Below are 568517 nucleotides of genomic sequence, written 5' to 3' on the forward strand. Positions count from 1 at the left end.
ACTCAGAGAAAGATTCGCATCCACCATCTACCATCATGCCAGTGAAAAGGCTAATTTCAGGCTCAATTCCAAGTACAAAACCCACCTCTTTAGAAGAAAAATGTCTGAGGCTGCGTGCTTTGTGATTAGAGCTGAGACTACGCAGCCAGGTCCTCCCTTGGCTCTGCGAGGGACTCCCCAGCCACCTACCCGAGATCCAAGTCATTTACACCACGCAAAATGGGTGCAAATCAGGAAGGGAACAAGCTGGACTCTTTTTTTGTCTTCCCCTGGTGCACCTTGCTCAGGTATCTTCTTCCTCATATTTAAATAAGGAAGGTTTAAGATTGAAGATGGTTCATTTGAATGAGCCTGGCTGCAAACAACAGAAGTGATCCTGGCCAGTCCCCAGGGGGATGCCCCCAAAGCGGCCGTGCTCCGTGGGGCTCACTCAGCGCGTGGGTGTCCTTGCTGTTCTTGGGGAGTTCAGCTGAGATGTCCTGGACCCACTGGAGAAATCTCTCACACCGTTTAAATAACCCTGACCTGGCCTGCAGCAAGGTGCTGGGAACGGCTCCAGACCCACAAGCAAGAGGAAGGTGGAACATCGTGGCCGGCACGTCCTACCCAGCTCCAGGCTTCCTTGTCCTGGCCAAAGCAGGGAGAAGGAGGGATAAGCCCAAGACACAGCTTGGATGTACGTGGTCATGGGATGTTGCTTTTCAGTGCACACCGAGAAGGAAACTCAGCCGCTGAACTCATGCTTTGTAACCTTCCCCCATCTAGTCCTACCCTAACGTCAGAGAGAAACGGTGCTTGCTCCCATAGGAGGAACCGTTCACTCACCCCAAGATCCCACCGGAGACGATGATCTCAGTTCAGAAGATGGCCTGACCTTCACGAACAGCCCAGGGTCTGGAGAACATCCCCAGCTCTGCCACCGGCTTCCTGCATCTCTCCTTCAAGTCCTTTCCAACTCCGAGTATACTGCACCAGCCCCCAAATAAGGAAAACTACTCAGAACACCTATTTTTTTTTGAAAAAAAAACCCGTAAGACTTGGAGGCACTGGCTTTGCAAAGTCAGTGTAACAAGGCTCCCACACGTCCTTTGGCTTTGTGTGTCTTTTCCTCCCGTGCTGCACACTCTGCTCCTTTCATGTTGCTGTTCAGACCCAACACGGTGAGAAGGAATGAAAGCCATTTGCAAATATGTTCTCAGAAGAAAAATCTGCTTCCCCCCCATTTAAAAAGTGATTCCTGTTGCTGTGCATTGTTTGCGCGCAGGGATTAAAAATGCTTGAAAGCCCGAACCAGAAACGAGATGTCGCATTTCTAAATTCTCCATGAAGGCGTGAACAAAGACACAATACGGAGCCAGTGCTGACATGCACAAAGCAGCTCATTATATGGGAGAAAAACCAGCACCTTTCACCTCTGGCAAGCTGGAAAAGAGAAAATCCCCGCCAGATAACCTGACCGAAAGCCTCACGGGAGAGGTGTGAGCATGCTGGAGTGCTGGGAGCTAATTGGGAGAGCCTCCACCATGTAGGAGCAGCAGCAGGCAAGAAAACTCATCCTTTTGCAGTTTGATAAATAAAATATGCCAGCAAGAGACTCCTTCCCTGTTCCCCTTTAATTCCTGCAGCCCCAAACTGAGCCGAAACCATGCCCTCCCTTGGCATCGCACTGCAGGGCTGAGCAGATCTTGCTCGTAGCAGAGCTATCGGGCTCCTGCCCACGCCATCCCTTTGGAAACCTGGGACAAGGGCTTTGGTTAGGTTGAAGCCATATAAGCGATGCTCACACCGAGGGAGCATGGATGAACTTCAGGGCTGTTTTAATCAATCCTGCTCAGGATCCATCAGCCCCAACTGGGCACGTTGTCGAGGGCTTCCTTGGCCAACAGGTCGCTTTGGCATCCCATCTCCAAACCCCACAAATTAAGATTACTTGTGTTTTTAAACAGGTCATCTGCCATATTTGAATGGCTGGTTTATTTTCCCAGGCAGGATTGACCCAGAACAGATTCCCTTCCCCTTGTTCTGCCACCGCCTGAGTTTTTTGACTGAGAGCTAAGACCACCTTGATGTCTCTATTTTTTAAAGAATTTAATGAAGATCCTCAAATATTCAAACAACAGAAGCATCAGACACGGAAATTAGCTGAGCCTTCAGAGGCCAGCTTTCTCCCTTCATTAATATCAATAACAACCGTGGAGCTTAATTGAGCCACTTCGGAAGCTGCCTTTGAACAAGCACATGGCAGCAAGAGGAAACCGGGCTCGCCATCACGCCTGCCTCCCCTGCTCTGCCTCCTCCTGCAAGCTCAAACCCAAAATCTGGCAGCTGCACGTCTGCAGACTTGTACCTGGGGCAGATGGAGAAAGCTTCTCATCTCAGGCAATGCTGAAAGCCGGGTGAGATGCGAGTGAAATGGCTGCTTTGCAAACATGTGAGTCATTTCCACCGCGAGAGCCAGATTTGCTCATCCTGGGGCTGAACGCTGGGGGAGAAGCAGGGTGGGTGCTGCCCACACCAGTGTGCATATCCCCACCTGTACCTGGGTCTTAGTGTCTTCCTTACCGAGATCTGTTCCAGCTTCGCTACTCACTGCTTTCCCCATTTCATGCCTGGAATTTAAAAGATCTGTGTATTTATCTGCTGCTCTGTTCAAATTACCAACTGGGCTGTGCTCTCCACGGTCTCTCTGGGAACAGGCAAGATGCTACATGGCTTTTTGAGTGAAGCAATCTTTCTGTTGAGGTGGTTTGGTTTTTTTTTTCTTTGCACAGGGAAAAAAAAAAAATGCAGATTTTTTAAAAATCTTTTTTTTTCCTTTCTTTTTTTTTTGCCAAAGAGCATCAGCTTGAGGTGAAATATTTCCCAGTGCTGACAAAAGCTTTGATATTGTAATGCCAAATCTGTCAAGCCAAAGCTTTTAACTCTGCATTGTTCTTTTTTTAAAATATTGAATGCATGACGTTTGTCCTCCTTCCTCTTGCCCACGATTGATCCGCTCGTTCTATTTATCTCCTCCATCTCACTGGGCCGTGGCCTCAAGCCCACTGGAGACTTTGCATTGATTGCCCAGGATTTTGGATGAAGCCATCCAGTTATTTTCCCTTCCCCTCTTCACCTCCATTACCTGTTGTTTGTCCTCTAACCGGGCATGGGTGAGGTTTTTTTTTTTTTTCCTGAATTCAATTGACCAGAAAATGCACATCCCAACTTTGTGAACCGGGGTCAAGTTTGGTTAAAAAATAATTTTAATATTTAAAAAGTTCTTTCATGAGTCAAAATTCTTCTGCAGCATTTCCAGACCCAAACGTTTCCAATTTGAGGACATGAAAAATTCAATCTAGAAATTAATTGCATTCAGTTGGGAAAAACTATTTTGTTTTTCTCCAACTCGCCAAAAACTAAATCTCAGGTCAGTTTTAGAAGATGTTTCCCTCCACGCTGATGCAACCTATGCATCGGTTAGGGATCGGCACCTATTTTGTGGTCCGACTCTGATCTGAAGGCTCAGCCTGTGCCTCCAGACCTGCCACCAGCATCCTTCTCCCCAGGCATTAGTCTAAACCTCTCCCAGCACCGACTCTTCGGTGTTTCTAAATTAACTACTTATTTTCACTACTTTTCCCTTCAGTCAACAGAGAGAGAGAAAGAGAGAGACTATCTTCTCCGGAAAGCAATTGCAGACACCGAGGCTAAACTTGCTGTGACAGATTAAAACGGGCTCCATTTGGAGAAAGAAGGAAAAATGCCGCCACGAAGGTGGTCGCTGCAGCGTTTGGCTTGAAGCAAATCCAATAAATCAGGCAGGACGTCAGCTCTAACTCCAAATGGGTGCCGGGGTTACTGGGAGACTGGCAACATCGTGGATGTAAAGAGTTAGCGTAGAGGATTAAACTTTAATGAGGGCTTTTAGCATTGAAGGTATTGAAAACACAGTGAGAAAGCAAAGAAAAAGGTTTCAGGGTCCTTTCCCCCATTCACACACACACGGTGTCTCTCACCGAGGAGTTTGCACCCGTCGGCTATTGAGGGTCATTTCGGGATGAAGAATTACATGCTGGAAATGTTGTTTTCCTGCCCCGAGTCCCTGCACGTGCTTCGATGCTACCACGGGGCAGATTTCCACTTATGAGACCATTTTGCCCCCTCCCACCAGTACCAGGCAGCGCAGCCAGAGCCATTTGAGCGCTTTAACTCACACGGTTTTGCCCTCCAACCCTCCTCCAGGATTTAAGAAAAATCTCAAAACCCCCCCAAACAAACTGAAAAACCCCCATTCCTTTCTTTAAAATGGGGAGAAACAGCAACAAAGTTTCCCCCAAACCAGCAATTTACACAGGCTACACGGAGGAGCGACTCCAACCTCCAGCATCATTAAACAAGTTCGGTCCTTACAAAATACTGCAAAACCTTTCTTCAAAAATGCTTTTAAGACAGGAAGCAAAGTACAACGCTGACCAAAGAACCTGTGATATAAGTCTCCCTTAGCTCATTTCTGACTACTTTAAGACTTAATTAGTATTAAAGGCCCTAGGAAGTCTGAAGGTTATTTGTGGAGAACGTAGCAGTAGATATGGCCTAAGGAAAAAAGGAGGTAAGGCTGAACTACAGAGTCTGTCCAGGTGACTAAATCTACATTTTTACTGTTTCATTGCTTAAGAGAAAATCTAGGTGCAAATTTGGGGTTCCCCCCCTGCCCAAAATGTCAAGATAGTGCAAAGCTTTTCAAACCTGGAATTGGGAGGACAAAGAAAAAAGGTCAAAGCCCTCAAAAACAATTTGGAGAAATCTTGGCTGAGATGTTTCATTTTTATTCTGACAGGTTTTTTTATTAACCCGCACAATCATTTAAAGCAAAAATTGATCTGAGAAGCCATCAGCCCAACACGGAACAGCCTTACAGGTGTTGCAGTGAGAGATGTTGGTCTCCCCAGCTCTGAAGGATCTTTTGTGATCTCTGCCTTTGCTGGCATTAACTCAGAATTTCTTAGTAAGTAACAAAGAATAATAATTAATTCTTAGCAATTCTTAACAAATTACTAAGAAAATTCTTCATATTAATAACTCAGAATTTCTGGAAATTCTTAGTTATATAGAGTTACTGAATCCCAACCCTTTCCAGATAAAAAGATGCGCGTGCAGGGGCCTTCGGTTAATTTGTCTTAAGTAAAAGTTGGAGACATGGATGACTCTCTATTTACAGAAACAAGAAAATAAATAAAAATATTCCCCTCTGGTCCCTGCTTGGCTGGAACATCCCCGTTTCCATCTCCAAAGCTACCATGGGCTCAGTGCATCCCCAATGGTTGAGACAGCTCATCATTGCTCAGGGCTGGACTGTGCCCCCTCCCTTGGGCAGGATGTGGCTGCAGGCAGAGCCATCCCTCCCTCACAAGTCAACGTCCTGGATTTTGCCTTCAGTGACCACTTTTAGAATATACCCCTGGGGTTTGCATCATAATTTTTGTTTGACCTTTAAAGAAAAGCTCTAATCGACAACCAATTTCTGTCTCATTTTGTGACAGCTTGCTTCGTACTGTCAATCACAAGCAAGTTGTTAAGGAGAAAATCAGGTGGGCAGCCTCCCCCTACGAGAGCCCCAACAAAGAAGAGCATATAATGACACCAGGAATTCCTCTAATCACTCTTTTCCAGCTGCTGAAAACGCCATAAAGGGTTTTCATCGAGATGAAACTTTTCTAAGAATCCTTAGACGCTATCTCAAGGGGAGGCAGGAGAAAACCCATGGCAAGCTGCTGCTTTGGCACGGCGCTTCCTGACGTACCATTAGTGATCAATTCTGCCTGGAGTCGCCCAAACTGCAGCCATGGATGGGATGGATGCAGCAACAGAAGATGGTTGAATGTGGAGGCTTCTGCCCCAGGGAAATAGTACAAAATATGGGAAAGGAGGAAAGAGATGGAGAAGTGCAGGTGGGAGAGCACAGAGCTTTGAGAAATCACGTTGGAATGCTTTGAGAGGTGGGAGAGAGGCAAAAATCCCATTTCGATCTCCATTTTGGCTTGCAGAGCCACAGTCCTTGCTCAGGCACCTTCCCCAACCCAAACACGCTGGTGCATCACTTGCATTTGGATAACATCCTGCCACCATGAAGCCCTTGCCTGTCCCGTGAAAAAGAAATCCCCTCCACGGGAAGGATGGGCAGATGCTGATCACCCCTGTGCCGGGGACTGGCTCAGCTCCAGACAGACCCCGAGGCACTAAAAATATGTCACCCCTCTGCTTTTGAGTCCCTTCTTGCCCAAAGTGAAAGCCATTCAGTGTGCTTTGCACCAAAGATGAACTTTGCTCCCTAACTCCACTCCCAAGCAGCTGCTGCGTGCTCACTCCAGCAGCCGTATTTCACAATTAGTACCAATTCTATGGTTGGCTCTAATTAGCTTCTCGTCACCTCCAAAAAGAACACGTGTGGGAGCCGCAGGGCCCCACACCCAGGCAGGACGATGAGCAGAGGCTGTTGGAGAAGCAGCCGACTGCGCTGTCACTGCCCTACAAATCTCCTCAATGCTCTGGACAGGGATTGCTATTTGAAAGCAAGCGTCACCCCTCCACGTGTGAACCTGGCTCCCATTTGTGCCCGTGGAAGCAGGGGAGACAAGCCTGAACACCAACAGCATGCAACGATTGCAACAGCTCCTGCATAACACCTTGAGCAAAAGCAGGAGGGCTGCGGGCTCGAGGAGGTCCACGAGAGGCCAGGGGAGCTCCCGTCCCCCACTGCGCTGCGGGATTTCCCTGCAACAGGGCTGGCACCTCGCGGCAGCTGGGATTTTTGGGCAAGAGCAGCTCCATGTCCCTTCCCTGCAAGGGTAGACTGGTGTTGCACTTGGAGTCACTCAACGGAGATTACCTACCATGAACACAGCATTGGTTTTGATCTGATAAAGCCTTGGAAAGGCTGAAACAGGCACCTAATTAGCTGGAGATTACAGGTACTAAGCAGGTATTAGTCCTGCCTCTGTGCTGGGCCACCCTGGTCCCCACGTCCCTCCGTCACTGACTGCCGCAGGGTGATGCAGGAGGGCTGCCCAGGGCTCAGCCGCTAGCAGACTTCATTGCTTAAAATATCGTACAGACAGCTGAAGACACAAGGTCTGCTTCACCCAAAACTCGGGCAACTGACGGCAAAGGCATTTGTCACTCTTCCCCCCTCCTAAACCAGGAAGCTTAAACAATATGCATCATTTATGCACCTCGAGAAGCAGAGAAAAATCAGAATTGAAAACAGACTGGTGCCTCTGTCTGCATGTGTCCGCATGAAATATTCAGCACAAATTCCAAGTCCTGCTGCGTGTCAGGGCTCGGGAGCGCTGCATCTCCTCGCTCTGCAATCAGAAACCATGACAGCTCACAAAAAAATAACAGCTGTGCGATGCAACAGATACCATTTCAGGTCAACCGCTAGGATGAAGAGGTGTTTCGAAGCCTCTTCAATATTTAAACCGAGAATGAGACACATCGAGACCGAATCGCTAATGGCTTCTTGCCTTGCACTGCCACAGTAACACCAGGAAATTGGATGACTTGCTGGGATCGCTGGAGATAGTCAGGAAGGGTGAGGAAAGAAGTGCTGTCTGTTGTAATTGCTAGATGTCCAAGTCTGCTCTGCCTGGGATTGCAGCCAGGCGTGAACAAGGAGGAAGGTGCCGGCTGACTCCTGAGAACCCCAGGCAGCAAATGAGCCCTACCTGGGTGGGCCAGATCCTGCTTTAGGTACTCCTTGCAAAGTCTCGTCTCTCTGGGTAACGGTGAGCGAGTTCTAGTCTTTCAAACACAGAGATGACAAGCCAAATCCTCAAACCCTTCCTGGCTGCTTAAGAAAGCTTTGAGGCTTTCCCTCGGTGCGTCGCTGGGGATCTGCCACTGCCACAAAGCCATCACGGGCAGCTTTGCAAAATCTCCTCCTGCAACGCCACGGACCGGGGTGCTCCTGCTTGGCAGTGCTTAGCATGGGCCGCCTTCAAGGGGGGCAGTGGTGGATGAAACACCAAGCATCCCCCAAAATTTTTCCATTATTGAGAGGATGAGTCAGCTGCTAACTCACCCCAGGAAAAAACAGACTAGTGCCTTCTTATTTCTAGTTTCCAGCAGCAGACGGACATCAAGATGGATAGAAAAATCACCAACCCACAGGCTCCTGTTGAATTCCAACGAGCTGAACAGGGATCAAACATCTGCCCTCCAGCGCTGGTGTAGCCTCTGCTATTTACAGATGACAAAATAGCTGGGAGTGGCGAGCAAGTGCAACGCATCCTCGGCACAAACCGTCACCACCAGCACGCAGTGCTGGGGAGCTCCTGCTACAACCGCGGCTGCAACCTCTGCGTTCGAATCAGATGCTGTCGAGTATTCCCTGCCTGCGAGCTGCCTTCCACCCTGCCAGTGCTCCCAGGCGAAGCTAAACAAGGGCCAGATCTCCTCCAGCGCAAGGAAGGGGAGGTGGTTTCCTGAAGGCAACTGAGATCGGGTTTTGGGTTGAAGTTTGTGGCCATCTCCTTTTAATCGCCTCCTCGTTAGCTCTATATCCCCTCCCTGGGACTCTGAGCACAAGTTTTATTGCACTTGTCTCCTCTCTGTGCTTGGAGTCCTTCAGAGCGGACAGAAGCACTAAAAATAAAATCACTTGTCAAGTTTCCCAGTTATTACAAACAAAACGTCCTTTATGAAAACATAACAAGTAAAACCTTCATATTGTGTGTGCTTATTCACATAAAATATTTAGAAAGCTCCTAATGTTTTTATGGTTGTAATTAATCTTGTGTCGTGTTGGGGGAGAACAGAACATAAAAAAATTACTCTGGCATCAGGCAGGAGCTCGGGCTTCCCAAGGCAAACCTACAGCACGTCCCCCACTCGTGAAGGTCAAGGAGACCGACACGTGTGCTTTGTGGGGTCCCCATTCAACCAGGACAGCCCAACGTGGATGTTGGGGGGGCTGAACTGTGTATCTGTGTCATGCTGCCCCTGCTTCATGGATGCTTACGCCATTTCCAGCAGCTTCGCGGCTGCACGTGCACTGAGCAAGGGGCAACGCCAAGATTTACACCGGCTCTGCTCCCCAACACAGTGCCTCACCCACCCGTGCCGTTGGTACAGCTTGGCCAGGACTGGGGCTCCATGTGCATCTCCCTCTGGGGAAAGCTGACTCCACAAGATACATGCTCTGTTTAATGTCTAAAATCACGGGATTTTAAGAAAAAGCTCTCTGCAAGTTCACTGCAATTGTCTGGAGGACTCTGACTAGCACGGGAGTCTGAACATACATGAATTGTCACCAATCAGAGACTTCTGGCCCAGCTTACCTGGCCAATAACTTATTTGATGGGAATATTCCCAGAAATATGATGCTTTAAAATCAGGTCCAGCCCTTGCTATCCACAACTTCTCACCAAAGACAAAATTTTGGCCAAGATGCAAGAGAGAACAGCTTCCTGCAGCTCCCCATGGCCCAGATGGAGAATAACCAGCCATGGAGGGGGGAGGAGAAGAGACAGCTGCTGGCTGAGGCACCACTTGCTGCGGGAGGATAGCTCAGCCTTGGCTGAAATGGGTGCAGATCTGACATTTCTGGTAACTTGAATTGTTTTATCATAAAAGCGTGGGAGAGCCTGGCCCATCACACCAGGGCCAGGGGTAGAGGAGTTTGCAATCAAAGCCCGAGACGGAAGATAGGTTGGCCTCAGCAGAGTAAAGCAGTTAACTGGTGTAACAAAGAAGAATGTATTTGACATTTTAATCTTGATCCTTACACTTCTAAATTGTTCTTTGGAGGAGGAAGATAATGTGTGAAGTACAGGGCTGCTCCTGGGGACCCACCAGCCCATGAAATGCTGACATCCTGATGGATCCGAGTGCCACAGACCTCGTGCAGCTCAGGGATTTGGATCACCCAGTGGAGACACTGGGCTGATGGAAGACCTGGCCCAGAGATGGAGCTGAGCAGAGGTAACTGGGCATCTTGGTTTTCCTCCTTGGGGAGAAACAGGGTGTTGATCCAGGCTGGGAATTAAGAGCCAATGAGATCCGACGCTCACTCCCAAACCCCGCTTGGCTGGTGGGGCACCATGGAAGAGGAGCGTGGTCCCATTAATGGCACGTTGGCGAGGCAGCCTGCCGAGCACCTTTATGAGTTTGTATGTACCACAAACCCATGTGTATTTATAGCCTTATTATTCAAAGCCATCTGGGCTTTAACCTTCCTCCCGCATGGAGCAAAAAGGGTTCAGGTAATGGTGCACATATCCCAAATGTGAAGCTGTTATGCGCATCCAGAGGCACAAATGGACAGCAAGAAAAAAAAGAAAGGTTAAAGCAAGAAGAGGTGATTCATAACATGACCCAGCACGTGGCTGGGCTGGGACTGCAAGGGAAGGGACCAGTTTCTGCATGGGTTGCATGAAACTCAGGAGTGGGGTTCAGCTGGACCCCCAAATCCACCAGTTGCCTTCTGCAGCCACCTCCTCAACTCCCACGTATTTCTGTACAAGTTTTGTTTTGTTTTTTAATTTAGTTGACTTTCAAAGTAGCCGAACTGCCAAAGCTGCCCATTTTGCCTGCAGATGCTCCGCACTGGCTGCCTCTAAACCCCTTTAAATAGCCACAGCTAAATCACAGCTCTGTCAGGCGATGCTCTATTTAACAGAAGCTGCCCGTCTCGCACAGCAGCAGCAGCCCAGGAATCTCCTCCCAAGTCCATTTTCTCAGTGAGTGGCAGCAATAAATAAAATCCAGCCAGTTGGTCCTTGAAACGCTACCACAACCTCTCGCTTGATTACTTCTGCCCGGGATTTTGCCAACTGTGCTGCAACCTCCTGCAGATGCTGCTTCCCTCCGCCTGCCACCTCCCCGGGCTGGATGGGGGGGGGAAGCGGCAGCGATGGGAGCACGCATAGGATGGGATCTGAGTGCAGGTGCAGGGCAGCAAAGGGACCCAGAGGGGGCATTTTCAGAAGGATGTGCCCCTGTCAAAGCCTCTTGCCCTTGAGCCGTGCAGTGAAAGCAAGGTCCTGCCTGGGAAAGCTCCCCGGTTGTTTCTTGCAGGAGCAAGGAATGCTCCCCCTGCCTTGGCCAGGCTCCAGGGTAGTTAATTGCATTCCACCTGCCCAACATTAATTAATTTGGTGTCGTGCAGAGACCACTGTGCTGGGTGCATCGGGGGAGGGGGGGAAATCTACCACCTCCCACACCCAATAAATAAGAGAGGGGGAGGGAGCCAGGCTGGCAGTTGGCTCCAAGACTCAGCAGCCTGAACGCGGGGTCCCACTCCCAGCTTGGCAGCTACCTCAATCCCTGCGGGAGGCATCTTGTCAGGATTCAGCCATCTCCTTGCAACACCAGGCCCAGCTCGGTTAGCTCTGACGCCAGTTTGCTTTCATCCATGAAAGAATGGATCCAAGTCACATGCAGAGGTCACCTCCAGTTTGCTCCCTGCATCCGCTCCCAGTGGGGAGGATGCCGGTGTCAGCCAGGAAAAGTGCTTCAAAGACCAACTGATGGACAGAGAGTCAGGTACCGACTGGCCACCTTGGCAGTGCCACTGGACTTGCACAAGGTCCGTGGGATTCAGCGTGGCTGCAGGACTCGTACAGACCTGGGGGTGCCTTGGGCTTCATGAGCACCAAGGGTGGTCATGCCATGCGAGGAGATCCTCTGTGTCTTATGCGTTTTGAGCAAGGTGCTCTCGAGGTGACCAAAGCTGCACCAGGAAAGTCCCGGATAATCCCTACCGCCTGCAGAGACGCGTTCGCCCCTGACTAAGGGCTTCTCCAAGCAATGCTTGCTGAAGGAGCTGCCAAGGGAAACTCATCCCATCCAGGCAGCAAAGACACGAGGGATGAGGCATCGCTGGGAGCGGGCCCTGAGCACACGCCTCCCCTGCAAGGTTGTTTTTGGAAGGCAGAGCTGTGGTGGGAGAGCCCCTGCTCGCACAAAGAACAGATGCCGGTTATTTTAAACCCCACTGTTAACTCATTAAAGCAGCTGTCTGCCATCCCCTAAAGACAGACAAATTCAGATTCAACTCAACCAAGAGCACAACACACAAAAAATATGTGACTGCATGAAACGCTAACAAGCGTGCTCCCACCACACCGGGCCTGGGAGCCGCCAGACCGGGGAGCTCGGGGAAAGAGGTGAAAGGAGGCAAAGTGGCAGATTTGTTTCTCATTGTCAAGTTAGAGCACAGTCCAGCTGTTTCCCCAAACAAGCCAAAGTCATGAGCTGTGTCTAGTTTGATTTTTTTTTTTTAAATTCTTGCAACAATGATTTTTCAGATTCACAGCTTGGATCTCAATCACTGGAGAAGTTGCAAAGCAAAGAGCTGGGTGTCCTCTCCTCCTGGCCCTGAGAGTTAATTCCCTGACTTGCAATTCTCCCCTCCTCTCCGATCATCCCGATGAGGGAAGGACCCTTAACCACACGCAGGGTGCCTGGCCAGGGCCAGAATCCACGGCCACGACACATAACTGTGCCAGAGATTTGTACAGCAGGCATGCAGCGCATCAGACACCCCGCGTGTCCGACGTGCGGTGCACACCTTGTCCCCGCACAACGATGGGATGCTGGAGCACACGGACGGAGCCTTCAGGGTCACACAACAACATTTCAGCACCTGAAGAGCTCAAGTCCCTTTGCAAATCTTGGTGTACGTGCCCCGTTCCCTGCGAGGGTCTCAGCCTTGATGCCCCGTCTGCAAACGCGTGGGGCAGCACTGGGAAACGCAGCGCAGCAAGACCTGCATCGCCCAGATGCTCGGGCGAGTCAAACAAGCATTCCCTCGATAGCCAGAGGTAGCAGCACTGACACAGTGTCTCCCTGTCACTGGAAGCACATCTTGTTCAGGCTCGGTTAATAGTTAAAAGATCCAGGTGATTATTTCTGACCTCCTGCGAATGACAGCAGACCGCTTCAGAGCGATTTGTAATCCAACAGAGACATTAACCTTTTAAAGCATCTCCTGGTCTCCCCGGGGCTGTCGAGGGACACTCTATTGTGCAGGGGAACAAAGAGCCCTGGTTATTACTCAGGAGTGAATGGCAGGGATGAGCTTTACATAGAAGAGATCAATAAAAATATATCAACAGCCCACACAGGACATTGGGAAGAGGTGAAGGGGAGAGGACCGGGAGGAGGCGCAGCACCAACCGGCCAGGTCACAGCATCACAGCAGTTATCAAAGAATAGATGAAAGATGCTGATTGGGCTTTTAATCTCTCTGCTTGACACACAGGTCCCCAGTGCTAGGCACGCACTTTGCTTCACTGCTGGCAGGGTCGGGGCAGGAACGCGGGCAGGGGCTGCCTGCCCCAGAGGCTGCTCTGTTCCCTCTGCGCTTCTCCAGCCCCATCCCTTCCCCGTGACGTGGCTGGAGGGCCGAGCGCTCCCACAACAGCTCCAGCAGCACACGGACTGCAGCTGCATCCCATGCAGCTTTCCTCCCAGCGTGAGAAATCAGAACTGTACTGCTCACACATGCAGTGAGTCTGGCAGGTCTCAGTTTTGCTCCCATGTGCACCGGTATCCCACAAACCCAGTGCTGATGGGCTTAACAAAAAGGAGTGAAAGAACAGAGGGGAAAAAAAGCCTGAATTTCTGCAGGGATCCTCGCAACACACAGGAATTGACGCTCTCCATATCGATGAGATGGCCCCGTGAGCAGGGAGCCTTGGGAAAAAGCTGTTCTATTTCTGGCTGAGACTTTCCCATCAGGGAAGTGTGTAGCACCAAACGCAACATATCAAGCCTGGAAAGCAGATGGTCCGTGGAGGTGAGTCCCACTGCGGTTGTACAGCAAGTCTGACACTCCAGGGAGAAATCCCACAGACAAGGCGATGTCCCCAAACTCTTCCCTGACAAAGCTTATGGCTGGGAGAATATGGGGCGACAAGACAACCTGTTCAAGAAAGCCCGGATACACCTCAGTAAAGGCATGGAGCAGCCAGGATTAGGATGGTGCCACCACCAGCCCTTGGAGCAGCAGTGAGCAGTGGGTGCCTTTGCCCATACAAAATAATGCGTATTTACCGGATGCATTCAGGGAGCATTAACAGTTCATTTCTTTGCCAGTCCTGATCTCTCTTTCACTACACAGAGCATTGAAAAAACACCTTGAAAAGGCTCAGAGCCAACCTCACCCGCCTCAGTACACGTGGGAGAGGAGGATCCGGCCCTTTCCACCAGCAGCCGAGCTCCGAGTCCCGCCTGCTATCGGAGAGCAGATCTGGAGCAGGCGAATCAACGCACGAGGCACAGCGACTCGTCTGCACTGATTTCACCGAGTGGGGTTATTATCTAAATCAGATTAGAGATGCGAAAAAGCCGGAGCAGCAGGTACAGCAAAAGGAGGAGGCCACCAGACCGGAGCGGGAACATGATAACAGCAGGGGCTCAAATGAGGGGAGGAACATTTCTTCAAATCTCTTTGTAAAGCATCGTCCTCCAGCTGCGGCTGGATGTTGTTTTCCGAAGGGACTCTCTTCCTCACCAGCTCCATCGAGCTCTCCTGTGGAGCAGGAGCAGGGCTCAGAAGCAGATTTCCAATGCTGCGGGCAAATTCCTTCTTTTGAGATCCACCATCCCATGTTGCTGGTGGAACATCCAGTAGCCCTCCCTGCTCCACAGCTGGCTCCTGCAGGAGCCTGGCAAGAGCCCACCCCACACCTCTCACCCCCAGGGCTCTGTCCTGGCATGGCACAAACTGTGAGTAACTGGAAACCATTCCAGCCTCATCTCTTTGACTTGGAGGGGAAATTATTATCTGAGCAGCAGGTTCTGCAGATGGGGTCCACAATACAGGCTTTGCCCTAGCTAGGATCAAGCAAAAAAACCAGGGATGGGGCTATGGCTGCTCCGATTTCTGCTCTGGCAGTACAGCAGGAGACCCATCGGGAGCAGAGGAGGGAGCTCAGCTCTCCAAGATGTTTGGTGCCAGCTTCACCAAGCCTCAGCAGCAAAACCAGGGTTGTTTTATTACTAGGATTTGCTGAGCAGAAAGCGGCATTTTGCTTTCTGGGGAGGGTGCAGAAAATGACACCGTGGGAAAGAGCCTCCTCAGAAATTTGACCCAAGAACAGCACAAGTGTGGCATCTGCCTTTGGCCCTCGACCATTGGCAGCTCAAGGGAACAAAGCTGGTTCCCAGAACCTCTCACCATTGCAATATTTATTTCCTCCTGCAGACCAAACCCAAAAGCTTTTAAAAGCTTGTGTGACACAGGATCATGTTAAAACATCCATTTTGCACTCAGCCCCTCAAGCTTTTTGCTGTGGGCTCTTCCCCCGCCACCTCCTGGTCAGAATGTGAAAAAAGCCACCTAAACACAAAAGCAAACACTGTCAAAACATCTTCACGAAACAGACATCTTGGCTACAGAAAAAAACCACACATCTGACAAAGTTTCCCCCTTGGTGGAAAGGTCCCAACCAGCTGCAGAAGAGGGGAACAGCAATTCATGACATCTTTACAAGGTGAGCATCACTTTCCTTCCCATTTGTAGAGCACAGAAGCAAAGATTCCAATTTTCTTCCATAAATTTCCTATCAGGGCAGCCCTTAACTAAACTAGGCTGCAACACTCCTGATTAACAAGCAGATTGCACCCTCCTCACCACCATTACAGGCCACTCACCAATAATACCACCAAAATCAGCACAGCCCTGCAAAGGAACCTGATTTTTGTACAAGCTGCTACAATCCTGTTGAGTAACATTAATTTTATTCAAATACCTAGGAAACACTGGAGGTAACAGCTGACATCTTGGCTCCTGCCTGACCATTAAGGCAGAAACATATTCAGTTAACATCTTAGACATCCAGCCAGATCACACGTTGCCAGGGCTCCTATTCCTCATTTTATACTCTGAAAAATACTAACTATAATTCAAAATAAGAAATATATTTTAAAATATGACATGCCAAGGCTTCTTTGCTGACAGATACTTAGTGTACTTTGATTTGCTTTTCCTTGCAAGCTCTCTCTCAACTCTGATTTTCTTTTTCCCAGTGGTGTCATTCTAATTTTCAAACTCAAGCAAAGAAATGGCTCATTCCTCACCTCTGGTCAGGAACCATCCCAGAAGGACTCCTTCAGCTTCCCAACAAACACCCACTCAGCCAGTATCTGCAAACTTCTCCCAGTCCTGAGGAAGTTATAGCCACTGAGCAGATGTTATTAATCAGCATCAACACCTCAGGTGCACCATAATGAAGCAACTTTGCTTCATTAGAGACCATCCCCCCCCACCCCCCCTTGTGTAGGAGGGTCTCCCAGGGTATGAACTTGCAGAACGAGGGGGAAAAGAAAAGATTTGTGGGGTTTTTTTTCCTCCAGATGTGAAGTTTGGTTCGTGGCAACAGCCTATGGCTATCTTGGGACAGAGCTGCGTGCTTGTTACTGAGCTTCTCCGTGTCCCAACCACCATCCAGAACAGGCCGTTGTCATCTCTCTGATGCCCTCTCTCATCAAGGGAATGATGTCAGCCACTAATGTAGCCTCTTGGGTCTTCTCTGGGTCTTTTTACCCTTTCCTTTTTGCTCATCACCCTGAAAATTTTAAGAGAAGCTGCCATTTCTAAATCATCGCTTGGTGGGTCTCCCCGTGGTGGCACGCATCATGCTGAGATGTGATGTGACTGGAGCCATAAAGCGCTTTTTTGTAGCTGTCACTGTGGATAAGAGCACACAGAAGAAGGATTTATGTATGTTTTCCGTCCTCTTTCACCCCACTATGCCCTCCAAGCTCCAACTGCTCAAACCAGAGCTTTGACTTAATTACACCCTGCCGAGCAAAGACTCTGGTTTAGAAATCAAGCACGAAGGGACGTGTTTTGGGACTCTGCCAGCATTAAGGGAGGAAAATGGGGCTAACTCAGCTTCACAGGAGGACGAGCCAGTGGCCATCGGTGCTCCTTTGGGCACATTGCAGTGGTGGAGAGCTGTCGAGGTCTGTGAGGCTTTTCAGACAATCACCCCAATAATGGGCATTTGGCTTCTGGTTGAACATTCAAAGTCCGCTGTGTCTTCCTTGTTACTGGGAGGTGTTTTGTGTTCCCCTGCTTGGATGGACCCAGTCCAGGCTGCAGCATTGCCCCCAGACAATGGGGTCCTGAGTGGGGACATCACACCAGGGAAACTCCAGCCTCCAGCTTGGAGGACCACGTATGGTCCTGTGTGGATTGTAAACCACCATAGCTGACCTTCAGGGTTTGCTCCAGCCCTGTCCCTTAATGAATACTGTATAAACATTAAGAGGTGTATATGCATGAAATATATAAACATATATCATGTACTTGGGGTACAAATCCAAAACCTGCTACAACTTCCCACCTGGCAGTTTAGGTGACTCAACTCTTCATCGTCGCCGTGGGCTGAGACCTTGGCTGCACCTCCATCAGTGGTATAGCCCATTGCTCCCTCTCAGCGGGCATGGATGGGGCTCAGGGGCTGTGGCTGAGCCCTTCCATGCCTGCCAGGAAAGGGTGGAAACCTCACAGCCACTGTGAAACCAAGATGGGGAAACTGAGGCACGCAATTAACTTCTCCCAAAACCCCACAAAGATTAATCACTAAAGCTGAGCTTTCAGCCTCAAAATGCAGCTGGCTTCCTGCGCTCGCATGGTGGTGCTGCCCCTTCTCTTGTCCCCTTCTCCGTGTGAATCTGCCCAACAAGATTATGGTCGCTGGCGTAACACTGCTGGGGAAGATCCTGCCTGCGCAGCAGGTGGGAATAATTTGACAAATCCTTTCCAGACCGGAGCAAGCTGCTCCCCAGCAGGGATGTCAACAGGGAGAGGTTAATCCTCCGCAGCCCACTGCTGTTCGATCTGGTGACACCAAGTTTTATGGGCATGCCCATCCATACCAAGTGCTGGCACAGTGTCTGGCAGGCTGCGAGCTGGCAGGAAACCCTGCGCTGCCCTCCTTGCTCTCCAGTTAACCCTGAGGGATTCCTTGCAAGGCATCTTCCCGCTTTGTGCTTCCGTTTCCCCATCTGCAGTACGCCACTGTAGAGCAAAGAGAGGTGTAAAAATACAGAGTCCATTAAATATTTTTGGTTATTTCTCTGCTGCTGACATCTAGTTACCTCTGATTAAATCCAACCAAGATCCTAACCGGACCAATTCAGGGTTCCAGAGGAAGCAAGCTATGGATAAAGGTGATCTTTGAAATAGCTGACAAGCAAAGGATCTGAAGAGGTGTAATCCAATCCAATCTGCCAGAGCCATCTCCTACTTGCATAGATTTAATAGAGTTCAAAGCCAGATCGGCCCATTATAATCTTCTAAAGCTGCGTTTCTGCACGGAGGGCTGGAGGGAAGGAGTGAAGGTGGCTGTGAGTCCTCCAGGCTGGAAGGGTTGCGTGACAGCAAGCCGAGATGAAAGATAAAGACAGTGTGGACGGCGATTTGTGGGATTTGGAAATGGTAAGGAGATGGGGAGATCTGGCCAAGCCCTGACCTCTGCATTGGGTCCTACCACTCATCACCCCATTTTCCTCCCACAACCAGTACCAGTTGTCAGCATAAACTGGAACCAAACACCACGGTGGCCAGACCACAGGCAGCGCCGCAGCCGTATGGCAGCATCTCCAAGCCAGCCCCCCCCAGCCAGCGCACGCACTCCAGGCTCCATGTGAGCACCAAGGCAACCTTCAACCTCTTTACTCCTATAAATTTAAGCAGGGCTTATATTTTCTTCTACCCAAATATTACTTCCTTTTTCCCCTCCTCGTCTCCTGTAAAGGATGAACCTGAAGACATCACCTCGTGTCCCAAGCCAAGCCTGGAGCCTGCGGTGTGCTCAGCACCATTTGCAGGTTTGGCTTACGTCTGCTTTGATGAAGCTAAACAAAAACGAGCTTGGAAGGATTTTAATTTTCTGAGCTTTGGACGAAAAAGATTCATTTAAAGCCTTTAAAAGATTTAGCCCACTTCGCAGTTCCTTCCAGAGATCGGTGTTGTGCTCTTTAAATAGGAGACATGTTTTAAAGCTCCTGCCATCATTTATTAAATTAGCCTCAGACTTGCAAATGCAGTTCCCTCTTATTGAATCTTGTAATATTTATTTGCCAAGTTGTGATATTTGAAACTGTGCACGTTACACGCAGTGGGGAAAGAAGGAGGTGACGGAGAAGGCGTGAGGGGACGGGGGAAGGAAACCACTTCTACTGTAAATTGTGTAAATACATTTGCACATCCCAAGAGGAGTAGGGAAAAGGTATTGTAATTAAAATGACTGCCAGGATATTTTAAACAAGGGAGAATAAATAGACTTTTCTTTCTCTGCATGGCACAGGCTCCTTTAAGTTGGAAACTTCGTGACAGAAGATGATTAAAAATATCTTATGGCGTGTCTGAAATCTGCAAGCTTTGATGAGAAAAATGTTCTTGGGAATGAAAGGAGATCAAGTGAAGGAGGAACAGTCTCCTACACAGTGTTTTATAGGCCCAATTCATGACTGCAGGTGTCACAGAAAATAATAATAAAAAAGCCTTTTTTTTTTCCTTTTTTTCTTTGCTACCTAACGGAACAGGAGAAAAATACCCACAGGGGCTCCTTTTGCAAGAAGATCCCTTTACTCTGGCTCTCGGAGCAGCAGCGTTTAATACCGGTGAGAGGATGCTCCAGGAAACCATGGCAATGGCTGAGGAGCTGCCGAGCTGTCGCCTAGAGATGTCACCCCCGAGTCGGAGAGGGCGCAGGGCTGGCCCAGGTACCCTGCATCCCGCTCTGGGCCGCCTTGGCAGCACCCAGGGCCACGGGACAGCCTGTCCCTGTGCCCTGCTCGCTAAAGTAAAGCTCTTTTGTCTCTGCCAGGTTCAGCCCTGGAGAGCTGCTTCACCCTTAACGCAGCCCCGCGCCGCTCCTGGCAGAAGCGGCAGCGGCTCCTTCAAGGGCTGGTTGGAGAAGGGCCGATCTCCGGACGCGAAGGGGCTGGCAGCTTTTCCCCGCGCCCAGCCAGCCAGCTTCTCATTCGAGTGACTGGGCTTTAGCAAAGCTGCGGGGTCTCAACCTGGCCCACATCCCTCACCTCTCCCCAAAATTCCCCCCTGAAACCCTCGGGTGGGCAGGGGGACGCTGCCCTGAGCCCTCTGCTCCCCCTTGCCGGGGGGCAAGGTGGTGGCTGGGCCACTGGGGTCACCGTGGAGGTGACTCACTCGTGCCTTCCCTGGCAGGAGCCGAGCGGTGTTGGCTGCGAAGCTACTGCACCCCAGGCTCTGCTCCAGCTTGCTGCCAGAGCCCCATCTTTCCTCCCATCTGTTTGAGAGTGGGAACCCTCCCTCCTCCTCCTGTGCCACGCAGCCGTGGGGCGAGGAGGAGTATGGCCAAGCATCATCCCACCAAACACAGGATGATGGAATTGGGGCCCACGGGGAGGAGATTTGGGGTTTGCTGCAGTTTGGAGGTTCAGCTGGGGAATTTTGCAAAGCATGCTGTACGAGGGACTCCCTCAGAGGAAAATACTGCTCCCACAAGGACCCCTGAGCTTTGAAGGGTTAAAGCAACGACTGGGGAGAGGCAGCAGCATCCTGCTCAGCAAGGGAGACAGCTGGGACGGAGAGATCTGGACATGCCTGGGACTTCAGGGACCATTGCAGGGGCCAGAGCCATGCCATGAGCTGCGTTAATCAGGCACCGCTGCCCACGTCCCACTCCATCGGCCACTGCTCATCTGGACAGGCTGGAAATGCTCCAAACGCCCTTTCCTCCTTTTTGTTTCAGTTTTACAAAATTTACTATGAAATAGCTTTCCCTTAAGTAACAGAGTGAAAAAAAAAAAAAAAAAGATTGAAAAACCCCCTTGATGAGAAATGCTGCAACATAAATACTTGCCCTGAGCTGTCAACATCATCACAGCTTTGGTGGTGTATAAAAATTTCTGTAACCTTGGCCCTGCTCCGAGGTGAGCTGGGATAACACCTCACCAATAGGTTTTCTGAAGACCTTAAAACTGGGAGTGTCTGATTTGCAAAATGAGCTATTTCAGATCATTTTGATCAGGGTTTTTTTCTTTTTTAATGATTCTAATTTTTCTACCGCTCAGAGCCCCAGACCCGGTAACCAGGGAAACTCAGCTTCACAGGCAGAGGGAGTCGAAAAATACAGGAGCACCACCACCAAATACAGAATCTAATCATCTCCCCTAACTGCGACATTAAAAGAGCCATGTGATGATGCATAGCTGAAAGAGAGGATTTTATTACTGTTCACTTCATAAAACACTCTCCTCCGTATTAAGGTGTGCTTAAATTGGCCCCACGATGCAAGTCAGAGTCCCCATGTGAGGAGGCTGATGAGTCCAGTGGACACGGCAGACCCAGAGGAGGACAGGAAGGTTGTCTCAAGGCACACTGGGAGAAGCATCCCTGAAAGTCCCCAACATGCTCTCCTCCTGCCCAAGACAGAAGAGCAAGGTGGAAAAAAGTAAAAATCAGGGAAAAAATTGCACCAGAGAAGGTTCTTCTCGTGCAAACACTGAATAAAGAGCCTGTGCCTCAGTTTCCCCATTCGCATTAATTATCTAAAAAGCAGCAAAGAGCAGTGCTCTCTTGCTGGGAAGTACAAGCCATTGCAAGCCTCTTCCAGAGGGTCCCAGAGCTGCACCAACAAGTGACCCCATTGCTGCTGGCAGCTGAGGAATTAACATGGGCAGCATCTGGCCTTCCTGACTGCTGGCACAGTTGCCCATTGCTCCTCAGCTTCAAAAACCTCAGGATAAACCTCCCTCCTTGTCAGCACGGCTGTTAACCCATGTTTTTCTCCATCAAATTAGCCTGCCCCCCCCTCCTCATTTCCACATCCCCTGTCCCCGTCATCTGCTGCTGGGTCAGAGACGGTGCCTTGGCCGGGCTGCCACCAGGCTCACTCGGGCATGCGGTGTTCACAAACTATTGCAAATAGAGAGGTTCCGTCAAAGCCTCCGCCCCCAGGGAAATCGATTCCTGCCTCCCAACGTAACCACGACGAGAGGACAATCTAACTCTCAAGGAAAAGCCACGCAGCTCATGTCGGCGCCTGCCCCCTGCACGCACGCTGCCCTTCAGCCCGGCTCTCGGTCCGGCCAAGGGCAAAGCAGGAGAGACCTGGGGAGGGGGAGAGGAGATAGGAAAGAGGGAGCGTGCAGGGAGCAAGCGTGAGGCTGTGCGGCTGCAGGATCGGAGGGATGGCAGGCTCCCAAGGCTGAGCCCAGGTGCCGTCCCGCTGGCCCCCTCTGCCTGGCACATGCCGGAGCATCGCTCTAACGAAGACAGCCTTGGCACAGGCGCTGGCCAGGTTTTCTTGCAGGCCAGTGGATCCTGTTCCTTATCCAATTCCTACACATGCTCTTCCTGGACCCGGCTCAGCTCTGCTAACAGTCCCAGCGATGGAAAGGAGAAGAGAAAGCAAAGATAAAGGGGCAGAGAGCAGCAGGGAGGGAAGGGTAGGGAACGCTCTCCGGCAGGACAGAAAGGGCGGCCGTGGTGGGCTGCTGTGAGTGGCAGGACCGGGCAGGAGGGAGGAAGGAGGTGACTTCATCTCATACCAGAGAGCTGAGAGCCAGCAGAGGATAAAAGCCTGGGAATCCCTCGGCTCCAGCGAGGAGACCTCTCAGCTGCCAAGAGCTGAGAGGGAGATGGGAAGCCGGGGTTTGAATTGCAAGCTCAGCCTCCCGCCCTTAGTCTTTCCCACGCCAGTGAAAAAAAAAAAAAAAATTCAAAAGAGTAGCACAAGTGACAGGCGGGACGCTGGGGAAGGGAGCCGGCTGCCGACAGTGATGCCTGCCCCGCTGCCTCCCTCCTTGCTGGCTGCCAGGAGGCTGCGGGGCACCGGGGAGGATGGAGGGAACATCTGTGGCTGCCGAACCGCTCCATCCATCACGCACGGCTGCTGCCGGAGACAGCGTCGGGGCCCACCTCTGAGTGCCTGGTGCAGGCAGCGGCTGCAGAGCCTCCCGTGCCTCTGCCTGCACCCCGGCTGCCCTTCCAGCCTCCCCAGGGCACGGCCCTCACGTCAACCCTGGGAAGTGCTCGGAGGTGAGCCCTGCAGAGTCACCCCAGCCTGTCCGCACGCCCCCTCGCCCTTTAATGCATTCACATGAGTAGCTGACAGCGGCATGCACCCTGCTAGCCCAGCATGGGAGAGGACAGCGGTCACCCAGCACGGCTGGTGGCGTTTGGCGCTGCAGGAGATACATGGGGAGCTGGGCTCCAACCTTCTTTTGAGCAGCTTCCCTGGTCAGTGCCCGAATCTCTGCTTGCTGGCTGCACGATTCCTCTCCGGGCTGTTGCAATCCCCACCAAAGGTACCAAGTTATCTCACAGGAGGGTTTTGCCACACCAGGTTTAAACTCCTAAAAGAAACTTCACTTTTTTTTTTCCTCCTCCTCTCATTTTTTTTAGCTGCTACTCCAAACCCTGGGCCCAACCTCCAACTACCATTTGGAAAAAAAAAAACAAAAACCAAAAACATAATCAAAGTAATTACCACCTCCACTTCAAACACTACATTATCAAGCTAACCAGCTACCCATTGAAGACAATTAATCTGCACATAGGCACCAAAAGAAACTGTCAGCAATTAGAAGTGGAAGCACACCTTTGTAGTTAATTGGGAATATTGCACCTCTGTAAGATGTTTAATTAGTTGATGGAGTGTGTCCCTTCTCAGACATTTTTCTTTTTAAATTATACCCGAAATTCATTCCCCACCACCACCATTTTTTTTCCTAATGCAAAAAAATAAAGGAAATAAATAAAGTGTGAGTAATCTGAAACCTGATTCTGGCTTTTCCTTAGGTTGCAGCTCATAGTGTGTACACAGGAGTTTATAGACCTCCAAGAGATAAGGAGGCAAAGTTCTTTCTTTTCTTTCAGAGCTGCTCTTTTCTTCTGTTCTTAATCTGATTTTAAGACCTTGCCTCTGCATTTTCACACTTCTCCCATAAATCGCATTTTCTTCCTGTTTCCCTTGGGATTATCAGGTGATCGAATGGGAGGGCCTGAGAGCTGAGAAGAGCGGGGCACACGCTGCGATACATTCATTTTAACACTTATTTTACAAAGGTTCTAAATTTTATCTTTGCATAATGATGCTGCTTTGCATATCTATAGCCGCTTTCATTCCATGATCTCAGTACATTCTGCCGGCTGTTAATTAATTCTCAAAACACCCTGGCGAAGTCAACAGGAGGGCTTTATTGGGGTAGGTTTTATCTAATTTGTAGGAAGGAAGGGTAAACTGAGGCAGGGGAGACTGATGAGGCATTTACAGGCATGGGACAGCACCACAAAGCCATATTATAGAAGCTTTGTCTTTGGAAACCCTGTAGACAGAGACACATGACAGTCAACGCGTCACTTGGTCCAACAGCTACACATCCCCGGTTACCAAATAACCAAGATTTAGCCTCAGCATGGTGTTAAACGGGAGGCACCCCGACCCACGAAGCAGCGCTCAGCAACTTGCGTACCCTCAGCTCCTCTAGACCACGTTCCCCTGTGGTTTCGTGCCAACACACACCTCTCAGCACAGCCTGGGGCTCAAGTACTCGGAAGATGCACATACAGAGCGTTTCTTTGCTTGGGGGGGGGTCTTTGCTTTTGTCATCCTTGGCACCGCTTTCCAAACACTCTGAAATGAAAACATTTTTATACCCAGAAGGGCTTATTTTTCATCACCTCAGAGCAGCATAGACCAAGAATAACTTTGCTGAAAGCTAACAAATACACACGCTGGCTCAAGGCAAGAACCAGCCTGACAATATATGCCTGCTTGCCACGAACGGAAGAACATCGCAGGACCCGTCTCTAACCCGGGCTACAGCAAGCGTTGCTCCCGCGCCATCGAAATCGCAGCATGGGTGGCACGCATGGTCCTATCTGCCAACTGCAGCTAGCCTCGCTCCGGCTCCAAAAGAAAACACTCTGCCAAAATCCCATCACTTCAAGCAGAAGGATCCAGGCTGTAGGAATTCAACGTGCCTGGAGGACTGCCGGAGCAAACCGCAACAACAAACCTGTAGAGAACTGAGCTGGCAAAGCCAAGAACACCAGGGCAGCTGCTGTCCTTCCCACCGCCCTTCTGAAAAAATCTTTCCTACGTTATTGAACGTCATCGACTCATTTGGAGCATTGTTGCAAGAAGTGGCCACCCTGGTTGCAAATCAGCTGCTTCATTCTGTTATTTGCTGGAGCAAAAACATCCAAATTACAACTCAGGTTTGGAGAAGGGAGGAAACATCTCTAACACTTGAGATGGTGGAAAAAAAATAATATCACTTTTCAAGTTGCCTGAGGACAGCTGCACACTTTAAAGGGCAAGAATTTGCGTGGGTGAGTGTGTATTGCTATCCATCCTTGGGCAGGAGGCATTTCAGCAGCTCAGGAGGACCCTGGTGGGGTTATGTCTGTGTTTGCCTCTTCTCCCATCTTCAGGTAGCAGGTACAGCTCATCAAACACACCATCTTCTGGGGATGGAAGCAAATGAGACAGATCACAGAAACTACCAGTACCATTAGGTCATTGCAATTTCCAGCCGGCAGCGGCACAAGCTATTCAGTGTAGCGGTGATATCATTTAGTACTGTCAGCCGAAATTCAAACTGCGTTGAAGTCAAAGGGAACGTATCCACCGGGCTTTGGATCAGCCTGCAAAGCACATGGAGCGCGTGGGCGCTTTCTCTTTTTGCCAGGGACAATCCAAGCAAAACTCAATCTCCTTCTTCCTTCAGCTGAAAGAAAGCATCAACAGAAGACTGAAATTTTGGCCTGAAAAGGAGCCAAGTGCTGCTGAAAGCTGGCCTGTGGTCCTTGCACTGAGGATAATGAGAATTACTGAAGTGCCTTTGAAAAGTGCCTTGAGAACGTGCCATCTTATGTCCTGCAGGAATGCAGGGGTGCAGGAACAGCCAGACTTGGAGCAGAGCAAGTCTCCCATACTGACCACGAGGTTGCAGCCTCGTCCTCTCCACTTGCTGGACATCTTGGGCCGTTGCAACGCAGCACCAGGCTTTTTCCGTTGCCCTGAGTCTCTGCAGCAGATGCAGGCAGTCAGGCTGCTCTGGGAGCTGTGCTGGGTGGCTAGGGAGTGGGAGAGAGGCAGTGGTGGAAGGGAGAGGGGGGTCACCATCTCATGAAAACCATCCTCAGAAGGACCTCCACTATGTATTGCATCCCCAGCTGGACCCTGACACACCATCCCTGATGAACGAATCGCATGTGCTCCCTTTCCTCCCAACGTATGTCTCTTGTGTACAGCAGAAAGTGGATATTTGAGGCATCCCTTGGACAGTCCATCTCTGATAGCCCATGGTATCAGCTGATGCAGGCAAAGATGTAAACCTCCACCTATCAAATCAAACCCCTTTTTGAAAGTTACAGCATAATCTGCTCAAAGGAAAATTTCCATCTTGTCTCCTCCTTTAGAGTTTAGCTCGTGCCCTAAAGCAGGAGGACTTAATCTCAATTCCAACACTCAGAGATGCTTTTAAATCCTTGCTTTGTAGCTCTGGCCACTCTAGTAACTTCCTATGATAAAGGGAAATCTCTTTGCTGGAGAATTGTGCAAAACAGCTTGCCTGAAAGGCAGCCACACGTTCGCGTGCTTGACCTGCTTTTCTCACAATCGGAAAAGAACCACGCTACTAGCAAACCCAGCACACGGTGACGGTCCTGACCACAGCATGCAAGGTACGTGCCAGCAGCTGCCTCGGCACTATTCGGCTGCGGAGAGATGATAGGGGCGAGAGCCCGCTGTGCCAAGGGGGTGCAGGAGGAGAGGAAAAAAAGCTTTTCATATTCTGCTACCAATTTTGGTTTTCTCACAGGCTGGATCCTCCTCCGCCCACCCATGGCGGGCAGCTCGAACCCGCCGTGTGCTGTTTTCAGGCAAACAGCTGGGGAACGTGTGCAGCTGCGCAGGTTTTATGTACCATTGTGTTTGGGGGGTTGCCAGCCACTGACTGCATCCTTGTTTCTCCCCTCTTCAAAGGAGAGGTTTTTCCATGGCACAGAAGTGAGAGCAAGGAGACCAGATGGTCAGGGACATCCGGAAAGGCTCCGCGGCCAGGTTTCACTTGTTGCTTCAGGTACCTGTCATATAGGATGGGCATTTTTGGATGCAGGGTGCTGAGGGCTGTTGCCTGGGGATGCTGAGCACCTTTGAAACCCAGAAAAGTGTGTGGCCCGTGCAGCCTAGGGAAATGAAGGTGGGGACCAGAGCAGATCCCCTGTCCGCATTCATCAGTGAAGGCTGCAGGAGGTGAAGGTGGTAAAAGGCATTACCTGGATGTGAATAAATGCAGGCTGGGAACGCAAAGGCATCCCTCTCATCAGCACAGTCCAAGTGCTAAGGCTCTGGACCATGATCCCCATGGGAATAAAATGGGACCAAAATCTTAAGTACTGTAGGATGCAGCGTGGTTTCTGAAAGAGGATTATGAAGCTAGAAGCTCATGACCACAGGGGCTGTGTTCAATGACTCAGTCCCTTCTGTCCTGCATCATCAAACAGCAGCATCTGTTTGTGTCCTGCAGCCTCAGTAAAGAATTCCCTTTTTTATATATTAGCACAGCCATGTCCTGCCTTACACGCCAGCACTGGTACAGCCACAGGGCAGAGTATTAATTCTCTCTTAAGCTGGTGTGACATTCTGATTATAGCAACCCGCTGTCAGCTCCTCTGGGTTGTGCGGCACTCGCCTTCCCTGCTGTGGATGGAGTTGGGTGACTCCTTGTCCCATCACAGGGAGCTTAGAGCTGCCCACGACAATTCCCAGCCACCTCCTGCCTCGCATGATCTGGTCACACGCAGAGAATCGGCAAGGGACAGAGTGGAGAGATGACACTGCTTATAGGGGTCTACCAAGTGGGTAGAGGAATGGAGACCACCAAAAGCCCAAAGAGTTTGTTACTCTGGATGTGTCCGGGATTGCTTTGCTGCGTGACGGTGTTTGCCATGTGGACATACCTTCGCAGCGATGGCATGTGCTGTGGTTGCTGAACCCAGGAGCTTCTCTGTACTCTGAAATACCACAGTGGCAGGACCTCTTCCATCATGCTGCGGGGACTGGAGAGCAAGGAAGGGCCCATTGCATTTGCAGAGCTCTGCATCGGGAAAATGTCAGCTTGGCCCCATCTGGAAGGAATTATCAGAAGAGCTGTTTGTCAGCTGCTTCCACATGGAGGAAGGGCTGCGATTTTACACCACGAACCTCCCTCAGAATAAAAACCAGACAGGCGAGGAGATTTATTACACACAAACCTCACAGGATTACAAATGCCCCATGGAAGGAGACCTGCCTGAGAGAGTGTTTTTTTAACTGGCATGCAAGAACAGAGCGGCCTCGTGAAAATTACCTTGGAGCATGGAAAATGGAGCAGATCCCTGGCTGGATTAAACAATGACATCAGCAAATGACTAGTTTGAGAAAGGGAGGGGGGGAAGAGGAGATGAGGTCTCTGACTTGAGGACCACCCGGGAGATGAAAGATGCTTACTTGAACTGCTGCTTGAGCCCTGCAGCTTTGGCTGGTGCCTCCATCAAATTCGGAGACTGTGATGGTCCCCCAGACTGATCTAGTTGCAAATGACTTCAGTGGGATTTGAGATCCCAGGGAGTGGGATCCGGTCTCGTTCCTCCCTTCGCCAAAGATGAGCTTGCATGCGAGAAATCATCCCTAGAGATGACTGTACAGTATTTTCATGGCTTTTTGTAAGTCTTGTTTACCTGTTCCCAAATTACAGGAGTCCTTTTTATTTCTTTGTTGCTAAGTTTTCCACAAAAGCTTTGCTAAAAATCAAAATTGTGTTTGAAACGGATATCGAGCATGTTTTGTTTCCTGACAACCACACGTAGAGATTCAATTTGTATATGCTTCTCGGTGAATATGTCACACTGTGATTGCTCACACATTAACTGACACAGAAGAGCTGGGTGGGAAATGTTTTTTCTATTCCATGAGAATTTCAGAGACTAATAAAAACACCGATGGATTTGAAAGAGACCTTGATGTTTTGTAATGTGTAAGACAAAAGGGTTTACTATTTAATTAGCCAAAACGTTAAATCAAAAAGGATGCTTTAGATTTTGAAACGAGTCAGTATGGAAACTTGTAACTATTTTCTTCTTCTCTCAAATTAAAAGGATTTTAAATTGGGAAAGGAAAGAAAAACTTTGGGAAAATGAAAGGATGACTTTGTCTCATGGACAGTCTCAGTTAAACCAAATCAGACACTTTCTGCTGAAGCTCAAACCAGAAGCTGTGAACCTGATCCAGCCGCTCTTGCAGACAGCATCACCCCAACAAACGCTCTTCTCTCGACAGTATCGGCTCACACATTCTCTCTAGAAAAACAGAGATAACAGCTAACTTCCACACACTGTGTACAGACAGAGTAAACTTGCGCTGCTTATTATCCTACATGCAGGGACATAACTCTCCCCTTGATCTTCGTTAGAGAGAGAAGGGAAATTGCAACATTTCAGAGGCTTTGTTATTATCTTGAGTACTACAGCAGCAACTAGAGAAAGCACCCAGCAAGACAAGACAGAGGATGGGTTTTAGAGACAGGGCAGAGCAGCTCAGACATGCATTGGGTCTGTGAAGCTGAGCTGGAGAATTCCCAGCAGTCAACTTTTCATCTGCCCATCAGCATTCCTGCAGTGGGGAATTGCAGAGTCAGAAAAACCAATGGAAAAGGAAAAAAAAATTAAAATCCATGCTCATTTTTGTGGTATAAACACAAGATTTGCCTCAAACGCAGATCCATGAACAGCTATTTTCATAGCGAGGCAACGGGAGTCAAATTTGCTCCCGCAGTCGCCAGCTGCGCCAGGGCCACGTGGAGCTCTGTGACGGAGCGGGCGGCATGCCCAGCCCCCTGCCCTTGCTGCACCGCACTGCCTGCGCACGTGTGGAAGGACACCCCCCGCCCCCCTGGGCCTCTTGGGGGATTTACGCACCCACACTCCCAATCCTTGAATTTTACATCTACTATCAGGCCCTCCTCATTGGGGCACTACTCTTATCCGCCCCTCAGATCTGCCTGAGCCTCAGCGCACACATTTTTGCGTGCACTGCACTGTCCCTGACGCACACGTGCGTGCCCATGCACCCATCTGCTCCCTATTGCACTCTCCCTGCCATCACTCACACACACGTATGCGTCTGCGGTTCACAAACGCATTTCTGCTGTCTGCTACAGTGCTTTCCCCTTGCGTTCATCGACACAGAAACCTTTCTGCTCCTTGCGCTCATCTGTCTGATCTCACTTTCCGCGCACACATCACCGGTGGACAAGCGCACACATGAGCAAACCCCAGATGCTCACCAGCATCTCTCCCCTCCTCTGCATCCAGCGGGGTGGCTTACGCAGCAGCCATGGGAACCGGGGATGCTGACGGCTGGTGGCGGCAGGCAGGTGTGGAGAAGGAGAGAAAAGAGAGGAAAATACGTATTTTGAAGTGAAGTTTAGCTGCAGGGTTAACTGGATGATGAATGATGGCAGGTGCATGCTTAACCACATCCCGCTAGCAGAGCCCTCTTGCCTCTCTGCCCACTGCAGTGCCAATGTAGCAGCTCCATCGCAATGAATGCTGTTTCAAGGTTACTTAAGCGATAAATTATGTTATATGCTTAACATCCCCAGCAATAACACCCACCCGTGACTTGCTCATCCTCCCCATTTGTTTTCCCCTTGCAGATGCATGGCTGGAAAACTGCTCCAGCTTTCACCTCATTACGGGGAAGGAGGGACCATTTCCATTCAACAAGCTGCAGAAACAGTTACAGCTTGATAACAAAAATAATAGGGGCCAGATCCTCCATCAGTACAACCTCTCTGTGCTTCAGCAAAGTTCTAGGAGCTGTGCTGATTTACACCAGCCACGGATCTACTTTCTGCAACATATCACGCAAACCACCAGGAAAAAAAAATCTGTAGCGCATTCAGGCATGGGGTAAAAAAATACAAGGGACAGTGGCAGAGCTGCTAAAGGGGAATTGTTGCAGAGTAATGCCCCCATGTGCACTGCAAACTGCAGATGAAAAGGAAGAGAAACTCAGAGAGCCTGATTCTCCCTCCAGTTTTAACCATACCTCAAGAGGACTGATCCCAGAGGACTCAATCACCCCTTTTCCCCAGCGATTTCAGGTACAGGCAGCAAGTTTCAGTCCTGGAGAAGTCCTTTTGTGCCCAGAGATGGACACTTTCTAGCACTGAGGCAGGAGCGAACCCAATCTCATTCCTCACATCAGCCTCCACCCAGCTGCACCTTGGCTAGATGCATCTAAAAGGGCAACACATCTGCTCCTCCCTCCCGCCCGGCACTGAGCGTCCCCTGGGGAGAGCAGCACGGAGGGCTGGTCCGTCTGTCCTTCCTCACAATGCGGTCTGGCTCCATCAGCAGCAGTGCCCGACATGCTCTGCCGTCAGACCTTTGCGTGCCAGACACCCTTATAGGCAGCTGCACGCAGGATTAAGAGCAGCATGTTCGAACCATGTACAATTATGTGCAACTGTTTCTCCGCTGCAAATAGATGGAGTAGCAATGGAGCAGCAGCTACGGTCTCGCATTAGTAATTTCCAAAGGACATTTCCAATGGCCACTGTCCATTATAGCCAGGGCAAATTAAGATAAATGAAAGTGAGTTTGGATGCTCCGTATGCCTCTGTTCATTTACTGGATTATGGGAAACATCACGAGGGAAAATTTGCAAGGGGAAAACACTTACAGTTTGTACCTGAATCCCAGAAAATAATGCCTTTAGCTGCAGATGCAAAAATCAAGTCAGCTGAGATTTGAGTTTTACCTAGTCCTACCTCTTCATCGCTTTGCTGCGGTGGTGCTCAGAGCTATGATCAGCCATAATCTCCGGCAACCCTAGATGGGAGATGAACAGTGGCATTGCCCAGACTGCAGAGAAACGACCAAGAAATAAACCCATGATGAAAAAATGAACCTGGGAAGATCATTAAGAGCTGTCTCAGAGGAATGGAGTACCACCATGTCTCAGCAGCTTCACCTGGTACGGGGCGGGGAAGAGGGCACAACATGGAGCTACTAAGGAATAAACCCTCAGCAACTCAAATAAAACTCCAGACGGCAGGAGGCAAAACAAACTTCATGGGCATACCTGAAAATTTGCCCTGAATTTCAAGGTCATGTAATAAATTAGCAAGAACAGGACCCAGGTGTCCTGAGCATGATCCCTTTTACCCTAATCAACATGGCCTCACATAACCATTTGTGCAACTGGCTTATTTCACAGAGTGACTTATAGATGTTATTGTAAGCAGATCCAGTCAATATATTTATTTTCCTTTTGATATACAGCTACAATAGGAAGCCATGCATGAAGTTTATTAAACCTGGCTAATTTTCTATCAGTTCTGCGCAATATTGATTCTATGCATTCAGTTATCTGGCTCAGCCTCAACCTGGAAAGAGAATCATTTAAAAACAACAAAAAAGCATCCAATTCCTCTGAAACAAAGCTAATCTGAGACTGTAAAGTGTCGCCGTTCTCATGGGCAGAGCCCTTTGATCGATTGAGCCAAAGACAACTGTGTTATTTAGGAGCCATTTGCAAGCTGGCAAATTAAACAAGGCTTTTTTTTTTTTTTTTTTTTTTTCTCCTAAAGGGTGGGGGAAAGAAGTAACAGCTTTACAGTAGCAGTAAAACATCCAAATGATTTTTTTTTCCCCCCCCTCTGACAGAGCCAGATTCTGCAGGTTACAGGGATCTGCCATTCTCCATCTCCCTAGGACTACCACAGGGGCTGAGTTCTTTTGCTGTACCAATATTTTGATGTTTCCCTGGGGAGTCAGAGCACGGCTGGCCTCTGCAGGGGTACAGGCAGGATCCTGACACACCGTGCGAGCAGGGAGGAGGTACCCCAGTGATACTTTAGCAGAGTCTGAGCCTCATGGGAGGGTGAGCATATCTGTAGGACAGTAGCTTGTACCGCTCCGCAGCACACCCTGGGCAGACAGCACTTCTGAAACCACGAGATTTTGCAGGTGTCTGGTTTTCAAGAGCACAACTGGAGGTCCTGTCCAGCAACCCCAGACTCTCTGCCTTTCTCAGAGCGTTTGCATAGTAAAATCAGAGGCAGGGAGTTTTCTATCTTTACATCTTAAAGCTTAACTGATATTCTGCACAGGCAAACCATTATTGTGTCCATATTGTGATGGAAACCAGCAATAAATATAAAGATGCTATCTAAACCAATACAGCAACGTGTTTTACCGCATCAATCTCAGGGTGCCTACACTTGGATTAGCACGTCAGGCCAGCTTTCAGCGACTGCCTTTGGTTTAAACTTAACCTGCTGCTTCTCCTGAGCCATAGGCTGCTCGAGACCAGCTGCGAAGCATCATTGTACAAGACAGAACATATGCACAAGTAAACAAATTAAGGCTATCTCCAAAACAACAGGCCCCTGGCTTCCTGGAAGAGCTGCAAAGAAAAACTTAATCAACAGCAGCGGGTGAAATGGTAAAGGGGAGGAGATGGACCTCTGCTAATGAAGGCGATGCTTTCAGATTGCAAATGCTAGCTCGCAGCACGCGAGGAGGCAACGGCGGGGTCAGCACCAGCGACACAAGAAGCGCACGGAGCCGGCAATCACGCTGGCTCCAAGGAAACTGGTTTTTACAGCACGGAGCAGCCAGTTTAAGCACATGCAGAAAGAAAAACAAAGAGCTGAGCGGGGCACAGGCTCAGCCTTGCCCCTGCCTGTTGCGGTGGGTGAGAGCTCAGCTGCCGAGGCCAGATTAGGGCCGGGATCGCGGCCTCTCCAGACCTCCCTGGCACCCCCCAAGGGGCTCATTAACAGTCTGAAGTCGCAGCAGTTAAATCGGTTGAATACCAGGACAGTTATATCTCTGCACACCTCTGCACAGATGCTTTGGCCTCAGTTTAAGCCTGCCTGCCACCAGCTTCACCTTGTGTCTTTAAATGAGGGAGTGCCGACATGGGAAAAGAAAACAGCAGGAACCTTTCCCTGCGCTTCTCAGCTGCGGGCAGGTTCCTCTCCAGCTTCACCCTGGTGCTGAGGATCCTCCTCTGCTCAAAACCTCTGCCTAGACCCTACGGGACCAGCCGGAGCGTGGTTCCTTACAGTGTGTCCCCTTGGGAGCTCACGACTGGCATAATTAAACCACGACAAATTTTACTGCCAAGTGTGATAATTTAGCATTGAAGAAAATCCCTATTTTTTAAAAACCACATGCATGCAACCTGGCTATTTGCTCCTCTCTAACGTTACATTTTTGTGACCAGCGAGATCTCCCTGTTTTTCCTTTTACCCTGAAAGAGCAAGACAGTCAGCATATGTTCTCTTAGCAAACCTGGAAAGCCTCTGAGATATCCCAGGGTCTCTCAGGCCAGTTCTTGCAGCCCGTGTCCTCACTCGGCACACCAGACTCACCTCCCTTTGCCAAAGCAAGCTGCTGGAGAGACAACCGGGAGCCCCAGCTCCTCCTTACCTCAGGCCCCAGTCTCGGAGCAGAGTCTGGCACTGAAGTCTAACACAAATCCCCTAGTGCGATAACAAGCAGTCAGGGCATCTGAAAGCACGAGCAAACTGTCCACGATTTATTTGGGGTTACATATGTCATCGCTGGGTCAGAGCTACTTTGCCTCAAGAGGATGCAACATCTGCTCACACCTACAAAACCAAAATTAGGACAGCCTGACTTAGGATGGATCAGTTTATTCACATGCTGACAGCCCGGTGCAGGATGCAAACACCCCGTGAGCAGCTCAGCTAGGGGAGAGCGCTCTCACCCGTCATGCACATGGTTAGACCTGGACAAGCCTGAATTTGAAGGAGGGGCTGTTCAAATTTAAATCGGGTAAAATAGAGCTCGCACCTAGTCAGAGGCTGAAAGGTACGAGCTGCTTCATCACGGTGTGCACCCTGGCTTACGAACACAGGCCAAGTGGAGGGGGGACAAGTTTTCTGTGACAGATGGATGCCCACAGAGCTACCACAGCTTATCATCACACCTCCAGGTCAAACAGATGTTTCCTTCCAGATACAGATGTGCCAATGGAAGACATCACTGCCCCTAGATGCTCTTTGCTGCATCCCTGCCAGATGTTCCTAGGCCTACAGTACTTACAGCTAGCAGAAAAATATTTAAAATAACTAAGACAAGTGTCTCCTTAATCCTAAGCAGTTAGAAGTTGTTTTATGCCATAGTCTATGAAGGTTTATTATATTTTTAAAGCTGCCTTAATGTAACAGTAAAGGATCTCCTATTCGTCTTAGGCAAGGCAGGAGGAAAGCTAGAGTCACACTAAAGTTGGAAGAAATAGGAAACATGTAATAACTTAGATCTTATTATTGCACAACCTAAAATCCCCTGGAAGCACATGAGAAGAAATCAGCGCCTTCACTACTATAAAACTGGTGGAAGGGCATTGCTTTTTCCTCTTTGCAATTTCCCTCATTAGCTCGAAGAGCCCATATTGGGCTGTAACGTGGAGAAGTTTGACTTTGCACAAAGGATCAGCACCTCCATTTGTAAGAAAGCAGCATGGCTCTAATCCTCTTGTTCGCCCTGGTAACCAGGAAAGCTGCAATTCTTTATTTCTGAGCAACTTTTCTCTGTCATCACAGTCACACCAGATCCAGCAAACATGGAATCAAAAGCCACAGAGGAGCCCACTGAGCTGCACACCTGCGTTGGTCTGGATGGGTTCCCGATTCACCATGTCAGAGGACACCAACACCAATGATTGGCACTGTCAAGGAATAATTCAGGGAAATCATTCCTCGACAACTGCTTCTAGGTGGCAATATCTGTGCAGATCCCTGAGCATCACTGCCAAGCGCAGCCAGCATCCCTTCTGTCTCTTAGCACCCTCTTTGCTTTTACCCTTGCACCATCTAATTTATAACCTCCTCATTTCAAACCCCAACTCTTTTTTCTGAAGTGGCAAGTTCTCCAGTCCAAGAAGGGACCGTTTTAGGCCATTCCCATCTCAACCGGATGAGAAATGCCAGCCCATGCTGTGTTGCAGGAAGCCCATGATACCTGCAGCATTTCTGCTGGCTTCTGGAGTCTGAATAAGCTGTGTCTTATTGCCTTTCCAACCCATGCTGGTTTTCCAAGTCCTCTTCCAAGACAAACTGGCATCAAGGACGAGCAAAGCAGCTCGAGCCGTACAGACCTACATGGTCCTTGCAAAAGGGGCTCTGCGTCACTCAACCATTAAATCCTGAGACAGGGATTTGCTGGCTGTGCTCTGGCGTGTAGTTCCAAAGGTGGTGAGAAGCTCCATCCACAGCTCCTCCAGCAGCCTGGAAACCCCATACCTGCCCCAGTGGGATCGCTGCAGGAGACTGTTGGTGCCTTACAGCATAGGGGGTCTCTGAAGGGCTGTGCTGGCCCTAATCACACCTGAGCAGTGTAAGATGGCAGGATCTGCTCCATGACTACTGGGAAAAGAGACGCACATGTAGAAAGCTGCCTTCATGAGATGGATCTGGCACATCGCCGTGCCAAGCTGAGATCCAGGTCTGATTTTGGCTACTGCTGCACAATCCCATTTCACTCACCGAATCCAGTAATTTTCAAATCTGGGCTTTTGCTTAGGTCTCATCGCTCATTAGCGGTGGATTGTGGGAGCTGAACTCCTTGTTGTAAAGCTGCGATTCCATTTTCCTCTGGTCTTAAGCAGCTTCAATCCATCTTACTGCATTACAGAGCCCGCGCTGATTGTTCTGCTGTAGTGAGTAATAACAACTTGTACTTTGCAGATTACCCCAGGGAACCGTGCTCCCGGCTCTGCCGCACCGCTGGCTCTGCAGGGCAGGCATGCATCTGCCCACAGCACCCCCAGAGAGAAGGATGGGGCCACAGGGAAATTTGGATGGGAAGACACGGAAAAGGAAATGGAGCCGGCGCGTGGCTGGCAACCATGGGGGTGCCCAGTCCTGTGAGGGGTGAACATCCCAGGTGAACATCATGGGATGGGGGACGGGGAGAGGGTATTGGGGAGGGAAAGTGATGAAACAATGGGACAAAAGAGAAAGGGAAGATCAGAAAACACTGGAAGAGCATGCATTTGTGCCATCGTGGTGTAAGCTCACATGGAGAGCAGGGTGGAAAGCTGCTGAGACAGGGCTTCACTGGCACAGCATGGAGGAAGGGTAAAGCCTGTTTTCAGCCATGAAACAGGGGCAGAAGGTGGTTTCACCCAAATCTTCTCCCTTTTTGCACACCCAAATTCCCCAGGGCAGTCCAAGGGGAGGAAAACATAGTCCCCTGTAAAACAAACCCCTCAGAGCTGCAGTTGCTCGCTGCAGGGCCCTGTCAGGGCTACCACTGCAATGGGCCACAGGAGGAAAGAAATGAAGATGAGAGAGAAACAGAGAGGAGGAGAAGGTATGGAGCTGTGGAAGAGGTACGAGGGGCAGGCAGAGGCACCCCGTGAAGCTGCGGCCCTTGCAGAAGGACACAGAAGCTTCTAGAAGGCCGCAGCTGGCCTGGGCTGCCTCAGGCGCCTGCCAAGAGCCTCCCCCTTGGGGCCACAGCACCCCAGAGCCCTGTCCCCGCTGCCACTGGCATGTGGCACCCACTCCTGTCCCCTTTCTGCATGGCCACCGTGATCCTGTGCCTCCAGCGGGCTGCCAGCAGCCATGCCAACGGCACTGGGCCAGGTGGCCTGGCTCTTGCTGCGTGCCAGGGGTTGCCCCTCACTGAGGGTGAGATGGAGGGCAGCCCCGCTCCCGGCCATGCCCACCCAGCTTCCATGGCCTTCAGCCCTCAGTGCCGCAGACATAGGATCACCCCCAACTCACCAGGCTTTGGGGACGTGGCACCAGGTTCCAGGGAGATCAAGGGAGCGCCTGTGGTGGCCTTCATCATGGAGGTGAACATGAGGCTTCGGAGGAAGACCTGCCAGGCTGAGCAAGGGAGCATTATCCTCCTGGATGAGTGCTGCTTCTGGAATGACATTGCGTGGAGCTTCAGCCATCATGCCTGCAGGTGCCTCATCCACAATCTAGACCTCCTTTACTACAGTCTGATTCTGCCAGTCTGCAAGGTCACCAGCATCCTGGTGACCATGATAAAAGGCATCCAGCTTCTTGCAAGATGGGTGAAGAGTTATCAAAGCCAGAGGGAGAGCAAGCAGCAGAGCAAGGAACAGTGGCCAGAGTCTCCCCACAGCATAATTTGGGGTGCTGCCAACTACTCCGAGTGTGCCATCTGCCTGCAGGCGTACAAGCCCGGAGAGGGGCTGAAGTTGCTGTCCTGCTCCCATGCCTACCACGGCAAGTGCATTGACCTGTGGCACTGCGCTCAGCCCGGGAGCAAGACCTGCCCGCTCTGCCTGCATAACGTGACCGCAGTAGCGTTGATCCCCCTCCGTGCACATAATGGTGAGCAGGAGTAACCTGGGAAGGCTCACCCAAAGCCTGTCCTGGAAAATCAAGAACCCCCGTACACACTCCAGCTCTGTCTTCCACTCTCCCTCCAAATTCACGCTCCAGTCAATGCCTCTCGGGAAGCATCGGCACAGCACAGGATTAAAAAAACCCAACATATGGAAATGTAGGAGTAGGGAATACAGACTGGAAGGACAAATGGAGTACTGAAGACATATCCTTGGCTCTACCCAGTTTGGGCAGCTGATCACATACAGGTCTGCTTCACACTACAAGATTTGTGAGGGCCACGACCACAGAACAGAAGCAGCACCTAGCTCTTGCCAAACTCCTGGACAGCTCGACCTGAGGTTCCTTGACTTACTCTGTTTCTTAAGCTCTCCCTCCCAAAAGCCTGCACAGACAGGTTTATTCCAACAAAGGGGCCAATTACCACAGTCACCAACTAATTTTTACCACAAAATCTAGGTTGACAAAACAAGCACAGTTCTCTACATTCTTTTTTTCCATGCAGATAGTTGAAAAGAACAAAAACACCCTGCTAAATGGAGAGAATGTTTTTGCTGTATGTCCAAGGGCATTTTGCCAGAACTGGAAAAGGCAAGATATTCTTTCCAGCACCAATATCTAATAAAGATGTCTCCCTCCATTACAAGGCAAACAGCTGGAACTGGAATCCATTTCCAGACATGGGTACTAAGTTGCAATGGCCCAGATTTGCTCAACTGCCTTTTTTAATTGTGGGCATTAGCAGATTACGGGTACTTTTGTAGCAGGTCCATAAATCACTGCTTTATAATCTTCTGTATGCATTAGGGCCCGGATTATCATGCTTGTACTTGTAATAACAGAGGAGAGATTGCCTGGACCCCTGGGAAATCCAGGAGAGGCACCTGGTAGAGCACAGGACCACACGGTACCAAGATACACGTAGGGAATGGTGCACGCAGCAGAACTTGCAGACCTCCCACAAACCTGCTCTCCATCCCTCTCCCGCAGTGGCAAATAGTGAGCGAGGCACAAAACCTTCCCACACACACGGCTCCATTTCTCATTTACCCAGCTCGTGTTTTGGGTGGTGACTCTGACTCTTTCAGCTATCTATTCTGCAAAGACATGGGTCATCCTTTCCTTTCATCCTAGATGAAAGAAGGTGGTTACATGCACCAGTTTCTAAATCAGCTCCTAGCCAAAAAAAAAAAAAAAAAAAAGAAATCATTAACAACAGGGTGCAGGTCTGCCTTCCAGCCAGCTCGCTGCAGAACTGGGGACTCACTCAGTCAGCAGGAGGGAGGTGTGTCCCACATAGCTTTCTTTTAAGAGCGACTGGGAACACTGGAAGCACAAAGGTTTTCACTGGAAGGTCACTAGATGGCCCCAGATCTTCCTTCACAGCAAATGACTAGTATTTCAGCTCTGGGAGCCTGGTCCTCACTAATCCTACAGCATGACCCCAAAGGAGCAGCATGTCCTGATAAGGACGACACCAAGCTAGAACTAGGGATACTTGCCAAGATGTCTTGAGGTAAGCATTTAATGCCCCGATGACTTTTTCTGCTCCTGGCCTTTGGCTGCGGAGGGCAGGCAGAGGCTGTTGTGCGTGCAATGCCACTGCCTGTGGACCCGAGACGCCGACCTAATACAGATAAAGGAGAGGATGTCTGATCCATACCGCTGCTGGGCTTCTCTTTTCATGCTGCAAAAACCTCAGAGGAGAAAAAGCCATCTAGACTTACTCCCCAAGTTAAATCAATGCTGGAACTGCATCCTGTAATGTGTGTTTTGTTGAAGTTGTAATGATGTCTACGTAAGTCAGTCTCCTCTACATCTCTGAGACAGTTTAAGCTGTTTGGGCAGGACCAGGGTTAGATTTTGCTAGCAGTTAGGTAGATCTAAATCAGCACTAAATTCCTCTGGATTGAGCAGACACTTGTGTGGAATACAAGCAAAAGGAGGAGCTGGTTTTATATCCCAGCTCCTGCACTAAGTGATAGCCCCAAAGAAGTAGTATAAAGGAACATGGGGACTTTGGGTGTGGTGGGGTAAGTGATCGGTTAATAGAGGTAAATGGTCTTTTCCTTTCTTCTAGCTTGGATTTTTGTTCAAGTGGTAAAATGGGACCCGTTCCCTGTAATTGCTCTGCTCTTGCACACAACTGCTGTCTCCCACGTGTGGCTTGTTGACATTTAAATAAATTGCAATTATTCCAACAAAGTAGATTGCAGGGACTCCAGAGAAAATGGGTCAAGAATACGTCCAGGAGCATCTGCAATGTATTTAACACATGAATTTAACAGGAGCAGGGCAGGATGAGAAGGAGAGTATGGTGCTGGCTATAATGAGCGCAGCATGGGGCTGGAGACAGCCTGGCACAGCCCCACACCGAGGTGGGAGGCTTGGCTTAACCTCAACCCGCAGGAGCCAAAGCCTCCCAGGCACTGATGATGGAGGAGGCATGCAGCAGTGATGCAAGTAGAAAGCACAGAGGGAACCAGGGCAGACAGGGCACCACTTTGGCTCTTTGAGTGGAGACCATCTTGGCCAAAGTCCTTATTCAGCCCTCCTCTCCTTCCCTCTGCAAAAGCATTCAGAGATTTCAAAGGAGGCCAAGGGCTAGGGTTTCTTATCTCGCACTGCCTGTGGGTGGGGTATGGGTATGGCTCCTTGTCCAGCCCCAAAGACGGACCTACCCCTTACGCAAGCAGCAGGTCACTGGCAATACATAAAGCTTTAATCGGGAGGCAGAAATAGAGCATTGAGTGCAAGTAAAGAGCCAAGGATTTTAAATAACACTAGGATGATGGATGCCATCACAAGAAGCCTAAGACCAAGCCAAAAATACACCCTCAAAAAGGTGTCCCAGCGTACCTCCATTTTCTTCATCTCTCATTCTACTAGAAAGCATTTGGCTTCTCCCCCTTCCCCAAACCTTTTCCTTGTTTTGCTTTTAAATGCATCAAAATGTCTCCCTGCAAGTGTAAAACTCTTTAGATGAGGGGAAAATAAAATCGATTTGAAATCACAGCTGCTGGGAGTCTCTGGCGCACACACACACTGTCTGCTGACATTTTCTGTAGCTCTTTTCCCAGTGAAATCTGTCTCAAGCAGAGCCCAAGGGGGCTAGTAACAAATCAGTTGCCTAGTACACGAGTGATTTTTTTAACTACAGGTCCAACAAAACTGCACTGGAAACCACGGGGCTACTCTCAAGTGGATCATTAAACAAAAAGGGCTGTTTGTTAAAAGGTACAGTTTTTTAGGGATTCCAAACTGACCTGGGTTCACTGCATATTCAGACCTAGTTCGTCCTGACAACCAGGAGAGCTACTGCATCCCCATCAGGCTGGTGTTCCTCTGGGCACCGAGCAGTCACCGTATGAGTTGGGAATTGCCTGAAAGATGGGAACTTCTGCTGGCAAACACTCTGGGAGGGAGGGACAACACTTGTGCCTTATGCTTTCTACTCCTTTTTCGGCTTATTCACCATAACCAGAATTTTTAAATCAGTTTTTATAGCTAGAAGCTAGTGTCTTTTTTTTCAGCCATTTGATTCCAGCAGCTGAGGTTTTAAAGTAAATAAGGTGAAAAAGCCCAGTACGAAAGCTGATGGTAGCCCGCCCAAGCTCATCCACCACCCCACTGTGGTAGGACAGGAGTCCAAGCAGCGGAGCCCCAGCAAGAGACCAAGTGTATCAGCCCCTTCAGCAAATCTAGCTGCTCACTCCAGAGCCCTGAAGGTGGATCTGCCCTCTCGGAAGTTTGGGTAATGGCAGCGTGAGGTCACACAGGCAAAAAAGAGACTTTCAACTTCTGCTAGCTGCCATTTTGACCATCAGTTACTGATTGCCTATTTCAAATGACAGAAACCCCTTCTACCCAAAGCAATTTGTTTGGCTCCACATCAGTTCAAAGATCATGGTTGTAAGGAAAAAGTGCACGTTCACCAGACCAATCCGAGCTGCCACACAGCCCCCAGCAGCACACAGAGGCTAATGGCTCGTTTGCACTCTGTCACATTTTAAAGGAATTACTTTGGCCACCAACATGAAGCTTTCCAGTCTGCAGTGGACACGTAGCTGCTGGGGAGGCTCATTTATCCTGCCTGCACATCATCAGCAGAATGAAGCCAGCATCCTATCGGTACCCAGAGGGAGATGAAACTAGAAGCTACATGCATGGAGCAGACCAAAAGGAATGGGAGAAGTTTAAGCTGGTTGGCAGTAATGTTACGTGACCCAGCCTTGGGAAACAGTCACTGGGTGATATCACAGATCTGCAGAGATGATGTAAGGGTGTTGCTTAGCAGTTGGAGACAACAGAAGAAAGGCAAGCTCTATCCTGGGAACCTCTGAACCTACAGAAAGCTCTGGGGCAGAAAGAGGTTTTGATCTCCATCCTGCTGTGGCTCCAAGTCATGGTATGGTGATAAAACCTGGGTGGGATAGTGCCTCTGTGACTGTCTCTTACACTTTTCCTTAGGGACCAGCCTGGAAATCTGTATTCAGAGCTACTCAACTGCGTTCAGCATGAATCTTCGGCCCCAGGTTCTTCACCTTGTGGTTGCTGCTGCCTTCTACAACACTGCTCTTGCAGAAGTCCTTGGTTACGTGGCTTACAATGACAGCTCCAAGTGCATTGCTTATAAAGCCCTGCCTGCGTGCTTTTGGCCACAAGTCCTGGTGGAAGGGCTGACAGGGTATTTGATGAGGGCAATACCAACAAATGCTTGCCATGCAACAGAGAGTTCTGCAGCACCAAGAGAGGCCTCCGAGATGTACATTGCACTCGTGCAGGGCTACGACTGCTCTTCTGTCGAGAAGGCCCATTGTGGCCAGCAGGCTGGGTATCAAACTGCTGTTGTGTACAGTGTGGATTCAGAGCAACTGAATACCATGATGGCTGATGACAAAGAAATCCAACAGCTGATTAAGATATCACTCTTTACAGGACAATCAGTCTCCCTCCACTTGTGAGGGACTTTGCAATGTGTGAAAGGGGCATACATCAGACTTCTACCACCCAAAACCTGTTTGAGTCTTTGTCAAGTCAATGCTAAAATGCTGCAGAAAACTTTCATCATGCAGGATTTCAGGGACATATTCCACATCATTGCCGCTATCTCAGTTATGGTTGGTTTAAGCTGGTACAAGAGGGCTCACAAGTTAAAGCTGCACACATACAAGCAGGGAGACAAATACGAGACCTGTGTGATCTGCATGGCAGATTACAAGGAAGGGGACCGCCTGAAGATCCTGTCCTGTTCCCATGCTTACCACATCATCTGCATTAACATCTGGTTCCACACCCAGTCCAGGAAGAAGACATGTCCCTTCTGCAAGCAGGTGGTGAACACCTATGGGCAAGGTGATCTCCTGCCAGAGCAGGCTGGTGAAGATGTGAATGAGGAGGAACAGGGCTATGAAGACAATGCATCCAGAGAAGGGCATGATGATGAGTATGTTGAAAAGGAGAAAGATGATGCAAGCACAGTGGAAGGGGAAGAGTTTGATGTGCTGGAGGACATCACCATATGAGCTGTGACCAGGATAAGTTGTCATTAAATCAAGGGACATCTCCCCTGTGCTTTCCTTCAGCTCTTACTCCAGACTAGCTTTTATTGGGAAGCAATTAACACCGTGGGTTTGGCTCGGCTCCCCTCCCCTGGCCCCCACAACGGAAATCTTGGCTGGAAGTACCAAAAACTCTTTGAGCCAGAGAAGCACAGGAGAGGCAGAAAAGAGGAGGGAAGCAGGGATTTAAGAATTTCAGGCATGGGAGCTGGTTTACATCTGCTACGATGCTTCCTAAATTCCCTCCCACAATACACAGGCACGGACACACTGGGTCTTGCTTTTTACCTCAGGGGAGTGCCCCGAAATCCCAGGTGAGAACTGTCCCCTGTGTGTTGCAGCCAGCAGGACCTATTCCCTAGCCTGACAAGTACCAAGGAGGGGGAGGAAGTGGTGTACTAAAGCATAAAGATGAAGCAACTCCCCCTCTCATCAGCAGTAAAAACAGAGCCCACAAGCCCCCAGCACCTCCTCGTCACCCAGTGCACTGACACACACTGTCCCCGCACATCAGGTGGCTCGGTACAGCCCGCTCCAGAGGACAGTGTGGCCTTTAACTACACCAGCAGAAAAACTGCGCTGGAAATATTGAGGGCATTTTAAACACTGTCTCCTCAGACAGGAGGTGATGCCAGTGGGAGGTAGAGGTCTTTACAGCAGGATTTGCTTTGTGGAGCTGGGTAGATGGAAAAAAAGAATGAAACGCTTCTGAGCGTGGCGTAATTGGCTGCTTTTGCCTGCTGGCTGGCAATCTCGCACACTTGCGGAGGCTGACGTGACAGGTACATGTAACCTCCTGCTACCTAGGTTGTTCCAGGTCATTATCCAAATGCGCCTAAGCACCTTGAGGGGAGCTGGATTTATGTACTAACATGATGCAAACAGATCTTCATCTCTTCTCTAGATATACCAGGTATAGTTATATTATTTGGGCAGCCTCTGAATACATTTCCAATCCTGCTTAAAGCGAGAGCGTGAGCAGAAATCAGCGCTAGCTCCCCAGGCTGGTACGGGTGGCTCTACCACCCACTGTCGATGGGACAGCCAGCCAAGTCCCAAACTGCATATGGGGATGCAGAGCTGGAAACACTCACAAAACCACTATTCGCATTTAATCTCATAGAAAAGAAAGGCATAAAACCTCTTTAGTAAATGCCAAAAATTAAGGAAATGAACAGCTCTAACATACTGTGACCAAGACATCAAACCTGCACAGCTGTACAAAGGCTAAACCACCAAATCAAAGGCTCCCCTCTAAACATGAAACATCCTATTTCTTATGGGCACTATACAAGAAGTGGGCTGTCATCAGATCACTCTTAGGACCATGCAACAAAATGACACAACTATGGCCAGCAAACAAGACTAATGCCTTGGAGTATTTTCCTTTTGAGTGGTTACATTAAGACTCAAAAGGCTAGGAGTTTGTTAAATGTTGTCTGAAAACATCATGCTGCAAAAAACTGAGAAGCATGATCTCTGCAACCTGGAAATCTTGGTGACTTTTGAAAATAACAGCACCTAGATTACTTGGGTATCTTTGAGATAGATACCCATATCTTGGAAAGGGCTGGGAAGAGATACATGAATACATGTGACAGCCATCAACAAGGTGGACCTGAATCCATCACTCTTGCCCCAGGGCAACCCAGACAGCTTCAGGTAGGAGGAAGAGAGGAAACCGCAGTTTCAGATTTTTTTTTTTTTTTTTTGCAATAGAGAAGTTTCAAAGCAATTTCTCTTGGAATGAAACATGACAGCATTTCCAAGGACTTGATGGAAACAAGTCTTTCTGCAAGTCCTCAGACTGAGCCGTTTCATTTCATTTGTGGAACAAATGGGGAAAAATGATTTTTAAGGCAGTTCACAAGAAAACTGCCCTCTTCTGCAGGGTGTGCAGCCTCCTGAGAGCCATAAATCACTTCCATTGCAGAACAAGGGCCCTCAGGGTGCCTGAAAAGGCAAAGGCAGTTCTCTCCATCTGAGGAAGGAGACAGATCCTTTGGAAGGTGATTAGCAGCAGGATGTTCATTTAGGTGCCTTTAATTGCCTTCTGGAGGTAACTCTCCTGTCAGCAACTCGGAATCTGTGATTCTGTAAAAAGGAGGAGACAGGACTGGCTTAGCTAAGCTGCACAAATATCTTCTTCATCCACTGCTGGGCATCTGGAGCTGACCAGAAAGCTCCCCTAGGTCCATAGCTCCCACTGAGATAGGTGACCCCAGGCCCTCAAAGGGAAGGAATAAAAGGAGAGATGTTGGTAGCACTCCCAGCTCCTGTCTCAGCACACTCTCACCACCCTCATTCTCCCTCAACCAAGGTCTGAAAAAGCACAGATGCTGCAAACACACAGGGAGCAGGCTGAAAAGCCAGTATTTTCAGCATGCTGGTGGCATGATGGGCCAAAACCAGGCTGCCATCTCCCACAGCAAGTGTCTCGCATCCTACTGATGAAGGAGAAGTGATTGAACAGGACCCCTGAGTCAGACCTTAAGATGGCTCTGGATAATCACACCAAAAGCCACGGTGTCATCCAGCTGCAGTGTGCTGGGCTCAAGAGGAGAGTCCCGGGAGGGATTCTCCAGGCTGTATTATGCATGAGGTGAGATGAGCTGATCACAGTGCTCTTAATATATATGAATTTCTTTCCATCTTCAAAAGCAGCACACACTCTAGATGGGCTAAATTTTTACTGAAATGGGTCAGTAGAAAAATAGATCCTTCTTACAATGCAACACTGCATTGCCTTAATTTAAGAAGGAGAGAAAAAAAGGAACAGAATCTGGGTAAGAGAGAAGCTCTTCACTCCATTTAATGTTATCAAAGCCTATCATGCTGAAAATCTGAGATGTGTGCCACAGCAAACTTGACCTCCAGCCCTACAGCTGTCAGATCCACTGCCCTCCATCAGCATTAATGGCACTCCTAACACAGCGAGGTTAGCTTATTGCCAGGGTGGGACATGCAGCCCTCATAGCCTGAACGAGGATTATTAACTTCTCCGGAGGCAGCACTATCCCAGCGTTTAAAATAAACTACAACAGACAATACACAAGAGGGAAAAGGAGAGCAAGGGGTCTGGGTCCTGCTGGGGCAGAGCTGTTGACTGTGCAGACAGCGATGGAGCTGTATCTCCTACAGCAGCTCGGGGATGCGGCTGTCCCAGTTCGACAGCGCTGCAGTTTGGTTGTGAATCAGGAGAGAAGTTAAGGGAAGCACAGGTAGACGAGGTCTGGAAAAGGCCATGGAAGGAGGTGGTACGGGCAGATCTTACAGGAGGATTCATGCCTTCTACAGACATGATGCAATGGCAGTGAATTTAATTGTTAACAAACCATGCAGAGGAAGCAAGAAATGAGAAGACAGCAACTACTGGGAAAGAAGCCCCAATTTCTCTGTATTTCATAGCTCAATGACAAGGGAAACTCTGCAGAGTTTCAAACTCATGCCAGTGTCCTGGTTTGGGTTGGGATAGAGTTAATTTTCTTCCTCATAGCAGGTATAACGCTGTGGTTTTGATCTAGCATGAGAATAATGTTGATAAACTGATGTTTTGGGTGTTACCAGGCAATGTTTACACCAAGTCAAGGACTTTTCAGCTTCTCACCCTGCCCCACCAGTGAGGGGCTGGTGGTGCACAAGAAGCTGGGAGGGACACGGCCAGGACAGCTGACCCAGACTGGCCAAAAGGATATTCCATACCACATGGCATCATGCTCAGCATATGATTTGGGGAAGCTGGCCAGGAGCACAACTCAGGAACTAGCTGGGCATTGGTCATCAAGGGTGAGCAATTGTGCTGCGCACCACTTGTTTTATATATTCTATTATTATTATTCTTTTCCTTTTCTGTCCCACAAGTTTTACCTCTTTTTTTTTTTTTCCCCTTCCTGATTCTCTCCCCCATCCCCCCATGGGAGGGGGAGTGAGCGAACAGCTCTGTAGTTGTTTTAACTGCCTGCCAGGTTAAACCACAACAGCCAGAAAAAGAATAACTAGAAATATTTTAGATAAATGCTATGCAGAAAAAGATTAGCTGGGGGTGAGGGGGAAGGCAAATGCAGTCTCATGGGTCCAGCCAGAAACAGCTTGGAGGAACAGCCAAAGCCCTAATGAGGGAAGAGCCAACGATGATCCAAAACGTACAGTTTTGATCAGAGCACCAGCGCTGGCTGGAAGCACCGGTACAACCCATGTGGAACCTCCACTGGTTACTCTGCCTTGGGGGAGCACCCAAACATTGTGCTTAAATGAGCTGCCAGGAGCCCTTCTCCTTTTAGCAAGCTCCTGCCCCATAAACCGAGCTCCGCTGCACATAGTCTATTAAGCAATAACCAGGTTCCGGCACAGACTCAAAGAATGACTTACAGATCTCATTTATCAGGGGGTTCTTTGCAGTTTCTTGCACATTTTATTGCAGGCTTTCTCTGCACAAACATGGTTCAGTATATTGCTGGGAGAGTCACAGACTGTGACCCAGAGGGAAGCAGCTGATGACCCAGCACTGGGAACTATTGACTCCACCACCAGAACATCAATGCTATAGATCACCAGGAGCAATCAGGGTGGCTGATTACCCCATGTGCAGCCTACGGGCAATCGTCTAGTGGAGACATTTTCCCCATGCAGAGAGCCAGCACTAAGCCTTGACAACAGCATTTAAAGAACCACTTTGAGGGTTTAAGTGAGATTTGAGTGATCTATAGATCCTGCGCAGGCCAAAGGTAGGAATTTCAACCTTGAAGACTCAAGTTTAATATCTACTGTAATTAAAAGGAGAGAGCCAACTTCCCTGCGGCACAACCCGATTGACATCAATAGCATTACAGCAGCAGAGAGCCTTACCTTTGATCTCCAAAATCCATCTGGGATGGAGATGAAGGACAGAATGTGCCTGCCCACAGGGCCAGGAGCCTCTGCTACCCAAAGAGCTGCAACGTGCATGAAAGCCTTCCTTCCTTGGGCTATACGTCCTGGGCCATTGCATCACAGGAGTTTTTTCTTGTGAAGTAGGCACTACTCAGCCATGCCTCCTTTTCACCAAAAGGACCTTCCTTACAGACCTCCATGCCCACCAGCACTTCAAGCCTGGTGTACAAGCTGCCTGTCCCCCTCGCAGCAGGGATGGGGCTGGCTATCTCGCTCTCAGGGCTCATACAGGAGCAGCTGGGCTTCAGGGAGCTGTAGACACAAGCAGCTTCACTACCCAGCTCCCTGTTCTTCCCAAGACATCTTGAGCATGTGAGGACATACAGTTGGCCCTTTATAGCTCTTAGAACCTAACTGTTCTTCATCCAGTTTATTTCTCAGCCACCTCCTTTTCCAGATCAAGTTTTCCCACCCCAGGTCCTAATGCCCAGTTTTCCCTCCCGCCAACCCATCTCCTTATCTCTTTCTGCCTCTTCTCCACACCCCATGGTCCTCTCCTTTCTGTCCTGCTCACAGAAAGCTTCACGTGTGCCTTAACAAATCAGGTTACCCCCGAGGTGTCTTTGCACACAGGAAGCCTGGTACAGCTAAGCCAGAACTCCAGCTCTCTGGGGTAATCTGCAGAGTACGGCTGCTTATTAGTCACTACAGTAGAACAATCAACGCAGTTTCTGTAATGCAGTAAGATGGATTGAAGCTACTTAAGAATACAAGGAAATGGGATCAGTGCTTTGAAAAAAGTAGCTTGACTCACCAAATCTGCTTCTGCTACAGCAGCTCTCAGCTCGCACACAGCCTTTGATTGCACGCACAAATGCTGCAGCACAGATGCTTACAGCTGGCAGCGCTGGGCCTGAACAGCCAGCGGCCAAGCCCATACTAGGAACACCAACACCTTACTCTGATGGAAATACAGGACAGTCCCGTGCTGCGGTAGCAAGGAGCAAGATACAGCTCTGCTGTGTTGTTCCTATTCCCTTGTTATCAGAAGGGATCACACTTTCACCTTGTGTTTGCTTTTGCACCAGAACAATTCTGCTCTTTGGTACTTTTCCCTTTCAAACATATTTGGGAAATAAAGACCCAGCTCTTCCCATTGCATCTGCACCAAGACCTGAGCAGACTGCAAAGTCTCAGAGGCTTCAAGCTAGCTGCTCTCTCGGTTAATCACAAAGATTGATTCCACACCTCCCCTAAAGAGGTGAGGCGTAATCAGGTACAAGACTCCTTCCCTGACCCAAAAACCATTCTTTCTCCACAAGTCTCTCCTCTCTTGAAATCAGTAGAGATGTTGCTCCAGAAATTTAAGGCATGATATATCAAGAGGGTGAAAAGTCTCCCCAGTGCCAGATCCTACTAGCCACAGAAGCACTGGGAAGGAAAGAACATATGCATTGCTGGCCTGGCATGGTAAGTGGTGGGAAGCATCCTCCATAGTGGCAGCTCCTGCCTGAAAAGCCAAGACCAGAATGTGATGACAGTGTTCCTAAATAAAAAAAAAAAATTAAATGCTGTCTTCTGCTGACTCAGACAAGTGTCTTTTTCTCTCCCAGAAATCAGGGGGTGTGAATGGCTCTGTAGAGAAGGCTGAGAGCCTGAAGGAAGGAACTGAGAAACAGCCAGGAGACTGAAGCAGGCCTTGAAAAGTCTCTGCAGAGGAGAAGCAGCAACAGTACCTCTTGGAAGACTATTCTGCACTTTCACTGCCCGTGCCCTGTCCGCAGGAGAGCTACCCTGCCCTCCCATGCCCAGAGAGGACAGTTAGCCCCACTGCCAGCACCAATCTTGCCCAGTACAAGGAAGTGAGAAAAGGACCAGGAACTTGGAAAAAATGTGCCTGATGCAGCTTATTTCTATGTGAATGAAACCCAAAAGTCTCCTGGGAGAGAGACAGCAGGAGAATGTGGATAAGAAATCACCACTTCACAGGCAAGGAACAGAGGTGCTTAGAGAATGGGGGGGGTGCATCCAAGACTCCCTATTTACCCATTCCACAAAGCATCTCCTTATTACTCCTGTTTATTGACTAAGTGTAAACTACTGCACTAGTCTAAGGATTGAGATCTGAGCCAATTTTTTTCTTCTGACCTTTATGCCCCTCTGCCACAAGGCTGGGGGAAAGAGGGAAAACACTGACCTGGCCCCAACTGCCCTAATTAACTGGAGTCCTGATTGATTTTGATAAGTAGCTCTGACCTCATTCATCAGCACAGCATTTACCCAGATAAGCAGAGACGTGGTGCATCTATCCAGACCACCCTGAGCAGCACAGAGCTGGTCTAACAGGAACAGTGTCTTTAATACACTTCTTCATATGGTGAAACCTCATCATCTTTCTGATTCTCCCCTCTGATGCTTTTTAAGACCTTTAAGGAAGGTCATTGGCCCTCTGCAGATGGACAGCAAAAATTATCCCTAAGGGCTCGACCTTGTTAAACTTCAAGTTTGGGGCCATGGGAAGCCCCAGCTCCATCAGAACAGGTGACAGCACCTGTAACCACAGGGGCCAGATGCTCTCAGCCCATCTACGTTACAGGACAGGGTGTGCAGCTCCTGTACATCATTGTAAGGAGGCACACCATGGGCCAGCACAGAGCTAAATTGAAGGTCAGCAGGTAGAAATCAAACAGGGAGACTGGAGGCAGGCTAACACAAGGCTTAAGATGGAGATTTTGATCAAGAGGAGAAAGGGGGAAGAAAGCACATGCAGAGCAGCATCCGTCTCCGGCACCAAGAGCCTCACCAGAGCCCTGCAGTCCAAAGGGAGAGACTCCAAGCATTTTACCCATCCGATTTGAAAACCCTTTCCACTGTTAGCTTGGTTTTGCTGTCCTTCAAGCATGTGATGGAAAGCAAAAATGAATGCAAGAAAAAAGATACTGTTGATTTAATTGGCCATACTCATCACTGGAGCAAGAAAAATAACCCTAGCAATAGCACTGGCTGAGTGACATGCATTTAATTAGTGTGTGAGATGTATTTGCTTTGGTCAATGAAATATATATATAAAACCTTCATCTTAACCTGACCTTTCCAGGAAAGCTCTGGTCTAAATAGCACTGCCCACTGCTGCTGTGACAGCTGGGCAGTCCCCTGCCACTCCAGCAAACCCAGAGCAGCACCCCCACACCACCAAAGCCTCGCTGCTTACCTCTGTTTTGGCTTTCCCTGTGCAGAACCCCAAAATAAGCTATGCCTTGCTTTGCCCTGTTTCCCCTGATCCATTTACCTCCTGGCATCTCTGCACTGCTTTTCCCAGTCTTGAACTCACTGCCTTCCCCCATGATGATGGTGCAACCTGTGTCACCCAGCAGCCCTGCCAAGGGCTGAGCATCCTCAGGGCCCAGTAAAACCAGTAGTTTTCCCCTGGCAAATTCACTGCCTGGTGATGAGCAGGACCCAGAGACTGACGGAGGCAGATCTGTCCCTCCCACTGACCCAATATGTCTTTAGCTGCGGTAGGTAACAAAACCAAGCTGTTCATTTAGCCTTGATTGCTCCGGTCAGAGGTTTACAGCCAAACTGTTTTACTGAACCCCCCCAAAGTCCTTCCCTATGTGGCCCGAAGGGTTATTTAGGGCGGTATCCTGCGAGCACTTGGGGTTGAGCCAGTAGTGCAAAGGTAGAACCGGACAGATTTGGTGGGGTCCAGTGTCTGCACCCACAGTTGAGATTCCCACTGCAGGAGTAAGAGCTCCATGAAGCAAATTACATTAATTAGAGCAGGTGCATGGTGCCCAAGGACCATCACCATGCAAATATTTATTCAAGTCTTTAAAAAGGCCTTTGCAAGACACAAAGCAAACAGTGTTTCTGTAGCCACGGATGGTCATTCCAGCCAGGCGGGACTGCAACGCTGCAAAGCCATCCGTCAGTGCCCGAGCTCACCCTCCGACACAAGCCATACATTTTCCATGCCTCTTTGGGGCAGGATTTGTGAGGCTTTGATGATGGCATGTTCCTTTGCTGCATGAGGTCAAGCCAAGCATTACCTCCTTCCCAAGGTCTCAGATTTACCCCAGGCATAACTCCCTCGACTTTACCGGATAGATTTTGGCACTGTGGCCTCTCTTTTCTTTTTTTAAGTCCCTTGCTGCAGCGTGAGGAGACACCTGGCAGAACTGTTCCGCCTGGAAATCCATCCTCGGATTGTTTTATCTCTATTAGCCCTCGCAAGCAGATGACAAGGGAGCATGAACATAGACAGCGTGGGATGAGACATTCACCCAGCTGCTAGTTCAAAGGCATGTCATCATTTATAACACTCCCAGCTATTCCAACTCTCCCTACTTGTTCTCAGTTAAAAGAAAGAAAAGCAAGCCATTTCTAGTTCTGTATATTTAGCGTTCAGGGAGATGCTGTTTATTTTGGTGCCTTTGCTTTCAGGGTGGCACAGCTTCCCCAGCTCCACGGGGCATTTGTCTTCCAGAGCAGCGCTGCTAAGTTGTGCTGCAACCCCTCAGCATCCTGCTAGTGTGACAGTGAGAGCAGCCAGGCAGGGACGGGGGGGGGGAAGAAGGGAACCGCTTTAGGTACCAGCTTGGTCCCGCCTGCACGTTGCACGTCCCGTCTGGCAGCCGTTTAGCCCTGCTGCGCTCCAAGTGTGGGGCCCTGTCATTTACCAGTGAGCCACTGCTTCCCCGCACTGGGAAAGAGTTCAAAAACAATATCAAAATCAATCTGCTAAAAAGGCTTTTATCTCCATTGGGCTGGCATTCCTACTGGACCAGCCCACGTGCTCATCACTGAAACGGGCTGCCACGGGCTTGAGAAAAATCCCCGTGTCTGAGCCTTGGCCAGCCCAGGGACACTGCAGCACCCGGGAGCTGCAGCACAAGCGGAGGGGAACCCACTCTGCTGAACATCTCCATCAGTGTCACAGCCTGTAGGTGACATCCAACCTAAGCTTCCGTCAGTGCCTCGGTCCCCCCAGAAACTCCATCATCCCCAGGTTTGAGCCAGACCCACCCCACGCTCACTCCCAGCATTTGCAGCAGGGAGCAAGAGCCTGGCCCAGAGCAGGTCAGTGTAGACGTGAAAGTGGTGCCTGCGCGTTTCCCATCCATCTGAGCCCCTGCAGTGATCCTGGTGGGTCCGTACAGCCTGGGAAACCTGGCAGGGACTCCAGGCTTTGCTGCAGCCCCCACCAGCAGACGAAGGATGCTCAAAGGAGCATCTTACATTAGGCATTACCACCCCAAAGCACCTCTTGCTCAGAAAAAGGGCATCGACAGCAGCAGAGGGGAGTTAAGTCCCTTCGAGTTACAAGCCTCTCTACAAATAACTTGGGCGCGTTTCCAGCCCATCACTAAGACGACGCAGAATCAACTTATCCCCAGAGACTGCAAATGGTCTGATCCAAATTCCACTGAAGTCCACGGCAAGGCTCATTACCTCCGTCTAGCATTAGCTCTGGCTCTTTGCTCACGATAGCTCTGGGCAAGAGCTCCCTCTCCAAGGAGTCCCGACGTAATTAACTGGGGAAACATCGCTCCCTTCTCAAAGCTGGGGGAAAGCCCCAGACCCTTCCCCGCCAAACGTGGGCACACCAGCACCGACCCAGCCGTTCAGGCTGGGTCCAATAGAGGGCAACAATATCACACGAACCACGTCATTAAACTAATTGCAAACAGCCAAGGTGAGAACCACTGCCCACACTCCCCCAGGGCTGGATTTATCCCTCCCTCCCCATTTCACTGGGAGGCGAGCGGATGCACAGGCAGCCCGAGGCTTCACTGCAGATGGTGGCATGGCGAGGGTGGACGGCTCCAAAGCATCTGAGTTTTGGGTGCTTCTCAGCCAGCCGTGCTGATTTTCCCCTTGACAGGGGACCCTGCAAAGCTACCCAACCACCCATCCTGTCCTGGGTCCCACCAGGTCAGTCCCCACTCAGAGCTCTGCCTCCCCCTCCCCACCTGCAGCTTATTACAGCAATAACAAGGTGCACTCCATGTAGAACCACAACCTTCTGCAAGGCTGTTTTGCGTAAAGACACCTTATACACGAGCAAACATTGGTTTAACACTTGCTTGCCAGAGGTCTGCCCACAACCCCCATCGCTGCACAGGGAGAGAGATTTTTTCCCCACTGCAATCCAGTTCTGACCCCTCCGAGTATGGGAGCCCTTAGGAGCGAGGCTGGGGATGCACCATCCCCTTCACCCTGGGGAACCACCCTGCGCTGTACTCGCTGCGGCTTTCCCAGTGCCTCTCTGTAACCAGGCACATCAGCCTAAGGAGTCCGTGCAATCGTACTGCTCAAGGGGAGCGTATCCCAGGCTCACGAGGACGGAGTGCCCACGGGATGCTGGCAGCAGGCATCAACACAAAACAGCTTGGTTAGCACAGCTGCACACCAGCAAGGTCTGGATTGCAGCAGGCCTAGTGAAACAGGGACTTTTGGGGGGAAAGCAGTACAAAAAGCAGACCTCTGGGTTGCCTCTTGTCAGATGAGCTGCAGGGATCACCAGTGCACTTGTATGGTGAAATGAATTAGCGTAACAACTGTTGTGGGAGGTTAAGCTAATACTTTACTCTGTATCCACAGGCAGGGAGCTCACAGGCAGCCAGGCACTGTAATTCCCCATCCTGGGCTAACGTGACTGCGTGCGTCCATGATTTAAGCTCTTATTACAAGAGGGTGGAAGTAGAGCTGTAGACAGCTTCTAGGAGGAGGAATTTCACCCTTGCTCCCACCTGTGAGTCCACAGAGGATTCCCACCGACATCAGCAAAGTCAAGGTTTTACCCTTTCCCGTCACAAGGGTCAGCTCATCCCTCCTTGTGTTTGGTTACAGTGTGGGTGACAACCACATCTGTCCACATCTGTCTGTTATACACTGCATGTCTCCTGTCAATTGTGCCCAAGGAATTTGGTGGAAGTAGTAGAGAAGAAGCCGGGATTTCACTTGGGTTGGCAGCGGAGCCTCAGTCCCAGCATCCCCCATGGGTTCCTTTCCAGCAGGCTCGCAGCAGAGCAGGGACAAGAGTTTGAATCGCCCAAATCCCAGGCTCCTGCCGCATCCCAAGCCATCCTCCCTCCCTGCAGTACACGGGCCTCCTCCAGCCTATCACCTCCCTGCCGAAACCTGCTCACCAGCTTTGAACCTCTCTGTGAGGGGCCACCAGAGAGGCTCCGTTACCAGCACCAAGGAAGCCCCATTCAATCCACAAGCCAGCACAAAGGCAGAACTCAACTCCTCAGGACAGAAAAGGCTAGACCCAGGCCAGGCTCAGGGACTAAGTTACCTCCAGATTTGGGGGACTGGGAGGAAAGGCTCCGTTCAACCCGAAACCAGCAGCTGAGACAAGCTGGGAGCTGCAGTTTGACCAACAGAATTCTTCCCACCAGCAGCTGCTGAGCCTTGTTCAAAGCCCTCAAGCTGAAGACTTGGCCGAGAGCCTGGAGGACGAGCTTGTCTCTCACTGGATATGTATTTGTTTTCATCTGGATTTACATGATGAGATCAAAGCAGCTGCACTGAGGTTAGACAGGATTTACCGAGGGCAGAGCTTCCAGGCATTTGGTTGTACAGGTTTGCCCCCATCTCCATTTCGCCCGGGGGTTTTCCAAGCCGTTTGAAGGATGAGCTGGGCTGATTTGCTGTAGCCCACTGCAGCCTGTGTGCACCCAGCGCTCAGTGCCACTCGCCTCCTGGCACTAAATATGCCTCCAGACAGCAACCTCTGGCACAATATGCCAAAACGAGCTCCCGGTGCTCATTTTTTGCTGGCTACATGCTAAGGCCATTTGCGTCTCTGCGCAGGGGATGGACAGACTGGAGCCAGAACTACTGCAAACCCCCTTATGGGGCACAACCAGGGGACTTGGGCACCTGTATGCAGACACTCCAGTCCTCTTTCCAGGCTGGAGAAGTTACCAGCTTTGTACAGAAGCGAGGATCTTGGTGCACCCTTGGCAGTGCTGACACAGACCTGTCCTGCAGCAGGGCAGCAAACAGCTGCTTTGTGCTTTGGAGCCTCTCTCCCAACCCTCACATCTCACTTGGCCACACATTTCCATACACAGGAAAAGCAAAACGCCCCCATACAGCAGCATAGCATGCAGAGCACTGGCACACGCTGCTGAGCCAGCCCAAATGACCGAACCCCACCTCTGCAGCAAGTCTGTAAGAGCTGACCCCCCCACTTAAATACGTAACACAGGAGGCAAAATCGCAGGGAAGCACACAGGCTCCATAGCCGCCTTCTCCAAAGCTGATCCTGCCGTGGCAGCAGCGCTTGAAGCTGCAATTCACCCCGCGGCGCTTGGTGCTCCATCACCAACGGTGGGTGACACCCTCCCACAACGGCTGCGGTTACACCGGGTCCACCGGAGCAACCTCCTCGGCACCGAAATTATTAGGGCTGAAATTTGGGGGAGGCGGTTTAAAGAACAGATGGTCGTGCTTTAGTATCGCAACACACTGCCAGTTAATTAATGCTAGCTGTAATTAAACTTTACACAAATTAGCTGTCAGCTATGCTAAAGGGAATCATTTCTCTCAAATGCCACCTTGAATCGCTGAGTTGTGAGACTTTTCTACAACGTAATTAAAAGCAGGAGGCTGGCATGGAAGGGGGCGGGTGGCAGGGGAGGGAATAGCCGGGAGATGAAAGCTGCAGGCTGGGAAGCAGCTGGAGATCCCCACCCTGCATGAGCAGCTCCTCTCCTTTGGTCTGGGGGGATCCCAGGGGCTCTTCTTGGCTTTTATCCCCTCCAGCATACGAAGGAGGTTCCTCCCCATGAATCAAAGTTTTAGCCTGCAGCTGAATTTTTGGGTCTTGGAAGAAAAAAAAGAGTTTGAGTTCAAGAGGCCCAAGAAGACCTCCGGTAGGACAAGGAGAAACTTGGGTCAGGAGTTGTTGTGAAGCCCTTCTTCTATTTGGAAAAGCAGAAAACAAGATGTGTTTGCAGGAAGAGGGCTGGTTTTGACAAGTCTTCTGTTTAAAAGAAAGAAGTCTGTCAAAACAGCCATGTTGACATTTTCCAACAAGTTACATTTTATTCTGAGTGATGCTTTGGAAATTTTAGCTCATTGCTTTGCATCTTTGCCAGTGCTCATTGAGCTATGAGATGACTAACACAAGAGCACCATGACCAAGCAGGCAAGCGCTCAGTTGGGCTGGTGGGGAACTAGGAATATCGAGGCTAATTTATCCCAAATCAGCACAAGTTTTGGCTAGAAATCAAACTGGGGAAATAGACAGCAAATGCCTTAGCATCAGATACATTAATGGTAACTGGTAGAGGTTTTCAACATACCCCTGTTTGCACACAAACATACAGGACACATCATGGGGTACCTGAACCATCTCTAGAAGAAACTCCAGGGTCTGGACAGGCAGGAGATGAGGCTAGAAGCAAAGCAACCAAGGCTCTACAAAAACAAGGCTGGAAGGGAACAGACCCCCACTGCAGCCCATCCTGGCTTAAATACCACTCCTGGGTGAGTGCGTGGGGGTCCAAGGTGAAGCTGATTAAGGCAATTAAAGCCAATTAGTGCACTCAGGATCCATGAAGTCAAACCACAGCCTTAAGGAAGAGCCCAGTAACCCCAATTAGACTTAATTACTTCAGTCGTCAGGGTTATTTCCCCACTTTCTGGTTCTGCGATCCACCTGCAACCCTGTCCAGGTGCTGTGGATGGTGCATCGCCACCCCCGCCCCACGTGGGACCGGGGCGATGGGCCCCAAAGTCAGCTCAGGGGCTGTGCGTGTCCCCTGGGGATCCATCTCAGGCAGCCCGAGGCGTTACTGATGCTCACGTCTCATGCAGTCGTGGGTAATTGATATGCCCAGATGTTTTCCACTCCATGATACAGAGGAAAGCAAAAATCTCCGTGGTTCCTGCCAGACTGACATGTGGAAAATTCCTTCCTGATCCCAAATCTGCTAATCAGATCAAGCACTTCAGGGAGACTTGGCAAGCAAGTGTGCCTTGGGAAGAAGTCCCTACACCCCCATCGCCGCACTTGCTGCCCATCCGGCATCCCACCTCCCACCCTGCTGCTCCCACCACCGCCACACCTGGGAGCACAGCTGCGTGCCTGAGAAACCATTTCTGCTCGACTCCTGCAGACAACTGGCTGAGGCTCAGGAAAAGTTATAGTCATGGCCTTGTCGCAGAGCTCCAAGTGTTACCAACATCTTGAGGGCAGAGCGGGATGGCCTTCTCTCCGAGGGCAGGAGCGGGGGGGGATTTATGAATTAAGGTCAGGAAGGGCTACCGTGACTCTCTCCCTTGCTCCTACCAAATGCATACGCTGCAGCTATTTTTCTCCTCCGGCAGCTGAATTAAAGCCTCTGGTTTGTAGCAATACCAAATCTCATTTCAGAGGCACTGAGCAACACTAAATCCCTGGTCCCTTGCTCTCCGTCAGCCCTCGCTGCCCCGCAGCGTGTCCTCCTCCAAGGTTGCCTTCAGCTCCCAGCAATTAGGGCTTCTCCGGCATTTTGCTTGACAGGCTGTAGGCTCCGTTTCCAGCCCGATACGCACAGAGGAGTTCAATTCCTCTGCACCAGTGCTCTCCAACCTCTCCTTGGGGACCCCGAGCCTCCCACCCCACCGCTCGCCTCCCACCATCAAATCCCCTTTACCCTTTCGGGCTGGCCAGCGCGGCGAGCAGGGCTGGCCCCAACGTCTGGGTAGATTAGCTCGACCACATTCCCCCACACACTGTGCAGACTCAAGAGCACTTCTCAGCTTTTCTTTCCTTTTTTTTTTTTTTTTTTAAAGCTCAATCAAGGATCACATCAACTTCTCTTTTCCCTGCAGCTTTGTGCTGGGAGCTCATGATGAGGGAGTTATACACCCATGACCCCTAAATCCTTTTCTGAGTCACTGCGGCTGCGAGCTGTGCTCTCCCATCCTGGAGGCAAACAATCCAGTTCCTTTGTTCCCACCTAAGCTACAGAGGCCTCGTATAAAGCACCAAAGTCATTGGTATTTTACACTTCGGGAGTGCTTTTTTTTTCTTTTTCCCCAAAGAAGCACAAAACAGTTGTAGTCTGGCAGTACCTGGAGTCCCCAGCACGGACCAACGGGGATCGAGCTGTGCGTTGCGAAGGTCTGTGTATTAGGTAGGGATGGCAAGGCTGAAGATGGGCCAAAACCTTTGTCCTTTCTGGATCTCTAAGCTCCCCAGCCTGGTGGCGAGAGGGACCCCACCCCAATAAGCAGGAATGTCCCCAGGTCAAAAGGGACCCGCAGCTTTTATACGAGGCTTTTCTGCCCCCAAGTCCTTACTGCAGGGGACCCCCGACCCTTGGCTGCGTGTGGCTTTGCCCAGCCTGCGGCTGCCTTGTCCCCAGTCCAGGCGCGATTCAGCCCATTGCAAACCTCACGGGAACCGTTTGGTGGCCTCCCCTTCACTTCTGCAGTGAGGCTGGGACGTGCAGAGCTTTGCGTGCAGCGTCGCCAGGGAACTCGCCTGCGCTCTGAGAACGGCCGCACGGATCCTGTCCCACCATGGGGGCTGGAGGAAGGGGGCAGAGCTGCCGAGCACAGCGATGGCCAAGGTCCAGCACACAGACCAGGCTCTGCTCCTCACCCTGCTGCCAACAGCACCAGCAGGAGCTCAGTCATGGCTTGGAGATTCACCCAAGCTCATCTTATGCTGGACCCAGGACATATGCTCGCTTCTTGCTTCTCTAAGCAAAAAGGACGGGATTCGGTTTAAAAAAAAAATCAGAGCAGGCTCAGGAAGCAGTGGATGGCACTGTACATGCAATGCAGGACTCTAATTTTGCTCCTTCTTCCCCCTGCCAAAGGATGCTGCCCGAAAGTCAACCAGAAACAGCTCCCAGATGCCTGCCTGAGCGGAGGGAGGCAGAGAGCTCTGTCCCAGCGTTACAGCACCGAGATCTGCAGGGGGTATCGGCTGCCTTCCCCCACCTCCACTTTGATTAAGGAACAACATGTTTTCTTCCTTGCTGCCATCCTTTTATCTCCGGCTCCTTCTCATGCTGCTGTTCTGTCTCTCCCTTCACGTGACGGCAGCATCGTGGTACCCTGCTCACGCAGCCCCGGGGAGCACGGCGGCGTCTCGCAGCCTGCAGGCTCCTGGGCTGTGGGAGCAGGAGGCTGCAGTGACACACGCAGCTGTGCGCACGTGCATGGGTGTGCACGTAGGTGTGCATGTGCGCGTGCATGTCTGCATACATGTTATCCCCACCTCTACGGCTGCACTGGCACTGGGGAGTCACTTTGCTGGCTGCCTCCGCTGGGGTGGTTTAAGGTAAGAACCGGTGGTTTTGGCAGCAGGAAGGGAGGGGGTATTCGGTTAAGGCTGGGTTGTATCCAGCTGCTGGGCTGTGCCCGCCCGGCCACCCTTGCAAACACCCGGCAGCACCTCGCTTGCAGGATGCTCCCCTGTGTTTTCCATGCCGTGCTCTCATGTGGTTGCTCAGCTGGAGAGAGACGGGACAGAGCCGTGGGGAAAGGTCTGAGCGGGGTTACGGAGAGGGATGGTGCGTGGGGGGCGTGGGGAGGAAGGAGTGTGGGCACAGCGGGTGTTGGTTAGGGGTGGGTGTGCATTTCCTCCTCCGGCTGCGCTGAATCACCGTTTGCATCTCACTTGCCGGAGACTTGAGGGCTCTGCTGCCCGGCTGCAGCACGCGCCCACTTTGCGATGGCAAAGGGAGCTCTCCTGGAGGAAAGCCCAAACAGAACCCACGCACAGATCTCCCGTGCCCAGGTACAAGGTGTCAGCTGTCACTGAGCATCACGAGATGCAGGGATACAGCCCCAGACAATTTGTAGACGTCGCAAATAAAGTTGACAGTGTTGACAGGGAACAACTCGAGGACATTGCCTGCGGGGACACCCCACCAGAGCTACAGGCATTGGCTGCTCTGAAGTTGTTCAATAAATTCCTGGATTTAAGGCCAGGAGGGATCGTTCAATCATCCTGGCTGGCCTCGTCCATCGCGGTTCCCCCCCTTGCGCTGGGAATTGTGGAGATGGGGATTATTAGAGCTGTTCTGGAGCGGTACCCAGCAGTGCCACAGACGGGAACGCACCGCTCCGCTCTGCTGCCCGCCCGCCCGAAACGCATCTCCCCACCTGAGTCAGCTTCTGTCTCACACGCCTCTCACGTCTCTCACTATACCAAAGGCCCCTCGTTCTCCCCACAGGTATCGCTGTGTTGTAATCTCAGCAGGGAGCTCTTCACATCGCTCACTGTCAGGGTTTTTCTCCTCGTAGTCCCTCCGCTGCGTGCCAGCCCCAGCTTCAGGGATGAGCCTGGCTCCACGCAGGTGCGGGGAGATCTCGCCCCACCGAATTACCCATCTGGGAGGCAAAGCTCCGGATGGAGCACATCACCCTAGACATGGCTACGGTGAGCGAGCGAGATGGGCATCCTGGGGGAGACTGGACTATTTACAGTGAATTGCAGCAGGCAGGTTGCTGCCCCACCGCCTCTTGCGGTCACACAAGCCAAGAGCAAAGGGACAGATCCTGGGGCAGACGTGGGTCTGGTCCTGCTCACAGAAGCTCTGCCAGCCCGCTCCACGGGCTCACCCCGACTGACGCCAGCTTGGGAGGGGAATCAGGCCCGTGCCATCGCTTGAAGGGACTGATGGATACGTCTTTCGGGTGACTAACTGGGGATAACTGAACAGCCTTTCCAAAGCGAATGGGACCTTCAGGCCCCGAGCAGCTGCAGGGTCCAACCAGGAACCCTGCCTGGGCACAGCACCGTCCTCGTTCCAGCTCCACCATGGTGACCCTCGAGGAATTTAGGAAAAAGAACACAGTTGCTTTGAACCTGCAGCAAGAGGATGTAAAAGCTGAGCTGGGCTATTTGGGAGCCAGAAGAAAAAGAGAATAAGCCCTGACAAAGTCTCAGGCCTGGGTGGCTGCGGCTGCGATGAGCCCAGGTCACGCTGTCCTCTGCATTTCCCGACACGCGGTGGCAGACGCTGTGTGGGACACACGGACAGAGGGCTGTCCCTCTGCGAGGTCTCACACCATCCCGCGCTGAGGATGGAGACACCGCTCCTTCTCCTAGCCCTGCCACTGACACACAGCGCAGGACTCGCTCTTGGGTACCGCCCTACGCGCTCCTCAGCTTCCCCATCCTTAAATCAAGGACAACAAACACTTTCTCTGAGCCGTATTATTCACACGTTAGCTTTATTGATGAGCGATACAGGACATCGGGCAGGATGAGGACCCTGGTAAATGAAGCAACACAGAACTGGAGCTCAAGGCAAGTAGAAATCTGCCCATCTGCAGCTCTGGAGTTCAAGAAATGTCTCCTTAAACCGGGCTGCAATTTCATGAGTCTCTGCTCTGCACTGTTTGCTTTTGCTTTATATTGTGCTCGGAGGGCTCTGGATGACAAGGACACTGTTATTATTATATACTCCTGCATGTGCGTGCCTGCGCACTGGCTCAGGTGTCTATCGGTTGGAATAAATTACAGGGAGACGGCGAAAGGAAATGTTGCGTTTCATTAAAGCTCCGCTTTTCATTTGCACTGGGAGTTTCTCCGGTTAGAAGTCAAACTGCACACCCGCCACTTGCTAATTGCACTTTTCAGAATCAAAGGCTTTAGCCAAAGGGATAAATATATAAAATTGTCGGGAAGGAAACATTTTCTTCTTGAATTCCAAGTGAAAACTGAACTAATACGGACTTCTTTTGATAATAAAAGCAGCAGAAACAGATATCTGATCTCTGTGGCTAAAGGCAGCTTGAAACAGGAGTAAAAGATTTGCTTATCAGGCCAGGAGGACTGTTCTAAGTGACTGAAATTATATTAGGAAAATCACGTCCCTGTTTTCTTCTATAATTGTCTCTTGGTTTTTCAGCCTCCTTTCCAGGTAGCGCAGTCACTGGGATATTTGTTCAATCTCTGCTTTTTCCCCTACTTCTTAGCTCATCTTGCCAAAGGGGCCAGCACAGAGCATCGATGAGACAAACCACGGCGTGCAGGCGTCCCGCATGCAGGCTCCCTCCCGCCCTAGCCACCCAGCTCCTTTATTTCCCTTTATTTCCCTTCTTTTTCCAGCCAAACCGCGGCCACTCCTCGCTCCTCGGGCCCTGGGACAGGGAGATGGAGGACGGAGTCACGCGTTGTTAACCCCCACTTTCCTGTGGCTGCCGGTGATTTATTACAAGCAACGAGGCATGAGGACAGCGAGGCGAGGACCAGGCAGCGTCTTCGCTCCGTCCCAGCTCAGGGCTGGTTAATAAGCTGTTTTAAAGGGGGGGGGCAGTACTTATTGGGTGAAAAAGTAAAGGACGTGGGGTTTTATTTCTTTCACGCCCTGGTTCTTAAGGAGGAAACATGTCTTTATTTCAGATGGGGCAGCTTGAAAGCACAACGTCTGCAACACACCAGGAGGTTTCAGCCTTGCGCGGAGAGGCCAGATCCTGCTCCCAGCTGCCGTTTCAGACTCTCGGGTGCATTACTGGGTGAGGGCTTCCTCCGGCGCTGAGTATCAATGGCAAAACCCATGCGCATGCCCCTGCATTTATGCATTTTTACCTGGTTTCTGGTTCGGTTTTCACCATCTGGTTTCCTTTTTGCCCTAAGAATTGAGTTAGTTCACTGATTTAGAAAAAAAAAAAAAGTGATTGCTAAATAAATAAATAAGAATAAAAAACCTCTGCTGGAAACTCTGCAGCTTTTTGCAAAAGCGACTGTGAAATTTATGGAACGACAACTAAATTGAATGAGATTAGGAAGAAAAGGGCCTGTCTATTTATGTGAAGAGTTTTCAGAGTTATCATAATTAATTATAACAAACATTTCATAATGCACATTAAATCTCAGGCTTTGAGGCTTAGGCTGGTTTCTAACACTCCAGCTTGGGATGAGGGGCTGAGCTGCCGGTGGCATCCTCACCGCATCCTCGCCGGCAGGGCCGCAGCAGCGGTGTAACGTGGAGCAGAATGCGACCCTGCTCCACCTGAGCACTGAAATGAAGCCAGAAACGCAGTAAAAAACCCATCATGTTGCTTAAAAACAGATTAGGCAGGGTTTGGTTAAAGAAGCCAGACCTGGTTTGTGCATCCCGCCGGGCTCCTCGCAGCAGGATCCGACCCAGGAGTGCCCGTGGGAATGCATCCATCCAGGAGGGAAATAAATCCCGGGCAGGGTCAGAAATGCCTCGCGCAGATTTGGGGGATTCAGGGAGTTAATGGGGGACTCGGCTTTGCCTCGCTCCCCCTTCCTGAAGGTCCCGTGCCTGGCTGGGGGGGGGATGGATGGGCACTAATGACTCCAACGCCGCTTATTAAGATTTAATTAGGGACTGGTGGCTTCGGATCCGGTCCCACCTGCAGCTCTTGGCTCTGTGCAAATGTTAACTCCCAACACGTAGCAGCCCACAGAGCCTCCGATTCTCCCTCCTGGCTGCCCAGACCGGGAACGGACTGGGGACGGATGTCAGGGGAGCGCGGGAGAGATGTACCGGCAGGAAAACTGGGGAGAACGGGGCGGCGGGGATGCCAGAGGATTTACGCAAGGAAAGAGGCTCCTCAGAGCTAAATGATCCCGACCCAGGATAAGGTTTAAATCTCCTTCCCTCTCTGGTTTCGGTGCTAAGGCAGGAGGTTCACGGAGCCTCTTGAGCATCTCCGGCTTCGTGGCTCTCGACGGCCGAGGGCGGCAGCAGCTGTGCGCCGCTTGAATAAATACAGCAATTGCCAAATCTGCCGAGAGAACTGCAGCAGGCAGAGGGGAGGCAGAGAAAAATCCCCTCTGCCAGGCTCCGTGCGTGCTCTTGGGCAAGCCAACGTCAGGCTGAATCTCTCGCCTGCGGGGTGGTGCCAAGAAACGCTTCCCCCCTGCACCTCTGGACGGAGGCAGGAATTTGAGGTAAATCATCCTGATTTGAGCTGAGCCTGTTCCCCAGCAGAGCGGCTGGCCGGCTCCCGCCCAGCCCGTCCACGAGGGCGTATCGCATTCGCCTTTACCCCCACCAGGTTTTGGGATATATTGCTGGGGGGGCTTTCGTGTTTCCTGAAGCGAAGGTTAAAAGCACCGTGAGAACAATCAGGCTGGGTTTCCTCTCTCTGGCGCAGGGACCCTGGTCCCCAGCATCCTCCCAGGACCAGCCCTGCTCAGCACTAATTCACCGCTGCCCATCCTGCCCGGCTCTCCCCGGCAGCTTGTGTTCCCAGCAAGCTTTTCCAGCCAAAAAGACAAGGGAATAAAGCTAATTAGAGTCCGTGCACCTCTCCCAGGCACAACCCTCTTGTTCTACTTGGTGCGCGAGGATCTCCTCCAGCAGCGCTCGCCCTGCTCCTACAAGCAGGGGCAGCTCAGCACCACGATGCCCGGGGTTGTCTGAGGGCATCGATGCAGCAGGGCTAATCCTGCCACGTCGTATGGACGCAGCGGCGTCCTCGGAGCGAGCAGGGAGCTCAGCACGCCGCCGCTCCTCGCTGCCTCCTGGCATCCCCAAAATCTCCTTGAATATTTGGCCCAGCGACAGCAGGAGGTGGTTGGTCCTGGCACTAACCAGAGACATTTTTTATCCTTACAGCTCCAACCCGATCACCAGCCCCGGCTGCAATTACCCGCTGGGTACAACCGAGACAGATGCAGGGATGTGAGAGCAGCTTGCAAAAAAAAAAAAAAAAAAAAGGCAGTGGGGACCCTGCGGCACTCTGGTCACCCCACAGCACCCGGTCACCCCGTGGGGGACACGGCCCCCAGGCACAGCGTCCTGCGGCCGTGGCCCTGCTCCAAATGGGCTCTGGTCCCACCGCTGATTTGTGGCTGCCTGCGGGCCTGCGCCTGCTGTGCCAGGAGGTAAATCACTACCAGTTCTTGTGCTTTCAGCAAAAATGAGAAAGGAAAGGAAGCTGGAATAATAATAATAATAATAATAAAAAATCCTCCTGCCCCCCAGCAAGGTAATAAACTGCTGCGGAGCCATGACCGCCACTGGCTGCTGCCCCGGGAGGGGTGCAAAGGGCACCCAGCGCCGGTGATTGATGCACTGCAGCGCTGAGAGCAGGCGAGACCCCCCGGGTGGGAGTGGGACCCCCCGGTACCAGCCCGCCCCAGCAAACGCAGTGCCAGGAGAGCTGAAAGCATCCCAGGGTTTAGAGAAAGGCTCAACAAGAAGGCTGATGTACCCCCGGCTTTCCCTCGACTGTGGTAGTGTGGGGTCACTTTATTTCCACAGCATTAAGTGATTCAGGTTTGGCTTCCAATGCTAAAATAAATATTTTAATTTAATATGCATAACAGGCTTGATATTATAATTTACAGAGCTCGTCCAAACAACGTGCTTTAACCATTCGAGGAAAACAATTGTGCAAAGCCCAGAGGGAAATCCCAGAATTCCAGCTACGTGTGCCAATAGTGACCACTGGCAAAAATACTCATAAAGTGTACTGCAATTTGTGGCCCCTTCTGTGAAACCCAAGGGACACAAGAACAAACTGGGGACAGACAGACGAGAGCCAGGATGGCTCAGGGCATTTTTGGGGGGGCATATTTTACCATTTCCAGCGATTCCCTGTGCTGCAGCAGTGAAGCAAGTGGCTCAATGGCATCGGTGATGCTGGTAAAAGGAGCAAAGTTATTTCTCCTGCAGCCCGATGCTGGACCACGTCCCATGTTTGCAGATCCGAGGGGTTTGGATTAAAAAGCTTGTTTCGGTGCAGGATTTGGTTTTAAGCAGGGTTATGAATTCGGCTGCCAGCCAAAGGTGCCTAGCTGGGACCCACGGGGCCAGCAGGAAAAAGAAAAGGCAAAAAATACAGAGCTAGATTCCTCCACAGACAAGGAACTACCTCAATATTTAAGAAAAAAAAAAGCCAAGTTATGCCAACGCAACTCCACTGAAAATTTTTACTTAATCTGCTACCATGATTGAGCCAGATGGATAAAATTAAACCTACTGGGGAACAGCCACACGTGCTTTTCTTCATTTGCAACCAATATATCAACTCAGCCTTCCTGCATGGATTATGAAACACAAATCTTCATGCTTTTGGAGCCCAGAAATAAAAAAATAATGGCATAGAGTTAATATAAATATTGGGGGAAATCACGTTTCCTGTCATTTAAAGAAGAAGTCTTCATACAACAGAAAAGCTGGCAGGTCCATTGCAGTGCTGCTGGTTGAAAAAAAAAAACAAACAGCAAACTAAAATCATTAGACAGGACCCAGGAATCATAAGACTGATGCAAAATCATTACATTTTTAAAAATGGAGATTAAATCGCACCCTTTGATACACGTCCCGCACTCCCACGCTGCATGTCAGAGCAGCAGCAACAGGGTCCGTGGGGATTATTGGTGGGTAAATCCAAAGCTTGTGCTTAGATCTGAAAAGCCGTGGGTTTGCATTGTCACTTCAAATGCTGGGTTAAATATATTTTTTTTCTCAGTGTGTGTGTATATATATGTATATACAATGTCTCTCCCAGGCCTTGCCCACTGTCCCATCCATGCGGGGTCCGGGGAGGTTAATAGAGACATCCCTGCCTCCCCCTTCCAGGCAACAAATCCATTATGTAAATGGCATTTGACTCATCAGCCTGTACCCTTTATGCATTTTGGCAGAGGAACATCATTGACTCATATCATAAATCAAATATTTCTCCCCACGAAGCTCCACTCAGGCTTTGGACACTTGCATTAGGGTTTGGGGACACCCTGTCCCGGCCGGCCGGGCTCGGACCCAAATCCTGCCCTCCCAATTGTGTGAGCAGAGGGGAGAGCGGTGGGGGGCTCAAGTCAGCCCTGGGGGGGGTGAGGTGGGGACAGGGCTGTCCCTCTCTCAAAGCGATCTCTGCTGCAGCGGCGTTGGGAGCGGGCAACGTGCAATGGGGGAGGTCTGCAGGTGGGGGGAGCCCAGTGCCCCCCAGCTTTCTGCATGGGCACCCGGGCGGGCAGAGGCCAAGCTCTTGCCAGGGTGGCTCCAACCAACTCCTTTCGTCACCCTCTGCCTCATTTTCCTCCTTTCTAAAATGCCTCCGCTGCTGTTAGTATTAATTGATTTTTGAGGTGCTCAGATGAAAAACAAAAATTAAAAATGAGCCAAGTGCAGAAAATCGCCGCAGAGGCGAAGTCAGGAGGGCACTGTAAGCCCAGCCGGCCCCTCTCAGCCCACCTCGCCTTCCGTCTGCAGCGACGGCCGTCCCTCTTCCATCACCATGACTCCACAAGAGCCTTCTCCAGCCTCAGCACCCCCTCCCGGGAGGCGCTGACGTGCCCCCCCGGGCTTCAGCCTGCAGCTGCTGGGAGGTTTTCTTACAGACTGCTTTGGGGGGGTTAATTCTTCCTGGGAAGCTGCACCCAGCTCATTTCCCAGGTCCAAAATGACCAAAAGTGGGGAGTATGGAAGAAAAACTCCAGCATGCGTTGGACACCATGCGGGGAGCAAACACCCCTGCTACGCTGGAGTGGGACCGGGGACTTTGCTGACGCAGCACCCCTGTTCGGAGGATCACCCCCTGTCTGGAGGATCACCATCACCTGTGTTTGTTTGCAGCAGCAGACTCCAGACGTTTGCTCTTCTCCCCTTGCCTGCTGAAGGTGGGTTGGCCAAGTCCATCGTGTCGCCGAGCACACACGTCCCTCCTTAAGCACTGAAGCCAACGGCTGCCTCTGCCAGGACCAACGCAACCACCATTAGAGGCTTCTTGAAAATTCCAGCCCAAGGCTCTAAAAGCAAGTAAGGGACAGGAAAAAAAAAACGCAAATGAATTTAATAAAAGCTTAATTGGATTCTCCACAGCAGAGAAAGCTGCTGCTTCCCAGCAAATGCCCTCTGCAGCAGCCAATGAGTCAGCCCACTCCCCCAGTTGCACCGGCGCTGGGGAGGCCCAGGTCTCTTCCTGCAGGACCACAGCCCAGGCCATGTCCTTGCATCCCCACCAGCCAAAATCCATGGGGTGATGGACAGGTGGGTGCTGCAACAGGAGCATCTTGTGAGCACCAAGCCAGGCAGCCCAGAGGATCCCCAAGAAGCAAGAAAGCAACCGAAAATGTTGGGGAATAAAACCCAGAGCTGAAACCGTCCCCTGCACCCCTCTGGCCATGGGCTCAGGCACAAGAAGGGTCCATGTTTGTCTCCGAATTCTTCGCACAGCTCCAAGCAGTAGCTGCTAACTGCAGCCAGGGCCCAAAGCTGCCCCCAGGGCAGACGTGACCCCTCGGGTGAGCAGGTGGTCCCCGTGGGTAGGGACGTGGCAGCGGCTGAGCCCCACTGATGTGTCCCTGCAGATGGGATTTACTGTCACCCGTGGGGCTGATGGTGCAACCAGCCCTCATCCCTGTGGCTCCTGGTCCCTCCCGGACATCGTCAGCCCCCTCCATCACGCTCAGCCGTGTCTCCGACCAACCTCTCCCAACCAGGACGGCTTTGCTGCCTCGTGCTCCCTCCGATTGACCTGCACCAGCTACAAATAAAAAATCTATGGAGCAAAGCTGCATTAAATCAATGAGCCAATGTGCCTGTTGCTAAGATAAGCACAGCTACCAGGGTCTCTCGCTCTGTCATTAGTGCTGTAGGATTCTCAGAGCCAGAAAACCCGGGGAGACTCATTAGGAGAAGCGGCACTTCTGGCTGGATTTACTGAGAGTCTCTCTCCAGCCTCCGCGTGCCCCTTTTTCGCTGCAGGGAGCCCTGCCCTTGCTCTGATCTGGTATGCAGCGTGCGGAGCCCATAAGGCTTTCAAAAATAACATGCTATTAAAATAGTTTTAATCAGAATTCCTCCAGCCAAGACACAGCAGCCAGAGATCCTGCTGTCTTTGGCAGAAAGGAGCTCTGAGAAATTAAGCAGTGATGGGAGGAAGTGATTTCAAAAAGCCCGACTGTATCTTGCTCCATCAAGCTGGACCTAGAGTTTTTCATGAGATTCAGACCCAGGAGGAGAAACCCAGCTTGGCTGTAAGAACAAATTTAGATGAAGAGATGAAGATCCAGCCGTGGTTCCTGTCTCTGCTAGAGGTTTTCTCTATGATCTTGGGCAAGTCACGTAGTTTCTCTGTGCCTCGAGTTCCCCAGCAATCAAATAAGCTGTTGCTTCTCTTTTCTTCTGCCCTGCCTCCCTCTTTGGAGTTGAGGTTGTCTCAGGATGTCTGCAGAGCAGTGTTTTGACCTCAGCCTCAGCACGATAGCGAAATCGAGGAGGAGAAATCACCTCTGTGCCAAAAGCGCGTGGGCAGGCTGACGTGCGAGGAGCTGGCAGGACCCCCCCGCCTCCTCCCCTGGAGGCAGCGTTTTAAGGAGCAATCCTTAGGTTTGGTGATTCCAGCTCCCCTTTGGCACCTGAGGAACTGAGCAGGACCAGGACCCGTCTCAGGGATCGGTGTCCAAGAGCAATGGGTGCTTCAGAAACCCTGTTTCAGGCAACGAGGCAACGGGCTCGACTTTCTGGGGTCTCCCCTGCGTAAAGGGACTTTTGGTGAGATCAGCCTCCAACCCATTGACTTTGGGATGAATCCTGGACCAAAGCATGGCCACTGGTGGTGTCTCACTGGAGAGCAAGGGTCTGCTTTGGTTTCTTGTCTGAAATCCACTTTTGCTTGTTATGGTCTGCATATCTGCCCATTTTGAGATAAATCAGACCTGTGACATCTCCACATCACTGCCCCACTGCTGCAGGGATGTGTCCACCGACCAACAGAGACTCCCAATGCTCATCCGGGTTCGCAGTGCATTGACTTGGGTGTGAGAAGTTTCAAACCCAATCTGGAGCAGTTCTGGTGATTATTTTAAATGTTTGTTTTGTTTTGTTTTTTGAAAAGTCTCACCTGTGTTTATGTGGATTGTCCAGGGTCTCGTAGGGTCATCGCCATAAAACTGTGCTCAGCCATGGGACCACTGCATGTATCGGGGCGGCGGGGGAGATGGCCTGTCCAGAGGAGCTGGTGCAAGTCCTCAGCAGCAGCACTGAAGATTTTCGTGCTCCTCAGGCTCCCCTGAACATGCAGGAACACAAAAATAGATTTAAATTGAGATCAGAGCCACTGATGGACACCCCATGGTGAAGCACAGCCAGGCTCCCTGGCCCCCAGGGAATGGGTTTTTTCAGGGGCATTTTTAAAATTAAATTTTAAAAGTTAAGTTTTTTAACTACCTTCTAGCCGAGGGTAGTGAATTTGCCAGAGCAGGATGAGAGATCTGGTTTTATTAGGGCAGGTAATTAACCTTCTGCCCCTGAGAGCCCAAACCACCGTGCACAGAGCAACCCATCCACGGTGGCCATGAGCAGATGGAAGGAGGAAGAGGAGGGTGAGGGGTCCCTGAAAGCTGTTCCAGTCCCTCGAGAAATATTTGGGAGCAGAGACCTGGAGTGCACGGCAGCCCGAGCGCGAGTGCATTCATTTAAAAAATAAAACAGATGGTTTATAGCCGAGCGAAACAGGCAAACAATGAATGGATGCGTTGGAAAAAGGCAACAAAAGCCAGACGTTCAGGATTGCTTGAATAACCTTAAAATACACTTTTTTGTTTGTTTGTTTTAATTCACAAATTGCTATGAATTGGTCCTTTTCTCCATTTCCAGCAATCCTGAGGCATGTGACGGCTCTGCCTATTTCCACCCCAAACACGGAGTGGGCTCCCCCACAATCTCCTCCTTGCTTCGCAGGAAGAAAATGGGGTTCAGGTCTCACCTTCCACCCACTGACAAAACCCCTTCCCCATGCACACCCCCAGGCTGCCACGGCCCAGTCCTCCCAGTTTAACATCCCCAAGCCCCATTGCCAACCACCAGCGCAATGCGTTGCTGGACAGACATCCTGCCCGTCGTTGCGTGGAAACGTACCGTCACGGCCCCAGATTTAATTAAAATAAAATATCCCACGCCAACAGGAGCCTCGTTGTCTTTCAGGGTTGTCTAAATAATTATAAAATAAATTGCATTTCTATTGCGCCTTTCATCCTTGGATCTCAAAGTGTTTTACAAGCGTTAATTAATTTAGCTTTCAAATAGCCTTTCCCTCTGATGTCGTATAAAAATTTAATAAACAGGTAGTGGAAGAGGCAGGGACCTGCTCTGGGGCACGTGGCAGGTCAGCAGCAAACGCGGAGGGAAAACCCCCAAACACCAGAGCTTTCAAGGCATGGAAGTGTCAAAAAAAAAAAAAAAAAAAAAAAAAGAGGAAAAAATGCTATGAAATAGAGATCTGACCATCACCACATCCGTCCCCCCCTTGGGACCCCGGAGCCCCCTGTGTGCCGGCGTGGGGAATCGCTGCCGGGGAATGGGGAAACCCAGGCTGGGAGTGTCAGGAGCTGTTAAGACACATGACATATTGAGGGAATTAAAACACATTTAGGGAAATCTCCAAATAGGGTTTTTTCTTCTTTCTTTTTTTTCCCCCTCTTTTTTTTTTTAGCTTTAAAGCATAACACTGACTGTCTCAAGCTGTGGTAATGTATTCAGGCAACACAACTGAGTCAGAGCTAATTGAATTTAAAAGCAGGTATTACATCTGTGCCTTCGGAGTGAGTACATCCTGAAAATCACTTCAGTGATGAAGTGTTTTACCCAACTACTACTTAATCTTTTTACATAGAAAGCAGAATTAACCCCGCTGCGCAGCCTTCATTAAGGAAACCAAATGAAGTTACCTGGTGAGGTTCAAATGTGCTGCAAGTGGTAAAACTTCGGCTGAAGTTTCTTAAATCCAGTGGGACTTTTTTTTTTTTTTTTTGTTAAATCTTGCAAAGTGGTTTAAACCAGGTCAGTTATCTGGGTCCTGTTTTACTTTCCTTCGTTAAATCCAAGAGGAAATAAGTACACCTGGCCCTGTGTATAAATACATACATGACGAGAGAAATAGGTCAGCTTCCCGCACCCTTCTCCCCAGCACCGGCCGTACCTGCCCTCTTTTCCCCATTCCCATCCCATTTTTTACTTTCCCTCCAGACCATCTCCCTCTCTCCAGGAGGAAGGATAAAATAAATGAAGGAGAAAACGTGCCCTGAAGAAAAGTCCAAAAATAAACCATGCCTGCCCCCCCGCAGCGGCACTGAGCATCGTCCAGAGCCCCCCTGCTCTTCCTCAGCAGCTGAATAAGTCCCAGGGCAGGTCAGCGACCCTAAAGCTATGAGACATTAACTCTTCATGGATGGAGTAAAAGCCCGTAGCTTCTTTATATATACTTATTTTATATATATATATATATAGAGAGAGAGAGAGAGAGAGAGACACAGTGTGTTATAGAATGGATTGGGTTGGAAGGGACCTTAAAGATCATCTAGTTCCAACGTCAAATGTATATATATTTATTTATATACATATAAGTATATATATTTGAGTATATATATTTACTTTATAATATATTACTTTATATACTTGGTATATATAAAATATAAAAAGTAATATATCACCTATACTATACATATTGCCATATATACTTAGTCTCTGACTTTATACCAAGTAAAAGCCCAAAGCACAAGAGCTCAATGCACCCCGCCGTTGCTCCCATCCGATGCAGGGTCCTTGGGGAGGTGATAGACCCTCCTTCTCTGGGCAGGAAAAACACCCCGAAGAACCATTTGTAAAACTGTTCCAGCAAATCAACATTTTTTTTGGCTGGCTGTATTTACCCATCAGCTCCCAAGGCAGCCACGAGGGAGCTGGGAAAGCTGTGGGGATCCCCTCAACGCTTCATGAATTTCAAGCGCAGACAATTGATTTACATCGCCAGAAATTTGCACGGGGAGAAAAGGGAAAAAAAAAAAAAAGAAAGCTCTTCACCATTCATTAATTTTCTCTAAAATTCATTCATCCAATTAGGCAGCTGAAATGGTGCGTTGTAATTTAGATACCCTGTGACACACCATGACTATTGATGGTTCCCGATTCAAAGGGAACAGGAACAGAATAAATCCCAGGCTACGGGCTCTTCAAAACCTAATTTCCTTCTAGTTATGAACCAGGAAATCATCCGGGGCAATCAGGAGAGATTCAGACAAATTTAGGTTGGGCATCAAGAAACGGAGCAGGTTCTTCGCTGGCTGTGAACAAGAGTTTGAGCCTCAGCTCTCAGCTGTAAATTTGGGGGAATTTTTCCTTTACAAAATATCTCAGCATCTATCATTGATGAATCTGAAATAGGGACCCGCACCCTTGTGTGTCCACCCAGGAGGACATCTCCTACAACATCCCCAGCTTCCCTAATTGGAGTTTCATTTTCAACCTCAGCATCTTTGTTAGCAGGGAGAGGTACCGGGCAGGACAACTGCCAAAGTCAGTACATCAGGTTTGTGCTGCAGAGGGCAGGTTTTAACAGTAATAAACAAGGTGATTTTATGTTGCCTCTTTGCCATTAAGATTCCCTGCAATTTGCTGACCGCGGTGGAAGTGGACATTATCAGGGTAATAAAGCAGCGAGGTGGGGGCCCTGTGGATGTTACCAGCCAGGTCTTCCTGCTCCATGCGGCTCGACCCATTTTGCAGAGGAGGAAGGCAAAGCACAGGGTGTTTTCAAGTTGAATAAAGTTTGCAATCCTAAGGAAAAAAATAAATAAATTCCCACAGAGATACTAAAACACATGGAAATCAGGTTTTCCCCAATTTCCCTTGCTGACCTCACCAGGAGCAGGGCCACTCCATCCACTTGTCTGCAAGATGCGTTTAAGCGGCCCGATTTAACACAGCTGAAGAGGGAAATTTGAGGCCAGAATAGGTCATTTGGAGGCTCCCACAAGTCACTCACTGGCTGTGGAAGAGAACGGAGGACTTCACATTTCCCTAATGACCATGAAACCCCACTGCTGCGCTCAGGGTCCTGCTCCACCTCAGGGCTGCAGTGACACAGCATAAATAATACAGCAATAAATATTCGAGTCGGCTGGCTTCATCCTTTAAGTGAATATGGAGATATATACAGATACGTATTTAGAGAGTTACAGGCGACTCATCGTTGTAACATGTAAGCACTTACTGAGTTTTCCAGGATTTAGGGTGAGATCCAGAGATGCGCTTTAGGTGCGGTGACTTAGGCAACGTGATGCTTGAGGACACGGCTTCCAGGGGTGGTCGCTCTCTACAACTGCCTCACAGGAGGTTGTAGACAGGTGGGTCTTGGTCTCTTCTCCCAAGTAACTAGCAAAAAGACAAGAGGAAATGGTCTCTAGTTGCATCAGGGGAGGTTTAGATTAGGTATTACGAAAAATTTTTTCGCCGAAAGAGTGTTCAGGCATTGGAACAGGCTGCCCAGAGAGGTGGTGGAGTCACCATCCCCAGAGCTGTTCAAAAAACTCATAGACATGGCACTTTGGGACATGGTTTAGTGGACATGGTGGTGTTGGGCTGACGGTTGGACTCAGTGATCTTAGGGGTCTTTTCCGACCTTAAAGATTCTATGATTCTATGATGCCAAGACCAACGCTCTCCAAGAGGGAAATTCTCCTTTCCCCGGCTGCACCAAAGGACTTTCCTGATGTCCCACAGAAATCTCAGGGCAGCACCAGGGTTTAAATCCAGATGTCCTCAGCTTCAGCCCAACACCTCGTCTCTCAAACCTGCACGGTGCAAAAGAAAGCGATATAAACCCATGACCTGGGGAGCCACAGAGGTGTTTTTCCCCCCTCAATCACACTTCCCTCTGGATGCAATTCCTCCATGATCCCTCCTTGTACGGGGGGGACCATCCGAAAGCTCTGCCTGGGAAAGCGTTGGGAAAGGCCAAAACCTTGACATGCTGGTCCGTGCCCTAAGGGGTGGCTCGTGCTGCTCCACTGCACGGGGGCACCTGCCTTTTTCTTTTTCTCCAAAAAATTAAGCTCCAGAAACACACAGTTAAGATCTGGAGGTAAAAAGGAAACTCCTGGTGTCAGGTCCGGGTCAGCACTGGGGAAAGAAAAGTCCCCTTTTTTTTTTTTTCCTGTGGGAGGCTTTTGGGGAAAGGGAGGAAGTAAATAAATTTCACTGAGCCTTTTGAAAATGCTGTAATTGCCTTTGTAGTCTAATTGCTCCTGGTTTTACAGCCTCATTTCTTGTCATAAAATTAGTCCCACTTTTTATGCTTTTTCCTTTGCTACTGGTCTGTGATTATTATTTTTTAATTGCTTCGGTATGTTGATCTCTCCCACATCTCCCCGGGGAAGGGGGCGAGGGACCTAATTCTGCGGCTGTCGCCCGCGCGGAGGATGCTGCGGCTGCTGAAAGAAGACAGCGGCTCAACTTTTTTGGGTGAATATCTGCATTAATCTCCCCAAAACTGTTGTTAATACCCAAGAGCAGGGCTGGGCACAGGGACCGTGCATCGGAGCAAAGCTCAGCCGTGAGGGGAGGAAACAGTTATTAGAAACGCAGCAATTTCTTGCAGGACTTTCTGGGGAAAGAAGAGATCTAGATACAAACCGCAACCATCGGGAATGTAATAAGAACATACAAGGAAACAAAACCACCTGAAAAAGATAAAAGCTGCATCATCTGTAACCCTTTTAATAACCATCTTATTTCAAACAGCACCAACTTCTCCTCGCCGGCTCTCCAGAACAGCATCTATATTTGTTTTCTTTTTGATATACAGCTGCAATAGGAAGCCATGCGTGAAGTTTATTAAGCCTGGGTAATTTTCTATCAGTTCTGCGTGCTATTGATTTCATCTATACTGTTATCTTGCTCTGCCTGAACCTGAAAAGTCATTTAAAAACAAACAAAAAAAAGCATATAATTCTTCAAAAATGCAACTATTATGGGATGTAGGACGTTGCCATTTTGGGTGCATTAACAACACGCTGAAAATGAATGTGTCAGAGATACAAATCTTATTAAGGAGACTTTGATGATACCGAGACTAAAACAGAGGGAGCAGTTTGAGCTGAACCAAAACACGGAGCCGAATCTGAACTTAACTCCGCAAATTTCTTTCTCAGGGGTGGAAGGAAAATTGGATTTGCTTTGGCATTCAGCCAGCCTTGCTTCATCCTGAACCAGCTCTCCACTGTCCAACCTCTCCCACGTCCTTGGAGTTGCTCCCAGTTTATGGCATAAGCAAGAGTGAGCTCAGAGCGAGCGGCTCTACCCACCGTGCTGGCGACGCTCAGAGCTGGCGTGGGTCCACCTCGGGCGTGCAAGTCTTGCGCGGTGCCCGAAATGCAGATCCTCAATGCAGAAAAACAAACCTTGAAGCCTTCTCCAGGCCACAAAGGGTTTCTAAAGATCTTCAGCCCGACCGAGGGCTTCCCACGTGTTCCTCCGTGAAATGAGAGCACCCGGGGGACGGAGGGGACCACGTCCTACGTGCATCCCAGCCCCACGCCCAAGAAGAGCCATCCCAAGTGAGTAAAGCTTTTTTCCACGGCTGGTTCATCAGCCTCGTGTTTTGGGTTCCACAAATCAAAAAGGCAACGGTGACAGAGCAAGACAGACACAAGCCTCAGCCAAATCCAAACCTTCCTGGAGCGTGGGGTGCCAGGATTTGGGTCAGACCCATCTGTGCTCAGTTCATCAGCGCTCTCAGCTAACTGGCACAAACCACCCCGCAGTGACATTTAAAACATATTAATTAAGAAATCAAAGCGTAGTCATCTAATGTAGCCTGTTCTCCAGGCACAGCTCCTTGTCGGTCATGGGGACCGGCACAACCTGCCTGTCTCCCAGCTCAACTCTCCAGCCCTGCAGCTCTCTCTGCCCTGCCATAATCAGAAATGTCCTTTTCCTCCCGATTTTCCATGGCTTTAAGTCACCTTCATTTTCTTACACCAGTCAGACCAGTGAAATCCAGGGATATCAACCATCCCAGACCCACGGCACAAGGAGAATTTGTCCTGGCTGAACTTAAAAAAAAAAAAAGTACAGCTGAAGGCTGCAAGATGAGTTGCGGGAATGAGAGTGCTTTGTGGGACATCATCCAATTCCTGCTGGACAAAATCCATCATCCCCTCAGTACTCACCTGCCTCTGCACCAAGAGACACCAAAGACAGCCGGGAGCTTCAGAGACCTCCAAAGTTCATCTTACCGACTCGGGGCAGAGCACCTTGTGGGGGAACAGGGAGGAGAAAACCCAAATGAGTTTGCTGAAACTTAGGAGCATCCAGGAAACCTGATGGGAAGCAGCTGGATTGCTCCCCGCAGCGGCAGCCCATAACCTTGTGCTTGTCCCAGGCGTTCTCCAAAGCTCCCTGGAGAATCTCTCTGCAGCACGATATTGCACCTTGCAGGCAGCTGGAGGGGAGAGATGTAGGATGAGCTCGGGCTCAAATCTCCTCTGCAATTCAGCTCATCACCAGCATCTGTGGGTATTTTGGGAAGGAGCTGGATGCCTTTATCACCTCCCAGCCCCCGGTCTCGTAGCGATATCAAGGGAATCGCTTGTGCCGGTTCTTTTGTGCAGTGGACTGGGGGGGAAGAGATGGGCAGAGGAAATGGCAGACCTCATCCGTAATGCTCCATCATCATCAGCCGAACGCAGCCAGGCACTTCCCAAAGAGCTGAGGAGCAGCCCCATGGCTGTGACATTTGCGATGCATTAAGTTTAAACATTTTCAATAAAGAAAAACAATCCATTCAGACTTGCTTTATGATTCATAGTAATTGCAAATAGAAGCAGTTAATATAATTGTCCAGCTGAGACCAGCAGGCTGGGAACATGTAGCAGTGAGATGTACAATCAGGGAAGCTTGGGAGGGAATTTAAGTGCAGGTTAAGCAAATGCATTACTTTAATAACACACAGAGACAGCCCTTGTAGTTATAAAGAGGATAAAATAAATATTGTACCAGAAATCTACAGAATGGGAGGTTTTATCACCAAGAACTGCCCGCTTGCTATTTACTTTCAATTTAGATTTTACAAAAGCTGCACTTGCCATGTTTTTTATGTATGGAAGAGAATGACTTGAATTGACAAACGACCTTATTTCTCCATAAGTTTTACAAGGGAGCCTCAGTTTCTCAAAGAAAAATGATCACCTCCCAGCAGTCATCCTGGAGAGAGAAAGATACTTTTTTCTTTTTAAAAAAAAAAAAAAAAAAAAAAAAAAGAGGACTATAATTCAAAGATGGTGCTTCTGCTCCTCTCTAGCTGAGATCTCCTCTCTCCCTTGGAGATGGGCCAACCTCTTTGACTTCTCCAAATTGCAGAGGGAAGGGACCTGCTTCTCTGCAGTGGTTTTGTGCCTGAATTTCAACCTTTTCCTTGCCCCGTCTCGGACGTGACCGTGGTGGTAGGTAATGGGAGGAAAAAAAATCCAGCTTTGGGGCACGGCTCTGATGTTGTGCATGACCCTACTTTGGGTTTCCCAACCCTGAAAATTAGGGTTTTCCCCATTTTTCATAATTAACTCGAGCTGGTTCAGCTCATGTGAAGCATGTAAAGAGGAGGGGCATAAAGAAGAAGCTATTGAAAGACATCATCATCATCATTTATCCGGCTTAACCAAACTCTGGCTCTCCAGAGAAGAACTATAGTGCTTTATTTATTAAAAGATATTTCTGAGGGCAACACATTAAATTAAAGCATCTTGTTCACAGCCTCCCGACTTAACGACACATAAACAGCTAAACAAAACAGAACATCGGCTCATTACACCATTTATAAAATATTAAGGGTCTTAAAAATTAATTATTCACAGGCACCTTCCTCTTGTTTATGGGGGAGAATGAGGATGCACAGGCTCGAGCCGGCTACCTGCAATACAGGCAGAGAAACATCGTTGTACAACTCCACCTGCGTGTTAGCTGGTGCCCTGTGCTCTTGTGGGGGGCGATGGATTAATGCAACGGGTTAATTCTGGGGTGGCAGTGCCTGGATGTCGGCACCTCCGCGGAGGGCTGCGTCCTCCAATATCCCCCATCCAGGTGAAGGCTAAGGAACTCAGGGTGAGAAATGCAAAAAAAATATTAATAGCCCCTCCCAGAAAACCCCCCCAAAGCCCAAAGGCAGATGAACAGCGGCTCTCGCAGGGCGCCCCAGGACTATCCATTACGCTGCGTGATTGCGGATGCAGTAAACAAGGCTGTATCCAGAGGGCTTCATACCCGGGGAAGGAGACAGGGAATGTAATTTTAAAGTCGCAGAATTTAGCATAAGAAGGTAATGGGATTGCAGTGGCTTTCCAGTAAATGTCATCGCTGTAATTAGGAGAACAATTATTGTCAACCGGCAGAATTGTCCCCTATCTGTCATTTCAGCGGGAGCAGCCAGAGCCACCATTAACGCCCGCGCAGGTGGGTCGCCCAGTTCAAACCCCGCTAAATGGGATCGGCGGGGGCAGAGCAGCGTGCAGCACCCACCACAGGGGCCAGGGATTTTTGGGGTCCGTGCCCACCGGTCCCACTCCTGATTCACACCGGCCATGCATAAGGCAACGTCGCACCTCTCGTCTCGACGGAGCTGTTTGTTATGGCACCAGCCCGACGCGCTGGCCTCGTGCAGGAAAGTCTTTAAGCGACTGCTTAACTTGGAAAAAAATAACGTGCTGAACTGATTTACAAATCTGGGGCCTTGGAAGCCAAACCTGCCTCCACCTACAGCAGCAGGAAGCTGGAGGAGCTCCAGGGAGGAGGAGGAGGATGCCCCAGCGATGAAGCCAGCCCAGGAACGCATACGTTATCTCCAGCTTCTCCACCATCTACTTATTTCCTCGGTGAGAGGGTTGCTGAAAGTGCAGCTGCCAGCACACCTGAAGCACAGGGCACTGAGGAGTACAAAAGAAGTTCCCACGATGTCGGAGAAAGGAGGCGGCTGTAACCTGCTATTAATGGCACCCGAGTCCCCAGCTTATCGCCGGCTCCAGCCCTTGGTTTCCCGGCCCCAGGCTCCCAAACGCCCCTCTCCTGCTGCGCAGACTCTGCCAGCGCCGCTGCTCTTGAGCTGCGAGGCAAACCTGGGCTCGCGGAGCACAGCCCTTCCTCGACTCTGCGGAGGGGTCACCACCAGCGAAGCCAAAACAGAAAAGCAAGCAGCAGCGGGCATCCGAATTTCTCAACCTGGGTAGAGAAGAGGCTCCTGCTCAAAAGGAAAGGGGGGGGTGCAGTGGAGGAAGGAACAGGGGGGCAATTACATCCACCGAAAGCGTTTGCAGCATCTTTGCAGCTCGCTATGATTAACCATGGCCAGAGTGCTATTAGCAGCCTGGTATGATGATTAACAAGCTCTCCTAATAGCTGTTTTTAAACCTGCTGTAAAAAAAGTCAGAGTAGAGCTGGAAGGGGGTGGGGAGACCGGGTGGTATCTCCAAGGAAACCAGAAACAAAATGGGCTTTGGCACATCGCAGAACCAGGCGGGTAATCAAAGATTACAACCAGTTTTAATTTAAGGTTAATTATTGTTTACTCTCTGGAGGCTGCCCCGTCGGAAAGCAGCAGTCGGTCTGACCTTCAGCAGCTCGTGGTGGGGCCCTCCAATCCATCCCCCCCCGGAAAGGCTTACCGGCATCTCCTGGTGGAAGCGGGGATGGAGGGGGAGAAACAGGAGCTGCGAGAGGGAGGAATCGATGGAGGAGGACGGCAAAAGGAAACGGAGATGGAGGCATCCGACGCTGAGATGGATCCCGCCCCAGCTGCAGGCCGAAAAGCTTCATTCAGTTTTATTTAAATGGTTGCCCCCACTGCAGACATGGTTAATTAATATTGGACTCCCATCGATTTCCCATTCGGTGGAATCACACTGACATTTTCGCACAAAAGCAGCCCCATTTTTATCAATGAAGATGCTGCGTGCGGAGGTGTCTTCCCCTGGTGAGGCCATCTACGCCATGGAGGAGAGACAGAGGCTTTCGCGCGGTCGGGTGATGGATGCTAGCTTGGGGGTGGGGGATCCTGCCCAGGGACGGGGTCAGACGGGTGCGAGGATTCGGGGAGCTCCTCTTACTGAGGACCACAACTGATCAGACACCAACACAGCCCCCAGCCCCTCTCGCTATCCCCTGGCAGGTGGATAAGGTCAGATCCTTCCCCCAGACCAGACGTGAGGTCTATAGACAGAGGTGGGCAGGGACGGGGCTCAGCACCCCGCGCTCACGTGTCCCCGTCCCTTTTTCTCCTCCTCTGCACCCAAAGATGTCCACGAGCCCGACTCAACCTGTTGAACCCAACTTTGCAAAATGCCCCTCCTGCTCTAATGCCCCCTTGCTCTTCTCCAGGCTGGATCCACCCGGCTTTTAACAAGGCAGAATGCAAAGACGTGGGACATTTCTCAAAGTCTATCCTGGAAGACACTTTTTTCCCCCAAAAACCCATTTTGCCGCAGCCCTGACAGTGCTGCTGAGGAATGGCAGCTGAGATTAAGGATGGTGACAACTCCCCTAAGCTCTCTTCCCTTTGCTCAGAGACAGACATATTTAATTATGATAGAAAGGCGATCCTGGTGCGCGCTGCAAATGCTTAAGGTGATTTGAAGCGTGAAGCTGCATACAGTTTGTGAGATTTGAGTTCCCAATCTGTTTGGGCTTGTTTAGACAGTTTATGCTGTTTATTCCCTCTGTATTTTTACATGCTTTCCAGCACACAGGGACTTCAGAAAGACAAGTCTGAAAAAATCATTGTGGAAAGGTTTCGGTAACTTCATTCCCCATGTGATGCTTGGGATGAAACCCGTTAACAGAGACGGGAGCGTGGGGTTGGGTGAGGAGGGGACGCGTACCCCAGAAGGCATCACTTCTCTCCAGGAGCAGTTTTCAGTCCCTCTCTTTAGGACTCATCTCTCTCTCGCTCATCACTTTGCTTTGGCTTCACAGGGGTTTGCCAAGGTCTCTGTAACCGGGTGGGTGCATTGGACAGAGGGGAAGAGGGAGAGGGCTTCCCCATCATGCTGATCCTTCAGGGCAAGACCTGTGTGTTGTCCTCTCCGTGGTACAAAATTTGGGGCAGCCGCAGTGGCATCAGCAGGAGCAACAAGGACACCCACGGTCCTCCCGGTGCAACACGCCTGACGCAGAGAAACTCGAGCTGCCATAAACCTTTCTCCAGCACTTCTGACACATGAAGACCCATCAGAAAGCAGCTCTTGGAAGTCAACATGGGCCTTGGTCAACCCGCTGTCCCCCAGCCCAACTGGTTCACATACGGATCCTGGAGATCGAGAGCTGGTTTGGGATCTCCCCGAGCTACCAGCCAACGCCTCAGACATTTGCCTTTCACCCTGGCAGGAAATGACCGATAGTAGATTTGAGACCTGGATAAGGACAGGTTTAGATCCTGCCTGGTGGGAAACACTACAGGTATTTGGAGAAAATAAAATGAATAGCTTTCCAGTGTTAATGTTTACCTAGGAGATCAAATGATTAAACTATAATCTCCTCAGAACTTTTATTCTATTACGTTGCCTTCCAAAGTATTTATCACGCTTCCCTTCTGCAGCATCGCTATCCCCGCAGCAACCCCAACGCCCTCCCACCCCAAGGAGACCTGCCCAATGCCACCAAAGAGGCCGACAGCAGGGCAAGAACTTCAAGACAACAAAGTGCTATCCCAGCACTGCCCCATTTGCCCCCAAAAGTGAGATCTTGGCTCCTTTGCTGTCAGAGGATGCTCTGGAGCAGCCCGTCTCACCCCAAGGGAGATATCTGGGTTGGAGAAATCACCCTCCCACCATCAAAATGGAGATGGGATGAGTCCTAGTGGCCTCATGGAGGCCTTTCCCTAAACCTGCCCCAAATCCGCAGAGTGCTTCAGCCACAAAGCATCCCCTTCCAGGCTGATGGATGCTCCTGCTCCTGGGCTCACTTTGTTGCTGTGCTGCCTTCGTTTCCAAAGATGCACTCAATTAAATGCCAGCTCTCTGTATTCACTTCACCAAACCAGGTTTTAAGGTACTCAGCTATACGTAATTAAATCTCACAGATCCTCCAGCATTTCTGCAGATGCATTTCCTATAGGAGATGTGCTGCGGTTCCCTACGGTATCATTTCTATGGACACTCATTGGGTTTTATCCCTATTAAATATTATGAGCGTCTCTTAGGATTTCTTTCATAGGGACTTGCCATGATTCCCAAGAAAGTGACTGACATTAGTTTAATCTCTCTTGCTCCAGTTCCCAGCGCAGCCCCGGAGCCTTGTGCCATCGGCTTTTGCTGGGAGGTCTGATCCTGGCCGTGTGCGGTGAGACGACAGCGGCCACACAGCCTGGCTTTGGCTGAGCTGGGGGCTTTGACCCAACTGGTGATGGTTGATGAAGGTGAAAAGGTGAATATTTCCCTTGCTGGAAAATAAATCCCAATTTTCACGCAACCAGGAAGTCACCACGTATATGAACACTGGATTTGAGCCAGACCCTCAGCAAGGCACAGCAAACATCCAAAACCCGTGGCACATAACTGCCACGTGCTGCGCGGTGTCCCCAGGCACAACCCTGAACTGAGCAACTCCTTGTGTGCAGGGTCGAAGGATCCCGCAGGCGTGCACACACATTTGCACGCTCCCAGGGTACGTTGTTCGTGTGGATGCTCAGAAAGGGCTCAGGGATGGAGCTGCTACAGCTGCAATGGGCACACGGACAGCAATGGCTCGATCTTGGTGTATGTGGCTGTTTCACACCTTTTGGGGGCTTATTTTTCCCCTCTCAAGCCACTGGGGCAAGGAGCACACCACAAACCATAGTGACTCAGTAACCGTCAACGACCTCTGCACTGAGGAAGGGGCAAAACACAGAGGAAAAAATTAGCTGTTTTGATAAAAACAGTCAAAACAAACACCTGCTTGAGATACAGCCTGGGGAGACGGACACACGGAGGCACCGGGGATGCCGCGGTTATTTACACCTCTGGTGCGGAGGGTGCCACCAGGCAGCACCGCCTCCTGATCAGGTCCCAAGAGGGAAAAACAGGTTTGGGGAAACGAGGGGAGAAGGATACATTGGGGTTTGTGACATGGAGGGTTTGTTTGTTTGGGGTTTTAAGCAGCAGGTTTGCATCCCTGGTTGCCATGGCAGCGCAGAGCGGACTGCACGCTGCATCCCTCGCAGCCAGCAGAGCTGAGCACCACGTTGAGCCGGTCCAGCGATGGCCGAGCACAGCTGGGGCCCAAACAGGGCGTCAAGGGCAGCTCAAAACCTGCAGCGAGCCTGGGGCACAGCGCTCGGACCCTGCCTGCGGAGACACACGCTGTCCCTTTCCCAGGAGCTCCTTGGCCACCACTTTCTGCAGGACCCAGCTGCCTCCTGCGCGCCGCTCCACCGCCCCACAAAAGCCCTTCCGGCTCCGCGCCCAGACACAGCGCCTCTAAACCCGACGCATGGCAGCAGCTACAGCAAAACCAGCTCCTTCCCCTTCCTCCCCAGGGCTGACGCACGCTGAGGAGGTGACCCTGGTGCTGCCTTCTCCTCAGTCTCATCTTGGCAGCATTAATGTTCCTGTTGCTGCCCACACAAAGGACCATGGCAGGGAGGGAAGCGGGAGCCCAAACTTTACACTTTTAGCCTGTTTCCCAGCTCCTCTTTCCCTCATCGTTGCTCCCAGCGTCGCCATTCCCACCTCAGATCCGTGCTGTCCTCCCTGTTACCTTGAGGGCTTCTCTTTATTGTCCTGTTTGTCTCCTCTCCACAGTGTAATTTTATCTTGTTAGAGCGACGCCGGGCCGTGTTTACTTTGTTTTACTTTTGTGGTGCTTTTTATTCTAAATTCTCTTCATCTGGCCAGCACTTTATCAGCGAGGGAAAGCCAAAGGAACCTATCTTTCATCCTTATCGAGATTCCTCTCCTTTCATTATCTCCAGTGCTGCTACAGAGCATCAAAAGGGCATCTTTGTTCTTGCAATCTAATGTAATTTCGAATATAGCAATTCAAGCCTTTTGAGAAAATTATGTACGCAAACACACATCCATTACCACCCCTCGCCCCCCCCCTGCCCCCGCAATGCTCCCATGGGAGCCCCATGGCTGTTTTGGGGCTGCCTGCTGTTAAGGGGTGCAAGGCGGAGGAAAAGGACATTTTTAGGGCCATGTGGGCTGCAGCTGGAGATGAGCCAGGGTAGGGCTTGGGCATCTCTGGTCCTGACGCCGGCCCGTGGGTGCAAGGATGGCCCCGGGGGCTGGGGGGGCAGTGGGACCAGTCAGGAGCTGGCAGTGGGCAGTGGTTTTGTCCGCTGACGTGCCCGCGCTTGGCTGGAAGCGCTGCTCCATGCCAGATGCCAGTGAGATGGTCCAGATGTTTCCTCCCGGCCCCATCTGTGGCAGAGCCATCTGCAGTCATCGATCTCATCGCGTCTCCCACGCGAGGAGAGGTGCACGGTCCGGGTTGGGCTGGGGGAGTCGTTAGCAGTGACGGATGATGCTGCTGTTCATGGGGAGCCCGGCTGGGCACGGTGGAAGAGCTCACAACTCTGCCATTGCAAGGTGTGACATGGACGGGTTGAGTGGCCAAGAGGAGACAGGAAAAGCAAAGTCACGGAGAACTTCTGCCTGGGAGCGTTTCCTTGGCACTGGGACTCGCCGGAGAGGATTGAGGGGGGGGTCTGGCTTGAAATCCTCCTTGCTAGGTCAGGCAGGAGCCCTGTCCCTCATATTCCTGCTCTCCCCTACTCCCAACCAAGAAGAAACCCCAGATTTTGCTCAGTCATCAAACGCTGAGAGCCAACGTGGCATTCTCATCACACCTCAAAACCCTACCTGACTTCGTAAGCACATTCACTAAAACCTATCCTCCGGTTCCCCCAGCCCAGCCCTCATCTCCATCTCCTTTTCTCTCCCCCACGCTCAGCAGAGCAGATCCCCGGAGGCCTGGATACGGCCACGTCACAGCCCGGGGTGGCACAAGCACCCATCTCCCACCTCCGCACCCCTCCAGCCGCTCTGTCCCCATCACCGCTCCAGCCTGACCCCTCTCCCCAGCTCACCCATATTTCAAAGATAACCAGGTGTGAAGGTGGAAAAGCTTTTTAAAGCTCGTGGAATTAAGGAACATGAGGGGGCTTCGATAGGTTTTGGAATAAATTGCCCATGAAAGTGCTGGGGAAAACCTATCTAGGGAAAAAAAAGAGAGAAAGAGGGTGAGACAATGATATATCTAGAAAGGAGAGAAGAGGAGAGATCGGGAAGCGACTGGCTGATTGTTCCATAAGCACCTCTTAAAAGCAAACACAATAGACATGAGCAGTTTTTAAAATGACAGACAATACAATGGGAGATAATATATTTAAAACCCATATCAGTTGTTAACAGACCATAAAAACGCCGGTACATTAATCTATGCTGTCTGTCATAGACTCATGAAGCAGCTGTGTTATTTTATAGTTTCATTCCTGCGGGCTTCTCTGACACTTCCACAAATACATCTCAATTTATTTGGATAAGAACAAATAGAAATATTGAATTCTTCTTCCTCTGCTTCTGCTGCTTTTCTATTTTTTTTCCCCCAGCCCCAACGACTCATGGAAGGCACTTGGTACCGCTTTGCCAGTGTGGTTTTTATCTGCCAAAATGATTGTTTCAGTGGAAATGCACCATGCAGATGCATGCCTTGTCCCTTGCCTTGGACTTTCTGAGCTCCTTTCGTGCCTTCACAGCGAGCGGGATGAAGGCTGGGCTCCTGAAGCACCTCTGGGGCCCGATCCTGGCCAGCGTGGTGGTGGGGAGTGGGCGACTTGCTCAGGGCAGCTCTGCCCGTCCCACCTCACTTTGGGACTCTCAACCAGATGGTTCTTAAACGCCGAAGCGGGACGTGATTTCTGCCTTGCTACCTGTCCATCTTTCACCTTTGCTTGCAGAGCTCTGTCCCCATCCCCACCTTCCTCCTCTTTCCCTGCAAGGTGGGACCAGCCCGTCCCAAAACCACGTCCGAAATCCCTTTGCCTTCGCTCCCTATTTGCTTTTATTCCTAAAGAGGAAGGAGTAGGAGAAATACTGCGCTCCTTTGCTCCCAAGGAACATAAAGCATGGATGAGGTGTTTGCTCAAAGCCATAGTTTTGTTTTCCCTCTAAATTTGCACTCAACTTTTTTAAGCATCAATTTTGTGATCATAAATACACACACGAAGCGAAGCACATGATACTGTTGATGGCAGGGATGGCAGCTGCTGCCAGCCTGCTGCTTGCCATGAGCAGGATGGGTCCCGTGCAGCCCTTTTCCAGGGACTCAGGACCCCCCATGCCCCCATCTTATTAGCCCCACAAGCAGTGCTGCTCCCCACGGGCTCTGCAGCCCTATGGGCACCCCACGAACACGCTGGAGATGCTCTCACCCCCTTCCCCACACGACGGCACAGCCCAGGCGCAAGGGGAGCTCCGGTTAAATGTTTAACATGAATTATTCCGGGTGACAACACGCGGTAGGTTCAAAGCTCGGATACAGACTTTGGTGTGAGCCCTTCAAAGGAGAGGCATTTCTGCTCCGGGTCCCGCGGGATGCTGGTTGGGAATAGCTTAAGAAGCTGCAAAGCGCTCGGTGCGTGTCTCTAATGAGGGTGGAAGGAGAGCAGGAGCCTGCGTGGGGAAAAGCAGGCAGGGGTCTGGAAAGGGCTCGTGACACTGGACCCAGAGCTTCCATCACCCTTAAGACGTGAGTTGAGGTCTGGTGTCCCCCTGCACGGGAGCATCGTCGTGCCCCGTCCCCGTGCAGCCTGGCTGGGCCGTTGCTCTGGTTTGCAGCTGGTGGCTGCCGCAGCGTGTACCCCAAAACCCCGTCCCGAAGGCACTGGTGGCATGTGGTGCACAGCGCAATTTGTGAGCCGCTTCCAGCGTCAGCAAAAGGAGGACAGACCCCCCTGCATGAGCAGAGAGGGAAAAGCATCCACCTGACAGCTACCACAGGCGAGGTGGTACCCGGGAATTCTTCACCATCCCATTGGATTTTCCCCCCCACTAGGAAATCCCTGTACAGAGACTAGGATAAAAACACCGTTATTATTATTATTATCATCATCATCATCATCATTATTATTACTAATAATATCATCATCATCATCACCATCATCTTTCTTCTGCAGCTACTTATCCGAACCAGAGCTGGACTCCGATCCTTTCTACGTACCCTGCCCCAAAGGAGGAGGTGCCCACCTTGAAAACGATTGCCATTCAACCTGCCAAGCCAACACAATTGCTTCCCTTTGATCATAAAAGTATACAAATAAACATCTGTCATCCGCACATAACCTTTCAGTTTGTCAGCTGAAATACTGCTGCTGTCCCCAGTATATTTTATGGCCCGGCCCAGCCCCATCCCTGCTATCTACAGCTCTCGGGGCTGTCACTCAGCTGCAATTTCCCACTCCGGATCTGCGAGAAGGAGAAGCTGCGAATCCTCTGGCACTGTCAGGATATCATTAACCTTTGCTTTGGATTTAAATGGTCTCTTCTTGTCAGTTCAGAGCTGCGCAGTCATTTATTTCCAGCTTCCTTGCTTGTAGCCTCCTTCCATCCTCCAGGTCTTGGGCAGCGCTCTGCTCGGTCTCGGCACAACCTGGAGCTCACACGTGCCCACACACACGTGCACCCAGCAGACGTGTGCGTGTCTCTACCCCACCGCTGCTCTCCCCATCTCCAAGGAGGATGTCCATGGCAGAGCCGGCACATCCACCTGAGAAACCCAACTCTGCCGCGGCACCGGATCAAAACTGAGCACCCTGATCTAGCTGAAGATGTCCCTGCTCCGTTGCAAGGGGGTTGGACTAGATGACCTTTAAAGGTCCCTTCCAACCCAAACCATTCCGATTCTATGATTCTTTACCCACCAGCATGGCAGCAATCGCGACCGTGCTGCTGCTCTCAGCAAGACGGGAGCTCCTGCAGTTTGCCCTACGCACACGTGGGCTCCGGGCACGCTGCTCTCACGGCTGTTTGCAGCACAACGAGGGATGCTCAGGCCACCTCCTCTTCCACCCAAACTCACCTTCCCTCCAGCGGCATGTAGAAATTAGACACTCGATGCCCCTTTTTCCCCTTGCTTTTATCTTAATTTGTGCTCATTACCCCAAGCTCCAGAGGACAAAACAAGCTCTGGAAGCAACAAATTTCCACATCTTGAGTTTGCCCGGCAGCCCCATGCAACTCTGCAATCACAGAGGCAGCAGCACCGGGGAGAAGCATCGACGGGGAGGGCGGCTCAGTACAGAGATCGGCTGCTTCTCCCCGTCAATCACTCCCCGGCGTTGGTTTGTGTTTCCCAAAGTGCTGGGACATGGCAGGGCTGGGGATCGTGATGCCGATGCTGCAGGCAATTCGGGGCTGACGGCTTTTGGTCCAGTAAAATTTGCAAAAATTGCAAGTTCCAGGAGCGTTTGGTCCCTGCGGTGCCCTGGTCCGTGTGTTTGCACAGAGCGGGATGGGGATGTGCATCACTTCCTCCTCTTTCAGCGGCCCGAAGGGCTGTTGGCGGCTTTCTCTGGTTTCGCTTTTTGCAAAGTTTTTCTCTCTGTGTTTCCTGACTTGGAAACAGATCGGGCTGGAGTGATGTGGTGGGGCCGGCATGGGGCTCGATAATGATGGAAGAATTGCAGCCCCAGAGTCACTCTGTCGGGCTCCGAGAGACACTTAACCCTCCTATATAAAAAAAAAAAAAAAAAAAGAAGAAAATAAATAAAAACTAGACAAGAAGAACACAGCCGAGATCAGACAGCGGGTAAGCAGCACGTATCAAATCTCACTCCGGAGGGCTGAGAGCAGCGAGATCTTCACGGACAATTGAGGAGATGTGGCTGGGATGGCCCAAATCGCCTTTGCCATGGCTGGGAGAAGCCGACCGCGTTTTGGGGCAGAAATCGGCTGTTTGGTGATGGAGCTGCAGAGCTCCGCGCCGCCAGTGCGCTCTTCTCTGCTGGGACCCAGCCGCCACATGAGTGTAAAATGATCATCAAATATACAAATATAATGAGGAGCGGGAGAAGGGCGGGGGAGAGCGAAGCCATCAAATCTGGGGCGGGAGCCAGGCTCTTTGCGTCGGCCCCGCGCCGCTCCCGGGAGGCAGCGGCAGCTCCCCGAGCTCTCGCGATGGGCAGAGACTGGAGGTTTGGTTTTGAGCAAGAAAACAAGATTTTCTTTTTATTGTGGGTTTGTTTTTTTTTCCCCTCCACTCGGCAAGGGAATTTTCTTCTCCCAGACCTCCCACCCTGGTCCAGAGCCCAACCTTTAACAGGAACTAATGGGAAATGGAGTTTTTGCAAAGGTTTGGGAGCCAGGCAGAGGGGAAAGGGCAGTGCTGGCCGAGGAGTTCAGTAAAGTCAGACGTTTCCATGATTTTGAAATGGATCTTTGCACATGAATTTGTTTGCAACTCAAGCTGGAGGAACAGGGGAGTTTTTCTTTTTAAACTCCAGAAAGGAAGTTTTGATCGTTTATTAGTTTTCTCCATCAAAACCAAATGTGCAATTCAGGAAACATGCGGAAATCAGGTCTGTCCAGTGGAAAATTTCAGTTTGAACATGAAAAATACTTCTGCAAATGAAAAAAATAGCTGCGAGTCCCTTCCACAGCGATGCCAGGACCGCCTGCTCCCTCCGAGCACTCATGGCAGATGCGAGCGGACCCAATCCTCTGTCCTGGGCAGGGCTCGGAACGGTGGAACGGGGATGCAGAAGGCTCCAAACCCATTTTGGCCTTTTTTTGACCCCATTTTGGCCCCATTTTGACCCTGGTCAGAGGAGCGATGCCGGGGGGGGTGGCGATGCTGCTCAGCAATGTGCTCCAGCCCGCCCACGCGCGTGTGCAGGCCACGTCTCCCCACGGTGCCATCCTCCCAGGTCGTTAGAAGAAAACAATTACTATGCAAATCTTAATGAATCAAGGCCGCAACCCACAACTGGGAACATAAATATCAAAGTGCGGGTTTCGATTGAAGGCAGAGGAAGAACAGTAATTAATTCCATCGCGAACCGCCGCTCCGCTCCAACCAAGAGCCGGGCTGAGACTCACCGCGGGTACGGATGCGGCCGGGCTGCGCTGAGCCCCAGGCTGGGCTCGGGGTGCCGGACCCCATCCCATTCAGGCATTGCCCCCCCCCGAGGACACGGCTCCCTGTATCTGGATCTTGGCTCTCGGCTCAGAATTAAAAGGTTATTTGAGACTTTGCCAATTGCTTTTGATCTGGTGATGAAAGACGATGATAAATCTTAAGAGACCCAAATTAATAGAGAGGAAATTGATTTTGTAACGTGTGGATTTGTTTTATTAGACTCCTGCAGGCTGGGCGAGATTGGGAAGGCAGCAGCGTTCGGCTGGATGATGGCACCAGCACATCTCTGCGGGCCCCGTTCACGCAGGCAGCATCGCATCCCACGCAGGCGCAATCCCCACCACCCCCCTTGCACAGATACGGGCAAAACAAATTTACGTCGCGGTCCTGCCCCACAGCACCCCTCGCCGTGGGTTGATGGGGTGGCAGTGGGGACCGTGCAGGTGCCCAAACCCTTCCCCGTCGCTGCCTCCTTCCTCGCCACGCCACAAGAAACATTTGCTTATTTAAAGGTTGCAGATTCTGCTTCTTCACCCCCCTCCCCCGCCCAAATTACCCCCCAAACCCGGAGCGTGACCTTCCAGCTGCAAGGATCTGAACTGCTGGAGTGACAACTTTGCAAATAATGGAGTCAGCAGCCAAAGGACCAGGCGCCCACATCTGTTTATTAATTATAATGACTTGGTATCATTCATTAAGAGCTGGAATTTATTTATCAGGCAGAGGTGGAGTGCCACGCAGCATTAGGGTTCGATTTTGTTCTGTGAGATGGCAGAGGGGCCCAGATATTAGGAATGACTCTGTGCATTGGGCAGGAAAGAGATGTACGTATCAAGCTAACGACATGAGAGAGAAGCGAAATTGAGATACATGGCGCATGCCCGCTCCGCTCCAGAGGAGTAAATGGACGTACATATTATTATTGCAATATAATTTGAGCAAAGTATTTTCCTAGGATCTAGAGCGTTTGCTGTAGTTAATTGAGATCCCGAAGTTCAGTGCCTTTCATTATAGCAGAGCTCTGGAGCGGAATACTCTCAGCTAATGATCAGAGCAAGATGGAAAGGGCATTTACCGGAGCTGCATAATGCGGCTCGGAGCTGGGAGAGTGTCAACAAACATGCTCGACTCCCACGCTGGGGCTGCTCTGTGGCACGGTGGTGTAAATCCGGAGTGAGCTGGAAAAACCTTCCCGGGGTGCAACAGAAAGCCGGAGCTTGGCTCGGTGGAGCCAAGGGCTTGCAGGGAGAAGCTTCGCACGTTGGCGTGTCTGAACTCCCGGAGCGGGTGAGCACCGCAGCCTTGCAAGCAGGGCTTTGCTCGCCAGGTCTGCTGCGTGCCCGTAAGCCCACCTTCCCGGGGAGGAGCGGGACCGTCCCCTCCAGCAGCCCCACACGGCCCCGGGGGACCGCAGGACTTTCCCCTGCCTTCTCCCCCAGCCGCCCTTTCCAGCTCATAACCACACCGTCTTCCAAGCAGCAGTTCCCCGCTGCCTCCGCCGCCCCAAACTGATCTCAGCCAACGACGGGAGCAGTTATCCTAACGACCTCCGCCCTGCTCGAGAAATAATTACTGCAAGTCCAGAAGCAAACGTTAAAAAAGTAATAACGGAGCCCGATAACGGGTCGAAGGGGCAGGACGGGGTCCCGGTGAGTGCACCAGCAGCAGCGCCGGTTCAGCCCGTGCCGCTGTCCCCCACCCGCACCCCAGCAGGGACAGGCTGGACGCCTGGGACACCTCTGCCTGATAAACTGGGTGACAGCCAGGGCCTGTAACTGGCAGGAGGCACCAAGCCCTGGCTCTTGGGTCCTTCTCACGTACCTTGCACGTTTTTTAACGCTGATTCCCGTATTTCTGCCCATCACAGCACGAACCGGCTCCACACACAGGGCATCAGCAAAGCACAAACCGGAGGCTTGGCTCGCACCGTCGGAGCAATGCCGCCTGCCACAACCCCTCCACCCCTCACAAAAAGGTGATCTTTCACTGCCGATCAGGCTGCAAAGCCAACAAACACCGGGGGCTTGGGGGGGTCCTCCCGCCCCCTCCCCCCCAAAATAAAGGCTCCCCTGGGAAACGTGAGCCCTCAATCATTCTGATGCGCGCACCTCGGCGCCTGTCATCCGTCCCACTCCACCTGTGCACAGCAGGCTTCGCTTTTCATTAGAAATAAAAATAACCCTTGTCAGAAGGTGGGTTTTTTTTCCCCGCGGTTGAACGCGGAGACGGCAGATGAGTGTCGGCTGAGCCGGGGCCCCCTGGCAAGGCTGGAAGCCGGAGAATTTCTCTGGAGTTTTTCTAGGTTTAGCGAGGTGGAAAATAGACAAGGAGAACACAAAAGCAAAGGCCGTCACTCAGGGTAACTTTATCTCAAATTAATCCTGCCAAAATGTGGCAGTGAGGGAAGGGCTGGGGAGGGGAAGAGAAAAATAAAATCAGATATAATACGGAGAAAGTTCTAATAAAATGGTGCTTTTTCCCATGGCCAGGGTGTCCGGTGGCTCTGTTCCGGGGTGCAGGTGTTTGATCTTTGCCGCAGGTCCCAGGGTGCAGGATTTGTCCTTCCTGCCAAGGAGGGTGCCCGGGACGGGGCCCCGGTGCTGCCCAGCACATCACGGCACCCGCCAGCGAGGGATGCGCCAGCACCGGCAAACTCAAGGCTTTAACCAGCGAGAAAGCAATTTCAGCTCCTTTTTAGAATTGAAAGTTGGGCAGGGAGGAGGGACAGCCCCAAAAATACGGGGGCTGGGCGAGGCTGGATGGGGCTGGGGGACAAGGGGGTGATGGCACCCACCACCACAGGCGGGGAAGGGGGCTGAGAAAGACCCCGGGGGGTGCAGAGAGCTGGGGCACAGGAGGAACTGCCCTTGCTGCTTCTCCCCCACGCACCGTAGCCAGTCTTTGGAAGTTAAATTTAAAAGCTGCACGAGAGAAACAGCCCCCCGGGCGCTTCGGGACAAGGTTCCCCACCCCACGCCTGGGGATCGCCGGGTCCTCTCCTCCTTTTACCATCGCTCTGCTTTCCACTGATGCTTTTATTTTATTTCTTTCCCCTCTCAGCTGCTTCCAAGCACCTTCACCCGGTTGCTATAGCACTTCCCGTGCCAGAAATGCCCTCCTTGTCCACAAATCTGCCTGATTTCAGCCCGAAAGAGGCCGGGCGGCTGCAGCCCCTGCCCGTCCCGCAGGCAGGACCGGCTTCGGGACACAGCTTTGTAGCTCCAATGCCATCACCCCTCACTCCCCGGTCCCTATTTCTAGCTGAATAGGTTCTCACTGGAAACAAAAAAAACACCTTATTGCTGGAAAAGAAAACCTACACATCTGCCTGGGGTTAGGCAAGGTGTTATTTTAAGCTAGGTCTATTTTAAGATGGTGCTGGTCCTGGGGGAAGTGGAGCGGAGTTAAGCGTGTACCCGAGGAGCTGGGAGATCTGTGGCGTTAAGCCTTGTCACGCAGAAACCCCCTCGTTTCCAGCCTTTTCTCATCTCTCCTGTATTTTTTAACCCTGATGCCCTGCGCCCGGTGCCTTATTGCTGTGGGAAACGGGGCCGAGAGCTCTCCCCGCTACATCCCCACGAGCAAACTGGGACCAGCGCGAGAGTCATTGCTGGGCGAGAGCTGCAGGGCAGCTGGTGCGGAACAAGGGAGGGCTCAGCCCCGAGCTGCAGCTCTCTCTGTGCCTCTCTTACGCTGGTGCAAATGACCACGTAGGTGCCAGGGAAAAATGCACTCCTGATTGGGGCTGGGAGGGAAGCAAGCTTCAAACGCGGTGTTTATTATTAGTGAACACCAGGGAAGGAGGCTATTGCAAAAAAAAAAAAAAAAAAAAAAAAGCTAAAACCGCTTCCAGATCTTATTTCCTTCTCTCTTAGCTCAATTTTCCCCTGGAGGAATGACATTTCCTTTGTGAGGGTCACTCTCCAGCCCCAAACCCCCTGCACTCCAGCAGTTCTGCTAGAAATTGCAGCTGCCCCTTTCCTCCTATTTGCTGCTCCCGAGGTTTACGCCAGGACATTAAGAATATCCCGGGGGTGGGTGGGCGATGCAGGGTGCGAGGGGCAGCACCCACATCACCCATCTGCCGCCGTGCAGCCGGTGAGACGGGCGGGGGACAAAGGGGTGCAGGGGCACATCTGGCAGACGTGGGTCTGCTCAGAGCTAACACATCTGGACAGATGAGCGTGTGTCAGACAGAGCTCAGCAGGCAGGGAGCAGGCAGGGGCTCTGCAGCGTTAACCCCGCAGGTACCGCGAGGCAAAGCTCAGCTGGGGAAATAAAAAGCAAACCCCAGGAAACACGGCGGGACCCCAGGGAACACGGCAGGGAGGGCTTTGGTCCAGCTCCCTGGTCCCAGTCCGGCTGGGTGACCCCAGAGATGAGCTGGGATGTGCACCCATCTCCTCGAGCACCCGAGGCATTTGGCAGTGGGTTATAATAGCAGCCTCGTTAAAAGTTAAAAAGCCGCCCAGGTAATAGGGACAACTGGCCATCACGCCTCCGGAGTTGCTCCAAGAGCGTCTGGCACGTCCGTAGGAAAATCAGCCAAGCCATTTGGCAAGCAGCCAGGTGGCAACCTGAAGCTGGAAAGGGGCTTAAAACTCGACAGATTTACAGCCGTCCGCCCTCTGAAACCCTTTTACGCGATTAGAGCGATGACCATGGGCTGCGTGTCAGGGTGAAGTGGGACTGCTTGTACCCAGCGTGGGGCACGTGCAGCCGCAATGCATCCAAGCCCCGTTTGGGAGAGAGAAAAAAAGAGAGCGAAACGTCCACAGATGCCTGTGGGCTCATACACGCCAGTGAAAGGACCGTACGCACCTACGACGGCGTATCTGTGCATTGGGGTGACCGGTACCCACGTGGATGCCATGAACACAGGCAGCGCATCCCCGCGTCGGTGGGTACGTAGGTGCCGCGTGTGTTGCTGTGGCATGCAGACGTGTGGCACCGCGTGTGCGAGCCCATGTTGTGCGCAGGGTGCACGAGGGTTGGGGCTGGCGTGTCCCGGTGAGCCCATGGAGGTGCTTCCTCCGGGGTTGTCTGCAGGTCACTTCCCAGCGCTTGCAGAGAAAAAAGAGATTTTTTTTTCCTGCCCAGTGACCAGCCTGAACTTCCCAAGCTGTTTGAGTGCCTGTGAGTGAAAACTTCAGCTCATTAATTAAGCCCAGAAAATTAGAAACTGGCCTAAATATAGCTGCCCAATGAGATTGCAAAACGCAAGGAAAACATCCTTCCAAACCGCCTCGCCCGCCCGCCCACCCGCGCTGGCAGGCAAATAAAAGCCAGAAATTCCCATTTAAACTCCACATCCCCCGCGCGTGAGTGAAGCTTCGGGGACCCGCGCAGGGGAGAAATTCAATTAGAAAAAGAGCTGTTTGCAGAGCCGTTGGTCCGGTTTCCCATCCAGACAACGCGCACGTCCCTGGGATGCAGGAGCTTCCTCCGGGATGGGGAAACCTTCACTTTGGGGCACAGCGTGACCGTGCGGCGCCCGTGTCCAGGGCTCGTGCAGGCGGCAGCCGGGTCTCTGGGGGCTTCTCTGGCTGACACGGAGCCAAAGCTGCTGCGTTTCCTAGGGAGGGAGGGAGGGAGGGAGGGAGGGAGGGAGGGAGGGAGGGAGGAAGGAAGGAAGGAAGGAAGGAAGGAAGGAAGGAAGGAAGGAAGGAAGAAATATAAATTTTTATCTTCCTCCTCAAGGGCAGGCAGAGCATTAAGACCTCATTTGTTCAGCGCAGAGATCGCCAGGGTCCCATACGGCACATTTCATTCAGCCTTCGTAGACTGTTTCCTATTTTATACTCTGGATAATTTAACCCAGTCCAAGCAAAAGCTTCTCTTCCTGCCCCAAGCACAGCAATTCCCCACCGCACTCGCACACTCCAAAGGGGCACAGACCTGCAAAGAGCCATCCTGAGGGACGGATACAGATTTTTTTTTACCCATAGGATCATGCTGGAGGGGTCATTCCCCTGTTAGGTCCTACAGGACATATGCACATGCACACACACATGCACACATCTGTATTTCAGGCACCATTTTCCATTTCCTTCTGAAGGACTTTTCCATAAAGAGGCACCAGCTTCATGAGGGAGCTTTGCTGGACCGGGGGCACGGGGGATGGTGATGGTGAAGCCTCACAGCTCATGCCTGCAGACAGTCCCAGCCAGCTGCCACCTCCTGGGAGGTGACACTACTGTGGCCGCGGTGCCCGAGCCTGGCATTGTGCACGAGCTTTTCCTCCCGATACCTCTCACCACGAGTCCTGAGCTTGCTCTGGTCCCTGCTATGGTGATATTAGCCTGCAGTGTCCCCGCAGCATCAGTGGAAAGGGTGCTGGCCCGGGGAGGGCAGCGGGTGCATCGCCACCCCGTTGCCATTTTCCTGCGGGGGGGCTGATGCCGGGGCTGACGCTGGCTCAGTGGGTGCAGCACCCAACGATGGGTGCCAGCCGGCGCAGCCGCGAGCAGAGAGCCGAAACAGCAGGACCTCTGCTGCCACGCTCGCTCACAGCAAACCACAGACTTTGCTCTTTGGGAGCAGCAACACTGCGGACCCGGCAGACACCCAGAGATGGCAAAGCCAGCAAAGCAGCCAGGACGAAGGGCTGCACATGGGTACCCAGAGTGATGGTATCTCCCTCCTCCTGGGCTGCAGGCTGCTACGGTAATGAGGGCTGCATAAATACCAGCATCGATCGGCCGTAATTCCCCAGCCAAGGAAAGCAGGGCGGCAGGTTAACAACGGCCCTCAGGGACGGATCCTCAGCTGCACCGGCAAGGAGAACGGAGAGGGATTCCCTCTCCTCGCGGCACGTTCCTCCAGCTCGGCAGCCCCGGGTTGCGTCTTGCCGCACCGCGATGTTCTGCCATGGCCCATTGCAGTTTACAAGCCCATTTGTCTCTTCTGCCTTCTCCCCCTTTCAGCTTCCAGGGCCCACGAGGACAAAACCGAAAGCGGAGATGGGCTGAGTGACACCCATAAATACGGCCCCGCTGGCACGGGGGGGGGGGCCGAGCGCTGGGGCCGGAGTGAGTCAGCTCCAGGTGACAGCAATGCCTGAGCGTCTCAATTAGCAGCGGCTCCCAAAGAAGGTGCAATGACTAATGACTAATCTCGCCGCTCTGTTCCAACCAGTTTTGTTCTCATTTCATTTAGACAAAAAGCCTCTGCTGCCCGCTCTGGCCAGGGAGGAGCGATTATAATAACGGCAATAGCAGTAACGCGTGTGGCTCCTGTTCACGCCGTGCTGCCCAAAGGGGGTTTTTTTGGTTGGTGGTGGCTCCGTGGGGTGACCCCGAGCACAGGGGAGGTGGGATGGGGCCATGGGCGCTGAGCAGGACTTTGGGGCGCAGCAGGAAAGGGCGGATGCGGGGCTGCTTGGGGCTCAGCCCTGGCTGCAGGGATCCTTCTGCGCTGGGCTGGAGGAGGAGCGTACGGCAGGGGAGCAAACGCGCGGGAAGGAAGAAGGTGAGGACAAAGCCTGGTTTAGCAGTTGGAGGTGGAAGAAGAAGAGGGGATAACTAACGGATGGAAACCCAGCCCAGAGGCAGCAGACAGCCCAAGGCACGCCCTGCAACGCGCTCTCTCCATCCGTGCCGAGCGACGCTTTGCCTTCAGGAAAGTCTTGTGCCTGGCTACTAGTGATGGTGCCCAGGGTGGGCGCACACCGGTGGCCATGGCCAGCCCAGCCGGGACGTGCCACCTCCTTGTGGCCCCTGCGCCAGCACCCACCTGCCTTTTCCACTGCAAAAGGGAAAATGCGCTTGCGGCAAGGAGGGGAAATTCCTGCCATTGCTTCTCCCCTCCTCCCTCATTGCTCCCATGGGGTCCGGCTGGTGTTTGGGATGTCGTGGCGCAGTTTTACATCAGCTTTGGCTTTGGTGGGGAAAGCCAAACCCCAGCGCGGGTGTAAGTTTGGACCTTACGTACGGAGTGGGTTACATTCACGGCGAGGCTGTTCGCAGCATCCCACGCAGCTTTTCCTTATTTAGCCTGCTCCATATTTATCCCACGGGCTCCTCTCCCCACGCCAAACCCCATCTCAGTTTAGGCACCACGGAGCAGAGGGTGAACTCCACCCCACCGAGCAGCGGAGCTGGAAACGTCCCTCCTGGAAATGAAACCAGAGGGAAATCAGCTGATGGGTTATTTCCCCAAGAGATTGCTTTCTGCGTGTAACAAGTTGCTATCAGCACCGGGCACAAGGATGCTGCTGCCTTCATCCAAAGCACCCGCGGTTGCGCTGAGCCAGGCTGGAGCACGACGAGCCGTTTTTAGGCTTGGAAGCTAAAAAGATTCATCAAGATTTTATAGCTTTTGCTCTGCAGTTATGAAATGGTGACCACAAGCCAAATACCTCTGTCCTTTACCTTCCTGCAACACCAATGACTTTGGTGCAATAGAGAGCAAAATTCAGCCTGCCATTTTTCACTGCAAAACCAGAATTCAGCCCGTAATGTTCTTGATAAAGCAAAGTACCAATGACACAGCTGAAAAACATCAGCGGAGCAAAGAGCAGTGAAAACTTCCCTGGGCTTCCATATGGCATCGCTCCATCTTGGACCGCGTCATTATTATATTTCATCCAGCTTTAGCTGCTTTCTGTGTTATCTGACGCGGGGAAAATGTTGATGGGGAGGACTCCGGTACAGACACTTGGCTTTTCTCTCTCGCCAGTGCGTGCCGCATTTGTATTCTTCCCAGTACTGCGACGTTTTCAAAATGTTTTGTTAAGTTAATTTGTATCCGCAGCCACTTGTGAATTTTTCAGATTATTTGATCTGTAACTGAACTAACATGAAGAGTAACTATTGTTCCGCAGGAGCAGACGATGCCAAAGCGTGTCTTACGTGTTTGACGCGTGCCTGTCTTCTAACCCCAGATGAGGTCCCCGGGTACCAGTAATGCTGCTGGAAACCAGTCTGGGGATGGCACCGGGCGCATCCCTGCGCCGCTCCAGCCCAAGCCGTCGCCGCGCAGCGCCCAGGCACCATCACACCCCCAAAAAACCTCGCTGGGAGGCATTTGCCTCCATTGCAAATTACCCCACATCGCAAACTGAGCCTCAGACATGCTCCAGCAGCCCAAGGAGATTTTTTCACGTGTCTCAGGGACACACGTTTTTTTGGGAGCCTCTGAGCAGGGGCAGCTTTGCTCAAGCCTCGGGGGGGGGGGGCTGAGCCTCGCAGCGCATCCCCTGGCTCTTTTGCTTAACAGGGGAGAGGGTTTTCATTTCTCTTTATCAACCTTGGCAGCTCCGTTGCGTTTGGGCAGCGCGGGGGCTGAGGCGGGGGCCGGCGCGCAGCTCTGCACAGGCTGAGTTCACCTGAGCCCCCCCATCACTGTGACTATACGGGAATTTATTCCTCACCAGTTTTCTCTGGAAAACAACGTGTTAAGGACTTGGGAGCAAGGAGAGGGCACAAAGCTGGAGCACAACTGGGTTTTACCCCTTCCCGCGGCGCCGTCAGCCTCGCCATCCCGGCACTGCGGCTGCGCTGGAGCTGGGCTCTGGTGGGACAACGGCACCGGAGAACCACTCTTCGAGTGAGATCAGGAGGTGAGGTTCTGCCTCAGGAAGACCCTGGGACGAGGGCTCTGGAGGGATTTCTCAGCCGCTGATGAGACCTTCCCCGGGGGGGGTAAGGCAGGCTCTGGAAATCGGGGGGTTGGCCGCTCCCCACGGCTGACCTGCCAAAATCCTCCGGTGACCAGTGAAACGGCTGATCTGCGCTGGTTGGAAGAAAAACAAAATTAAAGAGAAAATTTGATGAAATTTCAGACTCGGTTATCCCCTAGCACGTCCGGCACAGTACGTACGTGTCCAGCATCTCCCAGAAGCGGCAGCGGCGGCTGCCACCCTTGGCTCGGGGTCGTGGCACCGGCTCCTCTCCCAGCGGATGGGGTTTATGGGTCGGCATCTGCCCTTTCGACTGGCGACAAGCTGGCATCGATCGCGTGCCGCGCTTGCTCGTTAATTTCTTGTTTCACCAGCTTTAATTTAAGAACTGAATTCAAATGCCATCTGGGGGGAGATCAATAGCTTTTTTCACAACCCACCAGTGACCGTGTCTCGTCACGGCGGCTACAGCTACCGGAGCGGATTCACTTTTCACCCAGCGTTTAGATTAATTAAAACCCAGTGGAAACCAGAATGGGTTGGAAAAGAAGTTGGGAGCAAAGTCCAGCACAAACCCCAAGCGTCAAGGTCAAGCCCAAAACTTTGATTCCCTCAGGTGATGCCTTTGGATGCGGGTGTTGGGTTTACAGCATAAAGGATGCTCCCACCTTCAGAAAGCCTTGCTACGCTTCGGGGAACCCCCAAAATGTGTCTGCACGGGCTGGATCACATCGTCGTGGTACACCACGACGACAAGCTGGCGTTAAGACGTGACTGTTTCACACGGCAGGAGTACCGCAGAAGCTTCTCCGCACCAACCGCCGCTGGGTTTGTGAGAAGACGTCATAGGCTTTAGCAGATCGATGCAAAAAAAAATCCAGCGGGATTTGGGGGCACATCTCCGCAGGCTCCACGTGCACCTGAAAACTCACCCGTGAGTCATGAGGACGCCCGGCGATTGCGCATCCTTGCAGTCATTCGCGGCTTTATGGCAAGTCATGAGATATTTGGTATTTTCCTTCAAGCAAACAAAAGCAGATGATTAAGGAAGAGGCGCAGCTTGCTCGCTTTCAGGAGGAAGACAGCTTGCAAAATGCAACTCTCAGGGCTTCAAAAAAACTCCAGAAAGCAAAAAAGCAGCCTGGCTGAGAGGAGAATGCTCCCAGTTTCCTGAATTTTAAGCCATTAATTTGGGATTCTGGAGGGGGGAAGGATGGGGATTACCTCCTGCAAAACTGGCACCGGTGAAAATGTCACGAGAGCGTGGATACCGAAATGCGGGGGGAAATGTGTGTCGCAGCCCCAGCCTGACTTTTCAGGCTGCATATACACCAGAAACTTCAAAAACTTGGAGTGGAAAACCATTTCCAAATGGAAAGCCAAAAAGAATTCTTCTAATTATTTTCTTTTTGTTATTATTTTCATTTCCAAAGCCATTTTTGCCTAAGGCAACATGTTTATACAAAATGCTTCACTCTCAAAAAAAAAAAAAAAACTATTTGCAGATGGAAAAATACGCTGTCAGAAATTTCCTGGCCACCTCTCCATTTCATGCCGACGCTTCGCACGCTTTGAAGGGCTATAAATGAGTGTACAGCAGCAAATTTGGCCACTGAGATTTTAAACTGTGGTACAGCAGCCCTCTACGCGCAGGATTTAAATCCCCCCCCACTTATTTTACACTTTCCTTCACAACTATCTCTCAGCTATAAAATATACATGCGTGCATCGATTGCTCTAGTGATCAAATCTCTCCCCCTTCAAAAATATAGCCTGGCCAGAAATGTAAACATCCTAATTAAAAATATGTTGGAGAGCTGAATTGCAAATGAATCAATTCCTTCCTTAAAAAATAATAATAAAAAAATAATCCAGTCAAGCAAGACCAGAATGGGATGGTTAATAATTGATATTTACATTTCTCCCGTGTCTGATCAAAGGGTTTGATTGCATGACAAATGAGGAAATTACTGTAAAGTATTATACATCCATTAAGAACATAGATGCAGCAGATAGGACGCGGGAGCCGTGGTGATGCGGCGTTTGCCACCAGGCTCCGCAGCCGGTGGGAAAGGAGTTGGGCTGAGGTGAGAGCGGATATTTTCCGGATGCGGAGGGAAATCAGCGCTCGATCCCCGTTTTACAGGAGATGGCGCCGGAAGGGATGGGAAGGGGTGTCTGGGGCAGAGCCTGGGACTCTTCTGGGAGCTGAGAAGGTGGGGCTGGACCCAGCAGCAGCACGGTGGGCACCTTGTAGCTGGTCCTCTGCGTCCCTATGGGCTCCTATGGACCTCTGTGGGGTCCTCTGGGTCCCTATGGGCTCCCATGGACCTCTGTGGGGTTCTCTGGGTCCCTGTGGGCTCCCATGGACCTCTGTGGGGTTCTCTGGGTCCCTATGGGCTCCCATGGACCTCTGTGGGGTCCTCTGGGTTCCTATGGGCTCCCATAGACCTCTGTGGGGTTCTCTGGGTCCCTATGGGCTCCTATGGACCTCTGTGGGGTCCTCTGGGTCCCTATGGGCTCCCATGGACCTCTGTGGGGTTCTCTGGGTCCCTATGGGCTCCTATGGCCTCCTATGGGTCTCCGTTGGTCCCCATGGTCTGCTGTGGATCTCTGTGGGTCCCTATGGGCTGCTACGGAACACTATGCATCTGTATGGGCCCCTATGGACCCCTATAGGTGCGTATGGGTCCCTATGGACCCCTACAGGTCTCTGTGGGCACTATGGGACCCTACAGGATCCTGTGGGTCCTATGGGTCCCCATGGGCCCCTATGGATCCCTATAGGTCTCTCAGTGCTCCTATGGACCCCTGTGGGACCCTATGGGCTCGAATGCACCCCTATGCATCTGGATGGGCTCCTATGGACCCCTACAGGTCTATATGGACCCCCACAGGCCCCTATAGATCTATATGGACCCCTATGGGTCTTGATGGTCTCTTATGGACACCTTTTGTCTCCTATGGACCCTTATGGATCTCTGTGGTCTCCTGTCATTGGAAACTGCACCTTCTCACAAAGGAAAAGTAATTTTTAAATCAATTTTAGGTTCCCCATCCAACTCCAGGCACCTCCCAAGGGCAGGGGGGACGCGGCGCCGCCCCACGCCCTCCGCTCGCAGCTCTGGTGGCATCATCAAGAGCTGACGGCATTTTCCTGGCATATCCAGGGAAAAGGAGCAGGTTTAATGCCTGCAAATTGTTCCCAAGGCCGTAGCGACGGCAACCTCTCGGCTCAACAACAGGCAGCTCTCATCACGCAGAAAAACGGGCAAAATCCAGTTATCGATGCCTGCGCCCTCTCGGCCCCCGGAAAAGAAATAATAACATTTTTTTCTGCCGGCTTTCCCCAGAACAGTTAAAACTCGGCGTTCGGCTGACATTTGGTCAGTATTAGGAGGCGCGCGAAGGGATCAAGGAAAGTTCACGGAGCAGCAGATGGGGCAGCGGGTGTCTGCCCTCGGAGCGAGGGCGCCCGCCTGCTTCGCCAGTGAGGTGGATTTGGGCCCCGGCACACTCAGGAGCTTCGCAAAACGATTAAAAAAATGCTTCCCTCAATTCTCTTTTTTTTTTTTTCCCTTTTCTTCTTTTTTTCATCTTTTTTTTTGGCCTGTTTGAAAGGTGCTTCTGTCTGAGAGCATTTCCCCAGCATCACTTCTCCAGCTTTGGATGCCAAGCCCTCCCGGCTCTCACAAAGCCACCCCATTTTTGCAAATTTTTGCAATTTTTTTGCTAATATTTTGTGTTTGGTCACCTGAGGCTGGGGGCGTCACGGGGCATCGCAGGCTCCGAGGAGTTTAGAAGTGGAAAGAGCTGCAGTGGTGGGGCCAGATGGTCCCCATTAGGTATGGGGAATAAATATGGGAAATATATCGAATATGGGGAATATATCGAATATGGGGAATATATCAAATATGGGGAATATATCAAATATGCAGCATTTATTAAGTGTGGGGAATATATCAAATATGGGGAATTTATTAAGTATGAGGAATATATCGAATATGGGGAATATATCGAATATGGGGAATATATCAAATATGCAGCATTTATTAAGTGTGGGGAATATATCAAATATGGGGAATTTATTAAGTATGGGGAATATATCGAATATGGGGAATATATCGAATATGGGGAATATATCGAATATGAGGCGTATAGTGAAGCTGTGAAGTATCAGATATGATGAATATATTAAATGTGTGTATTGAATATAGGGAACATTGAATATCGGGAACACATCGATTATCGGCAATACATTAAATGAGGCAAATATGGCAAATGTAAGTAGTAGATCAGATACAATATATTTGCTACGGGAAATACGTTGAATGTGAGAAATTCACTGGAGAGAGAACCACAGTGAATATCGTTAGTATTGGCATCGAGCTGCGTGGGAAGTGGATTGAGTACCGAGAGGGTATGAAGGGAAGCAACGCTGAACAGGGGAAACACTCCGATGACGGCGAACAAACCGAATATCGCAGATGCGCCCCAAACGGGAAATTCACTGCAATCGCTGCAGCAGGGCGCGGTGCGGGGGGTCGGAAGGGCCACTCGGGGCCACTCGGGGCCACTCGGGGCCACTCGGGACCACTCGGGGCCATTCGGGACCACTCGGGACCACTCGGGACCACTCGGGGCCATTCGGGACCACTCGGGACCACTCGGGACCACCCCGGCCCCGCTGCCCGGCCCGGCCCCGCCTCCCCGCGCCCCTCGCGGCCCCGTGCCCACGTGCGCAGCCCCCGCGCGGTACCTTTAAGGCGCGGCCACGCCCCGGCGGCGCGCGCCTCGCCTCCGCGGTGACGTCGGCCGCCCCGCGCGCCCCCCTTCAGGAAGGGGGGGGGGGAGGGAAGAGGAGAGGAGGGGGGGTCCGCCCTGTGGTGACGTCAGGCGGCGGCGGCTCGGGGAATGACATCACCTGTGCGAGTGGCCGGCGGCGGGCGGGAGCTCGCGCTGCAGTGTCTCCGCGCCGCGGCCCCAGCGCAGCCGCCGGGCGGAGGCGGAGGGAGGAGGCGGAGGAGGAGGAGGAGGGCGAGGGCGGCCGCGGCCCTTCCGCGCCCCTCCGCCGGCCGGCATGGGAGCGGGCGGCCGCGCCGTCAGGTACGGCCGGGACGCGCTATAGCGGGGGGCGCGGGGCGTGTGAGGGGGTGTGTGTGTGTGGGGGGGGGGGGGTGAGGGTGCGTGAGGGTGCGGGTGTGGGTGTGAGGGTGTGTGAGGGTGCGGGTGTGTGTGAGGGTGCGGGGGAGCGGCGCTGCTTTTGTGGGGCGCGGGTGCGCCGAGCGCGCGTTGTAGCGGGGGGGCGCAGGTGGGCTGCCTGGGAGGGGACGCGGCGCCGCGAGCGGGTAGCGCGGAGGGGCCGCGCTGTAGCGGGGCGGGCGGAGGGGAGCGCCGGCGGGGCGCAGCGGGAGGCGGTGTTGTAGCGGGGGAGGGGTCGCGTTATACGGGGGTGCGCGGTGTAGCGAGGGCTGCGGGGGTCGCGCGGGAGGGTGCTGGGAGGGAGGGGGGCGCGGGTGACTCGCGTTGGGGGGGGGGGTCGAGGGTGGCGTTATAGTGGGGGGCGCTTGGGAGGGGTGTGGGCAGGCCGCGTTAGGGTGTCGTGGCGGGGGGTGCGGCCGGCGGGCGTTGAGGGAGGGTCGCGTTGTAGTGGGGGGGTGCACAGGGTTCGCCGGGGGGTGCAGGTGGGTGGTACCGGAGAGCCGGGGGGGAATGGGAGGGGTGCGGGGGGGCTGCGCTGGGGGGAAGGGGCCGCGATATATCGGGGGGGGGGGGCGCGCTGGACCACCGGCACTTGCAGCGGGGGGATGCGAGGGAGAGCCGGGGGGGGGCACTGGGGACGGGGGGGGGGGCACCGCTGGAGCCCGGGGAGGGGGCCGCCTGCCGCGGTGCCGGTCCCCGGGGGGAGCCCTGCTCCGTCCCACGCCCCGTCCCAGGGACGCGCTCCGTGCCCCGGTACCGGGCTGCGCTCCGTGCTCCATCCCACGCCCGGTGCCGCTTCGCCCTCCCTGGCATCCCCCCCCCCCCCCCCCGCCTTTAGGACAAGGCAACCCCATCTCCGCTGCGCTCTGCCCTCGCTGGCACCGCTCTGCGTCCCCCCGTCCCCCCGCCACCTCTTCCCAACCGCGGGTCCACCGGGCGAGCGGGTGCCGGTGCAGGCGCTGACCCGAGGGGTGGGATTTGGGGTGTTCCGGTGTCCCCCCCGTGCGAAGGGCCGGGGACCCGTGTCTCCTTCCCGGTGGGACCGGCGGCTTCTCCGGCTCCCGGTGTCCGCGTGCGCCGGGGATGCTCCGGTGGCAAAGCCGGTGTCGCTCCCGGAGCAGCATCGCCGGGATGTGGGTGCCGGAGGAGACATCGGAGCGTTCCCCGCGGCACTGGCAGAGCGATGCCGCAGCCTGGGGACGTGGCTGTGTCCCCCGCGGTGCTGCCTTCGCCCCACCCCAAACACCGGTGGCACTGGGGGTGCCTCGTCCTCCCCGCTAGCTCTGGAGCCCGTCGGGAAGTGGGCTTCACCCCGCTCCCCCCGGCTGTGCGGTGGCCCGGTGACGGTGACAGCAGAACGGAAGGGACCCGCGTCACCCCAAAACTACCCCAGACCCTGTGTCGGAGGAGGGGGGGTCCCCTCCCCTGCGCTGGGGTGCCTGCACCAAACCTCGTCCTTCTGCCAGGTGCAGCTGGCTCCGGGGAGCAGGGGACACCCCTGGGGTCGGCAGCGGGGCGGCGTTTTCCATCCGCCCTCGGGGATTTCGGCTGAAATCCTGAGCCCTGGGGCCATCCTGCGGTGGGCGAGAGCTGCCCCCGGTGTCCCTGAGCCAAAACTTGTCGCGTGGAGGGTGAACCCCCCCCCCCCCCCCCCCCCCCCCCCCCCCCCCCCCCAAAAAAGAGCAATGATTAATAGTGTTTGTGTTTCGCTGGGAGGATCCCGCCCCAGCCCCTCCTGGGGAAGCAAATGGTGTAGATGTGGGATAAGGGAGGGGAGGAAATAAGTGCTGGTGGAGAGGTGACACCCGTGGGAGGGGTGCTGGGCTCTGCGGGGACGGGTGGTGCCTCCCGGCGGGTGCTGCACCCTCCCGGGGTGGGGGACGTCTCCGCTCTTTGGGCACTTGCCCTCTCCCAGTCCTGGGAGGCTTCGCTTTTGCAAAGGCGCTTGTTGGAATTGGGAGCAAAAAGCGGGTTTGGTTGGGGGGGCGGGGGAGGGCAGGTTCCAGCCCTCCCTCTGAGCCAGGAGACCCTGTGGGGGTGAGGGGGGTGCACCTGGAGCGTCCCCCTGTTCCTTCCCCGGACAAACCCCCCGCTACATTTGTGGGGGACGTTCCCTGTGGGGACTCACGCTTCTGCTCCTGCCCGCAGCTCCCGGGCTGTCGGCGGCTGTCGGTGCTGCCTCGCAGCTCCACTCAGGCAGGGACCTGTGTCCCGAGCAGCAAAATATTATGGATTTATATATATATTTTCTCACTGTAAAGTGTGTTTTGGGGGTTTTGTATGTGTGCCGGGCTCGGGGAGCTGGTGGTGTGACCTGAAGGGGGTCGTGCTGCGGGGGACGAGGCTACTCGTCTCCTCCGGCTGTGAGAGCTCCCGATGGGGGAAAATAAAGTTGCATCTGGGTCCTGAGCACGCAGCCGGTCGGGTTCGGCAGGGCAGGGTGCGTGCCGATGCGGGGACCCTCCTGCCCTCCCTGGGGGGGGAAGGTACCCCTCCTCCTGCCAACCCGACGGTGGGAAAGCTGTTAATTGTTCCATGCCAGATTGACTTATAAATTAACGAGTTTGCTGGCACTCTCCTCCTCCTTCCTGTGCGTGGTAAGGGCCCATATTTCAAATGGGAAAAAGTCATAAATACTTTGAGTAATGCGAGAGCAGCTTCCAGCTGACGCTGTGCCACCGAGTAATGCAGGGGGCTGCCCGCAGGGGGAGGGGGTCCCCCGCAGCGGAGCCGTTTGTACGCTTGGGCGTGGGGCGATGGAGGTGATGGGGGCAGAAGGTCCTCCAGTCTTCTTGTAGTTGTCTTCTGGCATCGGCCTCGCTGGCAGGATGGGGCCAGGCCCTTCGTGTCCCCAGGGTCTCTGTCCTCCTGGTGACCGGGTTTTATAAACGTGAATTTGATAAATGCAGCATCTTCCTGGGGTGTCTCCTCCGTCTCACCCGAGGGGAGCGGGTTTGCTCTGCCATTAGTCTGGATGCTAAAGAATAACCGGTGTGACGTGTTGCCGAAGGAGAGGAGGGAAAATGCCTTTGCTGTTTCTCCAGGAGGGTGGGTTCTTGTTAGACCCTTAATTCTGCCGCTGCCTTGCAGGGGGGAAGGTGGAAATGAGGGTGAAGAGAGACCTGAGGTCCAGCCAGGTGGGATGTCTGAGGAGATGATGTGACCACGTGCTGGGGAAACTGAGGCTGGGAGTGGTGGTGGTGGTTGTGGTTCTCTGTAGCACGGGAACAGCTCCTGCCTGCCACGCTTGCCCAAAGGGCTTGGGCCGTGTTTAGAGACCTCAGGGCTGTCTTTGAGGTGGGAGACTGTCCCACCTGATGCTGCCTTGAGGTCTCTAAAAACCGCCCGGCGGTGGGTCGGGACGGATGCCCTCTGCGGTGCCTGCCGTGGCTGTGCCCCCCGTGGTTCAATAGGCTTGAACCCGGCGTGGAGCGGGGTGAAGGTCCCATCCAGCCGCTCGGCTTGCGGCAGGATAACTCGAGGTAGTAACTGCGTGTTGAACTGTTTATCTGCTTTTCCACGTGGCTTGTGAGGTTGTGTGGGTGGCCAGTCGCCGTGATGGATGGGAGATGTTGCCTGCAGCCTGCCACTGCGCATGGATTTTATTTGAATCCTCTCTGTTCCCAACTAAAACAGTTTTTCTTTTGCATTGCAGAGATAACAAAATTGCAAGTGTAGGATACCGAGATAAAGTGAAGCCAGATCTAACCCGAGTCAGTGTGGGCAGTGTGAGCGTATGGTAAGGAGAGAGGTTATTCAGTTGCATTAAAAAGGTGCTGCTAAGTAGTTTAATCCACAGTTGCTGAACTTTGAGCTTTAAATTCTTCTTATATGAGTTGATAAGAACATGCATATTATTCATAACTCTCTCCTCAAAAACAGGAAAATCTGCAAATGACTTCAGTTAAATATCATTGCTTCAACAGTGTGCAAAATGTGCCTAACTTTCTACTTCCAATAATCCCTTCCCTTGGCGCAGCTCCCTCCATCCGTGAAGCTCTTTGCTTCCTGTCGCTGGTGCAGCGGTCAGTGGGAGCGCGGTCGGAGCTGGGAGTCCTGGGCTTTGCTCCGGTCTGGTGGCTCTGGGCTGGATCCCCAGAACTTTTATTTTTTGATATTTGCAAAATGAAGAAAAAAGCCAGACTGGGCTGGCTGTGAAGCTTCTGGCTAGAACAGTATTATTTTTAAAAAATTGTTGTTGATTTTAAACTTGTGAGCCTTGATATAGTAAAGCTCAGGCCAGCTTCCTTTCTGCAAAGTTTATTACACAATAAGCTGGAACAATCTGAGGGCTCTGTTTGTTAGGCTCTTTTTTTTTTTTTTCCTCTTGTCCTCTCTTTCTGATTGCTTGCTTTATAACTTAACTGATTTTTATTTTTTTTTTGCTTTGACATCAGCCTAGCAAACTGGAAATTGTCTTTTTTTTTTTCCCCATCCTTCAACTCGTAAACCCTCCAGACTTCTGGGTCTGATCCAATGTAGTTCTCTTGGACTTTTTCTTTTTTTTCCTAGCTTGGGTATCGTTGTCTTGGCTTAGTAATTTATCGAGCTTGGCATTCCCATTGCAATAGCTGCCTGTGCTGTCGGATTATTTGCTGCTCGTCTGAACGAGCCCTTGCAGAGCCACGTGTCCTGTGCGCAGAGCCCTTCGCAGATGGCCGTGTCCCAATGCAGCCTCAGCATTGCCCAAAAAAGTAATTTTCAGCCCATATTGCCCTCTTGACATCTCTTGATAAGGAGCTGGTTGGGAGGTGTGAGTTTCTTTAATCTTTTTTTTTTTTTTTTTTTTTATTTAATCTGTGAAGCCTCTTGGCTCCCGTCCTCCCACCAGCTCCCGAGGGCAGGCATGGCTGGCACGTGGCTGGCACGTGGCTCCCACGCACACCTGCGAGCGGCACACGCTGGGCGCAGCCGCCCAGGGAGGAGGCGGAGGTGCTGCCGCGGCGGAGGAAGGGGACGGGTACGTGTGTCCCGCGGGGATGTCCAGGCGTGAGGAGTGAGCACGTGCGGGTGCGAGGAGAGCGGCGTGGGCTGTACGCACACCTGAGCTTTGTAAAGGAGGTGCAGGTCTTCAGAGGTGTTTAGGGATGCTCTGCTCTGTCTCTGGAGACAAAAAGTTGGTGTGAGGGTGACGATAGCCCAGCTCGGGGGGATGGGGACGCTCTGGGGCCCAACGCTGGGACTTGTCCCTACTCCTGGGACTTGCTGGCCACAGCAGGGACTTGTGTCCCGTACCCTGGAAAAGCGAGGCTTTGCCATATCCCGATCCAGCCAGCCTGCTGTGGCCCTGGGCTACTTGGGACTCACCTGGGCTTGTGCATCTTGGGTTTGGAAAGCTTTGCAGGTGGCTTTTGCGCAGCTCCGGGCGTAGCAGAGCGGGCTTTCGGAGCCCTGGTGCATGGGCACGGCCAGCCCAGAGACAGACGTGATTTTTAGCATTGCCCTCTTCCATACGTTACTATAGCTCAGGCCATCGCAGTTTGAGTGTTGTCATACAAATAGGATCTGTAATAACGTCCGTGCTCTAGTTCCCTGGCAACATTTGCACAATTAAGAGCTGCTCTAGATTAGAAAGCAGATCTTGGTTTGTCTAAACAGGTTTAAAAACCTATCAAATTAAACTGGGCCAGGCGACTCATACAATGTGCACACCTAAATTGGTTTAACATTTGCATAAATCAGATTAAATCGGGGCTGTGGGATGGTTTAGGTTAGGGAGCCTGTGGCCATTTCTGCCCAGCTCCTGGAGGTCTCCACTCCTGCCGTGGTGTCGGGGCTGTTTTTGCAAAGCGGCAGCTGAATCACTTGTTTACAGCCTCATTTTGTAGGTGATTGCTCTATACGGTGCTGGTTTACATCGGGCCAGAAGGTTGCAGTTTGGCTGTGACCTCGCAAGCAACCGGGATGCCCCCACCTTTGTGGGGAGATCCTAACGGAGGAGACAACCTGAAGGTCGAGTGGCTTTTAATGGTGCAAGTCTTGCATTCGTGTGCAAGTCTGTGCAGTCCTGCCTCTCCCGCTGCCATCTCCCCGCTTCAGTCTTGGGGCATCTCGGACGTGGCCCGCGGGGGCTTGGGAGCGGGGATGCATGTGGTGGTCCGCTTCTGAGCGCTGAGTGTCCTCCGGTCAGCCAGTTCAAGAGCACAACAGGTAAGCTGGTCTGCTCAGCTCTCTGCGGCGCTTGCTGCCGTGTTCCTGGGAGGTGGTGGATTTACGTGCCTGATCGAGGGATGAGTTAAGATACACCAGATACTAACTTCAGAAATGCCTGAACTTTACATAATACCGCTTTTGGGGTTTTTTCCCCCTTTCACTTCTGTTTGTGGGTAGCGAACACATGATGTGATGCAGAGTTACATGGGGTAACCACGTGCTCTGGGCACAGAGGGCACGAGGCTGGAGGCAAAGTGCTCTCGATCTCTCTTGCTTGCAACCGCTGAGCTGGGATTGCAAAAAGCGGGATGGAGAGGGAGGGCATGGTGTGCTGGTATCTGCGTGGCTTCTCAAAATGCAATGATCCCACCTCGGGGAAAATAGCAGCCTTGTCTGAAATTCAGCGCGTTGTCTCTTTGTGGTGCTTGAGTCATATCCCGCCATCTCTCCCTGAGCTGTTACTTAATTGTTTTCTTCTTTGTGGTGTCCCTGTATCCAAATCAGTGTTGCTAGTAATTCCACAGATGATTTAAATCTGAAAGGTTCTTCTCTTAAAAGTCTTGATCGTGCTTCCCTCCATTTTGCTTTTGTGAAGACAGCAGAGCTGGACAGACTACCTGCTTGCCATGCTGCAAGTGCACATGTGTGTGCATGCATGCAAAATCTGCAGGAATTGGGGATTTTATTTTTTTTAAACTGATCTTCAGCTCTGATATCATCAAGTGTTTGCTCTGGTACCCGTGAAACATAGATGGGTGCTGCTTCTGGCTTGCACCGATCAAGGTTTCCCTCCCGCTGCTTCTTTCCTTTGTTTACCGTGCGTTGCTGTCGCTCGCTGGCAGTGGCTTCGACTCTTATCTGCCGTCGGCTGCAAAGGGGAGTCAGTCGGAAGCTGAGCAGCAGTTTCCAGTCGCCACGTGAAGCTTCCGTGTCACCCCCGACCGGCGTGGCTCAGGATGTGCGGAAAGCAAAGGTGATGGGCAGAGCCGCGTCCTGCTGGGAGCTCCGAGGTGGAGTGGGCAGGTGGGGGCCAAACCGGCCTTTGCTCCCCGGGGCGGAGGGGTGGCTCGGGGCGGGCAGGGACCGCGACAGGGAGGATTTAGTGCCAAAGCACACGAAAGGTGTTTCTCAGGATGCTGTGGTTTCCACCAACAAATTGTTGACCCCTGGGGTTGCTCCTGTCCTTTCCAGGCAGCTGGCCGGTGCCCCGGACCCCCCCGGGCAACCTGGGGGAAGGGGAAGATGGGGGCTGAGCACCGCAGCCCAGCACCCGTAGCTGTAGGCGGGCACCTGATGGCCCCCTGGGAGCGGGCAGGGTGGTGGGAGCAGGGTGGTGGCAGTGCTGTCTCCTGGCCAGGCGTGACCTGGTTGAGCTGAACACCCTGCAAAGGGCAGAGGGATGCTCCGGAAACCTGGAGGCACTGGCGCAGGAGCCATGCAGAGGGCTGGGTGTCGTGGCGGCTGAGGGATGGAGTTTGCCCAGTGCAAACCAGTTCATGAACCAACTGGTTTCTGTCCCCCGGTCCGGGGTGGCTGGCAGGGCACAGACCTCAGCCCCACGGCGTTTTGCGCTGGACCATCACGTGCCGCGAGCGGAGCGGTGCAGGAACCTCCCGGTCGGCTCCTTCCCTCGGAGTCGCCATTTTATTTTTCTTAAACGTTTATGTATAACCGTACAGTAACCTATAAAAATTAGTTTAGGATGGCTGCCAAGAAAATCTCTGCAGTGCCTTGTGGGTAACTCCCTGTGAATTACCATAAAAGCTGTAGTGCCGAGGCTGCTGTGGCAGTTGTGAGGATGCCAGTCATAATGCTCTGTATTTAAAATTCAGATGAATGTGTAATGCATTCGTGTCTGGATTGCAGCAGCTTGTAGCGTTGCTGGCGTCCCTGCCCTGTGCGCCGCTGCACCCGCTCTTGCTTTTTAATGTCATCTTGAGCTCTTCCAGCATTTTGCCTGATTGCAAAATGCAACAGGTAGCAAAACACGGACTTAGCCATGCTCGGAGAGAGAGTGGTTTCTGATAGCTTCCTCCCAGGAGGGACGAACCTCCTGCTTCCATTGAGCCGGCGGCAATATTTCACTTAAGGGAAAAGCCGCTCTGTAACCCTTCCCCTCTGCATCCTGCTCGAACGACGTCCTGTTTCCGAGGGCACTCTATTTCTGGGTGTGCTGAACGCCGGGACCCAAACTTGCTTGAGTAAATGAAACGCGGGTTGTCCCGATGCTCGGTGGAGCCTGTGCGAGGGGGATAGCTCGCTGCCGTGCTGAGGAAGGCTGCGGCTCTCTTGCGAGCAAACCGGTTAGCTTTGCGGCTTCGCTGTGTGCGCTTGGAAATACAAAGCGCCTCTCTCTGTCTGTCACCGCTGGTTTCCTCCGGAGCGGCGAGCCAAGGTGACTGCAGGTCTCCGAAGCGGAGCCTCGGTCGAGGAGCTGCTTGGCTTGGTGCGGGTGCGTGGCAGAAGGTGTTGCTGATCTTCTGCTGGGCATGATGGATCATTTCATTTAAATTTTCCTGAAATATAATATTCATCATTATGTCAGTGTCCCACCTTCATTATAGCTTACTGATAAACATCTCTAATCCGAGAGCGATCTCTCCGCCCTGCCAGAAGCCGCCTGGGGATAATGAATACATTTTTGGAGCTGGGAGAGGGTGTCTCAGGGATGTGTTGTTGCTCTCCCACCCCTGTCTCGGTGTGGAGAATCGCCTGCCTGGCTGATAAATAAAGCAAGAAGCAAATCTGTTTTTCCCAGGTTATATTGGTGGTATTTGTATGTGGCCGTTTCTGTTCAGGGCTCTGAGATGGTGGTAGTTTGAATGTAACCTGGTGTCCCTGTTAGCACCTGACAGTGGTTTCTTCCCCGGGGATTTCTGAAGGACCCTTACCCACCGTCACTGTCCTGCAGGCAGCTGGGGGTTTAGGGCAGCTGAGCCCCCACTGCAGCTGAGCCCCCACCGCGCTGGGCGGCCGGGTTGCCTCTTCCACCCCACGAGGGGTAAATCCCTGCCACCGTCCCGGCTGGGTTTCAGCAGGAGGGGATGCAGCTTTACACCGGTGGGGTGCCTGGGGCGGTGACGGCCCCGTGTGCGGCAAAGCACGTGCCATGCTGCGTAAGGGCCAGATGAGCCATTTTACCCTTCTCCCTGTGGCGTCCAGAGCAAGTACGGGAGCGAGCAGGACCCAGCACGAGTCCTGGGAGCGGTTCAGCTGTCGGCAGGCTCAGCGCGATGCTGGGGAGGGCAGGCTGATTTGGGGAGCTCAGGGGCCGAGAAGCACGAATCGCCTCCTCCCCGGTCCTCCGGCGGGAGCCGCAGGATGGCCACGATGGCCCCAGCTCCGTGCCCGGCACGATGGTCTCTGTGCTGCCGGCAGCCAGGGAGCATCCGTCAAAGTGCTGCTCGTCTCGTTCTGCTCTTAATTGGTTTTACTGCCGAGGAAGGGCTGCTGTTTCACCGAGAGCTCTGACAGCGGAAACTCAGCATCTGCCCTCCCCGACCAGCACGGCCGGGTGCATCGGTGTGTCCCGGATCGGCTGCCGGCCTCAGCCACCCGCTCCAAGGCGAATGTGACGTGTGCTGTGGCCAGCACGGATTTTTTTCACCTGTGCAGCAGTGGGAGATGGCAGCTGCTGGTCCCACGTGCCGTTGGGACTGCCCCGCTTCAGCAGGGAGAGTTCTTGGCTGTTCGTCCTCTGAGCCCCTTTGGGAAAGACCTTGGAGGTTTTGAGCAGCCGGCTCCTGATCGTCTCTGGGGTTTTGACCTTCAGCATTGGAATTGAAGCACTGCGAGTCCCCAGAAGCCTTGTACAGACTTGACCTTTTGGGCTGCCCTTCTGGAGAGGACTTTCCTGTCCCTGTGCCTCTGCTCCTGCCTCTGCTTCCTCCTCCACATTTGACCCAGAAAAAGCTGAATTTTCCTCTGGTATGGGGCTTCCTGTCACCTCTGTTCCTCTCCGGCATCCAAGCCCTGAAACTTGCAGCCTCTTTCTCTCCTGTTGCAAAACTTGTCAGGAGGAGCAAAATCCCCCTGAATTTGGAGCTGCTGGACGCTGCCCGACTGCCGTGCGAGCCCTGGCCCTGCTTTGAGACCCACGCAGAGCCCCGAGGAGGGCAGCCGAGCAAGTTCCCTGCTACTCCTTCCTGGAAGGATTTGTTGCACCACGCTGATAAGAAGATTTCCTTTTTCCAGGAGCCCAAAGCGCAACTTGGCGCCCTCAGAGGCTGAGGATGATGAACCCAAGTGGAGCTGGGTGCAGGGCAGGAGGTGGCGGCGAGGTCCGAGGACAAGCCACCGTCACGGTGTGTCTTTCCAACATTATCCCGCTTCCTCGGGGAAGGACGAGGAGGAAGCTCCAGCTGCTGGCAGCCCCTATCGCCTTTCAGCGCCTCAATTTTAGTAGCCTGACCTGCAGAAGCCTGTCTGGCGCTGCGGGGTGGGAGCACCGGTGACGTTTCTGGCCCCCGGGGCTGCTCACAGACTGCGTGCCCTAAAGGCTTTGCTGCTGGTCCCCGTAAGGGGATCCCAGTGAGGCTGGCTGGGTTTCGCGAGCGACCGCAGACCTCTCGGCATCTGCTCCCGAGCTGCAGGCAGCAGGACTACAGCTTCAATGCTTTATCCATCTATCTCTCCCTCTGCAAAGCAGCTTGAAAACCTCCAGGCTGAGCAGCTGCCCCAGCGGTGTGGAGGGCACGAGCATCCCTTTGCTGCTTCTCCCGTTGGAGGTAGCGCAGGGGACAGCATCTATCCAGCAGCCCCAGGGTGTGCTGACCTCCTAAAAATAGGTATAAGGCTGCTTTGAAAAGAGGAAAAGTGGGGAGGAACTAGTGTTTCTTAGGAATAAGAGAGGAAGGTGCATAAAATAGCAAATGGCTCTTGCAGCTAAGGCTTCTCATCCCGGCTGCCTTGGGGAGTGGGCAGTGTGGGTTGGGGGGGCTCAGGTGGGTTCCATGGGCCTCTGGCGTGTGTCCAGCCTGGCAAGGGGCAGGATTTTTGGGCTGGGTGAGGTGTAGCGAGGAGGGGATGAAGAGAGGAGATGCAGTTTTTATGCCTAGAGTCACATTTGCAGCTGGCAGGGGTCTTCCCTGCCTAGGTGTGTGCATGGATCTGTGCACAAGGACCCACCTGGGACATTGTCCTCAACGTCCTACCTTGTCCTGTGCTTCAGTTCCTGGGCTGTCCCCCTTTACTGAGGATGGGTGACGTGGTTTGGGTCTCTGCTCTGCATCTAGGGGAGCTGGGGCACGGAGCCGGTGAAGTGGCGGGGGCAGGCAGGTCACATCTGCGCATTTTCGGGTGCCTCCTCGACAGGGTGAGCTCGCCGCGCGCTCGAGTGCTTCATGCTGCCGGAGTAGCCCGTGCCGAGCGCGCGCTGACGGCATGGGAAGCTGGGGGAGAAGCGCTTCTGCCTTTGCCCAGAGCCTTTCTGCAAAGCACTTTGCAGCAGGGCAGAGGACCGTCCCCAGAGGGGTCTGCACCCTGGAGCTGCTGTCCCCAGCGCTGACCTGGCCGGTTGAGCCCACGGAGCACGTAGGCTTGTATGTCGCTCTTAAAAACCACCCAGAGCCAGGCTGTAATTAGGCTGCGTTGTCTCGTAACTGGATCTCCCAGCCTGATGTTTTGTTCTTGGCTTACCCTTGACTTTTTCCGATGTCTTTGAGCGAGTCGTATCCCTTCTCCGTGCCTCAATTTTTCATCCTCCATCCTGACTCCTGCAGGACAGATGCTCTCGAGGCAGGGGCTGTCCGGCAGCGTCTCAGGCAGTGCTTGCCCTGGAGAGCCTTGCTGTCCTCCGAGCCCTCTAAACCCTCTCGCGAGGAGAGTTTACGGGTGACTTGGTTGCTGGTTTTTCTAGGAAATATCAGAGGAGCTTGTGATGCCAGCCTCGCGTCAGGCCCCCAGAACACTCTGTGATGTGCTTTAATCTTCAGAATAAAATTAAAACAAGACTTTCAACTTGGGTTTTTCTTTGGAAGTCGCTTTATTTTAAACCCACTATTTTTCTGATGAGTCTTTTAGGAGAGGGGAAAAAACCCCATATCCTGAAATCTTGCCTATGTAAATAGTTGCCAGTCTTGGGCTTTTTTAAGTCACAAGATGGCTGTAGTGTTTTCTCAGTGCCTTCCGTCAAGGCAGTGCTGAAAGCGGTGGCATCAAATGGAGTCCTGTCTGTCCATCCCTTTCTGTCTGTACATGCGTGTCTCAGCTCCTCTTGCGGTCGCAGCCTCTGGATGCAGATAGTGGGAGCAGGAGAGCGTGGGACTGGGGGACCCTTTGGCACGCTTGCAGTCGGCTGATGCCACGAGCGTGCGCTTGCTTGCTGGGCAAGAGCCGGGAAAACCCACGTTGCTGCCAAGCAGCCCCGTTTTGGGGCGGGTTTGGAGCTTTTGGGGAAAGCTTTGGGGCAGGCAGGATGGGATGAGCCTGGAGCGCTCAGCACGGGGGCGGATGGAGCAGGCGGCAGCAGAAGGGCGCGCGGGGGATGCCGTGGGGAAGGAGGCGGTGGAAGGGACGCCGGGTGCAGGAACAGCCCGTGCGGATCTGCGGCGGAGGGGGTGCGCAGCCCCGCTGCTCAGCTCGGTGCCAGCTGCCCCCTCTCCGGCTGTGCCGCTCTTCCCGGCGGGGCTCCGTGCCGCGGCCGCCCCCTCCAAGGAGGATGCGTGAAAGCTTTGGCAGAGCCCCGTGCCGTGGGAGTGGGAGCTCCCCACCGCCGCGGGAGAGTCCAAGCTCCATCTCGCCTCTGCGGATGCTTATGGCACGTCTCCCTTGGGTGCTACGGCACCAGGGGCAGGTGGCCGCTGTTCAGCCAAGGTTGGCCAAAGTCGTGTTGCCCTGTTTGCTTCTGGGCTCTCGCTGCCTGGATCAGGCCCTCCTGGCAGTGCTTCTCTTGCTTTCTGTTTATCCTCCTGCTCTGTGTCTTCCTAGGCAGAGGAGCTGGTAGCCCTTCCCGCTGCTGGGACCAGGAGTTATCTGGGGGGCATGGCAGGTCAGTGTGGGAAACAGCTTTTGCTCTCCCACCTGGTACTTGCTGCGCTCTAGGATGGAGGTTTGGCATTTTGGGACAGGACTCTGAAATCCCAGCGTGGGCTCCCACGTTGCTGCATTGTGTCGCTGGACTTTGGGCATTGCACAGAGCCTGAGGCTTTGACCAGCGGTGCGACATCCCCATCACCTCCTGCGTGCGGGAGGGACGGGAGATGCTGCAGCTGGCCTTGGCTGTTGACCCCCTGCGGGGGCACGTGAGCAGAGATGCCTTTGGGGCCAGCATCAGCCTTGCAACATACGGGGGGTGGGGGTACAGCCCTGAGATAAGGCTGGGGCTGACATACAGAAACCTGCAGCAGCTCATCTGCTCCCCAGCCTCCCGCCATTAAACGCGCAATCAGAGTGATGTCTGCAGCAAAGCTGCCGGCGGTGGGCTCAGTGGCTGCAGCCCGGGAGACAGACGGACACCAACCATTTTTGTTTTCAGGCGCTTTCATAACTTGCATAGCTGGGAGTTGCGCCGCGGGGTGTCCTGTTCTGCCTCGCCTCCGGCATCGTCTGGTCTGTAACTGTATGTTCCCAGCAGTAAATTCACCTGCCAGGGGAGGTCTCGGGTTCCCTCCCGGCTGGAGGGGTGCCCGGGAACTGCAGCGCTCGCTCCCTGCCCTGCGTCGTGACCCGGCGAGGAACGCAGCTCTGTCTCTGCCCTTGGCCTCTGCGACCAGCTCCTGCCGTGCTGACGCAGCTTTTGGGTCCCTCCGGTTTGGAGGCTGGGTGCCCTGAGCGCTGCTTGTGGGATAACGCAGCAGAAACCCTTCCGGACATCCCTGCTCCGAGACCGGGCTTGGGGGAGGCGGAGGTTGTGGCAGAGCACCGTCGCGTGTTTCACCAGCACGTGCCGGAGCTTTCCCTGCTCCTGCTGGGGGACAAAGGGGCTCTGTGGTGCCTCCAGTGATGCTGCTGTGTCCTACCCGAGCGGCAGATGCCCCGAGTGGCCCTAGGAAAAACCCTTTGGCTTTGTTCATTGTTGCTTCTACGGTTTGCAGTAAAACGGAGCACCGTCCGAGGGCTGTGAGGCACCTGAGAACTGGTCTCTGTCTCCGCCGGGGCGGAGGGAGCTGCTTGGGGTGTTGCTGGCAGGCTCTGAGCAAGCTCTGTCCCGCAGCCAAACCCTTTAGGGTGCAACTCCTGCCCCTCTCTGGGGAGGGATTTGCAGTGGATTTCCCGCCCTGTTGTGGGGCAGCCAACAGCACAGGCTCTTTCTTGGCTGTTGGGGCAGATCTGCCATCATGCACGTTGATTATTTATTCTCTTTGGTTGCAAGGGCTTGGCTAAACATCCTGGCTGTGTTTTTTTTGCCTCGGGTGAGCGCAGGAGCAGAACGAGCCCTCTGTTTCCCAGGGTGGTCGGAGCAAACTGGGGAAGCTGAGGGAAATGTGATGGCCCCAGCTGGCCCCTGGGTTGAGGGGAGCATGGTCGAGGGGGTTTTGGGAGCCAAGGAGAGCAAAAGTGGCTCGTTTGCAATCACGAGTGGGTGCTGGTGCTGTAGCACTGGTTGTTAACATCCCTCCGTGTTCATCCTGGAGCTCACAGGACTGGGAGCACTGGGCTTGCAGCTGGGGGAGGCATGGGCTGATGGCCCCCTTGTCCCCAGTGGAGACGGTGGCCCCATCTGCCCCATCTCCCTTCCCTTCAAGCTGAGCAGGGGTAGCTCTCGGAGAGCCTCTCCTGACCTTTCCAGCTCCATGCCCTCAGCTGCCACCAAGTGACTTGGTGACATTTCACGTCTTGAATGTCTGAGCAATTTCATAAAGAAAAAGCCAGCAGAAATGAAATGCTTCGGCTTTTTGTGTCCGACAAATTGGATTTGTTAACCTGAAGCTTCATCTGTCAGCTGGTGGGGGCCCTCTGTGGCGGGTGGCCGCTGGGACGGGGAGGGAAGGAGAGGGAAAGCGTGGCTGGGACGCCGGGAGGAGGAGGAGGCAGCGGAGGAAGGAGTGGTGTTACGCAGCAGTGTGTAACATTTGCTGCACTTCCAGCAGTGCATTTTTGGAGGTCTTTTTGGGAGGGATGGGTCTTTGCATTGGACACGGGACTGCTGAGCTACCGGTGCTGCCCGGTCAAGGTGGCAGTTGCTGTTTCTCTCTCCCAAGCCAGGAAAGCAGAGTCTTTACCTACCTCCGTCAATCAGGTGATGCTACCGTACGCTCATTTACCCCAGCACGCTACAGTGGCAAAGCAAGATCAATGCAAATGACTCTGCCGCACAAACCGCAGCCCACGCCCGGGCACGTTTGGACAGGGCAGCTCAGCCTTTGCGGCCGCACGTAGCTGCCAGGCTCGGCGTGCACGGCCCTGGGCACGAGCCTGTTGTGTTTGCACAGAGCACGGGCCCCGTTTGCCGAGGGGGAGGCAGGCACCGGCCCGTGCCGCTGCCCGGCATGACTCGACGTGTGGCGGACAGTTGCACAGGACCCGCTTTTAAATTGCGTGTTGCCTATCGCGTTATTTATGGCGGGTGTGTATGGCAGGTAGAAGATGCACGCTCAGGTCCCTTCTGCCGTCCCCGGGGAGCGGGAGGAAGCGTGTGTGCAGGAGGAAGGTAGTTTCCTCTGCTTTCGAGCTGTGTTGGAGAGCTCTGTTCAGACTTAATGCAGTTTAACCCTGCTCTGGAGACAGGCACGAGGAGTCCTGGGTCCCTGGGGAATTGTAAAGGTGCTCCGCCCCCCTTTTCCTTTTTTCCTAAATTAAGAAAAAAATAAAACAAACAAAAAGGCTCTCCGTGACGCGGGCGGGTAAGCGCGTGCAGGGAGAGCCAGCTCCCTGCCGAACTATCGCAGGCAGCAGCTGCCCCGTGACCGTGGGGACCCTGCACCAGCCTGGCGATGCTGGCAGCGCTGGAGCCGGCCGCTCTCGCTCTCTGTCCCTGCATCCCCTTGGCCGTGGCACGTTGCTGCTGCAGCTCCCTCCGTCCGTGCAGGCTTTCTCAGCCTTGCCTTTCCCCGGCTGTGGTTTTGTTGTAAGTCCTCGGTAGATCCATTACTGGCCACGTGGTCCTCGTGGCAGCTTGCAGCCCACGTTGGGGTTTTGCAGGTCTCGCTTGGCTGCTCAGCAGGCTCCAGTGTGGGATGGCTGCAGGCTCTGGAAGACTCTCCAGTGCTGCTCATATGGAAAACACTCTCAGTAACCACACAGAATGGAGGTGGTGCTTAAAAAAAAAAAAAAAAAAAAATACAACTTCACAAAAAAAGGTCATCTGTAGGGGCCTACAGGATGGGGATATCGAAGCTGCCTCGTGTAATTTCTGCTGGGGTTGTGTGACTTGAGAAACTCCTTCCCCTGAGGGATGTCTTTACAAAGCAGAGCTGTGCGGGAGACGTCCCGTCCTGCGGATGTCATCAGACTGGATGCTCCCTCTCCCTGGCGCAGCCCCACCAGGAGATCACCCCCAAAACACCCAGCTGGTAGCCCCAGCAGCGTTTCCTCAGGACAGCTGACCCTGTTTTTTGGTCCTTGTGCATCAGCTGATGCTTTGGGTGTTTCCTGGAGCAGTCCCACAGGAGGGCAAAATGCAAATCCTGAATCCTCCTGCACGAGCAACCACAGCCGCTGGGACAGGAGAGGAGCTCTAGCTCCGATGGGGACCTGGGCGCCCGAGCTGGGCCCAGCTCACTGCTGACCTCAGAGGGCTCCAGAAGGGCTTGGGGACATGGCAGACGTCTTGGAAGCATGCTTGAGAACTCAGCAAGGTGCTGCAGCGCCGTGAGCTGGTGCCTGGTATCTCCCGTGGCTGTGCTTTTGCAAGAGAACTGTTAGAGAGAGAAACGCCTTCCAAGATTATTTGGTTCCCGATGTACGTTGCAGCTTTTTCTGTTCTAACACCACCTAGAAGATTCCCACCACCCCGTGCATCAGGGATGTGTGGCAAAGTCCAAGGCCAAGGGCTGTAATTGAGGTCATGTAGACCAAAGCTCGGGCACAGTGTGCAATGAGTCCAGCGGGGTCACCAGGAACGTGGCTGCCAGAAGAACCCCAGTGGGGTGGAAAATGCCTTTATTGGGTTTCCCCATGTCTTAATTGCGAGTGGGAGACTTGGACCTGGCTTTTTCCCAATGTGGAGAAAGGGGCTGAAACCTTCTGCCCAGATGCTGGTGCCATGGATGTGTGTGGCACATCTTCCCGGCTCCGTCACCTCAATTTGAGAATTTGATGCATCCTGCTGTTTAAAAATAAATAGCTAGTTATTTTGGGCCAGGGAGGCAAACAAATCAACAGGCCAGTGATTTCTTCAATCATCCTGCATGCTGCACAGGGGAAAAATTAATAAAGTGCCTGCCATCCCCAGAAGCTATTTGTTAAAGCCAGCGATAATGATGGGCAAAATTGAGTTCCTGTTTATGACGGGTTCGCTCGCGTTCCTGCTCCCTCTCCAAGGCATCGCTGTTCCTGACAGTGCCGTGGTGGGAAAGGAGGTACTGATCTGCGATTCAAGTCTGAGCTTTTCCAGCATTGGGAGGAGCGGCACGAGGCTCTCCAACCTCTAGGGACTCGCTTGTGCTCCGAGGATTGGGTCCTTTCAGGTGTTTTGGGTCCGTGAGAAAACTGGATTATCCTGGAGCCGCTGTTCTGTGGTTATTGCTCGCTTCTTGGTGAGTTTGGGCCTTTAGAGGCTTTTCGGGGTTTTGCGGAAGCTAGTGGAAACTGCCACATGTGGTGGTGGCTGTTGGAGGAAGGATGGTTGGGAGCAGGCTCCATTCCCTGCTTGGTTGCAGACCAAGAGAACATTGTTTTTTCCATTTTGTTCTTGAACTTTCTCATCTGTAAAATGGGCACATGTGGAGCCACCCTTCATCAGGAGCCCAGGACTCAACTCGTGAATCCATGAGGTTTTCACATGACAACCATGAACTTGAGAAGACCAAGCTTTCCTTGGGCTACTGAGAACTTGCTCAGAGAAGCAGCCAACATTACCTGGCTCCTTCGGGCTATTGGCTACTCTCTGTTTGCCCTCCAAAAGTTAACCAAAAAACCGTTTGGCTTCTGACATCGATAATAAAACACCACATCATGGGAACATCCAGCATCTCTTGATTGCAGACTTAATGGTGTAGGAAGGCTGAAGGAGCATCCTCACCTCCAGGTCTCATCGCTGCAGAGCAAACCTCCACGGGCACCCACTGTGTTATCTCCCCTCCCCAGCCCCTGTGTTCAGTGGCATCCAAAATACTTCTGCAGCCTTGCAGCAGGACCTCCTGCAGCTCGTTGCAGTTTTGGAGGGCTGCTATCCAGCTGCTGCCATTGGGTCCCCCTGAAACTTTCCTCCTGGCCAACTTCAGGAATATTTCATGCCAAAGGTGATAACGGCACAGGATCTCACGTCAAGAGAGATGGAGGGCTTGTCCAGCTGGGAAACGGGGCTGTTTATTTACTGGTTTAGTGCTCTGTGTGTCTTGCATTGCCTCGGTGGAATAGTAATGATGTAAACAGCAGGTTAAACAGCCATGAGTGTAAGACCCAACCCCAGATACGTCGGTGTGGAGGCCAGAGGGAAAGCCGGGCGGGTGAACGCTCATACCCTGCAACTCGAGCGGCTGGAGGTCTCTCAAGAGATGACTTGAGAAGAAAAACCTTTCCTCCCCCCGGTTTGGGTAATGCCCCATCCATAACCCTGTCCACAGGAGCCCTTCTGGCATCAGGGAGGCTGAAGGCAGTGTTTGCTGCTCTGTGTTTTGGGCGGTTTTTGTGATGAACGCTCTCCTTCCCCCACAAAATACCCGCTTTCAGGCTGCTTTCATGTTCAAAGCAAGAGGCGCACAGCTCCTCCTGCTAATGAATCTTTGCTGGTTGCCCCGGCTCGTGGGTGGGTGTGAAGAGCAGATCTGGATTTAGCTCACTGCTGGCGAGGCTTTGGGAAAAAGGGGGGGAAAGTCCCTTTTCAGTTTACTGTTGTCGTAAGAGATGCAGGCTCAGCAGCTGGCGTTCGTTGGGGAACGTGGCCATAAGGTGGCACGAAGTGGCCCTTGAGCTGAAGGTGTGCTCCGTGGTGGTGGATGAAGCTCCCAACCCGCTTACCGGATGGCTCACCGGTCCCGTCATGGCACCAGTGAATATTTAAACCCAGAGTTGATCTGTGTTCAGAGCATTTAAATTAAATAGAGTGCAAGTTGTGTTTTTAAGCTGCTGGTGTTGAGCTCCTGGGAGCCCGTGGATGAAAAGGAGCCGTGGTCACCAGCATCTCACCGTGGTGAGGCAGTGGCTGCCCCTTTCCAGCTGGGTTCGTTCTGGGGCTCTGGGTTCCCCTGTACCTGTCTCTGTGCATCCCGCGTGCTCTTTGCAAGCAGAGTCTTTTTGGTGAAAAAACATCAGTCTGCAGCGATGGCAAATGAACTAAAATTTCACTGCTCTCGGAGGAACAGAGAGATGATCTGGTTCATGCTGGATGCAAGCACTGGGTTGAATCCTAAGTCCTGTCCTTAGGCTCTAGATGTCCGTTTTCATGTCAGGGTGGTGGGTCTGAGGTTGGCCTGTCCCAAGGGACCCTCTCTTGGGGGCCGGGAGGAGCCGATCTCCCCTCCAAAGGGCGGGTGGGTTGGGTGCTCCCACCCCGATGTGGGGACTTTGCCATGAATATGCTCGACAACACCGTGTGGCAGCCACTGCAAGCGGCTCGGGCCTTCTCTGGCACAGAAAGGACAAATTAAATAAACATGCTTGATTGCTTAAACATTTGTTTTTTAAATTAGCAGCAGCTTTTTTATATTAAAGTATGTGGATATGCTGCTGGGGAACACTTTAGCAAGTTGTTTTTTTCTTCCTGGTGCTACTTTTCCAGAGTGATTCCTGATTTAAAAACCAAATGCAAAATGCAGGCCAAGTTTGAGGTTTAATCCTGTAAAAGATGTCGATGGGAAGAAACTGCGCTGCTTGGAGCCGTGGGGCCCTGTTGGGATGCGTGATGAGACAGGCCTTGAAGGCAGCGGCGTTTGCAAACCGCGCCTCGCAAGCGCTGGAGAAAAGACTCTATGAACGGCTCGTAAGTGGTCCGTGAATCGTCAAAATGTTGAAATCTCCTGCAAGGAGGTGTTTGGAGATGCTGTGTATGGGAACGTAATTGTCCGTGTGCTCGCAGGGACGTGGACATGCAGCCTTCGTGCCGTGGTGTCGGTGAGCTGGGCTTGGGGACCAGCTGGGCTTGGCGTCTTCTACTCTGCACGTTGCGTGGTGGGTCACCCTGCACCGAGCTCTTCCCCGGCTGTGCCCCTGGGTTTGTTGTCGCTCTTTGCTCCCTGTCCTGTTTAGATGGCAGAGAGACAGCCCGGCACGAGGGTTACGGCTTCTTCGGCATTACGGGATAAGGGGGTTTTAGATGCTGCTCTGATAGTGACCAAGATTGCTAAATAGCATCTCTGGGAAGGGAAAATGCAGCCAGAGAGACGCTAATGCTTCAGATTGACCTTGCCTGAAGCGTGGGAGGGGGTTGCTGTTTCCGTAGGCTTGCTATCAATTTCCTAAAATAGCATCTGTCCAAAAAATACCACCAATAACCGAGCAAGGATCCCTGTATGCATACCTGTGGGAGTACCGTTCCTGCTGGGGCTTTCAGGGTGTGGTGGCATTGCAGATTAAACTGTGCTCCTGCAGTTTTAGCAAAAAATAAACAGAATTCCCACAACCCTGCAGCTTTTTGTGTCATCCCCCCTGGGTTGAGGCAAAGCTCCCGGCAGCCGGCTCAGGAACCAGCCTGGCTTGGGAGATCCCGCAGGACTTACCCCGGGCTGGCACTGCTTCCTTTCCCTTTGCATGGACCCCAGGCCACATCCTTAATTTTTTTAATTAATGGATGTATCCCGCATGAGCACAGCTCTGGCTCGGCTGTGAGCGTCCATGCACGTCTGCAGGATCGGGGTTTCTCTGCAACTGGCGCGGGAAAGGGGATGGGGAAGGCAGATGCTGCTCCGTACCTTGGCTCTGCACCCTTCCTAAAGGTGACCAGCAGTGGGTTTGGTGGTGGTTGTTTTGTTTTTACATATTAAAGGTTTAATAAATGGAATTAAATACTGTGAAACTTAAGGTAATTAAATGTGGAAGCAGAAGGAAAAAAATTGTAAAGCATCCTCTCCAGGAAACTAATAGGCTCCATGCCTCCTTATCTTAATGATTTTCATAATTTAGCTGAATGCAGAGATAATGGATCTGATGAACCTTTCTGGAGCTAACTTTAGATTTAATGGGCTTCTTGCTGGGGAGCGGGGTGGGGGCAGGCGCAATCAATGCGCTTAAGGAGGGAGATAAGAGCAAGAGAAGCTGAAATAAACAGCCAAACGGGTTTTCCAAAGACTTAAAAGTTGCTGTGTGTCCATGCTGAGTGCTCCCTCCTTCCCACCTGGAATTAACCTCGGAAATCATTTTCAGAGCCCACGTGATTTCCTCTGGCTCGGCCGCACCGGCGCTGCCAGCGGGTTTTGCCTTTCTGCACAACCTCCGACCCTCCGTGGGACGAGGGAGCCGCAAAGCCGGGATCATCTGCGTTAATCTGGTCTCATTGAGGCGGGATCAGTGAAACCACCTCGCAGATTCACTGTATTATGGAGCAGATTGAGGGACTTAGAGAGCAAATTTAATAAATATCATTTCGATATTACTTGGCAGGAAAAAAAAAAAATCTGCTGAGCGGCTGATGTCGAAGCACCCTGTGAAGGATGGTTAATATGGGCATGATGTGTTTGGAGACCTGGGGGAGAGGGGATGGGGAAAATGCTGAATATTGGGGGGTGGCAGAAGGAAAGGACATCCTTCAGGACTGATCTGGGCCAAGAGCTGAGCCTCAGCGGCGCGTCAGGCTGGGTGTGCTCGGGGAAGGGGGGAAATGTGGATGCTTGCGAAGGGATGGAGGTAACACGGCGCAGGACCTGCACCTTCGGTTCCTCTCCGGTGCAGCCACAAGTCTCCTGCTGCCTCCTTGGCTCCATCGGCACTTTGCACGACCAGGGTGCGCAGGGTGCTCCGGCTGATTTAGGGGCAGAGCGGGTGGAGGTGCTGAAGCTGACCTGGACCTGAAGCAGCTTTGCTGTGTCGGTGCAGTGACGCCTGCTCGGGATGCAGAGCCAAACTGACCCCTGTGCTCCGGGGCCAAGCCAGCGCCCTTCCACAGGCACTCTGGGCAGCGTAGCTACTGGCTCTGGAGGTGTTGGCCAAAGCTGGGTTCTTTTGCAGCTGGATATTTGAAAGTGGCAGCAATAGTTTATGTCTGCTTTGTGTCAGGGAGGTGGCACGGCCACGTCCAGGTTTGGGGCTTTGGGGGTCCCGCGGTGCCTTTGCGTCTCAGGACTCCCTGTAGTTCCCGATGGAGTCTCTGAGCTGTGCTCTAACATGTCTGAAGCCTCTTTGGGAGCTTTCCAGTGGAAAAAGCAGAGCTGCTCTAACAGGCCAAGGGCACGAATGGGGGGATGCGAGGCGGGTGCAGGCACCCAGGGTGCCCAAGTGTGACCTGGGGAGCTGTGCTGGGAGCAGGCGCTGTGCCCACGCTTGCGATCCATGCTGCGTGCCAGGTCCTGCTTGCAGATGGGGTATTCTGCCCGGCTGCAAGCGGAGCGGTGCAGAAGCAAAATCCTGTCCGTGGGGCCCAAGGAAAGCTTTGGCTACAGGAGACGAGAGGAAAGCAATTGCGATGGAAAACCCCAAACCCTTTCTACCAGGGCTGGTCATGGTGAGCGAGGTTTTGGCTGCGGGGATGGGTGCTGCTGCCCACCACCTCCCAAGGGCAGCGTGCCCGTCCCGTGCCCGCGCTCAGGACCCGCAGCGGAAGGTGCAGTGCTTGCAGCCAACAGGCAGCCAAAGGGGCTGGTTCATCTTTGTCCCCGGCAGGACCCCCTGCCTGCTGGAAAAACACTTGGGTTAGGAGAAATGTGTGACCTCTTGCTAACCCCTTTCCCCTTCCCCTCTTGCTCTGCAAGATGTTAAAAAGAAGGGGGGGGAAAAAAAAAAAAAGAAGAAAAAAACCCCCTCCACACTGCGGCCAATCCAAGGAGGGCGAGAGCCGGGGACCATATCATTAAAATGCTAAAAATGAGTGTGCTGAAAACAGACACAATTGGGTATTTAAAGCTCTGAATGAAAAGAGTGTGTGTTAGCCGGCTTGCGGAGAGCCGGTCTCCCAGAGCCCCTGGAAAATATGTGGTCAAGCCTGCACCATTAACTTTTTGTTTCTGGTTTGTAAAGTAGCTGTGAAATCCCGGGGGGGACACAGACCCCACGTCCCTGCCAGGCCAGGGAGGATGCCCGCGCTCTGCCGGAGGGGCGGCTTTGCCAGTCGCTTGATGTACGCTGGGTAGTGCCGACGTCCTGAGCCTTTTGCTCTCCTGCGGCAATCTTTATCCCAAAATGCGGCGCTCGGCATGGGGACTCGTGCGACGCCTGCGTCCCACGTCACCGGGGACCCCTGTGCCACCTCCGTTGCAGACCGGGTGGAATTTGCACCAGCCGGTCCCTCTTGCTTTGAAGCAGGGGGGGTGTGGATGGAGGGGCGAAGCAGGAGGTGTGACCCCGAGTGGGAGCTGCTTCAGCCCTGCTCCAAACCAGCCACAAATTGATTCCTGGGTGAATCACCGCTAAGTCACTTCAGGGCTGTTGCATCGTTTGAATGCAGCATCTTAAAAGCTGGGCAGCTTGGGCTGCTGGAGGCAGGTTCCCCGGGGCCGTACCGAGAGACACGGAACCCTGCAATGGTTTTTGGTGCCTCCTCTATGCGGGAACGTGGACCTCTGCAGCCGCACTCAAGCGTGGGTTTGCTGCATCCCAGCTCATCCCTGGGCAGAGGTTGTGGCTGGTGTTTAGCTGCAGATTGACGCTGGCCGCAGCGTGCCACGTGGGAGGACAGAGGTGTACACAGGGTTATTTCTGCGCACGTACGCGGGTTTCCCTCGTGTGCGTACGCAGAGGGATCCGTGTGGGTGCAAAATGCCCCTAAAATGTCTCCTAGGGCAAGCATTAACTGCCAGGCTGGGCTTAGCTCCAGCAGGCAGGAACAGATGAATCAGACACTTAATGGTAAAATCAAACCTCTCAAAGTATTAAAAACAACCCAGTTCCAGCGGGCTCCTCTCTGTCGTCCAGGGAGCCCCAGCGAGAGGGAGCAAGAAAGGATTTTAAACCAAACTGGGATTTTTTTTTTGGGGGGGGGGACGACACGACACGACACCCCCCACCCATATCTCTTGGCTGCCAGCCTCTCCGAAGGGGAAGTTTTACCCCGCCTCCCGCGGTCTCGGATGTCAGGTTGGCAAGAAAAATCCCATCTGTTTTCAATCTGGATCCTCACTTCCATCCACCCAGCCCCTTTCTCCTCCCCGCGCTCCCCCGCTCCCAGCCCCCAGAGCTGGCGTGTGCACCAGGCAGGCCTTGGTGACGCTTTTTTTTTAATATATATATAATTTTTTTTTTTCTTCTAAAAATGTATGTGGCCTCCTTTGCCCCCCGCGTCCTCCCCCTTCTCCCAGGCACATGCTCCAGCGCAGCCCTCTCCGCGCTGGGGCCTGCCAAGAGCCGCTCAGCCCCGCTACGGTCACTGGCTCGGAGAATTCCCAAATGACTGAGGATTTTCAACCCTAAGCTTTCAGAAGGGAAAAAAAAAAAGCAGCAAAATTGAGGGGGGAGGATAGGGAAGGAATTTTGTTGTTGTGATTTTTTTGTTTGGGGGTTTTGTTTGGTTCCAGCTTCTTGGTATGATTTAGGAAAGAGCAAGTACAGAGTGTTTTGTTCCTGCCCAGAGATAACAGAGCTACTCTGAAATCCTATACGGAGTCAATGCAAAGACATATACGTAGCAATCGTGATATCCTAATCTCTCTCTGGAGAAACCCTTTTGTTGCACACCCCCTCTTGCCTTTCCCTTCGCTGTCCTCTCTTGCTGCGTTATGTCTTATTTAAACTGTAAAGTCCTCAGGCTAGGAATTACCTTCTCTCTTTACAGATGGCTGCGAGAGCTTTGCACGTCTGTGGAGCTCCATGAAAAATAAATGAAGAAGGCTGTGGCTTTTGTTGTTGGGTTTTCTTTTTTCTTTTTTTTTTTTTTAAAGTGTTTGGAGGTGAGAGTTTATCTGATTGTAGAGCCAGACCCAAGATAGTGAGGATCTGATGAGCGGTGGTGGGTTTTGTATTGCCAAAAATCTCAAGGCAGGGGGTTAGCTCAGCTGCACCCCTTCCCTTTCGGCTCCCTGTGCCGGGCTGGCGTGGGACCACTCAAAGCTGCCCCATGGCCAGGGTTTCGTGCTCTGGCTGGGGTTTGGGGGGCTCAGGGGGAGCCCCGGCTCCTGCTTGGATGGGATCTGATGGGGGAAGAGCCCGGGTGCTGCTGGCTGGAGGGGATGGGGCGCGTGCCCCGGCTGCGGTGCCTCGGTCTCCCCTTTGGGCAAGCGCTGCCCGCGAGTGGCTGCCCTGTGGGGGTGAGTTAATGGTGGCGCGGCCGGGGGTGCTGGGGGGAGCAGCGGTGCTCCCCTGCCTTGGGAGAGCGAGGGCGGCTTTTGCTTTTAATTTTGGGGAGTACCGTGAGAGCAGAGGGACAGGGCTGTCTGAGGGGACTCCAAGGGACCGGTGCGGGGGGGGTGGACCCCAAAGGGACAGGCAGGAGGGACCCCAAGGGGCCAGGCCAGGCTCGGGGGGACCCTGAGTGGCCAGGCTGGAGGAGGGGGGACCCCAGGGCCAGGTAAGGGGGGACCCCAGAGGCTCAGCTCCAGGGGTACGGGGGGAGAGGGTAACCCAGGGCCGGACGCCCTGAGGGGGCGCCGGCGAGGCCTCGCGGGCCGCGGCGCTCCCCCGCCCCGGGCCTCCCGCCCCCCTCGGGCGCGCTGCCCCCCCCCCCGGAGCCTCCCCCGCCCCGCTCCCCGTTCGCGTTGGGCCCCGCGGCCCGGCCCCGCCCCGCCCCGGCTCCGCCTCCCTCCGCCCGGGCCGCGGCGGGCTCCTCGGCGGGGTCGCGGCGCCCCTGGGCCCGTAGGCGCCGCGGGCCGCCGTGCTGAGGGCGGCGCGGGTGGGACGGCCGGTCCGCTCCCGGTAAGTGCCTGCCCCTGGCCCGCGCCCCGACAAGCCCCGGGGGCGCCGAGGGGCTCCCCTCACCCCGGACCCCTCCGGCACCGAAACGATTTGATTTAAAGATTTGTGTTTTTCTCCATTTTTAAGAAGGGGAAACAATCGCCCTCTCCCCCCCCCCCCACCCCCCGGTAGCACCTTCCTCTGGGGAGCATCCAGCGCGGCCGGGTCCTCCCGGCGTCGTGTGTGGGACGGGCCCGCGGGTGGAGGGGGCAGCGGAGGAGCCGGGGCGCTCGGGGTGCCTGCTGCCGCCTGCTGCCCCGCGGGCTGCCGCCGTGGGCGAGCGGCAAACACCCGCTTCTGTACCGCTGCCGGGGTAGCTGCGGTGGGTGGCCTGGCTCGGACGGAGGGGGAGGCGGGCTGGGGGCTGGGGCCGCGGTGGGACCCCCCCGCCCCCCTTCTCCCCCTTTTCCTCCAGCTCACGGGAACGTTTTGCTGCAAAACAACAGGCAAAGTGTAAAAACCGCGTCCGGCACCCCCCGATGGTGCTGGGAGCGCTCGCCTGCGTTACAAAGGGCTGGTTCTCCACCCTTTTTTTCCAAATTACCCGTTTTAGTATATGTTTTCTTGGTTGGTTTTTTTTTTTTTCCTGTACTGGAAATGCTTTTTATTTTTTAATGAGCAAAAGGCAGCCCAGGTCCGCAGCAGTTGCCTGCACGATGCTCTCCACAGCTCCAGGCAGGACACGGGCTTTGAGCGTTTGAGTAACGTACAAAATTTATTCACTGTAAACATTGCACAACTTCTGTGCTCGGCTCCCAGGATTAAAATATAACTCGCTTTCTCGGTTTTGCATGACTTGCTTGCTAGCCGTTGTACTACTGCTCAAGCTCAAGATGCAGATTTGTCTAAAATACGTAATTTTAGAAACATAAGATGGGAAGAAAATGCTCCATTTTGTTATGGGAACCGTGTAGCTGGAACTTTTCTGACAAATGTCCATATTTTGTCCCTTTATGATTTCTTTCTCACTCTTGCAAAGGCAAAATACTTCTATGGTGCAGGTAACTTCTACGTCAAGGCTCTAACTTTGAATTCGCAGCAGCTGGTCTGACTGGAGGCAGTTAAAGGAACACTTGAAATTAAATTTAAATTTATATTGTTCGTTGGCGGAGAACTCCTGCAGTTAAGGGAAAAAATGTAAAGATTAAGCTGATCATTACTATATATGAAAAGCAGTTTCAAACATTAACATTATGGTTCCTTTCTTAAAAAAAAAAAAAGAGGATTCTCTAGCCTGTGCTTTGTATAGCTGCATCTCGCTATCCTTTCATTTTCCTTTTCCCGAAAACGTCACTTAGCGGAGGAGAAATCACAAATTCAAGCGCACTGGGATCGCCACACACAGAACAGAGGAACATCTGCTGAAGAGAGACTTTCTGAGAATAACGAACCACCTGCACTGGGAAATTTTTCTTCTCTCGTAACTAGCTCAGTGTTCGTGGGGTGCACGGCTGTAATCCACCGCTGATTTCTCTCTGGCTGCAAAGGTGCTTCTCAGCCCTGGTATTTTACAAGGCTAATATTTATTTACAGACTTATACAGTTGGTTGGGGTTTGGTGGTTGGTTTGTTTGTTTTTTCGCCAAAAAGGAGGAAGTGAAAAATCTGCATTTGAGCTAATTGAGCTATTTTAACAGTCTCTTCATCATTTGCGTTTTCTCTAACGTAATGAGCGTCTGGAGTTGATTGGTGCCTTTCAAGCCGCCCTCTCGCTTCTTGCGGAGGAGTGTGTTGGGATGTGGGCTCGAAGACCGTAAGTAAGGCTGGCTCAGACAGTAGCTCTGGCTAGATGAGGTGGTTCTGCACCAGGGACTGAGCTGCGCCCGAGGAGAGGTCTGCACAGAGGATAGCAGCTCTGGAGCTGTGCTTCCCTCTTCCGCTTGTCATCCCTGGTGTAAAAACCATAGTGCTCACCATCCTTTCGTGCTGTTGCTCCAAGATCCTGCCAAGTAGAAGGGAAGGTGTCTTCTATCATCTTGGGAACGTGGCGTTGATCCCTAGTGCAGAAAGAGATACATTACCTCCTGGAGAAGCGCGGATGCTTGTTCCAAATCTTTCTGCCAGTCGGAGTGGAAACGAGGGAGCGGGGCAGCATCTGGGCTCCTGCTCTGTGGTCTGGCTGCTCTGCAACCTCCTCCTGCAGCCGAAAGGCAAAGCAGTGATTTTTCAAAGGGACTGAAACCAGAGAAGGCCCAGTTATGCTTTTGACTTGGAAGAGATTCGTGTCATATTTTTGGGAGGTGGAGGTACCAAAATAAACTGTCTGAAGGTTCAGCGTGCAGACAGGGAGTGAATTTAGTATGAGGTACTAAATTCCTGCAAAGGTGACAGTTGCAGCAGGTATATGAGGAAATCCCTCATTACCCTGCAGAGCTGGAAAAGCAGGATATGGTGTTTTATTATGTTTCTTAACCTTGATCACAGCAAGTTTCAAACACCTCTTTACCCTCGCTGTTGAATCTGGCCTGTGGGTACAGATTCTTGTACAGCGCAGCTATTTCACTAGATTTAATCTCTAAGGAGCGTGCCAGAAAAACAGCCTTGGGGAAATGGCAATCTGCTAGCTTCCTTGTCTGTAAAATGGGAATAGCGATGCGTAACTCCTTTCTGTAAAGTGTTTTAGGGTCAACCAGTGAAAAGCACTGAAGTGCCACGGGTTGGATCCTTCGGCCAAAACGAGACGAGGCAGAAGCAGTAGCGAGGCTGGCGGCAGGTCGGCTGCGAGGCCAGGAATAGACCCGGTTATCCCTGATTTCTGCTCAAGCATCCCTGTCTGCTGCGTGTGGGCGCAGGCCAAAAAAGAGCAGCAGTGCCGGTGTCACCCGGCTGCGCGTAGAGGAGAAAATCGAGGTTGCACAATCCCGTCCTTGGTGCCTTTTCGGGGTCTGCCTCGTGGTGCCAGGTGTGGGAGTGACAGGTTGTCTGACACCGGACTGCAAAGAGCTGGATTGAAGCCACTTACTCATTTCGTGCTGGCTTCTGTGCAGCCCTTGTGTAGTAACGACTTTGTAGATGCTGCTCACCTGGGCTGAATTTTTAACCAGTCACCTGGAGATGAAAGGCACTCGATCCCATTACCACTCCCCTCAAGCCATCCTCTGCCCTCTGTTTGAAGAGATTTTCAACCCCACGTATATTTTATTCCCATGCAAGTCTTTGCTGTCGGACTCGGCAGAGATTGGAGCGCATCCTGTGGCACTGGGGAAGTGTAATCTTGTTACATTTGAATTTATTTCATGCTGCGTTTGCGGGTGTGAAGAGCGAACTGGTAAAATTAGGGACTGTGGAAGGTGTGAGACACTGTGTTTGTTCAAATGCTGACGGTGGGAAAACATCTGTTAGAAGCTCTCTTTGAAGGAGTAGCTGCCCTTCGAGAACTATTTTGTAGGAGTAATAACTGTTGCAGTAGGTGAAACCTTCTGAATCAGGAGGCACCTGGGAGATGTTACAGCTGTGGACGTGCACGGGCTGATGCAGGGATGGAGATCTGTCACTCTGAGCCCGGCAACACCTTTATTTTTTTTTTTGGCGTCTTGTGTCATTTCCCAAGTGACCGCCACCTTGATTTTACCTGAGCTCACGTGTGCTTGCGTGAGTTTGGTTTTTTAAAGAAGCTGTTCTGCCCTTCCTTTCTATTTACGGGTAACTCTTTTATGGGTTTGTAAGGGCATGTTTCAATTTTTCCGTGTACTGACTAGTGCTCTCATTAGCACCTAGGAAGTGCGTTGCAAAAATTCTGTATTAAAATCTGTGCAGAGGTAGGTTTTATTCATGTGAGGAAGCCACACAGTGCCTGGTTTCAGCATCAGCTCCCCAGTCGCAGGATGACTTACCTGCTGATTTTGACTTGCTATCTATTTACGATAAGGCAGGAGGCAGTGCGTTGCAGCTAAGGGAATTGAGGCCAGCCCCCTGTTTATGGTAATTCTTAAATAGTTCATTTGGGCGTAATGCCTCTTTTTACAGTTGATTCTCTATTACAAACAGATTTTCTGATAATAGCACCTGTGCCATTCAGATGGGATCATTATTATAATAGCAGCAAGTATTGTTACAGAATCGGTATGTGGAATTTATGTGGGATCGTTATAATGACAGAAGTAATATCATAAATAAAACGATGCTGTAACGGCAGCACTAAACTGGGTGTAATAGGGAAAATGACAGTTCAGATTTCCCCCAAGCCTCGGCACCTGGAGCCTTGTGAGGATTTGTCCCGTACGGTCCCTGCCTGCGGAGGAGGTGGGAGTGCGGGTGGCTGGGGAGGGCAGGGGCTGTCCCTGCGGCGCAGGGATGCTCGGGGTGTGGGAGGGAGGAGAGATGCTCTTCCCATACAAATCAGGGAAACCATTAGCTGGAGCCGTTTCACAAGCCGAACAGGGAGATTGTTGCAAATAATTAGTTGTGGAAACCGGGCATTGTTCTCATTCGGCAGGGCGCTAGGTTTTGCTCTTGGGCTGGCTCCATTAACACGGTTTTTTTCAGGCTGGGTTTCAGGCGGGGCTTTTGCAGGCACAGCCTGTCCCTCCTATGCGGTGTTGGGACGCTCTGTGCCTGCCGGCACGTTGCTTTTCCCGTTTCTCTGTGGGAAATGTGGGAAAGCTTGAAATTGCATTTGTGAAATAAGGATGGGGGTTGAGACTGTAAACTGCCCGGTGGGACTTGGTAGAGGCGGCTGATGTAAACAGTATGCCCTAATGCTGGAAGCGGTAGTACCAAACCCTCACAAACAGAAGAAAAAGGGAAGAAACGGTAAAAAATCAGTGCATTTGAAAAGTTACTGAAGATGTGGAGATTATCCCCCCGCTCCACTTCTCTTTCTATGAACAAATCCCTGGAGATGGGTGTGTTGTCTTAAAGGCCGGTCTTGCGGTCGGGTTTAGCAAATACAGATAATCCAGATGGCTAATCTCGAGTGTGGTTTGGCTAGCAAAATCCTTCTGGCAAGCTGTGAGGAGGATGCCGGGAAGAGGTTTGCAACAGTCGTATTTAAACAAAGTCGCTGCTAATGCTGCTTCAGCCGTCGTGTGGACAGAGCACAGATGTCTTGCTTGGGTTTTGATATTTATTTATTTATTTTTAAATAAAATCCCTTTTATTTTCCATCAGTGACCCCTGTTTTAAATCCCTGATCCAAGAGGTGGAATTGTAACCCCTTGGCGGACTCAGATGCGATTTGACTTTTGTCACCGTGTCCCTGATGAGGGATGTGGCCCCTCTCCGGCACGCTGGTGCCCAGGGCGTGCGGCAGAAGGATGCGCGGCTGCGCAGGCGGGTTGATGCGCTTTGAACTCACTTTTTGCCCAGGGGCCCCGTCGGGACAGGGGTGATGGGGCGATTGCTTTTTGATGCTTGGTGCTGCCTTTGTCAGTGGACATCTGGTGCCAGGATTGCTGCTGTCGGGGCTGGGGGTGGGCTGCAAGGCCAGGGAATTTGATGGATTAGTGCGGTTGGAGGGCTGGGGGAGGGGACGGGTAGGGTTTCAGCTTTTGCTGCAGGTAGGGAGAGAATTTGGGGATTAAGGGCACTTTTCTGCAAGCTGCAACGGTGTGGGGGGGGAGGATTCAGAGAGGGGGAAGGGTTGGGAAGAAAATAGTCTTTCCACTTTTCCCAAAGCAATGACATTTGTTTGCTCTGTAAGGCAGCACAAGGGAAATGTGTGTGCGTCCAGAGCGGGGGATGAAAAAAATCCACAGCAAATCTGGTGCCGGTCTGTCCCCCCAGCTTTGTAACCCTTGGGAATCCCAGTTGCTTGCGCCTGGCCTTGGGGTCACTTGGTTCATTCCCTGCTGCTTCCTATGAATTCAATAACCTCCTTCTCTCCCCAGAGATCAGCTTAAATTAAAACTTTATCCTTTACTTAAGGAAGCGAGTGGCAGCATCTCCCCATGCTCTGTCACAGGATCCGGGTAGTTTGCACGGCCCCGTCCGTCCATCTTTCCCCGTGGTCACCAGATGGGCTGTGCTGGGAATCGGCAGCTTTTGAGCTGCTGGAGCAGGAGGAGGGGGATGTGGGATGTCTTCTGCCCCTGATCTCCTTGGGTGAAGGAGTAGGAAAGAAAATCCTGATTTTTAAAAGCCTCCCTGAGGGCAGATACTTCAACACGCTCTGGCCTGGAAAGAGGAAAATTGCTGTTTTTCTTGGGGTAGGACCAGACTCCTGGGGATATGGCCGGGATGCATAACATGGTCCTTTCCCGGAGCGCTCTGTGCCAGCGAGTGTCCGCGCGTGGGTGGAAACGCCCCGTCCCTTGTCTGCCTGCAAGACCAGGAGGGTTTGCGTAGCGGCGAGGGCCACCGGGAACTGGCCAAAATGGGGACTTCGAGGAATAGTCACAGTGAAATCCAATCTCTGCCCGGCGCCGTGTTTGAGGATCAAATCCACGTGTAAAAACTGCCCGGAAGATTTAATGTCTGCTGGCTTTGCCTCCTGGAAATGCTACTGCGGGGAGGTCGGATCTCTGGGAGGCACGTTCAGGCCTTTGATTCGTGTTTTGGGGCTACACGTGCACACACGTGTGCTGTAAACATCGGTTTTGTTCAGGGCAGGATTTGTTTTGTGCGGGGAGGGACGTACAGCCGCCCCGCACACAGCTCCTTTCCGCCTGCCAGACGTGGGCAATGTGCAGCAGAGACACAGTCCCAGCCAGGCAGGGAGCTCCGTGCTTGTGTTGTAAAATAAGCCCTCGTGGGTGATATTTTTCACCCTTTCCAGCAGAAATTGAGAAAAGTGGAGTTGGAGAGGAGCAGAAAATTCATGCATAACGAAGGAAAGTTTGGGACTGAGATGAGGGAGGTACTGCAAAGCGTGAGAGATACCAAAGGGGTGTTGGAGGGTTTGGACTGGGGGAGTCTTTTGTCTTTCCTTGTGTTGTTGTAACCATAATGCCAAGGCTATTGAACTGCATTTTGAATTTTGATTTCTTCTCTGTGTTGAACAAAGTGGTGGCTAAGGGCCATGGCAGCGCAGCAGGTCTCGGGACTGCAAGGTTTCTGAAGTCGGAAAGCCTTAAAACACTGGTCTGAAAAAAGGAGAATGACAAATAAGGGGTAAAGTTACAACTACCATCTTGAAAATGCATTTATTTGAACTGTAGGAGCAAAAGGCAGCAAAAATTGGGGGAGAGGAGGGAAGAACTGACTGTAAAAATGCGTGCGGGGAAGTGAACAGCTGTGGCGTTCTGTGAAATGGGAGCTGCTTGAATTCAAAGGATTACTTCGCTAACGAAGACCTGGTGTTTGCGCTGGGGCTGAAGGCTGCAGCCCCAAGCGTGCAGGCAGGAGAAGACCCTGCAGAAATTCAGGCTGCTCCAGCCTGCCCAGGTGGGTTAACTGCTGCTGGAGATGGGCCCTGCTAGCCAGGAAGGTCCCAGTCTCCCCAGCCATGATACTGCAGTATCTTACAGGTCCTGTTGCCCACGGCGTGCTCTTGTGCCATCCATGCCTTGCACCTAGTGCATTGAGTACACGTCCAGGAGTGGAAACTTGCTTATTTGCCGCCATTTCTCCAATGGAGTCTTGGATGCTGCGGGATGCCATAGGCAAGCGCTCCTGTCGTCCCAGCCCCACCGGACTGATCCAGTCCTGCTCCAGGTTCTCTGCCAAGCAGTGGTGGCTTGGAGCTAGGAAGAAACTTCACCCAGACAGGTAATTCCTCTGAAGCGTCTGCTTTTGGGTGCTGCCGGCGACGGTGTGCTGGACTAAATGAATCACCGTTGCCTCCAGCCTGACGTGTTTGATGGTTGCAGCGCTGCTTTCCTGGAGGGGAAGGAATTGTAGTCCATTACCAGGAGTCCATTTCTCTTACCGAAGGTGGAGCATCGTACGAAGCACCGAGTGCTACTTGCTGAGCGCACCCGGTTCCTCGCAGCAAGCCTCGCTCGTGTGCCATGAAACACTCGCTTGACAGCGCGTTCCAGAGCAATATCCTGAAATGAATGATGGGCCCGCGCTGTGCTTTATGCACTGCCCTGAGAGGTGGTGTAAATCGCACCATCCGAATGATTTAGCCCCAGGTATAGTTGTGATTCAAAATGAATTTCTATTCCTGCTTCTCCCTTGCGCCGGCGCTGGAGTAACCGCTTGCTGTAAACCAGGAGAAGGTTGCAACAGCCCGTGTGCCGGGGGGGTTGTACGGGGCCGGGCTGGGAGGATGTGTGGCTGCACCCTCCTCTGTCCCCTGCGTCCGCGGTCTCAATGAGCAAGCGCAGGGATGCAGGGTGTAGGTTTGATACCGGTCCCTCTCTGTCTCTGGATGACTTGTCCAAAATCTGTGTCTGTTCCTAAGCGGGGAGCCGTGCCGCACACTGTTTCTATTAGGCTTAATAGGGAAGATGAGTGACATGTTAAAAGTGGCTTTAGGTTTTATGCAAAGCCAATGATGCTTAAGCCAGCTGGTGGATTTTAGGTTTTTCAGCAAGTTTCGTTGGACAAAAATTTCCTCTGGAAAGTGTTTCAGGTCCAGTGTGAAATTCTGATGGAGATGGAGGTGATGGGAGTTGTGGGTGGCTCGTGTGGTGCCTCACACCTCATCGCCCCTTTGGGGAGTTTATTGTCTTCCCTCCTGCTTTGGGAGAAAAATGGCAAAATCATGAGAAAGACCCGGTTTTCTTTGTGGTGAGGAATGAACATTATTATTAAAACATTTGGGGATTTTTTTTTTTAAAGATAAGTTTTGCTTCTTGGCTGGTACCCTGGCTTAGATCTCCTGGAATAGCTTTGGAAATGCAAGTCTAGGCAAATACATAGAAAAGATGAAGTGTGGACTCCACTCTGCCGTTTTCCTGGCGATTTGCAGAGCTCTTCCAGTGCTTGGCCGCTCTCCTGGCACTGCCTGGGGTCCAGGAGTCGGTTGTTTCTCAAAATACAGATGTTGGAGGTACTGGAGGAGGGATGAACCCCAAAGACTCGTTCACCGAGGCTTCAGCTATCCTCCTAAAGCAGACGCGGCACGGGTGCTTTCTTCTCAGGGAATTCTTAAATCTACCTCTCTTAATTTCACTGTTCTGAACTCTAGGAATGAAAACATGCCTGTAATTTCTAGAGAAAAATATGCAGTTGCTGTTCTTTGCCTGTTACGAAGCACGGTTTTGTGGATAGCTAAATAAAATGTTTGGTTCGAAGTGTTTCAGTAATGTGTTAAAGTTTATGGAGCATTTAACAAACTTTTTTAGTGTGCAGTAGTTTATAGTGCCAGCAAACAGCCAAGTGTCACATCAAAGTTGTAGTCTTTTCTCACTTAATGGCACAATGTTTAGTGCTGCTTCGGTTTATCTTGGGTGGCTTTTCAGTGCACGGCTCAGCATGGCTTTTTCTTTCCTATTTCCCCCCCCCCCAAAACTCTAAAAGACAGATTATGAATGCTGATTTAGGGCCCACAATTCAAGCAGAGTGGTTGGATTTATTTTTATATTTAAAGAAGGAAAAAAAAAAAAAAGGCAAATAATCACAGTGACTTCAGTGGTGTTCTCCCTGCGCAGTTCCCCGCTGGGCTGGGAGGGCGGTGAGATGAAATCTGCTCTCGTTGAAGGCAAGGAGAGTTTCGCCATCACCTCCTAGAAATCTGTAATGATTTTTAACGCAGGAGCTGGGCTGTGTCTCAGAGCGGGATGGTCTCCGCAGCTGAGATTAGCAGATACGGTCGAGCCAGAGCCCATTGACACCAGCATCAGGGAGGTTGTGAGTTTGGTGCCTTTTGCCCAGATTTTGGGATTTGCTACTCTTCTGGACTGGGAGAGGATGAGCTTTGGGGAACTCTGCCAGGGCTCTCCTCTGCCGCAGTGCTTGGGATCGCAGTCACGTAGGAGAGGAACGAGGAGGGAATATACAGGGAGTTAAACCTCCTAAAGCAGCTGCTTCCGTCGGGAATGTCCTAGAGCTGGGGGTTGTCATTTCTACTAAATTTGAACTAAATAGGTGTAAAAACTCGGTAACAATGTCTGGGTAATGCATCGTAAACTGTCTTATTTACTTTATTGTAGATTTAATTACGATAATGCATATACATATAATTATGTCCGCACGCAAGATCTATTCAGTAGTAAAGGGTTTATATAACGTTATAAATAATGAAACCTGAGCTGTATCAAGGGCTCCCTGTAGCATCCTTTATCATATCCTAGCTGAAAGCGGGAAGTCTCCTCTTCCGTGTGAATTACACGCGGTTGGGATTACTGAGGTTCAGCCATTTCCAAAGGGTTGGGTTCTATGGCACGGGGTGTGATTTTCATCACACCGCCTGCAATTCAGTCGTAGTTTGCTTTGGAAATTTCCTGTGGAGTGGAAGACAGTATGAAATGTCTTATTAATGTTGATGTGATCTGTCATCGGCAGTAACCAGTGAATTGGTAGATGAGAGAGGCATGTAAACAAATTTGAAACCAAAATAATCTGGCTGTGTATTATTAAAAAACAAGCCAATATGCAGCAATATAATATGAGGAAATTCCATTTTGAGTTTCTAACGACAAACCTTTCGCACATTCCTCCCATGATTTATATAATTGCCGAATCGCTTTGATGGCTTGATGGAATTATAGCTCTGCATTACACGATGGATAATCAATCAAAATAAACTGTGTTTACCCCTTTGCTGCAGCGCGTGTATGAAACAGATACATTATAGTGTGAATTATTCTTTAACGCTGGTATTCGTACTGAGTTTCGGGTGTGATTTCAGGATCTGATATCTGCATGAACCTGACCTCACCTTGCAGGCTTCAAAATCGTGCTGGCTTGAGCAGGGGCTGTAGTAACTTGCTCTTTCTATGGTGCGTGTAGCAACATTTCTGCCTAAATATGCAGTGGGCTTGTTTGTTTAAATATCATAGAAAATAAAACCGCAGCAAGGAGGCAAAAGGTGCCAGCACCTGAGCTCTTTGTAAGGGCTAGGTGAGGCTTGTAGGCTGAAATTCTGCCTTTCTAGGCAAGCTTGGGGTTGGTTGCGTCTGATATTTAAGAGGCTGCTCCCTGCCTCTTTTGCTGCACAAGTTATTTGAGTTTTAGTCTATGGTTTTAAAAGAATTTCTTACCCTATTTACCAAATGTGCTGTTGTGAAATGTGGAAACCCTTTTTCTGAGGGGTTTCTGGAGTAAAAATTAAACCCAGTCTTTGTAGCGAGCGATAGCTGGGATAAGGTATAAGTGTGTTATGTCATCTGGTTAATATTTGTATTTAAGTAACGACTTTTTCAGGAGGTGGTCCTGTCTCCTATAGCATAGAGCAGAGTCATATCCTTCAGCGGGCCTTTTGCTGTCGCCTACCCCCATTTTTAGTCTGTTTACCTAACGGCAGGGCTTTTTTAGGGAGGTGATGAAGCGCACTGTTTGTTTAAATGGCTTCCGTGGTATTGCAGACCCGGGGCTGTGCGTACGCAGCGTCCCTTCGGTTTCTCTCTCCTCCGCGTGCAAAACCTGCCAGATTCCGATGAAAGGGAGATAAAATGGACGGACTCGGGCAGGGCTGCAGGCACGGTGCCTCGTCGCTCACCCCGCTCTCTTATTCCTTGCCGCAGCGTCTCCATCTCCGGCCGGGGTTTATTTTTGGGTCTTTCTCCTGCAGGAAGGCATCTCTCCCCATCGCTTCTCCCAGGAGAATCCCTTCTCCTCTCCCTCCTCGCCTCGCTGTAAGGGGATCACAGCTGCTGAGTAAATGTTAAGATAATAGTGTTATTACGGAGTAATTATACTGCGAGTTATTGAATTAAAAGTGATGAGACTGCCTGTAATGCTGAATGGGGAGAGGAGGGAGAGGCTGGGTGGGAGAGCACGGAGCCGGGAAGGTGGAGAATAGAGAAAACCTAATAAATTTCCTCTTGTCCAGAGCCCCTCGCTGCCGGGACTGGGACTGAGAATGAATGAAAGGGAAGCTCAAAGAGCTAATAAATAAACCATTTCCCTGAGAATAGAGGGTATAATTAGAAACCGTGGCCCTGTGGTTTTGTGTCTGCCCTGGGGTGGAATCTGCTCAGCGCTGTACTGTGGCGATAAAACAGGGAGACAATGCAGAGATGATGTCGCACAGTTGTTAACTTTTGAGGAAGGAGATGCGTTGTTCCTCTATTTTTCTAGAAAAATAAAAATAATAATAAATAATTTAAGCTTTATGTTGCAAAACTTCAATAACTGGCTGTACCCTGGAGCCTCTCCATCAGTAACTCTGGCTGATCTTGCATTTTTCTTTCTGTATATTTTCTTGGGGGCAGGGTGGTTTTCAGTATAGACCGTAGAAAACTTCACTCTTTTTTTTTTTTTTTTATTTGCCTTTTTTTTCCTCCCAAGAGGGCCAAATAAGACTGTAAGACTGTTTCTTTTTTTTTTTTTTTCTTTTTCTTCTATCTCAGGCTGAGATTTACCTACAAATTTAACATCTCTCATTCCTCTCCTGCTTTAGCATTAGTGTCGCTGTGCTTTTCAGGATGATTTGCTCGTTGATGGTACGCTAGCTTTTGCTTTGTCCTTGCTCTGCCCTGGAAGATCCCACCATCTTGACTGTGGTGTATTGGACACGGAGCCTCCCAGCTTGCGAGTGCGAACAGCTAAAACTTGACCCAGAAGGAGGATAACAGCATGTTAAATTGAGGTTTACGCTTGAGCCTCAACCTTCCCCTTGTGCTACAGGCATCCTCCATGAGCTTGGACAAGCTGCTGCCTCCTCTGGTCCCTCCGTGCATCTTTGGGATGGGGTAACGAGTGCGATGGCAGATGCACAAAACGTTGCTGAGCCCTGCAATAAATGCAGCAGCAGGCGTGTAGCGGGGATGCGTAGGTGGAAAGCCGTGAGCATCGGTAGCCTTGCAGTCGCAGGGAACAGAAGGCAAAGGGGGTGCGTACCGTGCTCTCTTTGGGTCTGGACAGTCGTTAATAGCCACAGGGTTTTCGTAGTTTAAAAACATAAAATAAATTGCTGTCTCCTTCCTCTCCCGACAGAAGATGTATCACTGTCTGCCCGTGGCCGGTTCCTCCGCGGCCATCTGCGAGGGGCTCAGGAGTGGGTACCCTGCCCGCGCCGTTGGGGAGAGGCAGCCCCTGCCCTGAGCGCCGGAGCCAAGGTGTCTGCTGCACGAGGGCCGGGGGAAGCTGCTCCTTTTGTTTGTAATAATCAGTGGATCTTTAAAGAGAGGAGACAATAACTAGTAATGAAAGTCCGGGGGAGGAGGGAGGAGAGTGCGTTTCGCTGCTGTTCAACCTCAGAGTATCTTGGGTGGCTTTGGATGAAAAGGGAGATGATGTGCTCGTATCTAAATAGGAAGGGTCCCCCCACGCGGGTGTTTGTGAAGCTTAAGTAATTATTTCTGAGAAGCGCTTTGGTAGGTGCTAGAGAAATGTGGAGTGTTTACCTTACTTTACAATCTAAAAAGCCCTAATAAAATACACAACAGGAGTATTAACAATGCAACTATTTTGAGGATTATTAAGCTATTATAAAGGAATGGAAGAAAATCTGCCTGGCATTATGTTCTGTGCCACTAGATATTTAAATTAATGCCTTCCCTATAGCAGCTCCTTCAGAAATCTCAAGGCACTTAAACATCTTCAGTGAATTAGATACTTGGTATTGTTAAACAGCTCTTCAGCATTCTCTATTCATGTGGCACGGGGGGTGGGGGGTGGGGGAAACTGAGGCAGAATGATTTCGCTAGTGCATTCACCACGCGGAGGGTGAAGTGGGGATCTGATTCATGTGGGTTTCCATGACCCTTTGCCATGATGTGCGGTGGAAAATGTCCGTGTCCAGCAGCGCTTCCCACTGCCCGGGGATGCTGGAGCATATTTCTTTCCTCTTCCTCATCTTGTCCTGCTGTTGTAGAGCAGGACCGTGTTGCGGGCACCAAGAAAATCCTTATGATTTTGCCTTTTCCCTAATTGATGCCATTGCAGTATTTCCAGTGCTGCCCGTGCCCATCTCGGGGAAGCCCATAAACCCTGATATAATGTTATTTCCTTGTAAAAGGCAATTTGTAAAGATCTGTCTGGGGGCCGCTGTCACCATATCCATGGGATTTATTTCCCGTTTATTTACGGTTTGTGCTCATGTATATGCAGTTCTTCTTTCCCATCATAATCTGAAACTTGATTGTCCCCTGGACTTTTCTGTCACTTGCAATGTCAGCTGCGCAGGTCCCAGGGCTGCCTCTCTCACGCAGGTTGATTTTTATTTTTATTTTCTTTTTCTGAGGATGGAGAGGAAGATCTGTAGGCATTACATCAACCTTGGTCTTGAAATTTGCTTCAGGAGAGAGAAGGGCATGGAGCTTCTGGTGCAATCATGCTGGGAGTGAGCTTCCCTGAAACAACCCTTTTTCTTTCTTGCTTTCCTTGGTCTGGCTGCTGGGTGATTTGCCCCAGCCTCTTTTATTTATCTCAGAGTCCCAAATCCTGGGCTTGGCACTCCTTTTTCCTTCCTCTTTTTAGACTTACTCCTCTGTTGGAGGTGGGGAAACGTAGCCAAGCAAAGGATGGGAGATAGCACCTCTAGGGCATCCTGGGTCCTTCAGATCACACAGCAGATGGTTTTTTGCTGCGATTACCCCTGCCCAGAGCTGTCTGTGCCACGTAGTAGCTAGAATTATGGGCTGCTTGCTTCCTGCAAAGAGAGAGGGTGGTAGTATCGACCGAGCGTGGCTTAGAACAGGGGCACGCGTGCTACGGCAGCTCTTTTCCAAACGGTCTCGAACTGCGTCTGGCTGGGTCGGGTGAGGCTGCAGCTGCCAGGCTGCTGTCAGCGGAGAGAAGCCGTTGATGTGGAGCAGACCCCCCCTTGCACCCCGGCAGATTAATTTGCACCACAAAGACTCTGTGTAAAAATTCTTGGCTTTAGATTTGGGTTAATAAATGAAGGATTTCCTGGCTTTGATGATGCACAAATTGTTTGGTTCAGGACTGGATGACTGATTTTAAGGGCTGATTTCTCCTTGGTCTCTGCAGTCTGCTTGTGATGGGGTTTGGGGGCTCTTTGCTTTACCTGTCCTTACGAGCACTGAGTGCAGTAGGTCAATACCTGGAAATACTCATTTAAAAATAAGGTTACGACATCCAGCAAAGGGCTCTGCTACCTTAAATGTCTTCAACTGCCAAAGTTCTGTGTATATGCTCAAGACTTCTGTTTGCTTTCGCTCATAATGATCCTGCCCAAAAGAAAAGGCACAGCTCTTCTCCGTGCTGGATATCCTCGGTGGAAGACAACCTCTGCCTTGAAGGGAAACAGCCGCTGCAGATCTGTGGCTGAGCTGGGAATAGCTCCTGTATCTTCAGCGTCGATGTGCAATCCCTCGTCCGTGCAGTCCCTCTTGAGCAAACCTTGAAACAGATCCCGGCACAGCCACGGTCCTGGACAGACATCTGAAGCGGTTGTTGTGGTAGCTGCTGACCCAGGGGTGCTTTCTTCAAGGAACAGTTCAGAAAAGGGACCTGAACTGGTGAAGTCACTTGGTACACGGAGGAACATGCTGTAGATATTCTGAAAAAACAAAATCAAATAGGAGAACTGGTAGTGGAGCTCTTTGAAAATTGTTCAAAGGGACCCTGTCAATGCGAAACTCCTATTTATGTTTTTTTCTTCCCCCTCCTTTCTTTTGTTGATACAATCTTGGAAGTGGGAGGATTTACAAAAATGCATGTGTTTTTAAGCTGCTTCTTCAGTCACCTTTTTTCCCTTGTAAATATTGTGTAAGAGGCCGAAATGAAAAACACAGAAGACAAACATGGAAAAGTCCTCATCAGACCCCTCCTCTAATCACTTCAGAACCTGAAAATGAGATTTGGTGTTGGATGTATCGTAAATGTATCCCCATAGCTTTGCAGATGCAGCAAGGATAGACCCGTAAAACCCATCGCTCGGACCTAGCTTTAAGCCAAATTAGTGACTCCTTAAAGGTCTGATCTGCTGGAGCAGGGATGCTCAGCACCGCTGGGGCTCTCAAGGGAGGCACCTCCAGACTCATCGGCCTGCGGGTGCTGCCTCCAGGAGCTTCATCTGGTGGAGCCATCCAGTCTCTGACTGGGAAGGATTACTTTGCTGTGTTCGAGAGCATCTAAAATAATCCTGAGGTCGAAGGAAGAGGAGCATCCTTCAGCCTCCCTTGTGCTGGAGGAACTTTCAAACCTCCCCTCCCCACGCTGGACTTCATCAGGGCATCTGCAAGGATGGTGATGACGACCGCTCCAGTGGAGAGAGGGCTGCTGGCACTTCAAGCAGAAAAGTGAGTTTTCAGAGGGTTTTCTGCTGCTGGTTTCAGCAGCAGCAGCAGCAGCAGGGTGGCATGAGCGATGTCCAGATCTGGCACACAAAGCCAAGGGGAACTGAGGAAGCTGTGTATTTACTGAAGTTAGCGCTGAAGGCTCTGTGGATGCTGGGTTTTCTCCTTCAGCTGGCTTGCGGGTTACTTGGAGGCTGTGTATGGGCTGAGCAATCTCAGGAGGAGGTAATATCAGAGCAGACTTAACGTTTTCATGCGAATTAACAAGTGAAGGCAAAACTTGGGGGGTCCCCTTGGCTTTCCACTCGCCGCCTAGCTCATGGGAACTCTATATGTACTTTGGCTTCTGGGCAGTGCTCTAACAAGCTCGCGCTAAGATTGTGCCAGCCATGAGTTTGCGAGGAGCAGGTTTCTTAAATCAAAGTAAGTGTTTTTATTGGGGATTTGCATTGGTTTGGCTGAACCGTTTGCAAAGGTGCATGTGAATGTGGGAGAGGGGATGGCAGAGGTTTCCTCTGCGGCTGGGGCTGCGTGGCTTCGTGCTGGCAGGGTAATACAAGCGGCACACGCAGGCAGAGAGCAAGAGCGGGCGATGAAGGGCATAATTACAGGGAAGGATGTGGAAAGCAGTGCGCTGAAAGGCAAAATGATTTGCCCAAGGACATGGGGTGATGGAGCTGGGGCTGGAGCTCAGCAGCTCTGTCTCGTGTGCTGGAGCGCTGTGTCCAGGCTGGTGCTTCTGTCGGGAAGTGGTTTTGGGGTAGTTTGCCAATACCTTTACCTTGATTTTTCTGGCTGTCGAAAAACCGTAAAGGCCTGAAGGACTTGAGCTCAGTTGACTGGTCTGAATGTCTCTCCCTGGAAGCTATGGAAAGCAGTACTTGCAGTCCTGTTTGAACTTGTTAGATGACAAGTTAAAAGGTTGTTTTGACCCTTCAGGATATTTAAAAAAATATTATTTTTTTTTCACCTTCCTTCTCCCAGTTTTATTTACAAAGCCAAGAGCTTTGTATTCAGCAGTAGGAGTGTAATTACAGCAAGTCCAGGCGAGCGATTCTCCCCCAGGGCTGTTTCATAGTTGGTTTTTGCTTCTCTCCTCCCCCCCCACCATGTTGTTGCTCTTATTCCTCCGCCTCCCCACGCACGTGCGATGCCGCAGCAGCTGCAGGACCCCACTCCTTCCCCCAGAGCCCTGGTGGGAGCGGTCCGGTTTTGCTGGGGGATGCGGCCCTTGCACGCAGGAAACAGATGAAGCAACTCGGAGCTGGAAAGGAGCAGCAGCCAGCGGGGTCTGCTGCCAACCGACCCCAAGCCATCGCAGAGGAACGGCTGGACGGGACCCAGCCCAGCTGCTCTGGCCGGGGAAACCGGGCCCAGCTTTCAGCCCGAGTGTCTGTGCAGACTTGAGCAGGGCAGGACCAGCGGGCAGATGGAGCGCTGCCCGCCCGGGAAGCGGCTCCCAGCTCCCCCTGCCCGTGGCACGGCTCGGCGCGGTGGGCGTGCTGGGTGCGTGCTGCTGGCGGGGCTTTGCGAGCTTTCACTTTGCTGGTTTGTGCTGCATTTCGTGAGCAGAGAGGGTTTCTTTTTTGAGTTGCCTCTCGCCTCTTGGAAAGCGCCTAACTCCTGCAGAGGCTGTGCTGCCTCGGCGTCTGTCAGCCTGCCCATCCTCGGTGTCTCGGGCTGTCCCCAGGGATGGAGACCTGAGCAGCAGGTCTCATGGCGTGTCCCTGTCTTCCTGCTCTGGGTCAGATTATACACAGCTGCTGGGCAATGTGAGCCCTGCTGCAATGCTGCTTGCTTTTTTGGGGGTGGAAAGAAGCACTGGCTGTCTTCATGGGTGGGAGCAAGTGCAGTCAGCTCCGTCTCCTTTGCCTCTCCTGCCAGCAGGATGCGAGAGGGCTGGGGATACCAGGGTGTGGATGTACGGCTCCGCTGTTTCCCTGCTGTGGGACCTCAGTCGTGCTCGCCTGCATGTACGATGGGAAATGGTTAATCCATGCAGAAGGTAGAGCGTGGCGTGCCCTGTGCCACTCACCCGTGGCACCCTGGTCCCCCAACTGCCCCGTGGGTGCTGGTTCCTGCCCACATGGCCACCTCCAGCACATACCCGTATGGCACTTCCCTGGGGTGCATGGGCACTTCGTGGGTGCACATCCTCTGTCTGAAGGGCTTTACTTCGGGTTCTCTTCAGGGGTGGCTGCCATTAGCCCACCTGAGCATGTGTTCAACCAAAATGAGCATGTGAGCAGGAGCATGGAGTGGGTTGGTGGTGCTCCTGCCTCCACAGCGTGGTCTATCCTGGGCTTTAGAACTGTGAACGGAGCTTTGTGATGCTCCCTCACGGAGCAGGATGTTATCCTCGTGTTTCAAGATGGTGAGGGGGGATTGTGCGAGTCCCCGTGGTGCGGCCGTGGGGCTGGGTGGCCGAGGGCTGCTCTCTGCTGCGGCTGCTCGGCAGGGGTGAGCTCAGGCTGGAGCGAACAGACAAAAATGCCAAAAGAAATTGAGTGCTTTGTTTCTCCTGGGGAGCTTGATTGGGCTGAAATGGGTGGCTGAGAGCACCTTGCTGTGCTTGCTGCCTTTTGCCTGCTTTATTTAATAGTCAGCCTAACTGAGCCCTCTCCAGCCAAAAAGCAAAGCTGCCTGGGTGTCGTTGCCAGCCAGGTGCACGCAGCAGCACGTGGGGAGCTCGGAGGCGTGTGTGGGTGTGCAGAGCCGTGAGCGCATTTGTGGCGCTGGGGTTCTTCCCGTTCCCCGGCCACGTCTCTCGCCCCAGGTTTCTCTCACATCGAGAGTTGTGCTTTGAACCCCGTTGGCTGGCGACGTGGTGGCTGGAGGGGCAGCAAGCCGAGCCTGAGACCCGCACAGTTGGCACCTCTTGGTTGGAAAAGGTCCTAAATGCTCTGCTCCTCCTGGGGCCAGACCGTGGCCATGGCTTGATTCGTTGTTGTGCGGGGAAGAGCCGGTGTCTTTGGGGTCTGATACTCCCCTGTGCAGATGTGTCTTTGCATCTCATCTGGAAGGTTGGATTTATCCTGGAATAAACTGGATGCAACCCCAGATTGGTTCTGCTGGAAGAGCAATGATCATCAAAGTCCCTTTAATTCTCAATTAGTGTGTCTGCCCAAGGCTTTAAAATTGGTTAGATAAACCGCATTAAAAGTTAAATCTGAATTAACCTTTCCTTGCATAGGTGACCCCCTTGGAGCCCTGACTGCAGCAAAGCAGGGCTGGGTGCAGAACATAGAGTTCCCATTGGGGCAGCCCCTTTCTGGGGCCAAAGTGGGTGCTTTGGGGTGCATTCCCCTTGCGGGACACCCATTGCAGCAGGGCTGCACCTCTTTGCATGGCTCAGCCCTGCCGTGAGCTGACCCTTGGCACAGGGCTGCCGTGCTGGGGTATTTTTAGAGAAGATAAGAGCAATGGCAGGAGAGAGGGCTCCGTTCCAGGGAGCTCTGACTCTTTAATTATGTTTTTGGTCTAGAAAATTATACGGTTCCTAGAGCGTAAATAGAGAACGTATGGAAGGTAATTGCACCTCCGGGTGCAGATTAGCTGGTAGCAGGGAGAGGCTGCGTGGAGGCCGGGATCAGAGGGAAGAGCTGGGCAGAGGGAGAAACCGGCTGCTGGGGGCTGCCTGGCTTTGCCCTGCTGCGGGGCGGCTGCACCCTGCTCGCCCCGGGCTCCTTGTGCCCCCATCCTCTCCGCGGTGCTTATGGGGGACCCCAGTCCCATAAAGGTGAGGACCAGTCCCTTGAGCCACCCCACTACCGTTGGTCCCTGCGTTTTGGGAGGCAGTTTCCTTCAAGCCTCGGGGTACCTCGTCGGGGCCTCTTTGGGAACAAAGGCTGGTCCAGGTTTGGCTCCATAGGCTGGAAAGAAGTTAAACCGTGTTTTCATGCTTGTGCCTTCCACCTTGCTCAGCAGCGGTGTACATGTGTGGAGAGAGCCTTGATTTTCTCTGCATTTTCTTTTTCTTCAGAGCAGCCCTGATTTCAGATGTGTAATCCAGAAGTGCACGGGTGTAACCCAGTATAGGGTATGGGGCTTGGCCTGCATCTCTCGCTGCTGCGTGCTGCCAAAAAAGATGCTCTCGTTCTGCAGCAGAAAGGGCAAAAGCAGGAGTTTTTTCTTTCGAGTGACTGCTTTATATGGACAAGCTTAATTTTTGGTGCATCCTTTTCCTTTAAAGAATGCATTGAATTAAAAAAAACACCCAAAGCTTTGCGTTGGTGGCAGTGATTTTCTGCGTGGTTCCCTCTCCCTTCCCTCCTTCCATGGGGCGCTAGCAATTTGGACGGAGGATCCTGCGAACAAAGAGAAGGGTGTGAGCTTGGGCTGCCGCCGCGCAAGCCCAGGAGGACGGTGAAGGGCAGCGCTTTGAATCTGCTGCTGAGCATGACTGGTCTCGCAGAGCTACGAGGAGCCGAAACCTTCTTTAGGTGCAGAAATGTGAGCAGGGACGTGGGTAAGCCTGTCCCCGCATTTGCACGGTTCCCTGCTAGTGGAGACAAGGAGGTTTCTCTAGGTGGGACCTCGTTGTCCAGGCATCTCCCACCCTATCCCTGGAATCCTGATGCTCTTGGGATCTAGAGCTTGTATTCGGGGCGAGTCCAGCAAACTCTTTGCTTGAGAGGAAAATCAAAGGTCTTGCTGATGGGAGGAAAAGCCTGGCCGCTGGCGCTGGGAGATAGGAAAGGGACTCTGGAGAAAACAACTGGGATCGGATAAGGAAATTTGGGCTTCGATCTCAAATCCGTCTCCAGCTGCAGTTTGTGAAGCAGTTTTGCAGAGCCTTCCCCCAGCCTCCCTCCTCTGGTTTAACCCTCCACCTGGCCAAGTGCTGGAGATGTGGGATTTTCCCCCCCCTTCTTCCTCACAGTTCCCAGTATAAATACATGGAGCAAAGCCGCCAGCTCTGTTTATTGAACACAAATAGAAGATAAAATAGTGGAAAACTAATTTTTTCATGCTCATTGGTGGGAAAGATTAAAATTATGCAAATCCTCGGCAGCGAGCTTGGTGCAGAGATAAGGGGATGTTCAAGTCGGCTGGCTGCCTGCTAATTCACTCATTGAAAAAGAAATGAGCAGGAAAGCTGTGATCAGCGTCACCGGCCCCTCATGGTGCTCACGGGGCTGGGATTTCTTTGCTGTGCTGGGAGGAAGCTGAACAAAGGAAACCTTTTTTTGGAGGAGTGCAGGATCCGTGCTGAGATGCTCACCCTGAAATCACGTGTCTGCCAAGTGCTGGCCACGATTGCTGCCTGATGCGCTCTGGGATACAGCACCTAGACCTTGTCCAGGGCGTTTCTGCCAACCTCCAGCCAGTTTGCAATGACCTGAAACCCCCTGAAAATGGGTTTTCTTTCCCCTAGCATGAGGATTCTGGGGTGAATCAGGTGAAATCTGCCACCACGATCCCTGCGTTGGATGCTGTGAGCAGAGCAAGGCTGGGAGTTGAGCGGGAAACCACCAAAGACAAGCGATGCTGGTGCTCGGTGCCTTCTGCTGCACCGGTGTGGCTCTTGGGGGGCTGCAAGAGGCAAAGTGGGGTTCAGCAGGAGGTTCACTAACCCAATACGAGGGTTGTGCGAGGCAGGGGATGGGCAGGTCTGTGCTGTGCGCTGGGTCTGGACTTTATCCCACAGTCCCAGCGCTGCCATTGGTGAGATGGTGCCCATCTCTCCCCCAGAGATGCCCGCTTTGTAGTGGAAAACGAGTCTTGAAATTCCCTGTATGGGCACATTAATTAATTTTTGCAAAACAACAGTGCTGTGGGGGTTTTCCCGGGATGAAAGGCCTGTGTGTGTGTCCGTGAAGGATCAGGGTATGTGCAGATGTGTTTGCGGTCAGGAGAAAGCGAGTGTGAAGCAGCATCCCATCGCCCCCGTGACTCCGGCGCTCTGACTCAGCCCCGCACTTCGGCTGAAGGAAAGATTTAACTCCTTTAGACCAAACTGAGCCTGTAATGCTGGAGAGCATTAGCTGACCACCTCTTCCCTCCCGGAGAGGCATTAGGGCGAATAGCGGGTCTGTGCTCGCTGTGCCGCACGCTTTTCCCGGTGCAGGCTGCTCGGCTGTCCGGCCCATGCATTTATTTCTTGAAATCTCTCAAGACGCCGCCAGCGTGCGATGCCCAGCACGGGGGAGACCAGTACCCCCGGGAAGCCAAAACTCTGCAGAGCAGCTCAAACTGCCGACCGTGCAAAGGCACCCATAAAATGATGACGGCTGCTCATCGTGCTGGGAGAGGGACCCGGTGCCAGCGTATGTTTTTGGAAGGGTTTGTCTGACTTCCTGTCAAATCAATATTTATTCACAAATCTATTTGTTTGCTTTTGTCACTGAAAACTCTTGGGTTGTTTTTTTTGTGTGTGTGTTGTTTTGTTCCCCTTGTGTATTTTTGGCTGCGCAGAGCTGGCGAGAGGGGCTGCTACAGCTTTTGCTGGCTCCAGTCGTTCCAGCTGCTTCTCCTAACCCATGGTTTTGAGCCTCTTTTGTAAGGAGGGACTCGGCTGGCAGCTCTCCTCCAGGTGGGCACCTCCTTCTCCTGCTCCCCCCGTGCGCCCTTGGGCAGGAGGTGACAGTGCTGCTGGGGTTGGAAGGAGTTGACCTTCATGAACATGGATGGCCGTTTTCCGCGATCGCAGCGGATGAGGAGTGCGGAGGAGATCAGCTGGCCCCCAAAACGCAGTGACAATATTGGTGCTGGCCCTGGACCTGCGCGTTTGGTTTTCCTTCATCTCCTTAGCCGTAGCCAAAGCTGTTGCTGGTTTATGGGCACGATGGGAGCGTGCTGGACACCCCTGCATCCACGTGAGCCCACCAGTGGCAGGAGCTGCCTGGGTCGCTCTCCCCTTCTCTCTGCCTCCATCCCCTGACTCATTCCCGACTGCCTGAGCCTGTCCTACCAGTGTTTATTTTCCTCCCTACCCAAGCTCTCACTTTCTTGCTGGTTTATTTGCACTACCATAGTGTTCAGCATAGGGACAGGGACGGTGGATGTAGCACCTCTCTTTTGCTTCCAGCTGGCGCGGGTTCAGCTGTTTGCAGCGCTCTTTACACCTGCTAAACGCTGTGTCTGATGGAGATGGTGCCGTGATGGAGGCACAGCCCCGGGCTGGGGGCTGGAGCTGCAGGTGGAATAAAAAAGGGGGTTTTTAGCAGCCGGTCGAGGAGCTGTGGTGCTCCGGAGCACCTCGGGCATGGGGAGAGCATTGCCTCCTCCCGGGGTTGTCTGCAGAGCCCCATAGCTGGAATATTATTTATCTCCCCCTAGCCAAATCACGCAAAGCTAAATTGAGCTGTGGCAGGCAAAAGTGTGAAGCGTATTATTAGGAACAGGGAGCTCTTGTTCCACAGCTGCTGCTGCTGGTTGGTAATTAATGTTTGAGGAATTGCAGATCTTCATTAGGAGAACAATTAGATTAACGAGAGAACCCGAGCTGAGGCTGTAGTGGGAAAGGGCTGGGGGGAGGCTTTAAAAACAAAATAAAGTCCCGCCCTGGCACCCTGCCTTGCCGCTCCAGAGACGTGCGGATGCTCTTGGAGGTGTGCCGGGAGGGGACCGGTCCTTTCTGCCGGAGCAGTGACAGGCGCTAACGGACTTGGGGGGGGGGCACGTGTGGGGGGGATCATTATGGACAGGAAAGAAGCAATCTACGATCGTTATAAATGTTTTAAGGCAGCCCAGTACCCATCGTTCGGCCGCAACACCAGGTTATTAGCAGAGAGAGCATTGGGCAAAGGCTGCTCAGGGCTTAGCAAGGTCCTGGGCTTGCATCGTTAAAAGCTTTAATTGGTGTCCTTGTTGCTGGAAACACTGACCCCTCCGAGGCAAGAGCCACCCTGGCCACGGGGTATCGCCTTCGGGGTCTGGGCTTGAATTCAGGCCAATGAACAGGCCTGAAGTTGAGAAATTTAAGATGCTTCTTAACACTTCTTTCCAGCAAGAGGTTTTTGGGGTTCCCCCCACCCCTTATTTTCCTCCCCAGGGGCTAGCACTTGGCAGCGGGTTTGCCCTCGTGGTCGGTGTGAGGTGCTGCACAACTGGTTGATGAGCGGGATGCAGCAGGAATTCACTCAGGATAAACGAACCGTTCAGAGGTTGTAAAATCATGGGAAGTAACAACAGAAGGGAGGTTGGGAGGTCACTTAGTCCCTCTCGCTGGCTCAAGGCAGCATCACACATGCGGAAGTCGTTTGAGACAGATGCAAGCCCGGCCTTTTTAAAAACCTGCAGGGATGGTGTTCCCGTCCCTGGGCCGTGCTGCCTGGCTGTGGCCCCGCTGCCGGCTCAGCCCCACGTGGCCTCTCCCGCAGGGCACCGGGGATGTCCTCCCCACTGGGAAATGCTCCCTGTGGTCCCTCTGGACCAGCCACACCGTCCCCCACTTCTGGTGAAAGGGAGAGGAAGGGGGATTCTCACCTCCTCTTGTTTTAGGAGGTTTGAGCACAAGAAACTCTGTTTTCCTGCAGGGTGGAACCCCTGAGCGGTGCAGAGCTGGGGTGGGGGAGGCTGTGGGTGGGCTCCCGAAAGCGGAGAGTGTGGAGGCTCGGGGGGGTCATAAAACCCGAGTGTGTTGCAGAAGGGGCTCAGTTCTGTTTTGCCCGTTACCGCTCCCCTTGCACGAGTAGAAAGCGGAAAGTTTTGCATTTCAGGGGACGGCAGATTTCTCCCTTCAGTAATTGACGGGGACAGAAAAAGTTGCATTTGCCGGCAACTCCAGATGGTGCAGCGAGAATAAAAGCTTTTTCTGCAATATGGTGGCTTCTGCACGTCTGAAGGAGAGATTTGTTGTTGGACCCATTCCTGTTTGGCTCAGTGCCTCCGAAGATGGACAAGTCATTACTGAGCGCTCTCGCTGGCTGAGCGGGCAGAGGGGTCGTGGGCTCTGGAAAGCTTCCTGCAGCCGCACTCATCAAGAGTGAAAGAATCTGCTTTTATGAGGCAGTGCTCTTTTTGCCCTGCTGAAAATGGGGGACGAAAAGCATCCTTCTCCCTGGCCAGGCTTAGCCCGTGGCATGCTGATGGTCTTCACCTGCCGAGTAAATATTATTGCATGTTTAATTCATTGCCCACCTCTCCTGGGGGGTGTGCGTGCATGTGCATATGTGGTGTTGGGCATTACAAAAACATTGCTGTGAATGCTCAGCCAGCCCTACTCAGAAAAATCTCTTTGCCTCGTCTTTGTGATGACTGACTGGTAACAAAGACACCTAGGTGACCTCACCAGCTCATGGTGGTTTAAAGTGAAATATAAAATGACATGTCTACCAGGTGGAGACTTTTTCAATCCTGGGTAACAGGTAGGTTCTCCAGGGTCCTCTCGCAAGCTCCTTTCCTACAGCCTGCTGTAGAAGGGATATTATCAATCTCCAAATGCTTATAAGTGTTTTAAGCCGCCTCTGATGCATCGCTGGTGTGGACAGGCTGCATATGGGTTGCTTTATCTTAACCAATGAAATGCAGCTACCTCCGGGGTGGGATGTCTGTTAGCCCGGCAGGACCGCGCTGCTACAGCTGCTCAGAGCAGAAAGGGAAGAAAATCATATTTAATAGAAGTAACCCAGCAGGGCAAGATCGGGCTGTCAGGCAGGAGCTGGAGTATCACGAGGATGATGTTACTCCCAATTTCTGCTTATTTAGCAGCCTCTTAATTTTGCATCTCGTATGGAAGATGAAAATTGCAGCAAAGCCCTGCCTGGCTGAGCTGCTCTGCTCAGAAGTGGTCCTGGCTTGCACTGCTCGGGCGTTGCTGCATGCTGGTGTGTTTTATGGGGCTTCATTCAGTGCGTTAAGGTAACTCCTGGAGTCACCCACCGGAGCTGGGGCTCTCCACGAAGATGCGACAAGAGCCAAAGGCTTCCCTAGACAGACAGGTCAGAATTAAATCGGAGGCAAAGCAAGCACGGAGCGTGGATGCAGCTTCCTAGCCCTGCTGCTGACCTTGAGCACTGCAGCCTAAGACTGTCGGGTCTGCTCTGGTGTCTGCTGATCTGCAGGGCTCCACCAGCCCAAGCAGTAACCTAGCATCCTCCCAGCTTAGCTCTTAAATTCAGATGAGATCATGGCAGCGAAGGATGGATGGGTTTTTTTCCTTTCTCTCCTCCTTTCTTAATCTCCCCTGGCTGGTGGGTTTGAGACACAGGATTCCTGCCAGAGCAAGGGAAGGGATTTGCTCATCTTCTGTCTTGCAAGCTCAAAACAAAATCCTCTTTGTGGAGTTTAACCCCCTGTGTTGGCTGGCGAGGCTGGAGTGCCTGGCGAGGAGATGGTGTGGGGAGAGATACTGAAGGAAAAGGCAGGTTGAACTGGAGGGAGGGGAGGGCCGGGAACACCATCCCGGTGCCCGAGGGCTGCGCTCTGCCTTTGTGTTGGTCTTGATTGCAGCGTGCTTGATCCTGGGGAGGAAAAAACACCTGCAGGGGCGTTGATGGGCTGCGGCCCTGGGAGCTGCGCTGCCCTGTGTGCTGGCTGGCGGCAGGTCCCCGCGGCGCGGTGAAGCCATCCCCGGTGCACGGAGGTTGGGTGAGCGTCCTCCCGTGCAGGGCTCCCGAGCAGGCTGCCGCAAAACCCAGGGAAGACAGCACTTACTAATAACCTTGATTAGCTTTACTTGCTGGTCACTAATCAGCAAGATGCAAGCCGTGGCAGTGAGGCTGGCTCTGTAGTGTGGACCAGGAAAGAGCAGCCACTCTATCCTTCTTCCTGCGGCTCAGGATCCCTGTCCTCGCTTGCTGGGGGATTTGCCGGTACGGTTGGGCTGTGCGGAGTGCAGAGCAGCTGGACTCACCCTCCTGTTTCCACCGCTGCTTCTAACCCTTCCCATTGAAGCATGACCATAGCTTTTTTATGGGGCATGAAGAAGCAAAACAGATCATCAGCTGCACTGTTGCCACAATTATTTTCATTTACCACCAAATAGTAATTAGGCTAAACTTTGTGTGTTAGCTTCACTACTTTTATTTCCTCTCATTTGTTTTCTGCTGATAAGCAGAGTGTACGCCGGGACTGCAGCCACTCCTGTGTCATCTCCCAGCCTGGCTACCCAGGGCTGTGCAGACAAGAGTGGCCATGTCGTGTACGGGCCATAGAAGGAAATGTATTTCTTTCCTTTTTTGTTTCCCAAGGCTTTCGCCTTGCTTGTATGTGGGCTTGAGCTGTTCCAGCCTCGGGGGTTTAATTGCCTCTTCCTGAATGAGAAAGCAAGGGCAGTCCCTCTGCATCTCTTGGCCATGGAAGACCCTAAAAATGATAAGCAGGGGCTTAAATTTTCCTCTGTCTCAGTGTAAATCCAGACCAGCTCCATGTTAGTCAGCAGGAGCCTCTCTGGGTTCAGTGGGGTGTGACGGAGCGGTGTCCTTGCCTGGGTCTGTAGTGGTAATTGAAATTCCCCAGGGTGTTGTGTTGGGAGGGAGTTTTGTTGTTGGGTTTTGGCCTGTAATGTGTGTTCTCTGGTTTGGGGATTTTGGGGAGTATTTCTATCGTAGCTCATAGTACTGGGGACTCCGTCTACATGGGAGGAAAAAAAAAGGAGTGATGCAAAATCTGGACGAAGCGGGGGGTGTTAGTGCTCCCCTCCCTGGGGCGATGCTGGTGGCAGAGGGGTGCCTGCACTGGGTGCTGAGCTCCCATGGGCGCACCAGGAGGGTCCCACCGCCGCCTTCCCGCGGGGCCCATCGAGCTGCCTGGGTGCTCGGCGTCGGGCTCAGTGGAGAGCTCGGAGGAGCTGGAGCAATGATGAAGATAACAAATGGAGGCGATCGATCAGCAATTGCCTGTAATGAGAAGGTCGTTCTTGCGAGAGGGCTGGTGACATCCTACACCAGTCCAGCGCCCTGAGCTGGAACTGATAAAGTATCACTATCTTCCTAATTATATTTTTTTTCTTTTTGATTTTTCATCTCTTTTCTGTCTTCTGCTTGGGCTGAGGGTTGGTGAAGGATGCTTTGCTTGGACACAAACTCAGAGCAGCAATAGATGGGCAGGTTGCATCGCTCGATCGCAGTCCTGCCCCGGAGTGATGGACCTCCCGGATGCTCCTGGCCCAGCTGCTGGGGCTGGGAACCCACCGGTTAGGCTCAGGGGAGGGTTTGCGCAAGACTCTTCGATAACAGCCACCTATTTTGGGAGAAAGCAGATTAAGTTGCCCTCAGAGGTCAGCAGAAAACTGTGTAGGAGCTTCTCTCAGCAGCCCAGCTGTCTCCAGTGAGGAGCGGTTTTGTCAGCCCCAGGATCGGGGTTTGACCCCTCTGCTTGCGCAGGGTTTTGGGGGTGAAGGAGGCGGCTGTTGCTCCGTCCTGCTGCTAACAGCAAAGTGAGTCCCTGTGCAGACCTGGTGGAGGGGGCGAGTGGTTTGGAGGGTGGAGGGTCTTGAAAGACGCAGCAGCATCCAAGTTGCTACGTGAAGGGAACAGTAAGCCAAAGCCGGAGGGATTAGTGTGCTCCAGAGGGACAGATGCCATCTGGATGGGCTCTTCCCAATCCAGGGCCTCTTCGTGCCATGCTGCAAGTCAGAAAAGCACTGGTTCCTCATTGTTCGGTGTTTTTCTCATGTGTTCGTGGTTTGACACACACACAGATGTAAGGCCCGGAAGTCTTTCCTCCCCAGGAAGGTGGAGCACTGATCTGAACCTTCATTTGATCTGGGGTGGAAAAATGTTTTTTCTTAGCTCAGACTCCAGACAGGAGAAAAGCTGTTGCTAGTGGTGGGCTGTCGTTTGGTTAGGCTCTTTGTTGAGGTTTTTTCTTTTTTTTTCTTTTTTCCTCTGCTTTGTTTGAGTGGTGCTTGATATCTCCGATTTGGGAAAGGTCTGATGATGATGATACGGCTGCGTTGCCCAGGTCAGAGAAGGGACAGCTGTGATGAGGAGAGGCGTTAGTGCTCCTGCCAGCGCAGGAATTTCGGAGCGAGGACTTGTGTAAGGGACACAAGCCTGCAGGTTGCTAGTGACCAACGTGACTGTAAATGACGTATATGCAGGAACTGCAGCCTGGTGCATTTGCTGTAGGTCGGAGGTGGGCATATATCCCTTTTCTTCAGATTTGTTCAGGAATCTGTACCTGCTGAAAACATCTGGGCCAAAGAAAAAAGATTTTAGTATTTTTTAAAATCATATGTCATCTTACTTGGCGACGTGCCTTGTGTCCCAAAGGCCAAAGCGATTTGGTGCTGGGTGTGTGCTCCTCTGCTGCCCTGCGTTTTCCCACCGATCTCGAGCACGTTGCAGTAACCCGGCGTCACCCATCTGCCCGGCTCCCAGGCTTGGTGTGCGGGTGCTCTGGGAGGGGGATGTTGGTGATTTTCTCTTCAGCATTATTTTCTCGCAGAAGATCATGTTTATTCCCCTTGCGGAGGCTGGCTGGTGCACTGTGCTGAGGATGCTGTGAGATGAGGCTGACGGACGATTATTTACCCAGTGCTGTCGGCGTGTGCGCGGCGAGCGCGGAGACAAGATGCAGTCTGTGCCCCAAGGAACTCCCAGTCTGTCAGGCAGCTAAGATGGGGCTAATGATGAATGACTTCTTAAATAAATAAATAAAGCTCAAAGGCCTGAAAAAAGAAATGCAAAGTATTACCCTGAACCACAAGGAAATGTAGTTGTCGACGATTGCTGATGCTGTCAGGCACTCAGCAGAGATCTGCGATGGCTTGTTGGTAAATGCTGAAGGATGGTGCGTGTTTGCCTGCGAGCAGGGGGAACGGGATGGGGCAGAGGGGAGGGTGGTCCTGGGTCAGATTCTTCCCTGCCTCGCGCCTTTGTGCATCCCAGAGGACAGCCCAGCTCCTGCCCTGTGTGCACAGAGACAGAGGACGAGCCACATCTTCAGCCTAGCTCTGTGGTGGGCCCAGGAGGATGCTCCTGGGATTTCTGGTCACTCCAGCATTGCCTCCCTCTCGCTGGTGATGCTGTGGTGCTTTTTACTGGCACAGGGTTTTTGCTCTGCCTTCACTGTGGCAGGGTGGTCCTTTTGGGGTCCTTCGGACACAGCACCCCATGACGTGGGTGTCCTTGGGCTTAACAGGGGTGTAGCCTGGCCAGGGGAGCTGTGCTTCCTCCTCATCGTCCCCTCGCTGCTGGCCGTGTCCCCCCTGCCCCTGTCCGTGCTGCACTGCACCTGCTGAACACTTCCCAGCCGCCGCAGATACATCACCGCTTGTCAGAGCTGTCACTGCGGGGAACATGGTGGGGGGAAATTAATTTCTCCTGACGATTCGAACCCAACTCAGAGCTCTCCTGTCTCATTTCTCCTGTAGTGACCACGGCTTAACCCTCGCCGTGCCATCGTGCCCCTCTGGGCAGGGAGTAGCATCTCTTGCAACACCCCAAAAAGCCCCCCGTGCCTATTGCCTGGGGACAGTGCTGGGCGCTTCGCATGCGTGGAAGGACCAGAAATGCCACAGGAAGAAAAAGAGTGTGCGTGTGTGCGTGCGTGCGAACACAGTGAGAGGCAGTATGACTTCATGCTCAGAGCGCTGTCTTATTGTGCAGTTTCTTCTGGTTTCCCACATTGTAAAAAGGGATAATACTGTCATATTAAAGCACTTGGAGATCTGGGGATGAAAAGCAGCGTATAGGACCGTGACAGTCCTGATCAAAGCTCTTTTTTTCTCCATCTGTGTTTGTTTCCCCATGGAAGATAATACTCTGCCTCTTTCTTGTAAATATTTTTTTTAAGATCTAAGTAATTCCCTGATAGATAAACAGTCATGCTTAACTCTGAAGGATCTCGACTGGCTGCTCTAACTGCGTTTGCCAAGACCATGCCCTGTGTTTTGAAGTGGATAGAGGAGAAGCTGTGTCCAGGAGCTTCGGAGGGGAAGGGGCTGACTTGGAAATACTCCCACACCTCATTTTTCGGGCAGGATCATGTGTCTCTTGAGATCAATTCTTTCTGCACAGCCCGTGGAGCTGGGCACCTAAAGCTACCAGCTAGTCTTAAGGTGAGCGTTGCTGGTGGATGGGGATCGTGTTTGTTTTATTAAGATGTATCACACTGTGGAGAAGGTGGGAGACAGGAGCACGTGCCCCGGCAGAGACTGGTCCCCTGAACAGCAACAGGCTCCCGCGTCTCTGGGGTGTCTTTGCTGAGATGGAGCGGCCCAGAAGGCAAAGTCATTCTGGGGGCTTTGCTGGCCTGATGATTGTGATTCAGCAGTTGCAGGGGGGTCTGCAGAGCATTTGGGGTCTCCCTGTTGCGGGGGAAGGATGTGCACAACTCCGGCACTGGGTCTCGCTGGGACTTTGAGCATTTTGCTTATGCGGCTGGCAGGTTCGTTTTGGTTTTTCTCTCCCCCGAGCTAACAGCAGGGCTGTTGTGTGCAGAACTGGGTCTCTGAGTGAGCTTCCTCAGGGGCTCCCCTGTCTCTAACCCAGATCTGAGGTCAAGCGGCTGCTTTTCAGGCAGAGGCATCAGCAGCATCTCCCTCTCTGCCACTGGCTTTCAAGTGCCTGATGGGGAGCTACGATGGCTGCGGTCTGTCCCCCCATTACATTAGGTTTAGCTGGTCAGCCTGTTAGTGGGTGCGGAGGGGGAGACGAGTGTCAGAAACATATACTTTGAAGCTCGTGTCTTCATGGTCCATTTCCCCAGGAAAAGAGGGTAATATATGGCAGCAAAGCAACCTGAATGTGGAGAGACGGGCCACGTGGCCTTCCAGGGCCAGACAGCACTGCGTGTTGGCATCTCCTTGCTCCCCAGCACCCGCAGGGCAGGTCCTACGGTGGGGTCCTGGGCCAGATCCCAGCAGGCAGCTGCCCGCATTGCACGAGCCACCAGCGCCGGCATCCCGTCCCAGCCCTGGTGGGCCTGGGTTTGCCGAGGGCAGGGTGTTGGATAGGAGCAGGATAGAAATGTGGGGTGGTGAATTTAAATTTCATCTCTTCCCCTCCCCAGGGGAGGTGACAAATGAGCTAGTGGTTGTGCTAAAAGCTTTTCTTTCTTTCTTTAAAGAGGTTGCTGGGAGGAAATGAAGTGACCCACTGACCTTTGTTAATACGCAGCACAAACTAAGCCGGTGCTGCTGGAAGGGAGAGAGACCTCAGTGCAGCCCTCTGCCTGCAAGGTGTTTGCTTCGATTGATATGTCTAATGGGAGTAATTCTCCCGCAGCAGCTACTGAAAATGAAGATGTTTAATCATCCGCTAGATCTATGTGGAACTTTTCGCAGAGAATTTCGTTAAAATCGCCCTTCTCCTTTTCACATGGTGAAACAGAAGAGAAGCCCAGATGCTTTTTTGGGAAATTTTTCCAAGTTGTTATTTTCTAATGAATCTGAAATGAAGGCATGATCCCTCCCTCCTGGATTTTTTTTTTTTAAATGCAGAGCAAATGTTTCAATCACCGGCTCCATGGGGGCTCAGTGATAGTAGCATATAGCAAAATACCTGCATAGCTGTGACCCATCCCGATGTCTGTAACTGTGCAGATGCTTCTTTTTAGCAGCATTTCCCACAGGCTCCCTCTTTAAGCAGCGGGGACCAAGCTAGCCAAACTGGTGTGTAGATAGAGCCCACTCTCCTATATCCCTCGGATACCCAAAGTAGCTTAAGGGAGTTAGGTGTCCAGCACCCTCTGAAATGGGAGTTACTGGGAGGAAAATCTTCAAAAGCATCTTAGCGGCTTAGGGTTAAGTCCCTTTGACTCTCAATGGAACTTAAGCTCTTAAGAAATGTAGGTGCTTCTGAGCATTTTACCCTTTGTGCCCAGCACCCTTGGGTCCCTGGAGATCCCTGGCTCAGTACTGGCTGGAGGAGCCGCAACGCGAAGCTGCTTCTTGCAAACACTTCTCAGTTGTACTATTTTTAATAATACTCTTCAAGACCCTGTGCTCCACGCTTACAGGATGCACACATGTACATACTTAGAGCTAGAGATCAGGCAGTGCACCAGAACGAGTGCCTTACAGGAGCTCTTTTACTGTAAGAATTAATCTTATTCCTGCAATGTGACCGTATCTAGCACAAATCTGACCCCGCTGGGGTCCATGGCTTCACTTAATTGCATTCTTTAGCAAGGATTGAGGTCTATTAGGTGGTTTGCTTGTGTTGCAGGAGATCCTGTGCCAGAGAATTTAGTGAGGGTTTGCAGGTCCATGGAGCAGCGCAGGAAAACTGCCATTACGTTTACTTGTATGGTGCCGGGAACTTGGCTGGGTGCTCAGCAGACAGGCAGGAGGAGTGATGCAAACCTGCTTCAAAGAGCATAGACAAGGTAAGCTGTGCTCATGCAGAGGAGGGGAGGGGATGGGTGATGAAACCCTTGTGATTTGAGCATTCATCAAAGCAATTCCCACTTGAATTCAGCACTGCCAGGAGGGCAGGAGAGCCTTGTTGCATGGTAGCTGGGTTTCCAAATGTTGCGTGTACTGCATTGTAGGCAGGAGTCGTGCAGTGGATAAGAGTCTGTTCCCAGTCTCCCTCTTGCCAGGGTGCTACCAAGAAAGCAGAGCAGACTCCTGTCCCAGTCTCTCCCCGATATCCGCAGGGGAACCAGGTGGGTGCACGTCTTGCTGTCCTGAAATCCTGTGTCCAGGGGGAGACAGCCAGTGACGTACCTGCTCTGAAGGATGAGTTGCTGGATTGAAGTTGACGTGTCCTAATATTTCTGCCAGCACTTTCTGTCTCCATCAAGGGCTCGGGAAGCACATTAGCACCGGAGCGGAAGTGTCACCCTCTGGCATCTCCTTCTCTAATCTTGGAGCTGTTGCTATATCCCCTTACCAGACCTTCTCTATCGGAGCCCATTACGTGGCATGAAAAGCTGTGCTAGATGTGGGAGAACGGAGCTGCCAGGCCCCTCTCTTTGCAGGAGGTGGAACATCTTCCTGACACACCTGCATTCAGCTCCATCATCGGGGGGACTTTGCAACCCTGCTGCGTAGGGCAGCACAGCCTCTGGGCTGCTCTGAGCCGTGGAACGTCGCTGGTGCCGCATTTGGAGAGCAGACAGGGCTGAAGGAGATGTTTGGTGGCATTTACTGGGACTGCGAGGGGGATATTGCTCTGTTAAAGAATAACAAGAGTTTCTGAAATGCTGACTGAGCTAGCCCTTACGGTGTTTTTTTTTAATATAGAGAACTAAAATGGTTGGGAGGATGCTTGCTCTCTCCACCTCCTGCCCTCCCCACCTCCAGCCTCACTGGTGGGAACCGGGAGCTGCATGACTGAAGCAGGGAGAAGGGAGAGCCAACGAACAGCAACTCAGTTCCATTTGTTGTGCTGGCATTGATACCGCATCCCCAGTTTCATTAACAGTTACCATCGCAGCTATTCATAATGTTCCCAGTCTCTGCTCACCTCTGACAACAACAGAAGAAACCCCAACACGTTGTTCCGTGCCCTGGAACCCTGCGAACCCCCCGTTAAGTCTGGCTGGAGCCTCTGTGTGTTTCTCTAAGTGTGTCTAGAACAAACATTTGAAGAGATTCCCAGTGATATAGTCCAGATTTTTTTCTCTTTTTTTGTGAGAGTACCAGTATTTATGCTCAGTTTTCACAAGCCAGCACTGAAGCACAATGGATCTAGACTAGCACAGAGCACACAGCAGAAGCTTTGTAATCCTCAAAGTGCAAGTCCAAAGCTTCTCTCTGAAAAGTTGCTCTTTAGGGCTTGAGTACATATGGGGACTTCTTGTTTATCCTGGCTTTTCTTTTAATTCTGTACAGTTCAGCCTTGGAGAGTTAATGGGACAGAAAAAGATTAAAATGCCCCTTCACACTGCCTGTCCCGATGGTCTCATACCCTGATGTGTATCAGAAAGCTTAAGCAACCTCACTATCCCCTTAGTCCTTTTAAAGCCTTTGATCGCTGTACAATATCTCCTACCTGGCTTTTCTCCAAAAGGTGATAAACCCCGGTTTTGATTTTTAATTGGGGTAACTGATAGCAGGAAGGAATCTGTACAGATCTGAGAGCATCCTTCACACAACTGTGGCCCATTATCCCGGTGCTCAGAGTCTGTCTGATGGAGGAACCTCTTAGCCGCTGACCCTACGAGGAGGTTGTGGCTGTAGTTTTCACTCTATTTTCAGCCCCTCGGGGACAGAGCTCACCTCTATCACCGAAGGAAGCGTTTACCAGTATTGACACACAGGACTGGGGTAGTTGCTAAGAATACAGCTCCCTTAATGCCATTCCAGCTTTGCAAAGGGATCAGGATAAAGCTGTAAGCAGGCAGCTCTGTTTGGAGCCAGGAGCTGTCTCCATGGAAATGTGCCGGCAGGGCAAGCGGAGCTGGCTGGTGCTGAGCTTGCTCTCCCCTGTCGCTGCCGTGCTAATACGCCGGTTCCGTCCTGCAGCCACGTTCTGCCACGTCCAGGGCAGAAGCGGTCAGGAGAAAATCTCTCCTTTGGAGGTTGTGTTTGCTTGCTGTGCCTTTTGGTCCGTCAGGATCAATTACGGTACCCCCTGCTGCAGGTTTTGTCTCTTCCAGTTTTGTTTTAGCTCAGTAACGCGGTTCCTCTGTGTGTTGCAGGTGGGGAAACTGAGGCACTGAGCGGGGTGGGGACTCTCAGACAGGCAGAATAGCTGCTGTAATCCCAGCCGTGGTAAGAAGCCTGGGAGAATCGCCAGCGTGTGTTGGCCTTGCAAGGGGGGCTCTGGGGCACCAACGCTGATTCCAGGGCTGAGGTTCAGGCTTGCTGTGTTGGGGTGAGCGCTGCACAACACAGAGCCTGCCTGGGCAGGAAAGAAATCCCTCCTCAAATGCACAGATCCTCAGCAAACAAAAGGGGATGCAGTGGAGACATCTCCTGCTTCATCTTCCCTTCTGGGGGGGGATTTTTTTTCTTCCTTCATGGGTTTTTCATGTGTGAGGTTTCAGTTTTTCTTCACTCGCCCTGCGCTTTTGTGGAAAAATTGCCCTTTAAGAGGGTCCCTGGGCCCTGTCGGGTCAGATCCCTTCACGCCTCATTGCTCGTGTGCTGCTCGGCCGGCGCTGCCTTTCTCCCGTGTTGGGGAGGGGAGAGAAGCCGATGGGTGTTAAACTTTAAACATGGGCTCTGCGCAGTTGGTGCCTCCTGATTATGCTTTCTCTCTCTTGCGCTGTTCCCTCCCTTTGCGTGAGTGTGTGCGTGGAAATTCGCCATTACCTGCCGGGGCAGGGAGGCTGGAGCAGGCTGGCCTCGTGTCCCCACCAGTCCGTTTGGCCATGGAGCTGGCCAAGTCCTTGGTGGCATCAAGGCGATGGGCTGCTTGGCCCCCCCGCAGGGATCGTGCACAGCAATTGCTTTCTTGGGACCCCGCTGCCTCTCTGGGCTCTGTTTGGCTGCCCTCTCTCTCTGCGATGTCGGCTGCCCTCCTTCCCCTCTCTAAGTGCTCTCCCCTTCGCATTTGTGCGTCCGCAGGTGCTGACAACGCTGGGGAGACGCTGTGAGTCCTGCTGACCCGGAGCCTTCCTGGCTGGGGCTGAAGGCCGTTACAGAGGATGAGGATCCTTCCCAGCCCTGGGATGTCTTCGCTGGTCGCTCTCGTGAACCTCCTCTCCGTGCTGCTGATAGGCTGTGTAGCTGAAAGTAAGTGACTCTGCTGCTCCCCTGCCCCTTTTCTTTTTCACCCATGTTTCACCTCCCTTGGAGACAGACGGCAGGAACACGCTCTAGTGCTTAGAGACAGCAAAAGTAACCCACTCTCCTTTTTAGCGTTAAAGAATTGCTTAGTACCTGATCACGTGTCTTAATTTTCCAGCTTCTTTAGCTTTCCACCAGCGCCTTCCTGTTGTTCCCAGTCCCACCTTAGAGGGACATTATAGAGCAGTTGGGTCCTCGCAGCCTGCTTTGAATCTCAGGTTGCCCCCAAGACTGCTGGAGAGACAGGGAGGGAACTGTCGGACAACGCTTGCTGGAGCCTTCCTCCCCTTCCTCTGGCCCCATCTCCACCCACCTCACTCATATTGTCCTCTCCTTCTCTTGCCTTTCAGGCATCAGTCAGACACTAGTGACCGTTGTCATGTTACTCGCTGGGGCTGGATTCAAAACAGCATCCGAAGAAAGAGTATTATGTTTCTTCTTCTCCTGAGTGAACCAGTTCCAGTTTAACACAGTTTTTATCTTTGCTGCCTTTCAATTCTTGCTTTAAAAAATGAAAAGGGGAAGGAAAAAAAAAAAGAAGTGAAAATCTTCAGTGACTTGAATGTAATGTTCCTTCGACATGAAGGCTGATCACTGGGGATCAGTAGGGAATAGACTCTTCCACGCTGATTGAATTATGACTTTTTTTTCCTCCCCAGCAAAGCTGCTTGAAGCTGGTGAGAGGGCTGCTCTGGTCAGCGTAGCCCTTGACAGCTTTTAACGTAATCGCTTCGTTATCGGGGTTTATTAAGATGACACGGTCACTAGGGATTGAATGGATCCTCGACCTTTTGTTGCTGGGAGATTTTTTTTGAACAGTGCTTTCTCTCTTCTCTGCAGTAGGTGAGCGGGGGATATATTTGCCCTTGCCTCACTCCTGAGTTTTGTTTGGTTCATGCTTAGCCCCTCTTTGCAGGGAGGAATGTTCATGTGCAGAAAGATAATGTTTCCTTTTCTTCTTTTTCATTTAATAAGCCTGGGAAATGAGCTGGGCTCCAGGAGGTTCACCGTAGGACCACTTTTTTGGTGTGTAGCTGTGGGTCAGTCTGTACCTCAGATGGTGCCGCTCATGTTCATAAAGACGTACCCAAGCTTCAGTTGGAGCTGCCTGTCTTGAGTAGCAGGAACAGCGCGGGGCTTGGCAGCAAGGAACCTGGCACGAGCCTTTTGCCCAAGTATTTATCCAGGGTCCTACTTGGATGTTGCAGCCAATGCTGTTGTAGGTTCTTCATGAGCACCCAGGGTAGGTGGTTAAAGCTAGCCACTGTGTTCCCCTTGGGCTCAGGGTGGCCGTGTTGGCTTGTGGAAGTGGGCACTGGTGGTAGGTAGGCTGCTACCTGCATTGGCTCCTGCAAAAGCAGGAGACTGCAAGCAGAAATCTCCATTCCTGGCTCTTTGTGCAATAGTCGGGAGAGGAGGGAAACGCTTACGGTAGAAAATCCAGTACCGGGGCTCCAGGGTCCCATTCCTGCCACTGGAATGTTTGCTGTAACACTCCTGGCCAAATCCTTTGTCCTCTTGTTTTCAAAGCAAGCAGTGCAGCTTTGCAGCATGTTCCTGTGCGTGCAAGTGCCCCAGTTCATCTGCCGTGATGTGGGATCCATTTTGTCTTAAGTATACACCCAGCCCTGTGTGCTGTCTTCTGGGAGGGGGCACTCTGGAGAATCAGGGCTTCTCAAAATCATGGCTGGGCGACTTCAGTTTTTCTGTGGTTTTGGTTTTCCTGGGAAGAATTGAACATCTCGTCTGTCCCTGTCTTCTGTGGGGTGAGACTTGCTCAGAGATTCCAGCAGAGCTGGGAGATCCCACGTGCTGTCTGACTGCTACAAAGCACTTTTGGTGGAAATGTGTCCTCAGGAAGGGCTGAAGCTGATCAGGCCAGTTGCGTGGCCCAAGCCCTGCTGAAATCTGTCACTGCTCAGCAGACACCTTGCTGCTAGCAGCCAAGTTTCTCTCTCCTGTAGTTCTGCAGTGTCCTTGGATCCTGAACTGTGAGGTTTTATGCTTTTTTTCCTCGTGTTGCTCACAGATGTACAAACAGGAACGTTGCAGGACTCGGTGTCCGAGGCAGGGCTGCTCATAGCTGCTTGATGTGCAGATGAAGTTGGGCCAGGCATTGTCTCTTCTCCTAACCTGTAGAGCATGTCAGCATCTCCGTGCCCCGTGTGCCCTTGGGGACGCTCCCTGTTACGTGCTAGTTGTTCGAATCGCTCTGCGGCTGTTGGGATCTGCCTGGTGATGATGAGCTGATAGCTCCTGATTTTGGAGGGGCTGCTGAATTCTGCCTGGAGAGTCCATAGCATCCAAGCTGGTCTGCAGTGCTCCCCACTGAGGCATGCAAACAGCAAACAGCTTTGTCTGTCACAACTGCAGAGAGTGTGTGAGGAGCTGTCACTCTGTTCTGACAATGTCCTCTCCCATCAGATGCCCCTAGGCTCTGTCACACTCCCTCTCGCGTAATCCCTTGGCCAGCATCCATTTGGCTGGCGCTTGCCACGACGCTGACCCGATTTCCTGCCCTAATTCACCAGAGGGGCTGCCAAGGCCTTGCAGCCCCCCGGGGCGAGCGATGCCGGGCAGTGCCGGGGTGCTGGTGCCCCTGCTGCGGTGGCAAGCCCACATCGCAGGTAGGAAACCCCCGGGACGCCAGTTCTCGGAGGGCATCGTCTTCCCAGCTTCGCCGGGGAATGGCTCCCCTTGCAGCAAGGCGTGGGGCTGAAAGCTTGAACTTGCCTCCTCTTCCAGCGCAGCACTGGAGGAGCTGCGGCCTCTGCAATCAAAGGACCATTAAAATACTTCCCTTGTTTCCTAGGCTAATTGATCTCAGTCAGTGATTTAAATCTTTCTATGGCAGGAACATTCTATTTAAAGGAAACTGCTATTTAAATTAAAAAACCAAAGCACCACACTGCTTTCTGCCTGCTGTTCTTCCTTGTGAAGCTGAAGAGGATAATAATTGAAAGGTATAAAGCAGACTTGTTTCTTCTCTTTTTCTTCGGTTGCATATGGACACTTTCTTTGTTTCTTCTGTATGGTCAAGGGCAGCCATAGAACTGGAAATTGCTAACTCCGTGATTATTTTCAATGGCCTCTTATTAAATGGAACGTATTATCATTTTGTTAAGGATTCGGCTGGTTCTACGAGTAACGTTAATCGACGTTACTGCAGTGAGTTGGGGAGGCCTTCCCCAAGAGCTGTGCCCGGATGTGCTGCACAGCCAGAGGCAGGTCTGGTGCCCCTTGGAGCTGATAGGAGACAGATGGCATCTGGATACGGGTCCGGGGAGGGGAATAGTTCCCCAAATTGCTGACGTACCTGGGCACAGAACCAAGCCTTGCTGTTTCCCGGTCGTGCACCCAGCGCGAGTCATAAAATCTCTGCAGCGAGCACCTTAAAACATCTCATTTTGTGCATATGCAGAATGAGTCTCGTCTCGCTGGCTGTAGCTGGACGGGATGTTTTCCTGCCCGTGCCGCACAGAGTGCAGCTGCGTTTGGCTGGGGCTTAGGGCAGTGGTCAGGTACTCCTGCCCTCCTGTGCCACCCGAAGGAGCAAAGTGCCCACTGTAAGTGCGCCTCAGTTGCAGATAAAAAGCCACTTACTGTATAGAAATGCGGTAATTTTTGTAACTGAAATCAGCATGCTCGCTGTTTTCAAGTGGATTTTTCCCATTGATTAAACCTTTGCGTTTTACAATAGTGCTTTGCTAATTGGTACTTTGCATACACAGAAGGCTGGTGTGTGGCGCTCTCCGCCCCAGCAAAGATTTAATAGCAGATGCAGTAGTGCACATTACTTATTACTTAGGTTTCCTTCCTTTTATAAATCACGTTATAGAACGCTTACTAGCACACTCTGAAGTATTACCATAAATAATTAAATCTAAATTGCAATTGACAAAATAAAAGAATAAAGCCCCTTTTATGATGCATTACCCTGGTTTTCTTCCCTTTTAATTGCCCTTGCTCCATCGTTAATTTGCAGAACACAGTAATTCATGCCAGGCACATGTGTGCGGGGGTCTCTCACGCTCCCTGAGCTGCAGTGCATCCGTGGAGGCTGGCAGCAGATGGCAGCAAGGGTTGCACCGCACGTGCGGGGCTTGCGGAGAGTTTGGAAAACATGTGCGGTGGGTTGGGAGAGGAGCTTGTGTAGGTCCATGTTCAGACTGACAAAGTGGCGCTGCGTTTCAGGAGCCGGTGCAATGAAAAAAGGTGTGTGGGAACGTGTGTGCTTCATGCCACGAGGTGTAGGAGCTGGTGGCTGGCTGCACGGCTCCTCTCACTGAGGTGCAGATCACAGCGACTTACAGGTGTATCTGACTCCTCTCCTCTGCCTGGTCCCTCCCATGCTCTTATCCACAGAGGATGAGCCGCCACAGAAGAGCTCACACCTTTTAGCTCTGGAGGTCTTAGCTTTGATCTGTTGTTGGCCAAGACAGCAGTTGTCAGATAAGGTGGTAGTAAAAATCAAGGAGGCTCCATCTTAGGACTTGATAGACATGTTAAGACGACATCAGTGGGAAGTGAATCTTTCTCTGCTGTGGGAGAAAGCCACTCCATTTGTGTTTGAGACCAATTGGTGACAACGCAACAGTGCTGTCCCGAGCAAAGGAAGGTGTCAAAATGTGGTGAGGCTCAATTGCCCCACAAGCAATTTGGGTGCACGAGAGTGTACCTGCCGGGCGCTGAGGAGCCAGCAGTGCTGCGGAAAGGCTTTTTCGCCATGGGGAGCGTGGGCTGGAGGCATAGCAGAAGTTGGGGGACATACAAGAGGTTGTGTGGTCAGTTGGTAGGTGGTGGAGTTTCTACATGGTGTTGCACTTAGTTCCTTCAGTGAGTAGAGCATAATGGTGTGCAAGAGGGGGCAGGCAGAGATCCCAGCTTCCCTCCCTGGATCCACTTGCTGCTTGTGTTCGCTGTGCGCCAGTTGCCTTTGTAGGCAAGGAGACACCTTGCTGTCCTTGGTTCCGAATTGCCCTTTCCTTTGCCACCTCCTCTGTCTGCCAGCTGCGCTCCAGCCTGCGGTTGCTGAGGGTTCTGGACTAGTTATTGTCCCATTCAAGGACACTGAATTAAGCTGCTCTGTCACCTTGTTTAAGTGTCTGATTAAATTAAACCTTGCCTGCCTGGATCGAGTGATGTATCTCTTTTTTTTCCTTTTCTTTTTTTTTGATAACTCAAATTGGAAAGTTTGTGTCTTCTATAGGATCAGGAAAGGAAATAAATCATCTTTTGAAAGAGCTTCCTTGGGGGCAGAGGGGGCTGTCACCTCCCAGGTCTCAGCTGTGCCCCACACTGTGAGTGCTTATTAGATTAATCTTTGCTGAGGAGCACCTGGGGACAGCAGCAGCCACGGGTTTTTGGGACCCACTCATGGGTGTCTCCTGGTAAAGGATCTTTTCCCAACCAGAGGTTCTTCCCGCTCAGCTTCATTAGATGGCTAAGTTAGGGGAAAAGAGCATCTGGTTGTTGTGTAAACAAGTGGCTTGTTTGAAAATGTCATCTACATAGTATTTGTCATAGAGCAAATGTGTGTCTTTACCATATCTGGATGCCAAAACTAGGGCTTTTACTCTGTGTCAGACTTTACCAGGAAGGCAATACTTACTTTTTTGTGACTTTTTCCCCTTTGGGTGTCCTTTTCACCCAGGCAGTTCTTGCACGTGATGCCAGGAAGGACAGGATCTTTCTAGTATCTCACCAAGACCCTGGGTCACATCAGCTTGTCATCTGTCTGGCAAGGTCCATGTGGTTGTGTCTTTTCAAGACCAACTAGATATGAATCTCCTGGGTCACAAAAGGGAATCTGTGAAGGTATTCCCACCCTTTTTATGGCCTAGCAAGCCCAATATTATTCTTAGAAGGCAAAGCAGAGTGTTTTTCAAGGACGCCCGACCAGAGGAATGTTGTTCTTCAGTGTGCGTGGCATGGAATCTGGGCTCGAGCTGGCCTGTGAGACACAATCTCGGAAGAACAGTTTTATTTCCTCTGTGCCACTCTTCCCCTCCAGTCAAGGATGTTCTCTTGCAACATAATTGGTCCCAGTTCCCACCTTAGAAAGCTGTGATGTTCCCTGCACTGCAGCTGCCTTTAATTCGTTGGGATTGTTAAAGTTCATGAAAACAGTCACGTTTTATGCCATCTGCTGTATGTGGTGGAGCTAACCGTCATATGGGTGGTGGGCTGGGTATGGGAACAGGAGTCAGGAGCATCCTCGCTCTGTCGCTGCACCTTCTCAATCCTCCTTCTGCTTGTCTAGATTTGCTTTTTTTGAGCAAGGACTTTGCTTGCCATGTTGTTGTCCAGTGTAATTAGTCTCAGTCTTGGTTTGGGGTTCTTATACTGCAAACGCTAAATAGTCATGTTACGGTTTGGCAGAGGAGCCGCCTGTTCCGTCCAAGGGCACAGCAGATAACAGCGTGACTGTGGAAGGGATCACAGCTAACCTAGGCCTGAAGGTTGCCAGGAGAGAGCATTATAAATATATTTTGGACATCTACTGCTAAGACTTTGAAAGAGGATATTGCAATGAATGATTTGAACAGTTGACATGAAGGAGTATGGATTGACCTGTTTTCACAGTATCATTGGCGTAGAGAATTTTTAACATGTCCAGTCTTGCTTGTTGCAGACACGAAACATTGCTGTTTCATACGAGGTTGGTTAAAACCGATGCCACTAGTTTCATCTGTAATGCACAGAATCATTTCTGTTCCCTTTTGAGGCCAAGAGGAAAAGCAAAGCTTGAAAAAGCTAAAAAAAAAATAAATAGAAGGAGCTGCAACTGGTTTAGCATTCTACAAAGTTTCTCTGAGTCCTCCAAACCTTTAATTGACTCAGGAGCATAAAATTGAGAAGGGGAGAGAGTGAGAGAGCGTGCGGAGTGGCGCGAGCGATTTGAATAATTTATTGTCCTTTGAAGTTGCAAGAGAAATTTCAGCTGCCTTGGGGAGTAATTTCTCCCCATTCTGAAAGGGTTTCTCCTTATTTTAAACTCATTCAGAGGATGATAATTTTGCATTTTCTGCATAATTAATGAGCATAACTCCCCCCTACTCTCATACAGCCTCTAAAGAGTGGTAGGGTGATGAAACTTGGTGGTTTTTTTAATTAATAAAGTCAAATTAATTTGGCTATGTCCTCTTCCTCCCTCACCTCCGTTAGAATTCGTGGATTTATTCATAAATTAGTCTGAGCATGCTGTTAAGAGTGCTGACACTTACAGATCTTTAGCTTGGACTTCGATTTGTTTGAATGAATTTCTAAAGAGACAGTATGGGTTTTTTTCAGTTCAGCTATTAAAGATCACCTTAAGACTGGCTCTCATGCGATCACCCAGTGAGCCAGGAAGATCCTTCAGCTCTTGTTTGTCTGCATGGGTAGGATCTCTTTGAGTTTGAGGGCTTTCTGTGTGTGGTTTGTTTTTCTTTTTCTTTATGGATGCTACAATACTCTCCCTTGCTTTTAAGATCAGCTAATTGTGGTTAATTCCAGTAGCTGCCACTTGAGGGACTGCCTTCACCTGGAAGGGGAAGGCATCTTCTGCCCTGGTGCACCTGGTGCTGCATTACAGCCTCCCGATAAGAAGCCAGCCCTTGCATTTCTTGGCTGGTGTCAAACACAAATAGAAACCTGTCCTACAAAAAAACGCAAAAGCCAACAAAACCAAAAAAAGCTCACCTTCCTCAATCACAGTCTGTGATAGAAGAATTTAAGGGGTCCTTGATACTGCTTTTCCATGTTTCGATTCTGTCTCATGCGTTGCGCTCTTTTTCTGGCTCGCTGAATCTGTAGTTATCCCAAAGCTGAATTTGTTAGGTTCCCACTGCTGCCAGTTCTCAGCACCGTTGTTGGAATTTCCTTTTTTTTTTCTTCTTCTTCTTTTGTGTTGATGTGCCCTCTACAAATCTGAATGATGAGTATTGTGGTTCAGAGACAGAAATTGTAATGACTTGTGTGATAGGAGTCGAAGTTCATGATTGTTAAAGGTTGTGTTCATCCATTAGTCATGGCTTTATTGGGTTTTGGTTTCTTGTTTTCCAGATCTCCATCTTTAGCTCCCTTGACATCCAGTTCCAATACTGAATAAGCAGTACAAGCTCATAATGTACTGTTAAGACCCAGAGTAAGGTGTTTCAAGCTTGTATACCCAGAGTCTCCTTTTGTTCCATGGAAAATGTGGGCTGAAGTCTCTTACCAGAGGTCAGATAGGAGTGATATAACAAGCTTTTGAAAATACCCAAAGTTCTGTGCTCTAGGAAGTGTACCTTGCCCTTTTCCTGTAGACCAGGAGACTTCCTCTCTTGCCTGAAAGAAAGAAGCAGACAACAGCTAGTATGTGGAAGTAATATAGCTTTTATTTACAGGAGTAAAAGAGCAGAGTTTTATCAGATGGTATTTTATTTATCTGGTGTGCCTTTCATCCCCAAATGATCCCTACACGTGTGTATTAACTAGCAAGTCTTGATTGGGATCATTCATCTCCTGTAGTGCTGCAGCCCCTTCTGAGCTGGCGATGCAAGGCAAAGCTACGTGTTTACATTTTGTCAGGTTGCTAAACCAAGGATCAGAACTGATCTCCCTGATCACATCCTTGGGGCTTCCAGCACTGTACTTTCCCTGAAAGACCATGAGATGCAGAAGCTTGTAGCAGTTTGTTTTTCCCCATTGCTGCTGACTCTGCTGTCACTTTTCAGTGGCTCAGGACCTCTGCTCGGCTATATTAAGATGGCATGGCCCCCTGGGAGTTGGGATCCTTGCTCATTAAGCTTTTTCTTCTTTCAGACTTGTCCCATAGGAGGTGGTTTTTCATGTTCTGGTATCCCCCATAGCATAGACTCTGATTCTTCAGTGACTCAAAACAGAGCAGCGGAAGTTGAGTAAAGAGCCAAGTCCTTTCTAGCTGTGTCTTTTCTAGGTAGGGGGTGAATCGAGCTTCTCCAGGATGCCAATATCAATGACACAGCTGGAGTAGAAGCTGTCCTAGCAACATGGCAAGGGGACGGAGAGCTCCCTGCCTTAAGCTTCTGATTGCCAGCAGCCTGGGATTGCTGTCTTGACATTGATGGACAAGGGGCCCTCATTAAGTTGCCAGGATAGCTCCTTGGGTTTCTTTCTCTTGCTCTGCTCTGGATTATTATGCCTTGTTATAGGGCTTGTGGACAAATAAGGAATGAGATGTTGTTACAGTTGATTGAAAGCACTTGCGTACCCCGAGGATCCTGGCTGGCCACGTTGCTGAGGCTGCGTGTGCTCCTGTGCTTGCTCATCCCAGGGCTGCCATCTTACACTACAGCATTGCTTGTCTGCTTCAGCTCTCGCTGGTCACAAGGAGCAACTTTCTTCTTGGCGTTGTGTTGTAGTGCCAGAAGGTGAATGCGAATCCTGGCCAGAGGCCCATCTGCATTACCACCTATTTGCTGCTTTGCCCTTTGGTTGGATTTGTACTGGGGAGGGAGAGTGGAACCACCCTGTGTGGGGTGCAGGCAGTAAGCAGAGAGAGAAGCAATTTGTACACCTGAAGTGCTCTCCATCTGAATTGATTAGAGAAGGGAGATGGGGAAACTGAAGCACGGGCGAGGATATTTGTGGAGTGAGGTCACAGAATGCATTGAAGACCAAACGCAGTCTTGTATCTTCTAGATCACATTCCCTCATGTGCATACTCCATACGCTGCTAAATGCTGCCTCTTTTCCATCCTTTCTTGCGTTATGTGCAGAGTCCCGCTCTGATGGTGGGCATCTGCTGCCTGACAAATTTGCTGACCTTTACTGCCAAAACAGAGAGGGGAGGGATCACCCCCAATGTTAATCCTCTATTTCTCATTCATTAAACTGAAGCCCACATGGTGCTCTGGGCTTCCACCATGCCACAGCTCTCACAGGATGGGTAGTTTCTGGTGTGTCCACACCACGTGGCGTGAGGCACCAGATACCAGGTTTCCCATGTTAGGGAGGGAGGGAAGAAGGTCCAGAATACCATCCCCCTGCCTGTACAACAGGGACAGCTCTCTGTCCTGTAGAACAGTTGGCATCCTGTATATGTGTATAGTTACAATGTGCCCTATACATCTGAATAAATCCTAGTTGGAAGAATGTTTTCCTTGGCTGTATCGGGGTGGCAGTCACTAGGGCTGGGACTGATCCGTGGCAGTGACAGATATCCTTTGTGCTATGGAGAAAGGTGGATCCTTTCCATACATACAGATGTACGATGGTAGCCTGGAGAAGTCCTGCTGAAACTGGATGACTTCATACGAGCTGCTGTTCCCATGCGATAAGGCACAGTCCCATCCCTGAAAACTAGCAGTTAAAATAGACCAGAAGGAAGGATTATGCTTCCCTTCCAGCAGGCAGGATAACGTGGTTTTTCTCACCTTGGGTGTCAGAACTAGGAATAGATCTTTGGTAGCCAGAGTCTCATCCTGCCTCCACTGCTGCAGGCTCGTACCTCCTCTTCCAAAGGGTCTGTGGCTGTATCTGAGTGCATTGCAAATAGGAGCCTGAAGGCTGTATGGGTGCAACAGATCCCCAAAATTACAAATCTTGTGGCAAGAACAGCTTGGCATGATGCTAGCTCTGAAGGGTCTTCTGCCTCATCCTGGCTGAGGGGAAAGGTGGGAGCTGGCAGCACAGGCAGGCATCAGAAAGGAGCCGGTGTCGGGGTTGTTGGACAGCCAGTGTAGTAAAGGTGTATGAAATGAGTTCTTGATCTTTCTCACCCATTTTCTGCTTGTGTAAAATCCCATGCTGGGTTGCATCCTTCACTGCTGTCCTTCCTTCTCTGGGGCCTTGCAAGAAAGGAGAGGGGGTAATCTTTCAAGTGACGTTCCCTCGTGTCCAACAGGGGAAAAACCCACGTCCATCTGTGTATAGCCCAGCCTTTCAAGCCAGGTAAGGGCTTTGGTGGATCAGCAGCAGGGGAGTAGCAAGGTGGAAGTATTTCACTTCTAAAAAAATGTCCTCGATCTTTTTTTACCCTCCTTTCCCCAACCTTGCCAGTCCCATCTCCCTGAAGGGAGCCAAGAGCTGCTGACAGTAAGAGGAAGTCTCTGTCTGAAGCCTATAATTATCCTGTCTGCCTTCCCAGAAAAGGCCAGTTGGGGAGCGAGCGCGCTTCTGTTTCATGGACCAGCCCTGTGTTCTGCTGCCTCCCCAATTACTGCTTAATGGACTTTTTATGATGATAAGACGACTGGGTTGGGGAGAAGGTATTGACGGGGAAATGGAATATAATTCACTCCCTGTTTGTTTGTTCTGTCAGAAAACCCTCATTTTAATTTTATTTGTGAGCCACTGAGAAACAGCTCTCAGAAAAAAAGTGCAAAATCTGTCAGTAAAACCCTGGGTTTCAAGGGGACCAGAGTCTCTGCAGGACCTCTCCAAAGGGTGTTTTCAATCTTGTTGAGTGTCTCCATAGAGACTCTCCCCACTGCCTGCATCAGTCCTGTTCCCGGTTTGTAGCTCTCACTCCTCTCGTGAAGAAAAATGTAAATTATGGAGCCATCTTTCTTGCCTCTACCCCTCTTGCAAGCTCCCCCGCTCCCTAATGCCGCTGCTTTGAAATACGTACCCATTCCAAACATCACATTCTTGCTCCCCACTCTCCATCTGTCTCAAATTTGGCTGCTCTCTCCTATTTTCATCTGCTCCGTGATTTGTCTCCTCTATCTAATCTTCACTTCCTTGCTCTGGCTCTGAACACCTCCCTCCTCTCCATCTTGCTCCAGTTCTCTTGCATTTTCCCTCTGATCTCTTCTCTCCTTATCCCCGCTGATTCCCCTATCCTTTCTACCCTCTGCTCCTCTGGCCGTGCCTCCGAAGTTGTCCCCAACTGCTCAGCGCTCCCATCCCAATCCCTCAAATGCAGGGCATGCATCTGCTGCATGCAAGCAGTCCGCAGCAGCACACGTCTGTAAAGCATGTTTCCTAAACCGGCGAACAAATGCTCGGTGCACGGCCAGACCCAGATCTCACATTCCTGGAGAGGTTTTTAGGAGGGGAGATGAAAGCGCTACCGCCCAGGGCTGTAGTTGGGGGAGTACCTTGTGCTCCTTCTCCGATTGTGACCTTGTCAGCAGTTGTGGAAAACGGAGATGGAGTTTCACTTGATCAGCAGAAAGTTTTAGCCCAAAAACCAAAGGGAAGGGGGAGGAGGAAGAGGAGGAGAAGAGGGGAGTTTAACCCTCCGCATGGCAGTAAGAACACCGTCGGATTCCTTCCTGGCTGCTCTTGAAGTTAGCGAGGGGTGAGAAATAGTGAAGAGGGATGTCGCCATTCAAGCTAATACAACCTGGTTGTTAGGAGATTGCAAAGCTTTTGTCTGGCTTCTGCTTTTTATCTTCTTCTCCCACCAAGAAGTACATGTGGAAGAACGTCTCTGAGTTCTGTCTCTAGTGATTTTTCATGGTTATTTTCTTTTGTTTGTATGACAGTATTTAGAGGCTGTAGTTGTGTGCAATACCACCTAGGGTGTTGAGTGCTGAACAGATCTGTTCTGAGACCATCCTTTGCTCCAAATTGCTCGTAGTGTCTAGACCAAGACAGGCAGGCAGGTGTGAGAAATGAGGATTGTCACCTCCGTGCTACGTGCGGCAGACTGAGGTGCGGGGAAGGGTGAGTGCCCAAGGTCAGCCGAATTTGCGTCAGAGCCGGAGATTTGCATCCCGATTATGGGAATCATCTGGAGCCTGGAAGAGCAGGTTGGGGTGTGCTAACACTAATAGCAAAACAATATTGACCACGAATGGCTTAATGGTGTCATCTTTTACCTTTGTTCTTGAAAGGTGGAGGTGCATATATGCACAAAAAAGGGTGAATTTTGATCTGTTCAGTATTTTTGAGCTAGAATAAAGGTGGTCATTGGCTAACATGCCCTGAGTCTCTCTTGTAGCGTGGGCATGTTGTCATGGTGGGCAGCTCTGCAGGGAAATGTCGGACTCAGCACCACGGGGCCATTTGTTGAAGGTCAACCGGGAATGGTGGGCAAAAGGACGACTGCCCTATGCGTTTAGGATGGCTGCAATAAGCTGGCCAAATGGCAGGAAAATGGCCTGCCTGCTGTGCTCTTGCTTTTGCTTTAGTTTCTTTCGGCGGGTCTCTGGTACAGCAGAGAGCCCCCTCCCTTCCTCAGGGTGGGGATAATGAGTGTTTATTCACCAGCAAAGAAGGAGGTGAAACCCGGCACTTCGTGTGCCAGCGCCGCGGGTCACTGGGACTGGTGTGTGGGCCTCCACCAGAGCGCTGACAGCAGGGACCGGCGGCACCAAAAATGGAAGCAAAACCTTTTAAAATACACATTTTGTAGCTGGCTTTCTTTTGTCTCCATGGATTGCTGTCACTGTGGGCGAGGGGCCCTTTCAGCCAGGCTCATGCTGCTCTCTGTGCTGGGGCCAGATGAAAGAATAAGTGGTTTGTCTTTATTTGTGGTCCATTGTTGAGGTGCTTTCCTGGGGGTGGCGGGAGGGGGCTGCAGGGGGGGGAGGGAATGTTACGCACAGAGGTAAATTTTACCGTCTAAACTCAGCACCAGGTCCCCACTGTGGGGCTGCAGATGAGGGGAGAGAGCTGGAGGTCAGGAGGAAGGAGAGATGTGGAGGCGTCTCTCTACAGTCCCCTCAGGGAGAGCCTGCGGAGCAGAGGGACAGCTTACACACACACTGCCTGTTCCCTCCCAAAACTGGGGCAAATAATACAGTATTGTGGTCAGGGACCATCCTCTGGCCTCTTCCTTGGGGCTGAGGGGCCATGACTTGGGCCTGTGGGAAGATGGGCCCATTACTATGGTGGTGGCACGTCCCCTGTGGGTAGTGGGGTGGAAGGGAACATGGTGGACATGTTGTCTCTCACTCTGTGGGAGCAGCTTTCTCCCTCAGACCTGCCCTGCAGCTGGTGGGCTGTAGCTCAGGAGGGAGGAACAATTTAGGTTGCAGTTGTGTCTCCAGCCATTTTGGCAGCAAAGGGTGTAGGGTCTTCTCTTTCCCCATGGTGGAGAGGTGGAGGGCTGTGTGCCGCCGGCTGGTCCCATGCCTGTCAGGACTGAGGGTTTTACCTCAAGGGCTTCACAGTGTAGGGCAGGTTCTGGCCGTACGCATGTGCTCGTGCAGCCCGGCTGGAGGGGCAGGGGGCTATCTTCAGTCTGCTCTTGTTGGCCAACCCCATACATTTCCCAAATTGTCCTGTATTCCTGAGCCAGCACCATCCCGTATTCCTGAGCCAGCACCAGAGCATCTTGGCTGAGGGCGGCTGGGAGGATGTCAGGGTATTGATCTGGCAGGCTGGCACAAAGTGCTTCGAGAATCAATTTTGTCTCAGAAGGGCCCAGGGAAGTGAATATTTCCCCACTGTGACCCGCCTCTCTCCTTTCCCCTCTTCAGGCTTCCCTGAAATTACCTGGAGAGCTGGGAAGTGGGCTGGCAGCTGCCATACTGGTTTTACACAGCCCTTTGCACCACCAGGACTTCATTCGACTGCCTTAGCTGAGCTGGGGCGAGTTTTCCCCTCAGCTTTTCAGGCCGTCTCTCCCATTTTGTGGCTGGAGCCTAGTGAGGTAGTGCAGAGAAAGCTGTTCATACCCTGTGATGTGTTGTACAAGGCTAAATGCACCCTTAACCTCATTCTTCCATAAACCCACCTGCAGTGCTGGCAGGAGGGGCAGCTATCTCAGTCTGGAGACCAGGAGCCAAGGAAGAGGGATCCATGGGGCCAGTTTATAACTGTGATTTTTCTTTTTCTCCCCCCTCTCCCCTTCAGCTGTCAGCTCAGATATATTAAGCCCGTTGGTGCTCCTGCCATTCTCCCACCCCTCAAACCACCTCTGGGTTCTCCATCCCTTTCTCTGGCTTTGGCTTTTGATGTTTCAGACAGGCATATGGTGGCCAGCCTGTCTCCCTCGCTCCTCGTCCATCACCCGCTATTCACCATGGCAGCAGTTCCTGAGGGACATTTGGGTTTAAAGGGTGAGATGTCCCATCTTTTTCCCAACTCCTACATCTTTCAAACTTCCTTGCTGTAAAGCTTCTCAAACTGTTTTGTCATCTGTGTATCATTAGCAGGGAGATGTTGTTTGTTTGTGTGTTTGTTTGTTTTTACATGACTGCATTTGAAGGACTTTTTCTGCTTTAGAGGGGGAGTGTTTACAAGAGCAAGTAGTGACAGGACAAGGGGGAATGGCTTTAAACTAAAAGAGGGTAGATTTAGATTAGATATAAGGAAAAAATTATTCTCTATGAGGGTGGCAAGGTACTGGCACAGGTTGCCCAGAGAAGCTGTGGATGCCCCATCCTTGGAAGTGTTCAAGGCTGGGTTGGATGGGGCTTTGGGCAACGTGGGCTAGTGGAGGGTGTCCCTGCCCATGGCAGGGGGGTGGAACTGGATGGGCTGTAAGGTCCCTTCCAACCCAAACCGGTCTGTGATTCTATGATTTGGTGTCACATGAAAGAAGGAAAGAAGGAAGGAGATGTGAGGTGAGGCAGCAGCATTTTCCTCTTCTGTGAGGAAAGCTATCTTGGTGTGCAGCCCCTGTACGTGGGCTGATGTCATACTGTGCTCCTCCAGCGTGTGTGTCTCGAGGATGAGTAGGAGACCCAACCCTTATCACATCGCAGCTTCTTCTGAGTCTGCGCTGGAATTCACAAAATCCCAGCAGTAAATGTGCGTCATATCCCTTCTGAACAGATGCCACCGCCGCCCATGTTTCTCTAGGCCTATGTGTTGGGAAGTGAGGCCAACTGGAGGATGTCTGCATAGGGGTGACCAGGAGGGTGAGCGCATGGGCCCATCAGCTGCCCTCGATAGCAACCGGGGACACGGGGCAGGAGTGGAGCTGTCTGGAAGGGGCAGCAGAGGTTAGATCAGAGGGCAGAGTGTGTGTGCTGATTGTCTTTGTGGATGCAATTACAAAGCATGGGATGGATGGGGAATACGTGTCTCTCTATGGCAACTATCCAGCGTGCCACTTGCCCTAGCTGTTGCTTTTGGGAAGTGCGGAGGCGGTGGGCAGGAGCGAAAGGTTCATTTTGACTGGATGGCTTTCCATGAAGCTGTAGAGAACACTCACAGGTACACAACAGCCATCCTGTCTTTCCAACCATCTCCCCAGAGACCCAGACCCCACAGGAAACCTCTTGTAGTAGGAAAATGCTTTTAAGCTCCAGTTTTTTCCATTCCTGTTTTGATACTGAAAAAAACCCCAGGTTCCACTACTTTGCAAGCAGAGAAAGGGGAAAAAGATAAATCTCTTGTGATCACTGGACCTAGGTGGAACTCAAACTCAGTCTTTCCAAGACTGACTTGTTCTCAATTCTCTGTGAGGGAAGATTGGTTAAGTGATATAAAATCTTCTAGATTGCAGGTATGTCATCTGGAAAATGTCTGTCTCTGATCTTTATTTATTTATTTAAAACTGAGGTCCTGCAATGTTGGCAAATGAGGGGAAGCACATAAGCCCCTCTGAGTGGGCTGATAGCGTTTCACTTTCACGTGGCACCTTGTACCTGCTTTTGAAGGCTTTCAGAGTGATTTGCAGAGCTGAAGGCTGAATTCTAACTGCATGTTTCACGGCAAGCTGGCCCTGGCACGGCAGAGCTGTGGCAATCCTACGCAGCACATAGGAATTTGTTTCAGCTTTGTATCATCACCACCTTGCCTGCGATAAGGGCTGGCTTTCCCTTTCCCGGAGGAGAGGGGGTTGTTCTGCCGTTGGCGTGGGCTGGAGTGACAAGAGCTGCAGTGACTAGGGGTGCATCGGTGGAGAGCGCCATGGGTGATTTGGCGATGAGGGGAAGATTCAAAGTCTGGAGCTCAGAGGCTTGGGCAATTTTAAAATCAACAATTTAGCTTTGATTTTCCAGATGAGTAGCAAAATCTAATAGATTGATAGGGATTTTTGTTTGGTTTCCTTTTCTTTTGTCTCTCGCTGTCTAAGAGCGGGTTTATCATAGGCAGTTCAGCATTGCAGTGAGCTCAGGAAAGCAGCGTTCACAGAGCAGCTCAGCTTCCCTGTTACCACATGCTGACTCAACAGAGGTCCCCAAAAAGAGATGCTGAGCAATGACTCCAAGTTCACTCCCTATTTTTTGGAGCACTGTCCCTGTCTTCAGGACAGATATAGAACCTTATTTTTCTCCTCAGCTGTGCTCTCACCATACTGCTTGCACCCATTTAAATGTATATGTGACATTAAGGATTATTAGAGGCTTTTATTTTAAGAAATGAACTTGCATCAATAAAGTGTTCTTAAAAGCCCTGGATGTTTTTGGCTGTACCTTCAGAATTGACTTCTGCAAACTCTTCGGATATTGAACTGAGGAGAAGAGAGGAAGGAAGTCAGGTTGTGGGCAGAGTGAGCATTTGTATTTTAGCCTCAAGCAAAGTTTTGGTTTTGCCTTTCTCAGGTAGAAGGCAGATTGCCCAGCGCCGGTACCTCCAGTGGGACTTGCTTGATAACCTTTAGCTGCAACGTTGCAAAGAAGACTCTGACCTCTAAATATAGATTTGGATATTTATAAATCCGATGCTTTGTACACACAGCATTCGGTGGGACATAAACAGCTCCAGCAAATTGTATTTACCTCCAGCACGGAAACAAACGCTTGATTGCATCACATGAGCTTGCTCAGTGGCTTTTATTTATATACTGCTGGCCACACCAGGCTGGGAAAGGGGGAATGCTTCCTTTTGTCTTTCGACCCCTAAAAGACCCTGGAGTCTTCTTGCGAGCTACTATTTGCCCTCTTCCTAAGCTCTTTGGTAGGCTGTTCACATCTTATTTTATAGACTCTGAGTATGTACATATAAATATACACATTTCAGAGTCATGTGGTCTACTTTTCTCAAGAATAACAGACGGCAGCTTTATGATCTGAGTGATTTTATTTGAACACAGCTGTGGCCTTGTGATTTAAATATTTCAATAAATTTTAAACTAACTAGATGAGAGGAAACTGTGCAGGGAAAACAGGTTAGAGCACGGAAAGAGGATTCCCTGAGGACAGAGGTAATATGGGCTCTGCACAAACGCTCTTGGCCTTATCTTCCTCTCATGAGAAGGCCCCTGACACCCTCCTTGGTCGGAAAGTCCATCCCAGCATCCTCTCCCCTCCCTGCAGAGGTGCTCCTGACGGCAGTCAGAGGCGGATAAATGGAAATCAGTGGCTGGGGGTGAGGGAGAGGTGTTCCTTTGGGTCCAGGCTGGCTAAAATGCAGCCCCAGGCTCTGAGTGTGTTTGTTCAGGCATTGCTGCACCTTTGAGCATCTGATTATGAGAGGTGTTTGAGGAGCTTTTGGCTTCTTGTTCAGCAGCATGAATTCCTTGTTTTTCTCGGACGTCTCCTGATGAGAAGAGGGGAAGGGGAACTGCAGGAGCAGACTGCAGACTTGGCCGCCATGCTCTTGGTCTTGACAACTGGATTGTTTTGAAATGATCACGACTCTTGTTTGTTGGGCTGTATCCTATCAACTTGCCTGTTCCAAAGGATGGCATACCTGTTGCTGTGTAAATGTACCAATGAGGTACCACTTTTCAGAAGTAAAAGAGGCTTTGCAACATCATCACATTGGAATCTCTTTGTAGGATCAGGCCCTTAATCATTTTGTGCTGTAGCTTCTTCCTATTTAAATGGCGGTAAGGACTGTTTGTTCCTAAAAGGCCAAGAGATTTAATTCATGTGGGATGATTAGAGAATAGCGGTGATAATGCTACTTTTAATTGCAAACAGTGTGTATTAGGGTTTGTCTTTCCTTGTGCCAATGATGATATTTCTGTTTTTTTCTCAAAGGTCCCCCTGTGTTCATTAAAAAACCTGTGGACCAAATCGGTGTGTCAGGAGGGGTGGCCTCCTTTGTATGCCAAGCGACTGGAGACCCAAAGCCACGGGTCACCTGGAACAAGAAAGGGAAGAAAGTGAACTCTCAGAGGTTTGAGGTAAGAGGTGTCCTTGAAATTTGTGTCTGTGTATGTATATAGAAAGAGAGAGAGACTGACGCAAAGCAGCTAGTGCTTTTTGGCCATTCTCAAACCCGATAATAAAGGGAGGTTTGGAAGGGGAGGAGTTTTAACAGCAGGAGGACTGAAATGCAAGCTCTTGGCCATGTCAACGGCTGGGTTTGTTCCAAAGCAAGAGAGAACTTGGCTCACTTACGTTATTGGAGTTTTTTCTTCTGTTTTGTTGATTTTTTTCCACTTCCCAGGATGTAGTAGTGCCTTCTTCCTTCCCTAAGAAACTCCAACTAAGCTGGTACTTCTTCAGCTCTGTAAATGTACCTTTCCTACCCATCCCTGGCTTGTTACTTTAACCCTGGGACAGCCTGGAGTAAATATTACAGTTGCTGGCAACCAGACCCAAGCAATTGGCATCATTTAGATAGAAATGGAGAAATGAGGACTAGGAGGTCATCCTGTGGAATTTGCTGTGGGATTCAGCCCTGCCAGGCATCTGTGTACTGAGAGGAGCTTTGTGGTGTCAGCTGCCCATGCAGATGGAGGAACAAGGCAGGGGTTCATTTTTATTTTGTTTTCACTTGGTCTGTTTTCCCCTCCTTCATCACAGTTGTACTCTGAACACCCACCCCACACACACTGTCACCATTGCTCGTTCTTTCAGAGCGTTCGAGATGTATGTAGCAGTTTTGGTGGGTCAGTGGTCAGGGACAGGGTTTGGCATGGACAGTTCTCTGGCACCTTGAGGTCACTGGAGAGATAAGTTGACCGTGTCGGTTAAGTGTAGGGGACTGTGGGGCAGCTGCTGAAGTGTGTGCGAGTGTGTGTGCTTGTCTATATGCTGATGCCACCTTTAGAAGCAGTAATGAACCTTTTACTTGCGACCCAAGGATGCTTACTATGTGTGTCTCTCTCTTTCCCTTTATCCCCCAGACAATTGAATTTGATGAAAGTGCAGGTGCTGTTTTGAGGATCCAACCCCTCCGGACTCCCCGGGATGAGAACATTTACGAGTGTGTTGCTCAAAACCCTCACGGGGAGGTCACCGTCCATGCTAAGCTCACCGTCCTCCGAGGTAAAGAGCATGCCTACCTGCCATGTGTCAGTGTCACAGGGGAGAAGGGACCCTTCAGCTTCTTCCTTCCTTCACACAAGTGGGAAGGCTGTCACAAAACGCGTGGCCAAGGCACAAAGTCCTCCTTTTTCAGTTTGTTCTGACCTGTCAGATCTGCTTGCTGTTATTAGCTCAGAGAGTCATAAAATTGCTATGTAAGAAACAAGCTAAAACTAGACCACTTCAGGAGCTTTGACTGGATGATGTGCTGAGGCTCCTTCCAACCTGAATTATCCTATAACTTCATGATCTTCCCTCCCCGCCAATAAAAATTCCTTCCCCAGGTTTAGGAGCAGCACCAGAAACTCCTCATCTTTCTCAGAAATGTGGTGCCATTCATCCAGACACCCAGAAAAACCTTCTTCCCTGAGGAATCACTTAATGGGCTGAGGTTAAGATGATTATGCATCTACATGGGCTTTCACACAGTGGCAGCAATGCCAACCTCTTTCCTTGTGCAAGACAAATATTTTGCCCTTCTTGGGGGCATCTTCCCTCTTCCCAGAGGTCCTTCACTCCGTGCACTCTCCAAGAGAACAGTTCCCCCTCTCCATTTTGTTCTGGTTCTTTTTTTCACTTGTCCCTGCTGTAGAGGATGTTTACATGGATGCCTCCTTCATGTCATCTGTTTGAAATATGCTCCCTGAACTTGATGTGGGGGAGGGAACAATATGCTATTGCTGTGGATGCCTCTGGATGTTTACTGTTATTACCCCGGAGATCTGTAAAATTGCTATGTGAAACACTAAGCTAGGCTGCTTGCTAAAGCTGACCCATTTTAGGGGAGAAGACGTGTGGTGTTCTCTGTTCAAAGCACAGGGCAATGCAGATGATCCTGGCAGGAAGGGTGTGGTGGATAACTAACTGCCTGGGAGCTCCTGAAGGGAATTTAGCTTGGGAACTTTGGCTATCGATGGAGCCATGAGCAGGAGGTGCTATGGACAAGCCATGGGCTTTTGAATAGGGGTGAGTTTCTGCAGTGAACATGGCTAACAGTGGTTTTAGGTGCTCCAGGCACTGTGTGGTCCTCAGAAGGCCAAGTGATAGCTCTGCCTAAATGCCAGTTGCCTTTTCTTCAACAATTTCAGTGTTCTCTCCAAAAGCATCTTAAATCCTTTTGTTTGAGCAGTCAGTGAGCACATCCCTAATAGTGCAGAGTGCAAATCCCCAGTGTGCAGCAGCAAATAAAGACCAAACATAAAGGGCACATGGCAAAGCCCTTGACCTCCCCTTGTAGCGGGGAACATCCCTTCTGCTGCTCACCTGGCAGGCTCTGTGTTATCGAGACGCTGGCTTTGAGCGTGCGGGCCCATGGTCCAGTCATGCCTGACAGATTTGTGTAGGTGCACTTAAATCTTAGTGTAGCTGCTTTGCCTGGCACGACATTTAACCTTCTGTTAGCAGTACGTGGTGGGATGTATCTGTCAGGAGATTGGAACAGCACTTATATGACAAGAGCTTGTCTAGCTGTGATTATCCCAGAGGGCTGGGAGCCTTATTCTTCACACTTATTCCCATATATTCCTTGGGAGCCGCGCAGTCTGGGAGAAGCGCCCCTGCAATCATACTCAAAATTTCTACCCCTTGAATTTAGCTACGAGCGGTGGCAAGAGGGAAGCTTGTCCTCCAGCTGCTGCCCTCACAAATCCCCTGGATTCTTACAGCATTTTTAAGGCACTCTCCACCAAAAGAAAGCTGCAGTGTATGGGGAATGACGAGCTGAGCTCAGTGACTGTCCTTAGGGACCAAGGTTCCTTGTACACGTCTTTTTGCAGCTCTTCCTTCCGGTGTCAGCACCATACACGTGTCAGCTAGAGAGACAGATGACAGAACAGGAGCTACATCTCCCCACTGCCTGACTAATTACGCACTTTGCTGATCCCACCAGCACATTATTACTGTGTGCTTTGCTCCTGTGTTGTGCTGCTTTCGCTCCTGTTCTGTTTGCCTAACAGGACCTTGTTTGGTAGCTTTGTTAACTGACTGTGCAAGAGCAGCTACGGTACCCAGGTCTTGAAATTCGGGGGAGCAGTAATTAGCTGCAGGCCTGGGCCAAGGCATTGTTGAAGAGCATCAAGGAAGCAGTTTCTGTAGCACACCCTCCCCTTCCTTACTCAGATGGAGTTATTCCATCCTTAATCTTTCCTTAGCTTTCACACAGTGAAGATTGTCTCCTCTTTATCCGCATTTTTAAGTGCTGGGAAAGTTAAAAGGACCAAGCACAAATCCACTAATCTCCACAATGACAAAGTTAGCATGCTGGCATTTATTCCTCTCTTTTTCCTCCCCGCTTCTGCATTCACCCACTCTCCTGTTTGTCTTTTCTGTATCTCTCCTTGCAAGGCCTCCTCCTCCTTTCCGTCTCTCTTCTCTCACTTTCAGAACTAAGGCTTAGCATAAAGGTGGGGGCTGCTCCACAGCTTGGAGATGAATGTGAGCTGTCATTCGCAGAAGCTGTTACCTTGGCATGCTGTGGAGTATGGAAACCTGCGCCCCAGCTGTCACAAACACTGCAGGATGGGCTTTGTAGTAATCCTGCAGCCTGTTGGCTGTGCTGTTGTAATCAGACATACGTGTGTGTACCTTCATGCTATATACATGCATGAACAGTTAGGGGATTTCCTTAACGCCGGTGCAGACAGACTCATGAACAGAAGCAGAAAAAATACATTCTTCCCTACTACATGCAGCTGCTGAAGGGACTGAGAGTAAACCCCTTTTTGCTTATGCACATGACTACTCCTGGATCAGACCCTGGTAGAAATCCACATGCATTCACTTAAAAACAGGAAGCTGCAAGAGAGGAAACCTTTGGGAGCTTCTGAGAAGCAGAGCTTGTGATGGACACCGTTCAACTTAGACAAAGTCTCTTAACACCAGCTCTGCTGGCTTGTTTGTCCTTCCTGCTCTGTTTCTCAAGGGATCTGAGTTTTGATAGGGCTGGGGAGCCTTGCTGTTCTTCCTCAGCTGGCTAGGCATAGCGCCTGCAAACCTGATTCCTGCAGAGCCCAAAGAAAAGAAAAAGTGGTTTGGGGAAGCATTTTCCAGTTATCGTTGACTCCAGCTGCTATCATTTTTCATTATAGGCTTAAAGGAAGCTAGCTGGCACAGGCACCCCAGCTCCCAGTTGGTATAGTTTCTCTAAGCTCCACGCTCCCAGAGAAGGAATACGTATTTTTAATTATTCTTACTGCTTCCTGTGTGCAGATTATACTTTCCCTCCACTGTTTAGCAGCCTGAGACACAGATTCTTGTGCTGCAAAGGATTGTCCGATGCTGTCAGCACCTGAGTGGGCTGCGAGCACAGGGGAGCCTTGCGGCAACCTTCTGCCTGCATTGCCTGTGCTGCTGGGAGGCACAGGCTGGGTTTCAAGCAGGGGCCGGACAGGCTTAGTTCTTTGCTCCGTTGAAGCTGATAGAGTTCCGTGGAGGTTACCCTGTGTGAGTAATTAGTAAATGCAACATGATGCCATAAAAACCAGTGCTTGATCCAGTTAAATGTAACGGAACAAAATTTCTTGTGCCCTGATATATCGCTTGCTGCGTACTGCCCAATGCTGCCTTTTCCAGAGGATTACTGCACTCTGGAAACTGAGGAAAACTGGCTGTTAGACATGTAAGGTCTGTAGTACTTACTACCGAAGTGTGATTCAGGCTGCTTACAGAACTTATTTTTCTAGTGATTCCCTGTTGATTCTTTTTTTATGAAGTGTTCCTACATTTCTCTAACAATTCTGGCCTGACATTTTCCTCACACATTTCCTACTCCAAGAGGACATCTGGTGTGGGCACGTATGAAGTTCCAGCAAGATCCCTGCTGTTTTGTTGTTTTTTGTAATTGTTGGCTTCAGATCAGCAAAAGGTAAACAAAAATTGGTTCTAGATGCTCAGCAGAAAGCACCGAATCCCACAGGAATGCATCTTAAAGAGAAACTGGCCCCTCTGAAATGTTACCTTGCCACTTGAAAAATTCTTGGCAGACTTTCTTCAAACTGGACTTGTTTTGCTTTTCTTTTAGTGACCTGAAAATCAGGCCACGTTGAAAGCAGATTAGTTCTGTATCTTATGAATAATGTCAGAGTGATTTTAACTCAGATGCCTCTATAAAGGAGGGTACACCGGGATATATTAGTGTAGGGAAGGCAGTGTATTACCTGCTCTGCTCTGGGTCCAACACACATATCTAAGTGTGTATTTATTGTCTGCAGGCCTGCAAATTTTTAATAACATTGTTAGGCTATTACTATTTTTGTAGTAAAACTTCTAGACCAAAATAAATGGGATCAACAGACAGAGCGCGTTGCTGAGACTCCTGGCATGTATTAAAATTGTCTTGGGCTGTGAAATAACAGTTAACTAAGACACAAGTACATACATAGTGATGGAAAGAACTTCTTGATGTATTTTCAGAAGGTGCGTAAGGCTGGGATACCTGTTGAGGAGGAGGCAGCTGTAAGCGTTCATACACTTAATGCAAAGAACAGGACTAAGTTTAAGGAGTGCTGTATTTTGATCATGATTCTGCTTAAAACTGGTGCCACTCAAGCTGCTTCATCTCTGTGTTCTTGGTTTTTCCACCTTGAAGTGTGGATAGTTGACTGCTTAGAGTCCAGCCAGCATCCATGAGCTGGGTCGCATATCTCCAGAGAAGAGCAAAAAATTCTCTTCTTCACTTCAGCAGCATCCTCATAGAGAGTGGCTCTCTGGATTCAATACGTAGTGCGTCTGTACAATCTCACACCCTCCTTCTCCTCTAAATTATTAAACAACTGTGCACACCCTGCAGGAAAAAGAGCAGCAGCAACACCCGCTTTATCTTTCTTTATCATCCTCATTTCCAGCACAGCTAATTATCTAAATGCAGAGCTGCCACCTTCTCGAGTGACAAGGAGACAATGAGCACCGGTGTCTCCCTTCGGCTGTAGCTGGTGACCCTTGCTTTTTCTGTATGACCGTGTGTGTGTGAGCGCATGCGCCCAGGTCGGTCCGAGGCGTGTCTGCCAGCACAGAGCATGTCCTCTGGTAGGATTTATTGTAAATGAATGCTGAAGTGCTCTTCTCTTCTTTTCTCTCCCTGCCTCCCTCCATCCCTCCTCCCCTAGTCTTTCTCACCCTACTTTGTTCAGTGGCCTTGAGGTAATTCATCGAGGGGGCCTTTAAACAACTGAGTCTAAGAGCAGGTATGAACAAGGTGTTTGGGATGCTCCGTTAATATGGCAAGTGCAACACGTGAAAACATTCGCCTGCGTAAGCTAGCATGATTTTCAACAGCAGGCAGCTGCCCAGATGTGTCCTTGAAGCGTCTTCAGCTTGCATCTTGGTTCTTTTGTTCTTGCAGTTGCCTGGGCTGCTTTCAGAAAGAGAATTCACAATCCAAAACATTCCTGATTTTTTTTATTTGATAACAGGTTTGGGCTGGTGTTTGGGGATTGATGGGGAGGGTGGCAGGGCATGTGTGTGCATGTCTTCTGGGGATTGAGTTGAGGTTGTAATTGCATTATTACAGGGAATCCAATTGTTAGGGGATGAAGGCAGTTTCACTTCCCTGGCAGGAAGGAAGTCAGTGCAATATGTGATGTTCAGAGATGCTTCCTCCGCTGATCTGATCCACAAATCTGATCACGCCTCTAGTCGCAGTTGTTTTAATTAAACTCAGAGGAATTCTGCACATTGTGCTGCAAGATTAACATTTTTGTTTAATTAGAAACACTCAGTAATAATAGTTGTACCAGGCCTCCCCCAACACACACACGTGCATACACACATACACACTCCCCTTGCCAGCAAGAGGACTGCTCTCTCTGTGGATTAATTGGTTTGTGAAATTAACGGACGCGGGTTTGAGCCAGGTGGAGTAGCATCACCAGGGAGCAGGATAAAAGCAGTAATCAATAATGATGTCATTTGCAGCCAATGCGGCAGCAGCTCCGCGACTCCTTAACAACACACCACCGCCTGGTTAAATAGGAGAAGGGAAGAGAAGACGTTAAAAGCCTGGCTGAGAGCTGTGCAAAGGCAAAGCAATTCCCAGGGCCCCTCTGTCCTGAGCTCACTCTTGGGGGGCTGGGGTTTTGCAGCACACATGATGTGCAAGAGCACAGGCTCTTCGGAGACTTCTGCAATGCCCAAGCACAGCCTGGTGAGCTGAGAACTCCAAGGTTTGGTTCAGTCCCTAGTTAAAGATGTTTACATTTCTATTTAGAATGCGATATCCTGGTTTAGAGGTGCTTCAGATGCACCAAAATGACTACGCCTTTATACAACTGTAAGTTTGTCTGTACTAGGAGATCTGTATTGCTTTAGCAGTTATAAAATGGTGCGTGTTTTTGTTTGTGGTCAGATTCCTTTGATATATGAGGAGAGGTGGGGTTAATACATTTCACTCTCCAGCGAGTCACAATAGATCCTTTATAACTCTCCAACAATGGTCAGAGGAAGGAAACAATGCACATTTTTAAACACACAATTGAGGCATTTAAACCCTTTTCTTTCTGCAGTAGCTGTGCGCTGCTAATAACGGTATTAGACGAGAGTTTCTTGGCCTCGGGTATCGGACCACCGCACAAACCTTTAGCTCTGCCTTTATGATTTCATAAATTTATAGAAGTTGAGCATGAGGCACAGCAGTGTGGAATAGCTCTTACCCAAATCATACGTGTTTGGAGCTTGCGTGGAGCAGTACTAGAATCTGGCGATTCTGCTTTGCTCTTAGAGAAGACACCCACCATAGCAAGGCCACTGGGTTTCTCTCTTGTTCCACCACCTCTGGGTTCAGCCATACGTAGTTTGGCTCCATTGCTTCTGATACGTAACGTGCCAACGGTAGGAAATGAGCTCTTGTTGTGTTTGCAGTTGGCAGCGATGTTTCCCAACCAAGGCAAGGGTTTCCAGTCCACCTCTGCTGCTGTTGTGAGAGCTCCCATTGCTTTCGGGGGGGAGGGTGTGATTTTATTTTTTAGAAAGCCTACTTTTTTAAAATCCTTTTTTTTTAAAAAAAATCCATCTATTTACCGAGGCTGTGATTCCTCAACATCCCTCATTTGAAATGACAAAGAATCCCTATAAAGTCTCACCCTGATGCCCGCATCCTCCTTCCAAGCTACCCTCCCCCAAAGAGTGATTTTCTGGGGGGAAAGAAAAAAAAAAGGCATGTTCCTGATCTCTATCAGCCAGCATAAGAGCTCTCTTCCACATGAGTTAGGAGGTCGTGACAAAGATTATGGGGGAAGCACTGGGGTTTTGTATTAGTTATCACAAATTAGTCAGCATCGGTTAGGATTGCCCTCCTCACCCTCATTAGCGAAGGCAAAGGCAAGAATGAGAGGAAGCAGGAAGCTCGGGTGAGCCTGTCTTCTAGGTGCTGGTGCCACGTCCCTCTTCTTCTAGGGCAGCAGCACTCTGAATTAATAAGTCTAAAAATCACACCCTGTCTGACAGCACTTGGCTTATTGTTGTTATGTGTGTCCCCTCTGGTAACTACAGCTGGATGATATTTTCCTCTCCTTTCTCTCTTAGTTTCCACTGTGTCTTTGACGGGCTTTTTCACGTAGTCACTTTCATTATTTCTCTTGTGCAGTTTGTTTCGTACTGTGGGGTCTGAAGGGGGAAGACGAATCACTGCTTTAAATTGTGACTGTATAGACTGTACGCTGCAGTGCAGAGATCTTTGCCATATGTGTGCACAGCTTCTGCTGTAAAAACAAATAAGTGGAAACCACCTACCTGACAGAGGGATTCAGCGCAAGACCGGGAGAAACTTGGAAATTACTATTCCCATGCCCCAAAGGGTTTTAATAGATTGCATTTAAATGTATAATCTTCTTGTGGGACCTTAGACGAAATGGACAAGCTGGTAAATTTTACTGCGTAATGTGTTTTCACAAACCACCTATGGACCATTCACTGTAGCCTTGTTTTAAATTGCATTGCACAGAGTACTGGGCAGCAAGTCTGCCTGATGCTTTCTTCAGTGAACAGCTCCTTCAGCTGCCCTGGTCCCTAGCACGTGTTTAACCACTCTTCCTTTGTTCCCTGCCACCAGAGGACCAGTTGCCTCCCGGCTTCCCAAACATTGATATGGGGCCCCAGCTGAAAGTGGTGGAGCGGACACGAACAGCCACAATGCTCTGTGCGGCCAGTGGGAACCCAGACCCAGAGATCACTTGGTTTAAGGACTTCCTGCCTGTCGACCCCAGCGCGAGCAACGGGAGAATAAAACAACTGAGATCAGGTAAGGTCTCTGCGGGAGACTGGAGGAATTGAGACTCAGAGCTGTGAAGAGACTGCTCAGAGGTTTCTGAAGCAGAAGAGAGGACTGATAGAAATGGGCCCCCCTGGTGTGGATTGGGGCATTAGCTTTTCTTTGGGTTTGGGACTCACGTTCTTACCCAGGGAGTGGTTGGAGTATTTTCCCCTCCAACCCATCCTCCTGGCCTTCCCTGCTGCCTAGCTGACATCAGAGGAATCACAGCAGGGAAGCTGGTTCCCATCCTGGAGACACTGCAACTAGTTCACTGGATAACAGTGCTCTCGCGGCTCAGGGGAAACCGGGGGCTGAGGGTTTCCTCCTCAGGCCAAGAACTGGGTGAGGAAGAAAGAGAACCGCTACAGCAGACACGGCTTTTTAGACCACACGCAACCACAGCTCAAGGCAGCTCTTACTGTCGAAACGTGGCCTTGTTGGCGTAAACTGAGCCCCTCAAAGCCGGCGTTGAAGAACAGCTCTTGCAGGATCTCTCCGGCATCAAGTCCCTGCAGTCATCGCTGGAGAGCAGTTGTGAGCGTTCTGGAGTGACCCCTTGGTGCTCCGTGGCAGTGCCCACGGAGTGGGCCTCCATGAACAGATGTACCCCAGCTCCATGGCTCTTGTCAGTTTTCCGTCTTTCCCCATCTGCTTGTCCATCTGTCTCTTTTGTTTGTTTTGTGGTTGTGGTTTTGTGTGTGTGTCAACTTGACATCTTTTAATCTTCATGTTTCAGGAGCTGTTTTTATCCTTGTTAAATATGCCAGTTCACTGTGTGAGTGTGTGCCTGTGCATGCAAGGAGGGCACAGGTATATTTATTTTTGAATACTACTGATAAAGCACTTCCATTTCTCAGCTTAAAAAAAACCAACTAATTTTTCTCTGATAGCTGCAAATCTGAAACAAGCTTTGGAAGTTTTACCTTTTGGCAAAAACTAACCTGAGAAATAATCCCTTTCAAATACTGGTTGGACTGACTGCTTTGACCCAACCCAGAGAAAACGTGTCAGTGTGGTTGGACGTAGCAAGCACGAGCATCACTTCAAGTTACTCAGAACATTCCTTTGGCCGAGAGAGATGGAGCATTTTCAAGAGTCTTTTTTGGGAAAAGAATGGCATTGTTGTAGGCAAAGGGAAAGCAGAGGCTTCAGTGAAGCAACGGGTTGCTCCGTTCATGCTAGACATTTTACAAGCCAGCCAGGCAAATGGTAGCCGAGCACTTCTGCCCAGACCTCTGCTGGCTCTGAAGAAATCAGCCTGTAATGCTGGACCTGAACATCAGAGAATGTAACTGCCTGGTTTTTCTCTTGCCTTGTTTGGCAAAGGTTCTATCTAAAGATTTTTAGTTCTGTGGACCACCAGTGGAAAAGATTCAGTATAGTTCCAGTTGAGCGTAGCTTTTATACACCTGCATAAATGCATCCTTATTCAGTGAAGCAAACTTACAAGCAGATACTTAAACTGCTTTGTTGAATTAGAATGGATTGTTGAATCCCACAAGCACAGATGAGATTGACCTCCCTGTTTTATTGTAACAGCTGAGGCAAATGCAAATAAAAAAAAATCACTCAGCATAAATAATGAGAGGTAAACTAGAATTATATCATGCTCTGTGACCATGATCTGAAGTGTGAGTAATGCACAGGCAGATTATTTTTAATACATTTATCATCTTGCTAGAATGCCTTTATACTCCTTAACTGGGTTTGATCTGGTGTTTTCCTTAAAGCCACCCGAGTGCTGCATTTTTATTCCAGTGAATTGGTTAGCCTCAGAGTGAACCCTTGGCCTTTCTGATAAATTGGAAGATACCTGCTGAGAATTAATCTCATTTACAGCTGCTTTGAATTAGTAAACTGGCAAAACCCTGAAGCATCCCTGTTGTCATTAGGGACGGAAACCTGTTGCTTGTGTGAAAGGGAGTGCAGATTCCTGGACAGTCAGGACTTCTGCGTTCCCCTATGTCAGCCACTTTTATGGCCTTTCAAAATTTGCATGTTCTGTGATGCAAAGTTCCTGTGAAAGTACAAAACATATTAACATTAGAGTCCTCTGTAGTGTGTCAGTATGTTGGTCAGTGGAAAGGAGTTGTCTGAAGACCAAAGCAGAGCAGATCCGAGTGTGTATTTGTAACCTGAGTGTGACATGCAAGGCGATGTCTGTCAGAGCGCTGCTGATGTGAGCGCCACTAAAGTCAGAACTTAAATTAATACATTTATCTCTCCGAAAAACAAACTTTGCTGCCAGAAGCGTGGCACTAGCACACGTTAGGGCATTGGATGCTTCGGACACTGCTAATGAGCTTCAGTGTCTTTCACGCACCGGTCATCAGTATGACTCCAGCCCAGCTTCTTGGGGATTAACAGTTCCGCCCAAGTAACGGGTGTTTGACAAGCCCTCTGTGAATAGGAGCGCAGGGAGGAGGAGTGACCCTGGTCCTAAATCACAACTTCATCGCCGCACTTTGTGCTAACAGACTTAGAATAGAAGGCAGCGACTGTGTTGTCTCTGAAGACTTGGCTGTGCATTGCTCCCCGATGGAGACTGGGGGACAGGACAGTCACCCAGATTCTGCCTTGGAGATAAAAGTCCTGAGGACAGCAGCCATGCGGCTTTATTACGGAGAGTGTTAAGAACTGAATTTGTATCAATGTATGAGTTAGTGGCAAACATGCAAATTAGCTCATTAAAAGATACAAGTGAAATGTCATGCACAGAGCTCTGCAAAATTGGGTAGCCGTGTCCAGATTTGGTTCTCATTTATATTAAAAAACCTGAACGTTTCGCTTGCAATATAAATGGACCTCTGAGACCACGGTCATTATATTCACATCATCCTGTGGACCCATTATTTTATGGGTCTTCAGTATAATCGAGAAACAGGTGATAATGTCATTAACCATAGAGGGTTTTCTCTATCCCGTATTTCTTCTTCTCCTTTCCATCTCCAGATAAACTTTCCAAGCAATTGGAAATCTTTTAATGCTTGGCAGTTTTGACTGAATGAAAAGCTGAATTGTCAATCAAAGGAGAACGGGAGAAACCTCTGTCTAGGCTTCAGCTTCCCGTCAACATACGCGAGCATCTCAGCCTTAGAGACCCACGTCGTCTGGGGGTTTAAGTGGTTTTGGTGGTGGAGGAGAAATGGATATTTCTGTCTAACCTCAGGACGTTTAAAGGAGAAGCCAATGTCCTTTGCTCAGCCATGCCACCTAGGGGTGATAATGGGAGGCAGCCTGCAGCCACCTTCTTACATCATAGAAACACTAAAACCTTTTGTGTCTTGTGTATTGTCTTCTGTTTTCTAAATAACCAGCTATAACAAACTTAATTTTTTCTTTTTTTTTTTTCTTTTTCACCTTTTTTAACATTCAGAGACCTTTGGTAAGTTTGTTCAATTTAAAAACAAAAAAAATCAAACCAAAAAACCCCAAACCTGCTAATGTCCAGATTTGTAACCCTTGCCCTTTAAACTAATTCCTTTGTAACAGCTTCTTGAGAGGCATGCTCTGCATTTCTTCTACTAACTCTTTCAGTAGGGATATTCTGCCCTTTTAATGAATTTCTGCAGGGGTATTGCAGGCTACAAAAAATAATAATCATCCTAATTAATATATCTGTATAAAGAGATAACAGCTAAATACGAACCTCCTAATATTGGATAGATTTTTTTTTTTGTAACTTAGCAACAGTTGTCCTGGAATTCCCCAATTACACAATAGCTTGTACCCTGGAACTGTGATAATTGTGTTCACACCTGCAGGAGGTCTTGGAGTTTCACATCTAACAGGGTTATGGCGTTTTCAGAAGGGAGAGGTGGGGGTGCGGCATTTTCAAATTGAAGCTGTAAATCACAGGTCATCGGCTAAGGGAAAGAGCAGAGGAAAAGCTCCCCCCCCTTCCAGATCATCTCTGTCCCTTGAGAAGCCAGGAGCCTGTCCGCAGAACTCACGTCACATTCTCTCCGTGTGCCAAGTCCCCTTTTGTTATTAGAGATGTAGCAATTGCAGCTGTCAGCCAGGATCCAGCATTTTAAAACCGCAGAAGACCCTTGATGACTGCTTGCTTGTTTAGAATAGAAAGCTCTCTCCAGCCCTCGGGAGAGGAGCACAGCACACGCATGTTCTCACACGTGGCCTGACAGAAGGTGGGGATGTGTTTTCTGTCATTACCATGGCAATGGTGACTTTCCTCCTCTCCCTGTTTTTCAAGGCTTGGAGAATCCGTAGGCAGCTTGCTGTGTGGGAAGTCAGAGGAAGGGATGGTGGAAGAGCAGATCCTATCCTCTGTGACAGAGGGGGACACCTGCACGTGGTATTCTGCCTGGCACCATCTTGGTCCTTTATAATCCAGAGGCAAGTCCCTTAAGCTGTCTTTTTCCTCTGCTGCTAAACACTAGGCTGGCCACCTGGGCTCATGCAGCCTCAAAATTTGCCAGATCCTAGGAGGCTGTAGAAGGCAATATGAATAGTTTGCACGTGGCATCTCGAAACCAGCTTTTCACTCAGGAAGTCAGCATCCAGTGCGAGGAGTTCTTCCTTTAGTTTTCCTGCAAAGCTGGTGCCCTTATTCTGCCCTGGACAGCAGTTAGCCACGTGCCTCCCCTCCACCACCATTACCTCGTATCAAATGTTGCAGGACCTGTCAGAGTTCTTCAGAATAATGAATTTATTTCTGATCCTCTTCTAGCCCCATCCTGCTGCCCCCATGTTGGTTATGAAGCTGGTTAGATGTGAAACTCCAATAGTGAAAATCTACCATCTGTGTCCCTGCCGCCATTCAAACTACTGTTCTTTCCTTGCAAGTGACGTGATCTCGTTTTGATTCAAATCCTGTCCCCTCCATCCCTGGTGTGGGGCATCTCGCAAAACATGTTTTGTTCCTCACCTCTGTGTCCCGTGTGCCAGAGTTAGAATTTCAAAGCCCAAGGTGGCATTCCTTGGCTTATCTTGCTCTCCAAGAGCACCGTCTCCAAGACAGTCTGTCTCCTAGAGCTGCTGACATCCTATTTCCAGGGGCAGCGCTGACTCTAAGCGAGGGAACAGGGAATAACTAACCTACAATGACACAAGAAGGTAATGGCTGCTGTTGTATCTGTGCTTACATAGCTCTAACTTCCAGCGTGTTTCTCCTGTCAATTAGAGCGAACCTTTGCAGGAAATTGCCAGGCTTAGCCAAGGCCAAAGAAGCTTTATAGCGGTGGGTGATGTTGGGGTCTCTTCCCCTCCTCTACCCTCTTCCCATTAGCCTTGTTCCAGATTTGTGCCACAGATGGCAGATTTTCACTCCAGTTTTGAGACAGAAGGATGTATCAGAGGCTGTTTTTATTTCCACTGAATTGAACTATAACCCTTTGCTGCTTTCTCTCTCTCTGTCTCTCTCTCTCTCTCTCGCTTTTTAAAACCTTCCTGCCGTCTCCTGTGTGGAGACCTGCCCAAGTACACGCTCCCCCCACCTCTTTCTTTCAAGCGCTGTCTGTCCAACCTTTGTCCTGATAGCTAACCAGCCTGCTTTATTAACCTTAGCTAGTTCCTAACCCTAACTAGATGCTAACTTTTCTCTAGCAAATAACCTAACCTCTTAACTAGAAGCTGAGTATAACTAGAATCTAATATCCTAACACTATAATACCTCGCTTCCCTCATCTCCTTTGAAAAATAAAGGTGAACTGTAATCGGTATCTGTATATTTTTACCTTCTATCCTGAAAATGGAGGATTGAACCGCAGCACAAGAAGGATGAGCAGGGCTGAAGGATGAGGAGGGAAGGGGGTTTCTGGTGGTTAAGGCAGAAGATTGGCACGCAGGAGGCTTTGCTCCCGTTCTTGCCTCTGCCACAGACTTCCCTCTGTGACCTTGGGCAAGTTGCTTCACCTCCACCTCAGTTTCCCCATCTGTAAAGCGGGGTAGTAACGCTGCTGTACCTCGCTGGGGGAGAGCAGAGTGCAAGGCTGATATTTATGATGCGATGTGCTATGCAAGCCCTGGTGGGAGGTGCTGCAGAATGACAGCATTGTTACCGTTGCAGAGAAGCTCTTGCGTTTCTCCATAGTAAGAGGCAATACTTGTAATTGCGGAATCTGCCCTGTTCTCAGGATTGGGGTAAAAACCAACCAACTAAAACCCCTTCTTTGATAAGCTGTGTGACAAGTTTGAATGCCACAGTGAGCAAAAGGACCTGCTGTGTTTTCAAAGGAAGATGGTTGCAACCTCAGGAGGTCAAACGGGGGGACAGTGATTTTACCATTGACTCTGGCATGGTTCACCAGCCACAATGTCACTTCCTCTCGTCTGTGAGACCTGCCCAGGCAGAAGACTTAATGTTAGGCACTAGAGACAAGTGGAGGGGGGTTGAATAAAAATAACCCGAGGGAGATGCAGTCGACAGGCAAGTGTAGCAGGACTCTTCTCTCGCCGTACAACCCCCCTCCTGCGCTGGCGTTAGGGAGGCTTCCAGAGCAGTTGCATGAGGTAGCCCTTTCACTTGTGCAGTAGTGTGGCCGCCTTTAGTGCACAGCATCTGGCTTCAGACTTTATGCGGAGCCACTGGAGGATAACTGGAGGTCCCGATAAGGACATGCATTGAATTAGTCACACATCTGTGCCAATAACTTGAAGTTTGGAAGTGTGCTAGCAAAGGTGGGATCAAACCTGCAACTCTTAATGTGATGCAAGGTACCTGGATGTCCCTTTCCCTGTCTGGGCTAACACGGCCATGATGCCGACCCTTTTCCCCCGGAGTGATGAAGATAAATGCAGGTTCATCATAAGTTCTTCAAGTAGCAAGTGATGTTAGCTGAGAGCCTGAAGACTTTCTTGCATTCTTAGCAACAAAATGGAGCCAGTCTTAAGACTTTTCCATCCAAGTGCTATGGAGGCTCTGTCACCTGCCAACTGAATTGGACTGCTTTAAAAAGGGCATCCCCACCTTAAGTACCCCGAACCCTCTTCAGTCTGTCCCTATAATTTAAGATGAGGTAGAGCAGGAAGTTTCCTACTGGGAACTCTCTTCCTTGACTCAGGTCCTTTTCCCACGGGCAGTCCAGGTGTTTGGGGTTTTACAGTCTTTTCACTTATTTTCTTTGTTTTCTTTGCAGAAGGTACACCGATCCGAGGTAAGACACCCCCAACTCACTCACTCACCCACTCTCCAAACACTTCTCTCCACTCAGTTCCTGTTTCATTGACCTGTGCTCAATACAGATTCTTGTTGTTGTTGTTGTTGTTGTTGTTATGTTTTCTTGTCCGCTTCACCTCTGGATATTTCTTTTTTTATACCTGTCTTTATTTTATATATGGTTATAATGTCCTTTTTTGTTTGCTGGGTGCACTTGGTAATAGTGATACTGTTATTCTAATAACGTCTCGGGCTGTGCTGCCTCAGATTTATGGCAGAGTTTTAAGAGCTAATCTCTCCAGGACTGTAAAGGACTGAAGTTTATCTTGAGCATTAAATGCTATCAAAGCTCGGTAAATACTTAGGGCCTTCTCTTGATTGGTGCAAAGCGGTCCCGAGCCACTGGCGGTGGTGAAAGTTTTCCAATCCTTCGCTCAGTCAGTCCTCAGCACTTACCATCTCAGCGTACTCGTTTGTTTGGCTGCAAAGACTTCTTTCCCCTTCCTCCCCGCTCTCTTACCCTTAGGTTTTCAGGGAATGATACCTGTGGTAAGTAGCTTCTGCACTCTTTAATGGAGCAAGAAAGATATTAGACCTCAAGCTGTCATTGAAACGCAGCAGCAATTGGGTGTGCACCCCTTGGAAGACCCTGCCTTGGTTTTATCTACACTGGCAAATTTAAAAGTCTATAATTCTGTGCTGGTAAAAGCAACAGGAGGTGCTATAGGTGAGATTTAACTTTTTCACACATCATCTCGATTGGCTCCTGACAAGTGCTGAAAACTCATTGACCTCTCTACGGTATAATTTCCACCACTGCGTTCACCAGCAAAGCTGCAGTGGTGAAGATGAAAGGGGTGAGTCCTCATTCCCCTGGCAAAGCTGCCTGGCAAAACACGGTTCTGTTCCTGCTCTGCAGTGCGGCTTCGTCTCCCGCTCAGACAAGCAATGCTCATGAGCCGCACAAAAATTTTGTCTGGAACCAGTGGAAGCAACCCACAGATTTGTCCAAAAGAACAGAAATTTCTAGGAAAACTCACTGACGTGAGTGGAGCGCTCAGATGACAGAGCATGCTCGAGCTGTAATTCAGTATGAAATGTGCTCGGCTGGTGTCTCAGTGTGAAGCTTCAGTCTATTTGCTTTCTAACTCCTGTTATACTGAAATACCCACAAATTCTTTTGAGATTAATTTACTTTAGTTTAGTGGCTTGGGTGGGGGGTTTTGTTTCTTAATTCTCTCTGTTCTGCCTTTGGGAGCTACCAGACACAGTGGACGCTAGCAGGAGTCGCACTATCACACCCCATCCCTGTCATAAATACTCTCACAGCCTCACGTCTTCCCACACAGCATCCTTTTTCACCCGTGCACACACAGAGGAACACGAGCTCCATGTCCTCCTCATGTGAACACGTTGGTTTTTCCTTCCTGAAGAGGCTGTATCTGCAACCAACACTGATATCATTTGCACTGTTCTCACTTAAGATTTTATCAGTAATATTACGCTGAGCTGGAATTGTTTGGTTTTCATATTTAGCTTTTTTTTCCAGAGAATGGGAGTTAAGAGTCTTACCACATGTGAGCTCTGTCCGTATCTGTAGTATAATCATGTACTCCTAATACATAAAACATTTGATAGCCTGTTGAATTATTTATGTAGTATGTATTTTAACTGGAGTTTTGCAGGGATGAAGCCTTCCGAGGTAAATGAGGCAGTTTTCTTCCATGTAGTTACATGCTGCATATCTCTGCATGTTTGCTTATAGAGGTGTTTAGTATGGGCTTCTGGGTATATTCCTGTAGGCTGCAATAACGTGTAGGTTTAAGAAAAACCTTAATCCTTTTGGCCCAGTCAGTGTAAACCACACGGCAATTTAGAAGTTCCAATGCAGTGTTGACAAGGTTTTCCCTTGGCAATATTCACTATCAGTTAAGGTGCTTTTCACACTGACTTTTCTCTCCTGCAGGCTTCCTGTGAATCAGGTATTTGGGCACGAAACAAAAGCAGCAGTGATAAAAGTGCTCCAGGGATCCTAGGCAGTGGGTGACAAAGGCTCTCACTTTTATGGTCACTGCTTCAAATCGAGCAAGGGAAAGTCAGCTGCCTTCCGATAGATTCCTGGGGATCACAGTGGTGTGGATTACTGAAGTTGATTTCATGAGTTCTGGTGCAGAATGTCTGCATTGCAGAAGCCACAAAAGTTGATACTTCTGCTGATCATTTCAGTACGGAGAGTAACAGTCTAGAGAGGGGCTATTAAATTTTCTCTTCCTGTTGCGTATGTGTCCAGCCGTGACGCTGAGCAGAGACGTTAGCTGATAGCGGCAGAGGGCTCAGTACTTCCAGAGCTTGTAGCCCGGGACCCCCAGGGAGTGTCCCAGTGTGTATTAGCCCAAGGGGAGGAAAAAGCAAAATATTGACACTATTGCTCTCTCTTAAAAAAACCAGAACAAAACAAAATGCTGACAATCGTGTCTTTGCTGCGATCTTCTTCTCTTCTCCCAGGTGGCCTGCAGATTGAAAGCAGCGAGGAGACAGACCAGGGGAAGTACGAATGCGTCGCCAGCAACAGCGCCGGAGTGCGCTACTCCTCACCTGCTAACCTTTACGTGAGAGGTAGGGAGCGCATCGGCTCACAACACTGGCGAATATCTCCCTCCCCATGGCCTTCCTTTGTCCCCAGCTGTTTGATTCGATCCCATTGCTGAGTGCAGGGGAAGCACTGGTGTTAATCGGCTGGATCCTTACGGTGCTGAGCTTGCAGGGGGATCCCGGTGCACCCTGACTTCTTCACCATTGCTGGTGGCTCCAGCTACCGCGCCAGAGTTGCAGAGCAGCAACGCACGGCTGTGTCACCCACTGTGAAGTCAAGTGTGACCCAAGCTCATGTGCCCGAGAATCTGCCAGCATCAACCTGCAGAGCCCAGAGGGGAATGGACAGCTTTGGCTGCAAAGAGGCCATAATCCCCTTTTCTCCCAAAGGATCCCTGCTCTCTGGGAGTGGGAAGGTTTCAGTTCTGCTGGTGTGGGTGTGAGAGGAGGGGAGGACCCTCTCAGCCCACTCCACTGAGCTCTCTGTCCCCTGGATCTCACCAGATTGCAACACGAGGGTGTGTTCTCACTTCTTGCCTGAGTCCCAGCTGGTTTTCCCTTTGCCAGCAGTAATTTGTCACCGGTTCCTTGGGCATGAACGCTGGCCGTGGGCACAGACTCACAGAAAGCTGGAGACGGCCAGCAGACATCTCCACCGCAGACAGATTCCTTTACCCGTGTAGCATGGGGAACAGATGACAGGGGGATCGGCTTCTGCTTGATGCCCCCTCGATGTTCTCACACCCAGTGGGGCAGTAGCCTTTCTGCTTTCTTTGTCATCTTATTTTAATCTCTCTGACCTGTAACATTTTGTGTGTAGCTTTGGTTTAATATCTTTCCACAGCAAAACCCTTTTGGTAATGAGAGAGCAGGGCTGGTCCTTCTCGCTTTTTTTTAAAAAAAAAAAAAAAAAAAGAAAAATACCATTGGGAGGAAAAAAAGAAAAGTTACATCCCAGCAAACTGTTCCCATTTCCATCCCATCGACAGAGGAAGCGCCTCCCACCTACACTCACGTTAACTCTGCAGTCAAATGCAGAGCCATGCTCCTGTGTGCACTCCTTTCTCTCTCTCTTTCTCTCTCTCTCGTGTCTCACGCTCACTAAATCACATGCACATGGAGAGAAGGCTTTTAATAATTCAATGTTTCCAAGCTAAATTTTAAATAGCCTTTTGTGGCCAGCTGGAAAATTGCGTTTGAAATTTGCCCTGTTGCCTGGGCCCCGAAATTCTTCTTTTGGGAACATAAATCTGGATCTGATACCAATTCAGGGCTAAATCCTTCGCAGACAGCTTAGCTGGAATGTTTTGGGTTCTTTTTTTTTTAAAAAAAAAAAAAGAAGAAACAGGAAAAAATGTGGGGATTTTTCATTATTCTTTTATTTATAAATTTCCTCTACCTTTCTGGCCACTCGGAAACTACCCAGGAGACAAAGGTTGTAACCTTGGAGTTGCTTGTCTCCGCACCTGGATACGAGTCGGCTCCAGGTGGATAGCCCTCTTTCTATCCAAGTTAGCCTGTGTGTACCCGCGGCCTGCCTGAAAAACAAAGCCAGCATTAGCCGGCCGAGAGAGTGCAGAAAACACCGTGTAAGCAAGCTCGGCCTGTGGTTTGGGTGTTTTTCATGCTGTTTAATTCCTTGTTTCATGTGTGTTAATATCGTGGAAAGGTAACAAATTTCTGAAATGGATTTGCTTTGGTGGGAGGGAAAGTTCACGCACATTTTTCTTCCCGTTTTTTGTTTTAAAAGAGTCTTGAACACTCTTGTGTTTCCAATTGACTTGTTTCTCCCATAACATGCTTGTCTCTATAGAACACCTGGGATAGGAGTTGTAAGTTTTAACATTGCAAGGAAATGTTTTGGTTTTGTTTTGCTTTTCTTTCCTTCTTCTAATTATTTCTTTTTCCTTATTCAGTCCCATTGCGGAGTTAGTGCAGCAGGGCCGGGTGTGGGGGCTGGTGGGAGCACGGGCTGGGGCAGCGGATTTCCAGCCTGGGGGTCTCCTTTGTGTCGGGTCTCCTCCGCCTGGTGCGGGTTCCGCTCCCCCTTCTCTAAAGAGCAGGTGGACTTAACACGAGTGAGAACTCCTTTCGGGGGCTGGCACCTCTGTTGGGTGCTGATTCTGAATTCGGATTGCTCACAGTCTGACCTCTGTACAGAGCCCGGTTGTTCTCAAACAAAAGGTACCTAGCTGGATGGGAGGGGGAACGTTAGGAAGGCAGGAAAGAGGGTCGTTACTACCTTCATTTTTTTTCTTTTCTTTTTTATTTTGGTTAAGAGAAAAAAAACAATCAATTTGCAGCTGACAGCCTTGAGAAGGCCTTTTTTTACTCTCTCTGTGTTTCCCCTATTTTTCTCTTCTCCTCATGTCATTGTGTTCCGCATCAAACCCCCTTAACATCCCTCAGAGCTACGAGAAGGTTGGTGTGGTTTTTTTCTTTTTTACTTTCTTTACCCACATTTTTACATTCTTAAGAGAAAAAAAAAATTTAAAAAAAATTTTAAAAAAAAGAGAAAAAGCAAGAAATCTTTAAGATGAGCGAGACCCGCCCGTTCCCGGGTCTCGCAGAGATGAGTTGAGTTGCATTGTGGGCCTCTCTATGCATCCTTTGGTAATGTTGCTGAGTTCTTGCACTTTTTTGTCGTCATGGTTACCTTGCCGTTTGGACATTGGGCCTGATGCATGATAGGAGAATGTAACAATCTTCTTTGCATGCCACTTTTTAAATTAATTATGAATTATTTTTTCTATATATAAATATGTATAGTTTGGGTTTTTTTACAATTCTGGTTTATTTGAAGTGGATTACTTTCTAAATTTTTTTGTTCTGTTGGGTTTTTTGCTTTCTCTTGATTTCCTATTTCAGTTTTGATTGGTTATGCTGTGCTGTAGTTTATTCCAAACGCATTGTGAGAAGCCAGTGTTCCTGCCCACCCGGTGGTAACTGAACTCCTCAATCCCTCCAGGAGGAAAGGAGTCACACAGCTCTAACGCCTGTCCATGGAAGCCCTGCTATTTGGGACAAACCTTTGTTTTGGGGGGAGGGAGGGATCTGGGAAGTGGAAAAGATGGTGAGAAGCCAGGGTGTCGTTCCAAGAGTTAGAGCAGACCCTGGGTCTTGTTATTACTTACGTATTTCTTGGAGGTGTGGCTCTTGTTCCACATCCTGCACACAAAGAAAAACCCTGATCCCTGCTCAGAAGGGCTTCCCCAGCAATCCAGGACTCGCTCGCCGGTAACTGGCCATTTCCCTCCAGTAATACCTAAGACACTGCGTCCGGGAGCTAATCTGCTGTCAGCCCAGGACGGGTAAAGGCAGAAAGCTTCCTGCTGCGTTACTGAATCCCACGCAGTTGTCTTTCCCTTAGCACCCGTGTGTGCGTGGAGAGCCCCATCATCAGGCAGCGCCTCGTCTCATCAGCAGAACTTGGCAGATTCCCTTGTAGGAGGGTGATGCCTCGTCCTTGCGGTGTCGGAAGTGAAGGGCAGCCAGCCTGCCGCCTTCTGCAGAAGGGTAGCTGGGTCTAATGGCTCTGCCTCTCCCCATTTACCCTCTTTCTTCCCTGTCATCGAACCATTATTGCCTGGCTACAGGCACCTTGAAAACCAGCCAGGTCCAGAGAAGGTAGAGCCCTCCTTCCTAAAGGAGCATGGAAAGAGAAATTCAGCAGCGGTAGATACCAAACAAGGCTGCTGGGACACATCTGTCAGCTGCATCTCTATTGTAAACAGCAACAAGAAATCCGACAAGTTACGTTCTAGCTGAAAATGCCTCTTTTCCCTCTTCTCATCTCCCTGTTTATCCCCATTAAGCTTCTGTTGCCTCCCATGCGTGCATCCCGAGTGGGTGAGCCACATGGGATAGTAAACAGGTGGGGTTTTTGCAGTGTGTTAGTTGTACCATTGGTGCTTGGTGCTTTTGCCCTTTGCAGAACTGAATGCCCTTCCTTTCCCTTTGATGCATTTCCCTCTGCCCATCAGTCCTCACTACTCAATAATCTACCAAAGGAGTGGCTTTCCTAGTGTACAGGTATTAAAGCTGTGTGATTTTTGAGAAATCCAGTGCAGTATTGACACAGTATCTGTCTCTCTCTTTCTCTATCTCTCTCTTTCTCTCTGTCTGTCTTTCTCTTTTTCTTAAAATGCTGAGATTTCAGTGCTCGGACCCTCAGTGCTGGTATTCCCCCCTCCCCCTTTCAAATCTCTCCCCCTCTCCCCTTAGATACAAGGGTACCACTCCGAAATGCTGCACTGTTGATAATGTATTTCTGAAGCGGCCAGCTGTGGCTCTTCTAACGTTGATGCCAACGATAACCGAAAGACATCCCCCAGCCCCATTTCTCTATTTAAAGAAAGAGAAAGAAAAAAAAAGAAAAAAGAAAAAAGGCTTGTTCTATTTAAAAAGAGCAAGAGAGAAGGAATAGCATTTGAAATGAGGTGTTCCCATCCCACCTCCCTCCTGCCTAGGACTAAAAGGTGATAATCACTACTAATTACAAGATTTTCCTTCATGAACAGGAGTTTGAGTTTCAGGATTTAGGTGCAATTAAAAAGGGATTTATACACCATTGTTTTTTATTTGTTTATTTTATCTTTTATAAAGTATTTCTAACACATCCAAACTGCACTGCTGCTGCTAGAATCTCTTGTGATCTGAGAAGGTTTTAAGATTAAATTCTTCCTTAAGAGCCAATAAAAATAATAATAATAATATCAACAACAATAAACTACAGCTAAATTGAACGTAGTCATGATCTGGGCGAGGAAGTAGAGACTTGATACCTGGCTAAAAGAGCTCATATGGTTTGCTAGAAGTTATGGGCATGGTCTTGAAATTACTGATTAAGGGTTTGCCTTGTGTATTATTACAGATCAGATCATGCCATGGTCCAAAATAACAAAGACTCTGCTAACAGGGAATTTCCGAGGTCAAATGCAGATTTATCTTTATGGAGACCCACCAAAGCAGGTCAGAAATAGGTGAGAGGAACTCTGCCACCAGCCTAGGGTCTATGAAGGTTTCTGCTCTACGCCAGTTGTCCAAATTTCACCTGTGCAAAGAAAGACACGGTTCTAGCAGGCAAGTCAGCGCACCTTAAGATGGCGATGCTGATTTTTATGGGAGCTATACAACTCACCTGGCTCTCAGAAGTCTGACTGGATGCTTCTCTGTATCCCCAGGGACACAAATACCACCAAACTTCTGGCCCATAGTGATCGCAGGAAAGGACGGATTTGAAGTCCTATGTATCAAGAGATGTCTGTCTCACTGGGTGCGGTTGAGAGCTTCACGCCTCTCCTTGCACAGGGAGGCTGGGTTGAGACCCTGGAGTTCTCATAGCTAGGCAGAAAGCGAATGCCTGTCTATGCACCCATGCAGAGAGTTGCATGGCCTCCTTTCAGCTAGGATGGAAGGGAAACGGTTTTGCCCCTTTTTCAGAGGCTTTGAATCTTGCCCAGAGGGGCTGAGATGCTTGCTGCACTCTGGTGGATAAAACCGGGTGAATAACTCATACCTGATGGTATTTTTCTCCAAGCATCAATGAGTCCACACGTGCCGGGTCCGGGCTGTGCCCTAGAGAGGGTATCTGTCTGCTTGTCTGGGATCTACGGCCACAGCTGGTTTGCCCCCTTGAAATGGAGCACTTCGTAGCTGTCCTCTTAATTTTGAAAGCTTCAGACTTCCACCTCGATGGCTCTGTTTTGATCCAAACAGCCAGCTGCTTGGCTCAAGATAGAGCACTGTATGTACGGACTGAGCGGCTCTGCATGCTCTTCCATATTACAAAGGGGAAGGAGAATGAACAATGCACCGTGGAGCTGTGTGGGCTGTGAGTTAGCAACCTCTGAGTATGCAGAGCTGCTGCTGTTGGTACAGGACAAATTGTCATGGTTGAATTTACCAGAATTAAAAATTTTCCCCTATTTCACACAGTGGTGCCCTGTCAGGAGTTACAAAAGGTAGCAGTTGTGGTGCTGCAGGGATAATCCTTTTTCCCCTCCGCTCAAGCTTCTTGTTGCTCTGCTCTTTTCAAGCATAGGGAGTTTTAAATGGTTCAGCAGGCATTTAAAAACAGCACAGTGCACTCGCTGTGCCTGCTTGGGCCTTGCCTCTTCTGCTGCGGGAGTCAAGTACGAGTACAGCACTTAGTCACCCAGAGTCAGGTTCTGCAGCCCAGGTCCTGCTGAGAACATTTCAAATATTTTTCAAGGCTCTCTGGAAAACCTCAACTCACTGAGAGACCGAAGATGAAAACAGGCCAGGGCTAAACATGTAATAGCAAAACTAGTTGAAATCAATTAAAATAAAAACCATAGAAAACGCAGAAATAGTGTGCCTAGGACCTCAAGAAATAAAGCTTCAACATATATTAAAATGTGACTAATTTAACAAATAATTTAGCCTGTAGCCTGCTCCTGGATTAAATTTGGCTCGTGTAATTTGGCCATCAAACCAGAGCTGCTGGTTGCTCAGCCCGTCCCTCAATAGACAAGTGGAACGGTTGCTAAGCTTTTCGCTTTCAATGCCATTTCGAGGTTAGAATGAAATAATTTCACTTGCTCTATAGATTTAACAAATAGCCGCAAGGTCAAAACAATCATTGATATTTTAAAATGTAGGAATTTTAATACCTTTTTTAGGCTAGCATTGATAAATTCTTTAATGGAAAAGGAGGGAGGCAGAACCACCGCTAGTTCATACAGCTGCCCCTGTAGTGCCATGTTCCAGGCGCTGGAATTTAGGGAGGGAGAGTTCTGTGACAATTTGTCAGCGTTACGTTAGCACTGCCATGGGTGGGGGAGCACCCTGTCCGTGGTTGGGGTGTCCTCAGCTCTGAAATTCTAGTTTAAAACCAAACAAAGCAAACAAAACAATGTTGCTGTGTTTCTGCAGAAGGATTTCTCAAGGGTATCAGGAAATGGAAATGGATACAAAAAGCCACCCCCCCAAAAAAACCCCAAAAACCTCAAAAATGTATATGTATGTATATATATGTATATCTCTCTATAGAGGGCACTTTGCAGGAACACTGTGCTGTACTGATCTCGAAATCTCTGCCTGCCTGTGTCTCTTACACCTTTTGCATCGCTGTTCTCTTTGTTTTAGGGGAAAAAATTAGATTACACCTTGTCAAATTAAAATAACAAAAATAAAATAGTAAAGTCTGTGTTTAATGTTACTGAGCTGCTTGAAAACAATTGGGTTCAGATTATTTTATATTCAATCCTGTAAAAAGCAACAGAAAAGAAAAAAAAAAAAAGAATTACAAAAGACCAGAGATGTTCGGCCAGCCTGTCACTCAACTAATGTGTTTTTTTAAGTGGAAAAGTAATGATGATTGGGAAGGTAATGGATTTCCTCCAGACCAAATCCAAGCCTTGGTCTCATTCTTTATTTATCTCTCTATTTACTTATTTATTTTTATTTACCATGAAGGAAATTAGGAAGGAGATGGGCATGAGGAGGGAAGTATCTCGTCCTCTGGAGGGACGGAGGTCGGAAATCCAAACGCGAACAGCGTCTCGCCCCAGCGGAATGAACTTGCAATTGGAATGGGAGAGGGAGAAGGCAGAGGCGGCTGCACGGACAGCACGGGGCAGGGACGGACCACCTTTTGGGAGGGGAGGACAGGTGTAATCTAAGCTTCACTAATAACGTAGAGGCTGCACATTATTTTGGCACCCTTTCCCCTACCCCCTCCTCATTTTGGAGCAAGACGGAATGACTCCTGTCTCGCCAAAATGGCCAATAATGTCCGCCTTCTCACCTCATTTGGAGCAGCAGCTTGCTGAGTGTCAAAATGTTTAATACCATTTGGTTTTGTTTGGTGCTTTCAACCAGTCACTTCACTTTCTTTTGTTTCCTTTTTCACTTAATTTCTTCTTTAAGATATAAAATATGTTTATCTTTTAGTTGGTTTAATGTGAATCGGGGTTTGAAGTGACGGGTTCTTGTCTAGTACGTTCTCCTTTCCCCACCTCACTCCTCCTCCAACATTTTTCTCCCTGAGCTAATCTGCAAGGGGCTTAAAAAGTGGAACCAGTGAGTTTCCTCAGCACAAACCGGTTGGTTGGTCCTCAGATTTCTCTCACTAGCAGCGTCCTGGGAACACATTTTAAGGATGGATTCTGGTGTTGCAAAAGTCAACCCTGGATCTCCCAGTGTCTCTTCCGATCAGGTCTGTAAAATCTGTCCCTTTCCAAAACATCTCTCACCTTGTGGACCCCAGCTCTCTTTTTAACTGAGTGGTAGTGGTGGGGAACCTTAGTGATGTTGATTGGTATCTTCTCGTTGGAAAGAACAATGCACCAAAAAATGCCACTCACAGAACACAAACTGGGTTACCCTCTCTGCATCCGTGAGCAGCAACAAAACCAATTGGCTTTACGTGTGAAAAGTTGTGGATCTGTTCGGTTTCCAAGGAAAGTTATGCTAAACAGAATTTGGGATGCAGATTTGACTGCATGAAATGCTTACCCAACAGACAATATTAAACAGACTCATAACTAACTGCACTTCAGAAATCTTCCTGTGCCTCAGAAGTGGCTTCTCTGCATTGAAATAATTTGATTTGTATCACAAATGTCCAGCTCCAGTTCTAAAATCTGGTTCTATCAGTAACAAGCTGTATCCTTGTTTGAAAAAAGCTCCTGAGAGTTTTTTGGCCATTGAAAATGTGTGTTTGTGTGTGCCTGCTTGTGTGCGTATATCGGGAGATGCTGCACATGCACATGGAGCATGCACATATGTGTATGCATGCAAGGTTGGCTTTGTAAAACAGGTCTGACAAAGCTGTCATGGAAACCAAACATCCCTGAAACTCAGGGAAGGTGCTTCTTGAAACCAGAAATTGGTAAAAGCATTCGATAAGAGTCTATAAAGTAGAGCCCTGACTGCCCCATCCCAACTTTTCCTTTCCAGAGAGGGCAGTTCTTCATTTCTTTCCAGTCCTTGGAATGTGTTGGATAGCAAAGTGGAAGGAATCTTTTCAATGCATTTTTTACATGTAAAATTTCACTCTTTCAGCTGCTCTGTGTGAAACCCAGCTGGAGCCAGAGCTGAAACTGCTCTTGATTCAATCTCTAGCTGCACTTCAAGCTTTCTTCCCACCACCGCTCTCCTCCTCCTAGGCCCTGACCTAAACGCTGACCCAGAGATTCTCAGCTTGACAAATCTCATGTCAACAGCCAAATCAGAGTGGTATAGCAATTAAAATAAGCAGCACCATGATGGTTCTTGGTATCCAGAGATGAGCCCTGCAAGTATTTCCTGTTACAGTAAATGCGGTTGTCACCGCCCGGAGCCATAGCAGGGATGTATCTAGGGACTCTCTGAGGGCTCCAGCACTGAATGTTGGACTCCTTGTCACATCCTAGACTGGTGCGTGGATGTTTGTATACTTGTGCACGCACAGGAGTGTGTAGCTTTTTTTAAGGATGCGCAACCCGAGTGCTACTGCCTGTTTTGGTCTCGCATTAGCGGGCTGCTAACCCTAATGCCAGTTCTCCCTTTTCACAGAAAGCGCGTTGTTTTGGGCTGGCGTCCAGATGTGCTGGTTGCTTCCCAGTAGTTAAGTGTGACAAATGCCGTTAAAACAGCCAAAAAGTGATAATGCTGCCCTGAGACCCCACGAAGCTGGCCTAAGCCCCTGGGTGCTGCGAGGAGGGTGGGGAGGATTGCCCGGCAGTTGTTTGTCAGCGTGCTCTGCACGGCTCCGGCTCCGTGGCCCTGAGCTTGTGTTTTGTGAGTGGATCTTCCCTTCCCTGCCCAAAACCACGCAGACAGCAGCGTCTGTTCCCTTCAGACTCCGATTCTCAGCGCTCCACCATACATCAAATGATGCTTTTCAGTTATTAAATTCTGGTTTATTTTTTTTTTCCCTTTTTTTCTTCTTCCTTTCTCTTTTAGTTCGGTTTTATTTCTTTGTGATTAGCCTCAGTTTGAATTAATTGTCTTGTTCTGTTTCCATGACAACTCAGTGTTTGCATCCCACCTGCCGTTGTTTGTTGCTGTTGATGCTGTTTGCTGACCGGATCTTGTCCGGCATATGTCTCCCCATTTCTCCTCACCTCTTCCCACCTTGCCTCCCCTCTCCGGAAGGTTACGTATCAGCCCCCTCCTCAGAAGAGTCATACCCACCCCAGATCTGTCTGCATGTTGACCCCACTTGTTTCTTTTCAAGTTCTCTCCATCTTGTCTCAGAGTGTGACCAGTGTGGTCTTCGCATGGCTCCATTTTCTGAAATGCGGTACCTCTTGAAGCAGACAGTGGAAAGAAGGATGGAGTAGGCAACAGGGGCATACCCTCACGTCTAGGGCTAAAGGTCTTCCGTAGCGATGTGACAGGAGGGAGAAAGGAGCATGTTGCCTGCTCTCTTGAGCCAGTGCTGGTGCCTGAGGTTGTGCGAAAACCATGGTACTCTCTCTCCTTATACCTTTTTCTAAGCAGAAAGTCATCTTCTGGTGTTAGTGTCCAGGTGAGTTTGCAGTCTCTCCCTCTGCACTCCAGTCCTTTCCCCGACTACACTGGAGGTGAGGGCATGCTATCCATTCTCTTTGCAAATCCGTGCATGCAGGAACCCTCCTTTGACATCTCTGAGCTCCTAATGCTGCAAATCTGGGAGTCTTCTCTTCCTTGCCTTTGGTTCCTCACTGCTGGTAATTGTGCAGAAAAGGATCTGATAGCACGATGGGAAGAGCACACCTTTCTTTGAAGACATCTCCTTGTCAGCTTGCAGGAGGCGGCAGAGGCTATATTTGGCTGTTGCTTAACAAAGCCCCACTAAGTGGAAGACAGCCACTACCTCTCTGGCAGCGCCCATCCCGTCTGAAAAAATCCGTAGAGCTGAGCGGCAGCCAGGGAAGTGGGCTGGAAGAGAAATACTAGGAGAATCCAAGACAGCAGTTCCAGGGGACGTCTGAAGGCACCAGGACTTGGGAAGAGCGATGGCAGGCTAAGCGCTGATGTCCTTTGCATTGCTTTTGCACGGATGCAATCGCCACTGATTTTCTAGAGGTTGGTCAGAGAGGTTAGCTGGGAATAGGACAGCAGGGACAGATACTTTTTGGGCCCCCAGCACTCCTAACTCTCCTGCCCCTTGCTCACCCTACCTGAGGGGAGTTTACTGCATGGCTGTCTGAAGCTGGAGGAATCCCGTGCTCCTTTTCTCTTTCGGCTGCTGCTGTGCCTGCATCTTCTGGGGGTCTGTATCCTTTTGTCTTTGCTTGCAGGATGGGACCTTGCCCTCAGCTCCCTCCCTAGGGCCTCTCTGATCCACTCACGTTTCTCCTTTGTGCGTTCTCCTGCTTTCACCCCTGAGGAAGAGCACCCACCTCAGCCAGCCCAGTTAGTTCAGAAAATGGAGCCAAGGAAACCGCACCCTCCCCTTTGCGTCCATGTTCTTATTGTGTAAGGTCTGGAAGCTGCATCCACCTCTCTGCTAAGGAGATGCACAGAACATGTCACTGTTTTCTCAACGTTGAAGTTTCATTACCTTGTTTTTCTTATTAATTCTATTCTATTTATTATTCCGCCAGGGCTGAGATGTGACAATGTGAGCCACCACATTGGGTCACATCAGCTAGAAAAAGTATGCAGCATTAAAGTGGGTTTCCCCCTCCCCTCCCTCTCTTTCTCTCTCTTCTTTCTCCCTTCCCCTCCTTGTTCTCCTTCTCCTTGTCTTCCTTCCTTTCTCTGTCGCTCCCTTTCTATTCAGTATCCATGTGGGCATTTGCTAGCCGCCCATAAATTATATTTCTCTGCATTTTCCTCTCTCTCTCTCTTTCTATCTTTTTCTCTCTCTCTTTTTTACCTATTTTGCATGATGTTTGTGACTCTGAGAGCTGCATCTATCGATGGAACCGTGTCAGATCTTAAAGAGGCTTCGTTAGGGTTTCTATACCCGAAAACCACAAAAATTTCATTAGAGTTTCTCATCTTTTCCACACTCCTTCTCGCTCCAGGGGGACTGCCTCCCCCTGGACGGTTCTCACACGCAGACACTAACTAAATTCTGTCCCGCTCCGGGGACTCCCTCTCCTCCCTTTTTTAAATATTTTTGCCTCGTTACTTTTCAAGTGGTGTGTGTCTGGCATTTGGGGATGTGATACTTCTCTCTTTGTTGAATTCTCTGGGTCCAACAAGGCAAAACCTTGAGAAGTTCCCATCTCCATCCCAGCCTTCTCCTCGCCACCACCCCACCTCTGCAGCATCCCTGGGGCACCGAGCGGCCGGTGGGAGAGGGCCCCTCTCCGGAGACGCGGGAGGCACCTGGACCGTTTCGGGCCGTGGTGGCGGAGGGGCTGTTTCGTTTCGATGTGGGAGAAGGTGACATGGGAGTCAGACCCCGCTGGAAAAGGGGAGGAGCAGGTTTCCTGGGGCGCGGAGCGGGGAGCTGGGGGCCCCAGCGGCTGTGGAGGAGATTTTTCGACGCTCGCCATGCCAGCTCTTGCCAGTAAAGATGAGAAATTGCTAATAAATTTTTGTGTATTTATCTGTGCTGTGATGGGTCTAATCTTGATCAATGGAACCCTGTTGCTATGAAATATCGCTTTTATGTCTATATTCTATATATTGTTTGTGAAGTAAAAATTTATTTGTAGTTTAATTTTTTTGGTTTTTTGGTTTTGATTTTTTAATTTATTTGGTTTTTGTTTTGTTTTTAAAGAAGGAAGAAAATAAATGATGACAAACCCCATCTATATTTAAATTATCTTTTGCTCTTTTTTCTTTTTCTCCCTTTTCTTCTTTTTCTTTTCTTTCTTTTTCTTTTGTTTTGTTTTTTGTTTTTGTTTTGTTTTTTTGTTACCTCTGTGCGTCTCGTCCACAGTTCGCCGTGTGGCCCCTCGCTTCTCCATCTTACCTGTCAGCCATGAAATCATGCCCGGTGGCAACGTCAACATCACCTGCGTGGCCGTGGGTTCGCCCATGCCATACGTCAAGTGGATGCAGGGAGCGGAGGACCTGACGCCTGAAGATGACATGCCCGTGGGCCGTAATGTCTTGGAGCTCACGGATGTCAAGGACTCAGCCAACTACACGTGTGTGGCCATGTCCAGTCTGGGAGTCATAGAAGCCGTTGCTCAGATCACGGTGAAATGTAAGAGAGTGTGAGCACGCCTGCGTGAGCGAGTGCGTGGGTTCCCCGACTGCATGTTTGTAGGAGCGTGCACGCATGAGCGTGTGAGCTGCTGCATGGGTTATATATGTGCAAGGCACATGTTGGGTGCACGGTTGTCACAGCGTCTGAGCACGTGTGCAAAGCGAACGTGGGCAACGTGTGATGTTTATGCACATGAGCATTTGTAGATAACGTGGTCGCGCCTGTCAGCCTTCACCAGTGCATGAGTGGGAATGTCGCTGCGCGTGCGTGGGTACCTGTTTCTGCTCGTGTCTTTGTGTGTCTGCACGGGGTGAGCCTGTCGCTGTCCGATCTGCACGTGAGGAGTGTGGGGACGCAATTATGCATGTGAAAGTTGTGCATGAGTGTGTGTGTGCATGGGAGAAGGAGCAACGTGGCTGTATGGGCATGTGGGTGCCTGACTGCATGTCTATAAGTCTGTGTTGTTACAAGCCTGTATGTATATGTGTAGAGGTGTGAGCATGAGCAGGAAGATAAACATGTGCACCGTGAGCGCCAAATGCTGGGATCTGTGCATGCATCTTTGGGGATCCCCCACAAAAAGAAATCCACAGTGAAGGGGAAGCTGGTGGCTTGAGATCTTTCCTCGCTTTAGGACAACTGAGCTGTTTGTTATGAAGCAAACTGTGATTCCAACCCCTGCATGCTTGTTTCTGTCCTGGGGTCTGAGACTGGCTGGGCAGTTTGCAAGGAGCCTTGGATGGCTTGATGCCTGCATGCCATCCTGTTCCAAGGTTAGAGATTCAGCCAAGGCCCTGAGGATCTCTGGCATGTGTGCCCTTGCAGTAGAGCCTAGTTCCAGCATCTTAGTGGCCGTTGTTGCCTCAGCAAGAGGGGGAGTAACCCCAGCTTCCAGCTAGCAATTCCCAAGAGGAGCACGGGTGCAACCTTCAATCTATTCTGTCCTCAGCAGGGGAGTATTAAAACCCAAGCGGGATGCCCCTGTGGTTGGGTGAGTGTAGAGCTCTTTGTATGAGCTGGCGTCTGCTCTGAGTGCTGGCAATGCCCACGAGGGATCTGGGGGGAGATGGGGTGGGAAAGGGTGCGGGCGGGTGGGGGAGAGGAGGAGACACACTCTGGAGAAGGGGAGGGCTAAAGAAAAACAATCCTGTTGTATCAGTGCATCTGACAAAGGAAGGTCTGGCAATAGAGATGGGTAGGGACTGGAGAATCTTGACATGACACTCATCCTGAGCCTTTGCACAGCGAGCGGGCTCACGTGCTAGCAGAAGGATGCCTGGGGCTGGACTGAGGTGCTCTTTATTGTCCCGAATATTTTCTTCCTTCCCCTTTTTCCCTGTCTTGTCCTATCAATTTAAAAAGCTGCTGTGTGAGATGCATTGCTTCTGCTTCCAACTATCCTATCTCCTCAGATGGGGAATCTTGCCCTGCTGGTGCCTTCTGCTTTTTGTCATTTTATTTGTATTCTACTCCCCCTTACGTTCCTGCATCTGCAATCTTTCCAGGCAGAAGATGAAAGGAGAAATAAGAGCTTTAGAGGTGCTCAAATCTAGAGAAGATGAGGTTGGAAAGGGTCTAAAGCGCGTAGTGAGGAAAACACGTAAAGCTTGCTGTTAAAGATGTCCAGCATTTAGCGTGCAGTCTCCAGTGAGCTCCAAAGGTAGTCTTCTGGATGCGAGACGGGGAGCGAGTGTTAACGCACATTGTGGCATGAGAGGAAGCACTCCAAGTACTTAGAGTTTTGTAGTTCTGGAGAGCACAGTCCGCACCGTACCCTTACCTGCACACTAAACGTGGAGGGATTCAACAGTGCCGGGGCCGGGCTGCCAGCGCTGTTTTGGAAGATCTGATTACGTGCTCGGAAGGAGCTCCTGCGAAACTGCTTATTCTTACTGCCCTGTGAGCCGGCGGATGTGCAGCTGAAGTCTGTGCTAATGATTCCAGATGCTTAGCTGAACACTTTCCTTTTGATGGAGCAGTTTAAGGAGGATAATAGAGTGTATAACTAGGTTCATAATATTTCAGCAGCACTTTACTGAACTGCCGCACTGTGATTGGTACTGTGCCTCTGGCTCCTGCAGCCCTAACTAGCCCAATTAGGCACCATTTCAGCATATGTGGGGTTTTTTTTAAATGTCTGTTCTTCCTGATTCTCAGCACTCCCCAAGGCTCCTGGGACACCAGTGGTGACAGAGACAACAGCAACAAGTATCACCATCACCTGGGACTCTGGAAATCCAGACCCTGTGTCCTACTATGTCATTGAATACAAGTCTAAAAGCCAGGATGGACCGTATCAGATCAAAGAGGACATCACCACCACACGCTACAGTATCGGGGGGCTCAGCCCCAACTCTGAATACGAGATTTGGGTCTCTGCAGTCAACAGCATCGGTCAAGGGCCTCCCAGTGAGTCAGTGGTCACTCGCACTGGGGAACAAGCTCCTGCCAGTGCCCCCCGTAACGTGCAGGGACGAATGCTGAGCAGCACCACCATGATCATCCAGTGGGAGGAGCCGGTGGAGCCCAACGGGCAGATCCGTGGCTATCGTGTCTATTATACCATGGAGCCTGATCAACCCGTCAGCAACTGGCAGAAGCACAACGTGGACGACAGCCTCCTGACCACGGTGGGCAGCCTTCTCGAGGACGAAACCTACACAGTCCGGGTCCTGGCCTTCACCTCCGTGGGAGATGGTCCTCTTTCCGACCCCATCCAGGTTAAGACACAGCAAGGAGGTGAGCACCTGTGTCACCAACTTTGGATGCACTGAGCTGCAGGAGGGAGAGGTGTTGGCTTGTAACGTTAGCCAGCTGTGGCTGCTGTGTCACCAGAGCATTTTTTTTTTTCCTTTATTGGTTCGATTTGGTTAAAATAGAAATAATTTTCCTATGAGGAAGCTCAGTCCTGTGGCTGGAGCCAGAGGGCCTGGTGCATGATTTCTGATCTGTTTTTTCTCGGAAAGGTTGTTGCTTAAATGAGTGGGGCAAGCAATTATGCAAAGAGAATCTGTTTCTGCTGTGCCATGTTTCAAAGTGAGGTATCTTACTGCTTCCAGTTTCTAAATGTCTTTAATAGACCTAAAAACTCTCACTGCCCAGAAGCATGTGTCTTCTTAAAGTACCCAGAAATACATTCTTGGAGCTCAGTGGGGAATGAGCCTTATTTTGCCTTTTTCTAAAAGGAGAGCAAAACAAAGCCCTAATTGTCACAGCAGATGTGTCGAGCTGAGAACAGAAGATGTTTTATCACAGGTTGTCACCCAGCGTGCTTTTGGGTGCTCTGCTATGGTGTGGGGTGCTGGTGAGGAAACCCTGCATCCTCACAGGCTGTTTGTGGGCTTCCCACTTCCAGAATCTTTTAATACTGGGGATTAGTGGGAAGGGCTGTATCCTGCACTGCCAAGGGAGAGGCTTATGATCCTGTAGGACTCTTCCATCTCCAGCAACTCTGGACATGCTGGATGGAGTCCTGCAGTGGGATTTAACCCTCCACTGCTTTAAAGGAAGAGCCTGCCCGCTCTGCAGTGTGGCATTTTGCTGCTGACGTGCTCTTCACACACAGGCTGTGAGGAAAACAGAGTAGGAGTCTTCTAATTATCCGAACTAATGTGGTTCCTCCTGTCTCTCATCTTGCCTCCTCTGTCCCGTTGGCTCCTTCTCTGTGTCAGTTCCTGGGCAGCCGATGAACTTCCGAGCAGAAGCCAAGACAGAGACGAGCATCGTGTTGTCGTGGAGTCCTCCCCGCCAGGAGATCATAGTGAAGTATGAGCTCCTCTATAAGGAAGGAGATCACGGCAGGGAGGTGAGTCCGGAGAGGAGCAGCGCAAAGGGTTGGGGCCCCGAGGAGCATCCCGGCCCTCCGTTCCCCGAGGTGGCTGAGAGAGGGGAGTAGGGCAGGTGTCTCTGGGCAGGGCTCGCCTCTGCTCCTTTTTGTTTGTTTTTATTTTTTTCTTCCCCCTCGCCCATCTCAGGTGCCGAAGAACTTCGAGCCAACGACCTCCTTCACTGTGGAAGGCCTGAAGCCCAACACTGAGTATGTCTTCCGTCTGGCCGCCCGCTCGGCTCTGGGCCTGGGGGCCTTCACCCCGGAGGTCAGAGAGCGCACCTTGCAGTCTAGTAGGTGTCTCTCCTTTTCCCACCCTTCTCTGAGGGGAAGACAGTCAGGGAGCCAGAGATGGTGGGCACAGGGGTACGGAGCTGTGGGGCGGCCGTTCGTGGTGCTGCGGCGTGTCACACGTCTGGGGTTCCCCCGCAGGGAGGTGGGCAGCGGCGGGGGGGTGCCGCGGGGACCTGCTGCCTTCTCCCTTGGCTGACCCAGATAGCTGAGATGCGAATGAAGAGCGGGGCTGGCGCATGCTTTGGGGGGGCGATGGGAGGCCCGTTAGCATCGTCCACTTGATGGGGTGGGGAGCAGCGAAGAGCTTGTGGATGGGCTGCGCTGGCCCTTGGTGCTGAGCATGCTCAGGGAGGACAGCACCCCACTGTCGTGCAGCAGAAACTGAGCAGCAGCTGTCCGGAGGGGGTGCGCAAGCAATGGAGCAGGGAGACGGTGGGGGAAATCAGGAGGAAGAGGAGAAGGGAAGGTGATTAATCAAAGGTCCAGTGTTTTTGCCAGCCTTTGGGAAAGCAGTCCTCATGCCCTTTTCCATGAGTGACTTCGCAGCCGCGGGGAGGAAGGTCTGCTGGCCCAGCAAGCGCTGGGAACGGTCCCGTTTGGGCTCCGGCAGAGCGGGAGAGAGGAGTCGTGTGGAGGCTGTGGGGGGGATATTAATGACACCGGGATGGAGCGTACGCAACCAAAATGTGCTGGTTTTAGTTTAATGGATTGTCTCCCTTTGCTGTTGCCCTGGGGACAATAACCCTGGATGGCAATATTTCAACCTGGGCTTTTCACAGATCTTTGCTTTTAAACGAGGTGTTTTTTCACTGCATGAGTGGCTGTGGCAGCTGTTCTTTGTGTTTTCTGTCTCCTCTCATCTCTACTAAATCACTCCGCTGCAGTTTGGAGTAGCCGGGAGCAGAACTAACTCAGAAATGGCTCTGGTCACCAGTGTGAGGAGAGAGAGCGCCTGCTCCCATCTCTCAGAGTCCTTAACAAGGGAGAGCAGCGGGCGCTCGGCTGGGCGCCTGCCCCATCCTTCCGTTTTAATTGTCACGTCCTGCTGTCTGTCTCTCTCTTCCCTTTCTCTCCCCCCAGGAGTGGGAGGAAAGGGGAGTCCGTTTCTGCATAGACAGAATTCCTTACTGAGGCTTTCTCAGGCCTCCAGTCCATTCAAAGATATTTTGTTTTCTTCTTTCCTTCAAATGTTTTTCCCCTTTTTTCCTTTTTTCCCGCTTACTCTCTCTACGTATTGAAAGAAAATCCTTTCCTGACTTTGCTGCAGATCTGCTGGTTCTGATCCCAGTATGGTACTGTCAGAGGGAGCATCACTGGGGGGTGGGGGAAGATGAACTGAAAGGACCTGAAAAATAAGTGTCAAACTTACCCACGCTCTGCTTCTGTTTTACAAGGGGTTTCCCTCCTTGAGATTCACGGGGATGGGAGGAAAAATGGGTCTGGCATTTGTGCTTTCTGGTTCGATAAAAACGGGCTGGAAGAGGGGTATGGGAGCTGATGGCAGTAGGGCTTAGTGATGCCGAATATTTTTCCCTAAAGGGTGAGGAGAAGGGGATCTGGGAAAGGGGAAGGCTTTGGGGCTTTTTCTAACTTGGCACCTGCCCAGAATGAGGCCTGGTTTATTTCTGTGTAGCTCAGCTTTCATAGGGATAGTTTCATTAATTTAATGCTCGTAAGAACATCAGCTGGGAGCTGTCAGTGTCCTGTAACACGGTGAAACATTTTTTCCTGGCTGGCTGTTGGAGGAACGAGTCAATTCTCCCTGGTCCGGGCGACATCCTTCGGCTCACAGACCTTCTGGCTCGGGACAGGCTTTTGTGTCTTCCCTCTGCAGCTCCTTTTCCGTTCAGCTCCTCCTTGGCCCGCTCCATGGCTCTTCTTTCTTTTCTCTTCTGCTGTCTGCCTGCCTGCCTGCATGCTCTCGCAGCCCGATGAAACCAGCTCCCTGCTCTCTGTCTGTCTGTCTCTTGCTGGGCGGTTTCACACCACGATGGCATCTTGTCTCTGCAACGGCAAAGCCTCCCTCGTCCTCCCGCAGCCTGCCGAGGCGGTCGGTGCTCTTCCCCTCCTAGCTCCGCTGGCAAGCATGTGCCTGCATGCCGCAGCCCTCCCTGCATTGCACACCTTTCTGCACAACACCCTCCACCTCCCTGTCAGGGTGGCTCCTCCTGAGCATCATAACCAAAGTAAAATCCATTAAACTAAAGGTAAAGTATCTTTTTCTTCTTGAAGTAGCTGGGTTTTAACTCTTCAAGTACCAGAGACGTAGATTGTAAAAATAACGGAATCTCATAGTTGGAGGAAGCTGGTTTGCCCTTTCCAACTAGCCATGACCTTCCCAGGGCTCCTTGGCAACTCTCCTACTCAGAAATTTCAGAGTGCAAAGCATGCGTCAACAGACAGGGGTGACAGGGTGGGTGCTGTGAGGCTGCACGTGCAGGTGTAGAGGAACAACGGGGCTTTCTCACCCTCTGTTCCTTCCTAAGAAAGGATGTTTCCCCCACCCATTAGCTCTGCTCTCCTTCCCTTCCCCCTTCCTCACAGTATGTGAAGCGAACAAAACTTACACAAAGTCTGTGGTACCTAAAGGGTTAAAAAACATTGTATTGTACAAGGTCAGTAAGGGTCATTCTTGTGGCTTGGACAGTCAACTTTAAAGCATGTAAAAGATGCAGTTCAGGTGAGTACTGGCTGGTCTCAAGCGGATTCACAAATACAGTCCACCCTGTCGCTGCAGGCTCACACACACGTGCGTGGATCTGCACACACTCGTGTATGTCCTGGAGCCCGTGGGAGGGCAGGGAGGGGTTCCCAAAGAGCCGTCTGCCTGGTAAAAACAGAGCCCAGCAGACAAAGACGATGATCTGCCGGCCGGGGGGCTCTTGCCTGTGCTGTAGCTCCCTTTCCAGCAAAGGGGCTTGCTGCAGAGGTGAGCTCCCAGCCTCTGGTTTGGGCTGCGGTGCTTTGCCTCCTGCACACGGCTCCCACCTTCCCGATGCTGTCCCCACGCGTGCACGCACGCCTGCAGGCTCACGCAGGTTGGGCTGGATTGTGAAGGAAACTCACAGTGCCATGAACTCCCCAGATGCGTCTCCAGTATGGCCAGCACTTGGTGGCTGTTTTCATCCAGGTGCTGTAGTCGATGAGAGTGACGGGGAGGGGGTCCGGGTGGGATCTGGGCCTTCTCCCCCATCACCCACCCACCCCGCCTTTTTGACCAAAGAAAGTGCAAACCAACCTAAAAGGAGGCCTCGCTCCAGGGCCTCTCGGTAGGTCCCTGTGCTGGAGCGTAGAGGGTGAGTGAGCAAGCGAGCGTGACCACGCGCAGCAGCTGCCAGTGCAAACAGTGAACCCAAGTGCCAGCTGGAGCTCCGGCTCTGCTTACTGGGGCTTTCATAATGAGTTTCAGGATGGAAAGGGTAGGTCAGGTCAGACCCTCTCTGCAGTGGGTTTCTCAGCCGTGGTGGCTTTGGCTGGACTGCTAAGCAGGAAAGGTGGCTTCTAATCCTACCCTGACGGGGAGAAAAAAGAAGCGAACGGCATGATGGCAGGCACTGGAAGAGGGCTGAGTCTTTTCCTCCGTACCCTGAAAGGGACTCGAGTTGCTTCTGGGGTGTGGGAAGGAGCAGTGCTTCTCCATTCTGGAGATGTCGGTGCTGCATCGATCACAGCAGATGGAGAGAGCTATCGGGTGAAGGAGATCCGTCAGTGGGACTCTGCCGCCCTGCTCTCCGGTCTCTGCACAGGTACCTCACCAAAAGAGGATAGATTGGGGTCCCAAATTGCCGTTACTGCACTAGCTAGGGTTCTGCTGGCAGGGGGGGAGTAACTCAGTGGGGGAGCTAGCAGTGGGGCAGGGTGGCATTGAAAAGCCAGTCATGTACAGAAACCCACCAGGAGCTTGGTCTGGCCTCGTAGCTCAGTTTCTCTTGTTCTCTCGTAAGAAAGTCTTATAAGTTAGCAGTTGAAGCATGGAAGGTAGGTAAACAGACTGGGAATGTTCTGGAAGGAGTCATTTTTTATATCAGTATTATTTTATTATTATGATTTCCTTTCTGATACGTTTTTTATTTTAAATTACTGGCTTGATTTATGTTTTGCTTTCCAGTTTGTTACTTTTGGTTTTGTTTGTTTGACATATTTTGTATTATTTTGCGTGGCTAGCCATGGCCGGGGATCGTCACCCTCTGCAGTGGGATTTCTGAGGATAAGGGTTTCATTCTGCCATTTTAAATACAGCCAAAATGTAGCAATAAAGCATGAAAGTAGGAGAACAACACCCAAAATGTCCTACTGGACAGAGTGCTCAGCACTGCAGTGTAAGGACTTTCTTTACCCTTTCTGCAAAACCCCCTTACTTCTATTTAATGGAGGCGTATGCAAAGCATGTGGCTTTCACTCCAGTGCAAACTGGGCAAACTGGGACTTGATTTAGCAGAGTCCTCAAGAGAAGCTGGGCATAAGCATGTGTTTGTGACTCAGGGATGGGAGTCAGAGGTTTGAAATAAATAATTAGTCAGTAAAAGAGCTTTTTGTTGATTAGAAAGCAACAGAGAAACTGTGACCACCATTTATGTGGTCATTCTTGCAGATGATGCTTTGGGGCCATATAAGGACACTCCAGTTTCTGGCAGTGTCTGCAGAGAGTTTAAAGCTATTTACTGGAGTTTGGCTGTATTGCGGGAGATCGGATTTGCAGAGTTGCCTTGAAAATGTCTCACTCTGCTACCTGGGCTGATTAACTGTAATTAGCGATTGAAAGAAGTCTAGTCTAAGATCCCCAAAGTGACCAGGTTACAGCTGGGCTACAGACTCTTTGTGCAGACCTCACCAAGGTCTCAGGCCCGTGGCATCTCCACTGACAGACCTGTGTTCCTCCCTGTATCTCAGGGCACCGCCACGGCATGGCAGCGTGCACCCCGGCACGTAGTGTCTGACGGAGCTGGTGTCAGCGTCCTGCTTCCTACTGAGCAGACCACGCTAAAAATTACCTGCTGCAGCTTGGTAAACACCAAGGCGAGCAGCCCTGCACTAGAAGCTGTGGTTTACACCTTCCCCATCTCCTGGAAATCAGCCCTTAGACAGTTGTCTGCTGCCACCGTGAGAGCAGGCGGCTGTGTCGGGCCACGCTTCCAAAGGTGTTCTCCTGGGACTTTCAGAAGTACCCTGACGTAGTTTAGGCAGTGAGTGCAAGGAGAGTTAGACCTGCTGCCGCTTCTGAACATCCCCCTGGGTACCTGCACACCTTGCAAACCCTCCGCCTCGCTCCTTTGCAAGTCTTTGCTCTGAACACCTCCTGTCTGAACACGTTGTGGGCTCATTGCTTGGCAATATCCTGGGCATTACCACCATGGGGTTTTGCCTCCTTCGGTCTGTGGACAACTAATAACTTCCATCTGGAGGTACAGACTCTTAAATTTAAGCCTTCTGGCAAAAGGTATATTTTTCTTACTTACTTTTCACAGATCCCTTCAAAGAAATTCAAGGTCCCAGAGGCTGCAGTTTGGAAACAAGTGCTTTACCAGCTGAGGCAGGGTTTGCCAGAGTGCTGTAAAACAAGGAGCTGAAGGAAAGGTCTTTTGTAGGGTGAAGCTGGGTGCTTGGTTTTGTGCCAGGTACACGTAGTAGAAGCAGCAGGACCCCACTTGGCTAGCCCGCTTGCTGTTTTAGTCCTTCGCTTTATAACATTTCAGTTTTGATACCCCATTTCATTTCCGTTGGCTTTTTTTTCTTTTCATTTAAAAAAAAAAAAGACAACAACAAAAAGCTCTCTTCTTTTTTAATTTTATCTTCCTAAACCAAATTTTTGTACGTTTTATTTTAGATTTTTTTGTTATCATTTTCCTTTTTTTTTTCTTTTATCTTTCCCATCTTTTGTTTTTTTCCCCCTTCTTCCCTTTCCCTCCTGAATTTTCCCCCCTCGTAGAACCGTCTGCCCCCCCTCAAGACGTAAAATGCGTCAGCACCAGATCCACCGCCATTCTGGTAAGTTGGCGGCCGCCTCCGGCCGAAAGCCAAAATGGCGTCCTGGCTGGATACAGCGTCTACTATCGAGCGCTGGACTCTGAGGACACGGAGCTTAAGGAGGTGAATGATATCCCCCCAACCACCAGTCAGATCCTACTGGAGTCCCTGGAGAAGTGGACAGAGTATCGCATCACTGTCGTGGCTCATACGGAGGTGGGGCCGGGCCCGGAGAGCTCGCCAGTTATCGTCCGGACGGATGAAGATGGTAATTGCATTTCTTCTGGTTTTCTCCTGAGTCCCCTGGTGAATACGTGTCCCTGGAGTGGGCTTTTCCCACGCCGGGGAGCACACGTCGAGTCCCCTCTCGTGGGTCGTGTGTGGTGCACAAGCAAAGCTTGAATGGGGCCTCAACTTGGCCTCCAGTCCAAGGCGTGCAGCATCCTCTGCTGCCGTCTCCCTGAGCCCTTCTAAATATTGGAGTCTGTAGGGTTGTCCTTGCTTTGGGGTTGGGTCGTTTCGGATTTCTGGGGATTTTTTAATGTCGAGCCTCTGAGCCTTGACTGCATCACTTTTCCTGAAAAGATGCTGAGCAAGGAAGCAGCTGAGGCAGCGAGGAAATGAAACCAGAGAAGAGGAGACAATTGCTGCCAGAAACTGTTTTAAAATATTAAGAGTTCTTCCCACCCGTTCCTTGTTACGAGCTCCTCTTTGAGTCAAAGTTTTGATTAGTGGCAGAAAGGAAGAATCTCTGTTAAAGTTTCCAAAAACCTTCAGTGACAAGCAGTTTAGACTCCAGTTCAGCGGCCAAGCTCAAAGGCTTTTAGCCCAAACAGGGACAATGAGACTTGAACTTTCCTGGTATTTGTACAGTAAAATAAAACCAGGAAAAAATGTGAATGTGTGCATGAAGGGAGAGCACCCTCCCAGTGAGGGTGAGGTAGGACCCTCAAACAATATAGGTCAAGTAGATAACATAAGTAAATTCCAGACTTCTCAATCTTTCTTCCTCCATCCCAAATAGAAAGAATTTCTGAAACAGCAACAGTTTTCTCCGCAGTGAGGGTCCTGTTTCCCTGAGCATCTGCCCATGTCCAAATGGATAGAATACCTTGCTCAGAGAAAGTATGGTTTTCTTGCAGATGAAGCTGTCATGCCTGTATTATTATTAATTTCCAAGAATTTAGCCCAAATTCCATCCAAGACATCTCTTGTTCCCTGTCTTGAGATTACGCAGCAGCTGTAACCATCAACCCACCTGCCCTGCCTGAGAGACAAGGGAACTCCAAGGGCAAGTCCCCCTCCAGTCATCTCCACCCTAACATCTCACAGGCAGGACCAGAGCTTTTCTGGCTGGTTAGATGGTGGTATTGTCCTCAGAATAGGATCTGGAACTATATGCTTTCTTCCATCTGAGGAAACTGGGGACAAGGGAGCCTGTGGAAGAATGACTGGACTATGAGATGGGCCTGTTTCCATGCATATCTCTGAGCCGTGCAGATTAAATCCCCCAGAACTGCTTCCCTGTTTCACTGAAAAAAGGCCATGGCAGACGATGGGATATCTCGTTTGGCTGTTAAGTCTCCCCCACCTCTCAGGGCTGTAGGTTCAGTGTGTGTATAGGTGAAGTGAGTACGTCCCATAGGTGAAGTGACAGCTCCAGCTAGAAGTCCCCAAGTGACTCTTACCCCTTTCTTCCCTTCCTCGCAGTGCCCAGTGCGCCGCCTCGGAAAGTGGAGGTGGAGGTCCTGAACTCAACTGCAATCCAAGTGTTCTGGCGCTCTCCAGTCCAGAACCGCCAGCATGGCCAGATTCGCGGCTACCAGGTCCACTATGTACGCATGGAGAACGGAGAGGCCCGGGGGCTGCCCCAGATCAAGGATATCATGCTGGCTGACGCCCAGGTAAGGACTCGCCTCTTGCTCCTCTCTCTTCTCTTGTGGAAGGTTTGAGGGGGTGGGTGCTCCAGCCACCTTGTCTCATCCCAAGCAACGTAACGCTGGAGAAGGTAGATGAGTGTCTTTATGACAAGGTATATGTTGTCTTTCTGCAGTTCATTTGCACTCCCAGACAATAGCTATTGTGGAAGAGTATGAACTGCTGTCCCAGCACTGAACTAAATCCCATCCATCCTCCCTGTGTCTGGGAAGTCTTTTAAGACAGGCAAAGGCCACAGTGGAATCTACTAATTTCTCCCACTCTACTTCTTCCTTCATGCTGGCCTGGTAACTTCTGACCTTGTGTGGCTGCTTGCTCAGGGACTCCTTCCTCATGCTGTGTCTCTGTCTTTCCCTTCTTTCCCCTCTTGTATTCTCACGTGCAAAACCTCTCTTGTTCTCTGCCCAGTGGGAAACAGATGACACTGCTGAATACGTAAGTAAAAAAGTAAAAAATCCTCCCATCCTGGTTCTGTCCCTTCCCTTCTCCCGCTTCCTGTTGTGGTGTGATATTTTCCTTTTCCTTTATTTTATTGCAGTGCCAGTGTGCCTGTTACAAAGCCTGTTGTTGGTGTTCCCGTGCCTTGTCCCCACCCTGTTCACTTTGCTCTGCAACCCCGTGTGATTGTGTAGTTTGTCAGCACGCAGCAGTACTGCAGGGTTTTCCCCTCGGCTCTGAAGGAAAGACGAGTCTGCTGCTCCTCCACGGGGAAGCAGATGAGACGTTGAATTTGGGACTACCTTGAACGTATGCTTAAAGATGGGCTGGTCTGCAAGCGCCTCTGCCTTGTGTCTGAAAAACGTAGTTAGGCTGAAAAGCATTGGGTATTCAAAGCCCCATAAGCCCTAAGCTGTCAGGGCATGAGCAAGTGCTTTGTGCCCTTAAAGGGCCAAGATTCTTAGATACTCGCTGATACAAAGCACTGAATCGCTATTGGTGCTTTTACCTTTTAAGTAGACCTTAAAATCAGCTTGGCTGTTTGGCATTTGCTACTTGTGCTAAAATACTAAATGTTTTCCGTGATCTTACAGCTACAAAGCAGTAGGAGGGAGCATTTCCTTCTTGGAATGGCATGGTCCCAAGATAATGCGCTACTAAATTGAATGTATTCGTGTCTCCTAGAGATTGCTAAGTGCCCTACAAAAGTGAGGGACCTCTCTTTTATAGATGGAGAAACTGAGTCACATGAAAGGCAAAGTCTCTTGCCTAAAATCTTAATAAAACTCAGCGGCAAGTGTGAGAGCAGAACAGGTTTCTTGACTTCTAGAAGGCAGACCTGTCTCTGTGGCTAACGGCTTCCAGACTCGTTCATCAAAATCCTACTGTTTTGAAGTTCTGCTCTTCCACTCCCTGCTCAGTTTTGGGGGCAATACAGATATTTTCAGGACCAGCAAATTCTCCCCAAGTGCTGCCCTGAGATTTAATACTGAAAGCACTAAGGGGCAGTGGAGGGGTGAGGAGAGAGGAAGACCATAAAACATGCACAACATTCACATCTCCCTCCTATTCAGGGCCTTGGAGAAAACCCTGCTGCATATGCTCTCATCCTGTTTGATTTAGCACGGGTATTCCTTTTTACAACACAGCCCTTTGAAGGACTGAATACTTCATGGGGAAGGGCTATTCTTGAGGCCAGACTTCTAACAAAAGCTCTTGGGAGCCAGGTGTGGTGAGGCTGATAGAGGATGGAGGAAGGAGGGTGCTGGGGATTTAGCAGAGAAAATGTCGTCTTGCACTTTGCATTAAAGCAATCCCTTTAATATTATGAAGGCATTAAAAAATATCTCTGAGGAGAGAAGGGAGGAGGGAAATGGAGAAAAAAATGTAATCTCCCTGAAACCGCTGAGACCTCCTCTGAGACGGCATAGTGAAGAGGAACACTTTGAAGAGCGCAGCGGCGTTTTGATGGCTGAAGCAGTTTATGTTGAGATAGGGAATGTGTGAGAGGTAGATCTGGAAGAGAAGGCATTGAAGCAGGGCCCTGCAGAGACACGCTGTGTGTACAGAGGGACTGCTTGCAGCCGGGCTGTGCGTGCCTCTCACTAAGGGAATGTGGCTCTCATCCTCCTGCCAGTTGCCACATCTACCCCGTTGCCCCAGAGTGTCTCGTGGTTTCAGATTCAGTGAATGTTCCTGCATGCTAGAAAAGGGCTGGGACTCCTGCAAGGAGGAGAGATCTACCTGTGTGTATGTACCTGAATATTTACGTGATTTTCCTTTGGAATCTCACAAACAGGAAATGATCATTGCTGGGCTCCAGCCTGAGACTGCGTATTCCATTACTGTAGCCGCCTACACCATGAAGGGAGATGGTGCTCGCAGCAAACCAAAGGTGGTCACCACAAAGGGTGCAGGTAAGAGTTTTCCTGAACCGTTGGGATTCCACCAGTTTCCTAAAGCCAAGAAGTTCTTTCTCCAGACTCAGCTTCTTTCATCCCACTCCCTTCATGAAGGACAGACTTGCAACAAATGCCGTGCTGCCCCAAAGACAAAACTATTTCTAGTGAGGCAGAAACCCCTTCATTCCTCACAGGTGGCCCTCACTAAATGACATAATTTTCCATCCAGTGCTGCAGAAAGCCCAGACACACCCAGACATGCAGCAGAGGATGAATTCATTGCTTGTGCTAAAAATTCCAGTACACCAGAAGTAAAGAGAATCTCTGCCTGGTCTGACACTGTGGAGGGACTGTGTGGCTTTGATGGTTGGCGCACACAGGTGCCTTGGGGAACCGGAGAGCCAGAGGTCTGCTGTCATGGTGTTGACTTGCAAAGGTCTGAAAAGCAGCAGGCGGACAGTGGTGGCGTATACTGCCCACTCCTCTCGTTTCTGGTATTGTGTCTGACCATACCTCCCCTCTTTGCTCAGGACTAGCGGAGGAAAAAGTACTGACGGAATTGACCTTTCCTGGCTAGCGTTTCGGGGACCTGGGCTCTGTCTGCACATGCCAACCAGATTCATTCCTCCCTTTGACCTATTCTTGGTGGCAAAGCACCTGTCAGCCTCAGTACGGAGCACGCGGTGGCAAGCTAGGATGGCAGGGCCTAAACAGAGGAATGACAAAGGGCAGCAGGGTATCCTTTGCTCTTCCAAACAGTTGTGCTGCAGACAGAAAGGAGAGGTACACACACCACCTGTCCTCTCAGCCTCTGCATTCCTGTGGGTTCTGCTCTCGCGGCTAAACCTCTGCTCTGCAATATGGGAAGGGTTTCGTGCATGGAGGGAGACTACGGTGCCAAGACCTGGAGTTGTCCCTCACCCAGTCCATCTCTTGTTGGACTCTGGTTACCTTCTCTCACCTCATCTTGCCTGTGCTCTCTCTTTTGTTCCTGCTGTCAGATGATGGCTTTCTCCCCTTTTCATTTCTTTCCTTTGACTACTAACTTCCCAACCCTCTCTGTCAGTTCATTTTATTAGTTTTGGGGCAGTTGTCTTCACCCTGCCTGTAGCAGCTGCATAAACTGACATCATCCCTTGTTTCTGGAAGAACATTGCTCTCTGGCTCTGCAGGGATCCAAGGCCTTTGGTCAGTGCTGCATAATTAACCTGGAAACCTCTGCTCAGGCTCTGGAGGCAGCACAGACACTCAGCCAAGTGCACAGGACAGAGAGGGCTCAGGAGCCCTGGCCTGGAACACACAGGGCTGGAGCCACATCTGCCCTCCATGCCCTTCCTTTTCCCTGCCCTAACTCACGTCTTCATCTCATCCTATGTTCTTGTGTTCAGACAAGTGAATGGGGTTTCAGCCTTTCTCTCCCCTCTTGCCCCTCCCGCCTAGTTAAGAGAACGGCACACAAGAGAACGAGGTTGCTTTTCAGGACACCAACTCTTGCGGATGTTACAGCAGGGTACGTTTGGATGTCAGCATCCAGGCTCCTGTCCTCACACCTTGTAGTGTCAGTGCGCTGTCAGAAGCCTTTTCCTTTACTCGTCCTCTTCTTCCCCCTCTAGCTTTGCCCATGTTTCTTCTCACTAGCTCCCTGCTTCTCTCATCTCATTTCCTTCTTCCCGAGGCTCTCTACCCTTTTCATTTTTCTCTCCCGGAGCCTTTCTCTCTGCCTCCCTCCCTTGTCACTCTCTCTTGTCACCCTCCCTCATCTCTCCCCATTAGGATTTGCAGTGCAGGTGATCAGTCACAGAGGGATGTTTTCTCCAGCACAGCAGCTATTACCCAAAACTCAATTTCCCCCAACTTGAAATAGCTATTTTAAAAAAAAAAAAAATTTTTTTTCAAATGGCTCCGTAACATTCTTATCTTCTTTGCAGTGTTGAGTCAATATACCTTCTGAGAGGAGAGATTTCTTTCTTTATCATTCAGGGCTAGGGGCTGAATTTAAATACAGTAATACATCCAATTTTCTCCTTTACTGTCCAAACCAATTGCAAAATAAAACACTTCTCCCCCCACCCCGTGCTTTTCTCTCACCTTTCTTCCAAACAATATTTGTTGTGCAAATGTAATATTTTCAAGCTCAGCTGATTATAGTAACATTTGTGATAAAATCCAAAACATAAAGGTAATGGCATTGTTTTTCTCTTTAATGTGTTTCTTAGGCATTTCCAAGGGAGGCTCTCCCAGCATTGTTCCCTAGCTGTTCTTTGGCAGTTTGAAATGAATAAAGCATTTGTTTGAGACAACCCCTCGTCCCTGTGTTCAGGTGTCAGTCGATGTGGCAGGCAGAGCGCTTTTTTGGACCCGCAGTTGGACTTGTGCTGCGAGAGTGGGACGGGATCTCTCCTAACTCCATTCTCCCACCTCCTCCTGTTCAACCAGAAGAAATACCAAGGCGGAGAGCAGGAAATCAGATCTCTAATAGTGGAGTTGAGTGTAAATGATGCGTGAGCTGCTGGAATTAATGCTCTGGTTTCTCCAGCTTCAGGAACCTCTGGGCCTACACGTGTCATTTAACTGTGGCTGTGGGCTTGCCTAGCAGTCGGGCAGTGCCAGGGCTCATTAGACAGAGGCACAGCACTGCTGAGCTCCTACAATATCCCCCCAAATGTGGAGGAACTAACTGACAGGTTAAGGAGGGAGCTAACTGAAAACACACCAACACTCGGCTGTCTTTTCCCTTCCTCCAGAGGAGAGAAACTGCGCAGAGTAAGCAGCAACTCTCCCTACCCTCTGCCTCGCACAGATTTTGGGCTCTGTTTCCACTCTCTGTGTGCTTCCTTCTTTCTGTACCCAACTGGGTGATCAGATGCCTGCCAGACTCGCTTAGCTGGCCGCGTGCCTGCTGCTCAGGACCTGGGGCTGCCCAGACTTCCTTTCCCATCCCTCATTACTTCACCCTCAGCTGCTCTGGACTTCCCAGCCTGAGCCAATCTGTTCCAGTCTCTTTCTGCATGAGTTGTGCTGTGTAATGGAGAGAGAGAGAGAGGGAGAGGACGGGAGTCTGGGGGACTCCTGCGTTCATTCTTCCCTGCCCTGGGAAGCAATCTGCTTGGGTGGTTAGGATGGGAGCCTGGGAGTCAGGATTCCTGAGTTTGTTCTTCCCAGCTGTGGGAGAGTATATGATGTGGTGATAAGGAGGAGCTGTGCACATCTTTCCGTCCGGAGGAGAGGGAAGAGAATAATTCCAGAAATGTGTGGGCACCTCACAGCTGACACATTGGCAATGCACCTCATTTCCTGGACTTGATAGAGAACCGTCCACCTGCACAGCGGGTGGGTAGCGGCAGCAGCTCGGTTTAAAGGGAGGTACACTAACGTACACAGAGTCAAGCTGAAACCTTGCCACTGATTTGAGGAACATATTGCTGCAGCTTAAGAATCTCTGCATCTCCTCACTCTGTCACATGTTCGACTGAAGGTGTCCCTCTTCTCTCCCAGTCCCAGGGAAGCCCGTCCTGTCTGTGCACCAGACAGAGGAGAACACTCTTCTGGTGAAATGGGAGCCTCCGTTGGATGCAGAAGGCCAGGTGATGGGCTACCGGCTCCAGTTTGGCCGCAAGGATGTCGACCCCCTGGCTACCTTGGAGTTCACGGCCCTGGAGGATAAGTACACCGCTCCCAGCATCCACAAGGGCGCCACGTATGTTTTCAAGCTGGCCGTGAAAAGCCGGGCTGGCTTTGGGGAGGAAGCTGTGCAGGAACTCACCACCCCTGAAGACATCCCCAAGGGTTACCCCCAAATCCTCGAGGCGAGCAACATCACTTCCATGTCGGTCCAGTTTGGCTGGCTCCCCCCCGTGCTGGCCGAGAGGAATGGAGCCATCGTCAAATACACCGTGGCCTACCGGGAAGCCGGTTCTCCTGGCAACCCGCTGGAAAAAGACCTGCCCCCCTCCCCAGAGAACTCGTACACCCTCAACGGCCTCAAACCCAACACCGCCTATGATGTTAAAATCCGTGCTCACACCAGTAAAGGCCCCGGGCCGTACAGCCCGACCGTCCAGTATCGGACGTTCCAGCTGGATCAAGGTAGGACTTACCGGTTTCTCCTCCCTCTCTCTCCTTGTAACCGGGGCTGGTGCCGGGAGGCAGAGAGCTGGAGAGGTCAAGCCAGGCTCAGCCAGGCTCGTGAGTAAATGCAAAGCACTCTGGTTTCACGCTCAGTCCCTCAGCTCCTCTCTGCCTTGTGCCAGGTAAGTCCCTTTTACCACTTTCTTCTAAGTTAAGTCCGGACACCCTTCTTTCACTGGCACCTGAAGTGGGGGGCCAGTCGCTATACAGGTGGGAAGAGCATTTTCTTCAGCTTTTGCAAACAGCCAAAAGAAAACAGAAAAATCAAAAAACCTCAAAACGTGACCTGGGACAGGTTTCCTCACCTGAGCATGCTCAGAAAGCCAGCACCTCGTTCCTGCAGCAGCCACCCAGACCCATCAGTGCGTGGGCAAAGCCACGCACCCTCCCTGGGGTTAGGCATGGGGACAGGGAGCACAGGGAGATGGACCTTGGCAAAACTCAAGCAAAGTGTGGAGGAGGGAGCGAGCCCTTCCATTCCTGCAGCAGCAGCCAGACCCAGACTGGCAGGCCCTTTTGCCAGTGCCTGACGTTCTCTTCCTTCTCTTTCTTGCTCTTCCTTCCCTCTGCTGCCTTTTCTTCTCCTTTCTCCCCTTCCTCCTCACTTTTCTCTCAGCAGTTTTACCCAAAAACTTCAAGGTGAAGATGGTGACAAAGACATCTGTCCTTCTGAGCTGGGAGTTCCCTGAGAACTACAACTCTCCCACCCCATACAAGGCAAGTGGAAGGGAGGAGTCAGAACTGTGTTCCTTCTCATTTTCCTGGGAGTCTTAGCTGTTGGTTTGAATAGGAGGTTGTAAGAGGCAGGGATTCTGGATTCCTGCCTCAGATATGGACAGATAATGGTTAATCACTAGATTAAGGAGGTGGGATGAAAATCTGGGCTGTTGGGTTGCATTCCCACCTCTGTTACCAAATCATTGCCTCCCTAAGCAAGTTACCACAGTTTTCCCATTTCCAGATAAAAATGTCTCTTCCCAGAGAAGTCTCAAGGCTTTGTCCTGCATCTGCCTTGTACTTGGGGACCCTCTTGTGCAGTGGGCACGAGAGACAGCCGGCTTCCCGCTCAAATACCCCCTATTCCTGTATTTGCTCCGGCTCTGGCAGAGCTGGGTGGAGCATGGCAAAGCTGAGTGCCCCACGTTCTCTGCAAACCGAAGCAATGGGGAGGAAGGACTTTGCTGCTTGAGCAGTATCAGCCTTGTCATGGTACAACTTTGCTGCCTCTTCGCCTCCCACAGATCCAGTACAACGGGCTGAACGTTGATGTGGATGGCCGCACCACCAAGAAACTCATCACCAACCTGAAGCCCCGCACGTTCTACAACTTCGTTCTCATGAACCGGGGCAATAGCATGGGTGGCTTGCAGCAGAACGTCGCTGCCTGGACCGCCGCTGACATGTTGTCAAAGAAGCCAGAGGTGACCCACAAGCCTGATGCTGATGGCAACGTGGTGGTGATTCTCCCCGATGTGAAGACCTCTGTGCCTGTCCAGTAGGTTTCTGATAAACTGCAGATGTGAGGTCCTCAGTTCATGTTTTGGGGGTCAGCCCTGATGGCTGGAGTCCACAGTACAGACCCCCAAGGGTGGTGGCAGGGGGGGGTGTTCCCTGCATTTTCAGCCTTGCTTACTGTTGCCTTTTGACGCTACTTCCCAGAGCTAACAGAGCATGCTAAAGAAATACTAAGGGAGTGACCAGGGAGACATGTCATATGGGGCTGCCACTGAATCCAGGCTCATTCCAGGAGCAGCAATAACAACTGCGCTAAATTAAAAATAAGGGGCTTGGTGGGTTGGGCCAGCGTTTGCACAAACCCTGCCTTCCACCATCAGTGTGTGCACTCTCTTCTTCTGTGGCTCATAGGAGGAGATTAATTCCTTCTATTTCTTCTGATTACTCCCAACTCTTAGGGCTTACTACATTGTGGTGGTGCCTCTGAGGAAGTCCCGGGGAGGACAGTTCCTCAACCCCTTGGGCAGCCCTGAGGAGATGGACCTGGAGGAGGTGAGTGTGGGTGAAACTGAAGCCAGCTGTAGGGAGAGAGCAAATAGCTGTCACAGCTGTGAGGGTGACCTGAGACCCTGGGAAGGGTAGTTTTGGGGTGTCTGTGCTCCATGTTGAGTAGGTAAGGTGAGGCCAGTCTGAGCGGGATGGTTTTGCTCTCCTTCCTTCCTGCTCCCTTGATGGTGCTGAAGGCATCAGGGCTCAGAGTGTTTCTTTGCTTCCTCCAGCTCGTTCAGGACATTGCCAGGCTCCGACGCCGGAGTCTGCGTCACTCCCGACAACTGGACTTCCCCAAGCCCTACATTGCTGCCCGGTTTCGCTCCCTCCCCTCCCACTTCATCTTGGGGGACATGAAGCACTATGACAACTTTGAGAACAGAGCCCTGGAGCCAGGGCAGAAATATGTCATCTTCATCCTGGCAGTGCTCCAGGAACCCGAGGCCGTAAGTGCTGCCTGCTTTCCCTTGCCCCCTTCAGACGCTTGTGCCCCTCCGTCCCCATTATCGACCAGAGACAGCAGCTGAGCTGCTTCCGAGCTGCCAGCAGCCCTGGTGCCCTCCTGGCATTCTCCATAACTCTCTCCCACCAGATGCCAGAGCTTGAGGGGTTTTTTTTCCTCTGTAAAGGCCTTCCGGTCCAGCTGTGGAGCTTTTGCATGTGGCTGTTGGAGCTGTCTGTGCTTGTGTCTGCATGCAGCAACCACGCTCTTCCCAGCAGACGGGCTCACAACGCAAGCATCTTGTGCAGCGCTTCTGCATTTTGCCATTCTCGCAGGCAGGACTTGCTATGCTTATGGCTCCAGCTTTGAGTCCGGCATGGGGAGTACTGAACTATCCGCTCAGGAATGCACTCGAGTTCAGAGATCCCTCAGTCAAACCCCTTTACAAAGAGTAATTTCTTGTAAGAGCTGTCCTTTTATTCCTTAGAGCAGTGACCCTAGACATCCTGCTCTGAGAGCAGCATGTCACACGCTCTGGTCATTACTAAGTTCCCCACCAAGCAGAGAAGGGAGCATTTTTTTTATGGAAAACTACATGCGCTCTCTGCTCTGTTTACCACTTCAGCGCCTCTGCTGATTTCAGTGTTGTTGTGTTTGGCTTTATGAAAACAACTGTTTTAATATTTACCTGCCTCCTCCCTCATGCACAATAGAAAGCAATCTAATACTTTGTTGTTTTTAAATCCTCCTATGGAGTTGTAGCAAGGAGCTATTTCAAATTAAGCGTTTTCAGAGGGTTTTTTCCCAAATAAATATTTAGTTGTGTATTTGATATTAAAGGATTAGGCTGACACGCTTCTGAATGGACTTCTCAATCGGATTACTGCAGCTTGTGGTAATTTCTGCTTTATAACAAGGTACTGCATACTGGCTCACCAGGGCCTGGATTCACAGCAGCTCCCAAGTACGTAGCAGCTTTTCAGTCTTGCTGAGAGCTGATAAGAGTTCAAGGACCCAGGGCCCAGATCTCCTGTTCTTGTCCTGTCCCAGACTTCTCACTCAAACCAGGGCACGTTGGTTCTCTGTGCATTTTAGTTTCTGTAGTGCCTGTGTAAGATGGGAGGGAGTGCAGCCTTCCTGGGGTGGGGAGACCGTAGCACTCAGGAGAACAAGCAGGCAATGCCCATTCGTTAGGACACAGATGGGTTTGCATGTGCCTCTGATGCTCCTCAAGAGCACAGCTCATTGCAGAGGGAGCAGAGGAGACATGCTGCATTTTATTAATGTCTATTTAATTGTAAGGGTTGGGCTTTTTTCAGTCACCAAACCAGACTGTTTCTAAGCGTTAATTCTTGTTTTAATCCCTTCCCTCTTTCTCTGTAATCCCATCTGACTGTCAAAATCCAGATGGTTACGTGAGAGCTTGGAGAAAGTGTTTGTGTGTTTGTGGCAGTGGAGAGGGCTCAAGGATGTGGTGGAACAGAGGCATGGTCAACTGGTTTTCTAAAAACACCTTCCTGGCTACAAGATTAGGTGAGCCATAGGCACGAGTCAGTCTGCAACCTCATCCGCATGTGATCTTTCAATGGTCTGTCTTGCCTGGAGCATTGGAGGAGGAAGAGGAGTTTTTTCTATAGATTGAAGAGGGCATTTTCTTGGTTATTATTTGGTTTGTGCTGCAGAGAGCTCACATCCTCTCTAGCAATTTCTCTTGTGGAATACTGTATGCTTGCCCATTGTTTTCAGACTCCATTCCATCTCTGACCTCTGTTCCACAATCTTTCATGTCTTCCAGACTTTTGCTGCTAGTCCTTTCTCCGACCCCATCCAGCTGGACAACCCTGATCCACAGCCGATCATTGACGGAGAGGAAGGGCTGATCTGGGTCATCGGGCCCGTCCTGGCCGTGGTGTTCATCATCTGCATTGTCATTGCCATTTTACTCTACAAAAAGTAAGAGATGCTTCTTGCCCAGATCTGTGACCATTCTGACTGTCCCCAGCTCTAGCCCCTAAAGGGAATTTCCTCCTTGGTCCTGTAGTTGTCAGCTGAGGGCAAATCCTTCCACCAGCACCAGAGAGAGGAGCCTTGAGGCAGAAACGCTGAAATGGAAGGGTCTGACTGGCACAGGAGAGATTAGCAGTGGGTTGCAGGAACCTGCTGCTTCACAGTCTGCCCCGTGGCACTCTCAGTAAAGCTGTGCTTGTCCACAGGCAGTCTGTTGTGGCATGTGCGCACTGAGTTTGTCGGGTCTCTTGCCTGTCTCCTCCAGGAATGCTGCTCACAGTCACAGCCGGGGGCTCCCCTTCCTGAGCTCTGTGTGTGTGTGTGCACAGTGGGGGTGAAGCAGAGAAAGCACCTTTGTGCTGTGGATCAGCAGAGACCTCCATTGTTCCCAAACTGGTTTTCAGCTGGAGTTGGGAGACGAGCAGCAGGGGTGTAATGTGAGTCTGCAGGAGAGAGGAGGGAACGACCCCTGGAAGTCTCTCTCTCTCCCTTTTCCTTGGCTTTCAGGGCAGCTCATGGTGCCTGGATGGGAATGGGGGCCCCATAAGCACACACAGGCCACACCGTGCAATGAAACAGGACAAGAGAGGAAGCAGATGTGATCAAAACAGATCAAGAAAAGGGGCAGGATGGCAGCTATGGCCCATGCAGGGGTGTTCTTAGCTGGGACGTTCAGTACCCCGGATGGAGGGAGCTCTCTCAACCCTGCTCCATCTTTCATCTGCGCATGGGTGTGTCTTTTGCATCCCAGCATGTGTGAAGCTGCTGCACACACAAGTGCTCTGGGGTCAGGGACTCAGGTGGTCCTTGTTGGTGTTCTTTAGCACCAACCCAAATGAGTAATCTTTGCTGGTCCCACCTCCACCTGTGTTACCAGAGTTAGAGCTGAGCAAATGCTTCCCCCTTCCTCTGCAAGTCCTTTCTAACCTGAACATTTGTCTTGTCTTCTCTCCACTTACTGCTTTCCTGGACAGCAAGCCAGACAGGTAAGAGCACAGATTTCCCATTTACTCAGGTTCTTTCTTGCTGTGTGTTAGGCAGTGTTTACTGTCTGTGGTGATGGGGCTTTGTTGGTACAGTTCCTACCATTAGATTTGTCCTGACGGGCACCCCGTGTCAGACTAGCACGGGACCGTTTTGAACCAAGGCAGAAAAGGCAAAGAAAGCCCAGCTTTCTCCTGCTTGTCCATTCCTAAATATAATGGCCCTTTCTCAAGCTGAGCAGCAGTGACAGTAAACGGCTCATAAAATGCTGGGTTAATGGAGCAGAGAAACACCCATTTGTGTTGCAGTCAGAGGTGAAAGCAGGTTTTCTCCGTGTCTGACTGCTCCGTGCAGGCTGTCCCTGAGCCACTGGCATCCTGGAAGCAGAAGCTCACCAGCTGAGCTGTCCTTGCCCTGCTGCAAAAGCTGTTCTTGCCCCATCAGCCAGGGACTTCTAACAGAGTTTGTTTATGACTGCAAAAATGAGACTTATTTCGAACCATTTCCAAGGCTGGGAGAGCTTTCACTGGAAGTAACTGATGGGTTTAGCCAATGAACTATTAACAGCAGTTTCAGAACTGCGGCAAAAATAAACTGCTCCCAAACTGCAAAGTGGTGTAATTCCAAAATGCTGCCCCATGCAGTGCTGGCAGGGCTCACGCCACTTCTTCTAGCTATTAATGACATTAAGAGACAGCTAAAAATGTACTGAATAACCTCCTCTCTGCCTAAGTAATTGCCATTATTGCTGCAGGGATATTATTGGAGGCTTCTGTGCAACCCAAGCTGGAGAGGCAAGGAGCTCTACAGCCATCTTGCTGGAAGGGCTAGGACAATATTTGCAAGCCTCAGGGTGGGGGTACACGTTCTCTGCCCGCTGGAGAAGTTCTGCTCCCAGCAGCTTGTCGCTGTTGCCTTGCCAGAGGTTATCACATCTTCAAATCAGCACTGGGCTTTGCTTCCAAATTCTTTTCAAGGAGAATGAGCCAGGTCAGCAAAGACTTTTCAACTGCCTCAGCTAACCTAACCCATTTTGAGCAAAATATATTAGGAAGCACTTAACATGTGCAGCTCAGCTGGCAGGTTGGAGCGGACTTCAGCTTCTGGCAAAGAGGTGAGACAGATCTCAGCAGGCACAGCTGTGATGGGAGAGGATGCGTCTATGCTGGGTTTTGAACCCAGATTTTTAGGGTTCTGCTGATCAAAAAAAGGTTGAAAACCACTGTTCTGACTTCTCTGTCTGCAGCGAGGCACTGAGAGCTCCTACACAAGCCAACAGAGCAATATCAGTACTTTATGTCCAAGGTCATGGCCAGGAGATTCTGTACTTTTCCAAATGATTATGTTGGCTCTGGTTCTTTCAGACTGAAAATGGCTTGGCCAGAATTGGAAGGTTTCTGCTTGCAGAGCTCTGCAGAGTTCAGGGGAGGCTTGTCTGCGCAGGGAGGCTGAGGCGTGAGTTCACAGCACCTCAGCCGCTCCTTGCTGCGTGGGTCTACTGCTGTGAGAAGGGGAAACTTCCAGACTTGTCTGAAAGCTGCTGAGGGGCTGCTGGGCTGTTGTAAACCCATCGAATGCAGCCCTGACCAGACTTCCCAAACCTCATCCCTTTTCTGATGCATTTTATGTAACTTACATCCTTGGCTGCATCTGGCCCTGATTTCAGTGGGCGCTGTGCTCAGGTCTGGACGTGGTCTGAGTAGCTGAACAGACTAAAAGGCCCGTAAGCTAAGGTGCTTTGTCTTTTTGTTTTTTCGTTTCTCTTTTTTTTTTTTTTTTTTTTTTTCCAAAAAGCAAACGGAAAGATTCAGAACCACGGACAAAATGCCTCCTGAACAACGCTGAAATCACCCCCCACCACCCTAAGGACCCTGTGGAAATGAGGCGCATCAACTTCCAAACTCCAGGTAACCGGCTGCAGACCAGCCTTTCTCACTGGGAAGTCAGGAGTGGAGCAACTGCCCTTTCCTTAGCCCCTCCCTGCCTGCGTGAAGGCTGCTGCAGCGCTGCCTCTGCGACCTAGTGCTAACCTAGGCTGCAGCCAAGGAACCTCAAAGCCTTGTCTGTGCTAAGCGAGACTGCTGAAAGAAACCTTTGCTGGGAAACCTCGAGGACCTTGTGTGGGCTCTGCCCGGCACTGGCGAGGCAGGAGGAAGGGCTTTCCTGGATACCCAGCTAAACTGGTGCATTCCGGGCTAAGTGCGCAGCTGCAGGTGCCGGGGCCGTGCCACGCTTGCCAGACCACCAGCGCTGCCTCGCAGCGTCGTGCCTCGCACTGGGAGATCCCCAGGGGCGGTGGAGATGAAGCGTGGCGGGCTGCCCAGCACGCGCTGCTCCAGCCACATCTGTAACTGGCGCTTTCTGCATACGTGCCAAAACGCTCACGTGAGGAGCCAGGCCTGCCCTGTGGGTCGTGCAGAGAGAGAAAGGCAGCTGGTTGCTTTGCGCAGACGAGGCGGCGTCTCCTCGCTTAGCGCAGACGCCATCACTGCGAACAGCCGCTGAGCTAGTGTGTAACTGCACTCAACTCCCAGGCAGAGAGGCTCGATGCACCCTCCTTTCCGTACACGTGTGTCCCCATGTACATGCATGTCTAAGCTGCCTGCATGGCACCTCTGCAAGCCACCACCGACACGGCCTGGCACGGGCATGTCCTCACGCACAGACACTTGGCGATGCTGAACAGTACCTGCGCACTGGTACACACCTCTGCCTCTGAGTTCCCAGTGCTTAAGGATTTGGAAGGGAATTGATTGTGCTTTTTGGGGGCTGGCTGTTGTTTTCAGTTTGTTTGTATTTTTTTGCTGTTTTGTGCTTGTTAGTAATGTTTCTGCAGCTCCTGTTTCCCCTTCCCATCCCAGTCCTGTCCTTAGCGTTGTCTTGAGTTTTCTTAGGGCAAGGTTGGCAAGTCAGTAGGTACCCAGAGGGCAGGGATCTTTGGGGAAGCACAAAGGCAGCGCTGAGCTGAGGGTTTCATATCAAAAAGAGTTAGGAACAACCGGTTGGTATCACCCCAAGCTTAGGAACGATTTGAGTCTCAGCTGAGGGATGGAAGTGAGTTCAATCCAGCATGCAGGGACTGACTGCAGAGCAGTTCAGCAGCAGTTAGGTCCCTAAACCAGCTCCTAGTGGTGCTCTTGCAGGAGAGTCTGAAGGTGTTTGAGATCTTTTGAGTGTCCCCAGCTGCAGCTCAGCCGCAGTTTGCGTTTGTCTGGCCCAGTGTTACATACCGGGCGCAGACAGGAGCTCCCTTTGCGAGTGTTCAGGTTGGCGTCTGGTGCTACAGGTGGTGGTGTGAGACCCAAGAGAAAGAGTGGCACTCCCCCATGTGAAACCGATGCAGAGATAAAGATAAAAGGTTGAGGCCATCCAGCTTAGCCTGGGTGCTAAGAAGCAGCTGGGAGTAGTGTTTCATGTGTTTTCCCTTCCTGGGTATTTCTCCCTGTCCCCAAAGGACAGCAGAGTCAGCTAAGGGCACTTCTGAGCTTCAGTTACTGTGATCGATAGGTGAGGGAGTCTGTCTTGCACTGACCGTGCTGGTTTGGTCGTACCTCTGAACTCTTGGTCTAAGAGGCTTGTAACAGGTACCTAAGACTTGCAAACCTGCCCTTAAGGCTCTGCTAGGCAAAGGCCTGCAGATCTCAAAGGCTACCCGGCTTTGTCTGGTCTAGCTTTAGAAAGATGCTGACACCTTTTCTTTGTAAGTTTATCTAGCTAGTTTACGCTGTTATATAGTTTGTAAAGCAGTCAAAGGTTTTAAAGGATTTGGGAGAGTTGGTCACCTGCCTCCCACAGAATTTTGCAAACAGTTGAGTGAAAATGGAAATGGATGGAAAATCAGAGCTTGGAGTGTGTTGGTGATGATGGAGAGATTGTGGTGCAGTTTGCAGGGGAAGACTCCGTAGGTGCTGTCCGAATTAAAGCCATTGGAATTAAATATATGGTGGTTTAGAAGAGGGCCTGTAAGCTCTTCTCCAGCCAGATGACCCAGGGTCCAGCAAGCAGGGAGTCTCTATCCTGTCCCCGGCAGCGAAACAGAGGGGGAACGTGGGAATGGGAATGTGCGTGAGCATCTCTGCCACTCACACAGGGGAAAGCATAGCACGTCGTAGATATCCTGTCCTAGCCTTATCAGCACAAAAAATAACTTTCTTTTCCTCTTTAGATTTATGTTGGTTTTTGTTTTTTTATTAGCATGAAATTTTTAAAAAAGTGTATATTTTATTTATTTTTTTTTTTTTACTGTTTTCTGCAGATTCTGGTCTGAGCAGCCCTCTCAGTGACCCTGAGTTTGACTTTGAAAGTTAGTTCCTGTGTGTTTTTGTTCCTGTTGGTTTCATTTCCCCCCCATTATTATTTCTTTCTCTTCTGTCGCTTTCCTTTCCAATTATGTTTCGTTCCTGGTTTGGTTTTTTTTTGCCGAATTCTCTGTATTCCTGCGGTGTTTGCCCATCTCATCCCTTTTCTGTGCCATCTGTTTGTCTGAACTGCGCTTCCAGTTTTACAGTATGAAGTAACAGGCCTTTTACAAGACAGGGGTAGTAGCAGCAGAATAGAGCCCCTGGTAGCGGCGTGGGACACTGTCCGTCCTTCTGTGTCTCTTCCGTGCTCTCAGGAGAAAGACCTGGGTTTCAAGGCTTCTTTTTCTCCCTGTTGTCGAAGATGTTTCATTTGTAAAGCTTGGCTGAATGTCCCTTGTACTTATTCACAGGCAGAAAGCGATCTTTTGTGCACCGGTATGTGAGCGTTGTATGTGTGCGTGCCTGTGTTTTTTGTGTTCGTGGCTTCGTAACGTGGGGAAGGAGGAAAGCGGAGCTGCAGCTGACGATCCCCTCGCTCTTTGGAGAGAGCTGCGCGGGCACCTTTTCATGTCGGACCAGGAAAAGGGCCATCTCCCATCTGTGGCAGGTGTCTGTTCCTTGGCATCAACTTGTTCCAGGAGCACAAAGACCAGAGGCCTCTCCATGGTCCTCCACGCCCGCTGGGTTTCATGCAGAGTGCCATCCAGCCGCAGTGATTTTGCGAGGAAAAATGGGCTCTGGCCCACGAAACAGATGTTAGGGTGACGTTTCTGGCGAGTTGGCTTTTGCACAGAGAATCAAGTCTTTTGTGATAAGATTAGAGAGATTCAAGTGATTGAAATGTTAGATGAGACCGGCTCTAAAAGACTTCATCCCCATTAGAAGCCAAGATCCCAGCTTTGCTGGGTGGTTTTTAGGTTTGATTTTTTTTTTTAAAATGCTGGGCAGGGAACTAGTTGTGTGGTTTGAGCTGACAAATGTGAAGAATCACAGATGCCACTTGCGCTCAGAGATGTGAGGGCTGGGACGTTTTTCTGAATAGTTTAATCCAAATGTTGGTCTCTTTGGTATTGAATACTCCTGTCAATACTGCCCCAGTCACCCTGCCAGCTCCCCTCAACCCCTTTTTTGTAACAGAGGGGGTTTGTGTGTCTCTTCAAGCCATGCTGATCCCTGGCCACGCTCCCTCTGCCACCCTGGCCGCTGCGGGAGGTCTCCCTGGGTGGCAGTCCCGCAGGTAGCTGGCAGGCCACTGAGCAGAGGAACCTGCGAGCCACTTCCCTTCATGGCTAAAAAAGTTATCGAATTAAAACAGACAAAAGAGAAGCTGCTGCAGCTGACGCAGCAGTGCTGGCTGCTACCACTGGGAAGTACCGCTCCTGGCTCGTTTAATATCAAACTCCTCCTGGATCTTAATGGGAACCCCGATGCACTTGGCATTTTGACCAGGAAAGTGTTTATCGCTGCAGAGGTTTCTGCTCTTATTATAAAGAGCCCTAGAAATCGATCCGACAAGGAGATTTCTGTCTCTAACAGCAGCAAAACAAGGCAAGTTCCCATGTGCTCGCAGCCAGTGTCTGGTTACAGCGGTGTGGAGGTGAGGGCAGGATGTTCCCCAGCAAAGAGACAGAGCTGGTTTTCAGGAGCCGGTCACACTGAGGATCTTTCCTGGAGCTTTTATGAAGGAAATTTGTGAGATGCCGTCAAGGGGAATGTAACTTCTCGTTCCAGATTGGCACAGTGGGCCCTTCCCGTGCAGCCCACTTGCTCAGAGGGAATGACACGTATTGCTCCATGACTTCTAAGCTAAAGAGAATCTGGGTTTGGGTTTGTTTGTTTTTTTTTTTTCTTGCTTGCTCGTTACTACTAGGTTTTCTGATTGTGTGGTTTTTTTCCTTTTAACCTATGTGTTCATCATTTGGGATTTCATTTACGGCGCTGTGTTTCTAAGCATACTTCAGCAGATCATCGGTAGGTTTTTGCAGCACAGTCAGGCAGCTGGGCCAAGAGCTGCCGGGCTTTCTCCCAGCCCAGGTGGGAAGAAGTCAGCGAGGGGTTGACCCGTAGAGATCTGGAGATGGTTTACTGAGTTGCCAGAAACTGTTTTGGGTAGGGCTCAGCTTTGCTCTTACGCTGCAGCTCAAGGTATGTTCAGCCTTTACTTTCCGAGGCAGAAGGACAGACACTGAGAAGAATGTTTGTATTACTAACCTGGTTTGGTCTCTGATCTCGGGCGTCTCAGCCAGTGTGGCCTTCCCGTCCCACATGGGAGAGAGGACCGGTTCCTCCGAATGCCCCCAGTCTGCACCCGGTGCTGTGGTACTGGGGTGGATGGCAGCCACCTTCCAGCCCACGGTGGGAAGCAAAGGAGAAAAAAATCCTTTTCCAGGTGCAGTGGGCTACAGGGCAGCAAAAGATTACGGAGGAGCTTCTCCTCCATGAGCTGGGAGAGACTTTTTGCCCTGATCCTCAGCAGAGTAGAATGGAGCCAGCGCAGCCTCCAGAATACTTCGGGGTTGGTTTTGTGAGCTTTTTTGGTCTATTCCTGCCCCCTTCTATTCCCAGCCAGACTTCCTTGGGCTGAAAAATAGATGTCTAGTTAGCTTAGGAGAAACCCGTTGGAGTGGTGGCTCGAATCCCCGCTCCATGGCAGACTCGTCCTGTCCCCAGGCCTGGGGGAGGCAGCATCTCTCTAGAAGTCACTGTAAAACTGAGGATGTCATGCTTGCTTTGCCATCTCTGTGCTGAGTTTTCAGAGTATCTGACCATGCTCCTGCCACCGCCGCTGCTTTGTCACACACCAACACCCACGGGGCTCGAAATTCTCCCTGGCTTCCATCTCTTCTCCACTCCTGTCCTTCTCATTGGGGACACTGCCCAGGGCTTCTCGGCATGCTGCTGTCCTTGCCTGTCCACTGTCGTTCGTAGCGGGATCAGCTGGCAGACAGCATGGGAAGCCTTTGGAAAAACATGATCCAATGCAGATGAGCAAAGCATGGAGCGCTTTTCCACCTCGATTTGTAGTGTAGCTATTTGAGATGAAAGGACAGGAAGGATCCCTGCTCCTTCCAGAGCTCCAGCTGCCCCTCTCGGAGCAGGATGTACAAATCGCACTTCAGACTGAAAACCGGGTCTGCCCTCACCGCTTGGCCCTGTTCGGGGCTGAGATGTGCCTTCGGCCTGATGCAGTGTGGCCTCCCATGACCAGTACATCTCAGAGAAGATCGAGTCTGCTCCCTGGCAGTTCTGCCTGCCTCAGTACAAGCAGAATACAACACAACTAAGCGTTGGTGAGAACTGCGAGGGTAGCAGGTGAACCAGGGTCACGAGGCATCCGTCTCCCCAGCAAATTGTTTCCCATTCCCCAGACTGAGAAGGGGCAAGAGGATCTTTTGCCTCTCCGTCACAGAAGGTAATGACATCCCCAGCAGAGACTGCAACGGGGTCGGTACAGCCTGCCCCGCAGGTGGGAAAGGGAGGGCGAGGACAGAGCAGCACCAGCCATCTCCAGGCTGTGCTGTAGAAGGAACATCACCCGCCGGCCACGAGCGGGAAGAGGAGCCGGTGCTTGACATTTCCATACCTGGTTGCACTCTTGGAGCAGGGAAGGTTAGACTGCTGCGTCCATGAGCTCACCAAGAAGCTTACAGAGCCAGTGTTGTGCAAAGGACAATTCCTGAAAAGCCTCCCCTGCTTCCCCCCATCTGCATTCCCTTCCCCTGCCCCACATCACCATGGTTGGCTGGATCCCTGCCCCTTCCCTTCTTTTGTGTTGGAGTTTGTTTATGATCATTGCGGGTGCTGTAACATTTGCTGCGTAGGTTCCTCTGGCAGCGTTTGCTCATTTTAAGTCCACTATTGGAATCGCTAACATGCATCTGCTCTTCAGATTTTCCTTTTTGTTTTGCTCTGATTTACACATTGAAAATGGGGCCATCACGGGAACACTCTCATTTTACTGTTTTTTTTTAATTTCCTTGATTTTTATTTTTTACTTCCAAGGACACAATTTCGAGCCCTGAATTCTTCTCTTCTAACCTCCCTACTTTCATTGCAGATCTTACATTGTAAATTTTTTTCTTTTCTTGTTTCTTCTTTCTTATAAAATGTGCAATGGTTGTGAATTTTAGTTATTATTAAATGAGATTCTTTTCCTGCTGTCTTGTCTTTTAGGTATGCTCAGCCACCCACCAATCCCTGTTTCCGAGCTGGCTGAACACACAGAACATCTCAAAGCTAATGATAACCTGAAATTGTCCCAAGAGTATGAGGTATGAGCAAGAGTGAGTGCTGTGCATGGGTTTGCAGAGCCAGGGAATAAGGAAATTCAGACAGGCCCTCATCCAAATAAACATAGCTTCATTTTAAGGATCTGGTTAGTTAAAATAAAAAAGCTATTTATGTATTTAAAATTAAGCACTTGCTCAGTGCTTTGCAAGGTTCAATTCCGGATCGTAGAAAAGAAAGAGATGTGGTTCACGAGCTGTTCCTGTCTGCAGAGTGGGCATCTTGGACAGGTCCGAGCTCCCTTCACCAAGGGGGCTGCATTTCTGGAAGACGACTGCCAGAAAGATGAGATGGGGACGGGGACTTGTCCTTGGGGGTGCCTGTGTATTGCTCCTGAACAGAGAGGGGACCGAGGCAAGGAGCGTGATACCCAGTTTTAGGTAGCTGAAGTTGGGTGGGATGAACAGTAAGTCCTCCACAGCTGACATGATCAGCAGCCACAGAACTAAAGCTGAGAAATCAGGATGATTTGTGTCTTTCTGGTCTTGCCTGGGGTTTTTGTGCTCTTTTTTTCCTCCTTCCTGCTAATGTTTAGTTACTCAAATGGGCTCCTGCAGGCGACCAGCTGGGCAGAGCTGTGGCTGCTGGACTTGCATTTCAAATGTCCGTCCCAGACTCTAAAATGCCCACCTTGTCGGGGCTGACGGATCGAGCCAGTCCCAAGGCAGACTGAGGGGGGAAGGCGAAGAGCATTGTAGCCCCCGCATTACCACTGCCGCCACGTAGCACGGCATCCTTGTCAACAGACGGGGAAGGGCTACGTGCTTGTGCAAACCTGTTCCTGTCCGCTCACGGTATTGTGGCTGCATCAGCGCTGAGGAAATCCCAGTGCGAATGCCCGGTGCTGCCGGGGCCGTCGGTGTGCGGGTTGCTTTCATTGCAGATTGAACATATGACTGAATTTTTGTTGTTGTTCAAAGACCTAAAATGCTCCAATATTTTTAGACTAAGAACTAGTCTAGACTGCCTAGTTCTGGTTGCAGGCAGAGCGTGAGGGGATGTTTTCTGAACAAAGGACTGGGCCTGGTACGCTTTCTCCCTGGTCTGACTTGCAGACATCGGCGTGCGCGAAGCGGCTCTGTACTCTCAGCTCCGCACCTGCGGAGCAGGGTTTGCATGTTGGAGAAGGCGCGTTTGCTCTGCTGGGGGGTCTGTCACCCCACATCGGGGTGCGGGGGGAGCAGCAGTCTGTTAAATACGCTCTATCCAGATTTCAAAGACTGATTTGCATAATGCAGTATCCCAAGTGCCCTGGCTTCGTTCCAGCACAACCTCCTCTAGTGGGAGAGCCAGAGCTAAACAAACATCGCTAATGAAATGAATGTGAGGCGAGATTAGAGGGATAGAGAGCAAACAGACACATTACAACAGTATAAATACCCATTAGTTAGAAATGCTCCGCAGCGAGAGTGCAAGAGGACGTTTGTGTCGGGTGGAAACCGGCATTGCCATGACCGCTGGAGCTGAGTTGTGCCCGGGGAGCTCTGGGGTCGGCGCAGGCAGGGGAGGGCAGCGGGAACGGGTGCCTGGCCAGGGCTGACCCCTGCGAGCTCAAAGGGACGAATCCCAGCAGGCACGTGCGGAACGCTGTCCCCACCGGCCAGGAGAGGCAGGCAGGGAGAGGGAGAGCAAACAGCGGGAAACACAACTCGGCACACTCCTGCCAAGCCTCCAATTGAGGCAAACCCCTAGGGCTCTGCAAAATGATGAAGGAATTAAGCCCTTGTTTTATTTAATTCTCTGGCTGAGGATTTAGAGGTAAATGTAATTAACCTAATTTCCATATCTGGGACAGCTGGACTTTAGAAAAAAAAAAAAATCACCAAACCTGGCATAAATCACCAGGACAGGCAGAGAGGATTTTTCTCTCCAGTGCATTTCATTGTTTGCTCCTCCATCCCTTCTAGGAAAAAGCCATGTTGGTTCAGTGTCTTAGGGTCCTTACCCCAGAGATGCGCCCCTGCCAGACTCCCGTGGTGCTAGTACCCCTCTTCCACCTGGGAGACCTTCGGCACAGAGTCTTTGTGATCCCAAGTAATGCTGTCTCTGCTGCCTCTGCTCCATATGGAGCAGCCCAGTCCCTGCTGCCACGACAGCAAGAGTTTTCCCTGATGTTTCATATCCCGCTTGCACACGTGGTTATAAAACTTGTCCTAGCTTAAATGTTCTTCTTCCCTAGCTTAAATATCTTCTTCACCAAGACACTGGTATATTTATGGCCTCTTAATCATTTAGTTTAACCATGCACAGATTTAGCCTCTTCATCATTTCATAAATACATGCTGATGTGATTGTTCCTGTTGTTCTCTCCCAATTGCCGGCCGTTTATCAGCGTCAGTAACGCAGGGCTGTAACTAATCCAGTGCAGCCTTGGCAGAAGTACGATCCAAGACCTCTGTATTGCAGCCTGAAGTTGCACTGATGCTTTTGCCACCAGGTTGCACTGCATGATGCCGGAGGGGGAATTATCTCAGGTACCGCTCCAGGTGTGTTTGGGGCCAAGGGAGATGGGACATGAGCACCCTGTGCGGCTGGGGCTTTTCTGCAGCAAAAACAGGTTCTTGAGGGAAGCAAACGGTGAATGCTGCATTCTTCAGCTAGATCTTCAGAGCCAGGATCTGTCCCATGCAGAACAAGGTATTCGAAGCTTGATTCGCTGCTTTTCTCCTCTCTGACTCCTCTGTTTTCTTTCCTGATTCCTCCAGTCCATTGACCCTGGCCAGCAGTTCACCTGGGAGCACTCCAACCTCGAAGTGAACAAGCCCAAAAACCGTTACGCGAACGTGATTGCCTACGACCACTCGCGCGTCATCCTGCTGCCCATTGAAGGTACTGTAGCATCTCCACTCCTACGTGTTAGGCTGAAGTTGCTGCAGGGAAACGTATTGCACATGCTCTTCTCCCTTCCCTGTTACCCTCTATTTATATTCTTCTCTTAGTGTCTCCCTGGGAGTTTAGCAAGCAGGAGATGCCTCTGTAAACCAGGCATTTGTTAAATTCTGGTGACTGACATATTCCCTGGAGCTGCAGTCTCTCATTTCAAGGGCTGGTTTATCAAGAAACTGTCTTCCCTTTGCTTGGAGATCCCTGCCCGATACGTTTCTGACTAACGGGAAGAATTCAGACCACATAGTGCTTTAGAGAGAGCGGGAACAGGGCAGCGGGTGGCAGTGGATGTGCAGTGTGTCTGTACGGCGGATGACTGAGAAGTAAACACAGGGCTAATTGTACAAATGTGAGTGTCAGCAACATAACAAAGATGCGGCTGCTGAGTTGTGCAGACGTAAAGATCGCTTGATATGCAGCTCCTGCTGCAGTCCTGGCCCCTAAAAGGCAAAGAATAAGAAGGGGTTAGTGTAAGCCTGGTAGGTCATAAATTGTTTCCTGAGCTGCTGCTGTGAGTGATGGTGCAGTCAGAAAATTTACATTAAACTTCACAACTCGTGGCTCTCGACAGAGTTGCTCTGGTGCACGCTAGGATAAGAGGGGCTTTCGGTGGAGAGAAGATGGAGTTTAACAGGGCACCTGCTTTGGTTGCTGCTGCCGAGATAATACTCGAGTTTCGTTGTCTCGGGTTGTGTGTGGCTGGGCTGTACGGATAAAGCATTTAAGGCCGGTCTTGCATTGCCAAGAGCTGATCATCTGAGCAGAGAGGGTGTGGGATGTCCTAATAACCCCCTGGGGAATGTAAAGGTTAATTCAGAAGCTTCCTGACAAGGGAACTGCTGGAATAATCTCCCTCTGCCGAGGTGACTCTGAGGGACACGGGGAAGTGGAAGAGCTGTTCCTGGGTAACAACAGATCATGGTGATTTGCTAAAAAGCTGCACAAATCTGGATTGGTCTTGTCTGCCATTAGAGGATTTTAAACATTTCTCATTGTGAAGATGACTCTGTCCTGGCTTGTTTTTCTTCTGAGATTAATATTGTATGACCCAAGGAAAGCAAAGTCTTTAAAAAATTGCCTTGTCATTCAAGGGAAAAGAGAAGAGCACAAGTGTAGAAATGAAGGACGCTTGGGGCTGGTCTCGGCTCTCGGGAAAGCAGAAGCACGGGGCTGGATGCAGGCAGCAGTCCTATCTCTGCCCAGGTGGCATCATGAGGGACCGATGGTGCGAGTGTGATGGGCAAAGGTTTAATTGTCAAGCACCTGAGAGGTTCTGACATGTCTTGGCTGGTGTGTTCCTTCCTACCAGGCTGTATTTTATGGTGAGGACTGAAAGATGAAAGGAGTTGGAGGAATTAGCTGTTGCTTTCTCTTTGTTTTAAATCTGGATTTGTCAAGGTTGCAGATTGTCACAGTCTGCTTGGTCAGGAAGAAGTAGTGGCTTTAATTCTGTGACTTCTCCGTAACTGGGCCTGTCACACAGCAAAACATTGCAGGAGCTCATGGCCACCATTTTAAATTACAGAGTGGACCCGAGGGGGCTGGAGAGGACATCAATTCCGGAAGCTCAGCCTTGATCACGTTCCTGCTGCTGCTGCACAACCGCCTTCCCTCCTGAAATTTCAGATTGGGAAGGAATGGGGGCTGGGAACCCTCCAGAAATTTAATCAAAAGCCATTTCTACCAGCAGCTGAAATTACCGAGTACCCTTGAGGACTGGCAGGCAATTCAGCATGGATTGCACCTCGCCAACGGAAGCAGCAATGTCTGTTGCTACAGCAGGATGAGGACTAGCAACCCAATTTCATATTGGTACTGCTCCCCACCCTTGGCTCCCCCTCGAGACACGAGTTAAGCGTTCTGTACTGAGTTAATCATGGGTTAGCAGAAACCTGCCAACCTTGCCAGCCGCTCTGCTGTAATTAGGAATGGGCCAGACCGCCAAACAGTGCAGATCCTCCGTGCCAGTCTCGGAGGCTCTCTAAAGCTGAACCTGAACGTCAGTGCTTGCCAGTGTCCATTTTAACTTCAGAGCAGTTTTCTCCTGCCATGTCCCAGTCACCCTCTTCACTCTGGCAGTACCTCCTGCCACTCACATCAAACCCCTCAAGCAAGGACGCAGGCGAGCAGCTGTAACTCAATAGCCTGTAACTCATGCAAATAGGGGAGGGAAAAAACAAACCCACTCCTAAAAATGACAGCGGACAATTTAAAGCAAGTCAAAGCCTGTAATTTCAAAGCCTTTATTGGCTGTATAAAGCCTGGTTTTACTCCTTACTTTGTCCAGCTGTAGCTCGCTGCCTGGGATTAGACTGCGGACTGCGCAGCGCATCGACCAGGTGTGTCTGGGACAAGGACTTGTCGTTGTCCTGTTTGAGAGCATGAAGCAAGAGCCCTAGGGCAGGACTTTTGCTCCTATTGGCAACAGTAGTAAGACGGCCACGGCTTCAAGACTTTGGTATTCAGTGTCTTTAGTATCTTTTGCAAGAAATTGTTTGTCTCCCTGCAATGCAGACCTTTGAGGCAGGAGCTTTAGCTGGGAGGAACTCCCAGCTGTGATTCTAGCCCAGCAAACCATGAAGGCTCTGGTGTTTTTGCAGGGGAATTGTCTCTGACAGCATTCCTGCAAAGATCTCTTCATGCTTCCAACTAGGTAAAGTCCTGCAGAATCCACCAACTTGCTTTTGCTGATTTAATACAGGAATTGTGGGCAGTGACTACATCAACGCCAACTACATCGATGGCTACCGGAAGCAGAATGCCTACATTGCCACGCAGGGGCCTCTGCCCGAGACCTTTGGGGACTTTTGGAGGATGGTGTGGGAGCAGCGTTCAGCTACTATTGTTATGATGACTAAGCTGGAGGAGAAATCACGGGTGAGATGCATGAGAGGGATGACTAGTTAGTCATAATCCTGGGGGATTGGAGGGTAGGGTTGGGGAACAGCAAATCCCTTTGATCTGCAGCCCACGCTTGTGTCAGTGGGGGATTTCTGCCTGCCTTGCCAGCACCCTGAAAGTTCAGTGATTCATTGCTTTTAAAAAAAAAAAAAAAAACCAAACCATTCACCCTGGAAAGCTGCAGCCTCTTTTGCAACTCCAAGAGAAGAGGACACTGGATCCCATTGCATGCTTTGTAGGTCTGTCTTGGAGTTAATCATGTGGCAAGTTTCACATTCGCTTCTCTTGTTTAACAAGCCCCAGTACATTCACTCTAATCTTCAGGATCATTCCAGTCTATTGTCTATGTGATTGATGTGGTGCATCAAAGCCTGTGCTTAGTCAGTAGGAGCTTTTCAAGCCTGGTCTGTCCCTACCGTGGTGCTTGGAAAAGACATCTCTTGCACCTTCCCTCCCCTTTTCCACTTGGCCAGCTTTACCTGGAATGTCAGGGCAGTTCTGGAACGAGCTTCCCCTGCAGCACAGGGTTTGTTCCAGCGTTGAGCAATGCCTCCTGTCTTCCAGATAAAGTGTGACCAGTACTGGCCGGGCCGAGGTACAGACACCTATGGAATGATTCAAGTGACGTTACTCGATACCATTGAGTTGGCCACATTCTGCGTTCGAACGTTCTCCCTTCATAAGGTAAGCTTTCTCCCACTCCTGCTTTTCCCCCGGAGATGGGCTGCGGCACGGTCTCCGTGCACAGCGCAGGCAGGGTATGGTGGTGTGCTGGTACCGCACGTTATTCTTGGTGTTCTTTTGTCTTTGCAGAATGGTTCTAGTGAGAAGCGGGAAGTCCGCCAGTTCCAGTTCACAGCGTGGCCTGACCACGGTGTACCAGAGTACCCCACCCCCTTCCTGGCTTTTCTGAGACGGGTGAAAACCTGCAACCCCCCTGACGCTGGTCCCATCGTGGTGCACTGCAGGTACTGATTTCCTTCGCCTAACTCTTGCACGAGGCAAGATAAGTTCAGTAGCTTGTTGGATTTGCACCTAGGAGACCTGTACGGTCTCCTAGCAAGTACCCAGCAGGCAAGAGCTGTCCTGTGAAGTGGATTCCCAGCCAGCATCAGAGGAGGATACTTGGGGCTTGCATTGAGCACAGCATTTCTGAGATGAGGAGCGGTTTAGCTTGCACCAAATCACTCAGACCTCGTTAGCCACGGGAAGCACCGTGTGCTGTACTGGTGTCTGGTTCTGTGCAGGGGTTGTTTCTTGTCACAGCGGGAAAGGAGGAAGATCGAGTGCGACCTAGGAAGCTGCTTAGTGTTGCTGCATTGGGTGTTTGGGAGGCAGAGCTGCCTCAGCTGTCAAAGGGAGAGCTGACAGTGATGGAAAGAGGTGGGGGGGGGTTTTGGAGTGCTGCAGCCATTCTGATAATGACAAACCGAAGGCCCCTATGGGCAGGTAGCGGTCCCTAATTCAATTTACAACCCAACGAGGAACGCTTGCAGCCTCGACTTAGATAAATCCCTGTGTTCCTCAGGAGGGTGTGGAGGAGCCTGCCGGTTACTCGGCACTGAGGAAAGACATCTGAATTTTACAGGCTGCTGGGGGAAGCTAATCCTGCCTCTCCTAGATGATGCCATTTAAACAGTCTTTGTAAGTTGGCAACTTATCACTAACCTTGCAGATGGCAATTATCGTGCACCTCTCAGAAAATGAATAAAGAGAGCTGTCAGCTCACAACGTGCAGGAACCAGCTCCCAGATCAGCTGCTAAATTCGTGCCAAAGCTCCAGTCACCTGCTTGGTTCAGGTGTTAGGCACTCTAATTAACAGAGATCAAGGGGGCTTTATGAAAAAAGGGACTCCACAGTAAAAGGAAACCCTTTATTAGCAGCAGCAAACGCCTAGACCCACAGAGCCCTGCTGATTCACAAATGCCATTACACACAAGTTTGATGTTACCTCGATGCGCAAAAACATTTAGGAAAAGAGGTGACGCATGTTATTCATTACAACATCACTAGTTTCTCATCTGCTGAAAGATCCGAGTGATTAAACGTGCTTTTTAAGCCCTTAGATCGTGCTAGCCTTTAGTTCAGGCCCAGAGCCCCCTACCTAGAATTGTCACAATCGTGTGTCTGCCAGGAGAGCTCCTGTCCTGGGGACGTCACAGATGAAGAGGCAGGAGATGGGGCAGATGAGTATGGAGGGGCAATAGGCACGTCACCAGAGGCAGCTTTTCATCTTCTGTCCTGTCCTCGGGTGACATAAGAGCAAACTTGGTTGTGAAAGTTTTTGCTAAACTGAGCTGAGACTCAAAACAAACCTCTGCATCTTGCAAACTCTTGGGGTCTCTTTCTGCGTACTTCCGTGTACAGACCAGCACGGAAGGTGAAGGGACCTTTCCATCTCTCCCTGCCGTTGTGGCAGCACTGGCCCAGGCGGGGCTCAGATAAACAGATTTTTGGGTTCCAGTGCAGACTTTACTGGCCTCGGTGCAGCACGGTGCTCACGTGCTAGACCACCAGTGACTTTATTGTCACCACTGTCCTCCTCTGCATGCTGTAGCACTGTTCCTCCAACGCAATCCAGGGCAACACACTGAGGTAGTGGGCAGTAGCGCTCACCAGCACCAGTTCCATTAGGCAAGTTCCTTTAATACAACGAAATTCATGAAACAGCTGGACCCACACATTTGGCTGCCTCGCCAAGATTTCCTTTCCCTCGGTCCATCGTAGCTGTGTTCACAAGGCCTTGGTTCTTTCCCAGTCACCGAGTGCTTTTGGTGTTCACTCTCTGCCTTGTGCATCTGTTTCTACCCTGTGTTTAGTGCTGCGGGTGGCAGTGGAAGGATCCTCACGCGTGAGTTGCCTTTTGGAATCTCTGTCTTCGGTGGCAGAATAGTCCATCGCTTCATTTTTCTTTTCCCCCTTTCCTTTCCAGTGCGGGTGTTGGACGGACCGGCTGCTTCATTGTGATCGACGCCATGCTAGAGAGGATAAAACACGAGAAGACAGTGGACATTTATGGGCACGTCACCCTCATGAGGTCACAGCGCAACTACATGGTACAGACAGAAGACCAGTACAGCTTTATACACGATGCCTTGCTTGAGGCTGTTGCTTGCGGCAACACAGAGGTTCCAGCTAGGAATCTCTACACGTACATCCAGAAGCTGGCACAGATTGAAGTCGGGGAGCACGTGACAGGCATGGAGCTGGAGTTCAAGGTAATGGTAGATGCTTGAATGGGGACAGTAGTCACTGCGGCAGGCTCGCGGGAGCATCCTTCTGCTGGCAGTCTCGTGTAGCAGACAGGGAGCCGTTATACGGCTGATGGGAACTTTGTGGTTCCATGTTAGAGAAGTAATTACTTTTCTGACTTTACGCTACCGCAGTTCCTAGGGGAGAGAACTACCTGCTGCTGCAGGAGGCTTGTCTGGTCATTTCAAATCCAGATTGAATTTGTTCACTCTTTAGCTTGGGTTTTTAAGCTTTTCTTTTTTTTTTTTTTTTTCCTTTGAAAATTTTGCTGGGGGAAAGGTCTCAGACTCTGTCTCCACCCCAAAAAAAAACTAAAGGAGGGCACAGAAGGCAGAACAACGTGGTGGAACATGGAGGGCAAGTTAAGTGGGCTGGCATAGGTCTCAAGCAAAAAAAAAAAAAAAAAAAAAGCTGAACAAATGGTTGTGATTCTGCTTTTGCCTTCAGCGACTCGCCAACTCCAAAGCCCACACCTCCAGGTTCATCAGCGCCAACCTCCCATGCAACAAATTCAAGAATCGCCTTGTCAACATCATGCCATACGAGACCACGCGGGTCTGCCTTCAGCCCATCAGAGGAGTGGAAGGGTCAGACTACATCAATGCCAGCTTTATTGATGGCTACAGGTATACGGCACCTCGCTGCCCCGCCACAGTCAGGGAGTTTTCTGTGTATGAGTCCAAGGATGCAGAAGTATTAAGGGATGGACTATGTCTTGGCACGGGTGGTCTGTTGTTCTGTCCCCTCACCTAGCTGTACCGCATGCAGTGATGCAACACTAGAGGGAAATTTCCTCTTGCTGATGGCCAGCAACTCACACAGACTCAAATACAGCCTTCTTATTGTCTCTGGTCTTAAAATTACTTACCCCCTAAAGCAAACCAAACCCTTCTCCAGCTGCAGGTCCTAAACATAGAGTGTCAGCGAGGGGTGGATTTTGTTGTTGGGAGGTTTCTAAAAACAGATTAGCCTTTTTATTACTTCTGTGATTTGGGGATGTTGCAATGCTGACAGTTTCCCATGGGCAATACATGTCGTGCTCCAGCCCTCCACTGGAGTGCTCAGAGCCCCGCCAGCTGAAGCTGAGGGAATGAAGCAACCCCCCGTACCCCCAGTGCACGGTTCCTCACCTCCAGGTGCACGCAGCAGTCCTGGCCCTGGCTGCGGCACCGTGGTTAGGGCATCTCCATGCCTGGCAGTTGAATTCTTGGTGCTACTCAGGCCCAGAAAACATGGATTCTGCTTCCAGGAATCTAGCGTGCAGCATGTTACACCTTGTTCCACACAGAGTAATCTGGATTTACCCCTGAGGCAGTTCAAGAAAGCTTCACCATTGCCTGCCTTTATATTTTTTTTTTTTTACTGTTAGCACCACAGACACCTTTAGACCTTGCACTGTTCTAGTTCTTCCCCACCACTTCCATTTGTTTTCCTACTCGCCAGCTTTGGATGCGTTTCCCAAAGCTTCTGCCCAAGCAATTCTCCACCCACCCCTTGACCCGCCTGTTGCGTTTGGGCTCCGTTTCAGACAGCAGAAGGCGTACATTGCTACTCAAGGGCCACTGGCAGAGACCACTGAAGATTTCTGGAGGATGCTATGGGAGAACAACTCCACCATTGTCGTGATGTTGACCAAGCTTCGCGAGATGGGTCGGGTAAGTGTGTGCTAAGGACAAGCATGGGGGGGAAGCCTGTGGCACAAGGGCTAACGGAAACCTTTCTTCCCCCCCCCGGCAGGAAAAGTGCCATCAGTACTGGCCAGCGGAGCGCTCTGCCCGGTACCAGTACTTTGTAGTAGATCCCATGGCTGAATACAACATGCCTCAGTACATCCTGCGAGAATTCAAGGTCACCGATGCCAGGGTAAGTGCCGCACAACGTGCGATGTCTGTTTGTCAGGGGCTTCTTGCGGGGAAGATGGTGTACAGAAAACAAGGGAGCTCTTTGATGTGCTTTGGCTCCTGTAAGAAAGAGTGAGGCGTAAAGACCTTCTCTGTGAAGGTCTGGGATTATCATCAGTGGAGGAGAGCTTAGAACACACAAGCACAGACAGATTGTACTTGAATATATCTTCGTATAAACTGAAAGTAGTTTTCTAACCTCTGCTCACTAATCACAGGAGTGAGTCACTGTGTTAGAGATGGACCAGGCTTTTGGTTTTATGTGCAGCTTGTTTGAGATGAAAGCAGAAAATAGCATCTTTCCAAACAGCTAATAAAAAAACCAGACTTGCAAAGGACACTCCGCACCCTACAGAAAACGTGCACTTCTCCTCAGGCTTTTTACTTATATTTGAAGAGGCATATTCACTCAAATAATCTCAGATTCAATGTCTGATTTCTCCTCTGAAGGAACATTTCAGTACCTGCTGAAATTTGTTTAGCAATGTAACCCTCCCTCTCAAAGTAGAGTCCTCTGCTTTTGAGGTTGCCAGTTTTGTAGAACTCGATGATTCTGTTTGCAAGGTTGAGAAGAAGGATGCCTCATCAGTCCTGGTAGAACAAGATTTATCTTCCTGTCAGCTCTAATTCTGACACTATGGCAACTCTTCCTCAAGATTGATAGAGAGGCCATAACCTCACCTTGAATGTTCCTTTGCTGAAGACTCCATCTGTGCAGTGGTCAGAGCTTTCGGCACACCTGCCAGCAGTACAGAGCTGTACTGACAAGCCGACTCCAGAAATGTCACCTGCAACATGAGCTGCTGCATCATTACATGTACATATATATAAAAAAAATACACGTTTGCTTGATTATAACACAAAGTTGGTTCAACTTTTTGTGCCCCTTAATGATCTAGCTCCAAAACGTTTTCTGTTTTTTCCTCTTGTATTGAGTACCACAAATACAGGATTTTTTAAATATTATTATTTGCTCCCCCAGGACGGTCAGTCACGAACTGTTCGTCAGTTCCAGTTCACTGACTGGCCAGAACAAGGTGTGCCAAAATCAGGAGAAGGTTTTATCGATTTCATCGGACAGGTACATAAGACCAAGGAACAGTTTGGCCAGGATGGCCCCATCTCTGTCCACTGCAGGTAGGCATGCACGAATGGAAACACCTAATTCATCTAAGGGTGCAAAAGAGCAGAAGGAATTAAAATCCTGCAGGTATCGCCCTCCTTTCCCACCCCATCCTTGCAGGCAGATTTCTTGGGGGAGTCTGGAGTGGGGGTGCCAAATACTGTTGCTTCTGCCAACCAAACTGTTGCACTGCCCACAAAGCCTTTGACTCTCGTTATCTAGGGGAGAGCTATGAAATGTCGATACTCTGAAGGAAATGGGAACCACAGTGTTCATCAGTATTTGACCTGCAGAATTAGAAGTGGTTTTATACCAATTCTGCTCCTCTAACGCTGCTGGGTTGTGTTTGCTGATAGCAAGAACTGTCCGTCCCTACCCCTGGCAGGAGAGGATAATGCATTCTCCAAATTATTTAACATTAAAAGCCTAATGTTACATATTAGTAATAATTTTCACACTGAATGCTGTTTATCACAACGCAAAGCTTTTGATTATTTTTTTTTATTTCACTTTCTCAGACATTTGTCTGGGTGACACACTCCAGCAGTTTTACTATTTCCTACTTCCTGGAGTAGCTCTCCAGTTCTAACTTGTGCGTAAGACACAGCTCATCCAGACCATGACCTCAGCGTTTAGGTAAGTATTTGAACATCGTAACATACGGTTTCCTTTTTTTTTCTCCCATTCCTGCAGTGCTGGCGTGGGCAGGACCGGAGTGTTTATCACATTGAGTATCGTCTTGGAAAGAATGCGTTATGAGGGTGTTGTAGATATTTTCCAGACAGTAAAGATGCTGCGAACACAACGACCTGCTATGGTGCAGACAGAGGTAAGCTGGAGCGGGGAGCCTGTCCCCTGGCAGTTCAGAGGGCTGAGTAGCAAAGCATCACGGCTGCAGCCCCCCCGTCCCTCGGCTGCCCTGGCTGAGCAGAGCACGGAGCGGGCTTTTTGCCTTTCTAACCACTAGCAAAACCTTACCTGAAGAGTAAGGAAGCCCAGGTTGCACTGCTGATTTTACTTCACTAATAAAAAATAAAAATTCTCGTTACAAAGTCCATTAAAGATTTCATCCCAGGCTGCCAGCCCTGATTCTTAGCTGCCTCCGAGGTAAGGGGGGACTCACCTGCCCCGAACCCCAGCCCGCGCTGGCTGCAGAGGTTTGTGCTGGGATGACACGATGAGATGCGCAGGCAGTAAGGGGAAGGGGTTTCCCTTCCCAGCAGTTCGCAGCTCTTTGAGAGTAAAAGAATCTGCGCGTGGTTCCTGCCCCAGCGTGCACTATCTGGAAAGCCGGGCAGGGATCCTGAGGAGCTGTTTCAAACCTCTGAAGCTGGTTCTCTTTCCTGTTCACAGGATGAATACCAGTTCTGTTACCAGGCAGCGCTGGAGTATCTGGGAAGTTTTGATCACTATGCAACATAAAAAGCCATCCGTTGTGCAGACTCTACCAACCACTTAAGTCCTGGAAGGCCTCTTTTGACCCAGGAGGAGCGCTTGAACTTACAAAACTGAATCAGAAGAAGTATCTTTTCATCTGGACAATGCATTGGGGAGCAGGGGGAAGGACTGAAAGGAACACCCCTTCAGGAACTCCATGTTGTAACCTGGACCGCGAAGAGGCAGCTCAGGAGATTGCTGGAGGACTGCTTTAAGTGGTGAACTGCTCTTGTTACCTCAAGTGGTGTTCGCTGTGGAGGACGTATGGACATCATGAAACAGATCCAAAAGCTAAAACACACCTTGCGAAACGTTACCGCTGGAGAAGGGAAGGAAACCGACTTCGGTTACATCATTAGAGTTCAGTTTATTTACTAATATAGTTGGCAGTCTTTAAAGGAAGTCACTTGCAGAATTGAAGGTGTTCTGTAAAAGATAAGAAAAGGAACTAAATCTCAACACTTAGGCAAACTTAGGGTCAGGAGTTCTTCTAGCTGGAGTCTTACTAACCTCAGTATCAACATTGGGATGATTCTGGGCTTACAGGCACCTTGCAAACAGCATTCACTGAATGCCCCTGCCACGCAAGAGGTTTTATAGCTCACATTTTGAATACTTGGAACATTCCTCATTTCTTCTAATTCCAAAATTTATTTTTTAGGATATTTAAAATTCTAGAGAAAGAGATACAAGACCCAGACCTGGCTGTGTGGTGTGGCCCCCTCCCCTCGCACACCCCTGGGACAGGTAGAGCTGGCAGCTCTGCTGGGCTGGGATCGCTGACTGCTGGTTCCCTTCCCCCTTTTCAGCACATCCAGCTCCACAAAGGCATTAAGTTGAGCGGTGGTGGGACGCCCCGTAAAGGCGGCCCCTTTCCCATTCTCTTTGCACATTCACACCCCCCCACCACTTCTGCTGCAAGCAGCTGTGCCGCCCCGCCAGCTCCGGCCGCAGAAGGCCAGGAGCATCTCTCCGCAAGGAACCCGAGAAGCACCCTTAAGAAATTTATTTCCAATAGCCAGCCGCTTCTTGCTGCCACCCCTCACCTCTGAACACAGCGGCTCTCCGGGAGCGATGCAGAGAGATCTCAGGACTGTCCCGGTACCACATCACACCAAGCCCGTTGGCACAGCTACGAACGTGCCCTAGCTGTATAAATAACTGGGAAAGATCAAGTAAGATGCATTCAATGGCATATACTGTGAGTGGCTTTCTTTAAAGTATCGATGTAACTGTAACAAGTGACATTACCTTTTTTTTTTTTTTAAATAGTGTATTTTTTCCTTTTTTTTTTAAAAAAAGACAAAGAATATCAGTCAATGAATTTAAAAGAAAAATTTGCTTATTTGTTCATATTATGTTCAAAGACAGTCTATTTTTTCACTGTAGAAATGTTACGTGTAATGGCTGTGATATATAAAAATGCAGTGCAAATTGCTACTTCTACATATTGCTTTTCTACCATTTAAAAGGTTTAACTTGCTCATGTAAGAACAAAATGTCCTTTCTGGATTTTTTTTTTTTTTTTTTTTTGGGTTCTTTTGTTCTAAATCGCAGACATATCACGTGTCTCCGGAAGGGCGCGAGAGCGGCAGGCAGGCCCCGACGGCGGCAGTGCCAACCCCCTCCCCTTCAGCTGTGGCCGTGCTGCCCGCTCTTAACAGGGCCAGGGCTGAACTGGGAGACTAAACCATACCAGTGTCTTAAGATGATTGGAGACAGAAAGACGGCGATTTTGGAGCCGTGGCACACGTCAGCGCACACGCGGGGTTTTTAACATCAAACGTGGCACGGAGGTAACGGCCCAAGTCTGTACGTGCGCTGGGTTGTAGATACAATGCTCTCACAAGTCTCTGTGACAAGGAGTTTTCTCGCAGAAGGGCACAGAGGAAAAGACGCACTGCCCTGAACACTGCTTGCCTGTGACTTTACCTTTTTTTATTTTTCTAGAATGATTAATCATGGCCATCAAGTGCTACCCAGAAAACCCCACAACAGTCTATTTCCTGTCTTTAACTGAAAAAGAAAAAAGAAATTAACAAAAGGCTTCTTTGAGATTTTACTTCTTATTTGTGTGAAAGTTGCCCAAATTTTTAAGTATGTTGCAGCAAAATCTTACAGGACAAGTTGGGGGGAGGGGGGAGGTTTTTTCCTTTGTATGAGAGCAAAGTGCTGTTGCTTTCACACTGTTATTTCAAACTGAACCAGTAAGTGGTTTTCATACCACTGTGTATGTAGATATATTGACTTTGTATTAAAGGAAGATTGTCTGAAAGGCCTGACTGCAAACCTGTTTGTTGGTAGGAGCGGGCACCGACCGCAGCGGTTGCTCTGTGTAACGCAGCGACTGCAAAAGCGTCGTCGCTGGCGCCCAGGTAGCAGGTTGCTCTCCCTCTGCTGTGCTTATGCTCCTTCTAAACATAGGCCACCTCTTTTCCAAGCCAGACGTGGTTGCAAAGAACCGAGCTCAGTTGGAGACCGGGCGGCCGCAGGCCATGCTTGCTGCTACTTTAGCTGTAGCAGTGTGGACTTCGGCATGAGCGCACACAGGGCCGTGGCTCAACGGAGAAGCCGTGGTGGCAGGGGTTATGCTTACCCTGAGGTTTAAAACCTTGGGTGACATTTCTGCTGACTTGTCTACATTTCCCTTTCGGGGGCCAGTGCCTTTGAGAGGAGTAGAACCCGTCCGACTCAGTCTGGAGTCCAGAGGGGCAGAGGTTGCCAAAACTGTTCAGGTGCCTGGCACTGGCTGACGGCTCCAAGCCTGCAAGGAGGGGGGAAAAAGAAATAAATCTCGGTGAACAGACTTACCCAAAGCAGAAGGCAGCAAAAGCCAAAGGTCCCATGTGAAGCTCGTGGCCGCAGCAGACGGCAGTTCCCACGGCTGCACTGAGGGGAATTGTCCGAGAGGAGAAAGCAGCTCGCAGCTCCTCCGTGCCTGGCAAGGCCTGCGCCGCCATAACCTGCTGAAAGCACAAAATGTCTCGGTGCCAACCTGAGCCACTTACAAAGCTTTGTCCAGCTGAGCCAGAGTTATAGCTAATAAGCTAAACCTTAGTCTTTAGTAGGTCTGTGCTCACAGCGCAGGCTCAGTCCAGACTCAGCGTCCCCCGCAGCCACGTGAGGACAGAAAGGACGCAGGCGGGGAGAGGCTGGCCAGGACACCGCCTTTGGAAGCAGCAGGACAATGGGAATATTCTGTCAGCTTTTCCCCCTCCCTCCCCTTTACAGATGGGCTGTACCAGCACAAACCACCCCTCCCAACTACAATGACACCACCTAGCTAAAAAAAAAAAAAAACAAAAAACAAAAAAAAACCCCACACCCCACCAAGTTAGCACAGAACCATGCTCAAACAGCAAGAAGTGAGCCGTGACCCCAGGGACCTGCGTCCCCTGCAAAATGCTACTCCAGGCAATAGATGGAGCAGGTGGGGAGCCAACCAAACAGCAACAGCCCTGATGGCACAGGAATAAAAGGGGGCACGGGGAGATCACCTGGTTTATAATTGTGTCTCATGTATGTGAGTACCTTCAGGCAGTTACAGGAACAGCAATGATTTTTGACTCTTCATAATCTCCTGGATTCATAAAGATAATTTGCAGCACTGAACTCTACAGCTCAGGAGTACAACACAGGACGGCATTGTTCAACCTTGCATCACTCACTATGCTGATTTCTGCTGCGCACTTTATTTTATCATTGACGACTAGAAAGGAAAAACTGATTTTTCTTCCCAGCTCTGTTCATCAGCCTCCCTGGCTCCATCCTCTGCCTCCCAGCTCTCCTGCCATACAATGCTTGTGTCTCTTGTGACGCTAATCGCTCTCGTCACCACTCTCCAGTCTCTTATTTTTTGCACAATCCTTTTTTTTTTTTTTTTAGCTGGCATGACCATTCCCCGTTGAGATTAAAAAAAAAAAAAAAAAAAAACCCACACCTTACAGAACAGAAATAAAGACCACCCAGAGTACAGGAAGGTGAGTGACAAAGAGAATTGGAACAACAGCTGGGAACCAGGTAAAGCTTTAAAATTAAAAAAAACAAACAAAAAAAACCACACCACCCCACACACAACCCCCAACCCCAACCAATGCAGTAGAAAGCCAGTTAGAGAAGGCAATACAGATGAAATCTCAGCACAAGAGTAAAGCTTAGAAAAGCTGCAAAGACTTGGAATGATACTGAGTCTGCTGTGACACTACTGCAGTGGTGCTGGTCCTGCAACAGCTCTGCCCAGCCCATCAAGAAACACAAACATCATTGCTAGGAAAAAAAAAAAAAAAAACACACACCAACGCATTATCATCTTTGCCTTCTGATTTCCATTAAATCACTCCATGCAAAACTTAAAGTACATGAAAAGAAATGTAAGCAGTCTGTATTAGAGGTAACAAACTCAGCTCCCTGCTGCTCCTCACCCCATGAGATCAGGACAAGCATGCAGGAGGAAAGAGGCAGCAGCGCCCTCCATCCTGAGCCCACGGACACACTGGGATGCTCTGGAGAACGAGTCTGGCACAGGAAAAAAAAAAAAAAAACCACAACAACAAAAAAAACACCCACCAAAAAAAAAAAAAACCACCAAAAAAAAAAACAACCCACCCAGCTGAAGTGTCCTGATTTGGCCACTCAGCAAAATCCCACTGTCAAGGAAGGGAGCTGAGATGCCCATCACCAATAAATACCTCTGCAGTTCCCTGCAGCCGGAACTGGTGGGAATTCTGGGTTGGATGTACCAAAATAACCAAAACAAAGTGCTCGGTGGTCTGGGGTAAAAAAAAAAAAAAAAAAAAAAAAAAAAAAAAAACCCTCACATTGCTCAGGGCCAGGCAGGGGCTGACTCAGACCATCAGAGCCAAACTGTGCCAGTCCTTGCGCGTTTCGATACCTAAAGATAACAGCAGAAAAACCAAAAGCACCGCAAGCACAGAGTGGCTGCTACATACAAGCTGCTAAGGGCGAGAGGAATAGCAGCGGACCTGCAGAGACCTGATCTCAGCTCCACAAAAACCTCCTAGCTGGACCACTTGCTCCTTTGACTTCAGTCAGTGTAATGCATACTGCAAAGCTTTTCACAGATTCACTTTAGCACACAAGCTAACCAGCAGGTTTCCTGCTCTCCCTCCCTGTTTTAGACCAGGACATCCTCAGCCGAGTCACCACGAAGACTTGAAAAAAAATCTGCACGTAATATTCCCACTGACACAGCCCTTTACTGGTGCTCATAAGCTGCTGAAATTACATTCTAACTTGCGGTTTCTGAATGCGCTAGATCGATGCGCTAGTGGTGTGATTAAGCATAAATGATTCCGAGCGCCAGGATGTGCCTGGTACACCCTGGCTGAGCCACGGCGCCGGTCCTCGCTGCAAAGAGCAAATGAAATTGGAGTTCTTGCTACAAGCTCAGTCTTTCAGGGCTTGCTCTGCCAGACAGCACCCGCCTGAAACCTGGCACGCTGCTGACTTCCCTTTTATTTTAATTAAACACTAAGTGATGGTCCATTAATGCCCATTTTCAGCAGGGCAGCAGGGAAGGCTCTTGGTTCTTATTGATCCAAGGGTCTTTTTTTAATGTCTCTGTCTCCCTCTTTCTTTAATATGAGCTCCAACAGACAGCTTCGACAGCAAGTTTATTAGCAATGCTGGCACACGGTGGAAGGAGTCCATCTTTGCGGGTAATATTTTTACAGAACGGGACTGTCACCAGGGCTCTAGATCTGCACTGATACGATTCCTTACGGAGGACCCAGGTTAAAGCACAGACAGTGGCTTTACAAGGGACTCAGCTGCAGAGCCCTCTGTTACTAAAGGCGAGAGAGACGCGGAGAGCGGAGCCTAGCCCATCCCTCCACAACAGGCCACAGCGCACGTTTTCCTTACGGAGAGTGTCCGGGGATATTTCAGAGTTTGCTCCGAGGAGCAGCATCCCGCAGCAGCGGATTCAGGCAGGAGCAGCCCCGGTAGGACTCAGAGCTGACGCCGGCCAACGCTGGTCCCATCACCAGGGACCCCAGGTGACCCCCACCTTGCGCTAGACGGTACTCAGCCCCCCAGCCCCTCGCTGTAACCTTGCAGCCAGCGCCCACCCCTGCACAGCCCTCCGGGTGGATCTCAGGGCACTGCTGACATCATTTATATGTAAATCCTGAACCGATTCTTTTCACAGTTTAATAAATGTGTCTTTAAGCCGCCCCCGCCCCAACATAACTCTACGTATGCTACGTCCAGACTCATTTCTGCATTACTCTTCCTCTGCTCGAGCGCAGCTGCTGGAAGGCCACCAAGCCCCTCTCCAGGGCCACCTGCAGACCCCAGCCCACGTCCTGGCACAACCAGGACAACCCCACCCTGCCCGGTCCAGCCTGACCGCCTCACCCCCAGGCAGCGGAGACCCCCCCGTGTCCGTCCCTCCGTCTGCGGTGGGATGTCCCGCCGGGGCCGCGAGGACAGAGCAGGCACCCGGACCCCCACGGCCAAGCCGGTGCTGCCGCAGGAAGCCGCGGCTCCCCGCAGCGATGGGCCGGCGCGTCAGCTCACAGCAGCAGCTCGTCCCAGTTCTCATTTACACCACGCTGGGCAAAACCAGCTCGTGCATCAGACTTAATTTGCACCGGCCTGGATGCCAAATCACTAAGGGGTTGATTTGCAAAAGCCCCTACGCCTCTGCACAAACCTAAACCAAGAGCCCCTTCAGTCCCCTGCAGCAGAACAAAGACTTTAAAGTAGATGTAACTGTAATTTACATTCCAGAGGAAAAGGAAAAGCCTTTCTTGGTTTACAGAATTACCCAAGTGGCAAACCAGTTCCCAGGCCAGGAGAAATTCTTCATGTTGCAATATGCCTTAATTATACCAAGAGAAGCAGTAACAGAATGAGAAATCAATTCCTTCTCCTAAATAAGATGGTTGCAAATTCCAAGTCGGTAACTGAACAGATGTAGAACTGAAATGGAAAAAGTAAATACCCTCGTAGGCGCTGAGAAAATTGTCTTACTATCTCAACAAGTGCATCCACTGGGAAAGGGATACAGGGAGACTGCTCCCAAATTTCCTAAGGAGGAAACCACAACAAGTTCAATCACTTTTATGGCAGCGTCACAACACATCCCTGAACGGACATGCCACTGCCCCTTCCCTGCGCCCACGGCTGCCCAGAAACCCTCTCTCCCCTTCCAGGAACAAATCCCATGTTGAAGCACGACGGAAGCTGCAGCCCAAGAACCGTCACAGCTTGCCCTCCTTGCACCCGAGCTTCTGTCCCTTCTGCAGGGTCCGAGGGAAAAGCCCACCCCTGGCGACCACTTCCTTGCCACCAACTGCTCACACCCCTCCTGCCCTTGGCACCACCCTCAGCTCGTCCAACACCAACTCTCGGAGCCATCCCAGATCCGTGTGGCAGCTGTTCTGCAAGGCCAAACACCGTTCCAGCCTGGAGCGGAGCCCGGTTACCCAGTGAAACCCTCTTACGTTGGCATGCCAAGAGCGTCACCCCAACACCTTTGACTCCCCGAACCCCAAGGACGGTCCCTCAGCCCCTGGTTTGCCAGCCCAAGCGTGCGGACGTGAGACGCCCCGGTCGTTCCCCTCTTGGGCTGATGGGCATTGGTGGTGCTGAATCGGGCTGGATGGATCCACCGCACATCCCCATGCCCCCAGTCCATCTACAGATAAGCGGAGTTGATAACATTTGGCTCACTCTGCACACGCTGACCTCTCAGCTAACAGCAGGATTGGGACTCAGCTCTGCCAGCCGTGGAGATCCACAAGACAAATCTAAGTTTGAATCCCAAGTGCTGCTTTCGCTTGACCTGTAATTTCCTGTGAGAGGTGACGCAGGAGGTGTTAAACGTGGTCGTGGAAAGGAGACGGCTTCAGCCCCCGTCGGCGCCTGCGGAAGGCCAGGGAGGAGGGTAAGGCTCAGCCCCTCTGCTTTTACTGGGGTTTGAAACATCTCTGGAGCGGAGGGGGGTACGTATTTGAAAGTCGCATTTAGGATACAGCAGATAAAGAACACAGAATTACAAAGAAGGTGAAGAAAACACCGTCCTGGTGACTAACCAGGGCATAGCCGTGCCCCCACAAGTAGTAAAGCAATCTCGTTTGAAAACTTCACCCGGGCGTACAGCTGTGCCTGCCTCTTGCGCCTGCATTAACTATTCACAATAAAATCAAATTACCAGATTGTTTCAAACCTGGGAAGACGGCTGAAGCCTGAACAGCAGCGCTACGTTTCTATTTATTAACAGTGCGCTCCCTCCAGCCATTTCACGTATTCATCCCCGTCCATCTTTAATCTGCCTATTTTTCTGTTGTCTACTTATCTGTCCATCCATCTATGCACTAGAGCGATAACTCTAGATCCCTTTGCAATTTGTACAGAGATCAAACGCTGCTGCTGCCGTCTCATCACGCCTTTATCTCTCAAAAGACCGACACGCACAATTCCCTTGCAGTCATTAAAGAGAGATTCCTGATTACGAGTTTGGGGCCCCATCCATCTGTGTACGTATACGGCGATGCATACATACAAGCACACACGTACATGCAGATGGCAATCCCAGATTAATAGGTTACACAAGGGTTTTATCCCAGGCTTACTGAGGATAATAAACCCCTCTAAAAAAAATTGTGTCCAAATGATTAAAAAAAAAAAAATCTTTTCTTTAAATACATAACATTCTGCCTGAGCTGCATGTAAGGTGTTGTTCAGGAAATTGCTAAACATTCCTAATTTAGGTTCCACTTCCATCGGCCCTTCCTCCCATCTCCTTCCAGCTGGGAGAGCCAAGCGCTTCCCAGCGGAATAACCAACGGCCCCACGGCATGGATGGGGATGGCACACTGGTATTTCTGTGGACAAAGAATGAGCCAGACTCATTTTATGTATATACACACACACACACACACACTTGAATATTTTTAGGGCCCTGTTTAAGGCTCGGGAGGTGTCTACCATTGGGTTACGCCTCAGGAGAAGGAAGGTGGGGTGGGGAGATGCCTGGAGGAGGCAGCTGCACTGACGGCTCCCAGTTGCACAGCCCAGGCTCCACTGGAGTTTCTGCATTTCCAGGACTCACCATTAAAATAAGCAGATGTCCCACTTTAAAGACAGGGGTGGGGAAAGGGGAGTTGCGAGACCTTTACTGTGCAGTTTGTTTAACCCACCTCAAATGCTCTGGGTTGGGTTTTGCTGTTCCTCACCATCACGGCAACACCAGGACTAGACCAGAGCAACTTCCTTCACTTTCCTTGGCCAAACCCAGACAACAACAAGGAACGGACAATGCAATCTGGTGGAAATCTGTATTTGATGTTCCTTTTTGTAATTCAGTCCCTTACAGCAACCTAACTCATTTCTGCCAGACATCAAAGGGAGTTTTCTTAATAAAACCTAACCGCAGCTTTCAACACAACTCATCGTGGCACAATCATATCAAGACATCTCAAGAAGGCCAGATTTTTTGAAGGCATCTCCACTATGTTCCAAACCTCACCAAGCTGTTGTTCCAAACAGGTCGGCACTGGCACCTCCAGCGTTACTGTCAGAAATACGATACAGCAGAAATAGGAAGCTCTTCCAGTGACCTGCAGCCCCGAGTCTTCCAAAAGGACACAGTGACAGCAAGTTAAACAGCAGCAGAGACCTTCTGCTTGGTTTGTTAATCCATACGATCATTTTAAAATAGATAAAACTGAAATAACATTTTCCATACTGCTACATTTAACAGACAAAAGAGGACACAGCAGAGATTTATACATATTCTCCTAAAATGTGGGGGAGGAAGAGACAGTGAAATTTTGGTGTAATATGCATCCATCTTCACTTCCTCCAAAACACTACAACGAGATGAAGCTTGCGGAGCATTTGCCTTGGGGGTGAGGTGCAAATCCTTCCTACAGACTGGCCTGGAGATGACAGTCGAGGCATACGGCACCTCACTGAATCACACAGCCAGAAATATAATGCAAATGACAAAAAAAAGAAAAAGGGAAATTATTAAAAAAAATACCGTGGGCCCTGCAGATATTACCCACGAAATATTTTTAGGGGTTGAAGAGATGCTGAAGCTTCCGAGAAGCGATGCCAGCTTTCAGTGAGCCCCAAGAAGCAGGCTGGATGAGTGGGGCCGTGCTTCTCCGTCTCCTGGCAGCTCCATTTGACTTGAGTTTGCCCTGGGGGGTCTCCCTGGATGCCACATGGTCACCACCACCTCCGGGACAGAGCAGGATCCACATGAGCTTTTTCACACCCCCACCAAACCCTTACAGCCTCCTGGGGCAACTGGTGCCAGGCACTTTGTACCAGCAAACAACATTGATTGGGGGGGGGGGGGGGTGAGACACAGACATTTTGATCTCCAGCGCCCCCCCCGCCAGTGGGACGGTGAAAATGTCTTGGGAGAAGATGGAGGAAGGACAAGAGAGTAACAAAGGGGAACAAGTTGGGAGGACTATTGCTAAGAAACCGCCAGTACCTGTCGCTGCAGATCCACCACATCCTGCAACAGAAGCCCCACTGACCTTCGCCCGTACCAGCTAACCTCCATCCCGGGGAAAGCAAAGCCTCTCGGTGACGCTGAGCCGCTGCCCGGGGACCTGCCTGGCCGCCCCTGCACCAGCAAGTGCAGGATGGAGCAGGGCTGGAGCAAAGCAGGGCTGGAAAGTGGCTTCAGGTGTGTGATTCGGGCAGCAAAGCAGCTGGGCAGCACTAACGGCCCCTTCCTGGCCACAAACAAAAGAATTCACGTTGTTCTCTGCTTCGTTATCTGAAAGAGAAGCAAAGAGAAAATCTGCTACAGCCATCATACAAAAGAAAGGATCCCAGAAAACTGCACTTCCAAAATTAAGAGAAAACTGGTGGTTGACCCTCGTGTTCTCAGCTTCGGAGGCTGTTATATTCAGAAGACGCTGCTCAGACTCCCAGACCCTTTAACAACACTTACAAAGCTCTTTGTCTGGCGGGTGGGATGTTCTGCTGTGTAGGAGGAAAGGAGGGACATCTCTCCTGTCCCAGTTCCCCTGAAGAGCAGGACTCAGAGGTGACCAGGCCGTGACGGCAAACAATATTCGTAGCCAAGCTAAGAAAGTGCCAGAAGCGACTGAAGAAATCCCACAGCGGTGGCACGGCAGTGAATAAGGTGCCGGGAGGAGGGAAGGGAGGATCTTCGTGTCAGCACGGTCTGGTCAGCCAGGTTCAGCTGGAAAGGGCACGACAGAAACCATCTGTGCCAAGGATGATGCAACACATGAAAAATTCCTTCTTTGAAACGGTCTCGTACCAGTGACAGGCCACAGACCAAATCCCACTCTCTCTGTTCCATGATGAACACCTCTGTCCCAATCCTTGTCCTTTCAGTCTAAATCTCTGCAAAAGCCCTGCAAAGCAGAGGGTCTGGAGACTTCAGCTTTTTTTTTTTTCTTTTTTTCCTAGGGCCAATTTAGCATTACTCTTGTGAAGCAGCAAGACCAAGAAGTCATGTTCATCTCCCACAGACATTTATTCACAAGGGAGACCTCGTGCTCTTCTCACTGTTTTCCACAGCCCTCGCCAATCTGATCTCAAACCACCGTGTCCTTTTTCCCTGTGCCAGCGAGGTGGAATTCCCACCGTGGTGCCATGCACGGCCTGTACTGCGATGACATGGGACTGGGTGAATTTGGGACAAAACGATGAGCTGCGGGGCAACGCTTGTCCAAGAGAGCGGAGTCGCAAAAGCAGACTCAAACAGGAGTTTAAACAAAGAAATCATAAACGACTTGCTCACCTCCGGCACGCTCTCCTGCAGAGCGGAATGCCGTTTCATGGACAGCTGTCTGCATGGGTTTAATATCTGCGCAACTCCACCGAGGCAGGTGCGTTCAAACTCCCCGGTGATGATTTGCAAAGGCTCGCTGAGGGCTCGCTCCAGCCCTTCACAGAGGACGAGAGAGGCAGAAACAAACCATCTACGGGTCTAATTCGTACGGCAGGTCAGCATCAGAGGGGGAAGCGATCCACAGGCGACATCTGGAAACACAAAATTCACCTTTTTAAGCGGGAAGAAATGCTTTCACAATTTCTTGGCCTCAAATGTCTCAGTCCCCATCTCCCACTGCCATCCCATCGCACCCAACAACCCGCCTCCCTCTCCTTCGGGCTCCCAGCCGTGCAGGGGGTTCTTCTATTTTAGGGTATCACCTCTTAGCTACGGAGGAAATTTTTAGGTTGAAACCTAAAGATAAATCAAAACAAATTACTATTCCACCAGGAAAAGCAGATTCAAATTGCTGCGCAATTTTTTATCTAAATAATGTTTAAATTTTAAAAAGGGGGGAAAAAACCTAATTACATCTTTGTGTGGAAGATCATAAATCACATAATTACAATGGGAACCTGCATCTTTCCAACAGACTAAAAGCAGACTACACAAGTTCTTATCTCATTACTGTTTAATTAAGAATTATGTTTGAGCATCTTCTTTTTAATTATCATGGAGCCCAGATGACTTCTAATCTCTTTTTTACCCAAAGTGAGGGAGGGTGCTGTCCAAAATGGGCGCTAATGAATTTACAATTTGCTCTTTGGGGAACTTTAATAAAATTACTCCACAGAGAAGATTAACACTGATAAAGTGAACTTCCAAAGAGAACATTTGGTTCCTTTCAATTAGCATCACACAAGTGTCAGCAGCTCGTAAGGGGGATGCTGAAATGGTACTTTTTTTGGGGCAGGGATGGGAATTTTGAGGTAGGAGAGAAGGTGGTGCACTGCTCCGTGTCTGCGGCTGTACCTACACCCCAAAACAGCCCCACACGGGAGCGCAGCCATGGAGGGGAAACGGGGGGCGGCAGAAACCAACACCCGCGCCTGCAAACGGTCCCAGCACTCGTTAGACTTAAAAGACTTGTAAATGGCTTCTCGCCCATCAGATGGAAAAAGATCATATCCTAACGACGCTTCGTCCCGCACTTACCGTAAAAATCTTAGTCAACATCTGAAGAGAAAACCTCAGAATGGCTGTATTTTATTTTTTTGCTGTCTCTGGATAAACACCCGTTTACTAAGGCTGCAGGTGCTTTGCGTCCATCTACACCAGAACAGTTACTCAGCGATAACCGAGTCAGAGGCAGCGGGATTCCTCCAGCTCCTGAGACGCTCCAGTTCCTTCCTCTTAACACCAGGGGAAAGTCTGCCCCATCAAAACATTTTGTCACCGAGAGCCTCTTGTACTCAGTGCCACACTACGCCCCGCTGACTATCATCACCCGAGGTAACTTGTTGCAAAGAGCACACATATATTTTTTTTTTAAACCGAGCACACAGCAAACACCTTTTAATTCAATTGGTTGAATCGACACAGAGAGATTATTAGTTTTCAGTAAGATTTGATTCAATTAATTAGCCTGAAAATATCAGCACAGCCAGGCAAGCAAAGAAAAACAGAGATAAATCCCTGCCACAGCACTGCTTCATCTTTTAAAGGCAATTAACTCTTAGTTATTAGCTTTTAATTAGGGAATAATAATGACACCATTAATACAGTTTATTATACTTGTCAGTAGACAGCTGTTCCAAACAGATTTTATTATCAGATCTTGGTGGCTTTTGTCTGCTCCCTCGTTTCTAGGGGGAGGCAGCGACCCCCCCGGGCCCCGGCTGGGGAGTCCGGGGTGAAGCACCCGGCTCCTGCCACGCAGAGCTGCCCTGCTCCGGGCTGGGTCCGTGTCCTCCCACCCGGCCCCTTTCCAAGGAGAGGTGCAGAATCAACGTCAGCTCCCTCCGAGACTTCAAAAGAGCCTGACGTAATTCACAGGGATTTTACTTTTCACTTTTTTTTTTTTTTAACCACCTAAAACGGTTTCTCTCTCGGAGAATTCTGGTGGCAGCAGGATCCAGCCCCGGCTGTGCATTTGATGTGTCTCTCACGGGTAATTCTCATGCCTTTCCTAGGGGGGATGCTGGATCTGCGCCAGATCGGCTCCTAACATCTGAGACAGCATCCGACTCGCCAAACGTTTACGATGCCAAAAAAAGATTCACTGTTTTATTTTGTTTTCTTCTGAGCTTATCCACCTCGTTGGAAGCGCAGCGTACGCTTAGAGCACAGCAGAGAGGATTTAGAAGCAAATAATCACTTTAAAGAAATTAAGCATCCTGAATAAGTTTGTCCATTCATAATCTCATTCCGCCCCACTGCTGGGTGCGTGTCACTACGAGAAGGCAGCTGCAAAGGGTGGCAGAAATTCCATGTAATACTGTTTCTTCTTGCCCCCGATTTACCCTGAAACTGTAAACTTCAAATCCTTCTGTAAGAGTAACCACTACCACATCAGCAGTGGCAAACTGCCTCAAGTTTTCTTGATGCTTTATTATTTCTTTGTCTACTGCATCGCTAAAATAAAATATCCGGAAGGCTCATAATTACGTATGCTGTCGTATACACAGCAAACCACACGTTCCCATTATTTGCACCGTCATCCTTTTTCGCTGTGTCCTAGACAGAGCTGTGGTATGTCCCCAGCAGAGACTGCAAACCATTTCCAGGGCACAAGCCTGTCTTAACTGTGGTTTATTATTCCTATACCATACAGTCTTAATCCCAATTGTGCAGGATTCTACTGTAATACAAAAATGTAATGCAATAAATTTCCCTGATTTACTTTGGAGTTAATAAATCACAAAAACACTGAAATAAAAAACAAGTGTAAAATGCTGTGCTGGGTTCCACTACCTTGATTTTAACATCTTTTGCCGCCTTGGTCTGCACTGGAGGAAGCCCAAAGGGAAATACCAGGAGCTCGGAGGAGCTCAGTGCTGAAAGCCCGCTCCTGGCAGGCATTTTCCTCCTCCTCACCCAACACGGTGCAGTCAAGTCCCGAGGAAAGACGTTAACCTCGCGTAGGAATAAAGCAGCTGGAAGAACCTATTTGCAATTTTCTACAGGAAAGCAGAGAGTTGTTAAATTGAAAGCAAAGCTGTTCACAAGAAGAAACTTCCCCTACTGAGAACCGACATAAAAATAAGAAGGAAAAGGATGGCAGGATTATAACCGTCACCATACGGATTTAGGAACTGAGGCACAGAAGAGCGCGATGCTGTACCTAAGGCAGGAGGCAATGGCAGGACGAACATCGTCATCAGGAACTACGTGGGGACACGGCAGCTCTCGGGGCAGACAGCCCAGCTTGCTCCGGAGCTCGGCGGAACCTCCCAGGAGCTAATTTCGTTCTCGTTTTCACCCCTGCGCTGACAGGGGCTCCGGGTCCCAGGTGCGATGCTGGAGGCGTTTTGCGCATTTGTGTCGGCACGCAGCTCCCAAAGCGCAGAACTTCGCTGTTCCTTCACGCTGGTGACTAAGCCTGAATATTTTAGGAGAAACTGTCTTAGACATCTTGACGCAACTATAAAAGCTTCTCAGCTGAGGGGGTTTTTGTGCTCAGCTGTATCCAGGCAGAAGTCGGGAGAGGAAAACCCACAGAAAAACTGAACTTCTTCAAACTTTGTCTCCAAAGTACATCCGATGCCTGAGATCGTGAGACGCTTCAGTGCTACTTTCCTCATGTAGCAATAAACAGCTTGAAATGAGGGTTGTAAGGGAACTCTGATTAGTGCTCTGGTAGCACTAGCACTGCCGAGAGCTTGTGACGATTCACCTTTAATTTAAGTACCATCACCTGAGGTCACGCAGCCGTGCTGGGAGGGAAGAGCCTCAGTCCAGGTCCCCAGAGGAAGATGGGTTCCTCCTGGTCTTCAGCAAGGAAGGTCAATCGGACGCGACCAAAAGGAACCCCCCACGAGCTCGAGGGGCAGGAGAGAATTAACTTACCTGCGACGGTTCTCTGTGGTCCCACGCGCCTCCCCAGCGCTCCCAGGCTCAGCCTAGAAGCCGTCCCTGCCCCGCACAACGCCGAGGGCTCCATGCGCACATGGGTGTCCCCCAACGGGAACACAACGCATCCACGGCGGGCAAATCTGCGGAGAGGAGCAAACGACAGAACGGTTAATGCTTTGCCTCTCTCGATTTGAAGAAGGGACAAGAAAACTTGTCGGCAGCCCGGGGGCTGCGGGGAGCGGCCGTGGCTCCACAGACCCCAGCCGAAGGCGAGGGGAGCGCAGCCCCTGCCCCGAGCCCCCCATCCCCGTGTCAGTCTTGCGCCGGGGGATTAATTCCCGATTTTACCGCCGCTCTTTATCAGGGAGACAGCTCTGAAAGGCACAAATTTTCTCCCCCACAATGGACCTGTCACAATGACAATTATACTTAATAGCGGCGGTTCAGCCTTGCCTTTCGGGGTGCTGATTATGGCAGTAAATAGAAGCACATCAGAGAGGTGACAAGACACTGACAGGCTGTATTCACACTGCACCGGGGGACTGGAAAGGCCCCCTCACGCCGTGGTCTCAACAGAAGAAACCCAAGGGGACGCTCTCTTTTATTGGTGAGGGGGGAGAGGTAGGAGCGTGAGGTTAAAAATACGCTGGTGTAGGACTGGGAGCGGCCGGGAGAGCCCAGGCTGCAGTGGAAAGTGTGGAAGGAAAAACCCAGTGTGCCAGAGGAAATCAGTGGTTTGTTTCCCCTCTCTGCAGTCAATCACCTGCCGAGAGTGAAATATTGCGGTGATTCTAGCAGTGCTATAACTAGACATGAAGTTTGGTCTTAGTGCTTTCAGAATAAATCTTTTAAAAACATAAAACAATGTCCGAAGTCAAGGGAAGCACCTACAAGTGTAAACCGGGGTTGGAAGGCTCGATGTCGGGGTTCCCTTCCCAGCTTTATCACAGGGTTGTTGGGAAATCCCTGCACAATTTTCAAAAAAGGGAGCTTCGATGTGCCGCTGTAATAAATCAGAGCGCTGCTGCTCATCGCAGAGCTCCACGGGGATCACGCCATCTGAAAACAGGGTCGCAGGATGGGCCGGAGGACGTATTTGAAGACCGAGTGTTAGGTACTCAGGTCTGAGCATGAACATCTCAATCCCAGATAGAAAAAAACCTAAATGAGGACATCTCTTACTACTGAGAAAAACGGCAGAGAAATTAATTTGGACAAAATGGGCTAGGTCCTTGATTTGAGAACATTACAGAAGTGTGAGAAATCATAGCATTTAATAAGCAGCCAATCATCTATGTTCTGAAGTAGTAAAAAATGTTAGGATAAATTGTTCCTGTAAAACAGAAACATCCCTAAGCAGTGGGATCTCACAGAAACAGTTGCAGTCGGACAGATTTTTCGCTACACGCTGACAAAAATCTCACACTAATCACCCAACGCAGGACACAAAGCTACTGGATTGCAGTGTTAATTCCGTGCTATATCTCAATCCCAGATTAATCAGATGCACCACTTCTTCAGCCTAGATATTCTCTAGTGGCTCCAAGCTATTAAGATAACAAAAAGGAAATAAACCTCAGATCTAAGTGGAGACACAAGGAAATCGGACTTGCACAACAGCCCTTCTCCCCATCTCATTGCTTCTCCACGTAGAAAATTGTCCAGTGACCCTTCTGCACCTACAATCAACTCAGATTTGATCTTTCTAGTCAGGCAGATGAATCCCTGCTATTCTAAATGGCAGCAGCATCTTGGCTTGTATCATGGGTAACTGACCATTCATTCCTAATCAAAGAAAATGTGCTGTGTTTTCGAGAGATGGTTCCGTTAAATGAAGCAGATGAGCAGTGGATCTGTCCATTTATTTATTTTTAAACCATGATCTGGGGCACATGGGAGGGTATCACTCCCGTTTCAAGAGACAGCTTGGCTACGAGCTCATTTGCTGGGGGATATTAGCAGCTGGCATCTGAAATGGCAAGGCTAGGGTATAGGGGTAAGCCAAAGTCAACTGTGCTGAAACACAGCCAAATTCTTATTTATTCCACAGGAAAAGTGGCTAAGCTGTGGTCGCTATGTAATTCCAAACAGTATTTGCACAGTGACCTTTACGTTTCCCCTCTTGTAATCAAAAAAATTAATTGTTTTGCTCCTCTAATGCAGAATAGATAACTCCCAGTAATTTTCTATTCGTGTGCAAGTAAACCAAGTAGTTACCATCTTCTGCTATCAAAGCTGCCAAATAATTCTAGCTCAACATCTCCAACCCATTTGAGCCTTGGTATTTTGCCAAAGTTGGTTTGCCTTTTTAGTTTTTTTTTTTTTTGTGTGTGTGTGTGTGCCAGTACAGTTGTTCCTGAATTGAAAAGCAAGGGAGATGACCTGACCGTGGGGCTGGACATCAGGAACCCACAGGAACTCGTTCGGAGTGGTTCTGTTGGAATCTCAAGTATTTTGTTCAATCTTTATTCCTGTTGGCAAGGGAGCACTGGCAGGTATCACCTGTGTTAGGTACTCCAAAGCAGACAGTGTTTAAATTTCACAGGGTTAAACTTATTCACAAGGTCTCCTCATTAACCTGTAATGAGATAAAGGGACGAATTGTCCTTCTAACCCAAGAAACACGAAACTAATGCCACAGGAAATAACAAGGGTGACAAGAGGTACTCATCACGTGGCATCCTGCAGCCAGACACGCAGCAGCGACGTGTCAGACAACGGGAGGGTGTGGAAATAGCTGTACGGTAACTGTTATCACACCCACCTGGTGAGAGGGACAGCTCGGGCACTTGGCAGGTTCCACGCAGACAGCGTTGCTCCTTGCTTTAATCTGTCAAAGTACGATCGCACGTCTGAAAAAAACTCTTCTGCAAAGTCGCACTCTTTCCAACTTGGTCTGTTTGCAGGTCAGAACTTTGCAATCATTTAATTATTTCAAAAAGGGTGTAAAAAGGTTATTAGACCACACTTAGCTATACCGAAGGCAGGGAAAAGAAGCCCGAGTAAGAAAAGCAACAAGGACTTGCCTACTGCGGCACTATCCAAGGAACCTACTGCAGGAACGGCTTCACCTTATCCTGTGAAGAAATTCAAGCAAGAGAGAGAACTGGCATAAGGAACGTGCTGATCTGTCTCCGGCTTCCTCTGAGCCCCCAGATGAGCGCTGCCCGCCACCACAGAAGACATGCTCTCAGGAGAAATTCCGCTAGTTCAACTCAAATTGCTATTAAACTAAAATAGCAAAGTTTAGTTTAAAACAGCTCCTGATTACCTTAAGCTAAAACTCCCCGAGTAAACCACTGAAACCAAAGCAAGGGCATTCTTCCAGAAGGGAATTGCACCTGTTTAATGAGTAGTTTTATTAAACTGGTGCAATTTGTTCAAGCTGAAGGAGAATTACTGATGAAGAACTAATACGAACAGCAAGGGAAGGGGAACAGAGAAAAATCCCCACAGAATAACCTCAAGAAACAGAAGCTCTGCAAAACTGGCCAAAGCACAGATGTCTACAGCATGTGACAAGGTTTTTTCCATCATCTGCTCTTTCCCTAAACTGAAGAGTCACAAAAGTAAAGCAAATAGGAAAGGAGCAAGTACACTGAAGAGGGAGTGCCTGAAAGTGCGTGATGTCCTCCCATGCACAAGCAGCGAAGCTGGAAGCCAGGAGGAGAGGCTGTGAATGGGAGAGCCACAAAATACCAGGTGTGAACATGCTGGAGATTTGCAGGAACGCATTTCCAAGAAGAGTTGTTACAGTAGAAGATACCACAAGAAATCTTCCAGAGTGAGAGAACTGTGACGCAGCAGAAGACAAGGTTTTTTGGAAGTTGGGGCTGTCCATTCAGCTCCAGCACTAAGTAGCCTGACCCCACTCAACGCTGCTATTTTTAGTTTTCCAACTAATCCTGGCCTTTACAAAGAAAGGAAAATTTAAAAAAAAAAAGTAATTATCTCCTCCCTTTCTTCTCACCAAGCTAAAAATCTTTCTCCAACCAGACCAGGAGTTAATGAATCTCCATCCACTGTTCCACTCTCCGGGCACACGGCAAAAGCCTCTGCTGGCCTCAGAGCAGGAATAAGCAGCCTGTTGATCCCCATCTTCCCATTGCTGCCAGCAATTATCACAAAATGACTTTATTGTGCGTGTGACAGTTGGTGACGCTGACTCAGGGAGTTTTATCAGCAGTACAGGTTGCAAAACATCTGCTTGCGTGAAGGCACCCTGCTGTTCGCCAGCCCAAGCGAGCTGGACATGTGCAAAGCAGCAAGAAGAAACTGCGGTCCTTTGCGCAAGACAAAGCGCCGCGTACGGGCGTCTCGTCCCTACCTTGGCAACCCAGGTCCGTTCATGGCCAAGTCCCAAGCAAAGCACTCTGCAGGGCAGGACCAGGGCAAGCGCCAGGCAGGAGGAGGCTGCACAGCTGGGACCTGTGCGTGAACATGCTGTCCGGGCTGGAGGAGGGCAAACGGGCAGGACCCCGAGGATGGAGCTGGCACAAACGGAAAGGCAAAAGGAGGAAACCGAAATACGCTTTCGTAAGAGATGCAGCTTCAGCTGCATAGGTTTAAAAGATACACCCAAATACACCTTCTCCAGCGATACAGAAGTTGTAGAGGTTAGAAGAAGAGGCTAATGAGTTGTGCTCATCTACAGTCTTTCATCCCGCCCCGAACGGCACTCAGACAGAGGGAAGCGTAGGAAGCAAAGCTCTTCACTACAGCAGTTGTAGTATTCGCATTGTCTCCCTGAGGACTCCCTGGGCACAGCTTAATTTCCTATAACCCTACATCATCTATATTTTAGTGTAGCAATCTCAGCGAAAAACAGAAACCCGCAGTGACTTCAGGGGGTTTGTGTGGAAATGTCTATTCCACTGTGTGAGGCTGAGAGCGCAACAGAATCGCTGATCACTGATCCAGGCAATTACTTGGAAGTATGTACTGCTTCTTAAGACATCTTTAAAATTATGTTAGTTCTTAGTACAGCGGTATAGCAGATCTTAAATTCAAAGGTAAGCTTTGTGTAGGTGTAAACTCCAATGGACTCCATATCGAGCAACTTCTTCCCGCTAGTACAATTCCTCAGATTATCTCAAGAAAAACTATTAAGCTGCAAAGGACGGGAAGTTGGAGATTTGATTTCTTTCACGCAATCTGCAGCGTTAGCCGCATACTGCAACAACTGGGGAGGAATTTGTAGAAAAGCATCAGGGCTCAGGATGGGAAATGAAGGTGTTCAAATGAAGGCTCAGGAAGATGCTATTTTAAGAGGTTCAATGTCAGCACGACCTCCAAGGGCTGGAAAGAAACGCTACTGGAAGGCTACGAAGCAGATTCCAAAAAGGAAATGGCAAACCGGTGACTTAAAAGCTAAAGGATTTTAGAAGCGCCTCTGGCTATTTAGCAACCACAGTTATCACGAACAAGCCAGCTAGAGCAAATCCTGGACCTTGGATAAAAGTGCACTGTGAGCTTGGTTCTTAATTTTGGGAAGGGCTGCGAGGACAGACCTCTTCTTCCGCGTGCGTAACAGAGAGGAAGGAAAAGAGCACGTTGTTCTCCATCAGTCTCAGCTTCTCTCGGCTCAGTTTTATCTGTCAGCTTTACCCCTCAGATCTGGGAGCCACCTTCTCCTGCAGTACAAAAGACTTTAAACTTAGAAATGAAGAGACTTCAACCCCCCAAAAAGTGTAATTCTGAAGTGCTCAACAGCCTTTAATTCATTATGAACCTAGAGGCAGAGAAAAAAAAATATGCAAAAAATACATCACATCCTCAATCTAGGGGGAGAAAAAAAAAATCATTATTTTTATAGCACATAATCAGACACTTACAAATATATTTCACTGGAGGAAGGGGAGGGTAGGAATGTGCATTTCCTATTTCCTTTTCAATAGTCCGATGCACAGAGGCCATCAATATGGTCATTATAGATAATCTGCACAAGTCATTCCTAAACCAAAGAGAGGGATTTAAAAATAAACAAAAAGGGAGAACCCCTGCAACAAGGAAGGGCATTCTACAGTTCCAGGTTCACGTTTAAACATAACTCATCATCTGAATATGGGGTGAGGAAACACACTTTGTTTTTACAATATAAATAGTATTTTTAAAAGGTACTACATATGAATACAGTAACGGTGCAATTTCAGTCAGGACTTCAACATGCAGAGGAAATTCCCCAACGCTCACTACCACTCATCCCATCCCACCCTTCCCCTCCCACCTCCAAAAAAAAAAATCCTCTGCTGTTTTAATTCTCTTTCAATTGTTTTAAATATTTCTCTTGTGGCCTGGCAACATTCTTATTCTTTTATACAAGCAAGTTTTCTATTAAATCATGTCTTAACCGACAGGAGACAGCTATGTAGGAGTAACAACCGAGGCTTTTAAGAACCTTGCCAATTTTAAAAACTTTTATTAGTCTCAGTTTGTTTTTATTCTTGGAGACATCTATTGAAAACGTCAAAAACTCAGAAATAAAAAAACCCTGTTTCAAACATCTTACAAACACGCACGCGTGCACACACGCACAGACACGCACACACAAGGAAAATAACCTGTAGCAGAGGCAGTAAGAAATAAAGGGAACTCTGATTCTCTCAAGGGAGAACAAAAACTAAAATTTAAAAAAAAAAAAATTTAAAAATTGCTTTATTCTATCTCCACTCTTTCACTCAGGCAGTTCAATACCCATTGAGTCTCTTAAGATGCTAATCTACCATCTGCTACCCCACAAATCCTTCCCACTTATTCCCTTAAAGATCCAGCTATAGCATTGCTTAAAAACCTCTCCACAGAACAATGACCACCTTGCAAAGGGGCTTTAAAAAAAAAAAAAAAAAAAAAAGAGGAATATTGTCTCTTTCTGTCCAGTAATTTCAGGGAATTAAAGTGGAAACGGTTGCTGTGCAGCGTTCTGGATAGCTCTGCTATCTCACAGCGGCTTCCGCCCGGCCAAGGCATCGAGGCGAGCGGTACGACGTGCCCTTGCCCCCCTTTACCCAGACACTGCGGAAGCCACGTCCCCTTCCCAACTCTGTGCTAGAGCTGCCGCCTGCTTTCCCTCGGAATCAACAAAGTTCCTCCAAAGACAGCGGAAGACTTTCCGATGAATTCAGCAGGGTTTGGATCAGGCTCTTTTACAAAAGACTGCTCCGTAACAGCTCCTTGACCGGAGGTGATTTTCAGGTGTTCACGTGGGAGCTGCCCACTCAGTACTTTAGGATTTGTTTTTGCCTTTAATGCTCATTCAATTCTCAGTGAACTGAGTCCAATCAAATGAAGGGCTTGCATTCCTCTTCCCCAGGAGTATCTCAAAGGCTCAGTCTTTACTTAAGTAAAGGATGTCACAACAATCAAAGATGTTTGGGGAATTTCTTCTTTAATAGGATAAAAGAAAAACATACAAACACCTCCCAGGCTTCTGTCATGGAATGATTCTCACAACTGTAAGGAGCACAACTCAAAAAAAAAAAAAATTAAAATAAGGAGACAAAGAAAAGAAAAAGGTTCCTATGGGAGACATGCCTACCAGAGAGCTAGAGCAATCCCTCGACGCTCTAGTCTGCAGTGGGGAAGGGGGATGGCTCGTAAAGGAACTAACACAAGAAGCAGCAACAGAACACTTGCCCAAACTGAGAGGCATATTGTAACTGAAAGCCATGCTGATGTTTAACTAGAAAGCAACTGTGATGGCAAAGATGGGGAAGGAGGATGACAAGAATGACCCAAACCTGGCCATTTCTTCCCTAAGTCCCTTCCAGAAACGCACACATCTATCACGTGTCTTTAAGAGACCTAACGGTAAGAAACATCCCAGCTATGAAACATTTCTTTCCCCATCTTCCCCAGCTTACAAAGAAGATAGTGTTTCTTTACAAAAAAGAACCCAGAACTTCCCAGGACATCTGCTCTTGCTCTCTCTCTCCCCGCTGTAGTATTAGTCACATTTTATTTGGGGCTGAGGGGGGAGGATTTTATTTTCTGTTTTAAAGCCATAATCTAGAAAAATGTTTTGTGGAAACTTTTGTTTTCCTATTTTTGTTTGCTTTTTTTTTTAATAATGCTCATTTATAGAAAACTTCACAAAGGTGACGTCTATGTACAGAAAACACAATTCCAAAGGCTGCTTCAGTAGTCAATGTAATAGCACCTTTAAAGACAAAAGAGTTTGACATATTTTAAAAAGTCATTTTGTTAAATTTTAACCCTTTCCAAGCCTCATAAAAAGGAGCCAGTCACAAAGCTCCATTAGTACAAACTCTTCCAAAGTCTCCGTGTGAAATGCTGTCTGAAGGTTTTTCAAGCTCCCTACTCTATTGGTCAGCAACGTCTGGCAAAGTAGAGGTAGCGTGCAGCCAGACAGGATTTTCTTGCAGTTCAAACCAAGAGCAGATGAAAGAATTCACAGCAGGCTATTGCACAAGGATGGTCGTCTGTTCCACAGTCTCCCAGTTATTTTTCCACAGGCTTGAAAAGGGTTAATTTAATATTTTTAATTAATCCTGGTTAAAACATGTTGCTCTGAGTTCCAGGCTGGTACTGTGTCTGCAACAGGCTCTCCATAAAGGCCAAGTAATCTGGGTTTTGTCCATATTCTTCGGGATTTCTTGAATTCCCCAGCCGGGGCCGCTTGGCTGCTCTCACTTCATCTCCCGAAAATACATCTTCCTGAGGGGCCCCAGTGCTGAGGGACTGCAGGAGACACGAGAGTACAATCGTTAGAGGCACAGCAGGAAAACGGGGAGAGACGCGGGTGCAAACCATGGAGCGCGCCTGCGCAACAGCACAGCAGGGATAGCAAGTCAACAATTTGGTTCAGGGTATTTCTGCAGAAAAAGTGAACTCCGAAACATGCAAAGCACATGGCTGAAATTAAAAATTCTGGGTTTCTGAAACCAAACTGGAAAGAGAAACCCTCGAGTTGCCTTCTTTCTGTTTCAGAGTATCTTTCAATTCAGCTCCTGCCTTGCCAATTCTCTGTTTACTCCTATCCTCCTCTGCCTCTTCAGGTTATTCATTCCTAGAATTTCCATGAAATCAGGGCTTCCCTAAGGTCTTTAAAAAAAAAAAAAAAAAAAAAAAAGACCCAAAGAAAGCATTTGGGGATGACTGTACAAACAATTGCTTCTGTTCGTCCTGCTCTTACACTCCCAGATGAGATGCATTTCTTGGTAGAAATTATCATCTCCTATCACTTTGTTCCATTGTTCTACATTAAAGCACTGTGAGCACCACTTCTGCAGAGCATGGTCTAACACTTCTGGCAGCAGAAAGTACATGAGAAAACTTTCAACCAGACTTGAAACTACCTATTCACTTTCCAGCTTGCATTCCTGTCTCCAGAACTGTTATAAAGCCTGATGGTCTTCACTGCAGAGAATATGTTTCTTTCCTACTCCTGTAGTTCAGAGCTCCAGTAAGTTGTCTTTAAGCCAAGCTTAAACTGGTCTGTTGTGCACATCCTAGAAATTAATTCTAGAGTGCGTCTTTGCCACTGAAAGTCTTTCAAGGATAACAAGGTAAATTATTATTAACCTCTAAAATTTATGCCATGAGGTCTTATTGAGACAAATCACCTCAAACAAGATGGAGATGCCATCCAGAGATCCATTACAGAAAGAATTTTACAAGTGGTTTTTGGGGTAAAACCCTTGAAGATTTCATGTATAAGCAAACAAAAGTTTCCTCCCAATTGTCATCAGTTCTTCCGCAGAACTGCCTGTCACCAGGCTGTTTTTGACAATGCGCATCTCACATTTCTGCTAGCAGCCACGGATTCACAGGGTCAGTGAATCACTGGTTTAACCTGGCACAGCAACTCAGAATCTTAAGGGAAGGTCGGACCATCCCTTTTGTCTCATAAGAGAGACAGAAGCCCACCACCTCATCACAGGTTAACTTTGTGGATCTATCCCTGTCCTGCAGTAGCTGACATAACAGACATTCAGAATGAAGAAGAGAACTGTATATTCTCCGTTTGCGTAGAAATCAGTCTCATAATTTGTTTAAATGAGATGGCTTTAAAGGTTAAAGCACCAGGTTTGAAAATACCCAGCGAGTATGGAACCAAAAAAGCTATGAAATAAATCCCTCATATTTTCTAGGCTCAGTAATTCCATTGTATGCAGTTAAAGACAGCCGGATCTTTTAGATTAAGAGCTTTATAGGTAAGAGCTATGTTCTAAATCTCCTATTCAGTGAGAAATGGGGGTTTGGTCCCATGTTGCTAATCGGTTCTCCAGAAACCACTTATCTGTAGACCAATTCACCTCACTTCTGATGAAAGACAGTATTCAGACAGAATGGCAGTCCCTATAACTAAATTCATATGCTGTAAAATGATACGACCATAATCTTTAAATCAGAGAAAACAAAAATCAGATCTGAACGTGTGAAAGGGAAAATCATTTAAATGTTTCTCAAGCATTTACATCAAGGATTTTTTTTACTCTGCCTACTTTGTGAATGACAAGTGGTTTTACAGCCACAGAAATAGGAGGCTGCATTCACCTAATGTCCAAACAATACGCTAAGAAAATGTGAGTGAGTACTGCAGGTCACAGCCATTCTGCTATTCTGTGACTCTGATACCCACCAGGCGAGACTTCACTCTCTTGGGAAGCTCTTCCTCCAAGGTATAAATATCACCACGCTTCACCATTAGTTGGGAACCATCTTCAAACTCGACCTGTAGAGTAGGCAGAAGGTGAAATAAGAACTTGGCCTCTACATTTACGGTACCTCAACAGTCCATTCCCAGACTATGCCATGTATGGTCCCCTCATGGGAATACCCTGAAAGCATCAGGGATCAGCTCCCACAGATGATCCCCTGTTCCTGGCACCACATGTCTCTAGGATTGCTATAGAACGAGCATCCCTAAGATGTGTTAAAGATGCTGAACCCAAAAAGTGCTGGTTTCAGTGCTGCTCGGGCATCCCTGTCTTATCCGGCCCAAGTGGCTTCATTCAGCGCTCCTGTGGATCCTAAAATGTCTATACTGCAGCTGGACCAGCACCTCTGCTCCCCTCCCCAGGCAGAAATCTCTAGAGCACTAGAGACTTCCACCAATTTTTGATTCAAATCCTGAAAAGAGAAGCTTTTAACTTACAATAAAAGGCAGGCCTGTATTCAGGCAATATGGTAATAAGAATTTCTTTCATCTTAAACAAAGCATTTTCACACATCATAAGGAAACAACTCCAGCTACTAAAATACATTTGTATTTTAACAAGCAGAAAGAGTCAGCCAGGTACAAAAAATGCTGGTAACTCCTCACGTCAAACCCTTTTTGCTAAACACTGATTATATCATGAATTATGCATCAGATGTTACAGGAATATTTATTCATGGAAATGTGCATATAAAAATGTTAAAACTATTAAAAGTTTTTAAGAGATTCTCATTTCCTTTGCTCAAGACTTATTACGCTTTTCTGGATAATGCAGAAGGACATACACCACAGCTTAATATGGGATGTCAGGTTCAGACCGGACAAATTCAGAAGGAAGAAAGCATCTGTGCTCTGAACTCCTCCTCCTGCGCTGCCCAGGTCTTGCAGCTCATCAGTTATTCAAGCTCAGCGATGCCTGCTGAGGTCCTGTAACTGAGCAGCATACATCAGCTGGAATAACTATGCAGGTGGGAGAACAGCCTTTGAAAGATGAGTTGTCCTGAGCTCTGCTGAGGTGGTTTAAGATGCTACTGGTCCCATTTACTCTCTGGTTTTACAGACCACCACTACCGTAACAGAGACGGGAGGGAACACGAATTTAACAGCCCAGGCACACGCAGATTGCTGTCTGCCATTTCCACTACACGAGTTCAACTTCTCGTAGAAAGGCAGGATTTGCAAGTGAGGGCAGTGCCATCTTAAACTATTATAGAGTGGCTGGACCTTATTTAAGTTCCAAATTACTGATATGGGTTAGATCCAGTATGAACACACATTAGAGCAAGTTACAAGACAGTCACTGGGGCTCAATTTTTTAAAAAATATACACATCTAATCTTAGCACACAAAATACAGACTTAGAGATGTGAACTGGGAAGCTGCTGCAAAATAAGACAAGTTTAAAATGCAAAAGCTAATCCATGCTGTCTTCCTCTGAATACACTTATTTCGTAACAAAATTGTTTCTGTCTTTCTAAATGTAATCCTATTCCAAAACAGATAAAAGAGATGCACTGTAAGTACTGAAAAAGTATCTACATAGGGGACCAATGTGGAAAGCTATTCAGGCTATTTTCCCTATGGAGAAGAGCTTTACTTATAGGTAACTGCATGATTTGAAAAACACAGACTCCTCATGCATATTTTTCTGTCATCTGGCACTATCTGGAATCGCCCATTTCAAATTATGGTACCTCCAAGAAATCAATGACAATTTCCTATCCTGTGATTAAACTGGAAAGCATGCATAACAATAGATCTTTATGGAACTATATACCGCCCTTATTCATAACCAGGGTCACCTCAGATCACATCTTCTCTGAAGCAGTTAACAGCCATTATCCACACCAAAAAGACTGTTAATTGACAAGGTGGATTATTGTGCTCTTTGCACACAGACATGAAACACTCTGGGTAGAAATGATAGAAAACAGAACCCCACTTCAAATAAATACACAATATGGGACTTCCTTCGCCTTTTTTCCAGAGTCATTAATCTCTTAAAAGTAAGAATTATTTGCACATTTCAGCATATATTTTTCAAAAGGATGTGCACAAGTATACTTTCTAAACCACTATAATTTCCAACTTCTTGGTACCATTTAGAAAGGATTTAATCAAGTGAATGTCCTGCATTTTATAAAACCTTCTGTGCCAAAATACTAACACTGCGTACCAGGTTAAATCTTCCTTTACCGACTATTACAACCTCCCACAAACAAAAATCCTGTATGTGGAACAGACTCAAAGCCAAAAAAAAACCTGGCTGCTGCTTTTCTCACCTTAAAAAGAGATGGTGAGTGGATGAGACTCGAGATCAAAGGTTTCTAATTCCTCACACAACGGCAGCAGGAGTTATTCCCACAAAGTACCCTCCCATGACCAGAGGATTACTCCCCCCTTGAAGCAGTCTCCTGACCCATCCTTTCCCTTACTTCCTCTCAAAGCATCGAGGAAAGTTGTTAATTATATAGGTATTGACTCATGGGGAACTACAGACGACGAGCTCAGCTCCTGCCATAGGACAGCCATCAGAGAGCAGTTCTGACTCAGGTCAAAAGTGACCTACTCGATCTGAGCTGTAAGGAAACGGGCAAATTTATTTTGTATTTTAAAAGCAGATGTAGTCTAGACGTATGTCTATCCATACATCTACATTCTGCTACAGAAAACCTTTACCCTGATCCAATTTTAACACTGTATTTCTCTTTAGACTATCAGCAGTACTAATCTCAGAAGGCAAATTCTCCCTTCATGACCAGAGCAAGCATTCAACACTAGTGAGCTATACAATTCGAGCAACCATCAGCCACGTTGACAAGAAGTACGTGCGTACTCTTCCATACTCACCTGGTAAATCTGACTGATCTGGGCTGCAATAAACTTGGCCTTATAGATGATTCCATCTGTCCACTGCAGCTGAACCAGCTCACCCTCTGGAGGGGGTCCCATTTGGATGCAGTCTCTGCTCTGAAGACAGAGAGTGGAAGAGGTCAGACAGCCAAAACAACAAAGCTCAGAAACTAGGTAAAGAGGTGCGTTAAGCTCACTGCTCAAGGAAGTTGCTATGTAACACTATAATTAGGTAGAAGAAAGTTTCTGCGCTTGTGATTAATTGCAGTCCTCTCAAATAAAACCATTAACCAGAGAGAGACCTGAAATAAGCACTTGCACCTTCTTCTGGTGACAGTACTCAGTTCTGGGAAATTTCTCGCAAGAAAGCCCAAAACATCACATCTCCTGTATCAGGAAAAACAAGCCAGGTGACCTGCTCTGGTTCACGTGGTGAACCAATTGCACAATCAAGAAGAGAATGCATGAGTTGACAAGTCAGCCTTTTCCAGACATTCCTTCTGTTAAGTGAATTCCCTATTTTGAACCAGACATGCTTACAGACAATCTGCTTCCCCCATGAATCACGCTTGTCAGTTGAAAAACAAGAGTTGTTCAACCACAAAACAAATAGGATGCAACTTAAAACAAACACTGCTTTCTGTTAAGTCATCTGCATGTAGCAAAATCACATCTTTGTAAAGGAACCCAAAAAATGAAATGAGATAATGTCATAAACAAAAAGATCAGTAATGAAGAGCAGTATGAGGTTTTCTATGCAAGCAGCAGCTTCGCTTTTTAAATTTTTTTTTTTTTTTTTTTTTTTTAGAGTTTTACTTTGTTGTTCCACCCCAAAGCTCACAGAAGAGGAATGCACGCGTTACACTTCATACTCATCTATAACGGCAATAGTCTCCACAGAGAGCTGCTTACAATAATGCTTTCTGGGTAAACGTTGTCACTGTATGAACCATCATCAAAGTTCACTTCATAGAAAGTCTGTGTTGTCATGCCAATCACTTTACATCTGTAGTAGAGTCCATTCCGGTTCTTTGTGATCACAGTCTGTCCAAGGGTCACCTCCCTTCGAAATTGAATCTGTGTTGTGGAGAAAAGGGAGTAATTTGCAATTTGCAATCACAAAAGCTGCGTCAAGAACATAGGCGCAGAGAAACCATTCTACAAAATAAATAAATAAAAAAACCCACACAACAAACCACTAAAAAACCAAACCACACCCGCCCACCCACCCACCCCCCAAACCCAGAAACATACATTCTGGTTAGCTGCTTTGTGTTTGAAGCAAGTGATGGACACGACATAGGGCCAGTCATCTGGCTCCATGGGCACGCCGGCTGCGTGCGCACAGGTCACGTGGAAGGACGTGGAGCAGTGCTCGTAGGAGCACTGGATGCAGGCACCAGACACCTTCTTCATCCGCTTCCGACAGTACACGCATTTCTGAAAAGACACACAGGTCGGCGTTACGCAGGCAAAGGCAGCTTTAACGCAACGTACAGAAGCCACAGCCAAAACCGGTGATGTTTGCTGCCAAGAGGTCAAGCCCAATACTTCCAGAACTGCCTACAGACACTTGCCAGAATCACTCGTAAGCCAAGAAACCGCAGCAGATACTAACTTATCATTCCCTTCAACACAACGGCATCTACCAGTGGCAGCCCTCCAAAACCAGGCTGGACGGTGAAGCAGAATTAAATCTCATTTGAGACTCTGTTCACTGGAGGGCACAACAGGCAAAGGCACCTCAGTGATCAGAGAACTGCTACAACTCAATACTCACCCTCCTTACGCATATGACATGCACCTATGTTAATTCAAACAGCAGCTGGATCTTCACAGACACCCTGCTAGAAAATGATGTTTTCATTTTTTGAAAGAACAGAACACAGAATAACTGTGTAATAATCTGTTCTATTATATTGAATGGAACATTATACCTATTACACCTAATAGAATATAATTTTATATAACGGAACAAAAATATTGCATGTTTATTTTACACACATAAACCTATCAACCATAAATATTTTATTGGTATCCATGTCAGATTAGCTATTGTAGATAATTCAGTTACTGTTTTGCAAACAGAAGAGAGAAAAACATTGTACCAAACACCAGAATTACAGGGGGAAAAAAGGTATGAAATCTTCCAGTATATTTTAAACTCATTTTCTGCAAAGCAGACCCAGTTACTAGGCTAATCTAATCAGACAGCACTTTGGGGGGACAGGTAATCAACTTAAGATGTGTGACTACTTGAAAAAGAAATCTAATTTTTTTCAAAGCTAAAAATCATAAGCCTTATGGCACTGTAGGCTTGGAGCAAGCAGTAGGTGTCAGTGGGAAACGAGATACGTTTCCTCATTCCCTAACAGCACCAAATTCCTGTTTCCAGCCCCTTAGAAGAACAGATTTTGGGAATCCCAACCTAAAGAAGTTTAAATTGGACACTTGCATAATGCTTCCCGGGAACTATTTGGAAACACTACTCTTAGCTTTTAACATTTTAAGTCTAGGCAATCTGTCACTGATCGATGGCAGCTTCTTTACCTTACCCAAGGCTTAGGCAAGGCAAATCAGGGAAAAATTAGTATCACACATGTGAGACGAACATGCATTTTACTTATATAAATAAAATCCTGCGAGATATTCTATGCCCATGAGTCTGACTATACAGCTATGTAATTTATTTATTACAAAGAAATAATTTCCACATATGAGGAGGAAGAGAGGAAAGCAGTACTCTTTAGTGCTCATTTCCAGATGATGGTCTCCAACGCACACTGCACTGGCTTGCTCCGCCACTGCCCCCAGGTCTGAGCGCCCACCTCCCTCCCAATCCATCCATTCAGCTAAACATCGATGTCCTATCAACATACTGCGATGATATGAACAACAGATTCTTTTTCTCTCTGCAGCGTCTGATATTAAACAGAGCCTTTCTTCCCCTCTTTCACTCCTCGTGGCCTCTCGTTTACCTCACTCCCATTAAAGCGGTGCTCAAAGTATGCAACACGATGGAACACGTGACCTAAACTTTAAGGTCCGTATGAATTACTACATCCCATGGGATTAGAAATGTAACATAAGCTGCCCGAGATCACACAAAAAGCCAGTACAACCCCCAGAAGTACAAATTCATTCTACTTCTAGATCTGAGCTATCTTAGAAGTGTTCCCTCAAAAAAAGATGAAAAGTGGTATCACATTATAAACTATCCAGTAATGTAAAATAAGAATTGCCAAATTTCCATGTTATGTTTTATTTGTGTTATCATAGCCAAGAGCCAGGGCCCCACTGCGCTAACTACAACACACTGCCAAGACAAATAAAAGACCACTCCTTCTCCAAAGAGTATTTCTCTTTTCCTTGAAAGCAAAATGTGCAGAAGAAGGGGAGATGCATTCTTCCCTGTTTCTGTGCAACATCACCTCTCCCTGACTGGAGTCTGCCCCACACGTGTACGAAATAAGTCCAATTCACTTCCTGTGAATTAACTGAAGTTGAAGTCAGTATGTTTACACCAAAGATTAATTTGGCCTTTTTTACTTAAACTAACAAAAGCCAGGAAATTCAAAGCCAGAGCCTTAGTGTTGGCCAGAATGTGTTTTTTAGTATTTAATAAGCTATGCCTTTATCGCTCTGTAGCCCATGTTCAAAAGCCAGATAAGCACCACGGCAAGGTGCACAGCCGGAACACGGCACTGAAGGCGAGTCAATAGCAATGAGATCTCATTATTAAACTGCCAATACCTAATTCTCCCGCCAGCAGGGACAACTGCTGATATACAGCGTGCTCAATACTGCCTCTCAAGGGAGCATTAACCCTCCGGTATCAGGAATCTGCCTTTATTGATGAGAACAGGATTCTTCCAAGCCAGAAGGACAGGCATGACACCCCAGTGGCAAGACAAACTCCTTGTGACAGGCAAAAGAGCTACACCAACGGAATATTCAGAGCAAATATGATCAGAGGACAAAGAAAAATGTGAGCTACGATGAGACTGAAATGTAGAAGATGATGGAGTGAAAACATAGAAGATGTGGAAGGGTGAGAGATGGGATGGACAGAAGCACCGGTGCCGTGTGCTGCGGTGAGGCAGCACTTGCAGATTTAAAGACATTTTCTGCGGGAGGGGAGGTAGCAGGAAGAGAGGAGGTCTAAAACACAGGAGAAAAATCTTCAGAATAAATGCACACCGGAGAGTCGGGTCATTGCTGAGACTAAGAAATGGGCTGTCTCTTGCATGATGAACACTGCAATTCATTTACTCCACTAAGGAATGACAGCTAATTATTCCAAATTTCCACGTCATAAATAATTTATACGCACAGGCCCATAATACACCATTAATCAGGAAGCATGCAAGCTGCATTCTTTAAAATGATGCAATACCCACAAATGGACCGAGAAGTCTGTGCTTGAAAGGGGAGGCCTGGTGCATGCTCAAAGAACAGGAGATACCTTTAAACAGATCACCGCAACTCCTTGTTACCTCAGCCCTCTCACAGTAATGTAAAATAATACAAACATATTAAAAAAAATAATCACAGATAACCCCTACCCCCTCTTTCCTTCACTAGCTCCATTCATTCACTTCAACTGTCCCCAACCATCCCATCATTCCCTCTCTCCTTTTCCATCTTTTTCAGTAACAAAGGCCATCTCTTCAATGTCCTCTAGTACTGCATCATCTTCGTCACTGCCAAAGCCATCAGATTCCTATAAAGGATCCTAAAACTCTCCACGATGGCTCATGAGCGCGTTTCTCCGCAGTCTTATCCAATTTAAATTGCCTTTGTGCTTCTTCACACACTACACCAACGCTGCTGCTCAAAGCACCGCTGCCTTTACATTCTGCCATCCAAATTAATTTTTTTTAAACTTTCCCTAGTTCATAACTTTAAAACTCATTTCAATTTTAGATCACAACAATTAATTTGTTTTCTTTCCTGTAGCAAACGACACTAATAAAGCTACATTGTATGCAGTGACAACACCAACAAACTGTTTTCAACAGACGTCAATGGTGCACGCATACACATGGTAATGGTGTTCACAAATAAAGACCAACGCAGAGTAGAAAGATTTTTGTAATCAGTCTAAATACACCAGTACTTATCTGATGACATTCTTGAACATAGAGTAATTAGGCTGAAAATCTACTTCTCACATCCTAACAGCTGGGCTAGCTCTACAGGGGCACCAGACATCTTACAGAGGGATCAATCACACTGGCATGCTGACAGAAACTCAAGACCAAGACCTGAACCTGTGTCCAAAGCTGCCTGGACTAGCCAACATGACCCTGGCAGAAATAAACCAGCATTACACCTCTAGAAAAGTTACTCTGATTATGACAAAGCAGTGTGAAGCACCATCCATGCTAATACTTTCCAAGCAAGGTGCGCAAAGCCAGGCTTTGAACAAACTTGCAAACTCCAACATAAGGAATCGGCGCCTGTAAATCACATCATTAGACTGCGTAAGTCAAGGTACTTCATATAAAAAATTCTCTACCTTTCCTGAGACATGAAGAAAACATGAGGTGCAAATGGAAGACAACTCTGAAGCTTTAATTCAGGAATGAAACAGAAAGAGGTGTAGTAGGTCTGTGCAGAGGCTGGGATGGAACAGCCAACGCTTCAGAGCGGAATGAAACAAGAGTCTTACGTACGTTAATGCTGCCCTGCCTCTATAGGATCGTAAGGTAGCCACAGAAGAGTTAAAGAATTAAGTCATGTTTCCTTGTGAGGCTCCATTAAGCAATACAAGTGAGTCTTGTGTAAAAGGATTTTTAGTTCATCGTTACAAGTGCTGGTAATGAAGAGGATGCATGCTGGAAATGTCAGATGATCCATAAAGAACCACTGCTGCAAGATTTATCACTCTCAGATCACACTGCTCCATCACTCCACCTGAATAATGAATGCTTTTTACATTCACATTTGTGTACAAAACCCATTTGCACAACAGAGAAATAACTCTGGAAGCAGACAGAGATTCTTCCTAATCTCTCATCCAGGCCGCGGCTGGGCGGCCTGCACTAAATGGCTGCGCAGTTAACAAATACATCAACGCTAACCAATGCATCACTGCTACATCACCTTCCCCCATACCACACTCCCAACTGTCGCCTAGCTGACTTCTGTACGAAAAAAGCTGCAAAAGCACAATTTATTTTGCAATAACACACTATAGTGATGGGGCATTAACTAACATTAAGATTAATTGCTCTGAGCTAATGAATCATCCATTACTAATCCCTCAGATGAGGCTACACAACTAAATAACAAGTTGCTGCTGGACTTTTATTAAAATCTTTGCAGAGTCTCGCCTCGCAGTCACGGTCACAAAGAAACGTTTATTAATTTCTACAAGAGATTTCTTGATAGAAAAAGAGAAATATTGCAAAGACAGACAAATCAAATTACAGATGAACAAGTCAGCAATATGTCAGCTTCTTTCTCTTTCCTTCACGCTCCTGTCACGCGGTACTTTCAGTAAACAAGGCTTTCAGGTAGTTTAGCCCTGACCATGAGGTGGGTAAGCGTCCTGGGCACTGCCCAGGGTAAGAGCACACTCCTAGGGAGTAAAGGCAGATCTGGTAATCACAATGTGCTTGTGTGTCAAAGCACTGAGACGGTCCCTCAGCAGACAGCCAAATGATAAACTTCCTGGCACATTTGTTGGAAATAAAAGTGAGAACATCACCTCCAATCTCAGCTGCTTTATGCTCCCACACAATGGTTTTCTGTCTAGTTAAAGCCTTTTTCTTTTTGGCTCTTACTCACAAACACTCTGCAGGTAAAAGACACCTACCAGTTTCCATCTCTGCTCTGGAATAGCACTGATGTCCACAGGATGACGCTCTATTACATTGAGAAAACGGGCCTCGGGGACAGCAATAGCACAGATTATATGGATCCACCTGGGAAAAAAGTGAAGAGACAAATCAGAGTCTACCGTTATTTGAATCAAATACTCAAGAGGGCAGTTAACATTTCTCTGACTCCCTCAGTATCAAGGCATATTTATGGTGGCTGGCAGCCTTAGCAACATTACCAACTGATTGTTAATCACGGCTGCAGAAAGTAAATGTCTCTGGAACAACAGAGATCAACCTTCTTATGCATCTGATCTTGCATGATACCAACTATTCTCTGAAAAGACTTTTCTCCGACAAATAACCATATTCAGCAAGTGTTCAGAGCCACGTTACCTCTGCTATTGAGTGCAGAGTGTAAAACGGCACAGTTACTCAAGCTTATCCTGCCAAGTCAGTGAGTAGCCAGTGCCTCCATAATGCCAAAACAAGCTGCTACACTGAGCATCAAGACCAAATTCACAACACTAGAAGATCAGATGCAGTATGGAAGGAAAAGTATTTAAAACCATCACTTACCGCCCATCAGTGGTCATCTGAAGAGCTCCTCCCCTGAGATTACACAGGCAGCATTCCTATAGGAACAAAACTCCTTCAGAACGGGACCAAAAAGCTCTGCTATCTTTCCCAAAAAATGACTCCACCACATCTGGGATGCAATGGCAAACTGTACCCTCCCACCATCCATCTCAGCTGAAGTATCTAATTCCCACAGTAAGTTTGCTTTTGTCTCCAGAAGAGTAGATGCTTACCGCTGTCCATGCATTGGCTGAGCACCGTGAGCAAGACCAACTTTCATTCACCAAGTCTGGACGTATTCCGTAACAGCCTGAAAGAAACAAAGTTATAGCCTTCAGAGTTTTGCTAACGTATCTGTAGTACTGACTTGTTGACTTTTCAATTCGGAAGCATCTTTGAAAACAGGTATAGTATTTGAGTAGCTATATTCAATAGTCTAGGCTCAGACAAAAGTCATAAGGAAAGTCATCTTTGGGAAGGGGGGCAGAATTTGGGATCAGCAGGTCTAAAAACGAACAACAACAAATAAAAACCACCCAGAGGAAACCCTCAATGTCTTGGGTTTGGCTTTGTTTCTGTTTTGCAAGGACTACAATAGCAGTACTTGATCCTTCAGGCAAGAACTGGGCTCAAAAGTGATGCTGCTACTGCTGGAATGCACTCACACATCAAAACAGTCAAGACCACTGAATTTTAACATGATTCAAGCAGTCATCTTTACTTAGTGGTATTATGAGGAAGGACAAACCCAGTCATATTGCAAGGAAATTAAATACATGCATTTCACATATTTAACAGTATTTAAACTAATACTTATTTCTGGTTATATGAAGTGTCAGAAACATCTGATTTTACAGACCATCAATTACTGTAAGATGCAAGCACCAAATCCTCCCTACATACTTCTCTGCAGCACCAAAATAGTAAAGTGGTATTACATCCATTATAAAGACAGGAAAATAAGACCAAAAAAGACCTTAAAATTCTGTAAAATGCGCTGAAGACAATGTTTACCACTGAAGACAATGGGGAAAAGACACAGAAATAGTTCTGGAAAAGTGGATCTACGCGATTCCCGCAAGCTTGCAAAGTGAGCAGAGTTAAACGTATCACAAATTGCTGGCCAGCATCCTAATTAACACAAAGCTCATCCCATGGCCTTTACCTGTCCTAACAAAACGGAACATAAAATTTCAGCTGGGAACAACAGTCTCAAATTACTGAATGAAACTTAAAAGAAGTTATTCAGAAAGCACTGAGATTGCCACAATAACCTGATTTATAAAAATCATCCACTTAACCAGATAAACATCATGTCAAACAAAGTCAGTAATATAGATCCACAGCTGTCTTCCACACCTGAAGTCTCATCATACGGCAAAGCAGGAAAGCAGATTCAACCCAGTCCTAGAAAATGGGCAGAGGCGTAGAGTCTAAAAAAAGAAACTGATTTGGACACCGAGCTGAAAGAGAAATAAGACACCCTTGACTGAAATACTGCTGGAGCTGAAAATGGTGTAGAACAGGCTGAAATTTCAGCATTGATTTCTTGCTTCATGACCACAGGTAGACTATGGGATCTGAGGGGAGAAATAGTCACACTTACTGAACACCAGATCGGCCCATAACGATGATCCTAACGGAACAAGAAAAGTATGCTCTTTTAATGGATTTTAGCAACACCTTAAAAGCCCAGAAAACCTTCGCAAAAGCTTTCTTCTCTGTACATCCTTGTTGTTGTCATAACCTGGCACAGCTTGCAAGGGCACTTCTCAAAAACAAATAGACTGCCAACTGGTTTTACAGCATGTTGCCAGATTAACCAAAATACACCTCACCACTGCAATCCTATAATAAAAGCAAATGGATTCTCTGTTGCAAAGTCAAAGGGATATCACAGTCTAGAAGTACAAACAGTGACAAGGAAACAAGATGACACTGGAGACCACATCAGACTAGATTTAACTTCCATCCTATCCTCAAGGGTAGAGCACAGCCAAAAAAGAAAACTGAATTTCTCTATGCCCTGTCCGAGACTGCAGATTAACATTACCTTGCCCGCATCCCTCTGTCCCTAAATAGAATCTGACCACCAAAACCATTTGGATAGACAGTCTTCATCCTCACGCTCACTCTGCATCACCTGCTCTCACCAGCCAGAAGTGCCCATAATCACGGATGCAGAAGTAGAAGTTGCATCCTAGTTCTCCACAAGAGACAGCCATGCTGAGCCGACTATAAAATTGGAACAACAAAAGTAATTCCAGCTGATGTAAGTTAAATAAGTTTCCCCATCTGTCAAGATCAAACAGCTGAACAGTAATTCGTTGCACGTCCTAGTACGAGTGCAAATGTTAACTAGATGTCATACTATCTACAGTGAAGGTACACTCCACCAGGATTAATCAGATCTTCTTTTAGACATAACTATCAGCGAAAAAAACAGACATATGTTCCTTTTTGTAATCAAGTGCCATTCCTACAAACAGTAACACAGACACTAATAAAATATATCTCAGAAACTACTCCATAATCTCTGATGCACACAAGAACAATACGACCTTACCCAGCAGACCAATATTTGAACAAGCGAAGAGTGCCATCAGCTTTCTGATTTCTGCTTTATTACAAAAAATAAAAGATAACAAAAGAAGAATCTTTTCTGTGAGACAGAGAAGAATCATCCACAAAACAAACAGTAAAATGAATATTTGTATGTATTTTTAAGATCAGTTATTGCCAAGATGGACTCGAATATACACACATACTAGTACCAGAAAGAAGTGTAGCAAGCACGCCAAGAAGGAATTCAAATATAGGCAACACACAAAGAAACTCCTGAGTTTCTCCATACCCAAAACACTTTGGTGAAGAAGGGAACACTCACTAGCATGAACCTGCAGGCAGCATTTGGCACAGGATATCAAGGGGCTGGTTCCATCCTCTCCAATGTACGAATTTGAAGGAAGGGGCTCTGTGTTTTCTCCACTTGAGGTAAAGCACATCTCCGGGATCAGAGGCTTGGTCTTTTGTCCGCACTTAGAAAGGTGGATGAAAGAGGTGGTCTCCCCTACAGAGACTGGGACCGCTTCTTTATCTGTCTGTAAGGACTTAAAGAGAAAATACCATCAGATGGAATCGCCTCTTCCCTGGTCACAGTTTTAACCTTGAAGTCAGAGCGCTCCCCTTGCAAAAAAAGTCATCCAACACCTGACACCATGCAGCCCAAACAACAAACTTTAAATCCTACCTGCTCATGCACACCCCCACCCCTGCCTTTTGCTGCCCTCTCTCTTCCTTAGGCCTGTTGTGGGATCTGCAATTTATTTTGAAAGCTCAAAGAAGCATTAGAGTAATGAGAAGCTTTCCCTGGTTTTCTGCTGTAAAAATCTAAATTCCTAAATTGCAGCTGAAAACATTAAGGGAAAAAAAAATTTAAAAAGGAGAATGTTAGTAAAAGCAAGACCTTTCCTCCCCCTCTCCCATCCTTTTGGCATCCTTCCCTACTCCTCCTGCAAGAATTTCTCCAGAAGGACATTTCAAGGTTTCTGGTAGCAGACCAGAGTTAAAAACAACAGATTCAAACAGTCCAGCTGTACCCAGTTTTCCTTAGAACCGTTATAGAACATCCAGCAATCAGAACAGATATTTTATTTTCAGTCTATATAATAAATCAAGATATTTTATTGAAGGGGGAGGTTGGTTCTGCTTTTCTCAGAAAAAGCTTCCAACACATATATATCCATCTAAGGCGTGTACTCTTAGTGGACACGCAAAGCCAGATTTGGCTCTATAAGCATGCAAGAACAAATTGATATACAACTGGACAAATAACTAATTCATCTGATAAATTTTGCCTTTCTGCTCATAATGTATCCCAAAGCATATTGGTAGCTTCAAAAAAAAAGAAAAAAAAAAAAAAAAAAAAGAGTGCTGACTCAGTAAATTTTTATTTTGCCGCTTGTTTGCATACGTTCAGAAGTGCGGGCCCATATCTAAACAGGAGCGATCACATGCCCAACATGGCATCGTGTCTCTGCGTGAAACAGTGTTTGCAAGTGCAAAGCTCTTTATAGGTGACTTTTAAAAAATGAAAGCTAAGAGAGCCAGGAAAAAAAAATAAAAAAGGCTCTACCCACAGCCTCTGCCAAATCCAAACATGCTTCTTTGGTGTGCAAATTTGTATAAGTTGTCTGTCTTTATTATAAAGCTCTGCATCCTAACTTAGTCAGTACCCACCAGTGACACATCCAGCTGAGCAGTCTCAGGAATTACCTGGTTATACGGGTAAAAGAGGGTACAGACAGCACAGTATGGCTCACTCAGGGCAGCAGCTGCATTGAATTTTCTTTCAGCTGGGAAATTATGTGCTTTATTCTTCCACTGGAGGGAAAGCAAAGATTTCAAAGCCTCTGGGTCACTCATATCTTCCTCCCCAGAAAATGGAAATGTTTCTGGAAAGAAAAAGATACCAACAATGGACAGTCAGTAGAAGCAAAACAGTCTACAGACAGTAGAGATAAGATGCAGCAAGGTAGGGCTAAACAGCTAATGTTTCAACAACACAAGAAGTTTGATAAATAAGAACATCCAACTTGTCCACAGTTCTTCATGTGCGTATGCCTCAAATACTTTCTTTAATGGATACAATCTCCACTTTATGGGTAGGATAGACAAGACAGAGACACCGATGACCTGATGGAACTGGCCATGAGGAAGAAGAAAGAGAATCTAGATTTACTGCCTTCGTAACTCTCTCCACTTTCTAGCTGTGGAGACCTACAGCAGTCTTTTAGCAAAGCCAAGTTCAAAATGTATGATGGAAGCTCCAGGAAATCCGCCTTTCCTTTCTCCAACTGGGAACTGCATGCTCTGAAAGACGTGTGTGCAGTTCATGCTGATTTGGTTAGGCTAGCTCCCAACTCCCACCGGTCAGCAGCAAGTCTGTACAACCGTCCCAAAGTGCATCCCGTACCTGTTTCTGCAAACACAAATCTTGGCCATGGAATATCCCAGGTTCACGTTTTCATTTTACTTTTCTGCAGCTGCTTCACAGCTACTTCCATCACGTGCCCACCGCTAAGCCTTCCATTTGCATTCACCACCACCTTTTCTTCTGCCAGAGCTCCGATAGGTACTGCTTGTGCTAATTAGTTTGCTAATTCTTTGTTTAAGGCCCCTGGCATTTTATGATTAAACCACCACAGACTCCATTCGTGTCAATTTGGGGGTCCAAGTTTCTTACCATTCCTCATTAAGGAATTTTGAGTCACTACAAGCATTAAAGAAATTTTCCACGGAAGGCTAAGTGTAAACTACTCATTGCACTGACAATCTGCAAAGTTTCCAAAAGAACAGCTTTGGCCAGGGGAACTCAAAAACATCTTAATGGAACATTATCACCAGAGACCAGGACATTAAACCAAATTTTTCACTGTTAATTACTGGAAATACGCTGGCAATGTTCTGCTCTCAACAAGTCTAAGCCTCCTCCCCATTTCTACCTCCCTTTTAAGATTTTCAGACTCTTTAGGTTCCCAGAAAGGATAAAAGGAACTTGTAGTAAAACACTAATGGCTAAGTTTACATCTCAGATTTTAAATGTTCCCCCCCAACTAATCCAGTATGTATTTGCCAGACAATGTGGGAAATTGTATTATGTTTAATTAATCAATCATTTCTTGAGATGATGAATGCTGTCTATCTCACTGCGCTTCAAATGACGGTTACTTCCTAAAAATGTCTTTCTTCCTATATATTTATTTTTATCTTAGTCTAAAACTGGTATCCATAGGCTGACAATATTTGCTAATACCATCATGTTTTCCACACCACCAAATAGGATCCTGCTGGAAAGGGAGACAAATAGAAACAGCCTTGCAGCGGGCGAGTCGGGCTTTTCTTCCGAGAGGAAGGTACCGCTGATGCCAGGAGCTGACTGCCAGTTCAGCACGTATCAGACCAGAGCCAGCCCTCGCAACAGAACAGGTTTACAAGGATGCATTCTACAAACTTAACATCCGCTACATGCGCTTACGTGTCCGCACCTTGAGTAAGGCATAGACAAAATTTAAAACGAGCTGTGAACTCGGGTATGCAAATTGATACTTTGAAGGTGTTTTACTTTCAAAGCAGAGCTCAACCCTCACCTTTTGAGTGAATCAAGCACCTTTAGCGATATTTTAAGACATGAGCCAAAAACCAAACCACACACTCCTCCACCTTTTAGTCAAGGCACATCAGGAGACAGGCAAGGATTTATGATACCAGTGAAATCAATGAAACGAGCCTCATAATCCAGAGTGACGGACTGAGAGAAAAAAGGAAATGCCTGCTGTATGTTATCATCACCTTCACTCATCCCAGGATGAATTCTAGGTGACACACAGCATTCAGGACCGCTCCTACATTTCAAGCGACTTAGATACAAATAGAAAAGACTAAAATTTGTCTCAACTGAATCTGAGCGTAGCATATGCATTCCCTTCATTTACATGCTCACTCTTCCTCACTGCAGCCTCCAGATCATCCTTATACACTAGCCCTGAAAAAGCAAGGGGTGCAGAGAGCTGAAACTATAGAAACTATTCCCTGGCGGGGAAGAGAACCTGTTTGATCAGATTTTGCCCAACAGTGCCGTAAATCAGTCCCCAAGAAATGCCAGCTTTCACAGAAAGCTGCTCCTGCGTCAGTCAGCAGAGTCCCCGTACGCCATCCAAAAAGTCAAAACAGTGAAAAGAATCTGTCTAATGAGGAGCCAGTAACACAAAGTTTGTTGCAAGGTCTCACACCAAAACAAGGTAACTAGTCCCAACTGCCTTCAGCACTTCACATTACATGTCCGCAAGAAATGAAGTGCATCGTCCTTGGTAAGGCAGGGGAGCTATGTACATGCAGAATATCCCCTTCCTACACAAAGCATCTCTAAAAGCAACAGATATATTCTCTGAAAGTGAACAGAAAGATGTTGTCCTTCTGAATACAGAGTTGTAAGTACCTTGAAAGCACTGCCAGCTACACCTGCACGCACCTGCCCCAGCATGCCAAAGCTCCTTACTGTGGACTTTTATATATTCCGAGTACTTTATAATGTGAGCAAGACCCAGAAGTGGTAAATTACACCACGCAACAGAAATAAGAGGGAACAGTTGTTGGTTTTTTTTTTTTTTGCTCTAGACTGTTATGGCATTCACAGTGACTGGAATGTGGGAAGAAAAAAAATCAGGGGTGTACAGTTAAACACCGAGAGACTTTCTAATTCTCATTTCTGGATCTGCCAAGAAAAGTTGGACCCCAATGTTCACATGAATTAAAAAGCCAAATAAAAATTTAGAATTAGCTTTCCCTACACGCATACCAGCAGACCTAACCTCTGCTCTCCGAGGTGAACAGATCTCATTTTAACACAATATCTAAGAAGGCTTTTACTTTAAGATGTTATTTTCTGTGAACTATTTTTTTCCCTTTGCCCAAAATGTTGCCTCATTCTGCAGCCAGCAAAATATTTTTCTTGAGAGAAAAAAGGGTGGGAGGTGAGAAGGGACACCTCCCACGGATGAATTTTTGTTTCCAGCTGGGTTATCAAAATGGGAACATGCTGCATTTTCTATCAGTTCAGTGTAACACAAAAAGTTTCAGGCCATGCAGTTAACGGCTTCAGCAATTTTTCAGATCAGACAAGACATAGAGGCATTCTGAACGCCAGTGCACTCACCCTCGTCACTCGAGGTCTCCTGTTTAACCACCGACAATGGGGAGCGGGTTGGTGGTTTGCCCAGTGGGTGACGACGACTCTTCTTTATCTCCATCTTCATTTTTGAAAAAGCAGAAGCAGTCTGTAACAAACAAGAAGCAGCTAGATGGGAACCCCAAAATATCGTGGCAAGGAAGGGAGAGTAGGGGACAACAAACAGAGGCAGAATCCTCATCATAAGGAGTTTCTGAATTCACACAGCAAACTTTTCACTGCCTACTGGTTGGAATCAATGAAACCTCCCAAGCCAATTACTGTAGAAGATAAAGCCAATGCTATCTCTTAGGATGTCAGGTAAACTACAGTGTTTCCTTAAAATCAGAACAGCCTCACAACAGCTTCAAGCCAGTCCATTCCATTAGCTTATGAAAAGTCTGCTCAATCACATCAACGGCTAGGAACTCTAGCATGAAAATTACGTACAGAGCATATAGGGCCAGAAACATTTTACTAGAATATTACAGTGCATTTTATGACAAGTATATTTATATTGTGCCGCATCCACTGCCCCGTGTACGCCCCAACATTGTAAATGCTGCCTGCACCCTCATCACAGGGGCTCGCAGTCCTCTGGTGATGGGCACTGAACATGTTACAGGTGAGTTACTCTGCACTAGAAATCGACTGTGCTTTGGTTCACAGACACGGAGACAAGCAGCACTGCTACAGCATTAGGAATGAAATCCAAGTACATTCCATGTTACGCAGGAGTGAGCAGACATGAAGGTACTTACGGCAGCACAGCACAGCAGGTTTCTCCTCTCTATAGTCTGCAGCCATTATCTTACAAAAATTCACATGAAAGGTATGCTAACTGTGCCATGCCGGTATGGCAACGCACATCTCCCTCGATCCCCACAACTTCTCATAGTGCTTTGCCATTCCCCTGGCTCTATCAGCAGCATCATGCAAGAGATTAGAGCTACGCAATATTGCTCTGACTTGCTACTAATTCCTGAACATCTTCCTCCTCCTTCTTTTAGGAACTGTCCACAGGAAAGAACTCTCCAGGGAGAAGAGATGCCTGTGACAGATTATATGTCATGAACTGTATTACCCATGAAAAAGTGTTCTGCCAACTTTTCCAATTCTAAATCTCATGATGGAAAAGATCCCTGGGCAACACTACATAGCAGGGCAACACCTGGAAGCATAAAGCACAAGCTATCAGCTGGAGAAGTCAGAAACAAGGGACAAGAATTATCAAAATGTTGGTGCCATCAGAGTTCCCCTGGGGATTGTTTGGTTTTACCACTCAGAATACTTGCTCTGCAGCAGCCATTTGCTTGTGCTGGGCGTTCCTGCCCAGCGTTTGAGATGATCATTTCACTGTTGTCTGTCCTATTAGTAGCAGGAAAAGAGATTCCCTACTTTCTCTTTTGAAGACAAGTTTGGCAAATCAGCTAGCATCAATGCAATGATGGACTGAACTGTGAGAAAATAATAACCTCTTCCTGTAAAAGCACTCCATGGCTCACCAACGTGGCACTACTCCACTGGAGGCTTGGGCACAATTCAGGACTCGTCTCATTCCAAGTTTGGTCCTCAACTTGTTGCTTAAGACTAGCACATCTTAGTCACCTCCTTGGTCATGCATACCTGTAAATCACTGACCTCTACAGCAACTTCTGTATTTTCTGCTTCTGCATTTTCCTCCTCCTTTACAGGGATTTCCATAGGGATCGTCTGCTCCTGCCAACTTGGACTCTTTTGCGTGGCAAACTGCTCAAACGCCTGCTGGCAGGACATGCGCTCCTTGTCAAACACCACCTTTTTGGTCCGTGGAACCACGTAAAGCATGGGAATGATTGGCCGAGGTTTAAAGTCATCTTCCTCAACTGGCGCCTCCGAGGGCTGGATAATGTTCAGGGGAGCTGGGGGCAAGCTCTTTTCTGCTGTGGACGACACGGGTGCTGCAGCGGGCACCGATGGCCGTGCCGCTGGTGCTTCGTCCTCTGCCAGCTGCTGCGGCGGTGCAGGTGGCGGTGGCAGCGGCGGCGGCTGCTGCTGCAGGGGAGGCTGAGGTGCTTGCAGATGGGGCTGGTGCTGATGGAAAAGGTGCTTCTTCTTCCTCTCACCTTTCACTTTCGGAGGACGGGCTTTTACTTTGCAGTCACCTGTTTCAAGAAATAGGTAACATTTAGCTTCATATGCCAAGATTTCGGGCATTTAATGTTTTTCTCCTTTTATCAAAAAGCTCCAATGCTGGGCTAACATATTGTATTTTGGTATTATTCTTCCCTTCAAACAGGCAGACTGAAAGCTGCAGACATACTCTGCTGTGCCTCAGCACTGACTTGGAGAAGCTCACTTTAGAAATAAAAGACTTGTGTCATTTCTACAGACTACTTAATTCTTGACTGGAACAGAAAGTCTGCCAGAATGAACGTTGCCTGGAGGGAAAATATCTAAACCCCTAAGAAACTAGACAGTGTGCCAGAAGCCATGTAATACATTACATTAGCCCTGACTCTGTATTTCATGTTTTCTGCATCAGCAGTCTCCAAAGCGGGGTGTGCAAAACCATCCACTGGCATGCAGGAAGAAAATACTTTTTGTACCATTAATAAATAAAATAAACTATATTTTTTAAATAGCATTTTATCTTTATCTCTTCATAAAATTTCTGGTTTGTGTATGTTTTAGAATGTACATAATATATTAGTATAGTAATACATGGATAGATTTTATAAATTGTATCTATCTCAGGAGGTGTGCTCAAAATTTTTCGCTGATAGGGGTGTGAAGTCAAAAATCACTAGTCTGCCCTAACCTCTGGGCCACCCCCACTTACTGTCCCCTCCATGTGCAAGCACAGCTTTTATCTGAGCAATACTGTGCATCCACGCCTTCAACAGCCCTGGGAAATGAAGAACTGAACAAAGATATCCGAATCATCATTACCAAAAGATTTCTACTGTAAGACTTTTTTAAAAAGATGCCTTTAAAGCATAAACCAAGTACAGCATTGAACTAAGCCTATTACAGACCCCATGCCAGCACTGGTTACTGAGACAGCCTTTCCGTTTGTCCTTGTTTCTCCTCGCTTACTGTCACTTGACATATCTGCATAGTTTTGCAGGTCTCTTACATGGCTGTGACAACAAAAACACTTCTTGAACAGCTAGACATCTCAATATTTTTACCAGAGGTAGTAACGACCCATAAAAGTCGTCCCCATCCATCTTCCCAATATAATTCTGTTAAAGGATCCACGCAGTCTGATTTTACTGCAGTACTTAAAATTCCTACTGGCCACTGAGCAAGCATCTGTAGGTTGGGACAGGAGACGCCTTCACATCTTGCTTTATTCCATGTATGTTCCCTTTGCCCAACTCTTCCTCCACTTCATGAACGAAGTTATCCATTCACTCAAAGGAAAGTAAATACCAGATGCTCCACAGAGAGATGCCAGTGCTCAATTTATTTCATAAAGAGATTGGTTTTTGCCTGCAGATGCTATGACTCTGCTGCAAAACGTCATTTTCCCACTAATAGGATGGGGAGGAGGGCTGACGACAATGAAAGGCAGAGAAAGACTATTCACCCTAATAATGATGCTTCACCAATCCCATCCTACTCAGACTCCTCCATTAAGGACTAACCCAAAGCTGACCAGCCAAACCTAGTAAACAGAAAATCAGATGTCACACAGTAACACAGTATCTCCAGGAGGAAGGGTTTGAAAAGAGAAGGTGAATAATCCCACAATAAGATAAAGTGCTAAAATCCCTGCTGAAATCTCCTAGGGGATACCTGAAACTCAACATTTCTCAGAAGTCTGGTCTGATGACTATTTACACTAATTTATAAAAATGGGAACAAGTTGAGCCCAAATAGTTATTCTTGTACTTGTGCAGGCAGTCCCTCAGATAAACTGGTTTGTTCTAGCACAGAGAAAGGAATATTGAATTTCCTTAGAGAAACAAACATATTGAATGAAAGGCAAATTGGATTTTTCCCCAGTTGCACAAACCCAGATCATATTTACTCTCTATACACCTGGAGAATTCTCTACCCAACAACAAAACAAATGCCATTCACCAGCTTTATTGACTTCTAAATGGGCAATTTGACAGCAGCTGGCATGTAGAACTTTGTTTAAAAGTTTTTGCATTAAGATGAACCAACTAGTTCGCAAGTGAATCTATAAAATCAGAAGCCAGGAAAAGGCAGAGTAAAGTTCCTATCTGGCTATGGTGAATACTTACAGAAAGGAAAGGAATCTTTATGCACAAATCAATTTGGTAGGATAACAGAGGAATGCTGATCAGCTGTCCTTCTGCTGAAGAAGGCACAAGTAGCAGAGCTAGGACACATGGAAAACTGCAGCACAACTGGTTTTTCAAGGTGCGAAAATTTGCTTGTCTAGAGATAATTTGAAATAATATACGGAGTTCACTGAAGTTGCAGGCATACAATACCTTTGAGAAGGGGCGTTGGTGGGGAAATCAAACCACGTACATAGGACCGTACACCGCAGCTTTGGGCAATGAGATTAGAAAAGCTGCTACAAGAGTATGGACTGCATCTGCTAGAGCAGGATCTCCTGGTATTAGGCCAAGACAACTGGAAGTGGACTTCAACATCAGTAATTTAGCCACAACTTTAGTTACATAATTTGTACCATCAACAGCTCAAAAAGCAACTGTAAATTAAGACTTATTTATCTAGCAGAAGCACAGGCACAGAGATGAGATGAAACTAAAGGGAGAAAGCAGGAGAATTTTGCCAGTACATCCCTCTAATCCAGCACTGCAGCCTTCAAGATGTCTGTGTTTGCATAACAGTTGCACTCAAGGGTTTTTCTTCAATCCATGTGGGAGACTGCTGTAGATAAAGTAATCACAAAGACTATTCCACCATCCCAAAGTTCCTCCTAAACACCCTAGAGCAATCCCTACATGCCCAGTATTTCTATCCTGCACATCACCTATGCTAACAGAATATGCGAATGTGACTGATACAAGAGCAGAAAGCAAAAGTGGTAGGAAAGCACCGTCAACTTGCTTCTAGGAGTTGTGTCTGCTCAGTTGTCATCAGAACTTCAAACAGCACATGCTACAAATACGCAGATGGCCACAGCGACTGCTAGTGGATTTCTGAAAAGGCTCTATTTTTTTCTACATGATGCTAGAAAAGTCCAGAAAGCCTCCAGGACAAACTCTTGCGCTATGACATTGTTTCATGACAATCCTTCCATCACATTAAACAGTCTTATCTCTTAATGACTTTACATTGCCAACTTCAGCAACACTGGAGAAAAATCAGCAAGAGATGAGCCACTTGGCTAATGGCCTGTGCTTGAGATCTTGCCTGAAGAAAAACCCTCGCGCCGCAAACGGTCATCTAAAAATCAGTTATGCACCAATTTGCTATTACATACAGCTAACAGCAGAAAAGGTTTCAGTTCTGGTTTACTGGCATATGGTCACAGTATTACTTCATGTAATTATGTACTTAGTTTACAACTGCAACACTCAAGAGGATATGTGGGAATGTCATTTAATGAAATGTGGTAGAAAATAACACACAACTATTTTGCAGTTAGGCATCACATTGCTTCTTCTCACGTTATTTTTTTTTAAAAGAAAGGAAGAATCCTCCTGTAAGACACATGGTGTATAGCCCAAGTCTGCAGGACTTGTACAGGCGCAGCAGGGCAGAGAACACCTCCTGACTCACGGGGTGTATTCATGCTGCTTAGCACACCCAGAGAAGAGCAGAGCTTAAAGACTCTCCTTTTTCATTTCAAGTCCCAAGTCAACCTGCTAAGAATTCTAAATGCATTAATAGCAACATAATACATTATGAATACAAAGCTGAGTCATAAAAACCAGAAGAAAACACCTTAAGGTATCTGGGTCAGAAATCTTGAATACTTCAAGTTATTAATACTCAGCTAGTCCAAATAACCAACATGAAGCATAAGACCTACTTTGAAATCTCATTCTTCCTCCTTTTCAAGGTCATCTTTTCTGGGGTAAATAGGAAATCAAGCCAAATTAAAACCAGAAGAAAAGAAAAAGTAAGTGAAGGCGGGGGAGAAGCTAAATTGCCATGAGCAGGGTCATCCAAACAGATGCTATTTTCTTTATCAAGATAAAACTGTAAGACACTTGTGAGAGGTAATGCAGACAGTAAGATCTAGAAAACTAGAGAATTCAGTGGTATTTAATTGCTATATTGCTTTAAGAAACTTGTATATTTGCTAACATCCACACGGAGCACTAGACCCCTCAAAAACTGCAAAGCAAATAGTCTAGTTCTAGGGATGCTTTCTGCAATGGTGCTGAAAATAAGTTTTTCCCTCCTGTACTAACAGTTAAAGAGCTTTTAACATGTAGTCTAAGTGCATGATTTGGAACCTATTCAGCTAGAACAGAGTCTTTATTGTTCCTCTGCCATTCTAAGGATCTCGGATCTGTCCTTGTCACTTATCTCTTGTCTCCGAAGGGATACCAGCATTTTCGGGACATTTATTACAAGCATCAACTGTTACACATGCAGAAGAGCTAAGAGCATGCAATTTAAGACACTGCTGACACTTTCAAGCTTAGGGCAATAGAAATTAACTATCTGCACTGTGCTACTCCTGCTCTGTACAACAATGATTTTTAAACTCCTTACTTCCCATGAAAAGAGGAAATACATTGTCTAGCTAAGAGACTCTGGAACTCAACAAAGACCTCAATTCTCTCCCCAGAGCTTCTGCAGGTATCTTTTAAGATCATTATCAAGGTTCTCTAAACAGCCTGCAACATCAGTTTTCTCCAAATGCTAAACAAATAATGGCTATATACAATACATGAATTCACTAGCATTTATGAAATGCTCGAGAATGCCTCAAACAGAGAGTGCATCATAGACATCAACTACTTAACCACCCACATTAGGGGGCAAAAAAAGAAAGCAGCTTACTCCCAGCAAGAATCACAATCTTCCATATGCAGCCAAGAAAAAAAAAAAAGTATCACAAAAAAGCCTCCAGCAAGATGGCTGAGGTCAGGCCTTCGGACTAACCATGTGCAGAAGAAATCATAAAGGCCTGGGAGTTGCCATGGACTGGTATTAACTTCAGCCAGGCAAAGAAAGCTGCCAAGCTTCCCTCCTACAGCTAGACTTGAAGGAAACCAAACCTGCAACTTGCACTCGTGCGGCAGCTGTGGATCCCCCACAACCTAAGGCTGACTTTGTTCAGTCTCTGCAGGAAACGAGGAGAAAGGGAGGGAAAGGGGAAAAGATTAATTGTAGGAGGGATTGCACAAATCTTTCCTTTTCTGAGTAGGACACAAAATGCATTTATTTGTTTCTCTATGAAATATTTAAAAATATTCCTCCCCTAATACATATTTTTACAAACCTGTAATAGTTTTGGCAGAAATTTCAAGCCCTGCCAAGAAAGCTACTCGGACTGAATCCTCAAAGAGAGGGAAAAATCAATTGCTGCTGTAAATGACGGTGTATTTCAGTGAGCATAGATTTAATATTGGGAAAGACTCCACTGATATTTCAACAGAAATAAACAACAGCAGACAAGTTATTTACAAATGTGTTTTAGAGAGATAGCTTGCCCCAGTTCTTCGCTGAAGTGATCTGCCACCAGCGAGCAGGGCCCTCACCTTCTCCCTCAACCACTTTGATTCTCTCCTCTTCCTCTAGATCTGTCCCTCTTTTCAGCTCCTCTTTTACTTTCACATCTTCCAAGGCTGTTTCAATGGCCATGACATCCCCAAGGGACTTCTGATCCTCTGTTTTATGTCTTCTGGGTTGACTTCTTTTTCTGTGAGACCTGGAAGTACAGAAGCATGATTTGACATAAATGAACAGTCTTCAATATATAAAACGATCACTGACTTAAAAAGCTGAATACAAAACAAAAGGATCTTCTTTGGAGAGAAAACACAAGGTAGCTAGCAACAGCTACAGGGCAAAACAGATATCTGAAAGGAAACAGATGAACCTCGCATAACACAACATTTAAGATCCATTCACAGCAACCATTAATTGTCCTGGTTTCCTGAAGAGCTTTTCCCCACCATTACTAATGTAAGCTCACGAGCTGCAGTTAAAATTATTTTAATTGTATTTTTAATCTATTTTGCTTGTATTTCAAAATATAGATGAAAATTTTTTATAAATTTTCCTTTCATCCTCTCCCTCCATTCCATCATTTCTTGTCATTCTGTACATAATTCCCTTTGGCAAACTGCTGGAAGTCTGCAAAGCATCATCTTGTAGCTCTGAAACATTAGCCAGCACCACTAAAAACACAGTAAAATGAATGCTTATAGCATAATCAATAGGCAGTCTATGATTTTTCACTAGTATAATTCACAGGGTCCAAGGCCTGGGAAGAAGTCTAACTAAAAAAAGCACATGTTACTATGCTCAGACTAATACTAACAAGCCAATAGCAATGCTGTTCTTCCTAAAGAGCCAACGTCACTAACGCAAAGAGATTACAGTAGCCTCAATGCAAAGACAACGGGAAATTCAGAAGTCAGGATAACGCCTTTCGGTTAGGACCCGGATTAGGAGCCAAGCACCCACACAGTCGCTTGTTCACTCCCCGCCTCCCCAGTGGGACGGGGAGGGAAAACAGGAAGAACAAGAGCCAGAAAACTTGTAGGTTGAGACAAAGACAGTTTAATAGGTGAAGGAAAGAGGGAAGCATAACAATAGAAAGAAATAAGCAAAGGAAATCCACTCACCAGCTCCTACAGGCAGAGCAACGCCCAGCCAGTCTCCAAACAATGGCCTCCTTGGAAGCCAAACCCCCCTTCTTTCTCCACCCCAGCTTTTATTGCTCACCGTAACATGTTATGGTATAGAATACCCCTTTAGCCATTTTGGTCAGCTGTCCCAGCCGTGTCCCCTCCCAATCTCTTGCCTGTCCTCAGGCTAGTCACTGGGCAGAGCAGGAAAAAGCTAAGCCTTGACACTGTGCAAGCACCGTTCAGCAACAGCCAAAACATCGGTGCCTTATCAGTGCTCATGTAGCCACAAATCCCAAACACAGCCCCATCGGCTGCTATGAAGAAAGTTAACTCCATCCCAGCCAGACCCAGCACAATTTTTTTTAAAAGAGCTATCAAATAACTGCTAGAATGTTGGGTTTAAGTCTAGCAAGCTCTCAAAAGAGACTGATTCAGAGACCTGCAAATTTTTTTTTTTTTTTACACCATTTTTAGCATGTACAGATTTTTTTGAAAGCAGCATCTTCCAAATGGCCTCCCTGTTCCAGGTCCTTGCATCTACCATCACGTAACAAACCGTAAAACACAATCACACTGCATCCATCAGCCCAAAACTCTAGAAAAGCCAAAATTCAGCTTCCCATCCTCAGAGCCCAGAAACTCAGCTGCTAATTAGATTTGGAGTATGATGAAGTTAAGAGCCCTAATCAGGTAACCAACAAAGAAGGGAGAAAAAAAATTCAACCTGAGATGAATGATTAGTAGAAAAGAAAGTTGATCCATATGCACAGTAATTTATAATTGCTAGACTCTGACCATATGGTAGCCCTCCAAGTATAGATGTTAACTTCACACCTGCAAGACATTCATTAGCAGGAACACAGAGCTGAACCCAGAAGGATCAACTTTTCTCTTCACCCATATTCTAAGTACACACCACCTTCTCTGCGGGGGAAAAGCAAGGTGGGAGGAGGAGATAAACCTGTAAGACTTTTCTGTTGCAGCTGGAACCTTCTATAGTTGGTGAAGAAAGCATCAGAGTAGACTCAAGTATTTCAAGCTATTTTTAGTAAAGTGTGTGTTTTATTCCCGTGGTGTAGAAATGCCAGGCAAAAATTAAATCACAAAGCTCTATACTCACAGTAGATAAAAAAGATCTTTTTGCAGTACTCTTCTCACTCTGAAGTTATGGAAAAATGAAGAGAGGCAGAAAGCACATAATTTAAAGAAACTGTGTTTCCAGAAATACAAGTTGAAGGCTGTACGTTTCCAGAAGTGAAGATGTTTTGTATCTGACAAATTCACATACCAGAAACGGGCTTTTTGTCGACTAGACTAAAACAGTCTCTCCCTGAAGCCATGAAGTAAACAAAGTTGAGTTTTCCAAGGTAACTAAGTATGAATGACCTTAGAAAAGAAGTAATATATCTCTCTGCAGAGTTTAAAAGCTACATTTTCTAAGAGCGCTGGCAAAAAAGCAGCGTTTGTACTCTTTGAAAAACAGACCGCAAAGTGACTCAAATTAAGTAGATACAACTGTGAAAAGGTTTGGGCAGAGGTGAATCCCATTCTTCCAGTAAAGTCCATCCTGCTGAGAAAAGTCAGTCTTCAAGTAAAATTACGTCTTTCCAAGACATATGTGTAGGAGAGAGACTACTGCTAAGCAGTATTCAACAGCTTCAAAACTGCTTCAGGATAATACTGGAATAATCTAGGAAACTAGATAAGGGGGAAAAAAAGTACCTGGATCTTCTGCAATAGCTCAGGTTAAGACAGAAGCAATAGGCTCAAGGGGAAAATAATCCTTGGTGTTCATATAGTACCTTACACTGTGCAAACACTACATATATTTAAGTAACCCTGAATAGCCATAGGCAGTAAAGAGATTCCCGATTTCCAGATGTGGAAGAAGATGATCCAGGGACCCAATGGAATTCAGACAGTCATTGCCCATAGAGCATAAATTGCAACTTCTGCCTCTCGGACTACGCTGCTCTTCCTGAAGCTCGCTATAGAGGGGATAGCTGAAAACATTTCAGGAAGGTAACCTCTGGAGTGGAGCAACATCGCAGAGGTCAGTTATCTGCCAAAATACCCTATTTATTATGTCTTTTGGATCATGGATTTAGTGGAGAACACGCTCTCCTATTTCAGTATTTGTAAAATAATGGACACATCATTTCACGTAGAAAAGGCAAGACACAGGACCACCAGTCCAAAGCAACAGCAGGTGACTGAAAACTCCTGGAAGACAATAAAGACCTGTGCTAGAGAAAGAGAGATACTCCTACTGGTATGTTATCTTTTTCTTTGATAGAATGCCTTAAATAAATCAGCTATCATCAAATTATTAGGTCAATAGTTTTTAAACTGTTACTCAAAGTCCCTATCAAAGACAGCCCCAGAAACCTAAAGCCTATTTAAAGCTTTTTTCCTGGATTTCAAAGAAGTGATAATGGAACTGAAATTACCAGCAGAATGACACCTGGATGAAGAGGTACAACTTCCAGAGACTGCCAACACTCACACCAGAGATTCAACAACTACTAGATGAGAGCAGAAAGAAGCAAGCTGTGTGTGCTACACCGCAAGCACTTTGGGGAACAGGCAGAGCAGGAATGAGAATGATGTAAAAAAGAAGGGTAAGGGAGCATATGGAAGGGCACACACTTTACATCTGAGTACATTAAAGCCCTTTGATAATTTGATTTCCTATAATACAAGAGGCTCATTCTTCAAGCAAGCTTGATAGGGAAGGAAAGTTCTCCCATCAGCAGCCCACGTCTAATACACTCTGGTTCAAGTCCACTTTCTGGGACAGCAGCAGCTTTTTATTAACTACCTACTTCCGTGACCAGTCAGCTTTATCTACAACCAGTTAATCATTACTACCGATTCAGCAGATCAGGTGTACACTCAAGAATGAAAAACCAGAACCAGCATGAGATAACTGAGCTTCTCTAATGATGCAAGAGATCTCAGAAAACTACAGAAAACCAAGATGAAGTCTGAGGAACCTCACCGCCCAAAGATTTTCTGTGCCCTTTCAAGGAAGCAGACATGAAAAAACTAACTGAAAAAGGAAAACACTTTCAGAGTTACTAGTTTAAGAAACTTGACAGGAAAAAGAATGAAGTCATTTAAGTTGATGAGGGAAGTCACGTACCGGTGTTTGTTGTCCTCTTCCTCATCTCCTATCCTATAAAGCAAGAGTCCAACAGTAAAAGGTTAGCATGCCAATTTTCAATTCAAGCATGCTGTAACACACAAACCCCACAAACTTGTAGAAAATTAATACAGAGATCAAAGGAAGCACAGAAAGGCATGCATAAAATCCCTTTTGCAATTAATGGGGTTTTTTTTCCTCCTGCTTTCTGATATGTGAAGCTATAAATGTTTATTATAGATTTTTTGTCTTCCAGAAGAGATGAGATGTGAGGGGGCACACAGTGTCCTACTTTTAGAAAACACGTGCTTCTATAACATTTAAAGAAAACAGAACAATGAGGGAGCACATTACCAAAGAAAAATTACAAGAGGAAGTGTTAAAAAAAGAAAAGAGAAAGAAGAGTTTGAACTATCCCAAAACAAGAATGACAGTGTTTAAAATATTAGCAATTAAATGCAGTGCTCAGACACAGCTTTTTTCCTTTTTTTTTTTCCCCCCTCTTTCTATCTTTACCTGCGAAGCAATTTAGCCTTCAACTCTGCCTTTGTCTCATTCCAGGCATCTAGTTCTGGGCTAGTCAGAGCTGTGGGTTTCATATGGTCCAGGACAGCAATGTCTTTTCCTTGTTTCCATAAATCGTAACGTTCTGGTTGCAGAACCCTCACAAACACATCCATTGAAATCTTCACCATGTCTTTGCGGCAAGTACACTGCAAGAGATAGCCAGACATCAGCACCATGTCAGATCAGAGGCACGTTTTCATTTCTCATCAGCTGAGTTTGTCTTTCTCCAAACTCACACTTGACCCATTCTGTCTGCAAGGACGATGCTGGGTTACTAGAGGGGGTCAAGTGCTATGAATCGCAGACACACATGTGGGTGTTTCAGCTTAATGGAAAGCTCAGCCTCTACCTGCCCTTGGCAAAACCAGAGGCAACACAAGTTGCCATGCTCATTGAGGGTAGCCAAAGACTGTTCCCAAGAATCTTCTCCCTCTAAGCCCACCAACCAAGCTAAAGCTTTCTAGTAGCTGATACCCAATTTACTACTCATCTACTGTCCAATAGTCATTAGATAGCAATAACTTTGGCTGATGTAGACCAGGTCTGAGTCTGATCTCAAACCTACATTCCCTCCATTAGGCAGTCTCCTGCGGAAAAGAGATTATTAATATCACTTCAGAACTGAAAAAAGCCTTTAAGGAACAAAAAGCCTAACCCAGTGAACAAGGCAGTTAAACTTCATAATTATACATCATGACGTTGCACATAAATCCTTCACAAGACTGTAGGGGAAATAAAAAAGGCTACAACAATAACTACATTCTGCACCTAAACCACATATGCCTAAGCCAAAGAAAATGTGCGTTATTCATTGCAACTAGCATATGCTTATTAAAATTAACCTCTGGAATTACACCCTTGCCATTGTACACGCCTGCACAAAGACCACTTACTTGGATATCCGTTTGCTCTGACGAAGCACAGAATTAACAGCCGGAGTCTAGCAAGGTGATTCTCACCCAGGACACAGATACCAGACTGAATGAGTCTTTATCAACTTTTAACCCAGAAGGCGGTACAGGATTGTAAAGGACACAGCAAGACACCAACACCCGCCTGTCTCACAGGGGCTGCAACTACAGCTTTGCTGTTGTGCATGAAAAGTTGAGCCCCCTTTTTAGTTCTGCTGTACGGTGCAAAGCTTTGCTTGGTACGCACTTGTACTAAATTGCTTTTCAACTTCGAATTGAGGATGAGGTAATTATAGCCACTCTTCAGGACTTGTTTTTCACCCTCCCTTCACACCTTTTCAAAACTATTCTATCCTTTCTCTTAGCAGAAATGCATGAAATTAGACTTGCTTCTCCTGTTTCTTCTTTCATTTTTCACCACCATTATTAAAAGATTTATGGCCGTAGTTATGAAGCCACTGAGAGTCTTTCTATACAGTTCTCAGCCATCCCACTTCCCTCCCAACTCCTGTTTTTCATTTTGCAAAGACCGCTGGCTACCTTCTGCTGCTCTGATGAGGACAGCAGCAATAACCTGAGCGTGCCGAGTGGGAAGGAGTATTTATGGACAGGCGCTTTCAGGAAAACTCCATTCATTTAATGAAAAATAGTGTGGGACAGAAAGGCTGGAAATGCAATTTGGCCAAAGAACAGCAGGAACACAGATGGGACCCATGCTTCAAATTCCTGGTCAGGCAGAAGCTTCTCACCGGCACCTCCATCAATACTGGCTTAAGGGATTTGTATTGAGCAGATTTTCAATCACTTTTCCTTAAGAAATTTTAAAAGCACCTGTGCACCGCTACAAAGAGGAATACAGAAGAGCACCCCACAGCACACATCATGGATGAGCTACGGAGATTGACCTCCTCTGCCTTTACAAAGTCTGAAAAATGGCTTAAAAGGGGAACAGTCCACTTTCTGATCCTAACCTGGAACCAACATGCTGCAGCACACAGATGTCAATTCCTTCACATCAAGCGGATCAAATCCCGAGTCGTACAGATCTAAAGGTCTCCCGTACGGTCTCCAACCACTGCCAGCTTAAGAGTCTCACCGAAATGTAAAGTATACACAGATTATGGAGAATCCACATACTGAGCTCTCTGGATGCTATTCAGACTGCTATTCAGAGAAATGACACTGTGGGCTGCAATCTCCAGCGTACCGCAACACCAGAAGTCTGCGGTAGCCAAGTTCTTTTCTTTACACAAATCTAACATGATGTATGTTTATATTTCAATTTTAATTTAATTTTATTGCTTTCACACTAGCAAGCATGAATAATTTACAAAGCCTCTTTCCTTTGGGGCTTCTTCCGGACCATACAGTTATATTTCCTCAGCTGCTGCAGTTGTGTCACATTCACGTTCCCATAATGGCCAGGGTATTTTTCCATACCCTTCCCTCAGACACAGCAGCGAGATCCTGCTTAATACAGCAGATGCTTCCAATACAACTGCAAGAGGGAACGTGCATGTGTGTGTTAGGGGTGGGAAAGGGAGGAGACTGCGGGTAGAGGAGGGCAAGAAATTTCCTTTGCAATTAATTACCTGCTCTATTCCATTAGAGCAGAACAAAAATAGCAAGCTTGTGTTTCCCTTTCAATGATACCCATTTCCATGTATTGCCTCCCCTTCCATATACAGAGTCGTATTTCTTTCAAAGTATTTAATTGTGGTCATAAATACATGTATTTCCTAAGGGATATTATGCCTACACCCCCCACCTCTGTCTCTCCCTATCCCAATTTCTGCAGAACATATCCTTCCAGATTCCATTTCCCACCCTCAAATTCTAACACTTTTATATATTTCATTATCATTAAACTTGATAGAAACAACAATAACAAAAAATTAAATTAACATATCTACACTTAAACACAAGCACTAAAGAGAGATATGAAAGCTTGTTTCCCTTATGCGAGCCAAAACTGAAGCACAAAGCCCCGATTCAGGCATTCACAGAACTCCTACATACCAGTAGACCTGTGAAAGATTTAAGAGTGATATGGTCACCCAAAGCACAGACCATGACTAAACGGCAACATGAAGGATACGCCTGTCACGTCAAAATGACGGGTGAGAAATGTAAGGAACTCTGAGATCTAATCAAATATCTTCACGTCTCTCTGTCGCTCCCTGCTTGGTAGCCAGACCACCACACCGACCCGCTCGGGAACAGCAAGGCTGTCAGAGCGACAGATCAAACAACAGAATAAGCAACAGAATAGTCAAAACCAGGACCTCTAAGGATCGACTGCAAGTCCTGAAAATAGGGGTGGAAAACAAAAATCAAAACAGTTTTAGGGTTAGCTCTGTGTCTTCGGACTCAAAACAGCAACAAGACAAGAGGCGCTTCCGTCTTCATCACATCTGCAGGAACTCGATTTGTTCCATCTCCTGAAGGCTTTTCCTAGCCTCACCTTGCCTTTTTCATAAGCTAACGACTTTGTTAACCATACAGGATAAGAACATGCAAAGGCAACTTCCAATCTAAGCACATGCAAAAATACTATAAGGAAATGCACAGAGTGAAGCACTTTTCAAACACAGAAACCCAACATTCTTCCTCTACTTGTTATTTTATTATCTGCTACTCAAAGTCGCAGACTGTGGTGAAATATCTGACCACACCAGGAACCCTGTCTCATCAATTACAACTCAAAGACTGATAGTGGGAAATTTGTGGCTACCGAATGTGTAACCGCTATTTATCTGCAATATTTTTTTAAAATATAAACACTAATAGGTCTATGTAAAAGGACAGTCAAATAAAAAGACTGTCTCCTTGAAGTAATAAAATCAAATGATGTATGGAAAAATACAACCTCGTTCAACCTCAACCTTCAGCATCATTTTTGTAAGGATATTTCCCTCACTTCCCAGCTATTAACACCAAATGGAACCCCATCTGTTCCCTAACATATAAAAAGTTAATGTAAAATAGCTGTTCTCTTTATGTAGAAATAGTCACAAAAATGATGTATTTAAATTGGCACCTCTGGTTCTCATGGAAAACCCCTCACATTTAGATGAAATCAGGGGGCCACTGCACAGTTATTTAAGACTTGGCTAGCCTCCCACTTTGCCTTAATGGAAATTTAAATATAAGAAAACCCAACACACTCAAAGTTGAGGTTCTTTCAGCTATTAGGCCATCATTAAATTGCAGACCAAAATCTTTGCTTAAAGCTTTACTATCTGCTTTTTCATAACAATGAAGCCTAAAAGCAAGTTACTGGGAAAGAAAGATGGTTACGTTCAAAAGGCAGCTGAGAAATTCCCGCAGTATATTACAGGAACACATATTGCTAACGCAGACAACACTCCTAAACCTCCCTCCATAAATTTCCAGGAGAAGGTATAAAGTTTCAGCTTTTGGGAGAAACAAAGTCCTCCCAGTATAATACTCTTAAACAGCTATCTAATTTGTTACTGGATTAGAGACGTGTTACTTGAGATCTAGGTAATACTCATCCAATACGACAGAATAAACTCGTTTGGGCTCCAGTTTGATTTTCCTTCCACTCAGCCCCTGTACAGCAATGCTCTCACAAATAGCCAAGGTTTCAAAAAGTGACAAAGGCGCCTGAAGATGAGTGGCAGGTATTGTGCAAGTAAATGAGGAGTTAAACTCTGAGAAGGAGAAAAACCTAAAACGCATACTTTGTGTGTTTAATGGTTGGTAGTTGAAAGCTTGTGGGAAGGAAGATGAGTCTTGACCCCCTGTTTCTCGTGTAATTACCAGCATTGCCGTAAGTCTCAACAACAAACCAGTTCATTAGGAAATCCACTGGAAATCCTCTACAGAGCTTCATAAACAAAACAATTAGGCAAAGATTTCCAAGGACTCCCCTTGGTCCCTGGCTGCAGGGCACGCTTTCTCCTTGCCTGCTTCCTTAACTCGCTTCCGTAATGTTCCATGCTGATTTTAGTGGCTAAGTGGCAAGTGGTGTTAGCTGGGGAGTTCGATTTACCCCGCTCCACTCCATTTGTAATAAGAGTATTCTGGTTCAAGATATAATATAAAAATGCTACATGACATGCTTCATTTTAGGCAAATAAAATACTAACCCATCCCAACTGGCATTGGGCTTCGGCTGATATGTTACAAGGAGATTTCTTCCTTTTTTTTGCAAATCTATTTTTCACCCCCTGCCAGAATTCTTTTTTATCTTTTACTGTGCTGTAGACTACACCTGCAAGGATGCCGATGACTACTGCATCTATCCCAAAGAGATGCGATCCTCATTCCTGCAAGACAAACACAAAAACCCTCAGCGGAGGGGCGGGGGGGGAAACCAGCTCGGGAACTGACGTGGCTTGGCGAAGATCTACGGCTCCAAACTGACAGACACACTAGATGATTCTTGCTAAGTGACTGAAGTTCTCCTTTTATCCTCCTGTTTGATCATCTGCTTTTTATTCATTTCTTTTAAAAAGAAAGCTAAATGCTGGGCTGTATTATGCACCTGTAAACCAACAGATGAAGTAGTAAAATCCACCATTTCGTATCCCATGGACGACAACAAAGATCTATAGGCAGTTTGTAGAAACATGAATAATTATGTTTGGCAGAATATGAAGTGTCAGTATCTAAAGTGACAACCCAAGATTTGCTTCGAGCGCACTATGAAATTCTTTCCCCTGGTAATAACGAGTATTCTTCAGTAACGTTTTTCAAAAGGATACGAAGCTGAAAATACATTTTTTGCAACACCAAATGCTACAACTTAGAATCAAGGGAGGGATGATGTATAAATAAAGGAGGCAAGATACTGTATATCAATCCTAAAGGAAACAGCAATCAAGACCCCTCTGAAAACCGCACACCAAACGAAGAGCTTCTGGCTCTTTCCTGTAATAATTCTGACCTTCCTGCACGTACTTTCGAAGCAGGGAGAGAGTCAGGCGAGTGCAGAGCAGAAGCAAGATCTGAATCCCGATGACAGAGATTAGAAAGCGCCCACCTATGAGCCACCCCTGGAAACCCGTGAAACTGCTAACTGCCACTAGGGAACCAAGCTGGAAGAAAATTATAAGCATGGCTATCAGCAAAGACAAATAATGAAGCAAAATGGAGTTAAAAAAAATACAAGAGGCTGTTCATAAGCAATCTACTCTTAGTGCACGATAATAAAGAGTGGGCTTTATTTTTAAAGTGTTCTTCATGCACAAAGCGAAGAGGCAGAAGGGTAAAAAATGTTGCCTTTCAGTACACTGAAGGAATTTCTGTGGAGGACATCAAAAAGGAAAGGTACCTGATGGGAAAGTTTAATGTCAATTCACAGCTACTTCACACTTCCACACTGCCTTTCAGAGCTCTAACATCACTATTTCTGCAATTCTTGAACAGAATGCGCTATTTAGTTATTTATTCTTAGGTGGAACGTAAGACTGCTCTTCTTTCTTCGCATCTATGCCCCTGCACGCCACGCTTGAAGCAATTCCAATGGAGCAACACCAGCTGCGCAGGAAAGCACAATGCTACGGCAGCTTTTAAAAGGGATTTTTGATGGCCTTGCCATACTAGCATCTCCAAAGCCAGATGACCCTTAAGCCTCTGCTCTGACACATGAATGATTGGGGCTGGTAGACTTTATCAGGGACTCCTGTGTGACAAAGAAGCTGAACGAATAAGCTGCAGGGAACACATTCTTCACATCGCTATTTACTGAGGCCACAAAGCACACCACAACCTCCGCACCATAAATCACAGGGTTAGTGAGGCAGACAGAAAATGGGAGACTGTGTCAACCCAGCAACATCAGGGCTCCACGGGTTCAGGGCAGCTTTCTGTCCCAGAGATCCAGCAGTCTCCACGGCAGGCTCTTGGAGAGTCACCCGGAGCTGGCAAAGTCATTACTAAGCAGCATTCAAAAGTCAAGAACAGCATTCTTCACGCCCTGCAGTAATTAAGCTAAAGTAAATTAGGCTGAGTAGCATAAATAGGCCTAGTATGTTTAAAAAAATCCGTTTAAAAAAACCCCACAGATCCTTCCAGTGCGGTGCTCTAAGGGTTACACCAAACACTGAGCAGAGAGGGAGGCAAGCTGCCCCAAGTCATCGCTGCCCCCGAGGCAGAAATGTCCCATTTGCCATGAATCAAGTCCTGAACAGTTTATAATTACACTCTGGATTTAAAATTGGTCTCTCAGATGCCCCCTCTCAAGGGCAGGACACCCAGAAGGGACAGGCCAGGTACCCCGGTAGCACTCATCCATCCAGAAGGATGTCAGTCGTTAAGTCCAGCAGCAGCCGGGCATCCTGAGGACTGCAATCCCGGAAACCTTCAGGGTGTATTTTTTTTTTCTGCTAAAACAAGTGCAAGTGTTCTTCCTTCATTAACAAAAGTGAAGACAAGCAACCTCCCAATCAGTACTTCAGGAGGAGATCTCAGAAGAGAGCTGACAAAATGAAGCTCCAAGACAGTTTCGGAAAAATAGAACCGTCTCCTTTCCACCTCAGCATGAAAAATACCGTAAAAATTCCTCTTTGTTGCACAGAGTCAGTGCTTTGTGGAGAGTAAAGCATTAGGGATCTTTACAAATAATACAAAAAAATAAGCACAAAGAAGGTGGAAGATTTTGTACAAGAGGAATTTTTTAATCTCTTAAAAAAGTCTAGTATGGAAAATAATTTCCATAGTTTATTTTTATAAGTATTCTAAGCATAAAAGGTCTAATTAGTTAGTTAAGACGTACATACAAAGTACTGCAAAAATACAATTCTGATTTCTCTTATTTCAGAGACCAATGTTACAGTATTACCAAACAGTTTCTGCAGAAACCTCACTAATTTTATTTCCTTGGAAAATAAGTGCATCTTTTAAGAGAAAACTAACTAACATCTGAATAGTAAGAAGTAAGCTTCAATTTTACAACAAACATTATATGCTAGACAACTTTAAATCACAAATACTCCAAATGTAAATTTGAGATCTGTTATTCCAATATTATACTTAAAAAACCCATGTCAGGAGAGGGTTCGAAAGCAATAAGCTATGTAAAAGACCACAGACTGAGATCCAAAAGGCACGTCTCTTGAAGATGACTTTATATATCAGTAAAATGCAAACAGAAGAGTCTTACTTGTCTTTCCCCTTCTCCCCAGAGAAACAACTAAGCAGCAGAGCAGGATGGAACTGCATGGGAGCGGAGATCTGTATGGGGACACTGGGCAGGATGAGATGACGGCTACTTATTGCAGAATGTAAAATGGAAGATTTGGGAAGGAAGGGCAACTTGACCAGATTTTGTATCGAGATAGATAATTCCAGCACTATCTCTGGAATAAAGAGGGGATAAAATGAAGGTATGAAAATGTCAACCGATAGTAACACAGACGTTCTCACCCAGGAGCGTCTGCTATTAATATAAAGGAATGTGGAAGAAATTGTTCCCCTCCCATCCACTTATTTCCATCCACCAGTTTGCTAAAGAAATAGAAAAGCTGACCTACAAGGTATACTTGAATTTCTTGTAAAACTGTACACTTGAAAGTGTCTTTTTGAATACCAGGAGACTTACAGGCCACCTCGACTTCAGGAATGACACTTCACTAAAACACTTGCCTTTAGAAGGGTTGTTTAGTCAAATACAGAGCTATCGAGACCCTCTGTCTGTCCATGGTTGCATCCAAGAGTTTTCAGAAACAAAGCAAATCAAAACAGTAATGCAGAAAGGAAATGCAGGCTCATGTAGCAAAACAAAAAGGAAAACAAAACTGATGGAAAGGAATGAAAATGATCATTCCCTGCTTTTCATTCACCAGGCCTTCTTCAACAACCAAACAGAAAACATGACAAAGAGTTAATGGAAGACAAATGACTGAAGAACTCCCAACTATGGAGTACAAAAGAAAGTATTTCTCCCTCATTTTCTAGACCCTGCCTATGTAGGTAAACATTAACTACAGTATATAGAAATAAATTCATCCCTGCTCAACTGTATTATTTAATCAGTAATGTTAAGGTCTAAAGCAGAGTATTCAGACTACAGCTGACTCCTCAAATACTGTGCCAGTATCTCCAACACTACAAAAAACCCTTTTAACTCATTTTTTCTGGTTCTCTTTTTACTTTGCACACGGTTGCACGGATTGATACTCCTGTTAGTCAAACAGGACTGCATCTTGAAAAAAGCATTCCCTGCCAGAGCTTGATCTCCCCATGCAGCACAGCACAGAGTGATGAAATGAATTCCCATCACGTATTTGGAAAAACCTAGTGACAGCACACCAGGATTATCTACGGGAGCCCCAAGATGAACTGAAGGTCTCTCTCCCATCTCTAGACAACTAACTGACAGATGTGCTGTTCAACAACAGCTTTTCACACAGATCAGGTGGAAAAGGCAAGCTGTGGTTGGCCTCAAAGTCACCTTGACTGGAAAGAAGTCAGCTGCAACACAAGGTTCCTCGAGGACAGATGGAGACATTTACATTGACAATAAATGGGATAACAGTTAAAGAGCTGTTAATTCTTACACTTCTGGGCACAATGTCCAGCTGTAGGCAAAACATCTATTTCCCAGTGGTACACCACCATATAATTAAAGACATGAAGTAAAGGAGAATGTTATTCCCTTCCTTGGAATCTAAAGAGACTGACGTTTGCCAAGAACAGAGAGCAATCAGTCCTGAGGATTTATACACATCATGAGAGATGACATGAATTTTGTCTGTCACATACCAGCACTCAGCGTTGAAGCTAGAGAGAAGCAATTATTAGAAGCATCAGCAAATCGGACTGAAGAGGCAAGCACCTGCTGTAGCTAAAAAATTGAAACAAGACCAGGGCAAATCTAAAGAGAGAAAGCAAAGAATTCTGCTGAACGTTTGCGGTAACCCATGTGCCAAAAGCCACCAGGTCCCAAATCGCCCACCTGAGCCTGGGACATGCTAAACAGATACTGGAGACATCTGATACTGATGAAGACACAAATTTATCTCTGCGTACTGGCCCTATGTTTAGTTAATAAAGATGTTTTGGTCAACACATTCTTACAGTAAAAGGCTACTTGTCAGCAATGGTTACAACCTCCATCTAAAGACGTGAAACCCAGCATCACATCCCAGGTATCGTTATACATATACCCTTCCCATTCCTTCACATCAACTTCTCCTAAGCAGTTCTGAAAGAGACTCCAAAACCTCTCACTGGGTTCTCAGAAAGCTTTGAGCCAAACAGGACAGCTAGTTTATTCACTTGGGTATTCACCAAACCAACTTCCACTTGAATTTTTAAGCATCTGTTCATCCTGGCTACACGTTTTCAGAGATACAAGCGTATTTACCCACTAGCCGTTTCCTACACAACTCTGCAGCCATTGTTTTTTTTTTCCCTAATGCTGATATTTGTTCTATAATTAGAGCAGAGCCATCTTTAAACTTCAGTCTGGTTATTATGTATTTTTACAGCCTAGGCAGGTTCTGCTGTGGTTAGCAGAACATTTCATCCATCTGGCAGGCAATTAGCACGGCTCTGTCTACGTTTCTCTGAGGTGAGCCATTACCTCCCCATGCGAGCTCTCTCCTACGCTATGCCATTGACATGTATCGCTCTCAGTAGAGCAGAATCCAAATTTCGTCCCCAGGATAATGTCCAGGAGAACACTACAACTGCCTAATTTTGAACCTTATCTTGTCGCCGATCTCATGAGTACTGGTAGGACTTGTCGCTGTATTGCTAACCTGAGGAAGGGAGAAGAATCGCCTTCCGGCCAACTGGCTCCAGCGCAGTAAGGGTATGTACTTGCAGAGTGCCAGCCAGGCAAGAGTTTCCAAGGATTTTATGAACGAGGACATGACGAGAAAAAACAAAAAACCTGCTCTGATATGGGCAAGGATAATCTAATTGTGCCTGAGAGCACAGAAATCAATATAGTTGGATTTTGAATTTAGTAAACCTGCAGTAGTTAACAAAAAAATCACACACTCCAGGATGCGTGTCTCTGCAAATTCTCTCTCCACAAATGTGCAGGCAGCTCGAGTGTACACACTCAGCTGATATTTCATTAAGTCCCTGTTTAACTTAAAATGAGATTTAAACAAACCTTTTGCCCTTACAGTGTAACAGCATTCATACCTCATCTGGAACCTGATAGTAAGGTATCAAAGGGTTAATTAACATGTATGCAGTGCGTGGTTTAGGCAATATTAAATGGAAATCGCTGAACAGACAAGTGTCACTGAGTGCAATGGAAATAAATTGGGCGTCTCCTTCCGCACTTCAACTTTTTCTCCCTAGATTTGCTCAGAGCTCTCTATGCTGCTTGTTCAGTAATTTCATGCTACGCTGCTTAACAATGTAAGCATGGAGGCTCAATCTAAAACTGCACTTCCCAAATGTCACTTGTTTGTGAACACATGGCTGAACCCAAAATTGCTTTTAATATTAGAGTGGTGCCTGCTGGCATTGCTGTAGTTAAGGGTCTGTCAGAATTTCCATGATAAACCCCATTTTCTGGGGTGTAACACCATGACCATTTGCTACAGATAAACCTGGTATACAAGGTCACAGCAGACAAACACGATGTTTAAAATTTACAAACCAAGTTTGCTTGGCTATTTTTGAGTTTAAGACACACTTAACACTGATTTGAGGTCTCTTACAGTTTTAGGTTTTTCTTACCATCCCTTTAACTCCAGAACAAATTCATATGTACGACTCCCACTCCACCGGGCTCTGGAGCCTCGATTACTGCCACAGGGTCTGGTCTACAGCCTTGATGGGATATGAAGAGATTACAAACACCAACGTGGGGGACAGAGGGGACAAATACCTAACTTTTCAGAGGATTCTTCTGTTATGAGAATCATCTCAGTTGCTATTAATAGCAATTTAGAGGTGTTACCCCACTGGCACAGTGAGTTTGTCTGTTTTATATTTCACGGTGTATTTCATTTTTCTATTTCACGGCACAGCCACTAGCATGCCTAACAGAAAACGCTTTTACACCACTGTAGTTTCAAAAATGAAATAATAAAATCTATTTGTTTCTTTTAGAAAAGGAGAGCATTCAAATGCTAAATTTGTAGGCTAACAGTGGAATCCTTGAAACTATGGGCTGAATATTACTGAAAAAAAATAAGCAAGACAGACATTTCACCTTTCGGGAACCTGATCGGCTGAGCTTGCTTTCCATGGGCTGAGCTTCTCGGACACCAATTATTGCGCCATCGGATAGCCAAAGACTGCCTGCCTGCTGTTGCTGAGGGGGGAAGATAGAACACCAAAGAGGGGGAAAAGCAGGGAAAAAAGCTCCCATGGGGTGACAACCATCTTCCTTTTCTAGTTGGGTTAACGATGTTCACTTATTAAAAAAGAAAAATAGGAAGAAACAGCATGAGGATTTTTGGTGATTCTACAAGATCCCTTGAAGCCTGCAGTGCCAGAAACAGCACTAGCCTCCAGAAGCCAAAAAGAGCGACTCACGTTAGTCACAAAGCAGCCGCTCAGGCTGATTAACACACAACATTGATGGCTACTGAATAGAATTCTGTGCAGAAAGTTTCAGCTTGGCTCAAAAACAGCCCAGGGCATTATAGCAAGAAAGTGGAGGGTTAAGAAGGGCGCTGGCAAGGACCCCAGGATCCCAAAGCTGAGAAGAGAATGATGCCATTCAGTAATCACCTACCTTTTACTGCTCTCAGAATATAAACCTTTGTAAAGGAAAAATGGACATCACTACATTGTTCCACAGATTTGAGACACAGGAGTACTTGCAGTTCATTTTGAACAGAGTTGGTTTTGCCCAGAACAAAGCATTAGGACACATTACAAAAGTTACAGAGTCCAGCTGAGTTCACAGAAGAAAAGAAAGATGCTATTCTAGAGTGAAAACTAAGTCTGCCTTTCTGGAAAGGAACATCTGAGGCAATTTTCAAATACCACCACATACACCCCCCCCAGCCCGTAATCATTTATCCTCTCCTCAAAGACTGTGTGGAACTGATCCCCAATTTGAAAATTCACAGATCCTATTGAATCAGTTAAGCTGATCAGTTATACTTCACACTTAAAAACAAGAGAATGCAGTATGTGTGCTGTCCTGAAAACCATCACTGACTCAGAACTGTCAAAAGTAAAAAAACATACAAGAAGTTTGCCCTACTGAGAAATAGCCGCACAAAGTCATTTCAGCACGACTCTCCTCTTCAAACTTAACTGAATGCATAGATTAGAGAAATTCAGATATTTTCAGAAGGTTATTACCACAGTCTTGTTAAAGCTTAAAAGAATTTCCAGCTTATTGCTTCCCCTTCAGTGTGTACCTAATTTACTAGTCTCAAAACAACCTCTTCACAAGGTGTATGTAACATCAAGCATTTAAGAAAGTCATTACTGCGCCCTCAAAATCACACAAATTATCAAGAGGCATAAAACAGCAACATGGCACAATGAAAGAGCACACTGTCGAAACGATGGCACTTTCCATTTTGTTCTTGAGGGTAAGTCTCCCACTCTCATTCTTTTGCATTTCATGAGCTAGTGGTTTTAAGTAACCCTTCATCCCAACAGACACCTACTTGGGTGGCCATTTTTCCATAGTCAATCCATCGCAAAGTGGCGAAATTGGTAGACTCAGCACAGTTGAAGCCATGATTGAAGCCAGCATGGTAACCGTAAGGAAATGTAATCATAAACTCTCCGGCTTCCTGGGTGATCTGAAAAACAAAAATAAAAGGAAGAGATACCCCATAGATCAGTTGACACAGCAGCTTGAGAACAGAGACCTATAAAAAAATTCACTGGTTAAATCTCTCTCTCTCAACTGGAGGGTAGGCAGAACGGTCATTGCCAACTCTTGGCTAAACCTGGAACAGTTTCTTGTTAACCTCAGAAATACTGAAGTATTTCTATTAAGGAGAAAAGACAGTACAATGGATGGAAGGGGTCACAAGACCTGAACTATTTAAAACACTTTAGCCCCAAGTCTACACTCCCACCATGATGCTAGCGGAGCCAAGAAAACTGGATTTCCCTCCTAACGTGCACTCTACATTGCAAGGTCCTACTGATGTTCTTTCACTGCACTTATTTCCCCACTGACATTTATCAGTCTTACTCCCATTTGTTCACCGATAAGTCAAACACCCTAAAAATTACAGCCCACCATTTGTCTACTTGAGTAAAATCAACACACCAATAAGCATTATGGACATTATTAACATAAGGGTTAAAAACTCTGCAGACTACAGCTGTATTCAGAGGCCAATCCATTTGCAATGCTTCTCAAAAATCCTCTTTTTAAATCTTATGTGGAAAAGACAATGGGGAAAAAAGGGAATTTAACTGTTAGAGTATGGCACCGATCATAAGAGCGACTGGCAGTGATACAGCACGCTTGGAGCAATCCTTCCAGCCCAGCTCTCCCACTTAGCAAGCGTGCGACAGCACCTCCCTTCTACGGACTAGGAAAGAGGCAAAATGTGACCTTCCCTGTCTTTCCAACCCAGAAGTGCTGACAGACCTTTCACAGCAGTCACACGCCAAGCAACTCCATTTGGATTCCTTCCCACCAGCACTAACTCACAACACAGCGGTTCACAGCCTATAGAGTTCAAAGAACTCACACCTATAAAAACAAGGATGGGTCCAAATAGAAAATGTAAACAGACAGAACTTAAAACATTTACCCACTTGGCTGGACTAACACCTAAACTTGCTAATGTTATTAACATTAGCAGAATAATTAAAAAAAAAAACCAAAGAGAGAAAATAAAAGCTGCTATGATAATACAAGAAGCTTCAGCAGTATTTCTGCATGCTGAAGTCCGGTCTGTACCCAGCTTCACAGAGCATCCTCCCATCCAGCCCCCTCCATAAATCAAAGCAGAGTGGTAGACTGCTAACTTCAGAAGACGGAAAGATTATGTTTCTGTCAGGAAATCTACATCCTGGTGTCTTCATTTGGAGCCCACAGTGTATGTCCTCCGTGTCACTGTTGTCAACATTATCCCTACAATAAATTAGAAAGCACTCAAGATGATGGATAGGCCATGCAGAAAAGTAATAACTATTGAAGGAAAGCCAGCGCAAACTGCCACTCATGGAGAAAGCCCTAAATTTACTGACTTCTGCAAGCTCTTGAAGAATAAATGGAGAAATCAATAGGAGATTACAGAAATACACATTTTTAATTATTAAAAAGCCCTAGTATTGATCTGTTTCTTTTTTTCCAGAAGTAAATACCATTATAGAGATTTATAAATGCGCGCCTATTCACTTCATTGAAATCTGCCAAGAATTTAGATGAAGGGATCCTATCTCTGGTTCTACAGAAAAATAGCACATTTTCACTCTCTCTGAATAATAGTGATCCTCCTTCAAAAGCTACTATTTCAGGACAGGAGGTATTCAGATATAGGCTGCTCAGACTAAAGAGATCTCCTCCTCCTTTTTACATTTAAAAACATCCTTTCAGTGAGTGCCATAGAGAAGAGAGAAGCTATCATAAAAAACACGCTTCCCCACCCACGTTCTGTAAACCAGGATCAGGAATTGTATTTAAGTAACACATTAATAATCCCCCTTCCTTTGAAAAAGAAAGTTTGGTTTTGACAGTAATATTGTCCTCTATGTGTACAATGGTCTCTCCTATTTTTTGGAAAAAAATAGGGAGACAAAAATCAGATTCTTAGCATTAAGATTTCTACATATACTCAGTATGAAGGAGACACCAGACATCAATCTGCAAAAACCCTTCACGTCACAAATCAGAAGATTCATAGTGGGAAACCTAGCTAAGCAGGCAAAGACTTCTTACCAAGCAATAAATTAGAAACTCCTGCATGTAAACCACTTTGTATCCCATCCCTATCACCATACAGCTCAGTAAAGCCGACTCAGGATAAGTGTGGAAGGAAAGTTTTCCTCTACTGCCTTTTTACACACTCCTTTGCTTCTCTGGCTTGGTTATTGATCAGAAATCACTTAGTATGTAATTCCTAGTCAATGCTGCTTTCCTCAGATAGGTGGAAAAGCAAACACACAACAATGTATTATTCTGGAGAAAAACAGGCCTACCTACAACACTGACACATTTAAAGCCCTGCAAGAATTTCCTTCGCTTTCTGGCCCCCGGCAGACCCAAGAGCACTGCCCCAACACGCTACCTGAATGGAATGGCAGAAATTAATTCCCATTTCCTATTGTCCTCCATTCTGCAGGACAACTGCACGTCACACTTCACTTAGAACGGCTAGTGTGCACCAACAGGTACTTTTTAAAGGATTATTTTCAGTTTCTTTTTTAGAAAAGTAGCGCACGCTTTTTAGGCTTTGTTCAGCCAATTATGGCACCACTTACAGCTTCTGGTTAAAACAACATTGTAAGGAACACATCGCGAGTAGCAGCAAAACACAGCATGCAACTGATACTGAAGCAGAAAGAACCGTAAGAAGAAATCCTTAAACTTTACAGTTTAGGTCAATAAATAAAGATACGGTCAGACAGATTTTTCAGGAGCTCGCACTAGCTACAGATTTCATAGTCTTTTCTGAATATGGTATGGATAGAGAACGTCTTTTATCCTCTATCAGAAGTCATTTCTCAGAGGGGCATCTATGTATTAAACTGAGATGCCTCCCATATTCCAGTCCACATAACCACTTTCCTGAAATTTGTAAAGTGAAAATCTTTACCCAAAAATTCAGATCCCACATTCAGATATTTTCATTATTATTTTCAACCATGTGTAGCAGGTACCTGTGTTTTCACACTTGGGAATTAGTTTCCACAGATAGAATTACAAGAAAAATGGTTTGTTGCTCTCTATGAGCAATTTAATATCAACCATCACGTGCAAACCAGGCCAAGTCTAGCCACTGATGTTGAACCATAAGCACCACGTTGCTTCGTGCAAGTCTCCTCTGCACTGACAGCAAACTCATCTGACAAGCCAGATGATCACACTTCAAATTTCATTCATCACAGCCTTCCACTAGGAAAAATGAAAGTCTCTGGAGCAGTAAATTGAATGAATTCATAGTTTTTATGCTATAAAAGAGCCAAGATCTTTTACTTCCATCTCAAAGAATCACCAGGCTCATCAAATCAGTCCTATACTTTGTCTCAGGTGGACTAACTCTAGCAAAACCACACTTAAAAAAAAATAATAATGACCAGAATTTGAGAGTTCTTACTTAGAAAAGGATGGCCATAAAATATTTCTACAGCTGATGATGCAGAGGGGATGGGGAAGGATGAAATCACTTTGAATCAAGCATTCTTTGACACTTCTCACTGGAGTTATGAGTCCCAGTACCTCTAACTCAATTCCTTTCCCCACACCCAAAGGCCGTCCTTGGCCGTCCTGGCAGGGACAGGCTCTGTGTGCCGCTAACACACAGCAGTAGTTTGACTCATTCTGCACAGATACTAAATCCATGGTAAGCGTGCTTGGCTGAGGAGATTTACTTCTTGCCAGAAGACTTTAAGAATAAGCATATTAAAACAATCATACCAAATAAACATGACCCCTCATTTCAAATAAGAGGATTTAAGAGATTCATGGATCTTAGCGTAGAACAAACGCTTACACAACAGAGAACCAGCAGGTCTAACTCCAGTTTTTGGTTCATACTGGATCCAGGAGAAAAAGCGTCTGTCTTCAAGAATCACCAGTGAGCTATGCTGCCTATTGATAAGCCACAGCATCTGTATTACAGTTTGCCCCTCTCTTCCTGGAGAGGCTCCCTAATTGACAAAGTTAGTTCTAGTGGAAGCTGTTATGACAAGAAGCACTTCACAGAAAGTGTCTTGGCCAAACCACAAATCCTCGTTTACAGGCAGCCACCTGGTTTAAACCGATAGGATACATTTAGCATAATAATGCATTTAGAAATTAAGCAAATGGCTCCCCAGTCGTTTGCAATGAATTGCTTCCTTAAAAGAGGGGTGCTGTGCTTTGTGCACTCAACAGCTCACCAGTGTCTTCAATGCATCCTTTGAACGTACCCGGTCAAAAGGGATGCCATACTTCTTCAAGATTGAGGGCGAAATGAGGGTCATCTTGTGACGGAGGAAAGCATCACATCCCTGAGAGCTTCCTGGAAAAAATCCTGTGGAGACATTAAAGAGAGGAGTGTCATTATAGGAATATTATATCCAGTCATTATTTAAGCAGAGACAAGCTGACAGAATGAAAACCTGCCTCAATACTTTACAGAGATCAAAACAATAGGTGTACAACTGAAGATGTCAGCAATTAGCACATCCCTCAATGTTTAAAATACCATAGAAATGTTCTGACAAAAACTTGCATGTTGAGGCACGTAAGTCTAAATTCCATTCAAGTTAAGAGTTAGCATCGAAGACTTCTATGGGAATAAGCAACTTGGTCAAAGTCTCAGTAAAACCCTAGGAAATTAAGACACAGAACCCAGCTGTCCCAGGTTTTGGCTAGTACGCTAAACCCTGAGCCACTCTTTTTCTGAATCTGGACAAGGAAAAAGCAACAAGCATGCACCATCTACTCCAAACACTGCTATGTCCTTCGTACGCCTTCTCTGATGGGCAGCTATATTATTCCTGGGAAAGTAATGCAACTTCTAAGATTCCAGATCAATCTGCCCTACATATCACCCCCTAACAGAGAAGAAAAAAAAAAAAAAAAAAAGGCATGTAGATGTTAATATTCAGTCAAAAGAAAGAAAGGAAACAAAACATATCCCTCGGGAGGCAGTGGAAGGAGGGACACTCATTCAGTGGTGATCTGACTCAGCATCTCAGCACTATGAAGTGTGAAGTTCTACCACAGCTACAAGATCCACGCTGAGCTATTAAAACAAATCACAAACAATTAAAAATACTAAAATTGTGGTAAAAACTGAACAAATCCCTTGATGTCAGCACTTCGCTCCCAGAAATATCAGCTAAGCCAATGTAAAATCATTTTCTTCAAGACCATGCGTTTCACTCCAAGTGGGTGATTCAATAACAAATTATGTGTTTATAGGGATTAAAAAAACATCACCATTTAGGAAAATAAATAACCCAAGCTCTGGAAACAAAACTAATTGATGAGACATAATGGAAGAGGTTTCAGAAAGTGAAAAGGATTACTGGATTCCAGGTTTTCTTATATTTTTGTACTAAAAGCATTTCAATTAAAATTATGACTGTCTGCTACCCAGTCTGTCGTCCCTCTCTGCAGTTCCTCTTTTTAATGCACAGTTTAAGTGGCTCTCATTAAAGCTACTAATAAAGAAGCACATTTTAAGTGATTAGCACCAATAACATGGCAACACATTAACATTCTCTCCATGGGCTCCACAGCTCTCCCAGTGAGCCCATTTACAGCTCGGCTATTCATTTTCCATATTAATTGCACACTCATTTCTCTATAGTAAACTTCTTCATAGTATAGGCCACTGATGCAAAGGACAGGGAGAATGCCCAAGAAGAAATACTGTTTCACTGTAGTTTCCAAACGTTACCCAGCCCAACTTCCAAAAAGTACTAAGCAACAAAAAACTAAAATAAAGATGAAATTATTGATAATTTGCTTCTGGTTTTATACACTGCCAACCATTGATGCGCCTCAGAAATTGATCACCAGTAAAATTAAGTTACAAACGGCAAGATACTTAGCATTATTTACGTCAGATTTTGGTGTGGTATTGCAGATTCTACAGAACACAGGTCATCTGGATTTACTGACTTTTTAATAGATGAAAAAGTAACTTTTATAAAACCTGGCAAATGACTAAACTGAATTGTAGCTTTGAAATGCAACATTTCTGAGCGGCCATTTTCAGTATTATTTGTATTTAGGGATCATGGCACTCAGTGCAGAGGAAAAAAATACTACCATGCCCTAGGACATTTATACTCATTTATTCCACATTTATCCTACACAAGCAATTGCTCCCTTCAACACTCTCCTCTTTTTTTATTCGGGTATGAGACAAGTCAATAAAATGTCAGACTGTCAGCAAGAAATGTCATTACTATGAATTTGCCTACTTTCTGGAAAAACAGTATCAGAACTTCTTTATTTTGCATCAGAATACAGTCTTCCAGATTTTCCTGCCTGATTCTGCTGCACTAACTTCAACAACAGATTTAAATCATTAAAGTATGCCTCACTGAAGATGAAACACATAGATTTTGGGTTAATTATTTTGGGACGGGAGCTTTTTTTAGCTGGGCAGCGTGTAGAACATTTGGAAGTGAACAAAAATAGCAACAAAACCCAAACACAATAAATTAAAATAGATATACTTCTGCAGTCAGACATGTTCCCTGAAGCTTCAAGTGTTACCCACTGGAAAGCAGCGGAAACGCCAAGGACAGGATGCCGAGTCTGCACTTGCTGCTCGTGCCGGGGGCAGGCGGTCGCTTTACCGGACGACCTTGGCAGGTAGTCAGGCAAGAACTCAGACACAAAGTATGTTCGCAGGCAGCTGAGGCTGGCGCTTTGCAAGGCCAAAAATTTACAGCCAGCCTAGTGAGAGGGAAAAGTTTATCACAGCACAAGCTAGCCCTGCTGCTTCTTTTTTTCCCCTTTATTTTCCTCTTTTCCCTTTTTTTTTTTTTTTTTTTTTTTTTTTTAAGATGGACTTTATTGTACTGAAAGGATAAAGGAGGATGAGGCTGGAATAAAACCTGCCAAACCCAGTGTGTATCATTATAGAGGGAAGTGAGAACTAGCTATTCTCCACGAATGCTGTTGCTGAATTTCTAAGCATTTCCTACTTCCGACTGAAAGCAATCAATGCTAATACTGGATATGCAATTTTTACAGCATAGGAAGAAAGAACAGTTCCTACCACCCTTTTTCCCTGCAGAACCTGTGTCTGGGGGTACCCGGCAGACCCCCAGGCAGCACTCCTCGCAGTCAGAACAGTCCCCAGCTCACCGTGACAAACCTCGTATTACACACGGAGATGCACAAGGGGTCTCTTACTAAACCCTTTTCCCAGACGTGGAAGCCTTCGGGCTCAATGCCTCAAAATTCAAGGGGTTTTCCCATCAATTTTAGTTAGGGTCACGGTGTGTCAGAAGACTGAGGCTTTAAGAAAACAGTTGCACTAGTAGGAAAATTCACTGACAAGTTTTCTGACTCTGAAGCTATTATACCAATGCAGCAGGTTCATCAAGCAGCTCTTGCAAGATTAAATTATAGCAGCCAGTTCAATGTCAATTCTTTATCAATCTGTTTAAAAATCAAGGTTAGGATTCTCCCCTGGCTGCTTCAGTTTTCACTGAGAACACACCCAGGAGGAAGCAAAGCTTACCTTTTGCCAGGCGTTCCAGTCTCTTGCCATGTTCTGGAGGGATGGCGTACCTAGGAGAAAGTTAACACAGAAGAAAAAATAAAAATTAAAAAAAATAATCACCCTATAATGTAAAAACAGTGAAAGAAAAAGAAGACTAGAAACAAGTGTGGTAATAACTTTTAGCACAGCACACTTAGAATTAACATCTGGAAATACAACCAAAATTGTAGAAGTCTGGAAGGTATCAGTAACACATAATTATAATACATGGAAGAAAGCCAGTCTTTTAATAAAAGTTCTTATATATGTTATACGATGTGTGTTATTTTCCTGTAATTTTTTTAAACAGCATTACAGGACTTCACAAGGTAGAAGGAAAACCAAGAAGACAAAGTGATCATACAGCACTGGAAAAAACAGAAATAAATCGGTATGGGGAACAGCAGGCATGTTTTTCGCCAGGAAGATATCTGCAAAATGAAACCATGGTGCTGTGCTAAATATTAACAGGCAAGGAATTTCAGATGGGTTGAAAAGGTGTGAAGGAGGGTCTGCATACATTGGCGTATCGACAGCAAATTATCTTGATCTGTGTAAATATTTTTCATCTTACTCAAAAGTAAATATTCTTCACAATGGCTGAAGCAGTCAATCCTTGTATCTGTCTGATGTGAAATAAGAGAATTGAAGTATTTGATAATTTTCTTGACCGAGTGAATGAAAAAGCAGGGTCTTCTGAGAAAAACAACATTTAAGTGTATAGGGAACAATTTCTACACTTTTTAAAGACATATTTGTTAGATTAGGGGTAAAATGAGTGCAAGAGAATTCCATTGAAATGTGGGGGTTTTTTCCCCCACAAGTGCAAAGTATTGAACGTCATTCTGGGGAAAAGAAACAAAATCAACTGCCTAAAGTCACACACAAGCCTAATTGAGATATTCTCCTGTGATCGCTGGAAAACAGCAACCGAGTCCTACTTCTAAACCAGTTTTGTCATGTGAAGAGATGATACAGTAAGTTATAGAATAAAACGAAGCCTTCCACTGAGCTCTGCTGTGTGTGCAGCCGCTGCTGGCTGCTGCAAACATGCTCCCCACTTCAGAAAGTCAAGAACAAGAAATTTCCGGTTTCTTACAGGAAATTCAGCTGCTTCAATGTGCTTTAATATAATGAAGAGGTTAAAAACCACTTAAAAACAACTGCAAAAAAGCTTCTAATAGTTGCTGAAACAGTGCTCTGCATGATGTTCATTTACAAAAAAAAAATCAGGAGTTTCAAATAGTTGGTTTTCTTCCCAGAAGTTGTTAGTTACCTTACTGCTACCTCGGTAGTCACAGAAGCAAAAATCAGGCAACCAAGATTTTGTGTTCAGGTTATAACGATGGAACTAAATATGAAGATACATTTAACCATGTTTAACATGATGACATACGTAATACTGTCAATGGAATTTTGTAAATGATTGTTTACATACTGCATCAAATTAAATGTGGCTCTCATACCAGTTTAAGAGAATTTTGAAAATTTATATTTGAGTGACATTTATTGCCAGCTATAGCTTTTGTTCAATGTGAATAATAAAAAATACATTATTTTTGTTATTTCCAATAAAGATGTCAAAAGCATCATGTCTCATTACAACAAGCTGAAAACAGGATATTGTAGCAGGCAACTGCATGATCTTAACAAGAGGTAAACAGTATTGCTCTAGTTATGATAGGATCTCTCAAAATACACCTGATTTTAGAGGACTTTCAGCCTATTCCCTTGCTCAGCTTCTCAATTTTCAAGTCTAAACTTTATCTACAATGCAAGGAGTCAGACAGAAGTCATATCCCAATTGCTTTTGTACAGAACCAAAATTTACCTGTTGTGGTCCGACAGGTTGGAAAGGATATCAAAGGACAGAAATCATACATAGGATGCTTCAAGATTTAAATGTTAAGCCGATTTAAACTGATGGCTTAAAAAAAAAAAAGAAAAAGAAAAAATCTAAAGGAAAACACTATGTAGCACCTAATCTTGTAAAATAATAAATATAGCAATGGGCTCCCAACATCCTCTGACCAAAGTTTGACAGCGCCTTAAATTGCATAATTATCAAACAATTCAATTTCATTTGTCTGGGACAAAGCTAGTAGCTTTCGTTTTACAAAGACCATTCATCACTTACATAAATGTGATAAAACTAATCCCGATCCAAAGCTCCTTTGTGGGATTAATGTCCCTTAAAACAGGGAAATGAGATATTCCATTCCTTCTGGGAAAAATGTTGAAGGATTGGGAAAGAACTAATTTATGGCTACAAGGCTGCCGATGATTAATGTAATATCCCCAGTCTACAATGCAACCTTCACTTAATTAGTGCCTGTAATTGGGAGTTGTAAAGATAAGATTAATTGAATCTTGAGGATGTTAAAAGTTTAATACATTGGAACATGGTTATTGTGTTATCTGAAACTGCAGACTGCAAAAAGCCAAGCGGAGCTTTAGAGAACAGTCCATGGAGAGACAAAGAAAAAGGACTTGCTTGGATAGAAACCAGCAAGAGAGGAGGAATTTCCAGCTTGTAAAAAAGAACTATATGTAATAATATACAAATCAGAATACCCTACCACAGAACAACCTCTTGGTAATAGCTGACTCCAATTTTTAGAAATTAACTTTTTTGTTTGGGCCAGTCTTTTAGGAAGCAGAGCCTATGGATACACCCTTATACATTTATTCTGCAGTGAATTTTGTGAATTCCTAAGAAGAGGAACAGTAGGTCAAATTCTGCTTTAAGTTACGCTCCCAAATCTGACTGATTTACATAAAGATAGGCGATAAAAATTTGGGTTGCTATTTAGAACTAGCAAGAGAAACAAGGCTTCTGCAAGTATCACACAGATTGAGCTACCTACCTCGATCTAGACATAAAATGATTGATTACAAGGTAGAATAACAATGGAGGTGACATGGAAAGATTAGAAATTGCTGCAATCAAAGGAGTACTGTTATTGAGCATATAAACATCCACGAAGGGCTGGCTTTTGTGTACGACCTTATGGTACCGTCCCCCCGCTTTCACTATGAAAAATGGCCAGGCACTTGTTGGGGACAAAAATCCTTGACAGAGGGAAGTGACAAAATACTGTCATTGAATACAATTTGTTACCGTACCTCTTGCACCCACAGGCTGGGGCTCAGATCAACAGCAAAATACCTTTCATTCCAGAGATAACAGTAAAATATCTTTAATTCCAGAGACAACCGACAAGATTCTGCATGGTAAAGCATATCCAATAACTTCCTTTTCTATATGCATGACTTTGAATACTTTAAGATTTTTTTTTTTACCGAATAGTTATTTTCCTTTAGTACCCCAGCCCAAATACTAAATGTAGTAGGTTTCCTCTAGAAGAATATCAAAGCCCTCTACCCTATCAAAATCTTGGAAAAAAAACCCAAACAAACCCCAAAACCCAAAAACCCACGCATGTAAATCTGCTTCCTTTCTCTATCCCATTCAGATCATAGCACAAATCCATTCCACAAAGACAAGGCAAGAGAAGAAAAAACCTCAGAACAAGCAAAATACCACTTTTATATCAATTGGCCAAAACAGACCACAGTATCCACAAAAGATCTTGAACTGGGTTGTGTCAAGACTATCAGACTGAGAACCACCCGATGCCTACTCCCTGTTGACGGAAGCAGTTTTGTGACATCCCTCCGCCCAGGGAAAACTGAGTTGGGAGGACAGCAGGACTAACTTTGATCCAGCCTTGAGCAGACACTTCCTTTTAAGCAGAGCAAAGATAGAGCAAGGATTTTCCATTGCCCCAATCAACCTAAACTAAACAGAAGTGGTGGTGGCAGCATAAACATTTTAATAGCCCTTCTTAAGAACTATCTTTTTATCAACTATTTCTGCTTCAGAGAAAACATCTGCAGCAGCCAACAGAAAACACAACAGTGCCAAAAACGCTGACCTTGAGCCACTGCTTCAAGTGCAGAATCTGTCCCTTCTGGTTCAACTTGGTTCCCCAATAAAAGTGAAGTCTACATGAATAACACTAAACTAGCAATTGTTTCAAGATATATCAAACTTCCAAAAAACTGAGCTTGCAAACCAATCACGAGACTAATGCCTTAAGTATGTACTTCCAAGGAGCAGCTTTGCAGTGGTTGACCAAGACAAAAGGCCAAACTTAACCTGAAAACCCACCACTCAGCAATTTGTCGGATTACAGCATGAGTAAAGTCTTTGGCTGCTCTGCCAGGGAACACAAGATTTACAGAACAGGGGGGGAAAAAGAAATCTCAAAATAGTTATAGCTATACAACTCAAATGTCATCTTACCCCGAAGTCAACAACCTGAAAGTAATGTACTGATCCTTTTAAATTACCTTTTTCTACTCTTTCTACCAAAACAAGAGCAGGTCCCTGAAATGGATTATGTCTCACTTCTACAAGTACAGAACTTACTGTTCTACCTGAAAGACTTTCAGCTCCTGTTTCAGGAAACCTAATTCCAGGATTTCTGATCTCTACTTCATTTTCTGAGTTCTTAAGCATCCTGCAAACCTGATTCTGATTGTAATTACCAGACAGCAGGGTCATGGAGCTAGAAGGTATTTTTGCCCCAAAGCCACAAATGTGTTAGATAATCATTGGGAGTTTGCTACTGTTACCATGAAGTTTAACTGGACGGTCCCCTTTTTATCCTTAACACAAAAGAAAGATCCTTCCTATTTGCCATAAAGGATGTCATTAATAGTGTAATTTTCTTGGTGTTTTGTTTATTCCCCTGGAATGGCTTGATGGATGCGGGTAATTATCAGACTATAAAAGCCAGCAAATGTGCTATTTTCTATCGCTCTAAATCATCAAACAAATAAAGTGTGAAACAGCATTTTTGAATACAATTTTCCCGTCTAATGGCTTAGAATTATTATCAGGAACAATGAAAATAAATAAGCAAATGTCTTGTGAGTTAGGAATTAAATGAGTGTGTCAGTATAAAAGAGCAGACAGACCATCCTGGATACGAGGACCAGTTTAGAAGCCATGAAGAGGTGACATAACAGGGAACTCACTATGGCAGCAGTTTCCAGCATCAGGTGCTCTTCAGGGACTTTCCAGTCTAGCTTGGATTCTGTCCTGACAGCTGCCTCTTCAAAGGGGGTGCAATTCAATTTTGTTTTCTTCTTGGCCACTGAAAGCTATTAAACACTTCATCCATAACAAAGGCAATCCTCAGCCTGCTCACGCCCTGTCCGCTGGTTTCTCTCCATTTAAGAAGAACTGTTCTCACCTTAAGCTATCACTAGCTTGAGCAGAGGACCAGACCATCCTGTCCCCAAAACCTCTCCCCAAAGCTTCCAAGACCTCTTCTTGCTACAGTTTTCACACACACAGAGTTTTTGATAGTTACAACACCTTGCTTCCCTACCTAATTACACGTCAGCCTCTCCTTGCACCAACACAGAGCAATTACGCAGTGATTAGATCACTAAGCCTCATGCACCCACTCTCTACTAGAGATTGGGCACCATGGGCAGAAGGTTCAACCACAAGGCTTTGGAAATGTCACTTCAGTCCGATTCGCGTGAGAAGGTAAGAAAGTTAATTTCACAGTGTCTGCACAAGGTCTGGCCAAACAGGCTCCACACAGTTTAACATGCTATAATTACTGAAATAAAGGAAAAGAAACAAAAAGAGAACAGCACATTTAAAATGCCTAAGACCGTGTGTCAAGCTGGGGGTTAGTTATCTGTCTTTAAAGCAGATTTAGTTGTGCCAAGAATACTGACCCTTTGGAGATTCAAATGCCAACCTACTCTCAGTCATGACAGGCAGAATAAAAAGCTCCAAGACAAAGTGTGTCCATAAATGCATAATCTGAACCCTGACCTTCAACATCTTTAGCCCCCATGACAGCAGCAATGCCTCCAAAGAAAACCCCTCAGTCTATCGAGAATATTTATCACCCAACAGAAGCCATTAAGAGCCCCCACTACATACAGGGTGGTCCCTTATTTGCAAAGTTCATATCCTGCTTCTAAGGCCTAATTCTTCTACAAGGTAAAACACTTGTAATGCTACATCTCCTAGCAGTGTCAAAGTTAAGCTCAGAGCAACAACAGTTGTTTTTTCCACACTATTTTTAAGCTGGTTTACAGCCGGGGGGGGGAAGTCACTTCACCAAGAAGAATGGATTGCTCCGTCGACAACGCTGTCATCTCCCTCCCTTTCACAGTCACCTCTCTTTTCTCCCCTTTACTTTCCCCCTTGTTTAACCTTCCTTCATCCCTGTCTCCCTCCCAGTTTGTTAAAGGACAGAAATCAACTCATTTTCTTCTTCTCCTCATCAATATCCGAGGTTATCCCACAGTGAATTTGCTGTAAGTATCCAGTTTCCCTTCTCAAGATCACCATTTGGAAAGGAAAATCTTTGGCCTCCCTGTCTGTCCCCTTCTGTTGTGGCTCCTTTACATCAAGAACGCAGACACGTGCTCTGGAGATAAGATTGCACACAGATCAGAGCGCTCCTTGTTCCTAGGAAAGAACCTTTATCGAGTGTCTGCAGTTTTATCTTTAATGGATCATTTTACAGGACAATAGATGATGGAATTCAGTATCTTTAACCAGCAGTGTCAATGATTTCAAATAATGACATTTTTATTGAAATACACATAGGGAGAAAGATAAACACAGAGGCTGGGGAGTATCTGCTCAAAAAGCCATAATAAGGAGTAAATAGGTAATGACAGAACAAGATTACAACCACACAAACACACCAAATCAACCTGTCTTCTAAAGCTTGGAGAAAAATGAGCTCTGCAGACAGCTGCTCAAATACAATCCTTTGGGAACCAGCACAGGAAGAAAATCAGGACAAAAACCTGCTCAGAAAGGGCCCGAGTAACAGTAAGCTTTCTCAGTACTTACACCACGCAGCCTATTTCACTCGACAAGATCTTTTTTCCATGCGTATAGCTGCCTAATTATCAACCCCATTGCCGAGCACAATATGGAGAAGTGGCAAGCAATTTTGCTGCTAACAGAACAGTAAGCAAGATGAGAAACTTCCTCCTTCCCTTAAGAAACTAATGTTTGTGCAATTGCAAACTCTCAATTTGATTCCCAGTAACATTGGACAGAATATCTCAGGTCATTTTGGAGTTGGGATCAAATCCTTATGGATGGACTGTTGGAAGGTTAGAGTCAAACCTACCTTGTCAATCACATACTGCTAAATACTCCTTAACCCTTACAGTTGCCATGAGCTAGAAACAGTATTAGAGAGGCATGAGTTTCAAGAAGTGGCATTAGGCAGCATCTTTTTAAAAATCATGATTTTAAAGCAATATGAATTTTCCAGAGGGACACCTGAACCCGCAAGATTTGCACAGGACAACTAAGCAATTGGCTACTTTCACACTGTTTCACTAACCCAAAACTCAATGAATACAAAAAAGAAATTTTTTTCCAGAACTCAAATGCAATTTTTAAATACTATTTTAAAACTGAGAGTTTAATATGAACAACCATCTGCTCTTGGAAAGACTATCAATGCACCAGTCCAGTAAGCTTCCTAGCAACAAATGCCAGGCACAGAGCACAAAATTACAAATCACATTGGAGTGACTGTCCTTTTACACATATACAATAAACCCATAGTTTGCTTCTGCATGCAGTGAATGAGCAGTATGAAGGGGTTATTTTACTATGAAAAGGTGTTTTGGGAACAACATTCTGAAATCATTTATTCATTCAGTTTGGCCAAGAAGATAATTACTACACAATTCAACAGAGATGAATGACTACAATATTCATGCCCTTGCTGTTCTCCGTTATTTGAAGACGTGTTCACATCAGATTTATTTTACAAAACTGGCAATAAGACTATTCTATTAATTACTGGTTGCTTTTTGTAGTGGATACTGTACGAATAGAAAGAAGAGCAAAGATTATGCTTCAAAGACCTTATATACTAAAAAAATACCTCAATGCAACTCAAGAAACAATGAGGAAAAAAGGTAACCAGGGAAGATCAGAGATGTTCGTACCTTGTACCCACTGGGCTGTGAGAGCTGCCTCCTTTACTGGGAACATGCACGCGTATGCTCCTGCTCACTGCTTTTGGGAAAAATACAGAAATTGCCTACAGCACAACAAAAAAAATCTGCTCACTAGTAATGAAAGATATCTTTGGATTAGGAAGTCCCTTGTGCTAAAGGTGTGATGCCTCTACACACTCTTCTTTCTTTTTTGAGGGGAAAAAAGAAACATTCTGCAGGTTTAATGCTCCTCATCCATCAAGCTGCATTGTTTTAAACTACAGCTACTACTTTGAAGCGAGCGCCTATGCTCTTGTCACCATCAAAGCCAGAAGTGTTACAGCTAAGATTTGACGAAGATCAGTGACAGTCTGTAAAGTTTCCTTTATTTCTTCTACTTGATCCTCTCTGTCATGTTGATTGGCCAGTTAGAAATGAAGTGGATAGAAATCCAGCATACGTATTACTTAGAACATTAACTAGTTAACAATTGCACAGCACTCAGACGACGCAGAGTGCTATTTAAGTACTGTCATTACTACAGGCTTCTGTTATTTTAAACTACACTTGTACTGCACTTGGCATCACCCAATGTCAATTTTCTCTGCTGAGTAAAGAAAAAATCCCCGCTGATTTCTGCCAATGTGTTAACAAATGTGAATAAAGACAAAGCTCTGCAGTACCACTGTTGGTTCCTTCTGGTCTTTCCAACCCCACTTTCAGCGCCATGCCAAGACAGAATTTGCAAGCTCATTCTCCCACAGGGCCCAAGTCAGATCAGGCTGAAAGAGTTATATGAAGCATGGAAGCACATCTCCCTCCCATCTTGTCTCAGTGGCAGAGTGCACTGTTCAAAAGCCTCAGTTATTAAAACCAATCTGTGATCCTGTCAGATTTCCACAGATCTTCATTTCAAATCAGGCCTGAGCTTTGAGCAGACACTTTCAAAACGCAAGAATGAGTTGCAGCAAGAGCCTTCTTGGATCAAAGACATGCTTCTGTCAATCCAGACTGGGACTACTGAGCTGTGATGAATTATTAGTGCTGGCAGAAAAAGCAGTACACGCATTAAGCACTGTGTCAGTGGAGTAGGAGCCCATTTGAGGACACTCCTGCAAAAACGAGGATGTGATCACAGATCAGCATTACCACCTTTCAAGATCACTGTGGAAAGGTACAGAGATGAACCATAGCTTGGAAGGATCTCTACTTTGCTAGTTTAGGTACAGCAACTCAGAGATGAGCCCCAACCTCTAAGAGTTTATAATTTCAATAAACTAAACAGGCCCAGTAAAGATGGACATAAAACGCACAGACTGAAAACTAAAATGGCAGCAAAGTACATACTAATACCATGCTTTCTGCAGTGGATTTAGATAAGAATAAGAAACAAAAAAAGAGGACTTTGCCGGGAGGAAGCACATATACAGCACAGAGCTGAGTGAAAGCTCTTATGGAGCAACAGTCCCTCCTCGGACAAGTTCCATAGTTGATCCCAGCAGTCCAAGAGTCTGGCTCAATCTTCACAGCATTTTGTCTCAAGGTTAGATGAGGGTGAACGAAGAAAGGCAACAGCCAAGTCCTACCTCCCCAGAATACTGTGCCACCTCTGCATCATAAAAAATATCTTTTAATAATCTGTCTACAGCAGCATAATAAGACACAACACAAATCTAAGTCTATTCAAAAGGAAAATCTCCACTATTCCAGCTGCGGGCACCTGATTGGGAAGATAATCCACATAACACACGCTAGAGCTCATAACTCTTCATAGTTTGGTTTGATGATTTAACCACATTAAAACCACTCCAGTTGCCCAAGATTCAGTCTCAGTACAATATGCCGATCCCTTGGATTTTTAAAGCAGACTATCAGCTAGCACTGTTCCCTCTCTGATGAGATTTACATCATCTTTCACCCACAGCACCTCCTCCAGGACAAACAATACTCCTCAGACCTGAGGGAAGCCTGGAGAAAGGCTTGTTTGAATATTAGTAGTATAGCGTGGTTCGTATTGATTAACTAATGACTGTGGTATATGAAGCTTGAAAGGCTGTATTAATAACTCACTGCTGCACTGCTCTCATTTATCAGTGAGTTACAGGGGGATGCAACTCTGCATCTCAATGTATCACTCCTTTCATGAATCTCAGAGCAAATCAACATGCACGCAGATTCTCAATGCAGAAAACCTGTTCCAAAGCAGCTTTCACCTAATAGTTTTGGAAGGGGTAGGAGAGTGAAAAGCTGTTCCGCCTGGCCATACGTTATCTCACTTTCCTTTTATTTCTTTTAATGAATATCACTGTTCCTTTCTCTATCCCTTTTATCAACAGAAAAGGGTCTTGCTTTGCCAAATCTGCCTGACAGCAAATGGTGTTGCAGTTAATCTATAAATCAACCATCACCATAAATTCTACTCTTTCCCCATCCAAAACTGCAGAGCTGTAAAACAGATTACACGGGATAGCAGAGGCAGGAAGGAAATTTGTGAGCTGCAAAGAGCCCATCACGGCCAAATGGCCTTCCCCTGCCCCTCCTTCCTCCCCCACTCCACCCCAACAAGCCCATAAATCTCTACTGCCAGGAGGGGAACACGCAAACCGCAAACGTGTGCACACATTTAAGAGCAAGGCAACCCTACACACTTCGCGTGGAAGGCTGATGCAGACCTCAGGGATCGATGGAGGAAAGGCTGCCGAATCTTCTTCTGAATTCCCTAACGCCAAGAAATAGGAAAAGTAAAACTCAGGAAAAAAAACAACAACCTGTATGGAGCAAAATGGAAGTCATAGTGTAGCAAATTCAGAGTTCTCAGTTCCCTCAAGGGCAAAACTTGTACATGATTCCAGCTCATCTAGCTTTAAGAAACTCACAGGATCTCCAGGGTGCAAGGGTTACTGAGATCCCAATAATCAAGACTTAGAATCACATCTGATCAATTCAGCAATTCAACCACCTCGTGCAACGGCCCCCTCAGGGACTGTAACAGTTACAAGGCAATAAATGATGCAAGGGACAAGTGCCCTTCCCCCTGCTCCATACAATTCAGTATCAAACATGAAACCCAGCTGCTTCAAGTGAGATTACATCAAGCTCACAACAAACTGCAACATATGTGAGAGCGTGTTAAAGCAGAGGGATAGATGGTGCAGAATCCCACATAGGGAAATGGGGACAAAGTCCCTGCACTGAAAATGAAGAAGGAGAGAAGCTGGAAGAGTTAAGATCCATGACTGTATTAGGTCATTTTCTTTCTCCAAGATAGTTTTCCAGGGATTAACATTTTCTATCCTGGGGGGAGGATAGGACAAGAGTTCTGACTAAGACAGCTGCAATGCTGTTAGATAGTTTTCCAGGGATTAACATTTTCTATCCTGGGGGGAGGACAGGACACAAGTTCTGACTAAGACAGCTGCAACGCTCCCTAAGACAACAATGAAAAATAAAATCAGCAGTGAAGCCTCAGCACTCCATTATCTGCAGCTCCATTAGTATAAGCTGTTAGCCAAGAATCAAGAGAGCTCCTTTCACAATCCTCTCCCAGGGGAACCATCGTGTCTCGTTTTAAATCTCCCCATCATAACGCAGTTAGAAAACGTGAGGTTTCCCTGTTGACGGTGGCATCAGTAGCAGGTACTACAAATGTATTAAAACATGGATGTCACAAGGCAGGTCCTCCCACGGACTTGGTTTTCCTTGATCCCTACAGAGAAGCAGAAATTCTAAGATGCTTTAACCAACAATATTTTCAGGTAACTCTATGTACTTTCAGGTAAGCAATCTTAGGACTTTTACAAGACAGAATTCCAGAAGTCTTTTTTTTAAAAACGTAATTGTATCTGTCACCAGGGCTCTCAACTAATCATGTTATTTTAAAGTTCATTGGTAATTTGTCCTTAATTTCACATAAACTGCTGTTCTGGCATAAAGTGTACTTTGTGATATCAAACAGATTAGGCATGATCCACTTTCAGCAAGGGAATGTTTTGGAGAGGAGACCATATAACTTAAAAGCTAAAGCTTGCTCCCTATTTTAATTAAAGGGGATTAAACATCCATCATGATAAGGAAACAGGTACATTTTATAAAATCAATTACTGTCCTCAGCATCACTCTGGGTTAACACCTGCAGTTTCTGGGAGAAAGAATACAGTATAACATCCTATTAGTACTTAAAGAAGGTATATTAAATATTGTTGCTATACAGCAAGATCAGTCGCAAAATATCTGAGAAAAATAACCTTATTACCCAGTCAGGTGATACAGCGTTGACAAAACAAGATGGAGACATTACTGCCTCCCAAGTGTATCCATCAAATTCACATTATTGAGATTTAAAGTTTCTTTTCGCACTTCCCTACCACAGGAAGCCCTCAAGGTAGGTATTGTACATTTTTATAGAGATGAAACGAAGCAATGGTGGAGTATCTCAGTGTTTAAAAATATGCTTTTGAAATTGCAAGGGCTAAGACGCATACATTCCTCAATAAAATGCCATAATAACCATGAAGTATTAGGCTTGGCATTCAGTTTTGTTGCTTCTGTCATTATAAAAATCAGTCTTCCGTTAGCATCCTTTGACAATATGTTCTATTTTAGATCTCAGCATATGAATGTATAAGGTAATTATACATAATATGTATAATTGATACAGTAAAAACTCCTACCACAAGAGGTTTAATATAGGGCTGCAAAATGAAATACATTCAAACTTTTGAAAAAACTGAAGACAGACTGTGAAAAGGTTGTAATTAAACTACTAACGGGAGAGGGACATTTTATTGTCATTTGAGAAACAAGCAAGCAAGTGACTCAATCTGGCAGCTCCCTGCCTGAGAAGCTTACCACGAAGTTACACAACAGCTCCCCACTCCTGGTCCGTTTGATGGAAAGTGCCCACACCTTCCATACTACCTCTTCAGCCTGTCAGACTGATTTTCCAGTTAAAAACAACAATGGCGTGACTACAATGTAGACCAGATGCACGCGCCTGAGAAACGGCGCATCAAAAAAGATGATCATCTTCGATATCAGGCAAGTATAACTCGAAAGGGGCAGCACAGGTATCTTCACAGCAGCATCCATAATGGCTGAAGACATTCTTCTTGGTACAAGACAGAATTCAAGAAATAAACGTATTGCGATCTACAGGCATAGATAGATCATTTAATGAGACTGGAAGCAGAAAAAAAAGCCATCTTCCATTACCCCCTTTCCTCTCCCTCATCACTGGATGACCCTTTATTGCTCAAGTACTTCACTTAGCACTGAACGATTTTTTAACATGCATCCCCAGCGACACTACTCTGTAGACACCTTGTATTGCTGCAGCCTGTTCTACTCTGCCTGTGGAAAAGAAACAGCGTGGGAAAGCGTTGGCAGGACTTCTCTGCAGTGACAGAGACACACATTAATCAAGGAGTTGTACGACCAAGCAGATGCTCATTAGGTTGTACAAAGAAGCCATCTTCAGTTGTTGAACCATAGACATTTATTTCAACTCTAATCCCAACAGTCCCCAAAGCACCTGTTTTGTAAGAGGTATAACCCAAAATTTCAAAGACAGAAATGAAAGACACATACAGAATAATACTTTAGAAACCATCCTCGCTGACCCACAAGACAGATTCCTTTCTCAGCTTATCTTTGTCAACTAAGGTGGCTTCTTACGGTCTGAACATATCCAGACCTCCCTGAAAAGGTACTTCATCTTTTCCACAGCAAATAAAGATTTCTTGTAGAACCCACTTGAATGAGGTCTAGGAGGCAACCTCAATCAGTTCGATTTCCTTCTCACCTTGCCTTCATAAGGAAACATAGAGCCAGTGACTTCTCACCGCTCCTACGCGCTACCCTACAAAGCAGGGCTTTGGTTGCACAGCCTGGATTAAAGTAGCCTAAGATAATTTATGAAGGACATGAAGAAAGAGTTATGGTTTTTAAATAGACAATTTTGAAACAGAATACTACCAATATATAGTGAAACCAAGGACTCTGTATAAATATCTCTGACAACCAAACAATAACTCTGCCTCTTATTTTAGAGCTCAACCCCAAACTGGTAGACTTCGTAACTCTCCACACTCCTGCTATTCCCCGAGGTGCTTCTAAGATGATCACTGTCAGAGTCAAAGAGTCTATAAAAAGGATGAAGGAAGCTGGGAAATTTCCACAGAGGTGGTGCCAGAAAAACAGAACCAACGTTTTAGCCATCTTTGAGTAAAGCCAGGCTGCACCACTGGAATTTCATCACTGAAGTCCAAGAGCTCCCCCAACTGAGCTCTGGGATGATTGCAGTCACAACCAGCAGACCGGCAATTGCTCGGGTACCTGGAAAGTTCCAGGTTTGCTGAAAGGGGTATTCAGATTTACTCCTCCAAAGCCAATGCTTGTTCACAGAAGAGCTTGAGAACTCATTATCAGAAGCTGTCATAGTGAAGAACAAGGAAGAAATTACTTGGGCAAGTGGCATACTCTTGCCTTATGCTTAAGGGAACAGCAGGGAGGCCTGCCAAACCAGCAGTGGCATCCTGTCACAATACATCTATTTTTGTGTTACATACTGTCATCTATATAAGAAAACTCAGTTGAACGGAAAACCTTTTGCCCAAAACATGGTCTGTCCTCAAAGTCCTCATTTTCCCCCAATCATGTAAGGTCTATAGAACTAGTTACTATAAAAAAACCCAACTACATAAACACAGGATGGCTGGATAAAAATCCTCCCCTCCTTTTTAAGTGGAGTAAAAGTACCTTTTAAAGAACAAAAAAAAACCCCAAACAAAAACCCAAACAACAAACCAACCAAAACCCAGCCAGGTGCAGAGCATGTTCCTGCTTTGACTTTTAACCAGCAATGCCCAAGCTCCTTTACAGGAAGATTTTATGATTTCTCTTCTCTCTTCCAATTATAAGCAGTAGTGACTGAACTCTTCAACAATTGAAACCCCTCCTAGGGGAATACCAGGCATTCCCCAGCATCTCCCCCAAATCCTCAGAAGATTAGACAGAAATAAAAGCTACCAGGAACTTCTAAGATCCAGTATTTGCCAGATACAGTTTTCCATCTACACTTTCCACTTCTTTCTGATTCTTAAACTCTTCACACAAACAAGCTACACGAAGGTGTTTCAGATTTTACTGTTTGGAGGTTTGTTTTGTTTCTCTACTACTCAATCACTGTTTCCCACAGGAAACAACATCCAACGTGAGGACGTAAGGAAAAAATACTGTTTAGTAACGATGAGGCAACAGCTTCATGCAATGAGTTTATCATCCTTATGATATACACAGTATGTGGATATCCACATATCGTATTTGCAATAGTCAAAAGAAAAACCCAAACCCACCGAAAAACCCCACCAACCCCAATTAAAAAAAACAAACAAAACCTCCCCCCCCAAACCAAGCAACAACATGAAGTGCCTAAGATGTATACAAGAAGAACAAGTTTAGGTTGGGCTACAAATACTTACCGTACACTTCATTTAGCATCTCTCCTCTACATTTTGCTCACTATGTGAGAGTTTGTGGAACAGCCATTATTTTCATGCTGTAACCAGCTTCTCTTTTCAAGATAATCTGTTCTTATTTCTACTTTTTGAAAGCAATAACCCTCTTTTCTGGGCTCAGAACAGAAAGCAAGCAGAAGACAGATGAGGCAGACCTGATAACATGCGGGCATGAAAGGAGCAGTCAGAGACAGCCGTGATCGCACGACCCTATCGCAAACCACAGGTCAGCTGCTTGTACAACCCTTAGAGCGGCCAACTCTTGTGTGCCGACGCTGAAACCACTACGCTAAGGACAACGCTGGCTTTGCTGGTGGTCACTGGGCTGTACAGGCAAAGGAGATACGTGCTCCTCGTGCTGGTGGCACCACCTACTGGAGATGGGGACCAAATAAAAACAGGTTTGATGAAGGAAAAATTTGAAAGTATCTAAAAATGAGAGCATGTCACGTTTCATTCCTAACACGGAGATATGTTTCTTGAGATCAAGCTTGTTTAAAAGAGCTATCATAAAAGATTCTGCAAAATCCTTGTGCATCTGCCTGAAAGAGGGAGACTAAGAGTCAGGTATGCTGGGGAAACAGATTTTCTGACACGTTGGAAAGATTACAAAAATTCACATTAAGACTGTAGCTGAATATTACAGGTTCAGCCCCTCCTTCCACTCCTTTTCAAGGCTTTAAAAGAACACTATATCCATTCATTACAGCTCCTCTGCTGTTGGTAGCTTTTATATGCCCACAGGCACTAACAGTCTGGAGGTACTTTGTGTCACTGGGGACTCATATTGCAGAGAGATAGGAGGGTCTTGTCTGCCACTGCCAGGGCACAATGACAGCAGCTTCACAGTGACATTTAAGCTCTAATTTGCAGGCAAATGTCAATATTTATTAGTCACTTCAGCAAAGCTCTTCTGGGTTGCTAAGTCCCTGTGGTTATACTTCTAAATAGGAAGCTCGAGAAAGAAGAACACTGGCTCTTGGTAACTTATTCCAGAGTTCCTAGGTTCTTAATTTCATCCTTATCTATTGATTATTTTTGTGGAAAGTTATTTCCAACCATGCATAAACAGTGTTGAAAAACGCTTACTGTTATTCCAAGAATTGACCATGAAAAAAGTAACCCTTTGACCTACCTTGTCCCTGGAGTTGTAAGCTGTATTTACATATTTAAATAATGGAAATTTTAAAGTAACAGATGTTTCCTGCCTACAGTGCAATGCAAGAACAACAGTCTTTCACTACGAAAGTGTATCCGAAGCACCCACACACTACCATCACATCACCACTTGCTCTCCCACATTACTACGAGTGCTCTCCTGTGCATTAGCTCTCAAAAAGCCCCAAGTGTTGAAATCTGGTTTTACTCATAATGTCAACAAGTCTCCCTAATTCTGCTACTTTTATAGAGAGTCAGGAATTAGGCCTCTGAGCAAGAACATAAAATTGCTTTCAAATGTAAAGGAGGAGAAGAGACAGAAAATGAGAAGTGAGAGATTAGCTAAGCCTGATGGAATTACGTAGACCTGAAGAAAAGGGTATTGCAGTGGTCTCTAAGTAGAGGACAAAGGTACACAGCCACCATCTATTAGCACTCTATCACTTACCAGGATTTTGGCTCCCCAAAATGCAAGTAGTTGATACTGTAGAGATCCATGTCCTCTGTATGCCAAGCAAATGTTGTCTTCCACATCCCAAAGTAGAGGTAAGGAGTGTTTACACCTTCTATAATAATGCCACACTCATGTTCCACCATGTCTAAGAGAGTGTTCAGATTGCCAATATTCCATTCTTCCACATCCTGTAATTCAAAAGAAATGTTTTGTACGTATCAGGACTTGCTATAGCAGAATAACAGCCCACAGCTTCCTTTCAATGTCTTAAAATGTGGCTATCCTAGTGTTATCTGCATTAATTTAATTCCACCTGCTTCCAGAAAGCTTACTTTTAATCTTCATCAATAACCATGAAAAGGATGCATTACCACTACTTTGTGGCAAAAGGATTGATTACTAGCTTCTCACTAAATGTGTTCGCTGAAGAGGCACTTGTACTATGCAATACTCTACCACTAAGTAACCGTTGTAGTAATAAACACAAGATAAACTAAGGGTAAGATACATTTCTCTCAATGACATATTCCATCCAGACATTCTTGACATGATGAACATGTATCAGCTGATGAGAAACACTAGACTTCAAAGTGGCAGAGGCCTCTACATCAGCTCAGCACTGCAGACAAAGAATAGGGAAGACAGCTTTGTTATTATCAATAAACAGAGAGCGCAATAAAAAGAAGTTCTAAATGGGATAGTTGGTTTTCTCTACTTCAGTGTGAAATAGAAAAGCTACATAAACTGGTACAAATCTTTAACCTTGAGACTGCCTGAAGAGTAATACAATCTCCAAAAGACAATCTCCTTCACAACCCTTCCTCCCCAGTACACTTTACAGGCACGCAAGTAACTGATAGGTACGTGAGCAATCCCAGCATCATGCTGCTTGCTGGAGTAACTGCAAGGCAGCCAAACTCAAGCTCTTCAGTCCTGAAATTTTCTAAATTAACCTGAAAGAAACAAAAACCTGCACCATAGGGGCATGGGGAAAGGGCTGAAGAGAGGAAGCAGCTGAAAAGCGAGATGAAAAGGAATGCAGAGAGAATGTTTTTCGTGACTCTCACGCTTCAATGCTTGCAGTGCTACCAGTAACTGGACAATAGGAAATGATCTTTAGGTGTGACTGGTAATTCCATTATTTAATTTCTGCTTATAGGAACTTGAAGAAAACTGAAGGAAACACAATGTATGTTCAGTACATTGCAGAAGCTCCTTCTCCTAAAGCTCATATTTGTGCCTGGTCATGTCGCGTTCCCTGATCGTACCATGGACAAGAATGTGATACTCTCATCAAAGCACCAAATGCTATGGATAACTTTGATGTCCATGGCTGCGAAGACCTTAGATATCTATGTTTATTCCTATTAAACCATATTGATAATAAAAAGACACTTTTACATTAACATGCAGTTTATACTGCAGATAATCAGACAACACTCAAAAAAAAAGGCCATTTTCCACTCAAAACCACAGAGGAAGGGCACTGCTTTAGATTAGCTGCCTGAACAGAGTAAGAAGACAAGCAACCTTTATCATTTACGGCACAAGAAATCACAACAGAATTACTTTAAGCATAGGATGCAATTTCATGAAGGAAAAGCTTAAACAAATTGAATTGTAAAATAATTTAGCACACAGGTGCAGGGTACCGCAATATAGCTGCCTACAAAGAAAAAATCCAAATGCAAGTATTTTACTTGCATTAAGAATCAAAAAAATGCAATAAGGGATAACAAAAAGTATTTTTGAAGCAGCACTCAATTCCTTGAAATGCTGCTTTTCTGGCTCTCCAAGGTGCTTTAGCAGAAATCTCTGTTTTATTCCCTAAAAGACAAACGGAAAAACCCACAAAACCCTAGCATGATCGAGATCAGGATTAGTGGCTTATTTTTAATTTACCTGCATACCATCACATATATCTGGGCATATCATTATTATACCACTCCAGTTTTCCAGTTCAACCTGTTCTGCAAGCTACATACAGTGCTTTGGCCACACACTTCGTAAGAACTCGCTTAAATCTTTTTTTCCTCATTTTTCTAGTGAAACTAAGCTTTTCAGAGCTTCCATTGACTCTAGTATCCTGAATCTCTGGGGAAGGTAGGAAGTTCAGTCGCACTTTTGTAATGAGGGAAAAGTAAAGGTATTATTTGGGGTTTTAAAGGTTGCTAAATAAAATAAATTCTGAATTACTGTTCCTTAATAAGGAAGTCAGTGTCTAAATTTAAATAAATGAGCGTTTCACTTACTGCATCGTATAGTGAGCCACTGATGTCAGCCCCATAAATTGGTGAGACAAACGTGAGATTCTTCCAGTACTTGCGCTCCAAGTCTTCGAAATCTTGATGGCGTGGAGTACAATACCTGATAAGAACATGGGAAAGATAAGGATGTAAGAAGTCCTAAGAACACTCATCGCAGACAAATAAATGACTGGAAAGAAGCATGTGTTTCAAAGTAGGCACACTCAGGAGGTTACTGAAGGTCCACTTCATTTTTAATTCTACTCAAATTTATATGATTTACTGCCTTTTAAATCTTTCTACAAAACCTCTTAGTGCATATTGACAAATAGGACGTGGACTTCTGTGAAGCACCAGATCCCCATCATAAGGATGCAGGAGATGAAGTTATTGCACAGGGAGCTGAAGGCAGGTAAAGCACTCATATATATGCTCTATCAGCAATATTTCAAAGTTGACTGCTTAATGTCAGTATTGCTTGAGTTAAAACCCAAGGTACTCCAGAGCTCTGGGAAAGTGATTCTGGAAAAAGGATGCAACTGCAGCTTCTATCAGTTGGCTTGTCCCAGCTAACTGAAGTGCTCTGCAAAGTTCCCTGTCACTTTGAGAGACACTTGCATTATTAGTATTAGCTCAGGCACTCCAAGATACTTGTATTTATACCTCAGAAATGGAACACATTTTCCGGAACAATCATTAATACACCAAGAGCTCGTCTTTGAGTCCCAAGCCATTCTTTTTGGGCAGATTCTTAGCCAAATACTGACTGTGAAGTATCTTTCTATACCAATTCCCAGAAAAAGATCTAAGACACACCAAAAGCCACCAAGTTACAAACTTGCTTGAAATTCTGGATGTAAGCTTTCAAGAAAGAGTTGTTTCCTCAAAAATGTTTCCTATTTAACAAGGCTGCATTTTCTTTTCAGCTTGTTTCTAGAAAGAAAAGCTTTCCACACAACTCCTTCATTCACAATATAAGTGCATCATGTAACACCAACATACTTCTCACTATTAGCCAGACGCCGGTATTCTCCCACAGTCATAGGTTTCTTCTGTATATTATACTGGGTGAATAACCCTGACTGTCCAGTAACCACCTGCTGAATAGGAGCTGGGATAACCATGTCATCTATGTCATCATAGGTTTTTCGGGGCTTCCATTCCTTGGGAGGAATCACCTGGAATTGGGGAGGAAAAAAAAGAAAAAAAAGAAAACTTCATGTTTACAACAGGCAAACACAACTTGTCCTGAAGAAAAACCTGTTTAAGCAGAAGGTATTTCACCCTGCTGCTGCCGGTTATCAGATAACAGCAGCATCTCAAATAACCAGCACATATGACAAGACACCTGTTCTGCATCTGCTGAAGTGCAGGACTCACTGACATGGTCAGAGGGCTGATCACCCGCCTGCCAGCAGTCCCACCAGCACCGTGTCACACAAGACGGCCAGTGATGATAAAAAGATATATAGTTGTTCCAAGGAAATAACGCTGCACACCAGAAGGACAAGCTTTCCATCCAGAACAGCATTCCTCTCTCACCTACCATTCCACAAAGCTGCATGAAGACTAAAGTAGCTTATTAATAGCATCTCTATAACCTGTCATAATAGCCTAAACTACTATTCCATCTAGAAGATCACTTATGTTAAGGTTTTCTTGGGGGTTTTGTTTGTTTGTTTTTTAACTAGGAAGGCTCAAAATCCTGTGGCATTATTGCTGTTGATGTTTCTGTATTTGTAGGTGACACATCGGGATCCAACTCTTTAAATGAAAAGGGGCAAGGGGTAGAAAAGAACAAAAGAAAACCGCGGGGAATGTGTCCAGAACTCTTTCCTCACTCTTGGAGGCTGTGCAAAAAAATTGCTGCAAAGCAGTGCTGAATCTAGAAGAAAACGTTGTTATTTTAAACAGAAGAGCTGCCAACAATTCTAGGCTCAAGATCAGAGAACAACCAGTAGGACATTCAGCAGGCATGTGGAATGAAAAAATGAAGTATCTGCAATCTAATTCGGTGTAAGGATTATCCAAAAAAAGTTATGGGAACTGGAGGACAAGCTATTGATTTTCGTGGGCATGGTTTCTTCCTCCAGGATATGATGAGCTCTACTTCCATTACAAGGCTCTGAACTGCAATACAGAGACAGAAAAATTAACTTGAAATGCTCAGATTCAGTCCTACAAGTAGAGTAATTTCTTTACAATATCTGGAATTCACCAACAACCTTTATTAAAATAATCTACCCTAGCGGACTCATGGAATGTAATTGCTAGTACACTTGAGTGGACAAGGAAACATTTTACAGAGAGCTTTTTATCAATACCCAGCTCAATTTAAAACTGTAATAAAAACAGTAATTGACCTATGTTTTAGAAGAAATAAGAATTATTTCATGCCTAACAGCTTTATCTCTCTGCTGTGCTTTATTAAGTTCTGCTAAATACCATACGTAACAACTACCTTGTCAGAACAAATGAGCTCCCTCAGCCACAGAAATACTCTAATCAGTTAGTCCTGATTTTTCCCAAACAGTTGTATGTCAAGTACTGGACTTTAGAAGCTTCACATGAAGAGTTCTCATAATGTTTCATCAGTTTCAGTGTAAAGACACGGATGGGAAGGAGGCAGAAAGATGTTTTAGAGCTGGCTGGAGAACTGCTTCCTAAAGGTCAAAAAGGCTTTCAGGTACTTCAGGAATCCCACATGCATACAAGACACATTTGCAGGTCTAGATTAGAGTCAGCATAAGGTGGTAGCCCAGAACATAAAAAAGGCAAGAGTAAAAAGTCTGCCCCTGTTCATACAGATATGGTTTAGGCCCTCTCCCCCATCCAACCCTAAGCAGACTTGAAAAGCTTGATTCTTTACCCTATGCTCTGGGGGAGCCAAAAACCTCACGCCTCCAGCCCCTGAGGACCATGGCTGCTACTGTGTGCACCCTCAGCAACAGGATCAGGACATGGAAATACCCCTAACCCATCTCTGCAAGGGCTGGGAAGGTCCTGGGTTTCCAGTCTGGGATCAGGAATAGACATCCTGCAAACAATCACCTTCTTTCACTCTTACGAAAGGGCTGTAACTCCTCTGCCTTTCCTCTCTCGGTAAACCAAAAGAGAGATTGCAAGTACAATTTTCAAAACCACACTCTGCTTTACTACATGAAAGCAAACTGCTTCTGAGTGATAGAACTTCAGAGACGCCTTACATGAAGCAGAGCCTCAGGAAAGCAGCCTTCAGGAAGCTTTCAACTACCTAAGCTAGGGAACTCACCTTGGCAAGCCCTGCTCGGTGAGCTCCTTGCGATTCAATGTAAGCAATGTATTTCCCAAAGTCTCGAAACTCCTCGAGGGTGGGACGAAAGGTCATGATCTTACAGCCAGGGTTCTGCGGACTTGGGTTTTCCGACCCCATATTTCTAGTACAGCGGTGGCGCCTGCAGAGGGAAAGCAAAAAAGGAGAAAGAGAGAGGCAGAAAAAAATACTGGTTAAAACCCTTTGTTTTCTTTCTACTTGCTTTAATGAATCTCACAGAAAGGCATGGATATATTTGCCATTTCTCTCCCCTATTCCCCCAAGAACGTATAAGTAAGTATTATCCTCTAATGTGGGATATGAAGAGCTTCTGCCCAAAAATCCATTTAGACTATTGGTTAGCAGGGCCCTAGGAAGGGTCAAGTATCAGGGAACTCCTGATACCAGGATCACCCAAGAGATTGGATAGGGCCTAAATATAGATCACAGACTTAACATCGCCCCCTCCATTCATCGTACGAAGTTGTGTCTCATCAGAACGGCGGTCACGAACAACCAACTCCTCACTACCTTCAGCATCTAGTGCGTGGAACTAGCTGCCCCTCAAAGTTTTCCACCAGAATGCTTCATCCTTTTCTGTTCCTAGTTTCAAACACAACAGCTTTGGCCAATGTTCTGCTTTTTTCATGTGCTAGGCTACATTAAAAATTATAATTTTTTTTTTTTTAAAATGTAACTTCATTATACTTTGTATTTGTAATGTACATAGACAAAGTGAAGTGTCAAACCATTCTTGAAAGAAATATAGATGCACAATTTCAAAACATCTTTCAGTGTGAAAAGCAAAATTGCTCAATTTACTTCAAAATTCTCAGGGGGAAAAAAAAATCAGGATGAAATAACATTTTTCAAAACGGACCTTTGTATGGTTATGCTGCAAACTTATAAGGCAAACAAAATGTTTTAACGGCATTTCAGTTGCAAACATAACTATGAATATATTCTCCATGTCAGAAAAGCAGCTACAGGACATACAACTTGCTCAAGCTATCACAAGAGGGCAGCACGGGGCTATAAAGGAATAAAAGGCATAGCAACACGATGTCAAATGTGACTTCTAAATCACAAGCAAAGCATGTTTGGATTTAAATTGATTTTGAACTAGTCAAGAAGTATTCCAGATGCTACTAAAAGTATTCTTTGTGTCAGGAAAGACAAAACAGAAATACTGTGGTATCAGTGGGTTAATCAGCAAGCACGGCACAAAACTCGTACTTCAGTAGAGACAGCAGATGCTCTCACTTGCCTCCTACAGTTAAAAAATAACATCACACACTAATTTGGACAGACAGTGCCCAGCTCAGCCAGGGCACCAAGGTTTCCTTCACAATTTTAACTGGGCAAACCAGGGTTTTTTCATTTCAAAAGCAAATGAACAGTTTTGACTGGAAATTTTAGAAAATTTTAGAATTTGTCAGAGTAACTTTTACGTAAAATTTATTTCAAAACAGTGGTCTGCAAGTCTAAGCCATTCCCCAATGCAGTCTTTAAAGGAATTTCATGCATGAAGTCGCAGCTTCTCACATGCTCATCCTATCCTCTGCCCTCCTCAACCGCAGCGTTACTGCACCCCTAAACCAAGGGCAATGTCAGAAGAGCTCTTCCCAAGGCACACTCCATAATAAAATCAAACTATTGCACAATATCCCAGAGCAAAGCCAACTTGGGAAAAAGATACTGTTTCACTCCCTTCACCCCAACAGATACTTCTAACAACTGTATTTCCAACAGAAATTGTTGCAGTCTTAAAACAAAAAGGTCCTTTAATCCAAGCCCTCCCATCTTCAGGGTGGCCCTGCCGAAGAGATTTCCAACCTTGCCATACAGGAAAAAAAAAAATTTGCTGTGTTTCAGGGTCAATATTTTGAGATAAGAAGCACACTTGGTCCATACCCGCAAGAACAATTTACTACACAAATGTTTTGCAGAAATACAAAAAGAGGAAACAGCATCTCCCGTCCCCGAGACGAACCACGGGAGCTGATAAACTCAGGGCATCCATCTGCCGGAGGTTTCCTCCAAACTACTGAAGAAAAACATTATTCACCAGGAAAATACAGCTGCTCCTGGTGAAGAGTTGGAATGAAAAGTAAAGCAACTGTGGGAGAAGTGGGACGTGGACAGAAACCATCCCCAAACTTCTATTCCAACGTAATCTTACTGAGAATACTTCTGCTATTTTTAAACCGGGTCTAGAAATGCCACGAAAGTTCAGCCGAGCGGGAAGCACCAAGTCACGCTCTGCAGCAGCACTGGCTGATCAGGAGTATCTGGCTCGGGGAAAGGAACTTGAATTCCGTCCTGAGGAGGATCCGTGCCAGCACCATCTGCTCCAGGGATGCCTTCCCAGCATTTGCAGCTTTACCCACAACCAGGGAAAAAAAAATAACAGTCAAAGCCAGGTTTTATCCCATCTCTTCCTCAAGATCACCTCCAGCAATTCCAATTTTTATTCTATGAACTGGGAGCGAATAGTCAAAATACATGTTCCAACAAAGGGGTGTGTGTGTGTTTAAAAAACTACTTCATGAAAGCTTAATCAATTAAAGGGTCTATCTGCCTCAATACAAGCAACGTCACTCGGCACCCTGGAACTCTGTAGCGTAGACACAGCAAAGCACAACAGATTTTTCCATGCTTAATCCCATCTCTTTATTCTAAGAAACACCTTAACACCTACCCTAGATAATGTCTGCTGCAACGTACATTGATCTAACTAAATTAATCAAGCTATTACAAAAAAATAGCCACGGAGTTCACGGAAAGGGAGAATCAGTTCAACTACTTCAGTTAGAGAAGTGTCCTAAGCCCCTGCCTGTACGTGCTTGCCCCCAGCAGCCCCAAGGAGCCGAAACACCCGAGCCACAGAGAAAGCTTTGGGAGAAAAGAATTTCTTCCTTAACCGCTTTGCACATAGCAGCACTAATGTATTTTGGGTAAATAGCAGCAGTATTTACTGTTAACTCCTTCCCAGCTCCCGGTCTCATGGAAGACAAGAGGCTGAGGCAACGGGACGAGCCCAGGGCTGCAAGAGGAGCCCAACCGTGTTACAGTTTCCTTATGGGATTTTCAGGAGACAGTCTCAATAAAACATTGCTGGAATAAGCTCGCCAGCATCACTGAGGAAGATTTCACGGCAGAACCCGCCTATTCTGAGAACACTGAAAGCATTTTTCATTCACGGCTCTGTCGTGCAGCGGGGTGGATGGTGACGATATGAACAAACTCTTCTCTCTCTGCTATTAATACTGAAAAGGCTGATTTTGCAGAAAGAGTCTAAGCCCCCTATTAGTTCTTGAAAAGAAGTAGTATAGTATTTTTCTCAGCTGGGTGTATTCTGTTTCTTTGTAAGAGAGAGTAAAAACCTGAAATAGCATGAAATACGTTCTAATTTGCAACCACGGTAAGGAAATACTAAAACTTGTCTCCAGAGGGATGATCTCTCAGTGGACACAGAGAGCTGAGTTTTTAATTTCAGTGACTTTTACATGAGACTTTTCCCTCTAAAATTGATGTGAACCGAGACACTTTTGTGACTGAAATCCCACACCTGTTGATTGAAACTTTTGTACGGCAGAGAAAAAGCCCAAGAAAGCCAGCTGAGATCAATGACTTGTGCTTGCTAAAGGACTTCTAGGACGGGGAATCCTTCCTCCAGGGAAAGACTTGGGACTTTCAGGTAGTTCCCCGCTGCTCCCCTGCTACTGATCTCGTACAAGTGGATAATGCCAGCTCATTTCCTCTGCTTTTGAGCCATGGGATAACTCTGACTGAAGGTAGCGACTGTTAGTGGAAACAAACCTGACTTTAGGCACCAGCGCTGGAGCTGAATACTGTACCTACACCCAGGGCACACGTCTGAAAATATAAAGCAAACCAGTCCTGCCGGTTTGCTGCAAACTCTCCATTACCAATCCAGATTTGAACAGTAAAAACATGGCAGAATTTATGACAGAGGACTTGCTTTGTTTATACAGTAACACTAGAACACCATCTTTAATCTTGCTTAACAAATGTAATATGCTGTCTGGGATTATCAGTTTCTTCGATAAACCAGAACGCATGTACCTTCAGAGCCCTTTAAAGAAGGCACCAGGTCTAAAGTCTCTACCGGAGTGATGTATGCCCTACTACCACGTACACTGTATACAACTGGCAAAACCACTTTTGAATGACCTCCTGTCCCTCCAAAGGTGCAGCTTTCCACCATCAACCCCACAAAAACTCTTCCTAGCTTTTTCCAAAAGGGCCTGAAGCCAGACAACCAAAATTCAAAAAGATGAAGGAAAATTCCCTTTGGAACATATCCCTATAGCAAAAAAACGTTCAAAATCTGGTAGACAAAACCAATGCATGGAAGCCACAGGCAGCAAAAATAACTTTGTGAGAAGAGAAGATAGGGCATCCACAGCAACTCCACAAGATTTCACTCAGGTGGTGTTGGAAGGGGCTAAAAAGACACATGGAAATATCCTCCTGAGCGCACCCTGCAACCTGCTGCCAACTCAGAGCAGAAAATACACGTTAGCCTGCGTGCACTGGTGCTGGGCATGCACACTGGCACTGGTATCACAGCCTGCTGAAGGAAAAAGAACCCCAGCCATCAAAATTTCACAGAATAAACAAAGTGCTGGCCACAGTTTGAAACAAGAGGAAATTTCACAGCAGTACCAACTTGGATAGGTACTGAGCTCCCATCCACGGCCATTTGTTCTCCTCCTTTGCCGAATACGATGATTTGTGGTGCCACAGTGCAAAATGATCAGGGACCAGACTCTGGTTATGGGGCTGTGCTTTAAAACAAGCATGTAGTTGCAGTGGTAGGACTTTTACGTCAACAGCGCAAAGCCGCCATCTCAAACCACAGCCTCAGCATGCGACAAAGACAACTTCAAGTATCTGAAACGGTTAAACAAAAAGTCTAGTAGATTAAACTTTTCTAGAAGGCACACTTAAAACTAATCCTCCTCCTACAACACAGGCTCTCTTCCCCAAACAGGAGAGCCTGTTATCTCCTACATAAATCGGAGTTTGTACACACTTAAAAACGGATTAAGGGTTACTGGTGCTCTTCAATCGAATTGCCCTTTTATTACAGAACACTGAACCTACTAACTCTTAATCTAATCAACGCAGACAACAAACATCACTGCACTTGTAACACCAGTAAAACTGCTGTTAGCAGTTAAGAAAATTAAGTTCCACAGCTCATTACACTACGTAAGGACAGTGAATTATACACCCTTGCAGGAGACCATCTAAGGACAACGCATGCCAAACCAAGGCAGGAAAATGTAATAAGTCCCAGATACTGAGGAGGAAAAAAAAGAGATATAATGAGAAGATCTAAATGAGGCACATCTAAATAGCTTAGATAATTGAAGACATAAAGAAGATGTATCCAGCACACAGCACAAAAATCTTTAATATGTAACAAATTATTCACTTCAATGCTGAAGACATAGCAGCTCACTCTTTGGGGAAGAAATTCCGAGTGCATTCTACTCCTGAGTGGAGGAAGCTGCTATCAGGCAAATAATTTACTGGTTTAATACTTTAGAAAGATAAAGAGAGATGCCATATCTTAAGCAAGGTTTTTAAATCATAACAACAAAATCTTAAAACCTTCCTTGCCCTCCATTTTTCATTATAACCCTCCAGATGTGTCAGAGCACAACCAAAGCCCGGCAGCACTGTGTAACACAACAGGAAACTGAATATCAATGGTAACAAATTCTCTACTCTTGTTTCAACACCCAAATTGTTCAACCTTCCGTCTTCTTGCCTTACCTGGCAATTTCCCTTCAAAACTCATGACTATTGATCCAAATACATCTACTAAACCTCCCCCACCCTTTCAATAATAACTAGAAAAAGAGAAGTTTGACTCATCCTAGGATTCCTCATCCTACAGACAGCATATTAAGAATTCCTCATTGCCTGGACATGGTCCCCACAGCCAACACGATGTGCCTTACTTCATCATCACTGAGACGCAAGCCTCCGCGCATTTACCACCGTGCCATCTTTGTAAAGTTCTGCAGAATGTTCCAAGTGCTGGAAATCCATCCTTACCTCACTGCTTACCTCATAGTGCCCTGTCTCTGCAGCTGTACCCAGAGCTCCTCTTTCAAGTGAGGCCACGCTGCTAGGACATTCCCCACAGGTGTGGGCAAAACGTTAACGCAACTACTTCTGTCAGTGCTCGGAAAACTGAAAACCTGAATAAAGGACTTCACCTTGGTCATTTATCTCACTGTCCTCAATTAAGCTGTCAATCAGGTTGGGTTTATGCCCATTTGCAGGGAGATGAGGCCAAGTCGGACACTGATGGCCTGTGGGAGGAGGCAGAGCAGCCTCCCTCACCTGCAGTAACACACACTGTTCTCAGCAAAAACAAAAACTCTGTACAGAGCAAGACAGCCCAGCAGCTTCACAAGAAATCTGGACTCACAGCCTTTCTGCAAGTTTTTACCTCCCTCTGCAATTTTGCCAGAAGGGCTCCCAGAAATTGCTTACGGGGGAACTTCTGCCTTAGGAACCACATCCCCAGGCTCCGACCCACAACTGGGCTTGGGCTGCAGGCTCCCTTCGGGATTAACAAGTGGGAAAGCTCGCGGTCTGTGAATTTTCCCCAAGTCTATTTCAAGTCCCTGGCAAACTTGAAATAAAAATGTTTAGCGTGAGGCGAAAAAAAAAATCCTCAACTGAAAACACTGTAAAGTTACAAAACGAAACAAAAGAACAAAATACAGACCTCACGCGTTTTTTTGAAATGACGTTTTTTGATGAATCAGGCTGGAACACAGCAGATTCTTCTATTTCCCCCTATTTCCTTTCTCAATACGGCAACTACTTACACTCAAATTCACATCTATATTCATATGGATCAGGCACTATCAAAAGTTTCTTAGCAGAACAAAACCCAAACTTTTGCAAAACATCAAGACTACATAAAACGGGCAAATATCTATCATTAGTTTTAGAGAAGAGTTATGTGTTGTAAACCTAGCTGCAACAACTTTCCTTTCTTCCCCTTTACTCCTTAGAATCAGATTACAGCATTTAGACAAAGAGAGGGTAAATTTGTGAGTTTGCAGTTCGTTGTGGTGTTGCTCGGCCCAGTTTTAAATGACTACAATTACAGCAAGAATTGAAAACTAACCTTTTCCTCCAAATTATTTATATATTCATTACATTTTTAACCTCCAAATTGCTTTCAGTTTTGTATATGCCTCATAAGGCCTCAATAAATATAACAGATTTGAGAATGAGGAACAGAGACAACGTTCCCATACAGGCACGAGTACCCACCAGCCGAGCAGATGAAGTGCTTGGGATTTGACAAATTAAGAGTATCTTCTATTAAATTTTACACTCCACAATGCTTCTCTAGAATTCCAGATTCTCCTGCACTTGACATCAAGCAGCATATGTAGCTCATTAAAGTAAAATAAAATTTTCCCTCAAAACATCCTCTCAGCTATGTAAGTGTACAGTTACTCATATATTTCTTCAAACTGCAGCAAAATTATTTAGTCACAAATAGCATTTAAAAGCAGACAGTGTTTAGATTTAAGAGCAATAAATCTGTAAGAAATTAAAACAGTTCATTATTGCCTGAAGGTAGTCAACAGCCTTCTGTAATGTTTATTTCTGATTTAACTCAGAATCAGTACCCAACTGTCTCTCCCCTCAAATTCACTGTTTTACTGAACATGCAAGATAAACTCACACTAAAAAACACATAAGTCAGCATATCACTACTGAGACAGAATCTCTAACCAGGTATCTTACAAACTTCAGCTTATTGCATGACACAAAAGTTATCTTTGCTGTCTTTTATCATCTTCACTATATTTACTGCAAGGCAGTTATAGAAATACTAAAAAAAAAAAAAAAAAAAAAAAAGACATTTAACCTGGGACTGGTTCTTCTCAGCAGCTCTACTGTGACTTTGGATCTTTGATGCCAGGTACACAAAACTACTTTGGGTTCACTTTGCTAGAACCTGAAGAACAGCCTTTAGGAGCTCATCATTTTCAACTGCAAGACCACAATGAAAGGAAAAACCTCCTGCCCAGACCTGGGGGTAAAAAAAGGACCTCTTTTTTATGTATTCCTGTTCAGTCTGAACAAGAATTCAAAGTCACAACGCATTGAATTCAATGCGGCAGTGCTGCAAACCTTAAAATACTGTTAAGTAACCCATAGTCTATTATTCTCATCAGAAAGCATATGCATTTCAGAGAACTGGATTACTGCACTACTTTGTACAAAAAGGTCATTCCCATATCAGATTAATACCATAATGAGGACTAATTCCCAACAGTCTTCCTTCAGCAAACCCGTCAGAACTACAAGCCTGCAGCAATGTTCTCAGTAACTTGCTCACCTTCTCCTCTAGGTTGCTTCAGATTTTTGTAAGACGGAATTTCAACAGACTGCTGTGATTGTTGTAAGTGCTTTTGACTATTTTGCCAATGCAAAAATCAAAATCTTGGTTGCATTTTTTTTGCACAAGGTGCTCTAGGTCCTGCCTAGAGCGGGTGTGACACACTGACCCAGATTCCAGGCATAAGAGCAGCTTCATCACCAGAAAATTACCTACTTGGAAGAGACTGAGCAAGAGGCAAAGGCAGCAGGAGGAAGAACAGGACCAAGAAGCGTAACGTAGCTCGTACAGCTCCAGAAGTGCACTTCAGCAGGAATACCTATCCTCAGCTGCACCTGTAAATAACTTAAACTCCTCATCTTCACAGAGAGCAGCAGGGGGAATCCCACAGTCTTCTGTTAGGCATTTCCTATCTCATTTCATATTCATTTCACGCTGTTTAACCAAAATTGCAACTGAAAAGAGTGACAATTTAAAACCTAAATTAAAGCAAAACCTAGGAGAAAACCACGCTAGTTTCACATCAACTTCAAGGTAACAATAGACAATTTTAATCTCTCCCAGCTCAATTTTATCCAGTTCTTTTCTCTGGAAGCTACAGCTCCAAACCTTAACACATACATCCCAGCCAAAGCTGCGCTGCTTTGCCAACACACAACTGAGAATAAATACGGAAAACTTTGTGTAAACTTCTTACCTACGACAACAAAAAAGCCACCTCAGAGGCTCACCAAAATCCTCCCCGCTACTCTGAAGGCATATCGAAAATTGTAAAGGAGTACCAGAACACCTCAGGAAATCATCTTAACGCACCATCAACTTCCAACATTGTCTTCTTAGGCCATATTCAAGTACAATATTTCTATCACATAAGTTTAGGCAACAAAAGAACAAGTCTATATTTACCAAGAAATAGGGGATTGTGGCTTGTTCATGAGCCTTCTGAAACAGCAAAGGGAAGAAAAAAAAAAAGAATTAAGTTGCAGGTCATTTCTGCCATGACTGAGGCATGCACAGACTAAGTAAGGATCTTATACTACACAAAACACAAATGCCTCCTCTTGTGTTAGCAGCCATCCAGTAAGACTATAATTGAGGAACTGCTTAATTTATAAAAGAAAATAATTTACGCCAGGAAAATATAAATGAAAATAAGTATCTTAATTAAGCCGTGGAATAAGCAACTATATCCATAAGTAACATATTTGGTCCAAAGCAAAGATTAAAAAAATATTACTAAGCAATCAGCTTACTGAAAAATACTGAAAATGGAAAAACACCCTTTTCATTCCACAATGATTTTATACTGAGAACAATAACACAACATTAATATCACTACATCTATGTAAAATCACAAGATTTCAGCCAATATTTTGCACTGCTCAAGGATTTCAGTCTCCTAGTGCACAAAACAGACAAATCATCTTTTGATTCCTAAAGAGATGACAAATAATTACTTCGAACATTGTCTTGCACAGCCACAGAGACTCCTAATGGCATCCAAATATATTAAGCAAATCCCTCACTTGCAGTGACATATTTAGCTGTCATCCATCTTTGATATTAACAGATGCTATATTGCAAGTAACGCTGCCTATAGCACACACAGACAACGAACAGACAGTAACAGGCATTGCAAATCCTTTTCAACGGCACACGGGAAAACAATAAAAACTGAGTCAGAAAGGGTGGAAAATTCACTGGTCCGCAGTTCTCTATTGCCTAGAATTAATTAAAAGGAAATAAAGTTTCTAATTCTTATGACTGCAAAGAGATTTTCATAATGTGTTACCTGATGCATGGTTGTCCCGGCCTGCAGCAAGACAGTGCTATTATTTCTACTTATGTGTGAACTTCCCTATTCATTGAAATTAGATGTAAACTTTGAAGACTAATTAGAGCTACCTGAATGCCAACTCATTGTTTATTGTATCGCAGCTGGACATCCTAGTAGAAAATAAGAATACATAACTCTTGATAAACGTACCAAAAAACCCCCCCATATAGAGAACATGCTTATCCAGCATGTCTGGATAAACTGGTTTTCCCAACTCATATAAAATTTCTTGAGACCTCTTATATGGAAATAGCCCACATTTTTCAGAAGTTGTCTATATTTTTGATAATTTAAAACAGTGCCTGCAGATCTGTAAAACAATCACTCTACACTATCTGTTATAAATGACAGGAGTAGATGATATCACTAGAAATAGTTTTCACTTCATTTTTCTCTAATAGCTCAGCTTAACAGGCTGGTAAGTAGTTCAAGTACCATATTTGCCTCAGACTAATAACCAGCATTATCTAGAGGAAATAGTTGGGATTCTCCCTGAAAGTATGTTTTGCTATCAGCTTTTCATCAAAAGCTGATGAAACCTCTCACATACGCAAGGTCTTATATATAAAAGCCCACATTCACCCTAAAGTTCAACTCTGAATGTCAGACCTGTGTACTTTGTTCCTTTGTCCACATGTTCTAACTTACTAAGAAAACTAACATATATAAGACCATACATATACTGGTTCCACTGGATTGGTTAAGCGAATTATCTCTTTTCAAGGAGAAAAGGGAAAAAAAAAAAAAAAAGGAGAAATACTAAAATATTACTGAGTGTTGGACGGCATTTTCCTGTCAAAAGATGCTTCAGTGAGTGTCTTATATGTGAGTAGCAGCTCTGTACCAAGGAATCAAGTATATCCACCTACATATACTTTGCATAGGAGTAACTCCTACCATTAATGAGGAACAGCCGTCGATTGCTTTTGGCACTGGAGGAGTCAGTCTACCTGCCTCGATTTCTTTCACTTATTACAGGGGAACCTAAGAATTAGGAACTTACTGTCAAAAAGCAATTACCCCCACATATTCTAACGGTTATTTTATGTAATTGCTGAAACGTAACTGTACGTTTTAAATTCTAGTCTTAAGATTTCACGTGCTTATGGGAATTTTAACAAAACAGGACAAGGAAACACAACAGAAAAAGGAAAAGTTCATAAGAAAGAAGTGATGTATTGTGCGGGAAAAGGGAAAAAACCCTGCTATCAGGTTTCTGATGAACAGAGTTCCTTAAAATTGATTCCTTTGGGTTAAACAAAACTTCACTTTGGAAGGGTCAAGGTTGATATAACACAATAATGTATTTACCCTACCCCAGCACAAAGGCAACCGAGTCGCACACCAGAAGTCCAATGTTGTAGGCCTTTACAGCAACATAAAACCAGTTTGTGCCCCTGAACAGCACCCATTCTCAACAGCAGCTTTTGTTAAAAGTATTAAACTATTACTTCAACCCTTTAAAACAAAGGAGTCCAAAACAGTCTTTCTGCACTATACCTAGCTCCTACGCAGCTATATATACCATCTTCCAAGAAGAAGAATCAAAGCCAGCTTTAAAGGAAAGCCAAGTACCACCTTAAGATGAAAGGTTTCCTGAATAGTTTCCCCTTCTACCACACACTACATCCCAAAAGAGCCCAATACAGCTTCTATTTATTCCTACATAAAAAGGGCAAACTGAGCAGCTAGAACCCAAGACAAGTCACCAAAGCATGACCGGACAAACAATTTCTGCAGACCACAACTGTTTCAGAGCCAGTCATCTCACTTTTTCACGCTGCAACGTTTGTGCTCACGGCTGCTTGGCAAGAGGAAGGACCGCAGCATATAACCACGGGTGGTTTTATTCACAAAAAAAAAAAAAGAGAGGAAAAAATAGTTTTGGCCCTAGACTTTGTCTCTGGAAGGGGAAAAAGGAGGAAAAAACAAAAGAGAGGAAAAATATGCCGGTGTCATATTCTTGCCACCAGTTTTCTGACACCCGGGCCTGCTGCACGCCGCCGTCAGACCAGACAGAATCACGGAGCGACCAGCAGCTTTGAGTCGCCACCGTCCCGCTTCACCCAGCGGAAACCCTGCTGCAAGTCGCCGAGCGGCCCGCTTATTATCCATCGCACAAATAAATCCTGGACCGCGGTGCAAAACCGCCCCCGAACGCAACCGCCGCCGAGACGGCGCCCGCTGCCGGTACCCCCGGGGGGGTGTAAGGGACCACCCGGGGCCTCCACCCCGCTCCCTACCAAAAACCCTGCGCTGAAACACCGCGCTCAGACGCGGCGCCTTCCGCGGACGCCGGGCCGGGGCCCAAGGCACCGGGGAGACACGGCCCCGCGGCGGGGTGCGGGTCCGGGGGCGGCGGGGGGGATCCCTCCGCGCCGCCCCGAGACAAAGCGGACGGCGGGGCCGGGCGGAGCAGGCCGTGACAGGCCCGGCCCGGCCTTTAGCTGCACAGGCCGGTCCCGCCGGGGCCCGGCGGCGACCGAGGGCCGGGCCTTGAGGAGGAGGAGGGCCGGCCGGCGGAGGGAGGCGCGGCGGGCCGCCGTCCGGAAGAGAGACGCAAAGCCAGGGCCCGACACTGAGGAGAGGCGATGGGGAAGGGGCTCGGTGAGGAGAATGGAGGGGGGAAGGCCGGCGGGACGGAGGCCGGCGCACCTGGGGGTGGGCAGCGCCGAGCCGCGGGGGGCTCCGGCACCGCGGTCCCGGGGGTGGAGCCGCAGGCGGCGGCAGGCCCCCACGAAGAGGGAGGGAGGGAGGGGGAGAGAGGCAGGCACCGGTCGCACCCGTACCTGAGCCCGCCGGCAGTCCCGCGCGGCGGCGGCCCCGGGCTGCCCGTCAGCGGAGCGCCGAGCGGCCCGGCGCGGGGGGCAGAGCGGAAGGGGGGCGGTGAGGAGAGCGCAGCACCCCGCGGCCAGCACCTGCCGCCCGCCTCCTCGCCCAGCTCGTTGGCTGCGGCCGACACCGCCTTCGCAGCGATTGGGCGCATCGCCGGTGAGAGGCGGCGGTTACTGCCCATGGCGGAGCCGGTCACCGAACAACAAGACGAACGCACCCGTTGATTGGCGGGTTGAGCTGGGTAACGGCCCGCCCACCAACAGGAGGGTCAACCGGTCGCTCTCACGTCACTCAGTGGCTTTCCGCCAATAGGACGCGGCCGTTGGGAGACGGTGACCCGCCCTCAGCTGTTATTGGGCGACAGAGAGGTAAGGCGGATTTCGATAGGCGGCGCGGCGTGCCCGTCAGCGCCCCACAGTTCTGCGCTCCGGCGGGGGCGCGGGGCGGTGAGTACGTGAGGAGCCGCACAGCAGCGCTGGGGGGGGGGGGGGGGGGGGGGCTGCGGCCGCCCTGCGCCAATGGGGCGGGGAGGGACCGCCCCCCCTCCCACCACCCCCCCGCCTGTGGCGGCCTCATGGCGGCCGGGCCGGGGGCACCCATCGTTAACCTGCCCCCGCGCCCCCAGAGGGCCGGCCTGCAGGCCTCAGCGCCGCGGCGTCGCAGTCTGAGGGGGTTTACCCTGAGCGGGGCCCAGACAGGCCCGAGCAGCACCTCGCCCAGCGCTGCGGTCCTCAGGGCACCTGCAGGGCTAGCACAAAGGCGTTAAAGCTGGCGTACGTCCATCGACAGAGACGGTCGGATCACCCAGCCTGCGTTCGGCAGAGCTCGAAGACCAGCCCCAGCCCCGCGCCTCCCCTCTTGCCTGACACCGCCAGCCCTGAAGGGATGAGCAGCCTGAGGGGCCACAGGAGGGAAATGGGCATCCAGAGATGAGATCGGGGCTTCAGCTGTATTCACGGGGTAGTTTTAGGTACCTGGTAGTCTCCAGTACCTAGAGCTTTTAAAAAAAAAAAAAGTTAACCATCAGCTACAACCAGTGCTGAATCCCCCTCTCCACACTAGCTCATTCTTTAAAGACAAGGGGATTTACCTCTCCCTTCCAATTTCCCCCCAGACGACCCAGCAGTACCCCACCATCGTGGCACCCTGATGTGGACAGCAGCGGGTGCCCTTCTCCTGCCAGAGGACCTGGCCCAGCTGCTCCCGCCGTCGCCTCCCAGCCCTGACTTCAGCAGTCACCTCCACTGCCCATCAGATGCTCCTCAAACTGGCTGCAGTTACAGGACCATGGAAGCCTGCCAGGAGGAAGAACTATCAGGGGCATATTTTAATTTGTGCTCAATTAAACCATGCAGACCATAGATTCTGTTCACCTGCTGGGAAGCAAGGTAGGAATTCCCAAAATAGAAGAAAGGTCCTTGGTTGTTTTGAGTTGGTTTTTTTTTTCCAGTTGTTATTTGTGCTTCCCGATTCCTTATCCACAACACACTTATATTACCAAATCACATATTGGATATTTACTCCAGCATGTCACAACACAAATGTACACAAGTATGTACAGGAAACAAAGCATCATCCTATTAATGATCTCTACCATTAAAACACACAATCCCTTCATATCCAGAGCCAGACACCAGCTCACGTTATAGCACTGCTTTATGTTGAGATCAGCAAGTCCCAAGTTACAAAGTATCTAATTTACAGAAATTACAAAGTATCTAATTTACAGAGAAATTCTAATTCATGCTAAACAAACACTAACACTCATAAGAGTACATTGAAACCTAGCAGGAGAACAAAGTCTGCTTTCCAAATTCCAAATAATAACAAAACCAATAAACTAAGGAGGGCATTGCAATAGGTTTTTTTCCAATTTAAATACACACACACACTTCTCAGTTTCACTCACCCACCCCAAATTCTTCTCATCACAATAGAGATTAAAAAGCGGAAAGACATTTTCACTGAAATTTAAATACCTGAAATTTAAAGTGTTTAATGTCAACACTAATCTTAAAATAAATTTTAGAGGGCCAATTAAGCAGCAGTTGCACAATTTCACAGCTTTTGTGTTCAACATCTCAAATGCCTGTGTTTTCTTCATTTGCTTCATCTGCATTTGTTTATGAAAACCTCAGTGGTGTAATAAGTTGATGAAGGTGCTCACTCTACTTGCCATAAACACCCTCAATGTGATGCACGACATGGCAGTTCTAACAATTTTGGTCTTACTCATTAAATGTGCTGGCAATTCCAGTTACCAGTTGATATTTGGATTTTAGTACTGTGGAAATCTAATACAAGTTATGACCCAAAAAGAGAGAGATTTGGGGAATCTTTGTTTTTTCAGTTGAACATAACATATGCCTTTCACTAGTGCCTAGAAGCAAATATTTTGAAGACAAGAATATCAAATCAGCATTTTCCAATTTCTTGGTAATGAAAAATCATAATGAAAATAATAGGCTTTAAAAAATAAAAGGCTTAGCATAATAGAGCATAAATACAAATTCCTGCCCAAGCAATTAGGTCTGGAAACCTGCTTCAGATAAAAAGAATTGAAGGAAAAGAGTCACTTTCATCTGAAAAGATATTTATTTTGAGAACTTCAACTTGCACATTGTACAAAAAATTGACAAATTCAGCAAAAAACCCTATAAAACGTGTTTTTTTTTTCCCCTAACATATTAACATTATAATTTTAAAAAGGGTAAGAGTAAAGAAAACCAAAAATAGGCACATTTGTTCCAGTCTGTCTGCAGTAAAGTGTGATTAAAAACATCCCTGTCTTGTTGAGGTATTAAACTGCAAACTTTGGTTATGTTAGAAAAAGACAACCCATTCACAAAAGTACGCCTTCTTGGTGTCATGTACAACAAACAAGATGTTTCATAAAAAAAGTCAGAATTGGTTATTCTCCATTTCCAGGTAGCAATGCAGCAAAACAAAGAGAAAAAAAAAAAGTCATGTTACCATAATACACCTAGCATTAGGAGGAAACCTGAAAGTTTGCAAATCCACACTAATCATATACAGCTACAGTGTTATATTTTACCCAAAGAATAAAATCCGGTTGGCAAGTTTAAACAATTCAGTGCTTATGAAAAAAAATATATATATGGTGATTCAGAGCCCAGTCTTTCAGAAAAGGACAAAAGGCACTTAAGAATGGCTTTAGTATTTTCCACAATGGCATTTCTGGATAGAAGACAGCACCTGGCTGAACAAATAGTTCCCCAATAAGAAAGAAGTCCAACTGAGGTAGTACTTCATATTGCTCCAACCACTTGGCTATATGCAAGCAGCTTTTTTTTTTTTTTTGATATACAAAATTAGCAGGAAATGGCTTTTGATAGGTTTGTCAAATGTATAAAACACAGTTCTTTAAAAAAAAAATAGCAAATACCCACTTGTGGTAAAAAGATAATAAGCCAGGAACCATCTTGTACAAATTGAGCATTAAAATGCTGCCAAGGTGATGCACAAGTCTACCTTTATGGCCAAATCCCCAAACATTGAAGATTGTTCTAGCAACCAAGCCATTTTTTGGAATAAAAAAAAAGGGGGGGGGCACGGGGGCACTCTGAGAACTTTCATAATCATTAGCAGCCTTACCGGAAGCACTTTGTAAGTCCATTAAAAAAATAATTCTGCGCTGATGAATGGCAGTTTTGAGGGGGTGAGGGACAACTCAAAGTTCAACATTTAGAACAAAAAAAAAAAATAACCACAAACATACAAAAGGATATTCCTTGAAGTTTATAGTTTTTTTAAAAACAAGGAAGACTTTAAACTTTTTTAGGGGTCTGGGAGAACACAGACTACTTTTTTTTTAATTAAGCCCATTGAAAACCCATTAATAAGTTTGAACAAAAGAAAATTAGAAGTGCTTTACAGAATCAACGTCCATTGCCGTATCCAGGAAAGAGCTGAGTTAGAATGGTCTGCAGTGTTTTATTCACTTGCATGGTATAATTTTTGCCAAGATCGTAGCGGCAGGCTGGACAACTGTACACATCAGCTTTGAAGGATCTATCCAAACAATCCTGGTGAAGGACAAAACCAAATAATCGTTTAAGAAAGGGAAATGGGCAGTTTAGCTTATTCTGCAAAGAGAATGAGAATCCTTTTATATCCCAGTTCACCCAGGTATCAACAAGATCTGAGAAAGGCCGTGAGCGATGCAAGGCTGGCAGCTGGGGAGAAAACTTCCTTTGTTACGTGCAATAGCACATGCACTTCAGAGCACGTTAGTCATGGACACACTATTTAGGTATACGGTAGAGATATTTTGTTCAATTACATTTCTAAAGATCAGGAATTCCCCAGCAGCTGTTAAAGACTGTTGGAGCTTCTGCAAAAACACATCATTCCTCAAAAAACAAAACCAAAGCCCGTTCCTTCTGTAATGCTGGTGAATCCATCGGTGCCACCCAGCAGTATTACAGAGCCCGCAGAGCAGCTCTCCTCGTCTTTTACAAGAATCAGATAGTAGCAATATAATACTGGAACTTTCTTATTGTAAAGTTTTAACATATAAACCTGACTGATGCTAGAAGACTAACTAGTGGCAGAAAAACCCAAACCAACCACCTCCCATGACTCCCCCACCGCTGAACAAGTCAACTCACGGCTCATTGGCTCAACAGAATTCGACAGAAGAGTTCTAGTGACTGCTCACCTTGCACACGTTGTGTTGGCATACAGTTGTGACTGGCTGAAACACAACCTCCTGGCAGCAAATACACAAGAAGGCCTCTTCAACTTTACTTAGAAATTTCTGTAAAGAGAACATTTGAATCAACTGATTGCTACTACTCTCTGAATGATACGGCCAAACAAAAAAAACCCATCAACCCACCCCACATAAAATCCAAGGGATTACTGTAGTCAGAGAACACTTTTCTACAAAGCTTAACAAGCAACAAAAATAGTCACATTAAACAGTTCTGGTAACTCTCTTCTTACTGACCTCAAACACAGTGCTTTAAAGTTATGCTGTGGATGTCTACGCTAAAAAACCACTAAAGGTCTGAGGCTGTTCCTTTAATGCAGCCAAGAGGTTTGTGTTTAGGGATAGTACCATAGTTAGTTCTCACTTTATTTCTGGGGGAAAAAAGCATGCCATACCGGTCCATCTTTGAGAGCTTCTAGTACTTCATTCCACAGTTTTTCATTGGCTTCATCACTTTTTATAAGAGATTTTTGCTGAGATGTCAGCTTGTATGGCTCAACTTTAGTCTTCTTTTGACTCCCCGTAGAAGAGGTGATGAGTTTTTTCTCCCCGCCTGAAAGAAAACATGACTTTTTAAACAAAAACAAACAAACAACAGGCAACTAGAAAAGACTAACTAGGTAAAATGCACAAAAACCTACAAGGCTTTCTATATCCACTTGCCTACTCCACAAACCTGCTGATTTCCTTTTCCTCTTTCTTCTCCCCAGGGTATCAAACTCATCATCTCCATTATTTTCTTTTTCTTTATCTTTGTTTGCAACAGCTTCCAAATACCCTTCAGGATACTACAGGAGAACACAAAACAAGAAGCATCCAATGCAAACATGCCAGTTTATAGACTCACAGACTATTACAGGTCTGAAGAATGACCTTCTGCTCTAGGGCTTCTCTATTTTAAGCAATAGAGAACTCCGCTCTTGCAAATTACTTATTCAGACTCTAGAAATTCTGTACAAGAAAGCAAGTTTTGTCCATTTAACCTCCTGATGTAGAAAGAAAACAAAGAACCCACAAGACTGAAAGCACTTGCATCCCCCTCAGTCTAAGGGGCTGTCTTGATTCTTATGCAAGGCAAAGCAGATCATCCTCAACGAGAACATACAATAGAAAAATTCCCGCTATCCATCAAGTTCATTGTCCAGGGAAACCATGATGATGTTCCAAAAACGTACCTGCATTGTTAGGCCAAGCTTTTTCATCCTGTCCTTTCCTTCTTTGGTCCAAGGAGCAGGTTCTTCATCATCCCTCCTAAGTAAGTAACGCCACACTAAAAATCCAGATTTCCCTGTCTCGGGCCAGTATTTCACAACCTAAAAAAAGTGAGATGCAATCCATCATATGCTATAAAAACCCCTCGGCTGTAACCACATTGTCTTTCTCTAATTCAGTAGGCAAATTCAAATCCTTACCTTATATATCCCATCATATCTGTTCCCTTCTACAGGGGCGTATTTGCTATGTTTGCCTCCTTTTACGTTCCTCACCACTCGGACCGGCTTTCCAGCTCTCCAGTCCTTGGCTTCAGCACCATTTTTGTCGTTGATGGGAGCGCTGCAATTCAGAGCCAGAGCTCTGTAAGAGAAAACCCAGTCAACTGACATATTTACCGGGCAGAACTCTTCAGAATCAGCAAAGCAAAGCTTGCACAGTAAACCAGCTACTAAGAATTAAGAAATTTAACTATAGTATTTTACTAAGACCAACACGTTGAATCAGTTGAGTACAATACCAAGAGTAGTAGCATACTGGCATTGTGCTGAACCACAGCAATGGCTACCAAAAAAGTGGAAGCTATTGCCTCTTTGCAGATACAGAAGGAGCCTCTTCTGAATCTTTTCCAAGAAGAAAGAATGTAGCTGGGCTTTTGTTTGTCTTAACTTGTAACACTTTCAAGTATCTTCTGTAACACTAAGAACTCTGGGAGATTGTAATTAAGCCTCCTGACTGGGGAACACATTTTAAATAGGCTTATTATTCATTACATTACCCTAATGTAGTTGCACAGACCACCTCGTCCACTTAAGGCCACGCTGATTTGTAAAAGTAACAGTTCAGAATTACAAATGATCTGGTCTCCCCAGGTGACTCATACACCAGTGGCTGCAAAGGCCTTCAGGAGAGAGAATGAAAACTTCTACGCTAATTTATTACTCTGTTCCTTAAGTTTCAGTCAATGTTAAATGCGAGACTAGTACCATTTACAGTTCTGTTTCATTTATAGTGTACTATAAGAAGCATTTCCATTGCACAACCGATCTGCAGCCTACACCACAGTCAAAACTTAATTTTGATAGTTTTTCCACTTAGGCAGTTTCTTTTGATAAAAACAGGACAAACCATTTTTCAGGTTGACAGATTGCCAGCTATTAAGGTTAGGAATGGAGCGCAAACGTTGCCAACCTGTTCATATTGGTGAGTTTTTGATCACAAGACTGTTCCGCTGTGCGTTTGTTTCCAGAAAGATCACGCCCTCCGCTCCCTGTATATGTGAAGGAATTTCCATGATCCTGAAACGTATATGGATGGTTTCGACACATTCACAAAAATAATGCAATAAAAACAGAAGAGTCTTTTAATCAACTAGCTTTATTCTCAAAAAAGGATGATACTTCCTCCGTTTAAGCTCCCAGGCTCAGTTAGTCTATGGTCCTCCCTTGTATTGCAAGAGAGAAGAGTCGAGGTGACAACTGTTGTCTTGTCATGTACCTTACAGTGCTAAGAGAGCTCTGCCAAGAGAGCCGCACACCACTTGCACAGGATCCGCTTGAAGTGCAGCGGCATGTTCCAGATAAGGATAACGTAACTTTTTACATGACCGTGCAGTCAGAATTAAAACTGAGAACAACTTCTGAGATTCATGTCTATCTGTTTTACACAAGTTCTAACAGGCATTCGGAGTAAGGGGGTGTGGGCTACTAATGCACCAGTGATCTGCGAGAAGAATGGGGAGTAGAGCCTGGTACAGCCGAGTAGAGGTTAGGTTTGGCCAGCAGAACCAAACAGTATGGTCAGAAGCAGGACCTCTGCCCCTAGTTTTGTTCTGAACACTCCTCTGACACAGGAAGATCTAGCAGCACATACCGTGAGACCCTGAAAAGGCAGCTAAGGACTCTTGGATTAAAAGCTGACACATGGATATTAAGCTTAATTTAGATGATCCTGTTTCTCAGGTTGGCACACATTACTGGATTGTAGTTTTCCTTTGTCTAGTTTTCTTCTGAGGAACAACAAAGATGGGGAAATGCCTGATATAGAGAGTAAGAAGTAACTAAGGCCAAGTCTTTCTTTTAACTACAAGGTAGATTGGTTCTCAGGTATAAATAATCAAGATTTGCTTACTATGTCATCTTCATAGCCTCCTGCCAGAACCAAGGAATAGGCACCATCGTTACTTCTGCCATGTATACCTGCTACGTGGGGCCTGTGAACACCAGACTCGCTCACCTGGGAAGAAAAAAAAAGTTTGTGAGGCAACTGCTGTTGAGAGGCTACAAACAATACGGCTACCCGTGGGTCTGGGAACTAAACTAACTAATAGTACTATTTCAGGTTTGGTTTGCGTACATTACAGGGTGAAACTGTTCTCACCACTATCCTCCAAAAAGCTCCAGGTAAAGAAAAATGCTTTTAAAAAATAACTATTGAATATTTCAGTAAATTGAATACATGGATATTTTTTGTGATGTCAATTTAGAAATTTGGATCTTTCCCACTGAGATGGCTGATTAAAAAGCTCCAAGAAGTTTAGAATAATGCAGGTATTAAAATTAAATGCTTGTATAAGGGGATTGGTTTTGAAAGACTTGCAATAGCAACCTTCACGTAATACTTGAAAACAAGATCTGGATAGTTCCAGGCTTTTTCTTCCCCAATTTTCTAACAGGATGAGAAAACCTGTTTAATAAATCTCGATACTTGAGAGAGACCCTTACCAGCAGAACAAGTGGGAGATACTACACATCTCCAGGAGAACCTCCTGGAAACAAACATGTTTGGTTTGGGGGTTTTGAGTCACTGAAAAAGCAAAGGGGGAAAAAAAAACCCACCACTTGAAATGCCTGGACAATGCAGCATTAGTTATGGAACACTTGATCTAGACAAAGCCAGAATTCTTTCTTTGGGCACTTCCATATCCAGTGGCATACGCTCCCAAGATTAACTCTTTCAGGTTTCTCATAAGAGCTGGATCATTCTCATGTTCCCCTACAGTGGCTCAGGCCAGTGATTCAGCTTCATACCTGAACTCTGAACTTCCACATGGTGCCAACCGGAATCCCAGGAATTGGTCCGTAGTGGTTCGAGGGGACAATGGTACACTCCTTTGTGCGACCAACACACGCCATACCCTGTTTCAAAAAGCAAGAGCAATCAGCCAAGAATTACAAGAAACTAATGCCACTCTTCAAAATAAAACGGCTTTTGAACTGACCTTGCCCCAGTCTCTCCGCGAGGATGAATTAGCAGATGCCATCTTTTGTTTCTTTTTACTTTCTTTTAATTTCTCTCCTGCTAAAACCACCTCACTTGCATCATTTCGACATTCAGGGCAATACCTAAAGTCACCAGTCAATGAAAATTAGCTAGTAGCAAAACCTTAAATTAAAAGAGAATTTCCTCGAAACATACTGAGTTATAACGTTACAATTTCCCCATGTGAAACTAGACAGGGCACCGAAACAACTCTCCCTACTGCAGTTAGACCTGTATTAGCTAGTATCCTTGCACAATCCTCTAAGCCATTCCAGATGTGTCAGGAAATCAGCTGTATCAAAAATCATTGTATAAAATGCTGAAACAGGACACAAGGAATAAAACAGCATATTTCACTATCTATATGTATATACATAGAGAGATTTCACTCTATCTCTCTCTATCTATCACCATAAATATTTCATATATAAAACAGTATTTATTACAAGCCAAATATGGTGATGGGGCCTGCGGACTACCTGTAAGTGACCCATAAAAACCATTATACAAGTTAAACATGCTGGGATCAGGTTTGCATTTGGTTTATAGGTAGCTGCACGTCTCTCTGAATAGGCATATAGATCCAAAAACTAGGAAAAGTAGTTTGAAAGCCACTGGCTTAAAACATACTCTCACTAAACTGATGCTCAAGAAAAGCTTTGAAGTCCTACCAAAAAACCACACACACACCCCTCTTCACCTTGTACAGTCATGACATTGCCACCTAAGAGCAGCACAAAGCCCTAGACCTCATCACTTTCTGCTCCTAATTAGATGGTAACTGCGATACCACACACACATACTTAGAACTTACCAATCCTCATCATCTGGTATACTACTAAGGGGAGGGTTGAGGCAGTAGATGTGGAAAGCCATATCACACTCATCACACATTAGCTGTTTATCTGGATCTTGTTTACCTCCACAGATATGGCAAGCACAAATTCTGCAGGTCTTGTTCGGGTTGTCCTTACAAGCTTTACACACAGGTCCATTTTGTCCTGTTCGCAAAATGGAACCACAGTTTACTTCAGACTCTGCAAAGCGCCAAGATATGCTGGAAATGGTGAAAGAAGTCACAACTACAAGTGTCTTGGAACTCTCAGACCTTTGAACCTCACAAAGCCAATTAGCAGAATATCACAAAGTAAGAACTATGCGACAGACTCACGTTTTAATGGACTGGCGCTAATTGGACAAGCACTGCCTGGTTCTTCAATTTTATAAATTTCATCCACTAGTGTAATTCTGCAGTCATTCAAGGAATCACCAGCATCCCTACAAGGAGAAGGTGATAAAAGTCAAAAAGAGCAGACTTTAAAAGTATCATACAGCATGAATTCACAGCTGTGCATGTACATGGGTAATGCAGACTGCTCTGGTATTAGCCCTGCATCACATCATCTGGGACAGCAGCATGACAGCATCACCATGAAACAAATCACTTTCATGCAATTAAGCACACCCTCTCTTGACTCAGTGAAAATCCAGGCACTTGTAGCATTCAATTTTATCACTAGTAACTGTTCTCCCTCTTTCAGACTAAATCTTCTCATATTTTATAGCTAAAAAGTCAGAATCACTGTGGTGAGAGGAAGAAGGGGGAATATTCTGGCAACCCAGTGAAATTTATCTAAAACTTTAAGAAAAAATATGTTTGGTTTTTTTTTTCTGAAGTTGAGAGTCCCTTGTATGTAGGCTCATTTTCTCCTTTAAGAGAGAACTGGAGTAATTTTTCATCATCTTTATAAAGTGAGGGTTCAGTCTACATTATCATATCTAGCACAAAGTATTACATGGGAGTTTTCATAAAACCATTGTGGATAGTTAACAGAGTAAGCAGTTCTTCAGCTCTTAGCGAATACAGGGCTTCACATCTTCCTGGCATTATGTGAATCCCCAGATCAGCGTGCCCTGTGATTCCTTAAAGCGTCCCGTTCTTGCAGAAGTTAATCAGAAGTGCAGTACGACGAAGCCAGTCACCCAGAAAGGACAGCCCACCTTCTCACCCCTCCCCAGCACTGCTGTGGCACCATTTTTGCTGCATCGTTTTTTCCAGCAGTCACTCAGACCTCATGAAAGTTTAAGTAGAGCTGAAGAGTTCAATTTATTCCACATTTCTATTCTTTATGAATTTGCTTACCCAAGTAGTATCTTTGCATTTATCTCCTTGATCATTTTTGTTTCCCTTTTTTGCAGAATCTCCGCATCATACCAAAAACCTCTTTCTTTTGGTTCATCGGGATTATAGTTGACCATCACCACCTGTCCTACTTCTAGCTGGTGCCACTTCAAAATAGTCCGTGCACGAGCCCGTACATCATTCGAGCTCAATTCTACAACTCCGTTCTCTGGATAACTTGAAGTAGAACAGAGGCACAGAGGGACAGAGAAGAAAAATTAGATTCAATGTAAATTGTTAGAAACGATAGATTTTATCCAGACAGGTCGATTTAAGAACCAATGTCACGCCACACGCAAGAATACCATTGAGAATAAAATCCCCTTCTCCCACAGCCACAGCCAGAAGCAGGCAGTCTAACTTGGCTACTATTGTATCCTGTTTAAAACTTGGATAATGGCATTTCATATTTCTAAAAACTTGATTCCAACCCACTGGAACTCCAGGTGGAATACAGTTGGAATTCCAACCATTAGAGAAACTTACAGTTAACAGGGCTCAGTAACGTAATTACTGGGTCAGCCTGGTTCTGTTTTACTTTGTGGATCTCTACAATAAAGCTTCCCATCCACATCACGACCCAAATGATATAATTAGCCAAGAAGGTACCAAACTCACTCTTCATATTTCACATGATATATTACATCCTCTTCAGGAATGACTGTCGGCTGATCAGGATCTGTGCAACTGTCAGCTGATTTGTTTGTAGGGTTTTTTCTGGTTACATTTACAATCTGGGCTTCAAACCACGCTCCCATATTCATATCTCGAGCATCAACCAAGTCATTGATCTACACAAAGCAAAGTATACAGCTCACCAAAATGGATTTCAAATTAAGCATTAATTTCCAAGTCTACTTGAAGATTTAACCATTTCAAGAACTTCAGTGTTATCAAGATATTTAACAGTTCACCTTAAAAATTAAGATTTCCTTTGCCTTCCTGATCCCCTTGTGCACCCCTACAGTCTTCTCAGGTTGAGCCTCTATGGCTAAAAATTCTACACCAACATGTGTACAAACAGCTTTGTTATCTAGTACAAAACCAGTGTTAATTAGTCTATAACAGACTTCCAGAACTGTCTTGCTCATAGCCTGGCAAAGACATCACAAGATCTGTAATAAAATCCATTGAACCAGACAAGTGAAGTGATTCTGAGCAGCTGGTTGAAATTTTCTTTTGTTTATTCAAGAAAGTTTAAGCTTTGACAAATGCAGTGACCCCGAGCAAAAATATTGGGAAATTTTTTTTAATCAAAACAGGCACGCTGAATGCTTTTTTTTTAATCAATTAATGTATTGTAACTTCAGTTAAAAGGATAAAATGAAAAATAAGATATTTTGATCGATAACATGTTGCATTTATAATTGGTTCGTGGGCTGGTTGGGGGTTATTTTGTTTGTTTGTTCTTGGAGGGTTTGAGGGAAAAAAAACAAAAAAACCCCATCCACACAATTGAGGCATGAAAGTTTTAGAAATTCTCAACTACAGAGAAACAATTCCCCTCCTGAAGCGCAGTTTTAAGTAATCTTAGGGTTTTTTTAAACGACTCACCTTATAGAGGCCAAATCCCGGGTCAGTCCAGTCCGGCTGCGCCGCTGTGCTCGGCTGTCCCTCCAGCTCCATGGCACCTTCTCCATTGTGGGAGCTTTTGTCAGATTCGCTTTGGCCTGAGCCACAGCCAGAGTCTGTGTCGGAAAGTTCGGAATCCTTTTCCTTACTAACAGCAGGAAGCACTGCTGGACTTTGTCTGACCAAGAGTTGAACAATATCGTTCAGTCCAACGCTGTAATCGAAAAGGGAGTGACCATCTTCCATCTACAGGGAAAGCATCAAAATAGTCTGGTCATTTCATTCAACAGAGGTTTGCTAATTCAAAACCACCCATCATGCTGTAAGTGTCTCTACGCACCAAGGAAGACCACATTGCTTGAAAACCATTAACAATCAAGGAACTTGGCAGTTCCACAGCATCACAGTTACTTATAGATTGTTATTCTTACTATTTAAAAAGTTATTTTCTCAACAGACTCTACAAGCTAGAGGAACAAGACTTCCATGCTACCCAGATTAAGGCGCTGCCTTCTAGGAGATATGAAAAAGTTTGCAGCACCTTCCCTAGAAATATCAGTTCTGGGAAGAACTACAGATCCCCTACATTCCTATCAGAATTTAAAGATAATTCCACATAACCTACAAACTTAAAAGGAACTTCTTTCTTCCTCTATTCAGACAAATCCCTTAATACACGCTGGTCCGTACAGTATAATCATATATGTTCCAGACTGTTGTTACAACATGACTCTGTTAAATGCAGCATTAAGTAGAAGCCAAAGAGTTAATCACCTACTTTTCTCTGGGACAGCACACAATTTTTCCATTGAAAGTAAAATCAAAGAGAGATTCAATTCAACTTGAAACTCCCAAATCACTTTTTAGCATAGCCAGGCACATCCTAATTTCACACCCTCTCTAATTTTAAGAGTTTATTTTGCAAGTCTGTCGTCAGATGTAGTCAAATCAAGACCCTACCCCTGCAAAAGTAAGAGAAGCACAGAAGACCAAACAGGTCTCTCAATTACCCTTCAAGAACTCTGAGGAACACTACCATTTTAGAGTTAAAATGTAGTACTCAAGACCACAGTGCAGTTAAAAGTTTAGACAAGCTTCACCACATATTTAAGGTCTGACTAAGAAATTATACAGGAAATGATCGTCCCCTTCCAGCCCGAATCACCAGAAAAAGCAATCCCCAGAGCTTTGTTCTCTATCAGGGGGAAACAGAGCAAAACCACAAAAATTTACACTTCACAGGAATCACTATGATAATTCAATTCTGATTTATGGCATAAAACAATCCCTGGAAATCTGACTGTACAGGAAGTGATCTGGACTTTTGCTGATGTAGAGACGAAAACTCACCGAGATACACAAGAACAAACCAGAAACCGCTTGTTTCTTCTTAACCAAGAGAGAGTAGCACCAACATAGTGTCATTACAACAGTAGTTATCGCTGAGGAACACAAGCACCAACAGGTGCAAACAGAAACAGAAGAGCAGAGAACACTAACAGGACACAAAAGCCCAGGAGCCCAAAGAGCAGTCTGAAAGAAGTGCCGGCATCTGAAGATGTACGTACCTCTAACAAAGGAGGCAAGGTTTTTAATTAACGAGTATTTTCCTAACATCATTTTAAAACCTAGTAAGAGTTTGCACATTCCTAATGATTCAAAAAACCAGACAAAGCACGAATGGGCACAGCAGGGGAACGATGACTAACAGAGGTTAGATCACACTGGATAAATGTTTCTGTCTAAAACCACGCCTAAACTAAGAACTACTGGAATTACACAAAGAGGAATTATCTTTGTAAGGCAAGTGCAGCGTTACTGAAAAAAGTTACCACTTTTACTGAAAATCTGTTTAACCTTTGTTACCCACACAGACTTCAGCGTGAGGCTGACAGTTGGTACCTGCCCTGGACCAATCCTCCCTTATCACTTTACCTGCAACCACAAACGGGTAATTACTGCACCCGAGGTGACACAAGCCCTTCCAAGATGCTAAGTATTCCTACAAGCTTTTTTTTTTTTTTTTACTACTACTGGTACCCAAGCTTGTTAGATTAAAGCTAATCCAGGTGTATTTCTATATGCTGCGGTCACACCAGCTAATTATAATGTACAGCTAGCTCAAATCACGTCAAAATGGAGGGAAAGGTGGAAAAAAAGCAACTAGAAGTTGCCTAACTCCACCCATCTCAGTATTCCAACGGCAGACTAAAGCACCCCGCTATTTCTGAAATTAATGTCTTTGAACAACCAAGCACGGGTTCAGAAGTTTCTTTAGCATAAAGGTTTAGCAGTGCAGTACTGTGCAGGATATGGAAAAAAGTATTTGAAAACAGTTTTGGTTGTCTTTAATACTAATTTATATATATTAACTCATGTGGAAGAAAATAGTTGTACAACTGCGAGAGTAAACATACTATCGAGAACGTAACATGCTACTGAGCTACTCAAGATTTTACAGCGAGGTCTGCATCTAATGAGATTTTAAGAGCAGAAGAATTTAAAAATCATGAGCTGCTCTCCCAGTTTCCAAAGAAAAACGGGAAACAGAATCTTTATGGCTTTCAGAGCGGGTAAAACTTGCAATGCTCAAAAACTTTAAGCGCTCAACCACAAAATATCTGGTAATATCTGTATTTTCAGAGACTTCACAAAGGCGGTGTCAAGAGAGAAAGGCAAGAAACCCGATGAAAAGTAATAAGAAAACAAAACACTTTTGCAACTAAAAAAGAGCCCACTATCGCTGACTCCTCTCTTTGCACACCCACAGCACAGAAGGGAGCTCGGGAGTCACTAGATGGCAGCAAAACATCCCACTTTCACGCAATTAAAAAATAAATAAATTAAAATATCCCTCCTCAGCTGGAGGGGGACAGTTTGGGGGGGGCGGGGAGGGGGGGCCCGCAGCCGCTGAGGCGGCTGCGGCCCCCCCCCCCCCCCAAACTGTGAGGTTGGGGCTGTCAAACCTCCCCCCGCCCCGTCGTGTCGGTACCTGTTTGCCACGGTAGAAGAGACGTTGCCGGTGGGGTTCCACACCGAAAACCTCGTGTATCCGTAGACGAAGCCCTTCCACCTTGGTAAGTTTAGAAAGCGAATCCACGCGGTGAGTCTCCTTCCCGTCCATGGTACGCACCTGGATCCACATGGCGCCGGTTCTGTTCACACCGGGGGATTAAAAAAAAAAAAAAAAAGAGGGGGGGGGGAGCGAACGGTGTTTAAAAAGACGAGAAACGTGGAATCCAGTTCACCGGGCACAGCATCAATGAGAACGCTCAACCTACCGCAACGTCCCGGCCCCGCCGCCCGGCCCGCCAGCCAGCCGGCCGGCCCGCCCTCTCTCTAACCCCCACTACGCTATTGGTCAACAACCCGGCCGGTTCCGACATCGATTGGTTATTGAAGGGTTAGTCCCGCCCTATCCCACGCTGAGCCTAACGGCTTTGGTTGCGTCCGTGTCTTCTCTGCCGCCCTCGCGGGCGGGCGGCGCGCGCCAACTGTATCTCGCGCCACAATTGAAACGCTCCCGCCGCTCTCGCGGGGGACTCCGCCCCCCCCCGCGCGCGCAGCCGACGGCCGAAGTCTCGCGTGATTATGCAAATGACAGCGGGGGGGGAAGCGAGCGGCCTTAAAGGGGCCGTCGCGGCCGGCAGCCCCCACCGGCCCCACCGCGTCCCCGGTGGGAGCTCCCCGCAGGAGGGGACGGACACACGCACACACATGCACACACACACAGCCCCCGCGCATCGCGCCGCGGAGGGCACTGGCGGCAGCGGGCCCGCAACTCGCACAGTCACCCCAGGGGAGGGAGAGCTTTCCTTCCGACCCCAGAGAAAACGGGGGGTGTCAGCGGCCCTGCCGGACCCGGCCCGGGCGCCGCCAGCCCCGTCCGCATCAGCCCCGAACACCAAGCGGGGCGATGCCAGGCCGCGCCCCTCCCCGCCGCCGCCGGTCACACGCCCCCCTCCCGCGGTCCCGTTTCGGGGGCGGGGGATCGATCCCGCTGCCACAGCCCCCGAGCGAGACGTTCCGGCACCGGAGCGCTCACACCCCCCCCCGGGGGAAGAGGGGAGCAGCGGACCCGCGCCCCGGCAGCTGTCACCGGCTCGGGCGCCGTGGAGCCGCTCCTCGCCGCGACCCGCAACGCCCCCGGCACGGACACGGGGAGGGGGGAAGCCCCTCCACCCCCCGCCATCCTCCCCCTCCCGGTGCCACCGGCCGCTCCCCGTCCCGCGGCGGGATGGGGCTGGGGGCGGGGGGGGCGACGGCCCGCCGGGACTCACCGGCGTGGCGGAGCTGGAGGCCGCCGCCCGCGCTCTCCCCGGGCTTTGGAGTTTGGCGCGGAAAAGCCCCGTGCGCGGCGGGCGCCCGCCCATTGGCCGCCGCTGGCGGGAACGAGCGGGCGGGGCGGGGCCGCCGCCGCCTCCCGGGAAGGGCCGGAGCAGGGGGGGGACCCGCCGGAACCGGCGCTTCCCAGGGCGGCACCGGGGATCCCCGGCGAGCAGCCCGGCCCGGCACCCCTCGCCCTGCTGCCAGAGGGGGTAATTCCCCCCCGCCCCAAACTCCCCGCGCCGGGTGGGCTCTGCCGCCGGGAAAGCCCCTCGTCCCCCGGGCCCGCGGCCACGGTGCCGGTTATTGTTCTAAAAACCGGGCTACGGAGAGCCCTGCGAGCAGCCTGCGGGAGGGGAGACCCGAATGATTCCCCCTCTGACAGCCGCCCTCCCAATGCACCCCCTCACCCGAGGCGTCCTGTGTCCCCCCGGGGAGCTCCTGGCCCTGCTGTGATGCAAATAATCTGAATAATCCAAATAATCCGAATAATCCACAAGAGGCCTCTAACTCCCCAGGCCGTTAGCTCCGGGTCGCTTCTGGATCTTGTGTACAGCCCCGCTCCTGAAAACGTGGCCTGGGTGACACGGCAGGGCCGTGCACGTGGCTGCGTGAGCCGACAAAAAGGGCTGGTCGGGGAGGATGTTTTTCCCCCAAACTACTAACGCTACAAGGAAATTAAAAAATATAAAGTTTGCTTAAATCAGCCATCGGATGGAGTAAACTGTAAACAGGGGATTACCGTAAGGTTTCTGAGAAGAGTCAGCTTCAAAAGAAGGATAAAAGAATGAGAATTGGCAGTTCGGGGGAGAGACCCCGGGGTGGGAAAGCGGCAATGGCGGCAGTTCGGCGCTGCCAGAATAGCTCCACTGACACTGCAACCTGCCGAGGCCCTGCAGAGCCGCTGTCCTGCCGCTATGGACAAAGAGAATACGAGGCGTGCTGAAGATAAATGCAAAATGGTATTTCCCGTGTTATACCCCACCCTGCACCCACAGAGCTAACCTCTCACAGTAAAAAATACAAAATCAGAGGGACGTAGCACCCAGCCCCCCCCGCCCCACAATTTCCAGACAGCTGTAGTGAACGCATACAGCACACGAAAGCCTCCTACACAGCGTGCGCCCCTTCCTTACTCCCCTCCTTGCTTGGGATCTGTTGGGGATCCCACAGTTAAGCCACAGATCGCAGGCTGAAAGTCACTGGCCTAGATTAGGTTAGTACCAAAGGTTAGGCATGTGTCAATGCACAAAAGCCTTGAATCTGACCTGCGACCTGCAGCAGTCAGGCTTCATTTCCTCCCACATCTGAAGGCTTTGCCTTGCCAGAAAGTCATTTTTTCCCCTTGTAGATACACTAGAGTCTTAACCTTGACCTACCACAGCAGCAAGCCCTTCCCACAGCCTGAAAGGGTTATCAGACATTACAGACCTGGCAGGGAGCAGGCAGAAAGGCTGAGCATTGGAAAAAACGTTTTCACCCTTATAAGGATCTGGGTTTTGGATCTCCTAGCTTAAAGTTCAAATTAGTGTTGCTTAACAGCGTACCTGGATCCATATTCTGTCACCTGCCTAAGTCCCCTTTCCAGAGGAGTGGAGAACCCACACCCCTCATGACTTCCAGATGCAGGACAGTTTAACAACAGATGTTTACCACCCTCTTTCAGACTTTTTTTTGGCATCACATCTCTAAAGGAGTGCCCTAAGAAGGTCAAAGCAAGCCACTTTAAGATACAGACCTGACCCTTCTTTCCTTAAGTACTCTGTGCCCCATCAAGCTGACGTACAAGGACTGTATATTTGAACAGTTAGCTATACACGTCATGCACGCTTGGATGCTAAATATGTTTCTGATAGCAGCTTACTGCCTTGCATTTCATGCTCCCATATGTCCCGTCAGGGTCCCACCTCACGTCCATTTAAGAACTATATATACACATATCCAAGCGTGTCATACACGTGTCCTTTTGCCATCGGCAGTTCCCATCACAGCGCAGGGAACGCAGTCTTACTGTAAGACACGGACTGTTCAAGGAAAAGGCTCCGGCCAGTTGCTGCAGATGACTAGTAGCATCCCTAGAACTATCAGAGGCAGAAAACAAGAAGCCCACTTTCTAGAGAAACTTTTACTCATTCAGCGAATCCACATACTGCAAAAATTGCGCTACATCCTACACACTGCTAGGTCTACAAATCACTTAAAATAAGGCTCAATTCCAGATTATTCTACCAGTGGAACATTGATTTCATTAGAGGTTAAATTACATATGCTCTCCTTTTAAGGTCCTCTATTAAAACAAGAACATTGCCAGAGTAACTTACAGAGAACTTGGCGTTAGTGAGATAAAGCCCTGGGAGCTTCAGGTTTCCAAAGACTGTCAGAAAAAAGAACGTGACTTTGTTATATTGCAGTTATCTAAGAGGCTGATGAGTTTTAGTTTCCTCCCTTTCAGATTGTTTGAGGCATTTCTTTTCTTTGGAGTTATGATTCTGATTGAAAACACTGTTCTGCCATCTGGTAGATGTCCCATGCTGTGAGGAAACAATATCTCGCTTCTCCTGCCAGCATGGATATCCAGTTCAGTTTATGAAAACTTAAAGCATTGTCGAATTCATTTGCAAAAAGATGCAGTTAACAAGACAAAACCCTTAACAGTCTCCCAGCCCATGGTAATATTGTTCAAAGTGAAGTTTTGCCACAATGTTTTAGGAGAAACAAAAGTCCAGGCGTGCACATAAGAACCACCGCTGGTAAACATCATTAAAACAAGTCTTGGATGAAGAAGAAATGATAGCCAGTCCTATTGATTCCAAGGGGGCCAAATTTATCCTTGGGTAGGCAGCACAGCCTCCCCGTTACAGTGACTATGATTCATAGCCCAGCCCTTACAATGCCTTTACAGCACTTTCTGGGAAAAATAGCAGGGGTGCTGGTCCCATAAAACCACAAGAAGCATCACAAGAGATACAAACACCCTAAACGTCTAAAAGGCAGCAACTTGCTTAGCTTGCAGAAGGCTAGGTTCAGGAACATGCACCTTTGACTTCTTCAGCTAACCTCCCTGGCTCCCCTCCACACCCACCAGCTAAAGAGGCAACATCTGCTTTGTCCAAGGGACTTGCTGTGGCTCTGAACACCCCCGCTATAAAGAAGATGCAGCTACAGAGAAGATCTCTTGGGAGTCATGAAGGACACATGCAAGATCAGGTAAGGGAAGCAGACTATTCTACCTGACACAGGTGGGAAAAATGCCAAGCCCTTTGCCCCAGCTAGCTATTTAATGGCCTCCCATCACCAACAGTTGAATGTCCTCACCAAAAAAAAAAAAAAATTTGCTTGATGTGCAAATAACTTAATTCTGTCTTCCACCATTTCTAAGAGAACTAGTTTGGGTTTTGTGGGGCATGGAAATCAATGCTCAGATGTGGAAACCAGTGCAGGAAAACAAGGGTCCCAAAGCAAAACTATCTGAGCTGGGGACGCAGACTTCTCACGTTCTCATTCGGAGCCTTAGCTTTCTCCTACTCAATGTTCATGAACTTCCATCGCTTTGCTGAACCTTCTTCCTCTCAGTGTCTAAGTGACACCTTAACTAAATCCTGCCATCTCTCTGTCCTGGGGTTTGCATTATGTTTCTCTTCTAGGACATGATGCATTGTATGGCTTAACCCCCTGAGACATAGGCAGTGCTCTGAGAGCCAGGACTCCCCGAACCAGGGCAGCTGGTCAGAGAAAATCAAGACAGCTAGAACATACTCCTTTTAGCCATTTTTCTGGCCATTTTTTCACAGGCGCTAACATTTATGCTTTTACATGTGCAAATATGTATTCTTTGCATAGCTGTTCACAAGGATTAGTGATGATTCAGTCATGTCACATGCAACACAACAAGAGACTTTCCCCTAGGGTAAGGAGCAAGGCCCGTATGTAAGGTCAAGCAGCCTCAGTGGGTGTGTGTTCACATTTCCACATGCACTGCGATGATACAGAGTCATGCTGCACCCAGCAACTGGAACTCACCAGATTTCATTTTCCTCTCCCTCCATGCAAGGCTCTTTGGTGGTGGAAGCTGAACAAGAAGCAGTTTCTCTCTGCTGCTTCAGCAAAGAGGCTCTAGGATTCTTCGGATTTCCCTAGGGAAAAACATATTTGCCCTTGGTGAAACCATTGTCTGCATGATAGATACCGACAACAGGTTAAGCAAATATGCACTCCGTTGTCCTGTTTGATATCTTCACCACTCCTCCAAAGACCAAAATGAAGAGATGATGCTGGAGTCCAGGATAAATGCTGCCCTCCCTAATGCTCCTACAATTTCAAGAAGAATCGGGGTAAAACTAGCCAAACCCCAAGACTGGGGAGTAATGTAAAGGGTGTTTCTGATTACTGGGGAAGCAAGAGTAGAGGTCTCACCAATGGCCTGAGATGGAGAGGACACACTCAGCAGGCCCAGATGACAGCCACCCTCTCGTCTATCAAAAAACAATCAGCATTGTGTTAGCCCACCCCACCTGTACCTAAAGGTATGAGGCAAGAGTGCAGCAGTAGAGGAAGAAGCAGATGGATGTGTAGAAAAACAGCCTGCAGTCTGAAAACCAGCAGAAAGGTGAACTGGAAGACTGGGAGAGCAGCCAAGAACCAGTCAGGCTGTTCCCTGCACTGCAGGCAAAGCTGGCTGGGGCTTAGGGCAGGAACCTGCCTGAGCTGCTGCCGCCTGCCCTTCTGCCAGGGTAGGGAGAGCTGCTGGAAGGGAAGCAGGGGCTGGGAAACCTTCAAGGTGAGATGGGCAGCCAGGAGACAGGCAGGTCCTGTTTCTGCTGATGCAAGGTGAGGGCAGCAGAGAGCTGCAGCATGCCTTGAACTTGGAAAGCGCTTTGAAGACTTGGAGGGATCAGGGGGGTTGGTTGGGAGGCAAGAGCTGGGCTGAAGCTTTTGGTACCCCACTGGAGAATTGTTTTCAGAAGGCCATAGCACTTTGACAGCCAAGGCCATTGCCTTCAGAGATTGTCACACAAAGACTGGTGAAAGGCGCTAACAGATGGGTAGCGTAGGACAGGATCCAGCAAGGAGTCTTCTTCTGCCATGGTGCTGCCTCCATCACTCTGCTCTGGACCCAGACACCCAGCGCTGCAGGAGCATCTCAAGGACACTCAATGTTCCTTCAGACTGTGGCCTTGCACAAGGCTGCTGTGAGGAGCACCAACTGCTGCAGCTGACAGCCAGCTGGAGTGTGAGGGGACAGTGCTTTGAGCTGATGTTACCAGCTGAAACTATTTCTGCTGCTGCTATCCCAAGGACCGCTCACTCCCAGCAAGGGGAAGTGGTGGAGAAGAGGAAGTCGGGAACATGAGAAAACAGAGTCTCCAGGCAGTGGAGACAGATGGGGCTGTCAGCAAACATCTTGTGGATCTTGCACAGCAACGAATGGCAAAGACCAAAGGCTGACTTGTCCCCTCAGTGGGCTCCAGACAACACTGTGCTGCAGCTCTTAGAAGTGGAACACCTGAGTTCAACAGTACAGAGTTGCTCAAGCAGTTTGCTGGAAGCCCAAAGGCTTTGCTTGACTTAACCGAGGAACAGAAATCAAAGCAATGCATGCCTCACCCTTGAATCACCTTTTCTTGTGCATGTGTCTGCCCCGGGGAAGGTGACCATGGCATCGTGGCAGTTACTAATGGAGTAAATGCCACGGAAGATCAACAAGATCATTTCCGTTGCAGTAGATGAACACTTGCAGATGGGGTGCTTCAGTGTCACATGTGGCCTCTGGTCCCCAAAGAGATGATGTTGAGCTGTGACGCACAGCAGGGAAAGGAATTGTGCCTAACAGTGGGGATCCAACATAAGGGCCTGATCCTCCCAACCCTCCACATACCTGCATGTTTTCTGCTCGACAGAAATCCAGACAGGACTGGGACAACTGAGAAGCACATAGCTAGAGAGGCCTCGTCCACGTGCAGACGCCAGGACGCAGCTGAAACAAGAGCTGTACGCCAGCAGCAGGGCTGCAGAGGAGCGGGGTTTCCTGGCTGCCAAGAGGCATGGGGAAATGGGGGTTATGTCTGGGGATCACCACAAGGATTCTGCCCCATGTCTCGATGATACAGTGTTTGCACAAAGGCTGCAATTACTGACGCGACACTGCCTTTTGTAGGAAGCGCTCCCCAGTGCCACAGGGCTTGTTCACTCCAGCCAGCACAACTCCCTTTCTCTTCCCCAAATGTGTTTCTCTGCTTCATCCTACGCCCTTCTCATGCCCACCAAGCTTCTTAGAACTGCTTTTATCTCGGCTTTAAGTATGTGGCGTTTATACTGTAACGAGAACCACGGAAATGATCATGCAAACCTTTACTCTGAAATTGCAATCTCCGCATTTTCAGCGTTCTGATGTTGCAGGCAGGTCTACTGCTGAGCAGGAGCTCCAAGCACTGGTATTTTGACCTAGTATCTAAACCTACACTTTAGATATTGAACATTTTCTCATTAATTATAATTACTGATGTTATCTCAGGCAAACCACTTGCCACTTCTGCTCACAGTCATCTGTGCCATGTTACAAGCCACATGAAGGTATATTGTGCAGATAGTGCTGGTTTACCCGCTCAGGTGATGAAATACAACCTGCCTCAGGAGACTTTCACCATCACCACCGCAACTGGCCTACTCAGGCACTTTACACCCGTGAACTAACTGACAATTTACCTGAGGACGCAGCTGCTGTCTATATACAGGTCAACATTCAGAAAAACACAGGACTAATTTCTTGATTCCTGGTTCCTGCAAAAAAACCCCAAAACATTTCATCAGATCTTCAGAGGACAGACAAGAAATATCCATTCTTTCCCCTACATACATCACAACCTATAAAAGCCACCATGTGACACCTGCTAATCAGCTTAAGTTTAATACAAGACATTGGACACTTCAAAACTGTAATTTACCCTGTGAAGGGAACAAGATCAAAGGAGGAACCATGCACTGCCAGGGAGTTTGTTAGATGAAAGGTTCCCAGATGATGCTAGAATATGAAGTTTATGTCACACAGACAGAAGCACAAAAAGCCTCCTCAGCAGTGCATGTGGTAAAACAGGCAAAAGCCACAATTTGTAGCTGGGGAAGTTCAGAGTGGACATTAGGAACTGCTTCTTCATTAGAAGCATAAGGCAGTGCTGGATCCAATACCTAGTGTGAGATCTCCACCCCTGGGAGTTTTTCAAGACTCAGCTAGACAAAGCCCACAGCTGACCTGGCCCACCATTGCGAATGGTCCTGTCTCTGGCAGCAGGTTGGACTACCAGAGGTCTTTTCAGCCAACAACTCCATGATAAGTCTGGCTCAAGTAAGGAGGGGGATTACCTTTTAACCTCAAAGCTGAGAAGTGATAATTGTCTACATGTTTGTCAGCTTAACAGCACATTTTCAAAAACCCTTGACAACCTCCTGCTCCCACTGCCTTCATGGCTTTCTGTGAGCAATACAGAAATGAGACCCAAGGTCTCCCACATTCACCAGCCAAAAACAAGGTGACTCAATCGGCTTAATAGCTTTAGAAGACTTCAGATAATTCTTACCTGTGTCTCAGTTTCCTCCCCCACTGATCTTGAAAACAGACAACAGGAAGTTTAATTGATGGTGTCAAACCAGTTTTTTTAGATCTGAAGATGAAAAGGCACAAATGGAAAAGCAAAGCATTAACTAAAATTTTCATTATTTGTTATTGCTATTAAAAAGCCCAAACCTCCTCCAGCCAGGCTCAAAGTCCTGCATTGCTGGGCCCTCTGCAAGTATAAAAATAAAAGGCAACCCCTATCTTGAAAATCACAGCAAACTTGAGAAGCAGCATGTTTCACCATCACGCATCTGCTGTAGCCAGGCAAGGGCTGAGAGCGGGAGAGCATGTCTCATTCCCTGGGTAGTTACAGCACCCATGCTGCAGGGTAGGAGAGATTTGCCAAGAAAACATCACAGCTGAGCAAAGTTTTCACATCACAAACGCCACATCCTGCTTCACTGGAGCTTCTTGACAACATCTGCGATGCCATGCAAGGAGCAGCCCAAGAGCAGGTGTAAGCATGCTGAGCCCCACCACCCATACATGGACTTTCCAACTGTGCATTTCCAACCTTTTTTTTTTGGAAAAAGCCAAGCACAAGCTGCCTGCTGGTGCTGGCTGACCCTGCACGTGCCCGTGTGAGGAACACATCCCCCGTCCTGGGGAACAGGGGCCCTCCTTCCAAGCAGCTCCAGTGCTACGGCTAAATCCAGGCTGAGGACATGTTTCACATCCCCACTGTGGATGGCAGGCAAGGCCCACGCTTGAATCTGTGTCCCTGCTAGCACGGACACACCTTCGGGAGCAGGGCTTTTCTACAGGGTATGCGGGAATAGCTCAGGCTCTGGCTAGGCCTTTCTTGGCTCGCAGAAGCAAGCATTTGGGCCAACATGGTAGCAAGCTGGATCGTCCAGCTTTAGCCAAATGGGCATGCAAGGGCATGGGTACAGGAGCAGTGCCTGCAGGCTGATGGGCTGAGCCTGTTTCGCAACCACGGGGCAGATCACCACAGACTTCCAATGCCTCTGTCCCTCAGTGCCCCGCCATGTTGGAGGGCACGTCCCTGGCCACAGCTGCTGTGGGGCAACGCACCAAAGGCCAAAGTGCTCAGGGATGGATGTCCTCTGACAGGACCCTCGGAGATGCCCTGGCAGGTTCGTCCCTCTTTGGGGGGACAAAGAGCAGCACCCTCACCCCAGAGCCACCAGGTCCCTGGAAGAGTCTGCAAGCCCTCACCTGCTTCCCTCACCCTGTCCCACACGCACCTCCCACCCCTCCCACTCCCATCCACTCCCTATTGGCCAGGCCAGCACCTCCAGTGTCCCGATTGGCTCCCTCAGCTACTCATCAAGCACCTGGCATATTTATGCGGGGCGAGGCCCAGCATTCCCTATCTTGTCAGTGCTGGGGAGCAGAGGAGGCAGGTAAGGCAGGGCTGGTGGGGAGGGGTTTGTGGCTTGGCTGGGGGCTCCCTGAGGTTGCTGCTTGCCTTGGGTGGCTCTTTGCAGCCCTCCCAGGGATATTGGGGGGGGGGGGTGTGGAGGCTGGGCTTGGAGCTGGCTCCATCCCTGGAGCTCTTGGCCCTGGAGAATACTAAGGGTAAAACATACCTGCTGAGGGGCTGTGTTCCCCCAGCTGTGCCCATGGGGCTTTTCCAGCTCCCTGGGATGGCATGGAGCCATGTGCTGTGTCTTTGTTGCATTTGTGGGTGGGGGGTGTCTTGGCTTTTTGAGGCCAAAGGTGACATCTTATTGTGTCATGCTGTATCTGCTGTGCCTTGGGGAGAGCTGAAAGGCTTCAACTCCTTCCCTAAGGGCTTCTTCCTAGCCATGAGGTGACTTCTTGGTAACACTATGGGTTTCTGATCTGTGGTTGAGCAGCTTTGGGTCTGAAAGCTCTCTTCTGCTTATTGCCTGGTGAAGACCAAAGCTGTGTGAGGGCATCCACAGGAGGTGGCTCTCCCACCCAGCCACACAGGGGCAGCACATGATGTGCATCCTGGACATCACTGCTGACTCGTGTTGATGTTGGGGGAAGCAGTACGTGCCTCAGGAGGCAGACGGATCAGTTGGGTATTCCCTTCCTGTTGACAGTGCTGCCAGATCTGCCTGGAGCTATTTCACATGATCATTTGGTGTAGGCATGATGATAGTGAAGGGGGTGGCTTATGTGACAAGGTAACTGCTCTCTTGCTCAAGAGCACTGTCTCTCTGCAGATGGAGGCTGCAGCCATGTACAGCTCTGCCAGCTTGCTGGAGGGAGCAGTGGAAGACTAGCTTAGCATTTTTCAAGACTAACAGGGCTCTTAAATGAGGTTGTGACTACCTGAAACTGTGTATGGCTGTGAAGGACTTCAATTACTGAAGCTGGTTCTGCTGAAACTTCCAGATGAAAATGTGTGGTAAAGAGCAAGCAGCACACTGCTTGCTATGCAAGTTATAGCTTCCGTCTGAAACTCAGAGTTTTGTCCTCATGGCAAAATTTGTAAATGGAAAGTACTGGAAAGCCCAGAAGCTGTTTTAATTAAAGTCACTCCTAAAATATCTCCAGGTTCTGATAGCTTATACACTCACTGTCCCAAGGAGTTACTGACCTAGTAATGGCCACTGGCTGTGGTGCTTACCTCCCATTGGAAGTGTGTGTGGGGAAACTCTACCTCCATCTGCAAAAGTGGCTTTAATCTTTGAGGTTCCCTAATGCTGATACCTTTGCCTGAAAGGTTAGATGGGGACCTCTGCCAGCAATTCTGAAACTTATGTCCCAAGGCCGAACATGAAAATCATCTGATTCTCCTCCTAAAACTAACTGTGCCCTTGGAGTGTTTGCAAATTACTCTGTTATGGGCAGTGCCATTCCCTGCTGCAGCAGATGTCCTGTGACCCAGTTCTACCAACTGCATTTATGGTAACTGGGGTATCAGTGGCAAATCTTGAAAAGAACATAAGTGCTTTAACCACAAATTAATACCTCTGCCCTGATTAGCCTTCTCTGCTCATATCTAAAGCACTAAATTTAGCTTTGTTTTCCTAAATGGTTGTTAAGGAATTGCCATTTAGGCTACTGAGCCAGGCATGCCAGCTATGGCTCAGTCTTCCCAAGGTAAAACTTGCTTGGAGGGGAGAAAAGCTTCCTGAACAACAAGACTCTATCTCTCTGTCTGCAGGACAACGTAACAGCAGGCTAGCTTCATGGGGCAGAGCTTTTTCCACAAGAAAAATAACCTTACACAAGTTAAAGAACTACTTTAATGTCTGCTGGTCACTGAGAGGGATGGCAATCAAGGGAGGTGCTTACCCCAGCAGGAAAGTACTTGCCCTTCTGCCAGGCTAGCATGTTGTACTGGCTGTGACGGCCCGGCCCAGGCAGGGGAAACAGATGGCAGTCTGGCAGTTGTGGTGCTGTTGCCCTTACTGTTTCATGGAGTTCAGACTTTTGCCAAAGTGGGCAATCATCAGCAGTTAAGCTATTGTGTCATGCTAGAAATGTGCACTGGAGAGTTTCATCTTTCTGAAACAACCTGTTGCAAGAACTTTCTCTAGCAGTGACCTAATATTTCTGATGTAGCAATGGTATGAAATTGTCTGATCATAATTTTCGTACAAAGCAAACAGTGATGCTATTTCTGCTCTTCTGCCTGGTGGTTCCCCTGTGTGGAGTCTGCCTGCAGGGACTCCCATGTGCAACTACCCTGGCTTGAAGCTGTGCCTTTCTCCAAAGGATTCTGAAACAACTGACCCAGAGTTGCTAAGCACTGTGCTTTCCTGCAATCTGTGAAGTAAAACAAGGTCTGCTCAGCACTTTCATGGAAAAGAGAAAATAAAACCATGCTGTGGGCTCATGAAGATTTATTCACACCACAAATGCTGGCATTGCAACACACCCCAATTCCTCCTACACAGAGGAGAGCAAACCATGTTCTAACATGATTGTGCTGCAAGGATTGTCACTGACACATTTGCATCCATAATTAAGATGGGCTCCTAGTACTTCAGAGGTTGATTCTAACCTTATACTAGTTTTTACATCAGGCAAGGAGTTAATCCTGACTTATGCTAGCAACTAGAGTCTTCTTTTTTTTTTTTTTTGCTGCAATGTGTCTCTGCATGCTAACCCTGACACCAGTGCCAGTAAGACACTCTGCAGTTTGAGGTTTTTCCCACCTGTCTAGAAGTAAAATAACTGAGCAAAGGGGTTGTTTGTAATGGTGTTGAAATAGCTGTGCTTTGCCCTGTGACAGGGCTGCAGACTGATTAAGCCTATTTGGCTTCAAAAAAAAAGCAACAAACTTGTCCTAATGCAGTTGCAAGAGGAATAACCACTAACTGAGCAAACCCCGTGGACTTTGGGACTCAAACTTTATGTTCAAACCCTGCTATGTTTTTGGAGCTGTTTTCTAGAAGTTCTCCCAGGCTGACAAAGTTCAAGCTGTATTTTTGCTGTGCTGTTAAATTCGGCAGCCCCCTGGGCAGGGTGGTTACCAGGAATGTGCATAAGAGCACTGGCTCCATCTGGGCTTCTCACTTGAGAGGCTGGAGATTGCAACTTTTGTGACAACTTTTGCTGTAGTTTTGCACTCTGCATCCCTGCCTTGCTTGAATCTCACTAAAATGCTAATTTCACAGTTAATGCAGCAATATTTGACATCCTGCCAAGTTAACCTCCTGAGATGTCTTCTAGCTCTAACCATAGCCCAACAAATGGTTGTTTCACTGCTGTTTCCCCAGCTCTCTGTTCCTGTTTCCACAGCAAAATAAAAACCTTACACAAGTCAGAGAACATAAGAAACAAGACAATGGTCTCTGTCACAAATCAGATGGCAAGTTTTTTTGGGTAGAGTCTGCCAGTGAGCCTGGAGCACTGCCTGGCTTAGGAATCCAGTTTGTGAGTTTTGACTTAGGGGGTTTTCCATTGGAAAATGTCATAGGAATTCTAAGACTAGGAATTAACTGGTAAGGGAGAGAAGTGGATGCTGCACTGAAGCATGAATATGCTGAAGTCCCTGCTGTGCCTAAGACTGAGAAGTAATACCAGATTTATCGCATGATACTGGAGTGTCCAGATACCAACCTAGGTCTATGCTGGGGAAGCCAATACAGATTCAAGATATTGCATAACTTTTATACTTGAACTTCTTTAATCCCATTATGTAATAAGAAAACTTCTGAGACTTGGTTTCACAGGAAGTGAGGAGACATTTCCTGCCTAGTTGGCCAGTAGGATGGGAATGCAAGTTTCAAGGTAGCTGGCCAGAATGCTGCAGCTGTGAAACCTGGCTCTTCTAGGATGACTTTGAAGGATTTTCATATCTTTCCCAGAGCTGTGAGATGGCTGGTGTAGCTGGAGTTTGTGGTGGTGAGGAAGCTGACAGAAGTTCCCCACTGTGAACACAGGCATAGTGGGATGACTCTAAAATGACTCTCATCTTGATGTCCTCTGCAAAGGCTGTTCCAGAGTGAGCCTTCAGAGGAAAGGGGCTATGAACACTGAATGCTTTTTAAGAAGGTAAAAATATGCCTATTGCTGATCTGGGGTGTCTGGCCCTGACACCTTTCTGAAGGGGAGCCAAAGTCCTGCCAGTCTCTCCCCCGCCCCCCCCAAAGAAGAAAACGGATTAAGCCATTACAAAACCTATCTCTATGCCAAAGCGGGGGAAACCTGAGGGCTTTTCCTCCTCATAGGGTATTAAACAAGTTCAGACAGCTTTTTCAAAATAAATATTTCTGATTTTAAACTCCATTATTAAACTGTTTGAGCTTTTCACATTTTGAAAATTAAGACTAAAAAGTTACTTATGCTACTGTCCTAACAAGCAGCTGCATTTCAGCAGGGCTTGTTAGTAGGACAGTAATTTTTTTATGATCAAGTGAGACAACATTCAGCGATTCCCACCATTAGCCCTGGTTCTGGAGGGTACATCTTTCCTTTGAGTGTTCTAGTCCTTGGCCAGCAAAGAGCTTGTGCAGTGGGAAGCTGACCCAGAAGTATCTCTAACAGAGAAAACACATGACAGATAAGATAGTTCTCATCCGCTTCTAAACTGTAACTCTGAAGCTAGTCAAATGTTATCAGCAATAAAATAAGTAGGATGGTTATTTAGCTTAAAGCATTTGGCTGTTTGGGGATTGAAGGAGGTGACTGAGTACAGTCCTTGTCCTACATAAATATTTGCAGATGATAAATCATGGAGCCTCTCAAATATCTTCACACCTTTGCAAGAAAGATTAGTGATGCCACGTTAACGTTCCTAGGACATGCTGAATGATGGATCCCAACTTTGCCCTCTGCTTTTCACCAGTTTTGCTAGACTTTAATTCACTGGAGGAAATTAAGTTGTACTCATGTTATACTCTTGTTTTTCCTTTCAGCTGCAGTTGAATTCAGTATGGCATCAGAAAAGACCACAAAAAAAGATCTGCTAAAGACTGAGGAACAGCAGCAAGCGGTAGGTGCCAGGGCAGCTAGAACTCGAATGTGCAACAGTTAAACCACCTGCTGATAGATATGCTGGTAAACTAACTTCTGTCAGCACCTCAAAACCAGGCTGGGAGTAGCAGAAAGATTGGCATTATGAAGCTGTAGCTAAATTTAAACTCAGTTAATATAGAAGCTAACTTTTTTGCTCAAGAGAAAACTTCAGGGCTGGCTCAAGTAATGCAAATAATTCTGAATCATGGGCTGTTATAAGTCTGATTTCCACATCTGGGTTTGGTGCTGAAACCCAGTGTGACTCAGAATGATGAGCCCAGAGTTCAAACTTTTAATCCTGGCTTATTGCTGACTTGCTAGTGGTCTTTGGGTGAGTCTCTTCAACTCTGAGTTTAAGGAGGATGAGGAGATGGCCTGGATGTCCCCTTAGGACCTTTCTGGATAGACACATGGCTTGTGTTTACTCACCAGCTTGAGGCTGGGCCTCTGATGTCACTTATTTCTCTTGGGTTTTAGAGCGCTGTCAATCGGGTAACCAGCTTGCCCTTGCTCAACTCTGCATTCAACCTGGTCTCATCTGCCTACAACTATACCAAGGAGACGCATCCTTACCTCAGTGGTGTCTGCAATGTGGCTGAGACTGTGGCTGCAGTTGCAGTAGGTAGCGTGGTTGGTGGGGCTCAGCCCATCCTGAACCAACTGGAGCCACAAAGTAAGTTGAGGCTGGAGGGACCCTTTCTACACAGAGGGGAGTTCCACGTGCCTGTTGAGTGATAGCACATTGTTCTAGTTAACTGTAGCATTGAGTGTTCTACTCTGCTTTTGCTAGTAACAGTTTCATGTCCATGTGGGTTCATTGAGCAGCTAAGTTTGGCCTCTTGGCTTAGTGACTTAGAAACCACAGACAAAACTCCCTGCTTTTTCTCTATCACTCCAAGTTAGGAGCATCCCAACTGGTAGTAGCAGTGTTCATCTTGGATATAGCTCAGTCTCTCATCCCAACACTTTTCAACCTTTAAGCCACTTGCCTGACCCACTGGGGGCAAGTGCTATGCTCCAATTGGAGCGATGTGCTGCCAACAGCTAGAAAGCTGGGAAGGCAAAATGGAGGCTATTTAAACCTGCCAAATTGTAGGGTTTGTTCACTTTTTAACAGGACACTGCACACATACATACACCCCACCCCAGAATAGTGATTATTTTTTGCTTGCTTTCAGAAGCATGCCCTAAATTGACCATTATATGGTCAAAAACCCCTCTCCAAATTGAAGAATAAACTGGTACCTGTTGTCTCTTCTAGTTGCACTTGTAAATGAATATGCCTGTAAAGGACTGGATCAGCTGGAGGAGAACTTGCCTTTTCTTCAACAGCCAGCAGACAAGGTAAAGGCTTTTCCTGAAAAAGCCATGGCTTGATCTCTTGCTTGATGGAACTGTTATGGGTACAGAAGAATATGGGGAAAATAACGTTCAGCAGCACTGCTTTGTTGGGTCAGTCCTTGGAATGGGCTAGAGGAGGCACTGCTAGCTGATAAAAGCTGGAGATACGCCTTCAGCATGTGGAAATGAACATGTCCATGTAAATACAGGTGCACTGACCTCCCCAGCTCTCCCACAAGACTACAAGCACAATTTAGCCATTTGGAAAAGCTACTTCAGGGAGGGAAAACCTATTTCAGGAAAAAATGTATCTTTCTCTGCCTCTCCCTGTTGTAGGTTATCTCAGACACCAAGCAGCTGGTGTCCACCAAAGTGATATCTGCTATGGATGCTGCCTGTGAGGCAAAAGAAGCAATGGCTGATAAAGTGACCGAAGCTGTGGACCTAACTAAAAATGTTGTCGGGGACAGTGTCAAGCTGACTAGGTCAGTGGTCACCTCCACTGTTAACAGTGCTGTGGAGGCTGCTCAGGGTGCCAAGGACCTTGTGACGAACAAGGTGACCGAAGCAGTAGACCTCACTAAACACATGGTGGAGGACAGTGTTGAACTGACCAAGTCTGCAGTTGCTTCTACTATTGTCAATGCTGTGGAGGCTGCCCAAGGTGCCAAGGACCTCGTGACAAACAAGGTGACCGAAGCAGTGGACCTCAGTAAGCACATTGTGGAGGACAGCGTTGGACTGACCAAGTCTGCAGTTGCTTCTACTATTGTCAATGCTGTGGAGGCTGCTCAGGGTGCCAAGGACCTCATGACGAACAAGGTGACAGAGGCGGTGGATCTCACTAAGCACATTGTGGAGGACAGCGTTGGACTGACCAAGTCTGCAGTCGCTTCTACTATTACTGCTGCTGTAGGGGCTGCCCAGGGTGCAAAGGATCTTGTGACCAACACAGTGACTGAAGCAGTGGACCTAACCAAAGGAGCTGTTCAGGATGGTGTTGAGAAGACCAAATCAGTGGTCACTTCTACAGTCAACACAGCTCTGGATGCTGCATATGGCACCATAGCTACCAAAATAAATACAGCCTTGGAGCAGAGCAGAGAGGCTATCCAGGGGGGTGTGGAGATGACTAATTCAGTGGTGACCAACAGCATAAGCAAAGCCAAGGCAGTGAGCCAAGCAGTGGCAGGTGGTGTGGAATCTGTCTTGGGTATATCAGAAGATCTGGTGGATCACTACCTCCCGATAACAGAGGAGGAACTAGGTGAGAAAATACTTCGCTGGCAGTTGTAAATGCAAATCCTGTCCCACATGACCAGAGCACACTTGACACTGCAAGATTCATCTTCTGAAGGAGACAGGTAGCTCTGAATTTGTCACCAAGCTGGCTGGCTGTCAACACTGACTTGCTACATGGTATGGGACAGAGTTCAAGCATTTGCTAGCTGGTCCTTGCCCATCAGCCTCAAGGCAAATAAACACGTGGGTGCATGCTTCAACCTATCTGTCAAGTCTGCTTATCTGAAGAGAACACGTTGAGCAGGGACTAGCCTACCTTTAATATCTGAGCAACTACAAACCTCTACTGTTTACAGAGCAAGCTTCAGCCTTCATGTTTTCCAATGGGTGATCTTACCTCTCCCCTGCCTTACAGCTGGGGGAGTGGAGCACAGCTGCATCTCTGTTCTTGTTTCCTCCAGGTAAACTGGCCACCAGTGTCAAGGGATTTGGTATGGCTTCTGTGGAGGAGCAGAAACAGCAACGGAGTTACTTTGTGCGGCTGGGTTCCCTCTCTAACAAAGTCCGCCGCCGAGCCTACCAGCACTCCCTGAACAAACTGCAGCGTGTTAAGCAAAGCACCCAGGATACTCTCTCACGACTACAGCTGGCAATAAAACTGGTACAAACAAGCTTTTTCTTTTTTTCCTCCTGTCTGTAGTCTTCCTGCCCTACTATCTGAATGGAAGCTCTTCTTCCATCCTGCACCAGCTGCATGGCATCTTGGATCCCTCCCTGGGAGGGAAGCACTTGTGCTTCTCTGACTGTGTGCTTGCAATACAGCTGTTCCTCTCATTTCTCCCATCAGATTGAATCTGTGAAACAGGAGGTTGGCCAGAAGCTCCTGGATGGGCAGGAGAAGCTCCATCAGCTGTGGGTGGACTGGAGCTTGACCCAACCCAAAGGAAACCAAGTTAAAACTGCCTCCCAAGCAGAGGTATCCCTAGAAGGGCGTATTTAATCAGGCCTCTTGTGGATGGTGTACATCTCCCCTGCTCTGGTAACTGAGCTATATCTCTTTCCCAGCAGGTAGAGTCACGGACTCTAGCTATGCTGCATATCATCACCCAGCAGCTACAACCTGTTTTTGAGAATCTGAAAGCCAGCATCCAAGGTCTGCCCAGCAACATCCAAGAAGCTGTGTATCAGGCCACTCGAAATATCCACAAGCTCCATAGTTCTTTTTCCAGTGCTATGTCTTTCCAGGACCTCTCCAGCACCACCCTGACCCAGAGCCAGGACTGTGTGACAGAAGCCCGAAGGTCCCTAGATGACCTGTTTGAGTATGTAACTCAGAACACCCCGCTGAACTGGCTTGTGGGTCCCTTCAGGGCAATAGCTAAAGTGTCACAGGATAGCAGAAAGCAGAAGAAAGATATGGTGACTGATATAAAATCACCCATGTTAGAAAAGGCTACATCCTCAAAGGAGGTGGCTAAGACACCTGAAGAACCAAAGGGAGCGAACAGGATCCTGGGGGAAGGGTGTGAAGTGCTAGAGAAGCTGGAAGAGAAGGCAGAGAAAGACACAGAGGTGGCACTGGCTGCAAAGGAGATAAAAACTAATGCACCAGAGGAAGATCTCTGAAAAATACCAGCTCTTCTGGCCAAGGCTCCCTGGCTAGAACAGCACTTTAACTGTGCGTCCAACTGCCAAGAGTGCCTCCTGCTCTCTCGCTGTCCCAGGCTGAGTTTACAGTAAGATGTAGTTTTCAAGGAGGCTTGATAACCAAGGTGGGGTGATTCCATGTCTTGATTTATTATGTTTTAAATCATGGTGCTGCACTGAAAGGGAAGATGGGGACCTGTACTTCAGCTTAAGCCAGCCCAGCTGTATGTGTGAATGGCTAATTCTTGCTGAGACAAGTTGTGAGAAAGAAGTGGTCTCAACTTATTTTTAATGTTGAATTTCTTTTTAATTCATCCAAGCTGCAGAGATCTTAAGAGGATGATGCGCTTGACCTTTGATTCCATTTCCCTTCTTCAAATTTAAAAATGTGTTGCAGACAGGACTTCCTTTTTGCCTGCTGTGCTTCTGGTGAGCCTCAGCCCTGCAGCAGACCAGGAACAGTTGGGGGCAAAGGCTGCTTCTCGAAGAGACACTTTTCCTTATGGATCAGCCAAATGCTTTTTATTTTATAGAGCAACACTTTGCAAGGTGGGATTTTCTTTCAAGCATGCCAATTTGCAGTGGGATTTTCTTGCCTAGTTATATAAGTGACTTCAGGGATCATCTCTTCATGAGTAACTCCATGCATGAAGCTTCTTGCAGCCATCAAGAAACTGGCAAATGAGGCAGCTCTTGCCAGGAGTTACTCTGCCATGGTAATAGGATATCCTGTTACTAAAATAACAGGGGAGAGAAGTGTGGGTTGTTTCCCTAGCAAACAATGCTTTGTAATCATTCCTAATGTAATTTATTTTGGTATTTTATGTCCTGGCATGACCCTGTGCTAAGGCTGGAATAATGGGAAGCAGACTTCAGAATAAAGTATCACCTGCATTCAAATACCTGTCTCCTGCGTGTATCTAAAGCTGCAGCATTGTGCTTCCCTTTAGCCTGAGTTGGTAAGAAGCTTGTATTTAACAAATCACTCCTCTAGGCATCTTGCTGGAGGAAGAAAAATAAATTATTTTAGCAGGTCCCATGTTCTGCCTCAATCTTTGGTAGAAAAGTCTTTGCTAGCTTGTCCCTAAGACTTATCCCTGTACTCTTGGGGCTCAACTGCATCTGTACCTGTCCAGCTCTAATCTTACCCAGATCTACCTGAATCCTTATGTTTCTAGTCTTGCTCATCCCAACACTGACGCTTTACAGAGGTAATGCCAACAGCCTCTCACTAGAGGGAAAGGTCGGTTCCTAGACCGAGCCTACCCTCGCTAGCTCGGCTTTAATCCCTTCAGGCTCTGTGTGGAGCGAGCGCGCACACACACACACACACACCCCCCCCCGTACCTGGCACCGCTGTCGGGGCTAGTGCACTGCCGGGCCGGCCTCTACCACCGGCGGCCGGGAGGGTCCCGGCCACATACCGGGGAGGGGGACCCATCCCACGGGGAGGGAAGGGGCAGCTCACCCAGGCCGAGACGCTCCTGCCACGGACACCCGAGTACCGCTCCCTGGGCGCGGGTCCGGGCTGCCGCCGCTCCGCCCCGGCCGTGCTCCGCCCCGCTGCTGCCGGGCTCCGCCGCTTCCTCGTGTGCCAGAAAGCTCCGGCGGGGCGGGCGGTGCCCGCGGTCCCACGCAGCCCGGATCGCCCCGCTTCCGCCTGCCCACGGGCACCGGGACCAGCCGGCCCCGCCGCACCAACCCCTCCCGCGGGGAACCAGGACCACACCGGAGGTAGGCTGGCCCCTTCCCTTCCCCGCCGAGGGAGGGCGGAGGAGCGGCGGGAGCGGGTACGGCGGGGCCCGGCACACGAAGCGAGGCCGAAGGGCTGCGGCCGGGCGGGGAGAGCCAGGAGAAACCGGGGTGAGTCAGCGGGCGCAGGGGCAGCAGCTGCAAAGGTCTCGGCGGCCGTTTCGAGCGCCTGCTCTCGCCTTGCCTTCCCTTCTGCCGCCGTTTCACTGAGTCAGAAGTTTTCATGGGAGGAGCCAGCAACTTCCGCAGGTTCAGCTCCAGCTCCTTCATTAGGCAATTAGAGGATTTTTATGAGATAGAAAAAAGCAATTTGAAATTATAAACTTTCCCCAGTTGAGAGCTATTTTGGGGCATTTGCCGGTGCTCCCTTTAAATAGGGAAAGCTTTTCCACCGGGCTCAGCCAGTGCCTGTGAGCAGTGTTCCTCTCGGCTGCTCACGGACCCTCCGGGAACACGCTCCGCCACTCCGGACAAGTTCTGCTGTTTAATTTAACCCGGGTCAGAGGCCTTTGGTGAGTGCAAGGGTTTAGGAGGGCTCAGGGATTAGATGCGGACAGAGATAATGTCCGCGATTACATTAGGCACCCTGGCACTGGATGCGTATGAGTTACCAACCCTCCTGGCAGGGCACAAGCGATTTGAAAGGGCGTTATTCCTCATGCTTTATTCCTCGACTGACCATCGCAAGGAGCCTGCGAGGCTGGAACCAGCTGCCTGGAGGAGACAGGCACTTGGATTTACACAAATACATTATTAGTTCAGCAATTATTTTAAAACAGTTGTAATTAATGGGAAATTAATGCAAAGAACTTGCTCTTTGCTTAATAACAGGGTTGGAATGCATGGAGCACTGGCAGACGTGCAAGCCCCAAAGGGATGCAAAAATACTCGAGACCTGCGAGGGAGAGCCTGGAAGCTCTGCAAGCTCAAGCTCCCCACATCACTATTTCTGAACGTTGTCCTGTGTTCTTCTTGCAGGTCCATCTGGCTGATTCCTCAGGGCAGAGAGATCCTGGTTCAGAGATGAGCCCCTGAGCAGCAAAGCGCTATTACCTGTGCGGTACCTTAAGTGCAACCAGGGCATCGCAGAGCACCGCAGGGAAACAAACCTTCGCTCCAAGTACCGTAATATGTTTTTTCCATCCATGCTGCTTCAGTCCATCATCTGGGCTAGCAGCTGATGAGATGGCACAGAGCACTGAGCTCCAGCCAAGCTTTGAGGATGTTTTTAATATTTTATCCCAGATCCCACAAGATAAACTCCTTAGCTTCAAACATAAACTGAAGCACTTGATATTTGGGCCCAGCAGCAAATTACTGCAAGCCATGGTCCTGCTTACTCTGGGGCAAGAAGTGGATGCAAGAATTTGTTTGGATGACTTGAGAGATAACCGGGCAGCCCAGTATATCCACCAGACCAAACTGGGCGCTGCAGGAGTGCAGGAAGGTGGGGAGGGTTTGCAGCCTCCCCAGCTGGATGCAGGTGCCATGGCGCTTTTGGCACAGATCTACTCAGTGTTGGCGGAGGAAAAACTGTGCAGTCACGAAGCCATGGACAAAGCCTGCCAGGCTGCCACCAAAGCCCGCAATGCCAGCAAGGAAACTCAGGGGGACACACTCAACAGCATCCCAGGTGAGGACCAGGAAAAACATGGCTCTGCTATCAGCATGGGCTCAGGTGACAAATTTCAGACGCTGAGATCTGATGCGGCCGTAGGATCTCTCCATATCACCAGCCCAAACTACGTGGTGAGAAGTTCCCCTGTGCAGATTGGAGCCAACTCGGACCTGTCAGGCCCACAGACCTTGCGCTCTTTGGGGAGTCCCTCTTTCCCCAGCCACTTTGAGATCAGTCCGTCACCAACAGTTGTTTTTTGCACCCAGCCTCCTTCCTCCGAGCACGTCCCCCAGCCCAGCCGGCTGTGTGAAGGGAGCACCAGCAGTGCTAGACAGCCTGACAGGGACAGACCGAGCCACAGCCTGCAGGAAACAAGCTGGGCTAGCAGATCCAAGTCTCATCCCGGGCAGGACACAGCTGCCGAAGTCCCCCGACCAGAGAAGTTTCTGCAGGTCAGGTCATGTCATCCAACTCTCCCTATTCCTGAAACGCAGCCACCTGTGCTGGGTGCTGTGAACCAACCTGACGAAAGTAGTGATGTTTCCAGCACAGTGGCAACAGAACCTCACGCACCAAAAGAGAGCACAGACAAAAAACAAGATGAAAAGCAATTATCTACAGGTCTTCCTGATTCAAGAGCTACAGTAGATACTGGTTCTGCCCACATGTCCATGAAGGACTCCTATGTTCCAGCAGGCATTTCTTCTAACGCTGCATCTGCTTCCATGTCAACGTCCCTTCCTCCTCCTACCTATTCCTTCTCCTCAACCTTTCCTCCTCCTATTCAGGAACCTCCTTCCAAGTTATATCCCACTCCCCTCCACTCATCCCCCTCTCCAGCCTGGCCTCCTCCTCCCCAGGCTGTAGAAGCAATGCCCACATCAGAGCCAGATGGTGGAAGGTTCTTCACTTTTGTTGTCCTGCATGCTAGTGAAGATGAGATGGTTGCCCATCGGGTCAAGGACCTCCTGGAGAACATGGGGGTTCCCAATGGTGCCACATTCTGTGAGGACTTCTTCATTGCCGGACGCAGCCGTCTGACTTGCTTCCAGGATGCTATGGAAAACTCTGCTTTCATCATCCTTCTGCTGACCAAGAACTTCCCATGCAACCTGTTTATGTTTCAGACAAACACTGCTCTGATGGAGTCCATCCTGAAACCATCCAAGCGCGATTCAGTCATCCCTTTTGTACCCAAGGAGAACCCCCTGGAGCGGAGTCAGATTCCCAGCACGCTTGGCGGGCTCACGCCCTTGGATGAGAACTCTCCCGGGTTCTCCAGGACAGTGCAGAACACCTTTACTGCCAGCAGGATCAATGAGAGGAAAGCCATGTGGGACCTGGTGCAGAGAAGGAAACTACAGCTCTATCAGGACCAGTATCAACCACTGCAGAACTTAGCTGCTCTGAACCTTGGCTCCCTTCCCCCGGGGCCTCCATCAGCAACACAGGGGCAGCAATCACCCCGACTGTGGTGTCCCCCTTCTTTGACTGTCCCTCCTGTCATATACCCACCTCCCACTGCTGGTCACCCCATGCCTGCTCAGATGGGTCCCCCTCCTTTCCAACCACCTAATCTCCCATCAGGCCACTACAATGTGATGCCAGGTCTGGGAGGCATCGTCATTCAACACGCTCGAATGATTCAGATTGGGAACCACAACATGATGCAGGTAGAAACTGTCACCCCGGGTCCACGGGACAGTGAGGAAGAAACCAGGTAGAATACTTGATCAGAGATGCAGCAGCTCAGCCAGGGCCAGACACTCACACTTGGTTTCAAACCCTAGATTATAGTGACTCTGCAGGGACTGGGACTATTCTTATTCCACTGGGGGTAAAAGGTGCCACTTTCCTGGAGCACAAGAGAAAATGACCTTTCTTTTGTTGGACAAAAGAGGTTTCAGTCTCCTGAGACTGTTTTCCTTGTGCTTATTTTCAAGTAACTGAGAAAAATCTTTTCCTGATTTTCCGAGGCAGATTTCAGATATTCTTTTTCTGTAAGATTTTATAAATAAATCTTAATTAATTTATTTGTGTTTCTCTGGTGCTTTCCTGTAGAATTAGCAAAGGGGCAGTCAGGGATATCAGGAACAACTGTTCTGTCGGTACCTCTGGGGTGGAGGGGGCTGGGAGATGGCACACCGGGTTTCTATTTCATATTCTGCTGCTGACCAAACCATTGGAGGGAAAATCTTCAGGGAATGCTTTGGGGACTTGCTCTGCCCCCCTGTCAAGGTGCTAAGCATCACAGGACCCCACCGTTTTCTTCCAGCAATCCTCTTTGCTTGGGATTGCAGAGTTATCCTCATGCCTACGTTGCGTGCACGGTGCCCACCCCTTGCTGCGGCATACCAGCAGCGCCATTTCCCCCGCGCCTCTCGCATCAGACCCAGGAAGGTTCAGGAAATCAACTTCACAGCCTTCTGAGAGGCTGCAGGCCTCTGGGCTGAGGCATCAAGAGATCACTTTTCCCAGTTCCCCTCTGAAACTAGAGAGAAGTTTTTTGTGAAGGACAAAATACCCATGTGCCCCTGGAGGTATGGCTGGAAGGAAAGTATTTTTGTATTTAAGAAAACTCTTTTAGATAATTGAGATTACACACTGGGTAGAAGGCTAAACAAGAATCTTTACAGTAAAGCTGTGTTTGGGAAAGAAAAAAAAAAAAGAAGGTGGAATGGGAGGGAGAAACTGCAGAGAAGGCGAAGCTGCGTGTTCACTCCTCCATTCTTATCTGCTTGTAAAAGGTCGGGGTGGGACCAGAGCCCCATTAAAGTGGCTGTCACACAGAAACGTACCCGGAAATTACTCCGCATAGTTATGTTACTGCCTTTGAGGAAAAAGTTTGACGGAAAATCAAAAGCATAGAGCAGAGGATTACAGAAGGGGTGGCAAAAGGCCAGGAGTGGAGAGGGGTGGGTATTCTGCAGGACCTGGCAAGGGATGTACCAGGCTGAGCTTTAAACTACGGAGCTTTTAACACAAGGAGGGCATCTGAAGCAAAGCCCCAGACCCTACGCTCTTCCTCTGACAGCTTCTGCTGCAGCCATTTGCCAGCTCTGTCAGCAGAGGTCAGCCCAAAGCCACCAGATGACTAGAAATGGGACTGCTCCCTCCGCAAACCAGAGCCCAGCCAACAGCATTGATCTCTATAGAGTCAACTCATCCTGCACCGGGGCCTCTGCAAGCTGCAGGGCAGGGCTCACATTACTCCTCATCCTAGGAAGGAGCCCAAGAGCTGCCAAGTCCTCGTTACAGTGGATCTGGAGGGCCAGTGTGATTGGTACAGGGGGGTGACCCCCTTTCGGGTATTTCTGCAGATGCATGTGTGCTCCTGTCACTCAGTAGCTTCCCAGTAGGTTTCAAACAGAGAGGAGCCAGCGTGGTCTGGAGCCAAAGCACAGGACTCCTACACACTATCCTGGATCTGGGATTACCCAAGCTGGGCACGCACAGGGCCTAACTCTGCATTATAGTCTTTGTCCAAGAACCATTCAAGCCTTACCTGCACAGGAAAGACATTAGTAAGTCCTTGAGAAAGGACTGTTCAGCTGACATTGATCCCCTCTCAGGGAGCACTCTGGTCACCAGGCTAAAGCCTGTCCAATTCGCACGCTTTCTCTCTGGCTCAATCTACCTCAAGCTCATTCTGCACCAAGCATGCCCTCCCAAACAAGTACCAGCCTCCTAAATAAAGCTCACTACTGAGACATGAATCCCCAGCATGGAGAAGAGAGCAGAATGGGAGTCTCTCCTTAGTCCTGGCTCCTCAGATGATTGCAAGTAACCGTATAAAGGAAGACAGTCCCCTCCACCTGCCCCATGTTGAAAACTGCAACTGCTGCCTTTTTGTTTTCCAGCAGCTTATGCCCCTCAGGAGGGGCCAAGGATGTCTGCAGGACCGAGCACCTTGGGGGGAAACGATGCTGCAGAGCCTGGGCACTGACCAAACTTCAGTGCAAGCTCTGGAACTCCTGGGCACCACCAGATGTGGGAGCCGAGAGCCGACACATCCCTCTCAAACTGCAAAAGAGCGGTGGCTGTCACAGTTTTGGATTAAAATCCCACTGAATTTCCTCTTAAGAGACCATAGTTCCTTTCTCGTGGATCCGTCCATAGAAGGTCTCTCTGCCTCCCTCACCTCAAAGAGGCTTAGCTCCTCCTGGACCTCCCTGGCTGAGAACTAGCACAAGACACCAGGCTCACACAAATCAAAGCCCTCTCTGTCCCGAGCAGAACAAGACCCATGTAAAAGCACTGCTATTTAAAAGCTGCCATCAGTTGTTGGCTTCCAGCTTTGAAACAGTTCAGCTTTTAACTTCGAAGGACCCAATGACAATGGATTAACTCATTTACTCTTTATAAAGTCCGCTGGAAGTATCCAAGTGCTTGGATTCCTTCTATTTCCCTATTTTCTCTCCTCTGCGTCACCTTTATTCGAATAGGTGTTGTGTTACTGCAATTCCTGTCACACTGCAGTTGTTGCTGTGCAGCCACTGGGACAGCCCCTCCCCTTGGGAGAAAACATATACATCGCTCCTTCCCCAGCTCTCCCGCTTTCTATAAATAAACAGCATGAAAACTGGTCAACTGGAAGCTGCTCTAGCTTGTAAACAACCTTAACACAGTCACATCAGGTTTGCTTGGAGAAAGAGAGAGGGACAGACATGGTAGCAGACTGTAAAACATTGTGGGGTTGGGTTTTGGAGGGTTTTTTAAGCTTACAGTGTGTGGAGGGCCAACAGGCTCAAAGGTTACTGGGCACAACTTCCGCTTAAGAGCCCCAGCCCTGCTCTAACCATGTCAGCAGGTTCACTCTTCCCATGTTTTCAGGGCCCTCTTTGCTGTTGCTCCCCCTGCAAAGGAAGCTTTGCCACCAGGACCTTGTTTTCACCAGGATGCACACGTGCCTGCGACCCCCTCGTTCTTCCCCAGTTTCTCTGGGAACCTGAGAAACGCTGATACAATATCCTTATCTTTATGGTCTAGGCCGCTTTCTTTGCAAACACCCATCTTAGGGCATTAGGAGGTTCCAAAGATGTCCACAGACGGGCACCAGCAACCGGCTCCAGGAAAATCCCAGTGAATTTCTCACCACTTTTGCATTTCTAAAGAAACCTGTATGGGAGGCTTTATTGTCAAGAGGGCCAACTGCCAGTATTGGGGTGAAAAAAGCACATCTTAGGTTTTTAAGAAATGAATAAGAGGCAGATATTTTGTTCATGGCAGTTTACAGAAGGGCTCCTGGAGAGCAGACACCCACCCCAGTGGAAAAAAAACTCTGCTCTCTGTCCAAGATAATTATTCAGATAACAAAATCATCACTGAAATGTTTCACTGCTCCCCACAAATCCTTGTTTTGTACTACATACTGGAACTGGCCCAGACAACACCTACAATAAATAAGGAATGTTCAAATTCATGCAGGGATTTCTCCCACCCAGTAATTACTATCAACATTTAATCGGTGGGCCCTTACTATGTAATTATATATTATTTGTGTGTTAAAGAAAAAAATTAAAGCCCTTTTCTATCACATGAAGTATTCTCTTCCTTGAGACTTTTGTACGTGAGTGGATCCCCCAGCTACTTGATCACAAGATCCCAGCTCCAGAGCTGCTGTGGAACAAGTCCCATCTCATCCCTCTCCTCCCAGCAGCTCTGTGTGCGGGATGGGATTGCATCAGAGAGCACCAGCAGGGAACCATCAGCCGCTGCCTCAGTCCCAAGGCTATCTGGTTCCTTGTACCTGCAGTGGCAGCTGCTCTCCTACGTACCTGAAGATCGCCTATAGCGCAGCAGTAGTATTTTGATGGGAGAAGCACATCCCACTGAACTGCGGAAGCTGCTTAAATGTCATGTCTAGTATTTGCAAAGCAAACAGAAGGCAGCAACACTGATCAAACTGTCAAGAATTATTTTTAAGGATGGAGCAATCAATGAAGGGACAAACATTCAAATATTTTATCCATCCTCTCCTGTCCTTCCTGAGGAAGGCCAGACATTTTCAGAAATCTAAATTCTTGTGTGGAACTAACTCCAGTACCTTTAATTCCTCTGCCTGCTTTTGACCTCCCACTGTCGGCTCGAAGGTTGAAAAAGAAATTGATGATAGCCACACTGCATCCCCCTTTCTGCTTGCTGTGCCCACAGTCCCAACTGTATATAAGGCAGGGAATATCTGAGTCAGCAGAGTAGCATCCTTTTGCACTGTTTCATTAACTTCAAAAGATAAGACCAAGTATATAAAGAGAGGTGTCACTTCGCTGTCAGTGTTACCCTTTTTCAGGGGAAATATTTGCAATTGCAGTACAGATTTAGCTATTCCCAGGAGTAAATTCAGATGAAATGAAACAATCATGTCTGTTGATTGCAAACGCCCAGTAGTTCCATACCCACAAGTGTACCGTCCCTAAAAAACAAGCTGAAAATAGAGGCTTACCAGCAAGAAGTCCAAGGCACTTGCATTCTAGCAGCCATTTTTTGTTTTATTATTTAAAGTTAAGAGCGCTCATTAGCTCACAAATTAACAAATTCCATTCCTGCAGTTTAGTTCAGGTTTCAGCCAAAAGGAGAAAAAAAAAATAGAATGTAGCTAAACTAACTCTGCATTTTACATCTCAATAAAAGTTAAACCTCCTTGCTTTATAAATAAATGTTATAGTTAACACTGCAAAAATGTAATGGCAGATCTACAATATCTTTAAGGGACAGAGAGCATTGGATTATTGAGGCATATGGATATGCTGGTTTATAAATACAAGTAGAGAAGCTTCAGTAGCATAGAGTGCATGGTTGTTTATCAGGGTTCTGCTCTCCCAGTCCTGACCTTTCCCAAAGCTCAGAGGCAGCTGCTTCACCCCCAACTGTGCTTTCCACTCTGCCCGGGGCCAAGAAATGAGCCACAGGCTGCCAAAGCCCAGTCACTCCCCCTGCAAGAAGATAAAACTGCTGGAACAGCATCATGTTTACCAACACTGACTGTTTACCACCAAGGAGGGTTCTGCTAATGGAAGCAAATGCCTACCCTGAGACTACAGATTTAAAGAGAAAAACAAGTTGCGTGCAGATCCTAATTAAAGAAAGGAGCTTGCCCAAATAGTAGCCAAATGAGATTTCAAATTTGATCTTTGAAGTAGCACCATCCTCGGTAAAGTTGCAAAAAGAATCAAAAGCCAAAACCAGATGCTAACAACTCATTCCATGTAGGTTTTCAGAATGGGATAATTAACAGAGCCCAATCAGTTGATACTAATAAGAACAAGAAGGCACCTTTAACTGTGATTTCTTTCTTGCTTCTTCCTTCAGACCACCCTCATGCAAACATGCCACGAACACTCACTTGCTGTAATAACCCCCCGAAGCAACACCCATGCTACAAGTACCTCCCAGCCTAGAGTGCCTGCAAGAGCACATCCTCAACGATGGTGCCAAGTGCACTGGTTTGGCTCCGACACCGGGCCACATCCACCCTGTACAGCTCAATCCTCGCTGACCTCTGGAGCTGAAGGACCTCTGCGCGGGGAAGGGACTGAACACGTGCAGAATGGGCAAGCTAAGGGCCTGAACTCCACATTATTATTTTGGTTTTAAGGTAGCAGTTTTTCCTCCCCATTCATAAAAACCAACATCTACTGATGTAACTATATAACCAGAACTGACCTTACTACATCTTACAGGATTGAAGAAGTCTTGCAGCATAGATAGGGCCTGGCTCTAAAAGAGAAAAAATAACCCAGCTTTATGCACAATCATTGAAATCTCAGGCCTTTAACACCACTTGCTACTTGGCCAACCAAGGGAGAGAAAAAAACGTCCTCAGCATACCCAGCCCTACTGCCGTGCAAGGCAACTACCTCAGCAGAGCACAAGCCACTCGGCCGTTAGCCTTGTACTGTACCAAATCTGAGAAGGGGGTGGGGAAAGAATTAGTTGGAAGGTATTTTATTCCTCACTTGCATTCCTATCTGTTTGGTATTTGGGATGGGAAGGGCTAGAGCACGTGTGACATGTAGCTGCTCCAAAGCTTAACGCTGAGTTAATCCAGCACTAATGGGAGAAGCAGCAGGTCCCAGGGAATCTCCATTTTCCTTCCTTCTCAGGACAAGACGGTTGGCATGGGAAAGGGCAGGGGCTGCGGCCTTCTCTGGATACAGTGCACTGGAGATATCTGGTACCTGAAGATGACAACAAGGAGGGACTGCCACGAGCTCTCGAGCCTCCTCCTCCTCCCCTACCCCTGTGCACGCCAGCTTGATGGTGACAGATGAGGACAAAGCTCGCAGCCCATCTCAGCATGGCGACAGCCTTCAGCACCTAGGCAAGGACGGCCCAAGATCTCAGGCTGCACTACCTCTGCGGGGTGAAACAGGTGACAGGAAAGGCTGGGGACTTCAGCTCTCCCACCCTAGTGCAGTTCAATGAAGGCTTCCAGCTCCTCGGGGATGAAACCCTTGTAGGGAATCTTGTGCTTATCCAGGGCGCGAGCAGCAAGGCACTGGAGGGTGATGTAATTGAAGGGCTGCATCATGCTCTTGGTGAGCAGCTTCTCATCCAGCAGCTCATAAGCGGTCTGCTTGAAGGCATTGGTGGCGTCCATATGGGCTCCAGCCTCCATCAGGGCACTCATGATCAGCGGGCAGTTGTTGCGGGCAGCAATGTGCAGCGGGGTGTTGTTGTCATAGTCACGGCTGTCGGGGTCAGCCCCGCACTCCAGAAGCAAGTTCACAACATGCAGCGATGGGAACTTGCCAACAGGATAACGTCCCACTGTTGTGGTATCTTTGTCCACGGCCATATGCAAAGGAGTGAAGCCATTCTTGGCGCGCGGACTGCACTTTAGTAGGCGGTAGATAGTCTGGCGCTTCTGGTGTTCCTGCTCTGGGGTGCACTCCACCTTCTCCAGCAAGAAGACGAGGTGGAGGATAATGGCCAGTGTCTTGGTGAACTGCGCTGAGTCAACTACAGGGTCTTTGCCATGCACGAGAGCCCTCTCCACCTCGCGGACCCCTTTGCTCAGTACTCCCATGAGGTCAGAGAAGCCCAAGTGAGTAGCTAAAGTGCCTTTGGAGCGGTCCTGAAGCACATAAGAGAAAAGCTCAGCAAAGGAAAGGAAACTGCTGGCAGTCATCGGGCTAAGAGGCTCCAGGTTGCCTTGCTGCATGTCCAGAGCATACTTCCACAGGTTAATGCAGCGCTCAAAGTTGCCGGAGTCAGCATAGACTGCTCCTCGGTAACGGATGTAATAGGAAGTGTCTGGGTGGGAAGGACCCAAGATGCGCTCTCTGATCAGCAGTGCCTGCATGCGCATCTCATCTGGATCAGTAATCAAGGCTTCCAGCTCCTCCAGCGAACTCACTTCCCGGGAATAGTCATAGGCCAACACCAGCTGCCGGGGCTCAGGTTTAGGCAAGTATTGCCCGCCCTCACACCGAAGCTCCATCGCCCTTCGCCAGTATTTGTGGGCTCCCAAAAGGTCACGTTTCTTATCCACAAACGTAGCACCCAGCAACTCCAGTGCTTCCACAGCAGCCTCTCGAGTGCAGAACACGTTAGGGACCTGCTGTTCATCCTGACTGGAAGCTGAGGCACAACATCTCTCACATGCCTCTTCACCACAGCCCTGAGGAGTCTCCTTGTCAGCACTGCAGCACCTCTGATGGCTCCCACCTGATGCACAGGTCCCGTTTTGGTTCCCTGCAACCTCCTCCTCCTCCTGCTGCAGCCCTCCTTGGATGAGGTACTCCACAATGTTGGTGTGACCAGTGACACTGGCAGCTAGCAGAGGAGTCATGCCATAGCCATCTTTCTCCATGCGGGCTTTGGAGCGGAGCAGTAGCTGCAGGATCTCCAGGCTGCCGGACTCAGCGCAGTCATGCAGGGCTGTATTCCCCTTCACGCTCCGACGGTTGACATCAGCCCCTTTCTCTAGCAAGTAACGTGCAATTTCCCGGTGCCCTTTGTAGCAAGAAATCATCAAACAAGTGTGTCCATGCCGGTTGGCTACTTCCAGGTCAGCCCCGCGTTCCCCGACTAAGTAGCGCACAATCTCCAGGTGCCCATCGAAGCAAGCAGCCCGCAGAGGCGTGGAGTTGGTCAGCGTGGTCTGGTTCACTGACGCGCCGTGATCCAGGAGGCTGCGCACCACCCCCAGGTGCCCGGCAGCAGAGGCCGCCCAGAGCGGCGGTGCCCCCTCGATGGTCTCCCCATCGAAGTTGACCGAGCCTCCCTCCTCCACACGGGCGCCGCAGTGATCCAACAGATACTCCACCACCTCCAGGTGCCCGTGCCGGGCGGCGATCAGCAGCGGGGTGCTCCCTCCCCCGGGGCCATCGCCCCCGCCGGGTCCTGCCGTTAGCGCCTCCAGCTCCTCCCGGCTCCGGCTGCCCAGCAGCTTCTGCAGCAGCTTCAGCTTCCCATCGCGGGCCGCGTTGTACACAGCCGTGCGCAGGTCCATGGCGACGGGGGCCGCGGCGACCGCACCGGCCACCTGGCCATGGACCGGCTGCTCCTCCACGCCCCCAGCTCGGCCCGGGGGAGGAGATGGGCGAGGGCGGCCCCCCCGGAGGGAAGAGCCCTGCGGGGCCGGAGGCGCCCGGCGAGACACCCCTCACCTCAGCACAGCAACCTTCAGTCTCTCCGCCCGGCCGCCATCTTAGGTTGTAACGCGAAACAAAATGGCGCCCGTACAGACCCCGGGGCGGGGTGGGAGGAGGACGATGGGAAATGTAGTCCTGCGCCCGGCCCGACCCGGCCAACCCCCTGGGAGCGGCTCCCCGGAAACTCGGTTTCCCGGCAGGCAGCGGGAAAGGGGCGGCATCCGGAGCCCGCTGGCCGTGCCACAGTCCCGCGCGGGGGTACCCTGGGAAGTGTAGTCCTGCTGCCCCCGGAAGGCAGCCCTTCCCCGGGGAGCCTGGCGGGCAGAGACTGCATTTCCCAGCGCGCACCGCGCCGGGTCACCGCAAGGGCTGCTGTGGCAGGGAGCGGGATGGCTCCTTGCGGCAGCAGCGCTGAGGGGGGGCTGGGGCTGGGCGGAGCGGGGGGACCCCGGGGCAGCTCATACTCAGAGCGGCCGAGGCGAGGCCTGCCGCTGGTGCCCGCAGCTCTCGCAGGGAAACAAGACCGGCCCCGACCCACGGCCTGGCTGCCACCGGGCTGGGGCCGCGGGCGCTGAGGGACTCGGGCCCGGGGCGGGAGGGAGCGGAGCCAGGTGTGAGATGGGGCCCAGGGACGGGGAAGGGACCCTGGTCCGGTGCCAGGGCGCCCTGAAAGCCCGGGGAAGGTGACCCGGGATCGCCCTCTGCGCGAAGCAGATGCGGCCAGGGCTGTAAAAAGCTTTTCTATAACTTTACACCGGGTGTTCGTTTCACGGGAGGTTTTATTTCCGTTAAATTCCTTGAACCGATTGAACTTCAAAATACAATAGCTACACAGCGTGCTAGTACAGCAGTCGTCTGACGTGGGTTTAATTGTAGCGAATCAATTGGGTTCAGTAGAACACTTTAAAGTACAGCTTTTCTGCCTGGGACAAGATAGTGCGAAGGTAGCAACGCCTGGTCCGTAACAGCAAACGCAAATTGATTTATTCCCTTTGATCCCTGCCATGGGACAAGAGGTACAGCTTTCTCCATTCCTGAATGATAATACATGGCTGGAGTGAGGGAAAAATATTCAAGGCAATAAATAGCCTAGCTTAGATGAGCAAAGCTTCAGTTACCAGAACCTATTTTTAGGGCATAAGTTGAATTTGAGTGGCTCTAATCTTTATATGGGGAATTGGCACTGGGTTTCTCCTGTTGTATTTTATTTATAGCTGTTTCTTCTCCTTTCCAGGGCAATAAGATCAGCCTCGTTATTTCCATTATTATTATTCTGTCATTATTCAGTCTGTCCATCCGCCCGTTTAGGTCTTGTCTGGAATTACCTAGGATTATCCTGCTAATGCATGTTGCCTTCACGCAGAATATCATTTTTGTTGCTAAGAAACTGCTTTTGCATAACAGACAGCGTGGGCCTAATTTTCACTTCAGCAGCTGTTAAAGTCAATGCGAGCAGCAGGTGCTGAGCGCTCCCGAGAGCCCAAGTGTCTGTGGCAGGATTCCCACACAAGCTCTGATTGTGCGTGTGAGCGTGTCACCTACGTGTGCGATGTGCTCAGGGACACAGCGGCTGAAAAGAAAAGGAGCAAAAGTGTCCTGAGCATCTCCAGTGCGTCTGTGCTGTGTTTCCTGCACACTGGGACAGGAGGAGCAGCTGTGTATGTTGGAATATTTGCTAGGTGGGAGTATTCCCATATCCCCTCTGCACGCAGATGTGCAAATAAGCAAGCTAAAAATTGTCTTCTTGTAAGTAAATAGCAGTTAGCAATGAGTTTGGGCACTTGTGGTCCATTTTAATATTAATGTGTCAGCCTTCGCATGCGTGTCTGTGTGCAAATACCTAACGGGTGAGCGGGCTGCGTGCACGCGGGGCTGTGTACCTGTACGTGTCTCTGCCCCCCCTCACGAACACCCATGTGTGAAATCCACAGCACTTAGGCTGTTTATGCTGCAGGTCAAGGCACAGACACGGTGACATTTCCTCTCCCTGCTGGCTCTTTCATGTTGCTATGGTGATCAGATCCACTCACATTTTTATCTGAAGTATCTATTAACTAAAGCTTCCTAGTAATTTCCCTTCCGTAGAACGCATATGGAATTCACCGGAACACCAGGTAGGCTTTTTAGGTCCCAAATTTACATCAGAGCCTGCCCCCAGTTCTCGGGTGGGCTGTCAGAAACATCACAGGGTGGAAGTGCAGATGATGAAAATGTTTTTTTCCATGAATAAAGAAATTGCTTAGTAATAAGAGAGAGAATAAAGAGTACAAGGAGTAGTGTCACAACAACCTCTCCCTGTAGCTCCGTGAATATGAAACGTACTCGAGCTGTAAATGGATTATTTGGTCTGGGGAGTCAAAGGCAGCCGAACGTGAGGGTGGCTGCGCTGCTCGCCTGGGGCGGGCGGGCTGTAACTGCAGCAGCCGGAAGGATCCGGGGCAGGATTTTGGCTGAGGAGCAGAAACCAAAGGCGCTCTGGTTCCTCCTGATCAAATTCCTTTGTCACATTGGTTCTCCTGCGTCCTTTGGCTTCTCTTACTGAGGTCACCACCAAAAGAATTGGTGTCCCAAACCAGGACGGCACGGTGATGGAGACACCAAAGTCAGTCCGACTGACGTCAGAGGTGCGGCTCCTACTTCTACGGACACAACAATCGGGAATGAAAGATCTGCCAGTGTGTAACACCACATCTAAAAGTGTGACTGAGTGAAGCATCGCTGTGGTGGGCAACCCTACGCAGGGGCGCTTCCCGTGTGCCCCCCGAGCTCAAGCTGCCAGGAAACCTTCCTGTGCAAGCGGCGGCTGCGAGCGATGCTGGGTGGATCTGAACGCCTGGGATGGAAACGAAGGGCTCAAAGCTATCACGTCCCACATCTACAGAATACGGCCTCCACGAGGCCCTGGAGGCTCCTGTGAAGGTTTTGTAGGGTAATGCAGATAAAGCCCCAGCCAGTATTTTGAGAATATAGAGGGAAATTAAATACCTACCAGAGGAAGGGAAGATAAAAAATGAGACGTTTTGACAGAGCTGCCAGACTGTGTGGCAGGAGGGTTAATTTTTTCGAAACTGCCATTTCATACTCCCTTTCAGACAAGCTGAATTACACAGTACTGGCTGCTGGAGGAGTTGCATAATTTTCTTCACAGCGATAATGACAGGCTACTTAAAAAGCAAGTGAATGGATGGCTGAAGTACTGGGCAGGGACTTAAGAAATCCAGGCTGAGACCTCACCTTTGCTAGAGACTCCTTTTGTGACCTTGCACTGGTCATTTAATCTTCCTGTGTCTTATTTCCCTGCCAATAACATGGGAATAATAACTGTTCTTTATCTGTCTTGCTTATTTAGGCTGCAAACTGAGTTTATGGTTTGCATCTTCTGTGCTTATGGGGCAACCAAAGCCAAAGAGCTTCAATTCTTGCTAAGGTGTTTGAGACAACCGTAATATACAAAGTAGATAATAATAAAAGGGTTTGGATATATGGTTTGGAACATTTTTAGCGTGAAAGGCTCAATCCATTGTTCCACATCTCTTGGAAGAAGTTTGGAACTGCACTAAGACTTCATCAAAAGCATATAAATACATAATTTAGGATCTAAGTCCAAGCTGATTTACTGAATCCCCAAATTACTTCTGAAACTGTGAGCAGATAATTTAGATGCCTGCAAAATTTTCTGCAAGGTCTTTGTGCTCGGTGTGTCATTGCGCTAAGGGTTAGCAGCAGACTGAGTAGAGATCCTCATTTTTTCAAAGCTTAAATTTAGGTTTGCAGGCAGCTGTGTGCCAAGTTTTTATCAATCTCTTCAGCTTTTAGGGGTTTGTCTGATTTCCAGAAGTCAGAGGCAGCTGGCTTCTTGCTACTGGGTCCAGTGAAGATAACATCTCCTGTATAGTTAAGCAACTACATGAGAAATTTGCTGTACAAAGGGAACAATTCTAAAAATAGCGAGAAATGGCACCATGACATTAGCAGGAACAATGACCCAATACCCAACTTGCTGCAGGGGCTTTTGTCCTATAACTACCTTCATCATTAAGGCTTGTGATGACATTATTTTCTGTGCTTATACAGGGCATGAGGCCACAGCTACCTGGAAGGAAGGATTTTGATCAGACTGCAGAAGATGAAGAAGGGGGAGAGGCGTGTTGGGTAACACTAAATCAATGTAGTTTCATTTACATTAGACACCAGCCTGGCAATTTGAACATTAATGGATGCACTGCTGCCCTCTGAATTTTTGTAGATTTAATATATCAGCAGGGGAGTAAAAGGGAAGGGGAGTGTGAGTCGTTCTTGCTTATGATACATGGATCTTTTCTTTCATGCGTCATCAAAGGACAGCAATTTGTACAGTTGTTAAATTCTTTTGGTAATAGATTTCCTGGGATAAGCGTTGCTCTGCTCCTGCCTCACTGATTATCTAAGATAATAATAGCAGTAGTATCTTTGGATCTCTCCCTCTCCCAAACGGAAAGGACAAAAGACTGGCTCTGAGGCAAATGGCAAGGTAGGAAGAGCATCAGATTCGGACCTAAGCCTTAGGCTCAGTTTGGTTTTGTAGCCTTAGGCTGTTTGCTTTTGCGGAGCCACCGGTTGCCTTTGCGTGTTTTGGCAAGTCGTCACCTCTGTCCCCTGCCACAGTTTGGGGTAACGCGTGGCCACCTCAAAGGAGCTGTGATGGAGTAAGGTGCTCAAATACAAAAGCAATGAGGGACGTGCAGACTTCTAGATAGACGGAGAACTAAGTTAGCCGTCTTCCTAACAGGCAAGAATCACTAATTCCCTTTAAGAGGCACCAAATGAGGCAGGGACTGACATAAGAAGTTGCAACGGGTCGATAGACACGTAGGAAATAGTACCTGTTCAATTCCAGCTGCAAACAAAGACGTTTTAGGACCCACTAAGAACCTGGATGTTATTGCCTGGCTTCAAGGACTGTGACGTATGTTTGTAGACTGCAACGCACAGAGATCTGGAGGTCAGTGGGCTGTCTTCGCCCTGTAGACATCCGCTGCAGCGTGCTCTGGTGCTCTGCTGCACCAGTTGCCCAAGCAGGGTTCTGTTTTCAGCCTAAGTGACCCAGCTGAAGGTAAAGCCAAAAGGACTTAGGGTCCTAAATCACATGTGCCAGAATAAGAATGACAAATGTGCAATGCTGAGCATATCCTGTCTATGTTAAAAAAAACCCAAAAAAACCCCACAAAAAACCCAAAACCAAACCAAACCAAACCAACCAAAAACAAACACCAGGAAAATGTGTTACAGCACCAGCAGCTCAAATTATTAGACATTTCAGTACTTACCTTTACCACTGGCCTCAGCGGGATTCAGGAGTTTCATTTTCACACCTAAATACTTTTGCAAATAGAGGCTCTGGGTGTATTGAAAATTTGCTTTTTTCACGTTTTAAAACCCTGTGGGAAGCAAAGGGCTGGAGTTTCAGAGCAGTGCCCTCTGGGCATCGGGGTACGAGCAGGGTCTCTGCGTGCCCAGCAGACCTCCGTGCTCTCAGCACTGGCATTTGAGCCCTAACCCTGCCACAGGTGTGTTGTGGGGTCTTTGAGCGAGACACTGCGCTTGACGGTTGATGTGAAGTGGTTTGACGTTAAAGCGGGTGAGTGCGGTGCTTAGGGAGGGCTGCCGGGGGCCGCAGGATGAGCCCTGCAGCTCGGTTCTTCACCGACACTTCTGTCGCTTCCCTCAGAGCCCAAACTCGATTAACTTCAAGGGGATGGGAAACGAGGAGCAGAATAAGTCGCGATATGACCTCCAGCGTCCCAAAGCACTTAAATACATACTCGGCTTTCGGCTCCGGAGCAGCCGCATCGCAGCCAGGGCTCTCCGCAGCAGCTGGACCGCCGGTCTGTGGCCCAGCCCGTGTCCTGGCAGCGAGGGTGCGGGTCTGTGCTGTATGGCAGGCTATGATTTGTTGTCACCTTTGTAAATCAGAACAACAAAATCACTAGTCTTCCACGCAGAGCCAGACCACCGAGAGCAGCGCTTCCTCCTTGGGGACATCCTCCTTCATGTCGCCTTCTGTTACCCTTCCGTGGTCGTCCTCGTTCCGTCAATGCTCGTTTCTCGTTTCAGGGATGGATGCTGCCCTTCGCGGTGCAAAACCCCCCAGCGTTCTTTGTGAGACCATGTCAAATCTCACTATAATCGTCTGTCCAATTTTGTGACCTGGGAGTTTCTGCTCCATTTTCTCACTCAGGAGACTACATACACCTATAAAAATTTGGATAATGTTTTTTCAGGGATATCAGGGCTCAGCAGGTCTCCTTTTTCCTTACTCCCTGATAGACTTCTCCAGGAGAGCTCTGTCAACCTGTCTATCTCTCAGTTGTATTTTGGTCTGGCTAAAATAAGCAAATGCAATGTATATTTGGGGATGCTAGAGAAAAGGAATCAGTTAGCAAAGAAAAATACAATGATAGCACCGAGTTTCCTCGAATCCTACTGAGAGACTGATTTAAGCCAGAAAAACAAAACCGTTTTGCTTTTTCCTTTTCTCTGAATTTCTTGATGAGCAATCTTTATTTCACCCCAGGTTTAGCTTTGCTTCCACCAGCCAGCTTTTTTTTTTTTTCCCCTGTTAATACCTCGCGTATGGCGAGAATAAGGTGCGAAAGGACAACGCTGGCTCACGTCCACGGAAAGGATCTTTATTCCTTTCGACCGCCGTTGTCCGTGTGAGGCTTACTTACCTCAGCCACAGAAGTCAAACAAGGGACGGCATCCTTCCCGTCTTCAAACCAAGCCTGTTAAATGTACTTTTATAAGCAGTTGTAAAAAAAAAAAAAAGGGGGGGGGGTAAGGAACAAAAGTATTGACCTCGGCTCTGCAGAGCTGCTGCGGTGAAAGGCTCCTTTCATCGGCGGAGAAAGTGTTCAGCAAAAGGAGAGGGTTTGCTGCTGCTGACAGAGGTTGTGCCCCGTGCAAGCTCACAGAGAGCCGTCCAGTCCCTCCCTCTCCCTTTCTCTCTTTTTTTTTTTTTTTTTTAACATATGTGCTTTCTATGGACACTTTAATCAAACTCCAGATGGGTTGTTTCAATCTGGGGATTTGTGCTGCTCGGGAGATAACAGTCCATTGTGCTAGCCTAGGTAGCAAGTGTGTTTGCGATAGCTAGAGCTGATAGCGGGAGATGTCCAGGTGGTCTTATTTAACAGGGGTATTAGTGATCCTGCCATTGTCCAGGAAAACAGATAACGCTGCGGTCCAGGTGTTACCCTACACCGTGTTTGAGTAATGATGTTGCCAACTGCTGATTGCTACCTGCATCAAAAAGAGACCAGACACTGCAGATGGGTGATGTTTTCTCGAACAAGGTTGCCGTCATCCCCAAACTTCCCCGGGGTTCGCCGTTTAAAGTGCAAAATTTCATCTGAATATAAAGTGTAACAGTAGTGAGCACACACCCCTTGCTCACGCTGACTATCTGATACCTGCCTCTTCCTCGCCTGGGCTTGGATTTCCTGAACGGAGGCGTTTCCTCTGAACCGTCGCGTCTTTTCCTCTCTGCCCTACCACAGAGCGTGTCAAATGAAAACGCTTTGGGGAGCGAGACAATTTTTATATATAGGCTGGCCGGGACAATTCAGTATTCTGCCAAGGATAATTAGAAGAGAGAATGAATTGTAAAGATGAATGAGCTTGAGAGAGAGAAGACAGTTTGGGAACTGGTGACGAGAACACTTTACAGTTGTCGTTCTGGAGCGACGCTGCCCAGCACAGTGACACACCAGGTCCAGGAAGGGATTTGCCACAAATTATGGCTAGACAATCAGGTAATAATCAAGTTAGAAGAAGTAACTGCTTAGCTTGAGCAAGGGGTGAGGTCCTCTGCTGCTTTTACACACATGCATTCCCATTTCGGAGCGAGGTATTTAGCAGAAAACGTGAATCCCAGGCTCGGAAGCGTGCGAGACTTTTGTCTAGACTTCACACAGCACGCTCTGTCTCCGTAGGGCTGTATTTCTCAACGTGATATTTTTCAGGAGGGATCTGCCACTTGTACTTTGTCCCAGAGATTTCAGGAACGTGGAAGCTTATGGCTCCTCGTAACCGTGGCAGATGAAGCCCGTGGTGCTGAGAGGCCGCTGTAGTTTCTTCATAATTGTTTGTATAGATAGGATCTAAACTTAGCTACAGAACATGGTGGGGAAAAAAAGCCCGGTTAGACCGAGTGGGGACTCAAGAGCTTAGCCTCCAGCTATCTTAGAAGAGGCTGGCTCATCACGGAGAGATCCCCAGCTGCACTTCCAGGCTGTAAATTAAACAAACAGTATTTCCTATATACCAGACCACAGGGATGGCAGAAAGAACAGTGTGGCCTTATTGCTGTCATTTCCTTTGGTTTCAATCTCTGTCCTCTGCCCCCCACCTCCGTCTCAGACTGGTGGTGCCCACTTTACCCGATTTGTTATTTATTACAATGGTTTAAAGAGAGGCAGGGGGAAAAATGCTCGGTGCAAATTATATTTTGAGCTGTTGTGCTTTGCCTCTTTGGCGGATAATAAATCTCTCTGGCAATGCTCCTCTGTATAGGATTTGTCATTAAATGCAATTAAACAAACCCTGCAGGTGTCCATGATCAGGCCTGCAGCAGCCCATTCACAACTGCAATGTTATTATCATCCTGACAACAAAACACCAGATATTTCCTGAGCTCCTCTGATCGATGAGCTTGCCTGACTTGGAACTGGAGGGAGGAGAGAAGGGGGGAACAGAGTGGTTCAAATGCTCTTTAGACTTATTGATGGAAAAGTCAAAAAAGCTGCTCAGCAATCAGGGAAGGTGGAAAGAGAAAAAGGCAGAGGAACAGGAGGGCTGAAAGGAAAAAAAATGAGAGGAGTGTTTGGGAGCAAAAAGATAGAAATGAGGCAATATATCACGTGGTATCCACCTACCCAATGATTTTGTTAATGCACAAGTCTAGAATTTAGGAGGCAAGCAAGGTACTTTAGGTATGATTCTTCTCATGCAAATTCAGCCTATTAACAGTTAGGCTTTTAGTGGCAAGTGAGTCATGTCGGCTCCCTTTGCAGTCGATGCAAAAATTAATCTCACCCTAAGACACGACTTGACCGGTAGGTTGACTTGTTGTCCAGAGATATCTGTCTGTCTCCGTTAACCGTAGCCGAATGGTTGGATCAGATACTCAACTAATTGCAAATCCCGCCTGTAACAGCCAGAGGAATTGGCTTCTGCTGAATGCGTGTTCCTTTCTATCTTCATTCACAAGGAGGCATTTCCTGGCACGGCTATCAGGAGAGCAAGCTACAGAGGCATCGCTAATAGTATTTGTAGAAAGCAGATGCAACAACATTTACGCCAGAATTGTTGTGCGCTCTGACGATCGGGGAACGGGGAGAAAAGTCCTGTGGTTTCTGTCAACCATCCCAGGCAGCCTGCAGAGTATGAAGGTCAGGGATTCGCAGGGGACTGCCTGCCATCAGGTCCAGTGAGAGGGAAAATTTTGCAAACACCAGTCAAATTATTCTGCTTGAATCGTTTGCTCAGCTCAGCCTCAGGGTGCTCTCAGGATGAACCTCTTTCCTCTTCCGTTCTCACCCCAGGAATCCTGGTTTAGTCCAGTTGACTGCTGGGGCACGTACAGAACTGCAGTGGCAAGGGATAGCTTATACTACGATATTACACGCCCTTTGGGGAGTTAGCCGAGCAGGCTTCAGTCGTGCGTGTGCATATGGAGAGTGTAAGGGATGGTCGTTTACTTTACAAAAAAATAAAAGCTGTCGTCAGGGTCTTTGACTAATCATGCAAAGGCGACGTGCTAAGGTTTTATAGCCCCGTCTGAAGCGCCCAGGAGGGCAAACGGCACGGAACCGTGTTCGCTGGCATCAGAGCTGGAGTTGGGATGACGGAGCCAGGATTTCTGCTATCAATCTGTGGGTCTCAGGATGACAGTTTCGCCGGACCATACGTCTAGATCGCTCTGCAGCGCTGGTCTCTGGCTCCCTGGTTGCTAGGGCAGCCCAGATTTCTATACTAAAGAAAGTCCTTTCTTCCTTACTCTCCTCCTCAATCGCTGGCTGGAGGATTTCCCTCTACCGCTCTGTGTGTCCTTCCTTCCACATTGTATTATCACTTAATCTGCTGGTTTGCACCACGAGCAAACCAACGTGCAGTTGTCTAGTGGCACAAGTCAGCACCGGTCCGTTGAAGCTAGAACCGCCTTATTCCTGTGGTAGCACAGAATCCGGCATGGAAAAAGCCATGGCTACCAGTATAATTTATGAATAAGCCCATTTTGCGTGGCATCACCTATAGATCCTGGGGACGGTTGAGGTGACGCTGGCTCAGAACATTCGGGAGCCACGCATACATGCAAAGCCAGCAGCCTTACTGGTGACACGGCATTGCACCTCCCCGGTTCCTTCCATTTCCCTCAGCCTCCGCCTAGACTCTGCTCTCAGACACGTCTGCCGAAATCTAGAAACCTCTCTGATTTAGTCCTCCCGGACGCTGTAGGATTTGCACTGGGGTGACAAAGCCGACACAAAGGGATGTGCTCTCTTCTAGGGGAAAAACAATACAAGAACTGGCATGTCCCGGCTGCCAGTCTGAGCAGCCCGGTGACTGTTAATGAGTGTCACTGGGACGGATCTGCAGCTGGCGTAAATGAGCACCGGCTGATTGTAAGTCCGCAAGGACTCGAGTGGAACTACGTTGATTTACACCAGAAGAGCCGCTGGTCCAGGGCTCGGGCCGGCCGGGGAAAACCCCCTGGAGTTTCCATCAGCGGGTGTGAGAGCGGGGTAGAAGCCGGCTGCGTGCGCCGAGGGGCGCAGAAAGCAAATAAAGGGAAGGATGGGGAAGGCACGCCTTATTGGATTGACTTCTCCAACAAACACTTTTTTTCTCTCTTTTTTTTTTTTTTTTGCTTCTTTCCACTTCCCTTGTTCCCCACCTCCAGCAGCATCTCTCTCGCACGCTGCCTCTCCGTGCTGCTCATCTCCCTTTGTGCGCCTCTTGCCGCACTCTCCTCTCTAAACAGGTGCGGTTGCCACTCGATAGACTTTAATTACCACTTCAAGGGCTCTCACCGGGGTCTGCTGGGAGGGCGGAGATGAATTTTCCTGAGGATTATGCGTGTGTCTGAGTTCTTTTTAGTCAGATGGCGGTATTGCTGTCAGTCTGCATCCTTCGAGAGATTGTTGCTTCATGGTCTCTCTGCTTGTGTTAACAAAACCCAAACCTGCTGATGAAGGGAAAAAAAACCACAACAACAACAAACCTCCAGCCTTTAGCTAGATTAATTACCAGGACAGCAAATTGGTCTAGATCAAAATATTATGGACAGTTTTTAAAAAAAGCAGGAGTCTCAGCTGGGCTTCTGAAACACGATTTCTGCTTGCAAATAAGAGGCCAAATTTTCAGAAGTGGAAAGCTCAGCATCTCCAAAGATTGCTGTGGGAGACTGGTGTCTAAAAATACAAGTTGTTTTGAACCACTTTACCTTCTTTTTTGCTCCGTGCTCTTCCCATCCCAGCTCACTGGAGAAATGCGCTGTTAATGCATTCTGCTGGTACCGCGGGGGATTCCTCCAGCGTGAACGTGCCGGTTGATTTCTGTCTTCAGCACAGTTTGCCTATGATGGAGAGTTATTCCCAATGTTTAACTAGTAACATAACATTATTTTTATTATTAAGATCCTCTTCAAAAGACGATCCTGGAGAATGCGGAGCAGAAGCTCACGGCTGTCGGATCTGCTTGGAATTGTTTGCACAGCACGTGAGCGTGCACTTGTGTATAAATGCAGATGCACGCAGAAATGGATATACATGCTTATATGTGCTGATACGTGCACCGCTGGAAGAGATAGGGGCTGGAAATAAAACTATCTTTTGGGACGGAGAAGGTTTCCAAATATTTAAAAAAATAATTTTGTTTTGCTCAACATTAACCTTTTTCATTTTTTCATAAAATGAAAAGCAGGAAGGAGATTGTTTTATAGCAAGCTAAACAACATTTTCTTCTTCCCAAATTAAGTTCGTTTGCCTAAACAAGCAATTCAGCAAATTGGGAAAATAGCGTAACCAAATCTGCATTTTTGCACACGTGTTTTCCATGAAATATCTTGCCTAGCTCCAAAACAGCTGGGCACATGCAACATCTGGGCTTCTGTTGGGTGCTCGCTCCTGCACCGGTCGTGTCCGTGCCGGAGAGCGATACGGAGCCGCGCTCTGCCTTTACTCTCCGCGCGGGATATTCTGCGCTGAGCTCCTCTGCGTTCGTACCGCTGAGCCAGCTTGTGTTTCTGGGTTAGCATCCGGGCTCCTCGTGCCGCTGGGGCGTTGGTAACCGCGCAGTGGGGCTCAGACGCTGGGCTGAGGTTCTTACGTGTAGTCATGTCTCTGCACCCGAACGCCATTCATTTCGCGGCCCATGCGGCCTGCCTCCGCACGCTCCTGGCCGCTCTCAGCTCTGGGCTGGTGTTGGTACCTGCGGCACAAAGGCGGGGGAGATGAAGGAAGGATAGCTGGACAACGGCGACGGGAATACGCTGGTAACAAAGCAGAGTAATTGTAATTGCACTTCTGGCCTAAGACATCAGTTTCGTGTCTGGCTGGGAATGTTCTGCTCCTCCGTCCTTAGGCTCGGAGTGCGACCGTGACCTGATAAAGCGTCGAGGGGCACGACGCCGTGGGCTGGGTCTGGGACAACGCTGCCCGTTGGTACAAGGTCCGGGATGGGAAAAGGAAGAGGCGTGCTGATGTGCCCACGAGAGGCTTCTCCCTGTGCAAGCACAACGTGTCCACGCCACTTTCGCTGGACTGTCCCCTCGCTCGGGGGATCCGTTCCCCTCTTCTTCCTGTACTTCTCCACCAGGAATCCTGCAGTCCCTTCCTCTCCTGTTCATGCCCTTCCCATCCTCTGGAGACCCGCCAGCCCTCCTGATGTTCTTACTCTCATTTCTCAGGTTGTGTCCTTCTACTTCTCACTGTAGCTCTTTCTTTCAGCTCCTAGGATTTTAAAATCCTTCTGTCTTCATCATCTCTTCCTCCCCCCCTTCCTTGTCTTGCGCATTTTGCTTTCCAGGCCCATCTGCCACATGTTCTCCTGCCATTTATGTGGGACCAGGATGAACATTGATCACAGCCATCTCAAACCCATCTCTCTCTTCTCCCAAAGAGCCAATGAAAATGTCACCCATGAGATAATCATCATGTTGCTCACGTCCCTTAATTGCTCTCAAAGTACACATCCAGGCTGCAGAGCCTCTTTGAAAGGCAGGTTCTGGCCTTTGGCACATTATTGACAGGCTGTTGATAGGCCCCTTTGTTGAGGAGCAATTTTGTCCCTTTTGCTGTACAATTTTTTGTTGTTTTTTTTTTTTTTTTAAAGACAGCCCTTTCAGAGAGAGTAGATTTTAAAAACAGAGCTGAGCTTTGAATGAACAGGCACCAGACTTATTCCCGCGAAGCAGTGGCATACATGCAAGATGAGTGCTACGAGCATGTTTCATGCAAGACTCCATACAAGAACTCAAAGCTGTGATGACTGATAGCTTCATCCTTGTTGCTTTTTATTCCTTCCCCTCTTAGACCTAGCAATTAGATGTTTACTTGCAGCGTATTTCTAAACCATTAGATGTCTTGTGTTTTCCAGTGCACGGTCCCTGGTAAACAAGTAAGGGAAAGTTGACACTCAAGCTGTGCGGCAACCCATTTGTATCTAGTAGTGATAATTCTTTTGTTTATTTAATACCTGCTGATTAAAATGGACTAAGATTTCCTCATCACAGCAGCTCTTCACCGTCTCAAAAGCCGTACAGGTGTGGGGCAATTGCCGGCGTGCCGGCTGCGAGGGGATGTCGCGAGCATAACAAAGCACGCTTGCTCTCCCATTACTGTCGTGGGCAGAGATCCGCCATCAGCAGCGCAGAGTCTACGACACAGAGCCGAGCAATTCTCACATCAGCTCCCGATTCCTGTAGTACCTACGTGCTTTAAAGCCACCTCTTTAATAGGAGCTGATTTTAACATGCCCCCGTGTAAGCTGGGGTCCCGCTGTGGTGGATGCTGGCCGTGTATCTCAAGTTAACCCTCCTAAAGCCTCCGGCACGGCTGCACGACCAAGCCCCGGTCTCTAAGCAGACTTTCAGCGCAATCCTTAGCAAAATCTCCAGGCTATATGCAACCAAACCCCAATCCTGACAGAAATGAAATTCTTTCCTCTCTGAAACAATGTCCCTCGGAACGATTTTGCTGTTAATGAACCCCGACTGAGCTGCTGTATTTTGGAGCCACTGGTGTGCATTTTAACAAGGAGCTCTCTACGCGTGGATGTGCATCAACATAGCCAGCGCCCGTAATGGAGCTCTGCGCAGCATTGTAAGTCCCGCATTAGGCTGCGCCTGTAGGAACCCTGGGACGTTCCGCTGAGACTGCCTGAAGGTAATCATCTCTCCCAGCCTCCTGGCTGTCCCTAACCAAGTGCTCCACTTGCATCTATTCCGGGAAACAGCTCTGGAGATTATAAAGTTTAGACCCTAATGCATTCACTAGCAACAAGGGAGGGGGGAAAGTGCCGTTTATTATAGGTGAAAAGGAAAAATGCAAGGGGCTTTGGTATTCGGAAAAATCTCCAGCATGCTGTGATTTGGTTGTTGAAACCTGTAAGGGACTGGAAGCCCTCGAGCTTCATTGTTTTCTCTGAGTCAGTACAGCCAAATCGTAAGCAATACCCGAAAAACGCAGTCCGCCTCAAATTTATCTTAGAATCCTGCATGATTAAAACGATGCATCCCAGCACGTCCCATCACAGAAACTTATTTCATGTGTTACGTCCATTTAAATACGTATTTGTGTGTGTGTATCGCGTGTCTCAGGGATTAGAACATATATGCGTTATTTAGATCAGTGTACGTTACACGGAATGGAATCCGTTCTGCCAAAATTCAGGAAAAGGAGTTCTTTCAAACCCGTCTCCTTATTGATAGGCTAGCAGAGGAATACAGTGTCTGTCTTCTAGAAAAAAAATAATCAGGTAATTTATTTTTAAAAGTTATGAACTCGTTAGCTGGTATCTATTGTTCTACCTACCTGTGTTGCACTGTGTCAAGTTATGTAAAATCTGCACGTGCCTCTGTTGCCAAACGCACCTTCGTCAGCACGTAGCGAGAGCTGTGCTAAAATCAAATGTGGGCTGAATTAGATGGAGCGGATTAGAAAGATGGTAAAATATAAGCTAGGAGAAAAATCAGATGATAAATAGGTCTGGCAAGGTAGATGGATAATCTTCCTCCCAGGCCAAACATGACAAGATAATAACCTTTTTCTTTTCTCTAGTTCCATTTGCTCTTGGATCTCCAGAGCTTTATGAATACCACTTAATTTGGTCTGCTGGCACTCCTGTGAAATGGGCATCGCAACGTCCAATTTTGCAGAAAAAAAGGAGCTGAGCTACGTTACTTAGGAATAGGTTTAAATTTAAGATCAGGCTTGCAGAACTCTCCTTTGTTGGTTTCCTTCTTGGCTATCACCGTGCCTCGGGCAGCACGCTGCACGGCAGACAAGCGGTGAAATCAGAGCTACGGGAATTTCACAACTGGCCAGTGCCACGCTGTTCGCAGAGCCGAGCCGGAGCGGGAGCGAGCGCCGTCCTCTCCTTCAGAGCGCGTCCCCGTGCCCGGCACCCGCTGGGGCCGGCGCCTGTGCGGGACCAGGGGGAGGTGCGGCTGCTGTGCCGGCGCGGATCTCCTCCTGCTCCCGTATCGCCTTGCGAGCGGCAGAGCGGAGGTTGCGCCTGGCGATGGCATCAGGGCAACTTCCCTTCCGAATATGGATTATTTCTGAGCAAACCTAACGAGCGACTGATCCGCTCGTTAAACATACGGGATTACGACGGCGCTTTCTGAATTCGGAGAAGGTTTGTCTGAGCTGTCCTTAGCTCTCCTCGCTCGGGAGAAATTCCCGTTGCTTCTGCTGGATTCAGTGCGAGGTCTGAGCCTGCAGCCTGCAAAGAACGGGGCCCTTTTCCGGAGGCTTTGCCTCCCAGGTGGTGACACCGTAACCGAGCGGGAGCCCCCAAGTAAAGTTTTCTGTCGCTTTGTGTCATTGATTTCTCTCCGTGTCCATTCATCTGGCAGCACAGAGCAACGGAATATTTGGTTAGACAGAATCACAGACCACACCATTAATCATTTTGTGAGTTTAACTGAACAGATTTGCAGCTGTTCTCCCTGGGAACTGGGCAAATTTTCTTCTTCTTAAGAGAAACTCTCCTTTCTAGTTTAATGGCAGGGTGTATTGTCATCCTACGGTACCGACTATTGCTTCTGATTCGAGGGGCTTGAATCCGTGCGGTTTTCCTCGGGGCTGGAATCTTGTAGGTGGACTGTTCATCGTGGCTCTAGATTTTCAAAAGAAGTTAGCAATTTTGGATACCTTATATTTGCATTTGAGGCACTTGGAAAGGGGACCGATTACGGGAGAGACCGGTGCTTGGCAGTCCCTGAAAATCAGGACTAATCGAGATACGTCACGCTGGGCACCTGAAAACACTAAATGCTTTGGCAAAGCACAGGAGGGGGGGTCTCTTTCCAAACACAACTGGGAAGACTGCACAGCCTTAAGTAACGCAGGATAAAAAGAAGATCTTTGCATAACATTATGGAAACATCCTGTAATCCTCAGTTCAGGCAAGGGCCGAACTTCAGGCGCGTATCTGCTTCCTGGGGGAGCGAAGCGCTGAAGTTTCTGCAGGTGCATTTGTGTTTTCCTGAAGTGGGGCCTGAGATTATGTAAGTTACTGTAGGTTTGTTTTATGAAAATTTCTGAGTCAGTCTCCAAACGAAATTAAAACAAGAGGTAAAATTCTCCCCTCTATCCTGAAGTGTGATGCTGAGTAGGACACAGGCGGCGTTGCTGGCTTTCCGCACCTCCATGCATTTACATGCAGAGCCACAGGCTGTACCATGAAATGTCTATTCTTTGCGCTTCATAAAAACCCAAAACCTGAGTCACGGACTGCGTTAAGTGCCGAACAAACACAGAACAAAGTGTCCATGCCCCAAAGAGATGAGAGTCTCATGCAGCCGGGCTGCTCACCGTGCTCACCCTGGTGATGTAGCTCTGGGGCTTGAATAAATGCAAGATTCCGCACGGCTGCGAACACGCACTCGAAAAGCAAACACGCAATCATGCAAAGAAAACCCACCCAGCTCCTCCCCTCGTCCATCAGCAACCCGTCTGAAAAATCCTTGCTTGGCAACACTTGTTAGAGCCTCCCCTTCCAGCTCCGAGGCAAAATCTTGGTATTGACCCTGAGCCGCACTACTACGCACGCAGCTGTGCGGGCTGTTTATAAACAAGGTAAAACTAAAACCTCCCCGCTCATTAGACACCAGGAAGGGGGCCGCATCTCACAATCGAAACTCGCAGGAGCCATCTGCTCTCTGTAAATAAGGGCTACTGGAGTCAGGGCGTGAGCGTAGCGATTGTGGAACGTGAATAGCCCTATTCATGCAGCAGGACAACGAGGACGGAGCCAGCAGCGCTGCTGAGTCAAACGAAAATGTGGCAGCAAGGGGTTGGGGTTGGGTTTTTTTTTTTTTCCCCCTGTAGCTACAGGACGGAGCTGCTCGAAGGCAGGGGCGGCTCTTTCTGCGCGTGCGGGACTCAGGGTAATGCTCGCTCAGCCCTGGTTTCTCAGCGGTGAACTGTGGCTGGGATTTTCAGAGCTGCTTGGAGGGCAATTCCTTTCAATCTCAGCGAGTGCTGAAGATATCCTGGGCAGCCTTAGGATACTCAAACACAAATATCAATATTGAATATTGTATTAACTGTTCCTTAGCTATTTTTTTTTTCTTCTCCTACTTAATCTCTAGGCTTAAATTTAGGTAAATTCTATTAAATGTAAATCCCAGCATCTATTTTACTAAGGATACGATTTACAAAGACATTTCAGCATCTAAAGGCAGATCATTTTAATAGAATTTACGGATGAATTTGGAACCCCACTCCAGCTTATGTTCAGGTGAGGTGTGTGCCGACTTGTTTTACAAATCCCACCAGGACGCTGAGGTTTCTTCTCAACCCCTTCAGTTTTAAAGAGGTGTTAAACAACGACTTGGAGGCCACGCAAGGCTCAGAGCAGCCTTGGAGGGAAGGCGTCTCCATCGGTTTTATCACCTGCTTTTCACCTCTTCTGTGCTTTGGGTCCTCATCAGGACCTCAGGGTACTTCCAGGGGAGGTTTATTTCTTTTTTTACTTCTTTTTCTTTCCTTGTAATTCGTTGCTCTGGAGGGGTCTGCATTCACTGTCTTAACGGAGACAACTCCCACTGATTTCTGCGAGCAGAAAAGCCAAACTCTTTGCTCAGAGCTGCTCCCCAAGATCTCGTTCCAATGCAGTTGCATACCTACGTCCTGCTGAAGCGTTTGCTGACCCGGGGGCGGATGCGGGTGCTTAAAGCAAAGTGTGCGCTGAACTGCTTGGCTGAGCCGGAGCCCCCCGTGTCCCGCTGCCCCGGTCGCGTAGGACCATGCTTGTGTCGCAGTGCGGTGGTGGGCCACGGCGCACCCCCCCACACACACACACCCCCCCCCCACGTTTAGTGCACGCGCATGCAGGTGTTCGAAAGAGACTGAATGTAAAATTGCACGTGAACGCAGGTGTCTGGAGCAGGCGTAGTGCCTCGGCCTGCGTGCCGCGTTCAGGTGTCTGGGGCGGAACAAACCTCTGCCAAAGAGAGAAGAACCTCGACGTGTTTATCCAAGCTGCAAAGCTGTTGCAGATCTTGCGGCTGAAAGCCACTCTGCTTTTCCTGCTGAGATTCCCAAGCACCTCCCAGTCTCCCAGCTACTCGCAGCCTGAAACCCTACCAGATGCCACGGTTGCAGTGGAAAAGCGGCTCATTACTGGAGTGGCAGGCGACGCACAGACAAGTATTTGTGCAAGGCATACAGAGCCCAGGGACTGGAACGCATTGTCTCTCCGACGGGAGGAGGAAAGGGGAAGGAGGATCTTGCCTTTAGCAAAAATAAATAACAAATATCTATACAGCGTTTATTTCTAGCAACACTTAAAATGTTTCCTTCTAGCAGGCAACGTGGCAACCTCCCGCTAGATTGATTTCCACTTTACGCATTTTGCTAAATACTTTACGGGTCGGGAATTAACTTGAATTAAGTTCAGGTCTTACCCTGCATCCCCTGTTCTTCAGAGAGCTCTGTGTGAGGATTTCTCAGAAAAGAGGCAGGATTGTCGTCTTCTACGAGACATGTTTGTTTTGGGCTCTACAGAAAATTGCTAGTTTAAAAAAAAGGTGACAAAATGTGCCCGAAACAAATTGAAATGTGACTTTGATTAAGCAATACACTCTGCACGACACAAAATTTAGGGTTTTTTTTTTAGCTTTGAGGATATGATATGATATCATCTGTCCTGATTTTTTTTTTTATATTCAGTATGAAATCTGATTAGGCAATTTCCCAGAATGTGGAGATAAACCCCTAAAAGCAGGAATCGGTATTTGGTAGTACATAATTTTCTGATTTCCCCTCAAGTTCTGTTGCATGCCTGTGTTGGGGCAGGAGATAAAGAACGTGGCTTCTTGCCCGTATTTTACAGCCAAACTTCAAAGGGAAAAGACCTGATATTGATGCTGTAGGAGACAAGGCATTACAAGAACTGAACCTCGGCATTAGGTTGCATCGAAGATGACAAAGTGAGTCGCTATGCGGACACAGAACTGATGGAAGATGTTAAAAGCTTGACAGCTAACAGAAAGATACCTCTCCATTCCAATTCCATAGGCAAGCATTGCCACCGTTGGTTTGTTCAAGGTATATAATGTATAGCTCTGAAGGCTGCCTCTGTATTCAAGGCCTTCAAGGAAATATTAACTTTCTTTCTAAGTGTTTTTCTTTTTTTTCCCAAATGTTTAATTCAGAAACAGCAAGTAGGAATTTCCTTAAAATGGAGAACAGCTTGTTTCCTTTTCCTCTCGGAAACTAACATCGCTTCAGAAAAATACAGGTGTAAAGACAGGCTGAGCCTTGGATTATTTTGCCTTGTTGAGCCTCTCTTTAGCAAAGTATTTAAACAGACGTTTAAGAGAGCTGGGCAAGTATTTTCAATGACTAGGGATTCATTTAGTGAATAGGCTCACCTTCCAAAAATGGAGATAAAACAAATGCAGCAAATCACTTCAGCTGACAACAGCGATATGAAATGCTTTATTTCCAAAGTGCTCAAACACTCTACTTTGAACATTTTATGTGTTTTATTTTCTAAATTACATTTGTGGTTTAATAATCTAAAAAGGAAAAAAAAAAAAGATGTTCTGTTTCAGCTTTGTTCAAATGTCTGAGCTGAGCCAGAGTTAAATACTTTGTTGTTTTAATTTTGTCAAGATTAAAAAAGAAAAACTTTGTTTAATTTGATCCCACTCGATTTTTTGGGGGGGAGGGTAAGCATTTTATGAAAAAAAATCCACTATGCTATAGCCATTGAGCACTTAAATATAACACAATCTGTCAATGGACCCTAAATGTACCACTGAAGCACAACATATTCTGAGTACTCAGATAGAATAATACTGAGGAAAAATATTTTCAAATAACTGTTCATTGAAGAATTTACTCCCAAAAGCACCTTGGTGAAATATCCTATTTCTCCTATAAACTGGAGAATTTTAAGAGCAACTTTATACATGAACTACCGCTCAGCCACATTTTCAAAACAATAATCTTGACTTTCAGCAGAAAGCTTTGATATTGGAGTAGGTGGACAGTGCAGATCACATTCGGATTCACACGGTCATTCTTGGCTTCCTGAATTATTTTAGTCCCTGCCCTGCCCCAAACCTGCAGCTGTGAGCGTACCTTACCCGGGGCCGTCAGGGCCAGTCGAGAAAACGCAAGTAAATCTGTTCCTATCTGCCTTTGTGCCACACTCAGCCCCTGGCTCTCAGCCAGATCCCAACTTTCCTGACGGCAGCCCGCTCCCCAGCGCCCCTTCCCCACGCCGTGATCCTCCATCCTTCGTGCGTACCTGCCCAGGCAGCAGCTGGACCGTGAGATGGCACGGGCGTTCCTGCCCCAGCACCGGGCATGGTGCAGGCTGACCGGGTCTGTGCCCGCTCCCGCTTCCCGCTCACCTTCCTTGTCCCCCCCCAGACCATTTGTTATCGTCCCCTCCGGGACTGGACTCACCCTGGCCCCGTCCGTCCCCGGTGAACAGTCCAGCGTCGCTTCGTAGGCTCTGGGAGAGGGACCTGGCGGTGCTCGCCCCGGGCAGAGTGCTGTCCCAACCTGCCGGGCCAGGTGCCGGTGCCCGGTGGCCAGTGCCAGTGCCTGGTTCTTGGTGGCCAGTGTCCAGTGCCGGGTGGCCGGTGGCCAGTGCACAGTGGCCAGTGCCCAGTGGCCAGTGCCCGGTTCCTGGTGCCTGGTGGCCAGTGCCCGGTGCCTGGTGGCCGGTGCCCGGTGCTGGTGCCCAGTGCCAGTTCCCAGTGCCCAGTGCCCAGTGCCGGTTCCTGGTGCCCAGTGCTGGTTCCCAGTGCCCAGTGCCAGTTCCCAGTGCCCAGTGCCGGTTCCTGGTGCCCAGTGCTGGTTCCCAGTGCCCAGTGCCAGTTCCCAGTGCCCAGTGCCCAGTGCCGGTTCCTGGTGCCCCGTGCTGGTTCCCAGTGCCCAGAGCCCGGTGCTGGTTCCCAGTGCCCAGTGCCTGGTTCCTGGGTCCCAGTGCCGGTTCCCAGTGCCGGTTCCCAGTGCCCAGTGCCCAGTGCCCAGTGCCTGGTTCCTGGGTCCCAGTGCCCGGTGCTGGTTCCCAGTGCCCAGTGCCTGGTTCCTGGGTCCCAGTGCCCGGTTCCCCGTTCCCGGTGCCCGCCCCGGGCGGGACGCGCCGCTCGGGCCCTGTCCGTGGTGCTGATCCCGGCCGCCCAGTCCAGCCCAGCCCAGCCCAGCCCAGCACGGCCCAGCCCAGCCCGGCCCAGCCCAGCCCAGCCCAGCCCAGCCCAGCACGGCCCAGCCCGGCCCGGCCCGGCCCAGCCCTCCCGGCCCTCCCGGCCCCGCTGCCCTTCCCCTGCCCCGGCTGCCCCCAAGGTACGGGCGTGGGGAGCCCGGACCCTTCCCCTGAGCATCCCCCGGACGCTGCAGCAGCAGCCGGGGTCCCTCCGCCCAACCCGCCGCCGGAGGAGCTTTCCGGCTGCCTGGCAGAGGTGGGACCGGCTCCACAGGTGGGCAGGGTGCCCCTCGCCTTCCCCCGGGGCCCCGCAGCGCCCCCGGCTCAGCCCAGCCCTCTCCGCCCTCGGCCGAGCCCGTCTCCGCACCCTCGCCGGAGCTCACCTGTCCCTGGGTCACCTTTGGAAGCAGAGGGGCTGGGAAAGCTGCCCTGCCTCTGCCTCGGGGCTTTTATGAGCCACGGGGGGGGGGCGGCGGGAGGAGCGCCCAGGCGGGGACTCTCCGCTTTGGCCAACGGGAGGCTGCTTTTCCTTGCAAATGCACAGATTGCACAGATTACATCATGGAGAGCTGCCTGCGCTTCAGTGTAAGAGTCTCCTCCTCGCGTAAAGGCGGGTCGGGGGAGTGATGGCAGATAGCAACAGGTCTGTCCATTGGGGTAGCGACGCCTGGACCCCTTGGAAAGAGGGCAGTGGTGGGAAGTGGGTGGAGGAGCTGCCCTGGTGAGGGACGCATGTTCTGCGTATGCACGGGCGGGAGAGCCTGCCAGGAGAGCCAAGGAGATTCTTGCACTTCGCTGAGCAAGGACCTGCATGTTTTGCTTTGTGGAGGTAAGTTGCTCAGTATCTCCAGGACCAAACCCCAAACAGCCTGTTCTTTCCATCCGACCGTAGTGTCCCTCAGCCTGTGTTGCTCACACCCTCTGATTTCCCAGCCCAACGGAAGAGCCAAGTTTCACCCTAAATTCTCAGCCTTTAACATCCCATTTTCTGAGCTTACACAAAAACCCAGCCCTGCATTTCTTCCCAGAGATACTGACCTGAACTGCAGACCAGAACTGAGTATCTAGAATCCATTTGGTTCTCTTATGTTCCTAGAGCAAGGAGGTCAGATGGTTATTCCCTCGAGTGTGCCAAAGAACAAATCCCTCGCCAGTGAAAACAAATTTCTTTCCTAACCCTTACCTCCAGGAACACGCCTATGTTCCTGCCTTTGACTGGAGGATGTCAGCTGGGATGGATTTGTGTTGTGCCTCTTAGATTGCAAATGCACAGGTTGCAGACATCAATTCTTCGAGACTGCCCTAGATTGTCCTAGATGGTCAGATGATTAAGGTAAAGCTTTGCCTTTTGGTATATCCTGTGCCCAGGATATATTATCATGTGATACCAAAGGAAAAATAGTAATTGATTGTAATATTAATTGGCTAGAAATCAAAATGGGCCAAAGTTAAAGGCTTGGTCTAGGTAATACTCGAGATCCCCATTCAGATCTGATTTGGGGAAACTGCTGCCTGCTACGAACAGACGTCCTGCGGGTAAATACTGGGCTCTTAAGATCTGGATCTAAAAGCAGATGACGTGAAGGGAGCCCATTTTCAAGTGGCATTGGATGCTATTCAAATTACAGCATGATTAGAATAAAGCCAGGTGCTCTGTTTCCAACTCCTTTTTTTTTTTTTTGTTTGGGTTTTTTTGTTTTCCTGGTCTTCAGTACTATTGTGGTACTGGATGATGGGCCAAATCCTTTGCCTGGCTTCCATCAGCCAAGAATCTGATCATCCACAGCGACACTTTTGTTGTTGCCTAAGATAAAAGACGGTTTTGAGCAGAATGTACCTGTGTTCGACATGAATCAGTGAATACCCTGGGAGGCTCAAATGCTGATCTCTTGAAGGAGGAGATGGAGATTGAGCAGTACCCGATGACCTTGCAATGCATTAGTCACAGCAGGAAGAATGTAGGCTGGTGTACAGGTAAAAGAAGATGTTACAGCCTTGCTAGTGCTTGGCCTCGAACGAGTGTCTGCGAGAGATTTTTTTCACCCAGGAGCCAAATCTGGAAGCCTTTGCTCTGGCTTTATCCAGGCAAAGCAGGAATTGGGAGGAAATGTGAAAAGAACGGGAGCTGAAACTGTAAACGGCATCTTATGGAAAATGCTGAGGGGTGCCCGAGTCCCTCCGGGACAGACACCAAAAGGACAGTGAGACTTGGGTCCCTGATTCCTTCAGAAGATCCTACTAGAAAGGAAACCCAGAGTAAGGGACTGAGACCGGTGCTTACGGCTGTGATTACCCCAGCTGGATCTCTTCATTCTTAATCTTCCCTTTTCCTCATTTGCTCACCAGGATTCTCCCAATTTGTTCTCAGTTCAGTCTTGGTGCGGTAACTGCTGCTATCCCCTGGCCCAGAGCTGCAGCTGCAAAACCATCTCTGATTTCCCTCCAGCTTTTCCCATTGAGTCCTCTGCTCTTGAGTCAAATGGAGAAAGGTCCCGCTGGGGTTAAAGAAATGGGCCACAAGGAATAAACCCTCCAGCTGCATATCTACGAAAACCAGCCATTTTGCAGCTGTGGTGAGTCCACAGGCGACGAGAAGTGTACAGGCACTGTCTTCCCGAGAGCTGTCGCCTCTTCTTTTAGAGGTATCAGGCAGGAATTTGTACTCAGGTCCTCTCTGTGCCATCTAACCGGTAATTTTGGCCAGCAATTTCAGCTGAGACTTCAGAAACGTGATTTTCAAAGGGATCCGAGTTGTGAGTGCGAGGTGTACCTGAGTCAAGCCCAAACAGTCTCAAGCCTGAGCTTCTCGTTCAATCGATGCGTTTGAAACGTAGGGCTTATTGCGAGAAGAGACCTGGAAACTCACCACGTCTGTGGCAGATTAATTCCCTCTGGCTTTTCCACACTGGGAGACTCCTCTGCCTCACTCATTTGCATTCTAGATTCGTTTCAGTGGAAGAGGGGATTGGACAGATTTTCCTCGTTGAGAAAGTCTGAGATGAACTTAGAAGCCACAACAGGAAAGGTCACGGATTTATTTAATTATTTCAAGTTGTTTTCCATCCCCTACTCGGAGCAGCCCTCGCGGCTCGGTAATTAGCAACGAAGCGAAGGGGGAGCGAGCTGGACTTTGGCCCCAGCTGACCTGATTCATACAACACGTCTGATTAATGCACCTGGTCACATGGCAGCTGCCAGCGACTTGTTGCTGGGCATCCAGAGGTTTCCAAGGGAACCGCTCCTTCTCCTGCCGATGCTCCTCAACGAGTGCGGGAGAGCCGCAGTTCGGAGGGCCTGACGCCCAGCCGGGCGGAAGATGGGAGCAAAGGTGTACGGAGAAACACCCAAAATAGAAAGCGCCCGCATCGAATTTAGTGATGCTCCGCAGCAGAGCGGCTCGGACAAAGCCCTCTGAGCGGAGCCCTGCGGTGCGTGCTCGAATCCCCGAGCCACGGGACTGCCTCTGCTCATCCCTCCCCGCCGTCCTCTCCTGCACGCCCTCCCTTGTGCACGCAGCCGTAGCTGCTGCACACCTATCCCAGCCCACGCACGCGTCGCTCGTGCACGATCCCGCATACGCCCCATCCAACCGAAGACACATCGCAAACAAAACAACAGCTACGTGCTGGCAGAGGCAGGCTCCCAGCCCCCGGGTGTTTTCCTCTTTTTGCGGAGGAGCTCCAGCACGCATTCGAGATCCCTTTCCTGAGGTGTGTTTAAAAACTCTCTGTCATATTACAGAGACCTCCCCAGGCAGAGATCCCGTCCCCTAGAAAGCTCTCCACCGCTGCACGCACAGATCCAGCCTACCTGTGCGGACTGGCACAGAGCTCCCACGTAGACCAACCTCATCTCCCTCCCCCAAATCCCTCTCCCCGCACACGCAGCCGGAGCGCTGCCTACACACCGGCGTGGCGGCTTCCACGTACACCGCCGCTCTTCACACCTCCCCTCTAGACACGCGTCCTTACACACACTCCGCACTACTTGCAGGCATCTCCCTCTGCGCTTGCGCTTCTGCAGACTTACACTCACATCCTTGTTTGTCGACGTTCCTGCTTGTTTGCACACAGATGGAGACACCCTTACGCACGTGCACACACGCTCACGCTTGTATTCCACGCTCCCCACAACCTGCAGGCTCACCCCGAGCACGCAGCTGGCGATGCACGTCTCGGGATCGCTTGCTGTGTGTGCACCCGTATCTGTACGTTCCGTGTCCACCGGCACGCCCCGACAGGGACTTCCGCTAGCGTGCACCCCCTCGTCCCTTCTCCCCTTCCTCGCAGCTGCAGGGCTTGTGTCTGCAGTGTCTCACAAGCCTCGCACGTGCGATGCACATGAGCACGGGCCAGCAGTTCTTGGCAGTGCTGGTAAAGCCCCTGAACTAGCAAACGCAGTTGCCTTGGCAAGCGGCACTGATCTGCGACTCCAGTCTGCCAAATACCCTCGGCAGTCTCGCCGACAGCCTGCCGTTCCTCTGTTCCCTTCGCTGTGATGGAGGAAGGTGGGGAGGGCGCGTGTGTCTGCGCTGTGCTCTAACAGTAACTTCCCCAGCTCGTTAACGCGGCTCCGGTTTTGTTAGTCATGGGGTAAGCGTTAGCGGCGGCGAGGCTCCAGAGGTTGTTAGCGCTGTGCCGGGAGCCCTTCCATTCGAATCTCACATACGCCTGAGCCCTGGCAGCACAAAGTCAGCTTCATTCAACTGATTTTTGTAGAGCAACGCTGATTTATCCCCGCTGGCGCAATGGTTTGCATTGCTGAAGGACACGAACGCTCGGGGAAACGTCTCAAACATGCTGGGTTTCCTCACGCTCCTTCCCTGCCAAAATCTTTCTCCTTTTTCCCGGGAAGGTAACGCGTCCTTGCTAACTCTCTGCATCGAACTGCTCTGAGGAGATGCTTATCCACTATCTTTTATCTCAGCTGCCAGACCAGAGCATGTGCCTGCAAGAACATAAGATGCGAATGGCTTCGTGTACCAAACTGGATTTACATGATGGGAAGAGAAAGATTCGAAGGGTCTGGTTCCTCGGCCTCTTAACTCAGTTTTACGCCACATCAGAGCATTTGATACAGGAGGTGTATGAGACCGAGAAGAAACGTTATTTGGACTAAGCCCAAGGGCTTAAGCAAGAGGAGGCACATTCAAAACTGCATCTCAGGCAGCGTAAGGTAACGATGCAACCGGGAAGATACAGCTCCGCGGAGGGCAGAAAAGGCTACGGCTGAACAACCGCTTGTTAGAGTCAAGGTCTCTGTGCGAGCGTGCGTAAGGCGTCAGACGTGTTTGTGTCGGGGCGAGCTGTCTCGCACCGTGTTCAAATGATGCGTGTGAGCATGCACGCCTGCGGAAGTACAAGGGTACGCTCATGTGTAATGAACACACTTTTAATGAGGCGTCTGCAAAAGGCACGCTCAAGTAGCGGCAGAATACGTTCATGCCTCAGGGGAGGGTGTGGAAGTCTAGCTCCTTGCCTTTATCTCCGTCTTGTATTAAGCCCCATGTGCATGTACTTGAACTTGTGACACTGAGACCATCACGAATATAATGAGGGGACGGAGGTCATTCGGAGAAACTTGCCCGTCCTTGGTTGAGTTTGTGTTCTTGTCTCGAGCAACAAGACTCGCAGCGGCTGAAGCAGTTAAAAGGAGAATATTGCAAAAATAAAGCCCATGCTAACTGAGTAAACAAGAAGCTGGAGAACTGGATCTGTCAGGGGCTACAGCAGCTTGTAAGCAGAGGTTAAAGGCAAAAATAAAGTAAATAAAAACAAGCTGAAGAGCAAACAAGAGCACTGGAAGCAATATTTTCATAAGCATTAAAAGTAGAACCTGTGTTCCACTTTCAGAAGTGTTTTTAACACTTAGAAGCCAAAATCACATGACCTTCCAATAAAATCTGGGATTCTACGTCCCTTAGATGTTTTAGATGCTGTTTCTCACAACACAAGAAGTTGGTGCCCCAGTGAAATTACCAGGCAAGTTTAAAACAAACAAAAAGAAGTGCTTTTTCACACAGCACATAATTAAATTTTGGAGCTCATTTGCCACAGGATATTGTGTAGACTGAAAGTATAAATGGGTTCAAAAGGTTTTAGACAACTTTATGGAGGTTTGGTCTATCAGTGGCGATTAAACTTAATAGGCTGGGTGCAACGTCCAGGCAGTCCTCGCAGATTGCTGGAAGCTACAAAACTACAGGTAGGAGGAGCCTGATCCTTTATACACCCCTGTACACCGTCCTAAGCGTCTTCTTGTACTTACTACCAGGGCAGCACACGGGGATAAGGACACGTCTGCTGCGGATCAGTCAGACCGCGTTTATATTCCTAAACCTACTGTGAAGCACTGGTTTAGGCTTTCAGGGGGATCTTAGTAATCAACCGTTTAGGACCCCTGATCCTTAGCGATTCTCGTCTCATTCGTTCTGCTACAAACTAGATGCTGTTGCCACTAGCCCCAACAGAATTACCCCTCTGTGGGACTCGCCTCACGCGGTGAATTCCAAACAGTCGGTTTAGGGTCGTTCAACATTGGATTTGAACCCAGCGTCTCCTCCACAGAGAGACTCCAGAAGGAGGTGGTGAAACCAAGGCTTTAGTTGGCACAAGAGTACGTATCGCTGCGTAACAGGACAGTCCGATTCCGATCCCACCACACCGGCTAGAAGCAAATTCAGCAAAAAAATGTGGTCACTGTGCTTCAGAGATTTCTCAGGCAATGCTGTCCCTTCTTCATTTCTCTTCCCCTTCTCCCCTCATCCATATTTCTTCTCTTCTGCTCTTCTCTTCCCCTCTGTCTCTGTCCTACCCGCCCTGCACCCCACTCCAACTCAAACACCCAAGCCTTTTTTTGGATGAAAATGCTGAAAAATAAACCCCTTGTGAGGAGCTGCAGTGTGTGCTCTGCCAGAGAGCGGTCTTATTCATTAAGGTAATGGTCTTGTATGCATTTGGGCATGTTATCAGTAACACTCCAAAGGGAAATGGGCTACTTAAACCTATTATATCACTGCTTTATTCACCATGTGCTGCCATTTACCTCCTACATGACGCTGGGCTCTAATAGCACCAGTTCTGAGAAACCCTGCACATTAGCCACAAGCAGCTCATTAATCCACTGTTTTCATTCTTGCAAAAAAAAAATGGGCTCCAACCACATGAGAGCTCGGATGCCGAGCGCTCAGCCAAAAACAAAACAGCTTTGTTGTGCCAGCAGCTCTGAGGTGGCCCCAAACAGAACAGCGGTTCCCGCTGATGGGGCACAGGGGAGGTCCTGGGGTTTGGGGGACAGGGACGCACATCAGGGCATGGGACAAAGCTGTCGGCCCGCGGCTGCTGCAGGGGGACTTGGAGAGTCCGATTCCTGGAGGCTCCCAGCCATCCCCGTGCAGCCTTCCCTAGCCTCAGGTCCCGGCCGTTGATGCAGCTCTGTCCCAGGATATCACTTGTCCCAGAGAGGAGAGAGAAAATGGCAGGCATCTCTTGAACTCCCGCACGGGGAGTCTGTGATCAGAACGGGGACTGGCAGAATTAATTCCAAGCAGGCACAACGAGATCTTCCTTGAGAGCCCTTGAAGAAAATAAAAGGTCCCGTGTCTCAGCCCCGAGCCACAAATCTGTGAGCCTTTTCGCTTCTTTGCAAAACACGCAGCGGCTGTGGCATAAAAAAGCAGCCACATCTGCTTCATCAAAGAGAAGCGCCCTGCTAAGGGCCCCGGCTCCCTCTCCCTAGTCCCCGGCTCGCACCACGCTGAGGAGGCAAGCTGCTCCATCTCCTGGCTGACCGGGCTGCCTGTCCAAGCCCCTCTTCATCTCAGGGCAGAGCTCGCTGCACAACCGTGCAGGTGTCTCCAAACGTGATTATTTCTGCTGAAATCTCCAAGGCTAACGAACAAACCCTTCCAACTAGAATATACGCGGCTCGCGGACAGGAACGCGCATCAAAACAACTGCTCGTCCATGTGGGAATAACAGAACATCTGTGTCCGCAAACTAGGCGCAGACCAGAAACAAGAGGCGATACTTTTTCATGAGTGGGACTTCAGGAATCTGGGATCTGTTCTTCTGGGACCTCTTGGTCATTTCTTCCTGCCTTATTTATCAAAATCGCTGCTGCTCCCTGGCTGCAGATCCCGGCTTTCCTACAGAAATATAAAGGCAAGAGGTCACTGGTGGAAAGAGAAGCAGAATCCAGGAGCTACTGCAGGATGTAACAACCCCACCCCGAGCCCTGCCTTCCGTTTCAGTACTCGTAGTTCAACCACGAGCTCAGTGACAGCTCTGCTATGTCACGGCCATCGTCACACCGTCAGCTCTCCTTTTCAGTCTTACGGAAAGCTGTCGCAGAGGCAGTGAGAACGAGAGACACAAATGTTGGTGTTCAGGACCCAGAGCATCCTGTTCGCACCCGCGCTCCCCTTCCAGCCAAAGACATCCCCTTCCCAGCCGGGCAGAAGGGCGGGGATGCTGCTCCCCACGGAGGAAGGGAAGCTGGATGCAGGATTCAGCTCTGGAGATGCTGTGGGGCAGAGTTAACCACCAGAGACGGCCGTCAAACGACAGATCTTCTCTGATTCAAGATCCCAGCTGCTGCTTCTGGTCAGCGAGCAAACCCCCACACGCTCCCGGCCTACCAGATGTGCGCAGCTCTGTCCCGCTCCCAAAGCCCTCCCAAAGTCGCTGGGGTGCGTGTGATGCTTTATTTGAGATGGTTCAGTGAAAACCTAAGCAGGGAAATAGGGCTTGGGGGGTACAGTTGAATTCATCCCTGCTCTCGGGTGGGGACGTGAAGGGAACGGGAGGCGAGGGGCTGCGACTGCAGGAGGGATTCCAGCCCGGCGGGGCCGCGAGGTCTGCTCGGCACAGCCGCACAAACTGCCCAGGGAGGCCGGGGCTGGTAAAATGCCTCCTGCCGAAAGGAAACGTGATTACAGGCCTGATCCTGCGCCCTGCCCGCTTCGACGTGCCTGTGCAGAACGGCTCACACTGAGCGGCGCTTACGGAGGCATTTAGCCTGACACAAAACAGTCTCTCGGGGCACGAGGGCGATGGAGCAAGGCTGGGCGGACTCCTCTCCGTTGAGCTCAGCTTCATTGAGATCAATACGTTATTACGGCAGTGACGCCGGCCCTTAATATTCTACCTCTGAACTGCATCATGTTTGTGTGGAACAAGGAAGACTTAGGCTAGACATCGGGGAAAATTCTTGGCAGCGACAGGGACAATTAAATCAACAGAGCACGGTGAAGGGGATAGAATTTCTAGTTGCACAAGGTTTTTTTAAAAAAATAAAAAAGAAATTCAGCCAAAATTCTTCCAGAGGGATGTGGGGCAGGGAGGGAGCCGTGGGCAGCAGGATGGGCTTCTGCTCAACCCTATTTCTAGTCTCATGAAACGCGGTTAGAGCCGGTTTTACAGAGCTGTACCATCTCCTGCCGGCTCTTTGAACAATACGGGTGAGAGGCCCTAGCTCCAGGGCTGCCTCTGCCCCTCGTTCCTGCCTCTTCGCCAGTCCCTAGCTGAAGCTTACCTGCTACCCACCGTGCAAAGCGAGGCTGCACCCCCCCTCTCCCCCACCTCTCGCGTGTCTCTGCCTCTCGCTGCCCCACCTGAGGCCTCTTTTCTCTTTTGATGCTTCTAATGAAACTAAGTGGCTGCAACCAGAAAGTTTCCACTTTCCAGCTCTGAGCTGATTACTGCAGCGCTGACACAGGCAGCATCCTGCGCCGGAGCCTCTTTGGACGGGAACCCTCAGGGGAGGGGATAAAGTGATGCTCCGTGCCCTCTGCTCACCCAGCACCATTAGAGTCCTGACTGCCTAACCGGGCAACCTAGGAGAGCGGGACCTCGCCAGCCCGACTTCTGGGGCCGAGGTCTCTGGAAAACATGCGAGAGCGCACGGATGCACGATGTCCTCTGCAGCCCTTGGTACTGGGCTTCGGTGCCAGACCCTAGAGAAGAGTAAGTAAAGTTCTTTTATCAGCAATCTTGGCTGGTGCTGCGAAGGGGGAGCTGGTCTCGCTTGCTATTTTTGCGTGCGCTTAATAGCGTCTAGAGATGCTTCTCCACATCCCAGGTGGATGGAGACTGTTTATGCCCGCAGCGGGGACAGGAGCGGCTGTAAGGGACCGGACCACCTCTCCAAGCCCTTCTGCCGAGCCAGCCTCGTCTTTGAAAGCTGCTGAGGGGAGAGTCCGGCCCGAGGGGCAGTTCAGGCCTGGCTGGCCTGTCGACAAGGATTTCTACAAGAGATTTCTGAGTAGTGAGGCTCAACTTTTCCAGAGCAGCCACTAGCTTTCTGCCTGGCCCGCAGCACTGAGGGCGAGTGAGCTGAGCCCACGAGGATTTCCAGATGACCAGGACACCCTGAAAATCGCACTTCCTTGGCTCTTCGGAGGCAGGCTGCTGCCTTGTTATTCCCCATCCCTCAATTCGGGAGCCATGAATGCACGCTCAGAGCTTGGCTCCAGGTCAGGTCGGTGCCAGGGACCTCCACCAAACACACCGTGCGTTTCTCAGCCGTCCGGGCGCTAATCGGTTTCTCGCGAACAAGGCTCACGTGCCTATCGCTCCCGGCACCTCTCCTGTGAAACTTTACTCCACGTTTCTCCTTCAGCCCGCACGCTTTCTTCTCGCACGTGAGCCAAGGGCTTCCCAAACAACATCCTGACCTCTCGCAACCGCAGCCCTGTTCTCGGGCTGGACTCCATCTTAGATCGGGGCCGGTTGATGCCACAGTGCCCGGCCCTCTCGGAGACGGCTCTTGGGTTACGCTCTTACACCTTTGAGTTGCTGGCCACTCCTGGAAATCTGGGTCTGTAGCAGCAGGGCTCGGTGGATCACCTTGCTGACACGAGGGGAAAGTAAACAAGATTCTGCTCAGCGCTGCAGAGACCAACTGCTCTGGTGTTGCCTGGCAGATGGGGCCCAAGAGGGAGACCATCTGTTCCCGAGCAAGGCCCTAAATTTCTCCCTGTGAGATCCTGGGCTGAAGATATCCAGCTGAGTTCAATGGGCGCAGAAGCGCAGGGGAGCAGCCATGACCTCAATTGCTACTTTACTCCTTGGTGACCGGGCATCTTGCAGAGCTGAGCCAAGGCTCAGCCCTCAATTCTGCGGGCTGTTGGAATCCTGCACCATTCCTATTCCCTACATTAATTTGGGGTTGTGGGGTTTGGTTTTTTTTTTTTTTTTGCTCTCTCCACAGCTCCACCCTTGTTTCCTCTCCACAGTCCTTCCCACACGCGTGCAACGCTTCGGTACGACACATGTTCCCCGGTGCAGAACATGTACATAGTTCCCCCCGCAGCTGCCGCTGACTCTGCCCTCTGCCCGCCCTGCTCCCCTGGTCCAAAAAAGCAGAACCGCCCCGTGCAAAGACGTTTGCCCGATGCCTGGCTGTTGACGCTTCAGCCGGCTCCTCCGGCATGTTCCGGTGACACCAGAGGGGGGTTAAAAAGAAGCATACTGGGGAGGTTGCCGAAATGCTGTTAGAGCTCGGGGAAGGGCTGGCATCTCAGAGAGGGGAGAAGGGGATGACATCCAGGGAAGGCTGCAGGAGGAAAGAGCAATCTGCTGACAGTCAGCACGTCTGGGAAGCTGGGAACATATTGCATTAAACCAATAATAACACCTTGAACAGCAGGGGGGTGGTTTCCATCTGGCCTCGTGCTGAGCTTGATCTCTCTCATTTCTTCCCCCCTGCAGCCAGGGAACGTGAGGCGCGGGGCTGGGCACAGGGCAGCCGGCAAGGCTGCGGCAGCGCGGGGATGGGATGGAAGAGCCTGGGAGCCAGAGCAGGGTGCCGAGGGGAAGCAGCAGCGCAGCCTCTTGACTCTCCTTTCGCCCCAACTAGATCCTCCTTAGATTGGGGAGATGGGAAGGCACTAGAGCTCTTCGTGTAATTAGTAGCAACAGCTGAAGCACTTGAGAAACAAAAGCTCCTCTCTCTCTCTCTGCCCCACTTTTACTTGGGAGCCAGGGGTGGGGAGCAAATTGCTTGGAAGCCAGAAAGCGCCCTGGATCTTGTCACCATGGCTGCACAGACACAGCCTCCTGCTATCTCCAGCGGAACAAAACCCTCCTCCCACCCTCTCCTGTCTCGGCTGCAACTGATAAAAGAAGAAGAAATAAACAAAACAAATAATAATTTTAAAAAAAGAATTAATAATAATCCCAACCCAAACCAGCAAATAAATATCCAGGGAATAAACCAGCCTTCTGCAAAACGTGTTTGTTTCTGCAGTGGGTTTTGGGTTGCTGGAGAGCTGGAGGACTCAGATGAGCATTTCAGGTTGTAGAGTCCATCTCTACAAAAAAAATCGCAACTCAGGAACATCTCAGATCATGCCATTTGCTTGAGAATAACAATCTCTAGCTATACATGCACCTAATTGTATAGTTCTGATTCATTTATAGGCATGGATGTGTGTACTATTAACAGGATTATATATAATTTTTATATCTCCTTGTTTGGAACACACAGGGATCACACCTGTAAGTTTTCTGTAAGAGCTGGAGTCTTGCCTGTTCTGTCTCCGTATCGCACCACGTGCGGGGAGAGGCACCAGAGGTGCAAGTCAGCGGGGTGAAGCAGCAGAACAAACCGGTAACGCAGAGCTTTGTGCTACCGCGGTTAAACTGCTTTTGGTGTCTGGGCACCTCCAGTGTTCACTGCAGCGTGGACAGGGGCTTCCGAAAGTACACCAAAACGAAAAACACAGTGGGACTTTGCTGTTGCGTCGCCTTAGTTGTGTTCTCACAACTAAAAGGCTAAAAATATGCCAAATAGCATAGCAGTTAAACAGTGAAAACTAGCAACCATATATTTGTCTTTTGAGAGAAATTAGGGCTATTATGGTAGCTCCAGATGGGCTTCCTACATAGACTGGGTAGATAATTTCTTGGTGCTCTGTGCATCGAAGCTCTGACCATCGGGCTGCACGCGACCATACCTTTCAGCACCACGTCTCCTTTTGGCTTGATGCCTTCAGGGCCACTGCCCTGCAGCAGGCACCAGTTCAGCGCTTAATTACACTTGCTGTTGAAAAAGGACAACTTATTTTTAGTGTGTATCTATCCAGTATCAGCTTCTGGCCACTGAATATTCTACTCTCTGTGTATGTATGTAGGAAGCCGTAGGTTTCAATCAACCTGCGAACTGTGTAGGCCATTGGGGGTCACAAGGTGGCCCACAGAATGCCTCTAAGTTGGCTTGGGTTTTAAAAAAAGTCATTCGCGTGTGAACGAACAAATGAAGAATGAGAATAACTGACAATTCAAAGTTTAACATAGTTTTCTCCTTTTGGCACTGACTGGCACACTCTTTGGCTCACCCACTTTGGCTCACCCACTTTTTTTTTACCATCGGTAGTTGAAATGATAATGCTTGTAATTCTGGTAAGAAAATTATGACTTTGTAATACAATAAACATTTTGCTTAAATGGTAAGTATTGTCTTTGGTTACAACTTTTCCTTGCAACTGCCAAAGAATATCAGGTTGTCCTTTGGTTTGAAAAGGCCGAAGAACACCATATTAAATTGTTGATTACGTCTTTCAACTTTTCCATACCCTTATTTTCTCCCGTCAGTAGTTCTTCGGCTAACTGTAGCAAAGCGTCACCTGTAGAAGTCCAGTGTGGGTCACAAGAGACGATTAAACGAGAGCAGTTTCTGCCTGGGAGACTTACAAGTGTGAACTCTTGCTTTTAAACTTACCTGACCTTCCTTTGCGTATGGACTTACCTGGATAAACTCATTTAGCACCACGACAACAGCTTGCTCAGATCAGGCTCTTGTTGCTAGCTCTGAGCACACATCGCTAAAGCAAGCATGCTGCTCTCATGTTCTCCCACTGCCAGATAAACAGGAACAACTGCCTAACTAGTGTACTAACAGCAATACTCATGTTAATGATGCTGGGGTGAGAACTGGGACTGCTCTCCAGTGCTCGTATTCTCCTGGAAACCGTCCCCAGGACCTCTCTCCGAAGGCAGCCAGACCCTCGGATGTCTTTGAGAACCTGAGTTAAGAGGTCGTTTTGAAGGAGTTGATGATTTTTCTCCCCAAACCCACCAATCGATAAAGAAGAGTGTAGGATTTTGTAGAACATCAGGCGTTCAGGCCAGGGGTGGATTTCTGATGAATTTATGAGGGAAAAGAAATTGCAAACCCTGGTCAAGGCTGGGGATTGCAACCCGGGTCTCTGGGCTTTGTCATACCCTGACTTGCTCCGTGCTCCAGAAAAGCTACTGTCCCTTTGCAATGTATTTCATTTTTAATTTGCAAAGAGGAAGAGCAGCATCTCTGGGCCTGAGCCACAAGTCCTTTAGTGCAAAGGCCCCGGAGGGTCTCTGCCCCCCTCCCTGCCTGTATGACGGCCGGGGCTTGCAGTAACGCTCAGGGAGGATGTTAGGGGTCAACAGCGTTGTCTCCCCTTTGCCTCATAACCGGCTACGATTCAAGACCAGCTCCCAGGGATGCATGGCTGTGCTCTCACACCCCTCGCTGTGGCAGAACTCCCTGATAATTTTGTCTCTGCAGAGAGAGCATTTGCCCTCTCTGTTCCCTGCCAACCACGTGCCCCTTTTTATGTATTAGCATCGCGCCGGTTGGAGCGCCTGCCCCTCTGCTATCACTCACGTACGTACCCCCCTCATCTCCCAGCACCCCCCAACTCCTAGCATCTGTGCCACTTGCTTGGCCTCTTTTCCTTTATGCTGCTCCCCTCCACAGTCGTGTGAGTGCTATTGTGTGGGCCCTGCCGCACAAAAGCTAGCCTGACCTAATTTAAATCAGCACTATTGAAGCCGTTCTTGTTTTATCTCCCGGCACAAGGGCTGTGCTCCCCGTTTCAGAGGTAGCAGAAATGAATGGCTAATTGGGGGGGTATTGTGCAAGGCGGTGTTGTCTCCCGGCCCTGATTGTCGGCTCTCCTGCTCCGCGGTGCTCCGAGCTCCCCTCTCTCCTAACAGCCGCACGGGCTGCTGAGGGAGCGAAGGGAGGAAAAGGGGAGAATGGGACTCCGCAGCCATCGCAGCGTGTCGGGCAAACAAAGCAGAGCGTGGCCGCCCTCAGCGCGCTGGTGAAAAGGCTGGCTGGGGGAGGGTTCCCGCGTTCGCAAAGGGCAGATGCTGGTGATAACAGCGGAGACTATCCGGCCTTCACCTCCCGCTAACCCCCTGCTTGCTTTTTCCTGGGTACGTCTGTGACGGGCCTTCCCAGCGCTCTGGAGACTGTCCCTGGGGAGGGGGCGAGGGGGGGCTCACACCGAGCAGGGCTGGCGAGTCTTGGGAGCAGGGAAAGTGGGACAGGTCAGGGGCTGGAGGGGAGGCTGAAACGCTGCCCATCTCTTCGTCCTGCGGGGCAAAGTTTGAGCAGCTACTGACGATGCGTCGTTGTAAGAAACGCGAGAACATCCCCGGGAGCCATTCCAGCAAGCAGCAACCAGCAGGAAGAGGGAGCTTTGTCACAGAATCCCAGGCTGGTTTGGGTGGGCAGGGACCTCCCAGCCCACCCAGTGCCACCCCTGCCATGGGCAGGGACACCCTCCACTAGCCCAGGTTGCCCAAAGCCCCATCCAACCTGGCCTTGAACACTGCCAGGGAGCCAGGGGCAGCCACAGCTTCTCTGGGCACCCTGTGCCAGGGCCTCAGCACCCTCACAGGGAAGGATTTCTGCCTCACATCCCATCTCCATCTCCCCTCCTGCAGCTTCAGGCCATTGCCGTTGGCCTGGCACTCCCTGCCCTTGTCACCAGCCCCTCTCCAGCTTTCCTGGAGCCCCTGCAGGGACTGGAAGGGGCTCTAAGGTCTCCCTGGAGCCTTCTCTTCTCCAGGCTGAGCAACCCCAACTCTCTCAGCCTGTCTCCACAGCAGAGGTGCTCCAGCCCTCGCATCATCTCTGTGGCCTCCTCTGGACTCGCTCCAACAGCTCCGTGTCCTTCTTGTCCTGGGGACCCCTGAGCTGGACGCAGCACTGCAGGGGGGTCTCACCAGAGCGGAGCAGAGGGGCAGGATCCCCTCCCTCGACCTGCTGGTCACACTGCTGGGGATGCAGCCCAGGACACGGGTGGCTTTCTGGGCTGCAGGCACACATCGCTGAGTCATACTGAACTTTTCATCAATCAACACCCCCAAGTCCTTCTCCTCAGGGCTGCTTTCAATCCATTCTCTGCCCAGCCTGTAGTCGTGCTTGGGGTTGCCCAGACCCACGTGCAGGACCTTGCACATGGCCTTGTTGAACTTCATGCGGTTTGCACAGGCCCACCTCTCCAGCCTGTTCAGGTCCCTCTGGATGGCATCCCTTCCCTCCAGCGTGTCGATCCACCACACAGCCTTGTGTCATCGGCAAACTTGCTGAGGGTGCACTCGATCCCACTGTCCATGTCGCCGACAAAGATGTTAAACAGTGCTGGTCCCAGTACCGACCCCTGAGGAACACCACTCTTCCTATTATCGCTGATGTACCTATAGAAACTTTTCTTGTCCTTGACGTCCCTGTCTAGATTTAATTCTGTCGGGGCTTTTGCTTTCCTAACCTGATCCCTGGCTGCTCGGACAGTTTCTCTGTATTCCTCCCAGGTTACCTGCCCTTGCTTCCACCCCCAGTAGGCTTTCTTTTCGTGTTTGAGTTTGTCCAGGAGCTGTGGGGCTGTGAAAGGGCCACTGAGGGAAGTTTCAGGCCAGAAGCATCTTCTGGATGGCTGGGATTTCTGCTGTGCATGAAGGAACAAACCTTCCCAGCTGTGTGCTGGGGCTGGGCAGCCCAGGTGGGTGCCATGAGGATGGGGCTGGGCCCAGGTTTTCCAAAGGCTGGAGGTGGGGAAGGGCCAGGGCAGCTCTTTGTGCAGCCCTGAGGCTGGGGCTGGCCCTGCTGGGCCAAGGGCTCTCGCTGGGGAGGGGCCTGCCTGCCCTTGGGAGCTGTCCTGGCAGGGAAGGGGCTGCCCCAGGCAGCTGCCTCCAGCAAGGAGCAGCCGGTCCCCGTGGCAAGGAAGGATCCCTCCCAGCAATGCCCGACTTCACGCACCACCAGCACACAGCGCCGGGCGCTCGGTGCCTCTGTCAGCCACGCGTGGGAGCTGCCGTGCGTCCGGGAAGCCTGGTGGGAGAGGAGTGTGGAGGCACCCGCCACCAGCTCCTGGGTGGGCGAGAGTCAGGCAGCCGGCACTGTGGAGGAGCAAGGGGCGGAGGCAGAGAGAGGCCTCGGGGTGCTGAAGGTCTCCCGTGGGTGCCAGGAGGTGCGGTGAGTCACGTGTCCGGGCCTATCCCTGCCATGCTTCTCCAGATCTCTGCCTGCCTCCATCTCCCTTTCAGCCTGGCCGGATCCCCCAAGAGTTTTGCTCTTCGGCCAATGCTGCCCCGTACCCTGCTGCCTTCCACTTTTCCTTTCTATGCCTCCCCCATTCTGGTACCCCACCTGCTATTATTTAATTCTTCCTACGTTGCTTATGAAAAATACGTTTCTAAGTCTCCCTCTATCCAGCGACCGGTCTCTGTCTGCAGTGAGTCCCTGTGCTATGAGCCCAATTGCTCTCCCAAAGTCCTTCTGCCTGTGCCTGTCTATTGGGCTCCCTCTTCTGATATTTCAGTTCTTACCTGTACGGACAGGACTGGACAGAGAGAGACGTAGGGGACCGTTACGTGGTGAGGTGAGTGCACAGCCCCAGTGTGAGTGGGGCTGTGCGAGGGCCGCTGAGGGAGGTTTCAGGCCAGGCACCCCTTTTGGGGCTGGCACCTCTTGCCAGGGAGCAGGGGCTGGACATTTTCAGTTTTGAAGTTGGACTCTGGTGGACAGTGAGAGACATGTACTGGAACAACGGACACAAAACTCTAATCACCGTTCATCATAATACAGAAGAGATACACCATGTCTTAGAGTAACGAAGGACGGAGAGCACCACTGTTGGGAAACTTCTTGAATGGTCATCAACTGCAACAGGAGCATTTAACCTCATGCTTCACCCAGTTGTGATTTTGCTGACTCTAACTTTAATGGCTGTTGTTTAGAATATGTTTTATATAAAGGTTTGGTACATGATAAAACAAATCACCCAACTTCAATCACTCAGAACACGCAAATTAATAAATAACAAATACCAGTGCTTCACTATCTACTTACTGCGGAGCTCTAAGCGTACAAACTATCAATATACGATTTATGGCACGGAGGCAAGAGGTGACAGTTCCACCACTCTGTGAAGGTAAGATGAATTGTCCATAGTCGCGGGGTGGCACGTGGCAGTCTGCTCCCCCCAACGCCTTAAGCCGTGACCACCAGTGGGGTCGTGACGGCTGCACCCAGCTCACGCTGGACTTTGGGGGACAGACAGACGGCCACGCGGCAGCCACGGGCCGCCAGGAACAGCGACCCCGGCGTCTTGCTGGTGTGTAAATATGACGCTAAGTCAGCGGTCCCACTCTGTCGCTAGCGGCCAGCTCGGGGCCCCGGGAGCTCTCCTGCCCGGCAGCGGGCTGCACACCAGGGTCTGCCCTTGAGCAGGGACCTCTCAGGGTTACTCCTCCAGGCTGAGGGACTCCTTGCCCCGACAGATCCTTGGGAAGTGACCGACAGCGCGCTGAACTCCGAAATCCCAGCGCAGCGACAGAAAGGATCGATTGCGCATATATAATCCTTTAGACATGACCTGTTGATCAAGTCTGGGACTGGGACTGGATCCAGCTGCACCAGACGCCTCTCTGAGAAGGGGTTTAAGAGTCAGGGGGGTCCTCTCTGAACCTCCTGACTCACGGGAGGGTCTCCCCGACAGTTTGGTCTGCCCCTGTCCTCTGCGCAGTAAATAATCCAGCGTACCTTGCCATCGCATCTTGTTACACCACCGTCGCATTCGCTATCAAACCGTGTTACCTCGCTGTTTTACATTAAAGTCTGTTGTTGCTTCTCTTACGAGTGAATTGCATGATTCCATCCATGACGAGTATAGATAAATGTTCTTTTCCTACTCAAAACCCACGTTAAGAAGGTAACTGAGCAGGTCTCTAAACCACTGGTGTTTTCACCCTGGTACACTGAAAGCCTCCCTGACTGCCTTCCTTGAGCCCCTAGACGAAGCCAGAGAAGCCAGCCTGCTTTCAGACAGCACGCAGTGCTTTAAAATGGTGTGTGCCCAACCAGACAGCTTAAGGGGTCCACAAATTGATGTTAAAAAGAAACAAAACCTTGCTTTACACTAAATGCCAGGAATCCGTGTTACCATGAAACTCTGCAATATTGGCTGTGAAAAATTAACTGCATGCAAGAGCCCACGGTTGCTACTGATCTAGGAATATTAGCTTAAAATCAACATATCGCTAAGAACAGTTGAAGAACTACAGCAGTACTGAGTGAGGAGCAACAACTAGTCGGGGACAAACAAAAGGCTCATCCACCCAGCGTCCCAGCAGCCACTGGTCGATGCCTGAGGAATCTGCGCAGGAAGAGGGGCAAACGCGCCTGCCTTAGGACACGCGTTCCATCAGGCTGGAGATGTAACCCAAACCAGCAGTCTAATGTAAAGAACATGGACTAAGAAGGTAACACAAAACCCCCAAAACATCATTCACTCGGTTTATTTTGTACATCAGGTTTATAAATTACTCCCATTAGAACAAGATCTGCTGTGAAAGTGATCAGAGGAAGACTACTAGGCAGGTTGGACAGTGAAGTGAAATTTGTTCACAACCAAGCGGTCACAACTGTTTGTGGCAGACAGAGGGACACCACAACCTGTAGTAGAATCTGTACTGGGCATTTCAAGTTCACCTCAAACCAGGGTCTCAGCGGACGGATGGCTCCAACACACTCTATCCAGCAGTAAATTTCCTACAATAAAGACAAAGCAGTCATTAAGCAGTGCTTCCTGCAAAGCGTTACAGCAGCTAACGCTACAGACAAATTTCAAAAGCCTCCAGTACTGGGCCAGAAGTTTCTGTTACAGAAGCCGATACAGGCGCAGCAGAAAGCAGGCATACAGGCCGATAATCTTTCTGGAAGGAATCACAGGCCACCATAGAAACATCCTCTTTCTCTGTTCCTGTACAGGAATATGCTCTTTCCAGATGATTTATGCACAATGATGCATCAAAGCTCATGCTTCAAAACAGAACATATGCTGTGGTCTCAGGAATATCATAGTCCTACTACTGGCTAAGACAATTTTTAAGTAAAGAGAGCCCTTACTAAGTAATTTAATTGCCTCTACATGACCTGAGAGCTTTTCTACTGACTTGTCTGTAAACATCTTCAGTCATCTGGGATGCTACGAGCGCAGCAGACTCATGAAAAATTTCTCTCATCCTTTGGCGACACCAAGGATCTGTGATACGTATTTTGAAAATGGGGAAGACACAGTAAATTCTTTAAACTGCAACAAGCATCTCTGGAAAAGGAGACTTACAGAAGTACTAACGATTTGTTCTGTGACTTCCATATTCGCTGATTTCCCTATAAAACACTGCGTAGCTTGAAGGCGAGGATCTTACATGTAAATGTTGTAAATGAAACTAACTGTTATTCTGGCTGGAAAAAACAAGTATTGAGATGCATACAGTTTCCTCTGGGCCTTTTCCCATCAGCATCCTTTAATGCAAGGTAAAAATCTTCCTAGCAAAGAATAAAAGAGTTCTAAGCCTGCCTACTACACAAATATGCGTTTAGAGGCCCAACAGAAGGTATCGTCTAATTGCTGCTCTAGCTTTATAGATGGTCAGTCTTATAGAAGATTCAGAACAGCACATTTCATAGGCAATTAAAGGGGGGGGGGGAAACCTGGAGAAAGCCAATTTTCCAACGAATTTGTGGTACATAGCAACCATCTCTGAACATTCAGCTTACTTTTAATAACAGCTGCAAGGAACAGAAAGGAGTCTGAATTTGCCCAGCAACAAAACTAGTCATGAGCTTGAAGCCATTCTACCTAGGATCAGAAGCTAATAGATCTGTCAAAATTGCCAGAGAAGACTTGATTTGACTTCTCAAGAACCACGTTACATTGCGAAAAATCCACTGCTTGCAAAATAATCACTTGAAAACATAATCGTATTAATATTTCATCCTTCTGGCACCCTGTGAAGCCCTATATAAAAAAAACCCCAAAAAATCCTGAACAATCAAATTGTTTTGGACCAACAATATGACCGTGCCCTGGACAAACAGGATTCATCAACTGTCACATCAGTGCAACACTACTGCTTAAGCTAAGAGACACACAAACAAAACTTACCATTAGAGGGAAGCTTAATCTTCAGTTTTATACTTGCCGCCGATGTAAGGAACATACTGAAGGACCAGTTTCCAGTCTGTGAGCCATATTAAACCAGTCCCAGCCACACCACCCCATGTAACGAGGGTGGGAGTCCTAAAGAAGAGACACACATGTGCAGGTAAACAACATTGATTCTCCACTGTGAAAAGTCTGCAAACGCTCATCAGTAAGGTACCTGGGAAAGTAATTTCAATCAAGAAAAAAGCTTGGCAGAGGTCTTGAATCCCACATACACAGAAAAGTACTAGTCCCCAGTGCAGTCAAGGTATTTTACAGGAGAGGGTTGACGTGCTTTTATTTACAGAGGGCGTTCCCAAGTTAAGAAAAGACACACTTATTTGTTTAACTCTTCTACTGCTACAGCTCACATCCCCTTCACCCTGGCCCGCAGGCTACTTCACTCTCCCTCACGCAACCTGCAAAGCGGCACCCACCAGCACCGCGACACTCACAGCTCTGAAAGACTTCCAGGACAGCCGGAGCAACCCGGAGGCCAAATCCACCCCAGCCTTGCCGCCGCCACGCAGACCCCCCCACCCGCCCTTCAGACCCAGCCCTAGCGCTGCTCCGGGGCCGGCCCCGGCGGGGACAGCGGGCCACAGAGCGGCGGAACAAGGCGGAGGGCAGCGGGAAGGCCTCGGGAAACCCTTCAGGCTCCTCAGGTGCGCAGAGAGGGGTCGCGGCCCGCCCCGCACACCCCGTGCCGGAGCAGCCAGCCCCGGGCCAGGCCTCACCAGTTCTGGAGGAGCTGGACGTAGCGCGGCCCCACCAGCTTGCTCAGCATCCCGCCGCGGGCCTCAAAGTCACCCCTACTGCGCCTGCGCGGGCGCGCCGCTGCGCCACGAAGGCCCCCGCGTCTCGCGCGTGCGCACTGAACGGAGCTGCCCGCGGCGCTGCCTGAGTCAAGCGGCGTTGTCATGGCAACACCCCCCCCCCCCCTTTGGCCGTCGCCCCTCACGGCCCCTCGGCGACCAGCCCGCACACGGTCTGCAGGGGCGACACGGGCCCTGGGGGCACGGACCGTCCCCACCCCGGAGCCCCTGAAGGGTCCGTGTCCCCTCTCCGGTGTGGGGACGGAGCTGGGACTGCTGCTCATCCGCCGTGCTGGAGGGAAGCGACCCCTTTCCAGAGCAGTTTCCCAGCGCCCATCAGCGGCTCCCAAACCCTCCTCGCTGCTGCCGCTCAGCCTCTCCCAACAGGGACTTTCAAACCAGATTTGTTTTCAGCAGAGGGTCCTAAATCCACCGCCAGTTCCAACACATTCCCAAACTCTGCTCCGAGCCAGCTCGGCCTCTTGTGACCCTGCAGAAAGTCCTGGGGGACGTCGGAGCCTGACGCGCTCGTCTAACCCAGACCTGCGGCTGGGCTGCCGAAGCTCCAGGGCTGCAAACTCCCCCCGTGCTCCCCTGCGCAAACCTGCACTAACGGTGTCCGGCAGCGACGCCGGCAGCCGTCATCTTCCCTTGCTCCAACGCCAGCAGCCGTCGTCTTCCCTCGCACCCTGCGCTGGCTGCCGAGATTCAGAGAGTAGAGCCTTCTGCAAAAATCCAGCTCCTGTTTTTTTCTCGCCAGGACACGGAACAACTATTTTATCAGCCCTTTGCGTGACTGACTCAACGCCACGTCTCATACCGACAGTTTGAGTGTTTCTTTGCCCAGGTGCCAGCATGGCGACGCGGGTTACTGTACCACGCAGACTTTTGGGTTCGTTTCCCTGCTGCCCACGCACCAGCTGGTGCCCGAGGAAGTCGGACGGGAGCTTCGCGGCCTGCATTCCTGCAGGAAGCCTGTGCCTTTGCCACAGCCACCGTGTTACCAAGAGTACGGCGGGGGAAGCGAGCCTGGTAAACAGGCTCCACACAGGTTTTGCTTTTTTAATGTCTGTTTAGCTCTGTGGAGTCATGCAGACACAGGAGAGCCTCAGCTTTCACTGTGTATTGAAAGTCTCCTAGGTGCCAAAAAAAAAAATTAATATATATATATTAAAAACAAAGGCATAACTCAAAATTCAGAAAGCAATGAAAAACAGCTCAATGTTTATCTTCAGAAAAGTCTTGGTGGTTTGAGGGCAGTTTGGGGAGGATGGTGTATCCTACTGTTTACTCCAGTCAAGGCAGACAGGGAAAGATCCAGTAACACTACCAATTTCCAGGTTAAAAAAAAACAACAGCAATATTAGCAACTCATCCTTTCAGTATATTTTGCTGTCATCTACAGTTCAAGCACTGTGCAAAGGGATTTGTGGTCTGCTCTGGCCACCACGCTTGCTCCTTCCATGTGGAAGCTCCTTTTAGCTGTTGGGAGAACGTTCACACCGCAGCAGGGACAGCTACGTCTCCAAAGCCTGAGTCCTGAAGGTGAGCTGCCACCAAAAGTGAGGGTCACTTTCTTCTCTTGGTGACTTCTGTGGCACAGGTTTCATTTTAGATTCTGAAGCAGAAAAGAAAGGGCAGTGAGCCTGGTTGTCCAGAGCTGCCTTAGGGACACCATGGTGATGCACAAAGCTGAGTTCAACCGTTAGAACAAGTGATCTGCATCTCTCAGGCCACCCAAGCAAGTGGGGATGTCTCTGCTGATGCCTTGCATCAACAAAAATCACCCCCCCGCTTAAAGCGGTGAGGTGGAGTTTTCTGCTTCAAGAGAGCAGACGACTCTGCGATAGCTTGTCCTTGCTTTATAGACAGTTCATGGCCATGGCTGGCAGTGTCAGCGTAACACTGATGTTTGCCCACAGGATCCGACAGTCTCATCCCACCTCTTGACTCATCTACAGGGAGAAAATGCTTCTGAGCGTTCACCCAGGAACCTCCAGCTCCATGTCAGTTGGGGGCTGCTGCCTGGACCTTGGGCAAATGATTTGCTCTCAGCCACTCGGCAGCAACTCCAGTGTGTTGCTCCTTGTTCCTGCCCTCACCTGATCTCCCAGCCCAAGCCTGCTCTGGCTACCGGGGCTCGCCTGCTTTACCTTCAGCCTTGTGCATCTCTGAGCATCCACCTTCCAAGCCGCAGCCTTGCTCCCGAGCACGCATTTCTCCCTTCTCTGGATCTGGTACAACCTTGGTTTCTTGGTGCTCCACCCTTCCTTGTCCTGATAGGGGTGGGTGGCTCCCCTCCTCACCCCAAGGATGCCCCCGACCCCCCTGGCGTGGCAGTTCACATCTCAAATTTCTCACTAACCAAGGTGTTTGGTGTCTTAAAACAGTTTGGCTTATCTGGGCCTGCCCTGGCTTTTGGCCAGCTCAAGGGAGAAGAGCAAGCAGGCCCAGCACAGGCTCTGGCCACACGGCAGCGCAAGCCCCAAGGCTGAACTAGCTCTTCGAGGTGAGAGCACGTAGGAAACAGCCCCTGTGAGCCGGGAGTGAAGGCAAAGAGGATGAGGTGAGGAACATCAGTGCCCCGGAGAGGCAAGGAGACACAGAATTAACAGGACTATCACCCGGTGCAGCTCGGGAAGGGCAGTGCACTACCTCAGAGCTTGCTTGCTGCTGGGAGAAGGGCAGTCAGGGCTCAATGAAATTTAACCAACTATGGCAAGAGCCACTGCTTGGTTAATTTGGACTGTTTTTCCTGCTTGGACCTATGCGGACAATCCCCAAGCTGGAGCAGCACCGCAGAAACACAGGCAGAAAACCCGAGAAAGGAGGGCTGCCTTCAGGCAGCATCTTGTCTTTGGACCCAGGGTCTTGGAGAGGGTCCACAAGGGCTCAGTGCTCCTGGATGCAGCTGCCACAACTCCGTTTCGCCCAAAAGGTAGTCGCTACTGTGCTGAGCGAGCTAGTGGCAGGGGGCTAACACTACCACTGAAACCACAAGGGTTGAAGCCATGACAATTTGGGGAAATACCTGCTGATCGGAGGGCAAACGCATCGGGGAGCTGCCTGCGAAGCCTGGAGGATGAGGGCAGGGAGAGCCCGGCTGGGCAGCGCGGTGCAGCAGACTGGGGCTGCGCCCTCGGCAGAGGGTGACAGAGATCCCACATGATTCAGCCTCACCCCACAGAGGAGGCCGGGAGGTGAGAACCCACGGGGCTGGGCTGTCCCCCGGTACTGGATCCAGCCCATTCTTGCAGGGTTTAAACCCTCTTGAACGCTCTGCCACCTTGTCTCCCCCGTTACCAGTCGGTGCTGGGCTCCTGATATGGGCTGGGTGCGTTTGACCCGATTTCCAGCTTGCACCCTGCCGGTACCACCCTCACTGGGTGCTCCCCAGGGCAGGGCAGGGCAGAGGCAAGGAAGCAGCAGCCCTGCTGCGACATCCCCTCCTTCCAGCCAAGCAGGGGCTGCATTCCCAACCCAAATCTTTCCAGCAATGGAAATGAAGACGAGATCCCCTGCCAACGCGTAACCCGGGCTAAACTGCACGCTGCCCCACGAGAACAGCACCCCGGAGAGGTGGGCGAGGACCCCACCGACCACTGCAGAGCCACGGGAGAAGCTGTGCTGCGACGGGGAGACCCCAGCACCTACACGTCTGCCAAGGCGTTTCCGATGGCTGCTGGGGCAGGTGCCCAGATCCCACGGTGATGGGCGGCGCTGGAAACCTTCGCCGGAGGCTGCGTGCGGGGAGGGGTGAGAAGCACTCGCTGTGTTTGAGTGCTGCCTGGGGGGGTAGGACCCGTGCCCAGAGCACGGGAACAGAGAGCAAGTGGACAGTGTCTGAAAACCTGTCTTCTCTTTTTTTTTTTTTTTTTTTTTTTTTAGTACAAGGTAAAACCTTTATTACAACTTTTCATTCATAGGTATACAGTATCTGAAAGACAGATATGGGGAAAAAAGTAATATTGTTATAAAATGTCACATTTATTGCTACATTACTGTTATATACAGGACAGTTCTCAAAATCTACTTTAAAAAAGTTAGGATTATTTAAAAATTCCAAATAATCCAGCCAGCTGTTTTGACACTTGTATAAAATTATTTAAAAAAATGAAAACAATTCATATCTTGAGGCACTCAGAAACACAATTTTATCCCCCAATTGTGATTCATTTCAAAGAACAATGCATTTCCCCACCCCCAAATACTTTATTTTTTTTAATGTTTTTTTTTTTTGCTGGGTTAGGCATATATATATATATATTTACTATATATATAGTTCAAAACTATAATGTGTATCTGATTTAAGAACAAGGATTTCAGCCACTTAAGTACATCTGGATTTACAGGTAGGCAGCATAAACATCAAAAGCAAGGACCATTTTTTTTAAAGGCCAAAAACCAAAACCAACCCAAAACTTTCTACGGGGTTAAAAATAAACAACTTCCACAGGCATCTCCCATCTGCTCTCCCACCCCCGCCCCCCCGTCCTACAAAAATATATAGAAAGAGCAACCCAGTAACGTTTCTGTTCCCCAGCGAGCTGGAGCCCTCCGTAGAAAACGGGTCGTTTCCTGCAGACCGCAAGGTCTGAGCGTGTGGTTGGGGTCACCCCCGCTCCGCTTCACCCGGTGCCTCTCTCTCCTCTCCCGGCAAATCAGCCACCATTGGCAGGAGGGCGCACGGCTTCCCACGGCCCCCTCCCTCCCCGAGCGGCCCCACGTTACAAGGTTTGCTCAAAAGCTGGTGGGTTTCAAGTGATTTGGGAAGACGTGGCACTGGGAAGGGGATCCACGGTGTCCCCCAGCTCGCTGGGAGCTCCACGGCTCCCCGGGGAAGCGGGGCACAGGGACGCTCTTCGGCAAAAGGCCCCGGTACCCAGGACACCCCATTTTGAAGCACAAACCCCTTTTGCTCTCCCGTCCTGGTGCCCGCAGCTGCCCCGTGCCAAGATGTGCGAGGGCACGAGTTTCGTTCCCTCTCCTTCCAACGCGGGGGGTGCTTGGCTGGCCCAGGGTGGTATCGCCAGACCCGAGGGGCAAGAGGCGCACGAAAGCAGAGGACCGGAAGGGCCGGCACGCAGACCCACGGCAGGGCTGCCTCCTGCGCCCGAGGGTGGAACGCAGGATGGACACAGAAGGTTTGGCAGAAAGGACTCCTGCGGCCCGCACCACCCTGCTAACCAGAGCACCTCCACGCTCGGCTCGCATGGGAGCCCCCAGGCAAAGGCACTGCGGCTGCTGGCTCTCCAGAACGGGCCTGAAGACCAAACCTCTGCACAGAGCACCGGGTCCCCAACGGCAGCGGGGCAGGGAGAGGCGGCCGTGCCGCGGGACCGATCTGCGGCATCCGCCTCCCAAATCCTCCCACCTCCGCCCCAGCAGGTGGGCAGCTGGTGACACGGTTCTGCCCCACCGCGAAGAAACCCACGGTGGCTGCACGTGAAGGGAAACAGCTCGGAGGTGCTGGCTGGAGAGACTGGGGAGCGCAGGAGGAAGGAAAACACGCCTTCAGGCTTGAGGCGGTTGAAGGAAGACCAGCCAAGCCCGAGGCTCAGGCGTTAACAGAGCTGTCCGTAGAGCGGGGCAGTAACGAGGCGGGACACAGCTCCTCCGTTCAGGGGTACTGGGGGAGATGGTGCGAGATGAAGGATGCTGGCAGTGAGCCGCCAAGCATCGAGCAGAAGGCACAGGAGGGTGAAGGGTGCGTGGAGGAGCCCCAGGACCAGGCCCTGCCCCCTCCAATTCAGTGCGCAGCTCCTGCAGCATGAGTTGAAAGGGGTGTTCCTGCAGTCTTACCTGTCTTCTACCCCCCAGCTCCAGGGCGTGGGTCTTGAAATGCTTTTGGAGCTGCCAGAAATGCAGCTGGACCCTGAGAGCAGCAGGAGCAGGAACTGAGCAGTCATGGACAAGAGCAGAGAGAATGGGCTGGGCTGGGATCTGGAGAGCCCCAGGGGAGAGGAGAGGGGGTTGCATAGGATTTAACAGGGCAAAGACCTTGTGCAAGCTTGTGGTACGGAAAACAGGTCTTGCTACTGCTGGTGTCGAGCAGGAACGGGGGAATCCAGTGGCCGCGGCTTGCTCCACGTTAGCCAGCGCTGCACCTTGGGGGCTGATGGCTTGTCCTGGCCCAACACCAGTACGAGCTTTGCTTCACCTCCCCGTTCTCAGCTCCTTTCCAAAATCCCAGGCCAGCGGCTGGCCGAAACCTCAGCTGGCCCAGAGTGACCACCACAGCGCACAGCAGGGCCTGCAAGAGGGCCGCAGGCTCCACTGGCGCTCAAGTTGGCAGCCTCCCCACAGGATCGAAGCTCAGGGACACGAGGGGATTGGGGGTTTCCAAAGCCGCCTGTTTCTCCGGCCTCCCCTCCCTACCGAAGGGGAGGATGTGCTGAATTGCCTAGTAAGGGCCCAGGGCCCAAAGGGTACACGCCTGAGGTGCAAAGGACCTTTGAGAGCGGCTTCTGCACTGAACCTGAAATTGCAGACTCCTGGGGAAATCCCAGCCTGATTCTGGCCTTCCTGTTCAATTGCTACCGGCAGCGAGTGCAAAACCTCTAGGAAACCGGCTCATCACCGACGGACGGGCTAGGAGAAAAAGCCATTCATTGAAGTCACAGCTGGGGAGGTTTCACATCACACTTCTGCGTTTTTCCGCTGGAGAGAGCAAAAACCCCAACTGAAAGCAGTGTTGCCCCGGAGTGATGGCGCAACACGGAAGGGGCAGCAAGTCGGCCCCACCGCACGGGGCTGGCATGGACCCGCTCCCGAGGGCCAGATGTGGGATCTTGGGGTGCCCAGCTAACGCGACTGCCCCGATTCCTGCAAACCGTCTGCCCAGACACTGCTGCACCCGTGCTCCCAGGCGGAGGTCAGCGCAGACAGGAGGGGCACAGCCAGGGATCCAGATGTCCCAGGGCCCGTCCCTCCTGCCAACACACCTCTGTAGGATACCGGCGCGAGCTGTGAAAGCAGGGGAGCAGAGAGCCCGAGGAGATGTTGGCAAAGAGCTGGAGCTGAACTCAAGCCAGGCAGTTGCTTGGCTGTCAGTAGGTCTGACTGGCGGGTCACAGGCAGGGGAGCGACTGCCAAACCAGGGGTTAAGCTGGAATTTCGCTCCCTGGGGTGCGCTGGCAACGGCTGCGGGGTTGTGAGCAGAGGCAGGCAGACTGCCACCACCTCCCGTTGATGCTGAGCGCCGTCGGTACGAGACCATAAAGGTGTAGTCTCTGGGAGGCTGCAGCTGTTTTGCTCTGGGGCAAAAGCAGGTGAAGAGAGAGAAAGAACAAAAATCTGCAATTTTTACTGTTAATAAACTGGATTCCAGACACTCCCCAGCAGCTGGTGGCATGCACAGCTCTCAGGTAGGATGTGCAGGGAGCTGCCTGAGGGGGAGGAAAGAGGAGGTCCCTTGGGCTAGGGACCCGAGGACCGCAGCCCAGCGGCTGGCCCTGCCTCACAAGAAGCGTCCCATGGCAGCTGCACGCCTGGGACCCCAGTTCTGCTCTTTGACCGCAACGCAGCTCAGCTACTGCGGCCTAGGAAAAGAGAAACTAGAAAATGCACACAGGGGAAGGCGGCCTCTCCCCCCGATTCCCCTTCTGATACAGGAAGCTTTGCAGGGGCTCTGTGCCCCCCAACGCTGAGGAGCACGCAGCCCAGGAGAACCCACGCGTGCAAGGCTGAGAGAGGAAGCAGAAAACTGAATGCCACCCTGCAGCATGTCACCCATCCGTGACACCTCTCTGTGCAGGACCGCTGGCGCGCGGGACACGCAGACAGGCAGAGAAGCAAGTTTGGGGAGAAAAGCGATCTCAGATTGCCCAGTGGAATGTCAGCAGAGCCGTGGGCTGGGGAGGGCACAGACTCTGGCCCTCTCTGACCATGACACCTGAAGACAAGAGCTTTGTTGCAACACGCCAGTACTTCAGGGCTGGCCTGGTGGTATTTTGGGGACAGCATCCGATAGTCCTCATTTACAGAAAAGCCACTTTCCCTGGCAGGTTACAGGCACCTCGTTCACACTGAGCCAAACACACCGGCAAGCCAAAGTTATTTTTCCTTGCTGCACTCTGCAATTACTCCCTGCGCACCTGGAGAGCCGAGATGGCACCAAGGCTGCGCTGGGCTGGTGCAGGCAGCGAGCGTGACAGCACACAGAGCGCCATCGAGGCTGCTCCCAGGCACAGCACCGCCAGCCCCAAACATCACGCTTTCCTGCTGGAGGAACCAAGGTCTCCCCCAAACCCTGGCAGCGGGGGTTTATGCTCAAGGACCTCCGCCCAAGCCTTGCCAAGGAAGTTAGCTGGTTTTGCTGTCAAGAAAACAGCATCCAAGCCACTTAAATGCACGTGAAAAGCCCCATCTCTGTTGCAATGCCTGGTGGTTTGGGGATGATGGGAAAGGCTCTGTCTCATCAGGACTCCCCCCTGGCCTGCAAAGTGTCAGCCAGGACTCAGAGGGGATGAAGGAGCTCAGCAAAATTTTGAACAAATCATAAATCTTCTCAAATTTCCAATTTTGTTGAGTTTCTGGATTTTTCTTGACTATAATATCTTTTCTTTAAATCCAGTTGTACGTGACTGCCACCTCAAATTCTTGTTGCAAAATCAAAGCGTCGGGGAAGCACTTTTTAATTTTTTAGCAGTTTCAAGCTTGCCAGGGCTGAGACATTGCTCCATCCCTCCCCAGTCCTGGGGCAGTGGCACCGAGCCAGCAGAAACCCCAGAGCAGCAAGCGCCCTGCCAGCCCCAGCACCGTCCTGCCGACGGGGTAGAAATGCTCATGGCACGAAGCCACCTTTACAGGCTGCAGAAAGCAGCTAACGAGTCCCCAATTCCTACCCCAGAGCACGAACCGGGGTTGTCTGAGCGTCCAGACCCAGCTGGCGGGCTATGGGGGGACACCGCCCCCTCCCTGTGTGTTTTACCGTCCCCAAGCTGAACTTGCTCCAGCATCTGAAGCACAACCCAACCCGGCAGGACACTTCAGGAAGACATGGCTTTTGCTGCAAGGGAGCTGCTCCACGGGGCAAGGCTGTCACACATGGAGGAAAACCTCATCCGTCTCACGCTGCCCGGCGCTTAAGCAGACAGCAGAACCCAAGGGAAGAAAGAGCATCGTTAACCTGACAAGCTAATTAGGCTGAAACATGTCTGTTGACACAGGCGAGAACAACGGCCAGGACCACAACCACCAGCCTCTCCCTACCTTTCCGGGGACAGAGCTGGAGGCTGCTGTGGTCTCAGGTCTCACCACACAGAAGCGATGGTGGGAGCAACAGGATGTGGGCAGGGAAAGGCAGGAGCACCCGAAAGCCTCAGAGCACCCGAAAGCCTCAGAGCTATGGTTGGACCTTGCAGAGCCCGGGGCAGTGCCAGGGGCAGCAGGGAGACACAGTCCCATACTGCTCCGGCGCTCCTAAGTGGCTCCTCTTACTACAGGGTGCTACCGGGGCTGAGCCCACGGTAGCGGGGCGTAGGTGGGAGGTGAGCAACGTCCTGAGCACTTCCAGCAGGCTTTGCTGGAGCACAAAGCATAGCTACGGGCACAGAGGAGCACCAGGAGGTTATGCCAAAGCCTGGGGTTGCTAGGAAGTGCCGCAGGACCTAAACCTGTTCGCCAGTCCTTCCCTTTCCCTGTGACAAAGCAATGCAGCTTCCCCAGGAGCACAGGCCAGAGAAGCAGAGGGGAGAGACGCACCCTGCTGCCAGGGGTCCTGCTGTACTCACTGTCCCCACGTCCCCCACAGGCCAGCACCCATGCCCCATGAACTGTCCTGCCTGACTGGGCTCTGCCAGGGAGATCCCGGCAGCAGCCGGCCCCAGTCCGAGAGCATTACAAACACTGCTGAGATGGGATTTAACATCCCCGGTGGGAGCTGACCCTGTCTGCCTGCAGAGCTGGGAAGAACTGGGCACAAAACTTTTCAGAAGGGGAAGGAGAGGGAAGAAATAAGAATAAATTCCCAGTGGATGCTTTTCCATTGCCAACTCCAGAACAGCTGCGGCAGGTCAGCACCATCGAGCACCTCTTCGTTTGCTCTCGCACCTCTGGGGCACCCTGCTGCGCAGTGGGGCTGCCGGGGGTCTTCCTCCCGCTGAGCACACCGGAGCAGTCTGGCGTGATGCTGGGAAGCCCTTGGAGCAAAGGGACCGTTGGCCAGGCTCGGCTGCTGGGGCATCTTGTGCAGGATGGGTGCTCGTTGCTCCCCTCCTTTCCAGCAGAGAGAGAGGAGCCCATGCGCAGATGACAGTGGCCACTCTGCATCCCCACGGCAAGCCGGGCAGCACGCCGAGCTGTTTGCCTCCGAGGATGCTTTGGAGACACGACAGCAGATGAAGGCGGGCTGTGAAACCACCCCTCTCCCCAAGCCTGCAGGGTTTTGCACTTCCGACGGTGGTGGCTCCAGTGCGGGGAGAAGGTGTGAGGAGACGGGGATCCTGCTGCCGGTTGCAGCTTGCTGAGGGCTTGAGTGGGCGTACATGCCGGGTAGCTGCTCCCCTTCCTGCCCCTTGGGCTCTGCCGCCCGCTGCCAGCGTCCGCGGGTCCATCTGCTGCAAGGTTGCCGAGCGCAGTGTCCCGCTGCTGCCTTTGCTCCGTAAGCCTCTACCTCTTCCCAGTCCTCCCGCTTTGTTCAGTTCGTCTTTGTTCAACACCGCCCCTGGAAGCGCCTCTGACAGCGGGTGTGTGCTCAGACGCGTGGGCAAGAGGCGCTGTCCTCCGCCCTGGGCTTTCCTCTTGCATCTGTGTTGCTTTTTTGCTTACCTTGAAAGCGCCCTAGTCCCTTGGTTCTCTTCCACCCCCCAAGGCCTGCTCTCTCCCAGCAGCTTGTCCTCCCCATCACGATGCTCCGGGACAGCCGTGGGGCACCTCCTCTCCCAGGTGGGACTGCGTCCTCCGGGATCCTCCAGGAATAAAGCAAATCTTGCAGAGACCCTTGATGGACCTCGGTCACCTCCCAGGAGGAGTGAGAGCACCGCTGAGGGATACTGCTGCAACTTGCTTTGCTGTTTAACTTCCTTTTCCCAAATCAGAAGTGGCCAAAGCAAAGAGATGGTGAATTCAGCACATGAGTTTGTTTGTTTTTTTTATAATGGAAGGTACAAGCCAGGCAAGGAAGAACATCCCCTCGCTGTGGCTACATTCGCTTTTAGTGGCTTTCAGAGCCGAATCTGAGAATTCCTCTCTTTATATCCAGTCTCTCTTAATACAATTTTAATATTCTGGTTGATCCTAAAGATGCAACGTTAACTATAGAAACAGCAGCAGAAAAGCGTGGGGTACAAGACATTTTTTTTATACAAAAAAAAATTCTTTTCGTTGCTTACAAAACATATGCAAAAGAAGCTAAAAAAACCAAAAGGCATTGCTATTTGTTCTACATAAAAAATCTCATAACTAATGTTCTTTTTTTTTAAAAAAGAAATATCAGGCTTAGGCACAATTTTGCTGCTGGCTGCTTGTGAACAAGCCAAGAGAACACGCCACCCCCTCCTAACTGAGTGATATGTATTGACTGTTCCGCACTTTATACTTAAGGCAATTTTTTTGTTTTTGTTTTGTTTTTGACAAAGTGTTTTTTCCACCCCTTACGTCATGCCAGGATCCATCCATGTGTGTCAGTATTAGCAGTACTAAAGTTTATGGTTCGAGAAGGTTGCAGGTCACACCGAGGGTTTTCTTCCTACAGATCTCTCTATCCAGAGGAACAAAAAGATCTACAAATAAAAAAACCAAAAGCCTGAAGTGAGAGAAAACCAAATGAGAATAAAACTCTGCCCCCCCCCCCCGCCAAAACCTTGTCTCCGCAGGAGAAGTCAGCCCTGAGGGCTCGACGTGGCCGCAGCAGAGCTGAGACATGAACTCGCTATTCTGCTGGGGCACCAGCTTTGCCTTTTTTATTCTTTTTCATTTTCTCCTTTTTTTCTTTTTTCAGGGCAGCCGCAGGCACCCACCAGCGCAGGGGACGTCGGGGGACCACAGCCCCTCCATGGCACGCGGGTGCTACGGGCCGAGGCATTCCAGCAGGGAGCCTCGCTGACAAGGTCAATCCCCCACCGACGTCCCCGCTCCACTCGGGCCATCGGGCTCAGAGCTACTCCTGGCCAAGCACGGGGCTCCCTTAAAACCGGGGACAGCCCCGCAGAGCCTGCACCTGCCACGGTCTCACTGGGGGAATTTCACATTCTGTGTCTTTCTCAGCACTTCTGGGACCTGCCCATTCCCTCCTGTAGGGCTGCCGGGCAAAGGAGTTGTGGGCTGGGAGGTGCAGAGCAGAGCTGAGCTCGCTCAGGGTGGTGAGAGCACCAAAACCCTCTGTCCCGGCTACTCCTGCAGGGCAGAGGCTTCGGGTGTCCACAGACGAGCAAACGACATGCACGTGCAGGTCACGTACTTCAGGTAAATTAAGAAGCGAGTGGGGCTGAGCTGCCAAAGCAGAGCAGCGTGCGGCGGGTTGGACCTGCAGTGGGGTGCTGGGATCACGAGGCGGGGGACGATACCTTTACATGTGTCCAACAGGATTGTGACCATCTCCTAGACCAGGATGTGAAGCTGAAAGTGTCATCTGGGGATCTCCTACTACTCCGGACACTTTCTCCTCTTCCCGACGCTTCAAGCAGGCTGCTTTAGGGTTCAGATTGCGCTCTATGCCAAAAACAGCAAGGGAGGGAGGGAGGGAAGCAACCTCAGTTTGGGCAACAGCATCCATCGCGCACGGCAGCAGCATCCAAAAGAGAGAGAGGGCGAGGACAGAGTCCCAGGACAGACACACGGGACCATGCGAGGAAACGACCTCAGTGCAAGCTGCTCTCCGCCTGCAGCTCCTTGCAGCGGCTGCAGTAACTCAGCCGGACCCCTGCTAGAGCAAAACCCCGTGCCCGGCTGAAACACCATGCCAATTTAAACATGTGCTCGCTTACAGAAAACCCCAAGTGCCTCAGCCAGCTCTCAGAGTTGAGGACTGAGTTTTCCAAAGCTGCTTAATGGGATCCAGGTGCCAAATTCCCATTAAGCGTGAGGGGAGACAGACTGGGCCAGGGCTTTGGAAAGCTCAGCCTGCCGCGCGGCGCACCCGAGGGTGCCGCTGGTGATGCAAACGCACAACCTCGCACCAAAAGCGGGAGTCGCAACAGAGATGCACGCGCACGCAGAGGTGTGGGGGGAGAGAAAAGCCCCGAAATGCACCTGCCAGCTGTTACCATACCTCGTACTTGCTGCTCCAGGCCCAGAATGACCTGCACCGCTTGCTGTAGGATGATCAGTTTGGTCTGTGCTTTGTCCGTTTTTAAGTGCATCTGACACATGCGTCCCAGTTCTTTAAAGGCCTCGTTAATGTCCCGCACACGCACCCTTTCCCTGGCGTTATTGGCCATTCTCCTCTCCCGGTCCCTCAGATCTTTGTCCTCCAGTGACAAGGCCTCGTCTGTACTGCTGGGTTCATAGCACCACAGGGATTAGTCAGGGGGGCGGTACCAAGGGGGGGCTACATGTTGCCGTGCTGGTAGTGCTTCTGGTGTCCACTGGAAACGGCTCAAACAGCCTCACTTTGCAAAGCCAATTCGTCTCGGGCGCTTCCTGGAGCAGCCTGGGCTATTTTGGGCTGCGCGTCGCCTCTGCAAACCACGCGAAGGTGCTGCCAGCACGGGGTCGGGCTCCCACGGGGCTGGAGGGTGCTGCCGGGGGCGAGGGCGGGCAGTGGATGCAGGATCAACACCGACACCTTCTCCCCTCCGCAAAATTTTGCCTTCCTGTTTGTTTTCGGCTGAAAACTGAAAGTTCAGGGGGAGTCTCAGCCAAAAACATCGGGTTCATCCCCCAAGGAAAGACTTTTTGGCAGAAAGCAAATCCCTCTTTGTAAGATTTCCTTCAAAAATCCCATCTGCAGCAAAATCCTCCCAGTGAAGGCGTTTCGGGAAGCCGTGCCGCAGCAGCACGTGGCAGCCCGGCCCAGCACCCTCTTACGGGTGGGGGGCAGTACCAGGGCCGGGAGCCAAGTGCCCCCGGCTGCTGCTGAGGGTCAGTCTCCAAAGCAGACACTGAATCCAGGTCTTTCAACACAGTCAAAATCACTCCAGAAGGCGTGATTTTCTTTTCCAGGCACGGTCATGAGCTTTGGGAGAGCCTCCACCGCTGGCAGCACCCCAGGGTGCCCGAAACAGGCAGGGACGGGGAGGGAAGGCAGAGTCGTGCTGGCAGCATCTTAAACTGTGGCCTCGCCCGCAGCCCGACCCCTCCAAACCCAATTTACTGCACAGACGACCTTCTCCCCCAGAGCAAAAATTCTTGCAGGGAAGACACCTATCTGAGGAGGGTCCTTGGGTGAGACCTGGCACTGGACAGACTGTGGCCTTTGGCTCCAGGGGAGCCTCGCAGCGATAAGACTCCACTGAAGAGGGGCCGCAGAGTCAGAGTCTTCCTGGGTGCGCTGGGAGGTCTGGAGAAGCTCCAGAAAGTGCCCGACCGTGTGGAGGGGGAGCAAGGGCTCTCCAGGCAAGCGTTTGCCTGTGTGGGACAGAGGGTTGCCCACTGTCCCTGTCTGCATCCTCTCCTTGCTGCCTTGTCCCTGTCCATGTCCCCTCCTCACTGCCTCGGTGCCCCAGCCAGCACCGCCACCTTCTCTCCAGCACACCCAGGATGGCCAGGGGGAGCGGAGCCACCAGCCTGCCTGGCGCCCAAGCCCACCCGCGGCAGGAACTCGGCTCATTCCTCTGAACGCAGGCTGGCAGCCGCGGTTTCTGGCTGGTGGCTCGCACGCAGCTCCAGCAGTGCCTTGCACGCCACGGCCAGGCAGGATGGAGCCATCTCCCCACCACCGGCAAGTGCTGCTGGCAGTTTGCACGGCCATGCGGGGTCCTCTGGGTTATAAGGACGTGCGATGCCCCGGCTGCCTCGTGCCCCGCTCAAAGGGAGCGCTGACCTGCTTGCCTGGCCCCCCGCAACACCCCCAAACTTCTCCTTTCCCTTCCTGCCCCATTAGCTGCCGACGGTGGCAGGAGGATCCCGGCAGCCCCGGCTGGGCACGCGGGGACCCGGTGGCCCCACTCCCACGGCAGCCCTGCAGGAGGGGACGTGGGGGTCGGCTTCTCTCTTGCAAAGCAGCCTGAAGGCCAAACCCGCCAGGTAAGGGACACCCTAGCTGCCTGCGCTAACGCCTGCTGACAGCAGCACACGGGGCTCAGCTCGCTTTCCCGGCTGCGTCCGAGAAGGGTTTAAAAAGGGACAAGCGTGGGAGACCAAAATGAACACGGTGCCAACTCTGCCTAGCCCCTGCCCCCCGCCGCCCCTCAGCTCCTGCCTCGATCCGCAAGCAGCAAGTACAAGGTAGAGAGTGGGACCACCGAGAGGTCACGGCTGGGGACTGTCTGTAGGAGATCGGAAAGAACAGAACCAAAAAATAAAAACTTGAAATAAAAAATAAAAAGGAAGGGGAAATTAAAAAAGAGACAGGAAAAAATATACATGTTATGAAAGGCAAAAAATTACAAACTGAAGAGAGGCACAAAGGACTCCAACATCAATGCAACAGCAGAGGCCAGCAGAGAAGAGCACAGCCAGGCACAAACCACCGATGCGTGTTACAACAGCCTCTGCAGAGAGAAAGGGGGTTAACCTGCCGCAGCACCCTGCGCACTGGGGCCGGGGAGCGGGAGCATGCACTGCGGGGCGCAGAAACAAAGCAGCAAAGTCCTCCGGAGCGGGAAGGCAAGCCCTCCGCTTCCCCTCCCACCGGGACACAGCACTGTGGGGCAAGCACGGGTGGCCGAGCCAGGCGCACGCGCGTGTGGGAAAGGATCGAGCGTGCCTCAGCAAGGGCGAGAGCCTGTGTGTGCCTGCCTGCAGCTCCAGGCTCTGCTAGGGATACACAGCGCTCCCAGCTCGCGTTGGAGACCAGTTTGTACAGGCAGCGAGGGCTGCCCAACCCTGGGCTCAGCGTCTCCATCCCGCTGCCCCTCGCACAGCTCCAGCGATCCCCAGGGGTTTGCCGGGCACCTGCAAACTCAGGGGTGCAGGGACAGGAACGCAGAGCCCTGTGCCGGGCGGGCAGGGAGGACGGGGCATTGCTCAGTGCTGCTGCGGCCGTGGGCAGAGGTGGGCTCTGTGCTTGGAGCAGCCCTCGGAGAGACGTCAGATCTGGGCCCCCTCTGGGAGATTTGCTTTTCTGGGTTTATTTGCTGGCCAAGCAGCTGAGCAAAACACCTGGCTGCACGAAAGCGAGGATGGCGCAGGTGCCCCCTCGGGGACCGGCATGCAGCACATGCAGTGGCAGTGGGCAACAAAAGAGAGAACAGCAGGGATGCAAAAAAGGGAAAAAAAAAAAAAGAAAAAAGAAAAAAAAAAAGGACAACCACCTTGGGAACCCAAGGCCACAGGGGAGAGAGACAGTGCGAGGCACCACAGCACATGTCACAGGAGACAGACAGACAGACAGCCCCGTGCCGATCAGATACGTAAAATATCACCACTCCGGGACCCTCACTGACCTCTAACTTGTTGCTCCAGGTTCAGTATGACTGATACGGCCTGGTGTAGGATTAGCAGTTTGGTCTGCGGTTTTTCGCTGTTTAGGTGGAGTTGGCACATGCGTCCGAGCTCTTTAAAGGCCTCGTTGATGTCACGGACCCGCAGGCGCTCACGGGCATTATTGGCGACCCTCCTTTCTCTCTCTCTCTCGGCTTTTTGCTCTGGGGGAAGAAGATCGTCCTCCTCATCCTCATCTTGACTAATGGTTTAAAATAAGAACGAGACAGGGACATTCCTCGCGTGCACTCTCAGCACTGGTCAACTCACAGAAAAGAAACATACGTTGAGGCACCAAGACACCAAGCCCTGCGAGCTGGGACACTGTGCCCCGCGTGCCCCCGCCGGGACGTGCTGGCCCGGTGCCCCACGTTCAGACACGGGGACACGCGGTGACTTTGGAGAGAAGCAATAAAGGCTCTTCTTCTGCCTCTGTTTGTTTGTTTGTTTGCTTTGTTTTTAAACAACAAAGAAAGAAACCACAACAATGCAATTAAGGCCTGAGCTTGTTGCCAGGAGGTTGCAGAGTGGCCTGGAGAAGGTGTGGGGGGCACCACCGGTGTCCCAAGCGTGGCACTTTGGGAAGACGCAGCCCTCTGCCTCCAGGGCAGGAGGTGGCTGCGGTCTGGCAGGAGCAGGGCTGGCGCTGCCCCTCCAGGCAGAATCACCCTGACAAGGACTCCGAGCCGATGGCGAGGTTGCAGACAAGCTCGAAGGACTCCCTGATCCGCTGCCACGCGTGGGGCTGGACGTGACAGAGGATACAGGAGCCCGAAGCAGACAGCGGAGACGACCTGAAGCAGGGAGGAGGTCAAAACCTTCCCTGCCCCTGGCCGAGGGAAGCTGAGCGCCTGGTCCTTTCTGTTCACGGCCACAAGCAACGCCCCGAGCGACCACGCAGGCGGGTGCAGCTCGTGTGGACAAGGTGCGAGCCCTCTGCTTTACGAGCAGGAGGAAGCCCTGTGGCCACGGGGATGGGAACCAGCAGGACAGGGCGGCAGGGACCCTTCCCCAGCGGGGCCCAAAGCGGCCAGCCACGGGGAAGCAGCGGGAGCCCGGGCTGTGCCGCCTCTGCACGAGGACGGACAAGGCTCCCGCAGCGGGCAGGGCTGGCGGGTCTGTGCTGCAGGATGACCCCCGGCCTCACCGGGCTGAGCCCGGTGCCCGGTGGGTCACCACAGCCGTGCCCCAGCCCAAGTGCCCCCAGCCTGGTAACAGAGTAAGTGAAGGGAGAGACCTGTTCAAAGAGCACCTTGTTCTGTTCCGGGAGGGTTTCAGCTCCTTCTTCTCCTCTTCCGAGTTATCTGCCACTGACGTGTTCTCCTCGTCCTCCTTCTCTTCCCTCTTTATTTCGCTGGTTCCTGAGGAGACGCTGCTTCGCCCCAGCCCCCCTGACAAGCCTGCTGAGGAAGCAGAGCCAGACGTGGAGGTTGGAGGGGCCTGACCTGCACGGAGGGCTGGGGGGTCCCCAGGCCCTGCTGCTGCTGCGCTGCATCACCAGCGCGAGGCATCCCGGGCCCATCCTAATGCCGGTCCGCAGCAAGAGGAACTGAAGGGGTGCCAGCTCTGCCCTGCCACCACTCCCTGCTCCTCTCCCCCCACCTCCCAAGGCCCCCTCTGGAGTCAGAGCCCAACCTCCCCCAGCAGAGCAGGGCCTGGGGGCTCTGTGCACCCACAGCTGGCAGGAGGGCCAGGAACACCTAGGTCAAACCTCTGGAAAAGACTCAAGGTAGGAACTTGCAGATGCTGCAAGTAAGCACTGGCCTTGCAAGAGCACCCATCTTCCCCCAGGCTGCTGCTGCACAGGGCTGGACCTAACGGGTGACCCGAATCACCCCTGTGGCAGGCGAGCCTCAAGCATGCACGCGTGCAGAGCTGCCTTACCGCTGTACGTGTCTTGCTGCCTGTTGAGGTCAGGGAGTGAGCTGGGCTGTGACGGAAGTGTGACATGGTTGTGGAGCATGCTGGGGTTGCTGGACAACCCGTCTTCGGGGTGACCTCCTCCCACCTACAGCAGAACAAGCAGAGCAAGCCTTGAGGGAGAGAAGTGTCACGGCCAGTGGGCATGGGCAGAGTCACCCCGAGCACAGCGCGGGGCCCCGCAGACCAGGCTGAGGTGCAGCCGTGTGCCCTGCTCGCACGCTCCCACCACCCAGAGCGCAGGCATGCACGAGGGAAGAGCCAACCTGCTCCAGCACCAGCTCTCCTCGGGGGACCGTGGCAGGGGCACTGCAGAAAGCAGCTCCGTGCCCTGCACGTCAGCTGGTCCACGTAGAAAGCCCCCACCCACGCTTGTCTCCTCCCACTGTGGAAAAGCCTCTCTGCCTAGATGCAAGGCTGGCACACTGGGGAGGACACCCTGCCTGGGTTGCACGTGCCCCGTCTCAATCAAGCCCCAAGGTTTCTGCCATCTCCCCAGTGCCACCAGAGCAAGGGACAATCCCAGCAGCATGGTCTTTGCTCCAAAGGGCCTGGACGCAAAGGGCGAGGGTCATGCAGCCTTTTTGAGCCCGCACCCCCCTGAGGCGGCACCACGCGGGCCAAGGATCGGCAGGACAGAGCCAGCCCGGCCGCGAACACTCTCCTTTCCGCACCCGGCAGCAGTTTGCAACAGAGGACACACATACGATTTCATTGCTTAGTAGCAGAGTCTGGGGAGCCTGGAAGAGAAGCACATCTGGTTCTCTAGAGAGACAGACTGCAGACGTGTTCCTGTTTGCTGCAGCAGGCAATCGGCTCTGCCAAAAACGTGCTCCTGTGGTCACCAGCCCCTGGATGAGGGGGGACCCTGGTGATCCAGCACGGGAGCCCGGCATCCACCTGCTCAGAACACCCGGGACCTGTCGCGCTTCTTGGAGCCTGAACAAGCCGTCACACATCGGCACTCCCCACGTGCACGGAAGGATGCGGTGCCTGCCCAAACGGTTTGGGGCAGAGAAGTCCTGGTGATACCTGGCTCCCTATACCTGTGGTCCTGCCCTGCACCACATCCCTTTCCTCCTCCTCCGTGCAACCCCTGGGGACAACTTGAAGCCGTTTTGAGGGATTTCCACCCATGTTGCAGGGAAAGAAGGAGAGCTTTCACCACCTCTGCCTGCCCTGAGAAGGGGCACGAGCAAACTGCATGCAGGCCTTGTGCCTGAGAGCCACCTCTGTGCTGAGCGTTGATTCAGCCCCCCGTGCGTGAAGACAGCAAGCCGCTGCACTTCTGTGCGCATCACTTCTTCAAAGCTGCCAAGAGCTGACGCGAGCTGGACCGTGCTGAGCTACTCTCACACCAAATGCCAGGGGACTCGGCGACCTGGGTCCCCGGCACTTCCCTGCCAGCTGCCGCAATGCTTCCACACTTACCAGACTCGGGTGCCTGTTCCCCAGGGACATGACCGAGGTGGGGAAGGCCTGGCCCAGGCTGCCCACGGTGGCACTGTGGGCTGGCGCCGAGCCCAGGAGCCCGTGCATGTCCCCGTGGTTACTCGGCATGGCAGCTGTCTGGCCCACGGCGTGATTCCTCAGCACGTGGATGGCTTCGTCCAACCTGTCTTCCATTTTGTTTTGCTTGAAGGACAGGACAGAGAAATACGTTTGCATTAACGCCTATAAAGCCAGCAGCCCGCTGCAGCTCTCTACGCTAAAGAATGGCTGGCAGCAATCACACACTCGGCTACCACAAGGCAGGTAAGGGGAGAAATAACCCCCCAACCCCACCAGCGCCATCCCTCAAAGGCAGAAGGGGTCACACAAGCAGAACCACTCAGGAAAGGGAGGCAGAAACCAGACAGAAATCTGGGCCAGACCCACAGGGATGTGAATGGGCCCTAAACGGGGGGGGTGTGCGAGGCTGCGCCTCCGCCAGCCAGGCTCTGGGCTCAGGGAAGCAGGTCCCCAACTCTGCTCAGCTGCTTCCAACCAAACGTCTATCAGCTAGCTACCTTCCTTCAGGCCCCGGCCGTTTGGGGGAGAGGACTCTACCCAAAAGCCCTTTACCGCCAGGCACACAAGGAATGGAAGAGAAAAAGGCGAAGGCAGATCTTTCGGCAACACTTACTAAAGTGTGGAGGCTCCCTTCGTAGCTGGGAGATAAGGCACCCTGTCCGCTCGCTCGGGACCACTGGGATGTGCCTGCGAACAAACGGGGAGAGCTTGGGACCCGGCACGGCTGCCGCTAGATGGGGCTGGAAGCTGGGCCACCACGGCCCCGCACGGTGCTGCGCAGGGACGGCACACCACGCGTACAAAGCTAGCCACGCTGCACACAGGCACAGGTTCTTCCCTTGCTCCGTCACCGCTCCGCAAGGCAGCAGGGTGCCCGCAGAGGCGTTACAGCTCAGAGCAGGTGCCCCCCCACCTCACAGCGATGCTGTGAGGGGTCACAGTCCGATCCCACGCGCCTCCCGTGGAAATCTCTGTTCAGCCCCTGCTGCGGGCTCGCCTCTTGCTCTGCCTCAGGAGGAAATGGAGCTCAGGCCTTCAGACCTCGAGAGGTGTTTAAATGCACACCATCGCAGTGAGCGGGCAGCCAGCGCACACACCGTGCTCCCTCTGACCCCAGGGGAGCAGCAGGCTGTCGCCTGTACGTTGCTCTGCACCCCAGGCATCGAGGAGCCCCGGTGCCGACATTGCTGGGCAGAAACGAGACCTCTCCCGCCGGATGGGAGCAGAGACGGGCTTTCGTCAGGCACTGAAAACGGGTTTTAACGAGTTGCCTACTTCCCAGTTCCCACTATGCTCCTCCCACGGGAGACAAAACCAGGGACAAATTCTCCCAGCTGCACCGAGACAGGACGCTCAGGGACAGGGTCTGTCTGAACGGCAGGAGCGGGTCCCAGGGGGTGGCAGGGATGCTTTAACTCAAGCATGCAGTGGTGCTACCATGTGGGCCGGGCTCGTGCCTCCGGCAGAGCCGCCTGCCAAAACCCCTCTGCAGGGGCGAAGCCAGGCACAGGCAGAGCCATAGCCCTCACACGCGCAGCGCTTGCCACGCCTGGGCACTGCTGGGCTCCAAATGGGAGAAAAGCTATGACTGATTAAATTAGACAGACATGCAACTTCACAGGAGACATTTAAAAAGTATCTCTGAGTTTGCTTGTCCTTCCTCTTCACTCTCCTGCTTTTAAAAATAAATGGCATTTGGCGAGATTGCCAAAAGTGTCTTTAATGAGAGTCTGGGGTAGATGTGGGAAGTACGCTGCCTTGGACCTCCTGAAAGCAAACCTGATGCCCCCCTTTACACAAAAAGCAACATTTTTCACCTACCTGCAAGCCCCTGAGGGGAGCCGACTGGTGTAGAGGGGTTTGACGAGAAGTTATTGCTAGAGTGATCTGGGGAATAAATCTGGAGCAAGAGAAGCAGGGCACGGTCAGCAGCGCCCACCCCGTGACGGCTCCCCCTTCCCAGCAGCACCAAGCCCAGGCGCCACGAGGACCCCGATGGCATCTCCCCTCCCGTACCACCACCAGCTCCCAGCCAGTGCGATGGCCCAGCCCGCCAGTCCCCCCCAGCTCCCCCAGTAACGCCGGGGTCTCTCTGTCCCCACTGCCGCCACCCCTGCAGCTACGGCATCCGTTCTTCAGGTCCCACCTTGAGGGAAGTCAGAGCCCCAAGAAATTATTGCAGGGTGCTGAGCACCCCTCTACCACCATACAGAAGCAAAGCTCCCTGCACTGAACGGGACAGAGGCAACCCCAGGCTCTGACAGCCCAGTGGGACCAATGCCTTCCAGTTTGAAGCAGGACATGCAGGGCCAGGACTACTGGGCAAGTCCTGCTCTGAGGGCTGCGTAGGGTCATCTTGCCAGACCAGGACCAGGCTGGGCGGCCCGCAGAGCCAGCTCACAGGGACGGGTCAGTGCCTCAGTTCCCCCATCTGCCAAAGGGTGCTTTTGCACGACGCCAGGACTCAGGATAGCAGCATACAGAGGGGGGGAAACCCTCCCCTCAGAGGCTGCCATGTTTTTGGGGAGCATTCGCCCCAACTTCTCAAGGTGTCCATCTCCCCCGCTGCCTAGAGGGTCCCTGTTAGAGAGGGAAGGTCCAGTGCTGCGACAGGACAGGGACCGGGGTCAAGGATCCACAGAAACTCTTACTGAAGCTAGTGCCTTCCCGAGCGCGTCTCCGGAGCTCCCAGCTGTGGTTCCTCTGTTACCTGCCGAGAGAGGACACAGACATCACTGCCAGGGCACCAGAAATCCAGCAGGACAAGGCACCCCTACAAGACCTTCTCTGGGGTCACCTGCTCCGAGACTGAAATTTCTTGCTCTTACTGCTTTGCTTGAAAATTAAGCAGATGCCCAGCTCAGAGCAGCCCAGACGAGGGCACACACGCCCTGGCAGCTTTCACGGGGCTGCAGGAACATCTTTATAAACAGACGCTGGGCCGAAGGTACCATGCCATCAACAGCGATCAAACGTCTCTGCTGCAGCACAGCCCATTTTCGCTTGGCATCTTAAGCCCTTACAATCCTGAACTTGCTTTCCCTCCTCTAAACAAGGGTTTTTCTAAGAATTAAGGTCAGAATCCTCATTTCCTGCGGAACATGAGTTCATTTCAGTAACAGGTTTTGTAACAGGTTCAGCAAGGTTAGAGATTAAAGCACTCGAGGGTTTAACGCGGCATCCAAAGGCAGCACAAACATTCCTATTCCAGATTTAGATGAAGGGCTTCACACGTACCCCACCTTCCCGTAACGCAGGTGCAAATCCTTCCCGCAAACTCATTTAAGTCACCGCACCTCCAACAGATAATGTCACAGATCCTGGTCTCCTCCCAGATCCACCCGGCGAGGTGTAAACCCCCAAGCCAGAACCCCATCCCCCTGCTACAGCCCGCCCAGGTACCCAGCAGCGATAACCTCGCCATGCCTCTTCTTCACGCAGTAACTCCACGCAAGGGTGACACACAAGTGACAAAAAAGCGTCTGGGTGCATCGGACACAGGTATCGCAGCCTCGGGCATCGGAGGTTTGCACAAGACTTTGATTTTCCAGTTAAGCCTCCGCGTGGCAGTGGAGCAAGGGGGGTCACGCTGGGGACCGCCGCGTGCTCGGGGGCCGTACGTACCCATCATGCTGTCCGTCCCGCTGATCGGGGGGGTGTGACTGGAGACACCGTACGGCGTGGAGGTGGAGGAAAAGCCAGACACGGAGGGGAGTCCGCCGTTAACCTCTCCTGAATGAAGCTGGTAGTTCTGGCAGAGAGGGGGAGAGGGGTGAGAGGTGCCCTGAAAAGGCTGCCAGGCTTCGGCGTCTGGGCCAGGACCCAGGCCCTCCCTGTCGGCAGCTGCCCCAAGCCAACAGCCACAGGACGAGGTGACGCGCCACCAGCAGCCGGCCGAGCGCAGCCCCCCAGCCCGCAGCGCGGGGACGCGTTACCATGCGTTCGTGCTGATGTAAACTGTTGAAGCCGCTGGACTGCGGGAGCGGGGAGGAGGAGCTGCCCAGCATGGCACCGTAACTCGACTGGCTCATGGCACCTGGTGAACTCCACAGGTCTGGCGAGTTATGGAGCCCGTCTGGAAGGAAAAGCAGAGCTGAGCGGGGCAGGGATGCCGGCACGCGTCCCACAGCCCACACGGGAGCAGGTCAGCCCGGGCTGAGGGGCTGCGTTTGTCCCCGTCGCATCCTGCCTACACCGAGCATCACCCGCTGAGCAAATGGGAGCCATTTCGGGGCTGCTTCGTGTCTCGTGCGCTCCTGCCCCGAGCTCCCTCCATCTCGTGTGCTGTGCCATTCCTCCCTTTGCCGTGGGCCAGGCAGCCCCTGCTCTAGCCGGCCTGCAGGACGCCGGGGTTGCGAGTAACTCACCTGCCATGTAAAAGGCTCCGGGATACACAGTGCTGGGAGGTTTCGAGGGGGTATATCCAGCTGGATCCCTGCTGTAGTCATCACCTGAGTTGGATGGATACACCTGTGGGGCAGGAAAGGGGTTGAAGTGCTTGGCCACCCCATGGCCCCACATCCTCCCCACGGGTCACCCCAACCCGTGCAGCTCAGCTTTTATTCATCGCAGCAGACAACAGAGTCAGTCCCACAGCGAAGCTGGGGAGAGGGGGGGAACCGCAGCAGCTCAGCACAAGTCACGGCGGCGGCACCGAATGGCAGGGCTCTGCCAGGGAGCGGCACAGGAGAAAGGGCCGTCGCACAGGCACATCCTGTCTGCCTTCCCGTAACAGCGCGGATCCCCGCAGCCCCCTCCTGCAGAAGATGCTGGCGCCAGCAGAAGTTTCAACTCTCTGCTCTAGTTCCTTTTTCTGCGGTTATAACTTTTTATGGGTAACCACAAAAGCCATCGTTTCTGCGTGCTAACCCCGCACCCAAGGGCGCAGGCTGGGCGGTGGCGACGAGGACCGGGGAGGCTTTGGGATCTGCTCACCCCTGCGCCGGCGCTGCCGTATGCCAGGCTGCAGCACCGCGCCGGGAGCAGCCGCTCCTGAACGCGGCCCCTGCTCAAACCCTTCACGGAAATCAGCCCATCCTGCTTGAGGGGAAACTGAGGCACGGGGGAAGCTGAGGGCTGAGCAGTCCCTCAAGAGGGGTGTCACACGGGGGGGAAGGCTCTCAGACAGCTCCTGGCCAGATTTCTGCAGCACCCTTCAGCTCCGTTACTTAACGGCGTATTAAGCAAAAGAAAAGGCTTTTTGCTTTTCTTCTAAATTAACCAAACCCATCCTAGAAAGCCCTTACCAAAAATCATCTTGTGTCAGTGCAAAAACATCTTTTTTTTTTTAAAAGCAAAAATTCAACACGTAAAGAAACTGAAATGCCACTCAAAATTACGTGAGAACTTTTGTTACAGCTTATTTTCATCCCCATTGATTCATTCTGAAACCGCTAATAATTTTTTTTTAAATACACACGAAAGCAGAGGCTGGCCGGGCACGCTCAGCCAGCTCTGCCTGGAAGACACAGCTCTTTGGAAAGGAAATCTGCCCTGAGTTTCTCTTTCCCCACACCCAGCCAGCTCCCTCTGACCCCTTGTCCTCACCCAGCGAGAACGGGCAAAATTGTTCTCTACTTCTGTAACTGCCAAGAACACCGAGAATTTCTTCTTCTTTTTTTTTTTTTGGGGGGGTGGGGGTGGTGTAATAGAAAATAGAGGTCTTTTTTGTTAAAAACAAAACAAAAAAAACCCCAAAACCCCACAAAAACAAACTCTGAAAAGCATCAGCGATTGCACTTAAATATATTGTGCTATTGTCCCCTGGCAGCCCAGGTTTCTTCCCCCAAAGCTGGGTGGGTTCAGAGCCCCAGGGGCACCCCCAGCCCCTCACTGCCGATCAGCTGCTGGGCAGCGGGTGGCCGGACCCTGTGGGCACCAGGGAGCTGAAAGCAACTTGTGGGCATTGGTGCTACAGACTGAGACTGAAAAACTTGTAAAATAAAGGGGGGGAAAAAAAAAAAAAGAAAATAAAAAGAGGGGGAAGGGAAAAACCTGACAGACGCTGGCAGCTGCCCTTCGTCCCTCGCTCAAAAAAGAAAATTCACGGCCTTTGTGTGGCATCGCAGGACAGCGTCGGGGCGAAGCAGGCGCACGGAGCCGCGCGTGGGCAGCGTGTGCAGCCGGGGAGAGCGGGGGAATGGAGGAGGCTGCAAAGAACAAGAATCCAGTAAATTGACTTTTCCTATAATTTGATTAAATAGCGGGAGCTGGGACGGGGAATCGAATGAAGCACGTCTAATAGCCCCACGCCATCTGCCAGGGGCTGGCACCTGGCCAGCGCGCGAGGCAGCTGTGCGGCAGCGAGCGGGGGGGCCGTGGCGAGCTGCAACATCCATTTAATAAATCCAGAGCGAAAATAAGAAGAATAATATAGCAGGGATGAGCGGACCAGGGTTGCAAAGCAGCGGGGCGGGGGGGAAGTTCGTGCTGCATATCCACCCCGCTCCACCATCCCCAAACACCCCCCCCCACCATCCCCAAGGGTGGCCCTGGCCCCTCCGAATCTTTTATTTCCCTGCTCAGTGCAGGGGAGGGCTGTGAAAACCCAACTCCGCTCTTCCCTGCACCAGCCAAGCGAGGAGCATCCCAGCCCCGCTGCGCACGGGGGAGCCGGCCGAGCCGGTGGCTGCCGGCCAAGCTCCGCAGGAAACGGTAAATCAGCGCCAGGTCCCAGCTCTCCACCCCACGGCCCCAGCCCTCGCGCCGGCAGCTCCGGCGGCGGCCTGGGGACCTCCAGGTGAGGTCATTTCCTCCGGTTAAAATTGCCAGCGCGGCGAGAGAGCCGCTTGAAAATCAAGCTCCAACGCTGGGATTCACAGGGCTTTGTGGTGGTGTTGGTTTCCCCCCGCCCCCCTGTTTTTCTTGCTTAAATGCCTGAACCGGGGTGGGACTTCAGACTACAGCTAAACAGAGCGGTGACCAGACTGCGAATTCGCAGGCTGAAACAGCTCCCAGCCATCACACCCTCTGCGGCAACAAAATCCTGCAGGAACCGACTTGCACGAAGTCCCTTCCCGGCTTCCTCCGGCAAAGCCGGGCAACCCACAGCAGGGGCTGGGGGCCTCATCCAGCCACGGGTCCTGTGCCCGGCCGCACCAGCCCGCGGGGGAGCACGGCTGCGAGGACTAACCCTGCTTTCCAGCTCCACGTCGCAGGGAGGCTTAAAGGGGCTCCGTGCCCCGGGGGCAGCCCCAGCACACAGCACTGCCCCAGCCCAGCACCTATTTCACCAGAACTAACCCCAAAAGGGCTGCGGGTTACAAGCACAGGCACCTCCGCACCCCGAGCTGCTCGGTCCCTGCCCGCCATCGCCTTTCACATCCCGCCGTAACCATCTCGCGCCGCCAGCGCCTCTCGGTGCCTTCGGCAGAATCATTCCCCTTTCAGCCACCCTCAACTATTCCAGTTGCTGATCTCTCCGAGTTTTCAAAGCAGCTAGGGAATTACAGATTAAAGCGCTTTATTTTAATAAGATGCTGATTAACCTATTTATTTTGCACAGGGTCCAGCGATAACACGGGGTGGGCTCCTGCACAGGCCAGTCGGACAAGAAAGAGCCTTTGATCCGCTGCCTTTGAGGCCGGCAACTCCTTTTGCTCCACATTTCTCTCATCACCTTGGTGCCGATTTCTCTCCCCAGGTGTGGAAGTTCAAAAACAAACCAAGAAGCCAGAGGTCATGGCAAAGAGAGGGCAGCGGGAAGAGGCAGCACCGGCTCACGCACCAAAAGCTGGAGCTCTGCAGTCAAGGGGCAGCCGAGGCGACAGCCAGTGCTTTCTGGGCTGGAAAAGCCGGCGTGCAGGTGTCGGCTCAGACGCAGGGAAGGGGCCGAGTTTTGGCAAACGCCAAGCAGCTCTTCCTGTGGGAATCGGGGCCCTTTAGGGCACCGCCAGCACGACGGGCAGCGAGCCCCGTCACCTTTGAAATCTGAGGCCAATAAAGGGCCATTTGCTGGGAGCGATGTTTTCCCCACATGTCGACTGGGGTTTAAAAGCTCCAAATTTCACACAGAAACTCGACACAGAGATACAGATTCTGCTTCGAGCAGGTTTTCCCTGTTAAAACGTAAACTCTTGGAGCAACTCAGCACTGCTCAGCCGGTTTCTGCACGACGTGGGTCCGCAGGAACCCCCCAGCACCCTCCGGTGTGTGAGCCCACACCAGCAAGCCCTCGGTGCCTTCCTCTCCCTCCATCCTCCCAACGCTGCAACCCAGGCTCCATTTCCGAAGGCAGAGCCCACGGTGGGGGTTACAGACCGAGCCTGGCGCTAGCAGCGAAGGAATGCCGCAGCACGAGACCTTTCCCACGGGTGGACGCACACGGGGGGTGTTCCGTGGGGAACGGGGGGAGCGGGCACCCGCTTCGCGTCGCATCAGCGTTGGCAGCAAGCGGCACCACGCGCTCGGGCAAGGGCACGTCCCCAGCCTGGGCCGCAGTTCGCCTGCGGGACAGAGCCTGCCCGTCCCCCTGCAAGCACGCGAACGCTCCAGCGAGGAATGCGGCCTCGGCCGCTGCGCAGCCAGACAGCTCCCATATTCCTGCAGGAACCCTCCAGCCCGCTCCAATTAGCTTTCCTGGAGATCCCATTACTTCTAGCCACAGAGACATTGTTCAGTTTATTCCCCTGTAACAGCCGCGGGAGCATGGCTAACATATTCCTACAGGCTGCTCAGCTTGCTTATAAAACAGCCCAGGCAGCGCACACACCTGGAGCAGCCCCAGCTGCCTGCCCGCATTACAACTGGTTTGGTTTCCCTTCTGGAGTGAAATCCGATCACACCGAATATTACATTTCACTCAGGCGCTCGCGACATAACATCGAGGAGAGGAGAGGAGAGGAGAGGAGAGGAGAGGAGAGGAGAGGAGAGGAGAGGAGAGGAGAGGAGAGGAGAGGAAGCGAGGGCAGGAGGTGGTGCGGGTCCGGGCTCCGTGCGGCGAGCATCACGGCTCCTTCCCCTGGACCAGTGCCCCGGCACCGCCGTCTCACAGGGCTTCCCCATTTCTCCTACAGAGGAAGCTGTAGCAGGGAAAACCCTTCCCCATCCTGCTAAAGTCCAAGCCCTCGATGTTTGGCGTGGCTGGACCCGCAGGGCCGGCAGCTCTCGTGGCAGAGGGAGCAGGGACGCCCAGGGGATGGGAAAGCAGGGAGGAGATACCAGCAGGGTTAATGCTCCTGCCACTTACCGAGGAGGGGAGTCCAGGAGGCACCTTCCGAACCTTTTTGGGCTGTCCATCTGATTTAAAGAAAAAAGAGAGGATCTAACTTTTGAAGGGGGTTAGCGGGAAGGAAAACAACAACCTACAGCTCAAAGTCTCCAAGGATGGAAGATGCCGGTACAAACGGGGCTCAGATCCCAAACGCCCCATAGCCAAAAAAGTGCCAACAGTGAAAATGTCTGAGGATGAACCTCTCCTCCTCATCTAGTCTGCAGCCTTTGAGGGCAGTCTCTCTCCCAAAACACTGTGATAAGAGGTGCTCAGCACGCAGAGAAGGGCTGCGCTTGCTCTTCTTTTCTCTTGTGGAAAAGACACAGCCCATAAATAACCCCTCATTGTGTGTTTTTTTTTTTTTTTTTTTTAAAAAAAAAAAATTTATCTTGAAGTAGGTTTGCAGAGAGAGGATGCAGCAAGAGAACGAATGCAGGGATGGGGTTGTGTTTTCATTTGCTCCTTATACAGTAATACACCTGGGAAAGCTTCCCTGCAGCAGGAAGGCAGGGATGGTGCTCGCCCTGGGCCGGCCCCTCCCCAGCTCTCAGAGGGGAGGACACCGTGTCCTGAGGGAAGGGAGACAATTCAGGGAGACAATTCTGGGGACACATCCAGAGCAGTGGCTCACAGGGAAGCACAGGTTAAAAATTTGGGGTTTGGTTTGGCTTTTTTTGCAGTTCATAATTAAGGAAAGCCCCAGGATGCTAACACAGCAAGTCTGCCAAGCCAGGGACTCTGCCGGGTTGTAGCTCAGGAGGAAAAATTCATCACACAGAATGATCCGATGCAAAAGAATCATTTTCCAGGGTGACAGCATAAACCAGCAACGTTTTAAAGTGGCAACATCAAAGTGGATGCCTTTTTCAGAAAAGCACTGGAAAAAAATACACGTAACACTGGGTCGCTTCTGGTTTCGTTTGTTGGGGAAAGCCCAAAATAGCAGCAAGAAAGTGACTTTGGAGGGTGCAGGGGGGAACTATTACGAGAAACACAAGTTCTGGAGAACTGGGGCTTGTCTTCACTCGAAAGTTAAATTCACACCTGACCCTGGCCTTCATTGAAAGCAAAATGGCTTATTCCCAGGTAGATCCAGGCGTGGGCAACTCCTGCTCTGCAACATCAAAGCAGGCAGGTGGGCAGGGAGAGGTCATGGAGCAAACACCGTTTGCGTCCCAGGGCACAGCTCCCGTGCCCCGGCAGAGCGCCCGAACCTCACGCTGCTTCTCACCGAGTTGTTCCTGGTGGTCCTGTGTGCTTGCAGCAGGACGAGGCTCCAAGGAGGGCCATCAGCCATAAAACCAGCCTCAGAGGCGGCCCAAGGTTTTCCAGGAACGGCTACTGATGTGCAGCGCGGCTGGAGGCATTTTTAGAAGAACCTCAAGCCATTTGCTGCTTTCACCTAATTGATATTTTCCAGAAAGAAGGAAATCCTACCCAACTCTGAGCCCAAACCCCCTTTTTAAAAAATGATGTATTTTTTTCTCCCCCTGCATCCCTCCTCCCCCCCCAAAAAAAGGCAAATGCCCAATTCACGCCTACGTGCACACATGGCAACATCAGTGCTTTCATTCCTGAAGGCAGACGCGACGTGGGCGCCTGCCCCGTCGTCAGCCCCTGCGGTTGCACGACCAAGCTGCAGGACACACCGGAGCGGTGGCACCCGAGGGTGACACGAAGCGACTTACCTATGTTGCTCTCGGCACCTCTTCTGCGAGGATTGTTGGGATAAGAAAAATACTGAGACCCTCCTTTCACCCCAGTGGGGGAAAGCGTGCTCGGACTTGCGATTCCCATTTCACTGGGCAGGAAACCAGGCTGCAAACGAGACAGAAAAGCCCTTCCATGTAATTACGTTGGAAAACCACCGCGCTTGCTGGGAGAGAACAGAGCTGCCTTGAGCCGTCTTCACAAAAATTCAGCCAAAGGCGGGGGGGCGGGGGGGGAAGAAAAAGACAAGCCAAAGGGCGAGAAGGAAAAACAAATACGTAAATATGGGGGTAGCAGTGGGGGAATGTACATGCAATTGAAAAAGGGTTTTTCAAGCTGTGTTTTCCTCACTGGACCCCAGCAAAGAACCTCTCTACAAACCAAGGACGCAAACCAGCAGGGAGCATTGCGATCCCACGCTCACACGAGGGCAGGATGAGACCTTGCTGACAGTTTTATCGGCCCAGCCTGCTGAAGGCAAAGAGGAGGCGAGACTCAGGCTGTTACGGGGGCTCGTTACGCAGTGCTCCCCGCCGGCCTTGCCAGCCTGCCCGCAAAGCCAAGGGGTCGGAAGCGTCTGCTGGAGGCAGCCAGCTCTGCCCGCAGAGGCACGCTCGATGGGCACCGCGTGCCCACCCATCCTCAAAAAGCACATCCAACCAAACGGCCCCACGCTGCCCCTCCACCCTGCGACGCCGTCGAGGACCCGGCCAGGGCAGAGGACAGACACAGCGCTCACTCACCAGCAAACCCGGGAGCCCGCAGGCTGTCACATCTCTTGACCGTGCCTAAACTGACCGCAGGAGATGGGAGAGGTTATGCAGCTGGCAGCCCATCTGACTGCGCCTCTCCCAGTCCCCCCCGGCCGTAAAATCCAGCCCAAGGTGCCAGCGCTGACCGTTCCTCTCCCATCTCCAGCGCTGTGCAGCCAGACCCATCGTGCAACGGAGCCGCAACGCCTCTGCTGGGGGTGGTTTTCTCTTGCATTTTATCACAGAAAAGTCAAATCCCTCTTTCTAAAAAGAGGAAACTCCTCCCTTGTGTTTGTCCCCGCTGACCTTGGACACTCTGGGAAGCAGCGCGGAGCCGGCCCGAACCGGAGCCCAGGGTGCTCGCTGGCTCCCTGGATGGAGTACGTGTGCCCTTCCTCCAGGAGCACGCCCGCCAGCACTGCCCCTTTCGCCTCGGGAGAAAGTGAAATGTATTTACGTGGAATTTAACAGGGCTGGCAAAGGACCTTGAAGTAACAAAAGCTTAGCTTTGACCCATCTTCTGAGGGCAACATGTTGAAATAAAGGAGGATTTCAGGCTTTTGAGAAACTGGAAAGAAAACCCCACTGCTTTAAAACTCCGTATCCTCCAGAAAGGGGTCGGGGAGGGGAAGAGGAGCTCATGTATTCACAGCTGGTGAAATTCCTGCAATCTGTTCCACCGGTCATATTACCTTTGCACTGAAACCACTACGCGCCACGGAGCAGCACGGCCAAGAAAAGCAAGCGGCACAGCACCCTGGAGGAGATCCTGGAGGGTGGGTTGCTGCTGCCCGGCTCCTCCAGCGGGTACCCCTAGAGAGGCACTGAGATTTTAAGGCAACTTCCCAGAGAAAAGGATTTTCTTTCCCTTCCCTCTCCCTGGGGATGCCTCCAGAGGTCGTTAGGAGTTAAACGAGGGGGGAACCACAGCTCTGCCCCAGAGGAGGACGTTCCTCCATCAAGGGCATCTGCCAACAGACAATTTTCCAGCGCTTTTCAGAAAGAAAAAAAAAAAAACAAACCACAGGTCAACACCCCCCCCAAAAAAAACTGGAGCCAGAAGCAACAACTGTTCTGGGGGCCACTGTGAGCGTGCAGACAGCCCCGCTCGCCTCCCACCACCCCGCACAAGAGGGGTTTTGTCTCCCCTCCACATCAAACGGGCTCCGTCTCCTGCTCTGCCACCCGATCTGGACCCGCGCGCCCGCACCAGGGCCTCTCCCGGCCCGCGGCACCATTTGCCCACCCCGTTTCTGTTACCTTATATCTCCCCTCCTCCATGAAACCCCAGCAAAACCATAACATTAAAAAGCAAGGCTTGGCATCTGTCCCATTTTTATTTTAGCAGCTTCAGTGGTAAATTAAATCCACTCTGGCACAGACAGCCAGCACAGCTGTTTCAGCAAAGGAAACATCCTCAGTTCAGAGAAGAGGAAATTATGACAAATTTGTGTAAAATTAAAACACGTAATATGTGTGTGTGTACATGTATAAAATAAAAAGCTGTCCGGCCAAAAGCTGCTCCCTTGAATAAAATGCTGGGACTGTTTCCTGGGGGCCATGCTCAGGCACTGATGGGGCAGTTGCAGCAACACATCAAAGCAGAGGTGCTCGCTCCTTCCCGAAAAACTATTTCTGGATGCTGGTGGCAGCAGGCTAGATAATCTCAGCGCTGGTTGACTGTGTTCCCGGGCTCCGATTTACGCCTGTGGTATTCCCCACAGGAAGCAAGTTTTTCCCCACGGCACAGCCCTGGTCCTCCCGCCGGGGTTCACACAGGGTGACCCAACAGGGCAGGGTTGTTGCTGCAAGAGGCAGCTCTCCCACGCCGTGTCCCTCCCTGATTGCGGAGATGAGCATCTCCTGCAGGTTCTGCATCGACAGAGCCACCATAAAACCAAAACGCTGCCCGATATCCACCGAAATGATGCTACGACAGCACAGAAACCATCTCGCGAGCTCTCCCTCCCCTTAACTGGGGAGTAGGGGGACACAGGGATGCTGGCTGGGGTACAGGGGGACGCTGGTCGGGGAGGCAGAGCACGCAGCACCAGGCGTGGTGCCTGGACGTGAAGTGCGAGCCCCAAGGCAGGGCGCTGGAGGGAGAAGGTGCCTCCCGGAGCGCTGCTCTGCCTGCGGCCACCCGGTCACAGGGAAAGGTGTTGCTTACATCTGACTCGCTGAAACTCCCTCCAAGGGCAGTGTTGGCTAGGTCGTATCTGAGTAAATACAAATCAGCTAGAAACAGGATTAACAATAATAAAATAAGTGAGCCTGAAGAGGTTTAGAGAACTGAGAAGCTGCTACAACCCCATTTTCTAAACTCCGACAACTTTTCTGCGCCAGCAGCGCACACTCGTATAAACCCCCGACGCTCAACAGACGTTTCTGAGCGGAGCAGAGGCTTTCCAGGACCTTGTGCAGAGAGGCGAGATGCAAACCGCCAGGTGCCTTTTCATTCCCAGGCTGTCATTCCTAGCAGCTTAGCCAGTAAATGAACCAAAAAATCTCAATGCATTTTTATCGTTACCTGGTTTAGTCCCGGCATCCCTGTGTCTCTTCCGAACGTGGAGTACGAGGCTCTTTCACTGCTCTTCCCTACAGTGGAGAAAAGAAAAGACAAGGTTTTGTGTAAGAGGGAAGGGAAGGTTTTGTGTGCACCCCCATGCGCACTCCCTCCTGGGGCGTCCCACCGAGGTGCGAAGCCCGCTCTCGTAATGCAGCTTCCTCTGCCCGTCTGCAGAGGTGACTGCCTCCCGTAATAGCTTGTTGCTAAAACAGGAGCTATTTTAAGTTAACGGACGGCAGGGCTCGGCTGGACCATAAACAGCAAAACCCCAAAACTGCAGTGATGCAGGGAAGTGCTTGTGGCCATGGAAACTGGCAGTGTCAGACCAGAGCAAAAAAAAATCCCTCCAGACATATTAAAAAAAGCCAGCCGAATTTGGCAGAGGCAGTGACAGAGCGAACAAAGCCAGGCATGAGTGACCAGATTCTGCGGGCGCTTTCCGTAGAATAGGAAATACAATTCCAGCACACGCTGAGCAGCAGTGTGCGGAGCTGAGCTCCTGCTCCTTATGGCGCAGGGATTACCTTCTTCCTCTTTCCTAGTGGAGATTCAACTTTCCAAAAACCCATCCAGATCTAAAGAGCAGGCATACGATAGAAAAGCGTTTCCTTCCTTTCCAAGCCCCCTCCGTTAGCTCCCCCTGGACCGTGGGGCTCCTCACAGCCGGAGCATCCCTGCCGACCGGGATGCGGTGTGGGAGCAGCCCCGTGCGAGTCAAGCCCACGTGCCCCGGCGCTGCCGAGGGAACTTTAGCACCCAGCGACGGCTTTTATCAAACACGCTCAACCTCACACTGCCCACACGTTGCTGAAAATAGTGTTTTCAAGGCGGGGGGGGGGGGGAACCAACCCAAAATGCATAGTGAAATGTTTCCATTCTGAAATGTCCTTGCAGTGTCATCCCTCACAGTCACCGCCCCGGAGCACACCATGGCCCCCGGCAAGCAGCACCCATGGGTGCCAGGGCAGTGTTGAAGCCTCAGGGAAGGACCCCAGGCCAGGGAGGAACAGAATAGCTCTACACTGTGCCTGGGGCGGCCAGCAGCACAAGAGTCTGCTTTGGAGTCTCCCAATATTAGACATTTTTCTAGTGGGGAACTAGCATTTTTTCATTAAAAAAAAAAAAAAAAGAGAAAAACTGACTTGAAAATATATGAGGAATTTTTCCCTGCTGTTAACTACAGCCTGTTAATGGTGCCACCAGGGAAAAGGGGAGGGAACAGGGAAACTGGAGATGATGATCAAAAAGGCTTTGAACAGCACAGGGCAGGACGGCCTTGCTCCGGTCGGGCGGCATCGGGCTCTGCCAACCCCCTTCCCCAAAAAGGGACGATCGCATCCTGCCTCCGGTCTGGCTTAGTAAGCAAAATTGGGAGGGGGAGGATTTTGCCAACCTGCTTAACCGAAAGCCATCACCGAAGCCTGCTAAGATACAACCCCCAAACCCGAGACCCCCCTTCCCAACAGTCACCGCGCGGCACGCCAGCATCCCGGCACCCCTCATCTCCAGCGACAGCCGGACACGCTGGGCACCGCTACTGTTTTGTTTCCGAGGCTTAAATGTTAAGTAAACAAAGGTCAAAATGTCAGAGGACAGATCTCCTAAGTGACCTAATTTTTAAAAGAGCTTAGCAGCTCTATTCGCCGCAGCGCCGGCAACATTACACAAATAACTCAACAGGTTGTGGCATCGGACAGATCGCGATTACTCCTAAACCAGCGGAAAACCAGGGTAACGCCACGCTAGTTTATCTGGTCAGCAACGTGTGATGATATAATGCCACTTGCACGCGTGGCTTGAGCGGTGAAGCGCCGAGCCACACGCCTCTGCCGTCACCAGACGACCTGGGAGGCTGAACCGCAGGGCGCTTGGCGCGCGCGCAGCAAGACGGAGGAGCGTAACGCAGTGCCAGCTCCGCACCGTATTGCTTCAAACCCCGCTACCTTCATCCGACGGTTGGTCTTTCGTGCAAACGTGCCTGGTACCAGCAATCTGCTGCACGCTTAGGTCACGCATCTCTTGGGATGATGGAAACTGCAGCCCCAGCCCCTGCACCCTCCTTTGTCATCACATAAAAAGGGAGAAAAGCAGCAAAAACCTCAGCAGTAGAAATTTTACGTTTAATTAACTAGGAAAACATGGCAGAAGGAAGAATGGCAAACTTTTCTGGACTGAAATGTATCTATCTAGCCTATTGAAATAAAAAAAGTCCACAAGTTGGGCAAGAAAAAGCTGAATTTGCCAGCAGAAGGTGCTGTTCCTGCTGCTGGGGAGATGCCAGCCGGCACTTGTGGCAAACCCGCCACTGCCCAAGGGCGCCAAGCAGAGAAGGTGATGAAACCCCAGGACCACAGCAAGGACCGGGATGGAGGCAGGTCTTGGCAGAAAATGCCAGGAATCTCCCCAAACACCATCTCACTGCTGACCGAATTCCTGAAATCCTGCAGATGGGTGGTAAGGGATCTTAGGGAGGAAAAAAATGAAAAAAAAAAAAAAAATCAGAAGATATTGAGAATAAATCCTTTGAATGGGAAAGGGGTTTCCCGTGGAAATCCTATCTGTTACCTTTACCCCTGCCAAGGTGAAGCATGGCAGGGGACACCTCGAGCAAGGTGCATCCAGAAACTGGCTGGGAGCATTCAGCATTTCCAGCTCTTCATGGCATTGCTTTGCTGCAAGTCCTGGCATCCCCTTCCTGCCTTTTCCACCCCCGGCAGCTCTTGCCCCTGCCCCTTGCCTGCCCACGCTGCCTTCAACCCTGCTTAATCAGCGATTTCCCAACCTCTCTCCTCTCCCCGGCATGTTCTCTCTTGCAGGATCCAGCTGTGCTGGGCTCAGACGAAGCCTCCTCGGGGCCTGCCTTCACCCAGGGCTTTTGCAGAAAAACCCCTCACACCACTTGCACTCTCTCCTCCCAAAAGCAGATTTGCTCCTGGGCTCTGAGACAAGGTGGCAGAATAAAAACCACTTTTTCCCCAAGGTTCCCGCCAGCAGCAGGGTTTGGTCTCGATGCCTGGGACCACAGCAGCATCTCACCTCCACCAGAGCAAACCGTGTTTTTAAGGAAACTTGCGGGTTTGCCATTTCTCTCCCCAAGACGAGCCCCACTCACAGACGTGTACAAGCCAAGAAAAGGCAATTCAACGTTGCCTCCGGGTTTTGCCAGCGCCTGCCGGGAGGAAGGCAGGTGCTTTGCCCTGCGCCTCGTGTTCCTGCCAGCCGGTGGGGAGTTCACACCAGTGCCCTCCCATCACCCCATCCCTGCGCTCCGAAAGCCCCGAAAGCCCCAGCACCCACCACCCCGGCCATGGTACAGCCACCCACCGCGCCTCCCCCCCAGCTCCGTGCCAGTAATTCCATTAGAGTTACGGCCTGGGGGAAAAGGGGAGGAAAAACACAGCCGGGGATAAAAGGGGGGAGGAAAAAAAAAAGTTAAACAACCAGGAGCCGAAACGTCAGTGGGCAGATTAAAACCATTGTCCAGGAAGAACCCAATCCACAACAGCTCACAATACACACAAGATTAGAAACACTCCTCTGAAAAGAAGCTAATTACTAGAAATAATTACTAGAAAGAAATCTGTTATGGCTTATCAGTTTCCCCGCTGGTTAAGCAATCCCTCCCTGCCTGCCCCCGCTGAAGATGAATGGTAAAAGAGTGGCAGATTTTGAAGATTGGTGATCTAAAACAAACAGAAAAGCCCTCCTCACCCTCTGGGATGAGTCGGTTTGTCACTGCACTGCGTCCTGGCACAACCCGGGCAGCCAGGGACAGTCCCGTCAGCTCTCCCCATCCAAGGCTGGGATGCTCAGACCTGGCCAGGACGTAACCCGTCCTCTGGGGAGCAGCGCCAAGGGCTCAAAGCTTGAAAACTTGGAGGAGGGAGTGATGGAGCTTACAGGCATTGCTACTGCACCCTCCTCATCAGGTTCACAGATGCCCGCCTGGCAGCCTCGGGTGATTTTTATTCAGAGCACTAACGGTACTTCCATTCAGGGACTTACTTTTTTTTTTTTTTTTTAAATTTAGGTTATCCCATCCAGTGCAACACAGGCCAGAGCTCCCCGCCCAGTTAGTCTCGCAGACAGCTCTGGTTTTCCCCATCACCACGTGGAACTAAAGCTGTGGCCGACAGGGAACCTGGGCTTTGGAAAGCATCCAACTGGAGACTGCCCTCGCACCGTCCCCTTCAAAAAGTGCGTGAGCGGCATCACCCACAGCTCTCGGGGAGCCCTGAGGGCAGGGGAAGGCCAGCGCTGGGAGCAGCACCCGCAGGTCCTGCTGTCAGCACAGCCCCTCTCCTGCTCCGCGCTCAAGGTGCCTCCCAAAGCCAAGCTCCCATTGCGCCAGATGCTGTACGTGCACCTAAAGAACACCCGTAAGCCCCAAATACCACATCTGTGCGGCCCAACTGAACAGAAATCAGGACTTTTCCTCTCAAAGCATGCTACGTGAATTGAAACCGGTTTTGGACTGGGCGTGCACCCTGTGATCTGCAGGGCCATCATCCCGAGAGTGGGTTGGACTGGGGCTGCCCACGGATGAGCGGGCAGGCAAGTGTCCCTCCAGCCGCCAGCGCCGGTGCCTCCCGCTGCCGGGACTGCTGCCTGCCTGCAGGAAACAACAGGGGATTGTCCTCCTGGGATTACATCTGTCTGGCACTTTGCACCAGAACTTTGTGCTCCCCCAGCGTGGGCTGTTGAAGCATCTTCCTCCTCCTCAGGAGCTGAGCGGCCCCCTCCACACCGCGCTTGGGAGGGGGGCCCTGGGTGGTGGATGAGGGTGCGGGCAGGGGTGATGGTACAAGGGACCTGCCTGGACAGGCAGGCAGGGATTCAGCCTCACGGGGGTTTTGGGGATGTGCTGGCACTGCCCTGCTCCCCCCAAACTCAGACCTGCTTTGCTTCCCTCCTGGGAAGTGTTCAAGGCCAGGCTGGATGGGGCTTTGGGTGACCTGGGCTAGTGGAGGGTGTCCCTGCCCATGGCAGGGGGGTGGAACTGGATGGGCTTTAAGGTCCCTTCCAACCCAAACCAGTCTGTGATTCTATGGGCCATGCAAATCCCTCCAGCTCTGCTCTTCTTGTGGAGTCTGATGCCCTGGCACTGCTCTCAATTTTCCCCCTCCCTAACTAAATATACCTGAAAACAATGCTCTGCGCTGCTTCCACGTGCAATCACCGCTGCTCACAACCCGGACCCACCTGCAGCTGGAGCTTCCCTGGCCAGCTCCGCAAAGTCAGCTCCAGCACAGGGACATGCCGGGAAGAAATTTGGATGACCAAGCTTGCACGTGCCACTGCTCCTTTATCCAAAACAGCCGCTACACCCTGCAGTTCCCAAATCTCTCTCCTCACACCCCTGCTCACGTCACATCAGTTTGTGAGTGGCGAAACAGCTCATGGGGGAAGGGGAGCACCCAGCGGCACCCCTGCTCCTCCTCCTGCGCACCACAGCCCCAAACACCATCAGCCTTCAGGGACATGTGAAGTATCCACCCTCGAAAGGATGCAACCCCTGCTTCAAAGCTCAGGCTGGCAGGAGTTCCCCAGCCCACCAAAGGCTGCTGACAGCGGAGACTCCTTTCCATTTGCCGGATGCATGCGGAAAATAGAGCTAAAAAAATCACAGTTTAGCTCCTTTTCTCCAACACGTGGTGCCAGGCCAACAACGTCCCTTCGCTGCAGGAAGGGTGCTCGTTGTCCCCTACGCATGTTGGTAGAGGATGGCTGGCTGAAGGCTGCCTCTGGGACACTGCACTGACTCAAGAAACACAAAAGGTGGAGGACACGGGTTCCCGGAGGAGGCCAGCACCCCCCCAACCGAGTGGCAGCCTGCAGAGAGCAGCGCTCAGAGCCCACGCCGACAGGGGATGTCAATGAGCACGTTTTCTTTGCAGGGCCCTTTCAGCTCAGCCTCCCATCATTTCCAACACAGATCATGTTCTTCCTGAAATGTTTCTTCCAGCTTTTTCTGATCCTCCTTGAAGAAACAGGTTGAGTGGGAAAGAGATACAAATTCGGATTTTGGAGAAGTGCGTAGATGATAGTCTCATGCACCTTTTGTCCACCCAGTACCACTGCACACGTCCATCTTAATCTGCTCCTTCCATCCCCTCCCATTTTCAAATTCATCAGTTCTGCTCAACTGCCCCATTAGCAGGAGCTTGCCCAGCCCGCTGCCCCCGGGGGGGGGGGACCTTGCTGGAAACCGGGGACTGGCAGCGGAAATGACACATCTCCACAACTCACCTTTCCCTCCCACTTTCCCACTCCTTTTACACTATTGTATACAAAAGCATTATTTTTTTTTCTGCTCTCCTTTCTCTCCCCTTCCACTTATCATTTTCCCACTTGAAAAGTTTTCAGAAGCAGCTTGGTAAAGAGGAAGAGAAAAATCCCACCCGTGGTCTTCCTCTAGTTCAACCTTCTCAGCACATGAGCACAGAGGCAAAGCAAAACTTACTTATGTATTTTGGAACCTGCTTCAGGAATTGATGTTTTCTACTTTAACCGCATTCAATTTCAGGAACAAAAGCAACTTTGAAATGTGAGGAGCCCCCTGCCCCTCCTGGCTGCTCTCTCCTGGTCTCCCCAGCTCCTGTTTCAGTGGTGGAGCTCCTGGTGCTGCACCCAACCGCCCAGGCCAGCAGCCGAGACCGTGCGCCGGCGTGGGGAGACACAGCCCCAGTGGGCACTCGAGCGTCGGGCACGGTGCGTGGCCGCCGTCCTGCCAGCCACGAGGCCGCAGCTCGCCCTCCGCTGCAGAGACAGCCAGTGGAAATCACCCGCTGGGGCAGCAGAGCCTCCGGCTCCACGTGCTGGGGACCGGTTGGGCTCGCAGCCTTGCCGGGGAGTGCCGCAGCGCTTGCCAAAGACTGGGAGCCCTGTCTTTGAGAGGAAGCCAAATGCGTCTTCCCTGCACACATCAAAGGGGAAACCTCTGTGTTCCTCCCTGGGCAGCTCCTTCTCGGCTTGGAAACTCTCAAGGCTGTCTTGGCCCCAGGTGTGGGATGGGTTGGGATGGGTTGGGATGGGTCCCCCCCACGCACACCCCCAAGAAACCCTGCTGAACTGTGCCAAGGCTCCCCCATCTTATTAAGAAACATCTCTTCTGCTTTGCTTACATCCTCCTGGGGCAGAAAATGAGAAGGAATAACTGCCCTTGCAGAGGGACAGGGGGGGAGTTGCTCAGAAACGCTCTTCCACGCCTGCGCGGGACTCCCGAGAGACAATGAAACATCATCCCCCCCAACAGTAAGAGGAGCAAAAGGTGGGGAGCAGAGCTGAGAGCAAGTCCCTCACCCCCGACGCAAGCCAGGAGGAGCAAACGCATGGCTGCTCATTTGCTAGCACGACCCCGCTCCTCTCCTCCTCTTTCCAACCAGCTCCGCAGGAGGAACCTCCTATCGTCGTGGGGATTTTCTGTTTCAAACACAACTCCCTCTCTTCTAACCCCACCCTTCAAACCACGAGCAACCACCACTAGCTGCGGGGCTCTGCCCTGACACCGCTCCTTCCACAATCGCTGGAGGGTTTTAACCACCACCGCGTGGGCAGAGGTTGGGAGGACTAACCCCAATTCCTGACCTAATGTCATTAGAGCTCTCTAAGCCCTTCAGGATGGATATTTTCTGCTCTTAATCTCTCCTCCCACCACCAAGCTGGGAGAGGTAACTGGGTGAATTGTCGCACGCATCTGGTCGCGCACAATCACTGTCCCTGGCACAGAAGGTGGGGCCGGGGCTGCACGGCACTCGCTGGTCCCCACGAGCTCCTCACGCTGCCCGGTTGCAGCAGGGGATGGAGGAGCCAGTGGGGGCTGGCAGAGCCCTGCAGGACACAAGAAGAGGCCCTCCAAACCCCACTGCAGCGAGGGGGAACACCTCCAGCTCTCTGCAGAGATTGCACTGCCCTGGGGCTGCGAGGCTGGAAAGCAAATCAGCCACGAGCCTGTTGTGAGACCTTAGCAATGAGCTGTGTCTTTTCTCCCCCTCTCTCCTGGTGCTTTTCCACCCTTGATCATCAGCTCCCAAGAGCAAACTCGGCCCATCCTGTGCCAGCACGGCAGGCATCAATCTCTGCTATTGCCTCTGGGTGCTACTGTAAAGCAGGGAAAAATAATCACATGCATGAAATACAGCGGCTGTCATGCACATCAGGCACCGATGAGACCCTCTGGACAGCAGCTCCTTTAACCACAGCTTTGAGAGCACCTTCTGGAGCAGCTCTGACGTGGGGAACCGCGATGCCGGCCAGCGCAAAAGCTCCCACCACCACATGCCATTCTGCGTTAGATTTCCCCTGCTTTGCCCACGCACATGCCAGGCAGCTGAAAGGCACTTACCCACTAGTCCAGCTCCCAGGAATGGCGATGAAGAGATGCTGTTGTGAGACGGCAGGTCCCTGTGCTCGCCGTAGTGGGGGCCTTCGCCATAGCTCTGCTGAAACAACACGGGAGGGTTACCGCGGGTGCGTGGGGATGCCAAGCCAAGTGCCAAAACGCGAGGCTGTCAGAGCTCAGTCTCCCCCATAGCAGGAAGGTTTGAAGTCAAAGGGTCCTCATAAAAAGGGCACAGAAATGATCTTATCCTCACGGCAAGGGAGAGCAGGGCAGTGCAGCCACGAGGCTGCGGCACTGGGAGGGGATATGGCACCAAAGCAGGGACGTACAGGGGGTTTGCCCCATGCTGGCAGCTCTCAGGCAGTTTCTGCCTTCGCCCAACGGCTTGGCACCCACCAGGTGAGAGCCAGACAGCCCCCTCCTCGAGCTGGGTGGGGTGAGGAGAAGGCCTACAAAAATGAGAAATGACACCACAGCGCCCGCTCCGCCACTGACCTAAGGGAAGGGAAAGGTGCCATTGCAAAAACGAATCACACGAACCCATTAAAACATGAGCGTCTGTCAAAATAACACCATTCCAATTAAGTTAACGTCTTTCCTCTCTTCCCTTCCTCAGGCCCCAGTTACACGTCGCTGCAGCCTTGACTCCTTCCCTGTGAAACCCTTTGCCTGCTCTCCATCCCCACCCAGGGTGCCCTGGCCGGCCAACACGGTCGGTCCTCCTCACGGCAAGTCCCAGTCAGCCCCTCGGGGTCCCAAAGCCGTGCACGCTGGGCGCCCAGAAGTTTTGCTTGAAGGCACAGCCCATCAGGTGAGATCCCTCAACCCCGACCCCATTTGGGGACCTCTCCCAGCCCGCGGCCAGCAGTCCCCTCTCCCCACACCAAAGCCGAGCAGAGGGAGTGGAGAGGCCGTGGGGAGCCCACACGAGGTGTGGGTCTGGGGGAGGTTTTTGGAGAAGCCTTCTCCAGAGGGACCTCAAGGCAGCAAAGCCTGGGGAGGTGGGGACGGGGGCCCCTCTCCCTGCTGTTGCCCCTGCAGGGTTAACAGAACCAATGTCCAAAATGGGGCAAGAAAAGCTGTTCCTGGGTTAGACCCAACCTGGGCACAAACGCCCATGCTGAGAAGCCATGGTAAAGCCCCCGTTTATTTTGGTTGGAGTTCAGTGTTTGTGCTTCATCCTTACCCTTCCTTGGTCAAATGTGGAGCTGTTTTGATCTCCCGTTCCCCAGGAACCTGATCCCGGTCTTTCATCCAAACCTACCGAAAAACAGGAAGAACAAAGGTTACTCTTGCTTTATCAGCAAAGCCTCAAAGGTGTTCTCGCAAAATTAACTCTTCCTTCTACAAACAAAACAATGTTTTCATTAATAAACCACTTCCACTTGGCGTGACCGATCCTCCCCTCTCCCTCCTCACCTTCCCACTCCAGCTGGGAGTTTATTCCATAAACTTCAAAGCAAATCCCACCACAGCCTGGAAACACTTCAAAACGTGGGACAGTGGGAAGAAGAGAAACAAGTATTTTAACTCGCTTTATTCCAAGAGCACCCATGAACCTCTTCTCCCCAGAGACCAACAGTGAAGATGACTAGGAATTAAAAACTCATTGCACCCATCCCACTACTCCAGTGGGACCCGAGTTTTGCCCATGGTGCTGCTAGGCCATGGACCAAACTCTGTTCTTCATTGCACCCGAGCAGACTAAAAGAGCACTCAGAGCTGAAAGCCTCAGATGGGAATCGCTGGGGGTACAACGTTACCTGTGGCTTTGTCACGCTCATTCACGGGCATTTGTCGTTTAATGGTCCCACAGAGGAAGGTGTGCCGTCAACACGGGGCCGATCAGAGCATGTTCCTGTCCATCTCATTTTTAGCCCTCCCAAGCGTATCCTTGGCAAAGGGGATCCAACCCAAAATGGCAAGGGACCAAACAGGAGGGTTTTGCAATATGCCTGCACACAGACTGTGGCAGGAAATCATCTCCTTTCATCATCTGCCAGGTCCACCCAGGCTGCGCCTCTTGGGCTACCAAGCACACAAGGCACCCAGGGGAGATGGCAAACGTCCACTGGGACAAAAAAAAGCCTGGGGAGTCGCATCAGCAAAGCTCTCACAACTCAAGCTGGTACCATGACTGCATGGAAATAATCTTTCCTGGAAGACAAGCTTTGACTCAGCAGCAGGATTTCCAACCGTGCTGGTCCGTCTCCTCTGCTCCGGTGGGTGACCGGGGTCAGCGAGTGGCCGTCGGCATCTCCCCGTTCTCAGGCTCGTGGGGGTAAAGCTGGGGACTTGGGAGGAGGCCGGGCAGAACAGGGACATCGTTCTGCCCTGCGGCCCGGCTTTGGAGATGCTTTGGTGACAGCAGAGGCGCAGGATGGTGGCAGGGACGGGGGTGCGTGCGGGAGCAAGGACATGGAGGGGAGCAGGGTTGCAGGGCGCACTCCGATTTTGTTTTAGCAAAGCTGATTATTATGGCAAACACGCCGTGTATTTGTCTCCTCCGCTCCCCTTACTGTTCATTTAACCAGAAACTTCTTTCAAATTACATCCTTCTATTTCTGTGCCTTTGTGTTAATCATTTCCCCAGAGAATTGGTGTTTAATTGCTGTCTAATTTGCATAATTATGCATATTAATCTCTACACCTAATGAATATTCATAATTCTCATTTAGATTTTGTTTTCTAATCAAAAATTTCCAATGTGATTACTGTGCAGAGCAGGGATAAGCCTCTAATAATACCTTGGATACTAGGGAGAATTACTGCCAATTCTCCCACCTCCTACTTCCTAGAATAAACTTTTGCTTTGCTAATGTGTTTTTCTAAAGCAATTCATCTGCATACCCTGCAAACACCAACGGAGATCAGGAGGCAGAAACGCTCCTTCTATTCATTTTGCTTTCATGGGTATTTTTAAAGCTCCCCAACGGTCAGGGCGAAGACATGAGCAGGAACTGCAGCCTCAGACACCCTTGGCAAACTTGCCCCTTTGCGCTGGAAGGACGAGGACCACAGCACCGACCGAGCTTTGGCTGAGACCAGTGCCCTCACGAGGTGCCTCGAGAGCCCCAGAGCCAGAGGGGAAACTGAGGCACGGGGGTCCCAATCCCCCCACCCACCGCTGCACCACGCAGGATGCGCAGGTGCAGTTCCCGGATCATCCTGCCCTCAGACGGAGCCACTCGGTTCTGCCTCTAACCCGCCCGATGGCAGAGGAGCATCCCCAGGCCAGCGTGTGCTGGGAGAGGTGCTCAGTGGGGCAGGCTGCTGGGGCACTCTGGAGGGAGTTCGGGTGCCTGGAAGCCCAGGATGAATTTTTTGCCAAAATTCCTGAAAAAAGAGAAAAATCGCTGCCAGGATCCCCTGAGGAAGGAGGGAAGAGGAGACGGCGGGTGGTACGGGTGACAAAAGCTGAGGCCAAGAGGCTCACACGTCCTCTAGACATGGAGAAACCCTCTGCACAAGCTACTTCCACGCTGTGGTGACACCAGCACGTCCCAAAGAGGGGTCAAAACTGCACCGGGTGCTCTGACGGCACGCGCCACGGCAGGCTGCGGAGGATGAGCCGCTCTCACAGAGTGCGTGCGAGTCCCGAGCACCCCTCTTCTCCCCTCACCGCTCTCGGGGAGATGCGGAGCTGGGGGCGAGCAGCCCCCCACCACCCTCCCCGCACCGGGCAAGTGGGAGCTGTGAGGGAAGCCCTGACCTCCTCCCATCAGCTCTGCAGCACACAACCGGGCTGCCGGCGCAGGGGGCCAGATCCTGCGACAGCAAACCAACCCCCAGGGAAACCCAAAAAGCCTTTTTTTTTTTTTTTTTCTTCCCTCCAGGCGCTGGTGTTCACGTGGTTGTGCAGCTGCCAAGGTGAAGCGAGGTTATCGCTCTCCCACCCGAGCAGCAAAGAAAGAGGTGCACGGCTCTGGAAGCGGCCCCAAAGGCTCAGCCGCCTCTGAACGTGCCCATGCCAGTGCACCGCTGCGGGGCCAGCCTGCTGTCCGATACCTGCTGGGAAAAAAAGTCTCCTGCCTTCCTCGAGCTGCAGTCACCGGCATGAAAGGTGCTGGCAGTATCACCCGTATTCAGCCCGCAGGTGTTTTAAGGATTCTGGGATTTCTGGGATGAAGCCAGGAAAAAACAGACTGCCCGCTTTCGACTTCTGGCATCTGTCCTACGTTCAATGCCAACCTGCTCTTCCCTCCCTTTGTATTGGAGTGAGGATCTAAAAATGGCAGCAGATGCCCTCCACCAACCCTGCAAAAACCCAAAGTTTGGCCAAAGCACTTCAGGAAAAGCCCCCACCGGCAGGGTTTTGCTCCACTCACACCATAAAATCCCCAAAGACGGTGCCACCACCAAACACGGTCACGCTTTCCCCAGCCCGTGGCACTCACCAGCGGTGCCTCGAGCTTGTCCTTCCCACAGGCATTGCCGGGCACGGAGCAGCCAGGCTCGACACGTATGGAGGAAGGGGAAGGAGCAGAAGATGGGGAAGGCTGGGGCGAGGAGGACACTGCTCACGCAGCCCCACACTGGCGTCCCTGGGGCTCGCCCCGCGTGCCCACCCAAGGGCACCCGAGTATCCCACCCAGACCCTCTTGTCCCAGCAGCTCGGGCGGCGAGGCCAGGCGCCCAGGGGACAGTCAGAAGCACCTTGGGGCACCTGGTGATTTGTTTCCTGCCTACGGGCGTTGCTCACGTGCTGCTGGGCTCCCCGGGGTGAGACAGAGATCCTGCAGGCATCTCCCTCGCCCTCCAGCTCTGCCTCACCCCTGGGCACAGGTTTCCTGCACGCGCAGTAGTCCCGGGCAAAAAAAAAAAAAAAAAAAAAAAAAAATCATAAATCTAAGTCACCAACCGAGATCATGTCAAAACTCACGTGGCACGGAGCTGAACTACGTTTGCACAAGCAAGCTGAATTCTGGCACATCTCTGCTTTTGAGTGCTTGGCTTTGCAACATTTACAACACTTTTCCAGCGCAGGGCGTGTGTGCAGTTTTAGCGACGCCCACGTGAGCACGCAGCTGTCGGGAGCCAACTTTATTTTAAAATAAACCCATTTTCCAACTAACCAAGTTAAGGCACACTTTCCAATTCAGAAAAGACAAAAATAGGAACTACCTCCTCTCTCCATTAATACAGTTATTAAAAAGCGTACAGATTAATTGTGCATTTTAATAACCCTGATCATGAATATTCATAACACATTTCTTACTCATGTTCTAATTAAAACATACTAATAGAATAAGATGTAGCTGTCAGACAGTAATTTTTTTTTTCCCCTTACAATTTTTGTGCTGCAGTTAAGAAGAGCTGATAGACAAGAACTGTCCTAAGCTCTTAGTGTGGGTAAAAATAAAATTGTGCACATTTAGTCTCAGCAAAAAAAAGCCCCTCACCCAATAACGAGCCATAGTAAAAGGCTACGCACAAGCGACCGGCATCACGGGGCACCGGGAGCCGTTCCCCACCCAGGAGGAATGAAACCACTTTAACCGTACAATGAAGGCGTTAAGGGGGGTGTAGGGTTTTCTCCCCCAACCCCACATCCCAGCAGCCACCTACGGTCCCTCCTGCTCAGCCCGGTCTGTGGCTGCCAGCCCCTGCCCACAGGGTCCCCGGAGCTGAAAATGCCGCACCCAGAGATGCTGCTCTGGTGTCGATAACCCGAGTCCCGAAAGCTACCTGGGCACACGTGCTGGTCCTCAAACCAGACGTGAGTCCCGAGGTTTTTTGTAGCTCTGAACCTCCCAATCCGAGCACAGCACCGGGACACGGCTTGGGAAGGAGCATGGCTTCGGTGCCAGCCCCTGCTCTGCCCACCCAGAGAAGGACTCCCCGATGTACGGCTCTTGTATTCAGGTCAAGGTCTTTCAAAACAAGCTCAATTCCTCATGATTCCTTTGTGAGCAAACCTCAGGAGGCAGGCAGCCGTCCCTCCGGACCCGGAGGACATGCAGGGACGCAGAGCAGGATATTTTGCTCCTGAGACCTCTCGGACACTGTCTGTGCAGCAAGATCCAGAGTTTTTGCTCTTAAATCCTGCACCAAGGGATACCTGGAGGAGAACGCGCACTGCTGCAAGGCTGCGGCCCAGCAGATCAAATGACTCGAAGGTTTTTGGTGTCAGGAGGAGGATGCAGCAAGGGGACCGTCACGGCAGCCCCGTGGGTGACAGCAGGGGACACTGTGCTGCTCGAGCAGCGGCTGAGCCAGGCTGAGCACTTCCCTCCCCCATGCCGCCCCTGCCTCCGCAATCTGCCAGCATCAAAGCGCCCTCCCTAATCTGATTCCCATCAAAATGACTAGGCTAGGCTTTATTTTTTTTTAAAGTCTATTAAAAATATTTAGGCCAAGCCCCTCGTGTGGCTGGACAAGGTTCAGGAGCAGCCACAGCTGCCATGAAGATGGCATCTTCCATCTTCAGGGGTCTACTGACCGCAAGGTGCCCGCAGCGAGGGGCGCTTTGAAAGCCAGGCGGCAAATTCAGGTCTGCGGCCACAGCAGTGCCCTCAGGCTGGAGCAAGACAGGGACATGGTGGCAGCTGGGAATAAAAGCCCCGCAGCCAGCAGCCCACCATGCTTATGTTAGGAACACACCTAACCTCTGCTAGCCCCCAAGCCGCCCTGGGAGAAGCACGGGGGACCCCGCTCCCCGCCTGCCTCCGTCGGAGGTGGGACGGCGCGAGCCACCATGGATAGAGACACCGGTGCCACTGTAATTTGATTTGAAACAGAGGTGACAGAAGGCTGCTTGATAAACACTTCCAAATTAAGCGGCTTTGTGTCCTAATCGCTCTGGCGATCAGCCTCACAGCAAAATCTCTGCTAAAAGGGATTTGAAATCAATAAAATTAGTCGACTAGTAATTAGCTTTAGTCCCAGTCAAACTAGCAAAGTTGTTTTTCCTGGCAAGAGTTGGCTCCCGGGACTCACACACCACCGCTCGGCAAGGAAAAACCCACCAACGCGTCTCGGCACCCAGGCATCCCCCAGGAACGGCCCCCGGGCGCAGGCAGAGCCCCCCACTGCAAGGGCAAAAGCGGGTGCTGGGAGCGGCGGCCAGCTCTCCCCTGTTTATTTACCAGCCCCGTCCACCCCCGAATAGGAAAAAACAGCTGTGAATGGAAGGCAGCCGGTAGCTGTTTACAGGACGTCGATTGTGGATGGGACTATACAATTTGTTCACTTCCTTTTCCCGGCGCACGACAAAACAATTTACAAAAAAATTTAAAAAAAAAAGGGGGGGGGGGCAAAAAAAATCCCCCGAAAGCAAGCAGCGCCGAACACCTGGAAGGCAGCACAGGGTTCCTGGCAATGTCACCCCGGTGGCCCTTGCTCATGGGGCAGATCGGGAGCCCTCACCCCAACAGTAGAGGAGCTGGGCTTCATCCCCTCCTCGAAATCTGAGACTGGACCAAAGCTGGCTGGCCAAGACAGCAAGGTTCAGCTTTTCTGCTGCCTGGGGAGAAAGAAAGTATTTCGGCGGATCTTGCGAGTAGGCGGTTTTGTGCCTTGACCGCACAGCCCATGCTGCGCTGCTGGTAGCCACAGCCCGGCCGGTCCTGGAGGAGGGATGCAGCGTGGCCGGACACGGGACGGGATGGCTCGAATGGAGACAGCCGCTGGGCCAGGACATGCCCCCTCAAGGCCTCAATTTGAGGGGCACAGGGATGATCCCTGAGGACAAGCCCTGCAGACAGCGAGGCGTCAGCCCTGCCCAGAGGGACCCAAAGCCACCACGCCACGGCCCAAGAAGGGGATGGAGCCACGCTGTCCAAGAAGCTCACAGCTCCCCAGGACCCAGCTTGGTCCTGTCCCCTGCCCCTCCGTGCTGTCGCTTCCCAACCCGTCCAGGAGAGGTGGCCGGGCCAGACGGCACAAGCAGATGCTCTGGACTGTGACAGCCAGTGCACAGCAGCGATGCCACCCCCCCGATCAGGCACCCCAAAGGGGGACGCGTACAAATGCGCCGACAAGTTAAATAAACAGGACATCTCGGAGCCCGCTAACACAGATCCCTACAAGATTTACGGGGCAGACTCTGCCCATTTATCTTTGCGATGATGAATGTACGGAGAATTCAAAGCCAAGACACGCACATCCACCCTGCAAGAGGCCCCAACACCCCTGTCCCCAGGGAAGCGCCCGCTGATGCCTCCCCCCTCCCCAAACGCACACTCAGGGATAATTTTTGACTTAAAAAAAGCTGATGCCGCCACTTTGGTGATCATTAATTCCTCCGCTTAGCACCTGCTCTGGCACCTCCTGCACCGTGTTCTGGTTCAGCAGTTTCTGCATGGTCCACACTCAAAGCTGCGTTTTAGGAAATGTTTGGGGCTGGGGAAAGATGGGAGCGGTACCAGGCAGAGAGTACGGAAAAACAATCCGTTCCCCATTGGCTTTGGACAAGGAATGAGTATAGAGAGTAAGTAAATCTACAGCCAACACCAAAAAAAGCTAGAAAGAGTGGAGAAAGAGCCAGAGAAGTACTTTAGTTACTCCTGGTCTTTTGGAAGATGGTCTGGGAGATGATGCGCGTGGTGTTTCAAAGCGAAGCTGCGTTCACAGCCTCCGCTGTGGGTCAGGGCACTGCTCTGCTCGACCGTCACAGCCCAGGGGCGGCTCTCAAAGGACAGGGCGTGCTCCAAGGCAGCGCCTGGGCTGGTTTCGGGGGTGCTGGGGTGACATCCCAGAAATATCTCAGAAGAGAAAAATAAGTGTACAAACCAGTGCCCAGCACAGGGGTGAGGAAGGTTTGAAAAAAAAGAAAACCCAACAAGCAAATTCAACCACCCTTCACTTTAGAAACAAGTGTTATTTGCAGACCCTACAGGAACGTCCCTACTGCGTTTTGAGGGGTGGCTTTTTGGTAATTGAAATGAGAGTTTGCCCACTTAAAGTCATAATTCAGGAAATAAATCACCTGGACTAGCCCAAACCTCATCGAGGCCTTGCAAAACAACTGCACACAGTGCCAGCGGTGGGACAACAACTGTACTGTGGCAGGGCCACCACCACCGGTGTCTGCAGCGCGGCTGAGGACCAGACCCAGAGCCCCATGGTTCACGCCAGCACTGAATTGCTGGGCAACCCTCTCCTTGGAGGACAGGCCAAACTGGGCAGGATTTATTAAACTACGAAAAAGCCAGTGAGACCGAGTAAAGGCAGCGAGGCCATCGGGCCTCCCGAGCGCAGGGAACAAGCCTGCTCCCTCCAGCAGAAAGGCACGGAGAGCAGAGATGGTCCTACCTCCCAGCCCCAAGGAAAGCCAGCAAGATGCCACAGGGAGAAAGAAAACAAACCTGTGACGACAACCAGCGGGAAGAAAATAAACTTTAAAGCTCAAAACACTTCCCCCAGCTGTAAAAACAAAGGCACAGCAATGACCAAACAACAGCACAAAGGAGCAGCATAAAAAGGGGACGGAGGACAACACGGGGCTCGACCAGTCGCTGCTTTCAAAAGGTCAGCAGCCTGTGGGATGAACCCACCGCGTCCCTTGTCCCCAGCCTCTCTGGGATGAACCTACCCGCGTCCCTTGTCCCCAGCCTCCATCCAAGCCCAACAGCCCAACCACGCGCTGCAAGACGTGGGATATCAAGGGTCTAAGGGAAAAAAGCACAGGGAAATGGGCCAAGAATAACATTGGTTTGAGTCAGACTGGTAACAGGTGTCAGAGAATTCGCTTTTTCTTTGCTAGTGCCTTGGATCAACATGTATTTCAGAGGAGCAGCTCTGCTTCCCTCCTCGTGGATGGAAACAGAGACCCAATGCGAGGCGACAGCGGGAAACCCACTGCCACCAGCTAGACGGCCCTGCGGTCCCAGTGTCCCAGTGCACCATAACATGGCAAAGCAGGGCTGCAGGGACCACGGAGGCTGGGAGAAGCATGAGGGGCTGCTCCAAACCCTGCGGATGAGCCCGTGCCTGGAGATGAGCCACCCGCAGCTGCTGGTAGCAGCTCATGATAAATACAACCCTGCAGAAGAGCGAGGAGGTGGCTCAGACCCGACCCTGCAGGACCCCCTTGCCAGGAGGGTGCCACAAAGCACCTTCGCTCTCCCCACGCTGCTTTTTGACAGGAGGCTGGGGAACACACCCACGCACCAGAACCAGGCTCCAACTCCAGGCTGCTAAATCTCAGCACAAACGCAGCGCTGGACACCAGCAGTGCCGGCCCGTTCCCTCCCCAGCAGTCCTTCAACCCACTGCAAACACGCTGCTCCTCACTATTTCCAGGCATGCAACTTGAAAATGTTTAATTCTATTAACTAAATATTAAAAGCCATGGAGCTACAAAGGTTACATCCTTGGCCTGAACACCAGACTCGTGCCGGTCAGGAGCCCCGGCTGGAAGCCCATACGTGTGTCTATAGGACCTCTGAGGGCTCGGGGGAACAGAAGCCCTGCACGCAACTGAAACGCAGAGACAGCCCTGTAGAGAACTTTTGCTCATGTTCTGCATCACATCCATTCAACAACATCAACATGTTTGCTACCACAAAACAATTTAAATTCAGTAGATACAGGCTTATTCACAAAGCAAGGAGTTATATTCCATTAAACAGAAAGCTTTGGGGAGAAGAGCGAGAGTAAATCCACATTCTGTTTTTTCCGGGTCATTTATTTTACCACAAAGTTGCACACTCATGAAAGATGCAGACACTTAACACTAGCGCACGTATTGTCGTCCAAAGAAAGAATTCATTTTGCTGAGTGCGCACAGCAGCCCGATGCCAGCGAGGAATAAAATACGACGGCTGCGGGTCCCCCGAGACGCTACGTATTGACCTTTCGTATTTCACAGGCAATTGTGTATTTTGCACATACATGCAGATGCACAGAATAGGCGCATACACCCCCACTACTTTTCTTGAAGCATATACCTCTATTTCCGCTCTGATTTGCATCTTTCCAAGTATTGTGTGATTTGCAATGTAAACTTAAATTACAGTATCAGAGATGCAACCAGAATACTGTCCTTTTGCTGAGGAATAGAACTCTTTTCCCACTTGGTTTCCATTATTCAGCAAGTAAGAAAATAGGGGACAAAAGCCCCTTTACTTATACTTGACAAAAAAAAAAAAAGAAAAAACCAACCCAAACCCAAAGTTTGGCTAGAGAGACATTTCAGATCAAACAAAAACTTTTTCCCTGGCGACTTCCCCGGGCCGTGTCCAGAGAGCAGTGCCAGCCGCGCGTACGTGAGCCCTCCCAGCTCGCCACCGCGCTCCGAAGCCAGCAGGTAGGGAGGCCAGAGGCAGTTAAAAATTAGACAAATTAAAGACTGTTTCCAAATAATGTGGAAATTACGTGGGGAAAACGGCCAAACACACACACACTCGCAGTGGCCTTGGTAGTTTATTTGTAAGTCTGCTCTTACCGGGGAGAGGGATGGTGGTTAATGACTTTTATGCTCTGTTGCTAACGAGCCAGCGCTTACCCTGCAAACTTCCCTGGAGTAGGGGGAAAAAACAGATCCCAAAGGGCAGGGGACGGCCGAAGCAAACGCACATCCAGGAGTGTTTCTTCTAACCCAACTCACAGGGGCTGCAATCCTGCGGGGTGCTGGGCAGCCCAGCACCCTTTGGCTCCACTGGTAGCACAGGATGCCCCGGACCGCACAGGATGCGGCCGCAGGGCTGGCTAGGATAGCTAACATGTTCGCCGAGACGATGATTCAGCCCACAGGAAGGATCATCTAAGAAGAATTGTTCGACACAATGAGAAAAACTTTCCCAAACAAAGTGTTCTCACCACCACCTGCGTGCCTCCCTCCGCGGGGCTGGGGCAAGCCCTCAGCTCCAGCTTTTGTTTGCAAATAACCTCAAGAATACGGTCGCTACAGTAAAGGTTCGTCTTTCTGCCCTTCTCAAGGCAAGCATCGCCGAGCACGCAGCGGGCTCACGGCTGCCATCCTGTCCCCCGAGAGCAAGCCGGTGGGCAGCACAGAAGCTACCAACACCTTTCTGTTGCCCAAACCCCGGGCCAGGCCCAGTTACAGCGCTGTAAGTGCAGGATTGTAAACTTCAGTTGCTGAATACACCCAAAATACACAAGCCAGGCTTACTAAGGCATCCCTAAAGCAAAACCAAGCGCCAGTAGTACACAAGGTACAGGTACTGGGGATAACCGCACGTACAGCCAGAGTTTTCCCTCCCAGGCACCAGTTCTTACAGAATTTGGTCAACATGACACAGCATAGTGAGATATTTACCTTAAGAACAGTTTAAGGACAGATGTGACCTATTTAGAGCTCTGTCAAATATTTCTGTAATTGAATATATCATTGATTATTTAAATTGTATTAAAAAGGGCTGCATTTGATCTACTTGCTCCTAAGAAGCACCATTTCCAAGAACCATGACTCTTTTTTTTTTTCCCCTCTCTAAATAAACATTTCAAGATTTTTCACTTGTCCCTTCCCCTGCGAAAAATCCACACCTTTGCATAACCATACTCCATGCCCCGAATTCCCCTTGTGCCCCTAAAGCCAAAAGGACAAGTCACAGAAAAAGCTTACCTAAAAAAAAAAAATAAAAAAAAATCATCAGCTTTGTTTTAAGGTCTACAGAGGCTTACGGATAGACGGTGTAGAGCCATCAGGCAAGGTCTCAGTCAGCCTCTTGACCTCAGCAGAAATCAATGATGCGTTGCACCGTGGGTTTAGGCTGTCAATCAGCCTCTGAAACCCTGTTTCTAATCACACGTCGGCGAGGGGACACCGAAAGCTGCTCCAGCCCCTTGTGCGCTGCTTCCCCTTGCCTGTAACACCAGATCCCAACAGCCGCCCCCAAGCAGCGCATTAGCCCAAACCTGGCAAAGAGATTAAGGGCCGGAGCTGGTGGCGGTGGGTCGGTTTTTTGAAAAATCTGGATCTGTCACCTGGTCAGGTTCGGTACGTGGACAAGTATGTGGGGCCAGCTCAAGGGAGAGGACAGGAATGGAGGGTGGCACGGCTTCTGCCAACAGCAGCACGGATGCATCCCATGTTCAATCAGTCATGGAGGCATGGCGTGAAGCATCCGGCTCAGGCTGGGATGTGTCCAGCTCAGCAGATACCTACTTGTGGGCTCCTCCTGCACTGGGTGGGACTACAACTGACTTGGACAACGAGGATATCTCTGAACGAGCGGAGGGGAAGCCCATCCTTACCATCAACACGCTGGGCACACCAAGCCCTCCCTCTGTAAGTGCCACAGCAGATCCCACGCTGCTGACCTTCACCACGGCTCCCCCTCTCCCCGGGTAAACACGTCAATACCATGGATGAGGTGCCAGTAGATGGCACTCAATGTGTAGCACGACTCCTCTGTTTTCTAGGACTAACCAACACTTTTTTTTCCTGCGTGCACATTTCAAACCATTTCCTGGGTGCAACTTTAGCATCACTTAACAACAGCCAGCAGGAGCTGGTCCTCCTTGGTCTGATCTCTCATGCTGAACAACACAAAAAGCCGTGAGAAAAACTCACCGCACAGTTCCTAGGAAGACCCACAAAGATCTCCTGCGAGCAGGTTTTATTCTGACTCTTACAACACTACGGAGCAACACTTCACCTGATTTACATCTTTCACATTACCCTGGGCATGCACTGACCCATCATTCAGCTTGCGGATGGGTGATGCAGCGTTGCCAGTAAAGATGGGAGTCAGTTTTCTCCCCCTGCTCTGCAGCTGGCGTAGCAAACCTGCGCAAGGATCCAGCCTGGCTTCGCACACCGCATCCGAGCCCTTTAAATGCTCTTCACATCGGTGCTGTGTGCTATTCAGAGGAACAAGCTGGAGACAAAAAGAAACCTATTAGATTATCTTGTCCGTGTCTCCTCTACGTGATGTTTCGTTTTCTAGTGCTTTTGTCTAGACAAGTAGTAACACTTCTTATCAGGAATGCCAGTATAACTGTCTAGTAAAATTGACCATTAAGTAGTTTCTCTGATATTTTGCTTAAAACTTGTAGCTAAGAGAAAGCAAGAAGCTCAAAGGAATTTTTTCCTCTGTGAACAGAAAGAGCTGCACCAGCGCCCAACCTGTAAGCACAGAAGCTCTGGTTGTCTGAAGAAGGTTAAAAACCCGGAGCTCCACAGTCACTGGGATGGCAAGAGCTGAGCTCTCCTGGCTGCAAACCAAGCTCCCTACAGTTCCTCACTGCACTGGGGTCATGAGGTGGTTCAAGGCATTACAGCTCTCGCTTCTCTGGAAGGAAAGGGCCCTTCTTGCCCTGCATTTATCTTGAGCAAGTTCTGGGGCTCACCGGACTTTCCAGGGGCTGATGAACATGTAAGACAGCAGGAAACCCAACAAAAATCAGTTCCCCATTTGGAGCACAGCATGCCCCAGAAGCCCCCAAGACGGGGCAGGCCAGGACGGACGGGAAGAGGAAGACCTCAGCCGGCAGCAAGCGATCGTCAGCTCAGCTGTTTGCAAAACCGCAGCTCCACACCTCTTGCCTTTGAGGCGACGCGAGAACCCCATTTGCTTCTGGCAGAGGGAGCAGGTCAGAGGCTGGAGGGGACAACTGCCTCCATGCAAGCTGCCTCAGCTGCTCCACTGGACCCCCTCAACCCCAGGCAGATCAGGAGGAAAACAAGCAGGCTGTAAACCTCTCTGGTGCCCAGGATCCATCGCACTAGAGGGTTTGGCTGTCCAGCTCCTGCCCACGCTGCTCTGATCAGGACAAGAACACATCTACCTCTGGTGACCTCGGAAACGGAGGTTAACTCTCTCACGGGAAGCTAACTGTGGGCTTGCATAGCTTTGTCCATCCTGCCAATTCCTCCTTAGCAGCATCCTCTCAGCAGCATCCCAAAGCCTCAGTTGCTCCCCGGCATCCCAGGGGGAACCCTGTCCACTACAAAGCACGCAGCATACTGCCTCACTTAAGCACAAGCCCAAGTTTATTTAAAACTAAGAGGTGAAGGTTTCCCAACCAGGGCAAGAGCCCCTGTAGCCCACCTCATTTCAAAGCAGGCACCATTTGTAGCAATTCAGATAAAACCGGTTTCTCTCAAGTTAAAACTAGATACTCATGAGCCACTCAAATTAAAGCAAGACCATCTCCAGAGAGCTGGGCATTGGTTCGATTCATTTCTGAAACCAGTCGAAATGAAAACCATCCCACAAGCCCCTTCTAGGGGAAGGAAACCCCACAACCAGGTTGTGTGGCTACACCAGTTAACCATGCCAGCTATCGGCTCCCAGCACGGGGACCAGGGGCCACCACTTCACTCAAGAAACCCTCAGCCAGCAATTAACTTTGTTGTGTGCTGGAGCCAGCCTCCAGCTACACACCCCTCTCCTCTTCTTGCTGTACCACTCACCACAGCTTGCTTTAACAGCTTTTAAGGGACTTACATATAAGTTATGGGGGAAGGCAGGGAAGCAGCAGAAAAAGACGAGCTGTTCTTGCAGATCCACGCGTCTTGCTCCCAAAACAGGATCGTGTGTCCTCAAGCAGCGTTAACACTCTCTGCTCCTGCCCAAAAGCGGAACGGTACCGAAAGGCAGGTACCCAGAGCATGGGGAAGAGAGAAGGATCCCTGTAGACTTCAAGCCTGACACTCAGCCCACCTGCCTCCAAATCCCTCGAGAGCAGAATTCCCAACTGATCCCCTAAAAATTATTCTTTCACACTCCATCCTCTCACCCCTGCCAAAAAATCCATGCCGCCAGATGTCTGGCAGGAAGACCTACCCCAAACCAGCTTGTTCTGGGATGCCATGTCCATTGAGTAGCTGGCAGCCGAGGAGCCCAGCACCCCTGTGCCGAGCGGTCTGAGCCCCAGCGCACTCCTCCCACCCGCCCGGGAACGCCGGGGAGGAGCGCAGCTCCCGGTTCCTCCGTCCCTGCCCACTCCTGCCTGCCTTTGTTTGGGGAACTATAAAGGAGTTCACTCTAAGGACAGGCAAAGGCAGTTAAAAGAAAGTTAACGAGGTTTATGGAGTGGATTAAGTTTAGCAGGGGATTTTATGATGCGCTGCCCGGAGAGCAAAGAGCAACTCGGCAGCACATCTTCCAGACCAGGTTTGCTCCCAGGGAGCCCTGGGACAGCCTCACAGCACCTCAGGCAATGGGAAGCGCGGGGAGGGGAGAAAACTCACCTACGTGCCTCGATAGTGCTCTTATCCACAGGTATCAATTCCTTAAAACAAGCCCTTTTAAAGGCCAGGGTCGGGGCTCAGCTGCACCCCTCCTGCTAGCAGGGCTCCCAACCAAGTCTGCAGCAGCAGCCTCTGGAGCAGTGGTTTGCCCTCTAACAAAAGCCATCTCCACCCAATCCTGCGCGGCTCTGTTGTGGTGATACAGGGTATTTCTTTGGCACAGCTCTGGTCGCTGTTTATTGTCTTGCTTTCCTTTATCTGCAGATCTCAAAGCATTTTATAAATGTTAAACCTCAAAGCCTCTCTAGGGAACAAAACTGTTTCTAGCTATTGTACATATGGAGAGACTTGCCCAAAAATTAGGGCAGAGCTGGAAATGCAGCAGCAGAGACCAGAGTTGAGACAGCCTCTCTTGGCACAATATAAAGCAACGCAGATTATCCCTTAAATACCTGCACGGACAGACACATCTCCAGCTATTAACCCACATGTTGTCGAGCCACCTCTTGGAACAAGCACTTGCGCTCACCAGGTCCGAAAGCCTTGCACGCTGGAGCGCCCAAAAATCTTTACAACTGGCAATCCAAACCACAACGTCTCACTAATCTTTCAGTTTTCTTCTTTGGGTAAAAAAACACCAGTCCTACAGTTTCAACTTTTTAGAAAATTATTTAAAGAAAACAGAACAAAAACCCACAATGCTTTTAAAAATACAAAGCAAGCTGGGGGAGAAGTGCTGTTCTCTATTTTTGAGCTGACCCAGAAGGGCTGGAAGAGGCAGAGTGCTGTAGGAGATGCTCGTGCCTGGCTCTCCTCGCCATGTGGCACACATCCTGCTGTCAGAGGTCCTAAGCTGCAGTGGTTTCACAGTGGGGAGCATAAGTCACAGCTCCCCATCTTTTTACTCAACTTTATTTTCCATGCATTTCAGTTGAAAGGAACCTGAGGAGCGGCAGGAAGTGGGAATTCAGTGCCATCCAGGCTTGGCTTTTCCCACCGCTCCAGGGAAATGCCGTGGTGAGACGGATGGTACGGGAATCATACCAGCGCTTTACTCAGGAGATCACTGCCTGTGATCTCTCCAGCTAGGGGAGAAAACCAAAATAACCGAGTCTCTGGGATGGGAAGGAGCCAGCACAAGGGTGCCCTAGCTAGGGGAAGAGCAGCTTGGAAACCTCATAGGAACAAGAACAAGCAGCAGCGAGAGGCAGCCTAGCAGCCGGCACAAGCATCCTCTTGGATGTGTGACCTGAAACCATTCCGCTCGGGCTGTAAAGGCTTTGGGACCCGCTCTTAGAGGAAGAGAGTTCAGTGTCTGGCCCAAAGGACCTTCAATTTTGACCGCAACAAGCAATCTAGAGAGGACCCACAAGTTTGCTGTGAGCTCACGGCTCCAGACATCAGTTCCCCGAGATGCCTCAATTCCCAGGCCCTCCTTGGAGCATTATCCCTCCTCCAAGCCCCGGATCTCACGCAACATTCCTCCGGTTTCTGATCCATACCACAAGAAACCTGGAAAAGCAAAACCTGCTACAAAGAGTATGTAAAACCCCACATGACAGAATTCTGGACTCATTTCTCACTCTGAGCTGGTCACACCCGAGCGGCATTTCCAGCACAGCAGAGCTCCATCTGGATCAACTTCATGCTTCCCTGCGGAGCCGGGCAGTTCTTGGAAAGCCAGCGCAGGGAGAGCAACACCTCTGTGCCGCTGGCCCTGAGAAAGGGGAGAACCGGGGACAGGCCAGGTAACCACCAGCCCCCTCCACCACTTCCCCGCAGCCCTGCTGAGGAAGGGACCAGAGCCAGAGGGGCTACAAGGCAGCTTTTACCAACAGGGAGAAGACGAACATGGGCTTGCAGGCACCTTGGCTAGAAACAGCAGCTTAAAAATAAACGAGCACCGAGTTTTGAGTTCTGAACTAATAGAAACTGAGAGGACTTCTGCAGGATCTCTGCTGACCACAAGGCAGCAAAGACTTCTTCCTCTTCAGCTGTTTCATCCCTGGGTCGCTTTTGCAGGTTGTGGCTGCAGCCGCTCTAACCTCAGAGGCTGCTCGTTACATCACAGTCGAGAAGCAGCTAATGAAGGAAACACAGCCAGGACGAGCACCAACGAGGCTCCACCCCTGAGCATCCCGCTCGGCCAGAAGGAGAATTCAACTAAACCAAACTCAGAGCAGGAATCTTACGCCCCAATTTCAGGCAAGAAGATCCAAAGCGGCCCCGGGCAAGGAGGAGCTGCAGATGGCAGCCGTTGGGGCCCTGGGTGTTGTTCCCCAAGGAAGCTCAACCTGCAGGTCCCTCCCAAAGGTTCAGATGGCCGAGCTCACCAAACCACCCACCCTGCCCCTTCTCTCCATTTTGCACACCTTTACTACCCACTGATTTCCAGGGAAGGGCTTAATTAAAACCACGATGACTGCTGGGTCTCGCAGCATCAACAGCGAATTAACTGCAGGCAGACAAAGAGGAGGAGGACAAGAACCAGGAGAGCTCCAGGATTTAGGACGAACACTGCCCAGATGGGATCACTGCCACCGAGTGAGCGGCTGCGTGAGCAAGGACAGGAGCTCAAGACCCGCTTCTTCCATGCCCACCACTGCCATGTCTCCAGGGCTGGATGCTCCACTTCTGCCAGCACGGAAACGGCTTTCACCCCGTGCAGCCTCAGGTTCAGGCAAGACCTTTGGATTGGCCCCAATTAACACCTTCAGCGGGGCAGCAACAACAATGCTGAATGGGAGCACGAAGGTGCAATCCTGTGCTGGTGGTCTGGACCGGACCAACCCCGCACAGCATCCCGAGGCGACCACGGCACAAGGCAAGCCTTGCAAGTGCACAGGCGCTCGCTCGCCATCCCCGTAACGGCACTGCTGGGGCCTCGTGCCTTGGTCCTCGGCACCTGTGAGGCTGGCTCCAGCGCCGGGGAGAGCCGCTCGTGCCCTTCAAAGGTGCCCCAGCCCTCCCAGGGCACAGAGCCCGGCTTTTCCTGGGAGAGATTTTAGAGTTAAAGCAACACCGGTAGTGGGATTGTCAGCAGCACCAATGCACAATCAGGAGGGGAAGATGTGGGGGGAAAGCATCCAACTGGCGAATATAATACTTGGAAGGAAAAGCAGATTTTTAAAAAAATAAAAAATGAGGGGGTGGTAAAAAAAAAATCTCAGGAAGTCATCTAGTCATTCCTGCTCTTTGCTGAAACAATAGACTCGGGATGCTGGCTAGGTTATAAATAATCCTGCTGGCTACACAACACAAATACAAGACAGGAGCAGGGTAACTATCGGCTCAATGGAAAGTGACTCACTACCTTCTTACAGCATACCCAAAGAAGGGCAAACACCACAGCCCCGCTCCCGCTCAGCGGGGCCGTGCCGGTACTGGGGATCCACTGGCCAGTACCTCCATCCCGGGAGGGGAGGAGCGGCTCGGTGCTTTGGGAAGCCAAAGCCCACGTGGCTCCAAGACACGGGCGCCATGGCGTGCTTTTGCAGCATCAATGTTGTCTCCAAACCAAAGCAGACCGCACAGCCTGACACTGGGGGACTGATGGCAAGAAAGCATTCAAATTGGGGAAAATAATGGGAAGCCACTAACTCCGCAACATCCTTCTCTTTTTAGAAAGGAAGTTGCCATTGCGAGATGACTTGGCTGAGCTGTCTTCCAGATTACTCCTCCGAAATCTGAGAGTGAGTGCAGAGACGAGCAAAGCCAACACACCTCGAGATGCTGGTGAAACTGCTCCAGGGAAGGGCACGTGTGCAAGGGTCTCTGCCCCGAACGCAGCACTGGGGGAACACACGTGGCCCCTTGAGCATGGCAGTTCTCATGAGGAAGGCAAGAACCATCTTTTTGGGTACCCAGGACAACCCCAGGGTTGCTCCGGTTCCACGGCTGACCATGGCACAGAGCATGAAGTGCAGCAGCCCTTACGCCAGGACCAGGGTGCTGCACGCATGGCCACGGTAGCAAGGAGCCCTCATGCCAAGAGTAACTGAGAAAGGCAAAGATCTTCCCAACTGGAGACTTGGATAATTTGGAAGTGACATAAATTCTCTTTTTTTTTTTTTTTTGGTTTAAAAAAAAGGGAAAAAAAGAGCTTCCTGACTTGTTATTCCATTACCCAAATCTGGAAATGTAATCATATTAGTTCAGCTGCATTAACACAACAAAAAACCCCAACAGAAACTATCTTTAATATTGAACTGATCTCCAAGGGGCCAAGAGAAAGGAGAACAAAAGTCAGAAGCCTGTGGCAACCAGCTCCCCCTGTGAGCACCACAGCCAGCCTGGCACCCAAGCGATCCTCTGAAGACGGATTCGCAGAGGATGTGAAATAATCAGGATATGAAGTGATTTTTAAGGGGTTTTTTTGCCAGGTAGGTGAGGTAAAAGGTCACTAAGAGCTGTGTGAGCCACACGCAGCTCAGCAATGTAACGCTGAGCTTGATGCAGAGCTTAAGTCCGTTTAAACGTACCTCAGGCAAGGCGAAAAATCCAGCCTCCAGCCAAGTGGAAAGTCCAGGCAGCTCTCCGAGACTGTGGGGATGCACTGCCAGGGACCTAGCCACCATACGGCTCCTAAACCAGCTCTTCTTTCAGCAGTTCAAGCAGCAGCGAGATGCCACCGCTCCTGTTTTACTGCAGCCAGGGAACGCTGCCCCACGCTGCCGGAGAAGCCACAGAGAAACCATGGCCCTGTCTGGGAACGGGCTTGGAGCTGCCACCGTTCCAATAAACTAAAAATAAAAAGCCAAAAAGCTTCAGCCTCCAGCTAGGAAACTGTGGCCGGTGCACTTTTAGCAAAACCCTGCATGCCAGGAGACGAGACGAGGCACCACGTGCGCAAGCCCCATCCGACGTCAGGCTGGGAAAACGAAGCGAGTAACCCTCACCACGCTCCTGTCCAGAGGCAAAGGCGACTCAGAGCCTGCACGGCTGGGCCGTTGACTCCCCTTTGGAAAGAAAAGGCACCTGTGGATATCAAAGTCTTTTTTTTAAGTCAGCAAAGGAGATTACAAACCAACGAGGACAGAGCAGCCGCAGCTGAAACCCAGCAGCGCAGGGAGGCTCGCCAGCAGGCTCGTCTCCTCGGCCACGAGCGGAGCTGCCACTGAAAACATCGTGTTTAAGAGTAAATCTAATCCCTCTCCTTCGGGGGCTGGAGCCTCTGTATTTCAGAGGACGCAGGAGTGACCACCCCAGCCAGACAAGTTCACTTAAGGTTTTAGAGGAAAGGTGTGAACAGTTTGAACCACGGTACAAGAAATAAAGGCACCTTGCTTTAAAAAGGAAAAAGACACCCAAAGAAACAGACAACCGAAAACCCCACATGCGATAGGGAGGCACATCCACCTTCCCACAGCCTCTCAGGCCATTCATCATTTGGATAAAATCCAGTTTCACATTGAAATTCAGCTGGACTTTCAAATGCAAATATGAGGAGAAGAGCAACATATGGTAGAGGTTAGTATGTATTTTTCCTAATTAAATGGCATTCTGCTGTTTTGTATAACAATGTTAACGGGGCATTAAGAAGCCTTTGGAAGAGAGAACACCTCACTCAAAAAAAAAAAAGTCCCAGAGAGCAGAAGGGGCCCACAGGACCTCCCCGCTCTCCAAGGAAACGTCACACACCAGCACAAGGACGGGTATTGTCACTTCTCACAACGAATCCACCCATCTCCCCCAGGTTGTGCAGGACGAGGCAGAGACGTAAGAGGTGACTTGACAACACCAGTGTCCTCCAAGGCTTGTCCTGCAGGAGTTTGGCTGGGTCTCCTTCCAGGTCAGGGCCACCATGGGTTGCCCCCTGGGGCACTCCTGGATGCCACCACATTTGCAACCAAAGAGCACCGTGATGGAGGTGCCCCGGGAGGGCTTTTGGAGTGGGAAAAACCTCACCGATTCCTTGTCCCCAGAGGCCAGTGATGAAGGATGGACAGACGATGCTTCAAAACTCTTTGAGAAGGAGAGGAACAGCTCTGCCTCGAGTGGTGGCCAGCGAGCTCCGGACAGCCACCACCAAACCTGCTGCCCAGCGGTTCCCAGGAGAGGCGACTGCTGCCGCCAAAGGAGACCCCATGGCTCGCTGGCATCCCCAGCGCCCTGCAGACAGACCACGGGAAGTATCACCCGCTTTCCTGGAAGGTTCTTCCCATTTAGGATGGGCCAAGGTTTTGTAGACGACTGTCCTTTGCCCCTCTTGGTACAAAAAACCCACCTCCACACGCATAGCGAGGTGCTGGAGGCTGCCCTTCCTCCCAGCCCCGTCCCCAGGCACTGTGAAGCCAGGCCTGTTTGTTTATTTTCAGTCCCTGCCTAATCATGAAGACTCCCCTGCTAGAAAAAGCTTATGCCACATTAACTTCACCTCCCTCTTGCTCCTGATGCAATCTCCAGCTAAATTTAGAGGAAGACATTGCCTTAGGTCACTTTGGAGGTGGGGATGTGCTTCTCAGGGTTAACAGGCAGATGGACAGTATTTTTTTAGATTTTTCTCCCTGCTGGCTTTGGAGCTGGGCTACCTGGAGAGTTAATTGAAAAATTCAAAGTAAAAAAAAAAGGGGGCAGATGTCCTGGACTGCCTCTTTCCTTCCTTTAGTGGGGGAGCAAGGTGCTGTGAAGACATCCTCCTCCCAGAAACATTAATCACAGCAGTGAGAAGAGCATCAAAACAGCCACTACGAAAATTCTCAAAAACTGAATCAAGAAATCTTCACTCACAGTTCAGCCTTTTCCTCTTCTGATGTATCTTTATATGTATTTCCACCCCGCAAGGCCACTCAGGACAGACAAACCCAGAAACTCTATAATCAGATGGCAAAACTACCATCCTACGTCCTACCTCAAAACCCAGGTCGAATTGGTTTTAAGGCGGCAAAGACGCAAAGGCCACAGTGGCTGCTCCTGCTGCGTCCTGGAGAGGACAGACCCCAGGGAGCCACAGGCACGAGTCTTGTCCAGGGGGTCGGATCCTCCAGAAAAAAAAAAACCCCACCACCCAAAACAAACCAACCCCAAAACAGCGACAAACCCTTGGGCACAACAGCGTCTTCAGATGCCGCTTCCGCTTTGGGTGGGGAGGTTGGCTCGGTCCTAACTCCCAGGGAGCGTTGCTGGGGCACGTGTCCCCCCGAATCAGCTCGCTGCTGCTGGCTGAAAGCCTGGCTGTGGCACCGCTGCCAGATGCACACGTTTCGGTGCCACGAGAGCTCCGTGCCCCAGCTTGCCTCAGGTGATCTCCTATCCTCAGCGCTCGCTGTGCTCCCAGTCCCCCGTACAATTATGCATTCAGCACCACAATATATTTCACACTGTATTTCATGCCTCATTTGGCAACAAAATTAATTAAACTTTAAGTCAACACTGAAGGAGCGCAGTACCTTTCTTCCCTCTGTGGCATATATAACTCAATTTGTTTAAGCTAATGCGCTAATCAAGACTTGCAAAGTATTTGGGAACCTTTTGGCAGAAGGGCCTCCGAAGCGTGCAGCAAGATGCTCTCCACGCCGGCTGGTCTCTGCCCAGAGGTCCAGTGGGGGCACAGGCATCGACTGACTGACAACAGGCTGTCTGCAACCACCGTCTGGAAAACCCCCACTTTCTTTACATGCCATCCCTTCCTCAACAGTGCTGGTCACCGACAGGTACCTGCGTTCAGGCCAGCGCATCATCTTAGGGCTTTTTTGCAGCCTCCGAGCTCCTCGCTAGCTGGGCGGCACAACACCAAGCAGGTCACTGCCCATCCTCGCCTCCCAAGTTGATCAGGTTCAGGCAAATGCACGTATCCAGCTGGGCCGGTGGCCTGGGGACGTGCCAGGGAAACCCCAGCACCCAGTCCCAACGCTGCCCAGGTCCCCTGTCCTTGTCACACAGGGACAGGTGGGCGAGCCGGTGCTCCTCCTCGGAGCCTGCGGGCTGCCACCCCCTTGCCATGCTCCTGGGATTTTTCAGCTATTTGAAGGCGCTGGGAGAAGGCAGGATAATCCCAACCCACGCAGCTGGGAATCCGAGAGGCAGATGTGGGCAAACTTTTTGGAATAACTGAGACAGCTGCATCTGCCGCACATCCACCACTGGCCCACCACTAGGCAGCCCTCCACACGATGGAGAAGGGCGCTGGGCAGCCGCCAGCGCACACGTGGGCGAACCCCTCCGTTCCTGCACCCAGAGCAGGTAAAACAGGCTGAGCAGAAGCAGCGAGTGCCAAGACAAAAGAGAAACAACAGCCAGCAATCAGCGACCCAGGGTTTACTTGCACCTCGATCCCTGCGCTGCGGGGGAGAGGTACCAAACCCGCTCCCAGGAGCGCAGCGTGTTTTTCAGGCGCAGCCTGGCTCACGCTGCTCCCGGGATAAGTTTCCAGCTGATGCAGCCAGATCACCTCCGCTCCCGCAGCGAGCTAACCGTGCCACATCACTGCCAACGGGCAGATCAGCCCCATTTCGACAATCACCTTGCATCAGCCTCATCTATGAGGCGATGTGGTGCTTCCCGAGGCGGCTTCACCTGCCCATCAAGTTCAGCCGATGGTCTCTTATGCTCTCGGGTCTGCGGCTCAAAGCGCTCAGGAAACAGAGATGCTCACGACTTCACTCCAATGACCACAGGGAGGCTTGTGTCAACATTTCCCTCTTCCAGCTAAAGTGGTAGATCACCATCATCTTCTCACTCGTGAAAATGTCGCTTGCAAATAACATCATTATCCGGTTGGGTTCAGAGTCTGCTCTTCTGTTAGAAGAGCATCAAAAATATCACCTTTACCAGCGATTTTGGGCGCTGGTGAGCAGAGAAGATGCATTTATAGCATCCTTCAGCTGTGTTAACACTGGAGAATGTAGTGCCGGGTTAAAGATGAGGCCATCCAGAGTGACAAAATAGCACTATGCATTAAATCCACCCCCTTAAGACACCCATTTGCTGTCTCAAACTAAAATAAATAAGTAAATAAATAAATTAAAAAATTCCAATTTAAGTTTCACTGCATATAAGCATTAACAGTGGAGATGCAATAGGCAGAGAGACTGGTCACACACGGGACGTGCTGGAGAAGGGCACCCTACAGAGCATGCAGAATTTGAAATTAGCAGCAGCGAGGTCCAGCAGAAACGCTTGCCAGACCTGCTGGGCCCCTTCCAAAGCCATCTCTCCCCTTTGGAAAGGGCACAACAAGCGTGCGAGGCCTCAAGCTGGGATGCTGAGCCAAAGGCAAACAATCCAAACCTCAGCCCCGCACCAACACAGGCTGCATGGGCAGTCCTGTGCGAACAGGATTTGAGGTGGGCTGAGGCAGAGCTGCTGCATCCCAACGCCAAAGCCCAAGCGCGCTGCCCTCCAGAACACCATTTGTAACGAGACCTTGGCCCTTGCGATTGAGAAGACAGCAGCGTGAACAAGGCAACGACATTAGGCGCGCAATCAATACGCAACCAGCTCCTCTTATTAGAAGGAAAGCAGGTGTTTGAGCTCGTACACGTTCTCGTGAAACACAGAAGGTTCACCCCTAGCCCAGCTTTATGTCAGCTTTAATCCAGGCAAGGCACATGATTTTTACATAAGATACGCTCATCTCGTCACAACCCCTCAAGCAGGCACAGTTACGCTAGTACTGAATTGTCTCGTCTAGGGAAGGAAAAAGCTCTGCCGGGAGGAGATGGCTGTACTGCTTTAGCTCTTCTGGCAAAGTTTAAACTGTGTGCTTAAATAAGGTCTGTGTCAAATTTGCGGTTTCTAAATAAAAGCTGTCACTTATCTCAGTACAGCTTCGGTTCTCTGGCACCTCCGACATTCCTCGTGCTCTTTCCTAGTTCAAAATCTCAAATCTAGCCAGGAGGACTCTTCCCCTGGGTGGTAGAAGAACCAAAAAAACCCCAAACCCAAGCAATGAAAAAACCCTCTCCTCTGAAGATGTGCACCCTTTCACCCCCTGAAGTTAAACACAAGACAGGGACTGGGTTCTATTTGCCTCTCCCCAACTGCTGAGGAAGCACTGAGCTGCTGTCAGAGCATCCCCACTGCCCCAACAGCATGGTCACCCTTCTCCTGTTCTTCCCAGGCTCGCTCCTCACGTGCCTGTTAGAAACTGGCTGTGCCTCTGGCATGACACTCTCGCTCTCAGCCCTGCCTGAAAATTCCAGGGGAAAAAAATACATTTGGAGAGAGGTAACAGAGAGAGAGATTAATGCCGTCATGTTTCGACTTCTTCACGTTTCAACCTCACTGCAAAGGCACAGAAAAAACAGATGCCCAGGTGGGGAAGCCCTGGGAGCAGGAACAGGCACCCCAGGGCAGGAGGATCAGAGATGCAACTGGGGTGTGACCCTGGATTAAGGGAGACAGGCGTGAAGATCTTCCCCTGCCATTTGTTCCCCCACGCTTGCTATTTCCTGGTGACCCACGCTCCCTGCCCCCAGCTGTCGGGCCCTCCAAGCCTTTTCTTCCAAACCCTGCTTTCTGCATCCTGGTTAATGGGACCCACCCCACGGGAAAAACATGGAGCAGAAAGGGGAGAGGAAGGAGAACAGGAGCTTCCCAAAGGCAGAAACAAAAACAAAGCAGAAAGCCGTTCAACGCACCTGACTAGCACGTGGGAGACGAACTTCATTGAAAGTCCTCCAGGCTTTGTTACTGGAAAGGCTGGGACTGCGGCACCGGCACCGTGGGCGCTTCCCTGCAATACCCTCAGCATGCCAGCAGCATCCTCCTACACCCCGGGAGCGGGCTCTGCCAGCGGCAGGAATGGAAATGCTCCAGGGGTGCGGAGAGCAGCGGAGGGCTGCAGGGATTGCCTCTTTCCAGGCTAACAAGACCTCACTGCTTTGCAAGCTTGACTTGTCCATGGCAAAGCTTCTTTTTTTTCCCCCCCTTTGGCAACGGCTAAAAAGTCATTGGTAAGAAATGGTCACATCAATAGGCAGGCAAGTAAATTTTTCTGCTTTGACTTTTTTGTTGTGGTGGCTTTGTGTTTAGTGACAGTTTTGCAAGCCTGCTGTATGGGCACGCACGCACCCGCAACATAAACAAGCAGCCTGAAGTACGTACTTTAATGGAAAGTGCCAGTTTTAAATATCAAGTCACATATTGCACACCTCATGTCTGCCTTTCATCATCTATCAAAATAGCAAGCAAAGCCCATCACTCCCACTTCAGCATAAGCAAAACATGTGGGAACTAGAGGCAGTTAGTAGGAAAACGTGATACATCCTTACTAATAAAAGCTCCTGCTTTCCTCACTATGGTAAATAGTTGCGAATGCTATTCTGCAGCCTGAAGCTCAATTGCTGACAGCATGGCAACAGAAACGCTGCTCTCTGCTCTTCGCAGCTCTCAAACTTCGACGCTTTTACTGCGAGCTCCCCAGCCAGCCGCTCCGCGAGGGAAGCGGAGCCCAGCACCACTCCTGCGTTTGCAGAGCTGCTGGGGCAGGACCACGCTCCCAGCCGGTGCGCCAGTCCCTCTCCTCCCCACCTTGGAGCTTCCTAAGACGGGGCTGCGTGCACGAACAAAATAATTAAATCTTCAAACAGGTGAGCCATAGCACCAATTAAAGAGAGAACCTCATCTTTCAGAGAATTTACTACTTTCAGTGCTGTTGCCACAGGTATCCAAGTTTGAATGCTGTTTAAAGCAGGCTTTCAAAGGAGATACAGACTCACCTACCTCCAGGGAGAATGCGTTTACTTTGTTCAGTAGACTATAACTTAAAATTTGTTACATGCACCAGCTTGTAACTCTTTGAAAAACTCCCTGGTTAGCCAGCTTCAAATGTTTTATGAACTTGCCCCGATCAAAGCAAATCCCTCAACAATGAGCCTCATCTCACCATCTCACTAGCAAAAAAGCATTGAACAAATTTTGGGGGTGGATATCACAGCACAGCGCAGGAGGGGACTCTCCCTTCCAAACCCACCTCTGAGATCCCAAGCAAGGGAGCTCCCTTCAGCACAAAGCAAGAAGGAAAAGACATTTAATGGTGAATTCACTTACTCAAAAGGGAAGGGGGGGGGAAAAAAGCTTTTTTTTTTTTAGCAGAGCTTTTATTTGTTGTGAGCAGAATCATCTGTCAGCAGGAGACCGCCTGAGCTCCTGTTTCAATAGGACACAAACCTGGCATCGCGCACCATTTCCAATGCGAAGGGGAGATGGTTGCACACTCTCCGTATTAACCGCAGATGCAAAGCATTGCTCATGAGCTGCTCCGAGAGATGCGTTACCTCACACAACCATTTGCCTTGGTTTTACTTCCCTGCTCTGCAGAGCCCCAACTCATTTTCTGAAGCAAAGGTGCAGCTGGCACACACCGATCCTGCCGAAAACTCAGCAGCCACAGGGCCACAGCCCCGGCACGGCCCCATGCCCCAATGCCACAGCCCGGGCTGGGAAGAGACGATGAAACTTCTTTGCCTCCTGCCACTCTTCCTGTCTTAATGTCAATTAAAAAAGGTTATTTCCATGTGAAACTTAGCACGCGTGGTTTTCTGCTAGAGGCTCCGTTTAATTAAGTGCGCTGGGAGGGAGCTCGTTTCTGATCAGATTAGTCATTTATGAATTATGACATGGAGGGGGGAGGGAGGACACGGTTTTAAATGTTTTGTTACTACAAATAATAAGCAAACAGTTTGGCAAGGGGACCATGAAACCGCAGCCTTCTAGGACCAGGACAATAGGCACACACTGAGTGTCCTGGCTAAAATAAAATACCAGTGGCAAATGACACGGCTTACACTGGAAAACACTAGTTGCGGCTCAAAGCCCCAGGAAGACCAACTTCCCCGCGGTGACCTATATGTGCTATAAATGCTGCAGACACGGTCTGCATGACGTAAGCTCCATCCTAGTGGCAATTGTTGGGTTTCGCCTTGCCAAGAAAACGCAAAGCGGAGGTGCTGAATTGTCCATGCGGCGGGGTAGCTAAACCAGTTCCTCCCTGGTGCATTTAAGGACAGAAATGAGGGAAACAGTGGCAGAGCTTAAAATAAAACCAGGAGACAAATATAAAAGCAAAGGGATCTCAAAGCTGGAGGGCTTGCGTTAACACTTTGAATTTTCCTGGCCAGGGAGAGAGAAACGCGTTCCCCTTCGTGAAGGGGCCGCCCACACCAGCACCAGCAGCTTGGCCAGGGCAATTATTAATTGGGACTTGAAAAGGATTTGAATTTGGGGCAATTTTATCACTACGATTTTCTAGTAGCATCGTTTCAAATGACTGCGCTACCTTATTTACCAGCTGGAAGCAAGAACCTCATCTTGGCACATGGGGCATTTTGGCTGCAAGTCAGCAGGGTCACTGCCTGGCTCCCTTCACTCCCAATTCCCGTGGGGAGGAAAGAGCCTTGAGTTCAGAGCTCCTCCGGAGGGGGGGGGGGGGGGGGGGGGAAGTTACATGCTGCCCCAGGATTTCCCCAAGGAGGAGAGAGATGAAAAGCAGGAGGCCACAAATTCACATGTCCAAGGGTGGGCAGAAGCACAAAACACCAATTTGTCTGGCACATAAGATGGCATCAGTTTATTATCTCAGGCTTACTACAATAACCCCAAATAACGAGACACTGGTGCACATCACCGAGCTAGGACTTAAGTGAATCGGTGTTTGCCTTCTCCTTTCCAGACAGAGGGGTGGCAGTGGAGGGGAAATGCTGCGCTATCCTTATCAGGGGGTACAGGACACTGATTGAACAGGAGTGTTTGAAAAACATGAGGCACATTAAAGATGAAGCCTAGGCCTTCCTGCAAGGCAAGAAGATTTAGGGAGCTAATCTCCAGGTCCAGATTACAGCGTGGCTGCAAGGCACTCTGCTCCCTCAGCAAGTCCAGGTCCCCAAATCCAAGGACCATCTGCTCTTCACCCTCTGACCGCATCAGGGTTGGTGACAATTTGACTTCAAATCAAATTTTGAGCCGGATGGCCGGCTATGCCTTTGGGGATGAACTAATATCTGATTGTACCTTGCTGGCAATTAGTGAATAAAGCTAAACCACCATTAACAAACTATGAAAACAACCGCTCGCCACTATCTACAACCTAGTTTAAGACACCTTGGATCCTTCTGAGAGCTGCGGTGCACCCCTGCACATAGCACACCTCATTAACGCATTAACGTCTTACTGCAGTTATTCACCCCACCACCAAAAATCAATCATCAAACATCCAGGACCAGAGAAGACACAAAGTCGACAGGCAAACGAAACATGCTCCCTTGCTCTCCAGAGGCGAGGGATAACTCCACTTCTGGAGCAAAAGGCTTCCCCTAAACCAAGCCCCGAGCTGCATTTCAAACCCAGGATGCCCACAGCAGGACAAAAGAGCCCTGAGACCAGAACAGCAGCGATTGTGCAACTGCCTTCAGTGCTGTTGTATAACATCGGTCCTCTGTTCTTATGAACTGCTCACAGCCAGACTCAAAAAGCAGCAGCCCAGAGGAAGGGTGGTGTCAACATTACCTTTCACTCACCCGAAAGAAAAGAAGGGGGGGGTAGAATAAAAGATTTTGTGTCGTTTCGGCTGCTGCACAGCCAAGCGGAGGGGGGTCCGATCGCTGCGCCGGCTGTACCGCAGAACCCTGCTTGCAGCCTCTCTTCGCTGGCCAGCACTATAAACCCGGCAGCCAAGCCAGCCTCCGAGCAGGAAACGAATTAATACGAGCTGCTCCATTACTATTCTCTCACTAGCGCGTAGCGCGTCTTTTGTGGATTATTTTAACAGCAGAAGTCGCACACAGGAACACTCGCTGGAGAGATCAGTTTCCATCTGGGTTAACCCGAGAGTCTTCTCCTCTCAAATTTCCTCCAGCACCCACTCAACAGCTTCCCTCCCTGTAAAAATGTTTGCTCAAAATCATCTTGACATGCAGCTAAACAGCTCAATCTGAAAGCATCAAATTTTCCTGGCCAAAAAGGGCAGGAGCAGGGCAGAACACACCCCTCCCACCCCGCTTCTGCACGTTTCCCCAAGAGCTGCCCCACAGCACGCTGTGGCATCAAAGCCGCTATCCAGAAATCCCACCCCGGTCTCTGGGATGTCTCCCAGTGTCAGGGCATGGCCATTCCACGTGGCCAGGAGTCTCCCTGGACAGCTCGAATCAGCCCAGGGTAGAGAAGGTCAAGTTTTAACCATCCACAAAGCGTCAGCGTGTTTCAGCAAGAAGGACAAATTAACTGAACTTCCTGCATGCCAGGGGCTGCAGCGAGCCCTGCACAGAGGAGCTTCCCCAGGCATCAAAAGCCTGGCACGGCACCACACCGCCCGCCTGGCTGGGGAATTCTCTGCTTCAGCCTCAAATTAACCAGCGTTGCGTTTCCCAGTCAGACATCTAAAGCTACGCGCCCTTCAGAGTCCCCTGCCGCAGCCAGATCCCCAGCCCGCTCCTCCCCGCAGACGCCCTGCTCCCAAAGGCCTTCGACAGTGGCACCCCTGGTCCCTCCTCAGCATCCTGGCCGGCTGAGATGCGGCCACTCAGCACTTCTGGGGAGCGGGGCCAGCTGCTGGCTTCGGGGATACTGTGGCAAGGCAGGACAGGCAAGGCTCTGCTCGACAGCACCCCAAAACCTCAGTGGGGTCCAGCTCAGAGGCTGGTGAACCGGCTCCAGTCACCCTTGCTGCCTGGAGGCATCTGCCCAGGAGGGCTTTGCAAAGGTCCCTTTGGGAATGCCGAGATCCCACCCAACTGCATGGAGGGGCTGAATGGAGCAGACACCCAGACTGCACCGGAGTCTCCCTTTGGGCAGCTGAGCCCCAGGAATTCACCACCACCACGTCTTCTTGGTGACGTACAGCAAAAGTCTTCCAGGGCGTACGTCTGCAGACACCTATTCGTCCAAGCAGCTTAAGAGAACAGCATTCACTGTCTGCTCTCAGGCTGCTTCAATCGGAGCAGCAAGACAACAGTATTTCAGGCAGCGACTTCTTAATCGGAGACAAATCAGCAAGAGCAGCTTTGCCTACCCAGAGACACATGGAGCAACAAGAAAAGCATCCAGAGAAATAGCAGCAGAGCACCACCAGAAAAATACATCACACAAAACTACAGAAACCCCTCCGTTGGGGTCTCTGGAAGCAAATACAAATTTATTGCGAGAAACATTATGGCGTTAAGAAAAAAAAATTGAGATGACAGTACCTGATCCTCCAAACTGAGTGCTCGCTAGGGTCGTGGGTCTGTTTTTTCCATTAGCCACTGGCAGGGGAAACATCTAGAAAAACAAGATGGGAGAGAAAAGAGATTTCAGTATGTTAGTTTTGCTGTGCTGCTGCAAAGGGGGTCAGATTGGGCAGGCGGGGTGGTAGGAAAGGGGGAAGAGAAGCACTTTATTGATGAAAAAACCCTTTCCTCTCGGTGTCCCTGCTACATAGATCAGCTGCAGGATGGACAGGAGAGCAGCGCAGCTGTGCGCTAATATACACACACATTCCTACGTGTGTAAACTTCTCCTGTGTACACAGCGTGTCTGGTTCCTCAGATGCAACTGAAAGCCATCCAAGAAGCATCACTGCTGCGGTCAAAAGCAACAGTTTCTTCCCTAACTTATTCACTAAGGCCCAGACTAGAGGGTGCCCATGGGGCCATGGAAAAAGGCCGACTCCATTCATAAAAAGCTAGCAGGAAAACGACAGCGCCCTGCTGAGACCGCAGCACCCAGCAAAGCTTGTTTTATCCCTCAGCACCCGCAGTGGTCCGTGTCTCATCCCACGCCTCCCGCGCTCCCAGGCCTGTCTCAGGCAACGTGCAGTGATCACGAAGCCACACGCTCTGGCGACGCTCAGCATCGGCACAGGAAGACTCACACCAGCTCTCAGAGGGAAGAACCCTCCAGCCTCGCCGAGCTGCTCCCACCCCGGCGCTTCGGGGGCTCCGGCAGCGCCGTGACCTAACGCAGCCCTGGGGTCTGGTGGGAGAAGCTGCGCCAAGGGCAAACGTATTTAACTCACGATTAGAAAGATTAACGCATTTTACAGCATCGGTCATTCTGGCTGCTTGTTTGCTATACTGTTGCAGCTTCAGTATCACAACTAATCTTCTCCTGCCAGGGAGCTTCCTCAAAAATACTGTATGCCTCATCAGCTAACCTGTATAAATATTTTTAATATAAGCTGGGAGGGTTTCAGAAGCTGTTATTTAAAAATTGATATGCACCTGCGTGCAGTAGAAAAGAAAACTAATTCTTCTCCACACAAATGGAGCTCCAGCCAATAAAACAACTGGTGGGAAAATGCTTAGTGAATTAACATTTTAATATCCTTTTACTACTCAACTCAAGATACTTTCACCACCAAGTCATTTGAATTTTTATTATTTTTAGCTTTGCAATGTCTGAGTAACTCAAAAGTTTAATGCTTTGAAGATTAAACAATGTAATGGCACAAGAGCCTACAGAAATGCAGCATTTCATGCCCTGACATAGCTGATGTCTGGCTGTGGTCAGAAACATTCCTTTGTACAAAACCGTCTGCCCAGCTTTGTTTTTACAAATGCTGGGGAGAAAAAAAACAAAACAGTTAAATGTGGTGGAGATGCAAAGAGAGCAGTTAAGAAACCAACTGCCATTCAAAAAAAAGAACACAAATTTGGGACCATATATATGTACGCACACGCGCACATCATGTATACGTGTATTTAAATAAAGGTGTAAACAGTGTATGCAGGCTGGGTGTGGGCAACCCCTCCTGCCAGCAGCCCGCCTGCAGACACCTGCCTTCCTCCTGCCTTGCTCCTGGCCGTAGCCCCACTCTCCCTACACCCTCCTATGTGCAGCCTTGCAGGAAGAAGCTGCCGGACCTGCACCCCTGTGGGCACCCCAGGGTGGGCTCCAGAGTCACTTGGGGTGGGCCGGCAGCCCCACCATCGAACACGCAGTGTTTCCTCAGGAAGTCAGGCCAGAAAACAAAAACAAACCCTGACGACACCAAAGACTTGCAGCCTACCTTCCTCTGCAATGCTACAGGTTTTTCCTGTGTGTGTCCCCTCCACCCCCTTGCAGGGCAGCGCTGCTTTCTGCAAAGATCTCCAAAATTACTAAAAATGGAATTTACACGGCTGATCTCACCCAGCCTGTGCTCACTCCCTCCTCTTAAGGTAGGGAAGAAGATTAAGCGAAGTGGTTAGAAACCCCCTTTCTGAGTGGCAAGAGACAGTTCTGCATGCGCGAGCTGCGGGGGGGATGGGATGCACGAACATGATGGTACCGAGCAGCAAAAAGCAACCAAAAAAAAAAAAAAAAGAGCCAGCAGTGCTTTTTTTTTTTTTCACGAGCATTTCTGCTTAATACTTGCTGATGCTGAAAAACCCAAGGTTTGAGCAGCAAACACGAGTGGAGAAAATGAACAGCCTTGTTCCATTGTGCAACGAGCGCTTTCTATTTCTGAAAAAGAGGTGGTGTGTCCCCCCCGCTGCGCTCGGCAATCCCCAGCACGCCCCCGCACCCGGCCCTGCCGGGGATGCCCTCCCCACTTCTCCCCTTCGCTCGCCTCCGCCTGCCTCGAGAGATACTTCGAGACTGATGCAACACCTTCCTGCTCTCCCTCCCCAAGGGATTAAGGAGTCACAGACCCCTTCCCACCGCAAGGCAAGTGGGGATGCTAAAGCAGCGTGATGCCGGAGATGGGGGAACCCCGGGTTACCCCTCGCCTCAATACAGGCTCCAAACGCACTTATCGCTTGCCAACTCCAGGAAGTGTTTTGGGTTTTTTGGGTTTTTTTTTTTCTCTTTTTTCTTGCTGCCAGCTTGTTTTTCCACTGTGGTGTGGGGGCTGAAGCCGACCGGGTACGCTGCCTCGAGGAGCTCAGCGCAAGTCATACGTGAAGTGCCGGCTGCCTTCGCTGGCGTGTGTCACTCACAGGCAAAGTTCACCCACTCACTGCGAATTTCCTTTCTGCTTCAAAATGCTGCTTTAAAAATAAATGGGGGAGGGGGGGAGGAGACGAACCAGAGCTGGCATGTACCGGAGGGACCCAGGCATCGAGAAGGGACCCAGGCATGAGCGTCTGAAGAACTGTAATTGGGTCATTACTTGGCCTTTGTTGGATTTGAATAATGTAGATTTAAACGGTTATGTAAAATCCCCCATCTTAAGTCGCTGTATTTGGTTTCTCAAGTCCTATCTCCGGCCTCCCTGACAGCTGACAACAACTTCTGCATACCCTCACAGCTCAATTCCCACCCCTCCCTAAGTATTTATTCTCTCTCCATTTCTCCCAGGTTAAAAGATGCAAATCCAGCCCACGGCCAGATCCAAATGCCGGCGCTTGTGCCCAGGGAGGTTATAGCTAAGAGACCCCACACTTTCAACAGCGAACTCATAAGCAAGAAAGGGAATTTGCCAAACAGAAGTAACAATATCAAGCAACATTGCACTTATTGTGTACTTCTACCAGCGCATCAGTGTTTTCAAATTAAATAGCTGTTTTCACTTCCTCTGCTCTCCCACCTTATGAACTCCAGGCTGAACCAACCTCAGACCCGAACTCAAAACCTGAAATCTATTTTGCAGTGTGGAAAGTATCCAGCTGTTAATTCAACGAGAAGAGGGAATTCAACTCAATAAATATTGCCTGCAGGATATTTTATACGTGTTCATTTAAGACAGACCTTCCTGACTACAGCCCCAAACGTCCACTGTGGCGTAAAGTCAAACTTTACAACTGCTTTACTCTAAACAAAAGTGAGAGTTTTATCACGGAAACACAGGCGTTGTGCCTTGGCCGGAGCAGGGCACAGGGCACGGCTTCAGCATCCTCCAGCACGTCAGAAGCAGCAGCGGCGATGGCAGGAGTTTGCTCGAGCCCTGCTTGCTGGTAACAGTTTGGCTTTCACCCCCGTTTCGATGGCTGGAGCCACGAGGGTTGGCACGACACGAGAGCAGTCGCTTGCGTAGAAATCAGACGGCGGGTCCTATGTGACTGCTCAAGCCCCTGCCCACCCTGCAACGTCTTACCGAGCTAGAAACCCACACTGACAACTAGCATCCCCGCAGCATATGGTTAATACTCTGCTAATAATCATGGCTGTTAACAGCATTTCACTTCTGCCAGAGACCTAGGCTGGCACGCAGCCGCCTGCCACTATCTAGCTTGGCAGGCGCGCTCTGCGACACGGACAGGCCCCCAACCCGCCCGGGCTGCTCCATCCCAGCTCTCCTCGTGCCGTGGGGTACCCCCGCCCTCCAAGCACCCCGGGATACCTGCCCGGACCTTCCCACAATGCACCAACACTGGCAGCGTGGCACGGCCGAGATGCCGCCCGGGATAACCGCAGCGAGTCCTGGCAGCTGAGCATCTCCCGACAGCGCAGACAAGGGCAGCTCCTGCCGTACGCAGCCTGGGCCGAGCTGCAAAGCCTGGCAACCACGGGCCAAAGGATAATGCATCAAAACCCAAAAATAGGTTAAGCCGGCAACTCAAATCTATAGGCAGGATGCTTTCTCGAAAGCTCTCCTCCAGATTTGCAAGCCCGTCCTGGACTACTGCCAGGGAGCGGTGGTGAAAGAAAGCTTACAAATTACCTGTACTTTGGGGCAATTATAAAAGGCAATTTGTTCAGAGGTAGAGGTAAGCACGCTGCCGTGCACACCCCAAAGCAGCGATCAGACTACATAGCTCGGTGTTTGGCTCCGGCTCACTTAGATGCACGTTACAGCTTCCTTTGATTTTCACCCTTATTGGCAAATTACATTGGCACAAAGCTTTGGGCGAGTGCTCTGCAACTCAATAACTACCCAGTGTATTTATCTATTAAAGAAGGCACGAGTCTCTTTTCAGGACTCTTAAGCCCAATTTATAGCATCTTGCACAACCCTGCCGTTTACTGACCCCACAAACTCACATCTGCCTACGCAGCCCCATTAGGGAAAGACCTTAAAATTCATTCACTGCACGGCAAAATGCAGCGCAGAGCTGGACCACAGACTACTGGGGTTGAACATATTTTCCCTAGAAAAATGGACTCGAAATACTGATCGGAAGCAAATGCTTCCAGCTGCTCTGAATCTCCCTCTCCCTCTAGCCTTCCCTCCCATCTACTCTCCTGGAGAGGATTAGTGGACCAATGCTCCGCTCCTGCTTATTCAAAGAAAAATATAAATATACTTGAAAGAACGAGCTTTGGGGTCAAAAAGCTGCATCCCAACAACACAGGGAGAGCAACCCACGGAGCAGCCTCCTCGACAGACCCACACTGTGCACAACAAGCTCACGACGCCGGGGTGAAAACCGTCCACTAGCTAGGAAGCTTTCCATTTTAGCTACTCATCCTTCAGGAGAGATGTTAATATTCCCTTTATGCAAACTCAGGAGAAGGGCGTGCGGAGATGAGGGTTTGTGAAACAGATCTGGCTCAAATCCAGACTGCGTCGGAGCCCATCGGCCAACTTATCCTGGAGGGAACATCTTCGAATCGTTTGCTGGCAAATGACATTTGCAGGCCCTGATCCTGCAAGCAGCCGCCCCCGGTGCCGCTGCTGAACGCATGAGCCTTACACCAACTCAGAACAAGTTCTGGTCGTTCCCAGGTTTACACCAACATTAAAAGCATTGGAATTGAACCCAAATTCAACTGTTAGGTGTAGATTAATCTCCAAGGACAGAAACATTCACGTACAGAGGGAACAGGTCAGGACCCCTCCAGGGAATACAGCTCTGAGCATGCAAATAAGGATGGTTTGTTAAATTTGAAAATATGGTCTTGGGGTTTTTTTAAAGTTCGAAACGGTGAGCAGGATTGATGTTTCTTTCCTAAGGGGGAGAAAAAGCAAAGCGGGAGCCACTGCAGCCCCGGCCAGGGAGCAGATTATGGGTTACTGACCCAAAGTGCAGTTCAAAATCTGGCACTCTCCGGTGCAGGAGATGGAAAGCTCCAGGGCTCCTGCCAACCCACAGGACCTCTGAGATCAGAGAGGGACAAATAACCACGCACCGCTCCCCAGCGAGCCCTGAACATATTCCTGTTTTTAAACACATATGGTCGCTGCAGTCCCCTTACCAACTGTGAAACACGCTACTGTGAAAATACATCACTGGTAATTTAACGGAACTGGTCTCCCGACAGAAGCATGGAACTGGGAGAACTGGGCCTCTCCTCTTGCAGGAGAATTGCTCTTCGGGGGACAGAGAGACCCCACCACCAACACCACCCCCCCAGCATGGAGCCCTGACAGGTACAAGCCCCAGCGCTCGGGTGCAGAAAAGCAGCCGAGCCTCAGCACTTCCCACAGTAACAGGTACCAGGACAGCGGGTGCCACCGCTTTTCCCCCCTTTACTCCCTTCTCCTCCAAAGGGCAAGAAAACCAGGCCAGGAGGCCGTGGGCTGGGTGACCCAGGACAGCCCAGCGCCACAGCAGCGACACTCATGGTTATTCCTCCTCGAGGAGCTGTTTTTCTATCTTCGCAGCATGTTTGCTTATCTAAAAAGCAAGACGCACTCTCCAAGTGCCGTGAGGGTGCAGCACACAACAGAGGAACCCAACAGAAAGTTATTTTCTTTTGAACACAAGCTCTCCCCTCCGCAAGTCACCTGCCAACAACAGCCAGCACCGGTGCAGCAAGCACACAGCGCACGCTGCGCGGCACATCGCCGACCCCAGACGGCAGCATAGATAGACGTGCCGGGGACTAACCCTCACTCTGCTACGACGAGAAGGGACTTCTCCCTCTGAGCTGTGCACACTTTTCCGGGGGAACTCTTAGGTTCTGTTTCTTTGAAAATAAACAGCGCCTAAATGCAGTTAAAGGTTTCCAGGATACAGAAGAGCAGAGCGCGGGGAACACAAGTGTCCAACTCCTGCAAAAATAATGCGCCAGAGAGCTTGGACACATTTCAAACTGTGACAAAATAACCTGTGGGAGCAAAAGTTTAATAGTCTGGATCTGGGGAGAGGAAAAAAGCCTGATTAATCAGCTACTGAAGTTACATCTTTGTATGGCTTCAGAAACAGCCACCCAGCCCATTTCGCAGTGAGTATTTAAACAGAGAACACACAACTCCATTACATTTCCCCAGAATTTCCCATCCAAAAAAAAAAAAAAACCCCACCAAAACCAACCCACCTCTCTGCACTCCTTGCAAGGAAACAATATACGTTTGAGGGGAAGGAGGGGGGAGAAGAGGGGCAGAGGCTTTGCTTTAACTTGAAAATAAACATGTTGCAGCACATGTGCATGCACACAAACACAGCACATCTGAAACCCATCATGTCCAATTTACAGGCTCACATTTCCTCCCTTCTACAGCTCCAAAACACTGCACACGAGCAAAACCCCGGGGTCTTTAAAGCCCCCCGGCCGCGTTCGCTTACCATACTGAAGTCCAGCAGGTCACTGAGCTCTTTGTCTGTCCCAACTGCAGCCATTCTCTGCTGCTGCTGATTCATACTCCCACAGACTCAACAGTGGCAGTCCTAGAGAAAGCGAGGGGGAGGGGAAAGAGATATTTTAATGACTAGAGCAAACTACCCACCCCATTGATGAATATTTTAAAAAGACAGAGCAAGAGAGAAAGGGGCAAGAAAAGGAAAATCTCCAGCATCCAACTCCGCTGTGAGCACAGTCGGAGTCCTCACATAGCACCCAGAGGCAGGAACAAGCACTCTATTGACCAGACACACTTGTATGTTAGTTTTTTGCTGCCAATTCCACTAGTTTGGGCCAATTCTGTTCCTGGCGTGTGGAGAATGAAGGGAAAAAAAAAAAAAAAAAAAAGAGTCAACTCATTTATCAAAGGGTTCAGGCAAGTTATCACTCAGGCGCTTGTCTGGCTCGGCTCGCCCCCTCTCCTTCCCCCACACTCGCTCCCCGCAGGAGGCTCTCTTGTCCTTGCCTAGTTTTGTTTAAAAAAAAAAAAAAAAAGGTCTGATCTTACGCCTCTTTCCTTCGGGTTGCCGAGCACCTGCAGCTGCTTTTTCAGGGGCTGAATTTGGGGATGCCCAGACAGGCCATACTCAGTGAGAACTGAACCTCTCCGCTCCCAAAAGGGACTGGAAAAAAAAAAAAAAAATGTTTTCGGAGGGTTTTGCAAAAATAAAGCCCTCCAGGCAACCTTGCAAGATAGGTAAATATTATTCTTCCTAATTTTGCAGATTATTTTTTTAAAGGGAGATTGATCTTTTTGGCCAGCTCACTATGATAGAAAAATATTTCTTTGGGAGGGAGGAAGAGAGGTCTGGGATGAGATAAAAGATTCCTTTTTTTTGGCCTTTTTCTTTTTTTTTTTTTTTTTTAGGAACTCATTCATGGTTACAAAGGGCAGCTGGCCAATAAATTTAACTCATTAATCATAAGGTTAAAAAAAAAAAAAAAAGAAGAAAACTCCATGCGATCCAAAGCATTTGCAGGCTGTGCCGGCTCAGCCACCACATTTCAATGAAGTTTTTTTAAAAAAAAAAAAAAAACCAACAAAAAAAAACAATGCTGAAATCAGCCCAGCATGTAAAAACCCTTCGCCACTATAAAAAACAGCCAGGGGATTTTTTTTTCCTTTTTCTTTTCTTTAAAAAGCCATTTCTTTAAATGTCATCAATGCATCTGGTCAGTATTTTTAAACCAACTTTCCCAACCGATCGCCCTGGTGGGATCGGGGGACATGAGCTCGTCGTCCCTGTTGGACCCCAGAGGACCCCCCCGTGCCCCTGGTCCCTGCTGGGGGGGGAAGCAGATGCATCACTCCAGCAGCCCCCCCAAACCCTGCAACCTCCCCCCCCCCCCCCCAGCCACCACCAGCCCTCACCAAGACCACGAACAACTCGAACTAATCCGCGCTTGCCACCCCAAATTCAGTTCCAGCTTTTATTTTTATTCCCCCCCCCCCCCCCCCTATTTTTAACTCCAAAGCAGCCCCCGGGAAACCAGCGCCCTGCCCCGGCCCGGGAAGGGCTTTACCCGCCCCGGCAGCACAAAGGCCGAGCAAAACTTGACCCCGCAGGAACAAGGGGCGGGGGGGGGCCCCGCCGGTGCCGGGCTAATACGCAGCAGATGTCCGCCTCTCCCCCCCGTCCCGCTCGGGTTTCCTCCGGCGGGGCCCGGCGGCACCTTCTCGCCCCGGACAAAGGCCGGGCAGCCCCGAGCTGCTCCTCGCTCAACCGCCGGCGCGGCCTTGTGCGGCCCGGCTGCTCCGGGACACGCGCGGGCCCAGCCAGGCCGGACCGGGCCCAGCTAGGCCGGACCAGGCCCAAGTGGGCCCAGCCGGGCCGGACAGGGCCTCGCCCGCCCCTTGCCAGGCCTGGGGTCCCGCCGGGAGGGGGGGTGCAGCCCGCTTCCCCCCCCCCCACACACACACCCCGCACCGCAGGGGGGAAGAGCGAAGTGGGTCACTGCCCCCCACCCGGGTCCCCCACGCCGTGGGTTGGGGGTCACACACCCCTCACGGAGCGGAGGGAGCAGGACGAAGCGGAGCCCGCGGTCCCTCCCTGCCACGGGGAGGGGGTGAAGCGGGCTGCCCCCCACACCACCGGGCCAGGCCGAAGCAGCCCCCGCCCCGCGTCGGGTCCCCCAACTTCTGCCGCGCCCCGAGCCAGAGCCCCGACCCGGGAAGGAGGACAGGGAGCCCCCGGTGGCGGCTGCGCCCCGGCCCGGCGGTGGCGAAGGAGGAGGGCCGCCCCGCTGAAGTTCGCGGCAGGACCGGGGACCGGCCCTCCCCCGGCGGGGAAGGGGGAACCCGCCCCTCAAGTCGCCCCCGCACGCGTGGGGACCCCCCCAGCGGGCCCCGGCCGCTGCCCGCCCCCTCCTCCCCCGGCCTCGGACAACTTCGCCGAGAGCCGGCGGCGCCGGGGACAATAGAGCCGAGCCCCGTCCCGTCCCGCCGCTGCCGGCCCGGGGCAGCCCCGGCCGGAGGGACGGCAACCGGCGCCCAAAGTCCCGCAGCGGCTCCGGCCGCGGGGCGCTACGCCGGTACCACCGGGGCAGCGCGTCCGTGTTTTATCATTTTATTTGCTTTAATTATATTTATTTTATTATTTTTTTTTATTATTTTTTTTTTACCTGTTCCGGGGCAGGCGCGCACCCCCCGTGCGTGCGCGGGGGAGGGGAAGCGCATGAAGGTCCCGCGGGCGCGGAGGGCCGGGGGCGCGGCGGAGGCGGCGGGCAGCGGGCGGGCAGCGGGCGGGCCGCGGCGCCCAGGGCCGGCGGGCGGCGGCGGCGCCTATTGTTCTCGCGCCGCCGGCGGATACAATGTAACGAAGCGGCGCGATCGCCCCGCACCGGGCGGCGCGTGCGCCCCGGCCCGCCCCGCGCCCCCGCCCCCCTCCCCCCCGCCACTGCCCCGGGTCCTAACGCTGCTGCTGCTGCTGCTGCTGCTGCCGCCGCGGCCGCTCCGCCTCCCGCTGCTGCTGCTGCTGCGCCCGCCGGCCCCGCTGCCTCCGCATGGTCCCCCCGCGGCGGCGGCGGCGGCGGCGCGAGACGCGGCGAGGCCTCCCCCCCCCCCCCCCCCGCGCGCGCACACACACCCCCCACCGCCCCTCCTCGCGCCCCGCCCCCTCGCGGCGGGGCACCTCCCCCCGCCGTATCCTTCCGCCGGCCGCACGGGCGGCAGGTGATGGGGGGGAGCGTTGCCACACACGCACACTGTGCTGCCGTGGGACGAAGTGCGGCGGCTCCCGTTGCGGCGGGACGGGCCCTGACGGTAGCGCGGGGGAAGGGGCGGGGCGGAGGCACCCCTCGAATAGGGAACTATGTTTCCTGGCGGAGGGGAACGGGTGTACTCAGTCGAGGGGCGGGGCGGGAGGGCCGTGACGACACGGGAGCTCCGGGAGATGGACTGATAAGGCCGCGGGGCGCCGTCCAACGGGAGGGTCCCGCCGCTCCGAGTGGCAGACGGCGCGGCCAATCAGGATGCGCCCTGTCCCGGTCTTCGTCCACCGCGCGCGGGAGGCAGGGCACGGCGGAGGCCGGGGGAGGCCTCTGGTTCACGTCGCCGCCCGCAGCTCCCCCCGCTTTGCCGACGGGGCCCCCGAGGGGGTCGGGCGGGCGGGCAGGGCCGTGGGCCCGCCCGGGGAGGGGGGGGGAGGTTCAGCCCCGGGGCCGGCGGCGCTCCGGGAACCCTCGCCCGACAGCAGCCGCCTCGCAGCCGGACACCCCCTCGGTGCCGCGCGGTGGGGTAGCTTCGCCCGGGGCAGCCCCGCGCGTGGGGCTGGAGGGGCCCTGGAGCCGCACGGGGGCCGCGGCCTGGTCCCGCCGTCCCCTCGGGGTGCCCCGGGCACCGTCCGCGGTGCTGGGGACGTCGGGTGCCCCGCCGCAGGGCAGCCCCACCGCCCCGGGGCCGTGCGGGTCACCCGGGCAGCACTGCGAGGCCCGCGGCCCGCGATGCCTGCCTGCACTGCCTGCATTCCTGCCTGCACTCCTGCCTGCACCGCACTGCCCGCACTGCCCCACTGCCTGCACTCCTGCCTGCACTGCACTGCCTGCACTGCCTGCACTGCCCCACTGCCTGCACTCCTGCCTGCACTGCCTGCACTGCACTGCCCGCACTCCTGCCTGCACTCCTGCCTGTACTGCCCTGCCCACACTGCCTGCATTCCTGCCTGCACTGCACTGCCTGCACTCCTGCCCGCACTCCTGCCCGCAGGCAGCCTCGGCCGTCCCCGGCAGCGGGCGTTGCGACGTACAGTCCATATTCCATATCCAGATCTTCACGTCTTTCCGCCCTGGCTCACTTTGCAGCCGGGTGCTGAGAAGCCGGCGGGCACGTCGCCCCAAAGGTGCCGAGCAGCGACCCCGCGCCCGCCGTGACCTGCCCCGTGCCTGCCCCGCTGCTCCGTGGGGTCTTTCCCTGGCTGCCCCCACGAGGGCCGCTCGCTTTGCGGTGGCTTTTTCAAACTCCGCCTGGGGAGAAGGGAGCTGGGTTCGGGGCGGCGGGGACGTCACGGCGCAGGGCCGGCGCTTTGCCCCCGGCTCGGCTGATGCAGAGGCCGTGGTGGGCGCGGGGTCGCCGTGCCAGCGGTCAGCGCGGCCGCTTGCGTTCTCGCTTCGCCTGCCCCCCTTCTGCAGCCGAGTCCTGGGCCAGCTGTCAGCTGGACCCGCACGGAAACGGCGTTGGTGACCAAAGTCATCTCCTGTCCTCGGGGCTGGATCTTCCCAGGGGCGAGAACGGCCCCCACCACGATTCGGCAGGGGTGGGGACGCAGGCTAGCAGCGAGGTGCCGGTTGTGGCGGCAGCCCGTGGTAAAAGGGGGGAACCGCCGGCTGCCGCGCTCGCACGCGGCCATCTGCGCCCCTCCGAGAGGAACGTGCTCCCGCGGGATGGGGGTTCGGCCGCCCCGCGCGCACCCCACACCGATCCCATGTGCTGAGCATCGCCCTCGGCCCTGCCGCTTCCCCGCAGGCAGCCGGCCCTGAGCAGAGAGCCCGGCCGGGGGAAACGCTGCCTGGGCTCGGGGTGGGGAGGCGTGCGGGGCGCCGACGGGGCTGGCCGGAACGTGCAGCTGCTTTTGGGGATCGGCGCGGGGCTGAGCCCTGGGCTAACAGGGCGGCAGGGACGCACCCCCCTGCCCGCTCCCCCCGCTCCTGAGGGAAGGGGAGCGCTGCCTTGTGCACTGCCTTTTTCTCCTGCGTTTGCTCGGTACCTGACGGCCCCTCGCGCTGCTGTCGCCCCGCAGCACCCTGCGCCCGGCTGCTCTCCCCCGCTGCAAGGCTCAGGGCCGGCACGTCCTGCCCGCGTCGCCCCTCTTCCTCCGCTCCCCCTCTGCCTTCCGCTCTCGGGGATGACAAGGAGAAGATGAAACATTTCCCTAACGCAATTATATTCTAATGGTCCACGGCCATAATTTCCCTGTCAACAATTGAAACCTCCGAGCCGAGCTGTCCTGCCGCCGGTGATGGAGAGCCGTGGCGGGCCGGAGTCGGCGTGAGCCTCGCCGGCTTTCCCCGAGCATCCGCCGCCAGGGCAGCGGAGGGCGAAAGCTGTGGGGAGATTTTGCTGCTCCGAGCTGTTTTGGTCACTGTGTGTCTCTGCATATGGACGGGGCTTTGGGCAACCTGGGCTAGGGCGGGTGGAACTGGATGGGCTTTGAGGTCCCTTCCAACCCAAACCGGTCTGTGATTCTATGATGTTGAAAATAGAATTTGCCTTTGAAAGCTTCTCCTTTGGTGGCAGCGTCGTGGCAAGAAGCGTGTCCCCAAGCCTCCCGGTGGGGAACTGGGGAGGCTTAAAACTCCTCCAGCATCACGTTTTTTTCTTGAAGCTGAGAACTTCCCCCTTCCAGTTCACGGCGCGGTCCCCTCAGTTTCCTATTTCGGGCTATTTCGGCGTAGGGCAGGAGGAAGCAGAAAGGGATGGGGGGGGATACGCAAAGGGGCACCATGGGGGTGCTGTGCAGACACCAGGACACTGGAGGGGCTCCGGTGACATTCCCCACCTGGAGATGTGCTGGAGCAACCTCGACGTCCCCTGAGCACCTCGTGATGTGAGACACGGGCCAACACCAGCCCCTTGCCCCTGCGTAACGGCGTAAAACCTCGAGTTCTCGTTTCCATCCTCTGAACTTTTGGGATGGGAATAGCAGTTTTCATCATCTTCACAACTCTCAGTGCTAATAAATAAGTAAATGGAGCTGAGAGAGTATCAGAGTCCTGTGACACCAAGAGCTGTGGCTTAAATAAAACGCAGTTTCACAATGACTCCTGCAATACTCAGAGCTGGTGATACCAGGGGAAAAAACCCATTGCATCGCGGAGGCTCCAGGACCGGCACCGGCCGGAGGGCACGGAGACCTTCCCCCACGGGCAGGTCACTCCTCGGGGCTCAGCTCCCGGCCGAGCCTCGCTGGCAGGGGAAGAGCCCATCCACGCAATGCTCCCTCTTTGGAGGAACAGCGGCCCTTGTTGCAAAAGCCTTCGCTCCCTTCGAGAAGGGCTTTGCAGCCCTGGCAGCCCGTGGTGAACCCGGCAGCGCTGCCGAGGCCGGAGCAGCCCGGCCACTCTGCCGGCATCCAGCGTGGACCCCCAGCGAAGAGCCTCCGGCTCTTCCCACGCTGGGTTTATCACCGTCCTGCCGACCCCCGTGGAAATGAGTCCCTTGGGCGCTGCATGTAACGCAGCCAACGTCCCTCGGCTTTGCTTCCAGGGCTGCTTGCTGTCCCCGTCCCGGCGTCCCTTCTCGTTCCCTGGCCCTGAGCTCCAGCAGCTCCAGCCCCGCGTCCCCGCAGCCCCGTTACGCTGGCTGTAACGCGGGGCAGGGCACCCCCAGCCCTGGCGAGTGCAGGTGAGTGAAGAGTTCTGCAGGAATCAAACGAATCCCGCTGGAGCCAAACCCACGTTCATCGGCTGCCTCCCACCAACGCAGCGCCGTGTTCGGAGCACCGCGTCGGGACAAACAAAAAGCAATAAAATATCGATAAGCAGCAGTGCTTCCGGCAGCCGAGGGGGCGGCGGAGTGGTGGTGCCCTCGCCAGCCTGCGCAGCGCCGGCTTTTCTGCCTCCCGCCCCGGGGATTTCCCTGCGTTAAAAGTTTTTCAGAGAAACAACATCCCTTTATAGCCCTTGACTCACGTCCAGGGGCTCTGGCCCAGCTCCGAGCTCCGGCCGCGACGAACTCCCTGCCCTGGGTCTTGCTCCCCATGTGCAAAGCGGAGCCGTCGCGGCGGCCAGCCGCAGGCGTGTAGCTCCTGGTGTGGCCGCCGCCTCCTGGCCGCTGAGGCCTGGGCAGGTCGTTACATGCAATAAGGCAGAAATCAGCAGAGAGGGGCCACGCGCTCCGACAGCCGGCAGAGCCACGCACCATCTCTACAGGAAGACGAGCAGTTACTCCGGTTGGGTCTTTCTGTTTATCTGTGGTCCCGGTTTCCGTGCCTCAGTTTCCCCTCTGGGTGATGGCAGCAGGGCCGAACCCTGCTCGTGTGAAACCCTTGGAGACCTTTGTAGGTGCTGCTGGGGACACGGCAGTGGTCTGAAACCTGGAGCGGGGCGGATGGAGACTTGTGGCTTCGGGGCAGGTTGTTCTGCCTCTGAGCCCCCATCCCGGCCTGTCGCCATCCCCACGTCACCTCCCGCCAGCGCGGCAGAGCCCCGGGAAGGCTCACTGCCGTCCCTGGCCAGGAGAGCTTGGGAGCGCGGGGCTGGTCCAGCCCCAGGGTTGCGGCAACGTCTGGGGGAGGCTCCAGCCCCGGCGGGGGCTGCAGGACGCCGGCTGCTGCTGCGTCCCTCGGAACCTCCCGCCCCCCCCCACAAAACTGAAAATGAATGAAAGTTCAGGTCAGCGCTGGGCAGCAAAGCAGACTTAAAAAAAAAAAAAAAGATAGTGGAGAAAAATCCCCATTTTGCTGGAATTTCCTTCGAGTGGGGCTGTTTTTCCAGGGCGCGATGTGACTCCCGGGGGCTGGCGCTGCTTGCTGGGACCTGCCCCCCCATTTGGGACCCGGACTCTCGCCCCGTCTATCGCTGAGCAGGGACGCCGTGCGACAGCCACCCACGCTGCCCGCGACCCGGCGTGCGGTGCCGAGGAGATGGATGGGCTGGGACCACCCAGCGAGGCCGGCGGCTGCGCAAAGTCCCTGGGCAAAGCCCCCCTGCCCCTAAACATCAGGGCAGCCCGGGGACGTCCCCTCGGCGTGGGGGACAGTGAGGGGCAGGACCGGGTGAGCATCTCCCGCCCAGAGCCGAGGTCTGGGGGTGCCGTCCTGCCCCCAGGCTCCCCCTTTCCTTCCCGTTTCAGGGAGGTAAAACAAACCGGGAGGTGTGGAGCGTGGCGTGTCGCCGTCACCGGGGAGGATGCTCCCGTGGATGCCCGTCCCCGGAGCCACGGAGACGTCGGCCAGCGTGCGGCCGGGCTCGGGCCACCTCCCTGGGAGTCCCGGGGCAACGGGGCGGTGGGAGCTCGCTCGGGGCTTTGCGCTGGATCCCGGCAACTCTAAGGAGCAAGTCTGAGTTCATATTTGCATTTAGTCACAGTGTGAGTCAGACATTCCAGCCCCGGCTGCCGAAATGCCTCAGCTCTGACTTCTGATTTCCCACTGCAACCTCGGAGGGGGTTTTTTTCTTTTCTTTTTTTTTTTTCCCCTTCTCTTTTCCTTTCTCCTCTTTTTCTTCCCTTTCTTGCCTGTCCTTTCTGGCCAGCCCCGTTTCGAAGGCAGGTCGGGCTCCGGTGGGAGCGGGGTCGGCGCTGGGCATGGGGCGGCCGTGATGCTGCAGGGTGGATGGGGCAGAGTCGTGGGCATCCCGGAGAGTTTCTTTTTCCCTGCGGCAGCGAGGAGGTGAGGGGGCTTAAACCCTGCCAGACACGCCAGCCGTGGAGGAGTTTGAGCCAGGGAGCCCCCCACATCCCTCCAGCAACAGTGGGGGGGCCATGGGGGTGGCAGGAGCCCCACTGAAGCCACCGGCAGCTTTCGGCTACCCCGGCCATCGCGACGAGGCCCCAGGGCAAAACTGGGGGGCATGAAACGGGGGAACCCCCCCAGGAAAAGCCCACCAGACCCTCCGCTCTGCAGCAGGGTACGTGCCGGGCTTGCGCAGGTTCGTTTGTCCTCAGCAAAGCACCGGTTCTTGATTGGTAACATTTTTAATTAAAACAGACCTGGAGCTCAGCCGGCACGGACCGACCGGGGAGCTGCCTCCCCGCCGTGCCCCCCACCTCCCGCAGGCGCCGGGTCCCACGGGAGCATCGGGGACACCCAGCCCTGGGGGCTGCTGGACCCCCCGAGCCGGGGCTGGGGGAAGGAGATGTGCCGAATATTTGGACAGAAAGGCAGTTTTGTTTTTGGTTTCCTGAATGATGCATTCCACATGGCGTTGCATCACGCACAGCTGTTACATCACTTTAGCCAGGAAATTTAAAACAAGTGGCCTCGGCTGGAAATGGTGGTTTAATTATTATTTATGGACGACAACAACAACAGGGAGAGAGAAAAAAGGCCCTAAAACTCTTTTTTTTTTTTTTCCCTTGTTTTAGAACCCGCCCATCTCTCGCATTACAGCGACTTCATCCCCAGCTCCCTCCCAGACGGCGACGGGGCAGCAGCCGGGCCGCCACGGGGATGGGCTCTCTGCAAGGGCAAGGCTTCAGGCTTAGCCCGCGCTCTCCAGGCAGCTCGGCCAGCGGTCACGGACCCTTCGGCCACTCTGTCCCCCTCTCCTCTGAGGGTGCCCCCTCCTTCCGTCCTTCGGCAGCTCCCCGAAAGCGTCGTTAACTTCGCTCGCCGTCCTCTCTTTGGGCGCCGTGCGGTGTCAGTGACCGCCCCCGGCAGCCCCCGCAACGTGCGCCGCTGTTAGAGTTGGCTCAGCTGAGTCACGACAGACGATATCTCCCGCGGGACGGTCTGGAGTCGCCCCATCGATCCGCGTTCAGCCCTGCCCGCCAGCGTGGGCACACCGCTGCTCTGCACAGCTGCGGGAGGACGTTGGTGGCGGCGATGGCTCCGCTTCTCCGACCCGTTTTGCTCCTTTTGTTCCGGCCGCGGGAACAGGAGCGATGCCGAGAGCGTGATGGCCCTTCCTGCCTTCACGTGGGGGCATCGGGGATCCTCTTCTTCCTCTCCTCCTTCACCCACCTTTCAGGCACGGCGCCAAGCAGGGACGGTGGTGGCCCGGACCCCCCCGCCGCCAGCACCCCCCCAGGGGTCCCCATCACCGGTGCTGTGGGGAGGACGTCCCCCCCGCGCCCCGGCTGAGCACGAGTGATGGCTGGACGTGGCTGCCCAGGGAGGGAGCCCACGCCGGTGCCACGCGCGTCCCCAGGGACCCGGGGGTGGACAGAGGGCAGCTCCGGCGTGAGCCGCTCGGCTGCTCCTCCAGATCGTGCAGCCCCCAGCCCCGTCTGCAGGTGGGGAAACTGAGGCAAAGGGAAGGGCAGCGGCTTTTCTGCCAGCACGCAGACCTCAACAGTGTGGAGCGGCCGTCGAGCATCTCCACAGGCACCTGCCGGGCAGGGCCGCATCCCCTCTGGAGCAGCAGTGGGACGGGGGGGGGGAGGCACCGGGGGGAGCAGGGCATGGCCCAGCCCTCGCTCAGGACCCGGTGGAGAGCTGGGCACTGGCGGGGCCGGCCGGATCCAGCCCTGCACAGAAACACCTACCTCCGCTCGCCTCCCAGCCCGGGCAGAGCCGGGATGGAAACTTCTCGACCGCACGTTGAAAAGATTCAGGGCAGCTCATTGGAAAATTCAGTGGGGAAATCTTCCGTGCACAAAACCCCTTGCTTTGTGCAAATGTTGCAAAATGCAAAAACGCTCCATCAGAACACTGTCCCGGTGCACTGGCGATCACAGAGGCTCCGGCTGCCTCCCGCTGCCGCCGTGCCGCTTCTCGCCCCGGTTACACCTGGAGGAGAGTTTTCCAGTCCATCGGCTGCAAACCGCCGGGTGCTGATAGGACCCCCGGGAAAAGCGAGGTCCTGCCACAGCGCAGCGCACCCCGGCCCCGTGGGCTCTCCCGGGGCTCAGGGGAAAGCGGTCCCCCAATTGTCATGTTTAGGTGACTGGGTTGTGAAGAAATCCCACCCTGGGTGCCCCGGGCGAAGGGCGCCCTTTACCCCCCACGGCACGGCGGAGCCGGGGGATGCCCGTGTCTGCCCGGGGGGGGAGGGTGATTCTGCCTGGGGGGCTTGGAAAAACTGCCTTAAAATCAACCAAAAATGAACCAGGGTCACGAGAGAGCTCTCGGCTCCGTGTGCCAGCTGAGGCAACACGCCGTCCCTGGCCCCAGGTGGAGTGTGTGTGTCCCCCCCCCCGGTGCCACTGCAGCCCGCGGCCCAGGATAGCATCCGCCTACGAACAGGAAACCCTCTGTACGTGTTCGCCGGGGCGGGGGGCCCGGGGGATCTCCTCTGAATGGAAAGAAAAGGCACCCCCGCACCCAGAAACCGTCTCAGCGCCTCCTCCGAGGCGGGGGGGGGATCTCCGGGGGTGCCCTTGT

At 49.7% G+C, this 568517-nt stretch overlaps 10 protein-coding genes and 1 long non-coding RNA gene across 53 annotated transcripts; 5 read left to right on the forward strand and 6 right to left on the reverse strand.

Annotated features, from left to right (window-relative positions):
- Nucleotides 1–42923: 42923 nt before the first annotated feature.
- LOC129197455 (E3 ubiquitin-protein ligase RNF167-like) lies at nucleotides 42924–43931 on the forward strand. The gene is given in 1 exon segment (XM_054805953.1): nucleotides 42924–43931. A coding segment is annotated over 1 exon segment (1008 nt).
- Nucleotides 43932–107238: 63307 nt separating this feature from the next.
- On the forward strand, nucleotides 107239–269648 carry PTPRS (protein tyrosine phosphatase receptor type S). Of its 8 annotated transcripts, none has more exons than XM_054805126.1 (34): nucleotides 107239–107399; nucleotides 170267–170434; nucleotides 189268–189413; nucleotides 190362–190503; nucleotides 198584–198772; nucleotides 208407–208517; nucleotides 221326–221595; nucleotides 223756–224337; nucleotides 225270–225403; nucleotides 225573–225717; nucleotides 231645–231950; nucleotides 233393–233586; nucleotides 234029–234055; nucleotides 235857–235974; nucleotides 239455–240045; nucleotides 240707–240804; nucleotides 241329–241582; nucleotides 242001–242094; nucleotides 242322–242537; nucleotides 244329–244486; nucleotides 247319–247431; nucleotides 249780–249827; nucleotides 253999–254096; nucleotides 256818–256941; nucleotides 259700–259875; nucleotides 260464–260583; nucleotides 260713–260867; nucleotides 262833–263118; nucleotides 263600–263778; nucleotides 264681–264807; nucleotides 264890–265015; nucleotides 266036–266190; nucleotides 266870–267005; nucleotides 267530–269648. In XM_054805126.1, the coding sequence occupies exons 2-34, from the start codon at nucleotides 170347–170349 to the stop codon at nucleotides 267596–267598; spliced, it is 5775 nt and encodes a 1924-aa protein (XP_054661101.1). In that variant the 5' UTR covers nucleotides 107239–107399; nucleotides 170267–170346; the 3' UTR covers nucleotides 267599–269648. The 8 variants fall into 8 exon arrangements, with proteins under 8 accessions (XP_054661101.1, XP_054661105.1, XP_054661104.1 ...); XM_054805127.1 differs by lacking the exon at nucleotides 107239–107399 and adding an exon at nucleotides 133569–133679; XM_054805128.1 differs by lacking the exon at nucleotides 107239–107399 and adding an exon at nucleotides 166979–167133.
- LOC129197127 (uncharacterized) lies at nucleotides 267905–287535 on the reverse strand. Of its 3 annotated transcripts, XR_008574273.1 has the most exons (10): nucleotides 287421–287535; nucleotides 286192–286504; nucleotides 283422–283567; nucleotides 282697–282954; nucleotides 279381–279622; nucleotides 278091–278381; nucleotides 277110–277214; nucleotides 270210–270377; nucleotides 268660–268774; nucleotides 267905–268039 (listed from the first exon to the last, which is right to left on the reverse strand). It is a non-coding gene; the product is annotated as an uncharacterized LOC129197127 (long non-coding RNA). The 3 variants fall into 3 exon arrangements; XR_008574272.1 differs by having other exon boundaries at nucleotides 277110–278381; XR_008574274.1 differs by lacking the exons at nucleotides 277110–277214; nucleotides 278091–278381.
- A 3259-nt stretch (nucleotides 287536–290794) lies between these two features.
- On the reverse strand, nucleotides 290795–381662 carry KDM4B (lysine demethylase 4B). 4 transcript variants are annotated; one of them, XM_054805198.1, is made up of 23 exons: nucleotides 381489–381662; nucleotides 368426–368588; nucleotides 366157–366332; nucleotides 365161–365275; nucleotides 362903–363096; nucleotides 345749–345798; nucleotides 342465–342568; nucleotides 338033–338170; nucleotides 324499–324695; nucleotides 323983–324015; nucleotides 319740–319909; nucleotides 313732–314234; nucleotides 312079–312199; nucleotides 308640–308818; nucleotides 307252–307474; nucleotides 304598–304674; nucleotides 304365–304420; nucleotides 303782–303890; nucleotides 298213–298398; nucleotides 297871–298035; nucleotides 296956–297075; nucleotides 294028–294120; nucleotides 290795–292124 (listed from the first exon to the last, which is right to left on the reverse strand). In XM_054805198.1, the coding sequence occupies exons 2-23, from the start codon at nucleotides 368564–368566 to the stop codon at nucleotides 291939–291941; spliced, it is 3336 nt and encodes a 1111-aa protein (XP_054661173.1). In that variant the 5' UTR covers nucleotides 368567–368588; nucleotides 381489–381662; the 3' UTR covers nucleotides 290795–291938. The 4 variants fall into 4 exon arrangements, with proteins under 4 accessions (XP_054661173.1, XP_054661172.1, XP_054661175.1 ...); XM_054805197.1 differs by having other exon boundaries at nucleotides 313717–314234; XM_054805200.1 differs by lacking the exon at nucleotides 323983–324015.
- A 2448-nt stretch (nucleotides 381663–384110) lies between these two features.
- On the reverse strand, nucleotides 384111–418573 carry UHRF1 (ubiquitin like with PHD and ring finger domains 1). 11 transcript variants are annotated; one of them, XM_054805203.1, is made up of 24 exons: nucleotides 415820–415920; nucleotides 414085–414233; nucleotides 413413–413563; nucleotides 406394–406477; nucleotides 405525–405599; nucleotides 402843–402955; nucleotides 401144–401196; nucleotides 399565–399737; nucleotides 397489–397651; nucleotides 394479–394742; nucleotides 393543–393715; nucleotides 392886–393101; nucleotides 391914–392020; nucleotides 391557–391743; nucleotides 390702–390825; nucleotides 390511–390618; nucleotides 389612–389716; nucleotides 388673–388779; nucleotides 387682–387844; nucleotides 387445–387582; nucleotides 386946–387057; nucleotides 386665–386822; nucleotides 386216–386314; nucleotides 384111–385580 (listed from the first exon to the last, which is right to left on the reverse strand). In XM_054805203.1, exons 9-24 carry the CDS (start codon nucleotides 397639–397641, stop codon nucleotides 385434–385436), a joined length of 2361 nt encoding a protein of 786 aa, XP_054661178.1. In that variant the 5' UTR covers nucleotides 397642–397651; nucleotides 399565–399737; nucleotides 401144–401196; nucleotides 402843–402955; nucleotides 405525–405599; nucleotides 406394–406477; nucleotides 413413–413563; nucleotides 414085–414233; nucleotides 415820–415920; the 3' UTR covers nucleotides 384111–385433. The 11 variants fall into 11 exon arrangements, 10 of the variants coding, with proteins under 10 accessions (XP_054661178.1, XP_054661177.1, XP_054661179.1 ...); XM_054805202.1 differs by lacking the exons at nucleotides 399565–399737; nucleotides 401144–401196 and adding an exon at nucleotides 418538–418573 and having other exon boundaries at nucleotides 415820–415922; XM_054805204.1 differs by lacking the exon at nucleotides 399565–399737.
- LOC129197456 (perilipin-3-like) lies at nucleotides 412757–415476 on the forward strand. The gene is made up of 4 exons (XM_054805954.1): nucleotides 412757–412816; nucleotides 413317–413512; nucleotides 414101–414183; nucleotides 414517–415476. Exons 1-4 carry the CDS (start codon nucleotides 412757–412759, stop codon nucleotides 415474–415476), a joined length of 1299 nt encoding a protein of 432 aa, XP_054661929.1.
- LOC129197162 (perilipin-3-like) lies at nucleotides 415916–417969 on the forward strand. The gene is made up of 3 exons (XM_054805237.1): nucleotides 415916–416083; nucleotides 416270–416398; nucleotides 416488–417969. The coding sequence occupies exons 1-3, from the start codon at nucleotides 415916–415918 to the stop codon at nucleotides 417046–417048; spliced, it is 858 nt and encodes a 285-aa protein (XP_054661212.1). The 3' UTR covers nucleotides 417049–417969.
- An 11-nt stretch (nucleotides 418574–418584) lies between the features above and the next one.
- TICAM1 (TIR domain containing adaptor molecule 1) lies at nucleotides 418585–423183 on the forward strand. Of its 3 annotated transcripts, none has more exons than XM_054805213.1 (2): nucleotides 418585–418932; nucleotides 419800–423183. In XM_054805213.1, exon 2 carries the CDS (start codon nucleotides 420007–420009, stop codon nucleotides 422161–422163), a length of 2157 nt encoding a protein of 718 aa, XP_054661188.1. In that variant the 5' UTR covers nucleotides 418585–418932; nucleotides 419800–420006; the 3' UTR covers nucleotides 422164–423183. The 3 variants fall into 3 exon arrangements, with proteins under 3 accessions (XP_054661188.1, XP_054661187.1, XP_054661189.1); XM_054805212.1 differs by having other exon boundaries at nucleotides 418585–418803; XM_054805214.1 differs by lacking the exon at nucleotides 418585–418932 and adding an exon at nucleotides 418952–419333.
- A 3726-nt stretch (nucleotides 423184–426909) lies between these two features.
- Nucleotides 426910–431118, reverse strand: FEM1A (fem-1 homolog A). The gene has a single exon (XM_054805215.1). It carries the CDS (start codon nucleotides 430893–430895, stop codon nucleotides 428847–428849), a length of 2049 nt encoding a protein of 682 aa, XP_054661190.1. The 5' UTR covers nucleotides 430896–431118; the 3' UTR covers nucleotides 426910–428846.
- Nucleotides 431119–472528: 41410 nt separating this feature from the next.
- On the reverse strand, nucleotides 472529–475093 carry LOC129197163 (cytochrome b-c1 complex subunit 10). Its single transcript, XM_054805238.1, has 3 exons — nucleotides 474973–475093; nucleotides 474197–474331; nucleotides 472529–472797 (listed from the first exon to the last, which is right to left on the reverse strand). Exons 1-2 carry the CDS (start codon nucleotides 475020–475022, stop codon nucleotides 474211–474213), a joined length of 171 nt encoding a protein of 56 aa, XP_054661213.1. The 5' UTR covers nucleotides 475023–475093; the 3' UTR covers nucleotides 472529–472797; nucleotides 474197–474210.
- An 11155-nt stretch (nucleotides 475094–486248) lies between these two features.
- TCF3 (transcription factor 3) lies at nucleotides 486249–560053 on the reverse strand. 19 transcript variants are annotated; one of them, XM_054805234.1, is made up of 20 exons: nucleotides 559660–560052; nucleotides 556983–557084; nucleotides 549816–549888; nucleotides 518776–518849; nucleotides 517593–517686; nucleotides 509210–509277; nucleotides 505906–506035; nucleotides 504194–504243; nucleotides 499374–499476; nucleotides 498942–499081; nucleotides 498631–498757; nucleotides 497658–497716; nucleotides 496828–496906; nucleotides 495620–495693; nucleotides 494926–495129; nucleotides 493459–493582; nucleotides 492812–492974; nucleotides 491538–491776; nucleotides 487557–487701; nucleotides 486249–486773 (listed from the first exon to the last, which is right to left on the reverse strand). In XM_054805234.1, exons 2-19 carry the CDS (start codon nucleotides 557055–557057, stop codon nucleotides 487559–487561), a joined length of 2019 nt encoding a protein of 672 aa, XP_054661209.1. In that variant the 5' UTR covers nucleotides 557058–557084; nucleotides 559660–560052; the 3' UTR covers nucleotides 486249–486773; nucleotides 487557–487558. The 19 variants fall into 19 exon arrangements, with proteins under 19 accessions (XP_054661209.1, XP_054661193.1, XP_054661192.1 ...); XM_054805218.1 differs by having other exon boundaries at nucleotides 492812–492977; XM_054805217.1 differs by having other exon boundaries at nucleotides 517593–517689.
- Nucleotides 560054–568517: the final 8464 nt, after the last annotated feature.

Source organism: Grus americana, chromosome 28, assembly GCF_028858705.1.
Source record: "Grus americana isolate bGruAme1 chromosome 28, bGruAme1.mat, whole genome shotgun sequence".
Lineage (NCBI taxonomy): Eukaryota > Metazoa > Chordata > Aves > Gruiformes > Gruidae > Grus > Grus americana.

Coding starts and splice junctions, on each gene's coding strand:
- PTPRS (XM_054805126.1), top strand. CDS start 170,347: ATGAGGATCCTTCCCAGCCCTGGGATGTCTTCGCTGGTCGCTCTCGTG. Junction 224,338..225,269: donor GGTTAAGACACAGCAAGGAG/GTGAGCACCTGT, acceptor TCTCTGTGTCAG/TTCCTGGGCAGCCGATGAAC. Junction 266,191..266,869: donor CCCATCTCTGTCCACTGCAG/GTAGGCATGCAC, acceptor CCATTCCTGCAG/TGCTGGCGTGGGCAGGACCG.
- KDM4B (XM_054805197.1), bottom strand. CDS start 368,566: ATGGGGTCGGAAAACCCAAGTCCGCAGAACCCTGGCTGTAAGATCATG. Junction 366,333..368,425: donor ACCGAGCAGGGCTTGCCAAG/GTGAGTTCCCTA, acceptor CCCCAATTCCAG/GTGATTCCTCCCAAGGAATG. Junction 324,696..338,032: donor ATGGAAAAATGGCCACCCAA/GTAGGTGTCTGT, acceptor TATCTCTTGCAG/TGTACTTGCCGCAAAGACAT.
- UHRF1 (XM_054805202.1), bottom strand. CDS start 397,641: ATGTGGATCCAGGTGCGTACCATGGACGGGAAGGAGACTCACCGCGTG. Junction 393,102..393,542: donor TATCATGTGAAATATGAAGA/GTGAGTTTGGTA, acceptor TTCTACTTCAAG/TTATCCAGAGAACGGAGTTG. Junction 389,717..390,510: donor TGTGGAAGTTCAGAGTTCAG/GTATGAAGCTGA, acceptor TTTTCTTCCCAG/GTGAGCGAGTCTGGTGTTCA.
- LOC129197456 (XM_054805954.1), top strand. CDS start 412,757: ATGGCATCAGAAAAGACCACAAAAAAAGATCTGCTAAAGACTGAGGAA. Junction 412,817..413,316: donor CTGAGGAACAGCAGCAAGCG/GTAGGTGCCAGG, acceptor CTTGGGTTTTAG/AGCGCTGTCAATCGGGTAAC. Junction 413,513..414,100: donor GAACCAACTGGAGCCACAAA/GTAAGTTGAGGC, acceptor TGTCTCTTCTAG/TTGCACTTGTAAATGAATAT.
- LOC129197162 (XM_054805237.1), top strand. CDS start 415,916: ATGGCTTCTGTGGAGGAGCAGAAACAGCAACGGAGTTACTTTGTGCGG. Junction 416,084..416,269: donor TACAGCTGGCAATAAAACTG/GTACAAACAAGC, acceptor TTCTCCCATCAG/ATTGAATCTGTGAAACAGGA. Junction 416,399..416,487: donor AAACTGCCTCCCAAGCAGAG/GTATCCCTAGAA, acceptor TCTCTTTCCCAG/CAGGTAGAGTCACGGACTCT.
- TICAM1 (XM_054805213.1), top strand. CDS start 420,007: ATGGCACAGAGCACTGAGCTCCAGCCAAGCTTTGAGGATGTTTTTAAT.
- FEM1A (XM_054805215.1), bottom strand. CDS start 430,895: ATGGACCTGCGCACGGCTGTGTACAACGCGGCCCGCGATGGGAAGCTG.
- LOC129197163 (XM_054805238.1), bottom strand. CDS start 475,022: ATGCTGAGCAAGCTGGTGGGGCCGCGCTACGTCCAGCTCCTCCAGAAC. Junction 474,332..474,972: donor GTCCAGCTCCTCCAGAACTG/GTGAGGCCTGGC, acceptor TCTCTTCTTTAG/GACTCCCACCCTCGTTACAT.
- TCF3 (XM_054805216.1), bottom strand. CDS start 557,057: ATGAATCAGCAGCAGCAGAGAATGGCTGCAGTTGGGACAGACAAAGAG. Junction 517,690..518,775: donor CCACATTTGACCAAGGAAGG/GTAAGGATGAAG, acceptor GTGTTGTTTCAG/CAGAGCTATGGCGAAGGCCC. Junction 493,583..494,925: donor GGAACAGGCACCCGAGTCTG/GTAAGTGTGGAA, acceptor GTTCTGCTGTAG/GTGGGAGGAGGTCACCCCGA.